The sequence below is a fragment of the Aotus nancymaae genome, unplaced genomic scaffold (genome assembly GCF_030222135.1).
Source record: "Aotus nancymaae isolate 86718 unplaced genomic scaffold, 86718_ANA_hifiasm-v0.15.2.pri h1tg000051l, whole genome shotgun sequence".
Lineage (NCBI taxonomy): Eukaryota > Metazoa > Chordata > Mammalia > Primates > Aotidae > Aotus > Aotus nancymaae.
This window is the reverse complement of record NW_026988465.1, coordinates 8,133,577-8,710,292: the sequence shown is the minus strand read 5'-3', so window position 1 is coordinate 8,710,292 and position 576,716 is coordinate 8,133,577. Positions and strand designations below refer to the sequence as shown.

General features: G+C 41.9%; 4 protein-coding genes, 3 long non-coding RNA genes and 1 other non-coding gene across 10 annotated transcripts; 5 read left to right on the top strand and 3 right to left on the bottom strand.

Moving 5' to 3' along the window:
- Positions 1–94,220: 94,220 nt before the first annotated feature.
- TMEM170B (transmembrane protein 170B) lies at positions 94,221–128,005 on the bottom strand. The gene is made up of 3 exons (XM_012440347.3): positions 127,909–128,005; positions 105,655–105,825; positions 94,221–97,077 (listed from the first exon to the last, which is right to left on the bottom strand). Exons 1-3 carry the CDS (start codon positions 128,003–128,005, stop codon positions 96,947–96,949), a joined length of 399 nt encoding a protein of 132 aa, XP_012295770.1. The 3' UTR covers positions 94,221–96,946.
- A 38,788-nt stretch (positions 128,006–166,793) lies between these two features.
- LOC135269220 (uncharacterized) lies at positions 166,794–268,220 on the top strand. 2 transcript variants are annotated; one of them, XR_010337537.1, is made up of 7 exons: positions 166,794–166,862; positions 171,689–171,881; positions 172,841–172,966; positions 236,687–236,737; positions 253,028–253,124; positions 265,950–266,022; positions 267,756–268,220. It is a non-coding gene; the product is annotated as an uncharacterized LOC135269220 (long non-coding RNA). The 2 variants fall into 2 exon arrangements; XR_010337538.1 differs by lacking the exon at positions 267,756–268,220 and adding an exon at positions 267,587–267,733.
- LOC135269341 (U7 small nuclear RNA) lies at positions 219,285–219,348 on the top strand. The gene has a single exon (XR_010337644.1). It is a non-coding gene; the product is annotated as a U7 small nuclear RNA (small nuclear RNA).
- A 19,480-nt stretch (positions 268,221–287,700) lies between the features above and the next one.
- NEDD9 (neural precursor cell expressed, developmentally down-regulated 9) lies at positions 287,701–482,920 on the top strand. Of its 2 annotated transcripts, XM_012440295.3 has the most exons (8): positions 287,701–287,925; positions 365,023–365,187; positions 452,671–453,117; positions 473,119–473,220; positions 474,028–474,129; positions 475,289–476,530; positions 478,178–478,267; positions 480,549–482,920. In XM_012440295.3, exons 2-8 carry the CDS (start codon positions 365,176–365,178, stop codon positions 481,056–481,058), a joined length of 2,505 nt encoding a protein of 834 aa, XP_012295718.2. In that variant the 5' UTR covers positions 287,701–287,925; positions 365,023–365,175; the 3' UTR covers positions 481,059–482,920. The 2 variants fall into 2 exon arrangements, with proteins under 2 accessions (XP_012295718.2, XP_012295717.2); XM_012440294.3 differs by lacking the exons at positions 287,701–287,925; positions 365,023–365,187 and adding an exon at positions 432,777–432,939.
- On the bottom strand, positions 458,757–521,395 carry LOC135269221 (uncharacterized). Its single transcript, XR_010337539.1, has 3 exons — positions 521,341–521,395; positions 472,966–473,048; positions 458,757–459,378 (listed from the first exon to the last, which is right to left on the bottom strand). It is a non-coding gene; the product is annotated as an uncharacterized LOC135269221 (long non-coding RNA).
- Positions 521,396–524,910: 3,515 nt separating this feature from the next.
- On the bottom strand, positions 524,911–568,237 carry SMIM13 (small integral membrane protein 13). Its single transcript, XM_012440358.3, has 2 exons — positions 568,150–568,237; positions 524,911–529,562 (listed from the first exon to the last, which is right to left on the bottom strand). Exons 1-2 carry the CDS (start codon positions 568,223–568,225, stop codon positions 529,375–529,377), a joined length of 264 nt encoding a protein of 87 aa, XP_012295781.1. The 5' UTR covers positions 568,226–568,237; the 3' UTR covers positions 524,911–529,374.
- On the top strand, positions 554,444–562,833 carry ERVFRD-1 (endogenous retrovirus group FRD member 1, envelope). Its single transcript, NM_001308485.1, is given in 2 exon segments — positions 554,444–554,605; positions 559,672–562,833. A coding segment is annotated over 1 exon segment (1,617 nt). The 5' UTR covers positions 554,444–554,605; positions 559,672–559,990; the 3' UTR covers positions 561,608–562,833.
- Positions 568,238–568,878: 641 nt separating the features above from the next.
- Positions 568,879–574,602, top strand: LOC135269219 (uncharacterized). The gene is made up of 2 exons (XR_010337535.1): positions 568,879–568,983; positions 574,274–574,602. It is a non-coding gene; the product is annotated as an uncharacterized LOC135269219 (long non-coding RNA).
- The last annotated feature ends 2,114 nt before the right edge of the window (positions 574,603–576,716 follow it).

Genomic DNA, 576,716 nt, shown 5'->3' with positions numbered 1-576,716 from the left:
CTCTAAAATGCAATACCATTTACACAAAACCAAAGTAAAGTTATTTGAAAATTATGGTACTCCTTATAAGGTATTAAGATGAAGTTATATGAGATAGCATGACGATTAAGGATGAGTGCTCTGAAATTAGTGTCTAGGTACAAATCTTGTCTCTGCCATTTACCAGGTGAACAATCTCGATCACTTTCCTTTCTATTCCTTAATCGGTATAAAATGGGAATGTAAGTACTTGCTTCCTAGAGCTGTTGTAAGAATTAAATAAGACAACACATGTAAGATACTTAAAACAGGGCTTGCACATTGTAAACATTCAATATATTTTAATAATACTGCTATGAGTAGTAGTATTAAAATGATGATAATCATGATGATGACAACTCCATGATTTAAGTTATATGACAGTGATATACTGGGAGACAGTCTTTACAACATAGAAAACACATACAACATATAAACATATACAACATATAAAACATATACAACATATAAAAGGGTTAGCATATAGATTATATTAAAAAGTAAAAATTTAATTTCTAAAAAAACACCCAAAATGAGGAAAAGATATGAGGCAATTAACTGCAGTAGAAACTTAAATAGCTAGCAAACATATAAGCTAAAATCTCATTAATAATTTGGAAAATATAAAGTAAAACCTATGAAATAATATTTCTCACCTACTAAATTGGCAGAAATTTCAAAGTCTGATGACACCAAAAGTTGGCAAGGATCTAGCATGATGGGGACTCTCATGGGTGGTGGAGGTGTAAGTTTGCACAACCACTTTGGAGAGCAATAGACAATATTTAGTAAAACTGAACATGCTCATATCCAAGGGTCTAGTAGTCTCGCACCTGCACTACCCAAGGGGTTCCTGAGCATAAAGAATTGCGCTGACTGGCCTCAGAGCCTGCCTATGTTCAGAACAGCCCTTCCCACACCCAGCCATATCTCGCTTTAGTGCATTGCTCTTGAGTTCAAAAAACCTTTAGGTAACGGAAAAAGGAGAGGCTTCCTTTAATGATTACTTAGGGTCCATAAACGGGGCTTAGTCTTTCCTATATTACATACATCTCTGTTAAGAGTGAAGCTTTGTGATAAAATGAGATATTCAGTTACATGGTAGAGAGAGGTGGAGGTAACGCCAGTCTACTGTCAGAAATTGTAACACGATTAGTGGTGGCAGCGAGAGAGTCCAAGAGGGCAAATCAGGGTTGAAATGTTTTGAGTACTTTGTGGCTGTTTTTCCTGTGTTCAACTGTAGGCAATTCTGTTTCACTTTTCTCCATGTTTACGCCTAAAATGTATTGTCAGCTGGAAAGATAAACACCTTGGACTAGTCAAAAGAGTATGTTAATGGCTCTGATTTTTGTGTGTGTGTGTGTGTGTGTGTGACGAAGTCTCGCCCTGTCACCAGGCTGGAGTGCAACAGTGCAATCTCAGCTCACTGCAACTTCCGCCTCCCGGGTTAAAACAATTCACCAGCCTCAGCCTCCCAAGTAGCTGGGATTACAGGCGCATGCCACCACACCCAGCTAACTTGTGTATTTTTAGTACAGACAGGGTTTCACCATGTTGGCCAGGCTGGTCTCGAACTCCTGGCCTCGTGATCTGCCTGTCTCTGCCTCTGCCTCTCAAAGTGAACAGATTACAAGTGTGAGCCACCATATCTGGCAGACTCTGATTCTTTAAACACATCTAAACTGATTTCTGGAATTATCAAATTTCCCAGAGTAAATTAGATAAAATCCACAAATAAAACACATTCTTAATTTCTGTCAGATTTTGTGTGCGCTTTGATAAGCAGTTGAAATGCACATTATAAAAGCATACCTCTAAACACGTATTCTAATTGAAGTTTATCCTCATCTAATTTTATCTACACAATTCTTAATGCTTTCTATTCTTATGAACAAAAAAATAAATAAAATTACATGCTTTCTTCCAGTCTGATGAGTTTTAGCATTAGGTAGTTTTTGCCTTTTTTAAATGCTAGGAAAAGCATTACCCAGAGGTCTAAAAATGAATGGTGTTATGTATTATATTTAAATTTGATTCTAATTATTCACCAAAGCAGAACACCAACAATAGGCATATATATACACATGTATCAAAGAAATATCATTTTTATTATATACTTCAAACATAACTTACAAGTTTAGCTTAAAAGTGTATTCTTATAAATTAAATACCCAGAAACAGCATCATGATTCATTTTCTTATTTTTATAACTTACTAAAAAATGAATAAATTGAAGGTATTATATTATTTTAATCTCTTTACAGTATGCATTCTAAAATTTATTAGAAGTTTTAGGCATGATTTAATTAATTAATCAATTTATTTATTTATTTAGAGACAGCATCTCTCTCTGTTGGCTAGGCTGGGTGTGGTGGTGGTGTGAACACAGCTCACTACAGCCTCCACGTCCTGGGCTAAAGTGATCCTCCTACCTCAGCCCTCCCAGTAGCTGGGACTACAGACACATACCACCACACTGGGCTAATTTTTGTATATTTTGTAGAGATGGGGTTTTGCCATGTTGCCCCGGCTGGTCTCAAACTCCTGAGCTCAAGCAATCCTCCTGCCTCAGCCTCCCAAAGTTTTGAGATTACAGGCCTGAGCCACCATGCCTGACCAGCAATATTTAATAATTATTCAACATTAAATGCAAATTAATTTTGAGAATTACTTGATAGCATTTTTAAATCTTATTATAACATAGCTATTGGAATTAAGAATGAAATTGGACTATTTCTGCCAGAAAAAAAGTCTTATTTTGCTGATAGATCCAGAAAAAGGTATAGGCTTTGTTAACATAGGGAGGATGTATTTTATAAGTTGAAATAAATCTGCAGTTTCAAGGTTTAGATGAAAATATACTTTACAGAATTTGATAAGGTAAATATCTTTGTCAGTAATAAAATTAGTAATTTTCTGTACTTCCAGCTGTTATAGACACTATTGCTGTTTTGTTGCCTATCCCAGCAACCACCTGTCAGTTCACTGTACCTTCTAGAGTCTTTTTGTTGAGACAGAGCCTCATTCTGTCCCCCAGGCTGGAGTGCAGTGGCATGATCTCGGCTCACCGCAACCTCCCCCTCCCAGGTTCAAGCGATTCTCCTGCCTCAGCCTCTCAAGTAGCTGGGATTACAAGCATGTGCCACCATGACCGGCTAATTTTGTATTTTTAGTAGAGACGAGGTTTCTCTATGTTGGTCAGGCTGGTCTCAAACTCCTAATCTCAGGTGATCCGCCCACCTTGGCCCCGCAAAGTCCTGGGATTATAGGCATAAGCCACCATGCCTGGCCACCTTCTAGAGTCTGAAACGCCCAAGTCTTCTGCTTCTTGGTGTAAGGAGGACTCACCCTCTCTCTAGTCCTCAGCCTTGTACAGGGAGACTGGAAGGGTCAGGGAAAGTAATGAAAGATGGGAGTCCATGGATGAATTCCCCATTTCTCTGTTCCTTGTTGGGACAGTTCTGCGGTGCATTCTCCAGGATACTCAGAAAGTGGGACTGGGCTCTGTTGCCTACAGCAGTAACCCACTCACTAACTCACTTTTATATTGTTTTGCTTCCTCTCTGGCGTGAGCCAGGTACTTTTCCAATGAGGAAAGTACCACTCTCCTCATTGCCTCGGTGGTACTTTCTGGAATCACCTCTCAGGTAAACTTCTTGAACCCAAGACTTCATCTTAGGGTCTGCTTTTGTGTGGGAGCCCAAACTAAGACACCAATCCATTCTACAGAGGGGGTCTTTAAATGAAAGAGCAACAGCTATATTTAAGAGTTATTTGGTAAACTCTTTTTGGTATACCTCTCAGAATTCAAGAATCTAAATCACTCTTATAATTGAGCAATAGATTGTCTGCATGTTAGGTGGTTTTCAACACTATCATAAACTTAAAATAACTTAATAGAATTTTTAGCAGAGAGCACTAAAATATTTTGCCAGTAAATTACTAGGTAGTGTTTGGTATTTAACTTAAATAGAATGTATAGAATTGGAGGAAACTGCTCTAAATGAATGCCATTTGCTTCCTATGAAATTTTACTTTTTCTGTTTAATAAACTACAAATTAATTTTAGTTTTATGGTTTTGGCATCTTGATCAATTGGGTAACAACGATTACAATAACTCAGTCCAGAAGAAAGTGTTTAACACTTACTGCCTGATGGTCCCAGGAAATAAGACATTTTAAAAATTCAATTTCTATCCATCGTTTTGTCAAAGAGAAGTATGATAGGGTGGTCAAAAAAGAGACTTTCTGACACAAAAACATATTGCAATATGATAAAATTCTGCAGGAGAATTGGAATGAAAAGGAAAAAAAGAAAAGATATAACATTCTTATGCATGTTTATAATGGATTATGGAGATTATGCATGCATGTTTATAACGGATTATGAGAATTGAATTACATTGTTATGGTATCTAGATTTCTTTGGATACATTTTAAAAAGTGATAGAACCATTTCATTTTAAAGCATCAATAATTACAAAATGTCAGAAGTTTGATCCTTTGGAATTGTTTAAATCTTTGATTTACATTGTTAAATGTCAATATTAAAACGTGCAAGGAGTAGATAGTTTTTCCAAATTCCTTTAAAGGTTATACAAGAAACAAATTTGAAGCCTGGACTAGATTGTTTCCCCCGAAAATTCATATGTCGAAGTCCTAACACTTAGTACCTGAGAATGTGACCTTATTTGGAATAGGGTCTTTACAGAGGTTAATCAGTCCAGTTAAAATAAGGTCATTAGAGTGGGCCTTAATCCAACAGGACTGGTGTCCTTTTAAAGAGGGGAATTTGGACACAGAGACACACCAAAAGGGAAAATGATGTGAAGAGATACGTGGAGAAGATGGCCATCTAGAGACCAAGTAGAGGGTCCTGGGCCGGATCTTACTCACATAGTCCTCAGAAGGAACCATCCCTGCCAACACCTCGATCTTGGACTTCTGGATTCCAGAACTGTAAAACAATAAATTTTTGTTGTTCTAAGCCACCCTGTTTGTGATAATTTGTTATGGTACCCTGGCAAACTAATACAAAGATCATTCTCCTGGAGAAACTCTCATATTTGCAGATAACAAGAGTATAAAGGACATGCACTGAAGAGTTCTTTGCATTAGGGGAATGCATGAACAAAATGTGGTATCCCAGAAATCCCTATGTAGTGCTGAAGATGGGTTCTTGGAAATGAAAATGCAAGTCTGGGTCTTTCTGACTCAGCCCCTTTAGAGGCACGCTGCTGTTGTTCCAAATTGGCAAATGCTTTTCCAATCCCCTGAGGTCATGTGTGCTTGGCCCATAGTTTTCTCTAGCTTTGTTTTGTACAATTGTTTGGCAATTTTCAGGGTGGCAGTGATAATTTAGAAAGAATTCATTGTATCAAAGGGCTTCTACCAGTTCCTAAATTGCAGACTAATTTTTGCCCTTCACTACTTAGATGTGCCCCTCCCGGCATAGCTATAAAACTTGGACTCTAAAATTCACCATGATGATTCTTCTTTGTTTCTTGCAGCAAGTCCAGTTCATTTTTCTCTTCAGTTGCAGAGAAAAATGGGTAGAACCCAAAATAAGTGACAGAATCAAAACAATAAGATGCATCGATGAGATGGATGGCAGAATGAGTAGACGGACAGGGATGTGACAAAGTGAGGGTAGGAAAGGATAAATGGCAGGGTCTATGCTGCAGCATGCATAAAGCATTATTATAAAAACCTAAAAGTTCATTTCACAGTATTTTTAAAAATTCTCATAACAAAATGTTGGAAAAAAAATGAAAAAAAAAATGTCATACAGAATGGCGGCACTGCAGGACAAACAACACACATTACAGAAGAGATCTAACTCGGGTGGCCAAGGTCAATGTTGACAGTGATACGTCATGTTGATAGCATTCACCCTGGATATGATAGGATGAGTGGCACTTTCCTTCTGTGATTTTCATTTCAAAAACCCATAACCCCTGTCTAATCATGAGAAAAACATCAGACAAATTCCAACTGAGGCACTATTTGTGAAACACCTGACCAAGAAACATTAAAACTGTCAAAAGTCATCAAAACCAAGGGAAATCTGAGAAACTATCAGAGCTAAGAGGAGCCTAAGGAGATGTGACAATTAAACGTGTTGTGGCATCCTCTTTGGGAGTCTGGAAAAGAAAGAGTAATCAGGTAAAAACTAAGGAAATTTCAATAAAGTATGGACATTAGTTGATAATCTATACTTGTTTATTAGTTTGACCAAATATACCACTCTAACGTAAGATGTTAAGAGTAGGAGAAACTGGGTGTGGTGGAATGGGAACTCTCTGTTCTAATTTCATAATTTTCCTGTAATTCTAAAGCTGTTCTAGAATAAAAAGTTTACATTAAAAAACAGCAAATAGGTCAGGCACAGTGGCTCACACCTGTAATCCCAGCACTTTGGGAGGCTGAGGCAGGTGGATCACGAGATCAGGAGTTCGAGACCAGCCTGGCCAACATGGTGAAACCCCCATCTCTACTATAAATACAAAAAATTAGCTGGGCATGGTGGTGGTGGCACCTGTAATCCCAGCTACTCAGGAGGCTGAGGCAGGAGAATCCCTTGAACCCAGGAGGCTGAGGTTACAGTGAGCCTAGATCACATCATTGCACTCTAGCCTGGGCAACAGGGCAAGACTCCATCTCAAAAAACAAAACAAAACAAAAACAGCAAATAATTACCTAAAGTAATGTTATTTTGTAATATTACAGGTGTTGTTAGCTATAAAGTCAAGTGCCACCTAACAACGTTTTAATCAGTGATGGACCCCCATAAGATTATAATACTGTATTTCTACTGTACTTTTTTCTATGTTTAAAGACAAAAATATTTACAAATACTTACCCTTGTGTCAGAATTCCCTACAATATTCAGTTCAGCAACATGCGGTACAGGTTTGTAGCCTTGGAGCAAAAGGCTGTACCATAAAGATGTGTCACAGGCTGTACCATCTAGGTTTATGGAAGTACATTGCATGAAGTTCACACAATGATGAAATTGCCTAATGACACATTTCTGAGAATATATCCCCCTCGTTAAGTGATGTGTGACTGTATAATCCTCTAAATGCAGTTGTTAAGGTCTTTGTGTCTCTATAACATAAATGCTTTTGTTTTCAATGTTGGTCATTACAGTACAAACTAAAAGTGAGACCAAGAGACAGAAATTATGTGTGGATTTAAAGTATCTAGTTAGTTCAATTGGAATAATCAAACTTTGAGGTTTTCGTTTTTGTTCCTTGAGGATGAGAAGATGCAGTAGGATGATGTAGAATAAACAATTAAATTAGAATGAAAGCAATAGCATTTCCCCAGATTTGAACTGGTAATTCCTGTTATACAGATGCAAACAGGTTAATAAAAAATACTTCATGACAACGGTAAGAGAATTCTTATCTAACTTATTTGTAACAGGCCTGCACAAGATATAGAAATGTATTGACTGTAAGTTTTTTGCTAAGGTACTAACCATTATATTTTAAACGTATGGAAATAGCTATATAAAGAATGTCCTTAAGGGAACTACTTAACCATTCTTTCCCTCTTCTTGATCTGCAACTGGTTCCTCCACAACCTGGTATCCAGACCTTTTTCCGTCTCCTGGAATCTCCTCCTGTTCCTTCACTGGGACTTCTCCCTCAGTTGCTTAACTCTTGCTTATTCCATTAAGGCTTTAGTTGAAAAGAGTTCAGTTGCAAAGTTTTATGAGTCCTAAAAATAACATTTTATATTTATACTTAAAATTGCAAAGTATTTCTACATATATGATCTTATTTGATTCTCATGGAAATCTTATGAAAAACTTCTTTCTTAGCTAAGGAAACTGAGGCATTGTGGGTAAGCTTAAAGGCATCACTGACTCCTTATGCTGGTTATGCTTCTTGGCTACCTGACCTTTGGTTACTCTTGAAGCATCTGGAGCATCCTCCATCTTGCCAGACAAGGCTGCACCTTCCCGGACTCTAATTCAGATAAGCTATAGGCACATAGCCCCCTTGTGAAATACCCCTTGCCTCAGCCCCAGAATCAGAAATTAGAAGAACAGAAAAGCAAGATGCATTCTGGAGATGAGAAAGGGAAGCTACATTTAGTTTCAGGAAGCAGAAAGAACTACAATTCTAGTCTCTGTATTGAAAATCACATGCCTAAATATGTATGGGTCAGTTTCTGATTTTTCTATTCTCTTTCATTGAGCTATTTGTCTATCTTTATACCAATTGTTATCATACCAGCTTTAAAGTAAGTGAAGACCTTTCATCTTTACATATATAGACATGCAGTACGATAAATTTCCTTTTAAGTACTACTATAGTATCATTCTATAAATTTTAACTTGTTTTCATTTTCATTCATTTAAATACACTTTCTTTTTTTTTTTTGGAGACGGAGTTTCGCTCTTGTTACCCAGGCTGGAGTGCAATGGCGCGATCTCGGCTCACCTCAACCTCCGCCTCCTGGGTTCAGGCAATTCTCCTGCCTCAGCCTCCTGAGTAGCTGGGATTACAGGCACGCACCACCATGCCCAGCTAATTTTTGTATTTTTAGTAGAGACGGGGTTTCACCATGTTGACCGGGATGGTCTCGATCTCTTGACCTCGTGATCCACCCGCCTCGGCCTCCCAAAGTGCTGGGATTACAGGCATGAGCCACCGCGCCTGGCCTTAAATACACTTTCTAATTTCCTGTTTGATTTTTTTTTTCTGGCTCATGTGTTGCTTAAAAGTACTACTTTTTCCCCAAATATTTGAGCACTTTTCAGATATCTTTCTCTTATTGATTTCTAAGTTAATTTTATTGTGATCACATCACACAGTTTCCATGATTTGAATTCTTTTAAATTCATTGGCACTTGTTTCATGGCTCAGAATAGGTTCTATCATATTAGATAGTCCAAATGAATTGAAAAGAATGTCTACTCTTCCATTGTTGTGTAGTGTGCTCTATGAATGCTAATTATGTAGAGTTGATTGATAGTGATTTTCTTTAAAAATTTATTCTCTTGCATCACGTCCTGTTGCATTTTCATGATAGTGATTTTCTAACTTTCTATAACTTTGCCAATTTTCTCTCTTGTTTCATTAATTACTGAGAGATCGATATTAAAATCTATAATCAACAATGAGGATTTGTCTGTTTCTCCTTGCTTATTTACTTTGAAACTTTGTTATTAGGTGCATACAAGTTTAAGATTGTTATATTCTCTTGATAAAATGACTATCTCTTGTAATGACTCCATCTCTTGTAATGTTTATTGCTTTGAAATATACTTTATCTGATAGCAATATTGTCATCCCTGCTTTCTTTTAATTGGTATTAGCATAGTATGTCTTTTTTATGCTTTTATTTTTAACCCATTTGTATCATTATATTAAATGTAGATTCCTGCAGGCAGTATATAATTTGACAACTTCTGGTTTATAATGGAGGTACTTAAACATTTCATGGGATAATTGATAATTTATAAGGTTAGTTTAAAGCTACTATTTTGCTATTTGTTTTCTAGCTATTCTCTGTTACATATTTCTTTTTCTGTGACCTTTTGTATTAATTGAACATTTTTATTATTCCACTTTCTCTCCTTCTAGCTCCTTAGCTAGAGCTCTTTGTTTTGTTATTTTAGTGGTTACTCTAGCATTTATAGTATATAGTATACATCTCTAACTTACGACAGTCTGCATTCTAGTAATGCTTATACCACTTCATATATAGTGTGATATTATATGTCCATTTTATTTCTCCCAGGCTTTGTGCTATGTTTACCATATATTTCACTTCTATATATTTAAGTAATTTTTTATAGTATGGGTCGAATGGTGATGAATTTTTTCACCTTATTTATGTCTTCAAAGTCCTTCTTCACTTTTGTTTTGGAATTATATTTTCACCAATTTAGAATGATAGATTGACAGTTGTTTGCTTTTTTTTTATTTTAGAATTTTAAAGATGTTTTCTACCTTTACTTATATTGTTTCTTGTAGAAATTTTGCTGTCACTATTATCTTTATTCTTTTGTATATATAGTAACTTTTTATCTGTTTTTAAGTGATTCTCTCTTTTTCATTAATTTTGAGCAAATTAATAATGTGCCTTTGTGTTTCTTGTACTTAGCATTTGCTGAGTTTCTTGGATATATGGGTTTGTGGTTTTCACCATATCTGGGAAATCTTCAGCCATTGCTTTTTTAAATAGTTTTTTCTTTTCCTTCTCCTCTCTTTTAGAGACTACAATTATATCTACATTACATTCTTTCAAATTATCCAGTATATCAGTGATGTTCTGTTCACTGAATTTTTAGTCTTTTATAATCTCTGAATTTCACTTGGGTACTTTCTACTGATATGCTGTCCAACTCACTAATCTTTTCTTCTGCAATGTCTAATCTGCCATTAATCCCATACAATGTGTTCTTGATCTAAGGCATTTTAGTTTTCTTTTTTCAGAAGTTCAGTATGGGTCACTTTTAATATTTTCTACAACTTAACATGTTTGAATCTTTACTCTAGCTTTTTTTTTCAAATATATGGAAGGCAGTTGTAGTAACTGTTTCAATGTCCTTGTTCCCTGATTCTGACATCTTGTGAGTTCTGATTTGCTTATCAATTTTGATTAATTTTTCTCTTCAATATTGTTCACATTTTCCCATTTTTATATGCCTGATAATTTCTGATTTGATGTCACACATTGTTAATTTTACCAAATTAGGTACTAGATTTTAAAAATTCATATATGTGTGAACTTATATATATATGTAATTGACCTTTGTTCTGGGAGATAGTTACATTATTTTAAAATAATAAATAGTTGAATTATTTTGAAACAGTTTGATTCTTTCAGGGCTTGCTTTTAAGATTTGTTAGGTGGCACCAGAGTGGCATTTAGTCTAGCGATAATTTCCTCTGCCTGAGACCCTTCTAAGTATTGTATTCCGTGACCCATTTTCCAGTCTGGCCGGGCACAGCTGCTATTCCCAGCCTTGTGTGAGCTCTGACTCTGACTACCCTCTCTCCCTTTCAGGTGTTTTTTCTGTGGTCTCAGGTAGTTTTCTTTCCCATGTGTGGTGCTCAGAATAAGTACCTCTCTAGAAGTACTGAAGCTCAGTGCTCAGGACTCAAGGAGGACCCTATGCAAACTTCAGAGTTATCATCCCATGCAGCCCTTTCCTCTCTGAGGCTGTACCCTGAAAACCCTAACTACCCTGAACTCCCTTGAGGCTCCACCTCCTCAACTCACGGTGAGCAGGAGACTCCTTTTGGGTTCACCCTTCCTGCAATGCAGCCTAGAAATTCTCTCAAGGTAGTAAACTGGGGCATTTATAAGGTTCACCTCATTCCCAATCTCCATCTCTTAAAAATAACTGCCCTTCATTTCCTAATGTCCAATATCTTGAAATCTGTCTCTTCCTATATTTTTATCCAGTTTCTTAGTCATTTCAAGTAGGAGGAGAAATATGATTCCCTATAACTTCATGTTGGCAAGAAATACACCTTTTGTCTGCCAATTCCTTTACTTATCGGTTTCTTTCAACTTAAATAACAGAGTCAATATCTATTGCTTGTGACTAAGAGGTCTGGCAGATATACATCTACCTTTCCCTTTCTTTAGATACTCAATTTATCTCCCAGTCCTGTCAGTTTTATTATTTAAATAGCTTCTTAATTGCAGAAAGTTTATGTATGTGTGCATGTATATGTAGAATGTGGTATGTGTAATTATTGTGTTCCAGGTACTTGTCTAAGCATTTTACTTCTATTAACTCAATTTAATCCTCTCAGTAACCCTATGATAGAAATCATTATTATGGCCAGGCACAGATAATCCTCTCAGTAACCCTATATAGAAATCATTATTACTGCTGGGCACAGTGGCTCACGCCTGCAATCCCAGCACTTTGGGTGGCCGAGGCAGGTGTATCACTTGAGGTCAAGAATTTGAGACCAGCCTGGCCAACATGATAAAACCCGCCTCTACAAAAAAAAAAAAAAATAGCCAGGCATGATGGCAGGTTCCTGTAATCCCAGCTACTCAGGAGACTGAGGTGGGAGAATCACTTGAATCCAGGAGGCAGAGGTTGCAGTGAGGCAAGACAGTGAGCGCCATTGCACTCCAGCCTGGGTGACAGAGCGAGATTCCATCTCAAAAAAAAAAAAAAGAAAGAAATCATTAGTATATCTCATTTGTAGAGATGAGAGGCATGAAGAAGTAAAGTAAGTGTTCAAGGTCATAGGGTAAGTGATTGAAAACCAGCAGTCTGAACCAGATACCATAGAGGCATTGCTGCCTTTTTACAAACACCTCTACTCCCTCATCTCCACTTATGTCTCTACATTGCCACCCTTGTTCAAGCTAGCTGAAGACAAGGTGCCAGTAGTCTATTTGAGAGGTGGTCCCAGGAAACATCTTCAGGGAGGAGGGGGGAAACAAGACAGGAAAGAGAAGGCAGACAATAAAGAATGCATTACCAGGCGAGTGACCACCGTGGGCTACTGGAGCTCAGCTGCATGCAGGCATTCTAGGGAAAAGAGTAAAGCATGCATCTCAGAACTACCCCACCTAAGGCTGAGCCCAGTGGCTCACACCTGTAATATCCAGCACTTTGAGGCGGGTAGGTCACTTGAAGTCAGGAGTTCAAGATCAGCCTGGCCAACATGGTGAAACCCTATGTCTACTAAAAATTACCCAGGCATGGTGGTGCATGCCTGTAATCCCAGTTATTTGGGAGGCTGAGGCAGGAGAATCATTTAACCCCAGGAGGCAGAGCTTGCAGAGCCGAGATTGCACCACTGCACTCCAGCCTGGGCAACAAAGTGAGACTCTGTCTCAGGAAAAAAAAAAAAAAAAAAAAAAAAAAGAACCACCCCACCCAAAGGACAAAGCAGCTGGGGTGTTTCTGCACCAATTCCCACCAGTTGTCAGCTAAGCACTGTCCCCACAAGGGACTGTTCTCTGCCCTTCTGGTCTGCTGCCTGTGGCCAGAGTGTCTGCCTCTGGAAGCCAGAGAAAGTCTTCAGGTGGAGATGTGAATGCAAGCAGTTGGGAGTCTGGGCATATGCACCAAAATGAAAAGGGTTCAAGGGATGTGGTCTGGTGGGGCACTGGCTTTGAAAGAGACATGAAAAGCACAAGGCATGGACTTTCTTTAACCAGAGATTTCTCTGACAATGCCAAAAGAACGGGGCTGAGGTAGCTGGAAGCCAAAGGCAACGTTTGTTCTGTGGTTGCCAAATTACATCATCAGTTGAACTCAGATCTTCATTATATTTTACTTATATATGTAAGGACATTGATTAGAAAAGAGAGAAATGGAATGGGACTACAGAGCAGGATTTGGAGACCTTCAATTTTCCCAACCCACAACCCACCCTGAACTCCCTCCTCCTCTGCCTCTGCGTTGCCTGGTTAGGCTTTTCATGTCTGGCCTGAGGACACTGTTACCTTGTCCCAGCAGCCATTAGTTACGTTGGCAGAGGGACAGACTCACTCCATGCTCTATTCCTAACCCAACCCCTCACCTATGCAACTCATCTTCCACATCCCCAGACCTGTAACTAAAGTCAGACCCCAGCACTTACTAGGGGAGAAGGGAATTCACCCACCAAAAGACTTACAGGACTTAATTATATTGGCAAAGATGTGGGAATGTGTGAGGAGAGGCATCCTGAAGGCTATTGATCAAGAGGAAGGAACATCACTTTGATCGGGGTACATGTGGGGGCACTGTGCACTCACCCATGATTCTGGATCTAGTGGTGTTAGCTGGAGCAGCTGAGAGTGGCCCTGATAGTTTACTTGATGGCCCAAGAAGACCAAGGCTCCATTGGAAGTACAATCTAGGGAAAGTTGAGAAGCTAGAAATTCTAAGGTTCAAGATAACAAAAGAACTCATAGGTATCAAGGGAAGAACGTGGCTGTAGAGCTAGCCTTATAGGCGATCCCATCATCAAAGCCTGGGACAGACACTGTAAGGGAAACACCAGCACCTTTGAAAAGAATGTAGAGGCTATTCTCTGTGATTTGGGAAGAATGGTAGAAAATGCTGCCATCAAAAAGGGCTGCTTGATCCAAGCACTTGGGAAGGGCCTGGCTGGCAAAGGACGAATAGGTACACTGGAACGGTAGGGTAGAAATGGGTTATCTTACGAGACATTAGGGCTTATCAGAATGAACTGACCTGCAGGATTTCTGGCCCAACTTGGCATATGCAACTGAAAAAACTTCAGGTCTGGTGAACGGAGGCTGCTATTACATCAGACATTTGGGGTTGTGTCTAAGATCCACTCAGTTCCCAGATCCACGTCCCTTAATAAAGGGGAAATAAGGATGCTGAAGGTAGTGCTTTCTGCTAAGATTGCCAAGTATGTTCTGTGACTTTTCCTCTTAGCCTTCCCCAAAGGTACTTGTGTCCATTTATACAGGTCCCTGTACTTGGGAAAAAAGTGCCCAAATATTTCTCAGATATTTGGACACTGGCTCCAAGCCAACCATACCACAGACTACCTATCAAAGCAGGCGACTAGTAGAGATCTGGTAATTAATAGAGAGAGAGAGAGAGAGAGAGAGAGAGAGAGAGAGAGAGAGAGAGAGTGTGTGTGTGTGTGTGTGTGTGTGTGTGTGTTGACCTTCCTTCTCCCATTGGGTAGAGGGAAAGTATAAACACAGAGAACAGTGCAGAACTCATGGTGAGTTTGTACTCCTGTAACTGCATCCATCCCTGCTTCCCTTACTGAGTTCCCTCCACACTTGAATCTCAAACTCTCAACTCAAACGTACCATTCTCCCTCTCCTCCCAGGGCCTTTGAACTTGCAATTCCCTGGCCTAAATCTTCCTCCTCTCACCTTTTCCCATCCCTTTGCCTAATTACTTCCTCCTCATCCTTCAAATCTCAGCTCCAGGGTCTCTCCTTAGGGAACTCTGCGTGTTCCCACCACTCCACAAATCTAGGTCAACTTCATTGGCTCCACAACATCCAGGGACAGCGATCTTTGTCTTTAAAGCACCTCCTGCTGCTTGCTGCTGCACATTCGTGCGGGTGGCTTGATCAGTATCTGCTTCTTCCTCTCGACTAGAAGCACCCCAAGAGCAGGAACATAGTTTTGGTTGCCACTCTTCCCCTGGCTTCTAAATATGATGCCTAGCACAGTGAACTTCAATAAATATTCATCAAATGAAAGGATGAATGAATAAACAAATGAATGCACATCTCTTTTTATTAAAAAAAAAAAAGCTTTCTAAGAATTCAAGTTTGGCAATAAATAGGGCCAGTGTTTTTCAGGATTATTATCGTGGTAGCACTGTCTTCTGGAGACCGTGAGCAGGGGCAGAAAGACATCATCCCCATGAGCACTCACATCTGAAAGCAGGCAGGGCCCTTCTGCAACATTTCCTGCTCATTTAGGTTGCTTTGGGACACCCTCTTTTCTAAACAGAACAAAAATTTAACCAGACCGTAAAAGCTTGTTTGGGATCTGAAAGAATAAGACTGTGCAGCAAATGATAAAAAAGAAAAACTAAGCCATGCTGCCAGCTCTGCCTTTTGTCTGGGCATCCTGTGTCCTGCAGGCCTAGAGAGGCTAAGGAAACCATTTGTCTGTGGGGAGACTGGATTTTAATTGTCTTGCAAAACTCCAAGAAAGCTTTGTTTCAAGTCTTGAATTTCATCCACGTTTCCCTTTTAACAAACTTCAAGGAAATAAGTTACCCTGAACTGCCACAGTGTCCTGCCAAAGCACTAGCAAATAAGAAAGGCACTTGCTTCCTGAATTTGGGTGAATGAACCGGCAACACTCACTTTAAAGGGTTTTCTTTTTCTCCTTCTTCATTTTTTTTTTTTTAACTGGAAGGATGCTGACCAGGCTTTCCATCAGCAATTTTTGTAATGAAAACATTTGGTGCCACCTGCTGGCAAAATTTATACTGACTCCTCAGCCTTCAGAGAGTAGAAATGTTGTCCCAGTGGAACCGGATACTAAAAACCCTGGTGCGAGTAATTTGGAAAATTTTTAAGAATATAGAGAATTTAAATTTCTCCTTATTGAAAAAAAAATCCCCATCTGCGTTCCACCACTCCACTTGGGGACACTTTGTTTTCCTCAACAGTTGGCTTTCTTTAAGCGAACATTTTCTCTAAGGTAATACGCTTCATGCAGAGTTCACTTTTGAGCTAAAAGAAGGGCAAGAATTATAAATAATTATTTTGGCATGAGAGAAGGAGGAGGAATTGCCCAGAAATCCTTTAGGCCCCTTCAATGCCTAATGGCCAGGATTCCAAAAAGGTTTGAGAATGTTTCTCATACTCATATTTGGCCTGAGCATACGGATCCAGTCGGTCAACTTTCACTTTGAGAAAAGCTTCAAATTCCACATCCTTGGATAAAACATAAATAGAGCCCAGTTAGTCCCTCTCAGGCTTTTATGAACTAGAGTCATACTTCTTAACCTACCATTCCTGAGTGTGACAAAAAGAAGAGGAATGAATGTAATGTCTTAACAAGCTGTGCTGGGATACGAATTTTAACTGGCCGATAGAACCAACGCAGATTACGTTTTAGAGGCATCTAATCCCTTATAAATCAGCCGTGTGTAAAAACCTTCACATAAACAAGCGACGTGTTCTGAATAGCAAGGAGAAAAAAATAATTCTCCTGGAAATGTGTGGGTCCATTAGTGGAGACAGGCGCTGCTTGCCTCACACACTGTACTCCAGAGGGAAATTCATACTAAAGGCAGTAGTGGGCTGGCTCCCTTTATGCTGACTACAGGAAATACAGAAAAACATCTACAAGACTGAGCAAAGTGAGTGTTTCATGTACCGCTGAATCAATACTCCAGAGAGAAGAGCCCCCAGAAACAGCCCGGCAAGAGCTTGAAGGTTTCAATGATCGTTTAGTTTAAGCCCCTCTTTTTACAGACAAATGAACACAGGCACCAAGAGTTTAGGTAATATTCCTATGGGCCCTTATCACGTTAGAGCCAGAGCCCAGGGAGAAAGAGATGTGAGGTTTCCTGCTCTTTGCTTCTGCCTCTACACTGTGCTTGCTCTAACAAACGTCCTCCCACCGGTGATGCAGAAAGACGAGAGGATGAGAAGTGGCAAAGTCACCAGTGAATCTGTGTAATATACATAACTGATGACTTCCTCCTTTGAAATTGTTTTTTTTTTTTTTTTTTTTTTTTTTTTTTTTAAGATAGGGTCTTGCTCTGTTACCCAGGCTGGAGTGCAGTGGCACAATCATAACTTGAAATCCTAGGCTCAAGTGAGCCTCCTGCCTCAGCCTCCTGAGTAGCTGGGACTACAAGAAGCACATCTCCATGTCTGGCTAATTAAAAAATTTTTTTTCTTTAGAGACGGTAATCTCGCTATGTTGCCCAGGCTGGTCTTGAACTCCTGGTCTCAAGAAATCCTCCTGCATTGGCCTCCCAAAGCAGTGACCTCAGGTGTGAGCCGCTGTGCCCAGAAGCTTCCTCTTTTACAGAAATAAATTAATGCAAAATAAAGGAGGATGGGAGGAAATGATAGCTAAGCAGAGAACATGCAACAAAGTCAACACTAATGTCCACGTGGTTGAGCATCTACAATGTGGTAGGTGCTTCACATGCATTGCCTTGAATGGATGAATATTCTCCAATACAGCAGGGTTCTATCCATTCCACAGGCGAGGCACCTCATGCTCAGGTGGGTAAATTGCCCACCACTGTGTGGTAATAAAAGCGAAGAACACACACATGAAATCAGGACTCCCTGACTCTAAATCCTATCATCATTTTATGTCTCCAGCTGCAGACAATTCCTGTCTGAGCTCTGGATAGGAAAAAGAAGAGTCATGGAAGGTCCACTTAAGTAAGTTCTGCTTTAAGCAGCTAAGGAGGTGCTGTCTCTAATAAGCCAAATAAAGACACAGGCAAAGTCACCCCAGTAGCTGTTGAGTTCAGCATTTGCTTTTAAAATGAAAATTATTGTCTCAGGGTGAAGACTCTGGTTCAAGCATGAGTCATGCAGCCCAGACAACCTTGTTTGTTTTTATCGAAGTGTGGGGGGGCGGCGCATGTATTCACCAGCAAAGCCTGTCACGGAGGATGTACACATACACACACACATCTGCCCATTATAGCTGCTCCAAGCATTTCTTGCCTGACAGAACAGTGTCTGTTTCCAACCCCCACACATCGTTAAAGAATGTGATCTTTGCAGAGATCACCAGCAGGAAATGACCTTGAGGAAAGCCACTTGATGTCATTCCTTGAATGTTCTGCTGTCAGCTCCCAAAACTGTCAGGAATGAGGCCGTAATTGTCTCCTTCAGCTGCATAAACAGAGGCCACCAAAGGTCTCCAGGAAAGAAAAAAGCTGATAATCACAGCAATTCACGTGTGGACCAAATATGGCAGCACCGGTGACAGGCAGAGTCCTGTTGTGACTCACACAAACCCGAGCTGGAATCCCACAGCTGCCATTTACCAGGGGTAGGGCATCGAACTGCATAAATGCCTCAGTTTCCCCATCTGCTTGATGGGCATCAGATCATCACCATGAGGGATGATCTGAGTACTTATGGAAGCAGTGGGTGATATAGGTGGCCAGTGCCTGATCAGTGCTGCTTCTCTTGCATCCTCCTCCTGCCTGATGTGGTTAGAAATCGCTTGTGTGGCTAGGTGCTGTGGCTCACGCCTGTAATCCCAGCACTTTGGGAGGCTGAGGTGGGTGAATTACCCGAGGTCAGGAGTTCGAGACCAGCCTGGCCAATGTAATGAAACCCTGTCTCTATTAAAAGTACAAAAAATTAGCCAGTCATGGTGGCATGCACTTTGGGAGTCTGAGGTGGGCAGATCACCTGAGGTCAAGAGTTGGAGACCTGACTGGCCAACATGGCAAAACCCCATCTGTACTAAAAATACAAAAATTAGTCAGGCGTGGTAGCACACACCTGTAATCCCAGCTACTCAGGAGGCTGAGGCAGGAGAATCAATTGAACCCGGGAAGCAGAGGTTTCAGTGAGCTGAGACCAAGCACTGCACTCCATCCTGGTTGACAGAGCAAGACTCTGTCCCCCTTTTCCCCACCAAAAAAAGAAATCTCTGGTGCCCATCAGAACCAAGAGTGCCCCAACAAAGGGTCGACCAGCCCACCTTCCCAGCCATCGTACACTGATGCTAATGGGACAAGTGGGCAAGCTTAACATTCAATGTAAAACTGCTAGCATCAGATTCTTTGGGATCAATGCTCCCCCAGCACTTAAAAATCCCTGTTACAGATTCTTCTTCCTTGCAGCTCTCAGAACTGATCCCTCCTCTCCTTGGCATGTGTCTCTGCCTCAGTTCCAGCTCTCATCCCCCTCCCTGAATCCTGCAGCACCTCCCAACTGTGTCCCTGCCTTCGATCTGCCCCTATCGTCCCCAATCCCTACATTGCTGCCAGTGAGCTCTCTGACATGTCTGTCCAAGGCAGTGGATATTATTGGGTGTCCCTCAGCATCATTCTCTCTTCTCCTGTAAACAGAAACTGGATTTTGTTCAGATACTCAAATCTCCCACCTTTGCTGTAGGCTTCAAGGAAAGCTGTCTCTTCTCCCTTTTCCTTGGGCAGGCCTGATTGATCGAAGAGTTAGCGTGTCCCCTTACCAGTGACTGTTTTACTATTGGGCCATGTCTCAGTTCTGGACACTGTTATGTAAGGAAAGGTTTGTGGCTACTTCTGGGAATGTTCTTCATCATTCCTTATCTGCAGGCCATGAAACATGCACAATTCTGTCATGACACTATCACACTGCCTGACTCATTTATGTGTTTGGACTCCTACAGAGACTGTAAGCTCATAGAGTAGGCCTTCTCTGCTCTACTCCTACTAATGGCATATACTCTACATCCCACTCCTAATACTGGCATATAGTAGACCTTCAAATAACACTTGCTGAATGAATGAATGATGGTTTAAGTTATCAAGGGTGGTGAATTTTCCCAAAGCACTTCCCAACAGACAAAGGGACAAAGATCCTACTCCACAATAAAAGAACATCCACTTATTGGTGATGTTTGCTCTAAACTCACATCTGTTGCAGCTGCCTTTTCCAGAACACAATGCCGGGCCAGATGTCAACCTTCTTTCCTAAGTAGGAAGTGGTTCCTAAGTCACATACACAAGAAGACCTCTCTACAGGATGTTATGATTGCCCCTCAAAGGCAGCAAGAAAGCAAGGTGTTAGGACACCAGAGTCAGATGCACTTTGAACACCCTGTCTTCTCAGCAGAGGCGACACCATGCACTGGTCTGAGTCATCAAAATCAACAAGAAAGGTAGTACAGAAGGGTATGACCTTGAAGCAGAAGGGACCCTGGGATCACCTGCAGGGCATTACAATTCCAAGTGGACATAAAGCATAAGGTCTGCAACCATAATCACCAAAAACATTAAATTAAAAATCCTGCCTGTCCCCATAAAGCCCAGAGGACAAATTAGTAGCGTTGTATACAGGCTGCTGTGGAATCACTTGCAATTAAGAGCAGTAATTTAGCTTCTGTTCCTGTAATTATAACTGCTCCTGTGTGGACAGACAGATCCCTCATTGTGTCTGGAACAATTGCAGCATTCCAAACATAAAGCAAGCCAAAGTAGCATACCCCGGGGCCGCCTCTTTCAACAAGCTATCCTCCACAGCTCCCGGTGCAGCTGGCTTGAGGGCCCAGTTTCCTGCCATTGTTAGCCTGTTGAGCCTGGAATTCCATCCAAATGGATTTGACCCTTTTGCTAAACAGCAGTGCATATTTCCCTGATTAGTATATTCCTGTGTTTAGATGGGAAGTGGCAGGGTTGGGGGAGGTAAAGGGAGAAAGACAAGGAAAATAATAAGGAAAAACAACTCCATTCTATTCATACAATGATGACAGCAACCTGGAACTCCAGCTTCATCCGCAAGTGTAATATAGGGGCTACTCATGCATAAATAAACATTCACCCAGCAAAAATCCCGTGTTATGTGCGTGTCATAGCCCAGACAGGCTGGGAATGAGCATGTACACCTGATTTCATTAGTAAGCAGTTATTGCTATTGGGGCCCTGTTTATTCTAAGCAAGAGCATGCAGAAAATGATAAACTATAATCTCCTTGTGTTTGTTCTTAACTACACGAGTTCTGTTCCTCAAGGATATTTCCTTCTGACAATGACACTGAAGAGAGACCTTTTGATATTCAGTAACCAGGGTGATTCCTGGACATACAGGCTTGCCCTTCTCCACACCACACCTTCTCCCACCACACCCTACTTTCTGCTGTTTCCTCTAATGCTACAGTTTCTATCCATCCATTTTGCCCTTTATATTAATCTGAAATTCCCTCTTACAGATCACATAGCAAACATTTTTATCACCACCATGTTTATTAATGTCTATTTGTCAATGACCCAAAGGCAGAGAGAAAATAATTCACCATTTAAAGTCCTATGAGGCCATCAAAATTAAAAACTTACACACTTTAAAGACACCACCAAGAAAGTGAAAAAGCCCACAGAGTGGAAGAAAAGTTTCTACAAATCATGTATTTAACAAGGGGCTTGTATGTAGAATATATAGGGAACTATGACAACTCAAGACAAATGACCCAGCTGAAAGCAGCCAAGATCTGAATAGACATTTTACCAAAGAAGAGATACAAGTAGCCAGCAAGCACATGAAAATATGTTCAGCATCATTAGCCCCCACAGATGTGCAAATCAAAACCACAAAAGGATACTACTCACACCCACTAAAATAACTCTAACAGGAAAGACAGATAATGACAAGCATTGCTGAGAACGTGGAGAAATCACAACTCTAATATACTGCTGATGGGAATGCAGAATGGGGCAGCTGCTTTGTACACCATTCTGCAGTCAACCAGTCTGGCAGTTTCTGGAATGATTAAACACAGAGTTACCACCAGTTCCAGGAATTCACCTCCTATGTAGATACCCAAAAGACATGAAAACACATGTCTACACAAAAACTTGTACACAAGTGTGCATAGCAACATTATTCACAATAGCAAAAAAGGACAAAGAACCCAAATGTCCATCAACTGATCAAAGGATAAAGAAAATGTGGTATGTCCATACAATGGGATATATTCAACAACAAAAAGACATAAAGTATGAAACATGCTACGACATGAATGAAGCTTCAAAACACGCCAAGCGAAGGAAGCCAGTCACAAAGGACCCCATGTTGTATGATTTTATATTATGAAATGTCCAGAACTGGCAAACTGCAGAGACAGAAAACAGATTAGTGGTTGCCTAAGACTCAGGAGGCATTATGAATGGCCATTTCTCCCAAGAAGTTGTAGAAAGAGCCAAATGGTTGTATCAAGGGCTGACAGCTAAAGGGGTGTGAAATTTCTTTTTAGAGTAATGAGAAATGTTCTAAAATTGCTTCTGTTGATGGATGCACAACCGTGCCAATATTGTAGAGGCCATTGATCTGTCCGCATCACAGAGGTGAATTACCTGTTCTGTGAATTATATTTCATCAAAACTTTTAGAAAAACTATGAGGTTAATTAAATACTCATAATTATCTGACAAATTTAATTGAAAGAGCATGGGACTTCACCCAGACTCTTTGCAATCTCGTCCTAACCCTGACCCTGCTCTGAATGGCTACGTAACTGAGGCAAGTGCCTTCAGTCTCCGGCCTCTGCGTCCTCATCTGTAAAACAAGGAGGGTGGACAGATGTTCCCTGAGGACCTTTCTACTTTTAATTCTTTCAAAAAACAGTGACCTCCAAAACAATTGTACTGATAAAATGGCCTGACTGTTCTTTGAACTCTCTGAAAGTTATCATATTCTTTTCCTTGGTTTTTAAAATTCCACCATGGACTCCACTGGGTAGTTAAAATAATAAGTTAATTGTGTTTGATTTCAATGAAAGCAAAGTGTTTTAGATTAGTGTGTTTTGTTTATGTGGTGATAACGACCTTTTCTGCATGCTGAGGTGAGCAGCAGTAGTGAAATCTGCCCACCTGAAGCCAGCCTCAATGGGGTCTCCTGGGGCCTGGGAAGCCCTTCCTACTCAGTCTAAGCTGACTACATCCACTTCCTCTGCGTCCTCCTCTGTCCTCCCATGTGAATTCTTACTTCCTGGTGTCCTTCATGTGTGAGTATGAGCCTGTTAGTTCCTAAAAACAGCACCACAGAGACCTGCAGATTAACTCTGGTTAGCAAATGAATCATAGCAAGGCCTTACATTTTTTTAGGTGTGAGTTTTGTTGTTCTCACCTTTTTTGACTTGATGGTGGTGGAGGAAGGGGTACTCTGTCTGTCAAGCTGCCATATAAAGTACTGGTCAGATGTCTGCTTGACTGGTTAGAATTGAGCCAAGTCTGGCTTCGGAGAGTGGTGAACAGGGCCAGTTGCCTCCTAAACCCTCGCATAGACAGTGACATAGCTGCACTGATGTAAAGACCGCTTTCCCTCCTCCCCATTTTCACCCAGCCTCCTGGCTCTGTTTCCAAGATTCTCTTTTCCCTATCAAAATACATATCTAAGCTTTTAGAATACAGCTTCAGCCTAAATCCTATCTTCTGTTCAAAGCCTTCACATTTGCCTGCACTAATATCCCCTTCCTCTGAATCCCGTCATAATGATACTCGTGAACCATAAAATGCTGGAAATGGGTAACTAGTTGTCTAATGTCTTTCAAATTAGCATCTCCTACCAGTTCTTTCAGAACTAAGTCTGATGCTCCTCTGCTGTTCCCCTCAGTGCCTAGCACAGTTAGATAGATATTAAATAAATGTCTATTAATTGGCTTTACAAAGAATGATACTAGGGGAGCACCCACAAAGATGTGGTCCATGCTGGCATCCTGAGACAAGCTAAAATGCTGACAATTCTCAAACAGATTTCTGAAAATGATAAGAGAAAATTTTCAAAAATATTGTGGTCACACCCTGCTAATAGGCCAGCTAGAACTTATCTTGGGTACATTTAAGTATTTCTTAAATTAAGAAATAATAAAGCTGTGACTTTTTTTTTTTTGGAGACGGAATTTCGCTCTTGTTGTCCAGGCTGGAGTGCAATGGCTGTCTCAGCTCACTACAACCTTCACCTCCCTGGTTCAAGAGATTCTCCTGCTCAGCCTCCCAAGTAGCTGGGATTATAGGCACCTGCCACCACACCTGGCTAATTTTTGTATTTTTAGTAGCGACAGGGTTTCACCAGGCTGGTCTCAAACTCCTGACCTCAAGTGATCCACCTGCCTTGGCTTCCCAAAGTGTTGGGATTACAGGTGTGAGCCACCGCGCCTGGCCAAAGCTATCTCTTTCTTGAACTCTTCTACAGGAAAGAAGTGCGTGTCTTTCTAATGTTTTCATTCTTTCCCTACAGAGACAAGGAACCCATCTCTCTGGACTCCTCTCCAGTGCTTTATGTCAGATCTTCATCTACACTCTGAAAACCTCACCAGGACCTTCACCCCAAGCTGTCTTCTCGTCCTTGCCTTTCATTTCCTCTTCCTAAATCTCTTAGGAAAAAGAAATCCTCTTCCTCAATCCTCTTCCATGGTAGCCTTTTCCCTCATACTATCTCTGGAGTAATAAAAATGTTCAGAATCCACGTAGGCAAATTCTACATTACATGTGCATGATGAATGACCCTCTGAAAAATAACAGTACTGCAAACTATTTAATTTTAATTTGGTCATGGGCAACTTTGAGAATTTTGTTTGGTTTGCTTTGGTTTGGTAGATCACAGCAGGCTTCAAGAAAATTGGAGTGGGCAAATAGTGTTCCTCTACCACCTTGTTAGCAGGTAATAAGGAAAGCAAGTCCCTGACCAAATTCTCCACATGAAAACAGGCTCAGAACAGTTCGTGAAGCAGTCCTGTAAACTTGGAGTCCCAGCTCTCAGCTCTCTGTTTAGGTGCTCCAAGCATATCCTGTAAAAGGTCTGCTCACCACAGATGCAGCAGCGTCTCCCGGCAAGATTCAAAACATTGCCATCTGTGTTATCTCATTTCTTAACCAGTGGCTGTAAGGCTAACTGGGCTCAAGCTAAGAAAATATCCCCAAAGGGAACAGATTCACAGTTGAGTGGATTCTGAGATCCTCTTCATTCCAGAGGAAAGAGGACCTCTAAGCTCTAATCTATACATCTTGAATTCCTGTAATTTTACCAATGAAAACTAACTACCACAACATGAATTTCATCAGTAAAAACCCATTGTCGACGCCTTATGTAAGAATGAGCAAAGTAATGGTAGTTGAACAACCAGGGCTTGTGAAAGACGGGTCTGGCCTTTCTGATGTCAACCTAGCTGGCCACCCCATGAGCGGCATTCTTGATTGGTCCATGAAGTTCACCTAAGCTAAACAACACACAGAGTATCACACTAGATACAATCAAGTATTTCTAAGTAAGCTACAGGCATGACAAGCCTAGAAACTAACATTTTATATCTAAAACTGCTTCAGGAAAATGTTACATCATTTTGTAAAGTAGAAAATTGCCCTACTCCCATATTTGGCCTTTACATGATTTTTAGAATTTATCATTTTTATTTATGATTTTAGAGATGGGGTCTTGCTATGTTGCCCAAGCTGGAATGCAGTGATTATTCACAGGCACAATCCCACTACTCATCAGTGTGGTAGTTTTAACTGTGTTTCTGACCTGAGCTGGGTCACTCCTCTTTAGGCAACCTGGAGGTCCCTGCTTCTAGGAGGTCATCATAGTGATGTTGAACTTAGTACAGACACTCAACCAGCATAGTGTCCTACGGCCCAGAACTCCTGGGCTCAAGTGATCCTCCCACCTCGCCTCCCAAGTAGCTGGGACTAGAGGCTAAATGATTTTTAATAATCTGGTTTTCTTCAAGTTAGGCTTACATGTGATGGAGTGCTGGCACTGTACCAGGCAAGTATGTGAGCATTAGGAGAGTCCCCACACAGGGTCCTCTGAACAAGTGATGAACATGGAAGTTCGATGGCTGTGTAGTGACATGGTGATATCGCTGCTGCTGGAAAAAGGGCCTTTTAAGCTATGTTAGGCAGGGAGGGACTGTGACTCCCAGCCTGACCTCTCCCCTACACATGTGGGCTCTGCTCTCTTCCCACAAGGGTTGTGGTCAGCCAGTTTTTCCCTATACGTCTCCAGTTACACACTGAAAAGCCTGGAGGGCTTAAGCTTTTGATGTAGCTTTTGAGATGTGAAAGTAGTGAAAATCTCTTCAATAAAATTGCATGTATGCACCTGCAAAAAGCAAACTTTGAATATCTTTTCAGTGAGTTCAGTTTCCCCACTACCATTGTGAAATCTCCCAGGAATCCATCAAGGTGGTCAGGGAACCTCTGACATTATGACATCGAGAAAATCAGTTAACCTCCCTGAGCCACTGATTTTCATCTTCCATAAAATTTGCTGCTCTCATAGTACTACCTCCTACTCCATCACAGTACTCTGGGGAGGAAGTAAAATATCAATTATGGAAGTACACTGGAAAGTGTGGATTAGTGTATGAATGCATGGTGACTCTGTTTAATGGAAGTGCAACCCACTGGGAGGACCAGCTTCTGTCCTCTGGGCCTTTCCCTGGACACACAAGATGCTACCTGGCATCTGAGTCTGCTCATGTCCTTCTGTTTTATCAAAACCAGATAAGTGGCACTGGTTCCCAGGACTGTCCTCTACCATGATGGGAAAATCAATATACCTGCAGTGTCTTCTCCCCTCTCAAACATTGCCCCTTACTTTTAACCTCTCAGTTTTCCTTCCTCTCCAGTCCTTACCAAGAGCTGTCATTCAGCCCTGAGCCCCTGGACTAGTGAATTCATTTACACTGAAAGATAATGATTTTACGTATTGTTTATTCCCAGAAGTATTTTGCATTTTAAAAGAGAGCTGCACTGTTCAGGCTATGGTAGATGCTAAAGAATGTACCACTAATGATGGAATTCCAATAACCGTTGCACCAGGGGAAGCTACTTTTTTAGTAAGTTATTCAAGTCAACCATGTAGTTGTATGTATTCCCCATATAAGCCCAAAGACTAAGTTTGCCACTCACTTTAATTTTTTAGTGAAGACGACATGATCCTTCCATATCTACGCAAGAATATTTTGAATGGGGTAGTAAAGAATTCTGCTTCTCTGGCTACAAAGAGCACAGCTTTTTTATGCAAAGAAGAGGAGAATCAGGTTTATTTCAATGCCTGAAAACTCCATTCACACCCTAGAGGGGATAACAGGTTCAGAGGAGAATGCTCCCAAGGGCTCCCATCTTCATTAGTTCTAGAGGGAGTCTTCCTGGCCATCCTGTGGCCATGGTACACCTTTTGGGAAGGTGTATGAGGTTGATCAAATAATTTCTCTGGGATGGAAGACCTTCCCCTTAACATACCTCTCACCTGAAAAGCACTGGAAGTCTTAAAGTCAAAAGCTCAATTTACCTGTCCCCACCTCACCTTTTCCCACTGTATTAGTCTGTTTTCATGCTGCTGATAAAGACATACCTGAGACTGGGTAATTTATAAAGAAAAAGAGGTTTAGTGGACTCACAGCTCCACATGGCCGGGGAGGCCTCACAATGCTGCGGAAGGTGAACGGCACATCTTACATGGCGGCAGACAAGAGAGAATGAGAGAAGTTGTTCAGAGAAACTCCCTCTTGTAAAACCATCAGGTCTTGTAAGACTTATTCACTGTCATGAGAATGGCAATGGGAAAGACCCACCCTCATGATCCAGTTACCTCCCACAAGGCGCCTTCCATGACACCTGAGAGTTGTGGGAGCTACAATTTAAGATGAGATTTGGGTGGGGACATAGCCAAACCTTATCACCCACTAACCCCCGTGAATGGAACAGACCTAGACCCATGCTGTGTTGTAGCTCTCACCTTACCCTTGTCTTACTTCAGGCAAATTGCTTGGCCTTGCTGTTCTTGCTCCCATCCCATGACCTCTCTCTGACCAGGACACCCCTTGCCAGGCAAGTCCTGGCTAAAAGCTATTTAAGAACCTGCAGGTCCAGCTCATGCCTCTGACACTTCTGAGTCCACCCTTGCCCTACAGAGAAAAAGCAGCACTCTTCCTGGCTCAGGTTGCCCAATCCTCTAAGCATAGGCTAGCTCAGCTCTGCCAATTCCTCACCATGAATCTATGTTCCAAAGGAGAGACTTATGAGTTCATATTCTTTCCTTGAAACCAACAATTATAGGATCATGGTGTAGGACTTCATGTCTTTTTGAATGACTCAAACTTCATTTTTCATGGAACTCATACAAGAATCCTGGAGCCCTGGATTTCCTATCCACCCTCTATTTCCATTTTCTCTTACTTCTCTTGTCCAAGTTTTAATGGCTCAGCTGGAGTTGAGACCATATTTGCTACTCGTGTTTGTTTGAACACTTAGGTTCTGTGAAAATATTTGCCTCCCAAATTCCCAATGATAGACAGATGTCCTAGCTCACTGCTGTTGCTTTTTAAGTATCTTGGCAGGGAGAGAATTGGCTTCACATTTCAAAGAATTCCTTTTCTGCTAAAAAGTTCTGGTGTCACCACACAAAAGCACTTACAATGCATACCCACAAAATGGAGCCACCAGGCCCTCCTTGGGAAGAAAAGGCAACTCTTCATTCTCTCTCAAGGCCCACTAATTAGCTCAGTGTCCTTGGGCTTAACCTCTCTGGACCATAGTTTCCTCATTTGTAAATGAGGGATTTATTTGATTTCTAAGGTTTCATCCAGCCATGACCTTCTTTGATTCTATCAAAACAGGTCACCGGGAAGGAAACCATAATTTTACTTTGAGCACAGGGATTTTTGGAAGACTATTACAAATCTGCAAATAGAGTTTAAGATCTCATCAATCTTCCTTTACTAACAAAATACATTTCCATTCCTTTTTCACTGAGTAATGGAAAATAGCCTTGAAGGGTAATATTTGAGGGGCCTCAGCGACAGCAGGGTTCATTTTCTTGTTTTTAGAATCCAAAGTAAAAAAAAAAAAAAAAAGCCTATTAAAGCCATTTCCTCTCACCAGGCCAGATCCAGCAGTTGCCATTTCAATCGGGTCTATTTCAAGGTAAAAGGAGATAAATATGAACACATTTCCATAGATGGAACTCATGCAAGAAGAGGGCAAGGTAAGAGTCCCCCTTCTGATATAAAAAGAAGTCAAGAAACTCCATGCTCTGTCGCAGCTACACTTGACATGCTTCTCTCCACGTTATTTGGGGTTCCCTTAAGTTCCAGATTTCAGGGAGGGGGGAGACAGTTGTCACTGAGATTTTCTCATGCACTGTGCTGCTAGTTGGTGAACAAAGCTACGACTGTCACTTTGCTCCTACAGCCTCTGACTTTCCAGCACAGCTCTGAATGTCTCTGCATGGAAAAGGACTACTTCATGAAAATGTTCCTGATCATTTTCACTGCACCATGAGCCTCATGCAGGCCAAAGGGGAAACTATAAACTAGCTAGCTGCAGAAATTGGCCTCCTGCCTGGAGGTTATTTGGCCTCTTCTCTCCCCCTTTTCCCTGGATGCTGAGTCTCTGTCTCTTTACTGTTCCTTTGAGTTCTTTCTCAAACCCATGTGCTGTGCTTCTACAAACCAGTGCAAAAGGGAGCCCAAGGATGCCAGTTTCATGCAGCACTCAGAAGAAATTGCCGATCTCAGCTCTGTCCCCTTACAGAGTTACAGTCGCATAGGAATATTAAAAAGGTTTTTGGCCCACAGTTCAGTTCTTAACTGCCACTCCTTCACATATCCATTTTCTAATGAAAAATAATCTGGAAAAAAAAATAGCTATATCTTCATTTTGATTTCTGTTTCCTGTGGGAAAAAAATACAGTTTTTCATTAGTTCCCATCAAGAAGGATTGGAAGAGGCTATAGATTTCATGTATGTATGTATGTATGTGTGTGTGTGTGTCTGTGTGTGTGTGTGTGTATATATATATATTTAAACTTGTTGGATATTAAACTTGTTGTGTATTTTTAATCCACTTATGACTGAAATAAAAACCTTTCTCTTCCCTTATACTTGAGAAAGGGAATTCTAGAAGTGGCCTTGATTTTGGAGGAATGAGGCTGCCAACATGGGGTTTACACGGCCTGCTTTGCAAATATTATGATACCCTGGCCCCCGGTCCTTCACACCATGGGCGATACCACTGTGGCTTAAAATAAAAGCCTCTTGGCTGCTCTCTGACCCTCCCCAGTCACCCCCAAACCTCTCTAGGGGACCTGGACTTCCCAACCAGAATGACTTCCTCACCCACCAAGCAATGAGGGCTGGATTTTTCTCCTCTTAGGGTATCCTTCTAACTTGTTATTTCCATAATTAACTTTAATTACTTTCCTCCTCCTCCTCCTCTCTGTCCACACAACACCCTATTTTCATTCTTGGTGGGGGTGGTGGACCTCCAGGCTTCTGGCAACTCTCCCTTTGACCAAGGTCCCTGGGAAGAATTCCCAGGGTCGGCTGAGGGGGCTAGGAGAGCTGTGTGCAAAATGAGGCTTAGGGGAGGAAGAGGGACTGGGAGAAGGGGCGAATGAACTTTCCAGGGGAAAAAAGACTCAAAGAACATGTATTCCAAGTTTTATTTCATAGATGAGAAAGCTGAGTCCTAATGAGGTGAGGCAGCTCACTCCAGGTTGCCATTGTTGGGGGTCTTGGGGACATGACCCTTTCAAAGCTGGAGGCAGGGTTGAAACTGAGTGTCCATCGTTGGCTTATGTGGCAACCTGAGCTTCTTGTCTTTTTCAAGTGAAAGGTGGCAGCAGCCGGGCCTCACTTTTCTGGAAGTTCTAGCTCACATCTTCACATTCTAAGCCTTTGCCTAGCCTGGCCTGTTTTGTAGATCTGGCTACATCTTCTAGCAGGACCATCACTCAGCTCTCTCTGCCACAGTGCTCAGGGCTTTCCAGGACCTACAGGCAACAGGAGATGGGGAACCTCCCCCAGGAGGGAAGGGCCTTGACTACCCCAGCAAACAGCTCCACATTCTTCTACCATGCAGTGGCGCAATCTCGGCTCACTGCAACCTCCGTCTCCTGGGTTCAAACTATTCTCCTGCCTCAGCCTATGGAGTAGCTGAGATTACAGGCATGTGCGACCACATCCGGCTAATTTTTATACTTTTAGTGGAGACAGGTTTTGCCACGTTGGCCGTGCTGGTCTCGAACTCCTGACCTCAGGTGATCCACCCGCCTCAGCCTCCCAAAGTGCTGGGATTAAAGGCAGGAGCCACCCCGCCTGTCCACATAAGCCTTCGTGTTTCATGCATGTATTTTTGAACGCAGCAGCATCTCTCATTCATTTATTTGTGAGTCTTACATCACCCCATGTGCTTCCCAGGCGCCCTGACCACTCATACCTCTCCCAGCCCCAAATGTGCCTCCCACCTAGCTCTTCTGAAAGAAATCACCAGGAGACATTAACTCAGGCCACAAGGACCAACACTGGGCTTCCCTAGGACCCACAGAGACACTCTCTCACTGGATCAAACACACACCCGGACCTGCCATGTTCAGGGCGAGTTCCCAGCCCATGCCTGCCTTGTTGCTTATGCAAACAGGTGTCTGGCAAGCCTCCCCAACCTGGCTCAGATATTCACATCTAGGTCCCTCTTAAACTCACCACAGGATGCAAGAGAAATATTGCATCACTCAGACGACATTCAGGCATGGACGCAAAGTCACACATGCACATACACATCCCAGAGAACCCTCGAAAACAGTAGGAAAGGATTGCTTTACAAGGGCAATTCTTTTCTTTTTTTGCATATCTTAAATGTTTATGGAGTTCATTGGAATTACTATTTCAATTTGAATACCTCATAACACAAATAAATGCCTTTTTTCTTTTTGAGACAGGGTCTCGCTCTGTTGCCCAGGCTGGAGTGCAATGTCACAATTATAGCTCACTGCAATCTCAAACTTCTGGGCTCAAGTGATCCCCCACACCTCAGTCTTTGAGTAGGTGAAACCACACATGTGCATCACCATGCCCAGCTACTTTTTAAAATTTTTTTTGTAGAGATGGGGTCTCACTATGTTGCCCAGGCTGGTCTCAAACTCCTGGCCTCAAGTGATCCTCCTGCCTCAGTACATGTTATTTTTAAATCTTCTATGCAAAACGACTTTAATGGGCACAGTCTCTCATTCATTTACGTTTCAGCCATTCATTCAATGAGCTTTGGTTTTTACCTCATTGCCAGGGTAGTGCTCAGGGTAAGAAGAAAACAAGGTCAATCTATCACGTATCAAGGAAAGAATTCATTGAACACATCACTAGATTAAGTGTAAACCCAATCCCGATATTAAAATATGATTACAATTTCAAAGTATGTGACAAAGATTTCTCAGCACCAGCTAATTAATGATCAGCATGTAACAAGTGGAAATATTATCCTACAAAAGAAGCCTCCAGCTCCACCCTCCAGTCCCTCAGGGCACACAAAGTGAGGGGCTTTGACCTGGACAAGGTGTGTCTAATGAGGCAATGAGCCTCAGCTGTCATTCTGCTTATTGGTGAACACGCCAGAACTCCTGCCTCCAAATAAACACGTTCTTCCTGGGGGTCAGCACAGATGGCTACAGGCTCATTCAAATCAGATCATCACTGCTCAGATTATTTTGGAGCTGTTCCTTGGGAACTCTCCTTACAACCAGTTTATCAGCCACATGGGAACATTAGCCACTTGTTTGATAGTCTGCTTCACAATTAATATTTAAAAGAAAGGCAGGAAGCTAAGCATTGGGAGTCTTACCAAGGGATCAGGGCGCAGCAGATGCCCAGCGCAAAGGAAGCCACTGGGCACAGACAGTGGGAGCTGTCTCGGGGCCGTCACAGGGTCAGGCATCCTCTGGTGCCCAGAACAGTGTCTGGTACACAGTTGGCCATTAATAAATACTAGTAGAAAAAAATGGAGAAAAAAAGAAATGCAGCAACACTATGATCAAATCCATAACCCACATATGACATGCTCAGTTGTCCAGACCAGCCAGGTGCTGGGCTGCTCCTGCTGAAATGAAAGGAACAGGGGGTCTCAAAGCCCCTTTCTTCTCTTTTCATCTTTTTTCTTTTGTTTTTCTTTTTTTTTTTTTTGAGATGGAATCTCGCTCTGTCGCCAGGCTGGAGTGCAGTGGCGCAATCTCGGCTCACTGCAACTCCACCTCCCAGGTTCAAGAGATTCTCTGGCCTCAGCCTCCTGAATAGCTGGGATTACAGGTGCCTGCCACCATGCCCAAGTAATTTTTGTATTTTTACTAGAGACGGGGGTTTCACTATCTTGACCAGGATGGTCTCGATCTCTTGACCTGGTGATCCGCCCACCTCAGCCTCCCAAAGTGCTGAGATTACAGGCGTGAGCCACTACACCCGGCTTCATCTTCTTTTCTAATGAACACGCAGTGTCAGGCTCTTCCCAGCCCCCACATTTATAAGCACATATTTGACATGAAGGCAAAGGTATGTCAGACTCATCATCATAGACAAAGGCAGTCAGGTTCAAACCAAACGTTGAATGCTCTGGCCAAAGCCTTCAGGTCCAGGCAGGCTCTCAGGGTGGCCGGAGACCTCGCAAGGCTCTGACTTTCATGCCCACCTGGCTTCTCAGGGTCAGGGCTTTGAGAGGGTGTCAGCAGGAGACAGACCAGGTCACCGTTCGCTGGCCCTGCCTTCCAGGTGAAGCAGGCACCTATCTTCGGAGCGGACCCGCCTTGCTCCTGCCTGAGGTTGAGGGGCCCACATTCCTTTAATTCAGCTGAGGCCCATGGAAGCCCTCCTTGGTCCACTGTCTGCCAGGGACCTCTAGAATCCACTGCTCTCCAAGCCAGGGTTAACAGGGCTCTCTCCAACCCTTCATGCTTTTTTTTTCCTAAAAGAAAAGGGGTTTCACCAAACACCGCATGTTCTCACTCATAAGTGGGTGTTGAACAATAAGAACACATGGACACAGGGAGGGGAACATCACACACTGGGGCCTTTCAGGGGCTGGGGTTCTAGGGGAGGGATAGCAGGGGGTCAGGGGATAGGGGAGGGATAACATTAGGAGAAATACCTAACATAGATGATGGGGCACTGGATGCAGCAAACCACCATGGCATGTGTATATCTATGTAACAAACCTGCACGCTCTGCACATGTACCCCAGAACTTAAAGTATAATAAAAACAGAAAAAGAAAGGAGAGGGGTTTCAGAAGGTATTCCTCCCTGGGGTGGGGTCAGGGGTGTGGGGAATGGATAAGGGAGTGAGCTTTGTCCAGACAATCAAGATCTGCTGCTCTATATCAGTTTTCCTGGAACATGAGCAAGGAATGCCTTTTCTGCACCCATTCGAATTGCACACACCTTATAAGAAAACAATGGCCCACAAGTGCGTCATTTCAGCAGCAGGCTGGTTTGTACCCCTGGAAATCCCTGAAGTGGGCAATCCACTCATATCTGGTTCCATCAAGAAAATCTTCCATCAATTCAGAAATTCCCCGGGTGACCCTCTCCTTCAGTCTACCCTCCTTGGACATATAGCAATTTTTATTAGTAACTCTATCAAATAGAATTATTAATTATCTTAGTGACCACATTCTATCAAGGGCTAACAATACTCCAAGCCCTGAATTTAAAGTCAATTATCTTATTTAATCCTCATGAAAATTCTATGGCGCAGGGTTGACTTCAATTTTATAGAAATAAAAATAAGCTCTGTAGGCAGTCCCTAAAATAGACTGACAAATTCACAGTCTGATGGAGTTCTGGGTGCAACTAATATATATTGTTACAGGTTGTTTTTCAGCGTTAGTTTGGACTTGGGTTTTTTTTCTTTTAATTGTTGGGAGACAATATTATTACATGAGCAGAAAATAAGATCTGAGTAGGCAGCATGTAAAGTTGTGATCCAAAAATATTCAGAAGCCAGGTTAATTGGCACCTGCAGAAGCCAGGCACAGCCAGTGCTTGGTTCCAGGGTCATTGAGCCTCAGCCGCCTGGGAGGAGCACAGGCCAGGTGTCCACTTCCTCTACTTAAACTCCAGCCCTCTGACCCCAGCTTCTCATGCTCCAGCCCAGCTTCCCAGGGCTGCCTTGTGACTCTGGCCTGCCTGGGGCTGACTGTGTGGCATCCTGTGAGCTAGGAAGTTTATAGGAACCACAGAGAGTGATGATATTTGTGGTCTTATGCACAAGGATTAGCCTACACCTGGCGCATAATAGATGCTCAACAAATACTTGCTGACTTACTGATTCCTCCACAGGGCCTCTCCTTGGGCAAATGAGAGCAGCCCCCCTCCATCCTGCATTCCTGAGCTGGACTTACTCAGAGACGTGGTGCTGTTTTTGGTCACCAAGTGTCACCTCCAGCTGAGTCCACCAGAGAAGCCAACAAAGTGCACAAGGAGCCATGTGTTGACCTCCAGTGACTTCTCCCAGCCTGGGCCTGCTCTCAAGCAGGCTGTACTGATGACTGCATCTGCCAGGGTTGGGAGCTCTGGGGGTGTAAGCCTGGGCCCCCACAAAACTGAGGCACCACCCAGGACTTGTCCTGAGCAGGCATATTGACAGTTGCCTCCCCTCCTTCTCCGTCTCCAATTCTCTGGGTCTCCAAGATCTCATCCCTTGAAATATCCCGCTAAGGCATGAATTGGTAGCTAAATTAGAATATTTACATTTAGAACACAGGGGCCAGGAGCAATGGCTCACACCTGCAATCCCTGCACTTTGGGAAGCCAAGGCAGGTGCATCACGATGTCAGGAGTTCAAGACCAGCCTGACCAACATGGTGAAACCCTGTCTCTACAAAAATACAAAAATTAGCCAGGCATGGTGGCAGGCATCTGTAATCCCAGCTACTTAGGAGGCTGAGGCAGGAGAATCGCTTGAACCTGGGAGGCGGAGGTTGCAGTGAGCTGAAATCATGCCACTACACTCCAGCCTGGGCGACAGAGCGAGACTCCATCTCAAAAAAGCAAACAAACAAACAAAAGCAGGATTCACATCTGAAGAACTCACACACACAGAAATGCAGCTCTGATAGGGGAGAAAATGAGTGAGGATGGTTTAGCTGAGGGCAAGAATCCTTGCCTCACTTTCCTGTTAAGTCATGCAGAGTCAGGAATCAGCGGGAGTAGCGACTCAAAGGCCGATGCTGTGCCACACCCCACAGAGGAATGTGTATAAGGAGGTCCCAGTTATCGCAGCCTCGCCAGAGAGATGCCAGGCTGTCAGTAGCCTTTTGCCTAAACCACCTGTTTGAGAAGCGGTGTGTGTGTGTGTGTGTGTGTGCGCGCGCGCTGGGCTGCTGCTGCTGAAATAAAAAGAAAAGGGGGTCTCAATGCTTTTTTCTTCTCTTTCATCTTGTCTAATGAACACACAAGTTGAGCTTAAACTATTAAAATTCTTCCCAGCCTCCATGTTTAAAGGCACGTACTTGAATTGTATGGGAGAGGGGTGGGAAGACAGAAAGAAGAGAAGGAAAGAGAGGGAGGAAGGAGTAAGGGGAGAGAAGAGAGAGACCGGGAGGGTTAAGCTAATAGTTTTAGGGCCTTTAGTTCAGCAGCAACCCTGGGGAGCCCTTGTCTTGGGCACAGGGAAGATAAAAGTTAAGCACCTCTAAGGGGCTCATGGGCCAGCACAGGGGGATAAAACATCAAAACAGAGACTGTCATTATAATGAGCCAGGTCTGATGAGACCAGCGGGGCCAGGATGTCTGGGACCACAGGGACAGGATAATCCATCCTTAGCTTGAGGTTTCAAAGCAGTTTTCCCAGAGCAACTTCACTCATGTTAAAAGAGATATTTTTGGCCTGTTTCTCATCATTTAGTGGCAAAGATTTCCTTGACCTGGCATTCCTCTGTCAACACTCTGGAGAGCAGCTGTTTGTTCATGCCTCTGTAGCATGAAAGCACCCCAAAATTGGCCATGGAGGGCTGACCGTCTCTCCAGCCTGGCCCAGAGAGCTTTTCTGGTCCAGAGGTGTAGACGCCATGGGGAGAAAAGGCTCTGTGTCGGGGACCAGAGGTGCAGGGAGGAGAAAAGGCAAGTGCTCGCTGCATCTTGGGATGTTTGCCAACAATGTTGTCCCAGATGCAGAGATGACAATGTCATCCCAGGTAGAACCTGGACTTTTAGACAATTTGGGGGACTCTCTTTAAGAAAAAGAAATAAAAGCCAGGCGCAGTGGCTCACACCTGTAATCCAGCACTTTGGGAGACCGAGTCAGGAGGAACACCGGAGGTCAGGAGTTTGAGAGCAGCCTGGCCAACATGGAGAAACCTCATCTCTACTAAAAATACAAAAATTAGTCAGGTGTGGTGGCACGTGCCTGTAGTCTCAGCTACTCAGGAGGCTGAGGCAGGAGAATCACTTGAAGCCAGGAGGAGGAGATTGTGGTGAGCTGAGATCATGCCACTGCACTCCAGCCTGGGCGACAGAGTAAGACTCTGTCTCAAAATAAAATAAAAAAGAAATTAAAAGGATTCCTCCTACAAACTGTCAGAAACGTAGGACTTATGAAGACATTGAAGGCTTCTTTGCAGAAAGCAGGCCACTGCAAGGGGGGGCCCTAAGGCTCAAGCTTCATGCGGACTTAATGGCAAACCCACCTCTGCTCAGAGGCCAAGAAATGGTCTTTCTCCGGAGGAAAGAATTGGGAGCCGGCCCACCATGTGTAACTTGATCACCTGTGAACTGCACAGGCAGAATGGCAGCTGTCACTGACAGAGGCCCGGCAGAGCGCCCCCTGCTTGTTCCCATGGGTCTCCCGAAAAATGTCATCTTATTTTCAGAGCACAAACTTTCTTCAGCATTTCAGTTTGGCATCCAAAATGTTCACAGGGAAGAAAATGACAGCACTCGGCAAAAAACAAAATAGACTTTGTATTACATTTTTATTGCTGTTCTAATGAGCCAAGGGCACAGGATACTAACTTTTAAACAACATATCCAAAACATTTGCCCTTGATGAAGCTTGCATTCTCTCTCTTGAGAGGTTAACCATGTCAGAGATTTGAACATCTCACATTAAAATCAGCAATGTATTGTTTTTGTTCCCACCTAACATATGGTGTTGCTACAGATTAGGAAAAAAAGAGTCTGATGAGCAGGTGGAAACTGATGACGTTTTCCATCATCATCGTTGGCACAGTGACTGCGACTGTTCTAATATTATTAACACTAATGATAACCAGCGCTCCATAAGACTTCACAAGTGAAATGCAAATTGCATCAAGTGCCGACCTAAGCAGAGTTTAGGAAACAGAACGTAACCGAAGTGGTGACCCTGAAGAGCTTTTCACTCCAATATTTATCCCTTTCTCCATGCCTGCGCTCCTTAGGGAAGCAACCCTCTATGTGACACGATTCTGACTAGTGACATGTAGGCAGAGGTCACTGGGGAAGAGGCCTAAAAGCCAAAGGATCGAGCCTTGTTAAGAGAAATCTCTTCATTTTGTAGCTCTCTTCCTTCTTCCCATTCTCCCTACTGGATAGCCTGGGAGTGTAGCAGTCATACTAAAAAACAAGGACAGGCAAGTAAGAAGGAGAGCCCTCCGTGCCGAGTGATGGGAGGATGACCTGGAGCTATGGGAGGGTGCCACGGATGGGTCACACACCAGCCCTGCCCTGGCCTCCTCTGGTGATTATTTTCTGAGATAAACATACCCTTATTTCTTGAAGCCACCATCAGAAATATCAATAGTTCCGATACTTGCTGCCAAATACATTTCTAACTGATGCAAGAGAAAGAAAGAACCCGATCCTCTCCAATTCCACCATAAATGTATTAGCAAGGTATGGGACAAGCAAAAGCATTCTATGTTCTCTAAGCTTCCATTTTCTCCTGGGTAAAATAAGTAACTGTTCTTGACGTGACTCCTTATGGAGTTGCTCTGAGGATGCAACGATACATGCGAGAACACTCTGAAAACTGTCCACCGTATATGATTATCAGTGGCAGGTGCCATGCTAGGAGAGGGTCTAGTCTGAGTGCCTGTCTCTGCTTGGGTGTTAGGATCAGCCACTAAAAGCTCTAGTTTCCAAAGTCTTCTCACAAAAGACTTCTTTGGCATAGAGGTGCCCCAGAGGAAAGGGCCAGCTAACACAGAAACCAAGTACAGAAACTCAGAACAAATATTAGAGCAAGGGTCAGAGTGCCCCCCATTAACAGTGTCAGAGGAACCACACAACTGGTGGATGATGAGGAATTTTCAGGTACAACCCTGCATTAATTGCCTGGGGCTACTGCAATAAATGTTCCCAAATTGGGTGATTTATTTTATTTTTTTCTTAAAGGTCAGCTTAACAGTATTGGGTAGTTCAAAGCAACAGAAACTCATTTCTTTCAGCGTCCTGGAGGCCAGATGTCTGAAATCAAGGTGTCAGCAGGGTCGATTGCTTCTGGGGGCTCGGATGGAGAATCTATCCCTTGCTTCTCTCCTAGCTGCTGGTGGCTCCCACAGTCCTTGGCGTTCCTTGGTAGCAGACACATCGCTCCAAACTCTGCCTCCATCCTCCCATGACTTTCTCTCCCAGAGTCTCTGTGTCTGCTCCTTTTTTCATCTCTTACAACAACATCCCTCATTGGATTTGGGGTCTACCCTAAATCAGGATGATCTCAATTTGAAATTTTTATTTAATGACATCTACAAAGACGCTTATTCCAAATAAGATCACATTCTGAGATATCTTTTGGGAGCCACAGTACAAATCCCAAGTATCCCTCATATGTTCTTGGACCCAAGTCCTGGGTAACAGGCTCACATTTTTGCAAAAGGGGAAGTGTGGGTTTTCCTTTGGGAGCCCAAAGGGTCTGTGATCACAGCCTCCAAAGCCAGAGCTGCAGGAGGGAGATTGCAGCAGCAGAGATGAGGCCGGGAGAGAAGCAAAGTCAGCAGCAGCAGCTACAGGAAGGGATGCACCGCCTCCTCTGTATGACCCTTTCCCTGCTCACCTGACCAGCCACCTGTCTGTCTTGCCCCAAGTTTCAGAACAATCTTAACAGGACGTACCAAGTGTACTCAGTCCTCCTCGTCCATTCCCTCACCCCTCTACCTGCCTCCCAATGCCCAGTTCACAGGGCTTCAAATCATGCCATATCTGCTTTTGGTCCAGCCTGAGACACAGGGTCCTAGGGCTGCTACTGACCCCAGGAATCACCCAAGTCACAGCCCCTCCCCACAGTTGTCCCCACGACACAGGTTCACGTTCCACAGCCTCTTCACACAACTCCCTAATCCTGAGTCCACTGAGCACTCAGGAGAGTGAAGTTCTGTCCTGGCTTTTATCTCTGAGCCTGCCATGTCACCTGAGGGAGCTCTCCAACATGTTCTGCGAGGACTCCCGCCTTGCTCTAGCCAGGCTTCTTGAATCTCACCCCTTCCCACTATCTTCCACCATTGACGCACAGACACATCTTAAAAAATGCTGAGTGAAACAGAAGCATAAGGAGAAGGGTCGTAGGGCCATGGGTGCTGACCCTTCGGGTATCAAAGCCTCAGACAGCCTCAGAGCTCACATGATTTGGGGAGAAAAGGAATCTATAATTGTACTGGGAAACACGCGGCAAGTGTCAAGTGGCAGAATAGACATGAAAACCCCAGAGAAAGTAAGGAGAAAGGAACGACTACCTCAGCATGGCAAAGGTGGAATTTGATTTAATGAAGAGAATGTTCTCTGATCATTCTTGGCCATCTTCTCACACGTCCCAACAACGTCTTACCCAATCATAGGGCTGATGACATCTCAGTCTGTATCTCTAGCCAAGGGTTTATTTCACAGTCTCACAACTGTTATCCATAGTTCTACTGGGCATCTCCACCTGGATGTCTCACAGGCCCTCAACCTCAACATGACCAGACTTGAGCTCTTCTTTTTTTTTTTTTTGAGACAGAGTTTCACTCTTGTCATCCAGGCTGGAGTGCAGTGGCCCAATCTTGGCTCACTGCAACCTCCACCTCCCAGGTCTAAGCGATTCTCCTGCCTCAGCGTCCTGAGTAGCTGGGATTACAGGCGCCTGCCATCATGCCCAGCTAATTTTTGTATTTTTAGTAGAGACAGGGTTTCACCATGTTGGCCGGGCTGGTCTCGAACTACTGGCCTCAGGTGATCCACCTGCCTTGGCCTCCCAAAGTGCTGGGATTACAGGCGTGAGCCACCGCCCCCGGCGGAGCTCTCATTCTTCCTCCTTGGGTACACAATCTTGCTGGCTTCCCAAGCAGATGTCTAGAAAGCACCTTCAACAACTTCCTTTCCTTTACCCACTTATGCGATCACATAGGCACAGAATAAATACATTTAAGAGAGGAAGAGAGGGAAAAGGAGTTCATGTGGTTGAGCCTCAATCACTAAATTCTTAATTAATTCAGAGGCTCAATCTGTCCTAGGGGACGGAGAGCTGACACTGATGTCTCCTGTCTCATATGCTTCCCTTCTTCCCGGCTAACAGGATCATAATTCTGCTAGGGGAGCAAAGTGCCCATCTGAAACCACTGAGTAGATTTCTCAACTTCCTTCACTGCTAAGAGCAGCCATGTGACATGATGCTGGCCAGCAAACTGCAGGCAAAAGTCCCCAAGAAAGAAGTCCCCTTCTCAAAATGAAAAAAAGCAAAACCTCACTAGAAGAGAGCCCTTTTGTTGCCCTTTGCACCTTTGCCCTGACCCCGTTCCTGCTTAAAAGGAGGCAGCCATCCTGCAGCCACAAGCAAACAAGCATGACAATTGATTGGCAAGAGAATGGTGTGTGGAAAGATGGGCTGAGCCTACATCCCCGAGGCTTCAGACACCCGGATGGCCCATTCCTGCGTGCCTACCTGCACACCTCTTTTTGAATAACACAAAATAAGCCACTCCGTGTTTAATCCACTGTAGTCAGGTTTTCCATTATTTATGTTCCTGATTTCTGCCATTATTTTATCATTAGTATTCATATATACACACTGCTATGTATATCCTACAAACTCCTCAATAATCCTTCACAAAACATAGGGAATGTCATGTCATGACTACTGTGCTACTGCCTAAATTTTCCCCCTTCAAAAAGGAAGAATTCGCTGCCCAGTACTGTCAGTCCTTGCATGGTTCGTGTCCTTGTCCAGATCTCAGGTTGTCTCATAATCCCCACTGTTGGAAGTGGGGCCTCATGGGAGGTGACTAAATCATGGGGGTGGATTGCCCTTTGGTGCGGTTCTGGTGATAGTGAGGGAGATCTCATGAGATCTGGTTGTTTAAAAGAGTGCGGCACCTTCCTCCTCTCTACCTTGCTCCCACTCCCACCACGTGAGACGCCTGCTTCCCCTTTGCCTTCCATAATGACTGGAAGCTGCCTGAGGCCTCCCCAGAGGCAGAAGCCTCTATGCTTCCTGTACAGCCTGCAGAACTGTGAGCCAATTAAACCTCTTTCCTTATAAATTACCCAGTCTCAGGTGTTTCTTTATAGCAGTGCAAGAATGGATTAATACAGTCCTCTTTGAGAGTTAACTTTGCTCAAGAGAGATGCTCACGCAAGGTCACACTCCTTCCTGGGAAGGCACATTGCCAACAGCCAATGCAGGATATCTATCCCTGGTCCCCTACCCCCAACTTAGATCTCTCTGACGGACCATGCCCCTGGGATGAGCTGAGACCTCTGGTGACTGTATCACATCCTGACTTTTCCCTCTGCCCTCATGGATGTTAATCCTGAGAGCATTCCCAAGTCAGGCAAATCTCCATCTCAGCATCTTCTTCAGGGACACAAACCTGCAAAGAACTACCCTGTTAACAGAACATGAGAAAGAGAAGCCTCCACCCACAGGTCAGGAAGTCTAGAGTACTCATGTTAAGACATTCTCAATTTTACAAGGACATTCTCAATTTTACAAGGACAGAGATTTTTTTCTCCTCTTAAACAATGAAGTATAAAATAATAGCATTAACACCAAGTCAGAGCTCATGCGTGTCCCATACTGGCTTAACAACCCAGGCCCCAGAATGACTTCTTTGCTTACCATGGTCTTTCAACTTTTTACTACTTGGCTTAAATGTTAACAACCTATTGTCTGATTTTTTATGGACTTTTAAACACTGTTGCCAACCTCCTGGAAAAGATCTGTTTGTGTTAGCTATTCAAGCACGAATATTGGAATCCGAAAACAAAGAACATGATCTAGTGAGCTCGTGGGACTTACCCTTCCAGAGGAAAATGCTCCCCGTGTCTACACACTGTCCGGCAGCAGGTGCACCCACCTTTCTACAACCAGAGGTGCGTTCACTCCAGATGTGCTCTGTTTAGGGCTGGAATCAGCATGTATATTTGCATTTTAGATAAATTGACTTAGTGCCAACATGTATCTGAGTCATGGAGCAATGAATTTGGATTCCACACCACCCAGGTGGGCTGAAACTCTGGATAGGTATGGAAAGCATTGTAAAGATATTTCAGAATGTCACAAAGAACTGTGAGCTCTAAGAAAACTCTACTATGAGTTTAGTGCAAAGGACTTGAGCACAGGAAATATGATCAGAGGACAGTGTAGTTTGGTCCAGAGAAATTCCATGAACAGAGTCCTGCTTCGGTTCAGGTAACTTCAACACAGAGGAGAGGTTGTAAAAGAAGATTCTTCATCTCAAAATTGAGTCTGGAAGAGCTCTCAGAGAAAGATCTTGTTGTCACACTAAATAGAACTGGAAACAGCCATAAAAGTTGAATTTTGCAGTCAATCTGGAGATTTTTCTTAGTTATATCAAATAATGGAGAAACTCGGCTGAAGAGCACAAAATGAGCGAGCGGTACATCATCGACGGGTGGCATGGAACCCAGGGACCCGGTCAGAGGTGGAGAAACCTCCAGACCCCATGTAGAAGGACCCGCCTCCCGTGTCCTGTGTACTGGAGGAGGCGCTGCGGGGCAGGAGTCTGGTTTGCTTGGAGCCAGTGACTCTTCCCTTTCACTCACACCAACACCACACCAGTCATTTCATTTGTGTGAGTAAAAAACCCAGCTCACCTCTTATTCTGTCTACAAATCACACGAGACAAAGAGCACAGATCATGGGTAGAGGGACAAGCCCACCCATTGAGGAAGGAGACCCTTAATCACCTTTGGCCTTCTACATTGCATCTCAAACGGAGAAATTAGAAGTTAGCCAGAGGAGGGACCGGTGGGCACCACCAGCTCGGTTAGGGTAAGACCCCTACTGCTAACCACAATCTCATCTATAGATCACAGATATAGGATGGAGGAATCTCTCCGAAGGCATTACTTTTTACTTAAACAGGATCAAACCCCCACCCTACGCCTACTTCATGGGTCAAGACCCTTTCACATGTAATTTCCAGAGTTGTAAGCCCAGGACCCTTTCACATAGAGTTGTAAGCCCAAGACCCTTTCACATGTAATTTCTAGAGTTGTAAGCCTTTAAAAGGGCAAGGACTTTTTTTTTTTTTTGAGACAGAGTCTCACTCTGTCGCCAGGTGTCAGGCTGGAGTGCAGTGGCGGGATCTCAACTCACTGCAACTTCTACCTCCTGGGTTCAAGCAATTCTCCTGTCTCAGCCTCCTGAGTAGCTGGGACTATAGGAGCGAGCCACCACGTCCAGCTAACTTTTGCATTTTTAGTAGAGACAGGATTTTGCCATGTTGGCCAGGATGGTTTCCATCTCTTGACCTTGCGATCCGCCTGCCTCGGCCTCCCAAAGTACTGGGATTACAGGCGTGAGCCACTGTGCCTGGCCAAGGGCAGGGACTTTCTTTGTTCAGGTGAGCTCAGCTGTTAGGCAACTATGCCACCCTGCTCCCAGCTGAATAAATCACCTGCTTCCTTTCCAGGTCGGTGTTCGAGAGGTTTGTCCTGCGGCTTTTCCTGCTTTACCATGCCACAAATGGGTTTTCTTCTTGCTCAGAGCGTCTTTAATGCTAACTCAGACACACTGGCTTCCCTACGCCCACGCGATGGCCTTCCTCAGGACTGGGAGGCAGAACGGGGCTGCTGCTTACACAGAATCCCACAGAATAGTCCCTGGCAAGGTGGGCAGCCAGAGACTAGGGCTGAATCGTGTCCCACTCTCACAGATTCATACATTGAAATCCTAACCCCCTAGGACCTCAAAATGTGACTGTATTTGGAGACAGGATGGGTAAGAAGGTAATTAAGGTGAAATGAGGTTACTCAAATGGGCCCTAATTTACTATGACCGCTGTCCTTATAAGAAGGGGAGATGAAGACACAGACACACTGAAAGAAGACGCCCTCCATAAGCCAAGGAGAGAGGCCTTGGGAGGAACCAGTTCTGTGCACACCTTGATCTTGGACAAGTCCATGGTACTTTGTGATGATGGTGGCCAGAGCAGACCAACAGCCTTTCTCGACAAAAGTCTTAAGACACTGCTGCCTGTGCTTGGGATTAGGGGTGACCGTGTTGGTATTGTTTACCTTATCCCCCCAGGGCCTAGCCCTTTGGCTGGCCTACAGGATACTCAATTCACTGTGTTCCTGAAATCAGTGAAAGACTCGGGACGAACCTTCCCAGGACGAACCTTCCCGGGACTGAAACTCTCCATGTAGCCTCACTCTGCTAGAGAGCCTTCCCTGGGTGGTTGCCAAGAATCTTTCTCTGTTCCAAAAAGATATAAATGCATAGCAGTAGTAACCTGTCAATGATTATAAGCCCATGAGAAGAGGGGAGGTGAGAATGAACACTTTGTTTTCTTTCAGGCCTCAGCACAACTGCCTTAGGTAGGTCAAGGCTTAATTGTGATTTCTTTTTAGGAAGGTAACTACGGTATTGTTCCACCCTGGCTGGTAAGACAAATCCACGCTCAGTAATATTAGTGACATTCAAGAATTTTTCTCTCGGGTACTTGTCGCTCTAGCACTGGTCCCATTTGATCCCTCCCAACTTCTGTCAATGGCTCCTCCATTCTCCCACGGCTCAGGCTCCAACTCTCAAAGTCATGCTTGTTTCTTTTCTATCCTTTAATCTCTAAATCCAATCAGTAACAAAATCCGTTTTCCTTTTCCCTTCCCTGTGCCTCTAACTTCTTCTTCAGGTCCCCCACATCACAACCCAGTTCATGCCTAACAGCACAAGAATTCTCAATGATTCCCCCGCCTCTACACTTTCCACTTCATTGTGTGATGTTTTTGCTGCAAACCTCACCTGTGTCAAGCCTCAGAAACTCTTTCCTGGGACCCTGGATCAAGAATACCAAAGGTTTGTCTTAGTCATTTTATACCTGGAAGCTATGGCTGAGAAGTCTGCAGAAGGAGGGAGAATGAGAGGCTAAGAAAAATTGCTAGAAATGTCTGCTACATTCATCTACAGCCAATAGGGCTCTTCTAGAATCAGAAAGCCCATTTCCAGCTGCTGCTCTACAAAATCTACACAACCAGCTTCACCTGAGGTTGTTGGACACAGTAACTCTGCTTTTAGAACATGCCAGAGTTCATAGGTAAACAGCTAATAATCTTTCCTCCTCATTTATTTTTGCAAGGATTGTCATAAGATGGGGTGGGGTTGGCGAGAGAGGTGGCATGTGCAGGCCAGAGGAATGTGGGGAGAGAAGGAGGCTGCTCCCAGGAACACAGAGTCATGGCCAAGAACTAGAAGTCTGACCTTCGCCCTGCATGGTTCAGTGGCTTGTAGGCTGGGAGAAGGAGAGTGACATCTGGGATTTATTCCATGTGAGACACTTGACCTCCAGCTTCATGCCTCAGCAGGCTCGGTGTGGGGCTGAGGCCAGAGAAGTAGAATAGAACATACAGTGCAGGCAAATGTTGACAGAAGAAATATTCATACGTTCTTCTCTGGATGCAAACTATAAATAGCCTACCCTCCAACAGGAGGTCTGGTGGTAGATTTCCTGCTTATATTGACTCTTAAAACAAATTAGTCTGTTTGGTTTGGTTAGCCATGGGAGGATGAATTCCTGGACAGCACTGGTACAATATAACCATCCTTCTCTGCCTTGGGTTTTGAATGAGAAACCATGACCATGTGTGCGCCATGGGAGTTTCTGAAGCTGAGAGTCCTATAATGGCCAGCAATCGACCCTAACTCTGAGCCTAGGATCTCCACGCCTGACATGCAAAAGTGTTTTGGAATGAACAAAGGACATGGAAAACAGAAATCATTTTCCTTATTAACAACGAACAAACCAGCCCTGGCATGTCCACCCAAACTCCTGCATCCTGGAGTTGCTTCCTTAGTCTGCCCTCGCCTCAATCCCTACCACAATAAAGCTTTGAATACTCTGTCCCTGCAGTACCTACTACCTTTGAGTTCCCAAAGCTGAGGCTCTGGGGAAAAGTGCAGAAAGACATCTCCAAAGGGATCTGGATCGGTTCATCCAAGGAGAAGGAGGCAGAGCTCTTCTGAGTCAGGGTCAATTCTGTTTCCTTGTCTGTCAAATAGAAAAATCTTCTGTTTAACCTCTACCATTCCTTCTCGCATACAGATCTATGATATTAAAATATTGCTTTTTTCAGCCCTAGGCATAGAGTAAGACAAAGCTAACCCACAGCAGAAGGCTCTGGGAAGGCTAAAGATACTTCAGGGAAGGTAACTCTAGTTATTAAAAACCACATGCAAGGCTGGGCGCGGTGGCTCACGCCTGTAATCCCAGCACTTTGGGAGGCCGAGGCAGATGGATCACGAGGTCAAGAGATCGAAACCATCCTGGTCAACATGGTGAAACCCCGTCTCTACTAAAAATACAAAAAATTAGCTGGGCACGGTGGCGCGTGCCTGTAATCCCAGCTACTCAGGAGGCTGAGACAGGAGAATTGCCTGAACCCAGGAGGCGGAGGTTGAGGTGAGCCGAGATCGCGCTATTGCCCTCCAGCCTGGGTAACTAGAGCGAAACTCCGTCTCAAAAAAAAAAAAACAAAAAAAAAAAACACATGCAGAAACCTAGTAAACTACCACTGCTAACAAATATTAACATTGCTTTATTTAGTCAATTGATTCCTTTAATTGAGTATGATGATCATTTATAGAAAATGTGTGTGCTGGGGACGGTAGCACGCTGATCAACTGGCTCTTTAGAAAAACAAACAAACAAAGCCCTGAACTGTAGCATTTGCAGATTTTCATAGTGTAAATAGTCCTGCTATGGCCAGTTTCAAGGTATGAACCTGATTATCACGGGACCACTCGACAGGGAATTGGGAACATGTGTACAATTGGCTCTTGAGGGCCAGCTCAGGCTCCAACACACCGCTAGTTGGATACAGTCTGAACAACATCAAAATTTGCTGAAATCAGCTTAAATTCCTATATTATGATTTTTTTTATTTTCTCCTTTCACTATTTGCAACAGGAAGATCTAGTCTGACAATAAACAGACACATATTTTCAAACTGAACTCCCGTGAGTGGAGAGAGTAAGTGGTGAAATGACTGAAAACCAGAATGGGGTCCAGCCACCTGGCTCTTCTCCTGCAGGGCAGAGGATCATGGTGGTAAGTTCGCCTCACGACAAGCCACGTGACTGCCTTGCTGCTGGGGTGGCCTGTGCTGGCAGCAGCCCTATTTCCATCACACAGTTAGTGAGCTGTATGGCAGTTACCCAGCTCAACCCACAGCCCATGACATGTATTCAAAAAATGTTAATCAAATATGAATTCATTCTCTGACAAGGTCTTGAATGCCAACCATTAAGACACTGTGGTTTTTGTTCTAATAAAATCAAGTAGATCCAATAGACCGCTGGCCAGTTGAGTGGGAAAGGAAAGTAATGGGCGATGTCCACAAGGCAGGATAAACACCATCCTCTCTCACAACGGCCAGACTCATTCTGCTGACATAGGGTAAGATGAAATTAACCCACAGCAGAAGGTTCTGGGACAGCTAAAGATACTCTCTTCAGGGAAAGTAAATCTAGAGATTAAAAACCACATTCAGACACATCGTTATCTCTACTGACAAGCAGTGGTCCTTGGGCACCTACCTAGACTAGAAGCTGTAGAGCCCATTATCCTTGTACAACTTAGTTTCCTCATTTTTTTTTTTTTTTTTTTTGAGATGGAGTTTCACTCCTGTTGCCCAGGCTGGAGTACAATGGCACGATCTCAGCTCACTGAAACCACTGCCTCCCAGGTTCAAGTGATTCTCCTGCCTCAGCCTCCTGAGTAGCTGGGATTACAGGCACCGGCCACCACGTCCAGTTGATTTTTGTATTTTTAGTAGAGACGAGGTTTCACCATGTTGGCCGGGCTGGTCTTGAACTTCTGGCCTCAGGTGATCCACCTGCCTTGGCCTCCCAAAGTGCTGGAATTACACGCATGAGCCTCCGGACCTGGCCAGTTTCCTCATCTTTAAAACAAGGACATCAATGCCTATTTTGCTGGCCTAATGAGGGAATGTGTTCTCTTTCCGGTCCATGAGGGGACGTAGCTTTAAGGGCAAGAATTTCCCTGTGCCATGCCCCCTCCCATCTCTTTCCATCCGGGAGATTCAACGGTTTATGTTTAAATTTCGCGGGCACGGGAAGAAACTAAAAGTCAATCACTCCAGCGGAAGTTCTAAGGAACTCCTTTCATTGGCCCGGGGTCTTGGAGAAGGTGGGGGTTTCTCCCATCATAAAAGTCCGTGCTCCCTCACCTGCGCCAGATTTCCAGCTCTCTGGAATTCCCTCCCACATGGTGGGAGCTCCCTCTGCGATTTCCCCTCTGGAATCCCCTTCCACAGTCTTCGTGGAAGCCTTTCTCTTCTTCTCCTTTCCTTCTCTTTTCTCTACCTAAATGAAATCACATTTCTGCAACACTTTTTGGGTCCGATATTCCCTTTAGGAGCATATGGTCCACCCACAGCGGCCCCACCGATTATTCCTTAAGAGTTGGAGGCCAAGAATCCACAATGATCACCGGCATCCAAGAAAAAACCTGGTTACACTATCATGCAGATTAAGTGAAATAGCATATGCGGTGCCTAGCCCTAGGTCTAGGGTATGAAGGTTTAGTAAATGACAGATGTTATGATGACTATTACATTCATGTAAGTCTCCAGGCCCCTTTTTTCTATCTTCTCACATGTTCATACTGACCCCATGCTGGTAAAAACTCATCTCTGGGCTGGGCGTGGTGGCTCACGCCTGTAATCCCAGCACTTTGGGAGGCCGAGGCAGGTGGATCACGAGGTGAAGAGATCAAGACCATCCTGGTCAACATGGTGAAACCCCGTCTCTACTAAAAATACAAAAAATTAGCTGGGCATGGTGGCGCGTGCCTGTAATCCCAGCTACTCAGGAGGCTGAGGCAGGAGAATTGCCTGAACCCAGAAGGCAGAGGTTGCAGTGAGCCGAGATCGCACCATTGCACTCCAGCCTGGGTAACAAGAGCGAAACTCTGTCTCAAAAAAAAAAAAAAAAAAAAAACGCATCTCTAATCAGAAATACTGATCTGCTGCCCCCTCTCTGAGGTGTCTGGGAATTGTTTTGTATTAAGATTCCAAGCCGCTCAAACTATAGGCAACAAGTAAAATCTTCCTTAGCTGGTGGGACATGGTGTGGCGTCACAGTTTCAGCATTTTTGCCCTGTGGACTGTGCTAGATAGGACAATGACCCACTAAAGATGTCCACATCCTAATCCCCAGAACCTATGACTATGCTACCTTACATGGGAAAAGGGATTTTGCTGATGTGATTAACTTTAGGATTTTTAGATGGGGAGATTATTCTGCATTACCTGGGTTACCCCAGTTTGATCTGCAGGGTCCTCTGAGACAGGGACATGAGGGTCAGGATCAGATAAGAAGACTGGATGATGGAAGCAAAGGTTGGGGTAATGAAGCCAGGAGTCGGGGAGTGCTGGCAGCCTCTAGAAATGGAAAGAGGCAAGGAAGGGAATCTCCCCTAGAACCTCCAGATGCTTGCTCACACCTTGACTTTGGTCTAGTGAGACAGATATTTTACTTTTGTCTTCCAGAACTGTAAGATAACAAATTGTTTAAAGCCACTGAGTTCATGGCAATTTGTAATAGAAGGGACAGGAAATTAATACTAAGGCAAATAATAAAACATGGGTCATGAGTTCCAGAAGGGGAGCAATCCTTCCTCTCCAAACCCTGCGTGTGAGAAGAAAGGATACAGCCTCCTTGCTCTGTGACACCTCCTTGTTCTGTGACTGTGTCACTTCCTCAGGCAAGACACTTTTAGACAAGAAAAGTACTGGTCACCAGCAAGTCCCCAAACCTTCCAATATCACAGCTTAAGTCGGGGATAGGAAAGGCAGAAGGTTTAGTGTGCAAAAAGCTATAAGCTATCAGTATTGTAGAAGTCAGGTGATTATATAAATATATATATACACACACATATATAGTATACATTATATATACTTGTATATACTTTAGAGTGACATATATACTTCTATGTATATATAGTATATGTAGAAGTATATAAATATATAATATATACTTACATATACTTTATAATATATAATATATAATATATAATATACACTTTACATATCTACTAATACATATACACTATATATAAAGTATGTATTATATAGAATACATACGAATATATATTTACTTTATAATTATATATTTCATAATACATATATCATAATAAACTAATATATTATAACAATTAAAATATATTAATAATATTTATAATTAATATATTATTAATACATTATTATTATATAATTAATATATAATATATTATAATAATATATTATAATGTATGTAATATATATTACATGTTATATAATATGTAATTTATATTATAATGTATTGTAATATATGTACTTTATAACATAAAGTACATATATATATTTATAACATAAAGTACAGTATATATACTTTGTAATATATTATATACTTTATACTTTATATAAACTAAGTGTACTTTATATACTTTATAATATATACTATATATTATATACATTATACTTTATATATGTTTTATATATATACTTTATATACATATACAGTATATGTATATATTTAAAGTATGTATCCTTAAGTGTATATATACTTTATATATACTTTATAGTATATATAATATACACACTTCATATAAAGTATGTGTACTTTACATATACTTTATATTATATTATAATTTACATATATTACATTATTCTTTATATATATGTTATATATACTTTACATACTTTATATATACATATTTTATATATATACTTCATATATATGTATATGTATATTTAAAATAAATATATTTTTATATATTTATATTTTATCTATACTTAAGGTATATACATATATAAATACATATGTAATATATACTTATTGTAATTTGTAATAGAAATTACAAATATACCTTAAAAGGTATATATGAAGTATATACCTTATAGATAAAATATATTATATATAATATATATATAAATATATAAGTATATATATTGTGTGTACATATACATAAGTATATAAAGTGTATATATATTAAGTGAATGTGTATCCACACACACAGACACACACAATTATGTTAAAGAAAAGTTCACAATAAGGATACTGAGTGGACCAAAAAAGCTAAGTAAATGATTTTCCAAATAGATACTGAAGACGAATTAGAAAACAAATGACCTCAACTGAATTATGGCCTCATCTCCCAAGAAGGAGAGAAAGTTCCAGCTTAGAGTGCATGAGGAATTCCCTGAAACCATTGGAAACCATTTGGTAAGAAATAACCCACCCCTGGCAGAGGGACTGAAGTTCTTTTATGACCTCACGGGGAGTGTAGCCTGAGTTCCTGTGATCCCAGTCAGCCCCACCTACTGTGTTTGAGCCACATTTGTAACCTCCAGAAGGACACGGGTCATTTGAGGGTACCCTCTGTAAGGCCAGTTGCCTTGCCGGGAGTACGGACGCACACACCCCCCACCTTTTTTTTCCAAAAGCTTGGACAAGCCTGGACGAGCTCAGGCAAGCTCAGACATGCTCAGGCTTTTTCCCTTCTCCCATGCTCGCACAGCCTGACCTTCCCTTAAAGAGCCCGGTATGCAAACAAGGTGCTGCAACCCTAGCATCTTAACAATCAATAGCAGCCGAGTCTTAACAACCAATAGCAGCCGAGTAATTCCAACCAACAACAAGCCAAGTCCTAGGTCAAGGCTTGTAACTTACCCAATAGCAGTCTTGCTCTCCTACAACCAATCGAGCTGTTTCACTCCCTATAAAACCCCCAGTCTGAGAGGAGTCCGCTCGACTTCTCTGGCCCCTCCTGTCCGGACCGCAGAACCTCACCCAGAGGCCTGAATAAATTCCTTCGCATTGGATTAGTTTCGTGCTGGCCTCAGTTTCTTCATTTTAAACGTGGCAAGAACCCAAGAACAAACCTTCCACCCTCCAGGTTTCATGGGGGCTTGAGCTGAGGAGAAAACTGACAAGAGCAGAAATGAGAGCCAGGGGAGCTGGCCATCTGGCCGACACTGTGGACTCCATGGGGTTCATGTTGACTCGCTCTGCAAAAGGCCCTCTGCTCCCATCTCTTTACGAAGAACGCTTCTCAGACAGAGCTGCCAATAGGCTTTGAATGGAAGGCCTTTCAAAGGGCTCCATCTAATATATTGTTTTCATTGCCCTAGCTTAGAAAGCATACAGAAAAACAATCATTAAGGATGATTTCCTCGTGTGTTTGTGTGTGTATATATATTATATATGCAAATATAAGTATAGTATTTTTGGTGGCATACCTGTGAAATTGGTTAACAGTGGAAAATCTCGAAGACAGGATTAGAAAACTGGCAAGAGGACCTACACTTATTTATTCGTGTGTTTTTAAGTGGAGATATTAAGGATGCTTTTTCTTTCATGTGAATTACTTCAGCTATTTTTTCCCTAGATACTTTCTTTTTCTTTCTTTCTTTTTTTTTTTTTTTTGAGACGGAGTTACGCTCTTGTTAACCCAGGCTGGAGTGCAATGGCGCGATCTCGGCTCACCTCAACCTCCGCCTCCTGGGTTCAGGCAATTCTCCTGTCTCAGCCTCCCAAGTAGCTGGGATTACAGGCTTGAGCCACCGCGCCTGGCCGATACTTTCTTTTTATAAAGAAAAGAACTTTTTTTATTTTCTGGCTGAAAAGAGGTAATATCGCAGAGCAGAAAACAGAGAAGCTCTGATTGTACCCATTAAATTTCCAAATTAAGTTCTTCTTACAACCAAACTCTCCTGGGCCAGTGAATGGCTAATCTACTTCCCAGATGTGTGGGGTGGTACGGCTCCTTTTCAGGGCTTCTCTAAATGAAATGTGCAAATAAATCACCCCAGGATCTTGTTACAATTCAGTCTCCTATTCCCTGTATCTAGGGTGGGGCGTTTCTAATAAGCTCCCGAGGATGCTGACGCTGCTGGTCTATGGACCAATTGGTGATACCTGTTGGACGAGGTATCCAGCATGAATACCATGCTTTCCAATTTAGCCATCAGAACACAGAAGCCCTGCAGTTACAAAAACCTCAGGCCGGTAAGTCAGAAGCTTCCAAGAGCTAGATCCAAGGTCAGCCCAAGATCACACAGTGAACTCCAAAACCAGAGTGGGTCACTGATGGACATGGTCTCAGAGCCACTGAGGCTGGAGGCAGTTCCACTTTGAAGCCCAGTAATCCTGCACTAGAGTACCAAGGAAGTGCTACCACAGGAACCAACTATGTTTCCACCTCAGCTCCCTGCTTCTTTACTGTTTTTGCTATAAATGGAAAGGCTTTCTTTGGGAGATCCCCAGGGACTGGACACTGGTTCTTGTTGCGGTTACTGCTGCTATTGCTGACATTACAGTAAGGGCTGTGATGCCAATGAGCTAGAATGCTTGATCCAAATACTAGGACTTTCAATTCTTTGTGATTAGCCTTCAAGGAGAGCCTCTGGTATTTTGAAACTGGCACACTTCTTAAAAAATTAAATACCAGGTGGTCAGCCAGAACCCACGGGCATTTCCCACCCTTGACTGTGCATGCCAAAACTAACCAAACAGCCTGACTGTGTTTTCCTTTTTTATTACTGGCATGTGAACAATGCAATCGCCGTAGTTTATGCTGGAGATATGGTGTCACCCTTAAAGAAGACAAAGGATCAAAACAGGCTTTGTTCTAGGACTCTCTGTTCTATGGCCAGAGTTCTTGTAGGATTTGTACTTGCTGATCCTTGGAGTACAAACTGGACTTCATTAAGTCCCCAGTAGACTTATTTCTGTAACCAAGACTTTAATAAGGACATCGGCCCCACCCACCGACGTAGCCTGTGCCACTGCTTCTCTGCAATTGCAGCTATCTGTAAAAGGTGTTGTCCCTGGTTTTGCGGGGTGGGGGAGAGTGATTTCCTTCTTGCTGAGAATAAAGGAGGGCAATTTCTACCTCCATATGTCTCTGGGCTTCTTACTAGTTTCTTATGTCCAACCAGAGATTCCATTTCATAGAATCAGATTTTTAACAGAGTTTGGAAATCATTTGGTACAAACTCTCCAGTTTGCAGATGAGAAACTCGTGGCCAAGAAGAATGAAGTGTTCAAAGTCACTCAGCCAATTCAGCCAATTTGTGGCAGACAGAGCTTTTCAGACAGAGCTGCCAATAGACTTAAAATGGAAGGTCTTTCAAGGGGCTCCAACTAATTTTTTTTTCATTGTCATAGCTTAGAAAGCAGAACCAGAGCCAAAATTCTGTCTTCTGACCCCCCAAACCCATGCTGGTCCCACAGCACTCCATCTGCCCTGGAATCATGGCTGACATCAATGGGTTTCCCATCCTATGCAGGAAAAGTGGCATTCCAAAACTTCCTTCAAAATGAAATCTACCCACAGTGCACAGACATAATCTTGTGAGTCACTCACTGAGAATCTAAATATCTAAACAGTATCTAAGTAGCTAAATATCACCAAATTAAGAGCCAAAAACCTCACTGGAATAGAGTTGGCTTTACGTTTAACATTGGGTACGTACTTGGATGGTTCAGAATTGCCTGGGTCATATTTTCCTAATATGTAAAATGGTGTTAGCAATAGGTCCTCACCTGCCTTGCAGGGTAATTAGGAAGATAATTTGAAAAGAAGTTTTATTCTAATAGTCATGGCATAAATGAATTCAATGCCCAGACACCTAGGTTTGATTCTTGCTCCATAGATTACTGGAAGCAGACTCTGGAAAAATCCTTTAACTACACTACCCGGTAGTTTTCACATCTTGGAAAATGAGGCAAAGACTTCCATCTCATAACTTTGTAGAGGATTAAAATGAGATGGGTATGAAATCAGGTGTACGCCACAGTTCCTGGTAAGTGGTACAAGTGCACATTCTAGCTTCATCACTTCTTCTGTGCATTTGGTTTCCCTAACTAGACTTCAACTTCCACATAGATTTGGTTCCTTGAAGCGAAAGGCTGACACTCAAGAAATGCTTCTGATTTACTTCCAAAGCAGAAGAAAACATGATGCTAGCTCTTAAGGAGCTCTTATTGCCTGCAGAAAAACAAGATGAGCTAACACATTGAGCACTTACTACAGGCTGAGCACTGTGCAAGATTATCTCATTTAATTCTGATGGCATCTCTATAATGTATACTGTATTTGAAGCTCATTTAACAGTTGACTATGCAGGCACCAAAAGACTAAGTAACTTATCCAAGACCACAAATCCACTAAGTGGCAGAGCTGGCCTTCAGAATGCTTCCAGTTTCACAGACTTGTCTCCTGTTCATGCCCTAATGTTCTGATCTCATCATGTCTTTCAAGGTGCATTTTAGCAAGGAACTCTGTTTCACAGTTCCTGAAGGATTTGTTTGTCTGTTTGGTTGGTTGGTTGGTTGGTTTTGGGTTTTTTTGAGATGGAGTCGTGCCCTGTCACCCAGGCTGGAGTGTAACGGCATGATCCCGGCTCACTGCAAAGTCTACCTCCTGGGTCCAAACGATTCTCCTGCCTCAACTCCCAAGTAGCTGGGATTACAGGTGCCCGCCACCACACCCAGCTAATTTTTATATTTTTGGTAGACGAGGTTTTACCATGTTTGCCAGGCTGGTCTTGAACTCCTGACCTTGTAATCCACCCACCTCGGACTTTCAAAGTGCTGGGATTACAGGCGTGAGCTACTGCGCCCAGCCTCTTGATGGGTATTTTTTTTTTTAACCATCTGTATTTGTTTGCTAGGGATGCCATAACAATATACCACAGACTGTGGGGCTAAAACAACAGAAATGCATTATTTCACAGTCCCAGAGCCCAGAAGTCCGAGATCCAGGTGTGAGCAGGGTTGGTTTCTCCTGAGGCCCCTCTCCTTAGCTTACAGATGGCATCTTCCCCTGGGTGCTCCTATGGTCTTCACTCTGTGCACGTCTGTGTCCTCATCTCATCTTCATAAGAGGACATCATCTATATTGAATTAGGGCCCACCCTCATGACTTTACTTTTTAACTTCATTACTTCTGTAAAGTCCCTGCCTCCAAATACAGTCACATTGTTGAGGGTTTGGACTTCAACATATGAATTTTGAGGGACATAATTCAACTATAACACTGTGATTTCCATCACAAAAGTGAATCTCCTCCTAAACAGATTCTGAAGTCCTGGAGTCCAGAAATGATGGAGAAAGGAAGGGGAAGAGCAGGGGGCATAGTCTCTGCCAAGGAGGGTACACACATTTCTCATGGAACACCTTTCAGTGGCCCCTTCAGGCCCCTCAAATAACCTGACTACTTTGTCATTCCCATATCCTCCCTATTCTCCAATAAGCCCTTTACACAGGTTTCTTTTCCCAGGGCCTCCACATCCCCACTTGAATCCTCATCTTGGTATGCTTCTGGGGGAATCCAAATAAAGACAACTACTAAAATGAAATCCTAAACAGAGGTGATGTGAACACTAGTAGACATGAGCTACACACCACCAAAACTGAGCCTCACAGCCACGTGATGTGTTTCTGCAAAAATTTCTATTGATCACCAGCACAGCCAGCTCCATATCCGTGGGACCCAGTGTAAAATGAAAACTGTTTAAAAGTGGGGGAAGAAGGTATGGTTAAAGGTACTATAATATAAAGCTTTTTTCCTTCCTTCTACGGTGTCTCAACTTATCATGACATTTTTTAAAATCTGTCGTTTAGTGCTATTCTAAGTCAAGCAAAAATAAAATTTTAAATTATTAACATGAATTTTATGGTTCATCTTTATATTGTACAATGTCAGTTTTAAATGCGAATATGGGCTGGGCACGATGGCCAACACCTATAATCTCAGCACTTTGGAAGGGCAAGGCAGGTGAATCACCTGAGGTCAAGAGTTCGAGACCAGCCTAGGCAACATGGTCAAACCCTATCTCTATTAAAAATACAAAAATTAGCCAGGCATGGTGGCACACATCTGCAATTCCAAGCTACTCACTCTGGAGGCTGAGGAATGAGAATCAATTGAACCTGGGGGATGGAGGTTGCAGTGAGCTGAGATCATGCCACTGCACTCCAGCCTGGGTTACAGAGTGAGACTTTGTCTCAAAAAATAATATAAATAAATAAATAAATGCAAATATGAGAGTATTTAGCTCATCTTCAGAATCACTGAAATTATATTATTCATAATTTTCAGCTTATGGATGCATATGCATTTATTTCTTGCCAAAACAGTGGAAATACCACACAAAACTAACTCAGCTCTTTTTATTTTCCGTGTGTGTGTGTGTGTGTGTGTGTGTGTGTGTGTGTGTGTTTCTGAGAAAGGGTCTCAGTCTGTCACCCTGGCTGGAGTGCAGTGGTGCGATCTTGGCTCACTGCACCCTCTGCCTCCTGAGTTCAAGTGATTCTCCTGCCTCAGCCTCCTGAGTAACTGAGATTATAGGTACGCACCACCATGCCTGGATAATTTTTGTATTTATAGTAGAGATGGAATTTCACCATGTTGGCCAGTCTGGTCTCAAACTCCTGACCTCAGGTGACCCTCCCGCCTCAGCCTCCCAGAGTGCTGGGATTATAGGTGTGAGCGACCACACCCAGTCTTTTACTTCTTGATATGCACCGATTCTATCAAATCTTAAAGAATGCTCAGTTGCCCTTGTTTCCTTTCAGTCTATGTCTTCATTTTCAGAGGAGGTGTTTGGTTAATTCAGGGAAGTGACATGAGTAAGAAAGAACAGAATAGGGTCCCTTGGTCGTTAGTATTTGTTATTAATAGAATGCCATTGCCTTCTTTCTTGTGTCAAAGCAAGTTCTGCTTCAAACGGAAAGTGCGTCCTCTTGGGGCTGTCAGCGTCCCTCCTCCTTCCTCACCTTACCTTCCTTGGTGGTCCACGCTTACCTTGTATATGCTTTGAGTCTCCCCTGAATTCCCACACATGCTGAGTCCACTGGAATTTGGTGTCCAAGGGGCATGGCGAACACTGTATGTGAATGAGCAGCAAGGATCGATGGACATGCGTGCTGCTGCCACTACTCAGCTCACGCACATGCTCCATTTTCACTCTGGAGTACACCTGCAAGACGCGAGTTCAAAGTATTAAGCACTCATTAAGGATTCATAAATTATTCGTTTTTATTAAGGATTTTAAGAGGGCAACAGCAGAATGTTAAACCAGATGTGGGACCCTTGTGAGTTCAGGGCCCTGGGTAGGTCACTCAACTGTGATGCTAACTTTGATCACAGAGAAAGGGAGGACATGGCCTGCTGAAAACCCCTAAGTGGGAATCACAATTCTGCATTACAACCAGGGGCAAGGCACCTAACTGGTCGTAAGAGTCCTTATAAGATGAATGTCTTGTACATGATCATCACGAAGGTATTCTTTCTTTTTTTTTTTTTTTCTGAGACCAAATTTCACTCTTGTTCCCAGGCTGAAGTGCAATGGCACAATCTCGGCTCACTGCAACCTCCACCTCCTGGGTTCAAGTGATTCTCCTGCCACAGCCTCCCGAGTAGCTGGGATTACAGGGACACACCACTGTAAGGCCAGTTGCCTCGCCGGGAGCTCGGAAGCAAACTGCCCCCGCCCTTTTTTTCCGAAAGCTCGGACAAGCCCGGACGAGCTCAGGCAAGCTTAGACATGCTCGGGCATGTTCCCTTCTTCCCTGCTCGCACAGCCTGGCCTTCCCTTAAAGAGCCCAGTATGCAAACAAGGTCTTGTAATCCTAGCCTCTTGCTAACCAATAGCAGTCAAGTCTTATTGACCAATAGCAGTTGAGTCTTAATAGCCAATAGCAGCCAAGTCCTGTATGCAAACAAAGCCCTGTAACCATACCCAATGGTAGTTCTGTTTTTCCCACACCCTGCTCTCCCAAACCAATCGAGCTATTTCACTCCCTATAAAAACCCATGCCTGAGAGGAGTCCATGTGACTTCTCCGGCACCTCCTGTCGGACCGCAAAACCTCACCCGGGAGCCTGAATAAACCCTTCGCATTGGAACTTCTTGTGCTGGTCTAAGTTTCTTTGTTTTAAACTCTGCGAGAACAAACCTTACAACCACCACTCCCAGCTAATTAATTTTGTACTTTTAGTAGAGACGGGGTTTCTCCATGTTGGTCAGGCTGGTCTTGAACTCCCAACCTAAGGTGATCCTCCCACCTCTGCCTCCCAAAGTGCTGGGATTACAGGCATGAGTCACCGTGCCCGGCCACAAAGGTATTATTTCTAAACACTTTATCGTTCAACCAAGGTGAGAGGGCTTCTTAAAGTTCTTTATTATGTTCAAGCAGGCCTTATTTAAGACGAAGCATGAATTTAAAGAACACACCTGTCCCTTTCTTTGGGCTTCCCTTACTCTCACTAATATCACTCAGATAACTTAAAAAAAAAAAAAAAAAAGATAGCTCTTAAATATTTCTGGCAAGGGCAAAATTTCTTCTAGATGGCAAGAAAAATTCCACGATTATTTTTTCTCTTACATGCAGGGGGCTTTGCAGGCTTTTCAGTGAGCAGTTTTTAAGCTGAATGTATCCGCAGACACACACAGACACACGCACGCCCTTGGTTTCCCCTCGGCCCACACCAGCATGGCGTGGCCCCGACAGCTGTGGTCTGTTGTATTCGTTGGTTTCCAGCTGTGGTCCTTGCACTAGCCCTCGCCTCTGTCTGGTACATTCTGGAATGTCTGCTGGTTTTCCTTATCAGACGCGTGGAAGAACATAAACATCTCACCTCTTCCGAACAAGACTTCCAGTGTGTGTGTGTGTGTGTGTGTGTGTGTGTGTGTGTATGTGTGTGTGTATGGTGCGCGTGCATGGCAGGGGGACTTCCTAGAAACCAGGGCTGTTTTCTCTTGCCAGGCGCCACAGCAGGCCTTCCTGTGCAGGAGGTCATTTCAATAAGGACTCTCAGAGCTTAGTAAGCGGAGAAAAGAAGGTCATTCCCAGACAGGATGTTGGGAAGACGCCCGGCATGAGCCTTGCTGGGCAAGAGACGCCAACCGGACCAAGAATGTGGGCCAGTCCCCCAGGAAGTTATTCATGAGCCTGCACTGTATGATAAACAGGCAACTGAAGCCTTTTCTAAACAACTAAAATAACAATGCTCCAAATTCCAGAAAATTCTCAAACAATGACTGGACATTCCTTATCCCCTATTTGCTTATTTGTTCACCAAGTACTTTCAAAGAAACCAGAAACTGAAGTTCTGACTTGGGTTTCAGAGCAGGAATGAAGTGCAAGAAGATGGGCTGGCCAGGCCGCACTCCCCGAGGCCGTTCTTCCTTTCAGGGGACTGTCCCCTTGCCGCTAGCCCGGCCTTCCAGAACCCTTGTCACTCCCAGTGGCCATGGAAGGCTGAGGGCCAGCATAGACTAGCTTTAAGACTGGCCAGCAGGACAGGGCTGAAAACAAGGAGAAGCCTCTATGGTTTATGAGACCAAAAGATGTAAATTGGTCAGGTTAGAAAGTTATTCCTGAATAAGCAAAAAAACGATTTGGGGAGCTAGAAATTTACTACATATCTACACGACTTGAAAGAGATATCAAAATTTTTTGAGGGCACATATTGTTTAGTTAAGTTGTAATAGACAGGCATGTTGCATAATGACATTTCTGTCAAAGGCGGAGTATGTATATGATGGTGGTCCTGTGAGATTATAGTTCAGTATTTTTACTGTACTTTGCATGTTTAGCTACACAGACACCTACCATTGCATCCCGGTGGATCCCCCTGTACTGTATCAGCACCATGGGGTCCAGGTTTGTAGCCTAGGAGTGATAGGGTCTCCTGTACAGCCTAGGTGTGTAGTGGGCTATGCCTCCTCGGTTTGTGTAACCCTGATGGTCACACAACGATGAAATGACCTAATGAAGCATTTCTCAGAAGAGATCCTCATTGTTAAGCAACACGTAACTGTGCGTATGTATAATATTTATGGTTCTATGTGTGTGTCCACATATATAATGTATAATTATGAAATCATGAGTATCATTTCATAAATCGATATAAATATCTATAGAATCTAAGTCTGTAAATCATGAGATGACAGGTGTATATATGCACATATATCTCAACACCTGTTTATAGGTAAGACCCATTCTTCATAGGAAGGAATAGAAACTCTTGTCACTTTTCTTACTGGTTCAGTAAAATTGAACTTGGAAATTTCAATGCCATCTTCTCTCTACTGTCCCAGGTGCAGGCCAGAACCCCAAGTTTTCTCTGTCTTTTTTTTCTATGGGGCTTAAAACCCTAATGTGGCATGCAGTTTATCTACTGTTCACTGTCTGTCTCCCCACTCCCCTGCCCGTTATAATGAGAGATTTCAAGGCAACAGTTTCTTGTTTCTTTACTTGTCTTCCAAGTACACAAGGCAGTGACTGGTACATACTAGACACTCAAATTAATTTTGAATAAATAAATGCATCTAGCCTCATTTCCAAAATTCAAAAGCACCAGAATATTCACCAGACATCAATAAATACTTCTGATCAGTGTGGACCTAATTGTAAGACTGGATTGATCATGAGATGGTACTTCCTGGAGAATGGACAACTCAAACTCACAATTAGGATTTGACAAAAGGCCATCGCGGGTGTCAAACAGGATTCATTTTAATAGGACAGACAGAAGAACCCGGACCATCTGGAACAAAACACAGAAATGAGCCCCTACCCACAAGCCCAAGGAATCTCTACCCTTAGATATAATCGAAGCCAGTGCTCCGAAAGGGCCAGTTGCCATCTTGTCTGTTGGTAGGAGACAGGCTGCACAGAGAGACTTTAGGATTTTCCCAAGCTCTCTTTTCCCAAGACTCTGTGAATTCCTCTGTCCATCTCCCAGAGGCAGGAATTTACACCACATCAAACCTGCTGACAATGCTGGCAGCATGGCTGGTGTGAAAGAGACTCTGGACTTGGATCAAGAAGGGATGGAGGAGAGTGAGGTTGAGATAAAAAACCAGGAAGAACAGCCCAGGGAAAGAGCCGGGGAGGAGCCGGCTCTGCTCTTTGCACTTACACTGGTTTTTACCGGACCAGCTTTAGTTTTGCAGCATTTTTCAGCAAGCCCTTTCCTGGCAACGTTCAGATTATTTCTAAAATCAACACAAATCACTTTGCATCTTTCTCCATAGGCTGTAATGAGCAGAAAGAGGCCTTGGAGAGCCGTGGGACTCAGGAGCTGGAGTCAGGCTTGAGATGGGGTCTCGAAGAAGCAAGATGGCTTGCTTTTAGACTGAGACCTTAAATTCCACCCAGTTTATTACAACCCTGCTCACTCCTCTACTTGCTCCCCGCTCCACAATCAGGTGCAAATTGCCCTCTCTAGTCTTGCTTCCTCTCTAATCATAGGTTGCCTCTGTTTTAAGAAGGCAAGTGGCCAGTGAGAGCCTTACACTACCTTTGGGTTCTCTAAATACGGGAGTTGTGAAAATGGATCTTTGCATGTCACAAAATCACATATGCATGCCAGGGTCCTTTTTGCCTTGGTGGGAAGTGGAGCAGCGTGGTGAGACATGCTATATATTTGTCTTTAAGACAATAATCTTGTTAAGAATGAAAACCAGGGCTGGGCACAGTGGCTCACATCTGTAATCCCAGCACTTTGGGAGGCCAAGGCGGGTGGATCACATGGTCAGGAGTTCGAGACCAGCCTGGCCAAGATGATGAAACCCCGTCTCTACTAAAAATACAAAAATTAGCTGGGCGTGGTGGGGCATGCCTGTAATCCCAGCTACTCAGGAGGCTGAGGTAGAAGAATCACTTGAACTTGGGAGGAGGAGGTTGCAGTGAGCGGAGATCAAAAAAAAAAAAAAAAAAAAAGAATAAAGACCAATTCAAATTGAATCTTATATCCTTTTCCTTACCAAATGCAACAAGAGAAGCCAATGTAAATATATTTCAAGCCCGAGGTAGCTTGAAATTAAATTTGGAATAAAATTTCAGAAGGGTCCTTTCTGGCTTTCAAAAGCAAACCCAGACACAGGCAGCCCCACTTCCGGTGAGGGGCACTTTCCACTTTGAAAATGAATGATCCATGGAGGCAGGGAGATGACGGGTGTTTACAATTTAAACCATGTTGCCTGCGGTGGGTGCTGATCCTGGCATGCAGCCCTGGCACCCACATGATAACGAGGTGCTCAGCTGGAATCTCTGGCTTAGGGCTTTTGTTGGAAAAGTTAGCAGGCAAGCCCAAAGAGCTCTCCAACAGATATAATGGCTTAATTATTAATCAGTAAGGCCGAGATTCCTTACAGGGCAGCTTCCTTCCCTTCGTTTTTTTCATCTAACTGGCTGCACTCAGAGCTGACTGGTGTAAGCACCATCCTGTAACGAGAGGGCACGTGGCCAACTGGATCTTAAACCAGCTTTGTGCACTGTAAACAAGATGTACTCTAATTACAAAAGAGGGTAAATTGAAGAGCCCAAGAGATGGAGGAAACCGAACATGGGTACAGAGTCGGTTGACTCAGAGGTTAACTACCCATTGAAATGGAGTCTAAAACGAGAAGTGACCTTTCTTCAGCACGGTTTTCATTCCATGCTTGATCCGCAAAGGAACAGATATTGCACAAGATAAAGGCACCCGTGGCTAGCGGACAGCCTCGACTCGGTTTGTTGGATTTTATAGCAAGCTTGTCAAAAAAAACAAGGTGGTGGGCGAAGAGCATCTGCTTGTTACAAAGAGACTGAAATGTAAAATTAATGTTCCAGGCCTTGTTTTAGAAACATGCACCCCACGGCAGCTAGGCTACACTGTTTCTGTCTGAAAGGTTAGGATGGCTCATTTCAAAGACCCATCCCACCTGCCACCCTGCCCCAGCTTCTTGCATTCAACTCAGGGGAGCTTCTAAATAAGCCTTTTTGTCCAAAGCCAGCATGCCTTGCTTGCTTGCTCGGGGCAAAAACGTGATAGTAGTGGCTTCCCTCCTCCCTGCCCAATTGCAGTTCTGGAAAATAGATTTTCAGGTTTCAGTTTCACCCGACTCTACCCAGAGCTTGTTTTCCTGGAGGGTTTCAAGTTTTCTTTCCAGATTGTTCCTGGGAGGCCTCAACTCTTTCCCCAGTCCTGATAGCTTTAAATTCTATTTTCAGCTTCTGAACATGATAACCCTTTTTGTTCTCTTCGAGCTCGCTTGCTGACACAGTGCCCTTCCTCCTTTATAATCTGTCTATCTTTCTATATAGTTATCTCTGCAGGAATGTAGCAGCAAAGAAAGAAAAGTTAGTAACAGGATTTACTCCCCACAGCCCAGTGGCTGTTTATGTCTCTCTACACAAAGCATTCGCCCCAGAAGGGAACATGCACAGCTCTGGGCATCCCAGAAAACAAACCATCCCAATGCCAGGTAACTCAGTCGAGCTCACAGGGAACTCATAACTGACACATTTCTTCCTTTGTTTTAGAACAAATGGTGCCAGTAAGTGCTCAAACATGAGTCGGGGAAAGGAGGGTGTTAGAAGAAACAAAATAAGCGGTGTTGCAATCCTGTTTTCATCCTTTCCCAGGGCTCTGCGTGAACCCCACCCTCGTGGCAGCCTGGCCAAAAGAACAGATGATTCTTGACTGAAGGCTGCAAAATGAGACCCCTTTTTTGTTCTTTCCTGGAGTTCCCTGAGGGCAGTGACTGCCTGAGTAGCTTCTCCAGTGATCAAGAAGTCCTGTCTGTGGTGTTCTGATGAGTGCTTTGTCTTCTGCTATCCCTTCCAAGTTCTTAAAACAAAGATGATGCAAGTTTAACTGAGTATTCAAAAAAAAAAAAAAAAAAAGCTTTTGGAAGCTGGTAAAAATTGACTACTAATCGGTTTAGAGGCAGAGTCCTTTGTTTCTTCTTGTTGTTCTTCTCCTCCTTCTTCTTCTCCTTCCTTCCTCTTCCTCCTTCTCCTTCCTCCTTTTCCTTCTTCCCCTCCTTCTCCTCCTCGTCCGCTGCCCCTCCTCCACTTCCTCCTCCCTTCCCCTTCTTCCACTTCTCTTTCCTCCACTTTCCCATCCTTCTCTTCCTCATTCTCCTTCTTCTTCTACTTCTTCTTCCTCTTCACTATCCTATTCTTCCACAGAGCCTTTCATCTCTGTGATGAAATTTTGAAAGTCAACAATGTGTCTAGGGACACGTGGAATAGTGAAAACCTGCTGATCAGGGCCCTCCTGCCTCTAACCATGACATAATCCACAAAATCGTATGTACGCATCACTTGCCCAAAGTGCAGATTCTGATCCATCCCTCCTCACCCCTCCCCTCTCCCTTCCCTCCTTCCCACTTTACCAGCTAGGTTAAGTCACCGTGGTATTAATGCTTTTTCCAGGGAATTAAATTTCTTACTGCAAGAAAACCATCTCTCTCCCATGCTACCCTGTTAGGAAGCACCCATCCTCACTGTATGGTCAGCCCTGTACCACACAGCTGACCTGCATCGGCTCTCTGGTGCTGATAACCTCCCCATCCTTCTGTATCCGGTCCATCGGCCCCAGACAGGGTGCGCTGCACAGTCAGCCCTGCCACCACAGTCCTTTAGGTCATTTGGTACCTCGCTCCAATTTAGGAGGGTGACTTCTTGGTTATTCTGTTTCTTTTCTCTCTCACCTCATCTCCTGCAATCTCGATCAACTGATAGGTGTTCTGGCCCAGCTTTCCAGGGCATGGCCCTTATCATATGTCTCTCCAACTACTCCCTGGATAGGTCAACCCAAGCCTTTGGGAATTCAAGGCCTGGCCGTTACCAAGCCTACTAACTTTGTGGATGAGCCAATGCTCATGGGAACCTGGTTTAAATTCTGATCAGGATTCTTGGACCTCAGCCTCGGTGAAACCTTTAAGATGGGACTTGGAAAAAAATGATCTCAGAAGGAAAACCAGATTCTCCATCACCTTTTTCTCTTCTGATCTAAGAGCTTCTGCTCCTAAGAGTCCTCTGAAGAAAGGCCCAGTCTTTTTTTTTTGAGACAGAGTTTCACTCCGTCACCAGGCGCCAGGTTGGAGTGCAGTGGCACGACCTCGGCTCACTGCAACCTCTGCCTCCTGGGTTCAAGCAATTCTCCTGGAAAGGCCCAGTCTTAAGAAGTGACTTTGGTTGGCTGAGAGACCCCAAGAAGTAATCCTCTGTGTTATTTCTAAACGGCACAACCAAACCCAGGGTCCCAGGCAACCTCGCCTGGACTTGAAAAAAGATGATTAGCTGATTGGCTGCTGCTGCTGCTGGAACTCACACGGGTGTCCTCAGGATAGCTCAATATTGTATATGACCCCAAATAAGTGCAGGAATGAGACAGGGCCAATGCCTTCTGCAGCAGTCAGTCAACACGCATCCCATGCCTGGTACATATTTTGAATCACTACAGGAAATGAAAAACCAATAGTCATTGCAGAGATAAAGAGAGATGTACACAAATAATAAAGGGCAGAGAGTTTTTGGTAATAATAATGTGTAATTACAGACCCAAATAAAGTGACATAGGAGCACAAAGAAGGAAGAAGTGACTTCCGTTGGGAGAGAGGAGTAGGAGATGGCAGGAGGTGGGCTTTCACCACCCAGGCCTGGTGAGCAGGATCTTGAAGATGCAATTCTTACTAAATCAACCAAATGAAAAGTCTTTTGAGTGGCCATTTTTCTTGGCTCATAGCTGCTGCTTCAGAACCTCTCCTGTCTTACACAATTGCAGATTTTGAGGTATCCTGGAGGAAGGACTCCTAGACAGGACAAATATTCTAAATAGTAAATAACCAGTAAGGCACAGGCAATAACCATATAAATGGACATACTGTGAACATCTGGTACAGCCGGACTGGGGCACACCACTGACATCAGCCCCACTTTCAGGGGCGGCAGGTGGGGAAGATGAGAACAAGAGGTCAAAGAGGTTCGGGGGTAAGAAAAGGTTTGGGGGTGTGGGGTCATGGCAACGTTACACCCACTCTAGTGCCAGCGGTCTTTACTTTTAGGGAAACTTTGGATTCATTCTAATGAGTATGTCTTGTTTTTGTTAGAAACAAAAATCAACTGACTTTAAAATAATATAAAGATTTCAAAATCTTTCTATTCTGTGTATTCCGTGGAACCATGCCCACGGGTGTGGGTGGCTACTATCTAAAAAAATAAAAAATAAAAACAACCCAGAAAATTAACGACGGTTGGCTGGGAGGTGGAGATACTGAAAGCTTTGCGTGAACTGTTGTGGGGATGTAAAATGGTACAGCTGCTACGGAAAACAGGATGGCAGCTCTGCAGAAAATTAAAAATAGAATTACCGCTTGATCCAGGAATCCCACCTCTGGGTATACACCCAAAAGAACTGAAAGCAGAGACTTGAAGGGATATTTATACATCTGTATTCGTAGCAGCATTAGTCACAATAGCTACAAGGTGGAAACACCCAAGCGTCCAGCAGCAATGACTGGATAAACAAAATATGGTACAAGCATACAGCGGAATACTATTCAGCCTTAAAAAGGATGGAAATTCCGACACATGCGACATCGATAAACCTTAGGGACGTCATGCTAAGTAAAATAAGAGTCATAAAAGAACAAATGCTGCACGAATCCACATATATGAGGTATCTAAAGTAGTCAAATTCAGAGAGACAGAAAGTAGAATGGGGGATGCCTGGGGCTGGGGCTGCGGAGGGAGAGTGTTTCATGGTTACAGAGTTTTGGTTTGAGAAGATGTAAAATCTCTCTGGTGAGGGATGGTGGTGATGGTAGCACAGCAATATGAATGAACTGAATGCCACTGCACTGTACACTTAAAATGGCTTAAATGGTCTGTTTTAAGTGTATTTTATCACAATTTCTTTAAACTTTAAGAGAAGGAGAGCCCATGGAAGAGAAGGGTATCCCAGGAGAGGGAATGGCTCGTGCAGAGCCTGCGGGTAGAAAAGCAAGTATGTGCCTGCTCCTATCACGGCAGGGGCAGGACGTTGCCCCAACTACACATTAGAAATAGATTGTGAGGCCAGACACAGCTTATGCCTGTAATCCCAGCACTTTTGGAGTCCAAGGTGGGTGAATCACTTGAGCCCAGGAGTTCTACACCATCCTGGGCAACACGGAGAGACCCCATCACTTAAAAAATAAAGCCAGGTGTGATGGCATGCAACTGTGGTCCCAGCTACTCAGTCGGCTGGGGCAGGAGGATGGATCACTTGAACCTGAGAGATTGAGGCTGTGGTGAGCTGTGATTGTGCCATTGCAACTCCATCCAGCCTGGGCAATAGGGCAAAACTCCGTATCCAAAAAAAAAAAAAAAAGAATAGATTGTAGGAGGGAAAAGTTGAAATTTTGTTCTCTGGTTGGCTGATGGTTTTTGAGGAAGCGGGGATATGATTTGAGATGGATGTCAGGCAGCCATCACTAAGCAGAAGCACGTGGGTTCATCCAGCACAGAATAGACTGGAGGTCTCCGCCGAGCATGAAGGACTAGAAGAACAAGAGACTTTAGTGGAAACGGCAGAAGAGGAAGGATAAAAGATGCTGCTCATGTAGAACCAATATGAGGGGCGAGTTCGATATGACATTATAGAGACTTGGGGAAATAATACATCCTAATGGTTTTTCCTGAGACGGCAGCATGCAAAGGGTGGGACGAGGTCACTGGTTCAGTCTGAAACCCCTCTAGTTTGAAGTGTCTGTCACAAGGGCCACCTCATAAGTTGGAGCTCTGATTGAAACGAATGAGTGAGAGGTCAGGAGACGGCAAAATGCACCAAGCTTCCTCACCTGGCTCCTCCAGATTCTGTCCACAACATTCACCCCAACCTTCAGTTCTCCTCCTAGCTCCTTCTAAATGCCAGTTTCTTAGGGAAAGGCTTCCTCACCTTCCCACCCCATTCACACGGAGGTGTCCCTGCTGGGTGCTCCCACAACACCCTGTACCTCCCACACCACAGCACTCACCAGGCCATTTTTTAGTACAGTGGCTGGCTCACAGAAGATGCTCAATAAATACCCATCGAGAAGTTGGGAGGAAGGAAAGGGCGGTTGAAAGAGCAAAGGAGATGGGAGGTAGGAAGGGAGGGAGGTTAGGAGGGAAGAAAACGCTGGAGTTTGGAAAAGAAGTGAGGTAGGTCTATGAGTGCCAATTTAGAGGCCATTCACAGAGGTGACAGATGAAGTCCGAAGAAGAAAGACAAATAAGGCTAGAAAGTACATACAGAGAAAATGAACAAAACCTATATATTTGTAAAAAGAAAAAAAAAAAAGCAGGGAGTGGAAAGGGCAGGAAGGTTAGGAAACAAGACATAGGAATGATTTCAAGGGTACGAGAAAAATCAAGGCAGAGAAGTACCGCTGCAGCTGGGGAAACACCGTTTGAAAAGGGGGAGGCTAGGGTGGCATGAGGAGGGGGAGGACATTGATGGAGGAAACGTCCTTTGGTCCAGGCATCCAGGAAGGCTGAGGTGGAAGAAGTCGGTGAGAGAGTGTGAGGGTGAGGCTTCTGCAGGTGTGGGCTGGGAGTGGACACTCCTCCTCTAAGAAGTGTGGCCCTGGGAGGGAGGAAGAAGACATGCTGGCAGCTCAAAGGAAGAATGGGGCCTGAGTTTCCTTTTTCCAGTGTCGGAGTCTAGGGAGATGTGAAACTATTCATACCCTGTAGGGAGAGAGTCACAGTGCAATGGAAGAATACACGAGTCATGGGACAAGGTCAATGGAGATTGGAGGACTCACAGTCAGGGTCAGGGACGAAGGGGGCATTCTCCTGTAAGAGGAGGAGGAATACATGGTTCCTTAAAAGATAAAGGAGAAAGGGACAGGTAAGAACAGCAGACATTCAGGGTGGTGAGAGAGGTTGCAGGGTCCCCTTGGATGAGTCAGAGGCATTTGCCAAGTAAGGTGGTCAGGTGAGGGGCAGTGCAGATGTGGCACTGGGTCTGGCAAGAATGAAAAAGGTTTGCAAATCCCTCTCTGATTAAACAGGAGGGAATGTGAATACACATGGAAGGTCTGGACCCCCCAGAGTCCTTAAAATGAAAGCACACATGGCCTGAAGGCTCACTAGTTTCTAACAGCTTAACTTTGAGCATCCAGGGAAGAGTGAGCACAACAAGACTTTCTGAGAAAAGAAAGACTTCATATCCATTCCAAGAGTTGGTCCAACAGCAAAGTGGGACCTCCAGCTTGCTCCCTGCAGGGATGGCCTGCCCACTCCCCCACCTACCTCGCCTTTGTAACCTGACACCTGTTCCCCCATCTGGCTTTCAACCCTATGACCCAGTCCCCTGATGCAGCTGTGAGTCTCTTGGAAGTTATGACCCCAGCCATGGCTGGAGCCAGACTAACAGAAAGGAACAGCAGGGAATTCCCTATATGATGGACAGAATTAGGTGCATGCTGGAAATGTGCTCCCGCTTTGGAACTTCCTATCAATTTCGCTATTAGAAATGTGCCTTTAAAATCAACATGGGAAGAAACAGTAACTAGGTGAGTGATGTACGGGTGAGCTTGACGGTGGTAATCATTTCACCGTATGTACGCATATGAAAACGTCATTTCATACATCTTAAATATATGCAATTATTTGTCAATCATACCTCAACAATGCTGGGGGGAGATGTCAAAATGGGAAAAGAAGCACACAAAGAGGGAGGTCAGTTGTGGGCATCTGTGGATTGCCTTGACCCTCTGCCTATTTCTAAAAGTTAGTGAATATCAGCTGTCCCAGGGAACAAGAGTGGTGGAAGGTCACTGGGAGAGGCCATTTTGGAAAACAGAACGAAACTAGACAGACTGCTACAGTGAGGACTTCCAGCCACAGGAACACTGAGTACTTGAGATTTTACGATGGGAGGGGAAAGTAATGGAGATGAAAAGCCTATAAAAAGGGGAGGTAGAGAGGAACCAGAACGAAACAAAGCCTTATATGCTCCATAATTTTACTTGAAGTTGTCTTCATCTGAGGGACAGTGGAGTATTTTGAGAAAGAACCAGTTAGCAGAGAGTTTTGCAGAGCGCAGAGTGGGATTAGGTCATAGTCTATTCTGGCAAAGCAATCCACCCAGATTCAATAGAATCAAGTTAGGGAGGTTTGGAAGGAGGACGGGAAAGAGGGAAGAAGGGAAGAAGGAGGCAGCAAAGGGAGGGGAAGAAGCCATATGGGAATATTTTGAGAATCCAGAGCTGGTCCCACAGACAAATTTCAACTGGCAGGGGGCATGGGAACGCCAGGTGCCAGCAATGATTGGATACTGCCATGTTCAGAAGGATGAGCTCCTGGACACTGAGGCCCCCAAAAAGTCCACCGCAAGCTTGGATATTCTGACTTCTGGCTTAGCCTCTTCCCTTCCTCCTTTTTCAGTATTAGTAACATAACATTCTTTTGATAATTTTTCTTTTAAAGGAGATACTACTCTTACTAAAAGGTCAACCAGCTAAAAATATTTTGCTCGGATTTTCCATAAACCTCTCTTCATGATTTCTTTGCTTCTAGCCTTGCCTGGGAGAAATGACCACAGCATTTTCCACCCTCAGGGAATCATTTTCCAGGCAGCGGTGCCAATGTTTGTCTTCTCACTCTTCCTTCCCTGCTTCACCCTCTTTGGTCTTATCAGTAACTTTCAGAAGAACCAAATGAAATATTTTAAGGAATGAGTCCAACATTTCTTTGACACTTTAAGCCAAAGGGCCTGAGCTCCTTTTTTGTAAATCCCTTTACAAGAGCAGAGGCAAGGCGCTGTGGCATGCGGGATGGAAATGGGGTTTTCCTTGGGGCAGGACCCCAGGTGTGGTGGGGCACCTGAAAGCCTATGGGTAGCAACAGTAGCTCTGCTCCCTGTAGAGCAATTTGAGGGGCACCCCGCATGGTACCTGGAATTCCTACTAGCAGAATCATTTGTTTGGGCCAAAACATGGAATATCCCTATGCAACCTTCTCTTCCTGGAATGCTCTTTCCTCCTTTTCTCTACCAGGTGAAATTCTATTCATTCTTTAGTACACGGTTCAAAGTGTACCTGCTTGGGGTTAGCCGTCTCGTTTTCTAGGTTCTCATGGCAACTGACTCCCACCATCATTGTACTCAACTTGTCATTTATCTGTGTTCATGCCTGTCTTTCCATAGCATACCCTCTCCCCGTGAGACCCTTATGTGCTTCCAGGTCAGCCTCAGTCTGATAATCTCTGTAAAAATAAGACCTGGAGCCTAATGGGTACTATTAAAGAAAAAATTATGCTGACACTTGTTATTATGGTAAGGAGGACTGTATTTAAAACTATTGCAATAGGAGAGAGAGATCGAGTTCAACCCAAATGCAGCAAGGATGTGCAGGGATTCACAGCAAGGAGCAGAGTGAAAGGGAAAGTGACTGGGAATTACTAAGAGGAGACCTCAGCAGGAGGGAGATTATGGTTCAACTGACTTAACAGGATTCTTTGCTAAAATTTGTTTGGGCAGACCAAGGATAGGAGGAGAGCCACAGTCAAGGCCTAATCGAAGAGAGGGCTTAGCGGAGCCTAATTAAAATTTGGTCAAAGAGTGATTCTTTGTCAGTACCAAAGAGTTTATAAAAAGAAAGGACCTACCTAAGAAGTAACTCATTCTTGTCATTTAACCCTATTCACATTATTCCCTCTGTAAACAATTACTAGCCATGTGACCAAGATTCTCTCTTTGACCAAACCCTTAGAGGATCCTCTGAACTCTCTTCTCACCTACGCTCTGAACTTTGACTTCCGTGTTAGTCACTGCATTGTCCAGTTTAGCAAGAATCCTGCTAAATCTGTTTAGCCAGAATCTCCCATCCTTGATATCTGACCAGGTTCCTCATCCCCACCAGCTCAGGGGTGATACGTGATCACACTGGTCTGCCTTCAGTCAGAATCTTGTTAGGTTGTTTTAGCCAGAATCTCCTGTTACCTTTGACGTTTTCTCTAGGAATTTTTCATCTGCTGACCTTGTGTACTAAGAGCTGAGCCCAATCTCTCACCTCCACTGCAAAACTCCTGCGGTGGTCTTGAGATCTACCTCAATAGTCCTTCTGAATAAAGTCTGTCTTCTCATTCTTTAACAAGTGTCAGGAATAATTTTTTTCTTGGACATGTTTTGTCACCAAACCTGGATAGAGAACAAGCTGCATCCCTGGGCATTGCCAGAGGACTGGAAGGGTGGGCCTGGGGGCTGTGCTCTGGACAGGGAAACTGCGGCCATCCAGGGTGCTGAGGAGGAGGTAGGGGCTGCTGAAGACCAATCTCACCCCCATCACAACTGTGCCTGAAGCCAACTCTTGCCATCAAGATGCCCAGTTCTTCTCATATCCAATGAAACTTTCAACCTGTTTGTATTTCCTAGTCAACGAGGGTTCCTTTTTCTTTTTGCTGTTAAAAACATTTTTATTTAAATATTAAAAAGTTGCACGCCTTTTTTTGTTTCAAGGTCTTTTATGTTTTGAGAACATCCTTCAGCCCAAAAGCAGTCCCCTTGGGAATTTCTTTTTAAGATTACAAAACCCAAGAATGCAGGAGTGAATGGAAGACAGTAGACATGTCCGGGGGAAGGTGAAAGTAAAAGTCAAATTCTGCTTATTTTTAAGCTGGTTTTCTCAGGAGCATCTCCTCCCATAAGGAGCTTGGTGTCAACATGACAGGACTCTCCACAGAGTTTTTAGAACTGGGCAGAGATCATCTGATCTGTCCCTGACGTGTCAAAGCTTGGAAAGAAAAAGAAAAGGGAAGGGAATGAAACAAAGAGACTGAGATAAAGAGGTAAAGGCATTTGCTGGAATCCCCAACTGTCTCAAGGGACAGGACAAGAATCTCCATGTCTGATGAGGGAAACTTACATGCTGTCAGTGGGCATGGAAACTATTACGACCACTATGGAGAATGGTATGGAGATTCCTCAAAAAATCAAAACTTCAACTACCATATGATCCAGTAATCCCACTTCTGGATATATATTCAAAGATTATGAAACTAGTATGTCAAAGGCATATTTGCACTCCCATGTTTATTGCAGACTATTCACAATGGCCAAGATATGGAATCAATTTAAGAGTCTATCAGTGGATGAAAAGAAGAAAGAAAATGTGGTATATTCACACACAGTTAAATTTTTTTTTTTTTTTTTTGAGATGGAGTCTCACTCTGTCCCTCAGGCTGGAGTGCAATGGCACGATCTCAGCTCACTGCAATGTCCGCCTCCTGGGTTCAAATGATTCTCCTGCCTCAGCCTCCATAGTAGCTGGGATTACAGGTGCCCACCACCACACCCAGCTAATTTTTGTATTTTCGGTAGAGATGAGGTTTCACCATGCTGGCCAGGCTGTTCTCGAATTCCTGACCTCGTGATCTGTTTGCCTTGGTCTCCCAAAGTGCTGGGATTACAGGTGTGAGCCACAGCGCCTGGCCCACACAATGGAATTCTATTCAGCCATATAAAATAATGAAATCCTATCATTTGTGATAACATGGATGAGATTGGAGGACATTGTGCTGAATGAAACACAGGAAGACAAAACACAAGATCTCACTTCTATGTGAAATCCAGAAAGGTCTAACTCATAAAAGCAAAGTGAATGAAGGTTGCCAGGGGCTGGGGGGCAGGGGAGAGGCGACGTTGGTCAAAGGATACAAAACTCTAATTAGAGGAATGAGTTTCAAGAGAGCTATTTTATAACTTGGTGATTATAGTTAACAGCAAATACAGTTGAAAATTGCTAAGAAAGTAGATTCTAAGTGTTCTCACCACAAATAAACAAGTATAGTTATGTGCCAAGTAATGTTTTGTTCAATGATGGACCCCGGCTATGACAGCAGTTCCACAACATTATCACAGAGCTAAAAAGTTCTATGGTTTAGTGACGTGGTGCCAGGTATTGCTCACGTTTGTGGTGATGCTGGTGTAAGCAAACCTGCTGCACTGCCTGTCTTATGAAAGTCTAGTACATACAATGATGTATACTACATAATACTTGATAGGGGTAACAGACAACTATGTACAGGTTCATTCTGTATGATACGGTACTTTTTTTTTTTTTAAGATGATGTTTCGCTCTTGTGGCCCAGGCTGGAGTGCAATGGGGCGATCTGGGCCCATTGCAACATCCACCTCCCGAGTTCAAGCCATTCTCCTGCCTCAGCCTTCCTGAGTAGCTGTTATTACAGGCACACGTCACCACACCTGGCTAATTTTATATTTTTAGTAGAGACAGGGTTTCTCCATGTAGGTCAGGCTGGTCTCGGACTCCTGACCTCAGGTGATCCGCCCGCCTCAGCTTCCCAAAATGCTGAGATTACATGTACTTTTTATTATTATTGTAGCATGTACTACTACTTATCAAAAAAAAAAAGTATACTCTATGATATTTGCACAAGGACAAAATCATCTAACAACACATTTCTCAGAAAGTATCTGTCATTAAGCCACACCTGAGTGTAGATGAGGCAATGCATATGTTACTTAGTTTGGTTTAGTCAATGCACAAAGTATATATCTATCAAAGCATGATGTTGCCAACCATAAATATACATTATTCTTGTTTGTCAATTTGAAAAAGGCTTTTTTGAAAAAAGAAACTCCACATCTTAACTCTTGGCCCACTGCAGAGCACTCCCCACCTTACCAGGAACAGCAAGCTGTTACCTTTTCAGAAGGCTTTTACACTATTCGTTCATCCATTTGAACTCCGAGGTTCTGAAGACTTGTTTACAAAGGAGTTTTCGTGTGAAAATAACCTAGTGGCTGTCTCTGGCAATTGCAGATAAGCTGCTTTAGCCTGCATTTTGCAGAGGAAGGGAGGGGGGCTCCCACTTGTTCCCATGCCATGGTGTTGTTCTTACCCGTGCACAGTGAGAGGCAGAAACCGAGCTTCAGCTCACCACAGAAAACTCAGGGAGTCTCTCTCTCAAGGATCTGGCATTTCCTGATGAGCCAGGCCTGCTCAGGAGGCAGCCGCCCCAATACCTACTGTGGATTTCAAATAAACCGCAAACTAGAATCACCTGCCTCACTCAGCTTTTTATTGCAAACACCAGCTGGAGCTAACTCAATCTAAGGTTAAATTCAAAATACGAATATATTACCTTGTGTGTTATAAATATATATACAATTTGTATAAATATATTTTAAATGCCATTCTATATATGTGTGCTATAAATATGTGTGTATACATGTAAATATTTTAATTTTTTCTTTGAAATAATGAGAAAGATACAGAAAAGTTGCTGAAATAACACAAAGAACACACATATCGTCTCTACCCAGGTGTCAACACTGAGCTATATTTGGCTAATTATCTTCTATAGATAGGTAGATATTTTTATTCTCCTAAAGCATTCATGAGTAAATTACATACATCATTCTTCTTCACCGCTGAATATACCAGAGTTTGCCTGAGAACAAGGGTATCCTCTTATATAACCACAGTATAGTTATCAAATTCAGGGAATTTAGTATTGAGACAATACTGTTATCTAATCTACAGTTTATTAAATATGGTTATAGTGTATCCAAAAGTCCTGGTGCAGGGTAAACTATTTAATGTTTTTAATACAACAAATAAAAATGTTTTACTCGTAGCAGAGATAATTCATGAGAACCTTCCCAGCAATGTATGAGAACAAACTATTTGCTCTGTGTATTATTTGTTGATCTAGATATTTTTAGTTTGCTTCTTGACCTACCGCCTCTAGACACATCTCTATAAATCCAGGAAGGCAATCCCTGTCTGAAAGTATCAATTTGGTGTGAAGGAGCTGAGATTTCATTGCAAGTGCAGATGATCAGGAGGAAGTTCCAGGGGTAAAATACAGCCTTTACATATCGTAGACCGATTTGGGCTTCTGGGAAAAATGAGAATTAAAATGTAGGACTAGAAATGTTCTTTATGAAAGTTACCCAAGTCCTCATAGGGGGTGTAAGGCCGGTTGCCTCGCCAGGAGCTCGGACGCACACACCCCCTGCCTCTTTTTTTTTTCCAAAAGCTCGGACAAGCTCAGACATGATCAGGCAAGCCCAGACATGCTCGGGCATGTTCCCTTCTCCCCTAGCCTGGCCTTCCCTTAAAGAGCCCAGTATGCAAACGAAGTATTTTAATTCTAGCCAATAGCAACTGAGTCTTTCTAGCCAATAGCAGCTGAGTCTTTCTAGCCAATAGCAGCCGAGTAATTCTAACCAATAGCAGCCAAGTCCTGTATGCAAACAAAGGCTTGTAACCTTACCCAATAGTAGTCCTGCTTTGTCCACACCCTGCTCTCCCACAACCAATCAAGCTCCTTCACTCCCTATAAAAACCCATGTCTGAGAGGCGTCTGTGTGACCTCTCTGGTTTTTCCTGTTGGACTGTAGAATCTCGCCTGGGAGCCTGAATAAACCCTTCACGTTAGATCTTGCGTTGGTCTCAGTTTCTTCGTTTTAAACTCGGCGAGAACAAACCTTACAGGGGGAAGAAAAGAAAGCATAAGCGACAGGCACATCAGGAATCGAGAGCAAATCTCTAAACCAAGAGCGGGCGCATGTCCTGTCCCCAGCGCTCTCGCTGGGGCAAACGGAGGGGCCAGTACTGCTCTCTGCTGTGCGTGTGTGGGGTGTGTGTAACTGCGTTAGTCATTTTGTAATGATGGAACATTGGTATTGTATAAACATCACTTACCTGTCCTCAGCCATACTCAGTCTCATCCCCTTTGCTTCATGTCACCGGAACATGTCATTGCATAGATGTCAGATGAGGGCCAGGCTTTTCTTCCTATCTTGGGGCTATTTCCTCCCCTCCCCTCTTCTCTGCTTTGAGACTTCACCCCAATAATTGATCTCTCCTCTTCTCTCATTTCCCTTCTTTCTCCATTGGCGTCTTCCCTCATGACCCAGGACCTACTCAAATCTTTCTGAGGGACCCAGCCCAGGTGCAGCCTCGCCTGCAGAAGGCTGCCATGCTGGGTGTGGTGCTGGGGAAGGTGACGGTCCAGGAGTAGGTTCAGCAGCCAGAACCCCCCTGGACATGTGATGGAGGAGCCACCAATGAAAAGAAAGCAAAACAGTGCTTTCAGTCCAGAGAGGGGCTGGGGTGGGCATGGCAGGGGCCACATGGTGAAAATTAACTTTATACAAGAGATAGGGTGAGAGTAGAAATAATAGACCAAAGGACATAAACAAATGTTTGGCCTGCAATAACTACTTGCTAAGTGTCTTAAAGTTTCAAACTCTAAATACGTAAGAGGTTACTTTTATTTATCTGCAATGCCTTGGGCCTCAACTTGTGCCCAGATAAGAAATATTATGGAGAATTCCCATCAGGCATTCTCTCCCACAGTTAATGAACTTTAAAAAGAAGAAAACGAGAAACTACAAAGGGAATTTTTGTTTCAGGCTCTAGGCAAAACCTGCCAGGTTGAGGTCAATTGGTTTCACCTCCTTCTGACCCGCTTTTTTGCACAAGAGGTAATTGGGGAGATTGGGTTTCAAGAAGTTATACTTGGAGCCAGCCCAGGTGGCTGCTTTAGCCTGCTGATGGCAGCTAACCTTAATGCTAATGAAGAAAATGTGCTGATGAGGGCCTCAAAACAAGCCACCAGCAGTTCAGGTTAAGAAGGAGAAATGGGCCGGGCCTGGTGGCTCACACCTGTGATCCCAGCACTTTGGGAGGCCGAGGCAGAACGATCGCTCGAACACAGGAGTTTGAGACCGGCTTGAGCAACAGAGCGAGACCCTGTCTCTACACAAAATTTAAAAATTGGCCAGGCATGGTGGTGTGCACCTGTAGTCCCAGCTACTCTGGAGGCTGAGGCAGGAGGATCACCTGAGCCCTGGAGGTCAATGCTGCAGTGAGCCACGACTGTGTCACTGCACTCCAGCCTGGATGACAGAGGGAGACTCTGTCTTGAAAAACATTAGTGAAAATGTTCAAAGGACTAAGACTTTTGCAACACCATCCTTTCTATTGCAGGCAAGTGGGACAGCGAGGTTCAGGGATTCCAGAAAAGACAGGCTTTGACCAGACAGCATGCCTGCCAGTGTCGAGGGGAACGAAGTCGATTAGAAGGGTCCCCTAGAACACCACTTCCTTAAGTATGTCTGTAGACAGGCTCTGTTCTAGCACCGCATTACTTTACAAGCTTTAAGACTCACAACGATCTGATGAGGTAGCTTTGAAATCACTTCAACGAGGAAACTGAGACTCAATGAGATGAAGTCGTTCCTAAGATGATTCAGCTCATAAGTGGCAAAGGTGGAATTCGATAGAAGATTCTGACCAGGAAGCCCTCATTCTTTCCCCCTGTATCTAAAAAGCAGACGCTGAGACGATGTTAGAGCGAACAACTCTACCCCATCCCTTGCCTGGCCTCTAATCTCAGATGGAGGTACACTTTTCTTTTTCAAAAAGTTTCAACTGCCTATGAGATACAATTCCAGCCCATTCTCCTGGCATTCAGGGCTCCGGGCTGGTAGCTGCTTACCTCTCAGTCCTGGCTTCCACCGCCTCCCACTGTGGCCTCACTTGTCCGTGACTCCCTCCACACACTCTAACCCCCAATGTGTGGGTTTCTGGTGCTCTTTCACCCAAGTATCCACATCTGGATGTTCCCTCTTCAGGATAAGCCAACACTTCTGCCACTCATGCTTCAAGCCTGCCCCACTGCCAAGTCATCTGTGAAGCTGTCGCTGACCTTCCCAGACCCCTGCAGTGGCTCCCTTCCGTGGAACCCTGTGACATCTCAGGGTTCCAGACCTCTCATTTGACATTTGCCAGTTGCAAACTTGGGTTTTATATGAAGGTCCCACATTCATAGACTACCTGGGCCATGGGTACTGAGTGCTAGCCATGGGTTTGGGTTTGGGAAGCCCCAGAAGGACATCCAAGTTAGGAAATTCCAGGGAGAAGTCTGCGAAACATGACTTCATAGGGTGGGGAAGGTATTGGAGCCCAGGGGCCAGGCAGAGGATGAGAAATCAGGTCAGTAAATATTGACAGGCTAATGAGAAGCAACACTGAGCAATGGGATTCGAAACTTAGGTAAAAAAAACTTAGATGTCGGCTGGGCATTGTGGCTCACGCCTGTAATTCCAGCACTTTAGGAGGTCAAGGCGGGTGGATTACCTGAGGTCAGGAGTTCGAGACCAGCCTGGCCAACATGGTAAAACCCCGCGTCTACTAAAAATACAAAAATCTGCTGGGCGTGTTGGCCTGTGTCTGTAGTCCCAGCTACTCGGGAGGCTGAGGCAGAAAAATCGCTTGAACCCGGGGAGCAGAGGTTGCAGTGAGCTGAGATCACACCACTGCACCCCAGCCTGGGCAACAGAGTGAGATTGTCACACAAAAAAACAAAAACAAAAACAAAAAAACGTAGATGTCAAAATCCAGTTCAGGTGTAGTGTGATGGGCCAGAGACCTTTGGGATGGGACTAGGATGAACTTTAACAATATGCTTGCAAATGCTTCCTGGAATACCACAGAATCAACTACGGACATTCCTCCTATTGATGTTTTAAAAGAGTATATATGGAAATTAAACAAAGCCAAACAGGTTTACAACTGAGAGCTTTCCACGGTCTTCAATATGTACGTGGGAATCGGGAATCTCTAAGACAGGAATATAGAAGGCAAGGGAATTCTTTCTCTTAAGAGCCTCTCCCAGTTAGTGTTCTTTAGAACAGGGGTCCCCAGCCCCCAGGCTGCAGACAGGTACTGGTCTGTTGCCTGTTAAGAACCAGGCCGCTCAGCAGGAGGTGAGTGGCAGGCCCGAAAGCATTATCACCTGAGCTCCACCTCATCTCAGCTCAGTGGGGCATTAGATTCTCACAGGAGCACAAACCCTATTGTGAACTGCGCATGTGAGGGGTGTAGGTCATGTGCTCCTTATGAGACTCTAATGCCTGATGATCTGAGTTGGAAGAGTTTCATCTCGAGACCACCCCCAACTCTGTCTGTGAAAAAATCGTCTTCTGTGAAACCGGTCTCTGCTGCCAAAAACACTGGGGGACCCTGCTTTAGAATACACTTAATAAATGCTATTTACATTTAGTCTGACCCATTTGTCATTGTGGCTAACAAAGTGGGAACAGTGGGGAATTGGAGAGAGAGATGTCAGGCTTTATTTTACCAAATGTATTACTGTATTAAAAGCTAGAGTTTTTTATAGTTTTGAACAAAAGCTGGTCCTAGTACCAGGCTGGATTAGTAACAGCCAAGACAACCACAGGATTCTCTGAGATGTGCATCACAAAGCTGGAATCCTACCAAATGATTTGAGACGTTTCTCAAGTTGATGTCCGATATTTTCCAGAATTAAAAATGCTGAATGGATACGTAAGAATAAACCAATTCCTAGTTATTTTCAGCCTGAATGTCCTCATTTTCTCTTATGAAAAAGCCGGCTTTCATGACAGAACCTATTTCAAGGGCTTATTTTGTCAACTTTTGGGACAGTTCTTTAAACACACACACACACACACACACACACACACACAGTCTACATTATTCTTGTCTTAATTCTCCACCTACACCACATGTGGAGAAATCCTTTGACACTTGGCCTCCTCTGCTGTCTTTCAGAGATGGTAAATACAAATTTGCATACATTTAAGATAGAAATGCGTTAGAATAGAAAGTGACACTTGTAAAGTGATACAAGTTTCAACGTCAAACACAAATTATTTTGGGGATATTTGCCAATTTATCTCTACCTCTTTTCAATTATGTAGGTGACACAAGGTTGAGCTGGTCTTTATTTATGGACACGACTGTAATCTAAATTTTGGTTCAAGCTTTTAAAATAGTTTCCCCAATACAGTCTCTAATATCACACAAATAGATTCCTGATGTCATGGGTGGCTGTGTTTTGACTTAATCCTGATTCCGAGGTCCATCAGCACACTGTTCATTGTTCTCCCTGACAACCTGATACACTTCAGGCTCCAGTCCACAGAGGTCTCGAAAACACGGCTTCCCGTATCAATGATCCCGAAAGTCCTTTTTACTTTCTTCCTTTTTGGACTCAAAATATCCAGCGGGCCTTCATAGTTTGCTTTGACTTGGCAACTTTTCCTGTCCAGATAATTGGTGGTGTGCATTGAACTAGTTAAGGTGAAACAAGAGTCTGAGAAGCATGCTGCTTTATTTGTGAAGAAATAGTCTGCTTAGTTAAGCTAAATGCTGAAAAATCTTAATGAAGCATTGTGGGAGTTCTACTCTATGAGTGTTCTACTGACCTGGGTGTGTAACTCTGATGACTGAAAAGCTCCATCACCATTAAGATATTTCTGATAGAGGAAATTGGGACTTAACTCCTCAATAAGATCTCATGTGAACATTTGGGCCTTTGTACATCCTAAGTCATAAGCTGAAGGATTGTGGCAGGAGAATGAGCTAGTCATGGGTTACCCAGGAAGAGACCAGTTTCCAAGGAGATCGCTTTGGGACTCTGGGGATTACCTGAGTCCAGGCAATTAGGCTGCTATGGCCACCTATGTTCTGCTCTTAACATGCACATCTGTTCAAACAGCAGTCCAGGTCTCATAAGAGACCTTGGTTTAACCAAGTAAATGGCTTTCTTCATTTATTAGAAGCATGTACCTTTCCCTCAAATAAAACAGATTGTGATTACAAAATGACATTATAGATGTTAAAATGGTTTGAAAGTAAAAATTGAATTCCAACATTATTACAATGATTACCCTATCAGTGATGTAGGCTTTATATATATCCTCTAGGCACTTGTGAAAAAACAGGCCAGGTACAGTGGCTCACACCTACAATCCCAGCATTTTGGGAGGCCAAGTTGGGTGGATCACCTGAGGTCAGGAGTTAGAGACAAGCCTGGCCAACATGGTGAAACCCCATCTCTACTATAAACACAAAAATTAGCCAGGCTTGGTGGCAGGCGCCTGTAATCCCAGCTCCTTGGGAGGCTAAGGCACGAGAACCACTTGAAGCTGGGAGGCGGAGCTTGCAGTGAGCCAAGATCCCACCATTGCACTCCAGCCTGGACAGCAAGAGCGAAATTCTGCCTAAAAAACAAAACGAAACAACAATTAAAAAAAAACAGAGAAGTTATGTGAAAAGCTGAATTTAGATCAAGACATTGTGTACGTATCTATTCTTGTATGTGCATATATGCACACATATGTTTGTGTATGATGTTGGCCAAGACATGTAACCTGTATGCCTCAGTTTCTGCATCAGCAAAATGGGACTAATTCCTCTGTCTTGTTGAATTACAAAAAAGGGACAAAAAAACAGAAGTTAGAGTTTAGATTTGAAATTTTCATCCCTTCTCGTTCATCTTGCAAAAAAACCCTGCAAATTAGACGTTTCAAATAAATCTGGACCTAGACTAAAGCTCAGAACTACAATGGACATGTTAAGTGTCAAATGCTTGGTGCCAAACTGGTCCTGGCCTAGGAAAGTTTGAGAATAATAGGCCTATGTTGATGCTGTCCTATTAAAAGTTTCAACACGCATTTATGAGAAAGCAAAAGGAGTTGACGTGTTTTCAGGTTTATTGAAGAAGAAATTGGCATAGAGAGATTAAGCCTAATATGAGGTCTCATGGGTGCAAAAGGCAGAACCCGGGAGAAGACACAGGTCTCCTATCATCCCCCCTCAGCTAACAGGCACAGGGCTTTCAAAAGTCACGAGTCTCGAGAAATGGGAACGCTTTTACACTGTTGATGGGAATGTAAATTAGTTCTACCATTGTGGAAGACAATGTGGTAATTTCTCAAGGATCTAGATCCAGAAATACCATTTGACCCAGCAATCCCATTACTGGGTGTACACCCAAAGGAGTATAAATCATTCTACTATAAAAACACACGCACACGTATGTTTATTGCAGCACTGTTCACAATAGCAAAGAGAAGGAACCAACCCAAATGCCCATCAGTGATAGACTGGATAAAGAAAATGTGGCACATATACACCATGGAATACTATGCAGCCATAAAAAAGAATGAGATCATGTCCTTTGCAGGGACATGGATGAAGCTGGAAGCCATCATTCTCAGCAAAGAACAGAAATCCAAACACTGCATGTTCTCACTCATAAGTGGGAGTTGAACAATGAGAACACATAGGCACAGAGAGGAGAACATCACACACCAGGGCCTGTTGGGAAGTGGGGGGTGGGGAAGGGAATCTAGAGATTGGGTCAATAAGTGCAGCAAATCACCATGACACATGTAACAAACCTGCACATTCTGCACATGTATCCTTGAATTTAAAGTTAAAAAAAAAAGAAGTCACGAGTCTCTCAAAATTATAGTTTCCTCAACCCTACATCCCCCACTCAGCTCTGTACCTTCTCCTATTTTCCACATCAAAGATAACACAAGCATCTTCTTTTAACATATTTTGGAATCACCCATAATACCAATTCCCACGAAAAGTAAGCCAAGTGTAGTTTTATTAAAATCTGTTTGGTCCTATTTATTTATTTATTTATTTTTGAGACAGAGTCTCGTTCTATCACCCAGGCTGGAGTGCAGTGGTGCCGTCTCTGCTCACTGTAACCTCCACCTCCCAGGTTCAAGCAGTTCTCCCACCTCAACCTCACAAGTAGCTGGGATTACAGACGCATGCCACCACACCCAGCTAATTTTTTGTATTTTTAGTAGAGGTGGTGGTGGGGGGGTGGGGGGGTCACCATGTTGGACAGGCTGGTCTCGAACTCCTGACCTCAAGTGATCCACCCGCCTTGGCCTCCCAAAGTGCTGGGATTACGGGCGTGAGCCATCTGGTGTCTGAAGTTCAGTCCTGATTGAAGACCCTGAGCGCCTGGGCATGTCTGTCTGCCTCCATGGCTGCTGCAGGCCACACTATGTAAAATGAAATTCGCACTTTTAAAACCAGAACTCTGGCGCTGAACCAACCCTCCCTCTCTGAGTATGAACGAAATACTTTGTCTCTGTAGCAGAGTAAACAAAGCAGAGAAGCCCATTAGCAACAGGATCTGCGGTGGTTGATGACTATGAACACAGCTGATGGGCAAGTCCCGGGCATCGTTCAGGATTAACTTATGCTGGCCGCTTTGGCTTCCTCATCTTGTACATATTTGGTTTGGAGAATGCGAGGAATTTGCTAGCTGAGCAAGTTTATCCATCCTGCTTTCTAACTAGGCTCTTTCTCACTGAAGTATGTTTCTAAAATTTCCCTCAGCAGGCTTTGTTCCAAAAGCAGCACAGGGTTCAACAGGACAGTTTAAATCTAAAACAAATCCTCCCTAAAAATGCACTGTTCTCTGTCAGGACACAGAATCTGGCTCTGTCTTTGAAACGGAGGTGACTGAACTTACTACCAAAATTTCTAGCAAAGTCTGGAAGGACATTATCCCTCTATGTGCAGACAATACATGAAAGAGGCCAGTGGGACAAAGGTTATTTGCTAAGTGCTCACTATGTGCAACATGAGATGTCATTCCATTTTACTAATGTGGGAACCGACTGCTGCAGAAGTTAAATGACTTGGACAAGCTCAATTACTAAATGGTAGTGCAGGAATTTAAAACCAAGTCTCATGTCACAAGGCCAATTGCATTATGTGAGTGTAACACTTCTATCTCAGCAAGTTGACCAACTATAAACTAAATGTCACTAAGAAAGCATAGACTATTATATTAGATACTAAGATCCCATGGCTTGCACCTGTAATCCCAGCTATTCAAGAGGCTGAGGCAAGAGGATTGCTTAAGGCCAGGAGTTGAAGGCTAGCCTGGGCAACCCACAGTGTGACTCTCTCTAATTAATAAATAAAATACATTAGACAAAAATAAATAAATTAGATAAAACTATTTTGCATTAAGAGTTGGAATTTAAGAAAAATATATAAATCAAAGTCCAGATTAATGACTTACAAAAATCATAAACTAAAGTAATTTTCTAATATGTAAACAACCCTGAAACTTATCTTAAGAATTCTTCGGAAAGTTAAATTGGCTAGTGATGACATGAAGAAACCTTCATTTTTCTCATATTTAATTTTCTTGTGTGCATTTATTTTGGAAAAAAAATAACATTAAATGAATCATGTGGAAATAAGTCCAAACGTAACAGTTAATTCGAGTTCACAGGTAATGTCCAAGGCAAAAAAAAAAAAAAAAAAAAGAAGGAGAAAAATAAAATAGAACCACAGCACCATCTAGTGACAGAACTCTTGCTTTACAAGAAAACCACCTAATGCAATTACATTTTGCAAATCAGTTCCTAGAAACATCTGAGCCTGAAGAGTATTCATAAAATTGTTCAAAAGAAGAATGTCTACTGACAATGAATCATCAAAAATTAAGAGCAGACAGGATAGATTCTTCTAAGTTTCCATTTGGAAGCTAAAGGCAAACCCAATTTTTACTCCAAAAGAGTAGGTGCCATGGGTCCTGTTTACTTTCCCCTCTGTGCCCAGAAGCTTTACGTACTATTTTATGAGCTAATAAGGGTTGGAAGCCGGGCATAGTAGCACACACCTGTAATCCCAGCTACTCAGGACGCCAAAGGGAAGGACTGCTTTAGCCCAGGAGTTCAAGACCAACCTGGGCAACATAGTGAATGACCCACTCTCAAAAATAAAATAACGGTTCAACCGCAAAACACAGATGGTGTAAGGACCTATTCAGTAAATCTGAAATGTTTCTCCACAAGTCTGACTAGGACTAATTCACGATGGTAAACACGAGGCTCAGTGTAAGACTCAAGCATCTTCCTTGAGATTAGCATTACCATGAAGAAAGCATCATTACAAGGAAGCATCTTCCTTCTAATTACCTTTCCCTGTAGTCTTGTCAATGTAGGTTGTGATAAATCTGAAATGTACTAGTCAGGTGTGGTGGTGCACACCGTAGTCCTAGCTACTGGGAAGGCTGAGGAGGAAGGATCACTTGAGCCCAGGAGGTCAAGGCTGCAGTGAGCTAATTACACCACTGCACTTCAGACTGGGCAAGAGTCAGACCTCATCAATCACTCATTCAATCTAAAATAAGTAAATCTGAAATGTAATGTCTCCTTTGAATACTCAGCAAATAAAATGCCCAGAGAAACTTTTTTTTAATTGCAAAAATATTACTTCAAGAGCCAAGAAATAGAAAACTTTTTTGGGATCTCAAGATTTACATTTTGTCCAAGATGTTGATTCATGGCCAGGGAGACAATATATTGGATAACTTTATGATTATTATTAAATGGATTAAAAAAATTACCAAGGAAGAAGAAAATACATTTCCACTGAGTAATTACGTGGAGTGACTGTATCAGTGTATGTGAAAAAGTGTTTACCTCCATTACGCTTGCGCAATGTTTCAAGTGAAGCTAGTTTTCATTCCAGCAAGATTTTAAACATTTACAGTGACTGGCTACAGCAGCTCCAATCTCTTTGCAGGCAAGATAGTAGCTGAACCTAGGTGGGTATGTAGCACTTCTCTGATAAATCCCTAACAAAAATTCAAAATATGCATGAATTTGACAATTCAAATCCTGAGTTGGCAATTTTTCAAAAGCACATAATTTCATCTGGTTTTTGACAATAATGAGATACTATCTCATTACAGGTAAAAACTGCCAAAATACTCTGTAGAAACCAACACAACAGAGTTGAGGAGAAGCACAGGTAATAGAGCAAGAAAACCCCAGCCCGGCAATTATCAGCTCTGTGACCTTGAGAAGATTCCTACCTTCTCTTAACTTCAAATGCTTCATCTGTAAAACGGGGATTAAACATATCACCTGAAGGGTTATCTTAAGTGTTAAAGAAAACATATGAAGTATCTAACAGATAACAGCACTCAATAAATGGTAGCTCTTTATTAAAACTGATAGCATCCTTCTTTAAACAGTAACTCAGTAGACGCTATGTGGCCCAGGACCGGTCCTAGGCAAATCTATTAACTAGACTTTATGCCTCTCACCTTTTAAGCACTACCTCCTAAATCTGTAGGTAAAACTGACCCAGAAAAATTGACAAAAAGGCAATAGAAGACATTTGAGTCCACAGTGAATGAACTGAAAAGATACATCACCAAGAGTCAAACACCCCATAAAGCTTTCAAAGACAGGTTTATTTATATATAAGTGCATGAAATTGAATACAGAAACTTTATTAAAATACTGTATATTACAAATTTTTAATCCAATAAATTCTGTGTAATGACAGTTAAGTGCTGGATTCACTTTTAACAGTTGTTTTGTGTGTATCAGTAAAGAGTTCACCCTGTATATTACAAAGAGGAGAGCCACATGTGGACCACAGAAATGGTCCTGTGATCAGACACTGAATGACAGTAATTGTGCATCTTTTCCTTAAAGCAATGAATTGGAACCTAGATCTTATCTTTGTAGACCTACTTTCTATAATTAAAAATAACTTGCATATGTTTATTGCTGCCCTTTGAAGAAAATGAGAATGGTGGAAAATAATTTAAAGATCAACATCTCTAAGGCTAAACTGATGCTTACTGCAATTAAAATACTTAAAATTCACTGCAAAATTTGTGTTCTCCAGGAAATTATGCTATATACACAATGAGATTTGTACATGAATTGGGAAATAAAAAATTGCTTATATAAAATTAAAAATCAATAATATACAATATTTACAGCTTGTTAGGTATTATATATAAACATAGTTTTTAAAATAATCCTTCAAAATTAAACTGTTTTATGTAAACATGCAGTACACATACTCATACAGTATATAGTCTTAACAGAAGGGGGAAATTGTGTTCACATAACATAGGGTACTTCATCAAATATGCCTTTGTTTTTGTGTATTACCCCTCCAACATTTTTTCTCCTGTCTTTAAGCTTCACAGTACATTTAGTATTTCTATAGTAAAAATAAATCCCTGATGGTAAACATATTTCTAAAGGTTAAAGTGTGTGCCCTGTACTACAGTATAAAACTAACACTGTTCACTAGAAGTTTACAACAAAACTAAATTTTAAAACCCCACATTTAATTTTCTTAACTACATTTTTTCCATTTCATACTTACTTGGAAAAAGAAAAAATAGAGAAAAATACCACATCATGAAAATATAATGAAAGTAGCTGTCATCTGTCACAGTCAATGATTAAGTAACTGATTGACATTGAACCATATAAAGTTAGTAGCCACTACCTGTTAGGCTTCCTAAACTCTGAATTCCCAGTCACGGGTGACGTGTACCTAGCCAACTCACTGGTGCCAATCCTGAATCTTGCTAAATCCACTTTGCACAAGTATCTTAACTTACAAGGCACTAAAGCATCACTTAGCTTTTAAAACCTGCCTGTGACGTACTAAATGATTCATCAGTGGTCTGAGAGTTAACACAGTTTGAAAGTGAGACTTTTAATACCTGTCAGGTAAACTATATTTTTGCTATTTAAATAAAGACATTTTAGCTAGTTGACTTTAAGATAAAGTTGATTCCTAATCTCAGAATAACTAGAATCAGGGGCTAATACTTATGGTAAAATCCAATGAATTTTACCAAGTTAGATGGCTAAAACAAAAAATACTGTTGAATTTCCTATTTGTTCATCTAAATGTGTGGGGCTCACATGTGAATGTGTGTATTGGCAAGAGGGCCAAATCTTTTCAAAAATGCCGCCATTGTAAATGCATCCTACATCACAAACACTGACAAAGTGTCAACTGTTAAGACTATCAACTCATCTGCTATTGAAAGTAAATCATTTTTTATGATGAGTTACTCAACAAGTGCCTCTATTTTGCTTTCTATGGAGAAAACTTTAAAATGTTCCATTCCAAAGATATTTAACAATGATGTGTAAATAATTTAAAAACAAGAGAGACTTCATCATCAGTGGTCCTCTTACACTAATACTCATTTAAACAGGGCTCTAAGAAAAGTGATTGCTTAATTCGGCATGACAGAATAAAATTTTCAAAGTGGTGATTTTTGGTAATTACCAATTTATATCTAAGAGAGTGTTACAGTTACACGACTCAGATGATTGATTACGCACCATAATTCCTCTTCCTGTGTATTTGTGTCAAACTGCCTTTCAGTTTCAGTTATCCACTTAAATACATTCCCAAAAAGGGGAAAGTCATATTACTACCAAAAGTAGATACATGTGGTGCACTACCTAATCTTAAAAACGTATGTACGAGGTTCATGCTCTTCTGACTTGCCTAAACCATTTACTTTTCAAAGATTAGAGCTGCATAACTGTAGGTGTTAAGAATATTCTTTCCTATACCAGCTCCTTGGATTCTACCAACAAACTATACATATGTTTAAACTATAACATACGACACCTATATGGAAAGAGGAGGAAGATTTTTAGAAAACTGCTAAATCTGTTCTCAAAATCAGGGAAGAGTTATTATGTCAGTTCAACACATGTGGAATAAACGTAAAGAATGTGAAAACAACTTCCCTAAACTCAGGGTAAGAGATGATTATAGTTCATAGTTCAGTTCACTCAGAAATGTGTTTCTACTAATTTAGTAAAGTATTATCTGATATATCTCCACAATGACTAAAAATACTTCAGATATTAAGCATTATTTCCCCCCAATTCACGGATACCTTTTTAGATAACTAATTCAGCAACCTTCTTAACAACACTGTACCACCTACACAGAACAGCACTCCTTAGTGAGAAGAGCAAAGCTGTTACCACACACATGAAAATCGTAATACAATTTCAGAACACACAGTGGTCAGTGAAGCCTCACATGTAAAGAAACACAGCATGTGTAAACATGCAGTATATATACTCATCCAGTGTAGTTTATAGTCCTAACAAAAGGGTTGAAACTGTGTTCACAAGATGTAGGGCGCTTCGTCAAATATGTTGTTTTTGTGTGTTACCTCTCCAAGTATTATAATTTTTAATCAAATAATGTCCTTTTTATCCTGAAGAGTCTTCTTCCAAGATGTTATAACAAGGACAGGAAAGCTAAGAAAGATTATAAAACCATTTGATTATTGGTCCATTTTAACCATTCAGAGTTTCACCTCAATTATTAAAAGAAATAGTAATTTACCCAGTTACCCAACAAGTGTTACCAAATTTATCTGCAATCTCAATCTGCTAGAATTTCTTCAGTAATTTTCCTCGTTCCTTACATCTTGAAAACAAATAATGACTGCAGAGATTCTGATTGAGACTGAGAGAAAAATCTGTAGTGTCAAGAGTGAAGTGGTTTGAGAAGATTTCAGAAATTGCTCCAGGCATCTTGTTACTCCTTGAACTATATGATGGACATAAATTTAAAATAATGGTAAAGTTAAAAAAAATAAACAAAATAACATCTAGGGCTTAAGCACCCTTGGCCCGTGGAAGAAAGGACTTGGTAGACACTGAATGTCCTTCCATTTTTCTAAAGAATTGGTACTACACTGTAGAGCCAAATGCCCAGGGCTGGTAGAAGAAACAGACATATAGAAGGCAGAGGGGCTATATATAACTCTTACTTTTCAAGAAGAATAATTTGCAAATAGCAGAAAGTCAATGAATCAAAATGGCAGAATGAATCCAAGGGAAGTAAGTGGGATTAGGTAAAGGAGTAAAGGCTGACTACCTCTCTACCCTTTTTCTATTTTAACCAGCGGTCAACAGAATTAATTTAGTCCCACTTGCACTGGCCATTTCTACCAGCACAAATTCACAAAAGGATCTTAAAGATCTGCTGATTTTAAAAGAAAAGGTGAAGAGGAGATGAAGCAAGATTATAAGAAAATGTTTTTAGTTTCTTTCCTAAAATATATATAAGGAAAATATAGAAATAAAAGAAAACTGAATTTTGCAAAACAATATATTCAATTGTTAATGCAATTGCAAAATGTAATTTAAAAAAATTCTAGAGATTATCCTTTGATCATTTACTGTCAAATACATACTGTCAAATACATTCATAAACAATCTCACATAATCCTCACAATAACTACATGAGGTATTAGTCACATTTTACAGAGTATGAATTGAGGCTCAGAGAGGTTAAATGATTTGCTCAAGGTCAAAAAGTTGACAAGTGACAGAGTCTTAATTCAACCTGTGTTGCTGGCTTGGAGTCTAGTATTCTCTTCACTAGGTCACAACCATGATATCTCAGTTATGGAAATTCTATTTAGTGGATGAACCAGGAAACTGAGAATCTGGAGGGATAAAACAGGCTAACTCCCAACTAAAATCAGGAAGCAAAATGATGTCCCAAACTTTTTAGGATTTAAAATCATCTTGCTAGCTCTTGGTGGACTCAAGATCAAGAATCCCATCTTGGTAATTCTTGTTCTTACTAGAGAAAATACTTGGTACAGCGCTTTACACGGCGGATCCACAAAAAGTGTTTACAAAATGGAATTACTTGGTGTGTGAGTGGCAGTTGGGTACACGATATGGCAGCCCCACTTTCTTCATTAGAGGTTCTTTGAAGACCTTTTCCACAACACCCCGTTCCTTATATCACAAATACAAGATATACAAGCCAACTCATTTCTTTATTTCTCTCATTTAAAGTACAAACAAAACCCTTATACTTTTTTGAGCAGTGGAAATGTATGCTACAAATACTAAAAAAAGTATATTGGGTAACAAACTGTAACACTGTTTGGTAAACATTAAGATCTAAAAGAATAATAATTCAGCTACAAGCCCTGAATATAGCCATCATTTAGGACTTTGCTTATCCTAGGCAAGATAGGGTATTACCTTGGAACTGTCCCATGGAAAAGACTACCTGTTCCTCTTCTTTTAAAGTTTTAAGCGTTATTTGTAGTTTATTTGAGGCCCCCTGACTAGCTGTGATCTGTGGGTATTTTTAATCAGTGTGATAAATAATAATTAGTTTGGGCATATATGAGTTCCTTCTTTGGGGAACTAATTTCACTATTAGCAATATTTTATTAAACATTTTAAAATAAAGGAGTGTCCACTATAAAGGATCCTCCCTCCCTTCTTGTATTTGTCACAAAGAAAATTTACTGCTAAATCACATATAAATTTTAACAAAGTATAACCCAAATACATCAATAAGGGCTTTTGTCATGTCCCAATTCCAGCTCTATTAAGTGAAGACAATTTTCCCAAAATTCAAAATTCTCAAACATCCTCAAACCTATTTAAAAGATCATTACACTGAACAAATTTTCCACTAGAACATGAAAGTGTTCATTGAAAAAAAGCTTTCCAAGTAAACTGTATTCATATATAGCAGCACTCTATATACGTATATAATGATATACATATGTGTGTGTGTATATATATATCATTAAACATTTCTTGTGTCTATAGGAAAGCTACTTTTAAAAAATCTCAGCATATAAACAGCTATTAAGACAATTCATAAATTCACACTATTCAACTGCATCTCAAAACATCAAAAGAGTGACGCTGCACAAAATCCCAATGGAAGTAACTGAAAACAGCAAAGAAACCAAAAATAACCACTAAAATTAAAAGTACACACGCACAATTCATAACGTAAAGCAACTTGATGATGAGATAACTGCAGGGCACTCTACATACAAACTAATTATTCACCATTCAATTATACTTTCATTCTAGAGTAAAAACAAGAGTTAACTCTTTGGTCCACACATTAGTACATTTAATGTATCCAAGTTATTTTCTGGTTAATTTTGGATTATGAATCATGCTCCATATTACTTTACCATAACTTTCTTAAATCATAAAATAACTATATGTTAAAATAAGTATTCATTCTATAGATCTGAAACAATTTCCACATGCTATTGGTAATTCCTCTGGAAGAACATGAATGCTTTAAATTATTGACAGAGTAGCCAAAGTAAAGGAAGAACACAATCAGGTCTAGCAGAAAAGGAAAAATCAGATTGACTTGGAAAAGTTATGCCTAAATTTAATTTGTAAAAACATCAGGAATATAAAGAACACGTGAAAACAATTTCAGGCTTGTACATAATAAAAAGAATCCATTTTAAGATTTACTTCAAAGATCCATGCATAGTTGCTTGTTTTTTTTAAAAACAAATTTCCAAGCCACAGTGATAGTAAATCCCCCAAATTTGCAATTGCAATGCAACTGCAAAAGATAATTTTAAAAAATTCTAGAGACTATCAATTGATGATTTACTGTCAAATACATACTGCTTTGCCATTCATAATGGTAAACTGGTAAAAGTACTGCTTTCCCAACTTCTCATTGATAAGTTGTGGATATATTCTGCTTCTGGGTAGAGAAAAAGTGATGCAGGTAACAAAGTTCTTAAATTTGAATGGGATATTAGAGAAGCCTACTTTTATAGCAAATTGGATTAAACAGCAAGGCTACCAGATTTTTTTTAATTATCCTTAACTTCATATTCTCTGCAATGGCTCCTACTTTGAGTTAGCACATTATAACTGTATCTGGTGCCAAAAAAATCTCATTGGAAGACCAGTTCAACCCTACTTCCTATACTCTTGCAATTACGTATTGCCAAAACCTCTTAAAATGTTTTATATAAAGGACATTTCCACTTTAATATATGCCCTCACTGATTCTTCCAGTAAACTTAAACTTAAATCATAATATAAATCAAGAACTGAACAACTGAAATAAATTACTCAAATACACGTTCAATACTGCATTGATATGCTGAGACTAACTGCCAAACTTTAAAATTACCTACTATATTCCCCAATTTTTACTTAGCAAAATTATGACGTTACCACATATCCAAAGAACAGTTATTACTCTTTCTATATAACATACTTGTTACTTATCTACAAATGAGGTCTTTATTTCCAGAGCCTAATTTAGGCCACTCTCTAAAAACAGTTAATACTCCAGAATGAAAGACTGTTTACGTTTTGTCAAAAATCAAGATATATGCAACATGTAATATAATCCCACCGAGATACTAGTTATAAAGATGTTTCGTCCATGAGATACAAGGCAAAAACTTTCTTTAGAAGGGTCAAAGAATGCAACATGCATTTCAGACTTTTTTTCTTACAAAATTTTTAAGAAAATTTTCAAATTACATTTTTATGACACACAAACTACAATCAATGTGTATGACCCTTAAAGTTTCTGAATTTGTATAGAATATTTATGCATGAGGGAAACTGTTATTGAAGTTAGTGAAAAGTATGCACCCTATGGAGCCACTCTGAGTTCTTAAAACATTTGAGCTAGTCTTCCATTAAGAAGACACATCTTCCACATCAATTAAGTAATACCTAAACATATTGAAGCCCTAAATCCCAGAAATGTGCAACATTAAAAACCAATTAATTTCTCTCATATTAAACAATTCGGTATTTAGCACTCATACGGGATTTAGTGTTACAGAACAAAAATCTTAGTACATTACCTGAATTCATGTCAAATATGTTCACAGCACTTAGCTACATCTACACTTGCAAATTGTCACATGATCAATGTTAACAAAAAGAAAAAAGTTTGGCACGTATATCAATACCTCGAAACATCCCTGTAACTTAACACAACACTGTTAAAAACGATGATTTCAACACCAATGTTAACCTGATAGGCAGCTAAACAAGGTGCTTTTTCTTGTAACTTTACATAGTGTCTTAATGCACCTTGCCTGGGACAGAGGCACATAAGGTGCAGTGCGGTAGTGCAATCACTTGAACACCAGAGGGCAATCTTTCCACACAGCTCAAGGCCTTCCTTATGCTTTGACCTGCTCAGTCCACATTCTTGCACAACTTCATTTCCACTTTTAACAATGCCGTTTTCAGGGAATCTGTACATCTGTTTCCTTATATGAAGTAAGACATTCTCACAGAAACCTCAAAGTGTAGCGAGGATCCTTGAAAAGGAGATGATTAATGTCAATACAGTCTGTCCAACGCCCCATACCAGCGCTTCCAAAGGGGCCATGTTCTTCCCAGCTACTCTGTAAATGCCCGCTACTGCTGCACCTAAGGAGAAATGAAGGGACACATTCACTCACTTTATAACACACTGCATGGCTGCACCTTAAGAGCTCTTTTCATTTCCTCAAAACAACATTAAGTCATCATTCTCATTTTATCCACTTTCTATGAAAAAGTTTCCCTGTGATTGGTGAAAGTCACAATTTACCATAATACATTTAGCCACTTATTTGAAAAACAGACTTTTCTAGTCAACCAAAAGATACGTATTTATGGTATATGCTGCATACTTGATAGTAAACGTGTTCATAAAAAATGAATAATTCCTTATTGCAACCTCTCATCTGGGCATTCAATTAGCTAGACCTCTGTAGCATTTTTGTAAACATAATATACTGATAATTATAAATGATAATGCAGAAAAATAATGTAATTTCTAAATTATTAATAACTATTTTAATATTAAAGCTATCTTTTTTGAATAAAATGAATTCTTAAATGTCATGTAAACTATAACACCTGACTAATCCATCTCACAATCTACCATATAAAATAGTTCATTGCTTTTTAAATAAAGCATCCAACTCTAAGTTATTTGGAGACCAGTATCTTGACATCTAATAAGAATGGAAAATGAACTTGACATCTATTCTAGGGAGGTTCTTTAGGTAATGTACACTTCCAAGAACAGGAGAATCTCAGCATATCAGGAACCTCAGTACCCATCTGATTCAACATCTGATCTTCACAGAACAACCCTAATGATGTGGTATCTAAGTGGCTAACTTTAAAAGTACATTTAGGAACCATAAAGGAGGTAACATTTACATTATAATGTGATGTCTCACAGATTGAGATGGCCTGAAAACTTTTTTTTTTTTTTTGAAATGGAGTCTCACTCTGTTGCCCAGGCTGAGAGCGAGGTGGCGTGATCTCGGCTCACTGCAACCTCTGCCTCCCAGGTTCAAGCAATTCTCCCGCCTCAGCCTCCTGAGTAGTTGGGTTTACGGGTGTGCGCCACCATGCCCGGCTAAAGTCTGTATTGTTAGTAGAGATGGGGTTTCACCATGTTGGTCAGGCTGGTCTCAAACTCTTGACCTCATGAGCCGCCTGCCTCAGCCTCTCAAAGTGCTGGGAATAAAGGCATAAGCCACTGTGCCTGGCCAGTCTGAAAACTATTTTCCTAGAAAAACTGTCTACATATCCTAAAATGGTTACATAAAAGAACATAGAAGAGAAGTTATCTGAAGACACTGAATTGACAATTACAATTAAGACTGAAACCTAGTCATGAAAATTAGGATAATTTTTACTTGTCAACTTAGAAAAAAATTAGCTAAAGATTAATTCTTTATACTTCTCTCGAAATCTTCCAAATAAACATAATTGTATTGCTCTATAAGAGATGTAAACAGGAAAAGCAAACTATTAACCTAACCCAAGAATTTTCATATACATGATTTAAAATAAAAGGAAATTAGTGTACTTACCATATACTATGTATCTTGCTAGCAACTTTACAAATATTATCATATTTAAATATCATACCACCCCCTCAGTATTAATATCTAATTTAAAGATGAAAAAAACAGAGGTTCAGAGAGGTTCAGTAGCCCCAGGAAATACAGCAAGTACAAGAGCTGGGATTTCAATCCGGGTTAGTGTGGCTGTAATTCCCAAAATCATTCTATTGCTTCATATTTATACTAAGTGAAAATGAGAACAAAGAATTCCAAAAATAATAAAGTAGCTGATAAGCATCTCGAAACTCCTAGTAGCATCAACATTTACTTAATCAAATAATAAAATAACTTGTATAATTGGTCACATATCCAAATTTTAGAATTGGATGACATTCTTTAAAAATATTAAGTATCTTTACCTTTATTATCAGAAATTATGTTAAAATAAGCCTGAGTAATACTCTATTTTTCTTTGGATTCACCCTAGATTTATATGACTATCTTCAATTTTAAAAACCACAATTTGGCCTCCATCCCTCTGATACTAAGTTTTCCATCATGATCCAAGAAGGGGAAAATCGAAGCAATTACTAGCTCAGGCTGCCGGCAAAATGGCAAACAAATGTGTCAATTCAAACTTTCCATGCTTACATAAGGTGAAGAGCCTGGGTTCTGGAGCTAGACTCCTGGATTAAAATCCAAGCTCTACCACTTAGCAACTGTGTTACACTGGGCAATCACTTAGCCTCCCATGCCTTGCTTACTCAACTATAAAATGGGTGGGCATGAAGATTAAGAGATGATACTTGTCAAGTGCTTAAAATAGTGGATGATCCTAGTATGTACTCAACAAATATTGGCTAGTAATCATTGCAGTAGTAAGTTGTAAAGATAATTCCAATCAGTGATTCACCATCCAATAAATAGTAGAACAACTGGTAACCATTTCAAAAAAATAAATTCAGGTCCCTACTTCATACCATCCCCCAAAATAAATTTCAGATGGATTAAATAACTAAATGTTAAAAATAAAAGTACAAATCTAAACTTTAAAATGTAAGAGAATTATGTTTATGATCCTAGGAAAAGAGATCTTCTTAAGACCACAAAAGAAGAGTAAAACCCATAAAGGTTTCACATCAAGGAAAGACTAGAAAAACATTTGCTATGTATAAAACAAACTGATGATTAGTATTTAGAATATAAACACACACATATGCATGCATAAGCACGCATATAGTAATCAATACAGCAATTCTGTAATCAAACAAAAACAAAACATATGTCCACCATCAGATGGAGATAAACTATATGAGGTCCATATCATGAACCCATACAATTTCAAAAGGAAAATACAGATCTATATGAACTAAAATAAAAATAACTTAGGTATATGATTTATGTAACAAAGAAAATAAAACATAAAACAATACATATTCTTTACTAGTACATACATACATATAAATGTGTATGTGTCTGCATGCATGTATGTATCTATGTATGTATGAGTGAATGTAAATGCATTAACAAAAATCTGGTGGATACATGCCAAACTGAAAATAGGGATTACTTTTGAGAAGAGCACTAGTTGAGAGTGTTGGTCAAAAGGGACTTTGCTTTATTTATAATGTTTTCAGTTTTACATAATGAATATAATCATACAGTACTCACATAATAAAATTTTTAAAACGTAACTTAATTTCTATAACTAACTTGCCTAAAATGTCCCTAAAATTCCAAGAAACTTTCATCTTAAATGTCAGGATATGAAAGATATTTCATTTTAAATGCCAGGTTATCTTTCAATCCTATGTTTCAAACAACAATATTGGTATACAATGAACAAGTTCAATAAATTCTTAATTTAAAATAGCAGATCATAAATATATTATGGAATATAGTAGGAAATAACTATATTTTTCTGTATGCAGCTATAACTTATTCATTTTCACTGCCATACGGAATTCCAAGTATGAATATACCACAACTTGTTTATCCACTCTATGGCCAACAACATTTCTTTGTTTTCAGTGCTTTACAATCGCAAACACTGCTCCTGTGAACGTTCTTGCCCGCAACCCCCAGCACACACATACAGTCAAGAGTTTCTCCATGATCCCTGGGTAAAAGCAGAATTGTTTGGCCCTATTGTATAGGCCTTTTCAACTTGACTAGATAGTGCCAAATTATTTTTCCAAATTAGTTGTACCAATGTATATTTCAGTTACTCCATATCCTCAGAGGCAGGTAATATCCATTTTTGTGGGTTTTTAAAAAATTTTTTTGCCAATCTACTAAGAGATATTATCTATCTGATTAATTTGCAAATCCTTGGCAATTAATGTGATTGAGTTTCTCTTCACATATTATTAGCCAATAGGGTTTCTACTTCTATGAAATGCTTAAGGTCTTTTATCCATTTTTCTACTGGGTTGTCTTTTTATTACTTGAGTCATAGAGTTTTTAAAAAATATACAGTCTAGATATAAATCTTTTTACAATTATATAAAGTGATACATTGTTTTAACAAATATTTTACCCCAGTTTGTTCTTTAGTTTTCACTCTCCTTAGGGTATCTTGCTGAACAACAGCTAGTTGAAAAAGTACATTAAGATCTTTATTTTCTTAGTGATTTTGAGGCTAATATACGCAGGCATGCAGAGAAGTGGGATAGGGTGCTTGAAATAAAGAACACATGTAGATCTGCCACCGTGAACAGTAGCAAACATAATCAATTAGAAAGAAGGAAAGATCCCAAATGAAGTGAAGAAAGCAATACTGCTGAGATGATCTGAAGGTGAGTAAAAGATATAAAACTACAAGGACGAAAGGGAACAGGAGTCATCAGCAGACAGAAGACATTGATACACATTAAATGTCTGCAGATGGGCATAGCAATAAAAAGCCCTGCATATTTTCTGACAGAAAGCAAGTAATAGCCTGTAGTCCTAGCTACTCAAAGGGCTGAGTTGGGAGGATCACTGGAGCTCAGAAGTTCAAAGGTGCAATGAGGTATGAGTGTGCCACTGCACTCCAGCCTGGGCAGCAGAGCCAGACCCTATCTCTAAAAAGGAAAAAGAAAAAAAAAAAAAAAAGAAAGTAAACATACGATAAAGGTTAAGGGTGAAGAGACACAAAGAGCTATGGGTAGAAAAAGAAAAAAAATTGAACAAGGTTAAGGGAAGAATTAGTTTTAACAATGTGTTCTTATCAGTTTGCACAGTTAGATCAAGGCTGGTAAACTACAATCCACAAATATGGCCCACCCACCTATTTTGTACAGCATGCAGGCTAAGAATAGATTTCACATTTTTAAGTGATTTTTTAAAATCTAGAGAATAACATTTCATGATACATGAAAATTATATGAAATTCAAATTTTAGTGTCCATCAATAATGTTTTATTGAAATGCAGCTGCACTCATTTCTGATAATTATCTCTGCATTCCAAGAATAACATTCCTAAGGTTCTAGTGTAGTCCTCATCCTGTTCAGCAACAAGATCACAATGACCTCTGCAAATAAACTGTGCACAGCTTTTACTCTTTCTTTTTCTGCAGTAACTTGAATCAAATATAAACTAGGTGTTCTTGAAAGTTTGGTAGAACTCTCCTGTAAATGTTTTTGGGCCTGGAGTTTTTTGGAAGAAGGATCTTTAATACTGCAATTGGAAATAAAAATTATTTTCCTGCTCATATTTTCTATTTCCCCTTATGCCAATTTTGACATTTTATATTTAGATATAGCTGTTCATAAAACTATTTTATTTTTATAATTCTCTATATTATTGAGATTTAGTTATTTCTTCTATTATGCTCTGTATTTTACTCTTCCACCTTAACCCTTTTTTCTTAGTTTGCCAGCAGTCTATTCATCTTCTCTCTCCAATATACATAATAAACACAGGAAGAGATGCTCAAACTCATTAATAATCACAGAAATGCAAATTAAACCAACAATGAGAACTTACTTTACACCTTTAGACTGGCTAAAATTAAACATTATATAGAAACCAGTTTCTCCCAATTCTGGTATTAACTAACAATATTAAATGAAAAATCACTCTACTTTCAAAATAAAATACATGAAATAGCAAAATATAATGAATATGTAACTATATTCAGGCAGCATCTTACTGAATATAGATATTTGGCAATCAATAACTGAACTGAATATACAGCTATGAGTGCACTAGCATTCACAACTCATATTAAGAAAATAAATATAACTATTCACATTGGCTAGTTTTCCTAATTTACGTGTTTGCAGGTCAGATAATTAGCCAGAAAAATATTAAATGTTTTATTGCTAATATGGACACAAATGTTTACTTGAAATTGTGTCAGACTTATATTTTTAAAGATTGAAAAATTTAACATGGCAGTTTCTAAAATCACTGGTTTATTTTATTCTTGACTGAATTGAAGATGAGTTATATATACACACATATCAGAGATAAATGGAAGAATTCCATTTCTCATGCTCTCTTTAAAGTTCTGCAATAATGTATGCCAATAAATACTTATATGTGTGTGTGTATATATGTGTATATATATATGTATACACACACACACACACACACACACACACACACACACACCACTTAAACTTCCAAACAAGCTGTTTCTTCTTCCTTCCTCCTCTGTTCATGATTCCACAATTACAACAGTGGCCATGTCAGAAACTACTAGCAGCCCCTTTCATATCTCTTTGTATGCCAACACACTAAATAACTAATTTAGATTTTTGTCCTTTGTATAGTTCTTACATTAACTCCTTCCTTCCCGACCTACGGCCATTACTCAAGTTCAGAACCTGGCCTAAAGTTAGATTACAGTTAATGCCTCTTAATTCCTCTTCCTTCTCCTTTATTCTCTCTCCCTACCCTCTCTTCTTTCTTTACTTTCCTCCCTCTCTTCCTCTCTCTCTCTCTCTCCTTCCATCCATCACACCTGTATGTTTTGAGTATCAATTATGTTCTAGGTACTATTTTATTCTGGGGGATCACGCAGTGATGAAGACAGACCAGGTCCCTGCTCTTTCAGGGGTTTCTCTTGTTTCTTTACATTAATTCTATATTCAACTAGAAAACAGAATTTCCCACTGAACTGCTTTGTCCCTCGCCAACTGCATTCAAAAATATCCATTTGTTTTTCATGGCCTGCAGAATAAAAAGCCCAAACTTCCCAGATAGCTTTTCAAGACCCTCTAGAATCTGGCTCAGTTCTACTTTTCTGCTGAATCTGCTACTACTCCTATTATGCAGACCATGTGCTTTAACTAAACCTGAGTACCTATTTAAAACCCTGTCTATGACAAAGCATATGAGGTACCATATGATAAAGTTAGAGGTTGAATGCAGAAACAACAAAAGCAACTATAAAAACAACACAGGATAACACAGGGGAAAAAAAAGCAATTGAAGGATAAAGAAACCAGACTCCTCCCCATTTCCTACAAGTATTTTATGATTGTTTTATTAGTGCCATAGGACATACCCAGGGACATGGGAGCAGGGGTTTCCTCTCAAGACAAATGATGCCAATCACTCTGGAAAGGGTGAAGAAGGGAATCATTTGTATTATAAAGATAAGGCTGCCTTCCTATCTCTGAGGCAAGAATCAACTAGAAAGGAAGAAGAAACTGTCCAATGAGTCCCAAAACAGACCCAGTGGTAGCAGTGAGTTGCCCCTGACATAAGGGAATAGGCCAGATGCAAAGGGCAACAGACATTTCTCTGCATTGGCAGTCGAAAAATCAGTAGCAGCACTGGCACAACCACACTAAGCAAGCAAACAAATGTGGCACACTCTAGTCTCAACAGAGTGCACAACTAAGCTCTGCTCAACCAGCAGCTGCAGAAATTGTTAGAGTAGGTAGGTAGTCAGGAGTGGGGCAGGAGAGGGCTCTGTCTACCCAGCAGGAATGTCAGGTGACCATCAGGTGATAGGCCAGCAGTTGTCACACTGAAATGATCACAGGCACCAGAGAGAGGCAATCTCCCAATAAATAAAAACACTTGAAATTGGTAACCAGTAGCTTCCAATAAAATCTCAGGAAATGGCCAAGTGGGCTCGAGCATGCTCATTAAGAGACAAAATGATGGAGTACAATCTTCGGGGGCATTCCACTGGAAAAGAGAAGAAAGCCTCAGGTGAGCATGCATACAACTTCTTAAACACACTGTGCATACTCGCCTCCCAAGTGTAAGGAGGGCACCATGCATACTGGCGGCTCACCCTAAAGGAAGAATGAGGAAAAAGGGGTGCAAGACACTGGAAGTGGGCCAGCAAGTCCTAGGACCAAGGTTAAATGGGGCAGTTGACCTCAAAAGTGCCCACTTGGGTCTCTTCCAAGTGTACTTTCTTTCCTTAAAGCTTTTAATTCCACTCCTGCTCTGCAACTTGCCTTGGTCTCTTTTTCTGTCTTATACCCCTCAGTTGAATTCTTTCTTCTGAGGAGGCAAGAACTGAGGCTGCTGCAGACCTGCATGGATTTGCTGCTGGTAACTTGGATACCTTCTGCTGATAATATAACCGTAACTAATTCTTTGAAGTCAAGGCTGGAGTTGGGGCCTAAGTACAGTGTTAGGCAGAGAAGGCCAGAGGGAATGAACCTGAAAACCTGTCTGAAAATGCTCATGAGGCAGCACAGCAGGAAACCTGCAAAGCACTAGAGGACACACTAGTACAGCTCATTTCTAGTAGGACATGATAATGCACTTATAAGAAGAAGTGCAATTTAATTTTGTGGTCACAGGCAGATGACATTAAGGACCTCAGGGCTATACTCTTGCTTTTTTTAATGATAATTATCACTGTCATATTTTTATGCCTTTCCTTTTTCCTAGAGAGTGAGCAACTTTAAAGCAGCAACTAAAATCACTGTGAATTTTCCCATTGAATTGGCCTCTTGCCAATTTTTACAAATTTTTCTATTTCCCACAAAACCTTGTAAAAGGACTCTTCACACAGCAGAATTACAACTATCTGTTCAATGAATAAATCAGGTCATTTTTACCTTCTATGTATGTGTTAAGTGTTGAAAAATATTCTACATAAAAGATCTCACTAATGTTACATATATAATAAGAATACAGCTACCAAAATGGCAAGTGCATACAAACTTACATCCTTAAACAAAACAAAATCAACTTACTGGTTATCATCGCTCCAGTTACGGAAGCCAGAAATCCAATGCTGACTGCAATGACGGAGATGACTCTTCCCTGCCTATGCCTCTGCAGCATCACAAACATCAACACTCCTGCAGCACCATGGACGAACAGAGAAGAGAAGAGAGCCCAGAGGAAGATCCAGTACCACATCTCTGAAAGGAAAAGCAAAGTGTTAACCACCTGTTGACACACAACTTAGAAAATTAAGTTTAGCAAATAGTGAGCATCTATGGTTTGGGAGGTTAAATGACAAAATACATAGAAAAATGCCTCACACAGTGTCTGACACAATGAGCACTGAATATATTATAAGGTTTACCATCATCACTGATGCCTGATAGGGAAATAATTCCTCCCATGGCTTCAAAAGGTTAACACTATACTCAATTTCTTCTAAATGTCTCTATTACATAGCTATCATCCATCAATTTTATATTAAACCCCTGATACATTTGTAAACTTCTTAGAATAAATTATAAAAGTTAGTTACTGTCTGAGATAGAATCTTTTATTTTCTGCCCTAAATAGCAGTGTTAAGACTTTTTTAAAACTACCTCCTAATTCAGATCATTCCAGAAACCAGTGAATGATTTTTACCTTTTACTTTTTAAAATTTCTCCTTGTGGCCCTGAACTTGGTATACTAAAAAATCAGTCAGATTTTTAAAAACTGTCTAAGGTCCCAACACGATCGGCAAATACATGAAACCTACTGGATTAGTTCAGGTGAAGAGAACTGCAGGATCCTAAGGACTAGAGCAAAAGCAGATGCCCAGGTCCCTGGGAAGAACACCTAGTAAAAAGACAGGAGTGGGCTACCACAGCCTTTTCCTAAACTGTCTATGCTAAAGTGAACACACAGAGGCTCACAGTTTTCCTTCTCCACCCAAACCCCACCTCATCCAAGCTTCTAGCAATTGGGCAACAATGAAGGGAGGAAGCGAGAGAGAGACTTTGCTAGTGCTGAAAAATATACAAAACAAACATTTTTAAAATGTAATACACAAAACAACAGAAACTTGGAAGCATCTCATGTCTATAATCACCATAATTCTCTGGAAGGGAATATCCCTTCTTCCAGAACATATCTCAGAAATTCCTTTTGTAACTTTCCCCCTCAAGACTGACAATAATCCTCACTTTAAACTAATTTTGACTGGATTGTTGCAGTGTGTTACTTTTTGGAGGGGTAAAAGGCAGGAGAGTTATGATCTGTTCCAGCCTCCAAACAATACTAGAAATAGCTCTGCTTCCAATCTGTAATTCTCATCAGCTCTGGTTACCAAGTCACTAAAAAATTATCTTCTGTGCTTTTGTTTTTAATCCTCAACAATTTATGAGACATGAATTTCTCTAGATGACTAAAAAATATTAACTGAGTAAAAACAAGTCAAAAAACGGTACATACTATATAATCCTATTTGTTTAAAAACAGTACCTGTTCATATCTGTACAGAATACATATAAACAAATGGAAGAAGACCTAACAATGGCTATCTTTTAGAGATAAAAGATAAATGATCCTATTTTATACATTCTTTACTGTTTTAAACAACCAGTCTGAAATATCTTATGCAAATTTTTACTGCAAATATACTATTTTTAGAAATTCATTTTTCTTTTCTTTCTTTTTTTTTTTTTAAAGAGATAGCAGTCTTGCTATGTTGCCCAGGCTGGACTCAAACTCCTGGGCTCAAATGATTCTCCTGCTTCAGTCCCCTGAGTAGCTAGTACTATAGGCATGTACAACTATGCCTGGCTCTCATTCTATTCTTTGTCAAAGGAGAAGATGCTTTACTAGATCAATGGTTCTCAACTTGAGCTGCTCATGAGAGTTGCTACATACCGGGTATGCAGTAGAGACAGAAATCACTAGGATAAAGTTATATAAGAGCTATTTATTTAAAAATCCAACAAAACCTATTTCATTAGACTAATCATTTTTTTAATCCTCAAAAACATAGGGAATCCAATCTCTCTACTAAAGTCATTAGCAAGTCAACCCTGAAAACTTACTGTATACTCAACATTCTAGAAATCAAGCTGAAAATACCATTTTCTACTTTATAGAAATGATCCATATTATATATTTAAATAATCTGTGTCCAAATTATTTAGTTCAAGCTTTTTGTTATACCAGCAAATCTAAGGTGTAGAACTTGCTCCTATTTTCTAACAGCAGTGACTTCTGAATTTGGGGGCATGTCCCACATAGGGGACTTATTAGACATCAGAGAGATGATACACTTATAATTTGAAAAAGTACAATATAGATTGGGGCTAGCAAAATATAGCCCATGAGCCACATCTAGCCTGTCTCTGTAGAATCTGTGAGAATGGTTTTTAGATTTTGAAATGATTTTTTAAAATAAAAAAATACAAAATATTAAAACATTAGCCAAGCATAGTGCTGTATTCCTGTGATCCCTCACTACTTAGGAGGCTGAGATGGGAGAATCACTTGAGCCTGGGAGGTCAAGGCTGCAGCAGTGAGCCATGATCATACTACCCAGCCTGGGTGATAGAGTGAAACCCTGTCTCAAAAAAAGAAAAGAAAAAGAAAAAAATATATAAAGAACAATAATTCATGACATATAAAAATCATAGGAAACACAAATTTCGGTGTTCACAGTTTTATTAGAACAGACACACTCATTCATAATAGTCTATGATAACTTTCAAGCTACGGCGGCATTGCTGAGTAGTTGTGACAGAGAATATATGGCCCATGAAGCCAAAAATATTAACATTTACTACATTTTCTATTTAAGTAAAATAAAATACTATTGCTAAAAGTAGAATATTTACTGTATTTACAAAAAATTTGCTGACTCCTGAGCTAAGCCTGGCTGTCCCATCCCCCATTGAAAATTACAGTCAAGGTACTTTCATATATTATCAAGAGTTGGCACTTTGAGTGTTCAATTAATGATATTTCAATGACATTATGTTCTAATTCCTCAGCTACTGCAGAATACAGTATGCAGCTGACGCTATGGGGTACATAGTCCTGCGCAAGGGGGTGGATTGTCAAGAAAGGTCCCAAAAAGAGTCATCACCACACATGAATTTTTAAAAAATTAACAAGATTTAAACAAATTAGAGAATCACGTTGGAGGTGCGACAAGAGTGGGGAGTGGGAGGTGGGACTTGGTTGTATGGAGTCACCTGGAAGAGCCTAAAATAAATGATGATGCCTTGATACCACCCCCAGACATTCTGATTTAATTGGTTTAGGATATAGCTTGGGCACTGGAATTTTTTAAAGTTTCCCAAATTTAAACGTTTCTTATGCTCCTGTACACCCAAGAATAAGAAACCACTACTCTAAAACACAATGTTCAAATCATGAAATTGTATATAATAGAGAATGTGAAGTTACAAGAACTCTGAGTTTGACTAAAACCAAAAATATATGGAAAGATAAGGTTGTAAGTTACAGTGGTGTGCTGGAACCAGAGTAATTTTTGGTGAAGAGAGGGGAGGCTTATAGACCCTACAGAATGAAGAATTTTTGTGAAAATTGAAGATTATGGGGATCCAATAAAAACTTTAAATAAAGAAGTTACAGAATCGTATCTCCTATTAAAAAGATTACTCTGGTAGATATGGGAAAGTGGGACTGGACAGAGGTAAGAGACTATAAGAATATTTCAAAAGTACAAAGAGATTAGCCAGGTGCGGTGGCATAAGCCCATACATAGTCCAAGCTTCTCAGGAGGCTGAGGCAGGAGGGTTGCTTGAGCCCAGCAGTTTGAGGCTGTAGTGAGCTATGATTGCGCCACTGCACTTCAGCTGGGCAACGGAGTGAGACCATATCACTACTGAAAATAAATAAATAATGATAATAAATAAATAAATAAAAATCTTAAAAAGATAAATTAAGGCCTGGATTTATGTACTTTCAATTCATGGGACTGAAAATAATCTGAGAAATATTTAGGAGAGCTTGCTGATGGCCTCGATGATAGAGGTGAGGCAGATATGGTGTCTGGCTTCCCAGATTTCTGGTGTGAACATCTGGATAAATGATAATGCCATTAGGCTTGGGAGTATAAAAAGTACATTTAGTCCATCTACCATACCCTTCAAACACTGGTGAGAAGCAAGCAGTAAAGAAACTAAAAGTAGGAAAATATCAAGTATAAAAATGTAAAGATTACCTGCACAATTACATTATGGATCATGTTCTAAAAATCTCTAAATTTCTTCTTCATTTTATTATTATTTTTTTAAGTTCTGGGGTACACGTGCAGGATGTGCATGTTTGTTACATAGGTAAACACGTGCCAAGGTGGTTTGTTACACCTAACAACCCATCACCTAGGTATTAAGCCCAGCATGCATTAATTTCAGGTTTGTTAATGTCTTCAATTTTTTCCTAAATGCATGATTTTGCTGAATTTAAAATCTATGATTACTAAAACAGTTCAGTTGTTCTATTTAAATTTCAATATAAAAAGTTGCAAAAAATGTCACTCCCATCCAATGAGAAAAAGTTAAGTTATAAAACTCTAACTTTTCCTTAGCCCATTAGTGAGGTGAGGATGCAAAGCAAGAAGTGGGGGACATGTGTTACCTGGTAAAGCACAGGAGCAGGCGGTGGGCAACATACAAGTGGGTAAGAAGAAATCAGCTAAAATGTTTACAGATTGTTAAAGACCAAGCATGGGTTAACATGTCAGCTTTGAGTAAGTGACACAAGCGACAGACACAAATGCACACTCGCTTACAAATGCTTTTCCACAGGTCTCTACTTGGTGCTCCATGGGAAGACTGGGTCATAGGCCAGAGACTGGAGAAAGCCACCACTGGTGGGTGTAGGCCTGCGGGTGGTGACACTGGCTGCTGGGGAAACACGGAAATCTTACTTCTTGCGACCCTTCTCTTACTCAAAGCAAAAGCCATTAGGGGAGGGCAGCAAATCCTGTCACCCTCAAGGGACAGGCAAAGCTCTAGCAGAACTCCATTTAAGGGAAGGGAAGAAGAATAGGATCTCTATTCCTGGGGGAGAAGCAGAAAACCATCCAGGACCCAGGACCCTATTCCAAGCAGAGGTCTGTTACTGCTGATGAAAGGATGGGAGACTCCTGCCTAAGAACAATCACACATATAAGGAGAGTTTGACCACTATGGTTCAGAAAGGCAGAAATGCTGACAAAGCCCCACCTCCTGAGATCCCCATACACAGAGTGTGCCTAACACGAAAACAGGACAGCTTCCATCAGGAACCTAGCAGCAAGTAACAAGCATCAGCATTCCACCACTTGGGGGAGGCAGATGCATGGAGAGACCACTTCTGAGGCACAGTCATGCAGAAATAGCTAAAAGCTACAATTGGAGGATGCCACTGAGAATAACCCTGTAGCACCTAGCTCCCAACCTAAGCACAAGGCAACAACAGCAACGTCTAGAGAATGTGAAGCATGTGGTGTACTGAAGGTAAGCACAACAACAAAATTCAAATTCACCTCAACTTCTGAGTAGATTAAATCAACTCTCACACTAATGGTCTAACAGAAGCAGCAGCCCATTTCCAGACATAAACACTATGTACTTCAGTCCCTATTGAGACTTTTTCAATTAAAAAATTTTAAGAAGCACACAAAAACAGGAAAAACCCACTGCTGAGAGATAAAGCAATCTACGGAACCAGAGTCAGAGATGACCTAGATTGTGGAATAACCAGACAGGAACTTTGCAATAATTATCGTTAATATGTTCAAGGCTCTAGTGGAAGAAATGGGTAACACACATGAACAGATGGGGAATTTCAGTAGAGATGGAAATTCTAAGAGTCAAATGAAAATGCTAGAAGTTTAGAAAAAAAAATATCAAAATGAAGAATTCCTCTAATGAGCTCACCAATACACTTGACACAGTTGAACAAATAATCAGTGAACTTAACAATAAATCAAGAGAAATTATTCAAATTGAAAGAGTTAAGAGAAAAAAACAGAAAAAAAAGAAGCAGCAGAGGGATCAGCAGACAACAATTCAAGAGCTATGGAACCATTTCAAATGATTTAACATATATGTAATTGGAATCTAGAAGAAAGAGACAATGGAAAAGAAAAGATATTTGAAGAGAAAGTGCCTGAAAATTTCCAAAAATAATAAAAGCAATCAAACCACAAATCCAAGACTCTCACAGAATCCTAAGCAAGCTAAATACCTCCCACATCCAAGAACCAAAAAACAACAAAACAAAAATAAACCACAAACACATACCTACACACATCATAGTGAAATGAGTGAAAACCAAAAATGAAGGGAAAATACTGAGGGTAGTCAGAGGTTAAAAGATGTATTACAAATACTGGAACAAATATAAAAAGAAAAGGAAACTTCTCATCAGAAACTTCCAACTCAGAAGACAAGAGAGTGACATCTTTAAAATACTGAAAGGGGGGAAAAAACTATAAAGCCAGAAATCTATATCCAACAGAAATGTCTTTCAAAACTAAAGGTGAAATTATGACTTATTTGTAAGAAAGAGAAAAGCTCGGAGAATCAACTGCCAGCAGATCTATGCTACAAAATATACTGAAGGAAGCTCTTTAGACAGGATTATGATACCAGATGGAAACTTTATACCAAGAAACAATTAACAAAGAAGACTAAAGTGAAGGTAAACATAAAATATTTTTTTTCTTATTTTTTAAAATTTTTATTTATTTATTCATTTTTTTGAGATGGACTCTTGCTCTTGTTGCCCAGGCTGGAGTGCAATGGCATGATCTTGGCTCACTGCAACCTCCACCTTCTGGGTTCAAGTGATTCTCCTACCTCAGCCTCCCAAGTAGCTGGGATTACAGGCATGTGGCCACCACACTAGGCTAATTTTTTGTATTTTTAGTAGAGACAGGGTTTCTTCCATGTTGGTCAGGCTGGTCTCAAACTCCTGACCTCAGATGATCCACCCACCTTGGCCTCCCAAAGGGCTGGGATTACAGGTGTGAGATACTGCACCCAGCCTTTTTTCTTATTTTTAATTACTCTAACATTTCAACCAGATTTAAAAATAAATTGTATTTATCAACTGGCAACCACATTTAATTTACAAGTTAAAGCTACTGTAGATATTTAGTAGTTTTTTTACTTTTGCCTTTTAAAAGAGAGCAGAAACACAAGCTTTTCAACTAATTGTGATACCTTCAAGAGCTGCTTTAACATAGCGCCTGTCTTAAAATTCATGGCAATACTGTTTATTACCCACTTAAACTAAATTACCCTTTTGCTTGCTAATTATATGATTTCAAACTGTAAATAACAATACCCATAATTAAACAGTAAAAGAAAATTCTTAGAAAAACAGGTTTTTAATTAAAACTAATCAAACTATCATTTGCTTTAAAGAAATCAGGTTAAGTCCATTTAAAATAGTTCGAAAATTGCCCTATATTTAAGCCACTGCACTATCTTCCTAAAAGATGCCATTCAATTTGTTCTTCCCCATAACTGATTAACCTAGTAATTAATCAATTATAATTCCATTGATTTTTACTGAGATAAAAAGTGTAAGGATTAAACATCAAAATCTGAATCTAGTATGAAATTACAACAGTAATTATACAATGGATTTAATTATTATCATGTGCACTTGAGCATCTTAAATTATAGGTATCATATAAAAAAATTTTTTTATTCATATTGTTTTGAATCACTGGCCTAAGAAAACCTCAATGAAGAAGAGTAAAATGTTTTACAATCTCATGATATAATATTTCCATTGCATATTTATACTAAATACTGAAAAATAAACTTTTTACATCAATGAGCATAACTTGTAATGAAACTCTCAATATAACACATTCCTAAAACTAAATATAAACAGCTGACCAAGTGAATGACAGATAAGGAAATAAAACAATCAGGAAAACTGCAAATAATGCAAAGCAAGATTACAGTAATTACACCTTAAATATTATTCTGACTAACTGTAAGGAAGTAATTATGCTGCACTGGGATTAAAAGAAAGAGAGATAATTTCATAACTGGAACAAATCTTTAATTATTGAATAGAGTTTCCTAAACCAAGTTTCAAGAAGGCCTAAGTCTAAGAGGTCAGAGGTGTTCAGAGTGCAAAGATTTTCTTGGTTCTAAATCTTACTCTACAAATAAGTATACAAAAGGTCTGAAGAAGTCCCACTTAAAAAAGAAAGTTGCTTAACTTGAAAGACTAAAGAAACAAATGCATACTGTTTTTTCTTAACTCCTAGTAAAATCTCTAAACTTTTTCTTAACTCATAAAATTTCTAGATCAGTTCTCCCTTAATCAATATGACAACTGTTTACATTAGATAGTATTAGTGAAGAAACAGGCCTGGAAAACATGTGACTTGTCTAAAGTTCAAAAAAAGCTAGCTAGTATTAGTTGAGGCTAAAAAGCTTGACTCATACATTCAAGGATCCTAATACTTCTCTAAAATCTTTATTTTAGAAAAAAATTTAGCAGAACCCCAATTATCCAAAGGAAGGGGGATGGAAATTCCAATAGCTGCTCACTTAACATATTTACATAAACATTTTTAATGTTCAGTTTTCCAATACAGATTTAATATAACAAAAATGTTTAGAATTTTTAAGATACAGTAGACCCTTGAACAATGCAGGTTTGAACTGCATGAGTCCACATACATGTGGATTTTTTTTTTCAATTAAACATGGAGCAAAAATATTCTCAGGATACAAAACCCACCTACAGGGAGGGTCAGCTTTTCATATATATGGGTTCTGCAGGCCACTGCAGTATTTTGGTATATGCAGTGGTCCTAGAATCAATCCCTGACATATATTTTAAGACCAAAATACACTGACCCTTTATCAACTAAGACTGAGCCTAAGATTAAGGAAGCAAACTTACCTACAGGTCAAGGGTTCAGGGCCCAGGTGGCAAGGCAAATTTCTAAAGTCCTATGGCTCTAAACTCCCTGACAATAGGAGCTATTAGACCCCCTCTAGCTGATTTACAACCCAGACCACAACTCTGATTAGACACAGGATCAGCCTTATAAAAATTATTTTCTGATAAGCAATCGTAGACCTTAAGTCAGTATCTACCAGTTCACAGAGATTGCGCACAAACTGCCTTCGCATCCTACAGTTCACCTTTTGACAGAAATTCTACCTCATTTTAATGCTAAGACCTCGCCCCAAAGTAAACACAGAATGTATGTTACACATTTACCCACTAAGCATGCACTCAGCTCCTCTCATAAATATGTATAGCTTTCCCCCAAACCTGCTAAATACGTATGACTCTATTGTATAACACAGACTCTGAGAGGCAATAAAACCCAACCTCCCCTTCCCTTCTTCGAAGAGACAGCACCTTCTGCACATGCACATGGCAGAGAAACTGTACATGCAATTTCCTGGTTTGCAAATTGATATTGCTGATAAAGCTATCCTTTCTACTATTTAGCCATCCTAGTGGTCTTTTGGATGACGACACTGAGGGATAACTATTATATTTTAATAAGGATAATTTTCTATGGCTAAAAACTCATACAAATGAAGAAAACATTCTCAAGAGATAAATTTAATATAATTTGTTAGAAGACAGTCACTTAAAAAAAAAAAACTGGTTTATCATATGCTCTTGGAAATGAGTCATTTATACTGAAATTTTAACAAGTCTAAATCTCCCATATTAACTATTATACACCATAAGATAGCTACAAATTGATCACACAAAAAACTAATTTTTATAAAATCAGGTGTTCCCAACCCCTAAGGTGTCAATAACAAAATCTCCTGAAGAGCTGGTTTACAATGCAGCATCCTAGGCCCTGTTCTCAGGTCCTAATTCCATAGATACTGACTGGAGCCGTGGATCTATATGAACTGTTCCAGGTGATTCTGATACGTAGGCCTGGAAACCATGACAGATTCAAGTAATTCATGTCAGGGAGTGACAGAGGGAAAAAACTGTATAATGAAAATCCAGTTTCACATTACTGATAAAACCTTCTTCGCTTTCCAAGGCACCCAAGAGCAGCAATGTAATCATGTCCTGGCAGTACCATCCCAAAGGCAGTTCACCTCTCCTGCCTCTCTACCCTCCCATGAACAGGTTCCTCCTCCATTCTCTACCTCTTCTTTTGTTGTCTTCAAAATCCATTGCCTGGTTCTTCCTGAACTTAGCAAACCACAAAAGAACTACTTAATCGGTTAGCTTTTCCAGATCACTGAGCTCCTTTTGGGTAATGACTATATTTTCACTTTTGTTCATCAGTGTTTACCACAGAGACTGGCACATAACTCATAATCAAGAAATATCAAGATTAATCCTTGAAAATGCTAGACTGTGCTATTTAACATGATTCTACACATCAGGACAGCTTTTTGCTTCTTCTAATCACCTTGTGTTTATAGAAACTTCATCCCTTCATCTGCTATGACGCCCCTAGTCTTCCCTTAGCCTCATTCCTTTCTCCCCATACCCACCTTTAAGACTGTCTTAGCCAGTGTACAGGAAGCCCCCGGGGTCCCCACCACACCCTTGTGCAGTCTGCTCACACAGTGTTCCAGAGCTGGTCTCTGTATGACCAATACAATATGGCAGACATAATGGTATATCACTTCCAAGATTAGGCTCTCAAAGACTGTGGCTTCTGTTTTGGTTTCTCGTTCTGTATGTGTCTATGTGTATGTGAGGTCTCACTCTGAAAAAACTATGTTGTGAGTAGCCCTATGGAGAGGCCTCCCACCACCTGCGAAGAGCCATATGAACACTCCTGAAATCTGACCCCCACAGCCCCAGGCAAGTCTGCAGAGAATGCAGTAGTCCTGGCTGACAGTTTGAGCTTGACCCTGAGCCAGAACCAGAGTTCCTGACCAACAGAGACTGTATGAGAAAATAAACGTATCTTGTGTTAAGCTGCTAAATTTGGAGGTAATGTCATTCAGCAATAGATAACTAATACAAAGATGTATAAATTAATACTCAAGAAAATAAACTTGTTGAAAATAGTCACTGTGTGTTATTTATCTTTGTATCTCTGACAGCACCATGTCCACTGTAAAGTTACTCAAATGTCTGCTCAACTGGACTGACAGTGGTAATTTTTCATATCATGGCTTAGACACTCTTATAAGCAAGGGCAAAGTATTCTTTGCCTATTTCCTCACTGAATTAATAATGGTATCTACCTTGTGGGATTATTGTGAGGCTCAAATGAAATAATAAACATAACATTCTTAGAACAATGCCAAAACACATTAAAAGTGTTAAAGAAATGTTAACTACTAAAAGTAAAATTTCTAAAAAGGAAATACATCACTCTCCTTCCTTAGTACTGAAACCCTGGGTATGCATTTTTTATGTAAGAATTATACAATCTGTCAGGGTAAAGTGTTGGTTTGAAAAAAGAAAAAAAGAATTAGCCGGGTGCAGTGGCTCACACCTCTAATCCCAGCACTTTGGAGGCTGAGGCGGTGGATCACCTGAGATCTGGAGTGTGAGACCAGCCTGACCAACATGGTGAAACCCAGCCTCTACTAAAAATACAAAGGATGGCAGGTGCCTGTAATCCCAGCTACTAAGGTGGCTAAGGCAGAAGAATCGCTTGAACCTGGAAGGTGGAGGTTGCAGTGAGCCGAGATCAAATCACTGCACTCCAGCCTGGGCATGATAGAGCGAGACTCAGTCTCCAAAAAAAAAAAAAGAATTATACAACCCATGACAGGATTATGAAAAAGCACTACAGGCTGGGCACTGTGGCTCACGCCTGTAATACTAGCACTTTGGGAGGCCAAAGTGGGCAGACTGCTTGAGCCCTGGAGTGGGATAGCATATCAAATGAAGGGGAGTAATGAAGTATGTTAATAAGCTAATGTTAATTAGTCCAGTAACCTACATTCCTCAAATTCTCATTTTTTTCAAGTCCTACTACAACAAGTAGATATATGCTTTTAGATTATATTCCATGATTATCATAACACAAGCAGCTGGATTCCAGTAAATAATTGTGTTCTTCCTATTTGCACAGCTTGGTGAAAAAAATGTTTTTCTTTCAAGGCTTAATCTGCTTAAAGTTACAAGATGGAATATGACAATCTAATGAGGTCTCTTTTAAATGTGTTGCTACTGCCAGTGTTTATTCAATGATTATTTTATTGTTAATACAGTCATTAAAAATACATAATTAACCTATCACACCTAATATAATCACATACATTAAAATAATAAATTGTATGCTCACTTTAATTATAAAAAATGAAATGCATGCAAAATGCTTTATACAGTGTCTGATACATTGTGAGGGTTCAATAAATATAGCCATCAGCAGACTTATTCATCTGATACTACAATAAGTTTGACATGCTACACTCTCTGGACTCTCCTCTTACCTCTGACTACTCTTTTTTTTTTTTTAAAGAGATGTTGTCTCCTTGTGTCACACAGGCTGGACTGCAGTGGCACGATCTTGGCTCACTGCAACCTCCACCTCCCAGGTTCAAGCAATTCTTCTGCCTCTGTCTCCCAGGTAGCTGGGATTACAGGCACGCACCACCACACCTGGCTAATTTCTTTTGTATTTTAGTAAAGACAGGGTTTCACCGTGTTGCCCAGGCTGGTCTCAAACTCCTGAACTCAGACAATCCACCCTCCTTGGCTACAAAGTGCTAGGATTACAGGCGTGAGACACCGTGCCCGGCCACCTCTGACACTCTTAATTCCAATTTCCTTCCTTAGTTTCAATTCCTTGTTCCCATCCCTACCTCCTCCCTCTTCTGTTTAGGTTTCTTTTCTACAGAAAATATATCCCTAGAAATTGTGACTCCTCTTCATGAACTATCTTACTTTCTTAGACCTTCCTTTCAATCACTAAACAAAGATAAATACACTTTATTATCATAGTTAATATTAAAGAATCAAAATTATAACTTAAGCAGTCCCAAGACTTATCCAGAAAATGCTTCAGGTCTAAGAAATGTCATCTGGACCTTGGACTTAGTATTGCTAGAGGATATGAATTTATAATTCAAAAGTAATGGGACAGAAATTAAGAAAATAAAAACTTTAATTAATAACAAATGGTAAAAAAAAAAAACCTAATGAGAATTTTGATTTCTTAAAAATTATAGCATCTTCATTCTCAGTAAGATATACAGGTACGCCTCCAAAGAAGTTAAATCCTATGAAGGACATATCATACTGGCACTCGTTGACTCTGTACCATCAAGGGTAAGGACTTTTCACTTTTTTTTTTTTTTTTTTAAAGTAAAATGGAGGTCTGGCATAAAGACTGAAAAGTTGGGCTATATTTATAAAATATAAGTAACTCTAAGTAGACATTAGAAGTAACTTTATCTACCTAAACTCACCTCCTATAATGGAGCATTTAGGAAGAGGAACTTAACCTAATGGTAAGCTATAACACAGAATAACCCCAAGAGAAGCATGCCTGCTTGGGAGCACTACTGAAGCAAGGTGCTGACTCTACCAGTATGAATGTCAACAATTCCAAATATATATACTAAATATTTACTTTCTTTTCTTTTTTCTTTTGACTGACACTAAATATTAAAACTAAAATGGCTTAGCAACTGTAATGCCTAAAAGAGAACTATAGTGTAGTATATATGTATATGTGTGCATATACATATCCTAAAAAATAAGAAAATATATATACATATACACACACATATATCTATGCTTATCTCCCTGCTTATCTGCAGTTTCACCTTCTGCAATTTCAGTTACCCACTATCGACTGTTGTCTGAAAATAGATGAACATAGTATGATACAATATTTTGAGGGCAAGAGACCATATTCATATAACTTTTATGACAGTATATTTTTATAATTGTTCTATTTTATTATTGTTGTTGTTAATCTCTGACTGTGCTTAACTTCTAAGTTAAACTTTATCACAGGTATGCATGTGTAGGAAAAAACACAGTACAGGCATGTGTTACTTAATGATGGGGATACATTCTGAAAAATGTGTCATTAGGCCATTTCATTATATGCAAACATTATAGCGTGTACTTACACGCACCTAGATGGTATAGCCTAACATATATTATATTTAGGCTATATGGCATAGCCTACTGCTTCTAGGCAACAAACCTGTATAACCATGTGACTTTACTGAATACTGTAGGCAATTGTAACACAATGGGAAGTATTTTTGTCTCTAAATATTAAAAAGGTACAGTAAAAATATGGCAGAAAAGATGAAAAACTAGGACATCTGTATGAGGAAGTTATCATGAATAGAGCTTGCAGGCCTGGAAGTTGCTCCGGGTGAAACTGTGAGTAAATCTGAAAGCCTCGGCCATTACTGTATACTACTATAGGCTTTATAAACACTATATACAGGCAACACAAAATTTATTTTTAAAATACTTTTTGTTCTTCAATAATTACCCTTAACTTACTATAACTTTTCTACTTTACAAACTTTTAAGTTTTCTAATTTTTTAATGCTTTTCTAATAACACTTAGCTTAAAACAAAATTTACTGTACAGCTGTATGAAAAATATATTCTTATTTTATAAGCTTTTTTTCTACTTCTAAAATTAAAAAAATAATTGTTAAAAACTAAGACCTAAACATACATATTAGCCTAGGCCTATACAGGGTCAGGGTCATCAGTATCACTGTATTCTACCTCCACACCTTGTCCCATGGAAAGTCTTCAGGGGCAATGACAGGCAGGGAGCTGTCATCTCCTAAAGTAACAATGTCTTCTTCTGGAATTCCTCCTGAAGGATCTTCCTGAGGCTGTTTTACAGTTTTTTTTTTTTTTCATAAGTAGGGGTACATTCTAAAATAACGATCAAAAGTCTAGTATGGTAAATATATAAACCAGTAACACAGTCATTTGTTATCAAGTATTATGTACTGTACATAACTATATATGCTCTTCTTTTATAGAACAGGAAGTACAGTAGGTCTGTTGACATCAGCATCACTATAAACATGTGAGTAATGCGTTGCACTATGACATTAGGATAGCCACGATCTCAGTAGGTGATAGGAAATTTTTAGCTCCATTATAATCTTATGGGAGCATCATCATATGAGGTCCTTCTTTAATTGGAAAGTTACGTGGCACATGACTGTATATATGGAGTTCAGAAATATCCATGGTTTCAGGCATCCACTGGGGGGTTTGGAACATATTCCCCTTGACTAAAGGGTATTACTACTACTACTTACTACTACTACGACTACTACACACACACACACACACACACACACACACACACACACACACAGAGAGAGAAAAGCCTTTGAACCTTCATTCCGGGTTGAATTTCCAGCCTCCCAATGCTTATAACCAATAGAAAGAGGGGAACACCTGCCCCCACATTTGCTGCTGACACTGAGAAAGACCAGCCTGAAGCACCCCTCATCTTTTTCCCAGGGACCAATTATCCCCTTCCTAACACCAGCCAACTTTTGCATTTACACTGGGGTTTACAGACCCTGCCCTTTTCTAAATAAAAATTCTTCCCTAAACTCTTAGCAACCAAATTTGGGTCAGAACACTAAGATGGAAGTCAAAATAGTTAAAGAAAATAAAAGTAAAGCAAAAGGATACATTTAATTGTAGGTTTTTTAACAGTCAAGTTACCTAAAAAACTGAAAGAATATAAACAATATTGACTGTCATTTTAGACTGGGGGTTAGGAATTTAGAACATTTTCGAAGAAAGAAAATCTATTTGAGAAAGTAAGGAAGCCATTTATCGCTCTACTTCAAAAGCATATAACCGATACAGTTAAACAATGTAGGAATCCTGTGAAAAACACACTTTAAGAAGTGATATATGCAGAAAGAAATTTGGCAGTGGTTATTAAGTGACAGATATGGGGTTTCTAGGGATTAATCTGCTCTATGTGGAATCCCCATACAAATGTCTTCCAAGGTGGGGAAAATAAATAGCAGGCTGAACTTGGTAGGAGTTCTAAAACTGGATAGATGATAAATATGGATCACTAGCTTTTACAAAGGCAATGGCAACTTAAAATTTTAGAAACCCCAATATATTATATTTTCTAGTATATTTTATCTCCTGGACATATTAGTTCCATTCATACATCTTCAGGCTCGCTGATGCCAATACTTACCAGGGTAATCTTAAATATAGGCTGAATATCCCTTATCTGAAATGCTTGAGACCAGAAGGATTTCAGACTTCAGATTTTGGAATATTTTCATGCTATTTACTGGTTCAGCATCCCTAATCTGAAAATCTAAAATCTGAAATGCTCTAGTATTTCCTTTGAGTATCATGTTGGTGCTCAAAATCTTTAGGATTTTGGAGCATTTTGAATTTCAAAATTTCAGATTAGGAATGTTCAACCTGTACCGTAGATTTACTCTCCGTCAACCTGCCTGAGTTAACAAGCTATGTAGGATAAAAAGGAAAGGCAGAGAACTAAGGGCCAGGATACTCTGGTTTAGTCCTGTCTCTGTCATTAAAGAACTGATCTCAGCCATGTCGCTTCATTGATGGAGTGATATTTCAGTATTTCTAAAATGAAGTAGTTCTGGCTCTAAAATGTTAAGATGTTCGTAGTTCTCATTACTTTTTAAGAATTTATTTTTATCAAAGTAATACATAAACAAGACTATTTTCTAGAGGTCAGTCTCTAAGATAAAAAGGTCAGTGTATTTTCCCACTTATGGGAATAAAACACAAAGTGAAGAATCACATCACATCTCTTTCTTTGCACATGGGAAAAAAACACTAGTGAGAGCCTATTTCCCTTTCATTTGGTATTTAATTAACCAGAATGCCTACTAAGCAAATTTGTGCAAATCCTTCACACAGTTATTTCTTAAATCCATGTAGGCCTGGTTCTACACTATGCTCCTTTCTATTAGTTTCATTTCTAATTTTATGCTGATGACAAAAATGCCTTCTGACTTAACAGTATATGTTATCATGTTATGAAAAAAGATAATGACTTTTTCCGCTTACTCGCTATCAGATCTAAGCAAGTTATTCTTTGCTTCAGTATCTGAATCTGTAAAATGAGAACAAGAATCTCTCTCAGGATTGTTGAAAAGATTAAACAAAATACATGAAAGCACTGTACCCAGCACAGAAAACTACAAAGCATTTGGATGTTTCAAAGGTATGTATAACAATTATGTTTACGAGTTGCTTAAACACTTCATTCCTCTTTAACAGCATATTCACTCCAAGAGACGCAGCTGAGAAACAATGCAATATAGAATGTTTAAATCATGCAACTGTTAAAATTTTAAAAATTCACGTCAATAGACATGTATTTGTCATTTACTATGTGCCAGGTACCATAGTCCTAGGGTACAAGAATTCAAAGGTGAGACAATGGAATGACCCTCAAAAAGCTAAGAGTCTAGAAGAGACAAATACAAATTATGTCACTAAAAAACATAATAAATGTACAAACAGCAGAAGTAACAAGATAAAGCAAGAAATTAATTTTGCTTGAAGAAAGTAAGGAGGAAGTAGTTGAAGTAGCACGGTAAAGAAGAAAGGAGTCTAGTTTCAAAGACTTGGGTCTAAAGCTCAGCTCAGTCATTATTAGCTATAAGATTTGGGACACTTTAATTTACCTCTCTGAGTTTCCTTTTAAATGTACTTTGAAGAGTTATTCTGAAGATTGGAAATAATATATGTAAAGTATCTAACACATACCAGCCATTCAACAAATGAGAGATGTTTTACAAGTTGTGTTTACTTGCCTCTTTTTAGTAGACTAGGTTGTAAATGGCACTGTAGGTAGCATCTGTAACTAATGATTAAGATATATACAGATCACTAAGGTCACTGGCATGGAGAGGGCCACAATTAATCCCATCCAGAATATTATCACTTATAGACTGTCACTGTTGAGAAGAGATGTGGTTCCTAATATGTGGCACACTCAACCACTAGTGAAACATTATGTCTAATCTGTTTCTTTCTGCATTTTTACCCTGACACCCAGAATTTTACATATTCAGACAGGAGTTATTTCCTAGTAGAGGTTACCATGTTCCTCAGTCCCACTTCAGTCCTAGTTTAGGATGTTCAGCATATCCTTTATGAAACAGCAAGGTCCAATAAGCAACTGGCAAGTATGAAGATCATACTGAATTGGAGCTAATCCTGGATAACTACTATTATCATCTTAATGGTTGATTTGTGGAACTGGAGGCAATTATAATAATTGGAATCTCACTTATTTAAAAATGTTGTTGAAGCTGGCCAGGAATTAAGTTACATTTACATTTACTTTATGACTCCCAAAGCTAACTTTCTTTAAAAACCCTTCAATGAGCTAAGCCAGTCATTAACATCTACAGGCATACCTTGCTTTACCGTATTTTGATTTTTACAAATGGTAAGTCTGAGGCAATTCTGTGTCAAGCAAGTCTATCAGTACCATTTTTCCAACAGCATGTGCTCACTTTGTGTCACGTCCTGGTAATTCTCACAATATTTCAAATTTTATTATTGTATCTGTTATGGTAATCTGTGATAAGTGATCTTTGATGTTACCATTATAACTGTTTGGGGTTGCAACAAACCACATCCATATAAGGCAGGGAACTTAATCGGTAATCTTGTGTGTGTTCTCACTGCTCCACCAACCAGCCATTCCCCAGTCTCTCTTCCTCTCCTCGGGCTTCCTTATTCCCTGGGATACAACAATATTGAAATCAGGCCAATTAATAACCATACATTGGCCTCTAAGTTCAAGTGAAAGGAAGAGTCAGATATTTCACTTTAAATTAAGTGCTAGAGATGATAAAGCTTAGTGAGGAAGGCATGTCCAAAGATGAGCTGGACTAAAAGCTAGGCCTCTTGCACCAAACAGCCAAGTTGTGAATGCAAAGAAAAGTTCTTAAAGGAAATTACAAGTGTTACACTAGTGAACACACAAATGATAAGAAAGCAAAACAGACCGATTTCTGGTATGGAGAAAGTTTGAGTGGTCTAAATAGAAGACAAAACCAGCTACAACATTCCCTCATGCCAAAGCCTAATCCAGAGAAAGGCCCTGAAACTCTTCAATTCCATGAAGGCTGAGACAGGAGGAAGCTGCAAAAGAAAGTTTGATACTAGTAGACGTTGGTTCATGAGGTTTAACAAAAAGACACCTCCATAACACAAAAGTGCAAGGGGAAGCAGCAAATGCTGATGTAGAAGCACAAATTATCCAGAAGATCTAGCTAACTGATGAAGGTGGCTACCTCAAACAGATATTCCATGTAGATGAAACAGCCTTGTATCAGAAGAAGATGCCATTTAGGACTTGCACAGCTAGAGAGAAGTCAATGCCTCACTTCAAAGCTTCAAAGGACAGGCTGACTCTTCTTAGGAGCTAATGCAGCTGGTGACTTTATATTAAAGCCAATGCTCATTTACCATTCTGGTGCCCTTGAGAATTATGCTAAATCTATTCTACCTGCGCTCTATAAATGAAACAAAAAAGCCTGGATGACAGTACATTAGCTTATAGCATGGCCTATTGAATATGTGAAGCCCACTGTTAAGAACTGCTCAGAAAAAAAAAAAAAGATTCCTTTCATTTTAATGAATATTATTCTCCATTGTCAATGTACCTGGTCAACCAAGAGCTGTGATGGAGATGTCCAAGTAGATCAATGTTGTTTTCATGCCTGCTAACACAACATCCATTCTACAGACTATGGATCAATGAGTAATTTTGCCTTTCTAGTCTTATTATTTAAGAAATACACTGTGTAACAGGGCTAAAACTGCCAGAGATAGTGATTCTTTTGATGGATCTGGGCAAAGGAAACTGAAAAACCTTCTGGAGAGGAGTCACCATTCTAGATGCCATTAAGAACATTCGTGACTCATGAGGTTAACGATATCAACTTTCATAGGAGTTGGAAAGCAGCTGATACCACCCTTCATGGATGACTTTGAGGGGATCAACACTTCAGTGGAGGAAGTAACCACAGGTGTGGTGGAAATAGCAAGAGGACTAGAATTAGAAGTGAAGCATGAAGATGTGATTGAATTGCTGCAATCTCATGATAAAGTTTGAATGGATGACGAGTTGCGTCTTAGGGATGAGCAAAGAAAGTGGTTTCTTGAGATGGAATCTACTCTGGGTAAAGATTATGTGAACACCATTGAAATGACAACAAAGGATTTAGACTACTACATAAACTCGGTTGATAAAGCAGCAGCAGGGTTTGAAACGACTGACTCCAATTTTGAAAGTTCTCCTGTGGGTAAAATGCTATCAAATAGCATCACATGATACAGAGAACTCTTTCATGAAAGGAAGAGTCTATTGCTCTTCCTTAGTGGCAAACTTCATTGTTGTTTCAAGAAACTGCATCCCAATCTCCAGCAATCACCACCTTGATCAGTAAGCAGCCATCAATACAGAGACAAGACCCTCTGTCAGAAAAAAGATAATGACCTCGCTGAAGGCTGAGATGATCTTTAGCATTTTTCAGCAATAAAGTATTTTTAAATTAAGGTCTGTACTTTTTGTCTGAAATCTACTCAGTACTTTTGGTCTGAAAAAAGTAGACATTAATTTAAAAGTATTGCTGAAATAAAGTAAATAAAGTTTCTTACTCTTAAATTTAAGAAGTCTGTACTTCTTTTTCAGTATTTCATGTAAATGCTATTGCACATTTAAAGACATGTAAAATCTAACTTTGATATGCACTAGGATACCAAAAAAATTCATGTGACTCACTTTATTGCAATATTTGCTTTATTGAGGTGGTCTGAAACCAAACCTGCAGTATTCTCAGGCACAGATATATGTTAAGTCCCTACTTTTCATTTCATTTCAACAAAAACTGGTACAGTTCAAATACCAAACAGTGGATAAATGCAAGCAAAATCATAAGTAAGATAAAGCAGTCTACCTCTAAATTCAATTGAATCATGAGATGGTCTTTATGCCCATCTAGTTTTCCAGAACCTCTAAGAATATGTTCCTTACCGACAATCATCATGTAAAAGTCAGTCTGTTTCAAGTTAAAAAACCACAGCCTTAAAAGTGAGGATAGCGTGAAGCAATCCAGAATCGACTTTAAATGTATAGTTTCCATTCAAGGAAACCAGTGTCCTTAAAGTTGTCTTTTGTGGTATATAAATCCATAAAATTTTCTTCTATGAATGTCTGTGTTCTATACCATGCCAGACTTTATATATATGTTATATATATATATAAACACAAGTTATATTTGTAAAATACTCCTAACACTCTTAACCAGTTTGACAAAATGCATTTTGAAATACTAATGTTCTATTGAAATTAACTGCCTTACATATTTTCAAGAATTAAATCCTGAGTATATTTTTAAGATTTTTTCCTCTGAAAAGCAGGCACTGAGGAGTCACCAAATCGCAAGTGAATCTCTTTCCCATAAATTCTACTTTAGAGAATAATTTGTAAATTCAGAACTCAAAGTATAATGTAAGCATTTCCAATAACAAAACCAGAAGTTTCTTCACAAAGCAAATCTACATATTGAATTAAAATATTATGTGTATTATCGGTCTCTTTCACAAATAGAAATTGATGTTATAAGGCCAATTCCTGACAGCCTTAATAAACGAAGGGAAATACACAAAATTATCAAATGTCTCAGAAGCAGCAGCTGGAGGCCTGAGGGAAAGCGACAGACAGACAAAAGGAAATGGGAGGGGAAGGAGATATGTGAAGCTAACATGCTTAGACTGCACTAGACCTTAGCTCAGCCCCTGACCCACTATAATCTACTCAGTTATCTATATCACCCAAAAAATTAACGGTTGAAAAGCAAATCGACCATTGTGGGCAGTGATTTTAGGTCCTACATTTGGCTTGAGATTTGCCAGAAAGAAAAAGAGCTAAATCAGAAAAAGAGGTAAATAGCAAGAAGCGCTGTGTGTGTGGAAGGGGGAGGGGAGGAGGGTAATGGAATAAAAGCGAACTGCGCTCAAGTCTCAGCACTAAAGCTACTCTGCGCGTACTACAGAGGCCGGGCCGCCGCCGGGAGCTCTCCCTGTGCAGGGCAGAAGCGGGGGTCGTAGATGCTCCCCCGGCGACTCAGGGAAGGGGGTGGCGGGCGCCGGCGTCCCCGGGACACGCGCAGAGTGGCTCCGATTAACACCTTCCTCGCCGGGACCTGGAGCTCCGAGCGGGGCGCGCACGGGGGTGGGGCGGCGAGGAGCGCGTCCACTCCCCGGGAGAGAGAAGACAGGAGAGGGGCGGACCGCATCCCCGTCCCCAGCCCAGGCGCGTCAATTACCCGTGAGGTTCCTCAGCACCGTCCCGTGGGCCCAGAGGCTCAGGACCTGCTGCACCGACAGGTTGATCATGGAGTGGTCGCCCCCCTCCGCCTTCATCTTCCCCGAGGGGCGCCCGCCTCCCTCTCCTCGGGGGCCGGGCGGCGGCGGCGGCTGCGAGGCTCGGGGGGCGGCGGCGGGTGCGCGGCTCCTCCAGGCCGCCGCCGCCGGTGGAGGCTGCGGGGCGCCGGGCCGGGCGCTGTTGCTGCTGCCGCCGGAGGGCCTCCGTTGGGGGGCCGCTCAGCGTGTCTCCCAGGCAGCCCCCTCCCCGCCGGGGAGACATTGAGGACGGCGAACGGAGGAGGGTGGGGAGGGGGCCGGGCGCCGTCCCCGCGCGGCCCCCGAGCGAGGACTCGGGGCGGAGGAGGCCGCCGCCGCTCCCTCTCAGGGGCAGCGCCGCGCCGCGGGGGCCGGACACGCGAGGAGGCCGAGGTCACGCCGGGAAGCCGGTGCTGACGGGCAGCCGGCAGGTGCAGCCCTCGACGGGGCCCAGCTCATCGCCGCCGGAGAACGAAGAGGTGCGGGACCGGCTGGAGGCTGCGGCGGCACCTGCCGCCCGCCTGCCCGCCCTCGGGTCGCCGACACTCGAGGAACCGCCCCCTCCACCCGCAGCCGCCGGCGGGCCTCTCGTGCGCGCGCGCGCGCGCGCGACTCTCAACCCGGCCCCTCCTCCCCTGCCCTCCCCGGAGCCGCTGCGCATGCCCACTCCCCCGCTCCCCGCGACCCGCCGCCTCCGACAGCCGGTCGGCCCCAAAGCCCTCCTTCTAGCTCTCCCCTCGCGCTCCAGCGCGCGTGGCTGACGGCGCCGAGCGTCGGCCCGCAGTGGGGCGGAGGGAAGCGAGGCCTACGTCACTGGCGCCACCGCCGGGCCTTGCTGCTGATTGGGTGCTCCAAGGGAACCGCCTCCACGCCCCCCACCCCCGGACCCTAGGCGCGCGCCCTGGGAGACCTGAAGACTGGGAGCCCTCGCCCCGGCACTGCTGGGTGCGCGCGGTGCGGGCGGTGTGGGCGGTGCGGGAGCCGGCGCTGGAGGAGCAGCCCTGACCCACGGAGGGGCTGCTGAACTCGGTGAGGTGGATGCTGTGACAGTTCAGATTTTTGCCTTAAAATGTAATGTTTTTGGTAAAGATGCTTACGTATAACTTTTTTTAAAGGTGTAAATACCTCAACATTTAGATATATATATTTGCGGTTTTTTTTTTTCTGAGCGTGAATCAAATGACCTAGATAGGTCACTTACTTGCAGAATGCATATTAAAACACCTAAAACACAAATACACCCGCGTTATCATTCTGCCAGTGCCTCTTCCCGCTGCAAGAACTTGGGCCTCCCAGGGTTCCAGGTCCTGCCATCACTTGTTTACTTTAGGCTAGGCAGGTGTCCTAATCCTCAAGACCATCGCCAGCTCTAGCCCCACCTTTTTTTGGTGATAGTATTCTTTTATCTAAATTTTGTCTGTTATTTTTTTCTCTCGGACTTAAACTAGATCTCTCTCCCTATGCTTTGCTGTTTTTCTTCATATCCAGCGTTAGACAGAGGAGCATCTAAAATCCAACTACAAGTTAAACTCCTCGAAATTTGAAACCTTTCTACTTTACAAAATAAAAATTTAAGTTTTAGCAGTTACATAAGTATGCACTAGCCAGCCCCTCCCCCCACCTTTTCCAACCCCTCAGCTATCTGGATAAAGAAAAATGTACAATGAGAAGTGAAGAAATACCTGCTGTAGCTAAATCATAAAGTATATTTGGCAAAGCACTGAAGGGTCGAATTACCCGTGAAATGGTGCTCTTGGCCTTAAAATAATATTTACATATACACATTTATTTCCACTTTAAAATAATATTTATATGTACACATTTATTTCCTCATTTATTTGTATTTTCCTTTTGATGTCACAAGAAAAAGAAATTTTTGCACCATTAATAAGAATTGAGCCAAAACTCATAATGCAAAATTTATCTTCCTCCTAGAATTTAGATTTAATTAGATCTATTAATTTAAGAGTACAGGATATCAAACATAAAAGAGGCTTTAACATTTTTCTGATTTATTTATCTTACAGATAGGGAAACAAATTCTGTGAATTAAGTGACTTTGGACAGAGATGACAGCACTTCAGAGCTCAGTTTCTGAATTCCTGGTCTATTATTCTTTCTAGCAACCACATTATCTTTCTTAACCCACTATTAACTCCCTAACTTGGAGATTCTGGATGGGGAAGTGCAGGTTACCTAGTGATATTCTTAAGGGACTTGGCGTTACATAATTAGCGATGTTAGGGAATGTGACCACATTCAGTGAAGAGTTCACAGTAAACCCTCTGAGCAGGAGCTCACTAAACTCTCATATTAGAAACCTTTGGTTAGTTTATGTTCTTAGGCTTGCACACTATTATTTAAAGCGTAGCATGCAGTGAAAATATTCAGAACCTGGGACAGTGCCTGGCACATGCACCATAAATATTTGTTGAATTAATCACTGAATGATCTTCATGGAAAAGTCAGCTTTGTTCTTGTTCTGAATAAATGTTTTTAACAGAATCCAAGTGTTCATGTCAGGAAATGAGAGAGACACAGAAATGAAGCCTCAAGCCAGTGATGCTCTTTGCTACCCAACAACATTTCCCCTGCTCTTCAGTTCACTTTAATTGGTGTCTACATTTATTTGTCATCTACTGTCTGTAATGTTCTGTGAAAGGTGTTATCTGTAATATTTGAAGATGAGATCCCTACTCTCTAGGCTATTTAACTTAGGTTTGCCTTGATAAAGGTAAGGGTACTGGCCGTGTTGGAAGCCTATATCTTTAAGGGACTTGGACATTTTCCCAACAGCCAGAGTTATGCAACCCAAAACTGAATTAATACAAATGAAAGTTTTGGAATTTCTTTTCTACAGATTTTTGATATTGAAGTAATACACTAATTCAGGAATGGTTTAGTCACATTCCTGTCGGAAATCAGGGAACACCCCACGTGAATCCAAAAGTTTCTTTTCAACTCTGTGCCCTTCAGTGTGAAACAATTCACAAATGTAATTCACAAACCAAAATTATTTTTCACACATAAGTAAGGGAGCACCCATTAGCCTTAGTCATTTTAAAAACTGTCCAGAGACAACCTAGAGGAAAGCTTTTAAAATCAATTAAAATATAAAATGATTTTGATCCTTTGAGAAAAACATTTTCAGGTATCTTTTCAGCAGCGCCCCACTTTACTGGTACCAATTTACTGTATTAGTCCATTTTTACACTGCAGATAAAGACATACCCAAGCTGGGCAATTTATAAAGAAAGAGGTTTAATTGGACTTACAGTTCCATGTGGCTGGGGAAGCCCCACGATCATGGCGGAAGGAGAGGAGGAACAAGTCCCGTCTTACGCGAATGGTAGCAGACAAAGAGAATGAGAAAGATGCAAAAGAAGAAACCCCTGATAAAACCATGCAGAGCCAAACTATATTATTCCTCCCCTGGCCCCTGCCAAATCTCACGTCCTCACATTTCAAAAGTAATCATGTCTTCCCAACAGTCCCCCAACATCTTAACTCATTTTTCAGCATTATCTCAAAAGTCCACAGTCCAACTGAAACAAGGCAAGTCCCTTCTGCTTATGATCCTGTAAAATCAAAAGCAATTTAGTTACTTCCTAGATACAATGAGGGTACACGCATTGGATAAACACAGCCATTCCAAATGGGAGATGTTAGCCAAAGCAAAGGAGCTACAGGCCCCATGCAAGTCCAGAATCTAGTGGAGCAGTCAAATCTTAAAGTTCCCAAATGATCTTCTTTGACTCCATGTCTCACATCCAGGTCACACTGATGCAAGAGTGGGTTCCCATGATCTTGGGCAGCTCTGCTCCTGTGGCCTTTGCAGGGTATAGCCCCCCACCCTCTTGGCTGCTTGCATAGGCTGGCGTTGAGCTTCTGCAGCTTTTCCAGGTGCACGGTGCATGCTCTCAGTGGATCTACCATCTTGGTAGACTCTGGAGGACACTGGCACTCTTCTCACAGCTACACTAGGCAGTGCCCCAGTATGGACTCTATGCAGGGGCTCCAACCCCACCTAAAGTCTGAATGTGAGAGTAAGAAGAAAAAGATTCTGCTAAAATCACACACACACATATTCTCTCTCTCTCTCTGTCTCTCTCTCTCTCACACACACACACACACACACACACACACACACACACACACACGATCCTGCATTGTTAACATGTGAGATTTAGTTTTCCCCCCAAAAACCTTGTCTAAGAAGTACCCTGCATCCAGCCTGGTCATATTACAGATAGAAAGCCACACATAAAAAAACATAAAATAATGGGTTGATTAAACACCACCTGAAGATACAATACGTAACTCACAATAAATTCTTAAAAATTATTTAATTATTAAGCTAAACATAAGAAAACGTTGTATGCCAAGAACAAAATGGTGAAAATGGTATTTCACTAATTTTAAGTGAGGGATTTTTTATTGTGTGTAGGTACATTTGGGTGAGCTTTTCTAGGGATTTTTTTTAATGCCATTTGCTCATTTTTCTTTTGGATAATTTATATTGTAAAAAATGTTATATGTAGGAGGTTTTATATATTTAACAGATTAACCATTGTGATACATATGTATTTCTTTTCTAGTTTGTCAGTTGCCTTTTAACTTCAACAGAAGTTTTCTTGTCATGCAGAAATTTCTGATATTTACATTGCCAATCTATTCTCTTGAAGTATCTGAGTCTTCCATTATGCTTTAAAGATGTCTTCCCTTCTCTCAGATTTGATTTTTTTTAAGTATCCTATATTTTTTTTCTAGAAATATTGTAGGTTTTTTCTTGTTTGCACCTTTAGTCCACCTCGAATTTTTTTAATGGAAAGAGTTTGATAGAGATCCTGATTTTTTTCTAGGTGGTCACCTAATCGTCTCAAAGTATTTATTGAATAATTGATCATTTTTCCACTGACCTAAAATATCTGATGTAGCATGAACAAAATTCCTATATATACTTAGGCGTATTTCTAGACTTTCTGTTACATCTATCTGTCTGTTTATGTGATGGCACCACACTATTTTTATTTGCTTTAACTGTATAATAGGTGTTAAGTGTCCTTCTTTTGTACTCACTTTCGCATGTTTTTGATTAATCTCAAATGTGTATTATTCCAGATGAACTTTAAGATTAGCTTTCTAATTCTAAAAATATTACTGGTTTTATTTTATTTTATTATTTGAGACAGAGTCTCTGTCTGTCACTCAGGCTGGAGTGCAGTGGCATGATCATGACTCACTGTAGCTTCAGACTCCTGCCTCAGCCTCCAAGTAGCTATGACTACAGATGTGAGCCAGCTTTTTTTTTTTTTTTGTAGAGATGGGGGTCACACTATGTTGCCCAGGCTGGATTGGTTATATGTTAATTGGAATCATGTTAAATTTTTTTTTTTTTTTTTTTTTTTTGAGACGGAGTTTCGCTCGTTACCCAGGCTGGAGTGCAATGGCGCGATCTCGGCTCACCGCAACCTCCGCCTCCTGGGTTCAGGCAATTCTCCTGCCTCAGCCTCCTGAGTAGCTGAGATTACAGGCACGCGCCACCATGCCCAGCTAATTTTTTGTATTAGTAGAGACGGGATTTCACCATGTTGACCAGGATGGTCTCGATCTCTTGACCTCGTGATCCACCCGCCTCGGCCTCCCAAAGTGCTGGGATTACAGGCTTGAGCCACCGCGCCCGGCCGGAATCATGTTAAATTTATAAATAAATTTAGGAGAAATTGAAAAGACTTAATCCACTTTTGCTCTCTTAAGAATTGTGATTTTGAGAGATTATTGAATAGGTCATTTTTTACATCTACAGATATGACTGTGTTACTTTTTTCTTTGAACACAGTGAATTATATTAATATATTTCCTAACACACTTTCTTTGAATTTCTGTAATTAATGCCATTTGATCATGATCTCTTATTCTTTTTTATATACTACTTAATTCTGTATGTTCATTGTTTGTTAGAATTTTGTCATCGGTATTATAAGTGAGAATGATCTGGAGTTTTCTCTATTTAATTTAGTTTTCTCCCAATTATGTTGTATTTGGCTTCATAAAAAATTATTAGGATGCTTTCCTTATTTGAATTTATATTATTCTTAAATATTTGGTCAAATTCAACTGTGAAAATGTTTTCAATACTTTGAGGAAGGCAGCTCTTTGACAACTTTTGCTATTTAGTATTTTTGTTTACATAGCAATTGGTGGTCCATCAAGTTTTTTTTAATCTTCTTAGTTCCTTTTTACAGTTTTTTCATTTTGACCTATTTTTATCTATCTGATACAATCTTTAAAAATTATGTGCAGTGTTAATACCTCTTGCAATTCTTTTAACTTCTCCAGTACATTACTTACTTTATGAATTAATATTTTATATTATTTTATCTTAATTATATTTGTTAATCATTTTGTATTTTTCCCAGTTAATTAGGTCTTAGGCTCATTAATCAGTTTCCCATTTTTCAGTATACTACTTTAGCTTTTTTTTTTTTTTGCTTTGTCATTATTAGTTTCTTCTGCTTTTCCTTGGATTGTTTTGCTGTTATTTTTTGGAATTTTAGGTTAGCTGCTTGATTCACTTGTTTTTATTCTTTCTTGTTTCTTAATATAAGTATTTAAGATTGAATTTACAATCTTGAGCACTTCTTTAGTTGTATCACACAGCTTTTGACATATAGTGTCTTATTAACATTTAATATTGGTTGTCTTTTAGAAATTCTGCTATTTTAGTTTTGATTTCTATTTTGAAGTTATTTGTAAGGGTTTCTTTAAAAATTTTTAGCTTCCAGGGCGACAGGGTTCTGTATTTGTTAGCAATCGATAGTGTTATATGTAAATTTTCAGTGCCACAAAAGCAGCAGCACTTGAATATATATTTCTTCAACAAGACAGTTTACTTCTATAGAAGGTGTGTCTCAGATGGAGCAATGGTGAGCACACACCTGGACAAGGGAGAGGAAGGAGTTCTTATTCCTGATGCAGGTAGCTCCTATTGTTGTGTCGTTCCCCTATTGGCTAGGGTTAGGCCACACAGTCTAAGCTAATTCCGATTGGCTATTTTAAAGAAAGCAGAGGTATGAGCTGGAGTGGCAGGGTGGGTAGTTTGACAGGGAGGACAGTTACGGGACAGGTCAGAGCAGGTGACCAAGGGTGACTCAGGTCAAGGCAGGTGACCAGGGCAAGTGACTGGAGCAGGTGACTGGAGCAGGAGACCGGGATGAGTCAGGATGGAGCAGGGGACCGGGGTAACAGATGTGAACTACTGATTAGAACTGGTGGAAAAAGTTGTTTACTGAAACTACAAGGAAGTTAAACTTCAAAGTGGTTAATTAAAAAATAAGAGAGTGGGCCAGGCTTGGTGGCTTACGCCTGTAATCCTAGCACTTTGGGAGGCTGAGGCAGGTGGATCACCTGAGTTCGAGAGTTCGAGACCAACCTGACCAACATAGAGAAACCCTGTCTCTACTAAAAATACAAAAATTGGCCAGGCATGGTGGTGCATGCATGTAATCCCAGCTACTCGGGAGGCTGAGGCAGGAGAATCACTTGAACCCAGGAGGTGGAGGTTGTGGTGACCTGAGATCATGCCATTGCACTCCAGCTTGGGCAACAAGAGCGAGACTCCATCTCAAAAAAAAAAGAATCAGAGAGCTGAACATACTGACATACTGATTCTTTTAAGAGAAACTCGGAGTTCACCATATCTAATGATAGTTTAATTACAATTTAGTTTACTAGTTCTACTTCTTGGAACTTACTGAATTTTTTTTTCTTTTTCTAGCCCAGCATAGGCTAATTTTTTTTTTTTTTTTTAAAGAAAAAGGAAGAAAGAAAGAGAGAAAGAAAAAAAAGAAAAGAAAAGAAAAAATGGATGAAGAAGAGGAAGAAAAAGAGGGAGAGAGAACGGGAATATTGCTTTATTGCCCAGGCTAGAATGCAGTCTAAAAATGGGAATTGAAAACCTCTTTTATGCCAATAATTGTGCTTAACAATGGAGACAGGAAGGAATAAGGGAAGAAAATAACAAACAAGCAACCAACCAATATTTCATTTAAACCTATGAAATGCTATACAATTATTGAGGAGTGATTTACTTGCAATTATATCGTCACTTTTGGAATAGGCGTGATATGGTACTGATAAGAATGTATGTTTTGTGTATTTGAAATGGAGAGTTCTATAAATGTTTATTAAGTTTACTTGTTCCGGGTCTGAATTCAAGTCCTGGATATCCTTGTTAATTTTCTATCTCGTTGATCAGTCTAATATTGACAATGTGATGTTACAGTCTCCCACTATTATTGTGTGGGAGGCTAAGTCTCTTTATAAGTCATTAAGAACTTGTGTTATGTATCTGGGTGCTCCTGTATTGGGTGCATGTATATATAGGATCGTTAGCTCTTCTTGTTGCATTGATCCTTTTACCATTATGTAATGTCCTTCTTTGCCTCTTTTGATCTTTGTTGCTTTAAGGTCTATTTTATCAGAGGTGAGAATTGCAACTCCTGCTTTTTATTTATTTATTTATGTTTGCTCTCTGTTTGGTTGGTAAATCTTCCTTTGTCCCTTTGAGTCTTTGTGTATCGTTGCATGTGAGATGGGTCTGGATACAGCGTACCAATGGGTTTTGGCTTTTTATCCAGTTAATAATATATATGAGTTTAATACTGCCATTTGATGCTAGCTGGATATATTTTTGGAAAGGTTGATACTGGTTGTTCCTTTATATGTGTAGTGCTTCTTTCAGAAGCTTCTGCAAAGCAGGCCTGGTGATGGTAAAATCTCTAAGTGCTTGCTTGTTTGCAAAAGGTTTTATTTTTCCTTCGCTTTTGAAGCTCAGTTTGGCTGGATATGAAATTCTGGGTTGAAAGTTCTTTTCTTTAAGGATGTTGAATATTGGCCCACACTCTTTTCTGGCTTGTAGGGTTTCTGCTGAGAGATCTGCTGTTAAGTCTGATAGGCTTCCCTTTGTGGGTAACCTGACCTTTCTCTCTAGCTGCTCTTAGTATTTTCTCCTTCATTTCAACCCTAATGAATCTGACGATTATGTGCCTTGGGGTTGATCTTCTTGAGGAATATCTTTGTGGTATTCTCTGTATTACCTGGAGTTGAATATTGTCCTGTCTTACTAGGTTGGGAAAGTTTTCCTGAATAATCTCCTAAAGAGTATTTTCCAACTTGGATTCATTCTCTTCGTCACATTCAGGTACACCTATCAAATGTAGATTAGGTCTTTTCACATAGTTCCGTATTTCTTGGAGACTTTGCTCATTCTTTTTTATCCTTTTTTCTCTAATCTTGACTTCTCGTTTTATTTCGTTAAGTTGGTCTTCGAACTCTGATATCCTTTTTTCTGCTTGATCAATTCGACTGTTAAAACTTGTGCATTCTTCACGAAGTTCTCGTGTTGTGTTTTTCAGCTCCATTAATTCACGTATATTCCTCTCCAAATTGTCTATTCTCGTTAACATTTCATCAAACCTTTTTTCAAAGTTCTTAGTTTCTTTGCATTGGGTTAGAACAAGTTCTTTTAATTCACAGAAGTTTTTTATCATCCACCTTCTGAAGTCTACTTCTGTTAATGGAACGCACTCATTCTCCATCAGGGCTTGTTCCGTTGCTGATGAGTAACTGTGATCACCTGTAGAGGGAGAGGCATTCTGATTTTGGGTATTCTCAGCCTTTTTACGCTGGTTTCTTCCCATCATTGTAAATTTATCCACCTGTCGTCTTTGTGATTTCCGACTTTCAAATTAGGTTTCTGAGTGGACGTCGAACTTGTTGATTCCCAGCGCCGAAATCTGAGCAATCCACTGCGCCAGCCAAAACAGCAGTGTTAAGATTGATGGTGCTTTTCTGCCTGGGAATCGGCCAAAAGGGTACCCAGTCCCGCTCACTCTGCACCAAGAACTGCTGCACTGAGGTGCCAGCAAAACCGCCGCGCTGGCCACAAGAGTCGCACTAGCGACCCGTGGGGCTCCTCTGCTGGGAATCTCCTGGTCCGTGAGCAACAAAAATTCGTCTGAAAGTGTGGCGTCCTCTCATTCTCTGCACTTTCACTAGGAGCTACTATCCCGAGCTACTAGTGGTCAGCCCTCTTGGATCTCTCTCATAGGCTAATTTTGGTAAGTGAGCACACACACAAAAAGTGTACTTTCTGCTTTTAGGAAATAGTGTTGGTATACATGAATAAGCTCTACCATATTAGTTGTTACTAAAGGTCTTCTATAGTCTTACCTATTTTTGTCCACGAGGTCTGTCATAGGCTGTATGTGAGGTTTTAGTAGCCCATGCTGCGTAACAAAGAAACCTCAAATCTCATTGGCTTAAACAGCAAATCTTATTTCTTGCTTGTGCAGCATGAAGACTGCAGGTTGGTTGCTGTTCAGCTGGGGTCTGCTTGATTCAGCTCAGAGAACTCCACAGGTCTTCTCATTTCATACCTGAGGCTGAGGAAGATGTCAAGCTCTGAGTACATGTCATTCTCATGGTCTAGGGCTGGAACTAGGGCTACAATAGGACATTTTATGGGTATGGTTCGTGTTTCCTTTGCTTTGTTTATGTGTTCCTTATAATTTGAAAGGATTGGTTTTGTTTTTATATTTTTATAGTAATCTCTACCACCATAACTAATATACACTTCATCCTCTGCTTAGAAGGTATCTAGTGATGATTCATGCTCAGCAATCCTAAAATTATATAACTCCACTTCCTTACAACCTGCTCTTCCTCCCCTTCTCCATCAGATTATAACAGAGTATACATTTTTTTCTGCTTCTTCCCTCTACAGCTAAACTACCTAAGTTTTAATCCTGGTTTTATTGCCTTGCCAGGTGTGAACATTCAACATTTAGTGAGTTACTTAACCTCTGTAACTTTCAGTTTTCTCCTCTGTAAAGTGTGAACACTAATATTCTATGTATAATATATGTCATTAATTATAGATAGCATGTATTTAATTATAATATTTCCTTGAGCTATTTTGAGGATCAAAGTATTTAGTATTGAAGTGCTTCAAGTGGAGTCTGGAGCAGTAAATATTCAATGAATACTAGTTTTTATTACTGTAACATTTAAATATTATTAGTTTTTTTAGAACTGTATGGGAATAGCAATTTATTATTATTATTTTTTATTTATTATTATACTTTAAGTTCTGGGGTACATGTGCAGAATGTGCAGGTCTGTTACATATGTATACACATGCCAGGAATGGCAGTCTTCTAAATAATTATTTATTTTAAAGAATAAGCAAAAAGAACTTGTGAAGGATTCTCTTGATGAGCAAGAATCTACCTCTTTCCCACTATTTTTTTTAGTGTGATGAAGTCACATGACTCGAAACTCTCATGATATGACATGTGATCAGTGAAAGGTCTCCCCCCAGCTCTGGCCCCCAGCCACTTCAATCCATGCTGCCTGGGAGTTACCTGCCCTCCCTGTGCCATAACACTGTTTTCTTTAGTAAAAGTGTGGAAAGGGATATTTGGCCATGAAGAAAGAATTTAATGTAGGGTGGAAACAGTGTAGTATCAAGAGAAGGTAAGTGATAAAATTGAGAATACAGGACAAATGCAAGTTTAGTGACAAATGCCTATTAAAAATAGCCCTATTCTGCTCCGAAACCTAGACCATTCACAAAATATCAGTAAGAAAATGGGCTTCAGGGGCCCCCAGCTGTATGCAGCGTTTTAGTTAGGGAAAGAGTATTAGTTAGGGTTTCCCCAGAGAAACAGAACCAATCAGTTGCATATGTATAGAAGGACATTTATTATGAGCAATTGGCTCATATGATTATGGAGGCTGACAAGTCCTAGGATCTGCAGGGTGAGCTGGCAAGCTGGCAACCCAAAAGAGTCAATGGTGTAGTTCCAGTCTGAGACTGCAGGCCTGAGAACCAGGAGAGCCAATGTTTCAGTTCAAAGGCAGTTAGACAAGAAGAATTCTCCCCTTACTTGAGGGAGTCTTTTTATTCTATTTAGGTCTTCAGCTGATTGGATGAGGCCCACCCACATTAGGGAGGGCAGTCTGCTTTATTTCATCCACCAATGTAAATATTACTCTCACCTAAAAACACCCTCCCAGAAACACCCCAAATAATGTTTGACCAAGTAAGTGGGCATTCCATGGCCCAATCACATTGATACATAAAATTAACCATAGTTCTTTTTTTTTTTTTTTTTTTTTTTTGAGATGGAGTTTCACTCTTGTTGCTCAGGCTGGAGTGCAATGACGCGATCTTGACTCACCTCAACCTCCACCTCCTGGATTCAAGCAATTCTCCTACCTCAGTCTCCTGAATAGTTGGGATTACAGGCATCCACCACTATGCCCGGCTAATTTTGTATTTTTTAGTAGAGACAGGGTTTCTCCATGTTGGTCATGTTGGTCTCGAACTTTTGGCCTCAGGTGATCCTCGTGCCTTGGCCTCCCAAAGTGCTGGGATTACAGGCGTGAGCCACCACGCCTGGCCCATAATTCTATTTAACACACAAAATTAACCATCTGAGAAATTCAGGAGATTTAAAGATACCTGGGTTATACAGTATGTTCAACAGAAGGCACCACCCTCCTATTACTGAAAGAATCTTTGAAATGAGAAGTAGAGTTGTCAGGAACAACTTCAAAACTATCATTTATTTAACACTTTCTATCTTTCATATACCAGTCTAAACTGTTAACCCTCACAACACCCTTTTAAGGTTGTGCTGTTATTAGCTTCACTTTTCAAATAAGGAAATTGTGACTCTGAGTAGCCAGTAACCTTTCAAGGTCTCCTAGCCCAACACTGTCTGAATCCAAATCCCCAAAATTTAACCGTTACTTCTTCAGTTTGCCTCCCCGCCCTTTTTTTTTTGAGACTGAGTCTCAAACTGTCGCCCAGCCTGTAGTGCAGTGGCGCGATCCCCACTCACTGCAATTTCCGCCTGCTGGGTTCAAGCAATTCTACTGCCTCAGCCTCCCAAGTAGCTGGGACTACAGGTGTGCACCACCATGCCCAGCTAATTTTTTTGTCTTTGTAGTGGAGATGGGGTTTCACTATGTTGGCCAGGATGGTCTCAATCTCCTGATCTCGTGATCTGCCTGCCTCGGCCTCCAAAGTGCTGGGATTACAGGTGTGAACTACCGCACCCAGCCTGCCCCTTGTTTTAATAAGACTTCTGAGGCTCAAAACTTACAGGAACTTTAGATCTGTTTGTTGAATGACTTGAAGCAGAGATATTCACTGTTCACTAAAATCTCTTCTTCCTGGGCATGCAACCTGATACATTTCCCAGCCACCCTTGCAGTGAAGTATGGCCTTGGAATGTGTCTAAATATTATGTGGGCCACTTCCATGCTTGGCATATCAAAACCTCTTATAACTGTTGCTCCATACTCTTATTACTTTTCTGACTCATTGGGATGGTGACACTCCAGTATTTTTGGAAGTCACATATCAAAGATGTCAAAGCCAGTATCAGCCTGGGTTCTTGAAAGAGTGCATAGAACAGACACAGAGCCCCTCAGCTGATCTGGAATCCCCTTTGAATTTCCGTGGTATAGAGCTTATAAAAGAAAGTAACATTTTCAAACCCTCTAAATTTATTATGCCAACAGAGAAGTTAAGCCCTGGAGACTGAGTCATGTCACATGTTTGCAATTCTGCTTCTTGGATTATAGCTGAACTCTCTTCCTCATTGATCTTGTTCTGTAAATGACTAAGAGAGACCAGAGCCCAGATCTTCCCTTCTAATCACTGATCTTTGTTATAGATTAGCTGCCTCCTTTATGGTCCTGTATCTAACACAGACCAGATGGTGCCCAAGACCCCATAACAGTTACATCTTCCATGTGGAATGTCAAATGTACCTTTCCCAAGGGAAAAAAGACCACCTCAGCTAATCAGATCATTGTAACTATGCATTAAAGCTTACATAACTTCTACACTTTGGAACACTGACTTCCATTCTTTGGAATTTGTACTTCCCAGATGGGCCATCTCCACATGGCACTTGAACACATTCTCCTTAAACTAGATCCTGAACATTTTGATTATTTTAGGTTAGCAAGGTATTGTTGTTTTGGGACTTTTTATTCAGTAGTTTAGCATCCTATTATTCCCGATTAGTATTCCTATACTGCTCTGTTAAGAATGCATTCTTTTAGCTGGGGGCAGTGGCTCACACCTGTAATCCCAGCACTTTGGGAGGCAGAGGTGGGTGGATCATGAGGTCAGGAGATAAGGCCATCCTGGCTAACATGGTGAAACACGTCTCTACTAAAATACAATTAGCTGGGTGTGGTGGTGCACACCTGCAGTCCCAGCCAGTTGGGAGGCTGAGGCAGGAGAATCACTTGAATCCCAGAGGTGGAGGTTGCAGTGAGCCAAGATGGTGCCACTGCACTCCAGCCTGGGCAACAGGGGAGACTCTGTCTCAGAAAAAAAAAAAGTATTCTTCTGCTTTTGAGGTTTCCAGCGATTCTATTTTCTAGAAGTCAATTGGTGAATTCAGCTTACTAATCAAAGCTAGATGATCCAAAGTTTCTATCAGACACAAACAAGTTGAGTGTATCTTGTCTACTCACAAAATCCTGCCACCAAGCAAATATCCTGCAGCTGGCAAGGACTTTTTCCTAGAGAATTCATCCAGACCTCCTTTCTTCACTTATTCTGACTTTCTAAGTTTTTATATATCATACAGAATAAATGTTATCCCATCACTTTTAAAGTTCTGTCCAATTGGGTACCCAACCCAATCCATCATAAATTGAATTCAACTGGGAATATTAGTTGCATTTAAAAAATGGAAACTGAATGTAAATTTTCCCAATGGCCTTTTTTTCTTTCTTTTTAAAAATTAATTTTTAATGATTTAATTATTATGGGTACATATTACAATTATTTTTAAATTAATTTAAAAATTTTTAATTATTATGGCTATATAATAATTGTTTTTATGGGATACCTGTGAGTTTTGATACAGGCATACCATTTATAATGGCCAAATCAGAGTAATTGGAATCTCCTTTGTCTCAAGCATTCATTATTTCTTTGTGTTAGGAATATTCCAATACCACTCTTTCAGTTATTTAAAAATATACAATATATTTTTGTTAACTGTGGTCACCCTACTGTGCTACAGAATACTAGCTCTTACTCATTTGATCAAACTGTAATTTTTGTACCCATTAACCATTCATTTTTATCCCCTTCTCCCCACTACCCTTCCCAACATCTAGTAGCCGTCATTCTAATTTTTATCTCCATATATTTAATTATTTAATTTTTAGCTCCCACATATGAGAACATGTGACATTCATCTTCTGTGCCTGGCTTATTTCACTTCACATAATGTCCTCCAGTTCCATCCTAGTTGTTACAAGTGACAAGATTTCATTCTTTTTCATGGCTGCATAATATCGTATTGTGTATATGCATCACGTTTTCTTTATCCATTCATCTATTGATGGACCCTTAAGTTGATTCTGTATCTTGGCCATTGTGAATAGTGCTGCAACAAACATGGGAGTGCAGATATCTTGTCAATGTACTGATTTTCTTTCCTTTGGAAATATACCAAGCAGTGAGATTGCTAGATCATACGGTAATTCTATTTTTAGTTTTTTGAGGAAACTTAATGCTGTTCTCCACAGTGGCTGTACTAATTCACTTTCCCACCAACAGTGGGAGATTGAGCACAAATTTATAATTTTTATCACTTTTCTTTCATTATACTAATTATATGTGTTATGCAACTTTCTCCACATCCTCTACCAGTATTCATTATTGCCTGTCTTTTGGGTAAAAGCCATTTTAACTGGTGTGAGATGATGTCTCATTGTAGTTTTGGTTTGCATGTAACTGATGATTAGTGATGTTGAGCATTTTGTCTATTCAGATCTTTTGCCCATTTTGAAATCAGATTATTAGACTTTTTTCTTATTGAGTTGTTTGAGCTGTGTATAAATTGTGCTTATTAATTCCTTGCCAGATGAGTAGTTTGCACATATTTCTCCCACTTTGTGGGTGGTCACTTCACTTTGCTGATTGTTTCCTTTGCTGTGCAGAAGTTTTTTAGCTTGGTGGGATCCCAGTTGTCCATTTTTGCTTTGGTTGCCAGTGTTTTTGAGGTATCGCTCAAGAAATCTTTGCCCAGATCAATGTCTTAGAACATTTCCCTGATGTTTTCTTTTAGTAGTTTCCTAGTTTGAGGTCTTAGATTTAAGTCTTAAATCTATTTTGATTTGATTTTTTATATGGCGAGAAATAAGGGTCTAGTTTCATTCTTCTGCATATGGATATCCAGTTTTCCTAGCACCATTTATTGAAAAGACTTTCTTTCCCTCAATGTGTGTTTTTGGCACCTTTGTCAAAAATGAGTTCACTCTAAATGTGTGGATTACTTTCTGGGTTCTGGGTTCTGTTCCATTGGTCTATGTGTCAGTTTTTATGCCAGAACCAGGTTGTTTTGGTTACTATAGCTTTATAGTATTAATATAATTTGAAATCAGGTAACATGATTTCTCCAGTTGTGTTCTTTTTGCTTAGAAGAGCTTTGTCTATTCAGGGTTTTCTGTGGTTCCATATAAATTTTAGGATTTTTTTTTTTCTATTTCTGTGATGAACATCTAATGGTCATTTTTGATGCCTTCTTAGATAACTTTTTCAAGCTTATATTGTAAATATCTGGTTAATTGGGAAACTAATGATAATATCTGCTTATTGTAAAAGTATGAGGTTGAACACAAATTTATAATTTTATCACTTTTCTCTCATTGTGCTAATTATATGTGTTAAAAAATAGAAGACTTTTTTTCTACCCTCAAAGACCTTAGCATCTATTTAAGGGATAATAAAGCATACATTAGAAATAATAAATAAATAGGTAACAACCTGTTACTGAGAACACATATTATATGTTCATATATATGTGTTTTATAATACTAATAAATATATTATATTTGCATTCTATAATCCGTATCACATTACAATTATATTATATACAATATACATAATACATATGTATTATGTTTTATTTGTATAATGTATGTAGTCACTCATAGCTTAACAACAAGGATGCTTTCTGAGAAATGCATCGTTAGTCAAATTTGTCGTGTGAACATAATGGAGTGTACTTACACAAATCTGATAGTATAGCCTACTTCACACGTAGGGTAGATGGTATAGCCTACTGCTCCTAGGCTACAAACCTGTGCAGCAGATTACTGTACTGAATACCACAGGCAATTGTAACATAATGGGAAGTATTTGTGTATCTAAAGATGTCTAAATTTAGAAAAGGAACAGTCAAGATATGGCATAAAAGATAAAAATTGGTACAACTCTATAGGGCACTTACCATGCATGGAGCTTGTGGGATTGGAAGTTGCTGTAGCTGAGTCAGTAAGTCAGTGGTGAGTGAATGTGAAGGCCCAGGACCTTACTGTACACTACTATAAACTCCATAAACACTGTGCACTTAGGATATGTTCAATTTATTTTTAAATTTTTTCTATATTTAATGACAAATTAATCTTAGCTTACAGTAACAATTTTACTATGTAAACTTTTAAACTTTAAAAACATTTTGGCTCTTTGTAATAATACTTCATTTAAAACACAAGCATATTTTACAGCTGTACAAAAATGTTTTCATTCTTCATATTTTTATTCCATAAGATTTTTCTGTCTGCAAAACTTTGTCATTTTCTTTTTTACCTTTAGTTTTTTTGTTAAAAACTAAAGCACAAACATATGCATTAGCCTAAGCCTAAACAGGGTCAGGTTCATCAATATCACTGTCTTCCACATCCACATCTTGTCCCTTGGATGGGCTTCAGGGGCAATAACACACATGGAGCTGTCATGTCCTATGGTAACAATGCCTTCTTCTGGAATCCCTCCCGAAAGACTTACCTGAGGCTGTTTTATGTTAACTTTTTTTTTTTTTTGAGACAGAGTCTCACTCTGTGGCCCAGGCTGGAGTGCAATGTTGCAATCTTGGCTCACAGCAACCTCCATCTCCTGGGTTCAAGCAATTCTCCTGCCTCAGCCTCCCAAGTAGTTAGGATTACAGGCACCCGCCACCACACCTGGCTAATTTTTTGTATTTAGTAGAGACAGGATTTCACCATGTTGACCAAGCTGGTCTCGAACTCCTGACCTCAGGTGATCCACCTGCCTCAGCCTCACGAAGTGCTGGGATTACAGGCATGAGGCACCATGCCGGGCCTATAGTTCTTTATTATCATTCGTCATATACAATTATGTATTATATATTGTATGTGTTCTACTTTGATATGACGGAGGTTTATTTACATCAGCATCGCTGTAAACACAGAAGTAATGCATTTTTCTATGACATTAGGATGTCTACAATGTCATTAAGCAATAGGAATTTTTCAGCTCCATCATAATCTTATGGGACCACTGCTGTATATACAGTCCATTGTTGACCAAAATGTTGTTATGCAAGGCATGACTATGTATTATATGTAATACGTATGTATTATAATTTGTATTATAATACATGCATATATAGCATATATAATGTGTTTACTCAGCAACTGTATTACATATATTACGTAATATATATAACATATGTGTGTACTCATAATGTATATATATAAATGTGTACCCAGTCACTGATATACATATTATGCAAATACTTAGGGACTTATAAAAATAGAATAAGATGAATGGCCTTCCTCATAGCCACAGTCATGTGACCTAATTTCCAGTTTGAAAAATGCTTGTATCAGCTAGAGCAGACTGTCAGCTATCTTAGTTTCTTCATCTTTCCAGATAACCAAAAGAATTTAAGACAGTTTTAAAAATCAAATTAACAAACATCTATTGAGCAAGACACTGAGTTAGGCAATGGTTGCATAGTTGTCATCTTTTAAAATTAGGCCAAGGGCTGCATGCCAACAAGTCACACAGCAAAATGTGACTTCCTCCCTGCAACCAAGGAGCATGGCTTGCTTCTGAGTCTCGCTGCCAAGGGAGCTTGCCCTTTAATTTAAACATCTTTATATTCATCCTGGATTTTCAACTTCCAAAGTGTGGTTTATTATTTTACTGTAAAATACAATGCATGAAGCATAGTAGAAGGATGAATAAAGAATTTCATTTACTCCAAAGTAAAGTTATACCTTGACAAATTCCTGGTTCATGTGTAAGGAGAGGCCCATTTTAAAGGATCTCATTGTTAAGAGGACAGATCTTATATTAGATTCTTACCAAAGTTTAAAAAATTAATGAAAGATCTCATTGTGACTTTGTTAATGACCTCTGTCTTTCTCTGTAACCTCTGGAAAAGTTAAAGAGAGGACAAAAAGGCCCTTTTGGCCTTTGCCCATCTTCCTTCCCTTCTGAAAGTTTGAACATGGTATGAATAGATTATGAAGCATTTTCAAATTATTGTTTATTCCTTTCTATTCTTTGTAAACCTTTGAAAAGCAAGGCCATTCCCTTCTCATATATACTGAAGCCTAAGAGATGAGAAGGAAGAAAATAAATCCATGGGTTTAAATTGATCACTTACTTTGAAATTGCTGAGTAGCCATACACCCCTTGAAATAGAAATACACTCCTTGAAAGTTTTTTTATTGCTCCAGTCAGCGTAGCCTGTTAGGGCTGTTAATGACTGTGAAAATCTTTATGTATAATACATAACTTTGAAACACTTACATTGAAAAGCTTGCCTAGTTTGAAGTCATTCAGAATTTAAGCCAACAAGGTTTATTTTCCATTTAAAATCAGAATTTTGTTTTTCATATTTAGGTATTTTAAAACAGCTTTGATAAATATTTGGCCCATTTTTTAAAAAAAAAAAAAACCCTCAATGGTGCTAATGTGAGGATAGACGTGGTGTTTGGATATAGTCAGAAGTTGTTTGGTGTCATGTCAGTTAAGTGACTAGCCTGGGAAATATTTATTTTGATCAAAACTGAGGTGTGTCTTAAGAGGTAAAACCTTTGAGTAATTTATAACCTGGTTTTGAAGAAAATTCAAAAGTATTTGAGTGAAGGGTAACACCATTAAACAAGAGTCATACATTCCAGAATGTCGTCTCTGAAGGGCAATATCAACTGGGAATTATAAATGATATAAATGTGACTATAAAGTAAAATACTAAATAGCTAAGAATATTTTACTTTACAATCACATCTCTTGAAATCTTCATTTGCACCAGATTTGGTCTTTGATGAAGATATCATACCTCCAAATTCTTTAGCTATTCTCCTCTTCTTGGAGATCTTATTTATTTTCTTTGTTTAAATATACACAAATAATTCGTACTAAAAGAGAAAACCGAAAACAACACTTACTTTATTGTTTACCTGGCTCATCTAAGATCACTTTTGCCTTTCCTCTGCAATCAGAATTCTTCAAAGAATAACACAGTATATTGTCAACATGTAACTGAGGTTTTTTTTTCCCCTAGTAATTGGGTCTCACTCTGTTGCCCAGGCTGGTCTCGAACTCCTGACCTCAAGCAGTCCTCCTGCCTTGCCTTCCTACTGGCTGGGATTACAGTTGTGAGCCACCGCACCTGGTTTTAACTGAGTTCTTTCTATGGGGCAGACACAGCACTAAGCATTTTTCATGTTGTATTGCTCATCCTCCCTATGAGGAAAGTGTTATTCTTCTCACTTTAAGAATAAACATATTAGTTTCCTATTGCTGCCAGAATAAAATACTGTAAACTGGTGGCTTACACTAACAGATATTTATTTTCTCATAGTCCTGGAGGAGAGAAGTGCAAAATCAAGGTGTTAGCAGGCACCCTCTGAAGCTCAAGGGGAGACTCTGTTCCGTGTCTTTTTCTTAGTTTCTGGTGTTGCCAGCAGTCTTTGGAGTTCCTTGGCTTGCAACTGCATGACCTCAGTATCTACCTCTGTCATCATGCTGGGTGTCTTCCCTGTACGTTCCCCTCTCTCTGTCTTTCTCCTCTTCTTATAAGGACATCAGTCATATTGGATTATGGGACCACCCTTCTCCATTATAACCTCATTGTAAACTAGCTATGTCTGTAATGACTACTGTGAAATAAAGTCACATTCTGATCTGGGAAGGACATGAATTTGGGGGACCATATTCAACCCAGCGCATTGGGACTTAGATAAACTTTTACCCGTTAAAGTTGTACAGTTTGGATGGAACCAGGATTCAGGTACTATGGCCATAAGCCTGTCGTCATAACTGCTTCGCTGTTTGACATGACCACCAGCCCATCACCTTGCTGCTCCTTTCCTCCTCCATCCATGTGATCCCATTTCCAGTCCCAGATTACCACTGAAACTCTTCCCACAAAGGACCTCACCTTCCGGATCATCCAGCTTCTTCCTGCCCTATCGGTGACATCCCCCGCCTTAGCCACTCTGCTCCCTTGGTTCTCTGGCCAGACTCTGAGTCTCACATTCCAGACTGGGTGTTCCCTCTTGCACTTGCTCATCTTACTCATCCTGTGTCCTAAATGTGGGTGCTTCCCAACTCACATTTCTCTGTCCTTCCCTTCACATTCTTTCTTTCTGAAATCTCCTCCATTCTCAGCTTCAGTTGTAACATCTGTGCCACTGACTGCCCCTCTATGTCAGTCTGTTTCTCCCTGCTGCCCTCTCCCCTAAGCTCCAGCCTCGTACCTTCAAACTCCTGTTAGACAAGAAGTCCTACCATCATCTCTAACCCAGCATGCTCAAGCCACGTATTTTTCTTCCTTGAAAAGCTTTCATCCTTTCTCACCATGTGCACTGACACACATTCACGGCCCAAGTCCTTGTTGTCTCATGGGAGGAATGCCACGGCACTCCCCTAGTTAACTGGGTCTCCACCCTTCCAGTGTGTCTTGCATAACCTTGACCAACTCATCTCTCGAAACCCAATTTTTATTCTGTTATTCCTGTGCTCAGCCATTCCCTACGATCTGCTGCTTCATGTTTACACTCTTCTGACATCTCGTTATCCACTATGTTTACCCAGTATAATTTCCCGTGGCTTCAGCATGCACTTGTGCTCTAGTTAGGCATTATGTCTCTGCAAAATTGAACATATTCTCATTTCTATGCTTAGACTTATGTTATTCACTCAACCCTTTATTTTTATTTTTATTTTTTTGAGACGGAGTTTCGCTCTTGTTACCCAGGCTGCAGTGCAATGGCGCGATCTCGGCTCACTGCAACCTCCGCCTCCTGGGTTCAGGCAATTCTCCTGCCTCAGCCTCCTGAGTAGCTGGGATTACAGGCACGCGCCACCATGCCCAGCTAATTTTTTGCATTTTAGTAGAGATGGGGTTTCACCATGTTGACCAGGATGGTCTCAATGTCTTGACCTCGTGATCCACCCGCCTCGGCCTCTCAAAGTGCTGGGATTACAGGCGTGAGCCACCGCGCCTGGCTCAACCCTTTATTATCTCCAATCTCACCTCTTCCATCAGGCCCCAGATCAAATCTCACCTCCTCTAGGCAGTTCTCTCTGACCATTTCAGGTTTCATTCATTTCAGTGGAGCCTCAAGGAGAAAATAACAGAAAAGCGGTCAGAAATGCAGGATGGACCCACTCTCTCTGTGTCCTCTGTTCTAAGCTTCTACGGTTATATTTGCTCCATCTTTCTCTCTCTCATCTCAGAATTTCTAAAAATCAGCATACACATTACTCTGAGCTGTCCTGTTTTATTAGTTGTTGCTTTATGTCTCTTCCCAACAATTTTATCAGACAAATGAAAGCAAAGGCCATAACTCATCTTTTTTTCTCTAATACCTATACCACCTAACACAATGTCGAATACTTATTAAAAAAATTTTGCTTGATTTACTTAATAAAATTTCACAATAGGTTGAGTGGAGTTTCTTACAGAAGTGCAGAAAAACTGTTTCTGAAACGTAATGTGTTATAGACACTAGTTTTCTAAGCCAAAAATATTTCACCGAAGGTAGACAGAGTCTGCAGTGTGAAATGTGAAGATAATTTTCTCAATTGTATAAGCAAAAATTAGTTTTCAGGATATTTTAGAGTTGTGTTAATTCTCTGCTATCTTCAGTTTTCTAAAAAGATCCTTCAAGCTATAATAAATAATATAAATTATATTGGTAGTACTGGAAAATTTTTATTTAGCAATGTTACTGAATATTACTCTTTTTGTCTTAATCACTAAATATATGCCACATAAATTTATGATGAACCCATGCCAAATTTCTGAAAATAGAACTCACTGACATTCAAAAGACAAAAAATACTCAAGTGCTTCATTCCCGCCATATTAAAACTGTCTATATTATTAATAATAGTAAGGTAAACAAAACTTGATTACTTTTCCATGAATAATATGAAGGGATTAGAATTTTTAAAAAAATGAATCTGAAGAAGTCACTGAATGTTAAATTATAATCATTTTCTGACAATCTATTCTCTCTAGTCAGGAAAATACACATAAAAGTTTTACATCACTGAATACACCACTGAACTTTGGTGATGGAATGATCCATACCCCAAACCTCAGAATCATGCAGTATACCCATGTAACAAGCCTGCATTTATTCCCCCTGAATCTAAAATAAAAGTTGAAATTATTAAAAATAAATAAAATAAAATGGACCCTCAGGAAATAGATAAAAGAGGGGCTATCACCGTGGGTGAAGCCAAAAATATATGGACCATGATTAGGCTGGTTGGTTGTTTATGGAAGAAAACTTCCCACAAGCCACATTAATTTTTGTATTATTTGAGCCTCTTTAATAGAAACTCAACTTGACCAAAAAAAAGCTAGAGAGTTGGGTTTTTTTTTAATTGCATTTTAGGTTTTGGGGTACATGTGAAGAACATGCAAGATTGTTGCATAGGTGCACACGTGGCAGTGTGATTTGCTGCCTTCCTCCCCTTCACGTATATGTGGCATTTCTCCCTGTGTTACCTCTCCCCGACTCCCCAACCCCCACTGTCCCTCCCCTATTTCCCCCCAACAGACCCCAGTGTGTAGTGCTCCCCTCCCTGTGTCCATGTGTTCTCATTGTTCAACACCCACCTATGAGTGAGAACATGTGGTGTTTGATTTTGTGTTCTTGTGTCAGTTTGCTGAGAATGATGGTTTCCAGGTTCATCCATGTCCCTACAAAGGACGCAAACACATCGTTTTTGATGGCTGCATAATATTCCATGGTGTATATGTGCCACATTTTCCCTGTCCAGTCTATCATCGATGGGCATTTGGGTTGGTTCCAGGTCTTTGCTATTGTAAACTGTGCTGCTATGAACATTTGTGTGCATGTGTCCTTATAATAGAACGATTTATAATCCTTTGGATATATACCCAGTAATGGGATTGCTGGGTGAAATGGAATTTCTATTTCTAGGTCCTTGAGGAATCGCCACACTGTCTTCCACAATGGTTGAACTAATTTACACTCCCACCAACAGTGTAAGAGTGTTCCTATTTCTCCACATCCTCTCCAGCATCTGTTGTCTCCAGATTTTTTAATGATCACCATTCTAACTGGTGTGAGATGGTATCTCAATGTAGTTTTGATTTGCGTTTCTCTAATGACTAGTGATGATGAGCATTTTTTCATATGTTTGTTGGCCTCATGTATGTCTTCTTTTGTGAAGTATCTGTTCATATCCTTCGCCCACTTTTGAATGGGCTTGTTTGTTTTTTTCTTGTAGATCTGTTTTAGTTCTTTGTAAATTCTGGATATCAGCCCTTTGTCAGATGGGCAAGCTGCAAAAATTTTTTCCCATTCTGTTGGTTGCTAATTCACTCTAATGACTGTTTCTTTTGCTGTGCAGAAGCTGTGGAGTTTGATTAAGTCCCATTTGTCTTTTGGCTTTTGTTGCCAATGCTTTTGGTGTTTTGCTCATGAAGTCCTTGCCTACGCCTATGTCCTGAATGGTTTTGCCTAGATTTTCTTCTAGGGTTTTTATGGTGTTAGGTCTTATGTTTAAGTCTTTAATCCATCTGGAGTTAATTTTAGCGTAAGGTGTCAGGAAGGGGTCCAGTTTCTGCTTTCTGCATATGGCTAGCCAGTTTTCCCAACACCATTTATTAAACAGGGAATCATTTCCCTATTGCTTGTTTTTGTCAGGTTTGTCAGATCGGATGGTTGTAGATATGTTGTGTTGCCTCTGAGGCCTCTGTTCTGTTCCATTGGTCTGTATCTCTGTTTTGGTACCAGTACCATGCTGTTTTGATTACTGTAGCCTTGTAGTATAGTTTGATGTCCAGTAGTGTGATGCCTCCCGCTTTGTTCTTTTTGCTTAGAATTGACTTGGCTATGCGGGCTCTCTTTTGGTTCCATATGAAGTTTAAGGTGGTTTTTTCCAGTTCTGTGAGAAAGTCATTGGTAGCTTGATGGGGATAGCGTTGAATCTGTAAATTACTTTGGGCAGTATGGCCATTTTCATGATATTGATTTTTCCTAACCATGAACATGGAATGTTTCTCCATCTGTTTGTGTCCTCTCTTATTTCATTGAGCAGTGGTTTGTAGTTCTCCTTGAAGAGGTCCTTTACGTTCCTTGTTAGTTGTATTCCTAGGTATTTTATTCTCTTTGTAGCAATTGTGAATGGCAGTTCGTTCTTGATTTGGCTCTCTTTAAGTCTGTTATTGGTGTATAGGAATGCTTGTGATTTTTGCACATTGATTCTGTATCCTGAGACTTTGCTGAAGTTGCTTATCAGTTTCAGGAGATTTTGGGCTGAGACAATGGGGTCTTCTAGATATACAATCATGTCGCCTGCAAATAGAGACAGTTTGACTTCCTCCTTTCCTATTTGAACATCCTTTATTTCTTTTTCTTGCCTGATTGCTCTGGCTAGAACTTTCAGTACTATATTGAATAGGAGTGGTGAGAGAGGGCATCCTTGTCTAGTGCCAGATTTCAAAGAGAATGCTTCCAGTTTTTGCCCATTCAGTATGATATTGGCTGTTGGTTTGTCGTAAATAGCTTTTATTATTTTGAGAAACGTTCCGTCAATACCTATTTTATTGAGGGTCTTTAGCATAAAGCGCTGTTGAATTTTGTTGAAGGCCTTCTCTGCATCAGTTGAGATAATCATGTGGTTTTTGTCTTTGATTCTGTTTATGTGGTGAATTACGTTTATAGACTTGCGTATGTTGAACCAGCCTTGCATCCCCAGGATGAATCCTACTTGATCATGGTGGATAAGCTTTTCGATGTGCTGTTGCAATCAGTTTGCCAGTATTTTATTGAAGATTTTTGCATCTATGATCATCATGGATATTGGCCTGTAGTTTTCTTTTTTTGTTGAGTCTCTGCCGGGTTTTGGTATCAGGATGATATTGGTCTCATAAAAAAAAAAGCTTGGGAGTTGGGTTTTTTTTTTTTTTTTAATCTTGGCTCACTGCAACCTCCACCTCCCAAGTTCAAGTGATTCTCCTGCCTCAGACAAATGAAGCTTGGACTGAGTAGCTGGGACTACAGGTGCCCACCGCCACACCCAGCTATTTTTTGTATTTTTAGTAGAGATGGGGTTTCACCATATTGGCCAGGTTGGTCTCAAACTCCTGACCTCGTGATCCATCCACCTAGGCCTCCCAAAGTGCCAGGATTATGGGTGTGAGCCACAGCACCTGGCCTGGAGTTGGGTATTATTAATCATTATAGTGATTGAGGGTCTTCACAGAATTAAAAGTCAGGAATTAAACTGGAGTTCTGGAAGGAAGTGAAACCACCAACTGACAGCTGACAGAATCCAGGAAGTACCTTTTGTACATCTTTACTTCTCCTTTTTTGCAACTTCTCCTATCTTCTTTCTAAAGTCTTCCTTTCTCTGGCTTTCAGGCTACAAAGTGGGCTATGGCTGCAGGATGCATAAAGAGATAAACTTTACTTTTGAACTTAATTTATAAATTCCTGGGTGAGAACCTAATTGCCCCAGTTAAATCAAATTGCCAAAACTTGAACAATCAACTGTGGCCATGGAACTGGTTATCTACTATAACTTTGGTTGCCTGGAGACTGCTTCTGTGGTTTTTTTTGTAACAGGGTTTTAATCATAATGTTGAAATGTTCAGTTTTGTGACTTGCTCTAAATTTCATCAGTTGCAAGGGAAGAAATGAGCATACAAAATAAACAACGTGACAGTAGATGACAAAAACAAATTTGTTTTATAATTAATTCCTTGAGTCATGCTTGTTCAACATTAAAGTTACATTTTGGATAGGGGATTGGAATAGAGTTATTTCCATAAAAGAACAGCCATTAAAAGTTTGGCAGATACTTCAGAAATAGATGTCTATTGGAAGTACAATTTGGATATAACTTAAAATTAGAATTTATGTCTTCAGTAAATGCAAATGCAGAAATTATTAAATGAAAGCTAATATTATCATAGTACATGAATACAAAAGTAACTGAATCTTAAGAGTATTGAAAAAAATTACATGCAAGTTAATATTAGGTTGAAAAATGCATTATCCAAATGTTTATTTCCCTGTATCCTATGGTCTTGTGTGAGATTATACAAATTTTATGACATCATATTTAGAAGATTAGGAAGACCACCAAAGTAATATACTATAGGCAAAAGAAAATATTTTGGGAAGACTACCTCAAAATGGCACTTTTGGTGATTTCTGTGTTGTGTGATGATGAGTATTTTATTTATTTTTTACTTTATATGTTATTTTTAGAGCTGTCATTAGTGACAATCTGTTGCTTTTATACTTTAAAAAGATTATTTTAATAAAAAGAGAAAGAATACCCCTGCAGTAGAAATATCACTATATTAGTGGAAACAGTGCTTTGATTAGCTGATACTACAATACCAATATGTAAATAGGAAAGGATAACATATCAGATTACTGTACCAGACAAAAGCACTGCTGAACATTCAGATTCCTTTTATGTAAACTTTTCCATTTAAATATCCAATTGTTTCAGCACCTTTTATTGGAATAATTTTCCTTTGCCCCCAGTATAATTACTTTGGTGCATCTGTTGAAAATTAATTGACTGTGTAAATGTGAGTCTGTTTCTAGGCTCTCTATTCTGTTCCATTGATATTTGTTAGATCTTATGCCAATACCATATGCTATCTTGATTAACTTTAGCATATTTTGAATTTAGACAGGGTAAATCTTCCAACTTTCTTCTTCTTTTTCATGGTTGTTTGGGTTTTCTAATCCATGAACATGGTATATATTTTCATTTATTTGGGTTTTCCTTAATTTACCTCAACAATGTTTTGTAATTTTTAGTGTAGAAATTTTGTATGGTTTTATTTATTTGTATTTTACATATTTTTAATTGCTATTGTAAGGGAATTTTTTAAAAAAAATTTTAATTGTTTGCTGCTAGTACATAAAAGGACAATTGACTGTGGAGTGTTGACTGTGTATCCTGTAATATTGTTGAATTTGCTTATTAGTTCTAGAGGTTGCTTATAAGCTCCTTAGAATTTTCTACATCAACAAACATTATATTCTTTATTACATTTTCTTTCCCTATTTCATAAGCTTCTATTTCATAAACTTATATTACAACATTAAGAAGGTATGTCTTTGCCCTGAGTCCAATCTTGAAGGGAATACAGTTCATCTTTCACCACTGAGAATTATATTAACTGTAAGAATTTCATAAATATCCTTTATCAGGTCAAGGAAGTTTCCATCTTATCTTAGTTTACTTAGAGCATTGTAGGGTTTTATGTATGTATTTATTTAGATTTAGAAGATACAAATGCAGTTTTGTTACATAAATATATCACATAGTGAGGAAGTCTGGCCTTTTAGTGTACCTGTCATCCAAATAGTGAAATTGTACCCAATAGGTAATATTTCAACCCTATCCTCCTCCCACCCTCTCACCTTTGGAGTCTCTAGTGTCTATTATTCCACTGTATACGTTTATGTGTACCCATTGTTTAGTTCCCTCTTATAAGTGAGAACATGCAGTATTTGACTTTCTATTTCTGAGTTATTTCACTTAGGACAGTGGCCTCTAGTTCTGTTCTTCTTGAGCAAGACATAATTTTATTCTTTTCTATGGTTGAGAAGTTACATATACATAACATAATATATATGTAACTTCTCAACCATAGAAAAGAATATATATATAAACTTATTTTTTTAAGTTACATATATAACTTCTCAACCATATATATATATATAGCTTCTCAATTATAGAAAAGATATATGTATATATCTGGCATATTTTCTTTATCAAATCATCCATTGATACATACTTAGGTTGATTACTTAACTTTACTATTGTGACTAGCACTGTGATAAACATATGAGTGCAGTTGTCTTTTTAGTATAATGATTTATTTTCCTTTGAGTAGATACCCAGTAGTGGGATTGTTGGATCAAATGGTAGTTCTATTTCTAGTTCTTTAAGAAATATCCATATTGTTTTCCATAAAGGTTGTACTAATTTACATTCCCACCAACAGTATTTAAGCATTCCCTTTCTGCTGTATCCTCATCAACACTTGTTGGATTTTTGGCTTTTTAATCATGGCCATACTGGCTGGTGTGAGATGATACCTCACTGTGGTTTTAATTTGCAATTTTCTGATGATTAGTGATGTTGTACTTTTTCAATATGTTTCTGGGCCGCTTGTATGTCTTCCTCTGAACGTGTTAAGATGTAAACTCAACAAATGAATGTAAACAACCAGATGTGAAACATCTTTGGATTACTTGCTGTTCAAACTCAAATTCTGTCTTTACAGCCACATAAAAAAGATGAAATCTACATTGAAATCTCAGTTTGGTGAGTTCATAGTTTCTGCTGCTGGTTGGTAATTTCCTTAACTACTCATTACAGATTTTTAACAATACACTAAAGCACCCATTAGTCAATGGTCAATCCTGTGCTTTATTGTAATATTTTATAAAATACATTCCTTCTCTTTGCACCTCTCCAACATTTACTTTTTGAAAGACTGGTAACATAATAATACCTGATAATTAGATTCATGACATTATACCCAAAACAACTTTACTAAAATATCCCTAGCTTGCCAACAACAGAAATGGAATGTTCTTCTTTTTTTTTTTTTTTTTGAGACAGAGTCTTGCTGGAGTGCAGTGGCACAATCAGCTTACTGCAACCTCCGCCTCCTGGGTTCAAGCGATTCTCCTGCCTCAGCCTCCTGAGTACCTGGGATTACAGGCATGCACCGCCACACCCAGCTAATTTTTGTATTTTTAGTAGAGACAGGGTTTCACCATGTTGGCCAGGATGGTCTCAATCTCTTGACCTCATGATCTGCCTGCCTCAGCCTCCCAAAGTGCCAGGATTACAGGCATGAGCCACCATGCCTGGCTGGAATGTTCTTTTAATGCTATATTCTGAAAGGAAAAGTCTTCAAAGAAAGAAAGTTCAGATAGTGGCAACTCAACAACAGATTTTCAGTGTTTAATAGATTCATTGAAAGGTTCGTGGGTAAATATTCGGTGATTAAGTGGCCTACAACAACTCACAGCTTTTCTTCTAAATATGAAATATAAAAAGAAAAACTATTAGGCATTTTCAGTGGTTTTTAGGTACTTGTAGGACACTCTGGCTTTATGTATAGTTTTTTATATATGTGTCTACTGTTAAATTAAGATCCTATTAGTTACTTGACCTCTCATCTGTTATGAAGTGTTTCTTAGTTACGGTTTCATTCAGTTCTCAAACTGCATCTCAACTTCTTTCATTCTCAAACTTCATCAAAAGGAAGAATACACAGGACCTTCGGTAACATGTATACAATAAGAAAAAAAAACTTGAAGTGAGATAAATAGGGAGATTTATACATGGTGGATGGAAGCTCTGTCTTTCCTTCTGTGTTTTGGCCTTAGCCTCCAACAATGAAGGTTGGCAGAGAATGTATCAGGATTGAATAAGTCAGCTCAGTACACACACATTGGCATGGTGTTCAGTGTAAGCTGTTCTGTGATGGAGGCCACCAGCAGGCTGCTTTTGACTGTTTAAGAACACTTAAGAACTGTGAGGTACTGTTCTAAGAAAATGTCTTTAAGGTCCTGGATAATGCACCTCATTGTTGGAGCACTATTTCTTTATAGGAATTCCCAGTGGTTAATTGAGATTCTAGATTATCTTGCTGAGGCTTGAGGAATTTCCCAGCGTGTTTCATTCCAGCATCAAGTATGGTTGCCAACCCTGTGGCTTCCTCAAATCAAGATTTATAATAAACATAAATCTCTTCAATCTCTTCCTGTAATGCAATGCTGCAGTCAAGCTGCCTATTGCAAAGAAGACATTGGAGGTATGGCCCTGGAGATTTTTTCCAAATGCTCTTTCTGAAAATAGGACACTTTTATGAACAACAATGATAATAATTAAATCAAAATGTTAATGCACTACAGAGAACAAAAGCTCAACCAGCTATAAAGGTATTCCATCTAACATTTGTTTCATCCTTTATGTCATCTAAACACAAAACAATTACTAGCAAAAACATTTCAAAAGCATCATGCATGCCTGTACATTGTGAATAGCTGATTTCCTTCCGTTCATTTGCCTTTTCTTCGTTGTTCTGAAAGAGGACAGACATTATATTATTGAGCTCTAAGACTTGTGATCAACAAAAAAAAGAACTAACATCTTTAATTGCTCCCAAAGCAATAGATTATCCTCCCACTAAGACAACTAATTTTGACATCTACATATTTAAGGCAGAGGAAGAGCAAGGTGTGTAGATATGTTGGGGTTATTTCTCAAAAGTTCTAGTTACCATGATTTCCACTTTGAAAGAAAATCCACTAGACATAATCTAAGCCAGATCACACCAGAATTCCTTGTTCCTTCCCCACGTCTCAGTTACTGTAGTGTGAAATTTCACAGCCAAACTTCTTGCATCAGCTTCAGAAAACAGAAGTCCCACATTCCTCTCGCCTGTTCTGAGATTCATCGATGAGCTTCGCTAACACCGGTGATTGCTTTTTCTCAATTACGTCCTCTGTATTATCAGTGACAGTAAGAAAGAAGTGAATCTCTCACTTGCCGGTTTCTTCCCAATGCAGCTCTTGTAGATCTCTAGTACCTGTTTCTGTTATGTTTTCAAACTGAATAATGTGTTTCAAAGAACTTTCTCAAAACTGCCTCACCAGCATATACCCTGCACTCCAGCAGTGCTTAAACATTAAAAGGAGAAAAGAAACCCTTTGAGTTTTGATCAGCCTCATTTTCATCCAAAGGTGTGTTTCATAAAAACCAAACTTTAAATAAAAATATTAAGTAATCTTTGTTTCTATTCTCTTCAGAGTTTAGGGGTAAAATGTCTTCATTTCGTTCTTCACTTTATTCTTCTGCACTGGAGTTCTGCGTATTGCCATTGTTTCTTTATGGGTTTGTTTCTATTCAGAAGCTTCATCATTTGTTTCTGTTTGTGAACTGATTTCATTATCATTCAATTATTTATTTTCAATGTATATCATGTAGATTGTTCAGATTATCAGTAAAATCAATCATTGACTGGCATAGCATAATTGCAAAGAACTCTCCTGTAAGTTCCATAAATCATAGAGTTCTCTAAGTGTTTGACAATAATGTTTACTCAGCCAATCAGGTGTTTTATCTTGTAAGTTAATTTTTCAACATTTCTTCACCCACCTCAGGCTTCTTTCTAAGTCTTGCAGGAACCTGAAGGCCAGATTGGGCTTCATTTTTTTCCATGTGCAATTGGAAACCGCATACAAGTTTAATGTTGTAGCCCTATCAGCCAGCTAACCTGCACTCCCCGCCCCCAAACTCAGCCCTCCTGCCTTCCTGTTAGTGATGGGGAAAGAAAATCAACTTGACATGACCACTGTTTTAATTTTCTTTATTTGAAATGTCTTTGTCAAGTTTAGTATCAGGGTCATGCTGACCTCATAAAATGCACTGTGATGTGTTTCTTCCTCTCAGGTTTCTGAAAGCATTTGTGTAAGATCATTATTTTTTTCTTACCTAAATGTTTGACAGAGTTCAGAGGGAAGATTTTGATAACAAATTGAATTTCTTTTATAGATATAGGACTAGTTAAGATTTTTAAATTTCATCTTGTGTCAGTTTAGTAGGTTGTATTGTTCAGAAAATATGTCCATTCCTTCTAAGTTGTTGAATTTATTGGCATACCTTTGTTCATTTCTGTTGGATCTGTAGTATATTCACATATTTATTCCTGATATTGGTGATTTCTCTTTTTTTTCTGGGTAAGTCTGTCTATGGTTTATAAACTCTGATATCATTTCCCCTAAAAAAAAAAACCCAAATTTTTATACCTATTAATTTCCTCTATCATTTGTCTGTTTTGTGTTTGATTGGTTTCTCCTCTTATAATATCTTTATTTTTTCCTTCCTTCTACTTACTTTGGTTTTGTTGTTGTTGTTGTTGTTGTTTTGAGACAGAGTCTCACTCTGTCACTCAGGCTGGAGTGCAGTGGCATGATCTCGACACACTGCAACCTTCACCTCCTGGGTTCAAGAGATTCTTCTGCCTCGGCCTCCCAAGTAGCTAAGACTACAGGTCTTAGCTACCCTCTTTTGGTTCCATATGAAGTTTAAGGTGTTTTTTTCCAGTTCCGTGAAGAGTGTCATTGGTAGCTTGATGGGGATAGTGTTGAATCTATAAATTACTTTGGGCAGTATGGCCATTTTCATGGTATTGATTCTTCCTAACCATGAGCATGGAATGTTTCTCCATCTGTTTGTGTCCTCTCATTTCCTTGAGTAGTGGTTTGTAGCTGTCCTTGAAGAGGTCCTTTACATCCTTTGTTAGTTGTATTCCTAGGTATTTTATTCTCTTTGTAGCAATTGTGAATGGGAGTTTGGTATTGATTTGGCTCTCTATTAGTCTGTTATTGGTGTATAGGAATGCTTGTGATTTCTGCACATTGATTTTGTATCCTGAGACTTTGCTGAAGTTGCTTATCAGTTTAAGGAGATTTTGGGCTGAGACAATGGAGTCTTCTAAATATATGATCATATCGTCTGTGAATAGAGACAATTTGACTTCTTCCTTTCCTAATTGAATACCCTTTATTTCTTTTTCTTGCCTGATTGCTCTGGCTAGAACTTCCAGTACTATATTGAATAGGGGTGGTGAGAGAGGGCATCGTTGTCTAGTGCCAGATTTCAAAGGGAAAGCTTCCAGTTTTTGCCCATTCAGTATGGGTTTGTCCTAATAGCTTTTATTATTTAGAGATATGTTCCACTGATACCTAGTTACCTAGTTTATTGAGAGTTTTTAGCATGCAGGACTGCTGAATTTTGTCGAAAGCCTTCTCGGCATCTATTGAGATAATCATCTGGTTTTTGTCTTTGGTTCTGTTTATGTGGTGAATTACATTTATAGACTTGTGTATGTTGAACCAGCCTTGCATCCCCAGGATGAAGCCTACTTGATCATGATGGATAAGCTTTTTGATGTGCTATTGCAATCAGTTTGCCAGTATTTTATTGAAGATTTTTGCATCTATGTTCTTCATGGATAGTGACCTGAAGTTTTCTTTTTTTGTTGAGTCTCTGCTGGGTTTTGGTATCAAGATGATGTTGGTCTCACAAAATGATTTGGGAAGGATTCCCTGTTTTTGGATTGTTTGGAATAGTTTCAGAAGGAATGGTACCAGCTCCTCTTTGTATGTCTGGTAGAATTCGGCTGTGAACCCATCTGGACCTGGACTTTTTTTGGTTGGTAGGCTATCAATTGCTGCCTCAACTTCAGCCTTGTTATTGACTATTCAGGGTTTCAACTTTTTCCTAGTTTCGTCTTGGGAGGGTGCAAGTGTTGAGGAATTTATCCATTTCTTCCAGGTTTACTGGTTTATGTGCATAGAGTTGTTTGTAGTAATCTCTGATGGTAGTTTGTATTTCTGTGGAATCGGTGGTGATATCCCCTTCATCGTTTTTTATTGTATCTATTTGATTCTTCTCTTTTTTCTTTTTTTTTTTTTTTTTTTTTTGAGACGGAGTCTCGCTCTTGTTACCCAGGCTGGAGTGCAATGGCGCGATCTCGGCTCACCGCAACCTCCGCCTCCTGTGTTCAGGCAATTCTCCTGCCTCAGCCTCCTGAGTAGCTGGGATTACAGGCACACGCCACCGTGCCCAGCTAATTTTTTTGTATTAATAGAGACGGGGTTTCACAATGTTGACCAGGATGGTCTCGATCTCTCGACCTCGTGATCCACCCGCCTCGGCCTCCCAAAGTGCTGGGATTACAGGCTTGAGCCACCGCGCCCGGCCCTCTTTTTTCTTTTTTATTAATCTGGCTAACGGTCTGTCTATTTTGTTAAACTTTTCAAAAAACCAGCTCCTGGATTTATTGATTTTTTTGAAGGTTTTTTCGTGTCCCTATTTCCTTCAGTTCTGCTCTGATCTTAGTTATTTCTTGTCTTCTGCTAGGTTTTGAGTTTTTTTGACCTTGCTCCTCTAGCTCTTTCAATTTTGATGATAGGGTGTCAATTTTCGATCTTTCCTTGCTTCTCGTATGGGCATTTATTGCTATAAATTTCCCTCTAGACACTGCTTTAAATGTGTCCCAGAGATTCTGGTACGTTGTGTCTTCATTCTTATTGGTTTTGAAGAACATCTTTATTTCTGCCTTCATTTCATTGTTTATCCAGTCGACATTCAGGAGCCAGCTGTTCAGTTTCCATGAAGTTGTGCGGTTCTGAGTTCATTTCTTATTTTTTTTTTAATCTTTCTTTTTCCTTGCTAAACGTACCTGATAGCAGTAACTTAACTGAGTTAGTTTCTTAATCCTGAGTTCTAACTTGATTGCACTGTGGTCTGAGAGACTGTTTGTTATGATTTCCATTCTTTTGCATTTGTTAAGGAGTGATTTACTTCCAATTATGTGGTCAATTTTAGAGTAGGTGTGATGTGATGCTGAGAAGAATGTATATTCTGTGGATTTTGGGTGGAGAGTTCTGTAGATATCTATTAGGTCTGCTTGGTCCAGATCTGAGTTCAAGTCCTGGATATCCTTGTTAATTTTCTGTCTTGTTGATCTGTCTTAATGTTGACAGATGGAGTGTTAATGTTGACAGATGGGAGACAGGTGGAGTGTTAAAGTCTCCCACTACTATTGTGTGGGAGTCTAAGTCTCTTTGTAGACCTTTAAGAACTTGTTTTATGTATCTGGGTGTTCCTGTATTGGGTGCGTATATATTTAGGATCTTTAGCTCTTTTTGTTGCATTGATCCTTTTACCATTATGTAATGCCCTTGTCTCTTTTGATCTTTGTTGATTTAAAGTCCGTTTTATCAGAGACTAGGATTGCAACTCCTGCTTTTTTTTGCTCTCCATTTGCTTGATAAATCTTCCTCCAGCCCTTTATTTTGAGCGTATGCACGTGAGATGGATTTCCTGAATACAGTACATCAATGGGTCTTGACTTTTTATCCAGTTTGCCAGTCTGTGTCTTTTGACTGGGGCATTTAGCCCATTTACATTTAAGGTTAATATTCTTATGTGTGAATTTGATTCTGCCATTTTGATGCTAGCTGGTTGTTTTGTCCATTAGTTGATGCAGTTTCTTCATTGTATTGATGGTCTTTATCATTTGGTACGTTTTTGGAGTGGCTGATAGTGGTTGTTCCTTTACATGTTTAGCGGTTCTTTCAGGAGCTTTTGTAAGGCAGGTCTGGTGGTGACAAAATGTCTCAACAATTGGTTGTCCATAAAGGATTTTATTTCTCCTTCACTTACGAAGCTTAGTTTGGCTGGATATGAAATTCTAAGTTGAAAGTTCTTTTCTTTAAGGATGTTGAATATTGGCCCCCACTCTCTTCTGGCTTGTATGGTTTCTACCTAGAGATCCGCTGTGAGTCTGATGGACTTCATTTTGCAGATAACCCGACCTTTCTCTCTGGCTGCCCTTTGCATTTTTTCCTTCATTTTAACCCTGGTGAATCTGATGATTATGTGCTTCGGGTTGCTTTTCTTGAGGAATATCTTTGTGGTGTTCTCTGTATTTCCTGGACTTGAATGTTGGCCTGCCTTGCTAGGTTGGGGAAGTTCTCCTGGGTAATATCCTGAAGAGTGTTTTCCAGCTTGGATTCATTCTCTCCGTCACATTCAGGTACACCTATCAAACATAGATTAGGTCTTTTCACAAAATCCCATATTTCTTGGAGGCTTTGTTCATTTCTTTTCACTCTTTTTTCTCTAATCTTGCTTTCTCATTTTATTTCATTGAGTTGATCTTCAATCTCTGATATCCTTTCTTCTGCTTGGTCGATTCAGCTATTGAAACTTGTGTATGCTTTGCGAAGTTCTCGTGCTGTGTTTTTCAGCTTCATCAAGTTGTCTATATTCTTCTCTAAGCTGTTTATTCTAGTTAGCATTTTGTCTAATCTTTTTTTTCAAGGTCTTAGTTTCTTTGCATTGGGCTAGAACATGTTCTTTTAGCTCAGAGAAGTTTGTTATTACCCATCTTCTGAAGCCTGTTTTTGTCAATTCATCAGACTCACTCTCCATCTAGCTTTGTTCTCTTGCTGGTGAGGAGTTGTGATCCCTTGGAGGAGGAGAGGTGTTCTTGTTTTTGATGTTTTGATCCTTTTTGTGCTGGTTTCTTCCTGTCTTCATGGATTTATCCATCTGTGATCTTTGTAGTTGGTGACTTTCAGATGAGGTCTCTGAGTGGATGTCCTTTTTGTTGATGTTGAAGCTATTTCTTTTTGTTTTTTAGCTTTCCTTCTAACAGGCCCCTCTGCTGCAGAACTGCTGGAGGTCCGCTCCAGACTCTGCTTGCCTGGGGTTGCAGAACAGTAAGAGTTGCTGCCAGTTTCTTCTTCTGTTATCTTTGTCCCAGAAGGGTACCCACTAGATGTCAGCCTGAGCTTTCCTTTATGAGGTGTCTCTTTGGCTATACGGGGGTTGGGGAGCTGCTTCAGGAGATAGTTTGTCCCTTATAGGAGCTCAAGTGCTGTGCTGGGAGCTCCATTGTTCCATTCAGAGCTGCTGGGCAGGTACATTTAAGTCTGCTGCAGCGTAACTCATAACCGCCTCTTTTCCTAGGTGCTCTGTCCTGGGAAGGTGGGGCTTTATTTATAAGTTCCTGATGTGCTGCTGCCTTTTCTCAGAGATGCCCTGCCCAACAAGGAGGTAGCCTAGTCACAGTCTGCCAGCAGAGGCATTACTGAGCTGCTGTGGGCTCTGCCCAGCTGCTGTGTAAACTTGCTTGTGGTTTTGTTTACAGAGGTATAGTTAGAACTGCCTCAGTAATGGCGGTCTGCCTCGGTAATGGCGGACTGCCTCGGTAATGGTGGACTTCCTCGTTAATGGCAGACTGCCTCGGTAGTGGTGGACTGCCTCGGTATGGCTGACATCCTTCCCCACACTGAGCTGGACCGTCCTGGGTCCAGCTGTGCTTGCTACGAAACTCTCACTCCAGAGCATTTCAGATTGCTGGTCTTTGTGGGGGGTGGGACCTGCCAAGCCAGATCACCTCACTCCCTGTTTCAGCTACCTCTTTTTCAATTGAACAGGCAGCTCTGTCTCCCAGGCATTCCAGGCACCAGTTGAAACAGCCGCCCAGATTTGTGTGAGTTTTTGTGAAAAGCTGCTGCACCGGCTGAAACAGCCATGCTGGAAACTTGTGGTGCTTTTTGGTCCCGGAGTCTCCTGGTTGGTGGGCAGTAAAAACTCATTTGGAAATGTGGTGATCACTCACCCTCTGCGTTGTTCTCACTGGGAACTGCACTCCAGAGCTATTCCTATTCAGCCATCTTGGATCTGTATCCTGAATTTTTAATGATTAGAAAGATTTGATCAGTTATCCTAGGAAACATAAACAACATATCAATAAGCTAAAGACTTAAATCAAATTAGGGAACTATTTTTTAAAAGCCCTGACTCTCACATTTCCATTTTAGGCATCTGAATAAATGGTAATGTTCACTATTTGGGAATCATAAATGGAGCATATTTAAGAGAAAAGTGGTAAGTCTGCATGGGGCCATCTTGAATTTGGCATGCCTGTTGGACACTTAAGGGAGCTGGAAGTATAGTTCTTGAGACTGGAGAAAGATGGTTTGAGTTAGAAAAGCAGATTTGATGGCATAATATATTTTAGGTGGTTGTTAAATTTGTTAGCATGTTTGAGATGTCCTAGAGGATGTAGAGTAAGAAATAAAAGGAACTAGTACATCATGATGCTTTAATATATGTCATACATTCTGTTAGGCACTTCACATATATTTGGGAAGAAATACAATTGCAATTGTATTTTAAGATGAGAGACCTGGATTTGAATTCTTGCTCTATCACTTAACCTTAGAGTGATATACTTAATTTCTCTAAACTCCAGTTTTCTCATCTTTCAAAAAGGGTAATAATAAGGCCTACCTCATTTGGTTTTGCAATAATTAAATAAAAAATTTGGAGTGTCTAGCATATGGTAAGTCCCCAATACATACAATTTACTCTTTTTTATTATTGATATTATTAATGCCATATTATTTAGCCTTCATAACAACCTTATGAAGTAGCTTTATTGTCTTCCTTTAACTGAAAGTATTATTACTTGCCTAAAGTTTCAAGTTGGCAACTAGATGATCCAGAGACAGAATCCAGGTTTAAATTAATTGAAATTTAAATTTTTCTCTCCAGGGATCCTTTTATAAAACTGCTCTGTAGTAGTTTCTTACAGAATTTGAAACAAGTATTTGATTAAATTGTATTCATAAGAATATATACACACATATATATAAGTATATATATATATATATATATATATATATATATATATACTTCATTGTTGTTATTTAAAGAAAAACAGAACAACTCCAGACACAACTTCAAAACAACTGTACAATCATATTTCAATTCATGTAACCTCTCTCTTTGCCAAGATAGTGCTATAAAAGTAACACCTGTCAACAGAAACCTCTGCTTTTAGACAACTGAAAATAATAATCTTAGATGTCAGAATGTCAACCAAGAACCACAGAAATGTTCTTCTCCATTAAGTTTTGGACAGAAAACCTATACTTACTTTGAAATATCTTGCGAAGACTGAAGTCTTAATATATTATATAAATATAGTGGAAGTAATTTGTGCCACCCACCAATTTCAAAGGCTAGTTGATAAGTGATTAGAACAGCTTTATGTCTCTGTAAAGAGTTATAGGAACCTAATGATTTATTAGCATTTCAACTGCTGCCTCTTTTTTCTTTTATGCTCTGACAATTCTTGTCATAACACCCTTAGCTGGTGATTTAGTAGAATCTCCCTTAGCTGATGATTTAGTAGTAAGCAGTTCTCAGGTTTAAAATTACACAGCTCCCCTATTTAAAGCTGCAGGGTATTTGTTCCAATGGAACTTTACTTATGTAGCAAACATTCATTGGTACCTTACTGTATATCAGATACTGTCCAAAAGTGGAAACCTCAAACTGAAAAAGCATAGTCCCTTTCTTTAATGAGTTAATATTCTAGTGAACATAGTGGACATGGTCTACAGAGAAATAATTGCAGTAAGTTTTGTAATAAAGGGATGTTAAAGTTGCGTGCGGAGCTTAGCCTAAGCATTCTTCAAAGAAGAGGTTAAATTTGAGTGTCATGTTAGAAGTATGTGAATTTTTAAAGGCCATTAAATTGAACACTTACAATTTATGCACTTTAGTTGGATGCAAATTTTATCCTTAAAAGTATAAAGAGTTATTGAACTGTAGTTAGTAGGTTTGCTTCTCACAAGGGTATGGGCTGGCAGTTTAGAAACATTCTCTGTATTCTAGACTTAATAAACATGCATTTATTATGGTAGTATTTTATAATTTTATATACATCAAATATATATTTTATATATCTATCTATCTGTATCTATCTCTATATATCACATATCTATGATAATAAGAGAATGAGAGTCAGGTTTCCCACTGTTGGGAAGGGAAATGCATATGGACATGGGTAAAAGGCAATGTACTCTGTAATGTTTGATTGCAATGGGAAATATCAGTATAGACGTACAGTTTTTAATAGTAAATCTTTATCTTAATTTTTATTATTTTAACTTTGATTTGAGGTTTGGGGTACATGGGCAGCTTTTTTATATAGATAAATTGCATATCATGGAGTTTGGTGTACAGATTATTTCGCCACCCAGAAGCATGACACCTGATAGGTAGTTTTTTGATCCTCACCCTTTTTCCTCTCTCCACCCTCAAGTAAGCCCCAATGTCTGTTGTTCCCTTCTTTGCGTTCATATGTACTCAGTGTTTAGCTCCCACTTATAAGTGAGAATATGCAGTATTTGTTTTTCTGATCTTGTGTTAGTTGATGCAGAATAATGGCCTCCAGCTCCATCCATGTTGCTATAAAGGACATGCTCTTGTTGTTTTTTTGTGTCTGCCTAGTATTTCATGGTGTATATGTATCATATTTTCTTTATCCAGTCTACGGTTGATGGGCAATTAGGTTGATTACATGTCTTTGCTGTTGTGAATAGTGCTGCAGTGAACATAGATGTGCATGTGTCTTTATGGTAGAATGATTTATATTATTTTGGTATATACCTAATAATGGGATTACTGAATTGAATGTAGTTCTGCTTTGAGTTCTTTGAGAAATTGCCAAACTGCTTTCCATAATGGCTAACTTAATTTACCTTCCCACCAGCAGCATATGAACATTCCCTTTTCTCCACAACCTCACCAGCATCTGTTATTTTTTGACTTTTTAATCATAGCCATTCTTACTGGTGTGAGATGGTACCTCATCGTGGTTTTGATTTGCCTTTCTCTAATGATTGGTCATGTTGAACATTTTTTCATATGCTTGTTGGCTACATGTATATCTTCTGAGAAGTGTCTCTTCATATCCTTTGTCCACTTTTTAGTGGGGTTTGTCTTTTGCTTGTTGATTAAAGTTCCTTTTAGATTCTGGGTATTGGACCTTTATTGGATGCATAGTTTACAAATACTTTCTCCCATTCTGTAGGTTGTCTGTTTGTTCTGTTGATAGTTTCTTTTGTTGTGCAGAAGGTCTTTAGTTTAAGTCCCATTTGTCCATTTTTTACTTTGTCGCACTTACTTTTGGTGTCTTTGTCATGAAATCTTTGCCAGGTTCTATGTCCACCATGGTATTTCCTAGATTATCTTTTATCAAGTTTTCTTCAAGAAGAAATAGATAATCTAGACCTATATCTAGTAAGTAAATTGAATTTGTAGTACAAATCATTTTATGAAGAAAATTCCAGGTCCAAATTCATCATCTATAAATTCTATCCAATTAAGGAAGAAATAATACAAATTCTACACAAACTCTTCCAAAAAATAGAAGAAAAGGATATATTTCTCTGCCCTTTATCAAGCTAGCTTTATTCTATTAACAAATTAGACAAACATACTGTAAGAAAAAAAATAGATCCCTCATGAACATAATTTCATAATTCTAAAAAAAATTTTATTTTTGGAGATAGTCTCACTCTGTCTCCCAGGCTAGAATGCAGTGGCGCGATCTTGGCTCACTGCAACCTCCACCTCCCGGGTCCAAGCAATTCTCCTGCCTCATCCTCCTGAGTAGCTAGGATTACAGGCATGCACCACCACGTCCGGCTAATTTTTGTATTTTTAGTTGAGATAGGGTTTTGCCACATTGGTCAGGCTGGTCTCAAACTCCTGACCTCAGGTGATCCACCTGCCTCAGCCTCCCAAAGTGCTGGGATTCCAGGTGTGAGCCACCATGACTGGCCATCAATTCTAAAAAACTTCTAAAAAATGCATTCTTTAGTATGTGAAATAGATAATATATGATGGACAAGGGTGGTTTATGCTAGGAATAGAAGGTTGCTTCAACATTATAAAAATCAATCATGTAATTCAAGCAGACTAAATAGGAAAAATATATGATTATCTCAATAGCTGATGAAAAAGCATTTGGCAAAACTTAATATTCATGCATAATTTTAAAAAGATAAAATGCTCAGCAATCTTAGAATAAAAGGAAGTTTCCACAATTAGATATAGTGTTATCTACAGCAAACCTAAAGCTATCATATTTAGTAGTCATGTATTGAAAGCTTTCTTCCTAAAATGGAAAAAAAGCAAGATATCTCCCCTTACCACTCCTAACCAGTATTGTACTAGAATTCTTAGCTAGCGAAATAAGGCAAGAAAAAGAAAATGACATACAGATTGGGAAGAAAGATTAAAACTGCTTCTACTTGCAATTGACATTGCCTATACAGAAAAATCCCATAGAGTCTGTAAGAAATGTTATAAAATTTTTAATTTAGTTTAGCAAAATCTCAGGGTAGAGGTCAATATGCAGTCAATTATATTTCTGTATACTACCAATGAGTAATTAGAGAATGAAATTTTAAAACCAGTATCATCTATAATAGCATCAAAAGCTGAAATATTTAGCTATAAATCTAATAAAATATGTGCAAAATCTCTATGTTGAAAACTAAACAACACTGACATAAAAAATGAAAGAATATCTGCCACTGTGAATTGGGTCACCTGGTTCCGATTCCATGTCTTCTTCTTTACTTTGTGAATTGGAGCCGTTTCTTTAGTTACATTGTACTCCTCTTGCTCATTTGTAAAATGAAGCTGATAATAACAACTACGTAATAAGGTCATGGCATGACATGTGTCTGATAGAGTACCTAGCATAACATGAATGCTCAATAAATGTGAGCTCTCTATTTTTATGAAAATGACAGTATGTATAAAGTCAGTATTTTACTGATTTTGCCCATTGTTGTTTCCACCAGGGTGGTTGTTTTAAAATAAATGATGTATGTCATGCTTTTATATAGGTGGCAGTCATGAAAATGCACCATGTGTGTCTGCTGCTTCAGAAGCATAACTGACTCATGGCCCCGCTGCTGTCCTTTGTGACACATCACCACCTTTATGCTAAAGACACGCTTCCTGCCAGCTCCCCTGAGCCAATGACTGTGTTCAGATGCCTGCGTTTCCCTGGCAGATGCTAGAGGAAAGCAGAAAGAGGTGAGGTGTGCTAGAATGGATATATTATGTGAAACATGGACAATAACCAGAGGAGTATGTTCCATAGGAAGGCCCATTCACTGAAACATCAGGCCTCACCTATGTTCAGTGGTTGCTGTCACAGAGCTGGGTAATTATTATTCATGAGGATAGTAAGGCCTCAAAATGAGAGACCAAATGGCCAACCTTAATCAGTAGAAACCCAGAGTCCACAATTACTGTAACGACTGGGAAGATCAGGGACATCAAAGGGGGCTTGACCTTGAAGGAGTTGGGGGGATGGATACTAGAGCATAGCATTCCCACAGGTGACACAGGGAAGGGGCCAACAAGGCTGATGCTTAACATCTACAACCAGAAAAGGCAAGAAAGAAGGAGCAGGAGGCTGGCAGCAATTGCCCCAGTAAGAAGTCATGATACTTTGCTCAACTCTAGGAATTTTCAGGTCCAAATTCCATTGACTAAAGAGGCAGCCAGGTCCCTAAGAATAAGTACCCTGCAACACTGCAACAATTTTATATCAAGATGACTTGTTCCATCCTTCCCCAAAGGGACCCACGACCATTTGCTTGGGTGACTGTATGCCAGGGAAAGGGAAGGTCTAGACTATTGCACACAAGTTCCAAGTTGACCTTGACACCTGGACCCCTTGTTGAAGTGGGGGCTTATAGATGTCAAGTAATGAATGGAATCCTAACTGGGTCTGGCACAGAGTGGGCCCTCAGAATCTGTAGACTTACCCAGGGATCATTTCTCCATTTCCATGTATCACTGGAATGAATGTACTTGGCAGTTGGAGTAAACTCTACATTTGTTCCTTGGTCAGTGAGGAAGTGCTATCATACTGGGAAGGGCCAAATGGAAACTCTGAAATTGTCCCCCAGGCAAGAGGGTAAATACAAAACAGGGATTGGTCGTCTCTATCATCTCTCTTTTTAATTGCTAGTTTCCCCCAGCAGGAAGTATATGGACTCTGAAGAATGACAACAGACGACTACAGGTTCAACCACACGGTGGTCAATTGCGGTTGCTGTGCCAGAGATGGGATCACAGTTACAGCACATTAATCAGGCTGCAGGTCCGAGGTATGTGGTTCTTGATTTGGTGAAATTTGCCTCTTCTACCCATATTAGGAAAAAGATCAGGAACGGTTCACATTCATGTGGGACAGACTCCAATATTCATTTACTGTTTTGCCTCAGGGCTAGGGCTAGCTTAACTCAGCTGCCTTTTGCCATAATAGTCTGAAATAATCTAGATCACCTGAACCTACCGAACATCAAACTCATCCGTTGCATCAATGACATCATGTTCATTGGCCAGAAGAAGCAAGAGGTGGCTAGTACTCTGGAGGTCTTGGTAAAACACTCATGCTCCAGAGAGGAAAAGATGAACCCTATGAAGGAGGATTTAAGGAATCCAGTAGTTAGGTTCATGCTGGAATATCCCCTCCAAAGCAAGATAAATCTCTGCATCTTATATCTCATACCTCAAAGAAGGAGTATCTGGTTGGCCTCTTTGGGTTCTGAAGGCAACTCATGCCACAGTGAAGACTGCAGTTCCAGCCCACAAATTGGGCAACATGATTATTGGCAGCTTTGAGTTGTGCCTGAAGCACAAAAGGCTAGAGGTGCAGGCTGTGATGTAGGTCCGTCACCCGTGAAAGGGGATTCAGAAGGAAGGTCAGTTAGGAAGAGTCTCAAACTGCAGTGCTGCCCTGCACAAGTCTCAGCCAGCACAATAGGGAGCTCCAGAGCAAAGGCTGCCTGTTGAAGTTCCATGAACAGAAAGGGCCAGGCCCTGGCACCTCCACACTGCTCATTAGCTGTTAAAGGTCTGCCTAGGAAAAGCATGGCCTCAGCTCAGCTGCTGTGGTTTAGCAGCCAGAGGCGCTGCAACCAAGGCTATCACCCTCACAGCTAATCTGCAAGTTCTTTCTTGAAGGGAGATCCTAATAGTTCCATACCCACCCTTTGGAGAGAATCTCTGCATTCTGCCAAGGAGCTGGTTTTGTGTGTGTGTGTGTGTGTGTGTGTGTGTGTGTGTGTGTATGCACATGTGACAAAGGTTTATTTAACTCATCAATGAGGGAATCAGCAGGATGAAGAAGGATAAGAAAAAACTATAGTCAATGAACAAAAAGAATGCTGGAATAAGATAGCAAGTTAGACTGAAACCAGCAAATTAAGAAACAACAAAACTATAATCTGTAGGATTTATATTTTCTACTGGCTAGAAATAAATTGCAACATAATGATCTTCCACAAGTTAACATTAACTTTACAGAGTCTCACCTTAATCAACAGCAAATAATCAGTGTAACTTTCTTCCCCTAAAACTTCCCAACTGGGTGAACATTTGCCCTCTCCCCACCCCAGAGATATTTGACAATATCTGGAGACAATTGTGATTATCACAACTAAAGGGATGAAGATGTGCTACTGGTATCTGGTGGGCAGGGGCGCCAGGGATGCTGCTAAATGCCCCATCATGCCCAGCCACAGCAAAGAATTACCAAGCCCAAAATTTCAATAGTGCGAGACTGAAAATCACATACAGATGACGCTTTTTATGGCTTATTAGGCAATGCCTAGTATAACATTGAAAGGGCGTGAGAAGGAGATCTTTAATGTTTCCTTCTGCTTTCACTTAAATGTAAAATTGGGATAATGATAGCACCAACTTCATTTAGGATGACGGATAATTAAATAAAACAATTGTGGTTGATTGTATTTGTACAAAGATGATGCACAAATATATATCCCATCCTGCATGCTGTTCTTCTGATGCGAACCTGACATTCTTGTATTGATGGGTGGAGGCCATGTTCCCTCCTCTGGAAGCTGAGGAGACCTCTGCAACTACCTCCATCAACAGAGCACAGCAGAAGTGACACTTCCTGACCTCCGAGGCTGGGTCATAAAAAGCAATACAGCTTCCTCCTGGCTGTCTTTCTGGGGACACCACCTTGGATGTTCTGAGCCAACATGAAACAAGTCTTGCTAGGCTAGAGAAACCCTAGAAAGGGACTACGTAAAGACAGAGAGAGGCTCTCACCCCATCCTGTCCAGTCTTACCAGCTCAGACACCAGACATGGGAGCGAATGAAGCTTTACAGTAACCCCAAGTACTGTCTGATTGCAATCTCATGTGAAAGAAATCTCCAGCCAGAACCACCCGATAGAGCTGCTCCTGAATTCCTGGCCCACAGACACCATGGGAGATAATAAATGATTTTGTTGTCTTAAGCTCCTATATTTTAAGATGATTTGTTTCATAGCAATAGACACTAAAACAACAATAAAAACATAGTCCTTAGCACACTGCATGGAAAGTGAGTTAACTGGCCACTCTTTTGGGGTAGTTTTAGTATTTTTAAGTAGTATTAAGGTAGTATTTTTACTGTTTCCATGCGCTAGAGGGCACACGGTTTGTTTTCAGCCCTCATACATGGAGGTGTAGTTTTCTCATTAAACCACCAGGTGGAGCCAGCCCCTAATTTTTCACTGTCCCTTTCAGGGGTGAACTTGACAAAATGGAAAAATGGCTTCAGAATCAAAATGCTAGCATATTTAGGGAGATGTGTTAGAGAATGCTCAGTAAACAAATTCTAAAACACAAGAAAGCTTATTTTAATGAATAACTCATCCCTAGGCAGGGTGTGCACACAAAAAACAAGAAAATCCTTTATTTCCCTTTTTTAAATGCAACAGAGAAGGTTATATTTTCTTTAAACCCTAAAAACGAGAAGAGATATGCAAGCCTATGATTTCTAAACAATACTGTACTTAATTTTTGCCATTATCTAGAAACATAGCTAATGCAAATCTCTGTTTGCAGTTTGCTTCTGACAGTAAGACAATATTTCTAAATACCAATTTATAGGACTCAGATGACATCTGTACCACCATTTTAGCTTAAACATTTTTAAGTTTCCATGTTTCCTAGTCCTTTGTTTTGTATACACAGAATTTAATGGTCCAGTGGCTGTGAAAATGGGCCATGATTCCGATTGCAGGAAATCTGGGAACCAAATCCCTTAAAATGAATTGGGTGAACCAAATACATTATATCTCCCTCTTTTCTGAGAAATTCAGAGCAAACTTCGCCCATCATCATTCACTGTAACCTGAGCAGGTTGGCAACCCATGCTTACTATGGTGATCTGCCAGTGCCAATGTAACTCCTGAAGCCTGATGTCTCCACCCTGAGATGGCTCAAGGATGGTTGGGGCAATAGAGCAGTGGTCTTGGGAATAAAGATGGTTTTGTGATCCGCTTATTTGATTAGAGGGTTCTACTATAACGTCAAGGCTTTGTAGCCTGGTAGGGGAAAAATCCAATGGTGGAAAGGATGGAGGCATTCTCTGAGGATATCCTACAACTTTGACTCCACCCAAACCCTAGCTGACCTGTTATCTTGCTGATTAACCACAAGAACTGAGGGAGAAGGAAGGTTTGATCAGCTCAAACCATATCTATCTTAGGCTGGGATTAAAACCAAACAAAGCCAAACACAATTGTATGGTAAGTCGGTAGAATCATGTTCCTACGTAATGCTTTGTCTATCAAGGATGAGGCTGATTCCCACGCTTAACTTATGGTCCCGTCTTATCACTTTGTGCTCACAGAATGTATATGTGACATATTTTTCTCTGATACGCTAGTACTGGCAAAGGCTGTCTTCTTTGGCTTAACCACCAATTGTGGACCATGAGAGCCTCAGAACATCTCCAATCTCTCCCAGCTGGTTTTGGAAATTCCCAGGGAGAATTGTCCACATGCTCTCAAGAAGTTTCCCTGGATTCCCAAAACAGTTCTGTGAGTTCGCAATAGCAATGGTGATAAGCGTGCTACAACTCTTTAGAGGGTACTTGCCTGGGTCCCCCTGGTCACTGATACTGACAGCAGGATTTTCAGGTCATGACTAAGCACTTCCCACAAATGGCCATGACTTCATTCCATGCCCTCGGTAGCCTGTCAGTGCAGTGGCTGGACCGTGCTGAGGTAGAGGAGGCAGCCTGTGGCCTTATGACTATTATCTTCCATTGCTAGGCTGTCTTCTTGGGGCTCATCTCCTTAGAGTCCCTTACCAAGTCTATGAGGGGGCTGGTCAGGCATACAGCAGTATAAGCAGCCATTCATCCCACCCAGCCTCTTCAAAAATGATGAAAAACCATGTTCTGTGGCCCAGATCTGTACACTCTACCGGGGGATGACTTCTTCCTCATAAGTCATTCACTCCTCAGGCAAACACACCACGGGAAGCCCCCCGAGCAGGCTCAGCCCATGCCAGTTCCCAAACCGACCTTGGGTCACTCAAGCAACTTGAAACCCAAACTTCCAAACCTGGTGTGTAGCTCACAATTTGATGCCTGTGCAATGACCCTGATTCCTGGGTGCCATGTTACATCCTGAAATGTCTGCTAAAAATGTGACTGGGCACATCTGAATTTGCAGTGGGGACACGGCATCTTGGTATCTTGGTTTCATAGGTGAAAGACTCTGAATAAGTACTTTTTTTTGGCAATAATTTAATCTGAAGTGGATTAAGGCAAGATTTAGAATCTTAAAGCAGGGTAGTACTTTTTTCAAATGGGCGTGTTTTCAAAAGATGCTGTCACTGAGTGGAGTTTTCCAGCATGGCAGCCCTTCTCCTGTGGAGGCAGCTTGCTGAGATCAGGAGGGATGTTCAAAGCAGAAACATGGCTCCAAGATTCTGCTCCTTTTTAGAACAAATTAGCATAGTTCACACCCTCCCCCTCTACATGCCAATGTTAGAATGATCTCATAGGCAGGGCAACTCCATCCCTTTCTGTACCTCTAAACTTCCATTCAACTCCTTGAGCTATGCCCTTTTCCTGTACTTTTGCCAAACATGCCCTTGCAAAATTATTCCATCTCATGGGTGCTAATGAACTGGATCAGAAATTGACCGCCTACATACAGAGTTTACTCAAGGATACTGCAGTCATCGTTTCCTTGCCTGGCCCCTTTTCTCACATTCTTTCCCTCATCTCTTTAAAACAGTGACCAAACTCGGCTTCACTGTGGTTTGGTAAAGCAGAGCATGTGTCTATCACTGTTGCATGCAACCTGCCCAAATGGCCCTTTCAAACTCGAATGGTGTGAGAAGCTCCGCTCTGGTAGGGGAGTATACATTTGGTATCTCTCCCCTGCTGCTTACAAGTTCAAATGCTCTGACGGCAGCAGGAGGAGGAAAAGCTAAACATGGTGGTGTTTACTAGAGGAATCTGTCCTCTGTAGTGGTAATTAAGAGGAGACACCAGGGAGGGTTGCTAGACCATATGGGGCTGCTGACCAAGTACTGAAGCGGCCACGTCAAACATAGCACCAGTGGTTTCCTTTACAGCCAGGAAATCAGCATGTTTCATGTGCTATCCCAACAGGGACCATCTCCACATCTTTAAAGAACAATGTGCCAATGAAAGAAGTAGAACGAAGGATTGCACCCGCTCCAGCACCCCGAACCTCTCTGCCTTCTGGTGACAGATGCATTTTAATCGTCACCATCTGGAGAAAATGTTCTTTTCCTGGTTGCCTAGCCTGGAGATCCAACAGTTGGAATTCCAGACAGGAATTCTAGTGTGGGATGGAGCATTTGGAGATGATGTGGTCGCAGTATTTCTCAGGTTATTCTGGAGAGGCCATTCTCACGCTTCCTGTACTTTGTGTAGCCCTGTTTCCAGTTTTACTTCACAGTGTTTTGAGACATGTCTAGGAGGCACCAATCCTACACCCACATAATCTCTCCCTATACTGCCTTTCCCTCCCTAAACCTGGGGCCATGGCTCCCCACACCAGTAGGCTCAGCCCACACTAGTTCCCAAACCAACCTTAGATTGCATAAGCAACTTTAAACCTAAACCTACAAATCTAGTGTGAAACTCACAGTTTGATGACTGTGCAATGACCCCAGTTCCTGGCTGCCATGTTATGTCCCGAAATACCTTTACTACAGATTTGACTGGGATGGGATATCCCCGAGGTATCCATTGAGATTCTGCATCTGTAGTAATAGTTACTCTCCCTGGGGCATTTCTGATATGAGCAACTCTTTAATCCTGACAACAGGGACTTTCACTCTCTTTGTCTTAAAGATGAGGATGCAGCGGCCTGAGAAAGGGTATACAACCTCCCCAAGTTAGTGTCAAGCTGGGACTGGAAGATGAGTGTTCTAAAAATTATACACTGTGGGCTGTAATTCAGCCTCAGGGATTATGCTTGGGACCACTGTCTGGTCCTCCAGTTTGAGACTTGCTCTGAGCTTCCACCTTTACCTGAGCCTCCAACCAGGTTCCTCCTTGGAAACTGAATTAGCTTAGCGACCAGGACCCTGTACCCCAGGTTCATCTTACCTGGCTTCCTATCATTCATCAGAATTTCTTACTGTAATTTTCCCCTTCTCTTGGAACACATGACTGCTTAATATAGGCTTTTAATGTGTGGCTCCTTGTCTGTGAGAGTTGGGACCATAGTAGGCCACGGGCAGGAAGAAAGTTATATTGTAGCAGCCTTGCTATCGGGGTCAACATGGTGTGCGCAGGCAGCGCATCCTCTGCAGTCCTGGGGGACGGCAATGTGTGCCCTTAATGGCTCTTGGCACACACATGCATGCACACGCCACACACACAACCTTACACGCATCACATACACACACTCCACATACACTACACACATATTTATCATACACATATCACACACATCACTTCCCACACAAAACCCTACACATATCACACACACAGCCCATATATGCACCACACTCACACATACATACCACACACACCACACACACATCACCTACACACATACAACTCTACACACATCACATACACACGTCAATACACAAACCACATACACATCACACCCACACATACATACCACACACACCACACACACATCACCCACATACACACAACCCTATACCCATCACATACACACACACCACATATACCACACACACATTTATCACACACATTACACACACATCACCCCCACACACAACCCTACACATATCTCACACACATACATACCACATACACACCACACTCACAAATACATACCACACACCACACACACATCACCCCACACACACAACCCTACAACATCACATACACATACCACATACATACCACACCCACACGTACATACCACATATACCACACATATCACCCCACACACACAACCCTACACACACCACATACACACCACACCCACACATACATACCACACACATCACCTCCACACACCCAACCCTACACACATCACATACACTCTGAATACACAACACATACCCACTACACACCACCCCCACACACCGCATACACACCACATTCACACATACCACACACACATCGCCCCCACACACAATGCTACACACATCACACACACAATATATACACCACACTCACACATACATTACTCCCACACACACAACTCCCTACACATCACACACCTACACACACACACACATACCACATATACACCATACACAACCATACAAACACCACACACACTCCATACACAAACAACCCTATACACATTGCATACACACACACACTGCATCATATATACACCATACTCACACATACCACACATACCACACATCACCTGCACACACACCACCCTACACACATCACACACTTACACATACATATACTCATCACATATATACCACACACAACCACATATACACTACATACAAGCCATAAATACACAACCCTAACACACATCACACACATATACACACCACACACATATACACACTGCACACACAGAACCCTACACACATCACACAAATATACATATACACATCACACACACAACCCTACACACATCACACAAATATGCATACATACACATACCATGTATACCCCACACACAACCACATACACAGAACACACATGGTACACACCATACAAACACATACACACACACAACCCTACATACATCACACAGAAATCCACATATCCATATACACCACACACACCATACACATACATATCACACACACATGACCCTATACATATCACACTCACAAATACACATACACACACCACATATGTACCACACAAACAACATACATAGCACACAGCATATGCACCATACGAACACATACATACACATACCACATACATACCATATACACTACACGTGTGTACACACATACTATGCACACACACGCACACACACACTTTCTTCTTAGATTCCCAAGTCTTACACTGCACCCTCACCTCTCCTGACAGACACAGAGGACTGATTGTATCAATGCCTTGCTGAAATGAAAAAACCTGGTTCCTTTGGTGGCTGTGACAACAGCATCATCAGCATCTAACCAAAGCAAGTGCTGCAGTAGATGTTCCTGAGTATTCCTCTCTAGATATAATCTCTTTTGCTTCTGAAGCAATCTCCAAGCTCCCGTCCAGTGGGTATCCACGCTTGTACAATGTTTAGTCCATACGTACTGAACGCCAAAGCCAACAGAAAACCCTGAGCACAGGTCTACTCAGAGATGATCTCCGTTGACAGCAAGTGACTTGACCCATCCAAACCACTGAGATCCAAGACAAAGTCTTCTCTAGTACCTAATATCTTTAGGATGATGCATTCATTCACTAACAACTGTTTGCTGATTGCTACATTAGGTCACTGAGGGAGACATGCATCTATGACTCATATGACCTCAACCCTCCAGGACCTACTTTCCAGTGTGCTGGGTGCTGTAGCAGATGCAGTAGGCAGCCTTCTCGGACCACCGCAACATCCATCCTCTGTTCACAAGAAAGGCTTCCTGCTGTATCTGCAATTCTCTGCTGGAGGGATTTTCGTTACTGGGCAAATGTGCCTGACTTGAATGCAGGGCCAAATGGAAATGCCCAAGAATGATTTTTCCCTGGAAGCACTCAAATAAATAATGGGCAAGGCATTGGTGAATAAATATTTTAGCCTCCCTGGCCTTGGTTGGATTAACTGTGTTCAACATTGTCCTCCAGTGGGATTGAGGTCTAGTCCTCCACATCAGTAACTGAACTGATAAAGCATCCCTAATTGATTTTCTTCCCCTCCCACTTTTACTAACCCCCTCCATTATTGATGATTCCTGGAATCACCTCTCAGCTAAACTGCTGAGATCTGAATCCTTGTCTCAGAATCAGCTTCCAGAGGAAACCCTACTAATGAAGGGCTGAAATGTGGTAGATGACATTAGAGTGCTTCATTTAAAATCCTGTAAGAGTTCCCAGGAAGAGTAAATTACTTTGAGTTGGGAAATTAGAAAGAACTTCATGAATGGCGGTCCTTGAACGGGGAGTAGGATTTGGGTGTTCAGTGATGGAGCAAAAGACACTCTAAGTGAGGCTGGGTAAGTGGAGGGATGACGGCAGGAAGTGAGTATGGTAGTGAGTATGGTTTGAAAACAGGTCAGTCTTATGGAAGCATTATATAAAGGAAAACAGCAGCAGAGGGGCCAGGTAAGTTTAGATTTCAAATCCTAATGCCAAGGTCCGAAAGCTTTATCAAGTTATCTAGCACAGCCCTGTCCGATAGAAATTGTCAGGACGATGGAAATGTTCTAACTGTGAGCTGTTCAATATGGCGACCACTAGATATGGGTGGCTATTAAGCATTTGAAATATGGCTATTGCCACTAAGAAACCGAAGTTTTAATTGAATTTAATTTTAACAAATTTAAGTAGACATGGCCAAGGGCTACCATTTTGGACAGTGACTTTCCAGGCAATGCAGTATGACAGGATCAGAAATAACGCTTCAGGTTAAGTCATCTGAGAACTGACTCTAGGAGATCGTATGGGAGGTGATTTGACGGTAGAGACCACTGATGAGGCAGAATCGATATCTGTATCAGTGCCGTTTCTTATTAAAGTAAAAAATAAAAAATTGTTTTCAAATTAAAAAACCACATAAATAAAACAGATAAAAGTGGAGCTAACCTGGTTAAAATGAAGAGGAATCTTCCTGGAAATTCCAAAAGTTGCTCAGAACTCAGTTCATTAACAACTAGGCCAAGTCAAAGGTGGTGAAGAGTTCTACCAAGGTAATAAAAAAGAAGAGGAGGAATAAAGCTGGGAGACATGATAGAAGTGAAGTCAATCTTAGCATCTAATTAGGTATAAGAAGTAAGCCCTGAACATCTACACGTTTATTCTCTTATTCACCTAAGCCCAAACCCTGGTGTTATCTGAAATTCTTCCCCAGAAGGAAATTCTTTCTCAGTCATCACAAATATACTAGGTGCACAAAAATAAAGCTTATTGAACGAAATTAACAGGCACAATGTGATGTAGATAGGAAGCATAAGAAAAATCGAGACTCACATCCAGGTTCATTGATGAAAGGCTTTCCCTAAGGTTTGCCGCCCACCCCCAGGATAATGCAGTCATAAGAGTCAAGGTAGAAGCCTTTACAAGTAGGGTTGTCAATCAATAGTTTTAAACGCAGCAGCAAGCTGGAGGAGAGAAAGACAAATAGATATTAAAGTTGGGAGTTAATTTCAGTTAGAGTTAAGAGAAAGAAGGTAGGCTCTCAGACGTCAGACTGCCAGGATTTCAGGGATATGGCAAAGAAATGAAGTATAAAAAAGTGAAGGTGCAAGGCAATGAGTATAAACGAATCTTTAGCTTTTTGGTAAATAGAAGAAAAGGATGGAATACCCTGGGAATACTCAGTGAGGTGCCTGCTGACTTGCATTTTTTGTGTCTGTGAAATCTTTTTTTTCTTTTTGAGACTGAGTTTTACTCTTGTTGCCCAGGCTGGAGTGCAATGGTGCAATCTGGGCTCACTACAATCTCTGCCTCCCGGTTCAAGTGATTCTCCTGCCTCAGTCTCCCGAGTAGCTAGGATTACAGGCACCCACCACCATGCCTGGCTAATTTTTGTGTTTTTAGTAGAGATGGGGTTTCACCATGTTGGCCAGGCTGGTCTTGAACTCCTGACCTCGTGATCTGCCCAGGTCGGCCTCCCAAAGTGCTGGGATTATAGCAGTGAGCCACTGCACCCAGCCAGGGCAAGGCTCTTTAAAAAGAGTCTCCAATGGCCATAGGTACAATGGTCCCATTTTTGAAAAAGTATAGAAATTTTAGGTTTACTCACAGACTCTCTGGAAGACTGCCCTCTGCCCTACAGAATAGCTTTGAAAAATAAACAAGCAAACAAAACAGAGTCTTGCTCTGTCACCCAGGCTGGAGTGCAGTGATGTGATCATAGCTCACTGCAGCCTTAAACTCCTGGGGGACTACAGGCCCACACGTCACCATGAGCAATCCTCCTGCCTCAGCCTCCCACAATTCTGAGATTATGGGGATGAGCCTCCACGCTGGGCCTGGAATGACTTTACTTTAAAGAGACCAAGGTTATAGATAGCTGAAAAGTACCACTTCAGTCCTTTGCCTTCTTTTCTAGAAATAGCAAGCTTAATCTTCCCTGTTAGTATTGGAAAGATAAATTAATGAAAAGTTAGTACTTGAAAAAGAAAAAACCCAATAACTCTGGAACTAAAAGCAACCTTGGAGATTATTATCTGAAGCGTATCCCTCCCAAAATTTATATGTGGAAGTCCTAACCCCAGTTCCTCAGAATGTGACTGTATTTGGAGACAAGGTCTTTAAGGAAGGAATTAAGGTAAAATGAGTTCATGCAGGTGGGCCGAAATCCAACCCGACTAGTGGCCTTATAAGCAGAGGAGATGAGGACACAGACACAGCAAAGGGAAGACTGCGTGAGGACGCAGGGAGAAGACGTCATCTGCAAGCCAAGGAGAAAGGCCTCACCAACCCTGTCAAAGCCTTGAGGGAGGAAATAAATTTCTGTTACTTAAGCTGTGCAGCGTACAGTACTGTGTTACAGCAGCCCGAGCAGACAGAAACCATGCAGCCCAACCCTTGCCCTTCACTCTCGAAGAACCTGAGTTCAGAATCACACCACCTGTATCAGCACTAAGTGGGAGCTTCAAGGGTCTTCAGTCACAGCCCAGAGGCCTCCCGCCTACCCTACCCCTGACTTTGATGGATGTGGTTTTCCAGAAAGGAGAGAGGATGATAGAGAGAGCAAAGACACAGGAATGGGATCTAGTTAATCATGAGACAGGAATGGCTGGGAAAATGACTCCCAGATTCCACAGCTTCATATAAAAGCCTGTGACTCTTGGGCTACCTTCTTCTTAATGACTTTTGGTTGTTTTGCGTTCTTATGCTCACTCCTAGCTTTGTTCCTAACTGGGGAAATTGACTGGTTGCAGACATTCCAAAGTGACTTCAGCATGAATTTTAACTATGTGAAGCCAAGTTGGACTAATGGGCCTAAACTTAGACCAAGAAGGTCTTATTCTTTCCTTTGGTGTTTATATCTCTGATCTGTTGATTCTCTTCCAGCACCTCCTTTCATGAGAGACATCCAGGGCAGCTGGGAAATTTATGAGGGGGAGTGCATTTAAATGTTTATAATTACATTTTATTTTAGATTTAGTTTCTGTAATTTTTTTTTGGAGCAAATTTTTTTTTAGTTTAGTTTTTTTTTTTTTTTTTCACTAGGTCCTCAGAATGTCAAACTGATTTTCTCTCTCAATTCCCTGTTAGTTTCAGATGACAAGCTTTTAAAAGCACAGCTCTGTTAGTTTCAGGGAACCTTAAGCCTCATTGTCTTGGGGCCTTCCTGTCCCCTGCTATACTGTGTTGTTGCTGTATCCCAGGGTGTCCTCAGTCTCTGGTTTCCACTCCCCTGAGTGGTTGTCTTCCATGTATTATACTTAGCAATAAGGCCAAGCCTTTGAGTTTGAATGAAGCGTGGCTAACTGAGCTTAGGGTGTTGGGAAGTATCTCTGGGTCATCCTGTTGTCTAAAAGGAAGGAGGAAATGGCCAGACACTATTTTGGCCTCTGCCAAAAAAGCCCATCATTTTCCCCATGATGCTATGGGTGAAATTCAAGCTTCTCCTCTTCCTTTCCATGGATTCATGTAATTGACACAAGGCCAGGCATTGTGCTGTGAGCTTGGTAGCTTTGTGACCTAGATTCTGCCTATCACAGACACCAACGTATGCGATGGAGACCACTGATCCAGTCTGCACAGATTATCTGTGGTTATTCTTCTCGTGAACACTATAGATCAGAACTCTGGTGATTATGAATTGTGGTTCATATTCACTCTTAGTAAATAGAGAATAATAAGGATCAGTAACACAAAGGTAGTGCTCACTTAAAAACAAGATCTGAAACAAAACATTCTAACCAAAGCTTTTAAGTTGGAACCATAAAATAGTTTCACTGCCAGGAAGGATACATTATAGAACAAAATACTACCTTTAATTGGTGGGTTCTTTTTTCTTTTTCTTTTTAAACACAACTTTAGAGCATGTTTTAATTTAAGTTATCGCCTCTGAAAAAGTTTCTCAGTTATAAAATTATCAGCAAGTGATACATGAGTTAAATAATAATTAGGTATTTAATAATAATAACTGAGTGCACTTTTTTCCAGCTAGAAATAGGTACTCTTCATTACTGAGTTTCTTTTGTACCACTATACCAAGACATAAAAACAGTCCCCCTCCACCTAATTTCTTATTAATCTATGTGTTTCTGCCCCATAAAGTAAAGTAATCAATTAAACAAAGAAACTGCCTTCCTCGGGTTTTATTAATCACAGGCCTTGAGGGAAAGACAGGCAGAGTTCCTGTTGGTTCTATCTGCAATCACTCAAGCCACTTTTGGAGAACTTTATTCAACGCATGGGTCAACTTTTTGGAACACTGGAGAGCATTCAGGAAAAGAGAGCACAAGTGATAAATAGTTTGGAAATGAAGATCAAAAAGAAAGCATTAGGAGAACTGGAAATGTTTAGTCTAGAGAAAAGGAGAATGAGTAGAGGCATATTTTTCCTTACTGTCATAAACAGGACAAAAGTAATTCTTCTTTTTCACAAAGGGATAAGGGAATAAGAACAAGTGAATATAAGCATAAGCAAGGAATTCGACTTCAACTAATATAATTATTTTCTTTAAAAAAAAATGGAATGCTTAGGAACTCGGGAAATTATGCTGGAATAGCTTCAGAATGCTATTCTGCAGGTCAATCTGCAGATGAAGAATGTAGTGATATCCGTCAAGGGGAGTAGAGAATTAATGTCATCCACATAACACAGAGTGAAGAAGACTTTGCATGGGTAATTGCAGTAATTATGATGTTTACTTCTAACAGGGATTTAACAGTCATCACACATTGATCAAATGCCTTTTCAGGTTGGACACGGAAGCAGTCATGATCACAAGCACAGTGTGCTCACTACATTTCTAAGTGCCTTGCACACAAGTTAGTCCTTGCCACAGTCACATGAAGTAGAGGCCATTTTTCCCTACGTTGGCAAATAAGGAAACTGAGGCCAAAAAGAGTTTAATTATTTGCCCAAAGTCACATGCTGAGATTACACATAAAAGAGCCAGGATTTGAACTTGTGTCCTCTGAGAAGCAAATACCAAGATGGGATGAGACATTCATGAGCTTTATTGGGAGCCACACCCATGGAGGATAAAGGGAGCAGAAACAGGAGAGGGCAGGAGAAGGCTTCAGACTGAGACTCATTCAGCTGTGAAACCTGTGAAAGGAGAGAGGGAAGAAAGGACTGGGTAGGAAGAGCCTCAGATGACTTCACAGATCTGAGGACATCTTGACCAGGCCCATGGATGGGGAGCCTGGTGAATGGAGGGGGCTCCATGGATGGGGAGCCCGGTGAATAGAGAAATCCTGCATCAAGCAAGAATGGTCTAATTTCGAAACTTCATGTTGTTCAATTCTTGACTGGGAGCAGTCTGGAAGTTTGGGTTGTCATGAATGCTCTGGTGAGGGGCAAAGGGGCAAAGCAGCATTTGGGATCTCGGCCTCTGTAGTAGGTTCTTGTGAAGGGAGGTCTGAGTGGGGCAACATGGAACCCAAGATCCCTGGCACAAAGCCACACTTTTAGCCACTCTGGTGGGCTTTTTTGGGGGGCCACATCCTTTAAGGTGCGTAGTGGAGGATGTAACCCTGTGGTTATGAAAGGTCGAGGTGGTAAAAGGGGATGCTTCATTACAAAGCTCTACAGGGCCCCATTCACATGGCATACAGTGTCTGTGGTGCCCACCGAGTCCAGCAAGGCATGATTGGTGGTGAAGAGCTCGATCATAATCTCCCGATCCAAACATACTTGTAAGTTTTGCTCTGGGACACCTTCATTGCATAAACTCTCATAAAACTTCTCAGCCAATATTTAAATATTTATACAGCACTTGCTAAATACAAGGCGCTGTCTTAAGTACAGTGGGAAATACTGTACTAAGACCTACAAACCTCAACCCTGCTCTCCAGTGCTTTATCCAGTAGGGAAGATGCCATTCCTGTGAATAACCAGGGACATTTGAGGACAAGAAAATTGCCACCTCGGGTACAGATAGGGAGCTGAGGAAGTTTACGGATTAGAGGGCCTACTTCCTGTTGGAAAGATTGGGGAAGATTTTATAAAGGAAAAAAGCAAGGATATAGGCTCCTCAAATGCAAATATGGTACCTGGGAGAAGCAATATTTATTGCAATGGGAGGAAGAAACATAAGCCTGTGACTGATGTAGGAAGCCAAACATTAAATGACGATATCACGATTCTCATGAGTATAAGAAATCTCTCTTTTAAAAGTTCAGACCTTAAGGGAGCTAGAGATCTGTTCATCTGTTTTAGTATATGCAGAAACAAAGAAACTTACTTTCTATCTCTATTCATTTTTTAGGGCCATTATAACAAAGTACCACAGAGTGAGTGGCTTAAGGCAACAGACGCTTGCCAGGCATGGTGGCTCACACCTGTAATCCTAGCATTTTGGGAGGCCGAGGTGGGTGATCACCTGAGGTCAGGAGTTCGAGACTAGCCTGGCCAACATGGTGAAACCCTGTCTCTACTAAAAAAAAAAAATACAAAAATGAGCTGGACGTGGTGGTGGGTGCCTGTAATCCCAGCTACTTGGGAGGCTGGGACAGGACAATCACTTCATCCCAGGAGGCGGAGGTTGCAGAGAGCCAAGATTGTGCCACTGCACCCCAGCCTGGGGTGACAGAGTGAGACTCCATCTCAGAAAACAAAAACAAGAACAAAAAACAGAAACATGTTGTCTCACAGCGCTGGAGGCTGGAAATCCAAGATCAAGATGTTGGCAGGGCCATGTTCCTCTAAAACCTACTGGGAAGAACCTTTCTCTGCCTCTTACAGTTTCTGGGTAGTCCCAGGTGTTACTTGACTTGTAGAAGTGTCTGTCTAATCCTTTCCCACATCTCGATATGATGTGATGTTTTCATGTGTCTCTCCTCCATGTGGCCATGTTTCTTCTGTGTCTTTGTCTATTTGTAAGGACACCAGTCCTGCTAGATTAAAGATTCACCCCAACCCAGTGTGACCTCATTCTAATGAACAACAACTGCACTGTGTCTATTTCTATTTATTTATTTGTTTTTGAGATGGAGTTTCACTCTTGTTGCCCAGGCTGGAGTGCAATGGTGTGATTTTGACTCACTGCAGCCTCCACCTCCCGAGTTTAAGTGATTCTCCTGCCTCAGCTTCCCAAGTAGCTGGGATTACAGGCACCCACCACCACACAGAGCTAACACTTTTTGTGTGTATTTTTATTAGAGATGGGGTTTCACCTTGTTGGCCAGGGTGGTCTCAAACTCCTGACTTCAGATGATCTGCCCACCTCTGCCTCCCATAGTGCTAGGATTACAGGCGTGAGCCACCGTACCTGGCCACTGTGCCTATTTCTGAATAGGATCCCATTCTGTGGTTCTGGGGCTTAGGACTTCAACATATCCTTTTGGGGGTATACAATCTGACCCATAACCTTATCTTATTAATTACACTATGGTACCATTCTTTGCTGTTTTATGAAATTTAATTTTGCATGAGCAACAATTTGTTCCTTGGAGTTCCTAGGTATTAAGAGCTCTGCAATGAAAACCGGCTTAAAGCCCTTCATCTTTATATCACTAAATTAGTATACAACTCTATATACTACAATATTGAAACTTCTGAATAAAGTTTTAGAAAAATAAAAACCGGCCGGGCATGGTGGCTCACACCTGTAATCCCAGCACTTTACGAGACCGAGGAAGGTGAATCACCTGAGGTCAGGAGTTAGAGACCAGCCTGATCAACATGGAGAAACCCCATCTCTACTAAAAATACAAAATTAACTGGGTGTGGTGGTTCATGCCTGTAATCCCAGCTACTTGGGAGGATGAGGCAGGAGAATCGCTTGAACCCGGGAGGCAGAGGTTGCGGTGAGCTGAGATCACGCCATTGCACTCCAGCCTGGGCAACAATAGTGAAACTCCATCTCAAAAAAAAAAATTAGTTTTCAGACATTGGACAAAAACAGACATCATTTCTTCTTGGTCTTTCTGAATCAATATGGACTCACGCTCACACACTCTGTGAACATTTGCTATACTTTCAGAGCAGATTCTTCATGTAGAAATTTCTGAGGTAAGAGTTGAGGTGCTCTTTTGGGTCATAAGAATCTGTCCTGTCTTTCCTGAGAAACAGAAACAACAAGCTATCCTTTCCTCCCCCAGGCAGGTGCAATACTAGGAATAGAGTCTAGATGCTCCTTAGGACAGGCCAATAAAGTGGTTTAAATATGAAGTTACCCACTTTTGGCAGATTGTATTTCCCAAAGATTGCCACAGAAAAACATACCCTATCCCATATGCTCTGTTTATAATGTGAGCCTGGCACGCTTCCATTGAGAGGTGGGAGTTTAAATCTCCCCTCCTGAATACGGGCAGGGATTAGTGACAAGCTGCTAGTCAGCAGAATGCCCTGGAAAGAAAGCTAAGTAACTTCCAAGGCCAGGTCATAAAAGCTGATAGGGTTTCTGTCTCATTTTTCTCTCTCCCTTTTCCTCCCACCCCTCCCTGTCGATCTCCCTCTGTTCTCCCCGCTCATCTTTTTCTCTGTCTCTCCGTATATCTCTCCCAATGCACTCACCTTTGGAGCTCAGGCACAAGTAGAGGCCACATATGGGTATGTGAGCCAACTCCAGCTACCCTCTTAGCCAACAGCCAGCATCAGTCTCCCAACAAGGATGTGAAGGAGACTTCAGATTCTTCCAGCTGAGCCCCCTGACATTAGGAAGCAGAGATAAACTGTCCCCACTGCGTTCTGTATACATTACTGTCCACAGAATCCAAGTACTTAATAAGTGGTTGCTTTATGCCACCAAGTTTTGGAGTCACTATTACACAGTCATAGTCACTGGAATATCACCTATCCAGCAAAATAAGAAGTTATGAAGCTAGTTTCTTAGATGCCATATCTGCTGATGTTTCTAGAACTTTCTCTTGACATCTGAGAGAGATAAGCCTTCAAAGCAAAGGGAAAGGAGGAATAATGCTTAAATGACCTTAAAACCTAAGAAGCTTCAGGCTGTCAACATGAAAAAGCATTTCATGCAGATGCCTCCCCCAACAGGATCCCATGGTCTGGCTACTGCTTCTTAATCTGTGGTGGTCCAGGCAAGCACTTTATGCTCTTGAAATGAATTAATATCAGTTTCATCTCAGCTAACCACATGCAGAATATTTATTAATCATTGTTACAAAGAATGTGGCTTGCTAAAAAGGTGACTCTGATTTGGGGGATTTTAAATTTGTTGGAATAACTCACATGCTCTGTCCTCCTACTGGGAAAACGCATTCTCTCTCCTTCCCTCCCTCCTTTCTTCCTTTCTTATGGTTCCACCCCATCTTCCTTATTCCATTTATTTATTTATTTATTGAAGAGCAAAGATAAACAGAGCAAAGATAAGTGAACAAAAGCTAAGGGGGAAGGAATGAACTTATTTTCTATTAAAGTTGGTGTTAATGCGTTTTTGAGTTTAAAAATCACTTATTTGTGGGCCTTAGAATTTGCTTCCTTTTACCTGGGTGTTTTTGAACTTTTCATCAAAAATAACACATTCATCTTAACCTTTCATTTGAAATGTATAAAACCTCCTCATTAAATGCAGTGATGCATTAACATGGAATTCAACAATTCCTTTTAAATCATGGTCTTGACATGTACAGGGTCACCACTAACATACTGTAGAATGAAAAATTTTTAAAAGTTAATAAGAACTCAGAGGTTATTTAACCCGTTTATTTTACCAGCCACCAAAGTAAAGTAATTTCCCCAGGATTAGAAATTTGAAGCTATCTTTAAACTCTGTATCTATCTAGTTCCCACCAGCTTATGCATCAGTCTTTGGGAAGCTCCTGGCAACAAATGCCTTAGGTTAGAAAGTTGGGAGTTCAGATCATAAGATCAAGAACAGTGATGTTCTGGTGGTGGAAGGTTGCAGGGAGACCACAGATGGGAAGGAAAATTTAACAGTCTGACTACGTACCCTTTTCTGTAGTAGCAGTAGTGTCTAATCTTGGAATTCATTTTAACATCATAGTTATGCTTCAACAAAGTGTCACATTTAATATTCACTGTACCTGAACTTTAGCAAAAATGTGTTATCTTCTGTGCCTTCTTAGATGCCATACAATGTACTTTCTTGTTTGTTTGTTTGTTTTTAACTTTTATTTTAGGTTCAAGAGTACATGAGAAGGTTTGTTACATAGGTAAACTCTTATCACGGGGGTTTGCTGTACAGATTATTTTATCAACCAGGAATTCAGCTCAGTACCCACCAGTTATCCTTTCTGCTCCTCTCCTTCCTCCCACCCTCTGTCCTCAGTAGGCCCTAGTATCTGTTGTTTCCTTCTTTGTATTCATAAGTTCTTGTCATTTAGCTCCCATTTATAAGTGAGAACATGCAGTATCTGGTTTCTTGTTCCTGCATTAGTTTGCTAAGGATAATGGCCTCCAGCTTCACCCATGTTCCCACAAAAGACACAATCTCATTCTTTTTCATGATTGCATTGTTTTCCCTGGTGTATAGGTACCACATTTTCTTTATCCAATCTGTCATTCATGGGCATTTAGGTAGATTCCATATCTTTGGTATTGTGAATGGTGCTGGAAAGAACATTTGCTTGCATGTGTCTTTATGGTAGAATAATTTATATTCCTCTGGCCATATACCCAGTAACAGGATTGCTGGGTCAAATGGTAGTTTTGCTTTTAGCTCTTTGAGGAGTTGCCATACTGATTTCCACAACGATTGAACAAATTTACACACCCACCAACAGTGTTCCCTTTTCTGTGCAATCTTGCCAGCATCTATTTTTTGACTTTTTAGTAATAGCCATTCTGACTGGTATAAGATGGTATCTCATTGTGGTTTTGATTTGCAATTCTCTGATGATCAGTGATATTGAGCCTTTTATCATATGCTTGTTGGCAACATTTTCTTTTATAGGTTTTCCTGATGGCTCAATGGGATCTTCCCAGATCCAAGTCTCACTCTTCATATGGTGAAATAATGATTGAAAAAAAAAAACTATTAATTTGTCAGAAGTTGTTCCATGATTTTTCTAAAAACGTAATACATTTTGCCAGTATTTTATTGAAGATTTTTGCATCAATGTTCATCATAGATATTAGCCTGTAGTTTTTTTGGTTGTGTCTCTGGTTAGGAAGAATCAATATTGTGAAAATGGCCATACTGCCCAAAGTAATTTATAGATTCAATGCTGTCCCCATCAAGCTACCATTGACCTTCTTCACAGAACTGGAAAAACCCACTTTAAACTTCATATGGAACCAAAAGAGAGCCCACATAGCCAAGACAATCCTAAGCAAAAAGAACAAAGCTGAAAGCATCACGCTACCTAACTTCAAACTATACTACAAGGCTACGGTAATCAAAACAGCATGGTACTGGTACCAAAACAGAGAGACAGACCAGTGGAACAGAACAGAGGCCTTGGAAGCAACGCCACACATCTACAACCATCTAATCTTCGACAAACCAGACAGAAACAAGCAATGGGGAAAGGATTCCCTGTTTAATAAATGGTGTTGGGAAAACTGGCTAGCCATATGCAGGAAACTGAAACTGGACCCCTTCCTTACACCTTATACAAAAATTAACTCCAGATTGATTAAAGATTTAAACATAAGAACTAACACCATAAAAACCATAGAAGAAAACCTAGGCAACACCATTCAGGACATAGGCATAGGCAAGGACTTGATGACTAAAACACCAAAAGCAACAGCAACAAAAGCCAAAATAGACAAATAGGACCTAATTAAACTTAAAAGCTTCTGCACAGCAAAAGAAACAATCATTAGAGTAAACCGGCAACCAACAGAATGGGAAACAATTTTTGCAATCTACCCATCTGACAAAGGGCTAATATCCAGAATCTACAAAGAACTAAAGCAGATTTACAAGAAAAAAACAAACCCATTCAAAAGTGGACAAAGGATATGAACAGATACTTTTCAAAAGAAGACAAATATGCAGCCAACAAACATATGAAAAAATGCTCATCATCATTGCTCATCAAAACCACACTGAGATAGCATCTCATGCCAGTTAGAATGGCGATTATTAAAAAATCTGGAGACATTATTTCTCCACATCCTCTCCAGATGCTGGAGAGGATGTGGAGAAACAGGAACACTTTTACACTGTCGGTGGGACTGTAAATTAGTTCAACCATTGTGGGAGACAATGTGGTGATACCTCAAGGATCTAGAAATAGAAATTCCATTTGACCCAGCAATCTCATTACTGGGTATATATCCAAAGGATTATAAATCATTCTATTATAAAGACACATGCACACGTATGTTCATTGAAGCGCTGTTTACGATAGCAAACACCTGGAACCAACCCAAATGCCTGTCGATGATAGACTGGACAAAAAAAGTGTGGCACATATACACCATGGAATACTATGCAACCATAAAAAACGATGAGTTCATGTCCTTTGTAGAGACATGGATGAACCTAGAAACCATCATTCTCAGCAAACTGACACAAGAACAGAAAACCAAACATGGCATGTTTTCACTCATAGGTGGGTGATGAACAATGAAAACACTTGGGCGCAAGGAAGGGAACAACACTCACAGGGCTAGGTGGAGGGGTGGAGGGGTGGAGGGGAGAGGAGGGACAGCAGGGGGGTGGGCGGGTAGGATGGGGAGGGATAACACCGGGAGAAATGCCTGATGTAGGTGACAGGACGGGGGGCGGTGGGGATGGAGACAGCAAACCACCATGGCATGTATGTACCTATGCAACAACCCTGCGGGATGCAGGACATGCACATGTACCCCAGAGCCCAATACACTACTGTGATGGGGTTTTGGTCCCTAGAACTCTTTAAAATATTCCTGTCCACATCCCAAAGAACTGCCACGTTGTCAAATCCAATTGCCCTCTCCAAGCCCTCCTCTTACCCACCCCTTCAGTATCTCTCAGCACAGCTGACCACCTTCTTTATTGAAACCTCCTGCTTCTTTTCATCTATATTCATCTGGTTTTCCTCATGCCTCTCTGTCGGTTTCTTATGTCTTCTCTGCTGGAGTCTCCTCTTCAGCTTAACCTCTAATATGTTGGAGGACTCCCAGGACATAGTTCCAGGCCAGCTTCTCTATCCACATTGTCTCTATAATGAAATAGTCTGGTCCTAAGGCTTGAGAGGTCATCAGTATGCCAGGGACTCCCATACTTTCCTTTTCATCCCTGATCTTTCTCCTGGGCTCCAGACTCAGATGTCCAACTCAGTATCTCCACTAGGTTCTTTAACTGTTGTCTCAAATATGAATTAATTCTCTCCTACCTTCTAACCTGTTCCTCCTCCAGTCCTTTCAATATCAGATAACAGAATCAACTACCTACCCAGGAACTCAATACTTGATTTGCTTTTTGTAATCCATCACTGAGTCTGGTGGCTCTGTCTTCAAAGCATTTCAAATCCATCTGCCTCACCCAGCTCCATTTCAGTCACACTGATCTCAACCCACCACCATCACTTCCTTGGATGACCACAATTGTCTCTGCATGTCCCTCTGCTTCTACTTTACCCTCCACAATCCATTCCCACACAGCAGCCAGAAAGGTGTTTTTAAAATATAAACCAGATCATGTCATTTCTGTGCTTGAAAGCATCCAGGTATTTCCTTTCCAAAAGCACTTACAATACAATGTACAACTTTCCCCAATTTACAATACTCTGGTTGACTTAGACTCTGTAAAACTCCATTTCGTCTTGTACCATTTGCTCTCCCTCTGCCTGTATCCCAGCCATTTTTACTGTCTTTTTGCTCTTCCAATATGCTTCCCACCTCGGGGTGCTTGCATATTCTTTCCCCTTTGTATAAAGTTGGGTCCTTCTCATTTGTCAGATCTTAGTTGAGATGTCACAGCTAGCTCCTTGGAGCTAACTTCTCTGATGACTCTTTCCGAGGAAGTGCCTCCTCTCATCACCGTGCCCGGTTCATTCCCATTAAAGCTCTTACCATAGGTTGTAATTACAGACTTATTTTCTCATTTCTTCTTGTCCACCCCCACAAGAATGTGAGTCCCATAATAGCAAGGACTTGCTTGGTCTTGTTCATCGCTGCATCGCTGCTATCTACAACACTGTCTGTCCACACTGCATGTTCAATAAACATTTGTTGAATGGATCAATCAGTTTCTAGATTACTCAAGCCATTTGTTTTGCCTTGATTGCCTGGCAATCTACTGTTTAAAGTATCCCTCTATTAGAGGAAATAACATGTTTCATTTTCACCTTAAACATGTGTTCAAAGAGGACATAGAATTTTAAAAGGTTAGAGGGAGATCTTTGCTTTTAAGTAGTATATCCCTTAATAATGACAAATAATTAATGATTAAGTTATGAGACCAATCAGATTTCCAATAGCAAACATCACCAAATATTTTTTATTTTTTGTCCCTTTTGTGAATTTTATTTTATCTAAATTTAAAAATGTAGTCATAACTATGAAAGCTATTGCTTAAATATAATTTTCAATTGTTGGAATTCTAGAAATGCTACAAAATTCACATTTGTGTTTATTTCAAATTCGTTAATCCTAAGACTATGTGATGCTAACTCTTATTCTCAAGAATTACAAAATGAAGGTGGTGATATGCAGTGTATTGCTACAATGCTTTGGGATATGAAATTGTATCTGTAAAACACTGATGTAATGCTATGAGCTCATATTATAAATAGACACTAAATCATCTGTGCTTTGTGGAATATTATATCTTTGTGATTTTTTTTGTATATAATTCTAACGAAAAAATAAAACAAAGTTGCAACTAACAGGTGTGTTGCTTCAAACACACAACTCTTGGCATTCCTGCATTCTGACTCCAGGAAATGCTTGCAAAAGCTGGTAGTCAGCTTAAGATAGCGTATTTAGTAATAAAGTAATTTTAGAAATCAATCTCAGAGGAGAAATAAAAGACATTTTCTGTAATATCCCCTCTTGCTTCAGTATGAAGTGTTGACATTGCTTTATTTTTCAAAGTGAAAGCAAAGGATCTAAAATAAGTATGTTGTGAAAATCCAAAACAAAATATGTTGAAAAATGTTAAGATAAATTTTAAGATGGCATGTTTAACACTCAGGAAAATAGAAAAAAAATAAAGTACCTCTAAAACGTCTTGGTGGAAAAAAGTTAAATATAAGACTTTGTTGATCAAGATAAAAGATCCAATGTAAAGTACTCTTTTATTGGAAGAAAAGAGGAAAGGGCTAAAGAAAGACGGGGTTTGATGAACAGGTGCCACGCCTGAGCTAGTTTAAGTGCTTGAACTCAATCTCTTGTGCTGTGTAATCAGGAAAATCATAATCAGTATTTATTAGCCATTTTCTCTGGGTTACCGTAGTTTGCAGCTCTCTTTAGCCATAAAAAGTGTGAGAGCGCCGTCAGGTTTACAGGGGTAGCCAGAGCTCAACGAGGGGCTGAGGTCAGAGTAGACTGGGGACATTGGGAACTACTTTCTGGGAGGGGCTGGTTTGCGGCTAAATCCTATTGGATTCATGCGGATTGTGATAGAGAAAGAAGTGGGTGGTGAGGTAAGGGGGAGGACAGAGACATGTACAAAACAAAAAAGCAGTGAGAAAAACTAAGACTTTCCCACATCCAGGAAAAAGGGTTTAAAAGGGCACTCTGGCCTTGCGCAGTGGCTCACGCCTGTAATCCAGCACTTTGGGAGGCCGAGGAGGGCAGATCATGAGGTCAGGAGTTTGAGACCAGCCTGGCCAACATGGTGAAACCTAACAAAGACAAAATTAGCTGGGGGTGGTGGCGCATGCCTGTAATCCCAGCTACTTGGAAGGCTGAGGCAGGAGAATCGCTTGAACTTGGGAGGCGGAGGTTGCAGTGAGCCGAGATCGCGCCACTGCACTCCTGCTTGGGCAAAAGAGAGAGCCTCATCTAAAAAAAAAAAAAAAAGACACTCCGACGCAAGCAGGCAGCATTTAGTATAGTCATAGAAGTGGAACGGGTTGAAGCTATGGTGGGTTTCGAACTGCAGCTGGTATGGGCAGGCAGTAAGAAGCTACTGGAAACCTGAAGCAAGGGTGGCATCAAGGGGGTGGTGTTTCAGGAAGGGAAACGTTTGTCAGTGTCAGGCTGGTTGCAAGGATATAAGACAAGTGCTGGGTAAGTAAAGCCAAAAGTGAAAACGGATGGCCAGCTGGTTAAGGCAAGCGCCCTTTACTAAGTTTGCTCCACTACCCTCACCAGCCCAGGGTAGTGGTGACCCTGGGCTGAGAGTTACCGCAATAAGTGGTCTCAAGAGCACAGGCGGGGTCACCCACTCTGAGCAATATTGCAGTGCTGAGTAGGACCCAGGCAGCCCACCTGGGCAATTCAGAAGCAGCGCAGAATCTACTTGCAACACCAGGGTGAGAGGGCAAAGCTGAGCTGAGAGTTGAAAATACAGCTAAGCTTTAGAAATCTAGATTTTAAAAACTGGGATGCTCTCTTTCTAAAGAAAAACAGAAGCTCGCAGTCTCGTTTCATTGCCCACCGGTGCTTTGGAGCCATGAACTTTCACCCACTTCAGAAATGTCTCTGGAAAATTCATTTCATGCTTGTCTACTCCAGTAAAATCCTTGACTGAACTGTTACAAAACAGGAGAGTTGGCCCAGGGGAATGTGAGAACTCACCCGATACGGTGCAGCCAGTTGGCATCCTCGAGAGCCCTGGGCTTCTGACCTTGGGTTTACCTGTCATCTTGGACCGTGACCTTCTCCCAGCAGAGGGGACTTTCTGATTGTTCCTGTGCCAAGGGACAGGGAAGTGGACAAAGCACATGTATCACATTCTTTGACATCCTAGAAAATACTCTCTAGCCAGGGAAGGGCTGCCGATGCCCTGACTTTCACTAGCATCTGAGCGGCAGTCTTCGAGGCTTACTTGATAGCTATTAAATCTCTCTGAAAGCCTCACCTTGTGTTTTTTCTCTTATAAAGACAAATCTTCATCCATTACCTCATTGCTGCAAATGCTGCTTTTGAATGCAGTGAACATCCCTGTCTCCTCTTGTGTAGACTTTTACGCAACGATCTTTGTATAGATTCTTGGGCAGCCACCTGCTCGTTTTTCATCACGCTCATTTCAGAACTTAACTCCTCAAGTTCTCACTCTCTCACTCTCAGAAAATGATAGAATTTCTACTTCCCCCAAGAAAAAGTATGAATTCTCAACAAGAATGTATTAATCATCTGCTAAGAAGCAGGATTTGTGCTAAGTTCTCAGGATATAGAGAAAAGTAAACACCGTCTCTGCCCTGGATGGGCTTATGGCTTGGTAGAGGGAATAGACATGAAGACACGTAATGATATCGAACTTTGTAGGTGAATTCAGTGGATAGAAATACAGGGGGTGGAGTAGGGGAGAGGTCGCCATTTCCACTTAGGAGAGCAGGACAACCTCCCTAAGGACCACTTGGGATGAACGTCCTAAATTCCCTTCCCTCTGCTCCCTAAATAATCTTTAGCTGTAGGTTTTCCTAACATCTTTCTCCCTATCTTAGAAGAGGTGTCTACAGTTTTCTAAGCTTAACCCTTTACATAGCTCTTAAAGATAAACTTCATGTTCCAATGTAAAAGGGAGGCAAAAATGACCAACATAGTATAAACAACAACATAGAAAAAGTTAAGAAAGAAAAATATCTACCATTACCTAATCAACTTTTTAATAGCCCTGCCATTATTCATTTTCATCTGTTTTAATCTTTTTTTCCCACTGTGCTTTTTCCTTTCTTTTCTTTGAGATGAAGTCTCGCTCTTTGCCAGGCTGGAGTACAGTGGAGTGATCTCTGCTCACTGCAACCTCCATCTCCCAGGTTCAAGCGATTCTCCTGCCTCAGCCTCCCAAGTAGCTGGGATTACAAGCGCATGCCTGTATTTTTAGTAGAGATGGGGTTTCACAGTATTGGCCAGGGTGGTCTCCATCTCCTGACCTTGTGATCTGCCCGTCTCGGCCTCCCAAAGTGCTGGGATTACAAGCGTGAGCCACTGTGCACCCGGCCTCCTCCATGTTTTTAGAAAGCTATAACCAGACCATTTGTGTTCATTGCTCATCCTCTATGCCCTCCTTGAGACATCACTCCTTCCAACTCTGTGCCTTGACTGGCTCACACCTATAAATCCAAATGTTTTGGGAAGCCAGGTCAGCAGGATTGCTTGAGCCCAGGAATTCGAGACCAGCCTAAACATCATATCAAGACCCCATCTCTACAAAAAAAAAAAAAAAAAAATAGCCAGATATGATGTTGTGTACCTGTAGTCTCAGCTACTCCGGAGGCTGGGGTGAGACAATCGCTTGAGCCCAGGAGTTTGGAGCTGTAGTCATCTATGATCACACCACCACACTCCAGCCTGGGTGACAGAACACCCTCTCTTAAAAAAAAAAAAAAAAAAAAAAATCCTTCCTAAAACAAAGAAAGCCAAATCATTTCCTTCTCCTTGCTAAACTGTTGCCATAAATTCCTCAGTGACCCACTAACGAGGCCAAGCCTCTTCGATGTGTTGATCCCTTCCTTCTCTGTGGAGCTCTCCTCCTTTGAATCTCTTAGTGGTCCAGTTTTGAAGCTGTTTTTTTTTTTTTTTCTCTCTGATAACTGCTTCTATCTCTTTCTTACTTTCATTTCTCCCTGTCTGCACACCCTTTAAAGATTGGTGATTCCAGGCTCTCACCCACGGCCAACTTCTCTTTGCTATCCGAAAACTTCTTGGGCCTTCCTCTAGCTTTGCCTATCCACTGAGGACTTCAGATCTGTGTCTCAGCCCAGACTCCTTGCCTGAATGGCAGCCTTGTTTGCAGCTCACTGCTGGATGTACTTACCCTGGACACATCCAACTCAACACCCACCAACTGGACTCTTCTTCATGTTCCTTAGCTTGAGCAAAAACATTGCTATGAACCCAGTCAGCCACATTGGAAACACTGACACCATGTTCATGTTCCTCTTCCTTTCTTAGTCTCATGAATTCTTCCTGCAAAATGTATCTCAAATTCATCATTCATGCTCACAGCCACGTTGTAAAATCAGACCCTGGCTATTTCTTATCTGATCGATTAGGTAACCTACTAATAATGAAGGCCCTGCTTTCCATTTCTTATTTTATTTTTAATTTATTTTTATTTTTGGATGATTTTTTAATTTTTGTGGGTACATAGCTGATGTATATATTTATGGAGTACATGGGACATTTTGGTATAGGCATGCAATGCATAATAATCACATCACAGAAAATGGGATATCTGTCCCCTCAAGCATTTCTCCTTTGTGTTACAAACAATTCAATTATACACTTTCAGTTGTTTTTAAACGTACAAATAAATTATTATTGACTATAGTCCCCTTATTGTGTATCAGATACTAGGTCTGATTCATTCTTTCTATTTTTTTGTACCCATTAACCACCCCCATGCCCCCACCCTCACCGTTCCCAGCCTATGGTAACCATCCTTCTAGTCTCTATTTTCCATTTATTTTTACAACACCCCTTCTGTTTTCTTTCTTCCTCTCTTTCCTTCTTTTTTTCTCTTCCTCCTTTTCCTCTTCCTCCTCTCTTCCTCTTGTTCATCCTCCTCCTCCTCCCCGTCCCCACCATCCCTTTCCCTCTTCTTTTTCCCCTTCTCCTTCTCCTGCTCCTTCTTCTTCTTCATTTTCTGACAGGATATCACTTTGTCACCCAGGCTAGAGTGCAGCAGTGTAATCTTGGCTCACTGCAGCCTCAACCTCCCAGGCTGAAGAGACCCTCCCACCTCAGCCTCCCAAGTAGTTGGGTCTACAGGTGCACATCACACCTGGCTAATTTTTGTGTTTTTGTAGAGACAGGGTTTTGCCATGTTTCCCAGGCTGGTCTTAAACTCCTGGGCTCAAGCAATCCACCCACCTAAGCCTCCCAAAGTGCTGAGACTACAGGCATGAGCCACTGCACCTGGCCTACAACACTTTTTCTTCCATGCTATTAAAATAGGTATTTCTAGGATGCTAAGAATATTTTAAAATATTGCTTTCTTTATTAAAAGTGGTTGCTGCTTTTCCACTGCCTGCATGAAGATTTGGATTTCTTACATGGCACTCAGGCAGTGTATAATTCACCCCAGTCTACTCTACCCATCTCATTTCTTTCCCATGCATGCCCCATTCACCCTCTGATGTTGCCACGTGCAACTACTGGAGGCCTCCCTGCTGCCCTGCACATGCCATGAATTCTTCTATGTCCAGGACCTACTGTGGTTTTTCTCTTCACCCATAAAAGCGATATGCATTTGTTGAAATCATACTCACATTTCTAAGCCCAGCTTAAATGCCACCTTCTTTGTAAAGTCTCCCCAGACCTTACTTTCTCCTGCTCTTTGGGAAACTAATTATTCTCCCCTTTGTGTTCTCAGACCAGAGTGGCTTTCAAACCTGTCTGCACGCCAAAATCAACTGAGAAGTTTTAAACAGATACTGATGTCTGAGCCTTACCTTACACCCTTTATATCAGGATATCTGAGGTTAAGCCCTGCTCATTAGTAACTAAAAACTGTTTGTTTGTGGTAAAAAAAAAAAAAAAAACACATAACATAAAATTGACCATCTTAACCATTTTAAATGCATAGTTCCTGGATATTAAATACATTCATAATGTTGTGCATCCATTTCTAGAACTCTTTTCACCTTGCAAAACTGAAAATCTGCACCTATTAAACAGTAACTCACCAATTCCCCTTCCCCCCAGCTCCCAGCAACCACCATTCACTTTCTGTCTCTGCGCTTTTGACTATTTTAGATACCTCATATATGCAGAATCATGCAGTGTTTGTCTTTTTGTGACTGGCTTATCTCACTCAGCATAATGTCCTCAAGGTCTGTGCATGTTATAGCATGGATCAGAATTCTCTTCCTTATTAAGGCTAAATAATATTTCAGTGTAGGTATAGGCCACATTTTCCATATCCATTCCCCTATCAGTGGATACTTGTGTTGCTACCCCATTTTAATTATTGTGAAAATGCTGCTTTTAAACATGAATGTGCAAATATCTCTTCAAGACCCCATTTTCAGTTATTTTATTTTATTTACTTTTTTTTTTTTTGAGACAGAGTCTCACTCTGTCACTCAGGCTGGAGTGTGGTGGTGCAATCTCAGCACCACTGCAACCTCCACCTCCTGGGTTCAAGCGATTCTCTTGCCTCAACCACCCGAGTAGCTGGGATTACAGGCATCCACCACCATGCCTAGCTAATTTTTGTATTATTAGTAGAGACGGGGTTTCACCATATTGGCCAGGCTGGTCTCAAAAGCCTGACCTCAAGTGATCTGCCCGCCTCAGCCTCCCAAAGTGCTGGGATTACAGGCATGAGCCACCGCGCCCAGTGATTATTTTAGATATATATCCAGAAATGGTATTGCCGGAGCACCTAGTCAGTCAATGCTTACTTTTTTTAGGAACCACACACTATTATCCACACTGGCTGCATCATTTTACATTTCCACCTAGAGTGCGTGAGGGTTCTGTCTTCTCTACATTCTCACCAACACTTATTTTCTTTTTTTTTTTTTTTAAGTTTCAACTTTATTATGTACACCACTTATTTTCTTTTTTTTTTTTTTACTTTTTTTTTTTTATTTAGAAAGAAAGGAAAAAAAAGAATGAAGAAGAGGAAGAAAAAGGAAGAGAAAGAGAGAGAGAGAATGGGAGTATTGCTTTCTTGCCCAGGCTAGAACGCAGTTTAGTAATGGGTATTGAAAACCTCTTTTATACCAATAATTATACTTGACGTAGACAGGAAGGAATAAGGGAAGAAAATAACAAACAAGCAGCCAACCAATATTTCATTTAAACCTATGAAATGCTATGGGATTACTGAGGAGTGATTTACTTCCAATTATGTAGTCACTTTTGGAATAGGTGTGAGGTAGTAATGTATGTTTTGTGTATTTGAAGTGGAGAGTTCTATAAATGTTTATTAAATTTACTTGTTCTGGGTCTGAGTTCAAGTCCTGGATGTCCTTGTTAATTTTCTGTCTCGTTGATCTATAAAATTGTTAGCTCTTCTTGTTACATTGATCCTTTTGCCATTATGTAATGTCCTTCTTTGCCTCTTTTGATCTTTGTTGCTTAAAGTCTACTTTATCAGAGGCGAGAATTGCATCTCCTGCTTTTTGTTTATTTGTTTATTTTTACTCTCTGATTGGTTGATAAATCTTCCTCCTTCTCTTTGTTTTGAGTCTTTGTGTATCGTTGCATGTGAGATGGGTCTGGATGCAGCATAGCAATGGGTTTTGGCTTTTTATCCGATTAGAATATATATAAGTTTAATACTGGCATTTGATGCTAGCTGGCTGTTTTGCCCATTAGTTGGTGTAAATTTTTCATTGTGTTAATGCTCTTTTCTTTTTGATATATTTTTGGAAAGGCTGATATTGGTTGTTCCTTTATATGTATAGTGCTTCTTTCAGAAGCTCTTGTAAAGCAGGCCTGGTGGTGGTGAAGTCTCTAAGTACTTGTTTGTTCGCAAAAGATTTAATTTTTCCTTCATTCATAAAGCTTAGTTTGGCTGGATATGAAATTCTGGGTTGAAAGTTCTTTTCTTTAAGGATGTTAAATATTGGTCCCCACTCTTTTCTGGCTTGTAGAGTTTCTGCTGAGAGATCTGCTGTAAGTCTGATAGGTTTTCCTTTATGGGTGACCTGACCTTTCTCTCTGGCTGCCCTTAGTATTTTCTCCTTCATTTCATCCCTAATAAATCTGGTGATTATGTGCCTTGGGGTTGGTCTTCTTGAAGAATATCTTTGTGGTGTTCTCTGTATTACCTGGAGTTGAATATTACCCTGCCTTGCTAGGTTGGGAAAGTTTTCCTGAATGATATCCTGAAGAGCATTTTCCAACTTGGATTCATTCTCTTCGTCACATTCAGGTACACCTATCAAACGTAAATTAGGTCTTTTCACATAGTCCCATATTTCCTGGAGACTTTGCTCATTCCTTTTTATCCTTTTTTCTCCAATCTTGTCTTCTCGTTTCATTTCACTGAGCTGGTCCTCGACTTCTGATATCCTTTCTTCTGCTTGATCAATTCGACTGTTTAAACTTGTGCATGCTTCGCGAAGTTCTCGTGTTGTGTTTTTCAGCTCCATCAATTCACTTATATTCCTCTCTAAATTGTCCATTCTTGTTAACATTTCGTCAAACCTTTTTTCGAGGTTCTTAGTTTCTTTGCATTGGGTTAGAACAAGTTCTTTTAATTCACAGAAGTTTCTTATCACCCACCTTTTGAAACCTGCTTCTGTTAATGGAACACACTCGTTCTCCATTAAGCCTTGTTCCATTACTGATGAGGAATTGCAATCCCCTGTAGAGGGAGAGGCATTCTGATTTTGAGTATTCTCTGCCTTTTTAGGCTGGTTTCTTCTCTTCATTATATATTTATCCCTCTGTCGTCTTTGTAATTACCGACTTTCTAAGTAGGTCTCTGAGCGGATGTCCAACTTGTTGATTCCCAGTGCCGAAATCTGAGCAATCCACTGCGCCGGCCAAAACAGCGGTGTTAAGATTGATGGTGCTTTTCTGCCCGGGAATCTCCGGACTCTGCACCAAGAACTGCCGCGCTAAGGCGCCAGCAAAACCACCGCGCCGGCCACAAGAGTCGCCCTGGCGAACCGTGGGGCTCCTCCGCTGGGAATCTCTTGGTCTGTGAGCTACAAATATTCATCTGAAAGTGTGGCGTCCTCTCGTTCTCTGCGCTTTCAGTGGGAACTACGAGCCTGAGCTGCTAGTAATCAGCCATCTTGGATCTCTCTCCTATTTTCTAATTTTTAAAAGTAGTCATCCAAATTAGGATGGTCTAATAGTAGCCATCCTAATTTTTTTTTAATAGTAGCGTTAGTAAATTTCTAAATCAGATCTCGGAAAAGTTCACATCTTGATTCATGGCACATACATCACCACTGCATGGACACATCTTTCTTATAGTCAAATTGTAATAATGTAACAAATAGCTGTGAACTTGCCACCTGCTTTAAGAGCCAGGGCATCATAAGTAGTTCATTATCCATCTGATCCTCAAGTAATGTATTCATTTACCTACACCAGAGGTAAACATGACCAGGAAATTTTATGTCTTTGTTTTGGAAATGCTTTTATTATATCTATATGCAAATGTATGTATGCCTAAAGCATATATTATTTATTTCTGCCTGGTTTTGAACTTCATGACAGATATGTGTTTCTTCAGGCCTTGGCACTCTCCCAAAGCTCCAGGTGATTCTCCTGCACTGCCAGGGGCCAGCCACGATTGTGGCGCTTCCTACTTGGCCTCTGTGCTGGCTGCCTCCTTGGGTCACCTCTGTGAATCATCAGACTGGTCTTCCCTTGGCTGGCTTTAGGGATTCTGCCCCATTCAGGCCTGACACACAGGTTTTCTGGAGGTGGACCTCCAGCCTCTGGTCTCGGATACATTCACCCAGGGTATCTGTTCTCATCTTTTTCTGGGTCTTAAATGATTCAAGTAAGCTCTTTCCCCACCCCGAGCTTTGGATCTGCCAGCCTGTCTCCTGTCTCATCCACTTTTCAGTATGCTCTTTTGTCCCCTCATACCTCCATCATACTGATTTCTAACAATAGCAAAGAAGAGCTAATGAAGTTGCAAAACCTGGGCGCGTGAAAAACCATGTACAGAGAGGAACAAAACAAAAAATGTTCCCTAGTATCTTTAGCCTCTGTTGACTGGGAAGGCAGAACTGCGCTTTAGAGAGACCTCGACATACAGGAATGGGAGTCCAGTCACTGTTTAGCACACAAGCCAGCAGCACGTCTCACATGAAGACAACGTTGGCTGTGTCTCTGAGTACACAACATTTGTTCCCCTCGTCACTACTTCACTTAATGATCACAAATTGTGTGCTGCAGTGTGGATTAATTCCATTGATTTAAACAGGTTGCAGTCTACAGTGAGAGTAAGACTTCTTTTATTCGGGTTAGCCTGGTCCCCAGCACAAGGAGTCACCTTCTCAACGAGTTCAATTGTCTCTGGGATTTCTGTCCACATCCCAGAGAAGCTGTGCTCTTTAAAAGACCAGGCCAGTGTGGTGGTTCATGCCTGTAATCCCGGCACTTTGGGAGGCCAGGATGGGTGGATCACTTGAGGTCAGGAGTTGGAGACAAGCCTGGCCAATGTGATGAAACCTCGTCTCTGCTAAAAATACAAAAATTAGCTGGGTGTGGTGGTGTGCACCTGTAATCCCAGCTACTGGGGAGGCAGAGGCAAGAAAATCACTTGAACCCAGGAGGTGCAGGTTGCAGTGAGCTGAGATCATGCCATTGCACATTGCACTCCAGCCTGGGCGGCAAGAGCAAATCTCTGTCTCAAAAAACAAAAAACAAAAACAAACAAACAAACAAAAGTAGATGATGGCCGAAGTGATCTGCTGTGTTTGCCTCTTGGGGAAATCACATGAGTCCGTGGGAATAGAGTTGGGATATCCCTTCCTATGGTTCTTTGGATATAACATTTAAATTTCCCCTCTCCCAGTCAGGGCTATGTGTCAGGAGCTTTCCTGACAAAGCCAACAGCAAATGGACAGACAAGACGAGTGAGTTGAAATGAAGTGTTCTCTACACCATTGCATTGGGGCCCAGAGGTCAAGTCTGCTGAATAAATTTGAAAGATAGCATGGGCAGGGTCCAGTGACACCCTGTCTTTAAAAAAGACAAAAACAAAAGATAGTATGATATTTGTAAGTAAAACAACTCTCGGTATTCGCAGTGAATTCTTTTATGGTTCAAATGAAAAATATTATAACAGCTTAAGGGTAGTCTCAGAAAATAAAAAAGTTCTGAGAAGAAAAAGTTTGCTATTACTGGAGTGAATTGGAAATCAGAGAGTTAATAAAACTTTCTTCTTGGAGGCTTCAATGTATTAAATATTTAAACATCATTTGTGAGTGTGCATGGTGCCTCATGCCTGTAATCCTAGCACTTTGGGAGGCTGAGTTGGGTGGATCACCTGAGGTCAGGAGTTCGAGACCAACCTGGCCAACATGGTGAAACCCCATCTCTACTAAAAATTAGCATGGCAGTGGGCATCTATAACCCCAGCTACTTGGAAGTCTGCGGCAGGAGAATCGCATGAACCTGGAGGGGACAGAGGTTGCAGTGAGCTGAGATGATGCCTCTTCATTCCAGCCTGGGCTAAAGAGCGAAACTCCATCTCAAAAAATAAATAAAAATAAAAAATAAACATCATTTGTAGGAGTTTTTAAACCCCCACATTCTCTCCTGTGTCACCCAAGCCACCTGCTAACCTGATCCTTAGGGTTTTTAAGCAATAAAGCCTTTCTCTGTTTCATAAGTTGAGTGGCCCCAGTGCTCACCATTTCCCCCTCACACACGTGCTCATTGCAGAAACATGCATATGTCTTACGTCCACACCCACCCAGCTGGCCTGTCCATGGCCTGGGTCTAAAAGAAACCCTAGCTTTTAAGGTTGCTGTTTTCTTTTTCCTTCAAATCATTATCTTAATGTTGAATCCAAAGCCCAAACAAAACATGATGCCAGGGAGAAGCACAGCAGGGCCATGTGAAGAGATTAGATTTCTTTAAATTACAAAAACAGTGAGAGCAGGAGGCCTTTAAAGTCAACATTTAATAATCTGAGTCATGCTCATGTTTTTGCTCCTTGGCTTAGAAAAACAATATTGTCAGAGTTGACTCCAAACCTCCTTAGCAATGCCTGGCACAGTTGAGAGAAGTGCACAAACACCAAGTAGCATCTAATGAAGGGTCCCCTGCCCTTTGGATCTTGGCCAAGGCTGGAAGTTCTGAGACTCTTGAGAATAATGTTTATTCCCTTTGCTCATAGAAAAACAATAGTGTATTAAATAATATTTTTATTTAATCTTTTTTTAAAGGTTATCTTAGTCCATTTGCATTGCTATAGTGGGATGCCTGAGACTGGGTAATTTATAAAGAAAAGAGGTTTATTTGGCTCATGGTTCTGCAGGCTGTGCAGGAAGCATGGTGCCAGCATCTGCTCAGCTTCTGGTGAACTCCTCGGGAAGTTTCCACTTATGGTGGAAGGTGAAGGGGGAGCAAATATTTCACATGACAAGAGAAGAGGAGGCCAAAGAGAGGAGAAAAAGGCACCAGACTCCTCTTAACAACCAGATCTTGCAGAAGCCAAGAGTAAGAACTCATTCCATCTTGTGAGAATGGCATCAGACCATCCCGAGGAATCTACCTCATGACCCAAACACCTCCCACCAGGCCCCACCTCCAACACTGGGGCTCACATGTCAACATGAGACTTGGAGGGGACAAACATTCAAGCTATATCAAAGATTCACTGTTCTGAACAAAAAAAATGAAGATTAGTGAATAGATCTGCACCAATGCCCTACCAGCAAAATTGTCTCTCAACTATTTGGTCCCAGGAACAGCAACATCAGCATCACTCAGGAAATTGTTAGAAATGCAGATTGATTCTGGGAGGAACACGTTTTGTCAAATGGAGATACTGGATCTACAATGTGTTGCTCTCCCAGGGTGCTCAAGCCAAAGAGAGTGAGTAGCTATGAGAAATGGGGTGGATTCTTTTATCAAGAGAAGAGTGGAAGGGAGAGTTGGTTCTTTTAAAACATTCCACTCTGCTGAGAATATTTCTTAGAGTTTCACCTGCAGCTGTTTCACAGATATGTAAGCATGGGAAACATGGCTCAGTGGACCAAAGTCTGAGAATTCTCACCTTGAACCACAATTCACTGCTAACCTCTCAACCAGTCACTGTCCTATCTCATGCTTAGTTTTGTTTCTAAAATGGGAATAGACTCTAATATTATAAGGTGCAGCATAACTAACAAAATTGTTCTTGAGAACTTAAAGATGCAAATAGTAATTACCTTTGAAAATTTGTGAATAGTGTTTTATAGCAGTAACCTAATAGTTCAAGAGTGATTGAAAAGTAGGCAGGGTTGGGCTAAGGGAAAAATATGATCTAATGTAAATATTGACTAGAGACACCCAGTCACTCCAAAGGAGGGATATCCTTGTTCAAGAAAATATATCAGAAAGCACAAACTACCATAATACACAAAAAGAGCCGTGTCTTAAAAGTTATAGGACTTCATCCATTTCCAGGTTAAGGGAAGTGTTTCCAGTCAACACTTTCATTCAGAAAAGCACCACCCCTCTTATGAGTCGTCACTGGAGGCTGGACATGCATTTTGCCATCTGGAAATCAACAGGAGAGTCCAATGAGGGAAAAACAACCCACACTTCCATTCCTGCTTTTCACACTCAATCAAATGTCTTTATCTCTCTTTACACTGGAACTTCCAATAATGTGGATAACAAGATATTTCCTGCACAAACGGAAAATAGAATCCATCTTGTAGACAGTTCCATCGCTTCTTATGCTCGTTTGAACTTGCCATTCTTTTGATATTTAATGGAAATCAATCACTAAACATACAGAGGAAACAAATTGAAGAGCTAAGCTTTTTGCTCAAAGAAAAACATTACAAAGAAAAGAGGGGTAATAGTGAGAAATAACATGGAAATATTTGTTGTCTATATATGTAGGAAGATGTAAGTATATCCACATAGAGACATATGCTATCCTTCAATCTATATGAAGAAACTTCTTCTCTACCTTCTTTTTAAGAGTAGCAGATCTGGATTTCTGTGCATCTCACATTGGTCCCTTGGTGGCTTACTGTGTACATCTTCAAAGCAAAGCGTACTGCGGCAATGGGAAGACATTTTTCCTTGTGCAACACTATCCTAGCAAGTGTGGTTGTTACTGAATCAATTGAGCTCATAAGGATCATTTTTGAGTCGACTTATGTAACTGGACAAATAATATCTAAGCTTCCATGTATTGTTTTATTAAAAAAATGTACTTGTAGCATTTTTTGCTGATCCCATTGTTACACCATTTTTTAAAAATAAAAAGAAGAGGCAAATCTTTGATTATGTGGCTGCTTAAGCATAACGATGACCTTGGGTGAAGCCTGGGAGATAGCCCTTCCCTTGCTGACTCATGACAAATATTCAAAGGCATGGAATTCTGAGACAAAGGGAAAGGGGATGCAGGTTTAGCCCATTAATAGAGTTCCTATCCTGTCATTTAAAGCTCTTTCTCCACTTGAAGAAAACACCAGGTTGATTTTACCAGGACCTATCATTAGGTTTCCAACATCACATGTCTCTTGTATTTGTGAATAGATTTTGGCAGAATGCAAAAGAGAGAGGAGGCAATTGAAAGGTTAAGTTCCTTGTACGTGAGAAAAATAAAGTTGTAAGTGTTCATATTTAATGGCAATTATTTAAAAAGTTTATGTAGGCTGGGCGCGGTGGCTTATGCCTATAAGCCCAGCACTTTGGGTGGCCGAGATGGGTGGATCACGAGGTCAGGAGACTAAGACTATCCTGGCCAACATGGTGAAACCTCCCTCTACTAAATATATAAAAATTAGCTGCGTGTGGTGGCGTATGCCTGTAATCCCAGCTACTCGGGAGGCTGAGGCAGGAGAATCATTTGAACCCGGGAGTCAGAGGTTTCAGTGAGCCAAGATCATGCCACTGTACTCCAGCCTGGTGACAGAGCAAGACTCTGTCTCAAAATAAAAAATAAAAAAGTGTTTATGCAATATATGCCTTTATGAAAACATGTTTCTGTTTTTTGAGACCACATTCTCCTCTTGCCCCAGAAGAGTGAAGAACTAACATTTATTGAGTACCTGCTATACGCTAAGCATTTTACAACGTTATTTTCTTAATTTTCCACAACTGAGATAAGTCGGTATTATTATTATTCTCATTTTCACATAAGGAAACTGAAGCCAAGAGGATAAAAACTTGGTCAGTGTTATCAAACAGCCACTGGCAGAGTGGGGATTCCAATTTGTTGTGTGCAATTTAAAAATCAGAGTACTTTCTATTTTATGTTGTTGTACCATTTTTTAACAATATGATTTAGAGTTCTAATATGTCTTCTTTCATTGCTGATTGTCAAAAAAACCCAAACATACACACTCTCCCATATACACTTATCCATATATGTCCACAGTGTTGTGGTCAAGTGCGTGAACTCTGGACTCAAATTACCTGTATTCAAATACCAGCCCTGACTAACTGCATACACTAGGCAAGGGACTTAACTACCCGACTCATTTTCCCATTTGTAAAGCAGTTATCATGATGATAGTGTCTGTAGCTTAAAAATGATTTCTAGAAAATTTAAACACTATGCAAGTGTTAGCAATGACTGTTCTATCAATAAGGGTAGAACTTTTGGGTAATACTCATTCAGTGTATCTTGGCGGAAATAGTCTGGGCAATGAAAATTTAGTGCAAAGGAGGCCAAGATTTAAATTTACATCAACTTTTTTACCAGTTAGCTTTATTTCTGCTCCCTACCCACAGATTCTCTAACTCCACTCAGCTATATTAATGAGTATCATGGGTCCAGAGGGATCCCTGGATTATAACAATTGCATGCTTTCTACAAAACACGTGACTTATTGAGGATCATAGAGTAGGTTAGTCATGCAATGGAATATGAGCCTTTTAGTGTTAGAATTAAATACACTGATTTATATGGTGGAATATTATTCAGCCTTAAAAATAATGGCAATTTTGACACATGCTACAACATGGATGCACCTTGAGGGCAAAATGCTTAGTGAAATAAGTCAGTCACAAAAGAACAAATGCATGTGATTCCACTCACATGAGGTGTCTAGAGTGGTCAAATCTGTAGAGACAGAAAGCTGAATGGCAGTTGCCGGGAGCTGCGGAGAGCGGGAAATGGGAATTTTTGAACGGGCATTGAGTTTCCATTTTGCAAGATGAAAGAGTTCTGGAATTGCTTGTACAACATTGCAAACATACTTCACAGGACTGAACTATACTGTCAAAAATGGTTAAGGTGGTACATTTTATGTTTCATGTATTTCACTACAATTTAAAAATAATGTTTAAATACTGATTTCAGTCAAACCAACTGTAGCTGTCGCAGTGGCCACCAATTAGTGGGAAGGTATTCTGTTGTTAGTGATCTGCGAGACCTGATGAAATGATCAATGCTTTTCCCTGTCAGTAACCAATCTCAGTGATACGCTGCAGCTGTTGCCTGTGTTCCCCCATACAAAGAAAGAGTCTGGGCCACCCACCTTTGGCCTTTGATTTTTTCCTAGGGGAGCCACAATTGGACCCTTGAATTAAGGAGGATGAGTGGAGAAAATGCACGTGTGCATCCCTGAGATGCTCAGCCTGCTGAACCCCTTTACATATGGGAGAATAAGTGGCAGTATTAAAACCTTCCATGTAGGTCAGCCATGTTAAATTTCATGGTTGTCAAATGGAACGTTTTTGTTTCTAATGACATCCTTGGAGCTCTAGGAAATAGCCTGGGGTCTCTGTATTTGAATCCATGTTTTTCATGACATATAAATGTCAAGTCTACAGTTTGGAACTTGGGCAGTTTCCTCAAGCAGAAAATGGTTGTGCTTTCTCATTAATTGGGACCTATTTAGATGTCTATGATGAGTGGTTTCAGTATGAACCCTTTAGGTTAGAATTGCTGCCTACCAATTCTTTTCAAGTGTGTTTAAATTACACTAATATGTGTGAGTTGCAGATCTTTCATGTTTCCCAGGTGGGAGGGGGAAGAAGAGAGGACGAACATTTCATGTTTCAATTCGAATCAGTCTCTTTCAAGTTCAGTGTATAAATTAACAACTGGTTATCTTTAAAATTTATAGTATAGTGTAAATAGGAATCTATTTATTTCACTAATTTATTTATTTAGACATTAGCATGAATTTTTTTCTTCCTTCTCTGACTACCTACACAATTCCACTCACACACGTGTGTGTGTGAGAGAAAGTGTGGTGCATAGCACATCCATCATATAGTACAAGAAAATATAATTTGAAACAACCATTTCGTTCAACTTAACACCACTAAAAGAGTAGACACTTTATCTCTGATACCTATGATATCTACTATTACAGCCTTATTTCAAGAACACAATTTTCAAATTTGTTGTGGTTGACTCTACAAAAATCAAAATGCAAAATGATAGGTTTTCTTTTTTTTAACCCCAAATGTCTTATGATTCAAATCCTCTTGAACAGTGGAGGCCTCTCTGAAGACCAAGTGCCACCTGTTACAGGAAAGGGCACAAAAGACCTCTGACCTGTCTGCTGCTGGGGAGTTTTGGCCACATATGGGATTTCCATCAGCACTCACCTTCTTCGGCTCATGAAGAGGCCAGGGCAGGTGTTGGTTAAAGAGGGGAAGTTGCTTTCAAAAGACTGAGATGAAAGAACTACTGGAATCAAATAGCTTACTATAAAGACTGATTCTCTTTTGTACAGTCCTAAGAAATGACCTGTCCTTGGGCTTCCAAGATCCTGCTTCCAGAATATCAACCTGTCAGGATTGGAAAGAAGCAATAGCAGGTGAGACCATCTGGGGTGATCAGAGGGTCTTGATGGCAAAAACAAAGTGACTCTATCCCTTTCCAAGACCCCAGACTCCCAGCTATGTTGAGACTAAGAGTGCTGAATGCTGGTTCTCAGGCCAGAGAACCTAAGAAACTGAAGAGTGTGAAAAGTGCTTTCGGCAAGAACTATTTTAGTAGTGCTCAAAATACTTTTAATGAGAAAGGGAAGCAAGAACTTCAAATAAAGTTTCTCTTTTGCATTCCACCAAGAACAGATGTTTGCTTTATTCAAAGAAAGATTTCACGGGGGTGATTTCATGCATCGCTAAGAGCAGTAGTAGGGTTTTTAGCTGTTAGAACTGGGGTTGATTTACATAATCAGGGTATTACCGCTCCTGTGGCTGTCTGCCTATATGCTATTAAACATGTGTGTATGTGTGTGTGTGTGTTCATGACGCTGGAATCAAGTAAAAGCTCCACCATCATTTCCTCATCATTCTTGAGAATATTTACAATATCAGGGCTGCTCTCTTATCCTCCAGTTGTAATAAAGGCATCACTTTGTACAAAACATTTAATTTTTATGACAATCCCATAAGATAGGAATTACTGTCCCCACTACATAGATGGGAAGACTGATGCTTAAAGAGATTGAATACACATGCTAAGGTAGCACAACCAGGAGGTGGCAGACTTTGGATCTGAACTGAGGAAGTCCAGGGCTCTCAATCATACTCCCACAAGATAAGGAGCATCCGTTGTATAGCTGCACAAAGTCATGAAGAAATCCTGGGTAACCATCTGCAAGCCCATTTACTAATTTTCCTCTCCTTAACAGGGCTGACCCGCAAGCCCAGACAGTGTGGCATCCACTCTCCGCTACCACTTCACCCCGTGTCCCTCTTCTTATGCTGATTTCAGTCCTTTCCAAGATTAACATTTGGCCTGCCTTTTCTCTATGGCCTCACTGGCCAATCCTCTCAGCAGTGTGCCCTGAATAATAGAATGAGGCATAAAGTCCTTGCCCATCTTTCCTAGTAGATAGGTGAACCCTCCATGGACTTCTGGAGCTGTCCCATTTATGTAGCCATAACTAACTGCCTTGTCTCCTCCTTAACCAGAGCTCCATGATATCATATCCCGTTGAAAATGACAAAAGGAGGAAGAAACAGTCCCTTTAGCTGGTAGCTATCAACTTTTCCTTTCCACCCCCTCCGATATATCTTCATTCTTTCTCTTTCAGCTCTTCAATTTACTGGATTTTTTTTAAGAGGCTGTGCTGTGTTGCTATGTTCCAGATAGATAGGTAGGTAGGTAGGTAGACAGATGGATAGATGAATAGATTAGATAGATAAATAGTAGGTATACAGGTGAATAGATTAGGTAGATGAATAGATAGATGGATAGATGAATATATTAGATAGAGATAGATAATAGAAGACAGATGAATATATTAGGTAGAAGATAGATGAATGCATTACATAGCTAGATACATAGATGAATAGATGGATGGATAGATGGATGTAGATGAATACATGGATGGTCAGGTGTGCAGATAGATAAATAGATAGATGCATATTCTTGGCTTGGGTTTCCCCAGAAGCGCCCTGAAATAAGAATTCATGCAAGTGGGAAACACTGGTGGGGGAATAGAGAAGTGAGAAATAGGCAGGGAAGAAAACCAACCAAAGGAGAATAATCAAGAAAGTTAGGCCAAGCACAGTGGCTCACGCCTGTAATCCCAACACTTTGGGAGCCCAAGGCTGGTGGATCACCTGAGGTCAGGAGTTTGAGACCAGCCTGCCTAACATGGTGAAACCCCATCTCTAATAAAAATACAAAAAATTATTAGCTGGCAAAAAATTGGCAGGCACCTGTAATCCCAGCTACTTGGGAGGCTGAGGCAGGAGTATCGCTTGAACCTGGGAGGTGGAGGTTGTAGTGAACCGAGATCGCACCACTGCACTACAGCCTGGGCAACAAGAGTGAAACTCTGTCTCCAAAGGGCAAATGGAACTTAATTCTACTGGGGAATTCTGAGAGACAGTGTAGAGCTTGCTGCTCAAAGTGGATCATCATCATCATCATCATCATCATCATCATCATCATCATCTGAAGCTCTACCACAAATCTACTGAATCAGGATGTGAATTTTTAACAGGATCCCCAAATGATAAAGTTTGGAAAGTACTGAGGTAGAATATGCCTCAGAGTTAATCGGATGAAGGGGAGGGAAAACTGCAGTAGTCATTACTAGCTTCCCCCTTGATACTGCTTGTGAGCTATTTCTAAACAATTCTCCCACACGCCTGGCTTAGCCTTTGTATCAGCAGGGCATTCATGCCCCAGTGGCCAGAAAGAAAGTCCCTAGGCAGAAAATCAAAGGTATTAGCAGAAAGCGGCCCTCAGCATGTACAGCTATTTACAAGTTCAGTTATTAAATAGTTAGATCTGAATATGATATTAAAACTGAGGTTAAATTATAAGAACAGCCACAACTCTAATGCTGATTCAATGTTAAAGACGCATTAAATAGATTGAAATAAGCAGAATTTCAGTTAGGTGTTTATTCTCAATAAAGCAGTTGATTTACCTAGTAAAAAATACCATTATCACAATTAACTTAAGGAGAATTCAAATAAGATTAACATTATTTTTTTACTCAGTCGTTATTTCAGGCCCTCTCAAGCAGGCCATGAGTGAGATCATGAAATATGTTCTCATATTTCATTGACTTATTCTTATTCCTAATATTAATACTCAGGAGGGGTGGGCAGGCGCATGACTGAGGTTTTGCATTGCAAAGACAAACTGTGTACTACATTTATTCTGGAGTTTATTCAAGAGCTGAAATTATAATGGAAAAAAAAAGACTTGACTCCTATTATAATGCTAAACACTGGTAAAGACATTTGGAGAACATCCAGAAAAATCAGTGACTTCTCCCAGACACAATAGGCTCAATAAGGTAACTACACAAGAAAAGCAGTTTCCATAAAGATGTTAGTTCTGTAACCTGACACTTTTATTTTAAAGGAGTATTGGAGTATTTTATAGCACACAAAGAGAAAATGTACTTGTTCAAAAAAATTTAAGATGCATTCAAAAAGTTTCTAAATCAGTTTGGAAAAAAATTACTAAAATAAGATCTTCTTAGAAACATTGAACTTTAAAAAAAGTCCCCAAAGAAGGTTTTCATGTTAAACAATAGGACTATAGAGAAGCATAAATCCAACATTTTTAGACATGACAGGCTATATTAATTGATGAGCACAAATTATACGTTCACACTTAAACTGCATGAAATATAATTGAAAAGAAAAGTTAGTTATATATCCTTTCGTACATTTTTGCTCGACAATACCAAATGAATTCTAAGATATTCTGAATATTAAAGATTATAATTATTGTTCATTTATTAACCAAATACCAAAATAAAAAACCTTTGCTCAGAAAATGAAAAGTTAATGGATACAGTATATTCTTAACATACGTAATTAATAAAATCATACTGAATATAGTCTTTTGATACCTCTTTTCTTTCCCTTTATCTCTCCTCTGTCTTCTTTCTCCCTACCCTTTAGCTTCAGGAGCAAAATAAATTTTCTATCAAGTCTCTCCTGAGTCCACTGAGCATAGCATTTTTGGTGCATTTCATCACACTACAAATTATCTGCCTCATTAAGAATAAAGTCTAGTTGCCATTCAGCATTTGCTGAAGTCATCTCTCTATTTTCTTCTCTGGCCAGAGCACTCAGAAAAACATTTGAGGGTGGTTGATAGACTCATGAATATTACAATAAAAAGTTCTGCTAAATTTGATAATTTACTACTTACTCTATCCTAAAGTTTAGTTTAAAAAAATAGTTTGGCTCACGCCTGTAATCCCAGCACTTTTGGAGGCCAAGGCAGGTGGATCGCCTGAGGTCAAGCGTTCGAGACCAGCCTGGCTAAAAATACAAAATCAGCCCCGCGCAGTGGCACATGCCTGTAATCCCAGCTACTTGGGAGACTGAGGCAGGAGAATCACTTGAACGTGGGAGGCAGAGATTGTGCCATTGCACTCCAGCCTGGATGACAAGAGCAAAACTCCATCTCAAAAAATAAAATGAAATAAACTATAAAAAATAGTTTGGAACATCAACTTGGTTGGAGGGAAGAGTGCTGCGATTTTTTCCTCAAAGAAGAAAAACGATTTTCTTTTCACCTGAGGTATGTGCAGGAGACAACTTGTAGAGAGTTGGAGGCAAGAGTGCTGGCGGCAGGCTAGGGTCACCTAACCTGCTGCAATTGACTCACTTCCGAGGCTGCAATTAGGAAGCATGCAGAATGTCATGAACCTTGGGGATGAAAATAAATCTGAAAATATCGAAGATCTAATTTGTATCAAAAATTGAACAGATTCTAGACCAGTGCTGTCTAATAGACATGTAATGTGAGCCACAAAACCAAGCCACTTTTTTAAATGTAGTAGCTCCATTTGAAAACTAAAAAGAAGCATTACAACTCTTTTAGAATTTCTCTAACAGGCTTTTTAGTTTTCACTGGAAAAAACCCACAGGAAAATCAAAGTAAAAATAAACAGTTAAAATTAATTATAAAAGCATTTCGTTTAACCCAATATGTACAAAATGTTTTATTTTTTAATATTTGGCTTTCTTATTTTTCATTAGTCATTAGTCAAAATCAAGTGAGAATTTTACATGTACAGCACATTTTCAATGACCGTAAGCCACCCTGCTGGTCACCTAAGGTCTAGACAATCTATTAAATGAAACAAATTGCCTTTAAAATCTTTGCAGGATTTTTAGTAGCCAGATCTAAAGCACTAGCTGAAATCATGAAGCTGAAACTGCATTTTCATCATAATGAGGTCTGACCTCTTTCATTTATACTTGGAACTTCCGCCACCTAACAGGCTTTCCCTAAGGATTACTTTGTAACCCAATTCAATTTCTCAGGCTCATTCATCTAAACTCATGTTACGAGCAGCATCACGTTCCCTCACACCATCCCCATGCACCACACGCAAACACACACACACTCCCTAGCCCTCTGCAGCATCTCATCCTCTAGACCTTGCGAATTGCTTTAAAAATTGTAAAGCTACTTTAATTCTGCTTCGCTTTTTAAGTACAAAAAGCCATATCAGTGTGTTCTGCTTTAAAATGTGATATGCCTAATGTGCAGCAAAACCCTTAGGTATGTGTGTGGCTACGGGTAGGACCCCAAGAAGTGAACGGTTCTGTAATTTGAAAAAGCTATACAGTTGGTCCTCCATATTCATGAGTTTCACATCATTCAACCAAGCACGGATTAAAATATCTTTAAAAAGGCTGGGCGCAGTGTCTCAAGCTTGTAATCCCAGCACTTTGGGAGGCCGAGGTGGGCAGGTCATGGTCAAGAGATTGAGACCATCCTGGCCAACATGGTGAAACTCCATCTCTACTAAAAATACAAAAATTCACTGGGCATAGTTGTGTGTGCCTGTAATCCCAGCTACTCGGAAGGCTGAGGCAGGAGAATTGCTTGAACCCAGGAAGTGGAGGTTGTAGTGAGCAGAGATCACTCCACTGCACTCCAGCCTGGCAACAGAGCAAGAATCCATCTCAAAGAGAGAGAGAGAGAGAGAGAGAGAGAGAGAGAGAGAGAGAGAGAGAGAGAGAGATATAGAAATATAGAGATATAGAGATACATATATTTAAAGGAATGGTGTGTCTGCACTGAAAATATACAGACTTTTTTCTTATTATTCCCTAAATAATACAGTATAACTATGTACATAGAAGTTGCATTGCATTAGATATTATAAGTAATCTAGAGATTATTTGAAATATACAAGAGGATGTGCATAGGTTATATGTAAATATTACACTGTGTTATACAAGGAACTTGGGCATCTGTGGATTTTGGTATCCAGGAGAGTCTTGCAACCAATCCCTTAGGGCTACTGAGGGATGACTGTATTTGCTAGGGCTCATTTTTAATGTGCTCTGGGCCTCTGGTCAACTTTTGGAATCAGAAAGGAGATAAAGGGCAGTCTGTCACTTTATATATTGTCATCGGCTGTGGGGAAAAGCCTGAGCACAATAGACTGTAATCAGAGAAACTTCTCATCTTTATTACAGATCTCAATTGTGTTGTTTCTGGAATTTAATGTCTCTCCTGAGACAAGAATTACCTGTGAGATGACTCAGGAATGCATATTTGTATGTTACACTACCAGAGAGATCTCAGCACTGACCTGCTCTCAGAGAGAACTCAGAGTGCCAATATTTATCTTGACTGTCCTTAGGAAAACTCTTACATCCCAGTGGTATCCTAGCTTAACTTGGGAAATGTCCTACTGGAAAATATTGTCCTAGGGATTGCACTAGTTGTGATGTGGAAATGGGTAGGAAGAGAATTCTTTGATATGACTGATACCAGTGAGTAGAGGATGGGTTTTTCCAAAGGGGAAATGACAATTCACATTCTGGTTGTTAGGGAAAGAAAAAACCTCCTTAGAGGGAGGGAGACCCAAGGGTCAGGGGGAAAGGCTGGGTATGTGGTGTATATTTATGAAGGATTTAACTCTGTGTGATTTTCTCTTGGACTATTGAAAGTAGTCTTGTGAGGCATACACTTGATTAATTTCCCCTCCTATATTGTATTCCTTTACAGTTTTTAAATAAAATCCTTGAATGATTAAATAAAAACAGGATCAGCTGCATAATTTGCAGGACGGGTGTGAAATAAAAATGTGGTAACTCTTTTTCAAAAATGTTCTTCAGAATTTTCACCCAATGTGGTATATAAATACAGTGGACTGTTAATTGCCTTTAAAAGGGAAGGAAATTCCACACATGCTACAATATGGATGGACCTTGAGGACATTATACTAAGTGAAAAAAGCCAGCCACAAAAGGACAAATACTGTGTAATTTCACTTATATGAGGTACCTAGAGTAGTCAACTTCAAACAGACAAAAAGTAGAATAGGAATTAACAAGGGTTGAGAGAGAGGAAATGGGAGTTGTTTAATGGAGAAAGAATTTCAGTTCTGCAAGTCGAAAAGAGTTCTGGAGATTGGTTTCATAATGTTAATGCACTTAACCGTATTGAACGTAGATGTAAAAATGTATACAATCGTGCTATGGTTTGTCTCCACCAAATTTCATGTTGAAATTTAATTTCCAGCGTGCTGGTGTTGGGAGGTGGGCCAATTGGAGGGTGTTTGGGGAATGGGGGTAGATTCTTCATGATTAGATTACTACCCTCCCTCAGGGGTTAATAAGTTTTCACTCTTATTAGTTCCTATGACAGCTGGTTATTCAAAGGTGCCTGGTACTTCACCTACTCTTTTCATCCTCTTTCATCATGTGATCTCTGCCTGTGTCAACTCCCCTTTGCCTTCCTCCATGAGTGGTAGCTTACTGAAGCCCACACCAAAAGATGCTGGTTCCATGCTTTTTGTATAGCCTGCAGAATTGAGAGCAAAATAAACCTATTTCTTTATAAATTAGCCAAGTTCAGGTTTTCCTTTATAGGCAACACAAAGCAAACTAACACAGATGGTAAATCTTACATTATGTGTATTTTACCACAATTAAAAATAAAACTTAAACAAATTTAAATAGGAATTACAAGATGGCAATTGCAGAACACTAAAATAGTTTAGGACCCTTTTAAATGTGAAGTCCTTTGTGACTGCCAGACCCATGAAACTGGCCCTGGGTATATGAAACAAAGTAATAAAAGGAAATATGGCCTTTTCAAGATTACTTCCTGTCTGACTCCAAGTGGTGGTAGCAGCAAGAAAGATTAAAGTACCAGAATTCCAGATGATGATCAGTAGCATGCAGCAGGCTACTAAAGACAAATGAAAATTTTAGAAGAAATCTGCGTAAAAGCTAGATTATTTATTTACAAAAGAGCAACAACTAGACTGATAGCAAAATTCTCATTATCTATGCTAGAGTCCAGAAAACAATAAAATAATGCCTTTAAGCATTAGAAGAAAATAGTTGCCCACCTGGGAATTTTTACTTAGCTAACTTATTATTCATGAGTAAGGGTAAAATAAAGACCATTTCAAATGAATCAAACCTGAGAGTTTATGACTCATGGAGTTTCCATCACTGAAAGAACTACAAAAGGATGTATATCAGCAAGAAGAAAATCAAACCCAGAAGAAAGAAACAGAATGCAAGAAATATGCTGTAGTTTTTCATTCTACCCTATGTTTCATAATTCTTCATATTTTCTATTTCTTTTTTCCTGTGATACATTCTGAATATTTTCTTCAGAAGATCCACACTATAAGAAATTAACAATATGAGTGAATATGGTATTATTAGTGCTTAAATATCGCTAAAAGATAATTGACTATTTAAATAAAAATAATATCAATGTACTATGAGGTTTTAAATGTATAAGTAAAATATATGACAATAGTACAAAGGGTGGGAAGTAGAAGTGTAAGTATACTATTAGATATTAGAAGATTTTTATGCTGTACATTAAGTGATGTATGATTTGAAGACAAGATATGTTAAGTTAAAGATATATCATATGGGGCCGGGCGCGGTGGCTCACGCCTGTAATCCCAGCACTTTGGGAGGCAGAGGCGGGTGGATCACGAGGTCAACAGATCGAGACCATCCTGGTCAACATGGTGAAACCCCGTCTCTACTAAAAATACAAAAAATTAGCTGGGCATGGTGGTGCGTGCCTGTAATCCCAGCTACTCAGGAGGCTGAGGCAGGAGAATTGTCTGAACCCAGGAGGCGGAGGTTGCGGTGAGCCGAGATCGCGCCATTGCACTCCAGCCTGGGTAACAAGAGCGAAACTCTGTCTCAAAAAAAAAAAAAAAAAAAAAGATGTATCATATGAATAAAAAAGAAACCACTAAGAGAACAAAACAAGAAGTTATTGGTAATAAGCCAATAAGAAACATAAAATGAAGCTTTAAAGATAATCAGTCCAAAATTTTTCTCATTTACTATTTCTCTATTTATTGGGTTGCTAACAATTGCCTGTGATTATTAAGACTAAGTTCAGATAAAGGAATAGCATTTATGGCTTTTAAAAAAAGAAAGAGGCTGGGTGCAGTGGCTCACGCCTGTAATCCCAGCACTTTGGGAGGCCAAGGCAGGCAGATCGCCTGTGGTCAAGAGTTTGAGACCAGCCTGGCCAACATGGTGAAACTCTGTCTCTACTAAAAATACAAAAATTAGCCGGCTGTAGTGATGGGCACCTGTAATCCAGCTACTCAGGAGGCTGAGGCAGGAGAATTGCTTGAACCTGGGAGGCAGAGGTTGCAGTGAACCAAGGAGCCAAGATCATGCCACTGCATTCCAGCCTGCGCTACAGAGCGAGGCTCTGGCTCAAAAATAAAAAATATAAAAAGAAGGAATTCAGCTTACATCCAAGATGAGTAACACAGAGTGGATTTCTCCTCCTGTCTGAAAAGAAAAGAACAACAAAAAAAAAGCAACAGTTTTTAAGATACTAGATATAAGAAAATAGAGTACAATGATCCTGACTGATGAGAAACATTTAAGGTAAGCCCTATAATTGCCCCAATATGCTGCTTTGAGAGAGTTTTTAGGCTATGTCACTGGGAGATAAAACAAGGGGAGACTGCTGGACTCCTTGAGTTGAGGGGATGGAGCTGAGAGTCTCGGGAGAAGAAGACTGAGCTCAGGAGAACGAGGACAGAATGCTGGAGAGAAGTGAGCTGCAAAGAGAGACAGGTTCCCCATCAATAGTCAGATGTATCCTATCTGTTTAAAAGTTAAGAAGTGGCATGGAAATGCAAATGACCAAAACCCAACTTCAAGAGATGAAAACTAAAATGTCTATAATAAAAAATACAATTCCTAAGACCTATACAGCACATTAAACATTGTAGAAGAAAAGTTTAGTGAACTTAAAGGCATAGAAATAGAAACTGAAATAAAAGAAAAAAGAATTTAAAACAATAAAAAGAACATCAGTTAGCTGTGGAACAACTTCAGGTGAGTTAATATATATGAAATTGGAGTCTCCAAAGAGGAGGAATGAGAAGAGGGAACCCAAAAAGAATATTTAAGAAAACAATAGACAAAAATATGATAAAAACTAATTTTATAAATGAGCAGTAAATGCATCACAAGAAATATAAAACTACCACAAAATGTGTCATAATAAATTTCTCAAAACCAATGGTAAATAGAAAACTTGAAAATCAGCCACAAACAAAAAAGTATTACCTACAAAAGAACAAAAATAAGGACAGCAGCAGATTTCTCATCAGACACAAGGCACGAGTGACGACAATAAAATTATATCTTTAGACTCTGAAAGAAAAAAAATCTGCTAACTAGAAATTGATACAAATCAAAAATATCTTTTAAGAAATCTATGCCCAGCAAAAATGTAGGTAAAATAATAACTTTTTCAGACATACAAGTGTTGGAAGAATGCATCAGAGATTGTCAAATTGAGTAGAAGAGCAAGACTGAACCCTTTGCTGCCTACCAGAAACACATTTTAAATACAAAGATACAAATACATAAAACAAAAAAGATAGAAAATGATTTACTATACTAATATTATTAAAATAAAACTAGATGGTCTATATTAATAACAGATAAAGTAGCTGTCAGAGCAAAAAGTATTATCAAAGATAAAGAAGGTACATTTATGATGATGTTTGTGTCAGTTCCTAAAGAGGACATAACACAACTTTATATAGCTAATAATAGAACCTAAAACATTATACAGCTAATAACAGAAGCTAAAAACACATGAAACAAAAACTGATAAAACCGCAAGGAAAAATAGACAAGTTCTCAATTATACCTAGAGATTTTAATACTTCTCTTTCAATAATTGATACAATGAGTAGACAGAAAATTAGTGAAGACGTAAAAGACATGAACATCACTATGAACCAACTTGACCTAATTGACATTTAAAAAACTTTTCAGGCCAGGCGCGGTGGCTCATGCCTGTAATCCCAGCACTTTGGGAGGCTGAGGCTGGTGAATCATGACATCGGGAATTCAAGATCGGCTTGACCAACATGCTGAAACCTCATCTCTACTAAAAATACAAAAATTAGCTGGATGTGGTGGCACATACCTGTGATCTCAGTTACTCAGGAGGCTGAGGCAGGAAAATTGCTTTAATCCATGAGGTGGAGGTTGCAGTGAGCCAAGATTGCACCACTGCATTCCAGCCCAGGTGACAGAGTGAGACTCCATCTCAAAAAAAAAAAAAAAAAAAAAAAGAACTCTTCACCCAGCAGAATGCACATTTTTAAAAAAGTGTAAACTATTTACTAAGATAGATCATATTTCAAGATACAAAATGAGCTTTAATAAATTCAAAGCAATTCAGGCCATACAAGGTAAATTCTCTGACCACAATAAAATTAAACCAGAAATAAATAACAGCAATCTTTGAAAATCCACAAATATTTGGGAACTAAATAACACAATTTTAGATAACCCACAAGACAAAGAAGAAATCAAGGGGGGAATTGAAACTATATTTGAAAGAATGAAAATGAAAACACAACAGATGAAAATTTGTGGGCAGCTACTGAAGCAATACTTCAGGGGAAATTTATACCACTCCACACCTGACTTAGAAAAGAAGAGAGGCCTCAAATCCATAACCTCAGCTCTCACCTTATTGAGCCAGAGCAAGAAGAACAAATGAAACTCAAAGTAAGCAGATGAAAGGAAATAATGAAAATCATGATAGAATTAATGAAATAAAAACCAAAACAATAAAGAAGATCGACGATATGATTTTCATCTGTATTCTCACCCAAATCTCATGTCAAATTGTAATCCCCTAGTGTTGGAGGCGGGCCTGGTGGGAAGTAATTGATCATGGGAGTGGATTTCTCATGAATGGTTTAGCACCATCCCCTTGGTGCTATTCTTATGATAGAGAAATCTTGCAAGACCTGATTGTTTAAAAGTGCGTAGCACCTTTACTCTCTCTTGATTGTTCTATGGCCATGTGATGTGCCTGTTCCCCCTTCACCTTCTGCCATGATTTTAAGTTGACTGAGGCCTTCCCAGAAGCTGAGCAGATGCCAACATCATGCTTCCTGTACAGCCTACAGAACCGTGAGCCAATTAAACCTCTTTATAAATTACCCAGTCTTAGGTATTTATTTATAGCTCTGAGAGAACAGACTAACACAATCAGTAAAACCCAAATTCAGTTCCTAGGTTAATAAAACTGAAACAAGTCTAGCCCAAACTGATCAGGAAAAAAGAAGACACAAATGAACAATATTGTCAACACAGAGGTGACATAGCTACAGATTCTATGGATATTGTCTTAGTCTGTTTTCACACTGCTGATAAAGACATGCTTGAGACTGGGTAACTTATAAAGAAAAAGAAGTTTAATGGACTCAGTTCCATATGCTGAGGAGGCCTCATAATGATGGCAGAAGGTGACAAGCACAGCTTACATGGCGGCAGGCAAAAAGAGAATGCAAGCCAAGTGAAAGGGGTTTCCCCTTATAAAACCATCAGATCTTGTGAGACTAATTCACTACCACAAGAACAGTTTGAGGGAAACCATCCCTATGATTCTGTTATCTCCCACTGGGTCCCTCCCACAACACATGGGAATTGTGGGAACTACAATTCAAGATGAGATTTGGTTGGGGACCCAGCCAAACCTTATCATTCCACTTCTGGCCCCTCCCAAATCTCATATCCTCACATTTCAAAACCAATCATGCCTTCCCAACCATCCCCCAAAGTCTTAACTCATTTCAGCATTAACTCAAAAGTCCACAGTCCAAAGTCTCATCTGAGACAAGGCAAGTCCCTTCCACCTATGAACCTGTAAAATCAAAAGCAAGTTAGTTACTTCCTAGATACAATGGGGGTACAGGCATTGGGTAAATACAGCTATTCCAAATGGGAGAAATTGGCCAAAACAAAGGGACTGAAGGCCCCATGCAAGTCCAAAATCAAGCGGGGTAGTCAAATCTTAAAGTACCAAAATGATCTCCTTTGACTCCATGCCTCAAATCCAGGTCACGTTGATGCAAGAGGTGAGTTCCCATGGTCTGCATGGTCTTCCCATGCAGCTCCACTCCTGTGGCTTTGCAGGGTACAGCCTCCCTCCCAACTGCTTTCATGAGCTAGCATTGAGTGTCTGGGACTTTTCTAGGGGCATGGTGCAAGCTGTTGGTGGATCTACCATTCTGGGGTCTGGAGGATGGTGGCGCTCTTTTCACAGCTCCACTAGGTAGTATCCCAGTGTGGACTCTGTGTGGGGACTCACACCCAACATTTCCCTTCTATGCTGCCCTAGCCAGGTTCTCCATGAGGGCTCCACCCCTACAGCACACCTCTGCCTAGACTTCCAGGTGTTTCCATACATCGTCTGAAATCTAGGCAGAGGTTCCCAAATGTCAATTCTTGACTTCCCTGTGCCTGCAAGCTCAACATCAGGTGTAAGCTGCCAAGGCTTTGGGCTTCCACCTTCTAAAGCTATGGCCCAAGTTGTCCCTTGGCCCTTTTTAGCCATGGCTAGAGCAGCTAGGATGCAGGCACCAAGTCAAGTCAAGAATAAAACAACAAATGAAAACAATAATACACCATGACCCAGTGAGGTTTATCTCAGGAGTGCAAGAGTGGCTTAACATTTTAAACACAATTAATGTAATTCACCAAAACAAACAAACAAAAAATCATGATCATCTTTGCAGATGCAGAAAAAGCCTCTGACAAATTCAAACTCCATTCTTGTTAAAATGTTTTAGTAATCTAGGAATGTAAGTGGCTCTCCTCAACCTGATAAATGACATCAACAACAAAAAACCCGGCAACTAACATCAAATTTAATGATGAAGGACTGAATGCTTTCCCCCAACATGAAGGAAAAGACAAGGATGCTTGCTGCAATCATTTCTATTCAACATTGTATTGAAGAGTCTAGCCAGTATAATAGAGCAAGAGGAAGAAATAAAAGGCATCAAGATTAAAAAGAAGAAAAATTTTCTTTTGCAGGCAATATAATTGTCTATATTAAAAAGTCAGTGTAATCTATAAAAAAGCTACTAGAACCAATAAGTTAGGTTAGCAAATTTTAGAATATAAAATCAATATACAAAATTTAATTGTATTTCTATAAACTTGCAATGAACAATAGGAAATGGAAAAAATGTTTAAAACAACATCATTTACAATAGTGCAAAAACTATGACATACTTAGGGCTAAACCTGACAAAGGATCTGCCCTGAAAATGATGCAACTTTGCTGATAAATTAGAGGAGAAAAATGAAGATACTTTGTTCATGGTTTAGAAGATTCAGTATTGTTAAGACATCAGTTTTCCCCAGATTGCTCTATTGAATCAATATGATCTCAATCAAAATCCCAGAGGCATTTTTCTTTTTTTCAGAAAATGAAAACTGATTGTAAGATTCATTCAGAAATTCTAGTGACTTAGGGTATCCAAAACAAATGTAGAAAAGAAGAACAAAGTTGAATGCTGCTACTTCATTTTGAAATGTAAGATATTACGAGTGGGGGAAGAAGAATAATAAAGCCTAAATAGTAAGTTTTCCCAAAGTTTCTTCAAATAAAAGGGTGCAAAACACCTGTTGCTTTGGGATACAGTAAAAGATAAAATAGATTGGTGTGGCCTCACATCAAGTGGCAAAGTATCAAACTGACTAAACCCACTAAATATTTGCTGGCTATAATAAAAATCAGTTTGGACTGGATGCAGTGGCTCACGTCAGTAATTACAGCACTTTGGGAGGGCAAGGTGGGAGGATTACGAGGTCAGGAGATTGAGATCAGCTTGACCAACATGGTGAAACCCCATCTCTACTAAAAATCCAAAAAAAATAGTCAGATATGGTGGCGTGCACCTGTAATCCCAGCCACTCGGGAGGCTGAGGCAGAAGAATCACTTGAACCTGGGAGGCAGAGTTTGCAGTGAGCTAACATTGTGCCACTGCACTCTAGCCTGGGCGACAGTGAGACCCCATCTCAGAAAAAAACAAAACAAAAATCGATTGGGCAGTGAAGGGTCTTGAATATTAGAAACAAGCTGCTTTCAAACTTGTTAAATACAATTTTATTCACTTACATATAATTTTTATCTTACCCACTTCTGAAAAAACTTGAAGTAGCTAATAATGAACTGGGAAAACTGCCTAAGAGTTCTTACCTTTTACATATGTGCTTTATACCCTTGCGTACTTCCTCAATTCTGCTTTGATTAGAGGGGAGTACTGAGTGACTTCCCTTCTACAATACTAAATAACAGGGAACAAACTCAAGTCTTATATACGTTTTCCACTGTCTAGACTTCTTATTTTAGATCCATCTAAAGCATGAAAGACAATGGGACGTTTTCCAAATCTAGGAGGAGCAACATGTAGCTGTCGTCATAGTCCTTTTTATGTTAGGAAATTTCCCATAATTGTTCCAAGAAGGCAAACACTTGGGAACCACAGTGCAGGAAGTGAATGGTTTCATAGAGTAAATGGTCATTTGCCATGCAGACCACAGTGTCATCAAATGTCTCATGAGGATGGCATCTCCTACTCAGCATCTTCCCTTCTTAAGGAAAGTTTGATTCTTTCTAGAGAAAAGATGGTGACTGGGCATTTAAATTTTCTCTTGGAGTGAAGATTTTCTCGTTAATTATGAAAAATAATAGCAGCAATAAATGATACTTAACATGAGACCTTAGGGCAATATTTCAGATGGGCCACTGCTCTTGATAGGAATCAGAAAGATCTTCTATGTGTGAATCTTATATGTTGAGGAGTGGGAGGAAATTTCATAGTTTCTGAGTCCATGAGCTTTAAGTATACTTCTTTGGGATAACAGAGAGGGCTTTTCATTTAAAATTTTAAAATAATAATATAGAATACAAAGAAGCAACTTACACTTTATTCTTCATGGCCAGGATAAGCATCCTTATCTGTTACAGAGTTTGAATTTTGGGAAATGAAGGGCTGATTGCATTTGAATCCTGTACTCATTTTCATGCTGCCTATAGTATCCTTTAAAATGGAAATGTTTTCTTTTTGCCTCCAACTGGATATTGTTCAAACTCCATAGTATGTTTCACTAGAACCTTCATGAACTGGTAAACCTTGTTTACCTCTAGCTTCATTTCTTTATCCTCCAAAATCACACACATACACATACATGTTTTATTTTTCTCTAACGTAATTGTGAGGTCTCTATCTCTAGAGCAGCTATGAACTCTAGCGATGGGGGTCCAGGGGATTTGATCATGGGTGTTTACAACGTATCTTTCATAGGGTACTTCTTTATCCTGGCTCATGGCCTCATGCCTAAGGGTCCAACCTATGACCAGGTGTCCCTCAAACAGGAAACTCATTTATTCTAGAAGATGCTTATGCTCTTGTCTAACTTGTGTCCAGTTTATTCCTGCCCAGATAGCCACACCCTAGAAGAGCTCTGATTGGGAAAGAAGTTAGGTCCAGGTGTGTTTCTCAGATGAGATACAGAGGAAGCAATTCAATAGCACACAATCTACCAGAAGCAGTGTAGTCCTTACAGATCCCAGAGAGAACAGAGCAGCGTGTCTCACGGGGCCAATGGAAAGAGGGAAGCTATCCAGAACATACATGCGTGATCAGCAAGTGGGAAGCAAGACACAGAGAGACCTGTGGGCCAAAGCCTTTACTGGAGTGCAGGGCCTTACCCAAGCAGGTTCCCCATGGCGAGTTCTAAGCGGTGGGTTTACAGCAAGCATCTTTGAGCTCTGTGGAATTGGGCTGTGACTGAGAGGGGCCACTACGCAGTCCGTGTGGAGTGTGGGGGTCAGTGGGGTGAGTCAAACAGGTTGTATCTAACTATCCCACGGGCAGGTGGTTACCAGGAAGTGGTTGTTTAAGGCAGGTATCTGTAAGGACCACTTTGAGGAGTTGAGAAGACAGAGAACTAGAAACCATGTCAAAAGTGATAAAGCCCTAGTTTGGGTATGAAAAAGTCCAACTATTCCAAATGGATGCTGAGGCAACTTAAAATTGTGAGAATTCACTACACTATGCTACACTCCCTACACTATGCTACCTTATCACACCCTCCCTGACTAGGTACCACCCTCATATCCTATAAGGCAGTCATATGAACATGATTTCAGTTCCACATATAGCCTAGGCTTTCAACAGACCCTTGGCCTTCACCCATGTTGTTTCATTTGTTTAAAATACTATGTTATATGTAATTTTTCTTTGGTTCACTTCCACTGATCCTCAGCTTGGTGAACATTTTCTTTGAAAAATTCTTGGTTGACTTTGCCAATGAGGACTAAGGGTGGTCTTCATACATTCCCCTGTCTTCCCCTCCCATAACACGGCCATGTTTGCAGATTGTATTTTCTATAAATGCCCACAGCTGTATCTCCTACCCCATGTGCTCCTACCTTGCCTCTCCTTCATCGTTAGCTGGGAGCAGAGGGTAAAGGATGCAAATTCTCTTTCCCTGGAGTCTCTTCAGCCTTAATAACCAATACAATGTGATAGAAGTGATGGCCAATGATTTCCAAGGCAGGACCGGAAAAAGCCATACATCTTTTGCCTGTTTCTACTGAGATGCTTGCTCTGGGGGAAACCAGTTGCCACGTGAGAAACCCAGTTACCCAAAGACTATCCTGCCGAAGAGGTAACATGGTGTAGGTATTCCTGGCAACAGCTCAACAAGGCTCCCAGATAACAGCCAGCAAGAACTCAGCCAAGTGAACAGAGGTGCCTCCAGATAATTTCAGCCCCTGGCCATTGAGTCTTGCTAGCTGAGCCTCAGACATTAGGGAATTCTGTGCCCCATTCAAATTCCTGAGCCACAGAGCCATGAGCATCATACAAAGGTTGGTGTAAGCTGCTAAATTGGGGGATAATTTGTTACATGGCACTAGTAGCTGAAATATTATTAGATAAGCGGATGTTTACTCATCAAGGCCATAATATTCCAAACCGAGATTCCTTGGATGCCTAAGCACAGCCAAGAAGATCTCCTAACTTACCTAAAGTCCAATGTCCCAGCCATGCCTTGAGGATCAAGAATTCAGGGTATCAGATTCAAAACAGTGCATTGCACCAAAGAGGAGCTGGCGAGTAATTCAGTGGATGGCTCTCAGCCATACAATGCCTCATGCCCAAGAATGCATGTGTTACGGGCAAAAGAAAAATGACTTCCTAAGATCCGTTCTGGTCAACCGCGTTGGTTGTCCTGATAATAGCAGCCACTGTGAATTGAGTTGGTTTCGTTAACTCCCCATGATGCGGTATGTACACAAACTCTGTTTGCTAAGGCAACACAGAGTCAGTAATTTCTTCAGTGTTTACAGAAAGTGATAAGAAAATCAAGGACCAGAATGAAGTGTCTAGGCTCCGGATTGAGCTACTCCAAGGTTGCAAGGAATTCTCAGAGGCATTTCGTAGTTTCTGGAGAATGCTTTCTTGAAATAAAACCTGGGGCCGGCACAGTGGCTCATGCCTGTAAATCCTAGCAGTTTGGGAGGCCATGGCAGATGGATCACCTGAGGTCAGGAGTTTGAGACCAGCCTGGCCAACATAGCAAAACCCCATCTCTATTAAAAATGCAAAAATTAACTGGGCATGGTGGCGTGTGCCTGTAATCTCAGCTGCTTGGGAGGCTGAGGTAGAAGAATGGCTTGAACCCAGGAGGTGGAGGTTGCAGTGAGCTGAGATCATGCCACTGTCTCCCGAGTAGCTGGGACTACAGGCATGCACCACCATGGCCAGCTAATTTTTGTATTTTTAGTAGAGATGGGATTTCATCATATTGGTCAGGCTGGTCTCAAACTCCTGACCTCAAGATATATAACGTATATAATATAATATACATTATATATCTATTATATATATATTATATACATAGTTATGATAACTTATAACTTATAAGTTATCTATTATGTAAATATAATAATATATATTATAACATATGTAAGTTACTGTGCGAATAAGTGGTACTTAGGCTCTTCAGTTTTAATGTACTTCATGTGGCTACTTTCTCTTACATTGTGGAAAAAACATGAAACCTCTCTCTTAAAATCTTACTATTTAGAATAGACATAAGAAGTCGAATTGTACTCTCCACCCGCTGAGCTGAGTGGCAGAACTCTATCTTTAGAATGAAAAATCCAGACTGCTGAGTGGCGATAATTTATGTTCTCCAAAAGAGAAAAGGGGGAAGTTAGAACAAGTATGAAAGAAATGGATGAAAGAAAACAAAACATTAGCTCCTAAAGAAAAGATAGAGGAAGTTAGGGAATTGAGAAAGAAGGAAAAGATAGACCAAACACTGTTTGAAACAGAAGAAAAAAATCTGAACAGAAGCCTGACTTACTATAATCTATTGTATCTTTGCTGATATCCCCAAAATAGGATTCAATTTAGTTCCCAGTAAATGACACCAAGCACCAAAAGCAGCCAGTGACTCACAACTCAGAAAATCAGTTGAAAGCGCTTTCCAAATGGATCTGAGTTTATACTTAGTATTAATAGAACAGTTTCCTCTTCCTCTAATATTAGGTCAGAATACACAATAGCATTCTCTAAGGTCTAAAAAAAATTTTTTTTTTTAATATGGCGATTCTATTTTAGCATGAAATTCTCCTCTTTTGATTTTTTTTTCTAGTTAAGTGCAGAGAGCATTACAAAAGCATTCAAAAAGCTATTGAATCTTGATGCTTGAGAGAGAGGAATGAGGTATAATTGTGGCATGATAGTAGAATGAATTATAGAATGAGTCAGAGCAGTAAAAATAGTATTACAGATGGTGCTTTTTGCTTTAATACCTTAGTACTTTTCCAGTCTTCAAGAATTCACTGTCAACACCCCCAATTGTGGTCCACTGTAGCGGTGGTCACATTTTAAATAGCCGCTTCTTTATTGAGTCAGTGTTTCATTGCACGACCAGTGCCTTTCTCACTTGACTTCCAGCTTGTAGTCATTCACCACATAAAAATACCAGAAGGAATAAGATGATTGGATGAAGAATGCAGAATAATCACCATATAAGATGTAATGTGCCATAAATGCGGTGTACACATATTACATATTATGGCAAAACCTTAGTAATTGCCTGTCTGGTTTAATTTTCAGCTGAGTAAAGGGAAAAAATTCTGAGGTTGTATGCTATCTTTTCCTCTATTATTATTATTACAAATATCTCTATTGGTCAGGGAACCACATAAATCCATCACTACAGTTTTTATAGTTTACAGAGTTTCTGGACTTGGAAGCTAACCTAAGGTAAAACACCCAAGCTCAGCTTTCCAGAATGTTCTTGTTTTTTTCATCAGAAATGAATTTGAAGTTAACCTTTAGATCCTAAGAAACAAGCGTTTCCTATGAAACTGTGGGGGTAGCTAAACCCCAAGTAGGGAGGGGCAGGACCAGGGCGAGGACGTGGTGTTCTCATTCCCCATGTTGGCAGATGTGTTAGACATGAATGGCCTTCTTGGATCTAGGAGTCTTGCTGGGGCATCCAAACCCGGAAGAGAAGGAGGCGTCGTGATTTGGGGGTGAGGAGTGAGTGGGGATGGTAAATGTCCAGGCTGAATTCTGGTGTGTACCAATTCCAGCCTCTCATTTTTCTCCCCATACCTCTCTTATCTGCCAACTCAAAGTCTGAGGAGAGCTTGACTTGAGAGGGCAGCTCAACTTTCTCAAGGACGCAACTCAGCCCGTAAAAGAGTTGTTGTTCAGATGAATAAATATTCTACAGTCTCTGAGGCTCCATACTGCACTTCATCTCCTCATGAGAGTCTACGCTCTGGGCTTCTAAAATCAGTTCCATTCCATACTCCTCTGTTGCTTCATTGCCTTTACCTCAACGTTTCTAGAAACACTTAGGGCCCCATTTTTACATGAATGCCCGTGCTATACTCAAACCTACTCCCTAGCCCTGGCCTGGCATTCGTACCCCCGGTCCTTTCTTACACAATGGTATCCATTTGCGTTGATGACTTAAGCTCTCTGTTCCAAGGGCTTCACTGATACACACATTTTATTCAGTAAACACCTTTTTATGCCTACTGTTCTGGATTTTACTCTTGGAGCTCGGCACACACTCCTGCCTTCAATGAGAAACTCACAGTTTAGTGAGAGGGAGTGAAAAGTAAAGACAGGAGAAGAGAGGCTTTGGTAGGAGGTGACACAGGTGCTATGGGGGTGTTTAGAAGCCCAGGCTAGGGGTGAGGGAGAGGAGGGCATTGGGAGTCTTCATACAGGAGAAGACATGTGAACTGAGCCTTTTTTTTTTTTCCTGAAACTGAGTCTTGCTCTTTTACCCAGGCTGGGGTGCAGTGGTGTGATCTCTGTTCACTGCAAACTCTGCCTCCTGGGTTCAAACAATTCTCCTGCCTCAGCCTCCCAAGTAGCTAGGATTACAGGCATGCACCACTATGGCTGGCTAATTTTTGTATTTTTAGTAGAGATGGGGTTTCGCCATGTTCACCAGGCTGGTCTCAAACTCCAGACCTCGTGAGCTGCCCACCTTGGCCTCCCAAAGTGCTGGGATTACAGGCGTGAGCCACCGTGCCTGGCCCTGAGCTGAGTCTTGATGCACATGTAGTAATATACAGCCAGGCAATGACATGAAAGGGGAAACGGGCAGGAGGGTGGAAAAGGATACTGGGACAGACAGAAAGAGAATAGAATAGTGCGTAAAAAGATGCTGATTAAATACTAGAAATTTTAAGTGCATAAAAGTGAATAAGAAGAAAAGAGAGGAAGGTTTTTAAAAGAGTTGGCTATGAGCCCTTTCCTTTTCAATGGGTTCAGATAGCTTGTCTTAATCAAATTAGGTTTGTGTAGCACAGTATCATAGACTGCGTGGCTTAAATAACAGAAATTGTTTTTTTTACAGATCTGGAGCCTGGGAAGTCTAAGATCAAGGGGCCAGCAGATTCAGTGTCTGGTAAGGGCTTGCTTCTTGGTTGGCAGATGACTGTCTTTTTGCTGCATCTTTCCATGGAGGAGGGAGCGAAGGCTCTGGTCTTTTCTTCTTCCTTTTAAGGGTACTATTCCCATCATTTCCCATCATGGAGGTACCATCCTCATGACTTCATCCAAACCTAATCACCTCCCAAGGGTCCCACCTCCAAATATTATCACATTGGGGATGAGGGCATAAACATAGAAATTTTGGGAGGACACGAAACTTCAGTCTGTAACACAGCTTTTATTGATAGTAACAGGAGAAATAAATACACGGTGCAGAACTGACTAATTTCTCACCTGGATGCCATGGACTGGATCACAATAAACCACAAAACTGCTCTTTCTTTATTTAATCAAACCGGTGATCAGTTAGCAGGGCTCTAGTAATGGTCCATCACACTGTAATTAGAGACCTATCTAAGATGGGCAATGGTTTCAATGTGTGCCCCAAAAGTTTATGTGTTGGAAACTTAATTGCCAATGCAACAGTATTAAGAGGTGGAGCCTTTCAGGGGTGATTGGGCTGTGAGGGCAGAGCCCTCACAAATGGCTTCATGCCATTATCACAGGAACACGTTAGTTCTCATGAGAGTGTTGTTCTGAAAACAAGCTCAGCTCATTCTTGTGGTCGCTTGTGCTCATGTCTGCCTGCTGCTTTTCCACCACGCACAGACTCATGAAATCCTTTTCCAAAAGCTGTAGCCATGCCCTTGGACTTCCCAGCCTCCAAATCCATGAGCCAAATCAACATCTTTTTAAACAAATAAATAAATTACCCAGTCTGTGGCATTCAATTATAGCAATAGCAAACAAACTAAGGCAAAGATAGTCTTTTATTATTGAGGCATGCAAAGAGAGGCTTCTCCAGAAATCTACTGCCTTGTCCAGCTCAGGGCTACAGAAGACTGACACAGCTGTTCTCAGCATGGGCATTAACCGTCCCAGCTAGACTTGAAAGAATTGTTCCATATCCCCCCTGCTGTCAGGTGATTCATGAGCTGCTATTGCTCCATCTCTCTGGTCATCTGATGTCATGGGACCCCCCAGACACCTATGATCTAATGCTAATTAAAAGACAGGAAACCAAACCCACATTGCCTCCTTTACCTCAGAAGAAAACTCTTTCTCTTTGGATACCTTAAAATGCATATCTGACTTTCAGGTAAATGGCAAGGTTCACCAGGTTGTCAAGTAAACCATAAAATGTAAAGATTACTGTGAGGGCTGAAAATTTTAATTGAGTCTGCATGAAAAAAAAATGTGCTGGAAAGATAGATCTCATTGGTTATATAACCATCAGTGTAGTTCTATAAACAAAATCTCCAGTTCCTTTAAAATAGTATGGTTATTAGGAAGGAAGTCACTGATGGTGTTTATTTTTCTTCCATCAAGAACCCTGACTGTGTCTTAAGCTGTGAGCATACAAGCATTTGTTGTATTTCAGCACAATCCATGTTGGTGGGAAGAAGGCTGATTAGAAAAAGAAAAAGACGCAGTGTACAAGTAAGAATATATGTACCAAAAAAACAAGGTCAATAATGAAGCAATGTGGCTAACCATAACTTGGCTTCTAGGATTGAGATTCTGGACCATTGAGTAATTGTGTTCCTTTTGCTGTAAGGCCCATCTGTCTTGTTTTCAACCCCTTTCCTGGTGGTTTGTGTGGTGAGCTAACCACTGGGCCAACACCGGGCATCACTGAAGTCTAAATACACAAACGCCCTCACAGCTTCAATTCTATCCCCTAGAGGGAGAGGAGAGCTGGTATTTCACAGGTCCAGCTCTGGAATTTAGTACTGTCTCTAAACAGGAAGAAGAGATGTTTACAGCTGCTGTCTAGCTCAGGGGCCAGCCTGTTTCTCTGAGATGTGTTTGGGAAAACCGGAATTCTAAATTTGATGCAGAAAACAATCACTTGATATTTAAAGTAAGGACTAAATGTTTTCCTACTCATTCCACATTCAGCCTTAGATACTTGGAGAGGGGTGGTCATTGACAGTTTTGTTCCAAACTCTGCATGGCATCGTGTTAAAAAAGAAAGTATTCATTTGTTAGTTAATCAGTCCAGTAGATCTCATTGAATCCTTACTGTCTTCTAAGAGGTTCAAAGAGCTCTTAAACCTAGTTTTACCCTACAAAGAACCTGCAGCCAGGTTGGGGACTGATCATAGGACAAGAAGCTTGTTCATGGTGTTGCTGTTATCACTGTATCTTCCACATCTAACAGTGTTTTTAGTACCTTGTAAGTGTTCAACAAATATCTGTCAAATAAACAAATGAAATTAACACCCACGAGGACAGTAAAGCCTTTCCAGGCTGAGAAGTGACACTCTAGGCTTAGGTGAGGAGACAGGATTTTAGCAATGCTTTCATGAAGGAGTAGCCAGGGAACTGCTGAGGGGAAAGGGGTTACTTCTCCAGGTAAAGGGGTCCAGGTGAGTTCAGCCAGGAGACTGGGAGACCCAGAGCTTTTTCGGGAGAGAAGGTGGCTAGAGTGCAAGGAGCTGACTGTGAGGCAAAGCCTGAGAAAGGTGGACTGGGGTCGGCTGCGCAGGAGGGGGCGTGCTGGAGGGTGGCATCTGAAATCATTCGGAAGCCACTTCACCATGTAGTTAGGAAAAGAGAATTGTGAATCAACAGAGAGGTGTGGCCTGGGAGAACTACAGAGAGAGTCAGACTGGGCACGGGGACCCATGTGGGCCCCGTTCCTGCCGGGCTTGGTACTATGATGCCCTGTCTGCACGTCCTGCCTTAATTTTTAACCTTTAGAAAGAGGGAATATTTTTTAAAAACCTGACTTCCTGTGTACTTTCCCAAGTAGGATTGTTATGTTTACAGCCCAATTTTGACATGAAGATATGAGTAGGAAGAGGGATAGGTCTCAGAGCCCCAGGAGGCTGCTTTTGCTGAAAAGGGTCTGAGGTGGGAGACACAGCGCCCCGTCTCCCCTCCCCTCGCAGTCATGCCTTGGTAGGAAGGCTGCAAGGAGCCAGTGAGCACTGGCCTTCGCACAGTGGGGCCTCGCAGCACAGAGGGTGTGTATGTGTGATGTGTGTGGTGTGTGTGTGTGGTGGTAGGGTGTGTATGGTGTGTTTGTGCATGAGGGGGAGTGTGTATGTGTATGTGTGATGTGTGTCAGTGTGAGTGTGTGTGTGTGGTGTTGGGGAGTGTATGTAGTGGGCGTGAAGAGTATGTGTGTGTGTATGTGATGTGAGGGGTGTCTGGTGTGTTTGTACGTGAGAGGGAGTGTGTATGTATATGTATAATGTATGTCAGTGTATGTGTACGTGTAGTGTTAGGGAGTGTATGTAGTTGGTGTGAAGGGTATGGGTGTGTGTGATGTGTTTGTATGTGTGAAGGAGTGTGTATGCATGTGTGTGATGTGTGTGTGTATGTGTGGTGTTGGGGAGTATATGTATGGGGTGTGAGGGGTGTGTGTGTTTATGTGATGTGGGTGTGTGTGGTGTGTTTATGTATGTGAGGGAGTGTGTATGCTTATGTGTGATGTGAGTATGTATGTGTGGTATTAGGGATGTACATGGGAGTGTGGGGAAGTGTGTGTGATATGTATGTGTGAGAGAGAGTATATGTGACCCACAGTTTGTGGGGTCAGGGCTCCCACATGACCACTCTCTGTCCAGGAGTCCAGAGGGGACACACACATGTATGTGTGTGTAGGAGCTTCTGAGCACTGAGAGAGTTTGAGGAAGAGCAGAAGTCATGTGGGGTCTGGACTATGCCAGCTTTCTCCCAAGCAGGCCCTGTGTATGCAGAGAGCTGATCTTCCCTTTGTGTCTTTGTGGACTTTTAGCTAAATTCAATAATTTCAATGATAGTAAAAAACAAAAACAAAAAACACATAAAACCAAGTTAGGAGATCTATAAAAAACAAAAACCCTCATGAAATTAGATTTCTCAATAACATAGTTACAGGAAATTGTTCACACTCCAGGAGAAGGAATTTTTCTATAGTTAGCTTTCATATCAATGTTGCAACCTTATTCATCTGAGCTGGAACTATCCACCCCCACCCCACTCCTCCCCAGGCTGTGCGTCCCTGCTCCTTAGCCTCTGTGGAGTTCTCTTGCATCTAAGCAGGCTGTGACCTCCTGGATGGTGGAAACTGATTCGTTTCCATACGGCGTTTCTGGCACAGAGCAGCTGCTCAGGGTTTTGGGTCTGAATGGGATCCAGGAGGGACTTTAAGTGCAGTCTCCTTGGGGGGTCTCCCTACCAGCTTGAGCTGCAGAGGAGGGACTTGTTCGTTATCTCACAGATAAACTGGAGTCAAATGCATGTGTGCACACACACACACACACACCCCTATTACAGAAACTAGCATTACTTTTGGAGATCACATGGTCAGTTTCAATGTCAAGAAATAGGCATATTTTCTTAATACGGCGTAATCTATTCCATGCTAATACAGTATAATTCTCTTCTACGGAATTGGTGCTTTACATTAATGTACTGAAAGGTGTCAGTGTCACTGGCCCCACATTCTTCCTCACCCCACAATTCTGCTCACCCTCCCAGTGGACCCTAGGCTGTCCTCTGGACCCCAAACCCCTTGATTAAGACACTCAGGATCAGTCAGGAGGACCATCGATAGTGACACGAACCCTGCAGAAGCTTTTGAAGCCTGCTTTTCTGTCTGCTGGGTACATCACTTTCCAGGGGGCATTTCAGATACCTTCTTCCTATTAGAGAAAGAGGGAATACAAGAATTTATAACCTTTCTGTGTAAGAATCACACACACCCTCTATTTTGTTGGGGTCAGTGGTAGGGAGGCAATGAGGAGAGTGGGGTGAAGGGAATTGGTTACAGAAAGAAACTTCCCATGATAAAAACAGGATAGCACAAACATGTCACAGAAGTTTAGAAGAAGTAGACTCTAGGTCACTGTGAAATGCTGAGCGAAGCATTCTCCAGGTGCTAAGATGGGAGTCCAAATGATTGAGCAGGATTTGGGTAGATGCAAGAGCCTGGGGACAGGGAAGGGGAGGGAGGCATTCCTAGCATTCCTGAGTGGAGGGTCAGCAAAGGCCAGAGCTAGGAATGGGCACAGTTTGTGGGGTCAGGGCACCCACATGACCACTGTCTGTCCAGGAGTCCAGAGGGGGAAAGTTAGGACACGAGAGCCTTGTAAAGACAGTGTGTGTGCACATGTGTTTGAATAGAAATCTTTATTTGCACACCTTGCCTCTCTGAAATACTTTTAACTCCCTTTCCTTAATCTGAAAAACATAGCATGAGTAATAACAATATCTCACATGTATAAAAGTACAAACAATTTAAAAGAGACTTTCATATCTTTGCCAAAATGTGACATTGTATCATTAACTCATTTAAAGCACTATGACATATACCCACTTCGTGAGGTGTGAGGAATGCTTTTCAGTTCAGTATCACATTTGTAAAATACCATTTATCTAAAATAATTGCTAAAATATCCCATCTGTACTCTAAGGAGCTGGTAAGATTCTGCACTTAGTACTTACTTGCTATCAGAAGTGTGCTTCCTCCAGAAAGCCTGAGGAGGAGAAGTGAGAACATTTATCTTTCAGAAGCACAGGGACTGAGTAGGGTGAGTGAGCTGTTGCCACTCCAAATCTGCTATTTCAACACCAAGGGTGGAAAGGAGCTGGGAATGTGGGGTGCTGGAATGCAACCCCAGGTCCCCAATTTCTCAACCTGTCCAAATAAGGGAAAAGCACTATTCAGCAAAGCCAATTTAACAATCTCCAGCTAGGAGGGGCTGAACCAATATTTTTCCATTTGTTTGTTGAAAGCTTCATGCTGTGGGGTGTCATAAGCATCTCCTCCTTCTCAGAAATTGTCCCCACTGGGCTGTGATATAAAGCAAGTCTGTGGCTCTGGTGTGTGGAACAAGGTATTCTTTTTTTTTTGACGGAGTCTCGCTCTGTCACCTAGGCTGGAGTGCAGTGGCACAATCTCGGCTGCCTGCAACCTCTGCCTCCCAGGTTCAAGCAATTCTTCTGCCTCAGCCTCCCAAGTAGCTGGGACTACAGGCACACACCACCACCCCTGGCTAATTTTTGTATTTTCAGTAGAGATGAGGTTTCACCATATTGACCAGGCTGGTCTCAAACTCCCGACCTCGTGATCTGCCTGCCTTGACCTCCCAAAGTGTTGAGATTACAGGCGTGAGCCACCACGCTGAGCCAAGAAAAAGGTATTCTTGAAGACTGTTTAGATTTACTGGGAATACCCTGAGCATGTTCCTGCTGCCCTGGAGGCTTGGGAAACCAAGACTATGCCCAGGTCAGCCCATGACTGGTGAAGGAGTGTGACTCAATCCTGAGGCTTAAATCTCATGGTTGAAGAAAGGATTCTGAGTTTGAACTTTCCAGGTGAGGAACCACTGAAAGAGTACTGTATTTTTTCAAGTAGCCATCCTTTTTTGAATGCTTACTGTAAGCCAGGTTCTGTGCTTGGTTGAGTGTTTTACATCATCTAATCCTCAATAAGATACATATTATTGCTCCACTTCATAAGTGAGAAATCTGAAAACCAGAGAGGATGAGCAACTTACCCCAGATCTTACAGCTAATAAACGACAGCACTGTGATTTTCACATAGGTTTCTCTAACTCTACTTAACTGTTCTTGTACGTAAATTCATAATTTCATTCAATGAATAGTTACTGAGTTTATATCAAGTGCCTGGGGCTGGAAACATACCTGTGAATAAACAGACAAAGCTATGGCTTTCATGGATGGTATATGCTGGTGGATAGAGGCAGAATATTCACAAATAATATATAACATGTTATATGGTGATAAGTGTCATCGGAAAAAGTAAACCATGAAACTAGACGGCAAGAACTGGGGAGCAGGCAGTACTATTTACAAGGAAATGATGCATTTGTGATGACAGGACATAAAAATGCTTCCCAACATGTCAAGAACAATTTCTAAACTCCTGCAACCTGTCATAGCCAGCTGTGATGACAATATGATGGCTCCCCAGCCAGCATGAGAGGAGTCCCTGCCAAATAGGTGTGTTTCCGCTTGTTGGAAAATGCAGTCAGAAGGGAAATGATACAGCACAGATGGACTGAATGATTTGGGGATAATGATTCGATCCTGTGAGCCTCACTTCCCCTTACCTTGATTGGAAATGAATTCCCTCCTCTTCTTTCTTCACAAGGAGGTTTTTAACACTGACCCCCACCCTACCCATCTGGAAACCATTTGGAGACTCCCAGGAGAAAAGGGCTATGTACCTCTGTGATTGCCGATACTGTTTTCATTAAATATGACATGAATGGGAATTATCAGGGAAAACCACTACCAATAAAAGGATGGGTTTCAATAGATGTGACAAGTGAGCATTTCTAGAGATTGGCCACAAAAATCTAGTTGATGAACTAACAATGTTTCTAAGCCATATAAATAAGCAGTTTTATTAAGTAGTGTGATTTAGAAACTTTGAGAGAAGATGGTCCTATGCTTTAGAAAACAAGTAACTTAATAATGAAACAATGTATTTTGAGAGCATTACTTTCTCCAGAAGTAGCAAGGTTTGTTAACACCGCCATAGCTGACAGGGATTTTTTGGTATCCAAACAGATCTACCTAGCTGCCTGAGACACCTGGGATGTCAGACTGTAAACAGTGTATCAAAATCTTAATGAGAACATTCAGTAAAACCAAATATCCTTTGTCTGCGGTAGGGGGAAGGTTTGAAAATGAACCTCAACTGAAAATAATTTTATACAAACCCACAAAACTCCATCATATTTTACACTGCTGACTCCCTTCTAACTCCTTCCAGCCTTTCCAAATGTTTTCTGGTAGTAAATAGAGTTTAAACATTTAATTAATGTATTAAGTAATTAACATAATGATTATTTTAAATCTTACATTCTCATTTCATGTCACCTGGGAAAAACTAAAACTTGATTTTACAGAAACCAGTTTTTCAGAATTGATAATATAAATGGTCTTGTTTCCATTGTAAATTCGTACACATAAGACTTCACAATCTTTCCGTGATTCAAAAACAGAAGGTGAGTTCTTCAAATATATTAGCATTATAATTATAATATAGAGGAAGACACAGCTTTTGAGGCTATTTGAATGTTGCTCTGTATTTCTTAATTACTTAATAAAATTATTGGAACAAAAAGGTCCAATAAAAGCCAAAGTGTTGGTAGTGATTTAATTTACTATCATTTTATAAACTCTTTAAAATCTGCACAAAAATGAAAGTTACTAGCCACATATAGCTATGAAGCATTTGAAGTGTGGCTACTATGAATTGAAATGTGCTGTAAGTATGAAATGCACACCAGATTTCAAACGCTTAGTAAACAAAAAATTAAAAACATCTTACTAATTTTCATATAAATTATATTTTAGAATAATAATGTGTTGACTATATTGGGTTAAATAAAACCTATTATTAAGGTTAACTTTACCTTTCTTATATTTTTACTATAATAGAAAATTTAAAATTACATATGTGGCTAGCATTATATTTCTGTTGGACAGTGCTGCTCTAAAGTGTTTTTGATGTAAAGCATATTTTATTAGATACAAGCATGGCTACCTCCTCCTCTCTTTTGGTTTCCATTTGCATAAAATATGTTTTTCTATCCCTTCATTTTCAGCCTATGTCCTTAAAGGTGAAGTTAGTTTCTTGTAGGCAGTGTTCAATTCAGTCTTACTTCTTTGTCCATTCAGCCACTCTCCTATCATTTGATAGGAAATTTTAATCTATTTACATTCAAGACAATTATTGATGGGCAAGGACTTACTACTGTTACTTCATCGATTATTTTCTGGTTGTTAATGTAATAATCTTTTGTTATTTTCTTCCTGTCTTGCTATCTTCCTTTCTGACTAGATTCTTTTTCTCTAGTAGCATTTTTGATTCATTACATTTTATCTTTTGTGTATCTACTATAGGTTTTTGCTTTGTGGTTACCATGAGGCTTACATATAACATCTTTTAGTTATAATAGGCTATTTTAAGCTGATAACAACTTCACTTTGATTTCATACAATAGCACCACACTTTTACTACACCCTTCTCCATTTAATGTTTTTCATGTCACAATTTACATCTTTTTGTATTGCATATTACTTAAATTATTGTAGCCATTATTAATAATTTTGTCTTTTAACTTTATACAAAAGATATGTGATTTACATACCAGCATTACAGTATCAGAGTATCTAAACTTTACTGTATTTTTTTACAGGTGATTTTAATACTTAAAAATGTTTTTCTGTCACTAGTGTTCTTTGCTTTCAGCTTGTAAAGCTCTTTTAGCATTTCTTATAAGACAGTTCTTATAGTGACAAACTCCTTCAGCTTGTGTTTGTCTGGGAAAGTTTTTATATCACTTTCATTTCTGAAGGATAGCTGTGCTGGGTACAATATTCTTGATTGGCAGCTTTTTTTCCCTTCAACACTTTGAATATATTATTCTACTCTCTCCTGGCCTATAATATTTCTGGTAAGAAATTTGCTGCTAGCCTTATTGAAATACCCTATGTGATTTTTTTTTTCTCTTGCTGCTTTCAGGATCCTCTCTTTGTCTTTGATTTTCGACAGCTGTGTTATGTTTTGATGTAGTCTTGTTTAGATAGAATTAAATTGGAGAACTCTGACCTTCCCATACCTGGATATTTACCTTTTTCCTCAGGTTTGGAAAGTTTTCTGCTATAAACTTCTGATTTAAATAAACTTTCTACCCCTTTGTCTTTTCTCCTTCTTGAACTCCTAAAACTTAAATATTTGGTCTTTTGATGCTGTCCCAAAACTCTCATAAGCTTTCTTCATTCCTTTTCATTACATTTTATTTTATTCCTTTATATATTTTAAAGTAATCTGTCTGTGATTCTGCTTCATCAATTTGGAGTCTTTCTTCTGCTTGATCAATTCTGCTGTTGACTTTCTCTTTTTTGTTTTTTGCATTTTTAATTTCATTCTTTTTTCAACTAAAGAATATCTGTTTGATGTTTTTTAAATGATTTTCATCTCTTATTTTGGTCATTTATTGTTTTCCTGATTTTTGTTGTTTCTGTTTTCTTGAAGTTCATTAAGCTTCCTTAAAGCCATTATTTTGAATTTGTTGTCACCCATTTCATAATCTCCATTTCTTTAAGGTTGGTGACTGGTGCTCTATTTAGTTCTTTAGGTGGTGACATTTCCCTGATTGTTCTTGATCCTTGTGGTTGTACATTGGTGTCTGTGCATTTGGAGAAGTAGGTGCTTATCTCCTACTTATTCTTTGCAAACTGGCTTTGTCTGGGAAATCCCTTCACTAGTCAGTCCCTTCAGAGATTCTAGGAATGACATCTGTCATGGTCCACAGGTAGGCTTGCTTTTGGAATCCTTGGGCAAGCTGTCCTGGTACCCGGATCAGCAGGTAGGTGGGCCTAGTGCCTGGGTCTAGGTTAGGTCTAGAGCATGTAGCCAATGTAATGTGCCTGTTGACTGAGTCTGTGAGGATGTACTTGAAGTCTGGATCTGCAAGGGTGGGCCTGATGCTTGTATCTGTGGGGGGCCTGACTTGAAACCTGGGTCCCCTGCAGCTGACCTGGCTCTGGGGTGGACCTTGAGCCTGAGTACGGAGGGGTCAACCAAGTGCTGGGATGGGCCTGATGCCTGGGACTAATAGCACCTGAGTCCACAGGGTCTGGCCTAGTGCGAGGGTAGGACTGAAGCCTGAGTCCATGTGGGCAGACCTGGAGCCTGGACCTGTGGGAGTTGTCTTGGAGCCTGGATCTGCAGGGTATCCTGGAACCTGGGTCTGTTGAGCAAGTCCAGTGTGGAGCCTGGAGTTGGCCTGGTGCTGGGGCAGGTATAGAGTCTCTGACCACAGGAGCTTGTCTGGAGCCTGAAATAGCAGTTATTGGCCTCTACTTGGAACTACGAGATCTGGCCTGGAGTCTGAGGCTGTGGGAACCAACCAACATTGGAGTTTACTAAATGAGTCTGGACGCTGTGTCTGATGAAGTGTGGAGCTGCATAGGCCAGCCCGGAGGGTGGAGTTGCAGAGACCGCCCTGACACTGGGCAGGCCTGGAACCCACATCCATGGGTGCTGGCCTGGCACTTGAGGTTAAGTGTGTCAATCTGGCGTTGAGGTGGGCTTGAAGCCTGGGGCTGTGTGGACCAATGTGGCTCTGGGCTAACCTGGAACCTCAAGCTGGCCTGGTGTTAAATGGGCCTGAAACCTGGGACTATGGGACTGGGGAGTCCTGGTTATAGGGAAGGCCTGGAGACTCAGTCTATGAGGGCTGACCTTGCTCTGGGGCAGACCCAAATCTTGGGGCCAATGGGGTCACTCACACTGGGGCCAGTCTAGAGACTGGGACTGTTAGAGTAAGCCTGGTATTAGAGCAGGGCCAAGGATCAAGTTCACTGAGCAGCCTGGAGCTTGAGGCTGCAAGATCTAGCTGGTATTGAGGCAGGAATGGAGACTCAGTCCTCAGGTACCAGCTTAAAGTCTGGGGCTGTTGGACCTGCCCAGGACTGGGTTTTACTGGCATAGGCCTGGTGTTGGTATTCAAGACAAAGTCCAGTGCTCACTCCCCTCTCCTTTCTTCAAGCAGAGGGTGTTTCTCTCTATGCTGTGTTGCCTAGTGTTAGGGATAGATGATGCAGGTAATGTAAAACTGTCCTTCCTACTCTCATCAATGACTCTTCTTATTTCTGTGCTACACACAGAATAGGGGCTATCTCTCACCTGGTTTCCTTAGCTTTTGTGAAGGCTTTTTTGTTTGTTGGTTTTGTTTGGTTTGTTTTTGCTTTATGTTTTGTTTTGTTTTGTTTTTGAGAGGGAGTCATGCTCTGTTGCCCAGGCTGGAGTTCAGTGGCACAATCTTGGCTCACTGCAACCTCCGCCTCCTTGGTTCAAGCGATTCTCTTGCTTCAACCTCCTGAGTAGCTGGAATTTCAGGTGCTTGCCACCATGCCATCTAATTTTTTTTTAGATATTTTAATAGAGACAGGGTTTCACCATGTAGGTCAAGCTGGACTCAAACTCCTGACCTCAAATGATCCACCCACCTCAGCCTCCCAAAGTACTGGGATTACAGGCATGAGCCACCGTGCCCGGCCTTGTGAAGGTATTTTTGTGCATGGATAGTTGTTCAGGTTGATGTTTCTATTTGGGGACAAGTATTGGAAAGCCTTATTCCACTACCATCTTGCTGACATCCCAACAAAGAAAGGGTTTAATTCAGTTGGCCTCAAGGAACTTTTAAAGGAATTTGTATATTTACATGACTCACCTAAGGAGGCATCAGGATTATATTAGTAAGTACATGCCTTGTATACCCTTCCCTGCTTCAAACAAGAACAATGACAGGAAGATATGAATAAATAAGTAAAATGATATAAGCAGATGTAAAGCAAGACAAAATTTATATGCACCAGGCACCTGGACTGGAAAACAAGGCAGTCAGTAGTATACACACAAGCTCTGGGCCTGCTTCTGGGGCAGGAAGCTAGCAAAGACATCTGGGAATTTGGCTCATCTGAGGTAATGGTAATTAAATTTACTCTATATAAAATGGCAACAGGAATCAAGCCAGAGACTGGGATGGAAATCCCCCTAATTTAAACAAGTAAACAGAAAAGTCTAGGGGAGGTTCTGCTCATTGTTTCCTGGGAATATTGCCTCCGTGGTAGGACATAAAAAGGTCTCATCTCCAGGATCTGAAACTGACTGCTGGCTCTATGATCAGATTGGCCATAAGCCTTAGTCTTTGATATCATAATCTTTGAGGTCATAATCCTTAAATTGTATGAACTTCTAATCTGCAACATAAGACACGTTTTGGTAAAGGAGCCCCAGGGAGCTAGGTGGGGGCCATCACAAAAACTAGAGAGGAAAGAGTGGGAGAGAAGAAAAACAAAAACTAAAAAGGCTTAACGGTTTCCCAACATGAGCCTAAAAACCATAACACCAAAACAAAGAAATGCTATGCAAAGCCAATGAAAATCACCAAGAAGATGCCTTTGATGAAAGTACAAGAATAGTCTGACAAAGGCTTTAAAATAGGCTAGGGTGATAAAGGAGATAAATTAAAGAATAATATCCCCTGAAAATAAGACATAAAATTGGCAAACAAAAATAAGAATAAATTAAACAAAACAGGTAGATCTAAAAAGTGTTAAAAAAATTTAGACATAAAAAAACAAGTTGATTGGGAAAAATCGTAGTAGAGAGATTGTACAGAAAGTACAAGGGCATTAGAAGATAGTACTGAGGATTTCATTGGAATGCATCACAGAGACAAAGAAAAAATTACAAAATAAAGGACTTAGAAAGCAAATGAGAGTTCTAACTCAAACATGTCTAATAGAATTTTCCAAAAAGGTAGAAAAGCAATATTTGAAGAGTTATTTACTGATGTTTTTCCAGAGCTGAAGAAAGACGGGAGTCTTCAGAGCAAAGTCCAAGCACCCAGAGGTATGGATAGAGGTTGCTCACAGAACCTCTTCTGTGTACAGCTGGACACATTTCAGGAGCTTACTTGTAATTGTACAAGATAATATATATAGTGAAACTACAAATCATTGAGAACAAATGGAAAACCTTCATAGCTACTAGAGATAAAAAGACAGATTACTTATAAAGGACTTAAAGTTGACTGACAGCAACTATACTAGGAATCAAGAAAAGAATTATATCCTCAAATGCTAAGTAAAATTAACTCAGACTAAAGTTTTATACCCAGACAAACTATTATTTTAAAAATGAAAAGAAATAAAGGCAACTTTAGACTCATAAAGAAAGATCAATTTGGAGGCTGAGGTGGGTGGATAACCCGAGGTCAAGAGTTCAAGACCAGCGTGGCCAACATGACGAAACCTCATCTCTACTAAAAATACAAAAACAATTAGCTGGGCATGGTGGCCCATGCCTGTAGTTCCAGCTACTTGGGGTGGCTAAGGCAGGAGAATCACTTGAACCCAGGAGGTGGAGGTTGCAGTGAGCCAAGATTGCACCACTGCACTCCAGCCCGGGTGACAGAGGGAGATTCCATCTCAAAAAAAAAGAAAAAGAAAAAAGAAAAATCAAGAGAGCTTACCATGAATTGATGCTCATCAGCACAAATATTAAGGGATGTATTTAAGTAAAAAGAAAAGTGGACACAGAGGGAAGACACAGAATACAAGAAAGAGTAATAAACATAATATTAACAAATTATGTTGGTTTATTAATTTAATGTTGACAATTTAAAAAGCTATTTTAGCAATTTTGGGGGGAAATGTTTAAAATCTCTAGGAGGTTGTTATTTAATAGGTAGCTAAATAGGTTTGTAACATTCAGAAATTTTCTCAGTAAATTTAGATGTTAGGAATAAATTCTCAATAAATTTAGATGTCATTATAGTCAAAGATTAGAGATGGTAATTGAAATACTAAAAATAATAGAATTAACATAATAGAAATGCTTCCAAACCAACAGAATAGGGGGAAATATTCATGGAGGATATTATAAAAAAATAGAACTTTATCCAAAAGAAAGCATGGAAATATATTTTTTAAATCCAATAAAAATGGATAGTAAAAGGAAAATATGGTAGTAGAAATAAATGCAAATATATTAGTGATTATAACAATGAAAATAAATTAAACTCCTCTGACAAATGACAGAAAGGAACAGATTAGAGCTTTGTAAGCCAGCTCTCTGATGTTTATAAGAAACACTCAACAAAATCCACAGCACAATCACACAGAAAGATTGAAAGTAATGGGAAAAGTGGAAACTTGCAATTAATAACTGCTAAATTAAATAAGTAGAAGGCCATTAGCCTGAGGCTGTGTTGGTACTTTGAATTCCTACATAACAAACTGCAACCTAACTTAGTGCATAAACGAATTAATATAGGAGTACAACAGATAGCTGAGTTTCAGCCAATCACAGGCAGCCAACTTATTATGCCACGCCCAAACAGGAAAGTGCCACATCACACCATGTTCAAATAAAGCAGCCTGTAACCAATCAGGTGATTTCTCTGCTTTGCTTCTGTGTTCAGCCTGTAAAAGCGTGCTGCTTGCACTGCGAGGCAAAGCTCTCTGAACCCCTTCTGGCTTGAATGCTTCCTGATTCATGAATCTTTCTTTGCTTGAATAAACACTGCCAAATTTAATTAGTCTGAAGTTTTTATTTTAACATAAGCAAAGAAATTTTGTGTAACAATATTAGTATTAGACAAAATAGGATTCCAGACACAACACATTATTAAGGGTAAAGACAAGTACACATAATAACAAAAATTGAAATTCACTACAAGATAGTAAATGCAAACATATATCTGGAAAACTTTTGACATGCCTTCTTAAGTAACTTGTGAGGACAAAAAGGGAAATCACAGTGGATGTTGCAAAATATTCAAATAGCATGTGTATTTTAAGGCTATGATTTTAGAGACATAGACATTTAGGACAAAATTTAAAAATATTTACAACAGAATGAAAGTATTACTTATAAAAATGTTAGATGTAAGTGCTTCTTAGTGGTAAATATGTAACTTTAAGTAAATTAATTTAAAAAGTAAACATAATTAAGTTTAAGAAATCCAAAGGAGTTTTAAATCAGAAATTAATAATATAGAATAAAAAAGAAGCAGTAGAGAGGATGAAAAGAATCAATACCTGTTTTTTAAATGGCTTCACAAAAATATAATTCACATACCAGTTCACTCATTTAAAGTGAACAATTCAGTGATCTTTAGTATACTCACGTAATTACACAACCTTACCACAATCTAATTATAGAATATGTTCATCACCCCAAAAAGAAACCCCGTGCTTCTCTTAGAAATCACTAGGCAATTAGTCACTACCTAGAGGTCAGTAGACAACCACTAATCTTTCTTTTTTCCCTACACATATAATAATAAAAAATAAAACAACTTTTTACAATGAAAAGCCCAGGTCCAAGTGGCTTCATTGGTGAATTCTACCAAATATTTAAAGAAAAATGCCAACCCTTCATAAACTTTTCCAAAAAATGAAAGATTAGAGGCTTCCTTCTATAAGACCAGTATTACCTGACACCAAAACCAAAGATATCCAAAGGAAAACTAAATGCAAACTCTGTAATGGGACAAGAAGTTTTGGATCATTCAGCCTCAAAAGTCAATTCTAATCCAGCAGTAAGAAAACTGACCATGAAGAACGTGCATTATATGCACATGTCTAAGGGTTTTTTTGTTTTGTTTTATTTTTGTTTTGTTTTTTGATACAGAGTTTTGCTCTTGTTGCCCAGGCTGGAGTGCAATGATGAATCTCGGCTCACCACAACCTCCGCCTCCCGGGTTCAAGTGATTCTCCTGCCTCAGCCTCCTGAGTAGCTGGAATTACAGGTATGTGCCACCACACCCAGCTAATTTTGTAGTTTTAGTAAAGTCGGAGTTTCTCCATGTTGGTCAGGCTGGTCTCGAACTCCTGACCTCAGATGATCTGCCTGCTTCGGCCTCCCAAAGTGCTGGGATTATAGGAGTGAGCCACAGGGCCCGGCCACATGTCTAAGACTTCTTAATGGTGGCAAATTTGATTTGCCTTCATTAACACAGATTGGTGCATGCCCACAGAGCGAGCCTCCAAAAACAGCAGCGGGATTTAGATTCCATGACACTATATATTCCATTCCTGTTTGCAGACATAGCAAGTCAAAGTTTGGAAGCTTCTCCCCTTTGAAGGAATTGCACTAGTTTCATAAACGAGGGCAAAGCCACCCCATGCATTACTATTGAACTAAGCTGTTAGGTTGTATTCATTTTCACTCTCAGAGACTCTTTCCTCATTGTTACCCACAGCAACTCAGTACCCTGAGCTTGTTTCTCTACTCCTTGTTAAAGTCTCTGAGAATGTTCATTTACATTAGAGTATAACAAATGATAACAATACAAAAAAAATTTCAATCAGATTACGTGCATTTCACCAAAGATTTGAGCTTAAAACTGAAGATTGCACATTGATCTGTTATCAGACAATTTTTAAAAAATTATTTTTTGGTAGAGATAGAGTCTTGCTATGTTGCCCAGGCTGTTCTCAAACTCCTGGCCTCAAGTGATCCTCCCTTCTTAGCCTCCTGAAGTGCTGGGATTACAGGTGTGAGCCACAGCACCCCTCCTGTCATCAGAGAAGTTGATAAGGAATAATTTAAGGGGAAAAACCTTGTGAGTACAAACAGCCTCTGGATTTTCCTAGTACATAAAAACAGTACATTTACCAAGAATCTACTTTAATTCTGTTACCAAATCCTAGGTTACTGGAAACGTAAAGAAGTAAGCATTCTTAGTATGCCTGTTGCATATAGCTCCTGAAATGTGTCCAGCTGTACATAGAAGAGGTTCTGTAAGCAAACAGGGTACACAAAGAAAACACATTTATCTGCAAGTCATGCTTTCTAGACTAATCTGTGTTTCTTCCCAAAGATATATATTTAATCAAGATTATTGAAATCCTCTGTAGATGCAGCCTCAGAAATACGTATAAATAACTTTAAAACTCTTATTTATTTCAATAACTTGGGACTCTCAAACAGACCTTTATACTCCTTTAATGATTTAAAAGACTTTCCTAGTATCTGATAAACAGTCACTTTGAATCGCAAGTATTTACTACTATAATTACGGGAGAATGTGTGACTCGGCCTCCGAAAGCCCCATTTCCCTCCTTTACCTCTGAGATTACGAGCAACCAAAAGACAGGTATTGTGTTTGCTCTGGGACCATGCAGTCCCTTAATTCCCATTGGCACCATCTGGACTAATTCCATTTTAAGACCAGCTAGGTGGGGTCTTCTAATCGTTGGCAGATCTCTTATCACAAAGTCAGATCTCTGTAACTACCAACAGCTTAATCCTTCTTCCCTTGCAATGCCATATAAAGTATTAGTCCTCAACTGTTTTTTTAGAAAAATAGCAGAAGGTTGCAGTATAAGAAATCTGATGAAACACAGAGTGAGCTCATGAGTTAAAAATGGGGACAACTAAAAAACAAAATGAATGGTGGAAAGAACATAAGTTTCTATGAATGTCTTTAGGTTACAAAAGTAGGGCAAAGGGTTCACAGGAAAGCAAATGTGTAGATAGAAGCCAGCAGAAAAAGAGCTTCCAGGGGAGGATTGCTTCTGGGACAGCGCTGGGAGACTGCTCATTTTATTTTATTTTGTGATAAAAAGGAAAAATTGAGGTGTTTTTGTTCAAGAGGATCGGACTAAAGAAGTATGCAGTATGTGCTGTGAACTCATTCACAGAGGAATCAACATATTTTAGAGTAAAGTTGTCTAAAAATAACTTGCTTCAACAGTTCTGGGACATTTTTTCAGTCTTTTGCCAAGAATCCAATTAATGTGTGTTGCGTTTTTCTTTCAGGCAATATTATGTGACTTTTATATCTCATATTCTTTTATAGAGAAAATTCATACAGCCAAGTAGATGTGAATAATGTGATATGTGAGCAACTAAGACGCTAAGGCTCATGATACCATTGCTTGATTCTCTCCAGCCCAGGACACTGATACACATCAGTTAACTCAGTTAAACTACTCTTACTGCTTTCTTCTTCTCATCCCCAAGTTCCATTATATTTTGCTTCTGCAGAGAGCTGGTGCTCAGACTGTGCCTCTGTGAAGCTGGCAGTGAGTGGGCAAGTGAGAAGATTCAGAGTAGAAAATAGGTTCCAGGCATGGAGTTTCTTTCTTGCTCAGAGTTCACGCAAATAGCTACCAGGAAATGATTAAATTTAAGGCTGAGGCCGGCCTATCTTCCTGGGGCATCAATGATTTATCAAGAAAATCATGCCAGATCTATTCAGGAATAGGATGTACATGAACCTTTAAGGTAAAATACAATAAATTTCAAATATGCTTCACATTTTTTTTTTCTAAGTGGGCCCCTTTTGGCTGAGCCTCCAACTTCGTAGGAGCCTCTCACCACACATTATACAGCATAATTTCAGGAAACATCTGCAGTGGATCATTCATTTCTGGGAGTATTGTCAATCTAACAGAATAGATTTTAACAGTGGATTAGATCTTAAAGATAATCTGGCCTGATCTAATTATTTTAAAGATGAAGTTAAGAACAAGGATAAAAGATACAGAAGGACTTGTGGGGTTTTTCTTTCTCCTTAACAGAGTCCAGAGCTAAAGTTTTTCATGCCCTGAACTATTGAACATCTTCCAAACACACCACTGTGTCTTTGTACACAACCTTCCTTTGTTGTTGTTGTTGTTGTTGTTGTTGTTGTTGTTTTTGAGATGGAGTCTCACTCCGTTGTCCAGACTGGAGTACAGTGGTGTGATCTCAGCTCAACCTCGACCTCCAAGTTCAAGAGATTCTCCTGCCTCAGCTTCTCAAGTAGCTGGGATTACAGGTGTCTACCACCAGACCCTGCTAATTTTTGTATTTTTAGTAGAGAAGGGATTTTACCATGTTGGCCAGGCTGGTCTCAAACTCCTGACCTCAGGTGATCCGCCCACCTCAGCCTCCCAAAGTGCTGGGATTACAGGCATGAGCCACCGCGCCCGGCCAATGCCGACTTTTATTGAAATTTTTACTTGATGTTTAAGACCCAGCTCAAAATCATCTCTTTGGGGAAATCTTCCTCTACTAACCTAGGCAGAGTTAGCTCCTCCTTCCTCTGTGTTCTAATAGATCTTTAAATACAATTTGGTTTTAGTCCCGCTCATCATAAAACAAACAAAAAACTGTAAACAATATCCTTTCTAGAGTTCCCTCTCCAGCTGCCATTCTTTCCATTTTCTCCCCTTCGCAGCTAAGATCCTTAAAAGAATTGCTTCCCTGTAATTCCAGCACTTTGGGAGGCCAAGGCGGGTGGATCATGAGGTCAGAAGATAGAGACCATCCTGGCCAACATGGTGAAACCCCATCTATACCAAATCTACAAAACTTAGCTGGGTGTGGTGGCAGGTGCCTGTAATCCCAGCTACTCAGGAGGCTGAGGCTATTGCTTGAACCAGGGAGCTGGAGGTTGCAGTGAGCCAAGATCACGCCACTGTACTCCAGCCTGGCAACAGAGCGAGACTCAGTCTCAAAAAAAAAAAAAAAAAAGAATCGCTTCCATATTCAGGCTTTACTTTCTCACTTCCATTTCCTTTTCAATTCACTCCAACTGGCTTCTGACCCCTCCACTCTGCTGAAATTATTCTTAGAAAAGTCACCAATGACTTCTGCACTACCCAATTCAGCGGCTGATTGCCAGTTCTTATAGTACTATTTCCCTGTCTTGAAGAGTCTATACAGTTGACCACACCCTCTTTAAAACACCCTTGGCGTCTTAGACACCACACTCTACTGATTTTCCTCCAATGACTTGAGCCATTCCTTCCCATTTCCTTGAGAATTCATCCTCCTCTCCTGAAACTTCAATGTTAGAATACTTAGAGTTTATATCTCAGTACTCCTCTTTCTTTCTTGGTGATCTAATTCACCCCCTAGCTTCAAATTCTGTAACAACATCTGCAACTTTCAACAATATCTACAGGTAATCTCTCTCTTTCTGAATAAGAGAAATTGCAAATCCAACTGCATACTTATATTGCTAGCACCATCATGAATGATTGCAAATGATAAAATACCACTGAAAACTAGCTAGAATAAAACAGAGACAGAGACACACAGAGAGAAAGAGAGAGACAGAGACAGAGAAAAATATATATTAATAGACAAATACCAACTCAGCTCATGTAACCAAGCCAGGGGCAGAAGCAAAGGAACAGCTATATTCTCAGGAGTCTTTTCTTCTGCTTCTTCTCTCTCTGTATGGTATCCTCATTTTTTTCAAGACAACATCATCCTTACAGAGGTGACGTGCTCATCAACAGCTCTGAACTTAGAAGTTCACAGCTTTGCAACCAGAGTATAGAACCCTCTTCTACCCATTCAAATTAAGAGAAGTAATTAGATTGGTCCACTGAGGCTCATACGGCTTTTCTTTTCTTTCTTTTTTTTTTTTTTTGAGAAGTCTTGTTTTATTGCCCAGGCTGGAGCACAATGGTGTGATCGTGGCTCACTGCAATGATTGGGTTCAAGTGATTCTCCTGCCTCAGCCTCTCAAGTAGCTGATATTACAGGCACCTGCCACCATGCCCAGCTAATTTTTGTATATTTAGTAGAGACAGGGTTTCACCATGTGGACCAGGCTGGTCTTGAACTCCTGACCTCAGGTGATCCACCTGCCTTGGCCTCCCAAAGTGCTGGGATTACAGGTGTGAGCCACTATGCCCAGCCCCTCATGTGGCTTTTCTAGGAATTGGTCATTGTGGTCTGGGCATGATGATATTCTGATTGATTTAGATTGGGCCATACATGCCCCCATAATTACTAAAGGAATAATATTGGGTCAGGCAGTACCCAAATTAGTATCATTTAAACTATTCAACATTTCCATCTAGTTCTCTCACAGGTATCTCAAGTTGACAGTATCCACAACTTAACCAACAATGGCACGATCTGGGCTCACTGCAACCTCCACCTCCTGGGTTCAAGCGATTTTCCTACCTCAGCCTCCTGAGTAGCTGCGATTACAGGTGCCTGCCACCATACTCGGCTAATTTTTTTGTATTTTTGGTAGAGGAGGGGTTTCACCATGTTGGCCAGGCTGGTCTTGAACTCCCGACCCCAGGTGATCCTCCCGTCTTGGCCTCCCAAAGTGCTGGGATTACAGGCCTAAGCCACCACACCCAGCCTACACTCTTGATCTCCTCATATTCTTTGTCCTTGAGGCAGAGTGACTTTAGGAAATTTAAAACTTACCATACCTTGCTTCCGCTTAAAACCTTAGAACAGCTTCTCATTGTTCTTGAGATAAGCCCTGCATTCCTCATTTGCCCTGGGAATCCAATCTTTGCTTTTCTAAACTCATCTTTTCCTCCTCTTTCTTTTCCCTCATTTTAAATGTTTCAACTATATCAATATCTTTCCATTTTTCAAAAATAATCTGACATTTTTGGGAGTTACTGGGCTTTCACATGTGCCAGGCAAACATCTTGTTACATGCTCTCTAGGCCTTGGCCTTTTTCACATCACTCATCACAACTTTAATATTTGCAACGCAAATGCTTAACTGTGAAGTTCTTAAGATCAATGACTGCATCTGTCTCGCTTGACATAGTACTTAGCACTTAGTAGACATTCAGTTGATATTTGTTGAATGAATGGCCATCCCATTTTATTACAGTTCTTTACATATCTGTATTTTCTGCCAAGATATGAGTTCATTCTTTTATTTTACAAGTATTTATTGAGTGCCCACCTCGTGCTAAGGAGAGAGTTAAATATCAGGGACAGACGCATGAAGACGGTAGAGGGGATTCTTACCTTTAGACTTACAGCCTTTCTACTGTGCAACAACGACTGTATTTTTTCTTTCTGTGTCTCAATTCTGGCAGATACTAGCTGTTTAATCAATGTTTGCTGAGTGAATACATGAATGAATTAATGGGCATTGTCAACTTGACCACCAGCTACTCTCTGTTCTTTTTCCTGTTCCCAGTCCTGCATGTTTCAAATGACTAGAAGTTTCACGGCAGAGAAAAATGGTCACTGAGCCACGGGTTTCTTGGCTGGCAATGAGCTGTGTCAAACATGATGATCATCCCTTAGACAGAAGTGAGACAGAGAGGTCCAAGCCTGGATACTGGCACAAGGAGGAAAGAAGGATATAGACGTAGAGCATCTGGGAGCCTTGGGGCAAAGGTATGCCAATGGTGGGAGAAAGGAAGAGGAAAGAAAAGACAGATAGGGGGTGAGGACTGTCCTTTTTTCTTTTTTATCAAGAAGGTTGTTACAATCATCTTTTAAAAAATTTCAATAGCTTTAAGAGTACAAGTGGTTTTTGCTTACATGGATGAAGTATGTGGTGGTGAAGTCTGGGCTTTTAGTGTACCCATCACCCAAATATTGTACCCAATAGGTAGTTTGAGAACAGTACATTTTTCACTGAAGTTTCTTACTTAATGTCTGTCTTCGACTGTATGTTGTGAGCTTTGTGGTAGAAGGAGTAGTGTTTGTTTTGATTTTGAGTCTCCAGTGCCAGTCAGAGCAATCATACATACTTGATGAATGAATGAATGAATGAATGAATGAATGCTTAACATCTCCCAGAGAACATACAACCAGTGGCGGGTTCTGGGGCTCACCCTATCCAGGTAAGAAGGAAACCCTTGAGAGAAGGTCTCCACACCCAGGTATTCCAAGACATCTTAAAACCATTGTCAAGAGGCAAATCGATCTGCTACTTCATAGCTGAAAATTCTCAGAAGAAAAAAAAGTTTCATAGAGATGGAAAGTCCAACAATGCATTTGTGCCTAGAAGGCATAGCAGCATGGATGAGTGAATCTTACCGGGTAAATTTTTTTCAGAAAAGAGGTAGTGGTGGTAGTGGAATGTATAATATGACAAGGCTTTCGATACCTAAATTGAAGAGGAGGTGCTTTTAGGGAGAAAGGGGAGCAAAAAAAAAAGAAGAAGAAGAAGAAGAAGCCTGAAGATCTCAAACATAAACTTAGTGGAGAATTTTACCCAAAGTAAGTATAATTTTGTGCCTTTCCTGAAAGTCAAAGGCCTATCACGCAAGAGCTAAACAGATGATCTCTAGAATCCAGTGGCTTAGGATTGAATGAATCATGGCTCTGTTGATTCTGGACAGCTCACTCAGTATCTCTAGGGGGCAGTTATTTTATTTGAAGATGAGACCCATCTCTTAAGGTGTTGAGAGTATTCAATGAAGGAATTCCTGGAAAACACCTAGCGTGTGTTACAAGTGCAATAAATATTAGGTATTGCTACTACTTACACAGTTGACCCGGCAGGAGGAGTGGCCACCATTCGAGCCAATCTTTGACACTCGGGATTCCAAGGAAAACCAGAGAAAAGTGAGGAACCCTTGAGTTAATCTCCATAAGAGCTGTCCCAGCAGAGCAGGGCACACTGTCGGTGCTTGCTGAGGGATGACTTTCCTTTCATCTGCTTTTGCCATCTCCCTATTTCTATGACATTAAACCTAAAGAGCACAATTCTCCCCACTGTGCCTGGTGGCTTCCCTGTGCCCAGGAAATTTCTGGTCTGGAGATGGCAGAAGGCAGCCTAGCAGCTACGCCAAGGGAAAATGGTCAAAAATGCAGATCAGAGTTTTCCTTTTAAAGAAATAAATATTAAGGTTAGAATCTAATCAAGCACAAATAATGCAAAGTTATAAATCCATGTTTTTTTCTTCTTCTTCATTCAGTATTCTAAGAAGACTCTGCCCAGGAAGGGGGTGAGGGCTGTTTCCTGGCTCTGGGCAAATGTATGAAGGAAGTGAAGTACAGTGCCCTGGGCCACCTCCTTCCCCTATCCCCTTCCCCATTCTACGCCCCCAAGTCCGTTACCAGACACTCTGGGGCCAGAACTGTCCTGTGTCCCTGGCAAAATTGTCTCTCAATAAGGATCTGAAACTCATTTACATTAAAATACCCATGAGGATTGCAGTGGAAAGTATTGCCCCAAGGTTTGCCTTAGTCTTAAATAAACCAATCCCTGCAAGAGGCAGCAGAGTTTCCCAGGAGGCACCAGCATTCTGCTGGTTGGTTTTTGTTTGTTTCTTTGTTTGTTTGTTTCTTAGACTGAGTCTTGCTCTGTAGCTCGGGCTGGAGTGCAATGGTGTGATCTCGGCTCACTGCAACCCCCGTCTCCCAGGTTCAAGTGATTCTCCTACCTCAGCCTCCTGAGTAGTTGGGATTACAGGCGCCCATCTCCACACCCAACTTATTTTTGTATTTTTAGTAGAGACGGGGTTTCACCAGGTTGGCCAGGCTGCTCTCAAACTCCTGACCTCAGGTGATTTACCCACCTCAGCCTCCCGAAGTGCTGAGATTACAGGCATGAGCCACCGTGCCCGGCCTAGTTTTTTTTTTGTTTGTTTGTTTGTTTGTTTGTTTTTAATTTTAGCAATGTTTATATAACACCATGTTGCAGAATATTCAGAAGACTGGAGAGACCGATGGGTGAAACAGGAGGATTTTATTAAGGTGGCCACCGGCTCGGCAGATTAGCATCCCAAAGCTGAGCAAAGGAGAAATAAAGTGGGGTACTTTTTATACATCCAGGATGACTCATAGCAGCTAACAGGTTTACAGAAGCCAGAACAAAGAACAGTTAATTAATTTGTAACATGTCTTGCGATGTATGTTACATTTGAAAAACAGCATTTTGAGAAACACATTGTACATTCTTTGGGTGTTATCTTGCCCTGTGACCTTGCAGCTGGTCAGCAAGAGAAACAGGAGTCTTGAGATGCCTGGGAACTTTGCTGAGAATGTGGGGAGAATAGATAAGGTAGGTTTTACAGGGAGTTAGTTAGTTTTAAGCGGAGCTGGGGGTTAGACTTCTTATTAAATAGCACACAACACGGCAAAATGTACTTTATTATATAGCAACTACAAATTAGGTTTGTTGTTGTTTTTGCTATTATTGCTATTATTAAGGTTTTGTTTTTATTATTATTGCTATTATTTAATTCCCTTCTTCATTCCCCCCCTTTTTTTTATGAATAACACTTTAATAGAAAGCAACACCACTACTTTAAGCATTTAAGTTACTATTACCTTTAGAGGTATGCCATTTTTAGTTTGTTTTTGTCTTCTTTTTGGTTTGTACTGAACATGAACTAGTTTTTGAATTCTAGCGGTAATTTTTATGAATGCTTGTTTGTTATTGTTAATCTCTAGACAGCAGTTTGATAAGTTAAACTTTTTATGCACTTCTCCTTTTTGGGCTAAAAGATTATTTAACGCTAGTTTGTTCGGTAAATGGCATTTTTTTTCTGTGTGGCTTGTACAGCTAGCAAATTTAAAGCTTTGGATGATTTATTGGTTATGATTTTTAGAACCGCCTGCAGCCTAATGATGCGGTTTATTATATAGACGGGAGTGCGATATTACCACGACCTGTTTTGCCCCCAAGTAACTAGGCCATAATAATTAATTATTTTTGGAGGGGCCAGTCTGTGTCTTTCCAGTTTCCTACTTGTACATTTATTATAATTGTACCAGCTTATAGCATTACTAATCCAAAGCGGTATTTGAGTAAGCACAGTTTGCTTTTTTTGAGGGTTATATGTTTTGCAGTTATGCCATGCGCACGCAGTTAGGACTTTCTTAACGGAGGCGTTACAGCAAATTGGGGCTACCACTATTTTCTTATTTTGAAGAAGTGCTTTTACTACCTATTAGCATCTAAGTATAATAAGGACACACTTTCCTGATGAGAAGGGGGCACCTGAGTTAGGTTGTACAGGGTTCCTTTTCCTGATCTTTCTCGGAGCTCAAACGATACCCCAGATAAAAGTTTGGGATTACAGCACACATAAGGCTGACTATTATCCAGATTACAAACTGAATGGTAGTTTGATTATATATGCAAGTTCCTAGGGAAGCTCCTGTACACTTGCAATGTGTTTTGGTACAGTAAAGTTTTAACTTATGTATGCCCTATCCATGTAGTGTGGGTGCACATAGGACACTCATTTAGGACCTCCCCCCGGACTAGATTTGCCATAAGGGCTAACATGAGCAAAATGTAAGGCAACATTTTACACTAACACTGGACAAGGAATACTTTTTCCTGGGAGCAAAACTTTGCAGCAATGACAACATAATAACAGGAAAGTTAATATTACTAAAATAACAACAAGGCTTAAGATTTTGCTTAAGATTTTAGTTTACATTTACTTATCCGGTGGCATTTCCTTAAGCTTTGGCCATGTGTTGACTAGTCAGCTTCTGGTTGTGTGACTAGAGCAGGACTTCACGACTTTTCAGGGTTGTCTGCATCTGGGACCGGACTGGGCTGGTCCTGGTCCTTGCTGATGATGCATTTCAAGGTTAGTCTGGTGGGGTGCTCTGGATCTGGCTGACTGGTTCACTTGTGTTGAGCTGCTGGCCTTAACTGGCTGTGATGAATCCAGGGAACAACTTAGCAACTTTAACAGCAGTGGGGGTGGATAAGGCCACAATAAAAGGGCCATCCTATGTAGGGCCCAATGTGGTTGGGTTCCACTTTTTAACCCAGACAGAGTGTACCCATTTAAATGAATGGATTGGAGTTGTTACACTTATAGGTACTTTTTTTTGTACTCAGCTTTGTGCTTGCTTCATGGCTTTACCTAGGGCCTGCATTTGTTTTCTTAATGTTTATTTTTCCTATGTTTTTTAAGATTTTGTTTTACCTGGGTTAAAAGGGGGGTGGTCTCCCAAACAAAACTTTATAAGGTGAATATAAAGTTTGGTTGGGGTGCATCTAACTCAGAGAAGGACATGGGCAAGACTTGATCCCACTGTAAGTGGGTTTCCAGACAGAATTTCTTTAGCAATTGTTTTAGTGTTTAGTTTATTTGCTTGACCTTTCCTGAACTCTGGGGACTGTAGGCAGTATGTAATTTCCAATTTATTTTAACAGTTGAGAGAGATTTTGAACAATTTTAGCTACAATGCCTAGAGTTAGAGGCAGCCCAAACCTGGGGATAATATCCTTTCTAAGGCTCTGGTTACCTTTTTGGCCTTTTTAGTTTGAGTGAGGAATGCTTTAACCCACCCAGAGTAAGTACAGACAAATACCAACATATACTGATAGCCTCCTGCTTGAGGCAATTCAGTAAAATCTACAAGTTTTCACAAGGGATTGCCCCTGTTCCTTGAATTCCTGGGGGTCAGGTTGGCCCTGGCCCTGGGTCGTTCTGAGCGCAGTACAGATGGCTCGGGAGATGACGCTGAGCCGTGGCACATGGAAGTGGTGTCCCACTAGTGTTTCTAGCGCTGTTTTCACCATTTGAGGTCGTTGGTGGAACTGTTTTACAAACCTGGGGGCTACTACTCCAGGAATAGCTAATTTTCCATTTGAGAACCTTTACTAGCCTTTTTTAGTATAAGTTCCTTTCTCCTGAGCAAACCAGGCCCTCTTATCTGGGGAGTAATTTGGCTTTTCTTTAGGCAAAGGTTCTGGGAGGAGAGGCATGGCACAAGCTGCCTTCCTAGCTGCTGTGCTGGAAGGCGGGGTATTTATCGCTGCACACCTAGCTCCTGCATCTGCTTTCCTGTCTTGTTTTGCCCCTAGGGTCCCACCTTTTGATGGCCTTGGCAGTGTATAGCAGCTATTTTGTTAGGTTCCCATACTGCATCTAAAAGTTGTAGGATTTTTTCTGGGTACCTTACACTTGTTCCTTGGGCAGTTAGGAGTCCTTTTTTCTTGTATATGCTCCCATGTACATGTAGCATAGCAAAGGCATACTTGGATTTAGTATATATATTGGTTTTTTTACCTTTTGCTAACAGCAATGCCTGCATTAAAGCTATTAGCTCTGCTGTCTGGGTTGGGGTTCCTGTTGGCAGGCTTTGAGCATCTACCACTGAATTTAGAGTAACAATTGCATATTCTGCCCATCTGACTCCTTCTGCTACTAAGCTGCTTGGATTTTGGAGGGGCCGAACTGTAAGGTCCCTTCTACTTGAGAATATTTACTGTCTCTATACAGTTATATAGGGGAGCTTCTGGCTCCAGTGGGAGCAAGGTAGCAGGGTTGAGAGTGTTTACGGTTTCTAAGGTTATGTGGGGGGTTTTACCTAAAGTCCCTGGTATTGGGTTATTTTAGGATTTGACAGCCAATTGTGCCTTCTTTGATCCATTAGTGTTAAAACAGAGTGTGGCACCCGTAAGGTTAACTGTTGCCCCAGAGTTAATTTATTAGCTTTCTGTATAAGCATGGCTGTAGCAGCAAGAACCTTGAAACAGTGACCATTTCTGAGTCACGGAGTTTAGTTGCTTTGATAGGTAGGCCACTGGGTGATGCCATGATCCCAAGATTGGGTTAAAACCCCAATAGCCATTCCCTTCCACTTGTGAACATACAGGAGAAATGGTTTAGTTATGTCTGGCAGTCCTAAAGCAGGTGCCCCAACTAGAGCCTTTTTGATTGTATTAAATGCTTTTTGTTGCTCAGGCCCCCGGATGAAGGGTACCATGAAAACCATTTTCCAAAGAGGGAGTCTGGTGACTACCCTTTTCAACTGTCCAGAATCAAGACATCGAGTAGTTAATTTACATAATATTCTTATCACCCGAACAGTGTTAATATACATGAACATATTTTGTAATTAAAAAAAATTTCTTTAACTTTTATTTTAGATTCAGGGGTACATGTGCTAGCGATATGTTTAAAGTGGATTCATCCTGGAACTTCCATCTCACTACTCAGATGGTAAGTTGAGCAGTAGCATTTAAAGAAAGGCATCAAGGGTAAGAGAGAGCTATATTAGCACTCAAAAAATAATAAGCATCTTCATTCCCTTTTGGCAGAAGGAAGTGGAGTCCCACTCATTCATTCCAGCCTCCCCTGAATTTAAACATTGCCCAAAGTAGTTATGGTACCAGTGGAGGGTGTCCAGGTTCTTGGCGTTCTGAACAAAGAATTGGACAAAACACGCAAAGCAAGGAAAGAACGAAGCAACAAAAGCAGGATTTGTTGAAAATGGAAGCACTCCACAGGGTGGGAGCAGACCCCAGCAAGCAGCTCTAGAGTGCTGGTTACAGAATCTTCTGGGGTTTAAATACCCTCTCGAGGTTTCCCATTGGTTACTTAGTGTCCATCCTATACAAATGAAGAGGAGGAAGTGACGTTCCAGTTCTGGTTGTAGAGAGTTGGGGTTTTTCATTTGATTGAGTTCAAGGTAGTACTTAGGTTCCCTAGCTCCAGACCCTATTCTCTTGCCTCAGTTAGGTATTGACATCCAGAGGCCTTATGGTCTTTTAACAGGTCCAGGTTAAAACCCTGGAAACCAAAATTTCTAACAACCATTGTGGGGTCGTGGAGATTAAACGAGGGAGTTATTGAGAGGCTCTTGGCCTTGCATGTCTGGGATCAAGAGAGTTGGGTATTATTTGAATCTTGTATGTCACTTTCTGTAGCCTTATTTGGAAGCACAAGTCTGACTTCCCGTTTAGGCTTTCCTTAACCGTCAACTGCAGGCATTTCAAAACAGCCTCTCTTTCCTCTGGGGGCCCTTCTACGTGTTGCTGACAGGTTCACCTTCCTGTATAGCACAGTCCTGAGCATGCTTGCCACCTTTTAAAAAAAAAAGATAGCAAGGGCTAGCTATGATCCTGGCTATCTTTTTAAAAAATGGAATAATTTTGTTTCCACGTTTAAAACAAAATGTAAACTCTCTATTGCAGCTTCAAAGCCCCTGCATGACTTGGTCCTGGCTGATCCTTTGACTTCATTTTCTACAGTTTCCCCTCCTGCTCCCCAGGGTCCTGTAACACTCATGTGACTGATCCTCACCTGCCTCCTTGCTCGCCTCTGCTTCAAGGCCACTGCCTTCCTCTTCCCTTGCAAGGAAAGGGAACACATCATTGCTGTGCCCAGAATGCTCTTACCCCATATCCGTGCATGACTGGCCCCACTGCACTCTTAGTTCTTCACCCAACAATTACCTCCCACTAGAGCAATGCTCCGGGATCCAGCTACGCTTTCTATTTTTTATTTTTTCACAGCACTTCTATCATCTCAGATGACTTTGTTGATTTGTTTTCTTGCTATTATCTGTCCACCTTCCTCTAGCATGTAAGCTCCCCGGGTTTCCTGTTCACAGTTCAGTGTTGTTATCTCTGCTGCCTAGATAGCAGTTGATGCACACCTGGCTTTCAAAAAGCATTCTGCAAAGAAAAACATTTAAAAATTAAAATTTTTTTTGAAAACACATTCTTCATAGAACTGTGTTATGCCTCTTTCACGTCCTTTCATGGTTCTACATATTTTTCAGAATCAAGTACACATTCCTCCACCTGCCAGTGAAGAAGCTGTATGGTCTTGCCTATATCCACCTGCTATAAATAAACTATGTTCCTGTAGCTTCCTTGTTATTGTAACAATTTACACGTGAAGTTGAAATTAGCCGCATGGGTTTCTGTCTCCTAACTTTTGTCCCTCAGGTGAAGTTTGTGGATCAGTATCATTGGCATCACCTGGGAGTTTGTCAGCGCTGTAGACCCTGAAGCCTGCAGACCTACTGAATCCCCATTCCTAGTTTACCAAGAGCCTGGGTGAATTGAACGCACCTTGTTCCATACCTCATCATAAATATTAAAGGAGTAATATTGGGCCACACAATCACCTAATGTATTTCAGCTAAACTACTCAACGTTCCCATGTGGACATCTCACGGGTATCTCAAGCTGACAGCGTCCAAAACCAAACAAATAATATTCCTCCAAAAAACATGATTCTCTTCCAGTGTTCTCAGAAAATGGGAGCTATTATGGTAAAATAATTTGTGAGCTGTTCAAGGGCACAAACTATTATTCACCTTCATTCTTCATTTCCTACATGAAATGTCCTCAATGTTTGCTGAGCTGAATTTATTTTATTTTTGATTGATACATAATAGATGCACATATTTTAGGGGTACATGTGAGAATTTAATACATTTATATAATTTGTTTTTGGTTTGTGTGTGTGTGTGTGTGGTTTTTTTTTTTTTTTTTAAGATGGAGTCTTGCTGTGTCACCCAGGCTAAAGTGCAGTGGCATGATCTTGGCTCACTGCAACCTCTGCCTCCAGGTTCAAGTAATTCTCCTGCCTCGGTCTCCCCAGTAACTGGGACTACAGGTGCCTGCCACCACACCTGGCTAATTTTTTTCATTTTTAGTAGATTTGGGGTTTTACCATGTTGTCCAGGCTGGTCTCGAACTCCTGACCTCAAGTGATCCTCCCAGCTCAGCCTCCCAAAGTGCTGGGGTTGCATGTGTGAGCCACCGCCCCCAGCCCATTCATATAATTTGTAAAGATCAAACAGTGTAATTGGGATATCCATCACCTTAAATAATTATCTTTTCTTTATGATAGAAACATTCAATTATTCTTTTATAGCTATTTTTTGAAATATACAAAAGATTATTGTAAACTGAAATCACTCTACTGATCTATTAAACACTAGATCTTATTTCTTCTATCAAATTGTATATTTCTATCTGTTAATCAACTTCTCTTCGTCCTCCCACTCTCCTACCCTTCCCAGCCTCTGATAACCACCAATCTACTCTCTATCTTCATGAGATCCATTTTTTTTTAGTTCCCATATATGAGAGTGAGAAATATGGTATTTGTCTTTCTGTGCTTGGCTTATTTCATTTAACATAAAGACCTCCAGTTCCATCCATGTTGCTGCAAATAATAAGATTTCTATTTCTTTTTTTTCTTTAATTAATTTATTTATTTGAGACGAGTCTTTTTTTTTTTTTTTGAGAAAGATCTATTCAGATCTTTTGTCTATTTTTAAATTGGATTTTTTTTTTGCTCTTGAGTTGTTTGAGTTCCTGATATAGCCTCTTTTTAAATTTCTTGTCAGATGGATAGTTTGCAAATATCTTTTCTTTTTCTGTAGGTTGTCTCTACACTCTATTGATTGTTTCCTTTGCTGTACAGAAGCGTTTTTTCTTGATGGAATCCCATTTGTCTATTTTTACTTAGATTGCCTTTGCTTTTGAGGTCTTACACAAAAAACCTTTGCTTAGACCAAAGTCCTAGATCATTTCCTCCATGTTTTCTTCCAGGAGTTTAATTATTTCAGGTCTTAGATTTCGGTGATTAATTTATTTTCATTTAATTTTTGTATATGGGAGAGATGGGGATCTAGTTTCATTCTTCTGCATATGGTTATCCAGTTTGCCCAGCACCATTTATTGAAGAGTGTTGTGTTGATTTTTAAAAATTTATAGTCTAGTGGAGGAAATACTAAGCAATAACAATGTGACAGATACTTAACTAATTCAGTGAAAACTGGCAAGGCTCTGAACTAAGGAGGAAAGGTTAAGAAATACGCGGAGTGTATTTTGAGAATACTCAAAATCAGAATCCCTCTCCCTCTACAGGGGATCACAATTCCTCATCAGTAAGGGAACAAGGCTTAATGGAGAACGAGTGTGTTCCATTAACAGAAGCAGGTTTCAAAATGTGGGTGATAAGAAACTTCTGTGAATTAAAAGAACTTGTTCTAACCCAATGCAAAGAAACTAAGAACCTCGAAAAAAGGTTTGACGAAATGCTAACGAGAATGGACAATTTAGAGAGGAATATAAGTGAATTGATGGAGCTGAAAAACGCAACACGAGAACTTCGCGAAGTATGCACAAGTTTAAACAGTCGAATTGATCAAACAGAAGAAAGGATATCAGAAGTCGAGGACCAGCTCAGTGAAATGAAACGAGAAGACAAGATTGGAGAAAAAAGGATAAAAAGGAATGAGCAAAGTCTCCAGGAAATATGGGACTATGTGAAAAGACCTAATTTACATTTGATAGGTGTACCTGAATGTGACGAAGAGAATGAATCCAAGTTGGAAAATACTCTTCAGGATATCATTCAGGAAAACTTTCCCAACCTAGCAAGGCAGGGTAATATTCAACTCCAGGTAATACAGAGAACACCACAAAGATATTCTTCCAGAAGACCAACCCCAAGGCACATAATTGCCAGATTTATTAGGGTTGAAATGAAGGAGAAAATACTAAGGGCAGCCAGAGAGAAAGGTTAGGTTACCCATAAAGGGAAACCTATCAGACTTACAGCAGATCTCTCAGTAGAAACCCTGCAAGCCAGAAAAGAGTGGGGACCAATATTTAACATCCTTAAAGAAAAGAACTTTCAACCCAGAATTTCATATCCAGCCAAACTAAGCTTTATGAACGAAGGAAAAATTAAATCTTTTGTGAACAAACAAGTACTTAGAGACTTCACCACCACCAGGCCTGCTTTACAAGAGCTTCTGAAAGAAGCACTATACATATAAAGGAACAACCAATAGCCTTTCCAAAAATATATCAAAAAGCAAAGAGCATTAACACAATGAAAAATGTACACCAACTAATGGGCAAAACAGCCAGCTAGCATCAAATGGCAGTATTAAACTCATATATATTCTAATTGGATAAAAAGCCAAAACCCATCGGTATGCTGCATCCAGACCCATCTCACATGCAACAATACACAAAGACTCAAAACAAAGAGGAGGAAGATTTACCATCCAAACAGAGAGTAAAAATAAACAAACAAACAAAAAGCAGGAGATGCAATTCTCGCCTCTGATAAAGTAGACTTTAAAGCAACAAAGATCAAAAGAGGCAAAGAAGGACATTACATAATGGCAAAAGGATCAATGTAACAAGAAGAGCTAACGATTCTGTAGATCAACCAGACAGAAAATTAACAAGGACATCCAGGACTTGAACTCAGACCCGGAACAAGTAAACTTTAACATTTACAGAACTCTCCACTTCAAATACACAAAACATACATTACCACCTCACATTTATTCCAAAAGTGACTACATAATTGGAAGTAAATCACTCCTCAGTAATCGCACAGCATTTCATAGGTTTAAATGAAATATTGGTTGGCTGCTTGTTTGTTATTTTCTTCCCTTATTCCTTCCTGTCTACATCATTAAGTATAATTATTGGTATAAAAGTGGTTTTCAATACCCATTACTAAATTGCATTCTAGCCTGGGCAAGAAAGCAATACTCCCATTCTCTCTCTCTCTTTTTCTTCCTCCTCTTCATTCTTTTTTTTTCTTTCAAAAAAAAAAAGGATACAATGGTGAACGAAATAAAGCCTTCTCAATGTCAACATTTTGACTCTTGGAGGGGATCATTCTTTGCTGTGGGGGCCATTCTATGCATTGTAGGATGTTTAGCAGCATCCTGGCCTCTACCTATTAGCTCTCAGTAGCATCCCTCCTCGCTTTTTCCCAATGTGACAACCGGAAAAAAAAAAAAGAAGAAGAAGAAAGAAATACGCGGAGTGATGATTTATTTACAGGAAGGAATTTTAAATGACTCTCAGTGTTCTGCTTTGGAAGCTGGGTGCATGGGAGTGACAGTCTCTGAAACAGGGGCTGTAGGAAGAGCAGGCTGCACTCAGGAGAGATATCACGGTTCAAAACAGACTGTGGAGCTAACATGCAACAGTCAATGTTGACTCAGTATTTACTCACCAGTGATCCTACCACGTTCCCCTAGTCCATTCACTCTTCTGCCCTCCAAGGTGGTTATCTCCCACCCTATTCTTTCTCCTTGAGCCTTCATCACCTTCTGCACAAACTTAGGTCTTAGCTGATGGCCTTATTTTCTATTTCATGGAAAAAGCAGAAGCGGCCAGAAGAGGATGTGCTTGAACTCACACTCTCACACTTATAATCTGCTTTTTCTCTTGATGGAAACTAATCTACTTCTCTGTTAGTTGTCTGGGTCCCATCTCTTCTCCCTTTCCCAAGGACCTTAGTTCAATAATTCTATTCCCTCTCCACTTCATCATAAAAATATCAGTGTCTATTAGCTTGTTTCTATCATTGTTCAAGCATATTGAATCTCCTATCTTAAAAGCAAATGTAAACCTCCTTTGACTCCACACCACCATCCTCTAGCTATCACCCCATTCTTCTCTCCTTTACAGCCAAGCTCCCTGATGGAGTTGCCACACTTCTGCTTCCAACTTCTCTCTTTCCATTCTCTCTTGCAACCTCTTGAAACTGCTTCATTGAGGTCAGTGACGTCCGCATCACAAAATCCACACCTCTGTTCTCAGCCCCCATCGTACTTCCTCTCTCAGCAGTGGACACACTTTTCACCTGCTCCCGGCCTCTCTATCTGCACTTGCCTTTCAGGACCCCATGCATTCACAGTTGTCCTCCTTCCCCTTGGGCCACTCCTTAGTCTCCTTACTTGCCTTCCCTCCTCTCCCTGACTTCTTCCTCTTGGCATGCCCAATTCTCAGTCCTTGGTTTGCTTCTCTGTTCTAAGTGCCTACTGTTGGTGACCTCATCTGGTGTCACTGCTTTTAAAATCAACTAGGTGCTGATGACTTCCAAAGTTCTATCTTTAATCCAGACCTGTTTCTTAAACTACATGTTCACATAGCCAATGCCCTTCTCAATAGCTGCACTTCAATGTCTCATAACTATGTAGAACTGAACTTACACCAAATCGATCTCTTTATTTTCACCTACCATGTGCTCCCTCACAGTCTTTTTTTCTTTCTTTCTTTTTTATTTTCTGGAGATGGAGTCTCACTCTGTCACCCAGGCAGGAGTATATTGGCATGATCTCCCCTCACTGCAACCTTTGCCTCCCAGGTTCAAGTGATTCTCCCACCTTAGCTTCCCGAGTTGCTGGGACTACAGGCATGTGCCACCATGCCCAGCTATTTTTTTTCTATTTTTAATAAAAATAGGGTTTCACCACATTGGCCAGACTGGTCTCAAACTCCCGACCTCAGGTGATCCACCCACCTTGGCCTCCCAAAGTGCTGGGATTACAGGTGTGAGCTACCGCACCCGGCCAGTCTTTCTTATCTCTGAAAATGACAACTCTTCCTTCTGTTTGCTGGGCCAGAACCTTTGAGCTCAGTCCTGATTTCTTTCTTCCATTCCCCACATCCAGCAGTAGATAGTGTTAGTTTCACTTCCAATTATGACTCAAATTCATTATTTCTCACTACTCTACTGCCGCCACCCTGATCCAAGCCCCTTCTGTCTCTCGCTTTGATTATTGCAGTGGCCTCTAGAAGCATAACTCAGATCATATTGCTTCTCTCCTAAGAATCTTCAACGGCTCCTTTGTCACTCATGGTAGAGACCAAACTCCTAACATTGCCCATGCAACCCTGCTGATCTGCCTTCCTTATCTTTTCATCCTCTTTCCCCCTTCATTCTAGCCCCATGATGATTCCTTCAAGACATCAAACACCATCCCATCCCAGGGCACTTATGCTTGTTATTGTCCCTGCTAAGCCTCATGGTATAATCCCTCCCTTATCTTAAGACTCTGCCTAAATGTTACATTATTAAGGAGGCATTCCTGAGGACCCCATAATGAACAGAAGGGTCTGCTTATGGCCGCCCTATCATACCTACCCAGCATTATATTTTTCCACAGCATTTCCTCCATCTAACCTATGAAATGTTCATTTCCTTTATCCATTGTCTGTCTCTTCATTAGAATGTAAGTTTTTTGAGGGCATGGATTGGTCTGATTAGTTTATTGCTGCATATTCAGCACACAGAACAACACCAGGCATATAGTAAGCATTCAATAAATATTTGTTGATTATAAAATGAACGAAAACAGTGTGCGTTGAATGTCTCCTATGTGTCATGAACATATAAATAGAAGTTGAAGCTGTAGGAAATGATGAGACCTTACCCCAGGAATTGACAGATGAGATTGAAATAGAGGGGGAGAAGACAGTTTGGGGAAGGCAAGAAAAAAAAAAAAAGAGGACGCTGGAAGGGAGCATGAAAAGGAAATGCTAGAGAGGTAGGTAGTAAACCAGGAGAACATGGTCATGGAACACAGGCCAAGGTGGAGTTTGGAAGAAAAGGAATTGCCAAGATGAGTGATACTGCAGAAAGGTAAGGTAAGAGAAAGAAATGGAAAGCACCCATTGGATCTAAAAAACCATTTGGAGGATTTTAGTGGCTCCTAGCAATGGTGATAGTATTCCCTCCCCCAGGGAGCCTTCTTACATACTTTTATGGTAATGCTTAATAATCAGAATGTGAGCTAACTGACTTATCAGTTACCCAGCAAGTTAGACCGTAAGCTACCCAAGGGCTTTGGGCAAGAGAATGGTATTTACTGCACACATCTATGGGCCAGGCACCTGCCAGGTAATTTGCATATACTAATATATTTGATTCTCACAGCAATCTGGTGCGATAGGTGTAGTTTCCCACTTCACAGATGCGGAAATTAAGATTCCACAAGGCTAAATAACTAATCCAAGATCTAACAACTACTAAGTAGCAGTGCTGACCCTAAACGTTGGTCTGTCTAACTCTGCGCTTACTAGGGGGCAGGGGGATGGTGGTCCGGGGTACGTGGTGGTAGTGTTTCTTCTCCTTCCTCCCAGGTATCGGAAAGTCTCTTATTGAGGCAGCCACTGCTGGTTTCTTATCCAATAGTTATTCTTTCTCCCTGCTAAGGGTCCTGAATTGTGTTTCTGGATAGGGCATCTTTGTGCTTTGGGAAAGACTGAGACTTTCCTTTTTTATTATTTTTAGTTTTAGTTTTAAATGTTACTTTAAGTTCTGGGATATATGTGCAGAACATGCAGGTTTGTTGCATAGGTATACATGTGCCATGGTGGTTTGCTGCACCTATCAACCCATCATCTGGGTTTCAAGCCCCGCATGCATTAGGTATTTGTCCTCAAGCTCTCCCTCCCCTTGCCTCCAACCCCCACAAGAGGCCCCAGTGTGTGATGTTCCCCTCCCTGTGTCCATGTGCTCTCATTGTTCAACTCCCACTTATGAGTGAGAACATGCGGTGTTTTGGTTTTCTGTTCCTGGTTTAGTTTGCTGAGAATGATGGCTTCCAGCTTCATCCATGTCCCTGCAAAGGACATGAACTAATTCCTTTTTATGGCTGCAGACTGAGCCTCTTCTTAATCCCAGGTGGTAAAATGTGAGGGTCCTAACAGGGTCCTAAGCCAGTTAGGACCATTTCATTTGCTTTGTTGTCGATTGGCTTAGGAACAGGTTTGGGATACAATTCTGCCTGTAAGTCTTGTGGATATGTCTGCTGGGGAGTGAGCCTCGGAGGAAGAGTTTTTCTAGGAAAGGAATCATCTCTCAAAAAGAAGCATAGGGATCCAAAGAGGAGAGGGCCTTCCTTTTGGGTTTTAAAATTTATTTTCATTTAGATGTGGTTGAGAATGCACAGCCTAGAGCTATTGCAGACAGTTTGCAATCATGAGCAGACCAAGAACTTCAGACCAAAGCTGATATGAAGACTACTATGGAACTGCTGAATTAACCAATGCTGGGCCCACATCACCCCCTGGATTCTTGCTTGATGAGGCAGCAAATATCTATTGTTCAACCCAGTATAAGTTATATTTTTACATTATTTGGAACAAAAATACCCAATCTACATGGTCTCCTAGACCATGTCTGTTTTTACTCACCAGTTTATTCCAGCTCTGAACACAGTGCTTGTTGCTCAAAAAATATGTTTTGATTGGCTTCAGGAAGACTGTTATTTAAAAAGGTAACAATGAATGAATTTGGTTAATTATTATAAAGTGTAGGAGGTTGAGGACACAATAACGTTTTAGAGAATTCTCTCTAAAAGCACAACAGGAAGAGAAAATGTAGCATACCACAAAGAAAAGTTCCTCCCAAAGCTCTGCCGGCATAGTGCCACCGGGGACATTATGTGCTATGACCCTTATGGATCAGACGGCCGTTTACTCCCATGTAATTAATTAAAATTGTAATCAGCTTTTGTCCCCGATTACCGAGGCTCAAAGTAAAAACAGCCCAGAATGTATTCTCAGTCAGGAGGTGGCTGTGTTGGAGATTTGTGTTGGCATCTCTGAGCTGTGACCACAGCACACATTTTTGTGGGAAATATCGGATGACACTTTTCCAGCAGCATTCTTCCATTAGGAAGGTGGGGGTGGTGGTGGCAGGGCTCAGTGGACCCAAGGGACCTTTTCTCCTTCTGAAACTTGTTTAGACTCGTTCTTCCCAGTTAATGAGGCCATTTTGTGCCCCTTTCAGAGCTAACGTAACTGGTGAAACCAATGGGTGCAAAATTTAGAAGCATCAGAGTCCCCTTCCCATAGCCTCATTTTGCAAGGCCCTGTGTGGTTTGTGGGAGCAACTTGAGGTCTTGGTTTCTGATAAAAATGATATAATTTTAGAACTTTTCATAAGCCAATGTGGCCTTGTTGTTAAAGAACAGCAATTAGAGCCTTGAAGTACTGAATGCAATTACCCAAACTGTTTTCCAAATGCCCATATTCAGTCTTGGTTCTGGGGACTATTGTCTTTCTTCCCATGGGCCTCTTCTCATGCTCATTCATTCAGCTAGACCATTCTAGTTGTGGTCCCCCGAAATGCCTCAGCTTCAGTATATGCAGGGGTGAGCCGGGAAGAAAATTACAGCCAACGATTTGGAGAAAAGTCTTTCTGTGCCTGCCCTGCCCATGGTGCTATGCTGAGGGAAGAGACCGTAAGTGATTTCTTACGTGCAGATTGTCACGTTTGACCCTGTGATCCTGGCTGATGGAACCAGGAAATGGCAGTTGTCTTTGAAGACAGCCATCAGCAACTGGCTGGCAGCCAGGGAGATAATACAGTGGGTACCTCCACACGATAAGGGTTGCCCAGTGGTCTGTAGTGAACAATGAACTGTATCAGACACTTTCCTTTAGGGAACTTGAAAGTGACACAGAGAGAAATGCAAGTGGCAACAGGATCCAGAAACTGAGAGACTCATGGAGTGGATGCGGCGGGTGGAAGCAGGAGACAGCAGAAGCCAAGCCAAGTAGGAAAAGAAGGATATTGAAGGGAGCCAGAAGGGGTCATCTGAGAGATGTCAAGAGTGGCAGCAGAAACAGACAGGGACCTCCTGTGCCAATGCCTTCTCTTAAGAGATCAAGATCATGGTATCTGTAGACTGAGAACAAAGTGTGAGGCTTGGAACTAAGTCCGTTCAAACTCTGCATTTCTTTGTTATGTCCCTTTCAGCAGTAATTTCCATTAGTTCCTCACATCTCTTTCATCATGAATTTCCATTAGAGAGTCTAATTGCATCAGACTCTGTAAAAGACTTTAACTAATAGATCTAATATTTACCAGCTTTGTGATCTTGGGTAAGTCACGTATCCTCCGTGAACATCAGTTGTCTCATCTCTGTGTGTGATACGCAAAATAATAACCCTAAACATGTTCGTATTCTAATTCTCAGAATTTGAGACTATGTTACCTTACATGGCAAAAGGGATTTTTGCAGATCTGATTAAGTTACGAACCTTGAGATGGGGTCCTATATTACATATGTGGGCCCAGTCTAATCATATGGGTCCTTAAAATCAGGAAGAATTTTTCCCAGCTGTGGTCAAGGGGAGTTGTGACGAGGGAAGAATGGTCAGAGAGATGCAGCACCGCTGGCTTTGAAGATAGAGGAAGGGGCCATGAACCAAGGAATGCGGACGGCCTCTAGAAGTGGGAAAAGGCAAGGAAGCAGATTCTTCCCAACCCAGAGAGGAGGAACGCAGCCCTGCCAACACCCTAGCTTTAGCCCAGTGAAACCTGTGTTAAACAACTTTTACCCTATAGAACTGTAATATATCAGATTTGTGTTCTTTTAAGCTGTTAAGTTTGCAGTAACTTGTTACAGCAGCAATAGAAAACTAAGACACTCTGATGGCTAACACTGCATATGTATGAGAAAGTGTCTAAAAGAATATATTCTCTAACATAACATTGGTTTTGTCATCTTTTCAAAGTATTTATTTTTTCTCATTTCAACAATGACTATATGTTATTTGTGTAATAGAGAAACAATGGAATAAGTAATATGTACTAAATTAAGTTAGATGACCTCTAAGGCCCCACCTAACTGTGGCATTATCTGAGCAATCCAGCTGGCAGCTTAATTGCCAATCCATATCCTGTTTCTTCTTAGATGCCATAGACAGGTCTTAACTCCTCCACAAAGGGACCAGAAGGAGCAATTTCACATCACTCCTGGTGTCTTATTTTCCACATCTCCAATACAAATATGTGTTCACCTGTATATAATATCAGTGTGTTTCTACATATTTATGTGTCCTTTTATTTACTTTTTTTTAACAAATTATAATCAGATATAATTATGGGGTGCACAGTGATGTTATGGTATATGTCTACAACATGGAATGATGGAATCAAGCTAATTAACATATCATCCCCTTAAATACTTGTCATTTATTCCTCCTGTCTAACTCTTAACTTTCTACCCCTTCACCACCACCTCCCCATTCCCTGACCTGCAGCCTCTGGTAACCATCAAAATAGATGGTTTAGTCTCTGTTAGTTAAATTATTCTAGATTTCTCTGTTTTATTTTATTTTATTTTTATTCTCTGTTAGTTAAATTATTCTAGATTTCATTTTATTTTATTCTGTTTTATTCTCAGTTAAATTATCATTTTATTCTCTGTTAGTTAAATTATTCTAGATTTCACGTATGAGTGAGAGCATGCAGTATTTGTCTTTCTGTGCCTGGCTTATTTCCCTTAACATAGTGTCTTCTTCCATGGTCATCCCCATTGTTGCAAATTATAGGATTTCTTTCTTTTTAAAGGCTAACTAGTATTCCATTGTGTGTATATACCACATTTTCTTTATCTATTCATGTACTGATGGACACGTAGGAAATTTTCACATTTTAGCTATTATAAACAGAGTGCAGATATCTCTTCAACATAATTTCAAGTCCTTAGAATATATACCCCGAAGTGGGACTGCTGGATCCATATGTACTTTTTAAAAGATTTTATTCATTGGTAGGTAATGATACCACATACATGCATATTCGGTAAATAATAAATACAACAAATATGTGTGGTATATACATCATGTAGTCCTCAGGTCATTCAGATGATGTATGTTTTGTAAAGTCTTCATGAGTCCTGGTATGGTGCATTATAACAGATCTCAAGATCATGTTGCTAGAGTTCGCAACACAGTGAAACCCTGTCTCTACTAAAATACAAAAATTAGCTGGGTGTGGCGGCATGTGCCTGTAGTCCCAGCTACTTGGGAGGCTGAGGCAAGAGAATTGCTTGAACCCGGGAGGCAGAGGTTGCAGTGAGCTGAGATCACCCCACTGCACTCCAGCCTGGCCGACAGAGTGAGACTCTGTGGCCAAAACAAGATTTGTCTATCGATACAGTCACCCAGCAGCCTCACCTAAAGTCTAAAAAAGCTCATTCACAAGCCACTCAATGTCAACAGGTGAAGGCTATTAACTGATACTAGCGTTATCAATACCGATGATAAGCACAGCAGATGGAACCGTGCAGCTCCTTAGAAGATACTTATGAACCACTTAAACTTAAGAACTAGGCTTTAGTGAGTTAAAAATGCAGAGTATGCCCTGCAATACCAGTTCCCACTTGAGCAAGAATTTGTTTGTTCTTATCATAGCCAACCATCTTCTGGACTTTGAATGGCCCTAAACCGAATTTGGCATTTGCACAGGACAATAGGTACTTTGCATGACATAGTTGGGGAATAACGCACAGCTGTTTCCCATCTAGGTCACTTTGATCTGTGACTGAGCCAAATACCTGGGCCTGTCCTCAGCCAAACTACACCCCAGAGGAATGAAGGAAATAGAGCAGAATTTTAGGTGTAGAGATCTCAGTACTTTTAAAATCATGTTTTTATTCATCAGATACTCGTTGGATGCTGTAGATGTGTTCTTGGATGCTCATGTGCATGAGATTTACCTAGGAGAGTCCCACTACCCAGGTAAACAGAACGTGGCAACTTAGTATGGGTCCTGGGCATCTATATTCAACCACCCTTGTAGGTGATTCTGATAAGAAACCTCTATGAACTACTTTGCAAAATGTTTAGTTTGGTCTCCAGAATGAATAAACAACAGTTCTGTGCCCTCCAGAGCCTCAAAGTCCAAGGGATGGAGATACGCTATTGTAACATGATGTGATTAAAGCTATATAGAGGACCTGGTGACAGTGAAGGAGGAAAGGATGACTCCGTCCAGGGGATACCAAGGGTTGCCAGAAAGACAAGGAGAAAGGGCATTCTAGGCAGGGGAACAGCCTTTACAATGCTATAACCATGAGCAGTTATGGAACAGGAGGGGACAGAGAGTAGCCTCGCTGCTTGATAAAGTAAAGTAAAGATAAAGTAAAGTAGCCTCGCTGCAGCCTCGGGTATTTCTTTATAGCAACACAAATGGACTGAGACAAATGGAAGTGTGGGACGAGAAGCCTTGCCCCTGATTTAAATGGGATGAACCTATCCAGAAAAGACAGAAGAGTGAAAATGTGTGGGGCCCAAGGGTGATTTATAGTCCGGTGTGATGAGAAGATGAAGGGCACTGCAGAGGTGGACAAGGCAGGAGAGAATGTGAAGAGAAGCATGGACCGCCATTCACCAGCACGGTCATTTCAGTTCTATTTTGTCGGCAACAGGAAGTTGGTAAAAGTCTTGAAGCAGGTGAACATGAGAAGATACGAAGTTTGTCTATGGAATCATCTAATATTTTGAAGATGTTCATTCAGTTAATATCTCCTGAGGACCTGCTGTCTTGGTCCATTCAGGCTGCTATACCAAATACCTAGGACTGGGTAACTTAAAACAGGAGAAATCGATTACTCCCAGTAGTGGAGGCTGGAAGTCTAAGCTCAAGTCACCGGCAGATTCAGTGTCTGCCGAGGACCCTCTTCCTCATAGACAGCACCTTCCAGCTGGGTCTGCACATGGTGAGAGGAGCAACAGTCTCCCTCAGGCATCTTTTATAAGGGCACTAATTCCATTCATCAGGGCACTGCCCTCATGTCCTAATCACCTCCCAAATGCCCCACTTCCTAATAAAAACTCCTTAAGAATTAGGTTCCAACATATGAACTTCAGGGGGACACAAAAATCTGAACCATGGCACCTACCATGTTCCTAATAGTGTTCTGCAGAGGCTAGAAGAGGACCTCACAGCTAGGAATGTAACAGTCTCAGCAATTAACGTCTGAACTAAGAAAGTGCCAAGGGACACACAGCGAGGGAACTGGATGAGTCAACAAGACTTGATTTCAGATTTAATTTTTAAAAAGCAACAACCCAGAATATGGTGGCTGGTTGGATTGAAGATGCAGCGGTGGAAAGGTTTGCAGTGTTTTGGGGCAGAGAGACTGAGAATATGGTAATGACATGAATGGTGCTATAGTTTGGATGTTTGTCCCTCCAGATGTCATGCTGAAATTCAATCCTCAGCATTGAAAGTGGGGCTGAATTGAAGGTGTTTGGGTCATGGGTGCAGAGCCTTCATTAGTGCAGATTAGATTAGTGTCTTTCCTTGACAGGGTGGTGAGTTTGTGCTGCTAGTTCCCACAAAAGCTGGTTGTTAAAAAGAGCCTTGCACTTCTGCCCTTTCTTGCGGCCTCTGTCGTCACGTGATCTCCGCACATGCAGGCTTCTTTTCCTCTTCCAGCGAGTGGAAGCTCCCTGAGGCCCTCCCCAGAAGCACTGGCACCATGTGTCTTGCACAGCCTGCAGAACAATGAGCCAAATAAACCTCTTTTCTTTATAAATGACCAGTCTCGAATATTCCTTTACAGCAACACAAACGGACTGACACAAATGGAAGTGCGGGAAGAGATGGCCCCTCTTTTAAATGAGATGAACCTACCCATATAGAAAGCATAAGAGTGAAAATTTGTGGGCCCCATGGGTAAATCATCATGGAGGTAAGTGGCAGAGTGTACTGAATCCAGAAGAGGGGAAGCAAAGCAAAAGGTACCCTCCAAAGAAGGAGAGAGGGGTCTAGAGGAAAGAAGTGGTCAACTACTTTCAATGCAGCAGAGAAAAAGAGTCTGTAGTGTCTCCTGGTTTATCATCCAGCTTCCTGAGGGTGACCTTAGCAAAGAAGATCTCAGTGGAGAGCTGGAGGCATGGACCAGATGTCAGGATGGAAGGAATGCACTGAGGAAGGCAGGAATGGAGAGTGTGGAAGTGAAGGTATGGAGTGTAGACGAGTCTCTTAGGACAACTGAGTATGAAAGAAAGAAGAGAAAGAGGCAAAGAAGATGGAACCGAGGAACTGAGTTAGGGCTGCCAGGAATATGTGGACATAGGCATTTGTTTATAAGATATGAAAAGGTCTGGTGAAAATAGAGGAGGGGAGAGTTGGATTTCCAGTTTAAATTTCTGTTGTCTTAGAGAAAACACATTGTATAAAAACTAAAGGAACAAACAGACAGTGCTGGAGTTTTAACTACTAGGGATCAGTACGAAATATTTCTCAATTTAGAAAGTAGTTAACCCTCGGCCAGGTATGGTGGCTTACGCCTCTAATCCCAGCACTTTGGGAGGCTGAGGCGGGTGGATCACCTGAGTGAGGTTGGGAGTTCAAGACCAGACTGACCAATATGGAGAAACCCCATCTCTACTGAAAATAGAAAATTAGCCGGACGTGGTGGCACATGCCTGTAATCCCAGTTACTCCGGAGGCTAAGGCAGGAGAATTGCTTGAACCCGGAAGGCGGAGGTTGCAGTGAGCCCGGATCATGCTGTTGCACTCCAGCCTGGGCAACAAGAGTGAGACTCCATCTCAAACAAAAAAAAAATGTAGTTAACCCTCAATGTGGGATTGAGAAGTATGTCCAAGGAGAGGGAGAGGTAAACAATCAGTCTTTGTAGAGAAAAAAAATACGTAAATAATCATAGCACTTGGCATCCCTCCCTGTGTCTGGGGTCATTGTCAGGGGCAGCTCATGTATGTATCAGGGGAGAAGTGTGGTTTGACTTGACATTTTGGCTAGGTGATTGTGAAGGCAAAAAGGAAAATCCCAAATATCACTTTATCAAATGGCAAACAGACCTTTGGTATTTGACCCAGGAATCTCTACCCAGAGGTAAATCAGCCGGATGTGAACCCACATTTTTATATATTTAGAAAATAAATGGACAAATTTCAGATAAACCGAGGAGCCTCATCTCTTCGACCATCTAAAGCAGCAATGCAGTTTTGTTTTTTATAGTCTCGTGAATAAGATGTTGTTTGCAAGTTGCTATTTCATGTGAAACCAGAACAGCAGTTTAGACAGTTCCCTCAGAAACCGAGGTAGTACAGTATGATGGTTTCAGTCTCAGGTTCTGTTTGTGTGTACATGCACACTCAAGGGCAAGGGCACACATGAGCACAACTGCAAGTTGACCGTGGTGACATGTATTTATATGAATGCCTGAAATGTCTCAGTAAAATGTACCTCACACAGATAGTGGAGGTTCCCTGTGGGCAAAGCAAGGGAGAAACCAAAACCAGGGCTGATGGGCAAAGACACTTTGGAGAACTTTATCTGCAATGTTAGTTCTTTACAAGATAAATTTATTACTTGTAGATTTTTAAATTTTATTTTAAAATTATTAAAAAAATAGCACTAATAAGGTTTTACCAAGTATTTTTTGAGAAGTCGAAGATGATGATTATCTAGTGGAGGGGAAGGCACACGGTGCACACCATGGAGAAATACATGCTTGCTGGATTCCTAAATGCGATGAATGCTTCCGATAAGTCAGAATCTTTTCAATTTGCCGTGACTTCTGCCTTTAAAAGTGTTCGGAGTCTTTCTTCCTTTTGCTCTTCTAGGTGTCTTCTAGGTGTTTCCTCAAACAGCTGTTCTGTGATTAGAAGAATGGTTTCATCTTTGTCAATGTTGTTTGCCTCCTGCTGATATGAGTTTAAAATGGTAGCTATAACTATCATTATTAATTGGGTGGTGGTGCTTGAAGCTGTAATTCAAAGGATTGAAGAACGAGCAGAGAATGGGGAACAGTATGGAAGAAATGGTGAAACTGCTGGGATCACGAGGCTTCCTGAAAGAGCTCCCATCAGGAGCCTTACCCTAGGCACGACAGGAGGCAAGGGCTAGGCTCAGAGCTTTTGGAGCATGAGAAAAGTCTGGAAAGGATACCACAGGGGACCTGACAGACAGCAGGAGATGAGAAGGAAAATTCTCGAGCAGCAGAAGGGCCTCAGTTAAGGTTATGGGGAGCATTTGCAAGGAAACAAGTTGCCTTTATTAACACTCCCCGGTGGGTCTGGATAGCTCTGGTGCATGAGAGAAAGTGGACTGGCCTTCCCCCCAGGGATGGAAATGGCCACGGTGAACATCCCGAAGAACAAGAACAAGGAAATCAACATCATGCACATTGCTGAAATAGCTAGTCATGGACTTCTGGCAAAGCAGGAGGGCTAGAGAGCCCAGGGCTTGGCTGAGGGACTGGGAGAACAGAGAGGCAAAAGACAAAGGTGTCCTGTTAGGGGAGAGAGAAAAGGAGGCTTATAAGGGCAAGAGAGCAGAGTGGGAAGGTGAATAAGTCTCATTCTTCCATGCCATCCAGACTGTCATCTCTTTTAGGGAAGAAACTGATTCTCATTTCTTTTTAATTTATTTTAGCACATGTTAAATAATGCTTTTAAAATCATGAGTGAACTAATTAACCGAAACAGTTATCTTGCTGACTTATGTCCCACTGAGCTACAGGTTTCTGGAGGGTATCCTGTGGAGTGATGTACTGAAAATGCCCAGGAAATATCAGGAGACTTCGCAGGTATGCAATAGTTAATGAATGGGAAAAAATGAACGGCATCTTTTTGAGCTCTGATTTCCTCATATAAAAATGAAAACCACAAGACAGACTCCCATGCCCAAGAAGGGAGGAGGCATCCATTATAATACTAGACAACTTTGCTCTTAAAATTTGCCAGGCCAACCCTTGAGCATTTTCATTTAAATTCCTCAGTGGGCAGTTGATTCCCCATGGCTCATACTGTCTTCCAGCATGGAGGGGAATGAGTCAAGCAAATGGAATCATAAATACACACATGCGCATGCGTGCACACACGTGCATGTACACACGTGCACACACATGCACACACACGCACACACATGCACACACACGCACACACATGCGCACACACACTTTGCCTGTAGATTTTTCAACCTTTGAGTCTTCTCAAATTCTCCTCACTTTTCCTTCCCCCACCCTCATCCTCCACTCCATACAACAGCTGCTCCTTGGACCAGATCTCCATGACAAATTCAAAACAGTTGCCTGGGGTTTGGCCACGGCTTCACAGGTAGTTTTAAAGCATTTTGTGGTGCAAACCAAGATTCCAGCTAACTGAGATGGCATGAAGGAGCTAATTAAAGCAGCCAAGAAGCTGGTTTAAATGAAGATGAAAATGTAAGTCCCGTGTTCATTGGATAGAGTGATGAGAAATTAAAGTTGTTTGCTTTTTGCCAGTCATCTGTGGTTTGTCAAAATGTTGACATGCAGCATAACCTGCTACTAACCAGAAAGAAAGGAAAACAATCCAAAAAAGAAGAAGAAGAAGAAAATCTAACATTGTAAGTAGGAAAACAGACATAGAAAACCGGCATCTTTGCAAATGGGAAAAATATTTAACTTGTTTTTCTAAAATAAGTCTGATCTGGTTTTGGACAAAGTCTCAGTTCCTTAGTTTGCCTTGAAAGACATGTTTGTTCTCTTTCTGTTCTGAAAAACTCAGCAGTGGGAGGTCCAGGAATCTCAAAATGGGAAATGAAGCCACAGGATGTAGATCAAAGAATAGAGTTCAGGATAATCAAGTTGTTCATCTCAAGTATTTTAAGTAAAAGGAGCCCAAGCTTAGCACTTATAGTATCTCTAGAGTGTCACTGGCTTATACAGACAATTTGATGGCATTAATAGTCAAGTCATACTATACAATTGTCAGTTATTTTTTCTCAAGTTTGTACATTTAAATTTATACTAATTAAATGCCTAATGAAGAGAATAATTCCTTACCTGATATGGTATAATGAGAAATGCATAAAAGGACATTTTAATAACATAGGTACTATCCAGACTTCTCTTCCTCCATCAATTTATAATAATTATTCTGTACTGTAAAATAAACACTTGAGAGTAGAATAATTCTAGCTCAGATCTGGAACCATGTGAACACATGGCATGTACTCAAGAATGGTTTTGTAAGGAGAGAGAAAGGAAGCATAAAAGCATACCTTGATGAATATTGTTAATTGGCCTTAACAGGTACAGTATACGTGTGATTATTAATATCAATGTTCTTGTTACTGATTTATTCATAAGACCTGGTTCATAAGACATGGTACTGAGCTCAGTGTGTATTGCTTTGTTTGTTTAAGTGTGGCATCTTTGTATGAGCAGAATATTCTTTAGCAAGATTTGAACCGGCTCAAACATGTAAAAATAAATGACATGGATCTGAATTTCAGAGAAGTCTTACAGAGTATAAAAACAAAACTAAACAACAACAAAAGAGATGCCACAAGAGTGCAACATACAGCATGAGCTGAGTCCGGCGGGTGGGACCGAGGGCAGCCCTTTCTTTGCCTTGATGATGGAGCAGGAAGAAGTTAGAGCAGAAACATCAGGCACCACAAGATCATTTGGGGAACATCCATTATTCAAACTATCTCTCTCTCTCTTTCCTCTCAACCCTTTTTATCTCCAAGTCATTTGCTAGGCACAAGCAAAGAGTGGAAGACGAGGAAGGGTAGGAAAAAAGCAAAGATCTCAGCTGATCATAATACGAAGTTGCCACTAACGATCACAGCAAACACTTACATTGTGCTTACTCTATTTGTGCCGCGCACTCTTGGAGTGCTTTACATGTACCAGTTCACTTAATTCTCACAACAGTCCTATGACTGTTCCCATTTTACGGATGAGGAGGCTGTGGCGCAGAAAGGCCAGAAATGTTTAAAGAGCAGAGTCATAATTCAAACCCGGGGGTCTTGTCTCAGAGCCACTTGTCTCAGAGCCACTTGTCTGCTACTCAGAAGCACAGAATGAAGAAGACAGAGGGTTTGGACTTTCAAATTCCCTTCCACATGCACATATCTAGTACGTAGGAAACTCTTTGAGCACCTGGCCCCAAGCATGGTGTCTATTTCAGTGTACAAGTTCAATAAATACCTGACGTATCAAAGAATGTTTTGTGTCTATTAGTGTGAAACCCTTTGCAACATACCGAGTCCATAAAACCATAAAATCCCAATTCGGTTGGCTTGGAAATAGCCTCTTTTCCCTCAGTGGAGGCTAGGAGGGAGCTTATGCCACTTAGAAAAATACATTTTGATAAATTTCATTGCAATACTAATTTAAAGATCATCTATCTTTCTAAAAATAACAAAGAGACCAGATTAGAACAAGCTTTCTTACCTGTCCCTAACCTACAAAGTGTCCTCAGTGAATCAGAAAGTATGACAGAGAAAAAAACAAGAGGCACAGAGAGGAAATGAACCAAGACAACACAACTTCACAGCAACCGGAAGGAGAGACACACGCATATATACACCAGTCACATTCGATGTGTGTGGTTGCTCAGGAGGGAAATGCTTACGGCCGCCTTTAGACGCAAGTCTGCTCGCTGCATGGAGAGGAAAGCATGAGCATGCAGCAGGACTAGCTGTCACCTGCCCTCTGCCTGCCCAGAGAGAGGGCCAGAGCGTCAGGGAGGAAAGATGATCCACCAATGGTGCCATCCTGCCCTTGGGTGAGTTCTCAGCCACTTGCTGTGGGCTGTGGGGGAGAACGGACTCACTCAGGCTCCTACTTCCTGAGTTGGTGTCAGACATCTGGTGGAGTTTCCCCACTGTAAACACCCCTCAACTGGGGCAGGGAGGATCTCAACAGGCCCCAAAGAGGAATGAGTGACTCCAGGTCTCCAAGTTGACCTGGAGGTGCTGGTTTTAGTGCAATGTTAAAACTCACATGATTTCTACTTTTGAAATTGCTCCGGGTAGATACTTCCTGGTGTGTAAGTACACAGCCCCTCCCTCTTCCTACTGTCATCAGAGAGCTTACCTGACAGCAACTAAGCTTTTACTTTTCCTGAGTTATTTCAGTACTTCGAAGTGTGGACCGTCACTTATTCTTCAGAGTGGATTAGAATCATTTACGTCCTTTTCAGCCTCTTTGGGCGTGTGTCCCAGGTGGTGAGAAATGGTGACTGGGAATTGGATTATGTGTGTGTCCTAGCCCTGTAGTCCTTAGCGTCATCTCCAAGGGGCTGGAGACAAGTGACAGCACACTGTGTTCCTGTCCATAGTGGGCCGGCCACAGCTCCATCCTCACTTTTCTCTATGTTTATTCTTTCACTTAACCCATTCATTCATACATTCATTCAATTACCTTTCTTCCACAAAGGACTGGAGGCAACCTTTTTATCTTGCTGAAATTATTTCAAAATAAAGACCATCTACAATCATAAAGGGGAGGGCTGTTCTGAAAGGGTTGTATGTAGTTCCAAGCTATGCAGAGATCAGCCACCAATCTTTTCTCTGTGGTTGTGTTAGTGAGAGTAGGCTCTCTAGTCATTTAAACTCCCTTCTTCCCCTGCCCAGAAGCTGGTTTCCCACCCAGAACTGGGTGTGAAGAGCAATTGTCCATGACAGAATCCTGGGAATCAGCCAAATAGTTTTCTTCCTTGTTTCTGTTTTCTTCCAAGCTTGGTTACTTTCAAGGACATTCCTGTTCTAAGAACGGGGAAAGTAGAGTTGGTGGAAAAGAAAGGATATGAAATCAGTGTTTAGCGCTCCACCATTTCTTGTTAATTGGTTAATTTATTTAACAGTTATTTAGTGACTGTCACTTTGTAAGTCAATACTTAAACAAGATAGCTGGGCATGGTGGCACATGCCTGTAGTCCCAGCTCTGCAGGAGGCTAAGGCGGGAGAATTGCTTGAGCCCAGGAGGTCAAGGCTGCAGTGAGCTATGATTGCACCTCTGCATTTCAGCTTGGGTGACAGAGTGAGACACTGTCTGTCTCAAAAAAAAAAAAAAATAAGAAGACAGAGAAGACTAGAAAGATACAAGCAGAGGTGTAGGAGAGGACAGGCGGTATGGGTTGAATGATGTAACACCCAGTGCCTCTTCCTCTACATGTAAATAAGGGAAAGAGCTATCTTGAATGGCTGTGGTAAAGATTCAATTGGATAGCAAATGTTGAAGCATCTGGCAGACACGGGTGTCTGAGGTCGTCAGTGTCCTGCCTCCCTCCTTCAGGCCTCACTGTGACTGAGCTGGCTGCTGACAACCTGAGTCTGTATCTCACGACCTGAGGGCTTTCTCCAAGCCACATAGAGCCAACTGTAATTGCCCAAATGACAGATGAAAACACCCAGAAATGAACTCCTCATGGGCTACACATACTCCAGCTCCCTCAGTCCTGAGTGGAAGAATCTACATGGGCTCAGGCTCCAGTCGCCCACGGTGGCAGGGCCCTTTATAGCTTCTCTCCTTCCCAGGGTACTCCTTCGCTCCCCATCAGTTCTTCCTGGGATAATTTCTTAAACTACATGTCCTCAAACTCTGCATCCGGGTCTGCTTCTGGGGAAACCCAAGCTAAGCCCGCCAGCCACCCGCTGTTCTAGGTACTTAAAGAGCTTAGTACTCTGTTCTCCAATGACCAGCTCTCTCTCCATTTGGCCTTAGACTCTGCGTTGTGATTTCCCACATATCCATTCAAGGGTTGTGGTGGGGGAGCATCCTCCTCCTCTTCTGGATCCAGCTTGGAGGGCACAGGCACAGCTCGGGAGAGCGCCTTAGGCATGTCTCCATGCAAACCCGCACAGCACGAAGATGCGTCCTACTGCAAATGACCTTCACTTTCTCCTGCTTATCTGTCACCGTCATGACTCGTTCAGTCAAGATTTCTGAAGTGTGAAACACAAATAGGAGAACTTTATATAGTACAAGATGCAAAGATAGAGCATTAAATCACATTGAGCCTGACCTTAAAACCTCTCTAACTCTTGACTCCTCATCTTTTTAACAAAGAGAAAGTTGTCCTGAGGCTAGGAGCCATCAGCAGGCAGTGGGAGCTAGCTCTAAATTAATAGCATGGTTTAATTTTCCTGTTTTTGCTTTTTTTTTTTTTTTTTTTTTTTTTTTTTGAGACGGAGTTTCGCTCTTGTTACCCAGGCTGGAGTGCAATGGCGCGATCTCGGCTCACCGCAACCTCCACCTCCTGGGTTCAAGCAATTCTCCTGCCTCAGCCTCCTGAGTAGCTGCGATTACAGGCATGCGCCACCGTGCCCAGCTAATTTTTTGTATTAGTAGAGACGGGGTTTCATCATGTTGACCAGGATGGTCTCGATCTCTTGACCTCGTGATCCACCCGCCTTGGCCTCCCAAAGTGCTGGGATTACAGGCTTGAGCCACCGCACCCGGCCTCCTGTTTTTGCTTTTTGTGATTACCTTATATTAAATCACAATGGCCCTGTTTTTTAATTTATAGGAGTGGTATAAACATTTCTTTTAAAATATAAATGTCTTTGAGTTTTTTAAAAGTGAGTTAATTAATTAATATATATATATTTTTGAGACAGAATCTCACTCTGTCACCCAAGCTGGAGTGCAGTGCGACCTCACTGCAACTTCTGCCTCCCAGGTTCAAGCGATGCTCCTGCCTCAGCCTCCCAAGTAGCTGGGACTACAGTTGTACACCACCGCACCCAGCTAATTTTTGTGTTTTTAGTAGAGATGGGGTTTCGTCACGTTGACCAAGCTGGTCTCGAACTCTTGAACTCAGGTGATCTGCCCACCTTAGCCTCCCAATTACAGGCATCAGCCACCGCGCCCCACCCAAAAGTGAGTTAATTTAAAGAAAAACTTGTTGCTGACAGTCCTGACAGCCCACAGAATATGGCAAAACCCTGGAAAATGGGGTTTGACTACGAGAAGACTAGGAAAGCCCCATCAGAGCACTGGCTCCTCAAGGGCACAGCTGCATCTCCCAGTGCCTTTCATCCAGGGCCTGCCCGGTGTGTGCCACTGGGCCAGAATTGTGTGGATGTCCCAGGAAGCAGGGGTCCAAGCCACCCTTCTTAGCCACAGCCTTTTTTTGGTCTTCAAAATATACAACTTCACTTTGCCCACAATAGCTCCCAAATGTCCCGGCAGTGATGCGGATTGGTATAGACTACTGAAAATGGGTACAACACAAGCTCCACTGTATGGTAGTTCCACCCTAAGTAAGAATCCATGGGGCGCCAACGTAACTCAGCAGTGTGAGCCAAGGGGACGGGCAGAGGTATCTGTTCACCCACATTCCTTTTCACTTTTGCTTCAGAGTCGAAGCTCTGGTTCATGAAGGTCTGTAATTCACTTAGGAGGTCAATGAATAAGAAATTTTTTTAAACAGCTGCAATACCCTCTACTTTCCAAGGAAAGAGATATATGAGAGTGAATAATTTAGATAAATTTAGCTTGAGAAATTTTTAAAATATTGTGAAACATTTTATACTACGAAAAAGTATATATGAGGTATCTGTATTTTTTTTTTTTTTTGAGACAGAGTCTCGCTCTGTTGCCCAGGCTGGAGTGCAATGGCGAGATCTTGACTCACTGCAACCTCTGCCACCTAGGTTCAAGTGATTCTCCTGCCTCAGCCTCCCAAGTAGCTGGGACTACAGATGCACGCCACCATGCCCGGTTAATTTTTTGTATTTTTAGTAGAGACAGGGTTTTACTGTGTTGGCCACGATGGTCTCGATCTCCTGGCCTCGAGATCCACCTGCCTCGACCTTCCAAAGTGCTGCGATTACAGGCATGAGCCACCGCACCTAGCCTGTATATTCTAAATAATGATAGGAATACAAACATAAATACAAATCTGCATGCTGCCCCACTTTCCAACCCTGAACGCCTGCTGTGCGCCCCTAACCAATTGTGTCCATATCCCCCAATGCCCACTGGGTTAGTCTATGTTCGTGTGGCTATAAATATCTGAGGCTAGGTAATTTGCAAAGAAAAAAGGTTTAATTGGCTCATGGTTCTGCAGGCTGTATAGGAAGTATGGTGCTGGCGTCTGCTTCTGGCGAGGCCTCTGGAAGCTTACAGAAAGCTTATGGCGAAAGATGAAGGGGGAGCAAGAGAGAAAGGTGGGAGGTGCCACACTCTTCTCAACAACCAGGTCTCTTTTTTCTTTTTCTTCTTTTTTTTTTTTGAGACGGAGTCTCACTCTTTCACCCAGCTGGAGTGCAGTGGTGCAATCTTGGCTCACTGCAACCTCCGCCTCCAGGGTTCAAGCGATTCTCCTGCCTCAGCCTCCTGAGTAGCTGGGATTACAGGCATGCACCACCACACACAGCTAATTTTTGTGTTTTTAGTAGAGATGGAGTTTTGCCATGTTGGCCAGACTGGTCTTGAAATTTTGACCTCAGGTGATACACCCACCTCGGCCCCTCAAAGTGCTGGGATTACAGGCGTGAGCCACTGCGCCTGGCCTAAACAGCCAGATCTCGTGTGAACTAACTGAAGGAGAACTCACTCATCACCAAAGGGATGGTGTTAGTCCATTCATAAGGGATCCACTCCCATGCCCTAATACCTCCCATAGATCCCACCTCCAACATTGGGGATCACATTTCAACATGAGATTTGGAGGGCACAAACATTCAAACTATGTCATTCTTCCCCTGGCTTCCCAAGTCTCATGTCCTTCTCGCATTACAAAATACAATCGTCTTCTCCCAATAGTCTCCCAAAGTCTAAAATGATTCTAGTATCAAGTCCAAAGTCCTGTCTCATCTAAGACTCAAACCCCTCTACCTTTGAGACTCTAAAATCAAAACAAGTTAGTTACTTCCAAGATACAATGGTGGTACAGATATTGGGCAAACATTATCATTCCAAAAGGGAGAAATTGGCCAAAAGAAAGATTGTAGAGGCCCCGCACAAGTCCGAAACTGGTAGGGTAGTCATTAAATCTTAAAGGTCCAAGATAAAATCTCTTTTGACTCTGTGTCCTACATTTAGGACACACTGGTATAAGAGCAGACTCCTACGGCCTTGAGCAGCTCTGCCCCTGCGGCTTAGCAGGCTACAGCCCACATGGCTGCTCTCACGGGTGTAAGTTGAGTGCTTGTGGCTTTTCCAAGCAAAGGGTGCAAGCTTCCAGTGAATCTACTATTCTGGGTGCTGAAGGGTAGCAGCCCCCTTTCCGCAGCTCCACCCCACTAGGGAAATGTGTGGGAGCTCCAACCCCACATTTCCCCTGGCATTTCCCTAGTAAAGTTTTTCTGTGGGGCCTCTGCCTCTGCAGCAGGCTTCTGCCTGAGCACCCAGCCTTTCCCATACATCCTCTGGAAACTAGGTGGAAGCCACCAAGCCTTTTTCACACTTGCATTCTGAGCATCTGCAAACTTAACACTACATGGCAACCACCAAGGTTTATGGCTTGTGTCCTCCAGAACTGTGACCAGAGTGTACCTGGGCCCTTTGAGCTGAGGCTGAAGCCAGAGTCTGAAGCTCAGTAGGGCAATGGGGCCCTGGGCCTGGTCCCTGAAACCATTCTTTTCTCCTAAGCCTCTGGGCCTGCGATGAAAGGGGCTGTCCTCAAGATTTCTGAAATGCCTTTGAAGCCATTTTCCCTTGTCTTGGATATTGGCTGCCTTTTAGTCATGATAATCTCTCTGGCAAGTGATTGTTTCACAGCCTGCTTGGATTCTTTCTCTACCACAGAGCCAGCCTCCAAAGTTTCCAAACTTTTACACTCTGCTTCCCTTTTAAATATAAGTTCCAATTATTAAGTCACTTCTTTGCTCCCATATCTGATTTAGGTTGCTGGAAGTAGCCAGGTCACCTCTTGAATGCTTTGCTGCTTAGCGATTTCTTCTACCAAGTATCCTGGGTCATCACTCTTAAATTCAAACTTCCACAGATCCCTAGAGCGTGAATACAGTGCAACCAAGTTCTTTGTTAGGGCATAATAAGAATGACCCTACTCCAGTTCCCAAAAACTTTCTCATTTCCATCTGAGACCTCATCAGCCTGAACTGCACTGTCCATATCTGTATCAGTATTTTGGTCACAACCATTTAACCCGTCTCTAAGAAGTTCCAAACTTCCCTCAACTTCCTGTCTTTTTCTGAGTCCTTTAAACTCTTCCAGCCTCTGCCAATTACCCAGTTCCAAAGTCACTTCCACATTTTCAGATATCGTTATAGCAATGCTCCAATTCCCAGTACCAATTTTCTGGGTTAGTCTGTTTTGCATCACTATAAAGAAATGCCCAAGGATGGGTAATTTACAAAGAAAAAAGGGTTAGTTGGCTTATGGTTCTACAGGGTATACAGAAAGCATGGTGCTGGCATCTGCTGCTGGTGAGGCCTTAGGAAGGTTACAACCATAGTGGAAGGTGAAGGAGGAGCCAGCATATGCTGTAGCAACAGAGGAAGAAAGAGACAGAAGTAGGGGGTCCCAGAGTCTTTTAAACAACCAGATCATGTATGCATTAACTGAGAGAAAACTCACTCACCATCAAAGGGATGGCACCAAGCTACTCATGAGGGATCCGCCCCCATGATCCAATACCTCCTACCAGGCCCCACCTCTAACACTGGGGATCACATTTTAGCATGAGATTTGGAGGAGACAAACATCCAAATTATATCACCCAACACAAAATGAATTATTGTCTTAATATTTTGTTAGTCATTCCCTTACTTTACTTTTTGATTGGACTCCTAGGTCTAAGTGTACGCATAGGTGTGTATGCATAGGTATATATGCAATTTGCATATAGTCAATTTCTACCTGTTCGGGGACTGTAAGTAAATATAATCATACATGTGCATTCTTCCAAGACTTGCTCTTAGGTTCAGCATGATGTTTCTGAGGATTATCCACGCTGGTGCCAAGAGATGTTAATGATTCATTTTCATCACTGTATAATATCCTATTGCATGAATGTATGACAATCTATCATTTCTATTAGTTGGCAGTGATAAGTCATTAACAGAAATGATGGTTCAGAGTTAGGATTTCAGGAAGTCACAGTTGCCACCAAATTTATCCCTGTTTCATGCACAAACTACCAGAGCGGAGAAGTGAAGCTTTGTCTCAAGTTAGAAACAGGTTTTAGCTGAGGGACATCAAAGGAGGGAAGGGGTCTTAAATGGAAGAGGGAGAAAGGGCTAAAATGACTCCCCAAGATTAAAACATAAAAACACAAAGAAAAAAGGAATCTCCCTGGACAGACAATTTTTGCCTGGTCCAGCCTGCGCCGATTGCGGGCAAATTAAGGCTTTCGCTCTCACTATCACTTCCCCTCCAGATAAAGGGAAAGATTCTATATGAATACTTAATTTACAAAAGCATTCTTCTCCAGACCAGCAGATTGGGTTCCATGAAGGCCCATCACTTTGCTTGGTCCTGAAGAGTACTAAATTGCATATAGTGCTCATCTATCAGCTTCCCATTGAGGTTTTTTTTTTGTTGTTGTTGTTGTTTGTTTTTTGTTTTTTTGTGTGTGTGGAAGAAAGAAAGAAAGAGAAAGAGAAAGGAGGGGAGAGAACAGGAGTCTTGCTCTAGTGCCCAGGCTGGAATGCAATCAAAAATAGGTATTAAAAACCTCTTTTTTGCCAATAATTGTGCTTAACAGTGGAGACAGGAAGGAATAAGGGAAGAAAATAACCAACAGCCAACCAATATTTCATTTAAGTCTGTGAAATGCTATGCAAATGCTGAAGAGTCATTTACTTCCAATTATGTGGTCACTTTCAAAATTGGTGTAATGTGATACTGAGAAAAATGTATGTTCTGTGGACCTGGGGTGAAGAATTCTGTAAATATTCACTGAGTTTACTTGTTCCAGGTCTGAGTTCAAATCATAGATGTCCCTGTTAATTTTCTATCTCGTTGATCGGTCGAATATTAGCAATGTGGTGTCAAAGTCTCCCGCTATTATTGTGCGGGAGTCCAGGTCTCTTTATAAGTCATTAAGAACTTGTCTTATGTATCTGGGTGCTCCTATATTGGGTGCATATATATTTATAATCATTAACTCCTGTTGCATTGATCCTTTTACCATTATGTAATGCCCTTCTTTGTTTCTTTTAGTCTTTGTTATTATTAAAGTCTATTTTGTCAGAGACGAAAGTTACAACTCCTGTTTTGTTTTGTTTTTTCTCTCCATTTGATTGGTGAATCTTCCTCCAACCCTTTGTTTTGAGTCATTGTGTATCCTTGCTTATGAGATAGATCTGGATACAGCGTACCGATGGGTTTTGACTTTTTATTCAATTTGCCTGTGTCTTTGATTAGGGCATTTAATCCATTTAAATTTAGGATTAATATTGATATTTGTGAGTTTAATATTGTCATTTAATGCTAGCTGGCTATTTTGCCCATTAGTTGATATAGATTCTTCATTATAGAGATACTCTTTATGTTTTGGTATGTTTTTGGGATGACTGATACTGGTTGTTCCTTTCTGTGTGTAGTGCTTCTTTCAGAAGCTCTTGTAAAGCAGGCCTGGTGGTGATGAAATCTCTGAGTGCTTACTTGTTCAAGAAAAATTTTATTTTTCCTTCATTTATGAAGCTTAGTTTGGCTGGATATGAGATTCTGGGTTGAAAATTCTTTTCTTTGAGGATATTGGATATTGACCCCCACTCTCTTCTAGATTGTAGGGTTTCTGCTGAGAGATCTGCTGTGAGTCTGATAGGCTTCCCTGTATGGGTAACCTGACCTTTCTCTCTAGCTGCCCTTAGAATTTTCTCCTTTATTTCAACCCTGGTGAATCTAATGATTATGTGTCTTGGAGTTGTTCTACTTGAGGAATACCTTTGTGGTGTTCTCTGGATTACCTGGAGTTGAGTATTGTCCTGCCTTACTAGATTAGGAAAGTTTTCCTGAATAATATCCTGAAGAATATTTTCCAGCTTGGATTCATTCTCTTCATGACATTCAGGTACACCTATCAAATGTAAATTAGGTCTTTTCACATAGTCCCATATTTCTTGGAGACTTTGCTCATTCCTTTTTACTCTTTCTTCTCTAATCTTGTCTTCTCATTTCATTTCATTAAGTTGGTCTTTGACCTCTGATATCCTTTCTTCTGCTTGATCAATTCGACTGTTAAAACCTGTGCATACTTCGTGGAGTTCTCGTATTGTATTCTTCAGTTCCATTAAATCACTATTCCTCTCTAAATTATATTCCTCTCTAAATTGTCTATTCTCGTTAGGATTTCGTCAAACCTTCTTTCAAGGTTCTTAGTTTCTTTACATTGGGCTAGAACATATTCTTTTAACTCACAGAAGTTTCTTATTATCCACCTTCTGAAGCCTAATTCTGTTAATGGAATGCACTGGTTCTCCATCAGGCCTTGTTCCCTTGTTGATGAGGAACTATGATCCCCTGTAGAGGGAGAGGCATTCTGATTTGGGTTATTCTCAGCCTTTTTAAGCTGGTTTCTTCCCATCATTGTAAATTTATCCACCTGTCGTCTTTGTAATTACCGACTTTCAAATTAGGTCTCTGAGTGGACCTCCAACTTGTTGATTCCCAGCACCGGAATCTGAGCAACCCATTAAGATTCATCGTGCTTTTCTGCTCGGGAATCTCGGGTCTGGCTTCCCTCTTGAGTCCCTTTTTCAATCAGCTGAATGGGCTACTCTGCCTTCCCGGAGCTCCAAAAGGGGACCTAGTCCCGTCTGCTCTGCACGGAGAACTGCCGCGCCGGCCACAAGAGTCGCGCTGGCGACCCGTGGGGCTCTTCTGCTGGGAATCTCCTGGTCCGTGATCAACAAAAATTCGTCTGAAAGTGTGGCGTCCTCTCATTCTCTGCGCTTTCACTGGGAGCTACAATCCTGCTAGTGATCAGCCATCTTGGATCTCTCTCTGAGGTATTTTTTATATTCACCTTTTTTATTGCATATGGGACTATGCAGCTAACACACAGTCATCAAATATTAGTGTCCATGAAGCTTTAGTAACCTTTGACTAGTTTCCATGACTCTGAAATCCCCACCCACAGCTTCACTTGTAAAGAGTGGAAATATTTAGAGGAAGTGAGACTCTCAGCAGCCCAGCCTCACCATGGGAAACATTCTCCCCTCAAAGCACAGTAGTAAGCTGGTGCCTCCTGTCACACTATCAGGATATGGCTTTAGCAAGTACAGCATCCTCTCAGCACCTGTTCCTCGGGGCGGTGCTTTGCATTACAGAAGAATTGAATCGTTAAGGAGGTAATGCTCTTTGTCACTCCACCGGAGTGGAGAAGTTAAAGTCAAGAGTGTACTTCAGGGATTGTATCACTGGTTTGGCTTTAGTAGTTGTGAGGTCTTGATGGGTGAGAGTGATCTCTGGCAAATGACATATATTGGTTGATACATTGAGGGAGCAAAGGAGTAAGGTGGGTGTATTAGGGTTCTCCAGACAAACGGAACCAATAGCATATGTGTGTGTGCTCCGTAACAGTGTGAACCAACTGCATGAAATAAACCTCTGTGTGTGTGTGTATATATATAAACAACACCTTCATTAGGGTTCTCCAGACAAACAGAACCAATGGAATGTGTGTGTGTGTGTGTGTGTGTGTGTGTGTTATGGAGACTGGCAAGTCCAAAATCAGCAAGGCAGGCTGGCAGGCTGGAGATCAGGGACAAGCTGATGTTACCACTTGAGTCCAAAGGCACTCTGCTGGCTGAATTCCTTCTTGCTCTGGGGAGGTCGCTCTTTTTTCTATTAAGTCCTTCAACTGATTGGAGGCTCACCTATGTTATGGAGGGTCATTTGTTTTACTCAAAGCCTACTGATTTAAATGGTACTCTTATCTTTTAAAAAATATAGCTTCACAGTGACATCCAGAAAAATGTTTGATCAATATCTGGGTATCTTGGCCTAGCCAAGTTGACACATAAAATTAAACACCTCAGAGACTGTATCTCATTTCAGAAAATAACTTAGTAGTTACTAATATTTATTGAGCATCTGTTAAGGGCTCTGTTTGGGTCAGGCAACATATTAGGTGCTGGGGATTCAGCGGGAAAGCCAGCCAGATAAAATCCCCAATCTCAAGGAGCTTACATATTTGAGGGTAATTAAAAACAGCTGCCGTAGTTTTCATGCCTTCAAGAAGCACTGCAGATACAACTCAAGTCAATCAAATCTAGTCTCCCATATACATATGGTATTGGGATATAGTGAAAAGAGCAACAGAGGTTCTGACTTCTTGGACTTCATCTTCTACTGAGGACCTCAGATCTAAATTATAGGATGACCGACTGTAGACACATTTTAACAGTTATATACAACATGTCATTCATTACATAGCTTTCAAAAGCACATACAATTCAGTTATAAATGACAGTGAAGATTAGCAAATTGCACACAAATGTATTTAAAAAAGTCACCAGGGCATTTTGTACGTAGTTATTTCAGTTTCTTCATAAGTTTTTATTTTTTTATTTTTATGGCAAAACAGTTCAAAGAATGACTTAATGAAGGTGTTTGATTTCAAAAGAAATGATTTGGGAAGACAGGACTGCTTGCTGATGCTTGTTTCTTTGTTGGCTTTAAGTAACTGGTTTACTTAATTGATGTCTTTCTTCGTTGTGTTTTGGGTTTGTTTGTTTGTTTTTGTCTGAAGCAAAGACAAGCATTAGAAATAAAGATATTCATTTATGTTGTTTAGAACTAAGAATCCATTTAAAAAAATGAATTGCAGTATCTATGCTAAACTGCTCTTATATGATATATGTGGCCATGGACAGAGGAGGGTCGCATTCTTTAATTTATGCCCTGAAAGAATGTCAGTCTTATTTCTCAAAAGAAAAAATACAAATGGCAAGTAGGTACATGAAAAGGTGCTCGGCATCATTTTCATTAGAGAAATGCAAGTCAATACTACAATGAGATATTATTTCACCCCATTAAAAATGGCTTATATCCAAAAGTCAGGCAATAACAAATTCTGGTGAGGATGTGGAAAAAGGAAACCCTCATACACTGTTGGTGGGAATGTAAGTTAGTACAACCGCAGTGGAGAACAGTTTGGAGGTTCCTCAAACAACTAAAAATAAAGCGGTCATATGATCCAGCGATCCCACTCATATATACCCAAAAGAAAGGAAATCAATATACTAAAGCGATTGCAGCACTATTCATAACTGCCAAGATTTGGAAGAAAACTAACTGTCCATCAACAAATAAATGGATAAAGAAAATATGGTACATATATGCCATGGAGTGTATATGAGATTCAGTCATTTGCAACAACGGGGATGGAACTAGAGGCCATTATGTTAAGTAAAATAAGCCAGGCACAGAAGGACAAACTTCGCATGTTCTCACTTATTTGTGGGAGCTAAAAATTAAAATAATTGAGCTCATAAAGACAGAGTAGAAGGATGGTTATCAGAGGCTGGGAAGGGGTAGTGAGGGGAGGGGATTGTGGAGGGGGGAAGATAGTTAATGGGTACAGATCATAGAAAGAATGAGTAAGACCTAGTATTTGCTAGCACAACAGGATGACTACAGTCGAAAATAATTTAACTGTACATTTAAAAATAACGAAAAGATTATAACTGATTGTTTGTAATGCAGAGGACAAATGCTTGAGGTGATAGAGACCCCATTTACCCTGATGTGATTGTTATGCATTGTATACCTGTATCAAAACATCTCATATAACCCATAAATATATATACCTACTATGCATCTGCTAAAGTTTTTTTTAAAAGAAAGAAAGTATCAGCCTTTAATTAGAATATTTGCATGTCACAGACTAGGGGTAATAATCCAATTAAAGTTTTAGGTAAGGGCTGGAGGATACAGGGATGCATAGTGCACATAGATGTACCTCAAAGAGTGGAATTTTTCTAAGAAAGCATTATCATGATTTCTCACCTGTTATCTACAGCCTTCAACCCACTACTCTCAAAAATCTTACATTTGAGTTGAAGAAAGAACATATACATTTGTAAAACAAAAATCACATTTAAAAAGTATCTAAATACTTTGCTAAGTGAAAGAAACCAATCTGATAAAGCTGCACATTATATGATTCTAACTAGAACATTCTGGAAAAGGTAAAACTATGGAGCCAGTAAAAAGATCAGGGGTAACCAGGGGCTGCAGGGAGGGAGGGAAGAGCTAAATGGGCTCTTTGATGTTCCCCTAAAAGGCCAAGAAAGTGCCCAACACTGGACACTTGCACTGACAGTCCCTCTGCCTGGAAGGACCTTCTGGGAGATCCCTGCAAGGCTCCCTCCCCTTCCTCATTCAGCTCTGGGCCACAGGTCACCTTACCTGGCAGCCCTCCCTCACATGCCGTGCAAAATGGCCACGGGGCCCCCTCTGTCACCTGTTACCTGTCCTCAGCACCACCTGTTGCAGTGCAGGCTGATGGACTGGCTCACAATCTGTTTCTTCCTCGGAAGCATTGGCTCTGTGGGTGGGTACTGGACTTGGTTTTGCTCCCTGCTGTGTTCCTGGCACATGGGAGGTGCTGGAGAAACATCTGCTGAAGGAACAAGTGAGTGAGCCAGTGAGTGGATCACCGAGTGAGCACGCGGGAAGGGTGCTACTAGGCAGGGAGAGAAGCGCTCTGTAAGTAGGGAAGCTTCTTGGAAGTGAAGCTTGGATGGCCCTTGTAGAATGGGAAGGACGTAGAAAAGCATGAGGAGGGCCAGGCACGGTGGCTCACACCTGTAATCCCAGCACTTTGGGAGGCTGAGGCGGGCAGATCACGAGGTCAAGAGATCAAGACCATCCTGGCCAACATGATGAAACCCCATCTCTGCTAAAAATACGAAAATTAGCCGGAGTGGTGGCTTGTGCTTGTAGTCCCAGGTACTCGGGAGGCTGAGGCAGGAGAATCACTTGAACCCGGGAGGCGGAAGTTGCAGTGAGCCGAGATTGCGCCACTGCACTCCAACCTGGCTACAGAGCAAGACTCCGTGTCAAAAAAAAGAAAGAAAAAGAAAAGCATGAGGCAAGTGAGGGGAAGAAGGGGTGGCTTGAGCAGAGCTGTGTGCACGTAGAGGGTCTGTGAGGGGACCCTTTGGACTGAAACGCAGGTCTTGGGAGGACAGGGGTCCTCTTGCACACTCCCCAGAGTGCAGCAGGCCCGGCAGGCCAGAGCCCACCCACTCCAGCCATGTGTGCGTGCTGTAGGCAAAGGCAGACTTTTCCTCAGGAAAGCAAATTTGGATCTGCTCCAGCATTTGAATAACAGCCTGATTGAAAAACAAAGCTCTACTCAACATAGCAGAGCAAAGAATGGTTTTGGTCAGAGCATTTTTCAAAGACAATGTTACTCACTGCTTGCTTCAGCACAGGAAAACGAGCAGAGCTTTGTACAATGTCCTACTCTGAGCAGGCCTGTGATTCGGGGGCTGGCCTTGTGGGTTCCTGCAAGCATGATTTAGCAAAGAGAGATGTGTCTGTTGCATCATAAAACAAAATGTTCCTCAGGGAAAAGACGCTTTGTACCTCACTTCACATCCCTAATGCTATTCCCTGAAAACCCAGTTAGTTAGAGAAGCGTTAGCCTCTCCGATGTTATACTTTCTATCTGCTGAGTAATTTCTTTCTTAATTGCACAGAAGAGCTACTTGGCCCAACACTCCCTGTTTGAGTTCAACGTAGCACAGATTTCTTTCTTTTGAGGCTATGTGAAATGCAGTTGAGCATGATATTGAAAACATGAACACAGTCCAAAAGTCCATCAGTAGGTCCTTATTACCATCTGGCAGTCCACACTTTAGAATGCTGTGCTACTGGTGAAAAAGAATAAAGAGGATATACACAAAGATGTGAACCAAATACAAAGCAACAAATGCAAAAGAACATACAGTACAAGCCCATTTTTATCTGTCTCCTTGTAGAATAAAAGTCCAGCAAAATATAGAACCCCCAAATTTTTTTTTTTTTTTTTTTTTTTTTGAGACGGAGTTTCGCTCTTGTTACCCAGGCTGGAGTGCAATGGCGCGACCTCGGCTCACCGCAACCTCCGCCTCCTGGGTTCAGGCAATTCTCCTGCCTTAGCCTCCTGAGTAGCTGGGATTACAGTCATGCGCCACCATGCCCAGCTAATTTTTTGTATTTTTAGTAGAGACAGGGTTTCACCATGTTGCAGGGTGGTCTCGATTTCTTGACCTTGTAATCCACCCGCCTCGGCCTCCCAAAGTGCTGGGAACCCCCAAATATTTTTAAATGTTTTTGGGTTGGTATTATAAGACAGGTTCACTTTCTGCAGTAGACATTGTCTGTCTTTGGATATTTAAAAGTGAGTTTATGTTGCTTTATGATTGAAAACTGGCCCAAATTTTTAAAATCCTGTGTGTACACGTGCACAATCACTCATGCATGCTAGGTTGTGTGGTAGACAGGAGCAATGGTTGGAGAAATGGGGAGTTCCTAATAAAATTTAACAGTAGGAGCTGGGTGCAGTGGCTCACGCCTGTAATCCCAGTACTTTGGGAGGCCAAGACGGGCAGATCATGAGGTGAGGATCGAGACCATCCTGGCCAATATGGTGACACCCCATCTCTACCAAAACTACAAAAATTAGCTGGGCATGGTGGCACGCACCTGTAGTCCCAGCTACTTGGGACCTGAGGTAGGAGAATCACTTGAACCCAGGAGGCAGAGGGTATAGTGAGCTGAGATCGTGCCACTGCACTCCAGCCTGGTGACAGAGTGAGACTTCATCTCAAAAAAAAAAAAAAAAAAAAAACAGCAGGAATGTGTTTTTAAGACTATCTTACTTAAAAATAATAATTCTCCCCTCATCAGGATTATCTTTTGATCATTTTAGTTTTGACTTGTTTTCTTGTTTTGTTAATTTGTTAATAAATAATTGATAAAAATAAACAGCAAAGCAAAAAAAAAAAAGTTCTAAGCAATATAAGAAGCACTAATGGGTATACTCTCTAAGGAGGTTTTTTCTCTGTAGCATGGGAACAGTCCTAAGGCAATTATCAAGCAACACAAGTTGGGGAAATGATCATCAGGGTTCAGGAAATGAGCAGATTCAAGAGGGCTGAAGTGCTTAAGAGCCAACTGCCTGAGTTCAAATCCCACCTCTGGCACCCACCTGCCGTGTACTATTGAGCAAGTTACTTTACTTTTCTGTTTCTCAGAATAAGAACCCTACCTCACTGGTGGTTTTGAAGGTTTTATGAGTCAATGGATGATTTTTGAGTGTTACAAGAGTCAATACACACACAGCACCTAAAGTGGTATCTGACACATTAAGTGCTAATACATACTAGCTAGTGGGAGGACGAGGAGGAGAGGGAATGAGATTTTGTAAAAGAGAAGGGGTCTAAAGAATGAGCAGGGTTCGACAGAGGCAAAGAATTCCAGAAGAGATAAGCAAGAAAAAAAACACAAAGGCTTATAGGATACGTGAAATGATCCAGTTAAATTCAGCCCAACCTCTGCAAAGAAAACCAAAATGACATTTCATGACTAGATAGATGATAAACAAGAGCAGATAGGTACAAGCACTCAAATGAGATAGAAGGAGGATTTTCTAAGGTTAGCTTTCCTTTATTATTCTGTAGACCCATCTGTGTGTCAGTCATCAGTCAACAAATTTGTGTGCAGTCCATATATCCGTGTGCCAGGCACTGGCTGGGAACAAAGATCCACACTGGTGACAGCGCCCCCACCAGCATGGGACTTTTTACAAGTTGGGAAACCATGGGGATCATTCGTTTTATTGTGTGTTGATTAGTAGCGCATCCAAGAGATGTGGTAGTTACTTCGGAGTGCCTCATTCAGGAATAGAAGAAAGATGCATTTACTCTTAAAATATAAACAATTGATTTTTCTGTGCTAATGAAGAACTACAGGAATAAATATAGTTGATAGATTAAATTATGCTTCTTTTATTTCATCTGTAAATTAAGCAAATCTTCGTTGTTTTGCCTTTTTGAACCTTTTCTCCATCTGTTTGGGTTTCTGGTTACCCCCCGCCCCAGCCTGGTGTCTTCTTCCCAACTTGCAAATACCCATCAGGGTCCAAGGGCGAGGGAAGAAGCCATTGAGGGCCAGGATGTGCACAGTAGATTCCAAGAAGGCCCTTGGCAATTGAGTTGCTTGACCTTGGCAAACACAGGATCAGCCTCACCCACGAAAACACATGTGACTAGGTCCCTGAGACTGACACTTACAAGGAGGCCAGAATTTCATAGCTCTGCAGAACTTACTTGCAAGGGGTGCTGTGTAGAAGGTGCCAAAATGGCTCATAGCTAGGTTTAAGAAATTACGTCCCTAGTTGGTTCAAAGGGATGCTATTCACTCCTGGAATCCTGCTGTCAATGATGAAGTGGGGAGTTTGGTCTCCAGGGAAGAGTTAAACATCAGACAGGAACCACTAAAAAAATTTCCACTGATAAGTAAGTTCCTTGTAAGAGAAGTTGAGAGACGTGCTAATTGCAGGTTACTCTAAACCTAATGGCAGTCTGTTTCACTTGCAAAGAAAGCGCAGGACGTGTGAATGATGGTGAGGGGAGTGGGGACTCTTGGCTGATAGATCTGACTCTGATAGACGCAGTTGGTCCTCTAGACTATTGATCCATTTTGGAGTGAACTGCATTGGGAGATTAGTCAAATTTCCTTTCTTCAGGATTCTTACCAACAGTAAAGATTGATAAAACACATTTGTGCTGCTGTGTTTTTCAAAAGTTCAGCCATGTAATAACTTTAACAGACTGCCTAAATTTCAAACATTTCCTTGATGTAGGATGATCACAATAGAAAGGAATGTTATTCTTATCCAACCATCAGTAAGGTTTTGTCTTCCTTTCCCAGAAACTAAATCACTGGCTACCTCAGAGGCTCTGACCTAAATCTTAATTGATGCCCACTGCCCTTTTAGACCGCTGTGTGCGATTTTAACCAGACAAACCCAAGAGGAAGGATTAAAGTTGCTACAATGAAGGAAGGCTAATATTTCGACCAATCATGGAGTCCATTGCAAAGCCCTTTCCATTTTTAACTGAGCTTTATGAGGCTCTCCTCTCGAGGTAACCCTCCTTTCTTAATGCTCTGTACGGCAAAAAATAGTCTAGGTTTTCTTTTCATGTTTGTTTTGTCTCCAATCTTGGTGCTAGGTAACATCATTGGATCAAAATATTAACAGCCACGATTTAGATATTATTTCACAATTAGCTCAGCATGTTGACTCATATCATCTTACTTCACTTTCACAGTGGTCCTGGGGCATGTTTATTCTGTTTCCCACTCTGCAGATAGTGAAACTGAGGAGACTGTGGCGGGAAAGATGAGGCAACTCACATGAAGTTGGGCAACTGGTCTGATGACACAGCTAGGGCTGAAACCTGGGTCTCCTAAGTCATTTGCTTAGAGCTCGTTCGATGACGAGGCAACTCCTTGCTGTGCATTCTTGCAGCACACGCCTTTGGTGTGAAGACACTGGTTTCCATTGGACTAAATGCATCTTACTTCAAGACAGGCAGTTTCTGTTTTGGTTTCCACCTCTCACACATTGCTTTTAAAGTGCTAACTCTTAATGGCTATCCCAAGAGGTGCAAGTATGAAGTGACCCTTTGGTACAACCAGTTTTCATCCCAAATCCCTTTTTTCTTTCTTTCTTTCCCTTTCTTTCTTTCTTTCTTTCTTTCTTTCTTTCTTTCTTTCTTTCTTTCTTTCTTTCTCTTTCTTTCTTTCTTTCTTTCTTTCTTTCTTTCTTTCTTTCTTTCTTTCTTTCTTTCTTTCTTTCTTTCTTTCTTTCTTTCTTTCTTTCTTCTTTCTCTCTCTTTCTCCCTCCCTTCCCTCTCCCTCTCTTCCCCTCCCTCCCTTCCTTCATTCTTTCCTTCCTTTCTCTCCCTCCCTCCCTCCCTCCCTCTCTCTTTCTCTCTCTCTTCCTTTCTTTCTTTCTTTCTTTTCTTTTCTTTCACAGTGTCTCTGGCTCTGTCCCTCAGGCTGGAGTACAGTAACCACAATCTCAGCTCACAGCAGCCTCTGCCTCCTGGGCTCAAGCGATTCTCCAGCCTCAGTCTCCCAAGTAGCTATGTTTACAGGCTCACACCACCATACTCACCTAATTTTTGTGTTTTTAGTAGAGACAGGGTTTCACCATGTTGGCCAGGCTGGTCTCGAATTCCTGGGCTCAAAGTAATCCACCCGCCTCGGCCTCCCAAAGTGCTGGGATTACAGGTGTGAGCCATTCATTGCACCCAGCCCTATTTTTTTCTTTCTTCTTTTTCTTGGCATTTGTTATGATCAAGCTTTTTTTTTTTTTTTTAAGTACTGAATATCCTTGGACTCCTTCCAGTTTTACGTCATCAAAATGCGCTTGCAGGGAAGGATTTGGTCTCATTGATTTCAATTAATGTAACTCCAAGCCACTACTCTTCTGCTATTTACATTTTAATCTACATTTCCTACTATAAATAAGACGCTTTGCTTCTCTACTGAAGAGGAATTTCAAGGAGTGTAGGGTGAAGATGAGGTTTATAAATCAAGGATATCTTTCTTTATTCCCTTCTCCCAAATTCTACATGTAGACATGCTGTGCCTCAGCCAACTTATCTCTAACTAGGACATTCAGATCTACCAACTAAGCTATGACTTATAGGCAGGCGGTCAGCAGGAAGAGCTGTTTTTCTTTGAAAGTAGGACAAGAATAGGTCTATGGAATGCTGGGGTCACTTGGTTTCCTCAATGGAAAGAAACGGGATGTTTCTGCATTAACTAGAACATTTGAAAGGTAGGGAGGGGGGAGGGTGATTGAGAAATAATGATTTCAACAAACAGAACATTAAGTACTCTGTTGTCAGACAGCGTGTCCCCATCTGGGGGGTGAGTGGCAGAAAATATAGTTGCCGTCATGAAAAGGGCTCCCCCAAATCTGCCCACCCACCTCCTACTCCTGCTCTAGTAAGTTTTTCTGAACGCCCAGCCAGCTATGCTGACCGTCACGGCTCTTAACCCTGTGCCAGGGTGAGAGAGACCAGGGAAGCAGGTAAGGAAAGAGAGGAGGAAACGCAGAGGCTCCATTTGGCTTATAAAGGAACTGTACCATAATAGATATTATTGCTTAAAAAAATAACATGACTTCCATTCCATGTCTCTCCCTCCTCTTCAAAGATATTTCAGCCTCAGGGACTTTCTGCTTGTTAGAAGGATGGTGAAAAATGCATGATAGATTTCTAGTTAGTAGGCAGAAGGGATGGGAGATTGCATACTATTATAGGATGGTACCTATGTTTTACTGAGCACTTAATATGTCCTGAGTGAACACACCTTCTCTGATTCACAACCACCTATTGAGGGAACTTCGGAGCCTCCTTAGCGGTTAGAAGCAAACGCTGTGGAGCCAGCTTGCCTGGGTTCAAATCCTGGTTGTACCATGTACTTCCTGTGTGGCCTTGGTCTAGCTACTTAACCGCTCCATGAATCGGCTTCCTCACCTTAAAATGGAGACAACAATAATGTCACACACCTGTGGGGGGATTCCAAGACCACCTCCAGGTTCAATGACTCATTAGGAGGACCCACAGGGTTCAGTATAGAGTCACACCCACAGCTAAGTTATATTACCTCGAAGACACAAATAAAAATCAGCAAAGGGGAAAGGAACAGAGGAAAACAGGCGTGAGCTACCAAGAGTCCTTTCGCAGGGGAGTCACACAGGACACACTTAATTCCTCCAGCAACGCGTTATGACAGGTATGAAATGTTGTCTACTAGGGAAGCTCAGCAGAGACTCAGTGCCAAAGTTTTGATTCAAGGCAGGTCACTTAGACACCCTCTGTCTGGCAAGCACACACATTCCAGACTCCCAGAAGGAAAGCAGGTATTCAGCATAAACCATGTTGTTCTCACACAGTTAAGTCACAGCAAGCCACTCTTATTGTGGACCAGCAGGAACCCTTCACAAGTTCCCGGATGCTAGCCAAGGGCCCGCCCTGCAAGCAGGACTAAGATAGCAGTCTCAGGCCTCCTATGTGAACTCTTTTCTGCATATTACCTTTTGATTGCTGTGAGATTACATAAGGTAGTATGTATCTGTTGCTTACAGGAGTGCCTAATTTGTGGGAAGCAATACAGATTTTTTTAGCCCTTACTATTGCATGGAAAAAAATGCTGAGGTTTAGAAGGGCTACACAGCCGAAATTGGCCCAAGTGGAATCTGAATTCTCATATCCCTAAAAAAGGTTCATGCATTTATTCACATCACTCTAACATGAGCAAAATAGCATCCTTCTTCAAACCGTAACTGGGGATGGAGTTGGTAGATCCCTCTCTTTTCAGGTTCACAGCAGATGGAGCCTTTCAGCTCAGCTGTGTTTTGAAGACAGAGCTTCCTGGAGTTATAAGCACCATCAGGTTGCTTCTCTCTCAGGTTAAACCTACTCACAGTGCATTTATGGTTTGCTACTTAATGCCCCACATGGGCATAATTCAGACCTCCCCCCCACTCCACGAGGCATGCTTCATTGACGTCCTTCATTTTTCAATATACATATCCACAAAGCAATAAGAATTTTTCTTCCATAAGTTCTAGGTAGTGAATCATCTCACTGTAATTGACATCATCCTATTGTAAACCATTTTTAGGCTTAAAAAATTTCTGACAAAGAAATTTCTCCTACCTACCCCTCTCAGTGCAAAGCAGTTAATATCTTTAAATCATGAGATTGCCTCCATCTTATCTTTCCCCAGGTTTTCTGGTCTTTGGTTACGTCCTTGGGCAGGGCAGCAGAATGATCAGTAGTTCGCTGTGAATGCTAAGTAACTCTAAGTAACTGTAGTGAATGTCCAGTCAGTTGCACCACCAAAGTCTGTGCATTGAAATGAAGTCATCAACTGCAACCAGTTGGGAGGTGTCTTTTAGTATTTTGAGTTTTTTTTTTTTTTTTTTTTTTTTTTAAAGGATTTCAACATAGGAACAGGGCTAGAAGGATCCTTTCAATTTTAAGGTAAAAAATATGCATCATCAATACAGATTGTCATATGGTCACAGAGTAGAATGAAATGAGTCTTAGAGCAATAGTTTATTTCAACATTAGCATTTTTAGTTGTTATACATCTGTCACTTCCAATAAATGAAGATTTTGTAAACTTAGTCATTTCTATCCCCACAGATTTAAGAATAGAATTCACACATGGTGACTGTTTATTAAAGGTCTGTTCCATTAACACTCAAATGCTAATGCATTTCCACTTAATAAAAGAGCTTCATCTTCGGGTCTGGCAGCTCATGACTTATCCCAAGTGAGTAGGTGGCTATTTCCTGGATGACTATAGTCAACGCAGTGCCAGATTTTGACACCTACACAAATATCTCCCTTTGGTGAGAAAAGAAAGCAAGAGTTACAGTGAAAGAAGAGTGTGACTGCAGTTAATACCATAATTTGAAGAACAAATAATGGCATCTAGAAAAAAATACGATGTGCAGCTCATAGATTGTGAGGATCAAAGTGCTCATGGTAGCCCAGGTTGCTACTAGCTGGGTCTACAGATGCTACTCGATGGATGAAAACATGCAAAGACGAAGCAAGAGGCAGAACACGCAGAACAGAAAGAGAAAGAGAGGGATGAAAATGGAATTATGTTAGTGTTCTCATTGGTTTGGGCTGTACCATAGACTAGGTGGCTTGTAAACAACATACATTCATTTCTCACAGTTCTGGAGGCTAAAATTCTGAAATCGGGGTGGCTGGTGAGGGCCCTCTGCTTGGTTGCAGGTTGCTGCCTTCTCATTGTATTTTCATGTATTTCACATGGCAGCAAAAGAGCTAGAGAGCTCTCTGGGATCCCTTTCATAGGGCATTACATCCATTCATGAGGCTTCACCCTCATGACATAATCACCTCCCAAAGGCCTCACCTCCTATCACCATCACATTGGGTGTTGGGACTTCAGTATATAAGTTTGGGGGTGATACAAGCATTCAGTTCATTGCAACAAGCACAGCACAATTCATGAAGACTTTTTTCTTCTATGCAATTTCCCAGATATTCCTTGGATATCTGTACCTCTGCCCTTTTTCACACTGATTTCTCCTTTCTCTCCATACGCCAGGCTCAGCTCACACACCACCTACTTCTTGAACACCCCCAGCCCATCCCAGCCTCCAGTGTTTTCTCCCTCTTCTAAACTGCTAGAGCTTCCATTGTAACGTTGAATATTGTTCTTCAGGGTCACAATTAGGAGTATATGAAGAACATCTATACAATCTAAGTTTCTGCAGTAAAAATGGCATGGCTTTTGTTCTCTCATCAGCTACAAGCATATCCTAACCATCTGCTGTGAATAGGGATGATACTGTTTACATTTCTGTCCCCACCCAAAAATCTGATGTTGGATTGTAATCTCCAGTGCCGAAGGTGGGGTCCAGTAGGAGGTGTTTGGGTCATGGCCGTGGATCCCTCATGGCTTGGGGCTGTCTTTGTGATAGTGAGTTCTTGTGAGATCCTGTTGTATAAAGTGTGTGGCACCTCCCCCCCGCCCTCTGCCACTCTGTTTCGCTCTCTTGCTCCTGTTTTCACCACGTGACACGCCTGCTTCTATTTCACTTTCTGCCAGGATTGTAAGCCTCCTGAGACCTCCCCAGCAGCAGAAGCCACTGTGCTTCCTGTACAGCCTGCAGAACCACGAACCAATTAAACCTCTTTTCTGATAAATAATCCAGTCTCGGGTTACAGCAATGCAGGAATGGCCTAATACAGGAGATAAAGAAGATATGATCTAGAGTTTGGCCTGACTTTAACCAGGGCCCCCATCCTCTGACTCTGACCCCATGCACTGCTGTCTGAGCACACAGGTGTCCTTTAGCAAAATCCCAAACCAGCCTCGTCAAAGGCCGTTTTCTTATTTCCAGAACAAGCTACTTATTTATGGAGACCATTCCTCCACTATTTCACTTTTTGAATAATGCTTGAGTACCCCCAAAAGTAAGTGGCAATAAGAAACAGGTATCACACATGCATCACATACGTATGCACACAGTCACACACACAAACAAGCTGATACATTCGTTTTACCTTGCCCCACCTCTAGGATCTGGGTGGACACTCTTTTTCTGTTCTTTCTGTTTCATTGCCCATAGAATATGAGGATCAAAGTGCTCATTATTGCTTTTTAAGTGCTCCATGCAGGCAGGGAGTGGTACCCTTCCCTGATGTATTAGTCTGTTCTCACACTGCTATAAAGAAATACCTGAGACTGGGTAATTTATAAAGAAAATAGGTTTAATTGACTCACAGTTCTGCAGGCTGTACAGAAAGCATGATGCTGGCATCTGCTCAGCTTCTGGGGAGACCTCAAGAAACTTACAATCATGGCAGAAGGTGAAGGGGGAGCAGGCTTATCTTCCATGGCTGGGGCAAGGGGAAGAGAGAGAGCAGGGAGGTGGCACACACTTTCAACCAGTCAGATCTCGTGAGAACTCACTCACTATCAGCAGAACAGCAACCAGGGAAAAATCTGCCCCCATGATCCAGCCACCCCTGACCAGGGCCCACCTCCAACACTGGGGATTACATTTTGACATGAGATTTGAGTGGGGACACAGAGGAAACCATGTCACCTGGCAAAGTGGTGACCACACAGTTTTCACCTGTGCAAGTTATTCATTTTCTGCTCTTCCCTAAGACTCTCCTTAAATTCCTGGCAAACTCTGGCTCATGCTCTCCCTTGGGAGTTCTGCTCTGCAATGCTTTCTGTATTTGAACTCCTTCCTCATTTCACACCCTCTTCACCCTGAGGAGAGTTTCTTTTGCTTGATCTGTCTTTGATCCATCCATACGTTCCTATTTGAGTGGCACCAGAGACTAAGCCTTGTTCCCATAGCGGTGCCCTGGAACCACAGTTTTGGGAGCTGGATAGGACTATCATGTCTTAACTCTGTCACACACTAGTGATGGAAGCCTGCAGAATTCTCCCACAGATGGACGGTTTAGTTATGAATTCCATACCAATTTCTGCTCATCAAACATCTTCCTGTCATGATATAGGCAGGAATTTCAGAAGACTGTGTAATAGGCCCTTTTTTTTTTTTAATGTAACTGTCAACCACGCTACTTCAAGATGTGATTTGTCCCTCATGGCATGAAACAAGTCTCAAAGGACTTGCTATCTGGCAACAAAATGGTGCAGCAACACGTTAAATTCCCTCAACAAGAGAACATCTTCACGACAAAGACAGTGGTTTGCAGATTGGAAGCCAATCTTCTATGATGGGTTTCCTTGGAGTCCAGGGTTAACAACATGTGGCAGCTTGTTTGGGATATTATGAAAGAGAAAATTTTCCAATTCTGCCTTAACAATGGCTGAAGCAGCCCTTGAAGAACTGCTATAATGACATCCAGCCCTCCTTCTAAAGGAAGATTCTAGAAGGACATGGGGCAAAAGTAAAGTTTATAGAGAATGAGAGGAACTCACAGATAACTTTGAACTGGCATATCTGTAGTTATCTCTATTAATGTGAATTTACAAAAAATTTTAACTAGTGAAATAGGGACAGATAGGCATTTGTTCTCTGAAGTCATTTGGGCATGTCTTCATAATTCCAGGACATTGGGCAGAAGCTTCCTCTATCCTTTTCCTCAGAGTAATTCAAACATGGCAAACGGCCCCTGTAGCCTCCTGGGCAAAGACCCATTTGCTTCTGATTCTTTTCTTTTTTTTTTGAGATGGAGTTTCGCTCTTGTTACCCAGGCTGGAGTGCAATGGCACAATCTCGGCTCACCGCAACCTCCGTCTCCTGGGTTCAGGCAATTCTCCTGCCTCAGCCTCCTGAGTAGCCGGGATTACAGGCACACGCCGCTATGCCCAGCTAATTTTTGGCATTTTTAGTAGAGACGGGGTTTCACCATGTTGACCAGGATGGTCTCGATCTCTTGACCTCGTGATCCACCCGCCTCGGCCTCCCAAAGTGCTGGGATTACAGGCGTGAGCCACTGCGCCCGGCCGCTTCTGATTCTTTCAAGGGTAAACAGGAAGGCTGTGTAGAAAGCGTCAGCTTGTTTCTTCAACAGTTTCCTAGCACAGAGATAGACATATACCCTTGCCTGACATCCCTCCACCCTGTCCCAAGTGAAACCCTTGCTGGCTCTGTCTCTGTAACCCCTCTGGCCTTTCGTGTCTAGGGGGGCTTGCCAGCTTGCCACTCCATATGGAGAACAGAACAGGATAGAGTAGGACAGGAACTTTCTATTCTCTCCATTACATGTAGAAGCTCTCTAAGTCTCTCTAAGCTTTTCAAACTTAACGTGTCTCTTACAAAATATTTGTTCCTGACTCACCGTTAAGAAGATGAACTTTGAGAGTTGCATAGGCCTCCCCGCTGCGATAATATGCATAGCTAAGCCACAGCAAGGCTGGCATTATTCTTGCTGCCTGCCCGTGGTGTGACCTTAGCCTCTCTCTCAGTACTTGGATTTCCGAAGTCTTTATGAATGATACGAGTTTTTTAACGCTCTCCTTGCAACACTCCCTCCTCATCATTCCACAATCTTTCATATGGAAGACCCACGTATTTCATAAATCAAGGAGCAAAAGTCCTGATTGTACATCAAGAGGCAATTATTAAGAGTGGAACACAGGTCATTTTTCATCCATCAGTCAACCACCACCCGCCATGTTCACAAAAGCCCCCAAGTCCACTGACAAAACACCCAGGTTTCCTCTAGGGTGACTTGACTGTTCAAACTGCTTCTCAGTGGAAAACTGTTTAAATGCTCAATTTTATTTATTCTCTAACACAGTTTTCTTGTCAGCCAGGTTTGGAGGTGTTTTCTGAAACATGGATGTCATTCATCCAATACCGAAAAGATTCCAGAACCTTCCAGGGCACACATGGCCAAGCCTTCTAAGACCAGTTTGCACTGGAGGACCGTTCTGCACTGGCAGGCGTTTCTGTAGCTTCTGACATCAGGGAAAAGAGGTTATTCCTGCAGTGCTCCTGATGTTATGTAATAGCAGGGCCATTGCTTCTGTAGTTGAATGATTACCTCTGGAGGTGGGACCCACAGGGACGGCCTGGGTGGAAAGGCAGAGAGAGAAGCCTGCTTTCACTCATCACCGCAGACTCACTGCCGTTCAGCTAGGCTGATCTTGTAGAACTGACTTAGAAAAGATTAGTTCTCCATAAGTATAGGTTCTGGTCAGAACCAAACTCTCTTTCCAAGGGGGAGTTGGGAAGGCCCCCAGCTTTCTGCCTGTTTGTGCACACATCTTGTTTTCTTAGGGGCAATGGGACTGAATACTAATTAATCAACTGTCTACATGATCAGCATAGAAGCGAGAGCCTGAAAAGAGAGGGAATCTTTTTTTAAAATTACATTATTATTTGTATTTATTTTCTGGGTGCTGTTTCTGATTCCAAGTAGTTACATAAAAGTTGCAAAGCCAGTTATACACCCTCTGAATGTTCCTGCAGAACTTGGAATGGGGCTCTCCCTATTTAGTGGTTAATAAAGGTCAGTGGCTTTCTTTTCCTTTCTAACTTTATTTGGGGTGTGCCTAGCCTTGAGGTCTGGGTTGTGGCTATGAGTAGGTCTCTGTAGTCCAAGAAACACTTCTCAGACTTCTGAAGATGGGCAGAAAGACAGTGCCAAGCTGCCTGCCGCTGTGGCAGCACCAACGAAGAAGAAAAACAAGCCAGAGGGTGCGGGTGTGATCAGAGCCTGTGCAGGGATTGGAGTGGTCGTTTGGGGCTTCCAGAGGGATAATGACAAGTTTATCCACAGGAGTCAAGAGTTTGAGCAGCCAGAAGACGCTTGCGTAATATCCCAGCAAATCAATTTAAAAACTTAAATATGACAATGAGCTAAAGAAAGGCAGAAAGGAATTGGTGGATGAAAAGGAAATCTGCCAGCCTTCAAAAGTGAAAAACAAGCAAAATGGAGCTTGACGAGAGCCCAGTGGTCTTGGCCAGAGGCTCCAGAACAGAAGGCCGCAGTCACTTCATTGTATTCAGCACAAAGTCTCTAAAGCCGAGAGCAGGAAATCTTGTTGTCCCCACCCATGTCCTCAGCTGAGGTCCCATGACACAATATTCCTTAGATACCAGCAGAAACCCTTCTTACATGCAAAGGGGTGTAGTTCACAATATTCTTTAGAAAGTTGGTTGAAAGGTCACATCATAAGGGCATAAAACATTTATCCACACGTTTATTCATCAATAATTTACTGAGTGCTATACCAGGGGAGGAGAAAGGAAAGGTTAAATGATGACTGATGGAAGAGACCAGTTAAGACACTCAGGTGAGCCTGTGGTCTAAAATGATGCTTCTGAAGGTGGCAGACGCCCACCTGGGAGCATCTTAGAAATGCAAATTCCTGCCCCACCCAACCTTACTGAAACAGAAACCCCAGGGGCAGGGCCCAGCCTTCTGTGTTTTAACAAGCTTTTCTGATGCATGGAAAATTTAAGCTGTATAGGAACATGGTGTCTCAAACAATGATGTGTCCTGGCCATTTGTGAGATGTGTGGAAAGTAATATATTATTAATGAGAGTTAGCATACCGACATTTGTGAATAATTTATATGTATGTCACCTGCAAAGATTTTTTAAAAAATACAGATCCCTGACTCCTCCCAAATCCAACAGAGTAGAAATATCCAGGTGTGGTAGCCAGTATTTAGTTTTAAAGCTTCCCAGGTGACTCTTAGGATCAGCCAGGTGTGGGAACCACTGGTCTATAAAAGCCATTTGCCCCATAACAGAGAAAAAATCTTGGAATTCTAGAGGGAGGTCCCTCGGATAGCAGGTTCCCTGCTTCTAACAAATATTAGGCGGACCTCGATTGAAACACATGGAGGAGAAACTCCATTGACTGCAGCAGAAGTGGAGGCTGCTTGGTACCTTCCTTTCTGCAGTGGCTGTTGCAGCCCTTTATACTAATCTACAGGCCAGGCAAGGTGGCTCATGCCTGTAATCCCAGCACTTTGGGAGGCTGAGGCGGGCAGATCATGAGGTCAAGTGATTGAGACCATCCTGGCCAACATGGTGAAATGAGGTCTCTACTAAAAATACAAAAATTAGCTGGGCGTGGTGGCATGTGCCTGTAGTCCCAGCTACTTGTGAGGCTGAGGCAAGAGAATTGCTTGAACCCGGGAGACGGAGGTTGCAGTGAGCTGAGATCATTCCACTGCACTCAGCCTGGTGACAGAGCAAGACTCTGTCACAAAAAAAAACAAATCTAGAGTTCTCAAAAATATGGTTTGAAAACCACTGATGGTTCTACCACCACCACCTCCTCCTGCCTCATAGACCCCATTCATTGATGAAGAAACTGAGAAAAGTAAAATGACCGGAAAATAGGTGTCTGATCATTTAGGTCTGCCCAGGACTAATGGCTTCCCAGAAGTTAGAACTTTCAGTTGTAAAACAGGGACATTCTCAGACCAACCAGGATGAACTGGTCACCCTAGGTCAGAGACTGTGCTACAGCCACAGTTCTTGTGTTTGGCTGATTTATTGTTGTTGTTGTTGCTATTATGGCGTATTACTGCAAGAAGAATTCAAATTACTGTTTTTTTTCTAGCCCCTTGAGAAGTTCTTACTAAATTACTATGGTTTTCTTTTAAAAACCGTATTTGTTTTTATTCCCTCATTCCAGAAGGATTTAAGGGAACATTAAAAAATTATTTTATGTTTTCTGAAATACTCGTAAGTATTCCAAAATACCCTGGAATACTCCTGTGTCCATGTCTCCTCTCTCTGACTTCAGACCTGCCATGCCACATACATTTTCTCTCTGGCTTCCATATATTTGTGTGGTGTTGGCCATGGTACCTACTGTGCCTTACTGAGATCTGTGTATTAGTCAGAACTCTTTAGCTTGCCAGTAAAAGAAAACAAAAGGATGGAGTATATCAGCTTAGGTAGCAGAAAAGATCATCAGGCACAACTGGATGGGGGGTTCCATCTCATCCGGACATGGTCCCTCTTCGAACCCAAAGGAAGATGGTCATGCAGTTCCACACACCCGCATCCTCCCAGCAACCCAGCCGACGGCATCTCGTCCCCAGTGGCTTTCGTAACAGTCCCTAGGATGCACTCTGTTTGGGCTGACTTGTGCTGTGGCCCTTCCCTAAACCAGTTGCTGCCCCCAGGACAATGGCATACGCTGATTGTCCAGACTGTGGCCCTGCATCCACCCCCGGCACCAGGAACTAAGAATAGAGAAATGCGAGTCCCCAAAAGAAAGTCAAAGATGGTTCCTAGAAACAGAGGAGGAACAGATGCTAGGCAGGTGAAAGCAGCAAGTGTCCATGGTGGTCTTAAACAGTTCGAGACGGCTGACCAACTGATCAGCTGATGCACGGTCAACAGTGCGTAGCCCCATGTCTTCCTCTATCCCCACTCTACTGAGATCTGGGTACCATTTTCCCCTGAAACACTGGGTTGCACGACTCCAAGGCCATCATCGTCAGTTCTAATTTTGAAGGCACACACCACATTTGGCTGAAGCTAGCGGCAGCCCCAGAACCCGCGAGACTCCATCCGAAAAACAAGCCCTCTGCTGGGCTCCCAAATATGGAGCTCCTGAGAGTTAGTAGCTGGTGACTCATGTTCCCGCTGCTTTGGTTGCCCCCACGTTTTCCAGCTGGGTTGGTGACGTGGGACTCAGTACTTTCTTCAATGCGTCCCGTACACAAAGAATAAATAACCCCGGAGCTCTTTCTTTTTCTTCCTGCCTTTCTTCCTGTAATTCATTCTCAGCCCAACTCAGCTTTGTTCAAACCACAGCATTTCATGTTGCCTGGCAAGTTCTGACACAGCTGCTTGCTTTATTCTTTCAGTCTTCTGTTAAGCCAGGGGTAAAGTTATACCTTGTGGCTAATTTTTAGTCTGTAAACCGTATCCCTTGTTCAAGCTGAAATCTTAGATAAAATCAGCATGAAAGTGCCAGCTCCCCCCGCCGAGACCGTTGAATTAAGGCCCCCATCACTCTTCCTGCCCTGACATTCAATTCAGTCCTTTTCAACTTTTAAGAGTTGTTTTCTCTTATCCATGAGCAAGGTGGTGGCTTGGGTCTTTTTAAGCAATTTGCTTTTCTTCTTAATCGCCCCGCCCCATTCCATCCGATCTATTTTATTTTCTATATAATCATGTAGTACACCTCTAATTTGAGTCTCCAGCTTTCCATGCTAAAGGTGGGCTTTAGGAAGGTCTATTTTACAAACTAATAAACCTTTCAGTCCTATGAACTCTAACTAGTAGGGAGGCCACTGTGTCAGCTTCCCAGGGCTGCTGTCACAAAGTACCAAAAACTAGGTGGCTTCAGATGACAGACGTAGGTTTTCTGGAGGCCAGTAGTCTGAAATCACGGTGCTGGCAGGGTCACACTCTTTCTGAACCTTCTGAGGGGGGATCCTTCCTTGCCTCTTCCAGCTTCCGGCAGCCCCAGGCGTTCCTGGGCTCGTGGCGGCGTCTATCCCACCCTTGCCTCCTTCTTCACAGGGCTGCCCTCTCCCTCTGTGTCTCTTTCACACACTGCTCTCTTTCCCTCTTACAAAAATGGCAGTCATATTATATCAGGGACCACCTTCATGACCTCATCTTAACTTGATGAAATCGGCAAAGATTTCTCATTATTTAATCAGAGCCTCAGTTTCTCCGTCTATTAAAAGTGAATAATACTATCTGTCTGCACGAATTGAGATGTTTTATGTATAATTAACAGTTCCTATTTTTAAAAAGGCTTCATGATTTTATATGTGTGTATACATTTTTTTTGTGTGTATATATATATATATATACATACTCACCTATACGTAACATGACATTTGATGTAGTCATGTGATATAGTTGGGGAAAGCATCGTTCCAAATAAAGTCCAAATTTCCAAATAAAGTCACATTCACAGGTGCAGGGAGGTAGGACTTCCACATACCCTTTCATGGGAAGAAGAGACAGCCAGGCAAGAGGAAAAACAGGCACAGAAAAATACCTCTTTCATCTTGGTCAACCGAAAAGGAGATCCTGGTGTTCTCAGAGGATGTTCACCCAGAAGGAGCCTGGGACCCCAATGGGACCATCTGGAGATACAGACAAAAGCCTAGCAACAAAGGTGATGGCTCAAGGGGACAGGAGAATCCACTGGAGGGCGACAGGCAAGGACACATACCTGCTTAAAGAGCCTACTGTGTGCCGCATGTGCCTCTATCCCATTGAATTCTCAAATAACTCTGCCAAGCAGTTGCTATTATTCTCTTTTAATAGATGGAGAGACTGAGGTTCTTATCAAATAATGAGACCCAGATTATACACCTATAAGTAGAAGAGTGAGATCACCATTGCTATTACCATGGTTCCTAGTTTTGAATAGGCATTGGAGCTCTCGTGCTACTGTGTACCAAGGATGTTATCTGTATTAACTGAGATCGTCACAGCTCACAAAGCTAGATATTGTTGGCCTTATACAGATGAAGAAACAGAAGCTCAGAGAGGTTCCGTCACTTGCCTGGAGTCACACAAGTATTACATAATTGAGCCAAAATTTAAACTCTGGTCTTTCCGACTGGCAGGATCATTCCTTACCGTGATGCCATGTTGCTGGTGGGCATTAGGGTATCTAAATCAGGATATTCCTAGCTTCAGAGAAAGAAGCTGTATAAAGAAACCAAGTGATTATACTTGAGGCTTAACATCTACACTGCCCACGAGGATATGTATGCTCCATCTATACCCAGAGGCTGAAGGAACGCCTGTAGTGTAAAGAACTCACTTTTCTAGAGAACTGAAGAAGGGATTAGACATGTTAACCCTGAATTAAAGGAAACTTGGGGCGGGGTAGGCTCAGAGAGTGTTCAGAGTTCAGGAACATGGCCCGTGGAAGAGCAGGGAGACTGGAAAGGGCCCCCGCCTGTGTCCGTGTGGAGGCAGCTCTGGACCCTGTTTGAACACACATGTGCGAGCCACTTGACCCACCTTACAGTAGAAGAAGCTGGCGCCCATGGGCCACTGGAGAAGCCTCAGCAGTCGCCTGGCGTTCCCAAGTGACCATGCTGCTCACAACCCTCAGGGGTCCCTTGTTGCTTTTGGGACTGCAGGACACCACTGGATTCATGGCTGAGGCCCCCGTAATGAAAGACAGATGAACAAGAGAAGAACATACAAACGCGTGGAATGTGAGTTTTACACGACACAGGAGCCTTTGAGAGGAAATGAAGAACCAGAGAAACAGGGAAACCTGTGTGTTTGCTATGCTAGGTTGGAGGAAGAGTGCACAGTCATAGAGAGGTGTGGCCCAGCAAAGCGGGTGATAACCTGGAGGGAATGTCACCAGGTTTGTTGGCTCAGATTCTCCTCTGTGTCCTTGTGTCTTCAGAAATAAGGATGTTCCTTTCCTCTGAGTTTGCAGGCATCACTCAGGCCAGGGTCCGACGTCCTACCTCAAGGGAAGGTCAGGAAATCCTTCCTGGGACTGATGACCTGCTTCAGAGAGGAGAGTAGAACAAAGGAAGGTGAGAGTGACCTTCCTGCTTTTTGCTGTTTTCCCAAATGCCAAAGTTCTATTTTTGGGGCAGTATGTCCTGAACCCCATCAGGATGAAGTCCCAACTCCATGAAGCCCCTCCCGAACTGGACCATCCTACTGCTCCGGCCTCAGCTCCCTCTGCTCCTGGCCTTGAACTTCACATTCCAGCCTGGGGACTCCTGGTGGTTCCCTAAATATGCAAAGAGCTCAGTTTCCTTTCCTGGTCCTGGTCCTGGTCCTGGTCACTCGGCCCTCTCTGTCTCTCCCCTCCTTCTTCCCATCTCTCTTCCTCTCTGGCCCATGTCCCTTGTACATACTGTAAACTCTTCCTGGAACATCTCCCTTCCACCTGTGAATCTCTTTCCAGCTCACTCCTTTTCTCCCTTTAAGAATCCACTTCTCAAAAGAAAATGGCAACTCTGTGAGGTTGCTGATTAGCTTAATCATCGTGGCATTCACAATGTATGCAGAAAACAATTTGTACACATTACTATGTATGAATTTTTTTGTCAATTATATATTAAGAAAGAGAAGTGGGTTTGGAAAGACTCCACTTCTGCCAAGACACCTTTCTGACCGCCCCCCAACCCTGGGTGATGTTCCCTGCCATGAGCCCCCGAGTGTTTACCTATGTATGCTATGGGTATAAGGCATCCCACTCACTTGCTCACTCGCCTGTGTCCCCACTGTGAGGTCAGTGGCAGAGCCTTGGTCAGTGTCTGTCATATCCTCTCCAGCACCCACCATGACCTCTGGCACTAAGTAGGGGCTCAATAAGCCAATCATTGTGTTGATGTACCAGTGACATTGAGGGAGGTCAGGCCCGCCGAACTCTGAGATCCTGTCTACTCCGAGAGTCTGTGAGTCTGTATTTCTGCTCCCACAGTTAGTCATGGAGGAAGTTGCCAAAGCAGATGGTGAGACTTCTGTTTGGGGTTGCCCAGGTCTGCCTGGCCTTTGCAATTTGTAATCAGGTCATTTGAAAGAGAAATTGAACCGAGAGAAAAACATAGTTTGGATGAGGCAAGAGTTACAAAATAATGAGTCATGTAATGGTGATGGCGGCCTCTGGTACCATCTGGGGCCCTGCCCAGATTATACAAGACTTTGTATGTATACCCTTGAGCATGGCCGAGAGGACAGTAGTCAAAACCATGGCTTGAGCGTTCAAAAGCCTCTTTTCCCTTAACATGTTGCCTCTAGAGGTCAGACTGAAATCCTGAACCTGCAATAATTTCCTCCTTAGGACTGGATATACATGAAGAGATTGGAGCTATCTATATGTTACCGTGTTTACATGCCATGTAAATGGGATAACCCCTTCACTCTTTGGCCATTAACATCCAGGCGTCAATTAGTTTATTGTTTGTTAGATCAAACTGTATTGCCCAGGCCAGCTCCTAAAGAACTGGGAACTGTGAACATCTCAGCCTAAAGGTCAATGTGACCTTCAGTTTGCACACCATCCATTGTCTCTTTCAAACCAAGAGCCTCTCTGGGCTAGATAGGCCAGGGATATTTTTTAAGTTTTATTTTAGGTCCAGGGGTGCACATACAGGTTTGTTGCACAGGTAAACTCGTGTCATGGGGGGTTTCGTGTAGATTATTTGGTGATCCAGGTACTAAACCTAGTATCCATGAGTTGTTTTTTCTGCTCCTCTCCCTCCTCTCACCCCCAACCCTAGGTTAGTTCCCATTGTGTGTTGCTCCCTGGCATGTGTCCATGTGTTCTCATCATTTAGCTCCCACTAATAAGTAAGACTATGCGGTGTTTGGTTTTCTGTTCCTGTGTTAATATGCTGAGGATAATGGCTTCCAATTCGATCCACGTTTCTGCAAAGAATATGGTCTCATCCTTTCATATGTCTGCATAGTATTCCATGGTGTATATGTACCACATTTTCTTTATCCAGTCTACCATTGATGGGCATTTAGGTTGATTCCATGTCTTGGTTATTGTGAACAGTGCTACAATAAACATATGTGTGCATGTGTCTTTATGATGGAATAATTTCTGTTTCTTTGGGTATATATCCAGTAACGGAATTGCTGGATCAAAGGGTATTTCTGTCTTTAAGTTTTTGAGAAATCACTATGCTGCTTTCTACAACAGTTGAACTCATTCACACTCCCACCAATGGTATATAAGCATTCCCTTTTCTCCACAATCTTGCCAGCATCTATTATTTTTTTATTTTTTGTTAGTAGCCATTCTGACTGGTGTGAAATGGTATCACATTGTGGTTTTGATGTGCATTTCTCTAATGATGAGTGACATTGAGCTTTTTTCATATGTTTGTCGGCCGCATGTTTGTATTCTTTTGAGAAGTGTCTTTTCATGTCCTTTGCCAACTTTTTAATGGGGTTGTTTTTTTCTTGTAAATTTGTTAAAGTTTCTTATAGATTCAGGATATTAGACCTTTGTCGGCCAGGAATTTTTATTCCAGATTTATAAATAAAGAAACTGAGTCTCAGAGAGAAGTGACTTGCCCAAAGTTGCAGCTCATGAAGATAAAAAGGAGTAGCCAGACATCTGATCTTTGTACCCCAGTGCTCCCCTCCATCCCGCACCTCTTGGCCCTGCTCTTCTAGAGGAAACACGAAGACCCGAGGTGAAGTTGGAAAGTGGAGGGAATGGTGGGGAGGGCTCAGGAGAGCAGGCTGGTGAGCTGTGCTTTGGGGCCTCTTAGCCCATGGAGATGCATGAAGGACAAGGGGAAGGCATTGGAGCATAGAAATGGAGTTTGGAGAGCAGGGAATGGGAGAAGCTGGCTGACCCTTCACAGCACAGCTTTCAGACCAGTCCTGACTAAGATGCTCTGGACTGAAGCCAGTTGAGCATGAGCTCCCACAGAGAAAAGAGGTTTGCACATCCTCTCCACATGGATGCCCATGAGCCAGGACCCTACTAAGTGCAAACTCAGGGTAACTGCCCGGAGCAACTACTGGCTGAGTGATCAAAGCAAGTCAAGGAGCCTTGAAAAGCTGAAGGTAGCTGCTCGGCCAGCAGTCAGTCTAGATCCTATCTATAACTACCGTCCTCCCCAGCCCCTTATTTCCTCCAGTCCAGGCCAGCTGCAAACGGAAACTATGGAGATGAATCAAAGAGAGAGCCAAGCCATCTTTGCATGTGAATTCTAGTGTATCTATCATAATCAGCTTTATTTTACCCAGTAAAGAAAGTGCACTTTCAATTGACCTGGGGGACGGGGGGTGGCTCTGAGCCTTCTCATAACAAACAGCACAACAAAAGTGAACCACAGACATTTGTTCCCGTAATAAACAGCATTGCTCTTCTGGGTGAGTCTTGAACTGTTAACACTGGTCTTCCGCGTTCTTTTGTCAGTTAAGGGCTGTCATTATCATGACATGGAATAGTGGGGCCGGGATAATCTGCTGAATCAGTACCTAATGCAGAACAAAACCCTTCCATGGAACATAAAAGATACAAATACTACATTCACAGACATGCTTGTTCATTCAATGAGCATTTACTGAGCCCTTTCTGGTGCCAGACACTGTCCCCAATGCTGGAGAAAATAGACAAGATCAGGCCGAAAGCAGTGGCTCACGCCTGTAATGCCACCACTTTGGGAGACAGAGGCAGGCAGATCACCTGAGGTTGGGAGTTCAAGACCAGCCTGACCAACATGGAGAAACCCTGTCTCTACTAAAAATACAAAATTAGCCAGATATGGTGGTGCATGCCTGTAATCCCAGTTACTTGGGGGGCTGAGGCAGGAGAATCACTTGAACCTGGGAGTTGGAAGTTGCAGTGAGCCAAGATCGCACCATTGCACTCCAGCCTGGACAACAAGAGCAAAACTCTGTCTCAAAAAATAAAAATAGACAAGATTCCTGTTATCATGGAGCTTATATGCTAATAGTGGAGACACAAAGAAGCCAAATAAATAAATAAACACACTAGATCATGTCAGAGTGTGGAGCAAATGCCATGAAGAATCTAAAAAGGAGATGTGATGTTATAGGAGATGCCTTAGATAGGGAGATCCTGGGGGCAGAGTACCTTGAGGTCTGGGATCAGAGCTTTTGTGCAAACAGGGCAGGGGCAGAAGTTGTGTTTGAGGAACAACCAGGAGGCCAGTTGGCCTGCAAGGCATGAGCCAGGGAACGGCGGTACAAGATAAGGTTGGAAATTGTTTATGCTCCATCTCTCTCACCGACTTGGCCTTTGATCTCAGCTAAAATGCTGCTTTACTTCCTACTGTATTGGTGTTTGCAACCAATGCACAATGTGTTACGTACTTTCTACTCAGAGAAAAGTCCTCTACCAGTATTGATGAGGGTGAAAAGATCATTCCTTCTCCAGGAAGTCTCTTTGGAAACTTGGTGGCAGAAGACAGGAGAGCTAAGAGCAGGTCCCATCTTGGACAATCTGAGGTTCCCCTGGGGTTGAAGCCACAGTCCCCTGCAGCCATCACAGCACAGGGATGTGGGGAGATCCTGACTCCACATATAGTTGGCAGGAGATGAGTCTCCCTTAAGGTGTTCAAATGTAGCGCATACACACAAACACACTATCTACGCTATCTCTTTCTCTCTCTCTCTCACCTGCTATCTTGCTCGATGCTCCATCTCTTCTATTGCTGTTCTGAGAACAATGACAGCTCTATGTACAAGTAACTCAAAACCCTGATGCTGCCTAACACTGCCCAAAACGAGACACTGGCAAAATAAATCACAGATGTCACAGTTCCTTGTCACTCAGTTTTCTTGGCTCTTATTTAAAGCATTAAATCAGCTCATCTTCTCCACCTCTCATTCCCCAGCCCAGCTCTTCCCTGCTGAGTCATCTTCAACATTCCCTTGGGTGGATTTCTTCTCCCCCTTTCTTCTCTAAGAATCTCCAAGTTTATTTTCCCTCTTACTCTCACTCTCCTTCCCATCCTGCCTCACCCCGGTTCCTCTTTCTAAACCCACTTCTCCACCACCCTATTCTAGACAAGATCTTACAAAGATACCTTTCTTCCATAGTATCTTCTCTACTTCCACAAGAATTCCCCAGATTCCTTTCCTTTTTATTGAAAGGGTTGACTCCTGGCATTTATAATTTTAATCATCAGAAGGGCTTGGAATGAGAAGTATGAGTACTCCTGATTCTTTTCCCACACCTGATTCCCAATCTACAGTTTTTTTGAATACCAACTCTATAATAGAGGGAGAGTAGGTGAAAAGAGAGAGAGATGGGAAAACAAGAGATGAAAGGTTTTTCTTAATAATAAAAGCAAATGAGGAGATAAGGTGGCTGTGTTCTGAATGTCAGGGCTGGAGAGGCTGATGCCCACAATGGGCAAGGGAGGAGGGGTGCGATGCTGGTTAACATCCAGGACACAGCACCCAGCAGATTGTGGTCACATGCTAGACTGTGTGCTAAGCCAACAAAGTGCAGTCGAGATCAGCCATAGGCTGGAGTTTGCCCCAAAGGAGGTGGCATTGAGGTCACACACTGCAGAGTCATCCACATGACTTTGTAGGTTGGAATCTTATTTTATCAGCTGCTTACCTGAAATAAACATGCCCCACCTGAAACTCGAAATGTATTTTGATCATTTCTTTGGAAGAGTGTAATGCTTAGCACAGGAATGTGTTGCCATGAGATGCTGCTGATATTTTGTCCACACTCCTATCTGAGCCGCTTTGAAGGTGCTCTCTTTCTCCAGAATAAACATCTTCAAAAGGGGGACCTTCCAACAGAGTGGACCAGGTGAATTTTTGTAATTGTCTGGAATTTGATGCTATATGAGATTTCTAATGCTGTGGAATGTGGTCACATTCATGTTAGAATATTATGTCTATCACACATTCTTATCAGCACATTTTTGAAGCCAGAGATATATGCAACCCAAGTGACATGAGCCCACTACACCTAAGAGTTTATACTTACTAATTCCCTGAGAACCAAAGGGGCCTGGATTTAGTGGATTGCTTGATGATGGATAGCAGCCTACCCACCCCTGTCTCTTGAGAAATAACTTCATTTCTCTCCCTCTTATCCTAATTCCCTAAAACACCCCTACCTTCTAATGGATAAAGTATAGACAAATATCTTGTTACCTTCATTGTAAACATCTATAGTTCACCCAAAAGCCTAGATGAAGTACCTCACACAGCATGCCAACTGCTGGCACATGTATTTAGTCTATGTTTAATATCCTTCTACTTAGGTTTCTTGCCTTCTAAATTGGAATTAGACTAAAATCTGGTGTCTTGAGTTTTGCAACATGTCAGTACAATATGACTTTAGCCTGCCTACTCATCTTACATTTGATAACAGTAAAGAAGGCAAATTCATTCATTTATATATTCCTGTATTTGTTCATTCATGTAAATTTATTGAGCATGTATTATGTGCTAGGCACTGTTCTTGGTATGGTCCACAGCAATGAACATACAGGCAAAAGTTCCTGCCCAAATGGAAGTTACATTCTAGAAGGGAAGATAAAGCAAGATAAAAATGTCCACTGCGTTAGAGATATGTGCTAGGGAGAGAATTAAAGGTAGGGAGTAGTGGGGTGCAGTTTTAAACAGGGTACTCAGGGTAAGCCTCACTGAGAAGATACTTTTCTTTTCCAAGACAGAATCTCTTTCTGTCACCTAAGCTGGAGTTCAGTGGCACAATCTTGGCTCACTGCAACCTCCGACTCCCAGGTTCAAGTGATTCTCCTGCCTCAGCCTCCCCAGTAGCTGGGATTACAGGTGTGTGCCACCACGCCTGGCTAATTTTTGTATTTTTAGTAGAGACAGGGTTTCATCATGTTAGTCAGGCTGGTCTCAAACTCCTGACCTTGTGATCTACCTGCCTCGGCCTCCCAAAGTGCTGGGATTACACGCATGTGCCACCGCACCTGGCCGAAGTTACCTTTTTTTAGTTTTTTTTTTTTTTTCTTTTTTAGCCAATGTTATCAAGGTATAATTTATCTTCTGTAAAATTCTCCCATTTAAATGTGAGTGGCTTTTGACTAATGTATACGTCCACTGCCCTAATCAAACTATAGAAAATTTCCATTTCCTTGAAACGTCCCTCTTTCTCTTTTATATTTAGCTCCTACTCCCACTCAAGCTACCACAGATATTATTTATATTGTTATAGGTTAGTATTTCCTGTCCTAGAATTTAATATAAATGCAACTATGCCTGTAAAGTCTTTTGAACGTGTCTTCCTTTGGTTAGCTTAAGCCATGTTATCACATTTATCAGTCATTATTTTTTTATTTACCGAGTCTATCATATGAATGTTTTGTAATTTGTTTACTCAGTTACTTATTATTTCTAATACTCTTCATTCTTTGTGTGGTTTCTTCCTGGTACTATTCTCTTTATACTGAAGAGCATCCTTTAGCATTGCCTGCAGTTCAGATCTGCTTGTGATGCATCTTCTCAGATTTTGCTTATCTGAAAATGTCTTCATTTCACCTCCAAATTTGAAGACTATTTCTATTCAATTTGTATAGAATTCTGTGCGAACAGGATTTTTACTTCAATGCTCCAAAGATGTTGTTTCGTTGTCTTCTAGTCTCTACTGTTTCTGATGAGAATTAGTAATAATTCTTATCTTTGTTTTCCTGTGTGTGTTTTTTTCTTTAGCTGCTTTTAAGATTCTATCTTTATCTTTAGTGTTCAGTCATTTGACTGATGCACCTAGGTGGGGTTTCCTTTAGCTTCATCCTGCTTGAGCTTCGTGGATTCTTAAGTCATTTTTTTAAATTTGGGAAGCTCTTGCTCTCTATTTCTTCAGATATATTTTTTTCTGCTCTCTCTCTCTTCTCCTTCTGGGACACCAAACACACGTAAGTTAGACTGATACTGTTCCACAGGTCTCTGACTCTTCGTTCGTTTTTCCTTAATATTTTGTATTTCTGTTCTTCAGATTTGATATTTTCTACTGATATGTCTTTAACTTCACTTTTTCTTCTATCATCTCCACCCTGCTAGTGAGCTTCTCCGCTGCATGATTCACTTCAGGCATTGCACAATTCTGGAATTTCTATTTGTTTCTTTTTAAGGGTCCAATTTTTCTACTAAAAATTCCTCATTTACTCACAACTTAGGACCATTTTTCTCTAATTAATTTATTTTTAATTATTTGAATATATATTGTAAAACATATATGTTTTAATGTCTTTATTTTCTAAATCCAACATTTGGTCCATCTTAGAATAGTTCCTTTGCTTTTATTTCTTACTAGGGATTACATTACCCTAATATGGTTTTTGTTTGTTTTTAAGTCTAGTGATTTATCATTGAATACGGGCATTGTGAATGTTACATTGTAGAAGCTATAGCTCAGCACTGGTCAATAGAACTCTCTGCACTGAAGAAAGTGTTCTACGTTTGCACCATCCAGTAGGACAGCTCCTAGCCACATGTGGCTATTGAACACTTCAATGTGACTAGTGTGACTGAGGAACTCCATTTTAATTTGAATCTCCGTGCTCGTGTATTTACCCCTAGAACTGCTCAACCTCTGTTATGTCATTTCAATCTCAAGCTCATAGCAACTGACATCTGGCAAGCCTGCACATGTGCAGTCAAGCCCTCAGCTGTGGACTCACAGAGGGGCTTCCCACAAGCATGCACAGACTTCTAGGGCTTCCTCTTTGCACAGATTCCAGCTATTTCAGTTGACTCAAACTCTGATCCCTGCCTCTTCGGCCCAGCAAGCGTCCTGTGCTCTGCTCAAACTCAAGTCTCCAGGCAGAGAGCTGGACTACTCTGGGGCTCACCTCACACTCCCTTCTCCCCAGTGTTGCAGTCTGAGGCTGTTTATTTTCCGTTGTCTGAAAACTAGCTTGTTTCATATACCTTGTCCAGTTTTGTAATTATTTACAGGGGACAAAATAGTCTGAAACTAGTTATTCCATCATGATCAGTAGCCAGAAAAGTGTCCCTTTAGGTCATAATCCAAAGAAGATTATGGGATAACTAACCAGGGGAAGAGAGTTTCAAACAGGGGGACGTCAGTGGAAAGGGTGGGAGGCAGAAGCATGCCAGACTCAGAACAGTAAGGAGGCAACATGGCTGAGCACAGGGAGCTAAGGACAGAGACAGCAGAAAAGGAGGTCACACAGGCATGGTGGTGGGAACGACACTGGCTTTCTAGACCACTATCAGAACTCTAGCTTTTACTCTAGTGAGATGAAAAGCCATTGGAAAGTTTGGGGCCAAGAACTGGTTTGGGTTTTAACAGGATCACACTGGCTCTTGGAAACACCTCCAGGACAAAAGCAGGGTGCAGAATTAGAAGGCCATTGAGAGAATCTATTAAACTTGCAAATCTAATTAAAATTCTGACTTATTCAAGGTCGATGGCTGAGTTTTTATTCATTTCTAGAGTTTGGGGCTCACTAGGAGACAGCTACCTTAGTGTGGAAGCCTGATTAGCTGTGTGACTTTGGCCATGTCTTTATTTATTTCTATATAATGGAAGTAATAAGAATACATATCACCTAAAAGATATTATGACAATTAAATGAAATAATTCCTCTAAAATTCTCTAAATGCTACCTGGTTCATATGAAGTAAGTGTTAACTCTTACTATCTGAGAGGCTGAATGTCTGTTTATTATTTCTTTACCTTGTGGAATTAACATTGATCTACTCTGTGAATAAAGGGTACCACACTCAGTTCTGATTCTCAAGAGATGTGTGCAGTTGGCATAGAAAAAATATCTCAAAACAACACTGGAGGAGATCAGAGCCAAGCAGAGGTCCATACTGTCAGCTCTTGTGTAAGGAAGGAAGGCTCATGCATTATTCATTTAGACTGAAGAGATCTTTGAAGACTATTGAGAGGCAATGAGTTAGGGTTGGAAGAATGAATTAGATACAGAGACTCTATAAAGGGAAGGGAATTCTGAAGGTCACCAGAACTGGTGGCCATCACTAATGTTTAAAGAGCTTCTTATATTCAAAGTGAAAAATTAGGAGTTCAACATGGTTATTATCTCCTTAAGCTCACATTTGGAATCAACCATATGAAGTAGGATATCATTATCGTACAGCTGAATGGCTTTATTAACTTATTTTTGGAAATTAGATGACAAATGCAAGCACAGTCTTGTTTAACAAGATGCATTTCCCAGTTGTTTCTATGAGAATTTAGGAAAGATTCTAGAATGCAAATAGACGCAACCCAGGCGAGTCCTGAAATCTCAGTGTAGCAGAATTGAGAAAGAGAATAATGGCCCGCAGGTCACAGGAAGGTAATGAATACACAAATCAAAGGTTGTGATTAATGCATGTTGTCTCATATTTCATCTGGCATAACATGTATCCAATTGATTATTTTTAGCATAGCTCATGAGAGGAGAAAAACTTGGTGAGCTACCTCTAGTGGGGTAGGATGCGCCAGTTGCACACCAAACAGAAGCTGCTCTGCCTTGGCCACACCTATATAAAACATGAGAAAAGTGGATTTTCATCGAGTGTGAGGCATAGCTAACAACCCAGGTGGAAAAAGAGTATCCATTTATTTAATGGAGGAGAGAGCAGTGGAAAGGTTCAGTCTCATCCAGGCTGAGAAGTAATTACTTTGGAAACGCGGTTTGTTTTGACTGAGAAAGTCAGCTGAGAATGTATTTTAAATGGGCAGAAAATACATCCATCAAAGAAATACTTTGCAGTCATCAAAAACAATTAGGCATATTTGGTATTTTAATAGAGAGTTATCTCCAGTGTCTATAATAAAGTGATAAAAGCAATATATAGATGATTGTATAGTCTATGACATGTATGAGAAAATTAAATATACACTTGCACATACATACAGTTGCACACAAAAAGGATGCCTCTGGGGGAGGGAAACTGGGTAGCTGGGCCTGAAGATAAACAGGAGACTTATGTTTCAGTCTATATCTTTTTGCGTCTTTTGAATTCAGTTCTATATGCACCTAGATTCAGCTAGTTTTATTTCTCAGCTGAAAAAATTAAAAAAGAATAGGAAAAAAGAATAACAACCATATTTAATTTTTAAAAGAGCTAGAATACGTCCATTCCTTTCCCTTTTGCAAAGGGCTCCAGAATCATGCCAGAGGATGGTTTTCAAAATGATAGTTCAATAGGGGAGATTCAGGATAAAGTGCTTCTTTCTGATGCTTCACTTAAGGATCCTTGAGGGTATTAGTTTGTTAGGGCTGTTGTAAAAAAAAAAAAAAAATTACCACAAACTGAGTAACTTAAACAAGAAACATTTATTGTCTGCCAGTTCTGGAAACTAAAAGTCTGAGATCTTAGATCAAGGGTGTCGGGAGGATTGGCTCCTTTTGAGGGCTGCAAGGGAGAATCTACGGCTCTCTCCTAACTTCTGGTGTTTGCTGGCTGTCTTTGGCATTCCTTGGCTTGTAGAGGCATCACCCTAGTCTCTGCTTTCATGTTCATGTGTCACTGTCCCTATGTGCAGGTGTGTTTATGTCCAAATTTTCCACTTCTATAAGAACACCAGTCATATTGGATTAGGAGTGTGCCCTAATGACTTCATGCTAACTAATTACGTCGGCAACAACCCTATTTCCAGATAAGATCACATTCTGAGACACTGGGGTTTAGACTTCAACATAAGAATTTGGAGGGGACAGCACTCAATTCATGGCACTGAGGGACACTTACCCAGAGTTAAATTGCTTACTGAGGGGAGATATTTTGCTATGTGTCTATGAGGCACAGGTAGTAACATGCATCTCCTCGTGTACCAGACATATAAAGTGAATATGTGCTAATATGACTGCCTTAAAAAATGTTAATGCCCTACCATCCTCTGAGGAAAGAAGAGAGTTTAAACGTGGTTAACTAAGAACAACAGCTTGTTAGAGCAATAAATCCATGAAACAAAACTCATATCCCCCGCTCTTCCCTCCCCATCCATGTCAGCTAAAGGCATATGCAGTCAGCAGTGTTTATTAAACACCTACTGATGCCCGACGCCACACTCAGAGCCAGGGACAGAGTTGGACAGAACATCTTCCTGCCCTGTAGGTGGAGAAAAGACGCGTAAAGCAATGCAGACATACACCAAGTGACGACAGACCATGTATAGGACGGTGGTCCCGCAGGACTGTGGTGAAGCTGAACAGTCTATCACCTAGTGACGTTGTAGCCATCCTAACATCACAGAACACATTACTCACATGTTAGTGGTGATTCTGGTGTCAAAAAACCTACTGTATTGCCACCACATGTAATTGTGTACAGCCTATAATATTTGATAATGATAGTGAATTACTATGTTACCAGTTTGTTTTTACTATAGTATACTTCTAATCATTATTTTAGAGTGTTCACAGTCTCTTTTTTTTTTTTTTTTCTTTTTTGAGACAGTCGGCTCTGTCACCCAGGCTAGAATGCAGTGGCATGATCTCTGCTCATTTCAACCTCTGCCTCCCAGATTCAAGCAATTCTCCTGCCTCAACCTCCTGAGTAGCTGGAACTAAAGGCACACACCACCATGGCCAGCTAATTTTTGTATCTTTAGTACAAACAGGGTTTCACCATGTTGGCCAGGACGGTCTCGATCTCCTGACCTCGTGATCCACCCACCTTGGCCTCCCAAAGTGGTGGGATTACAGGCGTCAGTCACTCCTCCTTATTTTTAAAAATCAACTTTAAAACAGCCTCAGGCAGGTCCTTCAGGAAGTATTCCGGAAGAAGGCATTGTTACCCTAGGAGGTGGCAGGTCCCTGTGTGTCTCTGCCCCTGAAGACCCTCCAGCGGGAGAAGCAGTGAAGGTGGAAGACAGCAATACTGCTGATCTGACCCCGTGTAGGACTGGGCTGATGTGTGCTCTTGTGTCTTACTTTTTAATTACAAAAGTGTCAAAAAGTTTTAATTTTATTTAAGTTTATAAAGTAAAAAACATTATAGTAAGCTAAGGGTAATTTATTATTGGAGTAAGAACAATTGTTTGATAAATGTAGTGTAGTCTAAGTGTACAGTATTTATAAAGTCTACGGTAGTGTATGGTAACGTCCTAGGCCCCACGTGCACTTACTACTCACTACCTGACTCCCCCAGGGCAGCTTTCAGTCCTGCAAGCACCATTCACGGTAACTGCCCTATACAGATGTGCCACTTTTCATCTTTTATACCGTATTCTTACTGAACATCTTCTATGTTTAGATAGGCAGTATTCACATCCACAAATACTTACCATTGTATTGCAAATTGACTACAATATTCAGTACAGTGACATGCCATCCACTTTTGTAGCCTAGGAGCAATAGGCTAGACCAAATAGCCTGGGTGACGAGTAGGTTCTACCATCTGGGTTTGGTGAGTACACTCTGTGCATTCTGTACAATGACAAAATCATCTAACAATGCATTTCTCAGAACATGTCCCCATCGTTAAGTGGGGTATGGCTATAATTATATTGATATAGTAAATGTAGAGCTGTGACCGAGGCAGAAAGAAAACCCTTAGCTCCACCTGGCGATGCCAAGGAAGGCATCCTCTGAGAAGTGTCTTCTCATAAGAGCTGACTGTGGAAGGCTGACTCTGAGGGAGGTGAGGGCAGGGGGAGGTGAGGAGGGAAAAGGGAGTCCCAGGCCATGTCATGTCTCAAGCAAGGGAGCCCAGACAGACCCCTGGTTACCAGGGATGGGGACAGGAACTGGAAGTAAATCTCAGGTGCAGACAAACTTTGGAAGGATCTTGTCTTCAGCCTGAGGATTTGGGACTTCTTTATCCTCCGGGAAACCCTGGAAGATTTAGAGGAGCCACTTGGTCGGATTTCCTTTTTTGAGAGATATTAGATTGGTGCAAAAGTAATTGCAGTTTCAGACTGAATTTTAGATCCTTATAACTAGGCTTGAACACGTTTATTAATCAAAATAGGAACAATTACAATCAACACATTTTTGCCAATGAGAAAAAAGTTTGTTTATTCCTGTAGCATAAAGATCTGTGCTTTGGGATTCAACGAGCTTTTGGAAGGCATTTTCTGCACAGTGCTGGTTGTGGAAGCAAAAGTTGTTGAGATGTTTGAAGAAGTGGTAGCCGGTTGGTGAGAGGTCAGGTGAATATGGGGAATGAGGCAAAACTTGGTAGCTCAATTCATTCAACTTTTGAAGCATTGATGTGTGATGTGCAGTTGGGCATTGTCATGGAGAAGAATTAGTCCCTTTCTGTTGACCAACGTCAGCTGCAGGTGTTGCAGTTTCTGGTGCATCTCATTGATTTGCTGAGCATACTTCTCAGGTGCCGGGGTTTTGCCAGGGTTCAGAAAGCTGTAGTGGATCAGACTGGCGCAGACCACCTAACAGTGACCATAACTATTCTGTGGTGCAAGTTTGGCTTTGGGAAGTGCTTTGGAGCTTCCTCTCGGTCCAACCCGACCTCGTCATTACCAGTTGTCGTATAAAATCCACTTTTCATTGCATGCCACAATCCAATCAAGAAATGGTTCGTTGTTGCATGGAATGAGAGAAGACGACATTTTCAAATGGCGATTTTTTTTGACTTTTGTTCAACTCATGAGGCACCCTCTTATCGAGCTTTTTCACCTTTCCAATTTGCTTCAAATGCTGAACAGTGGTAGAATGGTCGACGTTGAGTCCTTCGGCAACTTCTCGTGTAGGTGTGAGAGGATCAGCTTCAATGATTGCTCTCAAAAATCTTTGTCAAATTTCAATAACTGGCCACTACACGCCTCATCTTCAAGGCTCTCATCTCCTTTGCAAACCTTCTTGAACCACCACTGCACTGTACACTCGTCAGCGGTTCCTGGGCCAAAGGTGTTGTTGACGTTGCGAGTTGTCTTGGCTGCTTGATGACCCCTTTTGAACTCGAATTAAAGAATTGCTTGAATTTGCTTCTTAACATCATTTCCATAGTCTAAAATAAACCTAAAATAAACAGCAAATAATAAGTCATCAGCCAAAAAAAAAAAAAAAGTAAAACGAGAAATGCCCATTAAAATGATGTGTAACATAACCACATTCATTTAAGAATGTATTCCAATAGCAAACAGCAAATTCCAACAAATGCAAAAACCGCAATTACATTTGCACCAATCTAGTATTTTCAGAAAGAATGAATAATGGGGGAAGAAACTGAAGAGAGGGTAACAGGTAAGGAAATTTTTTGCAGGTAAGAAAAAATTATGACCAATAGTCCAGGGCCACCCTTATCTTCCCCTCTTTGTACAAATTCAGTTAAATCTATTTTAACTTGTTTATTTGTATTATTTTTTCAGATGACAAAAGATAATACATACTCACTGTAAAAAATTTCAGATTAAAAAATTTAAAATATGGCTGGGTGTGGTGGCTCACGCCTGTAATCCTAGCACTTTGGGAGGCCAAAGTGGGTGGATCACCTGAGGTCAGGAGTTCAAGACCAGCCTGGCCATCATGGTGAAACCCCATCTTAACAAAAAAAAAAAATTAAAATGCATAAGGAATGAAGCAAAAACACTCATTAACTCTCCAGAAATAAGCATTCTTATTTGTGTGTGTGTACTCTTTGAAGTTCTTTTCAAAATCATATCTATGTGCATATATAGTCATTTACTTAAACAGTTTTGTCATTATTTTAGAGTTCACATTCACAGCTTTTTCCACGTCGTGTATTTCCCTATTAGTAACTTTATCGAACATCATTTTCGGTTGATGTGCTATTTTTATTTAGCTACTCTAGGGGAAAGATTTGAAAACTGTTAAGGAATTATAAACGGCAGTAGGAGGTGATTAATTAGCTGATGGGGTATGAGAAAAGAAGAAAACTGAGCAACTCCAACTTTTGGGCTAAAGCCCTTCTTTTTACAGCTTGCTTCTTGTTTTGGCCACAACTGAGAGCCCATCCTGTGAAAAGGAGGTGGCAGAAGGATCTGTGAATATGTGTTACATTCAATCTCAACAATGGTGAACATAATCACCGTTCAGGGCATGCAGACACAGCCCCACGTTCACAAGCTGCCAGAGCATTCATTAAAGTGGAAAAAATGGCCTGCAATGAAATCCTCAAAGGATGTGGTAGATAAAGCAAATGCCCTCCTAAACACAGCTGCAGGCTGCCAAAACCCCCAGCCACACCTGACGAGCATTCTCAGAGAGGAGCAAGTAGAGACAGCCTTCCCTGCCAGGAGGGAGGCCCTCTCCAGGCTGTGTGGCCCTGGCGGTGGCCTATGCACCTGCCACTTGCCTGATGGCTTTCCCACATCCTGGGGGGAAGGCCTGTCCGAGCACTCCCTCTGCTCATTCTTTCCGCAGTGAGAAGAGGAAGCGCAAAAGGAGTCAATACCTGTGAGGCACAGTAAATCCAACTGAGATGAATAAGTGTATTCTTCCAAACGCTTAAAAGGCAATGTTAGGGGAGATACTGGGAAAGGAACTGACTAATTCACCTGCACTTTCATGTCAGGCTCGGCTTGGTTTGCATTGCCTAACGCAACTCTCCTGTGCTCCTGTGTCTCTTCAGAAATGGCTTCTAGTTGAAACCAACCTGTGTCTTTTGATTGATTGGGAACTGAAAAATGTTCCTCTTCTAATTTCATGGATAGAACCCAATATATTTCACTTTCTTCTTTGGTTCATGGGCAAAGCCTAGAACAAAATACTATTTAAATAATATCTTTTACTGAGAGTAGACTCATGGGAAAATATTCTTCTTTTCCTTCCTTCCTTCCTTCCTTCCTTCCTTCCTTCCTTCCTTCCTTCCTTTTTCTGAAGTGTATGGACCATTTCTCTTCTTACTTTGTCTTACTTGGCTTATGGGAACCCATGGGACTTTACATATATCTATGTGCTGAGCTGACATAAGGGAACTATTAGCTGCTTCTATGCAGTATTTATTCTGCTGAAGAGAAAACATGGGGTGTTGCTTTGTTGAAAAGCTCCCCATCATTCACAGTTCACTGAAACTCATCCATTCAATCATCAAGCACAGATCTACCTCTGCTCCACTTGTGCCTGGGATGGTGCTAGATGCTGAGAGCATGTGGGTGATGGCATGTTCTCAGCATCTAGCAGAGTGCTCATTTCCAGAGTGCCTTCCTCCAGCTTCTGGAATCTCACAGGTTTGTTGGGAGGTCACTTAAATAGAACATGATGTGTGCTGTAAACAAGTTAAGCACAGAGTGCAGAGCATCATCTAATTCGAGAGCTGCTTAGGATGATTTGGTAGAGAAGGCACATCTGATTCTAAAATGAGGGTGTGGCATGTGCAAGGCTGCGCTGTTACAAGAGAACATGGAGCATTTGGAAACGTGGACGTAGCTCAATGCGAGGTGAGAGGTGAGAGTTGTACATCCCAGCGAGGAGACTCCCCATCAATGGAGAACCACTGATGAATTTTAAGGATTTTAAGAATAGGCATAATGCAGTCAAATTCACACTCAGTGAAGTAGTCCTTGAACCACTGTTCACTGCACCACACAGTCACAGTCTTATTAAGCTGAGAGTTGAAAGTCTCATTGGAAAACCAACCTGGCAGTTCTTGTAATGGAAACATGAAGGTAATACAGGGCTTACAGCTCTAGGTTGCAGAAAGATCAAGGACGTTTCACACATCTTGCCTTACTTTTCCTCTTAGGGCAAAACACACATTACAAAGACCCTCAAATGATGCTCACTGTTACCAGCATTTTTTTCCTAATCTTCCATCTTTCATCCTAAATGCTCATGAAAGACATGTTGCTTCTGCTTCAAACTTGGGCCAGTGACAATGCTTTTCATGTTTGTTGACCCAATAATCAGCCATTGCACTCAAAGACTTAGAGTGGATCAGTTTCAAAACAGCTATTACTGCATTTGAACTGCAGCTCCCCTCCAGCCCCCTATATGTCTGGGCTTGCTACAGCCACAGGAAAGCTCCCACTTCTACCCAGGGAGGGATTGTGTTTCTCAGCCTATTTCAGCACCAACCTGTAAAAGCTGCTTATGTCAAATGTCAGTAAATTGCAAACTGACTCATGAGGTTTAATCGACCTTATTCCACAGCAAGAGTGGACATATGAAATAAACCCAAAGACTCGTGATCAGGTAGGTGTAGTGTTGCATTTTGGAGAATGGCAAGGGGTCATTTTGGGCAGGAGCTGGAGCCCCTTCCTATGCTAATCTCACAAGATTAGCTTTAAGCATCTTTCGTTTCCTCCAGTCAATAATTTGTTACGGAACTGTCATTTTACATTTCAACATTTTTGAACTCCTTTTTTGCATCCTTTAGCACTGGGGCAAAAGACTCTTAAATCACATGTCCTCCCGACGCCCACCACCACACTGTTTTGTCTCATTTTACTATTTTACTGTTTTAAATTTATCTACCTTCCTCTCTACACCCCCACCTCTCCTCACTCACCCTGTTGTTTCAGAAAAACTCACGATTTGGGGAGGAGTTAACGCTCATGACTATCTATTCTCTCAGCCAGCCCTATGTCTCTCTCAACTTGCGTCTCTCTGGGCAGAACAATTTGTATCCTTTTAGCAATTCTTACCATGCAGTTCTCCTTTGCTGCCATGATTCTGGTGAACTCACTCTTTGTGATCAGTCTCCATTGTTCTCCATGAAAATCACCAGAACCGATACTACCAGGAGCTCCCATTTGAGCCCTGCAGAACATTTAGGAAGAGAGGGCTTTGGGTTTGGTTCGATTTGTTTCAGCTATTTTTTCCTCCTCTCCAGAAACAAGGGTAGAGGGAGCTTACCAGGTGAGGTTGGTGACTTTCTTCTCTAGGATCTTTATAGTAGAATATCTACACAATATTCCATCTGTGAAAATTTGCACAATAGACTAGATCAACAATGGATCACAAGGAAAAGAGCCCTAATATTCGGACCCTAAAGCAGTGCTAGGTTAATGACAAGGTGCTTACTTGCTTGGGGTACCAGCAGAAATCAGAACAATGAGGCTGTGATGGACTTATCCAGAATTTTACAATCTATAAAAAGGAAAATCATTTTATGTTTTGTGGTTTAGTATTGCTTTAATTTGGGTTTAGATACGGGAGGAGGCACCAAAATATTTCAGCACTTAGGGGCTCGGACTAAGAGCCACAGGGAGGTGGAGAGGGAGCAGGAAACAGGCTGCCCTTTGTCACGGACCTTGTCTTTCCTGGCACTCTTTGGCACTGGTTTTCACAGACATGAGTCTGATAAGAATGCTGAGTAACTGGCTTCCATTCTCAGCAGAGCGTACATGAGTACAGAAAGCACTGGTTGCCTTTGCTACCTCTAGCCTGTGTCTCCACCTCCCTCCGTGTATCCTAGTTACCCCCTCCCCAAGCTTACCCACTGGTCATTCTCACGGGGTCCTGTTTTTCACTCTAGACACCTAGTGCTCTCTGTTCCCACCAAAATATCTTTCAGATCCATTAGTCATATTAAATTAGCAGCAGCTCTTTGCAAGTTAAAGGTCATCTCCCTCCCAGGGATAATGTCATTCCAACATGGGTTGAAGTCTTAGCTAAAGAAGGAGTGTCCAACTGTGGGCTTTCAGTCATAAACTAGTGAAGGGACACCTGACTAGGGGCAGGTGATCTCAGTGCTTCTAAGCTCCCATTGTGTGGACTTGCACAGTCTAACAGAGTAGCTACCAGTTGCACGGGATCGTTATAATTTAATTAATTAAAATGACGTAACATGAAAACTCATTTCCTCAGTCACACTGGCCACATCTGACGCACTCAATACCACATGTGGCTGGTAGCTCCCACATTGGACAGCACAGATACTGACCATTTCTTGTATCACAGGAAGTTCCACTGGATGGTGCAAATCTAGATAATTTCCTTTTTATCTTATGCGGAGGCAAGGCGTACTCCAGTGCAGGGTTTCTCAGGCTTCGCACTATTCCCATCTTGGACTGGATTTCTTTGTTGGGGGTGGGGTGTCCTGTGCATTATAGGATGTTTAGAAGCGTCCCTGGCCTCTATTCCCTACATGCCAGTAACAGCTGCCCCCGCCACCCAGTTGCGGCAATCGAAAAACGTCTCGAGACATTGCCAAATGTCCCCTAGGGGACCTCGATGCTGAAGCTGGCTGGAGCTCTGGGGGTCAGGGAGGAGGACATCTGTAAGCGCGCTTGTGAGCTGTAAGCTCTAAGAGGGAAAGGACATTGCACGGGGCAGGTCTGGCACATTGTAAGTGCTCTTAAAACTCTACAGTTGAGAAGAATTTCACAGTGACGTTTATAGCCAAGAAAGATACTTTTCCCCCAACTTGGGGATTCCCTTGATGTTAAATTGTCATGTGTGTCAAAGCCCTAAAGAACTGCAGGGAAGCCTGTAAATCCAAAGGAAGGCAGAGAAAGGTCCCGGGGGACAGGCTGTGGAGTGAGTTAACTTATTCCAGCCAAGGTGAAGGAGTTGCCCCCGGGCTTCACTCTGAGACTTGCAGCCTCGGCATGCTAAACTCCCAGTTCCCAAAGTGGCCATTCTCATGCTGAATGGCATTACTGCCTCATCAGCTGCTTGTCAGCTGTAAATTCTAATCCCAGGCCGGGTCTCTCTTCCCAGGACCAAAGTCATAAAGATGTTTGCCCTTGCACGGGTCTTCGACATGTGCTAGGCCACATTTGTGTATTTGTCTTAGGGCCCTCTTGAGAGCGCAGCACTTGTCTCTGACCCAGGCGAGTTTTTATGTGTTGTGCATTCCTCCTGAACATGATGTCATGCTTGTGCCTCACCATGGAATTCTGCAGCCAGGCGCTGGGGCTCGAGTCCAAAGCTCGGAGGACTTAAAAGGCTTAAACAAGCAAATGTTTTTCATTATTTGAGATTTTAAGAAAACTGAATTCTGAAATATTTATGGTCCTGGCCTCCTTTGTGGGTCATCAATGACCTCTTTCCTTTTAGGAGGTATCTCATGGAGAGGGCGTCTTGGCCTGCTCTCCTCTGGGGCCACTAACTCGCACCAGAGCTGACTCAAACCTTCCAGGGGAAGGCTGGTGAAAAGTTTATTCACCACACACGTCTAGCTGAAATGAATGAAATCAAACACAGCAGAAGTCAACACTTAGCATGGAAGGCAAAGTAGAGATGAAAGTCACCCAGCTGCTGCACACCAGTTTTTGGCTTTAGCTCAAGTTGTTCCGCTTTGAAGGTCAATGCCAATCATCTCATAAGTAAATGAAGACAAGGATTCAACAATGCTGTCAACTTTGAGAGAAAAGAGAAACCATCCCTATACCCAACACTTAGTCTACGTTAGGCTTGGGGTGGGTTGCCCACTGCCTTCTGGGGTGACCGCTGCTCCTTTATCCAGGAGCAGTTATCCAGAGTCAATCTTTTATCCAGGAGTCAATCTGCTCCATCTGGAAGTTCTGCCCAAGGGTCTGGCACCATAGGAAGTTGTCCAGGATGATTTGAACCCTGTTACAGGATCCAAATAATTCCTGATATGTATGAATTTAAAGCCCATTCTTGTATTCAGCATTTCTCAGTGGAGCTGGTTTTGATATTTTGGGTGGGATGAATCTTCCTTATGGGAGTGTCTCCAGCACATGACAGGGCACAGAATGCAAGTGGCGTCCTCTTCTGGTCATTGTCACAGCCATCCACTCACCAGCGCACGCATTCCCGGGCACCACAAGGTGGAGGGCGCTGCCCCCACTGAGCACATTGCAGGCTCATTACCGTAGAAACTAGAATGCTAGTGTTACCTATGGGGAGCAGGCAGCGGGCCTGTTCTTTTTATTTCACTCTTTGATTCTTCAGACCTCAGATTTACCTGCTGTTATTGATCTGTGGAGGGCTTTTGACTGCCCATTCCCCCTCTAGAGTGAGCTCATATGAGCGGAAGAGATGCAAAGAGAAGAGCCATTACACAGCTGTTCCATTCCTGCTCCCTGTTCCTCTCCTCATGTTGTGAATACACACTAAGAATTCTCCCAGTTGTGGATTAAGATGACTTAAGTCAGGAGGAAATTTGCCCCAAGGCAAAGCATCCTCTTTTCCCTCTGCAGAAACTTTGTCCAGGCACCGTAGCATGAGGGATTGCCTCCCCATCTAACATCCTCATCCAGGCCCTCTTGCTAGACCCACATTAATGGACTGCAGCTTCTGACTCCAAGCAGGCCCTCTTTCATTTGCCATTGTCTTTCTCTGTCTGTATTTTATAGCATGAGATACTAAACTTATCAGGTGAGCGGAGAAGACTAGAACTGGTTACAAACCAATAGATCATCCAGTCACGTGACTTTTAACCTCCAGACTCCGATGTCTATTGGCTGGGAAAATACTGGGAGGGACTCAAAAGCTATTATCATTTTCAAAAATGGTGTCAGAACTGTTCAAAGTACTTTAAATAGGACTCACAGGCGTATTAAAATGTCAAGGGATTTTTTTTTCTTTTGCCTAAAACTGGATGAACATGGTGTAGTAACTGGTTATTTCAACGCTGACAAAAATTTCTGATTGGCTGGGTGTGGTGGCTCATGCCCGTAATTCCAGCACTTTGGGAGGCCAAGGCAGGCAGATTACAAGGTCAGGAGTTCGAGACCAGCCTGGCCAATATGGTGAAACCCCCGTCTCTACTAAAAATACAGGTGGCACGTACCTGCAGCCCCAGCTCCTCGGGAGGCTAAGACAGGAGAATTGCTTGAACCTGGGAGGCGGAGGTTGTAGTGACCCAAGATCGTGCCGTTACACTCCAGCCTGGGTGACAGAGTGAGACTCCGTCTCAAAAAAAAAAGAAAAAAAGTTCTGTTTGATAGAACTTGCACTCATTATATATCATTCAGTACCTAATTGACATGATAATTTTGAAATCATGATTGTGGAGAGAGATTAGTAAGAGGTCCTTAATGGTAAAAGAACTAAGGAAATTGTAGCCCAATTGTCTGTTTCTTCAGAACTTGAGGTCCAGAGATGCTATGTGACTTGCTGGCAGCTGGATGATGAGTGTCCTAGACCTATGGTGGCCCTGCCACACCAGGACAGTTCCCGTGTATTCCTGTTGTCCCGGCGTCAACACCAATAGGAATCCCTGTTGCTTTCAAAAGAAATCCAGTTCAATTAATAAATTATATGGTCTCTCTACCTAAAACCCAAGTCTCCAACTGCCAATTCATCCCTTTTCTCACCACACAATGCTACCTCTCTCTCTCTTTCGTGGTTCTCAAAAGTGTTCTTCCTATCTGATTGTATCTCCCGTTTTCACAAGTTAGTCATCCTCAAAGTTTGGGCAACTGTAAATGACAGCTCCAAATCCAGATGGCCTGAACCGTGGGGCCTTTCGCTCCTGAGTTGAGGAGGAAGAAAGATGGTACAGGGGCAGGGGCAGCTGGGCCCCAGGCAAGCCCAGGGCATTGCCCAAGCCTCAGGCAGCCCACGTGCTCCTACGTTCTCAGTGACAAAGGCTGGGAGGGGCAGAGGGAAGCTGGTGAATTTTTGTGATGTAAAAAATGTGAATCCCCACTGGGTTGAAAAAAATACAATGTAAAACACCACCCGTGCAGCTCTGAAAGTCCAAAATGTCTGGGTGACTCCAGTATGGAGTTCATAGACTTTGGCCATGCTTTGAAAACCTATGTGAACAATAAAAGTTAAGCATAAGAAAGAAAATATTTCCCATAAGAAAATATAAACCCTTTTCCTTGTCTGCCACATGGGGCCAAACATACCAGTGTGTTTAATTGGTAGATCAATACCATTCTCAAGAATTTCTTAGATGCCATAAACACACAAGGCAATTTTGGCTGAGTCCCACAGCAAGCTATAATCATGAGCGGAGAGGACCTGGTTCTGCAGCTGTGCTTTATTCCTGTGTTGCTTTTAACTCACAGCAGAGCTAAATACCCGGCTCCCAAGACTTTCTGATAACAAAGTCCAGCGGACTTGGGAGAAACTTGTTCTTTTTTTTCTTCTTCTTTCTTTTTGAGATGAAGTTTCTGCTCTGTCCCTCAGGCTAGAGTGCAGTGGTGCAATCATGGTTCACTGCAACCTCTGCCTCCAGGGTTCAAGCGATTCTCCTGCCTCAGTCGCCAAAGTAGCTGGGATTACAGGCGTGGGCCACAACACCCAGCTAATTTTTATATTTTTAGTAGAGATGGGGTTTCACCATGTTGACCAGGCTGATCTCAATCTCCTGGCCTCAGGTGATCTCCCCTTCTCGGCCTCCCAAAGTGCTAGGATTACAGGCGTGAGCCACCGCACCCGGCCAAGAAACTTGTTAAAATGAACATTGGTTCTATGTAGACTTGGGAGATAAAAAATGACTCCTTTTTAATATAAGGAAATTTGCTTTATTGTTTCATTGAAAGGTTTGCCAGTGCAAACTGAAAATGTAGGCGCCCTTTTTAAAAAGCAGGAACAAAACAACCTCTGCTGTGAGAGGTACTGAAATAAAAGCTTCTTTCTTTCCTCTGCAGTGTCTCTTTTGACTTGTCACAAGGTTTTTAAAATCATTATTATTTGCAATTTAATGCCACTCTAAGTAAAGGAAAATTAAAATGTTAAATCATTAGCATGAATCTTCCCTTTCATCTTTATATTGTGCAAAACCAGCTTTAAAAGAAAATATGAGCATTTGCTTTGTATGCTAAATTGTTTAAAATTAGGCAATTTGCATATTTCATTCTTAACAGAACAGTGGAAAACGCTGCACGACTTTTATTTCACTTCTCAATAATGCACATTCTTTTTTTTTTTTTTTTTTTTTTGAGACAGAATCTCGCTCTATGCCCCACGCTGGAGCGCAGTGGCGCTATCTCAGCTCACAGCAACCTGCACCTCCTGGGTTCAAGTGATTCTCATGCCTCAGCCTTCAGAGTAGCTGGGATTACAGGTGCCCACCACCATTTCTTGCTAATTTTTGTATTTTGAATAGAGACGGGGTTTTGCTACGTGGACCAGGCTGGTCTCAAATTCCTGACCTCAGGTGATCCACCCGCCTTGGCCTCCCAAAGTGCTGGGATTGCAGGTGTGAGCCACCATGCCCGGCCTGATTACATGTACATTCTATCAGTGCTCTCTACCTTTGGCTTACCGACAAGGAAGAATTGGAAAAAAAAAAAGGCTTATGGGTTGCTTTATCTTTCCCTTTCCTTCTGTGTCTTCATTTTCAGTGTAAGTTGTTTGCAAATGCAAAGAAGTAACATGAGTAAGAAAGGACAAGCCAAGCTTCCTTGGTCATATGTGTTTCTTAGAATACCATTGCAGCCTTTGTGTTTGAAACAAGTTTTTGTTTTCAAATGGAAAGTGTGTCCTCTCACGGCTGTCACTGTCCCTCCCCCTCCCCAGCTAACTCAGTCATAGACAAAACACATTTCCCTTGTAGTCACTTAGAAGCTCCATGGACTTGCACACATCGTTAATACACCAGAATTCTATGCTCACAGCCAATGCTCCCTGTGAATGGGGTGACAAGAAAGGACAGGCACACGCATCTCCTGTGTTCATGCTCATTCCATGCCTTCTCATCAGAATCCACTTACAAAATACAAGTTCAAAGGGGAAACTATTACAATTTTGACATGGTGGCCACAGAACATGAAACCCATCAAGAAGTCCTTCTGAGCACCAAGTCCTATGCAAGCCCCCAGGTGACGTGCCACAAAGCTGGCCCCGCATGCATGAAAATGGTGAAGAGATCCCAGGGAAGCGGTGGTGCACTGAGAAGGAACACCTGGTGTCCAGACCTGCACACAGGGCAGTGTGTACAAGCAGGAGTCCAGGGTAGCCTGAGATTCGCTACCGGAGGTACAGCCTGAGAGCACGTGCCATGCCAGGAAAGAGGAAATGAGCAGAGACAGGAAGATCAAAGTCGAGGGAGAAAAGCCAGAGTGCTGGTTAACTAAGACACCCCGCTGGCAGTGTCGGAAGAGATCCACAAAATGAAAGCAAGGGAATCACAGAAGCGAGATACCAGCAAAGGGTCATCGGAAACCAGTGGCCACGTGGCTCTGAGCCCAAGCACTGAGTGCTCTCCCTGGCATCCTGTGGGGGGCTGTGAGGTATGTTTCATGTGTCTGGATGTGGCTCCTCAGCGTGGCCTTCCAGCTCCTCTCATCCCTCTACGCTCTTGGTAAAAACAAGACACCTTCTAGGAGTGAGGCAACCTCTCCGCTGCCCTATAGTGAGCAACACTTCTGCTTTCTAGTGTTCTAAGAATGCTTTTCCTGATTTATCATCGTGAGAACGGGCAGGAAACCAGCTATGCTGAACATGTGATGTGCAAGGTGGTTAATGGTGACCCACCAATGAGCGGGATGCCAGGACCTTGTGCAGCTGGGAGACTTTGTGACACTGCAGCAGGAGGCTGACCCTCAGAGGTGTTTACCCACCTAGGGGCCTCCCCCTATCACCCATGACTGAGTCTTCTGCGTTAGCTTAGAGCAGGGTTTCTCAGTCTTGATACCATGAACATTCGGGGCCAGGCTATTTTCTATTGCGGAAGACTGTCCAATGTACCATAGGATGTTTAGCAGCATCTCTGGTCTCTGCTCACTACACGCCAGAAGCAACCTCCCTTCCCCACCGTTGTGAAAATCAAAAATGTCTCCAGACATTGCTAGATGCCCCCTTTTGGAAATCATCATCCTGGTTGAGAACCTGTGGCTTTGAGCACATGGGCCCTGAAGAGGAACACGATGGTGAAGATGCCACTCCCACCACATGCTCTTACAGCTGGACTGGTTCTTTGTTTTTGCAGTGCCTGCTTTTCTGAAAGCGTCTCTCTCTTTTTTTAATTTTTAAAATTTTTATTTGTATTTATTTGTTTTTTTATTACACTTTAAGTTCTGGTACATGTGTAGAACGTGTAGGTTTGTTACATAGGTATATATGTGCAGAGGCATCATGCTACCTGACTTCAAACTATACTACAAGGCCACAGTAATCAAAACAGCATGGTACTGGTACCAAAACAGAGATGTAGACCAATGTAACAGAACAGAGGCCTCAGAAGTAACACGACACATCTACAACCATCTAATCTTTGACAAACTTGACAAAAACAAGCAATGTGGAAAGGATTCCCTATCTAATAAATGGTGTTGGGAAAACAGAAAGCTGAAACTGGATCCCTTCCTTACACTTTATACAAAAATTAACTCCAGATGGATTAAAGATTTAAACATAAGACCTAACACCATAAAAATCCTAGAAGAAAACCTAGGCAATACCATTCATGACATAGGCATGGGCAAGGACTTCATGACTAAAACACCAAAGTGTCCTTTATTGCTTTGTCTTCCTTCTAGCACTATATCCCCCACTCCTGGGCAAGTTAGTAAGGCCTTCAGCTGTAGTAAAGTCACTCAGTGGGCAAGTCTCCTCGCTCTGTGTCCATCCAAAGAGAGTTAGGTCAGCCTTGAAAGTCACTGCAAAAATATATATATCCTGAGGCCTACAAAGATTTATGTGAGCTCACCATCCCTTTTCTAACTCTCCAGGGTACTGTGTACTACTGTGTAGCAAAAGCTCAGTGTGCCCCAGCCTTGTCATATGTTTTGTCTCATTTAATCCTCAAAGAGAAAAAAAAAATAATTCCTATAACATAACAGCATATCTCCTATAACTCCTAAAAAAAATCCCATAAAATAGTGTAGACTCCCATGCTGGGAATGAATAAGTAACTTGCTCAAGACCACACAGGTAGTAAATAGATTTGAACTTGGATTTTTTGGCTGCTGATCTAAGACCTTTTCATTTCTATCAATGCATCCCTGATTTCAAACATGTAAGAATCACCTGGGGGTGTTTGCAAACAATGCAGGTTCCCAGGCCTTGCCCCTAGAGCCTTGGTAGGCAGATTTAGAGCAGGCCCCAAGAATCGGGATTGGAAACAAACAATTCTGGTGACAACGGTGCAGGTGACTGTCCCTTGAGAAACACTGAACTCCATTATTCTATGATGTCTGATGAGCCATCAGGGAAAGAGAGAAGAGAAAAGAGAGGAGAAGGTTTGAGAGAGATTGAAAGCACTCAGGATGATGCAGGGTTGAGAGGAGGGAGTTCCCTCCTTCCCCTCTTGTCCTTGCAGGCTTAGCCACACGTCTGACAATGGCAATACCGTGTCTAAAAATCCGCAGCCATGAGATGCCCCTTGACCTCTCTTGCTACTGTGTGTTTTGGCAGCCTGGGTGTGGGTTCCCCCAGCTCAATCTTCAGGCGCCAGGACCCATGCTCCCATCAGCGTACCTAAGTCACAAAGCACTTACTTTTTTTTTTAACTTTAAGTTCTAGGATACATGTGCAGAACGTGCAGGTTTATTACACAGGTATCCACGTGCCATGGTGGTTTGCTGCACCCATCAACCCATCATCTAGGTTTCAAGCCCTGCACGTATTAGGTATTTGTCCTAATGTTCTCCCCTTGTCCCCCACCCCCCAGCAGGCCCCAGTGTGTGATGTTCCCCTCCCTGTGTCCGTGTGTTCTCATTGTTCAACTCCCACTTATGAGCGAGAACATACGGTGTTTGGTTTTCTGTTTCTGTGTTAGTTTGATGAGGATGATGGTTTCAGCTTCATCCATGTCCCTGTAAAGGACATGAACTCATTCTTCTTTATGGTTACGTAGTATTTCATGGTGTATAGGTGCCACGTTTTCTTTATCCAGTCTATCGTTGATGGGCATTAATTCGCAAAGCACTTCTATCAGCTTCGTTCAGTTATGGAAATTAGCACACAAACATTGCATTTGTTTGTCCACAGATACTTTCTAAAATCCTTGGCCTTCCCTAGAGACTTTTCCTGGAATCTTTGTCTCCCCTGGCTAGATCATGAAAAGCCTGGATCAGCCTTAAGTTGGATATCTGGTCACTTTTGCTTTTAAATAGTCTGGCAAAGCAAGAGGTACAGCACATGCTGGTTTGATGTACTTTCCAGCAAAAAGTATTAGCAAAACAATAATATGCAGAAGGCTCAGTTCCCAGCAGAATTCAGCAAAGGCTCCAGATCTCCTGAGGTTCAGATCTAGTTGAAGGAAAAGGAATGACTGAGAAGGCTTTGAGTTTCAGACTTGAGTTTCTCCCAGCTCCCTTGAGAGACAAAGAAAACCTCTGGCAAACACAAAACACATCTCATTGCCCTGCTACTTGTTTGCAAGCAATTGTATGTCTGTCCTACAGACCTCACTGGGCTCATGGCACTTTAAAATAGCCTTCTTTGATGGAACACACCCAGGCTTTCACTCACACTATGCACAGGGAATTCAGCCTCTCGGAGTCACGATTTAGTCATCATTCACTGTTCAAACTATTGCTGCTGGTGGGCTTGGCTTTTATTTGTTAGGCTGTAGCTTCAGGAAACAGCCAGTTCCCTCCCTCTTTCCCTCTTTCCTTCCCTCCCTCCCTCCCTCTTTCCCTTCCTTCCTCCTTCTTTCCCTCCTTTCCTCCCTCTTTCCCTTCCTTCCTTCTTTCCCTCCCTCCTCCCTCTTTCCCTTTTCTTCCTTCTTTCCCTCCCATTTTCCCTCCTTCTTTCTTTCCCTCCCTCCTCCCTCTTCCCCTTCTTTCTTCCTTCTTTCCCTCCCATTTTCCCTCCTTCTTTCCCTCCCTCCTCCTTTCTTTCCCTCCCTTCTTCCCCCTTCCCTCCCTTCTTCCTTCTTTCCCTCCCTTTTTCCCTCCTTCTTTCTTTCCCTCCCTCCTCCCTTCTTTCCCTCCCTTCTTCCCTCCCTTCCCTCCCTTCTTCCTTCTTGCTTTCCTTGCCCCTCCATTTCTCTCTTTTTCCTTCCTTCCCTATCTCCCTCCTTCCATTCTCTCTCTCATTTTCTCTCTCTCTCTCTCTCATAGTTAACAACACATATTTCAACAGGTTTTTTAACCTCTTAAGAGGTATATCGTCAAAAAGTCTCTTTGCAATTCCTGTCTTGTACCTAAGCCACCTGCCCCCACCCCACCCCTGCCATACACCCATTCATACACACAAGTAAACCGCTGGTACTGATTTATTGTTTTTCTTTTCAAACTGTTTTCAACATAATGTAAGCACATTTGAATAGCTGTTGTCAGCCCCCAAATGTTAGCCTGTAAAACACAGTGTTCTGCATGGTACACTTTTCTTTTTTCTTTTTTCTTATTTTATTTTTTTTTGAGATGGAGTCTTGCTTTGTTGTCAAAGCTGGAGTGCAGTGGTGTAATCTTGGCTCACTGCAACCTCCACCTCCCAGGTTCAAGCGATTCTCTGCCTCGGCCTCCCAAGCAGCTGGGACTACCAGCACACGCCACTACCCCCAGCTAATTTTTGTATTTTCAGTAGAGACAGGGTTTCACCATCTTGGCCAGGCTGGTCTCGAACTCTTGATCTCATATCCACCTGCCTCGGCCTCCCAAAGTGCTAGGAGTACAGGTGTGAGCCACCTCACCCGGCACCTTACACTTTTCATTTACCATTATATCTTACAGATCTTTCCAAACATAAAGACCTTGTTCGTTCTTTTTTATGGCATCATGGTACTCCAGTTGCATAGATTAGCATAATTTATGCAGCCAATTCTCTATTAGCAAAAACTCAGGTTGCTTCCAATATGTTGCTATCACCGACAATGTTGTACCAAGCAGCCCTGCACTGTCTTTTTGCACATGTGCAAGTCTCTGTGCAGCATAAACTCCTGAGGATGGCATTTGGGGATGAGTGGGTGTACGCACATACAATCTGGATAGATGTGAGCAAATTGCTCATCATAGGCACTGCATGGACCTCTCTTTCACCAATAGGGCAACAGGGTGTGGCAGTCTCTCCTTCGACAGGTTCCTGAGGCTTTCCTGGGATAAGAAAAAGGTGGGACAGTATAAAACGTTATTTATTTAGAAGACCGGTTTCCCCCTCTCACTTCCCACAGCTGCAACTGTCAAAATTCTCAAATCTGATTCTTTATGAGACAACCCAAAAGAGATATATTTTTATTTTTAAAATAGTAACCTAATGAATTAGGATTTTTTTTTACTGTGAGTAACAAATACAGTTCAACTCAGCTTGGTGGTGGGCTGGGGGAGAAAGAGAGGCAGGGGTTGGTCACTTTTAGGACAAGGACACATCTCATGGTACTGAAGGCAGGTGTGCAGCCGTGCTCCCAGAAGGGACAGTATCCAGGAGCTGGGAGACCGCAGGACAGCTGGGGTTACTGGGCCTGTCACCCATTGCTGCTTCTATTTGAGTCTTCTTTCTTGAAATATTTTTTTCTGTCTTCTATTCAATCCTCACAACAGGTAAAGGTGGAAGCTCACAGTGACCAAATTCACAGTTGGAGAGAGATTAAGTGACTTTGTGTGTACGTGTGCATTGCGTGTTTGTGTGCGTTGCATGTTTGTGTGCGTGTGTGTGAAGGTGTGTGTGAGTGTGCATGAGTGTATATGCATGTTAGTGAGTGTGAGTGCATGTGTGAGTGTGCACGGGTGTGTGTGAGTGTGAGAGCGTGTGTGCACATTAGTGTGCATGTATATGTGAGTGTGTGGGTACGTGTGATTGTGTGTGTGAGTGTGAGTGCACAGGATGCTTTTCTGCTTTGGTTCCCCATTCCCAGAGAAGGGCGTTGGCCCTGAACTTGGGGCCAGGCGCCCATGCCTGGGCCAGGCAACTATGAACAGCAGAGCTTGGTCATGGTGTCCAAGTTAAAATGTGGGTCCTGCTGTTTTGAGTGGGCAGAACAGCCAGGGGAATATTTTAAGCTGGGCAGATACTCCAAATGGCATCTGCACAACCACAAATAAAGTGGTTTATCTTTGTCACTTTAATATTATAACAAAAATTTTATGAAAACAAAGCAGAAACGTCATGAACTCTAAGAGCCTAATAAATCTCTTGGTTAAATGGCCCTAGTGGTTTCTGAGGTTATCCCATCACTGTGGCAGAAATGAATTAGGGATAAACTGGATGATTCTTGCCTCTCCTATTGTTTCTTCTCAGCAGATAGTTTCCTAAAAACTGGGTTATCAGAGATGTGTTTTTAGAGTAAAACAATTTTTTTTTTCATTTTTAAAAACAAAGCTTCTCTCTCACAAATATCCAGAAAGACCATACATTTCAGGGCTGGCCTACAGGACATATCTAAAACTGACGTGTAATATCATTTTAGAAGAGTGAGCTGTTTTTTCTTTTTTTTAACTTAAAGACAAAATGGCCAGAGAAAAAGCTGCCAAGTCTCTGAGTAATCTTATTGAGGGTTCAGTTTTCTAAGTATGACCTTATGTTAGCAACAGCCCCTGAGTAACAAGAAAACAAGCCAAGCTAGGGAGCCTTGTTTCTATGAGACGAAATTGTAAGACAGCAAAGTCTGAAGGTGAATTCTAATTATGTAACATGAATGAGTCATCAATGCCGTCAGAGATCACAGACAATGAAGCAGTGACCCGCCGTCTCCCACGCTTGCAAAGCTCGCAGGCTCTGGTTCTCATCCCCCCCACACCTTCCTTTCATCCTCCCTTCCTTCCTTCTTTTCTATTTTTTCTGTTTTCTTTTCCATTTTGTGCTGTATTACTCAGGGTTCTCTGGAGAAACAGAACCAATGGGATGCACATATATATTTAGAAAGCAATTTCTTATAAGAACTTGGCTCATGTGATCAGGGAAGGGGGCAGGTCCCAAAATCTGCAGAATGAGTCGGCAAACTGGGGACGCAAGAGAGCAGATGGCGTGGTTCCTGTCTGAGTCTGAGGGCCTGGGACCCAGGAGAGCTGATGATACAGCTCTAGCATAAAGGCCAGCAGACTTGAGACCCAGGAAGACCTGATGTCTCCATTTAAGTCCAAAGTGAGAAAAAGCCAATGTTCTAGTTCAGAGACAACCAGGCAGGAGGATTTCTCTCTTACGCAGAGGAAGGTTCACCTTTTTGTTCTATTCAGGCCTTCAACGGATTGAACAAGGCCCAGTCACATTGGGAAGGCCACCCGCTTTACCCAATCTACTGAGTTACATGTTGATCTCATCTCAAAACACCCTCATGGGAACACTCAGAATAATGTTTGCCTAAATGTCTGGACATCCTGTGGCCCAGTCAAGTGGACACATGAAATTAACCGTCATATGTGCCCTCCTGTTCTCAGGTGCACTGGCCACGCATGCTATCACCTGTTTCCCGTTCATTGCCTTTTCTTTACAGCGAAGTTTCTAGAAAGAGAAGTCTAGACTCTGTCTGCAGTTTTTCATCTCTCATTCACAGGTCAACCCAGTGGCAGTTGGTGCCTGTCCCCAGCACTTTGCTGAAACTGATCTCAAGAATCTCCATTTTCTAATTGTCAATTCTTTCCTGTCTTCTTTGCGTAATAACACACCATAATGAGTCTCCTCCAGCCCTCTCTCCTCTGTGTGGCCCTCTAGGAGCGATAGTCCCCAGGATCCTGTCATCTTCCTCTTTTTTTTTTTTTTCCCGAGTTGGAGTCTTGTCCTGTTGCCCAGGCTGGAATGCTTACTGCAACCTCTACCTCCCAGATTCAAATGATTCTCCTTCCTCAGCCTCCCGAGTAGCTGAGATTACAGGCCTGCACCCCCATACCCGGCTGATTTTTGTATTTTTAGTAGAGACGGGGTTTCACCATGTTGGCCAGGCTGGTCTTGAACTCCTGACCTCAGGTGATCTGCCCACCTCGGCCTCCCAAAATGCTGGGATTATAAGCGTGAGCCACCGCACCCGGTCTATCTCATTTAACGAGCTCTGTCTGGCTGATGTTATAAGCGCTGTTGCTTTAACTCTCAGCTCTAAGCTCATGACTGTAAAATCTCTGTCTTCAACATTCGCGCTCTCTGAATCTCAGACTTGGGATATGTAACTGCTTACAGATTCTCTCCCCATTGGATATTCTCCACGTGAAACCGGAACTTAACATGCTGCATTCAAATTCACCGTTTCCCCATAGGCTTAATTCTTAATTTCTTCTTTCTCAGAATGTGACTAGCATCCATGCAGCCTCCAAAGCTTTTATCCAGGAGATATTTGTTACCAAGGGCTCCCTCTCCCTCACCTTGTAATTCAAATCAGTTACTATGCTCTTTCTGTTCTCCTTGCTAAATAATCATTTTCTCTCCTCTTCGCTGTCTCTGTCTCCAGCTTAATCCAAACCTTCCTTATAATTCTCATTTGGAGCACAGCTATATAATCCTCTTTACCTCCATTTCAACTGCCCCTTCAATTAATTAGCCACTATTTTCAGTGTGATTTTTATGGCAAGAAAATGAAATTGAAAGCTTTTCCAAGCCTACTCCATTGCCTTTAGGACCCAATGAAAGCTTTTCCAAGCCTACCCCATTGCCTTTAGGACCCAATGAAAGCTTTTCCAAGCCTACCCCACATTGCCTTTAGGATACAATGTGAAGACAATTGCAACAGTCCAGGAGAGAGACTGTGAGCTAAGACAGGCAACTGAGATGGAGACACGGGCAGAATGAAGGGAGCTGGAAAATCCCACAAGCTAAAAATGACAAAACCCCGTCACTGATAAGCCGATCATACGTGGGAGTGAGAGTAAAGGGAGATGAAGGAAATCCTCTCCATCCTGACTTGAATGATAAAGTGAATCATAGTCTTATTCTCTGAGCTGGGGAACTCTAGATCCTGACTTTCCTCAAAGCAAACAGCAAGTGAACTTACCTGGGTGTGGCACCTCATCTAGGGAAGGAAAGCCTTCAGGAAACTCAAAGGTCTGGGTAGAGATGAATCAGAGACTCAGTAACGAAAAAACAAAAATTAATACCAGATGGGCAAAGGAGGCAACTGAAAGTCCTTGTAAATAGCGTCCAAGAGCTCTGCAGGAGTGGAAGGTGCCGCAAACAATGCTCTTCTGCCAGGAGATTCCTAAAAATCTGCTGGCAAAGACCAGAGAAAGAATCAGAGCCATGTGCCCAGCAAGACATTACCTAAGCTCAAAAGGGTTTAAAGGACTTATAACCCTGCCTTTTACCCTCAATTATTTCATGATCACCACCATGCCCTTTTTCCTGGTCAGGTTGTTGGCAATAGTTAGGAAGATATTGCTGTGTGCAGAACACGTGAAAGCATGAATTATTTGTTGCTATGCCTTCAGGGTGCGTATTTAGATGCCCCAACAGATGAACTAATGGCTCTTTTCATCTCACTCCCTTTATTGAGTCTTGCCCATTTACAACAAAGGAAAGGCTTGTTTTGTAGCTCTTTAAAACACACCTGAGGATTTCGAATTCATGTGTAAGTCAATGCCCTTCAGCAATCATTCAGTAAGAACCAAAGTCATTTGCAAAGCTCTACACCAACAACATTTAAACTGGTTAAATTGAGCCAAACCACCCAACTTGACTGTTCAGCCAAATTCAAGTATGTCCAATGCATTGGGATATTAAATCCCCTACAAATTCTTCTTTGGCATGGCCTGACGAGATCACTGGTATTTATTGGTTGCTTTTATGTAAATGGAAAGAAATACATCACAACCAAGAAATTTTCACAGGCAACCTGGTTAGAATCTTGCATGGGACCCGAGTGGGCTGAAGAACACAATCTTTCCCGCCAAAGAGCAGCCTTTTGCTCAGCAAGCAGGTGGCTGATGGGCTGTTTTATGAAGGGCTTAATGATCTCTGTCTTAGTTACCTACCAAAATAAACTGTGTGGATCCCAACGTGGTAGAAGGACTTTCTCATCAGTTGTCAAGCAAAACCTTGGTAGGGCTCCACAGCCTGGGGAAATAAAGTTGCTAAGGAAGACAACTCAGCGATTCCGTAGTTTCAACAGACCTCTACTTCAAACACTGTCAGCAATCAGGAAGTAGCTTTGTCGGCTGCATTGGTCCTGGGTCCAGAACCCTCAGGCAGAATCATCCGGAAGACAGAGTTTGATCAGTCTCCATTCTCTTAAGATACTACTCATTTGGCGACAGGCTAACCAGAGTGCGTCACTGAATTTATAATATTCATAACTGATAAAGGTCTTTACTGGTATCACATCAATTATACATCCAGGTTATAACCTAAATAAGATACAAAATTGAGGATGCATTTTTGTCTGATCTCTTTATTTTACACATGGGAAACTGAGAATCAGGAATGGCTGAGTTGCCCGAAGCTGCACACCTGGGACTAGAGCCCAGGTCTCCTGACTTGCAGCCTGCAGTCCTTCCTGCTGTGAATACCATCACACACTGCCAGTTGCACATGGCTGAATGGGAGTTACAGTGGTTTGAATTCAGCAGCTGCCATGTGGCTTTCCATCAAGGACCTTACATAGAAGGGTCAGATATCAGACTGAGAAACATCCAAGGAACGAGGAGAAAAAAACATAAACTGGATGGTCCACAAGCCTCAGTGTACAAAATGAAGTAGATTAGCCAGGAAATCAGGAACCTAGACTGTTTAGAGGGGGGCATAAAAGCTGCCTTGCTCAATCCTGCTTATTTCAATCTATATAGAGAAACAAGCAGAAGCCCTGCCGTTTTTACCCATGCCTGGGCCCAGAGCACGCTTCCTTCATTCACATTTCTCCCCACCTACTCCTTTCTTCGGAAGGAAGTTATTTTCCTTTCTTATCATTGAAAATTCTAACAGAGCCCCACTGAGAGTCTTCTTCATCCTAGGTCTTCATTTAAAAGCAAAATTTTACTGATCATTTACTATGCACCAAGTGCTGAGCTGGGGTAACAATATGGAGCAGCCACAGTTATAATCCACAGGGATCTCCTCACCTAAAGGTCCTGTTTATGTAGAGTACTTGCTTGCACCATGTGCAGTGAGCATACGTCTAAACCCCAAATAGCAACATATGGTCCAAGAAAAGACTGCTTTTCTAATTTACGAATGTTTTATATGAGTGTCTTTAAAAGGCTTACAAATTGAATCGTGTTAGTCCTATAACAAGTTTCCTTTACTAGAAAAAAAAAATTTTTATTAAATCAGGGTTTTTGAGAAAAATCTGTACTGTATGTTCACCAAATCCGTATGTTTTAACTTGTAAAACCTCTTTATAACCACAGTCTTTTGCAGTTGGGAAGGATCTGAAATGTCACCTAATCCAAGAGATGTAAATTTTTTATTTTTTTTTAACAATGAAACAATTTTAAAAAACAAATATCACCATAAGTTCCAAAATAAAAGAGTTTAAACTGGCACCTCTCTCTTAAAAAAAAAATGATGAGTTTGTTTACTCTTCCTGTTGCAAATGAGAAAACTGAGACCCAAAGAGTGAGAGCTCAAAGGTCTCAAAGAAAGTGACTTGCAGAGTGAGGGTAGGAACATAGGATCCTTTGCTATTCTCTTTCCATCCACCCACCCATTCACCCACCCACCCATCCATCTGTTCATCTATCCACCCATCTATCATCCATCTACCGATTCACCTATCATCCGCCCATTTATCTATTCATTCATTCACCATTCATCCATCCACCTACCCACTCATCCATCCATTCACCTACACATCCATCCACCCACCATCCATCTATTCATCAATCCACCAGCTATCCACCCATCCATCTCTTCAGTTCATTCATCCATTCAACCATCCACCCATTCATCTATTCATCCATCCATCTACCCACCATTTATCTATTCATTTATCTATCCATCCATCATATATCTACCCACTGATTCATTCCCCATCCAGATATTCATTTATCTACCCATCCATCCACCATCCATCTATTAATCCATCCATTTATCTGCCCATCCATCTACCTACCCACTAATCCATCTATCCATCCATCCACTTCACAAATCTTCAATAAGCACTGGGTGTCCTGCACTTGAAAGAAAGGTAGACAGAGGCCAGACCATGCATGGCCTTATGAGTCATCTAAGAATTTAGGACTCTGTCTTAAGAACAATAAGAAAGACATTGCAGTACTTGTTGTTTTGCTTGAGTTTAGGGATTTTCTTTTAAAAACATTTTATTGTAGAATGTTTCAAAAGTAGGAAGAGTAGTATCAATTACCTAGCTTCAATAATTCTCAGCACATGAAAAACCTTGTCTAACTGTCTCCCCACTCTCCTCACCCCACTGGTTTATTGGCCTGCAAATATTCAGTATGAATCTTCAAAAGATAAGGACTCTTTAATGTGTGTGTGTGTATTTTATATATATATATATACACACATACCATTATCAAACTTAAAACATTTCATAGTAATTCCATAATCTTAGAAATTTCATCACTTGACTAAAAAAAAAACTTTAGGGATCAGGAACTCACGTGATAGAGTTTACATTTTAGAGACATCAGCTCCGGCTATAGCCTGAAGAAAAGATTACAGAGAGATGAGGCAGGAACTAAGTCTCCAGAGGCAATGCAGTAATCCAGATGAGAATGGAAGTGGCCTGAACATGACAGCAGTAGGGACAGAGAGGAACGGGGAGGTACAAGAGCACTGCAGGAGGCATCGTTGAGAGGACGTCTTGAAACCAATGGGGAAAGATGGACAATGGAAAGCATTAGGATGAGGCCCAGTATCTAATGTGGGTGGTGGCGCCATTCACTGAGAGGAGACAAAAGCTGAAAATATCCATTTGGATTAGCAGATGGGGTGTGTCTTTTGGAGAGGTGGAGCACAAGGTAGGAGAGGGGCATCAAGGACAGCTGTCCTGGGCCAATTGGAGAGAAGGCCTGGGCTGGAGAGACAGGTTCAGGAGTCCCGAAGCTGCAGGTGGGAACTGAAGCTATGGTTGCAGGTGGTGAAAGTGGAAGAGGCTTTCTCTAATGACCAGTGATGATGAGCTTTTTTTCATATGTTTGTTGGCCACATAAATGTCTTCTTTTGAGAAGTGTCTGTTCATATCCTTCACCCACTTTTTGATGGGATTCTTTTTTTCTTGTAAGTTTGTTTAAGTTCTTTGTGGATTCTGGATATTAGCCCTTTGTCAGATGGGTAGTTTGCAAAAATTTTCTCCCATTCTGTGTGTTGCCTGTTCACTCTGATGATAGTTTCTTTTGCTGTGCAGAAGCTCTTTAGTTTAATTAGATCCCATTTGGCAATTTTGGTTTTTGTTGCCATTGCTAATGATAGACTGAATAAAGAAAATGTGGCACATGTACACCATGGAATACTATGCAGCCATAAAAAAGGATGAGTTCATGTCCTTTGCAGGGGCATGGATGAAGCTGGAAACCATCATTCTCAGCAAACTGACACAAGAGCAGAAAACCAAACACCGCATGTTCTCACTCATAAGTGGGAGTTGAACATTGAGAACACACGGACACAGGGAGGGGAACATCACACTCTGGGACCTGTCAGGGGATCGGGGGATAGGGGAGGGATGGCATTAGGGGAAATACCAAATGTAGATGATGGGTCGATGGGTGCAGCAAACCACCATGGCACATGTATACCTATGTAACAAACCTGCATGTTCTGCACATGTATACCAGAACTTAAAGTATAATTTTCATTTATTAATTAAAAAAAAAAGAAAGTGGAGGAGGCTGAGGACAGACAGAACTGGAGGCTCAATGCATGAGGGGAGGTGAAGTGAAACACCCAGACAGACTAGCACCAAGGAAAGAACATCATTTAAAAGGGGAAACATGTTCAATGATGTCAAATCTTGCAGAGATGTCAAGTCAAGTCAGACTCAAAGTGGTCCACTGGGTTTAGGGAAAAGGATTTAGAAGAAAGGATGTCGGGAAGGCCCCTTTAGTGAGGGAGAGAAAACAAACACAAGACTGTCACCAGTGAAAACAGAGGAACTGGAAGTGGTAAATATGGACAACCTGGCTCTGAAGGTGGGAGAGACCCAGGGCCATAGCTGAAGGGAGAAGCAGAGTTCAGGGAGGACTTTTAAAGGCAATGACACAGGCTGAGGTGGGAGGATTGCTTGAGGCCAGGAGTTCGAGACTACTCTGGGCAACATAGTAGGATGCTCCGTTTCTACAAAAAGTTAAAAAATTAGCCAGGCATGGTGGCATGTACCTGTAATCCCAGCTACTTATGAGGCTAAGACAGGAGGATGCCTTGAGCCCAGGAGTTTGAAGTTGCAGTGAGCTCTGATAGTGCCGCTGCACTACAGCCTGGGCAGCAAAGTGGCCAGGCTGAGCACAAAATCTATAATAATAATAATAATAGATAATTATTATATACTATATACCAGTGTCATGGGCTGAATGTTTATGTTGTCCTAAAATCTTTACGTGAAGCCCTAACCCCCAGTGTAGCTATATTTGGAGATGGGGCTCCTAAAGATGTAATTATGATTAAGGGGGGTCATAAGGGTGAGGGCCTGATCCAACAGGATTAGTGTCCTCACAAGAAGAGACACCAGAAATCTCTCCTTTCCCCCAACCAGATGAAGGCTGTGTGAGCTGAAGGACTCAGTCAGCTAGGGAAAAACCTGACTTCAGCGTCTTAAGGGCAAGGCATGACTGCTGGTAGCAAGTCAGGAGAGAGGTCATTTATGGAGAAAAGTCCCATCAATGGCAAGACAGGATGGCATTGAGTGACAGGTGGAGGGGTTCACTTGAGCACGAGGGGAGACATTTTCTTTACTGTCACAAGGATGAGAGAAGGAAAAGGGGATGAGTTGAAATGCAAAGTGCATCTGCAGAAGTGGAGAAGGGAAGTTGAGGGCTCCTGCTTTCTTTGTGGAGCAGGTGGGGAGACTGGCTACTGAGGTTAACAGCAGGGTTTAAGATTGGGGCTCAGAAGGGGCACAGGCAAAAAAACCAGAGACTTTGAAAAACGTGTGGAAGTTTGAAACATCTGCTGTGTATAAACTGCAACAGTCCGCTGTTTCTGGACTAGGGCCCATTCAGTGTGGCATTGCAGAAGATGATCTACTCTCATTTTAATTAGAAAAATAGGAGAACAGGAGGGCGAGCTGGCCAGGGAACTACAGAAGGCTGCCTGACAGTAACAAGGGTCTAGATGGCATTGGTGACCCTGAGTTTGCAGTGGCACCATCTGCAGCGTGTGTGGTGTTTCCAGCCATGCTCAATAGCCGGTTGATTGATGTAGAGTAAGTAAGCAGTTGAGTTCATCCAAGGCTGGGCTTTGTCTGGGCAATGCATTAAAAGAACAAAGGGCAAGGAGGTTGAGCATATTGGCAAGAGGAGGGTGAAGTGGGTAAGCTCAGGGGTTTTAGTAGGCAGAGAGAGAAGTGGGCATGCAAGGAGGATGTGGCTATTTCTGCTGAAAAGACCTGCTCATGCCCCTTGCTTTCTGGTGACCAGAGAGCATAGCCGTTGCTGCCTCCTGGAGGAACAGATGCTGCCAGATGTGGCATACTAATGAGCTGCAGGCTGACAGGCTCCGCAGCTGGTCTCCCTCCTCTGCAGTGGTCCTGACTGGTCCCATCTGGGCAATTCAGCAATTTGTGCTCAGCGCTGCCACAACTCTCAGAGCATGCTCTGGGGACAAGAACCCCTGTGAAAGGATGAGTTTGGTACCAGCTGCCTTCCTAGTGGCGTGGCATGTTGGATCTTCCTGCTGGAACACTTGCCACAAGAAGCAGCAGCCCCTAGACCCAGCCATCCACCTTGATGCCCTACCCCTGCTCCATCCCACAACCCAAGGGCCTTGGTGCTCGTATATATCACTCTTGAGCCCTCAAGTTTACCTTCACCCATGGCCTTTTATGAATATCTGCTTCCAGGCCCCACATCAGGAAGGACTTAAGGAAGAGCCCACAAAGACCTGGAAGTAGGTTTGCAATCATTTAGACAGGAAGTCCCAATGTCCTGGTCATTGGCACGGGGTCTAGAAAGGGAGACATGGGTCTCAGATGAGCATGGCCTCTTGGTCCCACAGACCTCTTTCCCCTTGAGAAAGTGCATGACTGGAGGAGAGCCGGAAGCCCGAAAGCACAAGGCCCAACGCAGAGTCCCCGGTGCATGGGGATAAGAGTAGTACTGCCTTTATGGGAAAGAAAGGGGTTGCATTGGAAAGGGCACTTGGAAAGCTTCTAGAGTCCTGGCAGTACTCTCTGTCTTGACCTGGGTGGCAGTTATATTTATAAAGCTATACATTTATTTTATACAGTTTTCTATATGTGTGTTATGTTTCCCAGTAAAGAATTAATGGTGTGTGTTTGTGTGTGTGTGTGTGTGTGTGTGTGTGTGTGTAACATTTCTGGTATTGTAGTTTATGGTATCCTTATAAACAAATCAGCTCTGAGAGGTTGTCTTAGGAGCACAGATACCTTGGGCAGTTAAAATGCCTCAAGGTGTGAGTACCTAAAGAAGCGATAGACAGGGTGCTGGAAACGCAATCACTCTCCCTTCTGGTTCTCCACCCTGTGTGGGGCCAAGATACTGGGGTAACCACACATGGGTTCAGGCAGAGCTAATGAGTCATGGGCCCGTGTCCTCTTGCCTAGCCACTGCAAGTGCCTCAGAGGAAAATTCCTTTTCCCCACTCTTAGCCACAACTATAAATACTATGTTTATCAAACCGAAATTACAGGAGGCTGTTCCCACCCCGGTAGAAGCAAAAGGATACGATACCAACTCCCAGTTATCCTGTTTGGAAAGGAGTTCGGGGAAGATTTCTCTTCCCCCCGGGTGGCCGCATAGGTTCATTAAATTGTTTGCTGAGCTTCTATTATGTGCCAGACACGATTCTTATTTTTCTGCTTTCCCTTTTAAAACAACCATTTACTTTTGATTTTTTTTATTCTTGATAGGAAAGACACTGTCCTTTTACAAAGATTCACATTACCAGTTCTCAAGAGGATATTCATGTGCCCCATGTGGTTTAAATATCAGGTTTTCTAAGAATATATATCCCAACTATAGCCTGTAAATACATACACATATATACACACACACACCATCTCAAAGCACCCTTACAGCTGCAAGATGTTGAAAGAGAAGTGAAAAATTGGCCAGTACTAACTCACCGAAAGCTTAGTCCATGTTTTTCCCAAAAAATCAAATTCTGGGCTTTGCATCTAAGCTATTTAAAAGCCACATTTCCAAACCACCAGTTTTTCTCCATTTCTGGAAACAAGAAAAGCATACGGCTCCGGTGACCCTCACAAACTGCTGGTGAGAGGTAGAGTCAGGCACATCTGGTGGCTACAAAATGATAAAAGCAGCCACATATTAAGTTGGTTTAGAGGGGAATGGTGAGGCCACAGGGATGGGAGAATAGAAAATAATAAATAAATGACAAGACCAAAACTTACAGGCAAGGAAGCTTCACTCCCACCTCTACCATCCATAAAAAGTACCTGGCAAACATCTACCCATCTCTCAAGATTCCACCCAAGGTTGACTTTCGTCCTTTGTGCCCTCACCGGACCCACTGCACATTTGACCAGAAATGATGTAACATTTTATTGTGCTGTATTTTTTCGTTTGTTCAGTGAGACTGTGGGCTCTTTGAGGACAGGACTATATTTTATGCGTCTTTGAAGTTCCAACTAATGCTCAGTAAGAACCCCATCAATGCCTTCTTTGGTCGCATGAATGAATGGATGACGGATTCCATTCACGAGACTATGAATTTGGCTTTTCCAACTGCTATGATGCAATCCTTAAATGAGGAAAAGCATCTCAATTGTTTTCAGAGTTTACCAACCTTTCCACCTCTATCTCCTGTTTTCAGATTCAGCAAGCTGTGAGGTCCGTAACGTCAGACACTGGCAAACATCACACGTTCTTCAAGTAGAGTTATGAAAACGAAGAAACTGGTCAGGAGACTAAAAACAGTGGAACTGTCCTTTCCGAGATCCAGAGCTTCAACGTTCCTTGGGGGAAGATGTGGACAAGGGTGAGTACTGATAGAAAAAAAACCCATACAATTTGTATTCCCCTTTTTCCAGTTTGCTCAGCCTGAATCCTCTGCAATAATAATACAAGTAGTGTTTTGTTGTCATACAGGCATGCAACAATTTGGGGTTGCAGCTAACATTTGGGGGGAATACTGTTAAGTTTAGACTGCCAGATTTTGCTCTGTTAGGTGAATTTTTTACATGGATACACATTTAGAAATCTCGGGGGAAACAGTCTTCTGGGAGGCAGACGGATTATTCCACTTAACATAACGTGCCCATGTAAGCCTGGAAGTTATACTCACTGAACTAGTCATTCAGAAACTGATCGCCCAGGTTTGCAAACAGTCAAGTGTCTCTGTTTGCCAGTCACCTTCAAACCATTCAATTTCCATTTAGTCGTTCCTCAAGAAAATCGAGTTGGCCTGGGGGTAGAGTGTAGGATTAAAGTAATCAATTTTTCTGTCCAACCAAGGCTTCCTAAAGGTTTTATGAAAATTCAGTAGATGAAGTGATACGTAGTTTTACCTATTAGTTGGCCTCTAAAGGAGGCAGGCGTCGTCACATGGCATGGTGGCACTGAGGGTCACAAAGACCTGAGTTTCAGTCCTTGCTTTTCTGTTTAGTAGTAGCGTTGAGCTGAGCCAGTTACCGGACCCCTTTGAATCTCTGTTTCTGCGTTTATAAAATGGTGACAGGAAGATTGTTCAGAGGATGAAATGAGAAAACGCATACAGAATAACTCGTGCACACACACACACACACACACACACACAAGTGAATTCCCTTATCTGTTGAGATCCATCAACTGTTTTCTGTATCTCAGAGAATGAACCGCCAACTGCACACAGATGAAAAAGTTCTGGGCGCCACATCAAGTCGACGACAGCCCCATCTCCTTTCTGGGGAAAGGCTCCAAGTTAAATATAACAAGAAATGTTTTCTTTCAATGCTTTGATAAGTAACAAAATGATTTTCCTGGAAGGGATTAAAAACAAATTTGATTGTCTTATCAAGGTGATGTTTTAGGTCAACGTAATGACCTCTTAAAAATCCTCCCTAGTACTAGATTCTATGGCAACGGTCTGCCACAGAACTGGATACTTCGGAGGCTTCCACCAAACCAAATTATTAATCCAAACTGGAACAAACTATATTTATTTGTGAATCCTCAAGGCATTCAATATAAATACTAATTTCTCTATGAATAGTGAAACAAAAAATGTCTCTCTTCTCATTTTTTCATACCTACTCAGCCAGCATTATTAAACTAAGACAAAAACAGAGAGAGACAGGGAGAAAAACATTCCCTGAAGCAAGTCAGTATTTCATTCCAGCTGTGTCTCTGCGATTAACATTAGCTCTATGGTATTTCCAATACATGTTGATTCTCAGTTTTTGGAAATCTAGACCTAAAAACCATATAATTTCACTACCTAAAATTTTTAACTTGCTTTAGATTGATCTATATTGAGTCAAAAGGTCCTTTGAGGTCCTTAATTCCATGACTTCTGGGTGATTATTTTCCCCATTATTTAACTTTAACTTTTCGTACACACAGATACACACAGACACACAAACACATCACTTCATACTACACATACGTATATTCCTACTGCTCTTTTTCAGGTAAGGTGCTGGTTGAAAATACGGACTGAGGTAGGGCATGGTGGCTCACGTCTGTAATCTCAGCACTTTGGGAGGTCGATGCAGGCAGATTACTTGAGGTCAGGAGTTCGAGACCAGCCTGGCCAACTTGGTGAAACCCCATTTCTACTAAAAATACAAAAATTAGCTGGGCGTGGTGGTGCATACCTATAGTCCCAGCTACTTGGGAAGCTGAGCCACGAGAATTGCTTGAACCCCAGAGGCAGAGGCTACAGTGAGCTGTGATTGCACCACTGCACTCCAGCCTGGGCGACAAAGCAAGACTCTGTCTCCAAAAAAAAAGAAAAGAAAATTATGGACTGGAAGCTGTACTGCGTGATTTGAATCCCAGCCCTGCCTCTATCAAGTAACAGGGCTGTGGACAAGTTATTAACCCTCTTTGTGCCTCAGTTTCTTCCTGCACAAAACGAGAATGAGAACACTACCTACCTCGAAGGGTTTGTGATGATTAAACATGCAAGTTGCTTCGAATTCTGTTTGGCACATACTAAGCCCTCCATAGAAGCTTCCTGAGTTTTGTAGCACATAAAAAGTAAAGTCAGTGCAGCTAAAAGAAATCATTGAAGGGAGAAGACGAGAGACGCAGAGCATAAGGAAAGGTCTGGTGGGAGAATGGGCCTTGGGAATCTGGGTCCGGCTAGCCTTGGTTGCTCACCTGAGCGTCCTTAAGCTGTGATTTTTCTGGTTCCAGAGGTGACAATGAAGACACCATGAGTGAGGTCGTGGCCAAAAAAAGGCATTGGGGAGTGCTGTGCTAAACTCATAAATACTCTTGAAAGTAAACCCCTTATGCAAAGCCTCAGCAAATAAAAGCAAGCCCTGAGGGAACTGCACTAGTATATGTGGGGAGGCAGAAAGGTCTCACACCTGGAGAGCCTCCCAGGCTGCAGAGAGGTGGGCACCCTGCAGCATTCTTTTCCTAGGATGGTTCTGTTTTATTTCATTTTCAAAGAGCTGATAGTTAAACATTTACCAATGCTCTATTGGAGACAATAAATGATAAAGGGGCTGGCTCAGAAAAAAACAAAAACCTAAAAAAAAATTAAACTGCAAGCCCTTTTCACCTTTGCATTAGGGCAGGAAGCTGGAAATCGGGCATTTTACCTAAAGAAAAAGAGCCAGATCAGCTCGGGGATGTGGCTCATGGCTGTAATCCCAGCACATTGGGAGGCAGAAGTGGGCAGATCACTTGAGGTCAGGAGTTCGAGACCAGCCTGGACAACATAGTGAAACCCCATCTCTACAAAAAATACAAAATTAGTTGGGCATGGTGGCACATGCCTGTAATCCCAGTTACTCGGGAGGCTGAGGCAGAAGAATCACTTGAACTCGGGAGGCGGAAGTTGCAGTGAGCCAAGAATATGCTGTTGCACTCCAGCCTGGGCAAAAGAGTGGGAAGAGAGAGAGAGAGAGAGAGAGAGAGAGAGAGAGAATGAGGAAAGCCAAACCAAATCTTTGCTTCACAGAGGGTCAAAAAGTGTTGACTGATAGAATTTGAAAAATTTCAGGTCAGATGCAGTGATTCACACGTGTAATCCCAGCACTTTGGGAGGCCAAGGCAGGTGGATCACCTGAGGTCAGGAGTTCGAGACCTGACTGCGCAAGATGATGAAACATCATCTCTACTAAAAATACAAAAATTAGCCAGACATAGTGGAGTGCACCTGTAATCCCAGCTACTTGAAAGGTTGAGGCAGGAGAATTGCTTGAACCCGGGAGGTGAAGGTTGCAGTGAGCCGAGATCGCACCACTGCACTCCAGCCTGGGTGATAAAGCAAGACTCTGTCAAAAAAAAAAAAAAAATTGCCATTCTTTCCTACTAAATACAAGTTCTACAAGTTCACTGCAGGTCCAAGGTACTGATCCACACCGCACATTTACGTCTGCCTCAGGTTTGTAATAAATGCCGTAAACAGAGAGATGTGATGAAGACGGGTAATGCATACTCTTTATCACCTCTCTAAAAACGTGATTATCCTGACATATTGTAGGGAATATAAAAACGCTATCTAGTGAGAATTATCATCCTACTTCATTATACTGAAAAGACAATTGAACCTGTTCAGATTTCTGAGTTGTTCCTTAAGTGTAAAAATGAAAGAATCGGGATCAAAATGAAGAAGCTCTAAATCCGCCTATTGTATCCGCTTCGGCTGCCACTACAAAGTATCACAGAGTGGGGGCTTAGACAACAGAAATTTATTCTCTCACAGTTCTGGAGTCTGGAAGTCCAAGATAAGGCGTCGGCAGGGTTGATTTCTCCCGAAGCCTCTCTCCCTGGCTTGTAGACGGCCGTCTTCTCCCTGTGTGGTCTTCTTCCCTCTGTGGGTGTCTGTGTCCTCGTCTCCTCTTCTCATAAGGACTCCTGTCATATTGGATTAGGGCCCATCCATGTGACCTCATTTTAACTTAATTACTTCTGTGACGACCCTATCTCTAAATACAGTCACGTTCAGAGTTCATGGGTGTTAGAGTTTCAACATAAATTTGGGGTGGGGGCCGCAATTCAGTCCATCACACTGCCTAAAGTGAGTGTAATGCGTCCACAGGGACAGTTTGATTGAACAACACCACAGGTTGCATTCCCAGAGAAGCAGATTTTGAGATGGAGATTGGCAGGCCAGAAGTTTGTAGGGAGTGCTCTTGGGAACCTGTCAAGGCAGCAGAGGAAGCAGGATTAGACAGAGGGAGAAGCTGAAATGAGGATAAAGGCTCAGAGGCCCTCTGAAGCTGGGATGGTCCTTCCGAGTTGTCTGGAACTGAGGCAAGGTGGTGGAAGTTTATGCCCCTGCCAGGACAGTCACTGCAAGTGGGCCGGCCCAGGGAGGAGGCATGCTGTGCCTCAGCTGGGGACAATCTCAAGAGGGGACTCCACAGCGAGCTGCTAGGTGCCAACCCTTCCATAGCTGATAGAATGATTGACTACTCAGTCTGAGGTGGGGTCTCAGGTCATGGACCCTAGTGTCCACTACAAATCTGAAATTTACTTTCCTTAAGTGAATGGAAGGACTTAGCATTATCTTCTTAAGAAATTTCTCGCACCCTACAGAGTGGGAGAAAATATTTGCAAACCATCCATCTGATAATGGGTTAATAGCCAGAAAAATATAAGGCACTCATACAATTCAAAACCAAGAATACATAACCTGGCTAAAAAAATGGGCAGGGAACCTGAATAGACATTTGTCAAAAGAAGACATACAAATGGTCAAGGGTACATGTAAAGGTGTGCAATATCACTAACTGTATTAGTCTGTTCTCATGCTGCTAATAAAGACATACCTGAGACTGAGTAATTTATATAGAAAAAGAGGTTTGGCCGGGCGCGGTGGCTCACGCCTGTAATCCCAGCAGTTTGGGAGGCCGAGGCGGGTGGATCACGAGGTCAAGAGATCGAGACCAACCTGGTTAACATAGTGAAACCCCGTCTCTACTGAAAATACAAAAAATTAGCTGGGCATGGTGGTGCGTGTCTGTAATCCCAGCTACTCAGGAGGCTGAGGCAGGAGAATTGCCTGAACCCAGGAGGCAGAGGTTGTGGTGAGCCGAGATCGCGCCATTGCACTCCAGCCTGGGTAACAAGAGCGAAACTCCGTCTCAAAAAAAAAGAAAAAGAAAAAGAGGTTTAATGGACTCATAGTTCCACATGGCTGGGGAGGCCTCACAATCATGGCAGAAGGCAAAGGAGGAGCACAGGCATGCCTTTCATGGCAGCAGGCAAGAGAGTTTGTGTAGGGGAACTCTGCTTTACAAAACCATCAGCTCTTGTGAGACTTATACCATCAGCTCTTGTGAGACTTATACCATCAGCTCTTGTGAGACTTATACTGTCAGATCCTGTGAGGCTTATACCATCAGCTCTTGTGAGGCTTATACCATCAGCTCTTGTGACACTTATACCATCAGATCCTGTGAGGCTTATACCATCAGATCTTGTGAGGCTTATTCACTATCATAAGAACAGCACAGGAAAGACCCACCCCCATGATTCAATTACCTCCCACCAGGTTCCTCTCACAACATGTGGGAATTATGGGAGTTCCAATTCAAGATGAAATCTGCGTGGGGACACAGCCAAACCATTAACACTAATCATCAGGGATATGCAGATCAAAACCATAATGAGATATCATCTTACCCCAGTTAGAATGGCTATCGTCAAAAACACTAACAAGTGTTGGTGAGGATATGGGAAAAGAGAACCCCTGTACACTGTTAGTAGGAATGTAAACTGGTATATTAGTCCATTCTCACATTGCTATAAGGAGCTACCTAAGACTGGGTAATTTATAAAGAAAAGAGGTTTGATTGGCTCCCAGTTCTGCAGGCTGTACGAGAAGCATGGCCGCAGAGGCCTCAGGAAACTCACAATCACAGCAGAAGACAAAGGGGAAGCCAGCACATCCTACGTGACCGGAACAGGACAGGGAGAGAGCAAAGGGGGAAAGTGCTACACACTTTCAAACAACCAGATCTCATGAGAACTCACTCACTATCACAAGAACAGCAAAAGGGAAATCCACACCCAGGATCCAACACCTCCCAACAGGCCCCTCCTCCAACACTGAAGATCACAATTCAACATGAGATTTGGGTGGAGACGTAGAGGCAAACCGTATCAGCTGGTATAGTCATTACGGAGCACAGCACGGAGCTTCCTCGAAACGTAAAGATACAATTACCATGTGAACCAGTAACTCCACTTCCGGGTATATACCCAAAGGAAATGAAATCAGTACCTCAAAGAGCTCTGTTCACCCCCATGTTCATTGCAGCACTATTCACAATAGCCAGGATATGGAATCAACCCCAGTGTTGATTCCATTGCTAAATGAATGGATAAAGAAAATGTGATACACACACACACACACACACACACACACACACACGATGGAATCCTATTCAGCCTTAAAGAAGAAGGAAGTCCTATCATTTGTAACAACATGGATGAACCTGAAGGACATTATGCTGAGTGGAATAAGCCAGGCACAGAAAGACAAATACTGCATAATCTCACTTTATATACGGAATCTAAAAATGTCAGACTGATAGAAGCGGAAAGTTGAATGGTGGTTACTGGGGGTTAGGGGACTGGGAGGATTGGAAAGATGCTGGTCAAAGAGTACACACTTACAGTTACAAAATGAACAAGTTCTTGGAATCTAATAAACAACATGGTGACATGGTTAAAAATACCGTATTTATCATATACTTGAAACTTACTAGTACAGTAGATCTTAAATGTTCTCAGCACACACACACACACACACACACACACAGACGGTCACCATGTGAGGTGACAGATATGTCAATTAGCTTGGCTGTGGTAATTATTTCATAATGTATATGTATATCAAAGCATCATGTTGTCCACTTTAAACATATACAATTTTTATTTGTCAAATATGCTTCAGTAAAGCTGAGTGGGGGGGATAGAAAACAAAGAAATTTCTCATAATGTCTCTCAGTAGATCAAAGGGTAACATACTATGAACTCGAAAATATTTGGCCCAACCCTGGACTGCTAACATGGGTTAGTGGAAACATTGTGCAGCCAGAAAGGTCTGAGTTCAAATCTCTACCTTGCTGTTTGCTAATATTTCTTAACTTTTCTGAACCTCCAATTTCTTCTGTGCAAAATGACTATAATAATACCAATCTTATTGGACTGTTGCAAGACTTAAAAAATGAAGACTTAGATTGTCTAGCCACAATGCTTGATGCAAAGAAGGCATCTAGAAAGCATTTGTTCCCTTCCCCTTTTTGCAGTTCCTTGGTAGTTACCAATTACAATCTAGAAGCATTTCTCAGCTTGGAGTGTTTCTCAAGTACGTGACTGGAACTACCTGTAAAGATCCTTAAACTACAGATCCCTGGACCCCACCCCATTCTTAGTGAATCTAGTTCATGGGTTCTAGGGTGGAGCCCAGGAAAGTATAATTTTAGCAAGTTCCATGGATGTTTCTGACACCCAGAAAATCATGAAGCCCTTTGCTTGAGGCTGTGGATGCTGAGCTCAGTAAGAATATTCTTTAGATTAGACCCCAGGGAGTTCTGTGCTTAGAGGATGCCTGAGGACATTTTCACCTTCTTCTTTGCCATGAGTTCCGCGGAGGTAGATCTCCACACCACATCACAGAGACCTCTTCCCCTTACATAAATACTGTGCATTCCAAAACTAAAACATACATAAATCACACCAGTTAGAGAATCAAACCAATTCTTTTTGTTTTATTGAGTTATAAACCACCACTAAAAGGCAATTTCGTGTAGACAGAAATTTTATTGGAGGATGCAGATCCCCTGAGCTTGTCTGGAAAATGAGAAGCCTATTTAAAGATGAAATATCCTGCAGGTGGAAGAGTCACTGGGCCTGCAAAGAGGCATGTCTGGGTGGAGATTTAACTTTCTCATTTAAACCAAATAAAATGGAGCCCCCCACCCAGATGGGATTGCTGAGGGCTTTCTGGGTTTGATTATGGGTCACAAAGTCCAGCTGCATTACAGAAATTACGCTGTCAAGAAGATACTGACCAAGGTCCAGAAAATAAACAGGAGCTGGGATGCAGAACGTGACCTCGAAGCTTCAACAGGCTTTCCCATGCCTACCAGACGCTCTTCTTGATTTAACACCGGCTCATGTGGTTTGTCAGTGTCTTCTGTGGTTTCTTTTCCCACAGATGGCCCTCACTTATTCTAAAATACGAAGCTTTGGGGGTTTCTTGAAAATGGCACTTTCACTCAGTAAAAATAAGTCCAGATGACAACCTTATCTGTGGGAATCCATTCTGAAAAAGGATTAAATTAAGTCTGTTCTTCCCAACTGATCAATAGCCACCCAGACCTAATCACTTTTCATATGACAAACAAGATTCTGGAAGCAGCACAGCAAAAATATGACCATAGCAAAGAACTCAAAGACCCTGTACTCACCATCTCCATGCAAGCATCACAGTGCAGGGATGGCAAGCCCTTTTGTCAGAGATCTCTGTTGCTAATAACAAGACATTCTGAGTTCTCTTTTTATTAGTGAGAGGGCCTTCCATGACTATTTCCCACAGTTTGCCTTTATATTCTTTTCTAAAAAACTATTTTTCCAGGTTTGACCAGGGCGTTGTACCCACAGAGGCACTGATACACTGAGAAGAACTACGCATCCCTAGCCTTTAAGTATTATCCAGTGCCCACGCGGGTTTTCCCTGGCTCATTTACAGAAGCACCGTTGAGTACAATATCCAATTAAATGGTAGGTTCCTCCTCATGTTAAAAATCTCTTTTGCCGGGCGCAGTGGCTCACGCCTGTAATCCCAGCACTTTGGGAGGCCGAGGCGGGTGGATCACGAGGTCAAGAGATCGAGACCATCTGGGTCAACATGGTGAAACCCCGTCTCTACTAAAAATATAAAAAATTAGCTGGGCATGGTGGCGCGTGCCTGTAATCCCAGCTACTCAGGAGGCTGAAGCAGGAGAATTGCCTGAACCCAGGAGGTGGAGGTTGCGGTGAGCCGAGATCGCGCCATTGCACTCCAGCCTGGGTGATAGCGAAACTCTGTCTCACAAAAAAAAAAAAAAAAAAAAAAAAAAAAAAAAAAAAAACCCTCTTTTTATTTCTGCCCCGTGCTCTACCATTCCCTAGATACACAGAATTTTGGAGCCAGTAGAGCACCTTCATGGGGACAGTGCTGCAGTGAACCGCAGTAGCGTGGAAAGCGTACAAGCTCAGCGGCTCAGCACAACATGCTGTCTTCACTCGTGAGCCAGTCAGGGACTCTCCTGGACAGCTGTCCTCGGGGATCTGGGTCTCCTCATCATGGGGCTCCAGCATCTCAGGGTCTTTCACTTCCATCACGTAGATGAAGAAGAGGGAAGGTGTGGGACACTTTAGGGAGAAGCCTAGAAAGCAGAGTACATCACTTCCACCGGCACTCTATCGTCCAGAAGTCAATCACATCATCAACCTAAATCAGAAGAAAGCAGCGAGATGTAGAGGAGAGCACAGCCTGCCTCCGAGAGACGTTAGCTGCCCCTTTCTTTCAACCTCTTTTTAAGGTTTTACAGTTGAGGGAACTGAGACCCGGAAGACATATTACCCACGGCTAGTCAGTGACAGCCCAGCTCAGTGTTCCAAGGGGCCTCTTGCCCACTCCTATTAATTCCGATTAATGGACAAAAGGGCTCAGATGGTCTCAGGGTACAGGTGGAGCCTTGTTTCCTGCTCTTCTAGAAGGAATATGACCACTCTGCTGCAAAACACACAGTTCCGGGACAAGGCCTCTTGGTCTGGGAGCTGGCAGATGAATATTTCAAGGAGCAAGTGCCAGTAGCCAAACCTAATTACGGGAAATGCTTCTTGGCTCCTAAGGGATATAAAATTACTTTGGGGAAAGTCAAGGAAAATAGAAACAGAATACCCCATAATGCTTTATTTGGAGGCCAGAAGTCACCTACTAAGGCTTGTGTTTTGTGTTTGATTCTGTCAAGATAGCTTAAAAGGTGGAGACAGCGTTTGGGGGAGGGAAGGTCTGGATGGTGTCAGGCTGGCTTGCAAGCGTCGCTGTGGCTCATGAAAACATACGTCTTGAAAGGTTGCCCTCCTCACAGTTCCGAGCAAATGTGAGAAACAACAGAGGCCTCCAACAAATACCTGCTCAAGAATGAGGAAATGGACACAGGCAGATTGAATCTCCTTAATGGATTGTTAAGGCTGTCTGGAGGAGGTAATACTAGCAGAAAGAGCTACTGTGTGAAAATCCACATGCATCTTTGCCCCTGTGGAACCATCCACACCAGTGCTAGTGGACCATTAGTTACATACCTATTTTTTAAAACTCTTAATTTATCGTCATAGAGGTTATAAATCTATAGGAATTTTTGCCTGAATTTTTTAATTTTCATGGGGAGATCTGACATTGAATAATTAAAGGCTGCATGTTGTTTCTCTTATTTTTAAGGATCTTGGACAAATTATTTAACGGTCTAAGATCTCCTTCACTCCTTCCCTAACCTCCCCATCCCAACCTAAACAGCTGGGAGAGAAAATAAATACAAATAATATCTGCCATTTGGCTGCAAAGTATGGTGCTGATTTAACCTAAATATTTCTTGACCACATACAATTAAATAACAATAACAATAGAAAATGGGTTTATAGCAGTACCAGAATTATATTACTTAATTTAGATGCCTTTTCCCAAAATAGAATCACACGTCCTAGATTTTACAGATCAGATATAAGAGTATAGCTAAAGAATTCAGGGATATGTACCTCATTTTTTCATCTCAAGCTCTTCTTTTCATGCTAACTGTTCCACCTCTTCAAAAAAACATTCTTCTGAGTCAGAGAAATATTTACCTATTTTATTAACAGCCTGTTTGAAGTCAATAAGATGAATGGGTTTGCTGAGTACAGGTTAGTTTATGGCAAAGTCTGGACTCAACTCAATGGCAGGAGAGGGGAGGCAAGCTAGTTAGATACCTCCAAAGGACTTGGAAATAGGGAAGCTTTCAGAGTTAAATTAGCAAAATGCCTACATTCAATACTTACACACTAGTAAAACAAAATGGCTCCAATTAGACAATTATGGAATTATGGTGAGCCAAAAATCATCCGTCTATCTATAACATAGAAGAGTGTGGGAACTTCTCAAACTTCAGTCCTACTGATCTGGGGTACAGTAATGAGGAAGATGACTCTATGGTTGCAAGTCAGTGAGTAGGATGTCAAGTGGCTGCATTGTGCCTGACTGGATAAAAGGTTTGTGAACAGAAGGGGTTGGTCAGCCAACAAAGCAGGAAAGAGAGAGAATCAGAGGGTCAGAGAGGCCCTCTGGATGACAAAGCCCTTGGTCATGGAAGCATCTAAGAAAGACATAGTCTTAGCCGTATTGACCAAATAGTATTATGGTTCCCTTTTTTGTTTGTTTTGAGACACAGTTTTGCTCTTGTAGCCCAGGCTGGAGTGCAATGGCGTGATCTCAGCTTACTGCAACCTCCGCCTCCTGGGTTCAAGCAATCTTGCCTCAGCCTCCCGAGTAGCTAGGATTTCAGGCATGTGCCATCACACCCAGCTAATTTTGTATTTTAGTAGAGACGTGGTTTTGCCATGTTGGTCAGGCTGGTCTCAAACTCCTGACCTCAGGTGATCTGCCCACCTTGGCCTCCCAAAGTGCTGGGATTACAGGCGTAAGTCACCACACCCAGCCTATAGTTCTCTTTATGAGACGTCCCCTGTTGTGAGCAAGAGTGCCTCAAGCCATTGACAGCACCATTCTAAGATCCAGGAAGAGCACTTGTTCTGATTCTGTGAACACCAAGCAACCTTGTGATAATTTGGCTCGTCACGTAGTGAGACTGTTGGCAGCTCTGCCTCACTGAATTCTGGTCTACTTCTCAGTTGTATAGAGTATTTTAAACTAACTTAATTATATCTGACGTGATATACTGACTCCACCCTAAGCATGCCAACAAAATCACTTTTATGAGCCTAACAGACCTTAGACCAGGGTGTACTCTTTAAGGTAAACACCACCCTACAGCGTGCACCTGGGCAGGCAGGAATGTTGCCCAGCAACAGCCCAGACCACATGACACACTCCTCTTGAACCGCAGCTGAACCAGCCTGTGTAATTTTGACTGAGCCACGTATAAAGTCAAGATCAGGACATTCTAACAACATGACCACCTCTAGTGATCTGACCAAATAACTGCCATATCACAAGCCAGGAGCCATCTGCAGAGTGGAGGGATGGAAAGAACCTAAACCATTTTAACAGGCCATGTGCTAATATTCAGTTGTACCCGGGACCCTGTCATAGATAGCTTCATCAAAGATGTCAATGCTGTTGACAGAGTAATGTTTTCCAGGTTTTTTTCCCACCTTACTCAGTTGTAGTAACTGTTAGGTGATAAAGACAGTGACAGCCCATTACAAAATTCAGCCTCCAGAAGCAGAGAGGTTAAGTGACACCACTGACCTGCTGGGTGATGGGTTAGCATCTCAGCCTTGTCCCTTTCCTACTCTCTGCCCCCAACTCCAACCCCGTCTGGAAGCTCGTGCACTTGAGGCAGTAGATTGCACACAAAACCAAGTCGGGAGGCTTTACTATAGGATGTCAAATAGAAATGTGTGGGAAGGTACGTAGAGGGGAATACGTGAAGGGGATGAAGAATATTACCTAAACACTCAAAAGCATTATTTGTAGCCCCCAGAACACTTTTTATTTGTGTGGTTTGTGTGTGTGTGTATTTGTGCACTATTGTGTCTTCATACCAGCTTGTCACACACGTATAAACCTATGTCCACAGACATTAACTACTTGGTTTTTGTTTTGTTTATTTTGTTTTGTTTTGTTTTGAGACAGAGTCTTGCTCTGTCACCCAGGCTGGAGTACAGTGGCATGATCTCGGCTCACTGCAACCTCTGCCTCCTGGGTTCAAGTGATTTTCCTGCCTCAGCCTCTCAAGTAGCTGGGATTAGAGGTGCGCACCACCACGCCTGGTTATTTTCTTGTATTTTTAGTAGAGACAGGGTTTTGCCATGTTGGCCAGGCTGCTCTTGAACTCCTGATATCAAGTGATCTGGCTGCCTTGGCCTCCCAAAGTGCTGGGACTAAAAGCATGAGCCACCACGCCCACCCTACTTGGCTTCTTTAAACAGTTTTATTGAGGCATGACTGACATACAATAAATTATACATATTTAAAATATAAATTATTTTAATCTGCAATTATACCTTTACTTTTTTTTAATTGTGTGAACCCAACCAGATAACCAGGAAAACTTCCGTATTAATGATGATTGTGCTAAGTAGATAAGTCTCCACTTAAGGTAAATTGACATATATATACACTTGTGGAACAATCACCAAAACCAAGATAACAAACAGATGCATCACCTCCAAAAGTTTTCTCATGCCCCTTTGTAATCCCACCCCTGCCACTTCCTACCCTCTGCCCCATTCCTAGGCAACCATTAATCTGCTTTCTGTCACTATACATCAGTTTGGATTTTCCAGAAAATTATGTAAATGATGCATATATTATATACCCTTTTTCTGGCTTCTTATACTGAAAATACTTTGATTTTTGTCTATGTTGTAGTATGTATCAATAGTTCACTTATTTTCATTATTGCTGGCTGGTATTCCTCGTATGGATGGGCCACAGGGTGTTTATCCATTCAACTTATATAGATATTTGGTTTAATCCCAGTTGGGGGCAATTAGAAATAAAACTCTATAAACATTCACGTAAAAGAGTTTGTATGACATAGGCTTTCTTTTCTCTTGGATAAAAACCTAGGAATGGATGATTAGATTATATGATCAGTGTATCCCTAACTTTCTAAGAAACTTCCAAACTGTGTTCCCATCACCAGTGTGAGAGTTCCAGTTCCTCCACATCCTTGCCAACACATTTCATGGTCAGATTTTTCTTCTAATTCTTGCTATTCGAATAGGTATGTAGTGGTGTCTTCTAGCGGCTTTACTTTGCATTTCCCTAATGACTAATGATGTTGGGCATCTTTTCATGTGCTTGTTTGTCATCTGTGAGTGTCCTCTTTAATAAAATATTTGGTCAAATATTTTGTCCATTTTCTAATTGGGTTGTTTGTCTTCTTCTTATTCAGAGTTAAGAGTTTCTTATCTATTCCGGCTACAGTTACTTTGTCAGATTTATGTATTGTAAACATTTTCCTCCAGTGTGGGACTTGTCTTTTCATTCTATTAACAATGTCTTTAGAAGAGCAGGTGTTTTTCATTTTTACGAAGTCCTATTTATTAAGTTGTTCTTTTATGGATTGTGCTTTTGGTGTGGTAACTAAGAAATCCTTGCCTCTCCAAGGTCACAAACATTTTCTCTTATATTTTTATAGTTTTAGGTTTTGTATTTATTTCTGAGCCACTTTGAATTAATATTTATATAATGAAAGGTATGAAGTTCACTGTTTGGTATACTGATATCCAAGTGTACCAGCACCATTTGTTGAAAGAACTATGTTCCTCCACTAAAGTTTCTTTGCACCTTTGTCAAAAGTCAGCTGTCCATATATATGTGTAAACCTCTTTCTATTCCATTGATTTGTCAGTCTTTAAGCCAATATCACAATGTCTTGATTGGTATAGTTTTGCAATTCTTGAAATCCATCAGTATTAATCCTCCAAGTTTGTGCTTCTTATATAAAGATTTTTTGCTTTTGAGGATTTTTGGTTTTTGTTTTTGCTGTTCTAGGTCCTTTGTGTTTCTGTATGAAGCTCAGAATCCATTTGTTCATTTCTACAAAAAAAAAAAGCCTACTGGGATTTTGATTGGGTTGATCTCAAATCTTTCAATTTAGGAAGAATCGACATCTTACCAATGTTAAGTCTTTGGATTCATGAACACATTATATCTCTCCATTTATTTATATCCTCTTTAATTTTTCTCAGCAATGGTTTTATAGTTTTTGGTGTACAAAGAACTGTAAACATTTCTCAGTATCAGACTGTCAGGAAAATGATCAGTTTCCCCTTCAAGACTGACAAGCTAAAGGCCCCAGAGGCTTAAGCTTCTTACAGCAACACAATGCAGGGACTATAAAAAGGAAACGATAGCACCAATTCCTAGAGTCATGAATGTTAAGTGAGTTTAACATTTATGCAGTTTAACATAGCACCAGTTGTGAAGGTAAACTGCCTGGGTTCAAATCCCAGCTGCACCACTTATAACTGGATGGACTTGGGAAATTCACAATCTCTCTAGAACTCAGTTTTCTGATCAGCTTAATGCAGAAAATACTAGCACCTCCCTCATAAGGGTCTTCTTCATAAGAATAAAATAAGCTCACTAAAGAATTCTTGTCATATAACAACTAATAAATATTAGCAATCATTGTTGATTTTATTATTAGTAGCACTTAGCATAGTATTGGAACATAGTATCCAATAAAGAGTAAGTATTATTAGCTTATGTAGCAAACTAGACCAGCTGGTTAACACCTTCAGGTATGCTTCTCAACTGTTTTGAATAACCCAGGCTGAACTGAATTTGCTGGAAGTGGGTTCGTTCTTTAAAAACCTGACCCCGAAAAGGAACATTGCATTCTTTGGATGCTGTATTTAGGACTCTATGTCAGACATGTCTATGCTGGACCTCGCCATGATAGGCAAATCTCCACCACAAGGAGCGTTACACTGGCTTCCTTAATCTCTCTCTGGCCTATCTTGGGGTCCAAAATCCTGGAGGAGATTGTATGGATTATATTTCCTCATTGCTCCTGTAATCCTTAAGGAGCTGACATTTTCATAAGGATGCATCTATGCTACCCCTGGCCCTTGCTCTAGAGTAAAGAAGTGACCAGATCACCTATCATACATACTAGACTGGTTTTATGTTGTGATATAATTTCCAAACCCAGGAAGGCTCTGTGTGCCTCTCATCACCCACCACTACTATCCTCCACCCTCGCACACACACACATACACACACACACACACACACACACACACACGAACTCTTCCTCCTGGCTTGCTGACACAAACTGTCTAATTAGAAATACATTTCTGTGCTTGATGACTTTGTTTCCTATGAAAACACAAATTATTTTTGAAGGAAAAAGTATCATTAACCTTTGTTTGTAGGAGACAGTTTAAAGTAATAGAGAAAGGCATTGAAGATTTAAGAACGAGGCACTCAAGATGATTAGATCCCAAATCTTTCCTCTCTTGCAAGAGGAGATTGCCATGGTCATTAAAGCTGTGGTACTGGATGAGGTCATCCATGTGGTGACTGTTGCTAGAGAGAAAAACTCTGGAATCCAATGCCTTTTCCCCTCCTTTGTAACCAAGATTCTACTCAAGTTCCCTGATCTGCAATAACAGGATGGCATTTGAGCCATTTATTTATTCAGCAAATCCTGACCATCCTCCTACCATGGTCAGGTGTTTTAAGAGATGGGAACACAGCAGTAAAGAAAACAAAATCCCTACTCCGGCAGAGCTTGCATCCAAGCCAAAGAGATAGGTAATCAGCAAATAAACACAAAGCTTGTAACAGGTTGTCAAGGAGTAAGGGATTTCAAGAATAAAAATAACACAAGGTAAAGAGATGGGGAATGCCAAGGAATGCTAGTTTAGATAGGGTATTTAAGGATGTTCTTTCTGAGTTGCAACAGTTGAATAGAGACCTGAAAAGAAGTGAGTGAGGTGACAGTTGGCCAGCTGGTAGAACATTCCGGGTATGGGAGTGGTGAATGCCAAGGTCATCAAGTAGAAGTTTGCTCACGGTGTTTGAAGAAAATAAAAGAAGCCCAGATGGTTGCAATAAAGAGATCATTGGAGAGGCATCCAAAGGCCAAGCCATATAGGGTATTGTAGGGGATCATAACGACTTTTTAGTATATTCCAAGTGAGCTAGAAAGCCATTGAAATTCCAAGGGAAAGTGACAAGATCTGACCTTGTTTAGAAAAATCAGCTGGGCTGATATGCCTAGAACAGATCGCAGGGGAGCCAGAGGGAAACCAGAACAGACAGTGAGAAGCTGTTGCTGTAGCTCAGGAGGGAGATATTGGTGGCTGAGACCAGGAAGGTAGTGGTGAAAGAGGCAAGAAACAGATGGTTGTAATACAGGTTGAAGGATGGGATGTAGGGTTTAGGTTCCACGCCATGAAAGAAGAAAGGTGAAGAATGACTCTAAAACTGGTTATAGCAAACGAGAATGCCATTTACTGAGATACAGAACCATGGAGGAGGTTGGAGGAGGGACAGCAAGAGTCTGGTCTGGACATGTGAAGTTGGCATCATCTGTGAGCTATCCAGGGTTCGTGTCGAGTAGGCAGTGGTATACACACAGCTGGACTTCAGGGGAAGAGTCAGGGCTCGTGATTTGCGGTCATCACTGTCTGCATGGTCGTTAAAGCCGCGGCACTGGATACGGTCATCCATGTGGTAACTTGCTAGAAAAGAGGAGCATCCGAGAAAAGACAGTGAGAGGGACCAGCCAGTGATGTCGAGGAAGTAACTGGAAAGCATGGTAACATGGAAGCCAAATTGTAAAAATCCTCCAAGGAGGGAGTGAGCAAAACCCGCTGAGGGGTTCAGATGGCATTTTTCATCTCTACAATGTATTACTGAAGTAAAGGAGATGAACTCCTGAAACCATGTATTAGGGTACCTTGTGCTGCAGGTCAAATACCAGAAATCTCAACTAAAAATAGCTTCAGCAATAAAAGCATTTATGATGTCACATAATATAATTCTAAGAAAAGAATAATTTTGAGGGCTGGGTGTGGTGGCTCATGCCTGTAATCTCAGCACTTTGGGAGGCTGTGGCGGGTGGATCACTTTAGGCCAAGAGATCTAGGCCAGCCTGGCGAACATGGCAAAACCCTGTCTCTACAAAAATTAGCTAGGTGTGGTGGTGGGTGCCTGTAATCCCAGCCACTCCGGAGGCCGAGGCAGGAGAATCACTTGAACCCGGGAGGTGGAGGTTGCAGTGAGCCAAGATCGCGCCATTGCACTCCAGCCTGGGCAACAAGAGCAAAACTCCACCTCAAAAAAATAAAAAAGGGTGGTTCTTGGTTCAACAACCAATACTATCTGCAACAGGAGCATTTGGCATTCTAAACATGCCTGTCTTTCCTCCACGGCAATGATACAAATATAGGAAATTATGAATAAAAACATTCATTATCTCTCAGCCAAGAGGACAAGGTTTTCTTCTCAGACTAGTGTTTGAGCAACCACTGAACTCTTATGCATGTCGTAGAATCTGTGGGTTCAAAGAGACCTTGAAGGTTCATGTATCCTCAATATAAAATCCCCCCGACTTCATATATTAGACAAGATCCCAGCAAGAAATATAGGACACACCCAAATTATCCTAATGTAACAGGAACTCAGAGTATCTGACACTAGGACTAGCTACAAGTGAGGCCATGGCGTGGCAAATCCAAAAGGCAATGCGGTAGCCAGGGCTATTGTCAGAGAAGCCTCCCTCATCGTGCCTAGGAGGCAGAAGAGGGCTGTAAGCATGGGGTCCCCAAAAGGAGCCAAGACCATTGGTTGAGGGTCACAGCTAGGCCACAGTGGCCTTGTAGGGATGGGAGAGGTGGGCGAAAATGTCCAGACTTTCCTTCCTTCTCCACCCAACTGGAAGCCAAAGGGCAGAGGCACCCACCAATGGAATACCTGCAGGTCAGACTCTGGGGTGCAGAGCAAGGGAAAGAAGGGTGGAGATGGCACTGGAGGAGCAAATGGAAGACACCCAGTCCGTCCCATGGTGGAGGGCCAGTCACTCCTGAGGCTGCTCAATTCCCCTGACCAGTTCTGCCTGCTGGGAAGTTCCCAGTCAATCCGAGTCTACAAAATGGGTCTAACTCTGTACTTATGTGAAAATACTTTAGATAGAGGACAGCAGCCCACACACCTCACAGCCAAGTGGTGGAGTGAACGTCCTTGAGATGCTCGTTAGTTCCTTGGCTCTGGCGTACCCAGTGTCTGATGGAGTTGGAAAGCTGAGGTCTCCATACATCTTCCCCTTGACACGTTGTTTCTCAACTGGAGGTGATTGCATCCCCCAGGAGACATTGGTAATGAATAGAGACCTTTTTCATTGTCAGAAATGGGGGAAGGCATGCAACTGACATCTAGAGAGTAGAGACCAAGGATGATGCTAAACATCCTATAATGCACAGGGCAGCCCCCACCACAAAGAGTGATCTGACCCCAAACGTCAATAGGCCAAGGACGAGAAGACTGATCAGGCAGGAGCTGAGCCTGGGCAATGCTGTAGCTGTAAGACCCTTGCCGGGAGCCACCCCCGATGTTCCTCTGGGAATTGTGGGCTGAAATCTTTGTTTTCAAGGTGAGCTGGTGCAAAACAGTGCTGGAGTCCTTGAAGAGCTGGAGGGAGGGAATAAGCAGCAGTGGAGTTTCAGGGGTGCAGAGAGTGGGAGGAGAACCAGAGCTATTTGTTTGCAGTGGGAATGGCGATAGTTGAATTTCCCCTCGCCTGGCCCTGGCTTTTCCGCTATTGCAAGGGGGAGCCCTGAGCCACCCTTGACATCCTGCGAGCCATCCTCACATCACAGCATCAGCTTTCACAGGCAAGCATGTAAACAAGAAGACCAGCCACGAGAAACATAAGAAAGAAATAAAAGTTGTTTGGTCTGCTGTCAGGAACAGATTGTTGGAATATTCCAACGCCAGTCCAAAAAGAACAACCAACAATAACAACCGGGAGGCCGCAGCCCATGCTGGGACACACGGAGCCTTCGCTTTCCTGGTGCCGCGGACCAGTTCCAGGAGAATGCGCCGCTGGCATCGTCCTCTGTTTTTTTCATGGCCTGGGGAGCTCTCGTGTCTGTCCAACCACCCACATTAGGGCCAAGAAATATGAAAATGTCATCTGTGAGCATGAATCAGGAGCGAGTGAACTTCTCATCTGCTGAAAGTCAGCAGGTGTGAGTATTCTGACAAGCATCTGCAGTCCTACAGCAATTCCTCATTTATTTGGCATCAACGGATCAGCTGGAAAGATCATCTTTTAAGTGCCTCTTGCCCATATCTCATGTTTACCCTATTTAAGAATATCCTTAATGACGTAGCCTTTTAGGGTAAAGACGACTTTCCAAAAGCTATCTACTGCCTTTGCTTCAATCAAGTAAATTGACAATATTTCTATTTTTCAAGTGGCTCAGAATAATGAGTATAAGGTAATAATAAAATAATAAGATGTCCACAGACCCAGGGGCAGTTTGCCCACACATTAGATGAACCCTAAGCAGATCGCTTTTTTTTTCCAGTTCTTGTGCAAACTCCTTATAGCTGCTCTTTATCCGCCCTTCGTGTAGCTGCATAGCTTATATCTTTGCTTACCTCTCCCAGCCTGCCCATCTGTAATCCCTGCCCTCTAGTAATTGCTGCTATGGGCTAGGACAGTGGTTCGGAATGTTGGCAGCATGCTGAAATCTCATGGGTCCCATCTCCAAAATTGTGATTTCACTGGTCTGGAGTATGACCTGGGTATGAGGAGAGTTTGCAACTCCCCAGGTGACTGTGTTGAGTAGCCAAGTCTGAGAACCACTGAGATGGAAAATCCAGTACCTTATCGGTTAGAATTGTGCATAGAGTAAGAGTTAAGATGATCTGGGAGATTTTCCTACAAATAAGCTTTAGTGTGTAAACCTTTTTGGCGTGTATTTTGAGCTCTTTGAATCTTCAGCTTTCTCATTCTTAGCTGAGCCCCGGCAATGTGACCTCAGGCTAGGAGAAAGGTAGAGTGGACCAGTGGTTAAGTGTTTGGGGTCTAGAGCTCAATTACCTAGGTTCAAACCTCAACTCTGCGGCCTTGAGCAAGTGTCTTAAACTTTTTGAGCCCTAGCCTCATCAATAAGTGTTGGAAGGAATCAGTGAGTCAATGCACAGAGAGGGCTAGGGACAGGGCCTGGTGCGCCACAGCACTCAACAGTCAGCGTTACAGCCCAGGTCTGGTAGGGTACAGAATTCACTTCAGATGAAGAAGGAGGAGAGGCAGAGGTGTGGACAGGGATAAGAGCGTAATCCAAGGCTGTTGTGCTCCCCAGAGGCTGGCGACAGTGAGAAGCTTGACTAGATTGGGCAGGGACGGGGAGGGGAAGAAACTATGTTATTAGATCCCAGGGAAAGCAGAGGCTGTGTAGAGAAGCAGGGAAGGAGCAGAGAGGATGCACCCGACCTCCCATTCTCCCTCCAGCCTCTGACCTCCTGCAGGAGCCTCCCTCCTGCTGGCTGGACCCAGTGAGAAGCCAGGGAGCAGAGGGAAGCAGCCCTCAGGCTCAGCCTCTCTGGAGGCACAGCAAAGCAAAGGAAGGAAGAGAATGAATCCGGGTGGGTGGGAGGCAAATAGAGAAGAACCAGCTCAGTCAGCTATTACTAATCATTCCGTAGCTGGGAAGTCACCAAAGAAAGTCCCTATTGCCCTAGAGTGGGTGAATGCTATACAACATCCGCTGTAGAATCAGAAAGAGAATAATGTGCCTCCACCACGGACCTTTAGCACCAAAATGAGATGGTTCAACACTGTTATGGGCAAAAGTCCAATTTTTTAACACGTCCTAAGCTCCTTGGGAGTCTCAGGGCTTGGGGCAACGTGTCTTGTCCCTGTGGGCTAGTCTGTGCTGCTCTCTGAGCCTTTCCTCACCAGCTCGCCTGGGTCTCTTTTCCATCCCCTGCCTCTGCCTGTCAGAACTCCGACCTCCTAGCTCACTTCCTTTGCTAATTGAAACACATTCCTGAGCCCGATTTGCAGCAGGCTTTGGAATTTCTTCCTCCACCACTTCCCCACCCCCAAACGCCACCTCTCTCTTCTCCCTCCTGAATGTTGACCTTTTGTCTAATAAAAGCTTCATTCTTCCAGCCTCCCACTATTGACTTAAGTAACCATTCTTGGCTGTGTTTCCATTTGCTCTCCAAAAACCATAGTTTCATTACCTATCAAGTACTCAGTGGTGTAAGTAGAGGCAGAAACCCCTTTCGTCCAGCAGTTTCCATTTTAAGTGTAAGGACAGGCAGTGCTCAGAGTGGCTGGTGGCTTTCCCAGTGGACGTCTATGCAGCGTGGTAGTTCCACCCCATGCTTTGCCCCCACTGCACCATGTTACAAATGAAAATTAGTCGCTTCCAGATGCACCCTGCTGGGCATCGGAGCCCTCCTGTACTGCGCTGGCACGCTTACTTTGCTACCTTGGAAACTCTGCAGTGATCCTATTTTTATTTCCATCACTAGTTTTTGTTTTGTTTTGTTTTTCCAGATCCTATAACCAGAGAGATATTCCTTTACCAGGATCTAATTGAACTATTCATCCTTGTGACTCCATCATGTCCCTTCTAAATTCCTTTGAATCCCTCTTTCCCATCTCTTATGCATTGTGCTATAATAATGGCCACCGTTTGGCTCTGTTTTCCCTCGGAAGCCTGGCACATGTTACTGCTGTGCTCTCCTGAGTAAAGAGGGAAGATGGGACCAATCCTGTTCTCCTCCAGTACGCAGATGCCCTTCTGCAACAGCATCGTAGTCAGGGAACCAGGACCTCCAGAAAGAGCTGGGGTTGAAGTTGAAAAAAAGCCCTAGTGATGTTTGACTTGACAGGATTTTAAGCACTGATTTGGGTTCAGGTGGGCCCAAAGCATGAGTAGCAGCAACAGCAGCACCCTCTGTGTACCCACCCCCTGCAAACCCCTGTTCTAGGCCCTAGGAATTCCATCAATCCCTGCCCTCAGGGAACTTACATTTTAGATAAGGAGAGAAGACTCAGCATAAACACACACACAGCCAATACTGCAGGCTAACATAGGATGAATGCCAATTAAGCAGTATCTAAATAATAATAATTAACTTGCATTTAAAAATCTGTAACACAGGCATTTCTCTTAAGACTCATTTTTCTCCCAGGTAATTTCCATTTTAATTGGTATTGGTGAAGCTTTTTAAGATTCTTAATCTATCTCTGTTTCTATATGCACAACTGAAAGATGTCTCCCACTTCCAAATCTAGTGTACTGTTTAAAATTTTGAATTTATGACATATCCACAAATTTGCTAGCGATTGATTCATCAGTATCTAATGACGTCTCGAGATGATTTCTTATGATTAAAACACTTTAAAGTAGTAATTATCTTTCCGTTCGGGGAGGTTGAAACCTGTGCTTCCGATCTTCAGCTCTCTTTTTTTTTTTAATGTGGGTGCTGCTTTAGCAAAGCCAATAACTCCAAGAACATCCTCCCCCAATTTGAGTATATGTGTCACTAGGAAAGAAAAAGTCCAGTGCTGAGTGATTTGAGTGGTTTGGAAGAATTTCCCGGCTTTCAGCTTATACTGATGAGCGTTAATACAAGTAAACCATTAACTCATCAGTCACACCTGCTCTGTTTGCTCTGTGCTTGTTTCTATCCTAGCAGCCTTGACAAGATGCTGAGCTTGCTGCCTTTGGGCACGTCGGCCTCCTTGCTAGACCATTCAGTGAGAACATACAGGAGGTCTTTTAAAAATTTGTTTGTATGTATATATGTGTGTGTGTGTGTGTATATATATATATATGTATTTTAATTGACAAATTAGAATGGCATATATTTATGGTGTACAACATGATGTTTTGAATGTGCAAAGGCTAAATCAAGCTAATTAACATATGTATTAGCTCACATATCACTTTTTTAAGGTAAAAATACTTAAAATCCACGCTCTTAGCAATTTTCAAGTATTTTTTTTACTACTAACTGTAGTCACCATGACATACAATAGATTCTCTGAACTTACTCCTCGTGTCTAACTGAAATTTCATGTCCCTTTTCCAGTCTCCCCAATCCCTGTACCTCCTCTCCCCAACCCTAGCCTCTCATAACCACCTTTCTACCTCTACTTCCATGAGTTCCACTTTTTTACAGCCCACAGATAAGTGAAATCATGTTGTATTTTTCTTTCTGTGTCTGGTGTATTTCACTGAGTAAAATGTCCTGCAGTTTCACCCATGTCGTCACCCAGGATGGCCTTTTTTGAGGATGAATAGTATTCTATTATGTATGTCCTGCATTTTCTTTATTCATTTACCCAACAACATTTATTCATTTATCCATTGGACACTTAGGCTGATTCCGTAACTTGGCTATTGTAAATACTGCTACAAGGAACATGGGGGTACAGAGAGCTCTTTGACCCACTGACTTCATTTCCTTTAGAGATGTACCTAGAAGTGGGTATATATCTAGATCAGAATGGAATTCTGGGTCATATGGTAGTCCTACTTTTAATTTTTTGAGGAATTGCCCTACTGTTTTCCATAAGGACTGTAGTAGTGTGCATTTCCCCCAGCAGTGCATAAGGGTTCTCTTTTATCAACATCCTCACCAACACACATCGTTGGGTGTTTCATGTTTTATTTTTTGGCAATAGCCATTCTAACAGGTCTGAGGTCATATCTTACTGTGATGCAGTAGGTATTATTCAGCTTGGTGTTCCCAATAGAGAGTCCAGTGCTCTGTGCCCAGCAGGCCCAGAAGTGGATTAATGAGTTGATTGAATAACTGATTAGTGGAAAATGAGGAAGGCATTAATATTCTCGGAGAGCAAGGATAGACCTAGGGCTGCTTGTGAGAAAGCAAGGATGATCTACAGCATTCGCAACCTGATGAAAGGGGCCCAGAGTGTGGCACCAGGTGCAGCCCTGTCTGCACTGAGGAGCAGATGAGTGAAATGTGATGGGTACTTCTTCCAGGTTCGGGGAAGGATCTGAAGAGTGGGGCCCACATCACCCTTCAGAACACAAGGCATGGACACTCCCTGGGCAGCCAGATCATTTTAGTCCTATCTCATACCCCTTTATAACAAAATATTATTATTTCCATAAAACTTGGAAATTGGGATATGTGCAAATGAGGGTATGTTCCCAAAAGCTCCTAACACATAGTAACTCCAATTCTAGTCTGGTTCTTGGGCTTGACATAGAGGGAGAGAGAGAAGAAGAAGGATTTGGTCTCTAAAGAACTTTTGGATTTTGCTTGGACACTATTTCAAGAAAAGTGTCAAGAAAAACAGTATCTCGTAGCATGTTCATTGCAGCCTTTGGCTGAATTCTATCATTAGAAAGGGGAAAAGCACATTTGGATGTTGATGTGACATTCAGGTAGGCAGCATTTCTTTGCTCAACCTGGGAAAATGCTAATGAAGAAGAAACCAATCCTATAAAAAGAGGTCAGAGCATTCGAAGTACCTGTCCACCCCCACAGTCGTTTTCCTTAATCTTGACATCTGAATCACTTCCCTGGAGCAGAGGCTGTCTGGGTGGACAGAGGAATTTTCCAGGGAACAATCTGATATTGAGTGAGCCTCTACTCATAGGCGCCCTGCAAGTCATGGGTGTCCATTTCTGCCTTCCGTTGTATGAACAATGCCCAGGGTAATTTGGATCTTGATAACATTGACTCACAACCTCAAATAAATGAAGTCATATCAAGCCACTGGCAGAATGGAATCTGCCAGCAGGAAAGGGAGTAGAAGGCTTGACCACAGGTGGGGACTGTGTCGAGGACAGCACGCACGCAGCAAGGTGCAGTCCCCGCCTGTTCACATCTCAGCTTCGGTGGCACTCTGTGGCATTTGTCATGATTCAGGTTGCCCTTGCTTTTAGCAAATTCAACCCTTTTGCACACTTATTTTCATAGAAACTAGAGAGGGATTGTTCATTTACAAACTAATTGTTCATTTTAATCAGAGTCTTAAGTAGCTGACACCTCTGTGCTAGTTATATATATATATTTTTTAAATCTCAACTTGAATACACATTTTCAAGAACATATCTATTAGTTAAAGTACACTCACATAAGGAAAGGTAGGTGGTTAATCTCATGACTATTTAATTCTCAGTATCATAATCTTGGACACTCCTTTCAATAAACCTTCACCTAGCCAATTCCCAAGAAATCACTTCCTCAAGTGAGTTACATTAGGCCATGGTTAGGGAATAAGAGTGTCTTTTCTTCAGATGCCAGCACAGAACCCCTTGTCTCTGTTAATCATGAGGACTGGAAAACAAGCAGAGCTACGTGACAGATATATTCACCAGGCCCTATCTCTGTGGGAGGTGGTATTTTGGCACGGACAGGCTGATGGTTTCAGGGTCAAGAGGGAAGTGGTTAATCAAACTGGGAAGAAGACAGAGGAAAATCCAGCAGACAATTATGAAGAACATATGAAAACAACCACTACCCAGTATCTGTATGGGTAAACAACGCGCTCCCTTTGCACACTAGAGAGCGCAATGAAGTGTGACCAGGATGAAGCCAAAAACGAAGAAATGCTTCCAACTGCGGCTCTCGGGCATGGCTTTTCCCTCTGCACCTTGGAGACTCCTCTGCAGTTCCATTCTCATCCCACACCTCCAGGGTCTGTGCACACCAAGGCCAGTGGAAGGGGAGGCAAGGAACTGAGCAATCTGAGGTTACGGAGGGAAAAGGACACACCTGCTGCTATTAGTGCAAAACAAGAATCTTGCCAGTTACTGACCTTGAAATAAATTCATCAGATGATAGCGTTCTCCTTCTTCTTTTGCCCCTTCTTTTCTCACACATCGTAACTTAATGTAAAACATTATAATGAAAGAGAAATTTGAAAAGCAAATCTGGACCAAGATGCATTCAAACATGCATGTAGCCGGAAACCTTCAAAGTAGAAGGTGATCATTTTGTTTTGTTTGAATTTTTTGAAAAGTATAACATCTGCCAGGTACTGACTGTGCACACTAGGTCTTGTACCCAGTCGCCTCTCTCTTCCATGGGACATTGGCAAGCAAGAGGAACTACAATTTGTGATGGATGGAGAACGATTTGCAAGTGGAGGGAATGACGAGACCTGAATTGCTTTCTGCACACAATGAGTAATCCTTCAGACACAGAGATCCTTATCTGCAGCTTTGAGGGAAAAGCTCAACCAAGTCCCTAGGTTCAGCAGCCATGGAAAGGAGCAGAAGAAAGAGTCCTCTGATTTGGCACACCAGTTCTGCACCGGGCTGCCCTTTGATATGACAGCTGTCTTCTGTGGTAGGGCCACCTAAGAAGTGCTCGGGAAAATTTCTTGATAGGACAACTAGACGGAAACATGCTTTCAGAGAAGGGATGCGTCTTGTTGCTTATTGTGGTTTTTCAATACATGAGCCTAGTTTACATAGCAGGGGCCCCAATGCAGCTCTGTATAATATTGTCATACTTCAGCTATGTGCATGTTTATCATTTCCTTACCAACAACAGCTGGGGAAAATGGCTGAGATTGGAGAGGAGGGAGCAGAGGTAGAGAGGAAGTCAAAACATTGGAATGGACGACGAACAACTTCTTTGATGAATGAAGCTGCAGATTTCAGTCACGTGTAGTTATTGTTGCCATGTCAAGAATGCATCTTTCCTTCCAAACACAGAAGTATGGGGTAAACTTAAAGCAGGACTATGACGATGAAGCCAGTGAGGCCCAAGACTTTGAGTTTTTCTGCTTAGACTGAACCTACTGGCCCTTTTCTTGCTGGGAAGTTGCTCTCCAAGAAGTGCAGGCACTCAGATTGCACCTGCTAACTGTTAAGACCAGACTCAGCCATGTTACCAAATCATTCTGCAACAAGGCCAGCTTCACACTGCCTGAGCAGATCTTTCTATCCTGCCAAATGCAGCTGAAGCAGGGAAAATGGATTAGCAAAGGGATCTGGACCAGGCACTAACCCCAGCACTCAGAGAGGCCAAGGTGGGAGGATCACTTGAGGCCAGGAGTTCAAGACCAGCCTGGGATACAAAATGAGATCCCCCCATCTCTACAAAAAAATAAGATTAAAAAAAAAAAATTAGTCAGGTATGGTGGCACCTATAGTCCCAACTCTTGAGAGGCTAAATAAAGCAGGAGGATCACTTGAGCCCGGGAGTTGGGGGCTGCGTGAGTTGTGATAGCACCACTGCATTCTAGCCTGGGGGATAGAGTGAGACCTTGTCTCGAAAAAAATGAATAAATGAATCTGAACTTGAAGAATGGGTCAACAAACAGTGATACTTGACTGCCATTCCTCTTTGCCTGTGCTATCACCTGGGTTTGGAAAGTCCCATTTCCCTTCTCCTGTCATCTAACTCCTCTGTTTCCTCCAATACTCAGCTAAGGCATCACCTCCTCCTAGAAGCCTTCCCTGAAATCCTCAAGCAGTTCTCTTTCTTTGACTTCCCTCTTTGGAGCCTCACCTGTCTCTCTGGGTTTGTCTGTCCTGCTAGAACGAATGTAAGTAACTAAGGAGGGTATCTGCAGGGAATGGAAATGGACCCTTCCTAAGTGCTTTGTTAGGTAACTTCACTGAACCAGATGACAGCATTAGAGCAGCTGCTCTCTAGGGTTCTGCCAGCTCCTTTATGTGGACGTGAGGCTGCTGGGGATGTTGCTATTAGTGATAAAGTTAAGGGCCCAAGAGTTTCTTTTGCTTCACAACTACGTCATTGGAGGCTGATAAGCCGTGGCCAAATGTGTTCAAGGTCTCCAGCTGTCATAAAAGTGTCTGCTTGTTTATTTTAGGTAGATAAGCATTGCTATTATTCCTGGGATGGTAGGAAAAGCCAGGGGCTAGAAATCACTATATGAAGATATATTGAGATCCCTGGCACGTTAATTAAAAGAGAAAGCAGGGGGAGGGAAAGAAACCACATAGTCTGCATTTGGTGATACTGTAATTCTAGCTCCCTTTAATAACAGTTAATCACTACTTACTATTTTGTAATCTAAGGTAATGAACACTGTAGCTTTGCTTGCTAATTGAAGTTGACAGAATGTGAGAAAGTGCCCTATGGCAAACCCCTTTCATCAGGGGAGTGTTTTTTCTTTGTTTATCAACAAGAGAGTGGGTTTGTTGTTTGTTTGTCTTGGAGTCTTGTTCTGTTGCCCAGACTGGAGTGCAGTGGTGTGATCTCGGCTCACTGCAACCTCCGCCTCCCAGGTTCAAGCGATTCTCATGCCTCAGCCTCCCGAGTAGCTAAGATTACAGGCACACGCCTCCATGCCTGGCTGATTTTTGTATTTTTGTAGAGATGGCATTTCACCATGTTAGCCAGGCTGGTCTACAACTCCTGACCTCAGGTGATCCACCTGCCTTGGCCTCCCAAAGTACTGGGATTACAGGTGTGAGCCACAGTGTCTGACCGGAGAGTGTTTTTTTTTTTGTTTGTTTGTTTGTTTTTAATGGTTTACTCTAGCTTAATTCAGAGAAAGTAAAGAGATTATTCTTCAGAAAATCCTTGGGTATTTAACCAGGCACAACACAACTCAATTAATAAGTGATCCATTTTACTATCACAAACTGAATTTATCTTTGGAAATAAAGACAGGCCAAAACAACCCAGAAACTAAATACATCTATTATGCATGAATTAAAAATGAAAGAAATCACCAGAAAGAAAAAAAAGAGTTCTTTAATTGAGCGCATGGCCCCATAGGGACTATTAGAAACCTGTATCTAAATTTGTATGCAATTTTGCGTATGTGTTTTCTGGAAAGAAGAGTCATACTTTATTCAGATACCCAAGGAGGTCTGTGATATTCCCTCTGCCAATCTCAACTTAGATATTAGTGTTTAGTGAATGAAATAGTCCGGAAACTAAATTGACTATAAATCTGATCATAATGTTGTAAAATAAAGGTTCTCCACACTCCACAAAAAAAATCCAGAACAAGTAGCATAGCTCTAATTCTCTCAGTTCTCATCCCCAAATTCTCTGCAGCTCTCTAAATAGCCTAAGACATCAGAGAAGGTCAGAAATGTATTGTCACAGCAGCTAGAATGACCTATCACCTAACCAGACAAAGTCCAGAGCAGAATTGGAGGAGCAGTTCTCAGGAGGTTTATCCTGCACTGCCATCGCTCACTTCCAGTCCAAAACTTTAACAGAGACTTTGTAGTGAATGACTTAAATTCCCTGAATTGCAGTTAACTTCAAATGTTTGGATTTTTTGTTAAATGTTTTAAGACGAGAGGAAAATACGCTTTTATATAATAAGAAATTTCAGATACTTGAGCTAAGTTCACAAATTCCCATTTTAATTTTCATCTTTACTGAAATTTTTTACAGAGAAGTAAAATCCCTCTTCCTAATTTCAAGTAGATTTAAATACTGCTGAAACTAGGTTAACACCTATGATATGATATAGTCCTCCCACTTAGGTCGGTTGAAATAAATATAAATTTAGCCCCTTTTCCTCAAATATTGGTAAATTCTTTTCATGTGTGTGACGGAGCTTTGCCCTTGTTGCCCAGGCTGGAGTGTAGTGGCCCAGTCTTGGCTCACTGCAACCTCCGCCTCCCAGGTTCAAGTGATTCTCCTGCCTCAGCCTCCTGACTAGCTGGGATTACAGGTACCCACCACCACGACTGGATAATTTTTGTATTTTTAGTAGAGACAGGGTTTCACCATGGTGGCTAGGCTGGTCTCAAACTCCTGACCTCAAGTGATCTGCCTGCCTTGGTCTCCCAAGTGCTGGGATTACAGGCACGAGCCACTGCACCAAGCCAGTAAATTCTTTATTATCATTAAAAGCCATCAATTTTAACTCAGTCTTATTCTATATATCTTTTTTTCTATTCTTCTTGTGTTTCAATGAATGCCTTTTGTAAGTATACTGACTTCAGCCAGGAGTGGTGGCTCACGCCTGTAACCCCAACACTTTGGGAGGCCAAGACAAGAAGATCACTTGAGCCCAAGAATTCGAGACCAGCCTCGGTAACATGGCGAAACTCCAACTCTATTAAAAAAAAAAACAAGACAAAAGTTATGCAGATGTGGTGGTGCATGCTTGTAGTCCCAGCTACTAAGGGAACTGAGGAGGGAGAATCACTTGAGCCTGGGAAGTCGAGGCTACAGCAAGCCACGATCGCACCACAGCACTCCAGCCTGGGAAACAGAGTGGGACCCTGTCTGAAAAAAATGAAAGTATATTATAGATACTGTTTTTACCTTGATTCACTGACATCCAGTTTCAGAGCCTGCAAAGCTGAGGCCCAACTCTACTATGGTCTAAATCTGCTATAGGGTAAAGCCTGATGGTTTTACTTTTCTCTACTTAAATTCAATCTATTCCTATGGCATAATACTTAGAAATAAACCTTCTATTATAAACCTTAGATATACTATTCAAAGGTAATTAGTTTATTGGAGAACTGGGAAAAGGCTATTTTTCTCCCCTAGACAAGACGCGTATCTCCACAGATATCAACAACAGCTTTCTAATTGTTTTTTTCTGACTAGCTGGTTAGCGCTGTGTCTAATGAATTGCCCATACCCAGTTCCCTAGGATCCTTGTTGAAAATCACTAATATATGCAGAAATCAGCATATGCATCTAGTTGAAAACCAATGTCTCCAACAGCCTTGAAAGCCTAGCTTTCTCTTCCAATATCAAAATATTCTATTTTACTAATAAGCCCCTTCTTAAGCCATATAAAATAAAGTCTAAGTATAAATCTTCAGGCATTATGAAAAGATACTTGGGAACTACATCCCTGCAGCCAAGGAAGTGGTGGCTTCTTTTTGCAAAGACGTCTGAGCTTATCAAAGCTTCAGACCAAGAATTCAGTTCATCAGTTCATCTGGTATCTAATAAGCACAAGAGCCACTTGTCTTTCACGTGATAAGGTCATCGTACATCACAAGCAACTTCCAGGTTTAGTTTTCTTGAAAGGACTCATTTGCAGGGAGCACTATCAGAGAGAACCGACTGGCTGAAATCAAACAGTTGACATCAAGGGATACCGATTTCAGAAAAAGAGACTGAAGCAGCAGCCAGAAATGCTGAGATTTTCATAGGAGGTCTGTTTGTAATCAGAAGCCAGCAGGTAATTCCAGCATGTGCAGATTCTCTTTGACATGGTGCTGTAAAAACTGTTGGGCTAAAAAGCAAAATCTCTGCCTGAGAAGCAATCCTCACTCCCATCTATTGATACTTTGCCCCTGATTCACAGCAATAAACGGTCCTTAAAGTGAATGAGAAGAGGGTAATTCATTCCCTATACACACAACAAGATGAGCCCAGTCTTCTGGCATTAACTTCTTGCTGCATGCAACTGACCCAGACCATTGGCTGCTTTTCTAGAGACTTCAAATAGCCTGACTTGGCTTGTTCAGCCATTAGGGTTGAGATCAGAGACCCCTACACCAAGGTCACTAAAGGTACCACTGGAAAGGACAACTGCCCTGGCTTAGACTTAGACCACCGGTTACAACTTCCCATTCCTAGGTGACAAATATAAGCCCATACAGTAGTGGAAGACTAAAGACCAATAAAAAGCAGAAAAGTTGTTTTTACAATAATAAATACACCCTGGCTAAAAACTCTAGTGGCCAGAAAGAATAAATTTAGCATCTTAGCTTTTGTGGCTAAAATAGGATCTGCCTCCAGGCTCACTGTTGTGAGGGAATTGACTTTATAATGGCTTCTTTTTCAAGAGCTTAGGGCAGGGTTTCTCAACATGAGCACTACTAACATTTGGGGCCAAATAATGATTTGTTGTGGAGTTGCCCTGTACATTGTAATACGTTCAGCAACATCCCCAGATGCTACTAGATGCCAATAGCACTACATCCCCCTCCCCCGAATCTACCCCAGTTTGACAATCAAAAATGTCTCCAGATATGGAAAAATATTTCCTGGAGTAAGGGGGCTGCAAAATCACCCCCAGTTGAGAACCACTGTTTTAGGGCATTATTTATTATTTGTATAATTTAGGGGGTCCAAGTGCAAATTTGTTACATGCATAGATTGCATTGAGGTCAAGTCAGGGCTTTAGTGTATCCATCACTTGAATAATGTACGTTGTACCCATTAAGTAATTTCTCTTGGCTCCCTCCCTTCCCAACCCCTCTCCCTTCCAAGTCTCCATTTTCAATCATTCTACTCTCTATGTCCATAGATACATGTTTTTTTAGCTCCCACTTATGAGTGAGAACATGTAGTATTTGACTTTCTGTGTCTGGCTTGTTTCACCTAAGATAATGGCCTCAGTTCCATCCACGTTGCTGCAAAAGATATGCTTTTATTCTTTTTTATGACTGAAGAGTTATTCTATGAAATAACGCAGGATTCATTATCCCGTAGTTTCATATTGACATTTACAACAATGAGATGATATTCATACAATTTTAAACTTGTAGTATTTGATTTAATTTTCCTTGAATTAACAAATAAAAAAGAAACTGAAAGCTAAAGAATCTGATGAACTTTGGACATTTCTTCACTGCTAGAGATATTAGCTCTTAAAAGGTCCCTGTAATTCAAGTAAATGTGCAAAACTTATAGAGCTGGCTGGGAGCAGTGGCTTACACCTGCAACACCAGAACTTTGGGAAGCCAAAGCTGGAGGATCACTTGAGCTTAGGAGTTTAAGACCAGCCTGGGCAAGACAGTAAGATTCCATCTCTAAAAAAATAAAGAAACAAACAGAAAAACTTAAAAGAACTGACGTTATTATTTTTAAACTGTGCTTTTCACTATTGACCCCTTGACAGGAAAGATGAGGAAGTTAGTTATTTTTTCAACTCTTTTCTTCCATTGCCAGTATGATTAGTTATATTAAAAGACTTACTTGTGACCTTTAAATTCTCTTTTTCAGCTTTACTCCCCAAATTGTTTCGTCTCAGTTCTATTTTAAACTAATCCACAGTCTCTCAGTTTCTGAATTCTTTATTTTGATTCATTTTTTTTTTTTTTTTTTGGGCTGGATTGGTTTTCAAGACACACTTTTTATTTGCAAAAAGAACCCATGGATGCTGCATTTCTTGAGCTTTTGATTCGTTCCTAAATATCTGCCTCCTGCTTTCTTACTCAAGGAAGAACTAGACTAGAGATTGAATTCTTGGTGACCCTTTCTCTCCTTCAATCTTTTTTTTTTTTTTTTGAGACGGAGTTTTCACTCTTGTTGCCCAGGCTAGACTGCGATGGCAAGATCTCGGCTCACCAAACCTCAGCCTCCTGAGCTCAATCGATTCTCCTGCCTCAGTCTCCCGAGTAGCTGGGATTACAGGCGTGCAACACCATGCTCAGCTAATTTTGTATTTTTAGTAGAGACAGGGTTTCTCCGTGTTAGTCAGGCTGGTAAAAACTCCTGACCTCACGTGATCCACCCGCCTAGGCCGCCCAAAGTGCTGGGATTACAGGCATGAGCCACTGCGCCCGGCCTCTGAATCTTTAGAGACACCACTCCACCATCCCTGGCGGTTCCCCCAGCAGTGACCTATGAGCGCTGGACGCTGGGGCATGTGGTTGCTCACAGCACCCGAATTCCTTCTCTGGGGGCGCCATTTCACTGAGGCCGCAAGCTGGGCATGCTCCTGTCACCTCGAGGTGGCGACAGGGGTCCCGCTCTTGTGGGGCCCCCTCTCTCCACTGCCCAGACCCTGGGCTCAATCTGCATTTCCGGCGGGAAGGTTGCCGGTTGCAAAGCCCCCTCTCCATCTGCAAGGATGGCAGCAGAGGCTGACCCTCCTTCCTTGCCCCTGACCTGCCTGTCACATCCGGGGAACTCTGATGGCTGCCGTTTCCCTTCTTCCCCGCTTTCCATTGAGTCCAGAAGGCACCGGGCAGTCACTTCCTCCCCTTTCTCTGAGGAGGCCACCATTTCTCTCATCTTCCTGTCTGATTTCCTTTGTTGGGGCCTTCAATTTAGTTCTGCCATTTGGGTGCTTGTGATGCAGGGCAGGTGGGCCTCAAATTGGGTCTTAGACCAGGAGGGTTCTTAGCTTTGCTAAGGAAAGAATTAAGAGCAAGCAGTGGTAGAAGATGGTAGAAGAAAATAGTGTTATTGAGGTGGCAGTGTAACAGCTCCATGGCTGGTCCTGCAGAGAAGGGCTACCCCATAGGCAGTGTGCAGAGGCAGTTCTGCAGTCAAATGCATACCCACTTCTAATTACATGCAAATTAAGGAGCAAATGATGCAGAAATTTCTAGAAAAAGGGCAGTAACTTCTGGGTCATCGGGTCCTTACCATGGAGAGGGGCAGTAAGGTTGGAATGTTGCCATGGAGTGTTGCCCCATCCCTGCTTTAGCTAGTCCTCAGTTTGGTAGGGTGTCGGAGCCCCACCTCCAGAGTTCTGCCTCCTACCTCACTTGTAGTGACTTTAATGGAAACCAAAGAGGTCCTTTTGTACATTCTTAATGTATACTCATTCCAAAAAGTACATACCAAATAACCACAAATTAACTATCCCATAATTCCATATGGGCGTTATAGTATGGATTAAGTAGTACATACCCTTCCAGACAGGGCCATCTCCAACTTTTTCAAGAAGTATCACCCAGTGTGCTCTTGCCTACTCTCAGTCTCCTAAATGTTGCCTGTATTTTTAGTCAGCTTTACCCGTCTCAGCACATGAAAAGACAAGATTAAATGAATAGTTATAGATTGTGACAAAAAAAAATCAAAATAGAATACCCTCCACACAGAGGTCTTCCATAAATATTTGTTGATGAAGGGGCCATGTTGAGAACCCTATTAATGTGTTCCAGGGCTCCAGGGGAAAAACGGATGCATAAGGAAATACCAAAAATAAGTGAAAGATCGGGATATAGATTATAATAATGATCAATGTTAACTGAGTGTTTCCCTGTGAATGGCACTGCTTTAAGTTGTTTATATAAGTGGTCTTGTTCAATATTTACAACCACCATATGAAGGAGGTTCTGTTACAGTCCTTATTTTAAAGATTAGGACACTGAGACCTAGGGGAATTAAGGAATGTACTCGAGGTCAGATAGCTAATAAGCCAAAAGTCTAGACTTGCACCTAAGAAGACTAAAAGATGCTCTGATATCTACATGGATTATTGTGAAGGAAATGGACTCTCTCTTGTCTAAGGTTTGCAAGGATGTAGGCTTACAGAAGCATACATTAAAATTTGGGTTAGGACTAAGAACAAACTTCCTTTCTTGAAAGCAACAGGACTCCGTCTACCAAAAGAGGTTATAAGTACCCTGTGTAAATGTCCCAGACAAAAAATGGCACCTATGCACATGTGACCTTAATGGCACCTATCCACCTGTGACACCCTTCCAGCCAACCAAACAATGACCTCATGATGTCAAAGGCCAGGAATGTGAACTGGGGCAGCGAAAATAACAGCTTGCTTTCACTTTCCAGGCACAAGCCAGCCAGTCCAAGACGTTTCTCTCTGCCATGTGCTCCCTGCAGTTCAAGAGGGCCATCCATGAGCCAGACAGATTAAACACTAAAGGAATTTGAGACGATCACTCCTGGGAGGGGTTTTTTTCCACTACTTTCTAATCCAATGAAGCCTGGGCTGGCAAAGGCAGTTGAATTGAGAGTGGCTAAATATGCAGAGTCCTTGGAGGTTAGAATACAGTCTGTCTACAAGGAGAAGGCATTTTGCCTTCAGTCTGTCTGGATTTCTAATATCTACTGCAGACTATTAATCATGAAGGCCAGACTCTTGAACCTCTTTGAGTTGTTTCACATTTAATCAGAATCCTCCCCCTTAACCACACAAAAAGCTACAAAATCCTGCCTGGTTATCTGATTTAAATGAATTTTAACATTCAAACAATGGTTTATCTGGAACATATCCCCTGCATTGAATATATATTTAATAGCTTTGAAATGGACTCAGACAAAACCAAAAAATGAAATTACTATGCATGTCATGAAATCATCAGAATTAAAAATTAGCTAAGGTCATATTGTTCATTCCCTTTAGATTTCCTGTTAGCACATTGGTTACCCCAGATTTCACCATCAGGAAATAGGAAAAAAATGGAATAACTCATTTTCTATAAGACAATTTCCATCGAATTATATTGGGTGAGAGTTTGGGCCAATATTTATACTTTCATGTATGATTTTGCATTTTGAATGTCACCTGATTTATTTGCGACTTTCACATTAAGCGACTTTCACATTAAGCAGATAATTTACCTGGATTCCATGAATAGCTCTCTTCTTTGTTCATCCACATACCCATTTTCCATGTATTTAACTGGGCTTTCACTTATTTTATTCTTCTAATGAATGTTTACTGTGTTTAACTCAGACTTTTCTATTTTAGCTTTCTGAGATGTGAGGATGGAAATGCTTGTCTCTAAGAACCCTATGCTGGGATAGGGAAGCCAAATTGGAAATGTGTAGCCACACTGGTATACAGGTTCCAGAATAGTCATAATTCCCTGTTCCAACCACACATAAATTCCTAAACTTGCTTCACGCAGAGAATCTGGGACGTGAACAAAGCCCATGCTTTCCCTCTTCTACTCTCCAAAGGGTGGGTTGTGTGTTGGCACCTTAGGACAGGGAGGGAATTTAGACCGCATGCTCTCGATTGCATAGTCTGAGAGGGTGTGTGGTGGAGAGGAGAACAAATGTTCAGCTAGGCCAGTAGAATGTTGCCACCAATCTGTCACCAACACAGCTGCCAAAATTTTCAAGTTGCCGAGAAAGTAAGTCTTTAAAGCGAAACTTCTTTGTGCCTTCTTTTTGGAAGTTTCTTGCTAATTTCCTTCTCTGCTTCCCTGGCGATCTGAGAGTCAGAGCTTTGTACCACCAACTCTCAGCAAGTAGAAGCTGGACCAGCAGGCTGCAAAGCAAATGGCCTCATTAAACCACAGCCGTTTGCAAGTCAGGCCCAGGCACATGTTTGGCACCAATTTTCTATGTTGGGGCATATTCCAAAATACATAAGTCTTTCGATTTGTCTGTTTCTTTAAAATGCTCCAAAGTTGGATAAAGTCAAGGAATTTGAAAGGTGTTTAAGGTAGAGGTTTCCACTAGGAATAATTATTCCAAGGAGCTGAGTTCCAAATTTGACATCCTCAGATTAAGACAAGAATCTAACATATCATAGCAATAATGACTGTCTGGTGGTCTGCAAACATCGCTGCTGGGCTGAAGTGGTCTTTCACGGCACACAGGCTTACTTGTTTGGGGATTTTAGCAGAGCAAGAACAAGGGAAAGCAGAGAAAAGAAAGTAAAAAGAAGGTACAAGTTGTCACAACAGCCATGTATCCTGGATTTTCCATGACCCACATCCATGTAAACTCTGACTGTTCCCATAAAGGCTGTCATACTCACCAAGTTGCAAGTTTTGAATTAGAAAAGTTAAAAGTATTAACTTGGTATAGTTTAGAACAGATAAGATACAACTTTATTGTGCGTTGAGAGCAATGATTGTGCCGTATTTATCTTTGTGTTTCTAATGACTTTCACATGACAAAGAGAGCTCAATTTATGTTGAATGAATGAACTGAAACATAAATATGTTAATGAAAATTAACAGAAATATGGGAGGATAATTATTGCATTAAGCCTTATCGTTTTACTTCTATTACTGGTTTTTAACATACACTAAGAATGCAAAGACATAGGTGCTAATTGTGGTTCTGCAGAATACCAGGGAGAGCTATTAATCCTCCGAAGACTCAGTTTTGCCATATAGAAAATGGAGATAATAACTTCCCTTGCTTAGCTTATGTTATGGGGTTGTTATGTAAACCGCCTGGGACACTGAATGTGAAAACTCTTGATAATCTGAAAAGATGTGTACCAATGTACATTTTCATCATTTTGTTATTATTACCAATCATCACTGCTCTGGTACTCAGGGATGCTCAGTCATCTCAAATCTTGCAAAAAGAAAACTTCAGGGAGTCACATGTGAGCTTACTTTCCAAAATGGCTTAGTTTTTATAGTCATTAAAAAATAACTCAAAACCTGTCATTCTTTGTCCCTAGTGAGCCAACCAGGTCATGATCAAACGTGGAGAATTATGGAGCATCAACCCCAGGAAGAATTATTTTGCAATACACACACATGCTCACACCCACGCTCACACACACATGCTCACACGGAATATCACGTATCCTTTTAGCACTGAGAGGTTAATCTTAGGTGTAAAGACTCACAGAAAATTGAGAAATAGTTTGTGACTATTTCTATGACTAATGCACTTTCTATGTCATCTTCTTCTTCAATACCATCCTTACCCAGATGTCCACGATCTTCAAGTCACTTAGGACCCAGCGTACATATTGCTAAACTTCTACCACTTCTATAAGTCATTTAATTCAAGCCCATTCGCTCTGTGCTCAGAACTGGAGTGACAATGGGTGGGATGAGAAATCATCATCTTCTTCATCACCGTCTTTGTGATCTTCATCATTTCGTGGCCATTTACTATGTGGCTTTACATTTATCATCTCTATCACTCTAACACCCTATAAAATAAATGCTATTAACCCCATTTTACAGATGGGCAAGTTGAGACTCAGAATGATTAATTTTCCCAAAGGCACACACCCTTTATGTGGTAGACTCTGGGTTGGAAACCAATTCCACCTGATTCTAAAGACCATGTTTGTAACTACCTCACTGTAATGCTGAGTGTTTTTATCACAGGAAATTTTTGGTGTGCTAGGACAGAGGTTTGCAAGGCCTTCTTCTCAATGTACATTCTCTACTCTGTTTATTTTTGTCAATATACCAACATATAATTTTGAACCCTTTTTTATATATGGCCAACGATGCTGTGCCTGGAGGAATATGAAAAACAGTGATTTCTGGAATGTAAGTGACCACCAGTTATTTAATTCCCTTTTCTAGGGTTATCTGTATTTTAAAAGAAAGGCTATATGCCATAAGCCAAATGAACGAATCCCTAATGGTATGATTTCTGACATTGAGGCAAGCAGATGGAGAAGGAGCTTTGTTTCTGTGGTGGGGTGTGCGTGTGTGTGAAGGGCGCAGTCAAACACTGCACTTGTACCATACCATGTAGACAACCATCTAATCTGTTCTCTGAAAAGGTTTGACAATATAGGCATCATTCTCAATATCCTTATTCTACATGTTAAAATTGCTCATTAATATTAATATTTGGTCACTCTATATTAAAACAATACCTACCTCTGTAGTTAGGAAAATTGGAAATTATATCAATTGTCCCTAAAGATATAATTTGTTTCTCTAACTCCAAAGGAAGTAAAGGAGTATGTTTCAGACCATACATGTCTATGTATTATTTGTTTTTGTAAGGTGTTTTAGTTTTTCTTCAAATTAAGAGCATACAAACAAAATTCCACTGTATAAACAGTCGATTTTGCTAATAATAATACATGCCTAGAGCACTAAGATTAAATTATTACACATACGAATAAAACTATTCACAGTGGTACTCCTTGGTAATGCTGGTATTAGGAACAGGATGGAACTCATCTTCAAAGTCAACCCTATTACTTCAAACCTTTGTAGGGTTCTGATGTTTCCAAGGGTATGATCCAATGCTTAATTTACAGGAATCTGAAATTATTTGCTGTTTTAAAAACTTGAGATTAGCCATTGCTGCCCCTTCCAGGTTGCCCTTTGAAAGCAAAAGGTCTTTAAGCTTATTTGAACTGGAGAATATTTCTGAGTAACCAGGGTCCAGGTGAGGGCACACTCTTGAGATGCCTTCACTTGCCAAAACAACACTCCCTGCAATGTTATCAGAGAACAGTAGAAAGAACTCTTCTGCTGCCAGACAACCTTGTTTTGCAAGGCTTCTCAGCCTGCCTGGAGTCACTGGGTGAGGAAGGGAAAGGACCCCTCACCTGGTAGAGCAGCACAAAACCCAAGCGCATGTCCCTCCTGAGCTTGAAGCTGGGTCCTGCTCCAGGGCTTGGTCATACTCCTGGGTCCTCCTCAATCCTACCCAGAGTGACTCCACTGGTCTCCCCAAAAACACAACAGCAGAGAGAAATGAAGTGTGTCCGTTTTCCGGTTTCATATGGCAGCTCTTCTGGCTTTTCTTACAATAGAAACAACATCTGCAATGCCAGAAACCTATGAAGTAATAAACAACCTTTCCCCCAGCTCTTGACAAGCATTACCTTGCTTTGAGGTACAATCCGTTCTGACACGTTTATGGCTTTGTGTCCTTCAACCCAATGGACATTACCCTCTGGGAGAGTTTAATGACCCTTCTCAGCTTCATGCTCACTTGAAGGGAAGAGCCAGAAGTCAGTAATGATGTGTTATGACTTGCAGGGCTTCAGGTAGTTCAGAACCTGCAACCTTTAGTTCAGATTACAGGAAAAGAACCCAGACGATGAACTGGCTTCCAAAGAAGGCCAAATAGACCCCAGAAATAAGACTTCTTCAGATCAATAACTGAGTGACTTGAAATTGAAATGCAAAAAAATGCATTAAAACCAACAAAACCACTTCCTTTCAAGTTCCTGATACCAAACGTGTTATAGCATTAAGTGAACCTTGCTCTAAGCAAAATTCAGAGAAGAGCATTCACACCTTCAATAGAAAAGTCAGCCAGCCAGGGTGCAGGGGCCCAGCTCTTGAGAAAAATGCTGATGTGAAAGCCTGGTGGCCTGGCTCAGCCCCTGAGCCTCCCTGGTAGGTACATGCCAGGCTCCGAGTATCCTATAGCTGAATGCTCTGAGTCCTGTAAAAATGCAGTTACAATGGGAAATCAACTCTTACATTTTCTATGGGATGCTGTGATGAAATTTGAGTTTCTCTACTTTCAGTTTGCACTTTGGTTCATTTAGAAAAGAGTCCACAATTGTGTGGTTCAAGAATGCAATTCCATGGCTGTAATAGAGCAGAGCTCTCTTTCCTCTGGCCTTTGCCTCTTTGGGGATATTCCAACTCTGTGGAAGGTGATCATTTGCGATTATGATCAGTTATTTATATTTTGCTGTAAATGAAGGCTTCAGAGTCAGTTTCAAAAAACAACAGATGAACATAAGGACATGTGCTCATGAGTAGGGGATAAATAACTAGAGACAAGAAATAAGACAGGATAATCTTTGGTGCCACACTACACACACACACACACACACACACACACACACACACACACACGAAGACTCTACATTGTTTCTGTCACTCCACAGGGCTGCTGGAAGGCAGAAATGAGAGGCCTCAGCCTTACCCTGTTTAGAGTTTTGCCTGGGCCAGGGTCTTCTGCTACATTGGAATTTGACTTTGCAAATCTCTTACTGCTTCCAAGTAGATCTCAGGAGAAAGGAGACCCCAGAAAAACTTAGAACAAAAAGGAAAATGTAAGGAGGAGTGTCTAGAATGGGCACATTGGCAAAAAGAAAGCAAAGTTCAGGAAAAACGGTCTATTTGGGGGGCTGTTAGATGGACCTGGACTAGGATTGCAGAGACCCGAGGACTGATTCCAGGGTCATCTCCATGTACTCATGGGTCCTCAGAAGCCACTCTTCCCTCTCCAGATCCTGGTTTTCCCATTAGCTCAATGAGGATGGAAGGCTACACCAGGGGTACGAAACTAGGGGCAATTTTGCCTCCCCAGGGGTTATTTGCTGATGTCTGGAGACATTTTTTACTATCAAAACCGGAGGAGGCGGGTGCTGCTGGCATCTAATGTGTACAGGCCACAGCTATTGCGAAACATCCTGAAAAGCACAGGATAATCTCCAACAACAAAGAATTATCCGGCCCAGAAGTCAATCATGCCAAAGTTGAGGAACCCTGGGCTCCACCAATTGAAGGGTCTGAAGCAGGTGATTGATGGTCCCCCAAAAAGAGTATTGGTCTGGAACCAAGAGTCCAATGGCCATACTTTACAGTTTTCCAGGGCCTGAGTGCCAAAGTGACCTACAATCCTTATGAATGTTACCCTGTTTCCTGGCATTCATGAGCATGGCATGGGAGGTTGAACAATGCTTCTCCAAGAGAGGCTTGGCCTGCAGTCAAGTTGAAAGGTGAGCAAGAGTGGGTCAGTCTGCAAATACGCCATCCACATGGGGCTGCTCAGAGTTTGCACAAAGGACAGAATGTCACCTAAATCAATTCACCTCTACTGACACAAACAGCCTACCACAAAGGCTCTTTTGAATCCAGGATTTGTAATAAGTATATCAGAATTCAGCTGGGCGAGGTGGCTTACACCTATAATCCCATCACTTTGGGAGATCAAGGCAGGAGAATCACTTGAGGCCAGGAGTTTGAAACCAACCTGGACAACATGGCAAAACCCTGTCTCTATTAAAAAAAAAATACAAGAATTAGCCAAGCATGGTGGTATGCACCTGTAGTCCCAGCTATTCAGGAGGATGAGGTGGGAGGCTCGCTTGAGCTGGAAGGTCCACACTCCAGCCTGGGTGACAGAGTGAGACCTTGTCTCAAAAAAAAAAAAAAATTAAACCCTAATAAATACTGTGAAAGAGATACCACCTACACTTCTTGGTAATTGTTTGATGACTACAGCCAACAAGCGCAGAAGTGCTGCTATGGTGTTAGAATGGGCCGGAGTGTTTCCACAAGTTTGCCAAGTATTACAGAAATATTCTGCCCTCCTGCTGCACATACACCTGGTGGGAGAGGAACCAATGGGAGAAGATATCGCCGGGAAGATTCCAGCCAGATGGAGGCCCTGCCTTGGCAGGTGCTTGGCATAGGAAAGGTGGTTCTGAAGCACCAAGGCCAGGTGGCTTGTGAATCTTCCTACATTCCCCTAACTGTCTGAGGCTTGAAATATCCCCGCAGGACTCCAGAGCGCTGCTCTGATTGAGTTATGATACCCCAGCCTCTAGCAAAAGCCATACATAGTGACTTGGGAAATTCTTTTCACTTTGCTGAGCCAAGATCCACATGCTCTGTGGGCATGCTGAGGGGGCCTAGTGGTGTTACTCCTGTATTCCTCCATAGCAAAAAATAATATTAGGAGAGATGGAGAATACAGGGTCCCTTCAACTTCTGCCCAAATTTCTGCAGTAGCCTCCTCACTGGTCTACTTCTTGCGCTCCGGTTCCCTTCCATCTCTCCCCTCCTATGCAGCCAGAGGGTTGCCTTCACACTGAAAGCTAATTATGTTACACTTCTGCTTAAATACATAAAGTGATTCCATGGTGCTCAGGGATTGAGAGAAAATTCCCTAACAGATCTCAACAGGACTTGCATGGATCCAGCCGTTATCTGGACCCATGCAAGACTTTCTGGGATCTGTTAAGGAATTTTCTGGCTCTCAAGCCTAACATCCCACCGTGCTCCCTGTACACCAAGCTTGCTTTCAGTTCCGTGGATGCCCCGTGCTTCACTCTGCCACAGAGCCTTCACGTGCTGCTTCAGATGCCTTAGTTCTCTTCCTCCCAGGCCCTCACTACCTCTTGTCATCAGACTGATTCTAACCTCCTTAGTCCATTCCTCTCTCATAAAGGCCTTGGCCAACCTCCCTCACCAGATCATGCCTCATACACCACCTTTCATGGCACCACGAATTTCTTTTACATAGTTCTTTACACAATTGCAATTTTACATTAATTTATGCATTGGAATTCAATAAATATCTACTGAATAAACAAATGAATGAATGAATCACCCCCTCCTGGGGTGGAACAGAGAATCCCTCCGGCCACACATTCCTACTTTCATTTCTTTTGTGGTTCTGTCCTCCCAGCAAGGGGAGCTGTTCATGTGTATCTCTGCCCGTAAGATTCTTCCTTTCTCGTCAGTCCCATTCACCCACCCATTTCTCCATGAACTCTTCTCTCATCTCCCATTCCTCACAGAACTTGTCTCACTGTATGAATCCTGTTGCATTTTCTCTATCTTCCCACACTTTGCCTTGAATAGTATCAGCTGTAGACATGCTAGTCTTCCTTTTGGGGCTCTGAACTCCTTGAGAAAAGAGACTCAACCCAACACACTGTTCTGCAAAGCAGCGTGTCCTATTCAGTTTAATACTTGTGAAAGCTCAGGTGATAGAAATAATCTCAGGTGGCAGCTCTAAGATAACACCTAAACACCAATGCAGTTTCATTCCACCCACTCACCCACTCGTACTTCCTTTTTTTTTTTTTTTTTTTTTGAGACAGAGTTTTACTCTTGTTGCCCAGGCTGGAGTGCTATGGTGCGATCTCGGCTCACCGCAACCTCCGTCTCTCAGGTTCAAGCAATTATCCTGCCTCAGCCTCCTGAGTAGCTGGGATTATAAGCATGCACCACCACGCCTGACTAATTTTGTATTTTTAGTAGAGACGGGTTTCTCCATGTTGGTCAGGCTGTTCTCGAATTTCTGACCTCAGGTGATCCGCCTGCCTCGGCCTCCCAGAGTGCTGGGATTATAGGCGTGAGCCACTGCGCCCAGCCCACCCACTCAGACTTCTAAGAGAGGATGTAGAATGTAGATGGGAAGAGGTGCTCTCTCCGTGGGGAGGGAAAAGCTAGAAACGTTGTGAGAGTTTTCTAATTATCAGTAAGTTACCAACACCTCTAGGGCCCAGTGGGATTTCTCCTCTTGTTCCAGACAGTTGTCATGGAAGTAACCGTTTCTCTGCATGTAAGGTGGTGAGATTCAGCAAATAAAAATACAGGGCTTTAGGTACAGTGTACACTACTTGAGTGACAGGTGCAGCAATATCTCAGAAATCACCACTGAAGAACTTATCCATGTAACCAAAAACCACCTGCCCCCGAAAAACTATTGAAATAAAATTTTAAAAAATAAATAATTAATTTTAAAAAAGACAGGGCTCCCAGTTATATTTAAGTCGCAGATAAACAACAAATACATTTTTGCATAAATAGAAACCAAGTATTTCATGGCATGTACTTCTACTAAAAAGTTGTTCATAGTTCATTTGAAATTCAAATGTAGTTGGCCAGCCTGTATTTTATCTGACAACCGTAACTTCATGCTTTTAGCATAATCTTGAAGATGCCATGATACTAACTGGTGGCTCCAAATGACAATTCATTAAAAAAAAAAAAAAAAGGACAAAGTGAGCAGACATGTGCAATTCCTTCTTACTGTATTCTTGTTTGTCTACATGTCTGTAATATCACTGCCAGAGTCATTATTATCTTAGAGGGTGGGTGCTGGATCTATTTTATTCTTTTTACAGAATCCTGATGTTGCATTCGCATATGCACTTAAAGCACACTTGTGTTTCTGCCTGTGATGTCCAGAAGAAGAAATGGACTTTGGTAATAGTTTTTATAATGTTGCCACAGAAGATTTGACTTCCAAAATGATACCGTAGCTTCCCACACTTAAAATTTTATATTTCAAAAAACACCATAAAATTTAAACGTGGAACCCAGTTTTGGACATTTTAAATAAGTTAACATGAAAGTTCAGGTTTTCATTTTCATGCAGCGTGAGTTTGTCCCCAGGCACAGGGTCGTGCAGAGAAAGAAAAGGCATATATTCTCCAGCAATTTTCCTGGAGACATATGACTTTTCAATCAAGAGGAAATAAAAGTGAAGAATGAGACATATCCCCAATCAAATTTTACCTTCAGAAATACTAACTGCTACAGTACACTTACTCCCCACAACCTCCATGGAAGAGGACAGATTCCTACAAGCGGGGAGGCCTTGTTTGATTTCATCATATCTCTTCCTCCTTTGCGATCCTGCCGGGTGATACTTTCTCTTTTTTATCAACAGGAGTTGAAACTCAGCTTTATTTGACAAGGCTTTTTAAGTTCAATAACTGCGCACATTCCAGAATGTGGCAAAGAGATGGGAACCTGTTAGGACAAAAATCCAAGCATTTTCTTTTGACCATACCCTGATCCTTGTCTAGAGGTTCTTAGAAAATAATGACCTGACTTCTTCATGACTCAGATGTTTGCAAGACCCCTAGATCATTGAGACATACTTAAACATTCTCATGCCCCTACTGTTTCCCCAGAAGACAATGCTTTGTTCTTAGGGGACTGCCAGGAAAGGATGAAAAACATCCAGCTCAAGCCCGATTTTCCCAAAAGAATGATTTCTTGTTTGAGGTTTAGGAGAAAAATATATATGCATTCTTGTCACTTCCATCTCTCTGTGTCTAATTTTTATTTATTTATTTTTAGAATATGTAAAATATATATCTTCTTAGAATAGTTAGGCCCTGGGGCACACAACCAATTTACTCACAAAACAAACCCTATATTTAAGAGACAGAGCTTTTTTTTTTCCTGATAAAATGAAACTAACAGGCTAGGAATTCATTTCTGTCTTCTATTTGTCATTTTCAACTTTGATTAAGATAATAGTGCTTTGCTTATGCAGAAGGCTCTATATAACTAAATAGCATAAACAACATGGACCTAAGTTGTCTATTTCCTACCTGCTCCTTTCTGCTCTCTACAGAGTTTCTTTGACCACGGAAGGGGGTGCTTCCAGGAGGCATGGGAGGTGGCTGTAGGCAGTGTTAATTTGTTTAAAGGAAGGAGAGCCTACTCAGATCCATAGAGAATTCTATTAACATACATTTTGCTGAGGCATTCAAAATAAGCAGAGATAATACATGAGTTACTATGAAATTGGGACGAGAGCTGGTTCCAGTATTGCATAGGAACCTACTACTCCTTTGCTTGACTGGCATTCTCTTAGAGCCTCCAAAAGCCCTTCTCGATTTTTACATTCATCTGTATTCTCTGCTCCCAGTGAGCCAGAAAGTTCATGACATGCTCAGGCTGGTAGAAAATGAGAATACCAGTCGGCTCTCCAGAAGGCTCGGTTGTCATTGCTAAGAGCCCCAGGACAGACCTGAAATGAAGATCTAGCTGAGAGAGCACTCCAGTGCTCAGCTAGAAGATATTAACACAGGCTCTGATTCACATGGGACAGCAAAACATACTCTGTGTTTGGCAGGAATCGATACAGCCTTCAACCCTGAGGTGGAGCGCAAGCACCCAGATATGCTTTTGCATTGATGGGAAGCAAGCAGAAGGTGAGGGGAGAATTCTGCCCATCGCTCACCTCCCTCCATATACACACACACAGAGTCATGCCAAGGCATGGAGCAGCACAGACTCCCCAGCATTCAGCCACCCCTGGCACTGAGCCACAGAGAAATTACTCAAAGACTCAGAGGGCAGCTAGAGCACAACAGGTCATTTCTTTTTAGAAACACCAGAAAAAAGGCCATATTCTCCACCTAAACCTTGCCTGCTTCTTGTTTTGCTTTGTTTTCCTCTTGTGGCACTGCTCCTAAATCCCTGAAATGGTTGAGCACTGTCTCTGAGGCTGGAAGTTTTCGTGGGTCACTAGAAAAGAGCCTAGTGGATGGGAGGAACTGGACTGGAAGGGGGAAAGCTGGAGTCGATGCTGAACTGCCCTGCCACCTTGGCAAATCACTCCTACAGATATAGAGTGGCCTTAGCTTTCTTGCCTTCAAAACTGAGATCCTGATGTGAGTCCTGCCCACCTTAGAGGGGAGAGAGGAAACCATGACCATGACAGAGGAAGATGCCTCAAGACTTCCGCAGAGGGAAGGTTGTCAATTTCCTCTGCAGTATCGATTTGTGCTCCTCACCTAACTACCCTGGACTCCAGTATCCCTCTCTGTTTAATATTAAGCTCGCTGAAATGTCTCCACCATAGGTATCTCAGTAGTAGAAGACAATAGATAAAGAAATGTGGTTTAGGCTGGGAGCAGTGGCTCACGCCTGTAATCCCAGCATTTCGGGAGGCCAAGGCAGGTGAATCTCAAAGTCAAGAGATCAAGACCATTCTGGCCAATATGGTGAAACCCCGTCTCTACCAAAAATACAAAAATTAGCTGGGCGCGATGGTGCGTGCCTGTAGTCCCAGCTACTCGGGAGGCTGAGGCAGGAGAATCGCTTCAACCTGGGAGGCGGAGGTTGCAGTGAGTCGAGATCACACCACTGCACTGCAGCCTGGTGACAGAGCAAGACTCTGTCTCAAAGAAAAAAAAAAGAAAAGAAAAGAAATGTGATTTAATCAAAACAGCCACCACCCCGACAGCAAAACACCTTACTGATTGCTGTAATCTGAAACGGTAGTATGGAGTTGACCATATTGGTTACATTTGAATTGACTTTCTCATGTTGAGAGAATTAAGATCAAGAGAATGAAATAATAGCTGGCCAAGTTTTTTACAACATCATTTTTTAAAGGATAAGATTTATTCTTTCCATTGTAGGTTACATTTCTTTAAAGCTCCAATTTAACAGCCACTTATCCTATACCCCATTATCTCAAGTCTCCTTACAGCAGCAAAATTCTGGAGACATTTTCACAGGTGGAAAATCCAGGCCTAGTACCTAGAGAAATTAAAATAAAAAATACTGGCTCAAAGTTCATGACTAAAGGTAGTAGGGAATTTGCAGGTGTGTAGTTTTATCCCCCAGTCTAGTATGAAGAATTATTTTATTGTTGTTAACCCGTGGGTTCAGCCTGGGACCTTGTTAAAATGATCTGCAAATGGGAACTCTGACACATCCTGAAGTGGCAAAGTGTAAAGGAAGGAGACATGGGGTGTGGGGCCCTGCACCTACTTCAGGAATCTCAGAGTCGAAGCCACAATGCATTTCCAACTCCTGTATCCCAAGCGAACAGGCATTGTCCAGCTCAAAAGCCAGACCTGAGCTCAGCTTTCCGGTCTCTCCTGGGGACCTGGGGAGGAACGATTCCCACTGGGTGAATGTCAGCAGAGAATGCCATGCCGTCCAACAGACGCCAGAGAACTCTCTGATCACAGGACGGGCAGCAAAACTGTCTTTGGTAGATTCAGGACGTGATTCTGAGCAGTTAGCAGCCTCTTTCCCCTGCTGCCTGTTAAGAGCACTTGGGGATGTTTTCCCCCAGCATTTATGATCCTGAGGAAAAGAGATTTTGGAAACTGCCTTGACAAAGAAATTAATGGAGGGTGACATGGGGATTCCAGCAAGGCCAACACACAATTGCCTCATTTTCATGGTATGTCAAATTAGATTTAGGCTTTGGCTACTGTGTTTGTCATGGGGGCTCTAATTCTCACCCGGGGCCAGCATCTCACAAAATTTTATGACTTTACACTGACTTTGACCTCCAAGGACAAGGGCCAGTGGGGAGAAAGACATTCTTCCTCTAGTCTCAACCTCGCTCTCCCTCCCTCTTTCTGGAACTTGTGCTCCTGGGCTGGGTGTCTGACTGTGTCTTTGGCCACATCCAGCCATTTGCAAATCCGTTCCTGTGGAGTGACAGGCAGTGGGGGGCTCACCACCCACTTGAGGACCCAGACAGTCATGGTCCAGACACTGCTGTGAGTTGGAGAAAGCTGGAAAGGATCTGCCTATGGCAGGAATCTCTGAGTCCCTTCACCATGACCTGCACACTCACTACATGTGTACCAGGAGGGCAGATCCAGACACAGGAACCAGAAGGAAGCCCACGCCAGCAGGCAGAACATAACCTCTGGGCAGGAAGAGAACGATGTACTCTATTACCTAGTGCCCTAACATGACCTTCTACTATGAGCAGAGGTCTATCCAAACGGGCAGACAAAACCTGACACATGTATACATTTATCAAACAGTTATGGAGCACCTACTGTACATATTTACCCAGTAGGTACTTGTGGCCAACACTAGCAGTCATCCTCTAATATCCATTCTCCTCTTACTTAGTCATGAAATGACCACCTAGAATATAGACTACACCACCCAGCATCCCTTGCAGCTAGTTGTGACCATGTGACCAAGATCTGACTAATAGGATGAGAATGGAGGCTCTAGGAACACCTTTCAGGGAGGAGGCACTTTTTTTCCACCTCCTTCTTCTTTTCTAAGGCTGGAAGATGTTATTTAGAAGCAATGTCTAGAATTTGAGCTGCCTTGGACTTTATTCTGAGGATTTCAAAGCACAAGGGAGGAGAAATCTAGGACTCTACAGACTTTGTAAAGCCCTGAACCAACCCAGGAATTCTAATAAATAAGAAGAAAATTAATTTCTGTCTTTTTAAACTCATTCTTCTAAGGTTTTTCTGTCACTCACAGTCAAATTTAACCCTATAGGACTCAGTATATATTTGTTTTATTTAGGGCTTCAACAGATTGGATAAGGCCCACCAACATTATGAAGGGCAATCTGCTTTACTCAAAGTCCATTGGTTTAAATGTAAATCTCATTCCAAAACACCCTCACAGAAACATCCAAAATAATATCTGACCAAATATGTGGGCATCGTAGCCCAGTCACGTTGACATATAAAATTACGCGTCATGGGGATGAAAACTGGTGAGTCATTGGCTTGTGAATAGCTGGCATGACTGTGGACGCTGGGGAGAGAGGAGAGAGGGAGAAGGCAGGGGCTGAGGAACATCGCTATTCAATGATCCAATGGAGGAGAGGGTAGTTTGCTGGAAAAAGACACTGAGCTGTCACTTCCCCAAGTCCTCAGAGACCAGTACTGTAGGGAGAGCCATGTGCAGGTAGCAGGGCCATCCCAGGGCCAAGTTGGGGCCTCAGTCCCCCATTGAGCAAGTTACCAGAACCAGGTGAGATCAGGGTAGCGCTTGGGGTGTGCTGGGGACTTAGTGCCAACCAGAGCTTGACCGTTCTGGATGGGTCTGGCCTTGGGGACGTGACAGGCCAACGGCTCCGATGGCTTCTATGATGAAGAACAGAGGGCCACAGAAGCCAGGACCCTGAGCAGCCCACAGAACAGCCACGCCCCTTCCCTGTCCATACTGTTCTCCAAGAGCAGAAAATGTAATACCTATTGCTGTTTTCTGTACGACATCAATTTTCTTATTAGGGTACTTTTGGGGGACCAGTTTGAGAATATATAGAATTGCAGTGTTCAAAGGCAATAACAAGGTTACGAGCATGAGGTTTGGAACCAGATGAGCCTTGGTTAGATCCTTGCTGTGTGATCCTGAGCAAAGCAGTCACTCCCTGAGCGGCAGGTTCTAGATGTGGGATTACTAACCCCTCGCTGATTCATTGTTATGGAGAAGAGCTGGTGCACTTAGCTGTATCTGGCATATGACTTCTAAGAGGTAAAGGCTTTCCATTTTTTCTTTCTTTCTTTTCTTTCTTTCTTAAATCTATTGTTTTTCTATTTTTTAAGTAAGCAGTTGGCAAATATGTCATCTTTTTAAGTGTTTCTTTTGGGAAGATCTTATAGAAAATGGCACCTTGAAACTTTCAGCTCTATGTCCCAAAAATTGTCTTCCAAGAATCTGATGAAGTTTCTTTAAAAAACCTCTTAAAAATGAAGATAATATATCTAGCCTAAATCAAAACAATCTGAAAAATAGATGTGTCCCAGTGGAAAGCCTACAAAGGAATAATTTCCCATTTTCATGGGACCTTCTTTCTCCTTTCTTTCTAAAAGCCTTCTAAAGCATCACCAACACACACCCCACATTTTGCTTTTCTTTTCTATTTTATTACCATTTTTTGGCTGTTATCACTCCACGTTCCCTTGCATGTGCTAAATGTATACATGTGTTCATGCAACTGAAGTCATCTTTTGAAATACATACAAAAATGTTAATAGCCAATCTCGTGTTTATGTTAGCCTTTGAAATCAGGCTGAAAATAAAAATGCATGAAGTCAGTTATAAATTGTTATTGCCAGACAGAAATGAGATGAGTATTTGCCAGAGGTCTGGGGGCAGGGGGGAAATGAGGAATGACGGCTGATGGGCATGATGTTTCTTTCTGGAGTGATGAAAAGTTTTGGAATTAGATAGTGATGATGTTGCAATAGCTCTGTGACTATCCTGTAAAACACTGAAGAGTACACTTTAAAATTGTGAATTTCATATAGGTGAATTACATCCCAATAAAAACAAACTTCTATCGTTTGTGACAAATAGGGGATTGCCTACTTCTGATGTCAAGTGTTATGAAAGGCGGGGCACCATTAGGGATTCATACATGGCAGACAATGGCACCATGACTCCCGTGTTGAACTAGTAGAACTGACTTTGAGCATAGTACAAATTCAGGAAAAAGGAGTCATCAAGAGAGGCTGGAGTCAATTTTAGGAGGACAGACTTAACTTGAGCATGCAGGGAGGAATGAATGGACTTGAAGAGCAAAGTAAAAGAGATTCCAAAGAATTCAGAAGAAGGGAGAGATCATGATGTTCTCTTCACTTGGTTACTGTTTTTTTGTTTTTGAGACTGAGTTTCGCTCTGTCACCCAGTCTGGAGTGCAGTGGTGTGATCTCAGCTCACTGCAACCTCTGCCTCCCAGGTTTAATCGATTCCCCTTCCTCAGCCCCCCAAGTAGGCACATGTAGGCATGTGCCACCATGCCCAGCTAATTTTTGTATTTTTAGTAGAGATGGGCTTTCTCCACGTTGATCAGGCTGGTCTTAAACTCCTGACCTCGGGTGATCCACCCCCCTCGGCCTCCCAAAATGTTGGAATTTCAGGAGTGAGCCACAGCGCTCGGCCACTTGGTTACTGTTTTAAACCTTCATTTCATATTGCAGTGTTTTCAAAGGGAGACGGGAAGACTGAACTTCTAGGCAAGGGAGTTGGGAGCACAAATCTTGTTTGGCTAGGTAGGGAAGAGCCACATTAGAGTGTCCCTTCACAAACAGGCCTCATCTTGATGTGGGAGGTTGCAGGACGCAGTCATCTGAAGCCCTGGAGCCACGAACAGTCACATGTCATCATTCTGATGCATCTGAGCCCCTGCAGCCTAAGTCACATAACTGGAGGCAAGGAGAGCCTGTTGGATCAGAAACATGTTGACTGGCCCAGCCTTTGCGGCCTCTCCTTTGTAAGAGCTGTCTAAGCTCTGTTTGAAAGAAATGAGGTTTCTTCGTTTTAATGCTGCTAGGCAGAGGGGGAGTTTCCCAGGTTGCCATCTTATTTTATGTGGGTGTGAAGTGAAAAACCTCTCATTTTTGGTAAGCTGAGCAAAGCCCGAAAGCAGGAGCAAAATGAGTCCACACTCGAGCTTTAAATGCCACTGTGAAAATTCAAGGCAGGCTTCATTGGCTAAACTGCAGCCCATCAGGGAGGCTTCAGCGAAAATGCTGGCATGAGATCTTGATTATTCTATAACAGGCCACAGGGTAGAGGCCATGATGCCCTGCCAGGTAACTGATGGAGCCTGGGGTTTGGGGGGCCCCATCATGACTGTTCATTCCTGGGACCTGGGGTCTGTCTGCTTTTGCCTGTCACTGGAACCTATGATAGCAATGGAATGAGCCTGTCAAGGAGGACGAGAGAGATGGAAGCAGCCCAGGAACCACCTCAACCTGAGGCAGGTTGTGCCAGGCCCAAAGCCAGTGCACAAATGGCACTTAGGTCGATATTCTTACATTCAGTTCATTTTGCCTGAAGGATCTGGAATGTTCTGTGAGCTCCCTCTTGGAAGTCTGGGTCCATGGCATTTTTCTGTCCTTTGGTATTAACATTATTATTGTGTTAGCAGTAGAGCACAGTATGACTGCTATTTAAAAATCCATCCCCATCCCCGCCCGCTCCCCCACCCAAAAAAAATACTGTCTGCCCTGAAAAGAAGTGGTTTGGCATAGTGAAAGTTTTTAAACATCCATTTTCCAGATGGATATCCTTGTTAAATTTAAAAAGAAGAAGAAAAAAAAAAAAAAAACAGCTAAACCATGTGGAATGCTCCTAAGTGAATATTATTGTTTACTAGACTTATTCCATCTTATAGCATTTTATAACAAAATATCAGCAAGCTCATAAAGAGGGCTTTCCTTAAGGTCCATAATCTTTCTAACCATAACAAAAGGGCGGTAAATATATTGTACAAGAGCACGATGGAAAAATGTGCTAAAGTATTTCCACAAATCAAATGTAGCACTTTGGCATTGGCTCTAAAGCATTAAATTTAGTAAATTAGAACCAGATGAATTTAAAATAGAAACTTACATAACTTTACGGTGTGATTTTTTTCCCCCAACACAAGTTTATCTTCCTGCAGCCGCACTGGCTGCTACTGTAATAGGTACTGAAGAAGTAAGGCAGCCTCTAGGTATTATTCATCTTTGTAGCTCCCAAGGTGACTACCATTACGTTGGACAATTAGTAAGTATTGGTGGACGGGTGAATGAAATCTCGGCAGGGATTAACAAGTACAAGTTAATTGGCAAGGAAACATAATATAAATATTTATACAGATCTACAGGTAGACAAAACACTGCTGGCCCACACATAACAGCAAAAATATGTGTTGCTTTTCCTTTCATTGTTAAAGCTGTGGGTTAAAATCAATGAACCTGAAAGGCTGGGTCTGCTTCGCCTTTGGGTCACCATGCTCCAAATCACCATGACCCTGGAATGTTCCTAATACTAAGTCTCATTTCTATTTCTGCCATCGTAGCAGCCACAGAAAATGCTCCTTTTTGACACATCTCCCTCTCCTCCCACACACAAGTTGACAATGTAGCTGATACCTTAAAGACAGGCTGGGAGTTCAACACAGCATATTGATTGAGTGCCTATAATCTCCAAGACCCTATATGTGCTGCCACAGGGGGTGCAAATGAATAAGGTATAGTCTTTGCCTTTTAAGAAAATACTTTCTGGTAGAAGGTTAGTCAGGACACTGTCACTGCATGTGAACGAAATCCAACTCATACTAAGTTAGCCAGGAGTGTGTATTTATGATCTCCTGAATTGAGTTGTCTAAGAGTAGACTTCAGGCAAGGCTGGATCCAGAGGTGCAGACAACAGGATTAGGGTTCTCTCCATTCTCCACTCTAACTGTCTTTGCTTCTTTTTGCACATGGACTCATTCTCTTTTGCTATTTATTGACTCTCTCTACAAGGGGAAAAAGATATTCACTACTAAGGATACATTTACAGTCTATGATCCAAAAACAGAGAAGTTGTCTGTCTCCCAGGCTTCATATAGAAAAATCTCAAAGATCTTAGACTGACTCTCTCTGAGTTACATGTCAAGTTCTCAGATTAGTCACAGAAGAAAAGAGGATGCATTCTATGATCAACCAGGCCTGAGTGGGGGTTGGGACCGTCCTTTGTGGATGAATGAAAGGAAGGGGATTTATGTCTTAAATATTGATATTTAAATATTGATGTGACTTGGCAGCTGATTGGATGTGGGATGTAGGTGGGAGAAAGAAATAAAATATCGATCTGGGTTTTGATTCTGGTGGCTGGTAGGGTCATAAATAGAAGAGAATGGTTTAAAACAGACACTGTTTCAATGGGAATTTACCATTCATATGTGTATTAATCAGGGTTCTCCAGGATATGTGTGTATCTGGGTGTGTGTGCATGTGCACATGCATGTGTGTGTGTAGAGAGAGTGAAAGAGAATCAAGGATTGGTATATTTTTAAGGAACTGGCTCCAAGTCCAAAATCTACAGGGTAGATCCACAGCATGGGAACCCTTGGAAGAGCTGACGGTGCAGCTGGAGTCTGAAGGCTACTGGAACAGAATTCCCTCTTCCTCGGGGGACCTCAGTCTCTTTTCCCTGAAGGCCTTCATCTGATTAGATGAGGCCCACACACAAGGTGGAGGGTATCTACTTTACTCAAAGTCTACTGATCTAAATGTTATCTCATCTACAAAATACCTTCACAGCAACATCTAGACTAGTGTTTGATCAAATATCTGGTTACCATGTATGGCCTATCCAGGTTGACACATAAAATTAATCATTCCAATATTTGATGAGGAGTTTATGAGATGCTTCTGGAATATTTGGATGCAGTAGAAAATGAGGGCTTGGAACCCAGAACGCAGATTGAGAGATGTGATTGTCATCAGAGTAGAAGTCTTGGAGAGCATGAGATAGATAAAGAGGAAAATACATGAGGAAAAAGGCTGAGAATGGAACCTTGAAGAAAGGCTACTGGAAAGAAGACTGGAACTTATTGGCAAGAGAAGGAGAAGAATCAGAAGAGCCCACTGCTGTGGAAACTGAAGGAGCTGATTTCATGACAGAGGAAATGACAGGGAATTTCAGAAGTTGAGGGGAGATCAAAGAGTTGGCAGGCAGAGAAGAGCCCCTGGCTTGGATAATGGAGGTTGGAGGTTCCCCTGGAGCAGGACTCCTCAAAATGTGACCTGCAGACCTGCACCAGGCCACATGCTAGACAGGCCCATGGGCAGGTAGGTGCAGAAATTGAGAGCTAGTGCGTAGGAGCTCTGACAGCCATTAGGAGTCATTTTCTATCAGCTGAATTTAATTACCATCATGCTCATGGTCATCATCAAGGTTTGTATTTTGCAAGTCTTTTTCATTTCTTTTTTCTAGTAATTTCAACACTACTCCTATTCTGTGCATCAATGGCTTTGACGGTTATTGATGGAACAGGGGTCAGAAGCAGACAGCTGGAGGACTGAGCAGGAGGCCACGACTCTGGACCACCCACTCTCTGGTCATGGCAAGTGAAAGAGAGAGGGCACTTGGTCAGTGTTGGGGAAGGAGAGATGGCAAAGGGAAGATTCTGAAGACCCAGAGAACATGTATGTGGCTCATATTCGTGCCTCCACAATAACAAAATGTAAAAATCTGGAGTATTTTCATAGTTCACTGGCAGCACAGCCTGAGCGGAGTTGGCCCGAGGTGATGAGCATTCTTCTACCCACTCGGCATGACTCTGTAGATTCGACTGCTGAAACATGCATGCCTTTGCTTATGGGACACAGCCGTGGATTTCACTGGGAGTGCCTTGTAGCATGTGGTATATGCTCCAAATCTCTTCCTAAAATCTGAAATATTCCGAATTCCATAAGCTCGTCTGGCCTCCAGGTTTTTGAACAAGAAACTGTGAATCCGTTTTTAGGGTGAGGAAGACCTGAACTTACTTGCAGAAAGCAGGGTGGGAAAGATTAGGGGGTGCATGAGAGAGGGGATAGTTGGGGAGCCAAGTCCCAGAGTGGGCTTGAGAGGACAGTAAAATGCACAGAACTATCTGGGTAAAAAGGAAGGACATGGTTTTTTCCCTGGTGACCAGAACTGCACAGGGGGTGACTTTTGCAAACAGAGAGTGGTTTTAAGGTGGCACAATGAAAGCTGGGAGAAGACCTGGCCTCTCTCAGCTGGGGCCAGGAGGGCACAGCCTCGCTTCTTGTCACAACTCTCCACCCCTCCTAAGACCAGAAGCTCCAAAAGCTGGTTAGAGCATGAGTCAGGAGAACGGCACGCACTGGGGTTCAAGAACACCCTGGCAACACTCCCTTGTCTCCATCCTCAAGTCTGAAATCACAGGGTGCCAGGACTTGAGCAAGTGAGGAGAACTTAGACTCAGCGTCTGTAAAGCTCAGGGGTGCCAGTGAGCGAGACTTCAAGTCTTGTGCATGATTGCAGGCCTCCCCCTTTGGCTTTTTGTATAAAGAAGAGAGCTGCTCTTTATTTCTGGGCTCAGTGGGCAGAAAGGAATGCTCTGTCCACATTCGGTTCAGCAAGTCAAGGGTGGACAGCGGTGTCTTTACCACCACCCAAGTCCTCAGCCTACGCTGGCATGGCATTTCTCTAGCAGACAAAATGAAAGATTGCTGATAGCTGGAGCACTTTGCTTTCTAAAATGAGTCAAACTCTTCCAAAGCTTGGCTTGAAACCTGCCGGGTGTGCTGTGTTCCCCACCACATTCCTCTCACCCGCCTCTCCACCAGGCCTTGCATTATCCAGATTCCTTTTATGCGCTCATGAGCGCCAGCTGGCGGCTGCTTGGGCTGGCCAGACAGGCCTGGGACCCTGAGCCTGGGGCCTGCTGGACACTGGCCAGCCTCAGCTGATGAGGGCAGCAGGGCACAGGAGGGAGGCCTTCTTGGAGGGCTGGGTCGGCTGAGCTCTTTTAGGGCAGGAGGGGGAGAAAATGCATCTCCAACCCCTGAAGAAATGATGTATCCTGGGCATTACAAGTGGCTATTTGGTGTTTAAAACACTCCCCTCTCCCCCATTCTGTGCTGTCCCTACCTCCGCCCCTGGAGCTATGCTGGATGCTTGGTGTGGATGATGACTTTCAGAGGTCAGTGTGCACAAAGAATGGCAAAGCTCAGAAGGATACTGGAAACAGAACATCCAGCTCATCTAGGAAGCTTGGGCACACAATCCATAAGCCTTTTCTGCTTAGTCCAACTAGACAATAGCAAGACATGGAGAGTAGGAGAGGGCTCCAAAGTCCCATCACATGATGTCATGTAGGAAAGATCATGTGACATCACATAGAAAGTGCTAATATGTATGCCAGAGAAGTCAGGAAGACTTTTCTTCTTTTCTTTTATTTTTAGATGGAGTCTCACTCTGTTGTCAGGCTGGAGTGCAGTGGCAGCATCTCGGCTCACTGCAACCTCCGCCTCCCCGGTTCAAGCGATTCTCCTGCCTCAGCCTCCTGAGTAGCTGGGATTACAGGTGCATGCCACCATGCCCAGCTAAATTTTTTGTACATTTAGTACAGACAGGGTTTCACCATGTTAGTCAGGCTGGTCTCAAACTCCTGACCTTGTAATCCACCTGCCTCAGCCTCCCAAAGTGCTGGGATTACAGGTGTAAGCCTCCATGCCTGGCCAATACTTTTCAAATGTAAGAACATATAGAGGAAGCATAAAGGGTTAGCAAGATGACCTGATGCCTTTGCTCCCCGTCATTTAATAGGTATTAGGCACCAAGATGACTGTGTTAGGCAATGCCTCCGGAAAAAGGAGATGGCCACTCATTTCAGCCATGATATTCCCGTTTATTTGGTCTTGGCAGATCACCTCAACCTTTGTAAAAATCCACAGGGTGAAGTTCCTATCAGCAGAAAAGATTTTCATGACAGTTTCATTTAACAAGTTGTTTATTTGGACAAACTAAAGCATGTAATAGCAGAACACCTCACGGCTAGAGAAAACAGGAGAGAAAAAAAAAAGAGAGAGAGAGAAAATAGGAGAGAGGCTTTGCCAGGCAGCCTGCACAATTTTACTATTAAACTCCAATTGTTCCACTGATGCCTTTGCCTAGCTGCGGACACATAAAGAGCAGAAATGTGAACCTTGTACATTTATGGAGATACATAAGCCTAAATCTTTATTTAGGCGTTTCTACTTTTTCTGATAACTTCCCCTTTAAGTTAATTCCTCCAAGTTTTTCGTATAAAGAAAACGCTAAAATAGAGCCGCACAATTGCTTGTCACATTTCACTAGAGTCGAATGAATTTATTTAACACATAATTTAATCTGTCAACGTTTTTTAATTCTTTGAAGAAAAAAAAGTAGTAATTAAGTATTCCAAAGTTATAATAACACTAAACATCAAAACTTCACAATCGCAGTTTTTTAAACATCAAGTCATGATATTACCCGTCATCGCTCCACTTAAGGTGGCCTGGCTAGGTTTTTAGTAGCGTGGTACTGACACGGTTTTACATGTACTATTTCATGGTTTATCAAGAACTAGGAGGGGCCTCAGACATCCAGTTTTAGCCTTCACCCTTGGGAGAATTAAAATCCACCTCACAGAGATGGAAGGCAGATTGCTGCAGGAAGAGGGCTCAGTGAGAGTGGAGGTTGTAAGGGGCTGTGCCATGACAGCCTGCTGAAATTTAAGAATCATGAGTCAAGGAGCCTTTTGAGAAAACACTACCCTCCATCTGCAGAAACAATTTTTTTTTTTAAATATTGCCTTAACAAGTCTTTCAGAAAATAGAATGTATTCCTAGGACACTGTTAGTAAAGAGGTAGTTGGGTGTAAGGTCAGGTGGTCTTCATGAGGTCTCCTGTGCCAAAATATTAGCAGCAGGAAAGCCCCATTTCACAGTATATAATCAAGCATTAGGACTGTTCTTAGGCTCTTCTCTAATAATAGACTTTCATCCATTCCAAGAGCTTGCCCAGTTCAACAGATAAAAGAGGTTTACTGCCTTGAAGTGAGAGGAGCTCATTCCCTCACCTTCTGAGAAGTGGCTTATTTTTTCCCCCTGTTGAATTCAGTGAAGGCAGTGTGCACAGACAAGACACAGGGCTTTGAGAGGACAAAAGAGGGGATTCAGTCACCTACATAGGTGCAAAATGGGATACAATAAAAGAAAAGACAGAACCCTCTCCTATAAATTGCTCAAAATCTCATCATGGAGAAGAAACTCTCACAAAGGAAACCATGTAAGGCAATAATCGAGCACTAAATGGTGTGTTATAGACAAAAAACTGACTAGAGACCATATGCAGATTTTTTTAGTTTTAGTTTTTAGAGACAGGGTCTCACTCTGTCTCCCAGGCTGCAGTGCAGTGGCACGATCTCCCAGGCTGCGGTGCAGTGGCACAAACACGGCTCACTGCAGCCTCGACCTCCTGGGCTCTAGTGATCCTCCCACCTCAGCCTCCCAAGTAACTGAGACTACAGGCATGCACCACCACACCTGGCTAACTTATTTTATTTTATTTTTGTACAGATGGGGTCTCGCTATGTTGCCCAAGATGGGCTCAAACTCCTGGGCTCAAGCAATCCTCCTGCCTTGACCACCCAAAGTGCTAGGATTACAAGTGTGAGCTACCACAAGGAGCCATGAAGATCATTTTAAATGGGTAGATTCCATGGCCTCATTCTAAGCCTACTGAGGCTTATACTTAAAGGAGAGAAGTCTACACATTCCTAATTGTTCCTTAAGGGAAATAGGATTTGGGAAGCATTGGCTTAGGCCACAGGTGATGGGAGTTCAGAGATACAGAGAAAGATTGGAGGGAGAAGAGCTACGATGGAGAGATTTTTTTCTAGGAAAGCTTTTATAAAGAAGATGGGGTAAGAGGTAAAGGAATGATGGGATGTAGGTAAGCAGAGCCACGAAGCAGGGCAGAATGATGAAAGACGAACTACACACAGGGGTGTTTGTGTGCATTTGTATTTACACTGCTGCATCAGCCCACCTCACAACTCAAGAACTGTTTGAGTTGAGTTTAGTCCCACTTGGGTGGAGGCTTGACCTTACTGAGCAGACAAACATGTGCTCAGATAATGAAGTTCCTTAATTCATTCGTTCATATGAAGAGAGGAAGCCTTTGGCGGCAGTGTAACTCCATGGTCAGGCCCACACAGACTCAGAAACCAGAGAGCCTGCGTTCATAAACCAAACGTGCCATCACCCTGTAAGTTGGTGCATGCTCTAGAACTTCTCCAGTCTTGGTTTTGTGAAGTGTAAAGTAAGAACAATACAACCTACCTCATAGGACTGTACGTGAGATGAAATTAAATGGACTCATACTTGTAAACGTCTGGCACAGGCCTGGCACCTGGGAGGGTTTCAATCGAGGCTGAATGAACCAAGGATCAGTTGGATTGAAGGAGAAAACTCTCAATGGCTGGTCTTTGGGGAGGTTTCTGGTGACCTGCAAGAGACTGGAAAAGTTGCTGCCTCTAATTATTTTTGAAATAACTTTGGTATATGTAGACTATTTTTAAAAACTAATGTCAGACTAGAAATGATAAAACATGGCTCTAGAATGGTTTCTTTTTAGGACTGGGCTGTCCCTCTGGTCTAGCACTCACTCAGCTTCCAGATTGTTCCCTTGTAGATGTGGAAAGATCTATACTTTATTCTGAACTCAGGCATACATATACCTTGCGCTAATCTAGAGTGTGGGTCGGCAAACTTCCAGAGATGACCAAATAATACTTTTGCTTTGGCTTTGGGGGCTTTCCTATCTCTGTGGCAACTGCTTAGAGTTTGCCATTATAGCTCAAAAGACATCCCTACATGTATAAGAATGGCTGTGTTCCAATAAAACTTTATTTATAGACACAGAAATTTGAATTTCACATCATTTTCACGTCTTGTCTTTGGGTTTTTTTTTTTTTCCCCAACCACTTAAATATGTAAAAGCTATTCTTGGCTCATAGATGAGCAACTAGCAACAGGCCTTGAGTTGGTTCTGAAAAGGTGCATCCTAACTCCATTTTAAATAAATGGAAAACACACTGCTAAACTCAAACACAGGGGAGCAACATGTCTTCCCTGTTCCCTTCCTGAGCACCACACAGAACCTCATGATAAACATACTTTCTTTGAAGTCACATGTATCTTCTTACTCAGTTATTCTGCAAGCATTTATGCACCTGTAAGGTACACAACAGGACAGGGGCCACAGAGATGAACAAGATACAACCTGTTCCCCAGGAGCACACATCAGGGCTGAGGACACAGACATCAACAAATCATTATGAGACAATGTGGAAAGACCTCATAATAGGGCCGTGTTCCAGTACAATGGGGGCATAGTGAAGGGAGGGAGGAACTAGTTCTGAAAGGGCGAGGTGGGCAGGGTGGGGGTTGTAGACAAGGATACACAAAAGGGTTAGTGTTGAGGCCAGGCTTGATAGCAGAAGAGTGAAGCGGGGACATTCTCAGCGGAGGGGCCTGCCTGTGCAAGTCAGGAAGGTGCAAGCCGTCTTGGAATCCGTAAGTCCCCCACAACCCCACAGCCCCGCATGTGGCTAGTGTGGGATGGGGTGGTGGGTAGAGGGGGAAAGAAAGGGTGGGTTCAGATGGTGGTCCACAATCAAGTGTCCGGATTTTGCTTTTTAAGGCATTGAAGTGTCACTAGAGGTTTTTAAACATGCTAGCAATGTGATCAGCTCTGTATTCTAGGAATGAAACATGTAGTGAGCAATGTGGAAGACAGATGACAGCAGGGAGACAGGCAAAGAAACTAAAAAGAAATCATTAGAATAGACAAGACCAAGAGATTCAGGAGCCTGACCTCACCACTGATTGCTGTTATAACTCAAGCTGGTGGGACCCTGTGTCAGGCACTCAACCTCTCTGAGTGACAGTTCTGTTCTCTCTATGAGTGGCTGGTTAGGTGATTTCCGAAGTTGCTTCCTGCCCTCACATGCTCTGTTCTGTGACTTTGCCCTTCGCTCTTAGAGAGCAGCCACATGGGTTCCTTCCAAGTTGTCAACAGAAGTATTTCTTCCTTCTAGCTTCCTCTTGATTTTTTGCTGTATTCATGCCAGTGTCCAGTGGCAGCTGGAAAATCATTAGAATGGCATCTGGTGCCATTTCCCTTACCCCTGCCTGCATGGGCATCAGGAAGGAGAGTGCTTGGTTGAGGAGCAGGCAGGAGGCAAGGCTGACAGGCGGGGATGCCCACCAGAGTGCTGGCAAGTGCAGGGGGTGGGGCTGGAGCCCCAGAGTTCTAGCCAATTTTAGGAGAATCCATATGGAAATACTAGGGCTGCTGCATAAATCAATTACATAGCCCAGTTTAAACATCATTTTTGCATCTGATAGTAATAAATGAGGAAGGGAATTGTTTCTGTATTCACTGAGACAATTTGTGTTTCCCTGAAGAGTTTTGAGGGAAACATACTAAATGACACTAATAAGGTAACAACTATTTGCATTATTCAAGCTGCATTAAGACCTGAGCTCAATATTTTAACCAGTAGCCTGCTGTCCTTGTGTGTTTAACAAAACAGAGAGAAACAGATTACTCTCTGCTCAAAACACTGAAGAAGCTTCACGTCACACTCAGGAAAAAAATCCAAGCTCCCTACCGCCTACCTCTCTGAGCTCACCCTCTCCATCCAGCCCTGTGTACCCCACCCTAAGCACACTGGACAGCTTGCTGCTCTTTAGACATGCTAAGCTCATGCCTACAGACAATAGCTGTCCACTGACCAAGTTGGATCAGAATCTGATTCCCTTCGCCACTTCTGTCCGGAATGCTCATCCCCCAGATCTCTGAGTGACTGGATCTCTCAAATTATTCAGATTTCTGCTTAAATACCACCTCCTCCCAGGAGTGTCCCTGACCACTTTATCTAAAATAATACACCTCCTGTCCCACCCTGATCTGTTTTCCTCCAGCAATTTTCCCTGCTTAATTTTTCTTCATAGCATTTATCACTGCAAATCATATTATACATTCATTTAATTATTTTCCTCAACTCTCACTAGACTGTAAGCTCCATGAGGGGGGGAACTTTGTTTGGGCTACCTGCTGTGTCCTCCCCTCCTAGAAAGATACCTGGCACATGCTAGGTTCTCTAGTGATATTAGTTCAGTGAGAAAGCTACCTTATGAAAGAATGGCACACAGAGGCGGGGATTCCGCCACCTTCTTCTGAATGCCTACCACACTTATCAACAGCAGCCCAATACTAACATTAGTTATGTTTAATACAATAATTAAATAATAATCTATAGAATATAACAATAATGTTATATAAAATATTAACAAAATAATGTATCATAAATCTGGCATTGATATTAAAATAATAATTAGTAACACCAAGGAACCATTTAAGGTCTTACAATATAACAAGTATTATTAAATTCTATCCACATTATCTTATTTAGTCCTCATTATGAGACTAGCAGGTATTACTATTTTCTCTATTTCATACTTAAGGACATCAAAATTAAGAAGTTCAACTGGCCGGCCACGGTGGCTCATGCCTGTAATCCCAGCACTGTGGGAGACTGAGGCGGGTGGATCACCTGAGGTCAGGAGTTCAAGACCAGGCTGGCCAACCTGGTGAAACCCTGTCTCTACTAAAAATACAAAAAATTAGCTGGGCATGGTGGTGGAGGCATGTAAACCCAGCTACACAGGAGGCTGAGGTAGGAGAATGGCTTGAACCTGGGAGGCGGAGGTTGCAGTGAGCCAATATCACACCATTGCACTCCAGCGTGGGCAACAAGAGCGAAACTCCATCTCAAAAAAAAGAAGTTCAAAAATGTTTTGAGGTTCCAGCATAGGTTTACCTGATTCCAACACCTTTGTGCTTTCCTTTATGCAACCAACTGTATGTTGACCCAAGCCTTCTTGAAATGAACTTCGTGTGTCTTACTTACCTTATAGGACAGAAACAGGAAAGCGGGAGGGCCACTTGGTGGTAACCAAGCCTTCAGCTAGAGAATGAAATTACAAAAAGCCCAGCGTAGACTTTGGGAAACTGTTTGAAAACATTAAAATAGGATGGGACAGCACTCACTCACTCAGTGATACTCAGCAAACAAAACAGAAAGAGGATTCAGCTTGACCACTTAGGAAGCCCAAGGAATGTTATCTAGATCTCTTGGAGGCCACAAGACTCATCTTACAGATGGGAAGGGCTTTGACTCATCGTCCTCCTTTATCCAGGCAGACACCAAAAACAATTTCCTGCAAACTAACAACTCTCCGGTAAGTCTGCAGGATTCTTAGGGAGATCCTTTCAATGCAATATGCTCCACGCTTAATTTATGTCCGGAAAGGCCTTGCACAATCACTCAGGCTTATTTTTGCTCTAAGGACAAATGAGGAGAAACAAGGCCTAATCCAGGCTGGAACAGGTGTGTCAACCTCATTACAATGGCCTGGGGGGTCATGTCCCTGGAATTGGTGCCACTTTGAACTGCCAACCCTGTATCTGGAAACCACTTTTGTAGGACAGCTGCTCTCTCATTCCTTTTGCTTAGATCATAAAAGTAGAGCTTTCATCCATTGGGAATTTGTGTGTTGGAGGCAAAGGGAATCAGATTCTGATCCAACTTGGTCAGGAAAAATAAATAAATAAGGGCTGATTTTTCCATCCAAGTCATGTAGTCTGGTTGGAGTGCATCCCACTCGCAGACAGCTATTGTCTGGATTCACCAAGTCTCAGTCTTGCCCAGGAAAAAGGAATTTTCCGCCTTACTGCTCTATCCTTGAGAAGAGTTAAAGAAGGTGACCATTTCTGTTGTCTGGGTGATTCTTTCTCTCTACAGAAATCATAAAATAGAACCTTTATAGAAATTATGTTCTGTGCTTCACTGGAGAGAGACCGGTCTTTTCAACCCGGCTCATCAAACAGTGGGCATTTTTGTTCCCCTGGAGAATAAGTGTTGGTGGGTTAATGGGTCATCCTCAGGAGAGAGGTCAGAAGGAAAAACACTGCAGTGTTCAAAGCTGGAGTTAGAAATGCCAGCCGTCAAAGGACACAGAACTCAGTGGATGGTGATGATGTATAGGGCGTGCCCTGGCCAACCCCATCTGAGAGATCACATCTAACCTTTATCCTCAGCAAAGCCACTGAAGGTCTCTCAATATGTGTGACCAGCAACTCTGAAGCCCTGGTGAGAAGCAGTCCAGGAAAACCCTGGTGCGTGTGCTAGAGGGTTCCTTTTCACTAAGGGAGAATTGTCTTCCAGCTCCTTGCAGACTGACATAGCAAAGTACTTTGAACGTTGAAAAGAACAAAAAAAGCAAACAGCCACCAAAAGGAGGCGGGAGGAGGGGGAAAGAAAAAGGGACAGAGAGAGAGAGAGGTATCAGCAGGGGTGGTTAGTAAAAAGGGGCCCGGAGACAGAAAACCTTTTGTTCCCGGAGTTCGTTTCATGTAGAGATTGTGAGGTGAATGGCTTTGAAACGAAATGCGTTTATGAAGGAGTTGCTAGGTCACAGGAAGCGCTACTGTCAGACTGCTTTTGTGAATTCGGTTTCTTTAAAATTTGGGTTAATCTTAACAAGAATGCATCTCTTTTTCCTGTTCTTTCTCTTTCTGTCTTCTTTTTTAGCGGGGGTTGCGGGGGCAGGGGGAGGCAGAGTAAGGTTCAAGACGGTTCCCCACTTTCTGTTTTATTTTCCACCCTCTAATAATGCAAAAAGAAGCGATCACATTACAAGTTCTTTGTCAGTTTTTCAGAATTAGGGGTGGGCAGGGCCTGAGCGTTACCTTGTCCCACTAGCCAATGGCGGGGCGGCATGCAAATGAAGTCCGCGATCAGCCCGCCGCAGTCACAACAGTGAGCTCAGAGGCTTGGGGAGGCGCTGCGAGTGACAAGCGGCTCTGCCCCGGACCTTCTCGCTTTCATCTAGCGCTGCACTCAATGGAGGGGCGGGCACCGCGGTGCTCAATGCTGTCTAACTAGTGTGGGAAACCGGCTCAACCCACCCCTGCCGAAATGAAGTATAAGGTAAGAGAGTGCCTTTTACAGGTTTCCTTGCAAGCTGGAGGCTGTGCCTGCGGGTGTGCGCGTGTGAATGTGTGTTCCCTACTGTGACAGTCCCTTGTGTGTCCCGGAGAGTTCTCAGATGGGTCTCGGTTACCGAGGTTGGCGTGCAAGCCAGCAAGGAGATACCCGGCCTTTGAGACCCACTCCAGGGCTTCGCAGTACAACCCGAGTCCATCTGCTCTAAAAGTTGCCGGGGAAATACCTCGGTGAGAAGTTAGACTTGGACCCGCTTCACAGCAGCCACAGGAGATCAGAGGGTGTCTGACTTGAATCGCGGCAGGCATTGGCTCAGGTCTCCTTGGCTTCCCCAGGCCTGGCCTCCACTGCCCTGGGGAGCAGTAATAAGAGAGGAATGAGGACTGCAGAATCTCTCTCAGACTGGCTCTTAGTGCAAAGTTTTCCAGCCTTTGCTTTAATCGTTTGATCTGGGAAGGAGTATGCCATAGGCACTTTTGGTGGGAGAAATTAAAAGCCCAGATTACACAGCAGAGGACGGAGAATTTTGACATTCTTACGTGATATTGGATGTACGAATAAATAAGTATGAGCCATTTCTTGAAAACATTTTTATTGGCGTTTGAATGGGGTGTGAGTGCGAAGGTTCAGGCTCGCTTACTGTGCCTGAAAGCTTACAGAGTGTCATAGTCACTCTGTAGAGTATCAGCAGCGTTATTTTCCAATGCATTTTACACCATCGTTTGTATACTTTTCTTGCCAAAAGGATTATTGATTTGCTCTGTATATTTTCCCCCCCTTTTCTTTTAAATCACTCCCATCTAAGGAGGCAAGCAGCTTCCAGAGACACAAAGAAAGCAGACTGCAATGAATTGGGCATGAATTTTTCTTGAATGATGAATAGACATGAGTGCTAGTGCTACTATTTTATTTTATGTTATTTTAAACAAGAGCATTATTACTAAGATGGATTTGGGCAAGGTTGCTAGGCTTCTGGATTGACAATTTATATTAACTGTACACTAGCTGGAAGCTATTCGCTTTTTTTCTGAATTTTTTTGATCCATCCTTTTTTGATTTAAGGTTGTAAATACTTGGTCTAGCTCAAAGCCACTGACTAGCCTCAGTAATAAAGCTTTTGTTCAAAAACCATAAATCTTATTCAAAAGCTTTACCTCTAAATGTCAGAAGTCTTTATTGTAATGCCTACATTACCACTCTCTGAAGACACAGGCATCAGCTATCTCTGTTTTATCAGCTTTCTATTATCTTCATCAGTAGGGAAGATCAAAAGAAAGGTTCATCCTGAAGACTATTAACATTTGACTTTAGGATTCCACCAGAAACAAATCCCTCTACCTGGCAAGCAAGTTCTCTTTCTTAAAGTGGCTCACCCCATATTTCCTTATTTAGAACAATGATAGGACCAGATATTACTCAGCCTGGAGTGACTTCTTTGCCCCTCCTTTCCCTGTTGTTGAATAAGAACTGGCTCACAGAAAAAAGAGAAAGTATGTTCATATGTCTATTATTGGAAAGTATAAATGGCTGGAATTAACACTGAGTGCTGTAATCTGGAAAGTGACGAAAGTGACAAAGTCTCAAGTCACTTTTATTGAATGATCTCATCGTGTTTAGCTTTACTCCTTATGGAAAGAAAACCTAAAGGCAACTGATAAAGTGACTGACAATACAAACTGCGATTGGCATTCATGGAGAAACCTGCTCTCCCACTGGGCCTTACCGGTGGTGACCACCTTGCCAAATGATGTAAATACATGATTTTTGTTAGCTTGTGGGCATGTTCACCAGCAAAAAGCTGACTTCTCTGACCGAAATAATGACAGACTTGCACCCTATGATGACCATAAAATCAACTAATAGCTGAAGAAATCCATTTTCCTTTTTTATAGTTTTCTTTCTCTCTAGTTAATAATGAATTATTTTATTTCAGGAGAGGATTTTGTCATTGTAAGTAGAGGAGAGATACAAAAGTAATGAAGTAATATATATATTTTTTAAGATGGGGTTTCACCACAATGGCCAGGCTGGTCTTGAACTCCTGACCTCAGGTGATCCACCCACAAAGTGCTGGGATTACAGGTGTGAGCCACTGTGCCCGGCCATGAAGTAATATTTATTGAGATTTAATGTGATAATACAAGATTGTCATATTCAACTCTCCCAGTAGCTCTACAAGGTGAGTATTATTTTTATACTCAACTTCAAATGACACAGAAAGGCTAAGTAATTTATCTAATGCCACACACCTAAAAAGTGGTGAGCTGGGATTAGAACTAAGGCGATCTGGCTCCAGAACTCATGACTTTTACCACTCTTAAGAGAAAGAGAAAGAACTATCTTTGACCTCCCTAAAATATAGCTAGTGTTTTCTTCTCCCAGAAAGTTTAGGACTATTTCATCCCAAGTATTCCTGCAGGATAATTTCTTTTTAAGACAATAACTCTACATAGCAAAATGAAATGCACTTTTGGCAGTTGTCTGTTTGATTTGAGCCACTTAGGTAGTAAAACCAGGTAATTATTAGATTGCAAAATCCTGGAGACAGGAATTATCTTTAAAATACTACGTTGCTCTATGCACTGTAAATTTAACACAGACCTTGTAATGTTTATTGAAAGACTTATGAACCAGGCCCTATAAGACTTTTTGTCGTTGTTAACCTGATTATCTGGTTTGGCTGCCCCAAGGATCACTACGGAACAACAAACCTTCACTTATTTTGCACTTAATATACACAGCTTCAGGCCAGGCAGCAACGTACTTGTAATAATCCTGAGAACTGTGGAATGTTAGCTATTATTCTGGACAGACATTTCTGGTTAGCATTATCTTGTCTTATTTCACTGTGTTTTTTATTTGCCCACAGGAAGGTTGCAGTCACTGTCCTATTACTTAATTTTCCATTTCTCTTAGAAGGGATTCAGTCTGTGGTTGTGTGATAGTAAATTATGGGGGCTTCATTTATTAAGAGTTTTCTACAAAATCCCCTTCATATACAGAGCCTGCTCTTAATTGGGCGGGGGTTGGGGGGATAGGGGGTTGCCTCGATGGCCTTGGTTTGCTTACCCTGTGAAGGTTCCCCTCCTGAGGATCTAGAAGTAGATGATTGCACTGTTTGCCAGGAAGGTGATGGAAGAGTCTCTCTGCAGCTGTGTTTGTGCAGAAGCCCCCGAGACCCCGCCCTGTTTGTGCCGGCCAGGCCCGAGGCCCCGCCCACCTCAGGCCCCGCTTTGCCTGGCCGCTAATGACAGAGCAGAGGCGCTTTTGTGGCTTTGCCAAATTTCTGAGCCCTTACGTGTGTACATTAAAATTCTAAATTATTTATCTCGTCTACCATACAACAAATTCATTCTTTAAAGTTTTGACTGAAGAAAAATTACAGACGGAACTTACAATGCCATTAAAAAAGCTGCACTCTGAAAGTCAGAGCCCTGTGTTCTGGTTGAATGGGGTAGGTCAGGGAAAAGAGAACCTGTGTGCCGTGAAACGCTTTGAAAGGGGCTTTGAAAGCGAGACTGAGAAAAAAAATGACAGAGAGTCTTTGATTTAGTCAATATGGTCATGGATAACCTATAAAATTCCCAGTTCTTTCCTTGCATTGATATTTTGGTTTAAAATGCTTTCTTCTCTATATGATTTTTGCAACCAATCCAAATTTAGGACTCCTCCCCTTTTCCTTTTTAAACCTTGTATGAGATCTAGGAATTTAAAAGCATAAAACATGCTTTGAAAAATATCAACTTGGTTATTTATGTATTTATGCATTTATTTAGCAAACCCATTTGCGGAGCTAAATGGCTTACCTACACAGAGATAAAAGCTTTTAGAGAACTGAAGGTGCCTGATAATACCAAATTTAGCAAGTTGCACAGTGCCTAACATACCAAGGGTTCTTTAGTATCCTTTCCTTGCCGGGATACACGTCAGTCCTGTTCTCCGAATTCAGTGGCTCCCTGTCTCTCACTTCACTCCTGTCTAATAGGAAAAAAAAAAAAAAAAAAACCTTCCTCTCTACTGTCTTTTTTTTTTTTTTTGAGATGGAGTCTCACTCTGTCATCTGGGCTAGAGTGCAATGGCATCATCTCAGCTCACTGCAACCTCTGCCTCCCGGGTTCAAGCGATTCTCATGCCTCAGCTTCCCAAGTAGATGGGATTACACACTCCCGCCACCATGCCCAGCTAATTTTTATACTTTTAGTAGAGACAGGGTTTCACCATGTTGGCCAGGCTAGTCTCGAACTCCTGACCTTAGGTGACCCGCCTGCCTGGGCCTCCCAAAGTCCTGGGATTACTGGCACAAGCCACCACCCCTCCTCTTCGCTTTTCAAGTCTTTTTGCAAATTCCCTCCCTCTTTGGTGCCTTTATGACCTCATTGATTCTCCTTTTTTTTTTTACCCCCAGGCTTTTCTTAGGCTTCTTTAATACTGACTTCAGTTGGTCTCACTTCTACCCCGCTACCCTCCAGGTCCCCCACTTCCACCTATCTACCCCCTGCCTCCCCCACCCCCCAGACACGGATATGACGCCTTTAATGTACACCTCGCAGCCCTCATTTTTCCTTCTCCTTAGACTCTGCTACGGGAAATCTTGGTCCCTCACTGCCCCCATTCATCTGCCTGGCTCTTTGTGCTTGCATGACTTGAGCGACCTGTCACTCCCACTAGTAAAGTCTCCTCATCCATCCATGCTGTTCAACTCTGAAACCTTTGTCTCCCGGACTGTCCTATAATCCCTAAAATAGGCTGTTATGTTTTTCACCTCTGCCCTACTCTGTGAGCACCACCTTACTTATTAACCCCTTTCAATCAAATCAATATCTAAAGGATACCTGTAACTCAGATTGCCGACTGGGCCTGTTTAGTTTTAAGTAGACCCCACTGAATATGAGAGACCCACACTTTATTTGTATGTAGAGGCAGATTGATCGAAAAGTCCTTGGGAAAAAGCATGACCTAGGGTCTGTGAAGTTTTGAGGGGGCAGAGGCCTGGTCTTTTATGCTCTTGTATTAGAGAGGGCTTTGGAGAAAGGCACTTCTGTTTCTTGTGGCTTATAGCTCTGTGACCTAAGGCAAGTTAAGCTCTCTGAGCCTCATTTTACAGCATTATCTGTAAAACAGGGATAAGAATAACTGCCTCATGCTATTGTTCGAAGACTGAGATAATAAGTGAATGAAGTACTTACCATGGTTCTTGGCATATAGTAAGCAGACAATGCTAGCTGGCCCCAGCTCTCTTTGTATAGTAGATGCTCAAGAGATGTTGAAAGGATGGTGTGTACTCAAGACTTGGTGACAGAATTATGTCAAAATCCCGGTTACTAGGTTAAGATGGTTGAGTATTGTTGAGTATTCCATGGGCCTGGATGTGTATTGTAAGCGTAGGGCCCTAACGGTATATGGCCCCACTTGCTAATATACTGATGACTTGGTTGCTTCATTATTGTTCACTGGACTCAGTATTCCTGAAATTACAAGACTTTGCTCATAGAAGATACTCAACAATATTGAGTTCATTGTAGCATTATGAAATGTATACCTAAATAACCATTTAAGAGGATCCTAACACTATGTAGAAAAAAAAAAGCATAGGCTTTGTTTCAAATCCCACCTTTGTTACTTTCTAACAGTATAATTTTATACAAGCTACTTTAAACATCCTTTTCCTCCTTTATAAAATGGGAAAAATGCCTGTCTTATCAGATAGTTATAGGATATAATATATGACAATTGTCCTTTCTAGTGGATAGTAGGCATTTAGTAAACATCAGCTATTGTATGATGTTATACACACATACACACAAAGATATACAGATATATAGATATGGAAGCATTATAGATAAAAGTTTAAGAGGAAGCATTCCCTAGGATTGTTTACCCATAACAGAAATATCAGTGAGGAAAAGAGAACTTCATCAATTTAAAAAACCAAAGGTAAAATCTAAAGAATCTAAGTTGGGAGTCCATGAGAAGTTCAGGGTAAACTCCCTTATCCAATTGCAGTCAATTAGAGTGATGTACATATAAAGTAAGAGGTCTTAGTTATCTATTTTTAGATCATTTTAGGGTCAGAAAGAAATCGAAACAAATTGGTTTGAAATGCCAACCACTAGGACCAAGGTAATACTCTGCAAAAACATATAGACCGAGTTACCAGGACTTCTCACCAAGACAAATGAAACGGGGCCATTGGGAAGAAATATTATATTTCCAACTTAAAATGCCAGAGAATAACTGTCGGTTTCCTCAGTGATAGATGATTGCAAAGAGTATGGGCATGAAAAGGGGACACACACACACACACACACACACACACAAACCCTGTTCATTCTTTGCCAACAACACCCCCGTCCATCTTATTTACTTTGAACATTCCAGTCATCTCTCTGCAGTAATTCCTTCTGGCTAATGAGAACTCCACACAGCTAGGGAACAAGACAGCCTAGCTGCAAAAGACTATCTTCCTGAACAATCTTCATTTTAAGATAGGTGGCCTTGTTTGGTGATCTTTTCTACCCTTCACTGGAAAGGGTGACTCTCTTAGAAGACAGTTTGACTAAACAATAAGATCTAGGTGAATTTGAGGAAGATAGAACGGGCACTCCAGAAATACGGATAGTGGTGGTGGTGACAGCAATTTTTCATGGCTGAGGTAGGGAGTGGAGGCAGCTCTCACGGAGATACTAAAATTGCCAGTGGAATGCTTTCCAATACATATGTCTGGGGCCCACCATGGACTACTAAATCCCAGTTATTCTTTAAAAAGAAAAAAAAGAATAACTGGGATTTAGTAGGGGTCTCTTTCTCCCTAACCCCTCCCCAACCACTACTGGTGCTTAAATGGTGTCTAAGTAGATTGTTCATGATCCTTATTCAAAGGTCTGGTCCAGTGATTTGTAAGTGTCGTGTTTTGCAAATCTCAGTCTTGCCAATTAGAATTCCTCCTGATGTGACTAACATGTCAAGGTAATAGTTACATGATGTTACCAAAAATGTCCCTCACGTGAAGTGTTACTTTTATGCTCACCGGAAACAAAGATTGAGCAACCATGAATATGTGAAAGTGAAACCATTTCAAGCAACAAAAATATTTGATAGCTCTTTTGAAATTAATTTTAATTCCTTTCTTTTCTGTGTGTGTGGCGGGGGTGGGGGGGTTGATTAATTATCTGTGAAACTCAATAGAAAATTGCAATAACCAAAACACATGTAAAGTTCAGATTTGAACCAGATCTTCTGTCTACTTACTAAGGCATTAATGCATTTAGATAACATGATGTGTCATTAACATTTTTCCTATTTTTTTTTTTTTTGTTAGGTAAAACCCTATGCTGTCTCTTGGTCACTGTGAGTTAAGCCTTAATCTCACTGATTCATGATAGTCAGTTTGTTTTCTTTAATTTAGTGCCTCACTCCCCAGGAGACGAGGCTAACTCAGGACTCATCTAGAGGACTCTTCAAGAATGAGCTGGGCTTATCTGGCCCCCAACACGCTCCACCTCCCAAAATAACCATAACAGGCAAAGCCAGACACAGAAAATGGCAGTAAAGTGGACTTCTAGACACTCCAGCTACTTCTGAGTTTTTAGTGTCAGGACACGTCAGTCATCTGTCGATGAGATTTTTTTCTTTTCCTTTCATTCTTTGGTTCTTGTTACTAGTTATTGTGGTATGACTGAGAATTTGGCAGGAAATGGGTTTGTGGACCTGCAGTATGGCCCCACTAGCACAGCAGCACAGGCATAGCAAAACGTCGAGCCCTCTTTCCCTTGCGTGCTCTCCTGGGGCAGAACTCCAGCATTTTCTCTGCTTCCCTGACCCTCTCCACTCAGAGCCCAGCATGATAAGCACACCTTTAAATGGGCTGAAAGAAGGGAACAGCAGACATGCAGGGAGCCCGACAGCCTCCTTTCTCTTAATAACCCCTGTCACAGCTGGGTGCGATGGGTCACACCTGTAATCCCAGCACTTTGGGAGGCCAAGGCGGGCGGATCACGAGGTCAAGAGATCGAGACCATCCTGGCCAATATGGTGGAACCCCATCTCTACTAAAAAATACAAAAATTAGCTGGACGTGGTGGTGTGCACCTGTAGTCCCAGCTACGCAGGAGGCTGAGGCAGGAGAATTGCTTGAACCCAGGAGGTGGAGGTTCCAGTGAGCTAAGATCGCGCCACTGCACTCCAGCCTGGCACCTGGCAACAGAGCAAGACTCTGTCTCAAAATAAAAATAAAATTAAAAAATAACCCCTGTCACTGTGGAGCTGGACTTCTAGGCAATCTCACAGAGGCCCAGAGGCCCTGGAATAGATCTCATTTCCTTACAGAGATCATCTTGTCAATTAGAGAACACATACGACTTAATCTAAGATTCTTATCAGTGCCTAGCTCTTTTTCTCCCAAATCCCAAATTCAAACAAGGCAGATCCATAATCAACAAATACACTTGTGTTCTCATCTTTAGTTGTTGGTTTCAAAAATATTTCTTTTTTTGTGAGTATATAGTCATGTTCTACAAACCAAAAGAATGAGACATATGGTCTGACACAGGGAAAGATATTTGAAACTGGAACTGCCTGGGAGAGTCTGGGACCACATGGTCACTCTAGAGACTGTCGTCAAAAGCTGCTCCTGAGATCAATCTGCTGTGAAGGCACTATCCCATCTCCCTTACAGCAGCCTTTTGCAGGAAACTATCTAAGATATTGGGTGGTTTTTTTTTTGTTGTTTTTTTTTTCACATAGACTTGTAAATAACAAGGTGCTCCCTTTCCTTTTCTTTGCAGAAATAGGCATCTTTAGTAATGAAGGCAACCCCATTTTGAAACAGGGACTTGTTTGGAACACCTGAGAGTATTAAGCAGTGCAGGGGATTTGCATCCAATTGTTCTTGTTTTAAACCTGGCATGGGAGCTCTCGCCTCTTAGCCCGCAGCACCTGAATTGAGCCTCCTGCCTCCCTTATTAAGATCTTAATTACAGACTCAGCTTAGTTCATTGCTGAAGGGAAAGAATTTCTTTCTCTGAAGTGTGTCTGTTTTTTGGTGTGGCAGGTGTAATCATGATGAGATCATTTCTGGATTGTTTTATTTTTTCCCTAGGGGGATTCTTTTTTTCCAGGGTGAGAAATACACAATTTCATGAGCTCATCCTGGTACAGTAATAATAACTGTGCTTTGGTTTTACAGAGACCCTTTCTTCTGAAGAAATCAGAGCATTTGGAGTATACAAGTTCATGATTAATCATATTTTTATAAAGAAGAACATGTCTATTAATATCATTTGCAGACAGGGAAACAGAGGCACAAAAGGCAGAGATTTGCTTGTCATTAGTTTTAAAACGTGAAGACTAATAGACCCTCCTAATTCAGTCCGGTGTCCATTCCTCTATCCAGTGTTTCTCAGCCTCGGCATGATCGACATTTAGGGCTAGGTCATTCTTTGTGGTCGGGCTGTCCTGTGTACCATAGGATGTTTAGCAGCATCCCTGGTCCCTCTGCCCACTGGATGCCAGTAGCACACATGTGCCTGCACATGTACATGCACACACATTGTCACAACCAAAATATGCCAGTAACCATTGCCTGTACCCAGAGGGGACAAAAATCCTTCCTAGTTGAGAACCAGTGGTCTAATCTCTTCTACTCTTTCTGCTTAAAAATAACTGCCTTACTGGTTTTACATGATAGAAGAACAAAAATACCCCATAGAGCTGATTGCCACAATTGTATCATTACTGATGTTGAGCTTCATGTAAAAGGTCCTAACCAAAAAGCAACTTCCTCTTATAGGCCTAGTCCCAGTTTGTTTCAGTGAATACCACAAAATACTAAGAAGCACAAAGTTTCATTCAAGTTCAATGTATAACCCATCAAACTATCTCTAAGGCAGCTTTACCTCTCTATAGTATTTCTCTGGCTTCTCTCTCTATAATATATACCTCATCATGGAACATGTATTTAGAGCTGGGTCTTTAAGAAAGCTATTTTATTCTCATAAACTGGTGTATAACACGTGCGTGTAAGAGCTTGTCTCAACACCTCGGCACTGAACAATTTCACAATGAGGTTTTTTTGTTCCCTTTGCTCCTGCCACCTTTCCCCAGTCTTCTAACTGAGAAGCTGCAGCTTGGAAAATTCTTCCTTGAGACGGCTCAGCGGCTGCATTGCTAACAGTGTATGACTGTTCACAGCTCTCAGCCAAGTGTGTGAATCTGTTTTTTAAAACTCTCTGAGGACCTCACGAGTGAAATAGATAATACCAATCAGGCAGCAAACCCAGGTCAGGTGACATCTAAAAGTTCCGGGGAAGGTGGCATCCCATTTACATCCACTCGGTTCTGGCTGGGAGATGGGCGGGAGTTGCCAGGATGTGTATGCATTTGTATTGGTGGGTTTAGCTATAACCTCGGGCTGCATAGCCTGGTGAAGGAAGATAAGATGGATGGGAATGTAAAAATAGGAACCTCTGGCAAGGTGTGGTGGCTCAGGCCTGTAATCCCAGCATTTTGGGAGGCCAGCGCAGGCAGATCACGAGGTCAAGATATCGAGACCATCCTGGCCAACATGGTGAAACCCCATCTCTACGCAAAATACAAAAAATTAGTTGGGTGTGGTGGCACGCGCCTGTAGTCCCAGCTACTCGGGAGGCTGAGGCAGGAGAATGGCTTGAACCCGGGAGGCGGAGTTTGCAGTGAGCTGAGATCGCGCCACCGCACTACAGCCTGGCGCCTGGTGACAGAGTGAGACTCTGTCTCAAAAAAACAAAACAAAACAAAACAAAAAACAGGAACCTCTTTATCTTCTTTCAAACACCTTATCAGATGTTATAACTTGCGAATTTTGACTTTGAGAAATGACATCATGTTGGAAACATATTGTAATATAGTGGATTGGAGTCTCCTACTCTGTCATAACTTAAATCTGATTTCTCGGCTGGGCGAGGTGGCTCACGCCTATAATCCCAGCACTTTGGGAGGCCGAGGTGGATGGATCACGAGGTCAAGAGATCGAGACCATCCTGGTCAACATGGTGAAACCCCGTCTCTACTAAAAACACAAAAATTAGCTGGGCGTGGTGGCGCGTGCCTGTAATCCCAGCTACTCGGGAGGCTGAGGCAGGAGAATCGCTTGAACCCAGGAGGCGGAGGTTGCAGTGAGCTGAGATCGCGCCATTGCACTCCAGCCTAGGTAACAAGAGTGAAACTCCGTCTCAAAAAAAAAAAAAAAAAAAAAAAAAAATCTGATTTCTCTTACCTGAGTACCTGGATGTTAGAGGGATTTGTCTAGACAGGCAGATAGATATGGTCCGGTGCCAACACTGTAATGCTGCCTGAAATCCAGATAGTTGTTTTATTGTTAATAAAATCTATCCTATGGGTGGGTGGGTGTCAGGCCTTCATCGTTATATGGTGCCTATCAGATTTATCTATGGATAGAACCCTGAAAAGAGCTTATGCCTGCCCTGCGTTTTTGACCCCTTGCCAAGATACTGTACTGAAATCTATCAAAGCTGGGCAACCTGGGACAAATGCTTCTAAATTTCAAGCCTTAATAGCAACAGTGCTGACTTCTAAGATGGAGAAGATTCTCAGGAAGGGCATCCTTGTCCAGTAGGAAAAAAATTCTAGATTAAGAGATGAACCAGATGCTAGCTCTGGCTCTGCTGCTAATCTAATACAAGACCCTCTGGACTGTAAAATGAGGTGATTGGGTTAGAATGGTTTCTTCTTACTCTGAAATTTTATTCTAGCCAATTCTGGTCAAGGTGTGGGTGATTTCTGGTTCTAATACCTATAAAAAACCTAGGTGTTCTTCCACATTCTTTAAGACTCTCAGAGTTGCTTCGGTAAACCTCAAAGACCAGATGAGTGAAAAATTGAACTCAGCAGTCAAATTCATCTTCCACCATGGGCCAGGAAATAATAGAAGTTGACTGTGACATTGCACGTATACATACATAAATGCACGTCTGCCTACTAACCTTTTGCTTTGTGTAGAAAAAAAAATGACAAATTTTTTCTACACAAAGCAAAGGATTTGCCCTAGGATTTTGTCAATTACATAGAATACAAATCCTGGCATATGAATGTGTCTGTCCAGCATGAACCCTAAATCAAGCAAGAGTAGATGGCATTCATTCAAGTGTGGGGAAGTTGAGGAGCCCAGCTTTTGAGGAAACCCTTTTTAATTGCACAGCTATGCTGTCCATATAATGTTACCAAATCTGGTCAGAGATTTCTTTCTGAGATCCAAATATCCAAATTTTCAATAAGCATCAGATCTTTTCACTAGCTCTCAAAAAGTAAATTCACTTTGGTTTATGAGCCACCAAAATAGTGTTGGGTTCCAAATGATCTCTCATCAGATAGGACTGGCCAGTGCGGAAGAGATGTTAAGATTCCCAAGCCCCAAATCTTGTTTTGGATACTGGGGCAACGTTATGGAAATGCAAAAGGAATTTGCATCCCTGAACTTAAGGAGTTCATAGTCTTGAACAGGGCAATCCAAGTTGTACTGTAAAGAAATAGTATGATTGAGAACTGGAAAGGGAAGCAGGCTTTGGTTAGATACCCATTCCAGTTACGTGGAAGTAACCACACACACGGCTCCGCCCCACAGCACATCCAGGGAGTATTAACAGCATCTCTTGCCATGTCAAAGAGTACCTTTGGGAGGCAAGTATCTAATGTCACATTTCTCAAACCTTCTCCCACTCAGACATGCCCAAAGGAAAATGCTATAGCTAAAGTTCACAAAGCTGGAAAATCTAAGAAAACTTGAGGACTCGGGGCAAAGTGAATAAAATCAAGATTCAGAGAGGGTCCAAGATATTCACATAAGTTTTGTGAGCATCATAGGGGTCTAGAAGAAGCATTTTCCAGAAAATAAAAATCACTGCCTGAAATGCAGTGCCAGAGGAGTCCTTGGTGGGAAATGCTGACCACCCCGCTCCAGTGGGCAGAGGATGCCAGGGATTAGTGAGGTGAAGTGGGGTCTTGCTGTTGCCTTTCTGAGGGCTCGTTCAGATCACCTAGTGATTTGTTGACTGTGTCAACAAATAGAACTGGGGAAAAATTAGATTATCACAGCATATCTTATATTGTATCAGAACTTATCATATCTTCTGTCATATCTTCTGTCTCCTATACGTGAAAGCTTCATGTCTGCCACTTAATAATCTCAAGAGGAACCAACTCAAGAAATTCAACATTCCAGATCTTCAGACTCAAGAACCTAAGTGTAAACCAAGTATTCTGAGAATTAAAATCCGGACATTTATAGACAGCAATGTTTTCTGACTCTGGCTGTTTCCTTCTTTGGGAAAAGCCCACAGCCCCCTCTATTCCAAAGGTGACGGTAGGAAAGAGAGGAGAAATGTAGCCAAAATGGTTTGCAGTCCTTAGACCAAAGCTGGTTTTTGTCAGTATGCACAAAAGCACGTGAGCCTTTCTTTCTCTTCCCTGTTGTGCCCTGAGACTGACCTTGACCATGTTCATCCCTCAGCCACCTGCCTTAGGACTGACTTCCTTGACGATGGCCATTTCCTTGAATGTGTCTGTTTCTCAGGGTCTGTCCTCTGCATGCATTTGTGCGTGCAGGAAGAGTCCAGGCTGAAGTTTTGCGGGGCTGGGTACAGGAAAGTCATGTCATTGAGAATGGGGCAGCCCTGAGGCCTTGGCAGGATCTCCTGTATGACAAATATAGAATGAAGCAAAAATAATCAGAGGAAGCCGGGCCATTGATGATGCTATCGGTCTTAGTGGGGTGATACAACAGACATTGTGCCTCTTCAAAGGACCGCATGAGTGGTCACGGAAACTACAAGTCACACCTCTCCGTATTTGGAAAAGCAGATCGTTTCTCTGACATAGGAGTAATAGCTTTCTTGACATTTTGATAGCAGTAAAGGGAGGAAACAAAGGCAGTTTGGAGTTGGAGGTAGGGTGAGGGGCAGAAGTCATCATGTGACCTAGAGCTCTCTGTACCGCCTTCTGGTCAACTGTACAGTATTTTCTTCCCACTCCTCAGGCACAGCTTGGGAACCAGGAACAGCAGAACCCAAGTGCTCTGGCAAAGTGTTTGAATGGTGTTCTGTCACCTAGTGCCAAAAGCAGATTGCTAGACTGACGGGAGAAAGGCTCTTAAAAGAGACCATTGTGTTTAATCTCACTGGGATGGTCAGTTCCTCTTGGCCTTCCTGTTTGCTCCGTAGTTACGAACACTAGTTTCAGGGGGGTCAGGCTCCCCATCTGCGTCATCATCCTGTTTTAATAGGGAGGGGCAGGCACTTTTCCTGCTGTCTGTCTCTCGTCGTCTCTGGCTGTGAGGCTTGAGTGATGTAGACATGACATTTCTCTTTCTGGTTCATTCATTTTCCCCACTTCCATCTGAAAATTCTAACGAAATGTCTTGCTGAATTCTCTAAGTAAAACAATTTTACCCTCTCTGCAGAGAATAAGGAAATCAGAGTCCAGAATCCATTTCAATTTAGCAAACATTTAATGAGTCTATATTTTGTTTTGGATATTGGGGTAAAGTTCTGGAAATGCAAAAGGAATCTGCATCCCTGAATTTAAGAAGTTCACAGTCTTGAACAGGGCAATCCAAGTTGTACTGCAAAGAAGTAGTGCCAGGCACAGTGGCTTACACCTGTAATCCCAGAACTTGGGAGGCCGAGGCAGGCGGATCATGAGGTCAGGAGTTTGAGACCAGTCTGGCCAACACAGTGAAACTCCACCTCTACTAAAAATACAAAAATTAGCCAGGTGTGGTGGCGGGCACCTGTAATCTCAGCTACTCGGGAGGCTGAGGCAGGAGAATCACTTTAACCTGGGAGTCGGAGGTTGTAGTGAGCCAAGATCATGCCACTGCACTCCAGCCTTGGGCAACAGAGCTAGACTCCATCTCAAAAAATAAAAGAAAGAAAGAAAGAAAGAAAAATAAACAGTCTGATTGAGAACTGGGATTGAGAACCACCTTTGGATAGATAGGTTATATGGAAGATGGCTTTCGAGGGAGGAAGAAGTTTAATGCAGGAGCCAGTTGGGAAGCAATCTCTGTGCTACAGGAAAAAAAAAAGTTGCTGAGTACCTGAATGAAGGGTGGCAGTGATGTGGTAAAGCTGGGCCCCACTGATGGGCTGCAGGTCATGTAGAGACACAGCAGACCTCCATGGCTCCTGCTGGGCAGCTGTGTGCATGCTGTTAACCAAGCAAAGCAAAGCAGGAGAAAAAGGTGTTTGCACTTGCTGAGTTAGAGAGGAAGATGCCCATTAGAAAACCGCATATAAGGAACTGGAATACAGAAGAAGTATCTAGTGAGGACTATGGCTTTAGGAATTATTTGTGTTCAGATGCCATCTCACAGATGAGATTTCCTGTAGAGAGTAAGCACATAGCTGAGAAGAGGAAAGTGCAAAGGACTAGTCTCTTTGGAACATGATCTCTTTACGGATGGGAAAAAGATTTAATTTCCTCCAATGAAGAATAGAATGAGAGTGGTCAAAAGAAGAGGGACAACTAAGAAGTGGTATCGTAGAGGCCAGAAGACAGCTTCAAGGAAGCTTGGGCTGGGGATCAAGGCTAGAGGCTGCTGCAATCAGGGTTCCCTCAGATAGGTCTCGTGACCCTAAATGCTGGTTTGCAATCCTGATTAGAGCCACAGCTGTGTTGCACCTGTATTTTACTTGACTAATTTCTGTCCTAATTCTGGACCTGAAGACAGGGGGCCTGAATTCCTGTCTCAGCTCTAAGACTTTCTTGCCAGGTGACTTGGCAAATCATTAACTTGTTGAGCCTCATTTTTTTCTTTTGTAAAGTGAAAGAGTTGGACGGTAATTGTTTAAAGTTCCTTCTGGCTTTCAAGAGCTGTGCCCTAACTGTTCTGGTGTTTTGCCAAGCTCTAGCTGCACTGCTAACTGCCAGCCTCTGGAGACTAACCATCCAACTGGATATAGAGTTACATAGCTCTCTTATCTCTCCTTGATTTGTTTCTGTGTTGATCTTCCCTACCCTAGAGATAAATATCCAAGGGGGTAGGGCTGGCAGGAGAAAGACTATATCTTGAGTAGACAGAACTGCCTCTCCGGGGTTTTTCTAAGATAGCAGATCATCAGCTTCTGACTTTGTGACCTCAAGGAATCACACCTTTGCTCCAGAGAAGAGGGTCCCTCCACCTCCTAGCCAGAAGAGTTAACTCTTGATTTGCCTGCTTAAGAGTAATGTGAACTTTTGAATGAATGGTTTATGTTCCAGCTGAAATTCATTTGGCTGTTATGATCTTACTGAACTTTTGCCCCAATTCCAAATCTTTTCGAAAGCCCAACTCCTGCCCCCCATACCTTTCCCTACTTGCTGATGTATTATCTGTGTTGGAATCTGATAAGATTTATCCATAATTTATCAAGTAATATCATTATAATATGTTATCTCAGAAGGTCTCTAGAATGCAACCAATGGTTTCACTATTGCTGTTTGTAGGCAGATACTCAACAAGAGGTTGCAGTGACAAGAACTCATTCATAATACAGAAAAATACTGCTGAGATAACAGTTCTTCTGAAATGTAATTGTGAGCAAGATAAATATCAGATGGGTATAATATATGTCTAATAGCATCATTAGAATAGGACCAAGCCTGGATTGAGAATGGAGAGGAGGCGAGGCGGGGAGGGAGCCTGAAACCCAAGGGCCACCCAACAAATTAAATAAAGCATCATCATAGCTTCCCAAGGACCAGGAAACTAAGGCACAAAGCGGAGCTGTTGCCTGTCAAAGTAACACACTAGAACCCAAGACCCCGAGTATCCAGTTTATTCCATAGACATGAAAAGAAGAACCAGTCCTCTTGAGAACTTTATCATATAATGGAACCAAGCCCAGTAACGAGGATGCTGTGTGGCTAAGCTAAGGTAGTTTAAAGTTCTGGAAAGAGGATTAAACTGAAAGAGAGCAATTCTCTTTCCATCGCTGCCAACAGTGTGGCCTTGGGCAAATGACAAACTGGCCTCCCGAAACCTATTTCCTCATGTGACACAAAGACATTGTGTCCAGGTGATCTCGAAAGGTGTCTGGAGCTATAACCTTCAGTTTAGGAAAGTGGCTGGATGTAGACATTGGCTCTCTGTAGCTTGCACAGATATTAAATAACTCATACTCCTGTTCAGCTAAGGCTGAGAATATCTATCAGTGTGTGAATAGATGTGAGGCTGGTCCCGGGGTCCTGGCTACCAACAGCAGTGTCAAGCTGTGCCTGGAACTTAATCTCTATGGGCAGTGAGGAGGACTGCTGGGAATTCCTGACAACCCATCAGGAGGACTCACCTGCGGTGCCCACATTGGCCCAGACTGTGGGGCTCTGAGAGTTTCCCCCAGGAAGCAGCTCATGGGGCCGGTGTAGAAACATTAGCCGGCTGCTTACCAGGTGGTGGGAAGGTTACTGGGGCAGGAGACAAAGAACGTCCAGGACGACTCTCGCCGGGGATTTCTATCTGCCTCTGATCAAGCATGCTCTGGTGCTCCACTTCAGTGCCTCACGGTGCCCTCGGAGTTGGAAGTAGCCCAGTTCTGAATGCCTTGAGCTGATTTGTGCTGATTAGATCTGTAGCCCTTTGCCTTTCTACTGTTCTCTGTTTCTCTTCTTTCCCTTCTTTGTAGCCAGTATAATTGCACAGCTACCAACCCTCAGCTCCCATACAACTGGCCCGACTCTGTTGCTTCTGATTTCACCTAGGGGCTTCCCGATTGCTGAGTAGCCCCAGAAGAAAGGGACAGACAGAGGCCAGGGTGGTCAGCTCTCTCCTCACCTTATAATCTCAGTACACCTCTGCTGGAGTCATTTCCTGGAGGTCATTTTAGTATAAACGACCAGAATGTTGTCCTCTGTAACTCTATGACGTCTCTTGTAAAATACAGAATACCCACAAGATGGGAGAAGAGAAACAGAGGCAATTTTGGGATTAGGACACCATCCTTAAATGGTCCATGAAGAGGGTAAACTGCTGCCTGATTTTATCTTTATGTATGTAAACTTTTAATTGTTAGATGAAACTCAACGCTTCCTGGAATATTACTACTAAATAAAACCTTCCCCTGAAACACACACTCCTCAGTTTCCCCTTAGCTTCCCTGACCACTCACCTCTCTGTGTCCCACACTTCCTGGATCTCATAACTGTCAAGAAAAATGACTTCAACCTTATTCTTGAAGAGTATCACCAAGCTTCCTGAGGACTGTCCTCTATGGCTTTATCTCCTTTATTGCCCTGGCTAAGAGGAGCCTGGCTCATGGCAGCAGAACTGGACCCTTCCCAACTACCGAATAGAGGGCAGATCCCTTCCACTGCACAGTCCTCCAGAGCCGAAAACGTGCAGGACCCATGGCAATGGGGCTAGCACAGGGGGACACGAGTAATGCAAGTCAGCTACAAAGAAACGAAAAGCAGGAGGCTGAACGATCAAGTCCGTATCGCTGGAGAAAACAGAAGGCGAAAGTCCAGACGACAGCCCAAAATCCCACGAATATGTCATGGTATGAAATAAAGTCACAAACCACCCCATCCAATCTGTAATCCTTTCTTCCATAAACGAGCACCACCTCAGTGACATTAAATGCATCCAGACATCTTAACAAACCACTAGAGATCACTTTTAGTAGTTCCAAGGGCTCATGCTGAATCTACAACGTCCCCGACTTCTCCATGCTCTGGGAAGGGGGCAGGCATGCGGGAATGGCTGCCCGCGTGCTGGGAAACTTTACTTACGCCAAGAAATGAAATCTTCCGAGCCTTTGAAAGGCCTCCAAGAATGTCAGCACGTACTGCCTGCCCACTCTCTGCTGAATGCCTACTTTGGCTGTCTGCTTAGTACTGAATGTGCCAGACAGGCCTTCATACAAAGACGGAGAGTGTGTTGGGCCCATGAAAGGGGAAGGCACAGCTTTTCCGATGTGAATGGCGAGATTCAAGAAGTAGGTGACGAAGCGGGAAGGCGAGGAGGGGCCCTCAGGAAAGGTATGCATAAAAGACCGAAGGAGAAGAGCTGGCATCCACCTACGTGTTAATAAATTCTTTGTCAAAGCTGGAGAGGTAGATGCCTGCAGGCCTATGATCCATGCTTGATGGCATGTCTGTATGCCTTGCTTGTAGATTTTCTCTGGATCCAAGGCTCCTGTCATCTGAGAACAAGAATTTTTAAGCCCTGCCAAGGCATATATATGTGTACTTCTGTTGACTTTCCAACTCCAAATATAAATGCTATTTGTACTGTGTGTTATTTGGGATTTTTCTTTTACTCTTTTCACGTCCAGTATAGAAAAATATTGCAAAACGTTCACTGTCCTACATCTGAATATCTCAGGATTTTTTTTTCCTTAAGCTCACTTTAAAAAAAGGAAGAAAAACGTTTTGTATAGTGACCCGTGCCCTAACTCTGTAACAGTGCTACTCATAATTCCTTGGCACAGCATCTCCTGCTAGGGGAAAGAACTCTTCTGGTGTTTTGAGCTTTTCCAAGGAGGCAGTCTGATGTCATTGGTGGCAGACGCAGTGTGTATGTATCTGTCTTTTGTCCGCACCATCTGTTTTTCTCCTTACACTCTATTGTTCAGATTTATGCTTCTCTCTTTCCAGGAAGTGTGCCTTTCCATAAAAGCACAGGCCTTAGGTGCTAAAGGGACCGACCCAATATTCTAACACTGTTTCCTTCTCTTTCTTCCTTCCTAGAATCTTATGGCAAGGGCCTTATATGACAATGTCCCAGAGTGTGCCGAGGAACTGGCCTTTCGCAAGGGAGACATCCTGACTGTCATAGAGCAGAACACAGGGGGACTGGAAGGATGGTGGCTGTGCTCCTTACACGGTCGGCAAGGCATTGTCCCAGGCAACCGGGTGAAGCTTCTGATTGGTCCTGTGCAGGAGAATGCCTCCAGTCATGACCAGCCTGTGTCTGGACTGATGCAGCAGACCTTTGGCCAACAGAAGCTCTATCAAGTGCCAAACCCACAGGCTGCTCCCCGAGACACCATCTACCAAGTGCCATCTTCCTACCAAAATCAGGGAATTTACCAAGTCCCCACTGGCCACAGCACCCAAGAACAAGAGGTATATCAGGTGCCACCATCAGTGCAGAGAAGCCTTGGGGGAACCAGTGGGTCCCACGGCAGTAAAAAGGTGAGTAAATGACTAAATTTTTGTTCCTACTTACTTTTTTCCCTGTTGCACTTGGAGCAATAGGAAATGTCTCCAAATAATAACTTGAAACTGCCAAGAAGTAAATATAACCAATACCCTAGCTCAGGTATCATGTTTGCATGATTTTACCATTCATCGATCAGCAAAACTTCCTTGAACTACCACATGCTGAGTATGGTTGATTTCCAGCCATCATAACCTCCTGTGTCATCCTGGGTTACATGGGTTATTAAACTGTTTCTCTCCTTTCTCTTTCTCATAGATCAGCTTCTAGGCCTACATTCTGTGCTCAAATAGTCTCCTATCTGTTCTTTTTTTTTTTTTTTTTTTTTTTTTTGAGACAGAGTCTCGCTCTGTTGCCCAGGCTGGAGTGCTGCAGTGGCATTATCTGGGCTCAGTGCAACCTCCGCCTCCCAGGTTCAAGCAATTCTCCTGCCTCAGCTTCCTGAGTAGCTGGGACTGCAGGCACGTGCCACCATGCCTGGCTAAATTTTTTTGTATTTTTCATACAGACAGTTTCACTATGTTGGTCAGGCTGGTCTCGAACTCCTGACCTCATGATCCACTTGCCTCAACCTCCCAAAGTGCTGGGATTACAGGCATGAGCCACCACGCCCAGCCAGTTTCCTATCTTTTCTGTTTCTTCATTGAGGAGAACAGATACCAAATCTTGTACGAGCCTGATGATGTAACAAGGATCCTCCTTTGGCCAAAAGCTGAATCATGACCTCAGTGGCCTGGCTGGACGAGGAACCCACCCATAGTAGTGAGAGTGAGGAAGCTGGGAGCAGGTCATGCTGACCAGCTCGTTCTACAGAGTGGTCAGCTAAGTTTGACTCATTTAAAATGCACAGATACTAGTGAATTTGGAATGAAGCCATCCTCCTGTCCTTTAAACAATTCTTATAATAACGTCTGAGACAATGGGTGAAAGCAGTGAAGCTGGGACATTTAGGAAGGAATTAATTTTAAAATATAGTGTGGGGAACTCTGCAACACCCTGTATAATCCCGAATACTCTAGCAATTTGAGATCAACAGAAACCCACTAATTGAACAATGAATGTTGAGCATCCAATATATTTTTGATGCTTGAGATACCGTGATTAATGAAAGAGTCAACAAAGCCCTGGTGATGCTTCCATTGCAGTCGGGGAGACAGACAAAACCATGAGCATGCTAGGCAGAGACAGGCGTTATGAGGAAAACAATGTCAGTGGACCGATCGGGGATAGTACCCAAAACCAAGATGACGCTTACATGAACATCACAGAGGAGGGATTTTCTCTTTCACTTACTGGCAAATTCCAATGGGTCCTACAAGGTTTGGTATTAGGAATCAACCAACTTAACTGGATAAGAAGCTATCCCTGAATTACAAGAGGAAAGATGCAGATACATACCAGAAAGGACTTGTTGACTCTTAGAACACTAACTATAGATGTGCCCTGCCCCAAGTAAATCTAATACAAAGTCTGATTTTACAAACCTATGTAAATTAGGGAATATCTATTTGATGCTATTGGAATCCTCTCTTGAAAAAACAAAAAGGAAAAAGGATTTATTGTTGGATCCCTGTAAACAACAAAAGCACTAATGCATTTTAAAATCACCTTTTGTATAAAAAATATGTCTTACAAAATACTTCTCAAGAGCACGCGTGTGGCGTGAGCAGAGTGTATGTTCCTTAAGAGGAATTCCTCAAGGGTGGTGCACAGCTTTTAGACTTGTAGTGCACACGGCAACCATGCCTGGCTAGAGGTGATAGACTGAACTATGGCTTTTCAAAGTTTTCCTTGCCCCGGGGATTTTAGATTCAAAGGGAAAAAGCGAAACCTGGTCTCTATCTCCAGAGGGGAAAAAGAACAGTTGAAAGGTGTAATTATAAATAAGTAACTTCTCTCATTCTTAGTCCTGGTTGTTTGCACCTTAAAAATAGCTCTCCCACATCTGAGCCAGTATGAGGCAGACAGGGAGGCCAGAACAGGAAATGCTTGGCTGAGAGGTGGTGGGCTCTAAACTTTCATCACAGTTGATTTTGGCAGGAAGTTAGCATGTTTTCCTTTCTAGACCCACCCTTCTCAGCCCCAAGTCGGAGAAGCCTAAGCCTTCAGACTCTTTCCCCTTGCATCTGCTAGGACTGCCCTGCAGGCTTTCCCCAGGGCTCCCCATCCTTCCAGAGGGCAGAGATTTTCACTCATCTTCCCTTGGATTAATGTCAAAGGCTGGGCTGCTAGGGTGACCCTCGGACACTCACACTCCACGTTTTGTTTTGCTATTTTGTAAGTCTACACTCAGTAGAACATTTTATGTTTAGCAAAAGGTAGAGGAGTCCTGCAGGAGGAAATCAACTTCCAAAAACGGCCTGTGCCAGCCCTTCCAGGAGTTGCATCCAGGGCTGAGGAGTAGGTCATGTCTGAAGCATTGCACAGTCAGGGTCTGGGGTGGTGACATGGCCAGGGTGGGGAGGGCAAGAAGGTGGTCCTGCTATCTTCCCTGCCAAATACCAAGGGCTCTCCACAGCATCCTGATCCTGGGTCTCTAGGCTGCCTCTCTCCATGTACCCTGGACCAGTGATTCACACTCGTGGGAACATGGTGCCTCTTCCTTTCTTTTCACTCTCTTCCTCACTTCTCTTTTCTCTCTCTCTCTCTCTCTCTCCTCTCTCCCTCCCTCCCTCTCCCTCCCTTCCTCCCTTCCTTTCTTTCTTTCTTTCTTAGTGGAGATGGTTTAGCTGCTAGGAGGCGATTTTAGCCTTCCAGGCAATTGCAACTGTTTTAAAAAACATCTGTCAACACCTTCCTGTGTAGAGGATATTCTCAGTGGGTGGGAATCATACTCATGAATGACTTCAGCTTAGGCCCCAAGAGATAATCCCAGTGCACTGGGGACCAGGTGTGGCTTTTTCATTTTTCTGAGTTCACATTTTACTGACTTGTTTAATAAAGCAGTTTGCTCATTTTCTCTTTAAATTTTTCATCTAAAATGGTGATAAGCCCAGAACTAGGTATGCCTGAGAGTTTAAGCTACAGTCCTTAAAAGCTATTGAACAAGAAAATGAGGAGGCAGTGGAATCTTATTCTGAACCACGGCGGTGGGGTTTAAAATGCTTAATGGGCATAGACTTACCCATAGAGATAGGGAGGGATGGTGAGTTTAAATGCAGATTCCAGGTCTTTCCCCTCAGAGAAACTAATCCAGGAGGTCTGGTTTGGGGCCCAGGAATCTGCATTTTATTGAGTTCCTTGCATAGTTTTGGAGGTGGTATCCTAGGACTAGACTTTGAGAAACACTGTAAAGGGACCATGAAGGGGCTGGGACATGTTCCAATCTGATTATAAATTGGGACTTTCCATAGTTCAAAATTCCCTTGCTATTGCTACAAACTGTGGGCTTCGGAAGTTCTACCCAGCACGGTTTTTCCTACTAATGAATCGCTTAAGGGAAAAAAAAAAAAAAAAAGGACAGTGAATTCTGCCTTCAATCACTTCAACTTTGCTCACTTGGAAACTCCACCCTCTACCCAGCCTCTTGCAGCCCCTCCACACTGACTGACATTCATCACTTATTAAATCAGCATTTAGAGAAGGAAATATTGTCATAAAATCCCCACCCTTTTAGGAAACAAGCAGACAGCATGAGAACTCTGGAGAGAGCAAGGGCTTCGGGGTTCAGCTGACGCTGGCTTGTTTCTCCATAGCTCTATATGCCTTGGTGAGTCGCTGACCTTCTCCAGGCCTTAGTTTCTTCATCTGTTTAATGGGAACGATCCTAACTACTTCAGAAGGCTGCTGTGAGAATTAAATGGAAACATACAGAGAAAGTCCCTGGCACAGTGCTTAGAATGGCAGGGGCTTAAAACAATGCATTCCCCTCGCCTTGCGTTTCTTTCCTCTCTCAGAGTTTATTTTCCACTGCATCGGCCCGGTTGTGTTTCTTACTACACACAGAAGGTACAAGTGATTTCTTGCTAACACGTATGCTGTGCTTTTTCAGTGTGTGTCTTTCTCTTTGGTTCTACAAGAATTCTGCAAAGGGTGGAAGAGAACTCGCCAAGTTATCCAAAAACCATATACACCGACACCTTTACTTAATTTCACTGGTCTTTTTCACTCTGGTTTTGTGTGCAGGGCCGTTTTATCCATTAGGCATTGTAGGCAACGAGCCCAGGGCCTATGAGAATGTTTGAGAGCTGAAGAAAAGATCTTTTGCCTCCAAAATATGAAACACAGAAATTGCAAAATAGAAATTAATAAACATTGAGACCAATGTCTAGGAAACCATATCATGTCTACCCCGTTAATTGTTTTATTTAGGGCTCATAACTATTTCATCATAGTAGAAAACAATATGTAGGTTATATTTTTCTCACTTTGCAAAGATTTCTAAATATGCATCGTGATTGCCAAGAACCCACAGGCAATCCTAAATTAAACGAGTTACTCATAGTCGAATAATCTGAAAAGCTGAATTATAAAAGAAGAAAAAAGTTTTCAATTTTTAACAGCAAAAATTCTACTTAATATGGGATTATGGTTTGGGATAAATGAAACCTACAAATGTCCAAAACCAAAAGCCCAGAAAGATCTAAAATAGTCTTATTTCAGCCAGGCGTGGTGGCTCATGCCTGTAATCCCAGAACTTTGGCAGGCCGAAGCAGGTGGATCACCTGAGGCCAGGAGCTTGAGGCCAGGCCTCGAGGCCAGCCTGACCAACGTGGAGAAACCCCATCTCTACTGAAAATACAAAATTAGATTACAGGCCTGGTGGCACATGCCTGTAATCCCAGCTACTCAGGACACTGAGGCAGGAGAATAGCTTGAACCCGGGAGGCGGAGGTTGCAGTGAGCCGAGATCGCACCATCGTACTCCAGCCTGGGCAACAGAGGGAAACTAGGTCTCAAAAAAAAAAGTCTAATTTCTCTGCTTCAAAGATCAGTGAAATTGCCACCTGGTTCATCTATTTCATGGTTGATCTGCATGGGAAATTATATGTGCTTCTCTGATTATTCTTTGGATGTGTCGCTTTTATTCTAAGCGCTGGAACTAGATTTGTTGTACCTCTTTCTGAAGATCTGTTTGGGGCTAAATTTCAAGCTCCACCAACGCACGGCCTGACCCCTGTAGGCCGAGCACTTAGTAGAGCATCAGCCCCCGGACAGCAGCCCAGTGAACCAATGAACAAGGTGGACTCAAGAATCAAAGCGTTCAATTAGAGTTAACCCTTAATTAACTGAAAGGTGGTTCTGATCTTATCGCACAGCCACCCCCACACGCTGCTGTTCGAATCCCACGGTCCAGCTCATTACCATCTGGTCTGAGGGGGTCATTTCCCTCACAGAAGGGCCTTTCAGAATGTCACCACCTTTATCTTGTAAGCATAACTATTCATACACCATAAAGGAGCATTTTGAAGCAAAGCATGAGTGATGTAAAGTTGGGCTTGTCTGAGAGTTTAACTTCTGTACATTTTACCCAATTTAGACAAGATTAGTTAACTCCTCTGTGGTCACCTAAGGAAGAAAACTAGACTTCTTTTTTGAGTCAGGGTCTCGCTCTGTCGCCCAGGCTGGAGTGCAGTGGCACCATCTTGGCTCACTGCAACCTCCGCCTCTGGGTTGAAGCGATTCTCTTGCCTCAGCCTCCTCAGTAGCTGGGACTACAGGCATGCGCTACCATGCCTGGCTAATTTTTGTGTTTTTAGTAGAGATGGGGTTTCACCATGTTGTCCAGGCTGTTCTCGAACTCCTGGCCTCAAGTGATCCTCCCACTTCAGCTTCCCAGAGTGCTGGAATTACAGGCGTGGGCCACTGAGCCCGGCCTGTCTTTTTCTACTGAAAAACAGAACTTCCTTTGTATATGTTATGATTTACCTAGAATGCCTTCCCTCTCTTCTACCTGTGAACTCCTACCCATTCTTTAAAACCCATCCTCTCCATGAAGCTTTCTCTCTGCAATCCAGTAGTTTCTTCTCCCCTATGGTTCCAGAATATGTTGTATATTTCACTGATCTCAAGGGCTCCTTAAAAATGTAATGGCCTGCCATCACAATGTGTGTGATGGTCTAGAATGGGTAACTATTGCTTTGAGGTGGCACTTGGAAAACTCAAGTAATATTTAGATTTACCAAGATCCCATGACATCATCTTTAAGGATCATTTTCTTCCTTCCAAAATGGGTCACAGCCAAATGTTGGCAGGAAATGATTCATAGGTTTTAGCCAGGTCTTCTAGGCCCATTCCTGCAAGGTAATGTAAGAAGCAGAAATAGATTAGCTACAATGTTTGTACCTTCCTAGACACTGAATCATCACAAATTACACACATACACGTACATACACATATACATATACTCACACACACAGACACCCGTAAGCTGCTGGCTAAGGAACAAGGACTTCCCTTATTGGAATTTGAGGCATTGTGAAATCTGGTTGCCCAGAGCAACACTCAGATACCAGCCAACTCAGTGCCATATATTAGCAGCATGACCTGTCTACCAACAAGCAAAAAATAGATTTAGAGGAAATGAAAGCTTCCAGAAAAGTTAAAGTCTGACTTCACCTCACTTTCTCCTGTTCCCTCCCTATACACACACAAAATACATACACACCCGAAAAATACTTCTAGGGCAGAGGGTACTTCGGTTTCTTCACTTATAAACTCAATAAAGTACAACTATTTTCCAGAATGGTACATTTCTACATAAAGATAATCCTAATTTAAATAAATTGTTTGTCTCAATACATGGCTTTTGGGGCTATGCAGAGAACTGAACCTGCAATCTAAAATATCTCCCCTGAAGTTCTAAGATACACTTTAATATTACACGAAACTCGAGGTCATTCAGCCCTTGAAGGGCAGGACTTTATGAGCTCACTTTGAAAATGAGAAGTATCTTTTCTCAGACAAGTCACCCATGCCAAAGCAATGAGCAAACTGTAATACCCCTCCTTAAAAATTAACAAAGGTCTCTTTTGTTTGGCCAGTGCCAAAGCCTTCAAACTCAGTTGCACTTTGTTATGAGGTTTATAGATAATGCATATGTCTAAGAGTGCATTAGTAACTTCTTATAAACCCACACCAAAGCAAACAGAGGTTGACCTTCCTTTTTCAATGATTTCATACTAAGTGACTGTGCTTATCAGAGTGAAGAGGTAAGAGACTGCATTAGTATGATGTCTGGCTAAAGTAGGAGAACACTGTTATTTGTGAGAGAGAGAACATAATAAGTTGATTTATTTAATTTCATAATAAAACAAACAATATTGGTTGAACACATCTTTAAAAAGAGACTTGCTTGAATACATTGTGCAAAATGCAGAACTAGAAACTGTCAGCAATCAAAAGCACTTCATTCTAACTAGCTGTGCCTTAAACATTGCCAAGATAACTTCTAAAGAGATGTGCTGCTCCTGTTTAAAGTGTGTCGGTGCCACTCAATAGGACAATGTGCCTTCCTCAAAAGTCAGATGTAGGTTGGGCAAGGTGACGCTCGCCTGTAACCCCAGTACTTTGGGAGGCTGAGGCGGGTGGATCACCTGAGGTCAGGAGTTCACAAACAGTTCACTAACTTAGTGAAACCCCGTTCTTACTAAATACAAAAAATTTGGCCAAGTGTGGTGGCGCATGCCTATAATCTGAGCTACTTGGGAGGCTGAGACAGGAGAATCGCTTGTACCTGGGAGGCAGAGGTTACAGTGAGTCGAGATCTCGCCATTGCACTCCAGCCTGGGCAACAAGAGCGAAAGTCCGTCTGGAAAAAAAAAAAAGTCAGGTGTATCTCCAGTAACATTTGAAGAGTACCAAGGAGTCCTCTCTTTAAAGGGACCCCACAGTATATCAATTTTTTGAAGCAAAGAAGCCTTAAGCAATGCCACAATCATCTCTGATTGGAATAATTTTAGTAATACTTGGTTTTCTTAAAGCATGGCACACTTAAACCAGTTATTTATTGGAATAGTTTTTGTTTTCCAAATCACCACCAATTGAATGTGCAGCCTTCTCTGGTGTTATTACTCTGTGCTTCCGTCTCATTTTGCAAGACAGTTGTAGAACTAGAGTAGGGGTGACCCCAAGGTTCCTGGAGCCTTGGCTCCATGTTAGGGATCCTATAGAGGTAGTATCACCCAATCCTCTCCACAGCCTTCTGAGGGGCACCTCTCAGCATTCGCTGTTCAGAGGAGGGAACTGAGGTCTGAGAAGTAAGTTCACTTGCTGAAGTTAACTTGCTGCCTCCAGCGAGAGGCAGGATTGATATTGGAGCCTACGTCTGTCTGACTCCAATGCTAATGATTTTTACATCCTGGCTAAAGGACAATGTTGCCAAGCCCTTAAAGAAGAAGGCATATTTGGATACCTCATTAGCAATTTGGGTGCTAAAACGTACCCTGTCGCCAGGATGAATTAGAGTTGCTGCCCAAGCCTCCCACCTCAGATCCAGGGAGTAGCCTCAATGCTGAGGGAATCGGAGCGTGGAAGTTCCCCCCAGCAGCTATAGTGGGCAGTTTCAGAGTGGGCTGATCGAGGAGTCCTGAGCAGGTCACTAGGGTGATGTCCAGACTCCAGTACCACTGAGAACATTGCTATGTTGGCTTCCTCTGCCATATGGAAAGACTGTCTTTTCAGATGACTTCAAATTCCTCCAAATGGACAGCTTCATTTAACCAGGTGGGGGCACCCCCCAAAACATAAGGTACCCAGCTTTCAATTTGTGCTTCTCATATAAGCAAATAACTTTCTTTGAGAGTATTTATTTGTGAAATTAGAAAAGTAGTAAATTTCTGGAAAATGCCTAACATGTATTGCTCGTGTAGGCTGCAGGGCATTGAGAAACGTATACACCGCACTGCTGGCCCAGCTAACCAAGGGTCCCTTCACGTCTCTGTCATTAACAGACTGAGTAACTAATTCTACGTTAGTTCCCTTAACTGTGAAATGGCAAATGAAGCTGGATTATCTCTAATGATCTTTGCTAAAATTTTATGATCCAGATATCCTTATCTGATTCTTTCTCAGAAGCATTTTAACAGTTTAATAAAATAGGCTGACAGCCAAGAGTTTTTTTTGTTTTGTTTTGTTTTGTTTTTGAGATGGAGTCTTGCTCTGTCGCCAGGCTGGAGTGCAGTGGCGCAATCTCGGCTCACTGCAACCTCTGCCTCCTGGGTTCAAGCAATTCTTCCGCCTCAGCCTCCCAAGTAGCTGGGAACAGAGGCGCATGCCACCACGCCCAGCTAATTTTTTTTTTTTTTTTTTTTTTTTTTTGAGATGGAGTTTTGCTCTTGTTTTCCAGGCTGGAGTGCAATGGCGCGATCTCGGCTCACCGCAACCTCCATCTCCTGGGTTCAGGCAATTCTCCTGCCTCAGCCTCCTGAGTAGCTGGGATTACAGGCACGCGCCACCATGCCCAGCTAATATTTGTATTTTTAGTAGAGATGGGGTTTCACTGTGTTGGCCAGGATGGTCTCGATCTCTTGACCTCGTGATCCGCCCACCTCGGCCTCCCAAAGTGCTAGGATTACAGGCGTGAGCCACTGCGCCCCGCCAAGAGTCGTTTTTTAAAAAAGAAAAGACATTCAAGCATCGATTATAAATTTCCACTTGACCCTTAAGTTTTTGCAAACCCTTCCTACCCTTCCTTTAGGATCCTGCCCACCGTCCCATCCAGAACCAGTGCGCTTTGGAAGACAGAGCTGTGCCAAAAGACAGCAGGAGCAGGCGGGGACACGATGGGGCAGGGCTTGGGGTGAGCTGAGCCAGTGAGAATCAGCATCTGACAGACCCGGGTCTTGTACCCAAGAAAACTTCCAGAGTTCTGCACTACGGGGAACTCTCATCCCTGTTTTGTTACCAAGAGCTAAGAAAGCACTTCATCCTGGAACTCAATGTTTTCTGCCCACTTTCCTTTGTTTAATCCTGTTGGCTTTGCAGAGAACTTTTTAGGCCTGGTGTCTCTGGACACGACAACCATCTTCAGAGCTGTCACCGAGTTCTGCCTCGTGAGTGGTTTCCCTCATCAGCCACTGCACCCTTTCTTCCAACTAAACCATGAGAGTTCTCCTATTTAGGAGGAAATGATACCAATAGGCGTTTGGGTCCCCAAATTCTCATCTCCCACCTCCTCTCCATAGTCCCATTCCCCTGAGGGCAGTCTGTGGACACCTCTCTAAAATTTATTTCCCAATCTAGATGTAGTGCTCAGTGTCCTGTTGAATTTATTTGGACACCAGAAGAGCCAAAATACTTGTGCTTTTTTATAGTTTTCATTCAAAGAACATTTCAGTCCATGAGACAGAAAAAAGAAAAATGGCTTTGCTATATCCAACTTGTCACAGGCTTGTATTTGGCATTGTCCTGAGAAAGACCTCAACCACCTATGGGACCCAGACGCCATTTCCCGTCATGTTCTTTCACGTTAAATGCTTCTAGCTGCTCGCTGGTGCTTGGTCACTCTATAACTAAATATTGCTTTAGCACTTGCTACACAAAGAGCTTCCTGAAAGCAGCAGGGGAGACATGCTGGGGGCCTAACAATCAGAGCACTGTTTCTATTGAGTGGTTTGCTGCCCGATGCTGTGTCAAATGAAAGTGACCCAAGAGCACCACTGCCCCACTTCTGAGCTTCCAGTTGTGACTTTTTCCTCACTGGGGAAAGAAGCTGGTTGTGATTTAGATGTGGCTAGCAAGAGGTTTAGCTCTGGCATAAAATCAGGCAACAGAATGACTTTGAAAGAAAGTAAATCACCTCCCCAAAATACATGGGAAAAAAACTTCATGAACGCAGGAGACGCATTCGGAAGGGTTAACCATGGACACGGCTTACGAGGGTGTATTTTTAAGGCCAGACTCAGTTTTCATTATATTGTTGCTATGCAAGTAAATAAATGAGCTCACTGCTACACCCAAGCTGGGCAGAGAGAATTTATAGAGAATTAATAAACCCAGGGTAGGCAACATGTGGCTTTTCCTCTGGTCCTAGAAAAGCAACTAGTACTCTTGGATTTTAAACAGGCAAACCACTGTAGCTTTACAGTTTCTGAAAATTGGATCCCAATTCTAATGGGCAGGCAGTGATAATGGTAATGTTTCTTTTCCTGGGGTTTTCTTTAAAGGGAAGGGATCAAATAGTTCATTTAAGACAAAGAGGTTATTATAAAGTCTAATAAATACTGTGGTGGCTCTGTTAATGCTTTTCAGGGGCATTTAAGTGAAAGAAGTCCTTTCCAACAGGCAGTTTTGGAAATCTAAACACTTGTTAATTCATGAAACACAAAGAGAGATAATGCAAATAAACCAGGGGCTGGGGAGGAATTAGAGATATACAGGAAGCAGTCAAATTTCACCTCCCATATATGCCAAGAAAAATATAAATACACGGCTGTTAATCAGTAAAATATACTTTTAAATTCAGAGAATCCTAGATACTATTAATGGTGAGGTTATAAATCTATAATCATTATGTAATCACAGGGAAACTTTTTAACTTCTCATCAATTACCCATTGGTATTTTCTGAGCACCTCCCGGGTGACCTAGCTCCTGATGAGGCCTTAGGACATAAGAAACTGGTTCCACACATTCGTGCTCTGCTAAATTCATGGGGAAACTCCACTGGTCAATAATCAAGGCATTATCTCTATATTGGAGGCAAAGATTGCACAATTCAGGCTATTCATAATGTTGCTTTGGATTGTAGAGACTTAGACACAGAGAATCATGGGACATAGACACTAGAACAGGTCTGTGTTCCATGATTCTCTTAGAAGAAAACCTTTCAAGTAAGATTTCCTATTATTTTTAAAAATCTTGTTAAAATGACAAAAAAAATTTAGTGATTTTTAAATTTTTGATGCATACAAAGATAGACACAGATAAATAATGTAGAAGTAGAAAGAGTAAGGCACTAGAGCATGACCAATGCTGTCGAAGTAACCCAGTCTCCTCCCCATCCCGTCTCTTTGTCTCTCATCTACTTCACCCAATTCTTCCTTTCAAGGAGTGGGATTTTTCTGCTTCATTTTTTTACTGCTTTGTTCTTACTTAGGGTTGCTGGAAGCACATGGAAGGAAGGAAGGAAGGAGTCAAAACGAGACAGTGTTGGGAGTGGAGAGATGAGAAGTCATGATAAGTAGGTGACCCATAGGGCTGGCATCAGAAGGAAACATAGCAGAACATGGCAGATCTGAGGATTGCTGTGGGGAGAGGGATTGGCTTTTGTGAGTGGTAGCCATCTGCTCCCTTCCCACTTCCCTTAGTGCTCCATTGAGCTAGCAGCATGCAGCTGAGAAATTGAAGTTCTGCTGCCACTGCACTGCCCCTATCCCAGGCACCTAGACAGCTCTGCATTAAGGAGGTAAAGTGGCTGCCCGAGGAAAGAAGTGTCCCCAAGTAGACTTGCTGAGACCTTGAACAAGTGACACAATGTGAGGAGAATTTGTCTTGATAGAAAATGTTTTGCTCCTAGGCATCCCAGAGAGATGGGCAACTGCCCTACTTCTTGGTGAGATCCTCTAAACAAACCCAGCTTGTGGACCTCCACTGGAAAGATCTCATCTGATGAGCATTTTAATAAAGTGTCCTGAGTTTGGGGCCTTGCCATCTTTCTCTTGGATAAATGTCTTTATCTCCTAGACTTGGAAAAACACATTTTCTCCTGGGGTATCCCATTGGTGTGCCTTCAGCTGCTCTGGTGATAACCATGATAATGCCAATACTGATAGGAACAGCAGAAAATAGTAACTTAAGGAACTCAGGGACCACTGATGATCATGAAAGACCACTGTCTCTTCCCATTTGCTGCTTTGGTTTGAAATTCTCGCTGCCTCTTAGGTCTCACTTTGAGCACTATGCATTCCTAAAGATTAATTTCTTTCTATCTGACCTAATCTTGCTTTCTCCCATAATTTGATCATAAGACATTGTGAAAGAAAACGGCCTTGAGATCTGTGATTACTAAGACATACATAACATTCTTAGCACATTAGAAAGCAAGAATGGACTGTTGCTTGCCCCGTTCCTGTTGTCTGGTCTCCTGACTTCCTGGTTATCTTTGTATGTTGGACATTGTGTTTTTAATATATTTGTGGAAATAACATAAAGTCTATAAAGATGTTCTCTGCCTCCAGAGAGAATCTGGTTTCCTTCTGCCAGCCTCATAGGTACACATACATGTGATTTTGTGTTTTGAGATGTTCTGGCAATCCTGATGTCTTTGGCTTGTGCAAGGGTGGGTTTACTTCCAGTTAATATTTATTTTGGATATAGTCCTTAGGGTTCCAGCTCAAAGTTGGGGGTGGTTTGGGGTTCCTATTTTGGTGAGCCCTATAGTCCAATGTTTCCCCTCACCCAAAGAAGCCATAGAAAGCCCAACACAGCCTCCCAGGCACCTGTTTCAGATCAGCAGAAAATAGCAAATGCCCCCAAGGAAAAGCAGTCTCATCTCTATGAATTCTTCTCCCAAATGTTGACCTAGTAATTCTTTATTATCCTTTAAGTCTTGACACTATTAAGAAGATCTTTTCCAGCTTTTCTTCATTTTTTTAAGTTGTCTTCAGCAAGACGATTAATCTCAATTACCTAGTTCATGATTTCTGGAAGTCAGAAAGGTAAAATCTATATAACCTGGGTGACAATTACAATAACAATAGCTAAGGCTTATGGCTTTCTGCCAGGCACTTTATGCACTTGATCTCGTTTAATACCCATATAGCCTATGAGGTAAGTATAATTTCTATTTTACTTATGAGGCAACAGGCTTAGAATGGAACTCAGTCATGTGCTCATGGCTTGTGAGTTGTAGAGCCGGGATTAAGATCCAGCTCTGCCTGAGTCCAGCTTCTGTGTGTCAATCACGTCCCGCTTCAGACCTAATTCTTCCAATAAGCAAAAGAAAAAGACCCAGTGGGGCCATGGCCTCTGGCACACAGCTTCTCATGAACGAGCCTGTCACATATCCCCAGAACTAAAGCAAGCATATTCTCCTTCTGAAGTCAAGGTAAAAAGCAGGGTTTGTTTTGGTTTCTCTTTTCCAAAACACTCCCTGACATGCTTCTGGCTTGTGGCTAAGAAGAATCCAGGTGTTCATGTCACAGACGGGCTCAACTGGGGAAAAGGAAACCATCGAGCAGTGCTCCTTGTCCTCCAATAGTGGCTTCACCCAACTTGGGGTGCATTCTTCTACGGTTTCTGATATCTCAACTTCACCTGACATTCCCTTGCTTTCTTGAGTCCCTCTCTTGCCCAGTACTACCATGCATGCCTGATAGGGTATAGTTCTGCCCCTTATCCCATGGGTTCTACGTAACCCAGAGCTGGCTTAGCTGGAAACTAAGCTTATTCGATACTGGCAGACCTCACACCATCTTGCATCACAGCCTTCAGTTTTCCTTTAATTGATTAATGTATCACCCAATAGATTTATGCAAGACCTACTGTGCTAGGCACTGTACCAGGCCCTGTGGTTTATACTTAAATGAAGAAGGGGTCAAGCACAGTGGCTCACACCCGTAATCCCAGCACTTTGGAAGGCTGAGGCGAGCAGATCACGAGGTCAGGAGATCGAGCCCATCCTGGCCAACATGGTGAAACCCCATTTCTACTAAAATACAAAAAATTAGCCAGGTGTGGTGGTGTGTGCCTGTAGTCTCAGCTAAGCAGAAGGCTGAGGTAGGGGAATCGCTTGAACCCAGGAGGCGCAGGTTGCAGTGAGCTGAGATCAAGCCACCGAACTCCAGCCTGGCAACAGAGCAAGACTTCATCTCAAAAAATAAATAAATAAATAAATAAATATGTGTATATATACATATACATATATATACACATATACATATATATATATTCATGTATATATCTACATGTATATGAATATATATGACTTCCTTCTTCATTTATATATGTGTGTATATATATGAATATATATAAGACCATTCCTTCTTTTATTTATATATATATAATTTTATATATAAATAAGGAATTTATATATATATATATATATATATATATATAAATAAATAAAATAAATGAAGAAGGAAAGGTCTCTGACTTTAAAATGCTAGAAGAAGAGATAAGATGCATCAGTCCGTCAAACCACAAGTGATAAGTGCTGTTACAGATATATGGATCACCGGCTCAGGGAGTTCCGAGGACAGAGACATTTTATCTGTTTGCGAAGGGTTTGCTGGGGGAAAGGCATTCAGACTGGCCTTAAAAATCAAATCGAGTTTGAATATAAGGAAAGAAAGAAGAGCATCTTAGACAAGGATAGGGCATGGATGAAGGCTCAGAGGTGTGGGCAGGCAGGGCATCTGTGGAAATGGACAGCTCAGTCTTGCTGAGGCGGGGAGTTGATGCAGAGCCTGGGGGCCCTGCCTTCAGAGGATTTCCAAGAGGAAGGAGGGCAGAAATACACAGATGAAGGCAAAGACTGGCAGCATGGGGGCCAGAGACTTGTTTAGTTTGGCCAAGATGCTGTTTTAAAAATTTAAGCCAATTTTGAAAACCAGGTTTTACATAAAAATCCAAATTTCTGGCTTCTCCTGAAAATGTGAAAGATCCGGCAATGTCTTCCTCCTTTCGGTAGGAGGAGATGTGTGTCCCCAGCACCAGAGTCAGGCTTGTTTGTTCCCCACACCCTGCTTGCTCAGCCCTCCAGCATCTGAGTGTAGGACCCTTACTCTGCTATAGGTACCAGCTCAGGGAACACAGATGCAGAAACACCAGAAAGAACCCAGGGGCCTCTCCCCCAACTTGCTGTCATCGTGTTGGTTCTCAGACTTCCCTATCTCTCTCTGCTACTCAAACACAGACACTCTTCTTTAATATTTCAGCATGCATGGCTTTCAAAATTATAAGACAGGAAAGTATCAAAAGCATCTCCAAAAACTCATGCCACCAGGATCTGAGACTCAAAACAGTGTGGGTCAAACACCATCAAAGTGTGGGGCGGGGCAATCTGAGCTTGTTTTCTTGTTTTTATGTAAGCAGAATAATTAGAAAACTAACATAATGCCAGTCTTTTGATCCTATCCTGCCGGGACCCAGACTTGGAGATGTATTCAATGGATTCTTCCTTTTCTAAATGTCTACAATCTCCCCTTCTCTGATTCATAGCTCTTCTCAAAGTCTCTGCCTTGGACCCTCCCATTAGCTACTGAGAATGGTATAGTAACATCTGACAAAGCTTGGATTCTTCCTAGGGACAGAAAATCCACATATGGGAAGTGCAAATCCTGTGCTGAGTAATCAGGAAAGCAGTTGCAGTAGCATTGGGTCATAGAGCCCCAGGAGACCTCACGATCTAGCCCCCTTCCTGGCAACACTAATGAATTAAGAGGTCACTTTCGTAATTCCAAAGGCTAAGCCTTTGTAACTATAAATAAATACATAGAATGAAAGGAATGTAGGGAGAAAAAAGCAAACAGAGGGGGAAAGGAAATGAAACCCTGGCTTGATTTCATTGAGAAAATTAGTTTTAAAATGCCCTTCGTGTACCAATTTCTTTAATGCCTCATCGAACAAATGCCTAGGAGAATTCTTCCAAATTTGAGGTCCCCTTAGCCAGACCTTGGCGTGCCTCTTAGGCTGAAGTTCAGCAGCTCTGGGAGGTAGAATGAGGAGAGATCGTAGGAAGGTTTTTGTGTACTTATGGCAAGCAGCAAGAAAAAGCCTTGATGAACCACAAAACTGGAGACTTTGTAAGGTACAGCTCAGTCAGCACTTTTTCTCTAAGGAGAGAACACACAATTGGCACGAAAGTGACCCAAGCAACAGGTCATGGCAGAGAATGTCCAAAAGTAGAAGACTTCCAGCTCCCTGATCTTCCATGAGTCACAATGAGGATTGCTGCACTGGACAGGTCTTGACCAGATGCAAAATGCTGGTCCCATTTAAATGCCATTTGCGGACCAATGTGAATTACACGTTAACATCAGGAAGCCTGGATCAGCGGCGGGGGGCAGGGGGTGCTGTATTTGGTTGGCTTTTTCCCTCTGTGGTTTTCACCATCTGTTTCTTTGAATGCATAAACAAGGAAAATGACTGGTTTGGAATGCAGAGTTTTAAAAAACCAGATGACCACAGGCATCCTCTAAATGAGAAAGAGAGAGCAAGTTGGGGTTCTGTGACATTTGTCAGGAAGTGAAATGTTAAATACCGGGAAGCATCGGCGCTCTCTGCCAGGGAGGATCCACAAAGGCAAGGAAACACTTTGGCGGTGACCCTGCCTGCCTTCTCTGAGGTTGTGCTATGTGTTTATATGTCACCTAGTGCTATTTTCAGACACCAACGCTACCCACTCTATCTCCCAGCCAACTTCTGTTTTTTGTTTCATTTTTGTTTTTGTTTTTTTGAGATGGAATTTCACTCTATTTGCCCAGGCTGGAGTGCAGTGGCGCGACCTTAGCTCACTGCAACCTCCGCCTCCCGAGTTCAAGTGATTCTCCTGCCTCAGCCTCCTGAGTAGCTGGGATTACAGGCACAAGCCACCGCATCCGGCTAATCTTGTATTTTTAGTAGAGACAGGGCTTTACCATGGTGGACAGGCTGGCCTCAAACTTCTGACCTCAGGTGATCCACCTGTCTCGGCCTCCCAAAGTGCTGGGATTATAGGCATGAGCCGTCGCGCCCGGCCTGCCCCCTTCTGTTTTTTCAATGAAAGATGAACAGTTAAGCTGGACTTCAGCATAACTACCCTTGGTTTTCCATTAGCATTATTGCTAAGTTGTTGACCTTGGAGAAAATCTACTCTTCGAAACTTTTAAGCTGAACAAACGCGGCACTATGAGCAGGTGCTATGATAAAGCCAAAATGGCACTCCAAGTAGAGGGTCTGAGGAGGCAGACTAAGGGGAGATCTTTGTTTCTCTCCTGGACAATAGGGAGTGAAAAAACAATCACATAAGGGCATTAAGAACACAGTGTGTTTTTCTTTAGCAAAGGGCATCCTGCTTTAAAAAAGAAGGTTTGCTATGCACAATAGAGTGGCCACTCTATAAAACGGTTCCGTATGCTCCATGCCAACGGACCTCAAAGCAATAGTCTCCTTTTTAAAACCCAAGACGGTGGACCGACTTGATGGAAATTTTGAGTGCATACAAACCTCTTTTACCTTCATTGCAAGAAATAATCAGTTGTAAGCACTAGGGACTTAAAGCCAAATTGAACTCAGGCATTTTTTAGAGCCCCTGGGGAGAAGGGCATTGGTGCATTTGGCTGAGTTCCACCAGTTTCTGCATAAGACGGACGTGGAGCATTTTTCACATAGTTTTGTAGGCAGCCTGACGCCAGAGTTTTCACTTCAGAGAAAGGATAAAAGATGACGGTTTCTTAGGGAACAACCAACTCTTCCTAATTTGCAATGTCTGTTCTCAAAGATGTCGTGGGCAGTGCTTGAGATGGGCACTGTTAATGATTCAAGGGGTGGGGGTTAGGCAAAAACAAGACCCTCCTGGCCATTTAGAAGCCTTTGGAGGATTACATATATTTCAAAATGAGTTAAGTTCAAATAATTTTTTTTGCTGGTGCTTAGCACACCAATGAAGTATGTAGATATGAAAACGGGAGGCTGTTAGGTAAGATTCGTTTTACTGGCATTCGTTCCAGATGCCAGCATCGTGATGAATGCTATTTGACTTCTGACATCCCTTGACGTAGGTACTGTTGGGGATGTTTTCTTTCCTGGTGGAAATGGGAAAATGATTAGAGACCAGGGGTCAGGAGACCTGAACTCTGTTCCTGGTGCCTCCCTGGCTCAGTATCTTGTTTGATAAGTTAGACTGAAAGTTTCCAGAGGTTTCGAGGATACCACGATTTGAGCATTGGTTTTGTAAAAGTACTCTGATGACCCGTGGAATTACAGTTATAATCATCATAATGTCCAATGAAGAGGCTTACTGAGGAAGGCAGGAGAGGAATTTTAAGTGGCTGAACTCTATTTGCATTATTCATTTTACAAATAGTTTCAGAGCCTTAAAACAAATTTCAGTATGCAGTACTTTTTGCTGTTGTTGTTGTTGAGACAGAGTTTCCCTCTGTCAGCCAGGCTGGAGTGCAATGGCGTGATCTTGGCTCATTGCAACCTCCGCCTCTCAGGTTCAAGCAATTCTCCTGCCTCAGCCTCCTCAGTAGCAGGGATTACAGGCATGTGCCACCACTCCCGGCTAATTTTTTTATATTTTTAGTAGAGATGGTTTTGCCATGTTGGCCAGGCTGGTCTCGAACTCCAGACCTTAGGCGATCGAACCACCTTGGCCTCCCAAAGTGCTGGGATTATAGGTGTGAGCCCCCACGCCCAGCCATTATGCAGCACTTTAGATGTAAAGTGCTCCTCTACAACTTTCATAAGTTTCACACAAGTCTCCCTTAAAGTATATTTTAGAAATATGCTTACAGGGCCGGGCGCGGCAGCTCATGCCTGTAATCCCAGCACTTTGGGAGGCCGAGGAGGGTGGATCACTAGGTCAAGAGATTGAGACCATCCTGGTCAACATGGTGAAACCCCATCTCTACTAAAAATACAAAAAATTAGCTGGGCATGGTGGCGTGTGCCTGTAATCCCAGCTACTCAGGAGGCTGAGGCAGGAGAATTGCCTGAACCCAGGAGGCGGAGGTTGTGGTGAGCCGAGATCGCACTATTGCACTCCAGCCTGGGTAACAAGAGCAAAACTCTATCTCAAAAAAAAAAAAAAAAAAAAAGAAAAAAGAAATATGCTTACAGTGCATCAACCCTATCTGATGTACTTTGAGATGATTTTGTGATCACAAGGAAGGATGATAGAGATATTTTAGGGATTTGTTTCTCATTGGGATTCAGGAGGGATTTAAAAAGTTTACTAACCTGGTGTCTACTTATCTCCTTCCTGTTGTGTTTTCTTTCTTCGGTTTCCTTCTTTTTGTGAGGGAGAGTTGAGGGATGAGTGCCTGGTTAGGAGGCAAGGAAATCAAGGACTCAGGCTTGGAAATTTACATCTCTGTGTGTTTTCTCTCACAGGTGATAACCCCCGTGAGGACAGGCCATGGCTACGTATACGAATACCCATCCAGATACCAAAAGGACGTCTACGATATCCCTCCTTCCCATACCACTCAAGGGGTGCGTACAAGAACGTGGTCACAAGAGAAGCAGAGCTCCTAGGAGTATCGTTCCTTCAGGGCTGTAGAGAAAAGGAAGTTCACAATTTATGTATTAATATATGTCATATGAAGCTTTATTTAGGTTGTCTACCCAGTAGCCACGTTAGCCAACACTATTTAAATTATGTTATCTGGATATGCTTTATCGAAAAATCCTAGTATTTCACCTGAGAGAGCTTTCGTTCTTCCATAATTTTACTTCAGAAAGTAGATTTTTTTTTTTTTTTTGAGACAGAATCTCACTTTGTCGCCCAGGCTAGAGTGTAGTAGCGTGATCTCAGCTCACTACAACCTCCACCTACCAGGTTCAGGCAACTCTCCTGCCTCAGCCTCCGGAGTAGCTGGGACCACAGGCGCGTGCCACCACACCCGAATAATTTTTGTATTTTTGTAGAGATGGGTTTTGCCATGTTGGACAGGCCGGTCTCGAACTCCTGACGGCAAGTGATATGCCTGCCTCGGCTTTCCGAAGTGCTGAGATTACAGGCGTGAGCCACCACCAGCAGCCAGAAGTACAAAATTTAAACTACACTTTAAAGTATAGACAGTGTAGATATTTCACATCAGATCATCTTTATATCCAATCTAAGTTAAAAACCACAAAATGTGTAAAGAAAAAAAGACAATCCATTATAATATGGAGCACTGCCAAAGATCAAGCTTGTACATAACCTGGTAAATAAATCTATAATTAAGTGCTTAGGAGCATAAAAAATGACAAGTATAAGACATTTCCATTCTGGGTAACTCATGGGTTTCTCTTCAGGTATATGACATCCCTCCCTCATCAGTGAAAGGCCCTGTGTTTTCAGTTCCAGTGGGAGAGATAAAACCTCAAGGGGTCTATGACATTCCACCTACAAAAGGGGTAAGTGAGTGACTACAAAGCAGCAAAAAGGAGTGTGTGTGTGTGCGCGCGCGCGCACGCATCTGCGTGTCTGTGGGGAGTGTGGGGGGTTGGGAGGGTAGGTAGGTAGTTTATTGGGATAAAACAAGAAGGGCAAACCCAAAAGGGGAAAAAGTAGTCTTGGTGAGAGTAAAGGAAAGAAGCAAAAAAGAAAAGGCACTAATTAAAGATAGCTCCAGGGATTTCATCTTGAGGAGCCCCAACTAAAAAAAATCGGGAGGCCAATAAGGAGAACCCTTTGGCAGGGAACTTAATTAGCTCAGGGATAGGGTATTTGTATTTGTAGAGGGTTGGGTTGTTTTGTAGAGGGTTTGTTTTGTTTTGTTTGAGACAGGGTCTCGCTCTGTCACCCAGGCTGGAGTGCAATGGCACAATCACAGCTCATTGCAACCTTGACTTCCCAGGCTCAAGCAATCCTCTCACCTCAGTCTCTGAGGTAGCTGAGACCACAGGTGCACACTGCCATGCCTGGCTAAATTGCATTTTCTGTAGAGACGGCGTCTCCCTATGATGCCCAGGCTGGTTTTGAACATACAACCTCAAGTATCCTACCACTTTGGCCTCCCAAAGTGGTGGGATTACAGGCGTGAGCCACTGCACCTAGCCTGTAGAGAGTTTGACAGTTTTCTCAGTCTGTATGTTCGGGTGAACTCGTTTGACTCACTCTGTTACCCTCTGGGGTATGCCTGCACAGGAAGCATGGTAATGCCTACTTTACAGACAAGGGGACTGTGTTTCAGACACCTATGCAGCTCGTTCAGCATCATACAGCTGCTGTGATAACCAAAGAGACAGCGGGAGACCTACGGTCTTATTCTGCCTCTCGGCACAGATCAGCAGAAGAAGGATACCCAGGAGGTGGTCAGAAACATAGGACTGGAACACAGGAGTGAGCCATTTAGCCAGGAGGGCTCCACACGAGTCCGCACCAAGAATGTGGGGGTGGACTTACAAGTGAAGTGACAGCAGAATCTTGGGGAACCTTGGAAGTGCCTAACATTGGGGGCAGGGGAGGGAGGGCGACCGAAAAAGTGCCAGCAAATAGGACGGAGAACATGGGATCACATGTAGCCATGAGCCAACTCGATAAATAGCGTTTTGCTGTCCACTCGCTTTTCAGGTATATGCCATTCCACCCTCTGCTTGCCGGGAGGAAGCAGGGTTTAGGGAAAAAGACTATGACTTCCCCCCTCCCATGAGACAAGCTGGAAGGCCGGACCTCAGACCAGAGGGTGTTTATGACATTCCCCCAACCAGCACCAAGCCAGCAGGGAAGGACCTTCATGTAAAATACAACTGTGACATTCCAGGAGCTGCAGACCCGGTGGCTCGAAGGCACCAGAGCCTGTCCCCGAATCACCCACCTCCACAACCGGGACAGTCAGTGGGCCCTCAGAACGATGCATATGACGTCCCCCGAGGTGTTCAGTTTCTTGAGCCACCAGCAGAAACCAGTGAGAAACCAAACCCCCAAGAAAGAGATGGTGTTTATGATGTCCCTCTGCATAATCCACCGGACGCTAAAGGCTCTCGGGACTTGGTGGATGGGATCAACCGATTGTCTTTCTCCAGCACGGGCAGCACCCGGAGTAACATGTCCACGTCTTCCACCTCCTCCAAGGAGTCCTCACTGTCAGCCTCCCCAGCTCAGGACAAAAGGCTCTTGCTGGACCCAGACACAGCTATCGAGAGACTCCAACGGCTCCAGCAGGCCCTGGAGATGGGTGTCTCCAGCCTAATGGCACTGGTCACCACCGACTGGCGGTGTTACGGATATATGGAAAAACACATCAATGAGATACGCACGTCGGTGGAGAAGGTGGAGCTGTTCCTGAAGGAGTACCTCCACTTTGTCCAGGGAGCTGTCGCAAATGCTTCCTGCCTCCCAGAACTCATCCTCCACAACAAGATGAAGCGGGAGCTGCAAAGAGTCGAAGACTCCCACCAGATCCTGAGTCAAACCAGCCACGACCTAAATGAGTGCAGCTGGTCCCTGAATATCCTGGCCATCAACAAGCCCCAGAACAAGTGTGATGACCTAGACCGGTTTGTGATGGTGGCAAAGACAGTGCCCGATGACGCCAAGCAGCTCACCACAACCATCAACACCAATGCAGAGACCCTCTTCAAACCCAGCCCTGGCAGCTTGCATCTGAAGAATGGGCCGGAGAGCATCATGAACTCAACAGAGTACCCACATGGTAGCCCCCAGGTACAGCTGCTGCATCCTGGTGACCACAAGGCCCAGGCCCACTCCAAGGCACTGCCCCCGGGCCTGGGCAAGGAGCAGGTCCCTGACTGTAGCAGCAGTGATGGTTCTGAGAGGAGCTGGATGGATGACTACGATTATGTCCACCTACAGGTAAAACAACCAAACTCATAAAACACCTATGCTCACTCACATGCAGGGAGCCTGAGATGGATGCCTGTGAGGCTGTCGGGTTGGACTACCAAAGGAGAGAACATGATGAATGTTAATCCACGTGGTTCATAAATTGGAGGGCACGTTGTAGAGTAGGAAGAACACTGGACTGAGGGTCCTGAGTACTCACTCAGCTCTAGCCCTTTCTCTGACGCTTACTGTGTGACCAACTTATTCAACCTCCTTGGGCCTTCATTTCCTCATGTGCAAAATGAATGGCATAAGGGTTTGGATTAGATCCCATTGATATATCTCAGGCAAGAGGAGATTCACCAAGTAGGATAGCAGGCTCTCTAATAATAATACCAGCTCCACTTCTATTTGTGTTTTAGGTATGGTTCCATATAACATTTTATTTGGAAAAAAAAAAAAAAAAGTTTTCATCATTAAGAAAAAGAAGAGAAAATCTTTCCACTAGAGATTTTCCAAGGCCCCTGGTAGCTACTTTGTGTGTGTGTGTTTGTGTAATTGCTTTAAAACTTAGCCCCAACTCAGACTTACCTAGAGGACCACTGCACATTCGCTAGTTGTCCCTGGAGCTTAATCTATGTATGGGACATTGGACTGTCAAGTTGGCCTCCTACAAGTGGGAATTCCAGCAAGCTCCAAGTTGACCTGGGATTCTGACAGTTGTCCCTTCCACTTTGAGGGACTAAAACATTCTACCAAGATCCATTATTTAGGACTAAGGCTTACTATCTTTTTAGAGTCTCACTCTGCCACTCAGGCTGGAGTGCAGTGGCGCCATCTTGGCTCACTGCAGCATCCGCCTCCCGGGTTCAAACAATTCTCCTGCCCCACCCAGCCTCCTGAGTAGCTGGGACTACAGGTTCGTGCCACCACATCAGGCTAATTTTTGTATTTTTAGTAGAGACGGGGTTTCACCATGTTGGCCAGGATGGTCTTGATCGCCTGACCTCGTGATTCGCCCACCTCAGACTCCCAAAGTGCTGGGATTACAGGTGTGAGCCACATGCCTGCCCTAGGCTTACTATCTTATTCTACCATTCTTTTAATTTGACTGAGAGTCACAGGTTATACTAAGAACTACATAACTATTATACCGAATTCCCTTGAGTGCAAAAAAGTGTGGGAAGGAGACCTGAGCCTCACTTGGTGCTGAGGTAGGGAGTGCAGAGAGAGGATGGAGGCATTGAACATTCACCTTACTGCCTGTCTAAGTCTGCACAGTGGGAAATACTGCTTTGGAGCAGAGATCTATAGATGATTTGAGGGAAACAGAAGTGAGAAGTGGACCACATTTAGACCTGTGTTTGAAGGTTTACAGGTTCACATATAATCTATTAGAAAAGAACCCAGCAGAATAGTACATTTATGTAGGAGATTTGAAGGGAATTGGGAGTAGCCCTCCGAAAATGGTAAGGTTGCACAGAAAGCTGGCACCCTGTATGGGAATGGGTTTTATTTTTCTGCCTTCCCTGTCTAGGATTCACAGTGCCTCAATGGGTATTAGATGTTGCCGAGGCAGTGGAAAATAAAGAGTATTTACTCATCTGTCAATGGATTTGTTAGCATAAGTGAATCACAGTGGTGACATAATATGTTCTTTATGTTGAAAATTAACAGGGTAAGGAGGAGTTTGAGAGGCAACAGAAAGAACTGTTGGAAAAAGAGAATATCATCAAACAGAACAAGATGCAGCTGGAACATCATCAGGTACGTTCAATCAGAGCAAAACCTGCTTGGCGTCGGAAAGATTTCCAACCTAGTACTAAGGAAAAGTATCACTTCAGGAGATTATGATTTTGATTCTTCCAGCTCACTGGCGGGAATCAGCTCCAAAGCACGGAATGAGGTTTAAAAGCAAAGAGAAAGTTTATGACCTTGCTAGTTCATCTGGGTATACCTGGGTTATTTCTAAATGGCAGTTTTTTAAAATGCTAAAGCTGCATATCTAACATATGAGGACCATCTGCGTTAAGGCATTTGGTCTCAAGAAACAAGACCCATTCAAGCTAACCTAAGCAAACAGGTTGATAGTAAAGCCATAGTAAGGGAATTCAGTAACAGAAAATGAAGATAGAGCCAGGTCTGGTGAGAATGAGAACTGTAAATTCTCTCTCCTGCTTGTACTTCCTTTGCTTCTTTCTGTACATCTACTTCACTCTCCCCTATTTGCTGGTTTCCTCTGCTTATCTGCTCATTCGGCTCCCCTGCAACTTCGCAGAACTCATAAATGGCCACTCAGAGCTTTTTCTATAGATGGCCTCTCATCTCAGCTTCCTCTTCCGATGGTTAGCTCCCTTCTGTGGTTCATCGGATTCCTAAGAAAGTCTGACTGGGCTATTTTGATTGGGCCATTTCTCTCTCTCTCTCTCTCTCTCTCTGTGTGTGTGTGTGTGTGTGTGTGTGTGTGTGTGTGTGTGTGTGTGTCTGTGTTTCTGTGTGTGTCTACCCCTCTCTCTCTCTCTCTCTCCATCTCTACCTCTCTATTTGTCTCTCTCTCGCCAGCATCACAAGCCTACGGTTTGGCTGGCCTTGGTCCAGTCTAAGAGTATGGAGCAGAATTCAATATTTTCAACATATCTCCAGGCGTATCTACTGAGGACTTTGGGCAGGGCATGTTCATTCAAAAGTTGGGTATGAGTAGGGCAGATAATGAGTATTGCTAGGACAAGGGCATAAAAATAAAGAGATGGCTTGAGGATTTATTACAAGGCTTTTAAGATGAAATGAAGTAAAATGGCATATAATGATATGAAATGGCATGCTGTGTTTAGGAAATCTGAGTTCTAATTCTTTCTGGCCAACCATGTCAAGTACTACCAACTACACAACCTCCCCGAACTTCAGTTACTTCTCTATATAATGGGAAAGTACACCTCCCCAATCTAATGACCTGATACATTGATGAACCTATTTGCATAAAGCCTAGATATATTAAATATAATCCATTATGATTAAATTCCTTGGAATATCACCTTGTACCTGTTTGTGTTTGCCTTGGCATCTAGCAAGGTAAGACGGCAGGGCTCTGGGGAACTTGTTGAAACCATAGCAATCCCTAAGAAGAAAACGGATTCCAGAAAAGTAAAGCTGGCCATGCATTTCATGAGGTGATCACTGCTCCAGCTCCTCCCTACCTCCGGGTGGAAGATTAACTGAGTCCTAAGCTCAGGTCACAGAGAGTACTTACCTGCAAAAGAGAGGTCTCTCTGAGTCTTAGTGGAATCGCTAGAAATTATTATAAGTGCAATTTAAATAATACACCATTTGGGAGCAATGAGAAAAGAAGGAAGAAAGCCAGCACCTCATGCATCTGACTCTGGGTGAGGCCCTCTTCTTTTAACAGCTCTGGGGAACTAACTATTATGATGCACAATTCCCCTTCAGACTTTCTTAGAAATTTTTTTTTTCCTTAAGTGCTTAATATTTATATGCATTAGTCTTCATGTAGTGCTGGAGCATAACATGTCTATCAATCTTGACAGATAAATAGAAAGGGGTCAGGAATGGTCATTTCATCTGAGCATCCTGAGATAGTCGAGACTTTCCCCAAGAAGGAGCAAATTGTCAGTAACTTACCTGACAAGAGGTCACTACATTTGGTTTTCCCATACCACCCCTCAACACTAATATTTATATAGCACCTACTCCATACCAAACTATTCTAAGCAATTTGTAAACTTTAACTCATTTAACCTCCATAAAGGTGTAGGTAACAAGGCTGTGCTTTAAACCCTATGTTGCCTTCTAGCCAGGGGGTACAAGAGACCAGTGGTCCAGTCATAGAAGGTCTGAGCTGGAGGATCATCTATCTCAACATCTACATTTTACAATTTGGGAAAGCAAGGCAGCTTGACCCAGGCTGCACCGCTCACATGTATCTGACAGTTGTTAGGGACTAAAACCCCTGTCTTTTAACTCCAAGCCCTGGTTAATTCGCATTGCACCACACTCCCTTGCCCTAATGAAAGCTACTTTGTCTTCCTTCCAGCTGAGCCAGTTCCAGCTGTTGGAACAAGAGATTACAAAGCCCGTGGAGAACGACATCTCGAAGTGGAAGCCCTCTCAGAGCCTGCCCACCACAAACAGCGGCGTGAGCGCCCAGGATCGGCAGTTGCTATGCTTCTACTATGACCAATGTGAGACCCATTTCATCTCCCTCCTCAACGCCATCGACGCGCTCTTCAGTTGTGTCAGCTCAGCCCAGCCCCCACGAATCTTTGTGGCACACAGCAAGTTTGTCATCCTCAGTGCACACAAACTGGTGTTCATTGGAGACACACTGACACGGCAGGTGACTGCCCAGGACATTCGCAACAAAGTGATGAACTCCAGCAACCAGCTCTGCGAGCAGCTCAAGACTATAGTCATGGCGACCAAGATGGCCGCCCTCCATTACCCCAGCACCACCGCCCTGCAGGAAATGGTGCATCAAGTGACAGACCTTTCTAGAAATGCCCAGCTATTCAAGCGCTCTTTGCTGGAGATGGCAACATTCTGAGAAGAAAAAAAGAGGAAGGGGACTGTGTTAATGGTTACTAAGGAAAACTGGAAATATTATCTGGTTTTTGTAAATGTTATCTATTTTTGTAGATATTTTATATGAAAATGAAATATTTTAACGTTTTATGGGTTAGACAACTTTCAGAAATTCAGGGAGCTGGAGAGGGAAATCTTTTTTTTCCCCCGAGTGGTTCTTATGTATACATAGAAGTATCTAAGACATAAACTGTACAGAAACTTGTCCACATGCTTGTGTATGCCTGTATATTCATGTTTGTTTGTAGATGTTTGTCTGATGTATTTCATTGAAAAAAACATGAATTAAGAAGCACCTTAGTAAGCACCTTCTAATGCTGCATGTTTTTATTGTTAAAAACATGCCAGCTGGTTATAATATTGTTCTCCATGTACTTGTAATGATTCTGAGCCTGGCTCTGCCAAATCTGGGAAGCATGTACATTTGCAAGTGTTCACCTTCCAAATGATGAGGCACAGCATGACTTATTCTTGTTTTGAAAACTCTTCACAATTGACCATCAGAAACAAACACACGATGGCCAAGTGCCCAAAAGCCCTCTTGCAGGGAAATTTCAGAATATATAGGTGAATCCAAGCTCTGATATTTCAGGTGCTGGAGGGAGGACAGGCCTGTGTGTTTAGAGGCCAGGACCACAGTTAGGGTTGGGTTGTTTCAATACTGAGAGAGCTACAATAAAAGGAGAGCAACTGCCTCCCTGGGGCTATTGGATCTTCTGCATTTGTGAGCAATTTAGCCACGAGGTTTTCCAAAAGATGTTTTTTGAGTTGTAAAAACTGTATTTGCAGCAAGGATTCACAAAGACATATCAGATTATGATTGTTCACCAAAATGGGAATGGTTTGATCCGCCAGTTGCAAGTAGAGGCCCTTCTGACTCTTCACATTCACTTTGGTGCTATTATTACCCCCATATCCTGAGGGAAACTGGCCAGGTCCTTGATCATGGAACTATAGAGCCATCAGGACATATCCTGCTCTCTAAGGGAATGTATTGCTTGGTCTTGCACCTTCTTTAAAACTCACATATGCAGACCTGACACTCAGAGTGGCTAGTTACACAGAGTCCATCCAATTTTTACACCTTTGTGTGACCAGTGTGTATAACCCCTACCACTATGTCACAGGTAGTCACAGCATCCATTCCATAGTATATCTATCTCCTCACACCAGTTAGTATTGACACAGCACAGACACCACAAGCCAACAAGTTCTTCATGGGGCAAGTGAAATACTGCTACCCCATGGGTAAATGCATTCACAAATTACCGAGAGAAGAAGTACGTTATCTATGATCTTTTGGTCCAGTTCCTATTTAGCATTTTTATTCCAGCCTGTTTGGAAACATGTTTTTATTTGCATTATATGCCTGATTGAATTAAGCTTGCTTGTTTTAAACAACCAAATCATTAGAACAAAAAAAAGATTAAAGAAACAAGAATGTATAATCTCGGCATGATTTTAAAAAAATCAGTGGAAATAAATTATCATAGAAGGTGCTTTTCAAAACAACTGCTTTATAATTTTCAAAGAAGTCCTACTCTGCCAAAAAAAGATTAAAAGTCATACGTTACATGACAAGGAAATGTGTATGTGGGGGGAGGGTTGCTGAAAATCAACAACACTTGAAGTTAAAAAGTGTGTCTTTGTAGATTTCATTGTATGATGTGTATTTCTTAGGAGATGGCTGACTTGATTGATCTACTCTAAGTGGAGACATTTCGCATTTTTAAAACCAAAATGTTCAATCTGTATTACTCCTTGCCATCTTGTATGTAAAGGCTATTTTTAAATCATTAAATTTTTAGATCTCTGTTTTCATAACCACTGGGTTTTCTTTTTTATATTCCTCTGTCACAGAATGAAATATTGGCTTACTCTGGCACGCCTAATATAAAAAGTTAAATGATGATTATTTTATCAATGCTATAGGTCTGAATTTTTTTAGAAAAACTGAGGGTTTTTTTGGTTTATTTTTATATATATGTCACTTCCAGGAGTATTTGCATTCAAAGAAAATTCTGGAATCTGTGAACATTATCAAATTCAAATATCTGGAACAAGGCTAATGTTTACCAAAAAAACCCACACATTCAGTAACATGTGGGATGATTTGCTTTTGTAATATGGGTATTACCATTCATGTGGTTTTTAAAATCAAAGGAAATTATTCTATTTATTTTGGAATAGTCATAAATAATTAAAAGCAAAGCATATTTAATGAAATTAAGAGATTCATAACCATGTGAATTATAATTTTAATGGTTGGCCTACTCTTTCATTCAGGTATCCCACTGAGATGTACAGACAACTTATTTCAATATATCTTGTACCATTTTGCCCACACATATTAACTTATTTTTGACAAAGCATTAACTTATGTTTGACAAAAATGTCAAGGCACTTCAATGAGGAAATGAAAAGTCTTCTGAAAAAAAATGGTGCTGGAACAACTAGCTCTATGAAAAAAAAATGAATACACATCTTATGTTCTATCCAAAAATTAACCCAAATGGATCATAGATCTAAATGTAAAACTTAAAATTCCTAGAAGAAAACATAGGAGAAAATCTCTGTGATCTTAGGTAGACCTAATTTCCATATTTGAAACACTTTAAAAACTTAACTCGGAAAAAAAACGATAAATTGGACTTCATCAAAATTAAAAACTTATTCTTCTAAGGATATCATTAAGAAAACCAAAAATCAAGCCAGAGAATGGGACTTATATCAGACTTAGGAGACAAACAACTAAATTTATTTAACTTGGCAAAAATTTGTAGAAAAAACCTTATAAAAGAAGACATATGTAGGTAAATGGAAAAGTAAATAAACACCACACCAAATAGAATCGCTAAAATTAAAAAGACAAACCATACCCATTGTTGGTGCAAGAAAGGGGAGCAAACGTAGCTCTTGTACATCACTGGTAAGAACGTTAAATGGTACAAACACTATGGGAAACAGATTGGCAACTTCCTAAAAAGTTAAATCTCTGTCTATCATATGACCTATCAATTTCTCTTCTAGATATTTACCCAAAAGAAATAACAACATATGTCCATACAAAGACTTACATAAGAATATTTATAGCAGCTGTATTTGTAATAGCAAAAGCTAGAAAGACCCCAAATGTTCATTCATCTATGTGAATGAATAAAATTACTATGGCATATCCACACAATGGAATACTACACAGAAATCAAAAGGAAAAATATTGCAACAAAGAGTCAACATGAATGAACATCAAAACTCTTATAACACAAAAAAGAAGCCAGACAAAAAGAGTACATATGCTATGTTTCCATTTATACAAAACTTTAGAAAATGCAAAGTAACCTATAGTGACAGAAAGCATGTAAGTGGTTGCCTAGAGACAAATGGTGGAAGGAATGGATTCCAAAGGAGTCCATGGAAACTTGGGAATGAAAGCAATGTCCATTGTCTGAATTGTGGTGATGGTTTCACAGCTGTATGCATGCCTAACCTCTTCAAATTGTACACTTTAAATAGGTACAGTTTATTCCTCCTCAATTTTTTCCAAGTAAATGGTTTAGGTACTCCCATTAAAAGTTAGAGATTCTCAGACTAGATTTTAAAATGTAAGACCAACTATGTGCTATTTAAAAGATGCTCACTTGAAATAAAAATAAACAGATAAGTTAAAAAACAAGGGGATAGAAAGAGATGTACTATGTGCATTCTAACTTTTTTTCTTAAAAAACCAGAGCAGCTATATTATTAACAGACAAAGTGAATTCAGAACAAGGGCAAAGAGGAGCATTTCATGATAAAGGAATCAATTAATAAAGATGACAAAACATTCCTAAATGTGTATGCGCCAATCACAAAGTCTCAAAATACATGAAGCAGAAACTGATACAACTGAAAGGACAAATAGAAAATCTATAATGATAGGTAGAGATTTCAACACTCATCTCTCAGTAATTAATAGAACAAGCAAACAAAACAAAACCAGTAATAATTGGCAAGAATGGAACTCTCCTCCATTGCTGGTAGGAATGTAAAATGGTACAATCATTTTGGAAAATGGTTTGGCAATCTCTAATAAAGTTAAACGTATGATTTCAATGTAGCCCAGCAATCCCAATTATAGGTATTTACCCAAGAAAAAATGAAAACATATATCTATATAAAAAGCTAATTGCTTGATTCATAATTGCACCAATTAGAAACAACCCAAATGTCATCAACAGGTGAGTAGATAAGTAAATTGTGGTCTATTTATACAATGGAATACTATTGAGCAATGAAAAGGAGTGAACAAATTAGACACGCAACAACTGAGCAGATCAACCTCAGACACATTTTGAATGAAAGCCAGGCAAATAAAGAGGACTTCTGTATGCATGAAGCTCCAGGAGGCAGGAATCTAATTTGTAGCGACAAAAATCAGACCTGTGATTTCCTAAGGCCAGGGGTAGGGGCTGGTGATTATTTGGGAAAGAGCATGAAGGAGCCTTTTGGCAGGATGGATATGTTTTACATCATCACCATCCAACACTGCAAAACTTTCTGCAAGGGTGAAAATGTCTTCCATTTCCGCTATCCAAAATGCTGGATAACAAGCACGTGGCTATTGAAGATTTGAAACACAACTAGTACAACTGAGGACATAAGTTTATTTTTGCTTATTAGACTTGAAATAGCCACATGTGGTTAGTGGCTCCTATACTGGACAGCACAGTATCTATATCTTGATTGTTATAGTAATTATGTGCATGCATAAATTTGTCAAAACTTATAAAATACGTGCATTTTATTGTAGGTAAGCTTTACCTGAATAAAGTTGATTTTAAAAAGAGATAAAACATTTCCCAACTAATTCTAATGCTCCAATTTTTCAAGTCAATATTATCATCAATTCACAAAAACATCGGCAGACCCACAGAAAGAGACCAAACTAGAAAGTCAAGCTTCTAAATCCACAGCAGGCTACTGCTTTAGAGCCAATGACACTGAACTAGTTCATGTCCCACCGGGAAGACAAATGTGGTTTCCTAACCCTCAGTGAGTAAAAGCCTGTCTGGGCTTTAGATGCTTCCCCATAAACCACATCTACATTCTTTATATTTTTTGAGGGATTATGATAAAAGAAAAATTGTCATTCTCCAAAGAACATAAAAAACAATAAGGATTCACTTATTCATTGAACATTTCCTGCCTGGCCAGCTGGAGCAGGCAAACCTGCCCTGAGTATCAATAAGGCCCCAGTTGTCCCCACCAAAGGAGCCAGCCCCACCTCACAGCCAGTGTCTCTGTGTGCTCAGCAACGTTCTGTGGACCAAAGGGGCAGAAGAAGAAGGGGAGATGTGGATTCTGCCTTTGTTTGTTTGAGATAAAAAACAAATATGTCCTTTAAACAGTTTAAGGCAGATTATAGACAACTGCTCGCGTAATCTACATGCAAAGATTTTAAAGTAGAGAAAATGAGAAATATCAAAGTGATCTGGCTGGTGAAAAACAGCTTCTAGCCAAGGGCGGGTTGAAGAGGTTGATCATAAAGAAAGGTGTCCTACTCCGCACTGTGGGGCTATCACAGAATACCGAACATTGGGTAATGTATAAGGAACAAAAATTTGTTTCTCGCAGTTCTGGAAGCTAAGAAGTTCAAGGTCGAGGGCTTGTATCCAGTGAGAGCCTTCTTGCTGCATCATCCCATGATGGAAGGTAGAAAGGCAAGAGAGCATGAGAGAGTAAGGGACTGAACCGGCAGCCTCAGGCTCAAAACTTGATGATCCCCCTTAACCACGCACGAGGGTGGAGCCCTCCCTACCTCCCACTGGGCCTCAGCTCCAAACGCTGCTGCAATGGGGTTAAGTTTCCGAAACACTTTTCGAGGGATACATTCAGACCATACCAGAAAGGCTAACTAGATGGCAGAGGAAACGGTGGCAAAGGCTGGTGGCCAAGAAGGCATGCTGCAGAGATGCAGTGGAAAGATGGCACGATGAGGGGCTCTCTGGAATCACACTGCAGTGACTTCCGCTTTGCATTTTGTACCTTCAGAGAATTCACTTAGAATAGACTTACCAAATATTTGTTGACCTAATGAAACTGGGCATTAGATGACATCATACCCTTTCAAAGAAGAGAAAGGAAAGAAGACAGTGGGAGGGGCCTGGATGAGACAGAGATGATAAGGATAATGAAGACTACGAAAGGATAAAAGGGAGGGGATGGAGAGAGGAGGAGAGGAAAAAGCAGAGGCGAGAGACAGAGAAGCAAGAAACAGGGTGATTAGAAAAGAGTCAGTGAAACAAATAACAGACTGCAAGAGATACACAGTATATTGGAAAGCAAAATGTGATGTTCTTTGGTCATCTAGGTTCTCAAGGTATTGTCAGAAACAAATAGTAGACATTCCTTGAAAACAGGGCTGCATTGTCATTTTGAGAAACACATCATCTGTCAGTCTCTTGAAAAGACTCAATACTCGTGAGCATGTAAAAGGCTCTAGGCCAGGTGCGGTGGCTCATGCCTACAATCCCAGCACTTTGGGAGGCCAAGGTGGGTGGATCACCTGAGATCAGGAGTTCGAGACCAACCTGGCCAACATGGTGAAACCCCGTCTCTACTAAAAATATGAAAATTAGCTGGGCATGGTGGCGCACACCTGTAATCCCAGCTACTCACGAGGCTGAGACAGGAGAGTTGCTTGAACCCAGGAGGCGGAAGTTGCTGCAGTGAGCCAAGATCATGCCACTGCACTCCAGCCTGGGCAACAGAGCGAGACTCTGTCTTAAAAAAAAAAAAAAAAAAAAAGGCTCTAAGAAGTCTTGCAATATAAAAACTCGCCTTATCTACTATTTCATAAAATTATTTTGACCCTAAGAGCCATTTTCTCTCTTAACATTTATTAAAACCTGGTCTAGGAGATTCAGATAGTTTCTGTTTTCCTCCCCCCACAAAAGAGTGAGGCCTGCCAATGTGACTCAGCTCACAGAATTATCATTGTTCTTGTCCATATTCATCAAGGTCAAGTTCTTTGTCTTTAATAGCCTTTTAGAAGCAACAGGCTATGGGTCAGCACCTGTTCTGAACTTTAGCACCCATACTCAGTTTGAATCTGTACAAAACTTCTAAATAAGTATGTGAAGATACTTTATTACTTCATTCATTTCTCATTATCTGAATATTTGTCTTAGAATAAACATGGCAGAAACAAACCAATAATTAATTTGGATGAGCTTTCCCAAATAATCAATTCCTTGGGACCAGGATTTTTTTGTAGAAATGCTTTGGAAAGGCCAATATTATATGAAGAGTTTTAAAACAAAAATATATCTTAGAAGAGAACCAAAAAATGAAAGAAAAATAAAATACATATAAAAGGGAAAATAAATAGAGTCAGAGACACATTGTCTAGTGCATCAAGAAATTTAATCTAAGAAGAGGTGCAGAAGAGGATCCAAGATGGCTGGTTAGGAGCAGCTCAGGATTGCAGCTCCCAGTGAAAGTGCAGAGGGTGAGTGGACGCCGCATTTCCAGACGGATTTTTATGGCTCACAGACCAGGAGATTCCCAGGCAGAGGAGCCCCATGGGTCACCAGCACGGCTGTTTTGGCTGGCGTGGTGGTTCCTGAGGCAGAGTAAATGGAACTGGTTCCCCTCTTAGCCAGCAAGGGGAGCTCCAGGAAGCTCCAGGAAGGCAGAGTCGCTCATTCATCTGATTAAAAAAAAAAAAAAAAGTGGGGGGACTGAAACAGGGAGTCAGGCCAGGAGATTCCCGGGCAAAAAAGCACCACGAATCTCAGCACCGCTGTTTCAGCCAGCACAGTGGGTCGCCGCATGGGAAATCACACAGATCCCAGTGCCTTTTCAACAGACGACCAGAACACCTGGGAGAGAGCCGACTGTTCAACTAAAAAATAAAAAAGAAGGCTCTGAGGCAAGGAGCCAGGTGATCAGGCCCAGCTGGTCCCACTCCCACAAAACAAAAAAACAGCAATTAAACGCTCTGGGTTGAGAGTTTCACAGCAAGCACAGCTGAACCCAGGACGGTCCAGCTCTGTGGGGGAGGAGCGTCCGCCATTACCTAGACACTCCACCACTATGGAGGCAGTCTGCCATTGCCAAGGCAACCCGCCATTATAGAGAGAGTCTGTCATTACAGAGGCGGGCCACCATTGCCGAGGCAGTTCAAACTACACCCATATAAAAAGGACTGCAGGGAAGTTCACACGGCAGCTGGGTGGAGCCCACGGCAGCTGGGCAGAGCCCACAGCAGCTGAGTGAAGCCTCTGCAGGCAGACAGTGACTAGGTTGCCTCCTTGCTGGGCAGGGCAGCCCTGAAAAAAAAAGGCAGCAGCACAGCAGAAACTCATAAATAAAGCCCTAACTCTCTGGGACAGAACACCTGGGAAAAAAAGGGGTTTATGAGTTCTGCTGCAGCAGACTTAAACATACCTGCCCAGCAGCTCTGAATGAACAACAGAGCTCACAGCTCAGCACTTGAGCTCCTATAAAGGACAGACTGTCTCCTCAAGCAGCTCCCTGACCCCTGTATATCCAAAGAGTCACCTCATAAAGGAGAGCACAGACTAACATTTGGCGAGTATCCTTCAGGGACAAAGCAGAAGAAGAAACTGATAGCAACTCTTACTGTTCTGCAGCTGCTGCAGGTGATCCCCAGGCAAGCAGGGCCTGGAGTGGACCTCAGCAGTCCTACACCAGAGGGGCCAGACTGTTAGAAGGAAAACTAAAAACAGAAATAACTTCATCATCAACAAATGGGACGTCCACTCAGAGACCTAATCAGAAAGTCAGCAACTACAAAGACGACAGGTGGATAAATCCACAGAGATGGGAAGAAACCAGCACAAAAAGGATGAAAACACCCAAAACCAGAACACCTCTCCTCCTACAAGGGATCACAACTCCTCACCAGCAAGGGAACAAGACTAGATGGAGAATGAGTGTGATGAAATGACAATCAGGTTTCAGAAGGTGGGTAATAAGACACTTACGTGAGCTAAAAGAACATGTTCTAACCCAATGCAAAGAAACTAAGAACCTTGAAAAAAGATTTGACAAAAATGCTAACGAGAATGGACAACTTAGAGATGAATATAAGTGAACTGATGGAGCTGAAAAACACAACACGAGAACTTCACGAAGCATGCTCAAGTTTCGACAGCCGAATTGACCAAGCAGAAGAAAGGATATCAGAGGTCGAAGATCAACTCAATGAAATAAAATGAGAAGGCAAGATTAGAGAAAACAGGGTAAAAAGGAATGAACAAAGTCAACAAGCAATATGGGACTATGTGAAAAGACCAAATCTATTTTTGATAGGTGTACCTGAATGTGATGGAGAGAATGAATCCAAGTTGGAAAATACTCTTCAGGATATTATCCAGGAAAACTTCCCAAACCTAGCAAGGCAGGCCAATATTCAAGTCCAGGAAATACAGAGAACACCACAAAGATATTCCTCGAGAAGAGCAACCCCAAGGCACATAATTGACAGATTCACCAGGGTTGAAATGAAGGAGAAAATGCTAAGGGCGGCCAGAGAGCAAAGTCAGGTTACCCACAAAGGGAAGCCAGTCAGACTCACAGCAGATCTCTCAGCAGAAACCCTACAAGCCAGAAGAGAGTGGGGGCCAATATTCAACATCCTTAAAGAAAAGAACTTTCAACTCAGAATTTCATATCCAGCCAAACTAAGCTTCATAAGTGAAGGAAAAATAAAATCCTTTGCGAACAAGCAAGTACTCAGAGATTTCATCACCACCAGGCCTGCTTTACAAGAGCTCCTGAAAGAGGCACTACACATAGAAAAGAACAACCAGTACAAGCCACTCCAAAAACATACCAAATGGTAAAGAGCATCAACACAATGAAGAATCTGCATCAACTAATGGGCAAAACAGCCAGCTAGCATCAAAATGGCAGTATCAAATTCGCACATAACAATAATAACCCTAAACGTAAATGGACTAAATGCCCCAATCAAAAGACACAGACTAGCAAATTGGATAAAAAGCCAAAACCCATCAGTGTGCTGTATCCAGGAAACCCATCTCACATGCAAGGATACACAAAGCCTCAAAATAAAGGGATGGAGGAAGATTTACCAAGCAAATGGAGAGCAAAAAAAAAGCAGGAGTTGCAATTCTCATCTCTGATAAAATAGACTTTAAAGCAACAAAGATCAAAAGAGACAAAGAAGGACATTACATAATGGTAAAAGGATCAATGCAACAAGAAGAAATAACGATCCTAAATATATATGCACCTAAGTACAGGAGCACCCAGATACATAAGGCAAGTTCTTAAAGACTTACAAAGAGACTTAGACTCCCACACAATAATAGTGGGAGACTTCAACACATCATTGTCAATATTAGACAGATCAACAAGACAGAAAATTAACAAGGATATCCAGGACTTGAACTCAGACGTGGACCAAGCAAACCTAATAGACATTTACAGAACTCTCCACCCCAAATCCACAGAATATACATTCTTCTCAGCACCACATCACACCTACTCTAAAATTGACCACATAATTGGAAGTAAATCACTCCTCAGCAAATGCAAAAGAACGGAAATCATAACAAACAGTCTCTCAGACCACAGTGCAATCAAGTTAGAACTCAGAATTCAGAAACCAACCCAGAACCGCACAGCTTCATGGAAAACGAACAACTTTCTCTTGAATGTTGACTGGATAAACAATGAAATGAAGGCAGAAATAAAGACGTTCTTCGAAACGAATGAGAACGAAGATACCACATACCAGAATCTCTGGGACACATTTAAAGCAGTCTCTAGAAGAAAATATATAGCAACAAGTGCCAACAAGAGAAGCAAGGAGAGATCTAAAATTGGCACCCTATTGTCAAAATTGAAAGAGCTAGAGGAGCAAGATCAAAAAAACTCAAAACCTAGCAGAAGACAAGAAATAACTAAGATCAGAGCAGAACTGAAGGAAATAGAGACACAAAAAACACTTCAAAAAATCAATAAATCCAGGAGCTGGTTTTTTTGAAAAGATTAACAAAATAGACCACTAGCCAGATTAATAAAAAAGAAAAGAGAGAATAACCAAATAGATGCAATAAAAAATGATAAAGGGGATATCACCACAGATTCCACAGAAATTCAAACCATCATCAGAGATTATTACAAACAACTCTATGCATATAAACTAAGAAACATGGAAGAAGTGGATAAATTCCTGGACACTTGCCTCCTCCCAAGCCTAAACCAGGAAGAAGTTGAAACCCTGAATAGACCAATAAAAGGTCTGAAGTCAAGGCAGCAATTAAGAGCCTACCACCCAAAAAAAGCCCAGGTCCAGATGGGTTCACAGACTAATTCTACCAGACATACAAAGAGGAGCTGGTACCTTCTGAAACTATTCCAAATAATCCAAAAAGAGGGAATCCTTCCCAAATCATTTTATGAGACCAACATCATCCTGATACCAAAACCCAGCAGAGAATAAACAAGAAAAGAGAATTAAAGGCCAACATCCATGATGAACATAGATGCAAAAATCTTCAATAAAATACTGGCAAGCTGATTGCAAGAGCACATCAAAAAGGTTATCCACCATGATCAAGTAGGATTCATCCTGGAGATGCAAGGCTGGTTCAACATATGCAAGTCTATAAACGTAATTCACCACACAAACAGAACCAAAGACAAAAACCACATGATTATCTCAATTGATGCAGAGAAGGCCTTCAACAAAATTCAACAGCCCTTTATGCTAAAAACCCTCAATAAACTAGGTATTGATGGAACGTATCTCAAAATAATAAAAGCTATTTACGACAAACCAACAGCCAATATCATACTGAATGGGCAAAAACTGGAAGCATTCCCTTTGAAATCTGGCACTAGACAAGGATGCCCTCTCTCACCACTCCTATGCAATATAGTACGGGAAGTTCTAGCCAGAGCAATCAGGCAAGAAAAAGAAATAAAGGGTATTCAATTAGGAAAGGAGGAAGTCAAATTGTCTCTATTTGCAGACGACATGATTGTATATCTAGAAGACCCCATCATCTCAGCCCAAAATCTCCTGAAACTGATAAGCAACTTCAACAAAGTCTCGGGATACAAAATCAATGTGCAAAAATCACAAGCATTCCTATACACCAATAACAGACTTAAAGAGAGCCAAATCAAGAACGAACTGCCATTCACAATTGCTACAAAGAGAATAAAATACCTAGGAATACAACTAACAAGGAACGTAAAGGACCTCTTCAAGGAGAACTACAAACCACTGCTCAACGAAATAAGAGAGGACACAAACAGATGGAGAAACATTCCATGTTCATGATTAGGAAGAATTAATATCGTGAAAATGGCCATACAGCCCAAAGTAATTTACAGATTCAACGCTATCCCCATCAAGCTACCAAAGACCTTCTTCACAGAACTGGAAAAAACCACCTTAAACTTCATATGGAACCAAAAGAGAGTCCACATAGCCAAGTCAATTCTAAGCAAAAAGAACAAAGCGGGAGGCATCACACTACTGGACTTCAAACTATACTACAAGGCTACAGTAATCAAAACAGCATGGTACTGGTACCAAAACAGAGATATAGACCAATGGAACAGAACAGAGGCCTCGGAGGCAACACAACATATCTACAACCATCCGATCTTTGACAAACCTGACAAAAACAAGCAATGGGGAAAGGATTCCCTGTTTAATAAATGGTGTTGGGAAAACTGACTAGCCATATGCAGAAAGCAGAAACTGGACCCCTTCCTGACAGCTTACACTAAAATTAACTCCAGACGGATTAAAGACTTAAACATAAGACCTAACACCATAAAAATCATAGAAGAAAATCTAGGCAAAACCATTCAGGACATAGGCGTAAGCAAGGACTTCATGACCAAAACACCAAAAGCATTGGCAATGAAAGCCAAAATAGACAAATGGGACCTAATCAAATTCCACAGCTTCTGCACGGCAAAAGAAACAGTCATTAGAGTGAATCGGCAACCAACAGAATGGGAAAAAATTTTGGCAGCTTACCCATCTGACAAAGGACTGATATCCAGAATTTACAAAGAACTAAAACAGATTCACAAGAGAAAAACAAACAAGCCCATTCAAAAGTGGGCGAAGGATATGAACAGATACTTTACAAAAGAAGACATACATGAAGCCAACAAACGTATGAAAAAATGCTCATCATCACTGGTCATTAGAGAAATGCAAATCAAAACTACATTGAGATACCATCACTCGCCAGTTAGAATGGCGATCATTAAAAAATCTGGAGACAACAGATGCTGGAGAGGATGTGGAGAAACAGGAACACTTTTACACTGTTGGTGGGAGTGTAAATTAGTTCAACCACTGTGGAAGACAGTGTGACGATTCCTCAAGGACCTAGAAATATAAATTCCATTTCACCCAGCAATCCCATTACTGGATATATATCCAAAGGATTATAAATCATTCTGTTATAAGAACACATGCACACGAATGTTCATTGCAGCACAGTTTACAACAGCAAAGACCTGAAACCAACCCAAATGCCCATTGATGATAGACTGGACAGGGAAAATGTGGCACATATACACCATGGAATATTATGCAGCCATCAAAAACGATGAGTTCATGTCCTTTGTAGGGACATGGATGAAACTGGAAACCATCATTCTCAGCAAACTGACACAAGAACACAAAATCAAACACCGAATGTTCTCACTGATAGGTGGGTGTTGAACAATGAGAACACATGGACACAGGGAGGGGAGCATCACACACTGGGGTCTGTTGGGGGGAAATAAGGGAGGGACAGCAGGGGGTGGGGAGTTGGGGAGAGATAGCATGGGGAGAAATGCCAGATATAGGTGAAGGGGAGGAAGGCAGCAAATCACACTGCCACGTATGCACCTATGCAACAAGCTTCACATGTACCCCAAAACCTAAAATGCAATAAAAAAAAGAAAAAAAAGAAGAGGTGCTTGATGCATGGAAAGGCTTTTGAAGGTGGCAAGAACAATAAGGACAAATACATACTTTGAAAAAATATGGTTTAAGTGGTTAAACCCTGGCTAGGCTATGTTAAGGCATAAGAGCAATAGACGTGCTACTGTAAAAATGACATCAATCTCCACCCTTTATCGGTGTCTAGTTTGAGTCAGCAGACACTACATCAAGCACATTACCTTTGCCCTCATGCCAAACTCCTAGGTAGTTCTTATTTTCACTTTGCAGAGGAAGAGGCTGAAGATAGAAGGGAATTAAACAATTGGCCCGAGTTTCAACGCTGGCAAATGGAAGTGGTCCTCTCCCTATACTACACAAGCACTCTGCCAGCTGCAGGTAGGAAAGTGTACAAAGGATATCCTGTAGGTGTTGGAAACAGATGCTCGGTGCCACAAAGAAAAATCAGCACTAAGACAAAGGATCTGTCAGCAAAGCAGCTTTCACTCCTGGACTGCAGGAAGGGTACCCTCACTAGCCATCTTGCCACAAGAGTACAAGGAACAAAGGAAAAGCAGACATATTTATCCCTTACATGTTTGGGGTCGTCCTTACTGCTGTGTCTGATCTCCGCTGGCTGGAGCCAGACCTCACAATCGAAATTAAAACACAACTGGCTAACAACTTAAAATTTTTTAAACCGGTAAGGGGCATAGGCTGCGATCTGGGACATGCCTGTGAGCACGTCCAGCACAGATATCTTGGTTAAAGTACAAGGACGTAGAATATACTACATGCCTGTAAGCATGGCATGTTTCACAGCTACATAGGATAGGGCTTAACAATGAGTTATTAGCACACTTACTATTTATTCTTTAACAAGAAAGGAAACTTTGAAGAGGAACTTTTTTACTTCCCACACTAAGTGATTGAAAGACTTTATTTTTATTTTTTAAGAGACAAATCTTGCCCTGTTGCCTAAGCTGGAGTGCAGTGGCACGACGCTAGTTCACAGCAGCCTGAACTCCTGGGCTCAAGCAATCCTCCCACCTCAGCCTCCCAAGTAGCTAGGACTACAGGTGCACGCCACTACGCCCAGCTAATTTTTTTTTTTTTTTTTTTTGTAGAGACTTGTGTCTTGCTGTGTTGCCCAGGCTTATCTCAAACTCCTTACTTTGAGAGATCCTCCACCCTCAGCCTCCCAAAGTGTTGGGCTTATCAGTGTAAACCACTGCACCCGGCCTAATTGAAGAATTTTAAACAGTTGTACGACACCATCATATTTTTGCTCTGAAAATAGCTCCCTAGCTGCAGTGTGGAGAGTGGTGAAGAGGGGCCATGTGGATCCTGGTGGCTCAGTTAGTAGGCCACTGAATCAGTTCTAGGAGCAGTGATGAAGATAGGTGAGATTAGAATGGAAGAGTGGAGATGGAGAGAAGAGGACAGGTTTCAGGGACGTGGGAGGATGAGTCAGTAGGAGAGGTGATGAGCTGCACCTGGTGCATGACGACGAGGTGTCCAGTGAAGGGCTTCTCGCCCAGGCATCTGGATGGATGTGGATCCATTCATGAGCTAGGATGTGCCAAAGGTATCACGGAACCAGCCTGGGTGCAATCCACACTTACTGCCCTCCCCCGCCTGGCACTGAGCAAAGCATGTAAGGGAGGAGCAACACTGGGCAAGAACCCCCACAGTCTATGTGGAGGAGGCTAAGCTAAGCCTGCTTTACTTCCTCCTACAGTGTGGATGTGTAGGCACATGCTTATTTTATGGTAGGAAAAAAAGAAGGAAAAGAAAAGAGAAAAATAGCCTTGAAAGGGTTCTAGGCCAGGTGCAGTGGCTCACACCTGTAATCCCAGCACTTTGGGAGGCCGAGGCAGGCGGATCATGAGATCAGGAGTTCCAAGACCGGCCTGGCCAATGTGGTGAAATCTGTCTCTACTAAAAATACAAAAATTAGCCAGGCATGGTGGTGGGAGCTTGTAGTCCCAGCTACTCGGGAGGCTGAGGCAGGAGGATCACTTGAACTTGAGAGGCAGAGGTTACAGTGAGCCAAGATTGTGCCACTGCACTCCAGCCTGGGCCACAGAGCGAGACTCTGTCTAAAAAAAAAAAAGAAAAGAAAAGAAAAAGAAAGAAAAGAAAAGGATTTAAGTCGTAGAGGTCAGCCTTCAGTGGGAGAAAGCGCCACAAGGGCAACTGAAAAGCTTCAGCACACTGACTAACCTTCATCTCAGACTTGATTATTACCAATCTCTAAAGCAAATTCCTCTGCAGCCTGGGAGGGGGCATTGCAGGGCAGGAACCACCACCACACCTCACAGCATGAGTTAAGTCATCTCTCTACAACTATAATTAAGAAAACTGAGTTAACAGAAAGGGCACCTTACTTTGTCTCCTAACAGCCAATTTTCCAGAGAGACGAGAGTCAGCAGGGAACAATGTTAAATGAAAACATACCCCTAATTTTCTCTGGCCCGCCTGGCAGTCAGGAGACCACCAGACACCAGACATCATCTATCCTCCACACACCCCCTCACCCAGTCATCATCCAAGAGCAGTTTACGAGTCTTCTTTATGACCCAGGCAGCCTAACGGAGTTTTTCAGGACCATCTGGCCGCTTTGTGACTTAAATCCCTATTAAAGAAGTTGAAGGCCAGGCACAGTGGCACATCCCTTTAGTCCCAGCACTTTGGAAGGCTGAGGCAGGCAGATCACCTGAGGTCAGAAGTTCAAGACCAGCCTGGTCAACATGGTGAAACCCCCATCTCTACTAAAAATACAAAAACTAGCCAGGTGTGGTGGTACATGCCTGTAATCCCAGCTACTCAGGAAGCTGAGGCAGGAGAATCACTTGAGCCCAGGAGGCAGAGGTTGCAGTGAGCCGAGATCATGCCATTGCACTATACAGCCTGGGCAACAAGAACGAAACTCTATCTCAAAAAAAAAAAAGTTGAAGTCTCCAAAAACAATGGTTGTGAATGAGACATTTTAAACAATGGTCAGAGAAGTAACTTATTCCAGTCTTGCCCAATGTTAAAATACCAAGACAAAGGACTGGTGTGGGTGTATTTTTAGGAGGATGTAAAAATGTAAATGGACAACTTAGTGAAGGCTGTCCTTACCCTTGGGCAATTATTTCTGCCTCTCTGTCTAGACATCCAATCTACTCTGGAAAGGACCTATGATTTGACAAAAGAAGGTTTTAGTTAGATAATGGGTCCCCCAATCCTGTTTGCAAAAGAAAAATCAACAAGCAAGAACACAAGGCGCACTGAGAACGGGACATGTAGGGACCTGTGTGCAGAGGAGAGCGTCCTAGAGAAAAGTTACTGGGTCCTCTGTGGCTTGCAAAGGGGACTTAGGGGTGTTTACACATCCCAGGTGGCTCCCTGTTGGAAGGGGGCCCCAGGTCGTTTATAGCGCTGACAGTGCAAATAGCTAGCACCCATTCAGCTCAGGTAACAAGGTCTTTGGACACCACGTGGGATGTTTTGAAGCCCCTCATTCAGTACCCAGCATTTTTCATATCTAAAGCAGTGTTGGCTTAGTCTTCAAGGAGCCACCTCGCACAGCGCCCCCTGGTGGTCGGATAGGAAACGAAAGGCGGAAGAGGACAATTGGGTTTTTATAACTGATTCCATCTCTAACGTGCCTGGGAATTAGGAATGCTGGTGCAGACCTGACTCACCGTTATGAAAATAAGCTTTCAAAATAATTCCTAAGTGCTCCACAAACACGTAGCAGTACAATTACTTCTTTGCTACACATCTCCCTAATCTATTGTATATTTCAGACCTAGGACATCTTGGACCATGAATTCATCTTCCCCATCTCACCGCCTGGCTCACACAAGGAGCTCAATTCGTGTTTGTTGACTGGCTAACTGACCAATAGAATACATCCATCTCCAAGCCCCTCCACACCCATCCCACATTGGAAAAGTCCTTTTTTTTTTTTTGAGACAGAGTTTCACTCTTGTTGCCCAAGCTGGAGTGCAATGGGCGATCTCATTTCACCACAACCTCCACCTCCCAGGTTCAAGTGATTCTCCTGCCTCAGCCTCCCAAATAGCTGGGATTACAGGCAGGCATCACCAAGCCTGGCTAATTTTTTTGTATTTTTAGTAGAGACAGTGTTTCTCTCTGTTGGTCAGACTGGTCTCGAACTCCCAACCTCGGGTGATCTGCCTGCCTTGGCCTCCCAAAGTGCTGGGATTACAGGCGTGAGCCACTGCACCCAGACTTTTTATTCTTTTTTGAGACAGAGTCTTGCTCAGTAGCTTAGGCTGGAGTGCAGTAGCACGATCTCGACTCACTGCAACCTCCCCCTCCTGGGTTTAAGCAATTCTCCTGCCTCAGCCTCCTGAGTAGCTTGGATTACAGGTATGCACCACTACACCCAGCTAATGTTGTATTTTTAGTAGAGACAGGGTTTCACCATGTTGGCCAGGCTGGTCTTGAACTCCTGACCTCAAGAGATCTGCCTGCCTCGGCCTCCCAAAGTGCTGGCATTACAGGCATGAGCCACCTCTCCCTTTAAAGCAAAAAGGACATTGCAGGATCCTTAACAATAACTAAAAATAAAATCCCTTCAAAGGGCAGGATGTAGTGCCCATGAGTTACTGTTAATGTTTCCCCTTTACACAACTGTTTTCCACCACTTACTTTAGTGCCTTTGGTGGTTGTTATTGAATGTCTATGCAATTTCTCCTCTGTAAGTTCCTGAGGTTGGATTTCTGCTGCACAACAACTTTCTACAAGCCCCTTCTCAGTGTTCCTTGAAGATCTTTTGTTTTCTTGCTTGTTTCATAGCTCCCAGTGATGTCAACCCCAATGTACTCCTTTGCAAAGTTGCTGTGACCAGGCCAAAACCTGTCCCTAGATTTAGACTACGTGGTTTGGGATGACTGTGACGTTAATCACCTCACGTGCTCTGTCAACAGGACCCAACACTTTGAGCACTTCGCCATCCTCATCCTCAGATCTTCAGCACTTACAGCATTTATGGGCCTTTCAACCATTGCACCAACAAGTAAAACAACAATTACAGAGAAAACGGAGAGGAGGCAAAGCGAAAGAAAGTGTTGTGATCAATAAGCAAATTATAGGCAAACGTATTCATATTTAAGCATTAGGGAGTATTTCATTTCTCCGGAGTAATTGATATGCTTTTTCTCCCAGAAGCAGGATTTTTATAATTAACTGATCATGTTTTCCTTTACTTTAAAGGTCAGAGACAAATTTGATGCCCAATGCCAGTAACTGGTAACCTATGGGTCCATCTGGGTTTTACATTTTCTCTCCATACTGACTTTTCTACCTAAATTATTTCTCAAAATTATTCCATATCCTCTCTTTTTTAGCTACTGTCTTTTTTGTTTTGTTTTGTTTTGTTTCGTTTTGAGACAGAGTCTCACTCTGTCACCCAGGCTGGAGTGCAGTGTTACAATCTTGTCTCACTGCAACCTCTGCCTCCTGGGTTCAAGCGATTCTCCTGCCTCAGCCTCTGGAGTAGCTGGGACAGGTGTGTGGCACCACACCCAGCTAATTTTTTAAAAATATATTTTTGGTAGAGACAGGGTTTCACCATGTTGGCCAGGCCGGTCTCGAACTCCTGACCTCAAGTGATCTGCCCGCCTCGGCCTCCCAAAGTGCTGGGATTACAGGCGTGAGCCACTGCGCCCAGCCTTTAGCTACTATCTTTGATCACGTGTGATTAGCCACATGTAAGAGCTCTGATGCTTGCTGAATGTATAAAGAAGCATGGGCTCTGCTCCTCCCTGTGCTGAACCAAGATGTTCCATGGTAGAAAGGGAGGGGCTCCTGCATTGCCACTCATAGCGAGTCTTGTTCCATACACATCCACCGCCAGGACGCCAGGTGGAACAACTTCATCTGTTGACAATTTCACACCCTAAATCAATCTTTCCTTGCAACTTCCCCCTGCCTCTGGTGTGAAACCAGCCCAGACTTCCATCTCTGCCATTGTCAGTCTCCCCTCCAGAAACCAATGCCCTTTCCAGAAATCTGGCCTCAGACATGATTTTATATGTTTGACCCTCAAAGACAGCAGTCAGGGTTAGGATTCCACTTCCTTTACTTTCAGGAGGCACCTCTGCCATCCTGAAATCAATATCATCAATACAAGCTTGACTCATTGGTGCCTGAAAACACCCAAGCCCCAAATACTCTACCTGGAGCCTGGTCTAAGCCTTAACCCAGAGCCCTGCGATGTCCATCCATAAGCCTTCATCACTGAAAGGCATAGAGACTTTCCAGTTGCAGGTGGAGGAGGTGCACCCGCCACTCTCCTCACGTTTCCCTAGAAGGGAAGGGCTTCTCTCCATCCCCACACACATGCACTGCTCCCTACGACAGTGCCTCCACTTGGCAAGAAACATATTTCAGACTGTTTATTAGATGCAAGGGAAAAGGAGTCATTTAGACCGTGGGGAAATCAGTCAATGCCCTGGAGGGGAGGGATGGTCAAAATCAACACCGCCAATGAGGTGAGGAGAACATCAGTGTCTCCGGAAATGAGACCTAGACGGACGCAGGATCACTTGTGCGGTATTTCATTCCCTCGCCTGATCATGAGGAAACAGCAGACAAACACACAATGAAGAATATTTGTTCTCTCTTTAAAAGGCAGAGGGAGCCAGGCACGGTGGCTCATGCCTGTAATCCCAGCACTTTGGGAGGCTGAGGTAGGCGGATTGCCTGAGCTCAGGGATTCAAGACCAGCCTGGGCAACATGGTGAAACCCAGTCTCTACTAAAATACAAAAAATTAGCCAGGTGTGGTGACATGCACCTGTAGTCCCAGCTACTTGGGAGGCTGAGGCAGGAGAATTGCTTGAACCCGGGAGGCAGAGGCTGCAGTGAGCTGAGATTGCACTACTGCACTCCAGCCTAGGCAACAAAGCAAGACTCTGTCTCAAAAAAAAAAAAAAAAAAAAAAAAAGCAGAGGGAAACTTATTCTACTGCCTTTCATTGTTATGAAAGATAAAGGAAGGCTGTGGAAATGTTTCTGATTAAAGGAGGCCAGAGAGACATGATGACTAGATCCAAACGCCAGGCCCCAGACTGGATCCCATCCCAGAGGAAATAAGAAAGGGCATTACTGGGTCAACTGTCATCATGGAAATGCAGACTACTGTGGAATAAATTAAATTAATGTTAAATGCACTCAAGTGGATAAACACTCAGTGGTTCTGTAAGAGAATATTCCTATTCTTAGCAAAGATGCCCTGAAGTATTCTAGAGTAAAGGTCACAATAGAGGCATATGCGTTTTAGAAAAGCAATTTTATATGTGTTAGGTAAGTGGATCTCAGTAAAGGGTGTGTGCTATTCTTCCTCTCAAAGCTTTTCTGAAAATGTGAAATTATTTCCAAATGAAAACTCAAAACAACAACAACAGTTCAATCTCACCCAGAGGAGTTTGGCCTCAGTAATAGAACCTGAGTTTAAATCTTAGCTCTGCTTCTTCGATGAGCTACTTCACTCTCTGCAGGTCTCGATCGCCTCACCAATAAAATGAGCATCATGATCGCTGTATCGTAGGCTTGTTAGAAGACTAAAAATTACAAATTAACATTTATGAAGGATTTAGAACAGGGCCTGGCCCATAGTCAGCTTCATACAAACGTTTAACAAATATATTGCCACCATTCTGAAATTGGAAACAAAAGAAGCACACAAAAATTTTCCAAATCTAAGAATTTCCTCTTGGGATCTGTTGACTGACTAAAATAATGTTAAGTCAACGTCTTCATAGACTGAGCATGAACCGTGTATTACTCGTTGGGTGACCAATCAGAATCAAGCACAGTTGATCAAGCAGGGTTGAAAACATGGGCAGGTTTCAGCTACTCAGGACATTTCACTTTCGCAAAAGCCACGAGGTATGTTAAATAGATATTGAGTTAAAATAAGCACAGATAAAATAACTACTCAGTAGTCTTCCAAACACATCTTTGGTATAATACTGAGCTTGCAGGAAATCAAGGGGGGGAAATATGATAATATCCTATATGGCCTAGCCTTGTCATAGGATGCAAAGCAATGAAACATCACAGGAGAATGACTAATTACACACCAAGCACGTGGTAAAGGAAAGGCAAAAACTGCCTATCTTTGGCCTCGACAATGATTTTTTTCCCGGAGGAGAGCAGAGTTGGGGCAACTAAGAGTCTCTTTTGAAAGCTCCCAAAGTCACTGGCCATTTAGCCAGGAAGCCTTCCTGTTGGCAGGGCCTGTGTGGGCACTGTCTTCAAACCTCCCAGGGTCGAGTAGTTACAGGCATCCTCGAGAAGCCACATGGCTAATCTCCCAGGTTCCAGGAAGATGACTACCTAAAGCATCCAGGTGGATGGCGGGTCAAGGTGACTGCATTGAAGAAGTGTGATGAGTGTTCACAGAGCTTTCTCCAAAGATTTACAACTCATCCGTTCCTCTAGCTATGCTAAGCTTTATCCTGATCAAGCCAATCCACCCTTGAGTTTATTCCTGGACCACACTGTCTTGGCCTCTCATATCTCATAGAATTCCTCTTACTCTCTGACATGATATGACAGCCCTGCTCCTGTTATAAGAAACAGCTTCTTGGGAAGCTGAGGCAGGCAGATCACAAGGTCAGGAATTTGAGATCAGCCTGACCAACATGGTAAAACCTTGTCTCTACTAAAAAATACAAAAAGTTAGCTGGGCATGGTGGCAGGCATCTGTAATCACAGCTACTAGGGAGGCTGAGGCAAGAGAATCACTTGAACCCGGAAGGCAGAGGTTGCAGTGAGCTGAGATTGTGCCATTGCACTCCAGCCTGGGCAACAAGAGCAAGACTCTGTCTCAAAAAAAAAAAAGAAAGAAATAGCTTCACTGTTCTGTTAAAGTGATGAAGTTTTTTATATTATTATTTTAAACAAAAAATAGATTTAAACAGCAAGACACTTGAAAGGAAAGCTACCTAGGGTTCATTTGTTTTAGAGAAATTTATCTCGTCTTAAAAACCGATTGCCCTACATGTAACAGCTATGTACGAAAAAGTCGTAAGATTCTCCTTTATTTCACAATGATAATTGAAACATGTTGAAATTCTCCAATCAAATCAGTAAAGAAAGGAGTCTATTGTTGTCATTGCTATTGTTTGTCAAACAATGAAAGTAAAAAACTTAATGGGAAGCAAAAATAAAAGTGGAACAAGCACACCACTAATGCATTCTTTTTTCCTTTTTCTTCTTTTTTTTTTTTCCAAGACAGAGTCTTGCTCTGTCACCCAGGCTGGAGTACGGTGGTGTGATCTCAGCTTACTGCAACCTCCGTTTCCTGGGATTTTTCTGCCTCAGCCTCCCAAGAAGCTGGGATTACAGGCACACGCCACCATGCCTCACTAATTTTTGTATTTTTAGTATAGACAAGGTCTCATCATGTTGGCCAGGCTAGTTTTGAACTTCTGACCTCAAATGATCCACCTGCTTCAGCCTCCCAAAGAGCTGGGATTACAATGTGAGCCACCATGCCCAGCCTGTCATGTGTATTTTCATGCTTCATCTGCAATTGCGCAGGTGCATCTGTTTCATTCATTATCCACCCATCAAATCAGAATGTGATTGGCCTTGGTGACAAATCCTGGCCTTCACACTGAGGTTTGTATTCAGTCGCTAGTGCTCTGTGTCTCCTCTTCAGCAGAATGATCCTGTCCTACCTCCTTCAAATGAATTTGATGTCATTTCCCGTTTTGACCCTCCGTGGGTTTGGCATCAGCTGTGGCAAGGGCTGAGGACTCCTTGACTGCCACGCCACAAAAGAGATGCCACGTCTGCACCCCACAAGCACGGGAGAAGCCAAGGAAGGTGCAGCGGGAAGAAGGGAGGAGGGATCGACGCTTTTAAGTATTCAGCTACACACCTGTGTCTCTTTCTAAGGACCCACTTGAGAAATTAAAGCCAAGCTCTCCTGAATGGCTGCGTTGCTTGCTGGAGGGCCCAAGGCTTGCGTCTGTGGCCCCTTCCGTTCTCCCTAAGGGAACTTACCTAGTGCACCAGTGTCTGCTCCCAAATGCAGGCGTCTCTGTCCTCGACGTTAGCCAAGGCCTTTCACCTAGCCTCCTTGTTTCCCCACTCGCTGGATACAATGCAAAACCCACACAGCAGCCAGGAGAGCCTTTACAAACACGAACCACATCCCGTGCCTCACCTGCTCAACGCCGGCAGGTCCTCCTTTTAGCCCTTTGCCTCGCTGACCTCTGACCTCAGCTCAGCCTCGCCTCCCACATTCCAGCCACCTGAGCATCTTCTTGGTCTCTCAGCTAAGCCAAAGCCACTCCCCTCAAGACCTTTGCATCAGCCACCCTGCGGCCCTGTAGCTCCGCTCCTGGACACTCAGGAGCCTCCTACACCCAGCCACCTATACCTCCCAGTCCAATGTCCCCTCCAGTCACCTCCCAGAACACTGTCCTCTCCAGAGTCTCAGAATTGCCTGCCTTTTGCTCATTGCCTGCCTTTTTCTCTCTACTTCCACCTAAATTGTGATCTTGTGAGAGAAGAAACCTTGCCTTTCTTAGCCCCTGCTGTGTTCTCACAGCCAAAAACTGCCTGGAATGGGATATCTGCTAACAAGCGTTTATTGAATGAGTCTTATGAGAATGTAGATTGAATTTCCACTTGTGATTTCTCATTGCTATGATCCCTAGGACACTCTGTCAAAGGCAAGGCTCACTTCCCCCACTTGCACAGGACCTTACGATGTGCATTTGAGGGACCCATCGCAGCTCTGGCCTGATATTTCCCTCCTATGTTCCTCTTGTACAGATTTGCTCATCTTAAGAAATATTTATAAAGGGCTGAATGCAGCACTGAGCCTTTCTCAGCCCTTAATAAAACATGGTTGTGTGTAAATACATTGGACAGGTGGCTTTTGCTCTACAGCACAAGATAGATTTCTGCAGGGAAGAAGAGGAATCAGTCCCCCCGGTCATTCACCAACCACAAGTGGGGAGAGCAAACCCAGATGCCCTCCCTATTTGAGTCGGTGCCACAGTAGCCCAGAAAACATCACATCCTCTGCAGGAGGCAGGTGTGACTCCCCAGGTCACAGGTAAAGTCGGTCAACAGGTGTCAGGAGAGCAGACGCCAGGCTGAGCCAGTCTCAGGACCACAGCAAAGTCAAACATGGCAACGGGGAAACAGACTATCCACTCAGAGGCATCCGTACGACACTTTTAATTTTTATTTTATTTACTCATTCATTTATTTTATATATTTATTTATTGTATTTTTTTCTGACATAAAAAATACAATAAATAAATATATAATATATATCTGTCTCCCATTTTATTTATTTATTTATTGTATTATTTTTCTGAGATGGAGTCTCGCTCTGTCTCCCATTTTATTTAGTTAGTTAATTTATTATTTTTTCTAAGGTGGAGTCTCGCTCTGTCTCCCACTGCTGGAGTGCAGTGGTGCAATGTCTGTTCACTGCAACCTCCGCCTCCCAGGTTCAAGCAATTCTCCCGCCTCAGCCTCCTGAGTAGCTGGGATTACAGACACCTGCCACCACGCCCAGCTAATTTTTTTAATAGAAACAGGTTTTGCCCTGTTGGCCAGACTGGTCTCAAACTCCTGACCTCAGTTGATCCACCTGCCTCAGCCTCCCAAAGTGCTAGGATTACAGGCATAAGCCACCACGTCTGGCCCATTCATTCATTTTAGAGATGGGTCTCCCTCTGTCACCAGGCTAGAGTGCAGTGGTGCAATCATAGCTCACTGCAGCCTCAGACTCCCAGGTTCAAAAGATCCTCTCACTTCAGCCTCCTGAGTAGTTGTAAGTCAAGCTAAACTTCTTTATTGCTTATAGGATGTCTTTCTTAAATTTTTTTAAATTTTTAATGTGGGAAAAAAATTTTAAGTGTTCCGTTTAGTAGTAATTGTCTTCACGTTGTTATGCCACAGACCTCCAGAACATTCATCTTGCAAAGGTGAAACTCTGACCCATTAGACAAATCCCCACTCTCTCCTGCCCTTGGTGACCATCATTCCACCTTCTGTCTTTATAAATTTTGAAGTCATACAGTATTCGTGTTTTCGTAGTTTATCTCTCTTAGCATACTGTCGTCAAGGTCACTTCATGTTGTAGCATGTGTCAGAATTTCCTTCCTTTTTAAGACTGAATAATATTCCATTATATGTGTATACCATGTTTTGTTTATTCCTACATTGGTGGACATTTGGGTTGCTTCCATCTCTTAACTATTGTTAGATGGGACACGCTGGCATCTAAGTATGTCCCACTCTGATCTGAGGGACATCTGCCCAAGCCAGGGCATCAGTCAGCACCCACCTCTCTCAGGAGCCAGGAAAAAAATCCTACAGCCACACAGACTGTGCCAATCATGGTCTCCGTACTCAATGAGATCCAAAGACTGCTGAGCATGCTTTCAGTCAGCTTGGCCTGCTTTATGTATCTGTCTCAAGCCTTGTCCACTTTTCCTGCACCTTCCAGCAGGCATAACCACTCTGCCTGCATTTTGCAGACAACCTCTGCTTGTGTGGTCTGGCCTAGCAAATGGCATTAACCATCCACCCAGCTTGTGAAGCCAGAAATGAAAATCATTCCATTCCTTCAGGCCCCATATCCAACCAATGGCCAAGAGTAATAGATGTTAGCCTCTGACTCCACAGGATCTGCTCACTGGCATGATTCCCATGGCTGTGTCCTTACTGCCAGGTGCCATCATTGCAAGCTGCACAACTGCAAAGACCTCCCTGATTCCACACGTTCTGCCCTTTTCCATCTGCTCTCCACCCTGCTACAGGGAGACCACCCTCCGCTTCCGATATAATCTTGCCACCGCTAAGGGAACCCCAATGACCTCCTTGAGTGGACCTCATCTCCTGCATCTCCTCCTGCCCACACCTGCTTCAGTCTGGCATGAAGCCCCTCCACATGCATCAGGACCTGCCATACCTTCCTAAATCATTCCTGCTATTTCTCCTGCCTGGACACATTTCCCTTTGCTTCACCGGCCTAATTCTTCCTCATCATTCATGAAGCACCTTGGACCCTGTATCATTCCTGAGCTCAGGTTCTTTCCTCCTGTACAGCCTCCATACTGGAATACCTGTTTCACACTCCTCATTCAGTTGCTGAAGGAATCATTTCTTTCCCCAGATTCCCACAGTCAGTCTGCCTTCTTTGCACAAGTCCTCAGGGCAGAAGGTCATATTCCCATCCCCACTCCCCCACTACCTTCTTTTCCACAGTAAGGAGACATTTCATAGCGTAATAGTACATAAGAGCTTCTCAAAAGTCCCATTGTTAAGCCTAAGTAGCGTATAAACAAATGCACTTAAGAGGAATGTTTAAATTGTGAATTATAGGTACAAAAGGCACTGTAAACAATTTAAACTAGTGAAGAATTGCCCTGCTGTGTGTCTCTGTTCTATACAAGTATTCATGCACCAGAGCTGAGTCACGAATCAACAATGAAGAATGGACATTCAGTTCCATGGCAGAAACCATGAATGCTGAGGGCACAGACAGACATTCATTTTATGTCCCCTGCTTTCAGTAGTTGATGAAAAATTAGCCTTTCTGTCTGAGGCTTTCTTTGTCTGAGCTCAAATTTCATTTTGAAAATTCCAAACAAGCTCTCTTCAATTAAAATGAATCATTTTCCCACATTATAAGAAATGTAAAAGGTTTCTGAACAAAGTTGGTTGAGCTTGGGGAACTGGCTGGTCAAAAAAGAATGAAGGCTGTCAAATGACTTTAATAAGATCTTGGATGAGCAGGATGAGGTTTTTAAAGGAAAGATATTCCTTGGAGGTGCAAACCTTTTTTATATTAGCAATTTTGGGAGATTGGAATTTGGATAATCCTAGGCTTAAGCAGGAATAATAGAAAGAAAACATGGCCATCTGCTTTTCTTAATGTTTTCATGGAAAGACAACTTTTAAATTTACAAGACTAAATACAATCTTCTCTTCCTCAAATCCAACTTTGTATCTTAATGTGAATTATTTCAGATTGATTCTTTCAATAGAACAACATAATTAATATAGTGCCATATTTGGAATTTGGAAATAACATTTTCAGGTCTCTCAAGAAGTTATCTGTTTTCATATTCATATTTTAAATTAAGACAGCACCCTCCAAAAAGCAACTGGAAATTCAGAAACTAGAAACTAAACCAAATTAATTAATTTTCACTCAAAAGTAAGGAAAAACTAAAAATTAACCAAACTGCAATAGAAATACTAGTAGAGATAAAAGCAAAAGTAAAGGATTTAAAAAACAAACAGTCTGGGTGCGGTGGCTAACAATTGTAATCCCAGCACTTTGGGAGGCCAAGGCAGGCAGATCACCTGAGGTCAGGAGTTTAAGACCAGCCTGGCCAACATGGTGAAACCCTGTTTCCACTGAAAAAAATACAAAAGATTAGCCAAGCGTGGTGGTGCGTGCCTGTAATCCCAGCTATTTGGGAGACTGAGGCAGAAGACTCACTTAACCCAGGAGATGGAGGTTGCAGTGCGCCAAGATCGCACCATTGCACTCCAGCTTGGGCAATAAGAGTGAAACTCCATCTCAAAAAAAAAAAAAAAAAAAAAGTAGAATTGATGAGTAAAACCAAGATTTTTGCTTTTAAAAGTCTAGCAGAAAAAAGATAACAAAAGATTTTCCTATTCTAATATTTCATATAAATAATATCACACAATATGTGGACTTTTGTGACACCACGTTTTTGAGACTCACCCATATTGTAGCATATATAAGTTATTCAGTTCTTTTATTGCTTAGTAATATACTATTGTATGGATATGCTGCATTTTGTTTATTCATCAGTTGATAAGACATTGAGTTGTATCCACTTTTTGGCTATTGTTAGTAATGCTGTTATGAACATTCATGTACAGATTTTTGTGTGGACATGTTTTCACTTCTCTTGGGTAGATTCCTAGGAGTAGAATTGCTAGGTTATATGGTAACTTTATGTTTAAGGTTTTGAAGAACTGCCAAACTCTTTTCCAAAGGGACTGCACCTTTTTTTTTTTTTTTTGCCTAGTGGCCCTAGCTAGAATGTTCTATGGTACAATGTGGAAATGGAAAGAGTGACAGCCTCATCCTGTTCTGAACTTACTGATTTTTAGATATTTGACATATTTCTATCAATTGCAGTCATTATTCTCTATGTGACCTCAAATTCTCCCATTTTTTGACCAGTGGGAACTTCTTCTACTTAACTCCTATGGTCTTTTAATGTAACCACATCGGTCTTTGACTGCTCCCTCACTTTCTGGTGCAATAGTGTGCCCCAGATCCAAATAATGTTTTCCTGCCCCAGACATGGATCTTCAGTTTTCCAAAAACTCATTTCCTTTATGTTGGAAATGGTATTGAGAGACCACAATCTGGATATTAGAAGTGACCAGTGCTACGAGTAATTTTGCACCTAGATCCTGTGTTTGACAAGGCTAGGAAATAAGATGGTGGGGTTGTTATTTTATAAGAGGGAAAAGCCACAAATTCATACTTATATTTTTAATTTAAATTTAAAAATATTATCATTTGATCTCATTTCTCTTACACTGAAAACCTTGATTATTTTTAAGAGTAATATAATTATTTATTTGTCATATAACAGTTTCCAAGTAACAATAACAATATTACTACTAACAATTAGATACTGAATGCCAGTTGAGATTTTTTTGGTAGTCATTCTCATCATGAGAATACATTATCTGAGATGTGCTATATCCTAAATTCATTTGGAATATTTTCCTCTTTATGACTCTTGCACTAACTTGATAGACAGGTTCATTTGTTTCCATTCATTTAGCATTTTTAATGACTATTTTCACTCCTTTAAAACTTAATTTTGTGTTTTAATTATGTAAAATATTTATAGGGTTTTATAAGACAATATTTTCACAAAGTTTCACTCCCATTCATGTCCCTTCTACCCTATTCCTGCCCTCCCCATAAGTAACTATTGTATTAGTTTTTATTTAACCTTTAACTTTTTTCTTTTGAAAAGTACTCCAGTACAACCTAGAATAGAAATGGGATTAGTTGACATTCTTTGGTTATTTCCATTTTCAAGGTAAAACGTTCAGTATAGTGTTACGTATAGTGTTTTCTGAATCATTTTTTTGTAGTACTTTATCAGATTTTGAAAAATCTATTTTATTCCTGGTTTGCCAAAAGTTTCTTTTTTTGCTGAAAGTTTTTAAAGGTGTCATTTAGCAAATATATTTTCTGTATCTAAGATGATCATATGATTTTTCCCTTGTTTTTCTTAATGTGGGGAATTACATTGATTGATATTCAGATATTAAACCAACCTTGCATTCTTATTTAAACCCAAATTGGCTGGATCATAATCATTTTTATATACCACTGGGTTCAATTTGCCAATATTTTGTTTAGAATTTTTGCATCAACGTCCATGATAGAGACTGACTCAGGAATGCTCTTTTTTGTAATTTCCTATACACATTATGCTGGCTTCATAAAAAGAATGTAGAAGTGTTTCCTCCTTGTCCATTCCATCAATGTTGTGAGCTAAACTGATTTGTTTTTAAAGTACTAATCAAGCTTTATTCTTGGAATAAATCCAAAAATGTAGCATATAGTTGTGTTTTGTTCTTCAAACTAGTTTGATAATCTTGATATTTTACTTGGGATATTTTATGTATTTATATTGGGGTATCTTATATATTTATCTCAGTAATATAAATATATAAACTATCCCAAATAAAACATCAAGTAATTATTAATATATTTGGGTTCATTTATACTTATTATTTGTTGTATATTTAGCTGATTTTATGTTTTTCCTTTTTTTCAGTGTTGTCAAATTTATCAATCTCTTCTCTATCTCTAGATTTCTTTTACATAGTTGGAAATCTCCATTCTTGGGTTATAAAAATAAAATGGATGTTTTCTTCGAGTTCTTATATAGATTTTGTTGTTGCTGTTGTTTTTCCTTTAGATCGGTAACACATTTGTAAGTTATCCTGGAGTATATTCTAAGAAAAAGATACAATATTATCTTTTGCTTTATAGCTACCCAGTTGCCCAAACATTATTTAAAGTTAATGTTTCCCCTCTGACTTCAATGCTTGCTTTGTCATATACTAAATTTCCCATACACACACACACACACACACACACGCACACACACACACATATATATATATGTATTTCTGTATATTCTATTCTGATCCACTGGTCTATAAGTCTTTTCCTGAGCCAGTATCCCACTGCTTTAATTTAGAGGATTTAAAATGTTTTACTACATTCTAAGAGGATTAGCCACGCACTACATTATGTTCTTTCCAAGTATTTCCTGGCTATTCTCACTTGTTTATTCTTTCATATAATCAACTCGTCTAGGTCCAGGAAAAAAAATATCTGAGGAGATTTTTATTAAGGTTGCACTAAATTTATAACTATTTTAGGAAGAAGTATCATCTTTATCATGTTGAATTTTTCCTTCAAAATTATGGTATGTTTTTCAATTTGTTCAAAATTATTTTTAAGCCCTTCAAGAATTATTATGGTTTTCCTATTCTTTTTGCCTATCTTATTAAGTTTATGTATAAGTATTTAAATTTTTGTTATTACACACAGGGTCTTCTCTTCAAACTGCTTATTTTATACATATGAAAGCTATTGATTTCTGTATGCTCATTTTATACGCTGCTAGTTTATTATCTTATGGTTTTAGTACTTTTCCATTGATTCTTTTGGGTTTTTCAGATATGCAGTTAAATTTTCTGTGAACAAAGTTTGTCTCTTCCTTTTCAATTCTATGCTTCTAACTGTTTTCTCCTGTTTAATTGCATTAGCTAGCATGTCAGTGCAATGTTCAACAATCGTAGAGATGGTGGGCATCCTTGTCTTATTCCTGACTTTAGGAGAATCTTCTCAAAAATGTTTGACATTTGAAGATTAAGTATGAGGCTGGTTTTTGGATTGCTATGCACACACGTGCACACACACACACATTTTATTATGTTAAAGATGTAGGGCTGTGCTATTTTTTAAATTGCGTGCTAGACACTTGGTTTTGAAAAATTATTGTAGAAATAATTTGAAGCCTAGAATAATATATCTTGCTCCACAGAGAATTCTTGTTGCTTATTCCATAATCCTGGGGGCGCTATTAGCAATCTGGATTCCCCCTATTCTAATTTTAGAATTTGAGATTTTCTAGGCCTGCAGAATCACCCGAAAAGAGGCTATGAGCCTTATAAAGACTCAGTTAGTTCTCTTCGCCCTTCCTTCTAGGGACAGCTCTTCAGGGCTCCAATCTCAAGGTATAGGGAACCTCCCAAGACTTCTGCCCCTGGCAGGCTGCAGACCACAGCTTTTTCTCTCTGGCTCAAGATATTTCTTAAACTGCAACTCTGTCTTTCAGTTGCCCTTTGAAGATCTGCAAATGTTCCCCAGGACAAAAGAAGCCTTAAATATGAAGCTCACTCTCCTGATTTGCATCTTCTCCCAGATCTTGGCCAGTAAATCTTTATGATCCTTTAGCTCTTCATGATTTTAAAACTTAATTATATATTTCACGTAGCTTTTACTAGTTATCATGAACAAGAGAGCTGGTCTGAATTACCTAGTCCTCCGTCACCAAAAATGGAACTCCTATATGGAGACAACAGCTTTTAAAACCAATAAAGAGAAAAAGAAAGCAAGGAGACTTTTTGAAATCATATATTTAATATTTGAAAGATTTCCAGGTGTGTCTAAACCACCTTTAGAAACAGATACTTCTCTATTGACAGCTAATGCATGAAATTCACGACTAAGAAAATAAAATTTATTTCCATAAGAGGTCCTCCAAAGTAGCATAATTTTAGAGCCACACCTTCCTTTTTACCCTATTTACATATGGTCTAGGCTCTCCTACACTTACCTTCTGACACGGGAAATGTTATCCTTTTATAAAAAATTGAACTCTCAAAAAAAAAAAAAATTGAACTCTCAAAAAAAAAAAAAAATTGAACTCTCGGCCGGGCACAGTGGCTTACACCTATAATCCTAGCACTTTGAGAGTCCAAGGCAGGTAGATTGCCTGAGCTCATGAGTTTGAGACCAGCCTAGGCCACGTGGTGAAATCCCATCTCTACTAAAATACAAAAAATTAGCCAGGCATAGTGGCATGTGCCTGTAGTCCCAGCTACTCGGGAGGCTGAGGCAGAAGAATCGCTAGCACCCAGGAGGCGGAGGTTGCAGTGACCCGAGATTGCACCACTGCACTCCAGCCTGGGTGACAGAGCAAGACTCTGTCTCAAAAAAAAAAAAAAAAAGAAAGTGAAGCTATCAATACCTGTGAAAAGAAGAGGTGGTAGGCGGGGAAAGAAAGAGAAAATGTGAAGCTATTCTTTGATTCTTATCTGATACTAAGTAAATTTCCGCATGTCAATCACTCTCCTCACAAACAAAAAGTCAATAAACAAACAAAAAAGGAAACTACAACGAAAACAGCATAACCTACTTCTAACGTTCTGACCTACAGAAGAAAATGCTTGGTGTTTTTTGTCATCCCAGCAAATACAATAGCATGTAAGGTCCTTTGTCTGGACTATACATTTTCATGGGACTCTATTCTCAAGTTTCTCAATCTAATTTCTTTCATGCACATTAAGTTCACTCAAAAGCATGCCTCATAGACTTAACAACAACTGCTTTCCTTCCAGTTTAAAAAGCAACTACTGGCTGGGCGTGGTGGCTCACACCTATAATCCCAGCACTTTGGGAGGCCAAGGCAGGGAGATCACCTGAGGTCAAGAGGCTGAGACCAGCCTGGCCAACACAGTGAAACCCCGTCTCTACTTAAAGTACAAAAATCAGCCAGGCCTGGCGGTGCGCGCCTGTAGTCTCAGGTACTCGGGTGGCTGAGGCACGAGAATCGCTTGAACCCAGGAGGCGGAGGTTGTGATGAGTTGAGACGGCACCACTGCACTTCAGCCTAGATGACAGAACAAGACTCTGTTTCAAAAATAATAATAAATAAATAAAGACCAAAGAAGAACAACTACCCCAAAGATTACAAGTCTTCTGGGCAGGAGGCTGGCTAATACACTGGAATGGGACCTGACATTTAATGGGAATTGGCAGTACAGAACAGCACCTGAAGGTGGCAACCGCGGAGCCCCGTGGTGGTGACAGGTACAGGGGGACTCATTTCACACAGGACCCAGAGGTGCTCTATACTTGGTTTCCAATGTTCAAAATATACATCCAATATTAGGGATCTTTTCTGGCAAGACCACAAACTAAAGTAATGCAGACAAGCCTTCCCTCCTACTGCAAACCATAGATGAGCTGGATATAATGGCAGTATTTTATCCCATCCTGATAGAGGCCCTAGGACCTGGTGTATTAGCTCACATGGACAGATGTGACCTCCAAACTTCAGAAGGCAAAGAAATTGGACCAGGCCCTTGCATGAGTCACTGAGCCTTGCTTATGAAAGGTGGACTAGAAACGTCTGCACACGGCCCAGCAAACACAAGAAATGTGATCATCTGTGCAGGGACTATGATAAGGGGAAGATCACCCCCTGTCTAAAATTAAAATTCCAGGCATTTCATGTGTGTACCTATGCAACAATCTTGCACATTCTTCACAGGTACCTCAAAACCTAAAATGCAATTAAAAAAAAGGAAAAAAAATTCCAGGCATTTGTCATATGTGGATATGAAAGAACATAAACCCAGGTTACTACCTCATATCATATCATATAAAAATAAACCCGGCCAGGCGCGGTGGCTAATGCCTCTAATCCCAGTACTTTGGGAGGCTGAGGCAGGTGGATCATGCAGTCAGGAGATCGAGATCATCCTGGCCAGCATGGTGAAACCCCATCTCTACTAAAAATACAAAAACTAGCTGGGCATGGTGGTGCACACCTGTAGTCCCAGCTACTCAGGAGGCTGAAGCAGGGGAATTGCTTGAACCCGGGAGGTGGAGGTTGCAGTGAGCCAAGATTGCACCACTGCACTCCACCCTGGAGACAGAGCGAGACTCCATCTCAAAAAAAAAAAAAAAAGATTAAATAAATAAGAAAGCGAGATTAAAATTTTGCAAGAAAATCTAAACAAGTATGAATTTACTATGAGTGGCAAAGATTTTCTTAATAAAAACTACAAATCCAGGAGCTATTTAATAAATACCGATAGTATATTTGACTCTATAAAAAATCTGCCAAGCACAGTGGCTCACGCCTGAAATCCCAGCACTTTGGGAGACTGAGGCAGGTGGATCACTTGAGGCCAGGTGTTTGAGACCAGCTTGACCAACATGGTGAAATCTCATCTCTATTAAATACCAAAAATTAGCCAAGCGTGGTGGCAGGTGCCTGTAATCCCAGATACTTGGGAGGGTGAAGCAGGAGAATCACTTGAACCTGGGAGACAGAGGTTGCAGTGAGCCGAGATTGCGCCATTACACTCCAACCTGGGCAACAAGAGCGAAACTCCGAGAAAGAAAAGAAAAGAAAAAAAAAAGAAAAGAAAGGAGGGGAAGGGGGGGAAGGGAGGGAGGAAGGAAGGAAAGAGAAAGAGAAAGAGGAAGGAAGGGAGGGAGGGAGGGAGGAGAGAGAGAGAAAGTAAAGAAACCGGGAAACAAGTCAGTATAGCTCAAGAAGCTTCAACTCTTAAATATGCAACAACCATGGGTTCAAGCGATTCTCCTGCTTCACCCTCCCAAGTATCTGGGATTACAGGCACCTGCCACCATGCTTGGCTAGTGCTAATGCTAATGATGATGATGACTAATTAATGACTAATAATAATTACTTAGTTAAAATTAACAAACATATTCAGCCCCAATCACAAGAAAGGTGGATAGGATGAAACATTTACTACCTCCTGAGGTCCTGATGTTGAAGAATGAACATTATTGTCTGTCTTCAGATTTTGCTGAACAAGCAACTTTGTTGAAAGAAAGAAAGTGAGGAAAGAGAAAGACAGACGGAAGTAAGAGAGGAAAAAGAAAGAGAAAGGAAGGGAAAAAACAAAAAGAAAAAAAGGAAAGAAAGAAAAGAGAGAGAGAAAGCCCCACCCATGACAATCAGGCTTTTTAGATGCAAGCAACAGAAACCAACTGGGGCTGATTTAAGCAGGAAAGAGATGTATTAAAAAGAATATTTGGCCAGGCGCGGTGGTTCATGCCTGTAATCTCAGCACTTTGGGAGGATGAGGCAAGCAGATCACTTGAGCCTAGGAGTTTGAGACCAGCCTGGGCAACATGGTAAAACCCTATTTCTACTAAAAATATAAAAACTAGCAGGGCATGGTGGCACATGCTTGTAATTCCAGCCACTCGGGATGCTGAGGTAGGAGGATCAGTCAAGCCTGTGAGGCAGGGGTTGCAGTGAGCTGAGATCACACCATACTCCAGCCTGGACAACAGAGTGAGACCCTGTCTCAAAAAGAAAAAAAAAAAGAGAGAGAGAGAGAGTGAGAATATCGGGTATCTCACAGGATCAGTAGGAATACAGTCAAGGGAAGCACTAGTGGGACCAATGTCACCGTCAGGGTGCGGAGCTGGCCTGGTGATGACAGAACAGCCCTTGCCTCCTGCACTGCCCCCGCCATGTCAGCACACACGCCACCCTAGAACCCCTTGGGGTGGGCGACTCAAGCCACTGCAGCTGCCACGGCAGATCCAGAGCGACGTCTCTGTCAGGCAGCCTCCTTGGGGCTCTGAGCTTCTACCCGGCTCAACCACTGGTGGGAACATGTGTCTGTGGAGACGAGGTGATGTGCTTGCACCATTGCTGCAGTGAAGGCAAGGAAACTAATGTCTGGAATTTTCTTTTACTGAGAGAGATGGGCTTGGCCTCCCAAGACACACAAGGTGGGTAGACACATGTGTTCCCCCAAGCGATCATTTACTGAATCACCCCAAAAAATTGACATAAGTCCACTATAATATGAAAATAATTTAAATAAGAAATGCAACTTCCTGTAAAGGGGAAGGTGAAATAAAGAACTTCAGACAATAGAAGATAGGAAAGAGAGAGGTACAGGGTGGTATTTGTTACCTAGGGCTGCAGTAGAAAAAGTACCACGCACTTGGTGGCTTAGAAGAACAGAATCTTGGCTGGGAGCTGTGGCTCACGCCTGTAAGCCCAACACTTTGGGAAGCCAAGATGGGCGGATCACCTGAGGCCGGGAGTTCAAGACCAGCCTGGCCAACATGGAGAAACCCTGTCTCTACTAAAAATACAAAAAAATTAGCCAGGCATAGTGGTGCATGGCTGTAATTCCAGCAACTCAGGAGGGTGAGGCAGGAGAATCACTTGAACCCAGGAAGTGGAGGTTGTGGTGAGCCGAGATTGCGCCATTGCACTTGGGCAATAGAGCACAAAACTCCATCTCAAAAAAAAAGAACAGAATCTTATGCTCTCACTGCCTAGGGGCTGGAAGTCTGAAATCAAGGCATGGGCAGGCTTGGCTCCTCTTTGGAGGCTCAGAGGAAGATTGGCTCCACACCTCTCTCCTTGCTTCTGTGGTGCTGGCAGTCCGTGGCTTCTTTGGTTTGTCAATGTCTCCATCCTCACATTTCTCTGGGGCTCTGAATTTCCCTGTTCTTATAAGGACACTAGTCATTGGATTAGGGCCCACCCCAACCCAGTATAACCTCATCTTACTGTGATTACACCTGCAGACACCCCATTTCCAAATAAGGTCACAGTCACAGCTTCCAGGTAGACATGAATTTTGGAAGGACACTATTCAAGCCAGCACAAGGGGTAAAGAAAGGATAGAAATCACCTGCAGGGACACATGTTAAAAATACAGCTTCTTAGTCCAGACCTCCAGAGGGTATGATTCAGTGGATTTCAATAAGACATGGACAAGACTCTGCACTCAGCAAACACCCAGCTGATTCTGCATGCTGAGAACACGAATCTAGAAGGAGGCGAGTGAGTGAGCTCCTGGAGGTGCCAACAGAAGGCCACAGGACCACAGGGGTCCAGGGAAGGCTGCATGGAAGAGGTGGCCCTTGAGGTGCAGGTGAGGGGTCACCAGGCCAGGTGATTGGCATTTGCGGCAGCATGGGGCAGGACTGACAGACGGATGGTGTGGGTCAGGAATAAAGCGGCCTGGAAAACAGGCCAGGGCCCTGGGCTTCTTTCCGTGTTTCATTTTTTGGTCTGGGGAGGAGTGGAGGACTTGTTTTTACATGTAATCATTAATGAGTATGCGTTAGCCTGACAACAGTCCACGCAAGATTTGTTATGTATTTGGGTTTGCTTTCTCAATCAAATTAAACGTGACTCTGAGTCTACTTACCAGGGCTAGTGAGACATTCAATATTAGTCATTACTGGCAACGTATCTCTCTCTCCCTAAGAGCCCAATGGGTCCTCCACAATCCAGAAAACTAAGCAACAGCCTTTGCTCTTCAGGTCATCAGCACTCTCACTGAGACACTCGCCATAGGCCCCGTGGGGTCCTTCTTGCTGCTCACAGCATCGCTCCCTGGGTACAAGGTGGCCACAGAAAACTTCCAAAGCCAGAGCTTAGTGTTCAGATCCCAAGTATCTGCAAGCCACCCTCATTAAAGACCTGCAATCTTCCAGACTATGTGGACACAGGGTACAGGTTTCTACTATTTTTTTTTTTTTTTTTGAGACAGAGTTTTGCTTTTGTTACCCAGGCTGGAGTGCAATGGCACGATCTTGGCTCACCGCAACCTCCGCCTCCCAGGTTCAAGCCATTCTCCTGCCTCAGCCTCCTGTGTAGCTGGGATTACAGGCACACACCACCATGCCCGGCTAGTTTTGTATTTTCAGTAGAGACGGGGTTTCTCCGTGTTGTTCAGGTTGGTCTTGAACTCCCAACCTCAGGTGATCCGCTGCCTGTAATCCCAACACTGGGATTAGAGTGTTGGGATTACAGGCGTGAGCCAGCGCACCCGGTCTGGCTTTCTACTATTCACACCTGGGAATCCAACCACACTGCCCACAGGCCGCTTGCTCTTGTTAAACACACCTTTCCTCCAAACCTTTTTAAGTCCTCCTTGTTGGACAACCCAGATTTAGAACCCCAGTGAGCCTAAACCTGTTGAGTCCGTATGGAGTGAGGGAAACCCAGTGCCACACCAATACTCTCTCAATGAGTTTATCCAGCCAGGTATGCTCATATAACTTAGGGCTTCATCTTCTGTTTGCATTTGAATATGCGTTCATTTTCTTTTGTGCTGAATGACATACAGTGATTCGAATGTTTTAAGTATTTCCCCTTCTCTAAGTAACAAGGCAGAAGCCCAGGGTTTGCACTTATCACATCCATGGCCAAGAAATTGAACTTCAGTTTCTTTACCTGTAAAGGATAATACCTTTCCTTCCTTCCTTACCCCTCACAAAGCTGTGAAGTTCAGTGAAGGCAGTATATAAGAAAGGATTTTGCAAATGACAGCTACTTCAACACAAAACTTTACTATTTTTTACTATTTTGGGCTGGCACAGTGGCTCACACCTGTAGTCCCAGCACTTTGAGAGGCCAAGGCAGGTAGATCACCTGAGGTCAGGAGTTCAAGACCAGCCTGCCCAGATGGTGAAATCCTGTCTCTACTAAAAATACAAAAATCAGCCAGAAGTAGTGGCTGAGGCCTGTAGTCCCAGCTCCTCTGGGAGAATCACTTGAACCCAGGAGGTGGTAGTTGCAGTGAGCCAAGATCACACCACTGCACTCCAGCCCGGGCACAGAGTGAGACTCTCTCAAAAAAAAAAAAATTTTTTTTTATAAAAAAGCCTTACTATTTCCAAGATATCCCACCAAAGATAGGGTTTCTCTGACTCCCACAAATAAATATGTGCGCCTTGGGATCAATCATCCTCTCCTCACTCATTTGCTGAAATGATTTACTTTTTCGAGTCCTACACAGGGAAAAAACGTTCACATGCTATTTGGGAACACTCCTTTTCTCTCCAACTTCACGTGTTCATCAGTGGGTGTCAGAGAGACTGTAAATATTGTCACCTGACTTGGCTTTAGGGGGAGAAAAAAGATGCCCCTGTGTGGCCGGCACGATCCTGGTTTATATCTGTTGTCCTGGACCAATGATGTATAATCCACCCTCCTCCCCTCACTCTCAAGCGCTCCAGTTTGATCAACAACTCACATGCTCGCCCCAGCTGCTTTAAGGTAAAGAAGGCTAGGTTAAATACCTATGACACAAAACAAGGTGCCATATAGTTACCAAGCTTCCACCCAGCGACACCCTTTTAAAGGAGCACACCCCTGAACAGACCGGAATAGAAAGGGTCCTTACCTGCCAACTCTTGAAAACTGTCGCCACCTCGTGGTCACAAGCTGCTCTTCTGATAGCACCGGACGGGATCCTTTGACCTTTGCAGAAGAGATGGACTGAAATGGACACAGAAGATGCAGCATTAGAGGCATGAAGAATATGGATCTCATGAACATACACTTCTGTGTTTGCTGATTAAAGAAAATGGCCACTTTCAGGAGACGCTCATTAGGCAGGCATAAGGTATCTTTTATAATATTTTAAACTCTCAGATTCCAACAAAAAGATTGCAGGCTAAAATGTTATTTTGATATAAGTTCTACTTTATCTTGAAATATTGTTTAATTAATTCAACATAGTGGGACTGGAGGCACTTAATTTTTAAAAAATCCACCAACAAATGTTCAATTCTTGTCTGGGATCAGGCCACTGAGGGAAGGAAGACATCTCTGTAAGAGTTTGTCTGGGAAGGGGGCTGTGTTCAAAGAACACTTTCCTGAGAAAGTGATTTGTGAGCTTAAATTGAAAGAAGGACTGGAAGGGAAGGAGAGAGAAGGCAAGTGTTTGAGTGAGGGGCGTGTCCAGTGGAAGGATCCAGTGAGCAGGGCGGGGATGTCCGAGGACGGCATGTATGCATAACTGAGGGATGACTCGCGTGGCCATGAGCGTATAGAGTAAGAGGATGAGACGCTGCTGGGGAGACTGCAAATGCAGACATGAGTGTGTCACCAGCACACTGAAGATTTTCCACCTTTTTCCTAGAAGCAATGGGAACCTATTCACATGTTGTAAGCAAGAAGACAAATTTGGAGTTGTGAAAAGCTCATTCTTGGTAACAATAAGAGAAAATATGGGCCAGGTATGGTGGCTCACACCTGTAATCCCAGCACTTTGGGAGGCTGAGATGGGCGGATCGCGAGGTCAAGGGATCGAGACCATCCTGGCCGAAGGTAAAACTCTATCTCTACCAAAATTATAAAAATTAGCTGGGCGTGGTGGCGTGAGCCTGTGGTCTCAGCTACTGAGGAGGCTGAGGCAATAGAATCGCTGGAACCCGGGAGGTGGAGGTTGCAGTGAGCCGAGATCCCGCCACTGCACTCCAGCCTGGGGACAGAGGGAGACTCCATATCAAAAAAAAAAAAAAAAGAAAGAAAGGAAAAGAAAATACGAAAGATGGGCTGTAGATATTTGAAATGGCCACTACTGCAGTGGCCCAAGTGAGCATTATCATAGCAGGGAATAACCGCTATATGCTGGGCACACTTCTAAATGCTTTGGGTATAAACTCATTTCCTCCATTACAAAAGCCCTCTGAGAGAGGTACTACTATTCATACCCATTTTACAGACGAAAAATGAGGCACACAGAAGTCTAATTTCACAGGCCACAATTTATGTCTAATTTTATGACAACTACATTACATTGCCTACAGACAGTAATAAGAAAATGGAAGAAAGTATATGGTTTCAAGAGCTATTGCAGAAAAAAAATCAACAAGACTCGCTGATGTGTTGGGTATAGGACATCGGAGTATCAAGAATGATACCCAGGTTGCCAACTGCAAACTTAAATGCTGAAATCATCCTTCGCTTCTCCTTCTCCTTCACAATCTAATCTCAAGTCCTATTGATTTTTCATATCCTCAAACTTTCCATGCTCATTGCTCCTTTCCAGTCTGCCATTAGTTTTTTCTTGCTTGGACCAGTTAAAAGACAACCTGTTTCCATTGTGCCTCCAATTAGTCCTCCTCCCTGCAGTTAGCACGAGCTAAGCCACCTGCCTCTAGTCCAGGTGGCTGGAAGATCAGTCGACTACTCAGCATATGTTAAATAAGCACATCAGTGCTCTCTCAATTTAAAACATGTTAGTACTCTCTGTCTCATATGACATGAACCTCAAAGCCTTTGCCACTGCACACAAAGTCTTTTAGTGATCTAGACTATACATGTCTAGTGTCAAAACAGTGAACCCCCACCCCCGCCCCCGACACTTGCATTCTCTATTTCAGGAATGACCAACTGCAGTTCTCCAAGCAAGGCACCTTCCGGTGACACTGCCTGTGCACATTCTTTTATCTAGAATCCTCATCCACTACTTGGAAAACTCCTACTCCTTTCTTTTTGAGATGGAGTCTCGCTCTCTCACCCAGGATGGAGTGCAGTGGCATGATCTCGGCTCACTGCAACCTCCTCTTCCCAGGTTCAAGCAATTTTCCTGCCTCAGCTTCCCAAGTTGCTGGGATTACAGGTGCCCACCACCACGCCCAGCTTTGTATTTTTTAGTAGAGATGGGATTTCACCACGGTGACCAGGCTGGTTTCGAACTCCTGACCTCAGGTGATCCGCCCACCTTGGCCTCCCAAAGTGCTGGGATTACAGGCATGAGCCACCATGCCTGGCCTCCTTTAAGATTCTTCGTGAAGCTTTTGCTGTCCTTCCCTTCTTCCTCCTCTAATCCCCACAAAGTTCTTTGTAAACAGCATCATTCTTACAATTCAGATGAAGTACTTACACATGATAGACTAATGCACTTGTAGAGATGCCCAGGGGATGGGGGCCAGGATGAGGAAAGAGCATTCTCACAGCTCTCCCAGAACATTCCTCTTCCATTTTCAGGAAGCTCCCTCCTCCCTTTAAGGACATCCCAGACCTTAAGATCAGTCTTCCAAGTCCCTGACATGGCCCCCAAGTCATGGTTATCTTCTCTATTCCAACTGTAGCCATCATGTGGAAAGTATTAGCTGCCATTCTGAGGTTCAGATAATATGCTAAAATGAGTCACTGTTCTCAGATCCCCCTTTTCTATGGCTGTTAGTGTCACTGCTCAGAACTACTTCACCTAGTCTCCATCCCAAACTTCCTATCCTACACGTCACATTCATTTTTTCAATCCCTATCCCTTCCCTTTCACCCAGTTTACCAGTGCCTTACTGATCCGACTTCTCTCAAGACCCAGCCCAAATTCCAGGGCTAATCTCCAGCAATCTCTAACGACCTTGCCTTTCAGACACACCTGTCTTGCAAAATCCAACCCTAGCACCAATCCACTTTTTCCCATCCCACATTCTTAGCAGCTGAGCACTGGAGAAGTCACAACATGCCCCCAGCCAGTGAAATTCATGGCTTTCTATCTCAACTGCATTCTCAAAGAAACTCCTCAATCTTTTTACTTGGCTTTGATCAGTTTCCTCCATCTTCCTGGTTGTTAATACTAACAAAGACGTGAAACATGATCTATGGCAAACAGGTTAACAAAACAACCTTGAGGGTGTTGAATATTGCATGGGAAGAAAACAGAAGCTTAAATAAGGTAAATGTAATAACATAGCTCTAACGCTATATATACACACACACACACACATATACAGTGTTAAAGGACATATATATACGTGTGTCCTTTAACGCTGTATATATGTCCTAAGTCATTTACTTTCATGGCACTAAGAAATATTATTTCTTCTAGATTTTTAGAGTTTGAAAAATAAGGGGAAGTGTGGACCATTAGTAAGAATGGCTGCTTTCAAATCCCTTCACATCCAAGGCACTCTTCATGCTTACTATCCTTTAGCAATGAGACACACACAACTTTTGTTTGTTTTCATTTTAATTTATTCTGTGTTGTTTAAAGTGAAAGTCAAAACATCATACAAACCACAGAAGCTTTAGAGTACTGACCGGTTTTAAAACAGTGAATGATCATTTACACACATTCCTCATCTTTAATTTTACATCTTGTTATATATACAAAGGTACTATTAAAACACAGAATTCTAAATCTTTATAAACCTATTTGTCAAGCAGCAAGATGGCAATGCCTCATAGCAGAGCACAGAATATTTCCTATAAGGAACCACAGCAGCAGTATTTGGTGAATGGTTATGCATAGAACCAACTTGGAGGATCATGTTAAACATTCCCCATGAAACAGGCAGCACACGTACACTAACAAATGAAAAACGTAGCTTTAATTGATGTAAGATAAAATGTTACTCTTTACACTTTGAGTTAAAAACTATAGGACACTTTAGAAGCAGACAATACAAGGTGCTTTAGTTCTAGACTCCACAACAGAACACTCTCCCATTAGTCGCTTGAGCGTCCATAACCTTTGAGGACTACTCAATGGCTTTTTAAAGTCAACCTCAAATATAAAAGCACTTAAAGTTTACCAGGCAAAACCTAGTTACATCTTACGTTAACACATACTATTTGAGAAAACTGAATTTTAAAAAGACTGCATCATTGTTCAAAATTCGTTATTCAAAATTGTACTTTTAAGAGCAACAATTTTGTTGCTCTTTCAAATCTTTCAATGTCATGTTTTGTGAATCCACTACTTTACATATTCCAAACTTTCAGCAAAATAAAATTAAAATGGGTTTTCAACCTACTATCTAAAGAAATGGGTCTGCATGTCTGTGAAGTGTCTGTCTACCACAGAGCAATATATTTGTTTCAACTATGAAAATACCACTACGAAATCCATCAAGTGAATTTTATATTCATTTTGATGGAAATATCAAAAATCTCGTTTAACAGCACTACACAAATATTTAGTATTTTTGGCATTTAAATCAGAGCAACGCAACCAATGCAATTGGTACAGGCAATTTTCACAAAAAGTTTCGAAGGCAAAACATTTGGAAATGAATGGCTGGTTGGGAAGGAAATAAAACCACCTACCAGTCCTCGATGTTGGAATTAATCCTCGAAAGATGGCGTGCTGATCACCATCATTCTTTGTGGGAGCTTAGACAAGATTCTAATACAGGTATGTGTTTTTAATGCTCGTAAACTGTTAAGCTCTAAAATTAATCACAGGATAGTTCACCTCCCACCGAGACTGAAAATGTAGTTGTGATGCAATTCTGGTAAGTTTGCTACAAAAGCACTGAACAGGCAAAGGAAAAGAAACACTATACTACATAAATAATTCTGTTAACTATTTATCTTGCCTCTTTTAGTGGCATTAAGAAATATGTACCATGGTAAGTGTGTTGTGAGGTGCACAAAGAGAAAAAAGTTCTAAACAAAAGATTTGTTTGTAGATCTTCACATTGGTATCAGTGATGTTTCTTTGCCCTCCCTAAATGAGAGTCTAAGAGCTAATTAGTATGCTTTTAGGTATATCTCACAAGTTAAATATTTCCTAAAATTACATAAAATAAGACATGCTTGAAGCATAAATGTCAATAAATAATGCCAGCATACGTATCTCTACAAAGATTAACCTGTATTAATTTGGGCATGACTCTTCCAGACTTTGAGGGGAGAGTTACATCAGCCATCATTTTTCTTTTAAATGAGACAGACTCTCCCTCTGTTGCCAGGTTGGAATACAGTGGCGCGATCTCGGCTCACTGTGATCTCCACCTCCTGGGTTCAAGCAATTCTCCTGCCTCAGCCTCCTGAGTAGCTAGGACTACAGGTATGCACCACCACACCCGGCTAATTTTTTGTATTTTAGTAGAGAAGAGGTTTCATCACTACAGGCATGCACCACCCAGCTAATTTTTTGTATTTTAGTAGAGAAGAGGTTTCACCATGTTAGTCAGGCTGGTCTCAATCTCCTGACCTCGTGATCCGCCCGACTTGGCCTCCCAGAGTGCTGGGATTACAGGCGTGAGCCACCACGCCCAGCCAGCCATCATTCTTTAATATTGACACAAGAAGCTCACTAGCTACTTTAAGATTTTCAGCAACTATTATCTAACCTCAGGTATCCACCATAAAACAGAATCCATAGTTCAAAACATTACACTATGAAAAATCTAATTTAAATATCTTCCCACTATCAAGAAGTTTTGGGGGAATTTTTTTTCTGACTATTTTAAGATGATATTTAGCTATTACAGAGCATTAAAATTAATGCTTCAAACTGTCGCTATTTTGTTATGCCCTAGAGTCACATAAAAATAGAAACGTGTATCTAATAAAGAAATGAAGACAGAAAGACTATGCCTAGTTCTCAGCTGCTAGGAAATATTCCCCTAGCAAATAAATAAAACTAAAGTTATGTCCTGTGAATTCCCTTTTAGTAGCTCCAAAAGCTACAATATAGCAAAGAGGTGTTCATCACAAACACAACTTGGGACAGAGTCAGTGAACTGTTAAACAAAACTCTAAGCAAGAAGTATGAGGTATCAAACATAACAACACACCATCATAATAACATAGAGGTTGAATAGATATCTTGTGATGACTAGTTCTTAATAAAGGTTTTAAAAAAACATAAAAAGAACTTGGATTAATAAAGTAAGTTGGCTTTGCATTTCATTCTTGTTACAAAGCAGGTAACACTAAACAGGAAGTTTCTTTAAGTCCTATCTCTCCTCCCTGGTAAACACTCAGTCCAGAGTTCAGTTAAGACAAACATAGAAACCTGGCAAGAGAGTCATTTTACAGCCAAGCGGGTAATTTCACCCACTGCTGTTTTCCTCAATACCCATTACCTTTGAGGTCTTGTCACTGAATTGTTTGTGAAGAAGTGTTTCTCTCCACAACACATTCCTTGAGTATAAAGTCCTTCTATACAAAGGGAGTAACTAATCCCATTCTTCCTAAAGTAGAAGGTAGTTCTTAGATTCCTAAGTTACCATTCTAAAATCTTGAATAGGTTACCCCCCACCCAAAATAAAATGTGTTTCACACAGGATAACAATTTTAACATTATGAGTCAGAATCAAATTCCCCAATAAATAACTGCTATCCTAAAAAGAAAAATAAATTTACAAGCTACCATTTTTAATTTAACCTAAGATACTACCAATTGTTAAGCTGCACCGTATGTATCACTAAGAAAAAACACTGCCCATTAAACTATGACACAATGCTTTCTTATCACAGAAAATGTTTTTTATATTTATTGAAACAGCGCTTTGAGTTAAACAGATTTTTATCATATTGATCTTGCACATATGTAAAGAAAATGTGTGAAACAAATTGGTTAAGTAATAATTATAACTTCATATTCTGAATCCAACTCTTCTGAATCACTTTTCAAAACACAGTCCTTGAAGTCTCCATTTTTCCACGTAACGTCACCCCCAGTGTTGTCAAGAGTACTGGTTATACAGCACTTCTTGAAAGAGTGCTCCAACACTGTCTTCTGTTCAATAGCAGCAGGGAGCTTGGGGCAAAAAATGATGTTTGATGCCTTAACAGCAGTCCTGCTCAGTGCATGAATCGATCACACCAGCGTACTGTGGCTCTGAATTTTGTTTCATCAATTCTCAGGGTTTTGGCAATTTCTCCTGCCTTCAATTGCATTGCTTGGTGTGTGATAGGCAATCCTTTTGCATGTGTCTCCCTGATAAAATGTAGTACAGCTTCGTCTACTTGTGGGTATCTACCTTTCTTAGGTCCTGTAAAACATTTTGTTGTTGCTTTGCAAGAAAATATGGAATTTCGATCATTTCTCCAGCGACGAATATTTGCTTCACTGATATCAAATGTATGCCCCGCTGCTCTGTTTCCATGCTTTTCTGCATACACAATAACTTTTCATTTCAATGCTGAATCATACTGTAATCTTTTTGAAGACATTTTAAAATGTCAATTAAATCTGACACATTTGATACCAACAATACACGTGTTGGCTAAAGGGATGACACGTTGACAAGCTGTAAATTCGCACATGCACAAGGTAGGAGAATTACATGACTATCACCTGGTTGACAGTAATGAGACGCATCCCAATTTCTGACAAGTTAAACTGGGGAGAAAAATGAACACTTTAGGGCTAATAAAATATGGTTTTTCAAGCCTTTAATGTTTACCAGATCTGCAACAGTGCGAGAAAATAAGCCCAAAAGCCAAGGAATAAGTGTCTAATTAGAAAGCTAGTGAAACAAAAGATTATCCTTAAGATGAAATTTATAATAGTCCAATTTGGTTTTAATTCCCTTTATTTTTATATGGCTTACATTTTATATGGCATACTTAAAATCCAATACAAATGTTCTTCAGTCATTAGTAAATTTCAAAGCCAAGTCACTAAGAGACAGAAGCTGCCAACTGCCTTTCATCCTTCACGAGTACAGGACTATGTCTGGGGTCAGTGGCCTTCGTCAGCAGGTGCCCTCCTTTGGCGAGCAGATCTGATTCTGTGTGGAGAGGAGGAAGTGTCTTCTTCAGTTTCAGACCCTGAAGGTTCATGATCTCCCTCTTGGGATCCTGTGTCTCCCACCAGTTCCCGGAGAAACTTGAATTTTGATAAAAAAAGATGCCATACAAAATACCAACCTATAGAGAAAGATAAAAACATTAAGAAAAGTTATTACACAATGTCATCAATTCAGAACGTTATAGTAAATGGGGGGCACATTACAAAATAATGTATAAAAATATACATAATTACAAATATATATTGATAAACATTTTTTGTACAAGGAATAAAGATAAACTCTGGGATTACAGTGATGGTAAAAAAACAGTCTCCACCCTCGTAGAATTTAGAATCCAGGCTGAGTCCATCTACAGTAAAATCATAATGAGTTTATGATATCTAAGTAAAAGTGTTACTTTTATTAAAATCAAATTTTTGAGAGCATTTTTCTGGGAAAGAAAGAATATACTTTGTCATTTACTTGAACTTTCATCTCAGTGCTATTTATTTACTAAAAGCAAGTTTGTTTCAGTCAGAATGCATAAGAACTTAAATAGTAGGACTTAAGTGCACCATGGTGAAAACTACTCAGTCAGGACCAAGCTATTCATAAGTTTCTGGAAATAATTTTCAAAGAAAATATATTTTCTTAAATTATATAATGAAAGACTAAAGCCACAGCACCAGGATCTTAAAGATGTTTAAAACACAGATTTTAAAAATGCAATATTTTCATGTCAAAGTCATTAAAAAGTATGACTAATTCTCTTTTAACAAAAAAAAGGTTTTGTTTTTGAAGGAGTATTAAGTAAGGTTTTTAAATGTTCACTAATAAGAAATAAACATTAATCAATAAAGGAACACACAGGAGAAAACCTCTGAACCTATGCTTGGTTGCTCTGAAATGTTAAGAGCATAAAATAAACTAACCATTGTGACAAGGATTTTCATGCTAACGTGTTTTCTTGATGCTGTCTACTTTAAAGACTCCAGTTGTATAGAATAGAAATGAAACACAGCATATTTTGTGAAAACAAAATACAGCCAGCTTTTCTTGCCCAGTGTAAATCCAGACCAAGATAAATGGCTACGTAAGGGGAGTTTCTAATTTTTTTTTTTCTTACAATCTCTGGGAAAAAAATTCCTATAAACCCCTTGACACTAAAGACAAACTTCAGAGATTTAATCCATTTCTCAAGTTTTGCTTTAAGCTTGAGTGCTGAGTACTACCTGAACCAAAACATAAATATTTTTTGGTCAACTGTGTGTTTGAGTAAAGCACCCAACTTTTTAATATATTATTTTAATGAAATTCCAAATTAGCATCTTTTCTCTTCACCCAAAATTCTTTGTAAAACAGGCACAGCAAATTAGTGGAAAGAACACGGAGGAAGGAGTCAGTAGTTCCAGTTCTGACAGAAGACTCACAAAGCTATAGTGAGGAATGAATGAGAAGGTAACAAAAGGGCTTAGGTGCCTGGCATTAAGCATTTTCTAAAATGCTCAATTGTTGTCAGTTGTGGTTGTCCTTAGAAGTGAGATCTGAGGTCACTTCTGTTGGGTTTTTTAATTGAGATACATTCACATACCATAAAATTCATCCTTTTAAAGTATACAATTCAGTGTTCACAGCTTGTACAACCATCACCACTACTAAAGTCCAAAATGGTTTCATCAACCCTGGGAAGCCTCATACCCATTAACAGCCACTCCCTATCCCTGCTCCCCCCAGCCCCTGGCAACCACTAATCTACTTTCTGTCTCTATGGATTTGCCTATTCTGAACATGTCATTTTAATGAAATCATACAATATGTGTCTGGTTTTTATTTTACTTTTAATTTTTATTTTTTCCACCTGAATTTCACAGGACTGTGTCTGGTTTTTCAAACTCAGCCTGTTTCCAAGGTGTGTCCATTGTGTTGTATGCATCAGTACTTCATTTTTTTTATGATTGAATAATATTCCATTTTACGTGTATTACATCCTGTTTAAGGACTCATCAACAGATAGACATTTAGAAGTTTCTACTTCTGGCTATTATAAGAAACAAAGTTGTCACTTTTTGGCTGCAATGAATACTTGTGTACAAGTTTCTCCTGGATGTATGTTTTCATTTATCTTGGGTATATCTATCTAGAAGGGAATTGCTGGGTCATATGGTAAACGTGTGTTTAAACACTTGTGAAACTGCAAAGTAGCTACAACACTTTACACTCCCACCTGCAATGTATGAGGTTCCAATTTCTCTACATACTCACCAACACTTTTTATTGTCCAGCTTTTTTATTACAGGCATCCTAGCAGGCATGATGGTATATCATGAAGCTTTGATTTGCATTTCCCTTGTGACTAATGATGTTAAACATCTTTTCATGTTCTTACTAGCCATCTGTTATTTTCTTTGGAGAAACAGCTATTCATTTCTTTTTTTTTAATATATATATATTTTTATTGCATTTTAGGTTCTGGGGTACATGCGAAGAACATGGAGGATTGTTGCATAGGTACATACATGGCAATGTGGTTTGCTGTCTCCAGCCCCATCACCTATATCTGGCATTTCTCCCCATGTTATTCCTCTCCAACTCCCTACCCCTCACTGTCCCTCCCTCAGTCCCCCCCAACAGACCTCAGTGTGTGATGCTCCCCTCCCTGTGTCCATGTGTTCTCATTGTTCAGCACCCACCTATGAGTGAGAACATGCAGTGTTTGATTTTCTGTTCTTGTGTCAGTCTGCTGAGAATGATCGTTTCCAGGTTCATCCATGTCCCTACAAAGGGCACGAACTCACCATTTTTTATGGCTGCATAGCATTCCATGGTGTATATGTGCCAAACTTTACCTGCCCAGTCTATCATCGATGGGCATTTGGGTTGGTTCCAGGTCTTTGCTATTGTAAACAGTGCTGCAATTAACGTATGTGTGCATGTGTCCTTATAACAGAATGATTTATAATCCTTTGGGTATATACCCAGGAATGGAATTGCTGGGTCAAATGGATTTCTATTTCTAGGTCCTTGAGGAATTGCCACGCTGTCTTCCACAATGGTTGAACTAATTTACACTCCCATCAACAGTGTAAATGTGTTCCTATTTCTCCACATCCTCTTCAGCATCTGTTGTCTCCAGATTTTTTAATGATCGCCATTCTAACTGGCATGTGATGGTATCTCAATGTAGTTTTGATTTGCATTTCTCTAATGACCAGTGATGATGAGCATTTTTTCATATGTTTGTTGGCCTCATATATGTCTTCTTTTGAAAAGTGTCTGTTCATATCTTTCGCCCACTTTTGAATGGGTTTGTTTGTTTTTTTCTTATAAATCTGTTTTAGTTCTTTATAGATTTTGGATGTAAGTCCTTTGTCAGATGGGTAGACTGCAAAAATTTTTTCCCATTCTGTTGGGTGCCAGTTCACTCTAATGATTGTTTCTTTTGCTGTGCAGAAGCTCTGGAGTTTAATTAGGTCTCATCTGTCTATTTCAGCTATTCATTTCTTTTGTCCATTTTTTAAATTACTTGTCTTTTTATTATTGAGTTGTAAGAGTTCTTTGTATATTCTAGATATTAGATGCTTATCAGATATATGATTTGCAAATATCTTCTCCCATTCTATGGGCCGTCTTTTCACTGTCTTGAAAAAGTCCTTTGAAGCACACAAGTTTTTAACTTTAAGGAAGCCTACTGCATCATTTTTTCCTTTGCTTGTACTTTGGGTGGCATATCTAGGAACTCACTGACTAATCCAAAGTCATGAAGATTTACACCCATGTAGTTCTTCTAAGAGTTCAATAGTTTCAGCTCTTAGATGTAAGTCTTTAATCCACTTTTGTTAATTTTGGTGTAAGAGAAGGGTCAAAATTCATTATTTTGCATGCGGAAATCAAGCTGTCCCAGAATCATTTGTTGAAAAGATTATTCTACCCTACCATTACATTGTCTTGGCACCTTTGTCAAACACCAATTGACCATAAATGTTACAGTTTATTTCTGGACTCTCAATTCTACCCCATTAACCTTATACTAGTACGATACCATGTTGGTTACTGTAGTTGTATATTAAATTTAAAAATCAGGAAATGTGAATCGATCAATGTTCATTTTCAAGATTGTTTTGACTATTCTGAGGCATTTTCATGTGAATTTTAGAATCATCTTGTCAATTTCAGTGAAAAAAAAAGGCAGCAAGAATTTTGATTTAATCTGTACAACAATTTGGAGACCCACATTGTTTTTTTGTTTGTTTTTTTAATTTCTCTGTATTTAACCAAATTTTCCCACAATGAACACGCATGGCTTTGGTAATTGGGATAAGTAAGAAAGAAATTGGTAAGTAAATCATGAATACTATATGTAGACTTATATTTTGTAAATACCCCAGTGCCATTAATTGGCTTAAATTAACAACGTCAGTTGACTTCAACAGATACTAAGGAAAACTTCTCAACTCTTAGGTTAGACTTGAAAATGTAACCCAAAAGGTAAAAGAACTCACTTGATCAGGGTATTATGCTAAACAGGTATTACAGTGGTAAACTTACTATTGGAGAATTATAATCCTGCTTAAAAAAAAAATGATGGTCTTGATCTCATTAAAACCAAAGATTCCAACAATGGCTACAATGTATAAAATGACCATAAAGAAGAGTGAGGAAGCCTTCTGACTGAAAAGACTATGATAAAGGGCCTCACCACTGGGGTTCCCACCATAAAGTACTATAGTGCTCTTGGGATGGTTAAGAGAAAGCCTCTCAGCACAGAAATCTACAAGGTAAGGAACTAAGGACAGCTGTAGCTTTCAGAAGTTTGGGATATTAGAGCATTTAGCTAGATCACAGACTCTCTCTTCTCCAATTTTAGTAAAAGGAATCAAAGAAATTTTTTTGGTAATCACTGCCAGCAACCACTGTAAAGGACTCAATTTCAAGTCAAAATTCAGAACCAGAATGCAGTGCCAATGAGAAAAACTCCAGAGTTTGGAGAAGCACGTTATGGCTACTATGTCCACTCACCACTCCCCTCCCCACCCTGGCCAGCTGAATCACTCCAACTCCATACTGCTATAATTTTTATCCTCAAATCTGGAGAGATGTAAGCTTGAACAGTGTGCATTTTTCTCTCAATTCTGTCTGGGTATAAGCTGTGTGAGGGCTTGGGGGAAACGTGCAGTAGTGACACTGTTTCTCACTGTGAGGTGTGGAATTCCCCTAATATAACTATGAAGTTCATCTACTGGGCAGCCAAAAAGAACAAACACCCAGTTTTGTTTTGTTTTGACAATGACTACTGTAATGATAGGTTGGGAGTACAAGGGAAAGAGATAAATCGCAGTTGTGGTAAGAATTGCAGTAAATTCACTAAGCTTAGGAAAGTTCAACAAGTTGTCCTCCAAGTAAAATGACTAAGTTTTTACAGAGGTGTAATTTTGGGGACAGACAGGAGGAGGACAGGAAGGGGGGTGTTTCCATATCATAATACCTAGGACTAGTAAGATCTAATGCTTCTACCACAGGCTTATTAAAGAACGTTCACAGTCTGAACAAAGGATGAGACTAAAAATTCTGGGCAGTTTGAATGGGAAAACAACACACGACACATTTGTTTTGAGGAAAAAAACCCATTATTAAAGCCCCAATGAATATATACCAAGAAAAGTATGACTGAGCAAAGAATAAACTAAGAGAGCTAGTACTGTGCCAGATACAACTGCCAATAAGCTATTCAATTGCTATATTAGACATGACAATAATAACTAAGAGGCATCACACTACCTGACTTAAAAATATACCACGAAGCTATAGTAACCAACACAGCATGGTACTAGTATAAAAGCAGACACATAGACAAATGGAACAGAATAGAGAATCCAGAAATAAATTCATGTATTAACAGCCAACTGATTTTTGATACAGCCGCCAAGAACATTCAAGTTTCTCAAAAAACTAAAAATAGATTTACCATATGATCCAGCAATTCTACTTTTGGTTTATATATCCAAAAGAAAAGAAATCAATATATTCAAGAGATAACTGCACACACTCTCATGTTTATTGCAGAACTATTCACAATAGCAAAATATGAAATCAACCTAAGTGCCAGCAACAGATGGAAAAAGAAAATGTGGCATAGACACATAACAAGAATACTATTCAGTCATAAAGAATAAAATCCTGTCTGTTGCAGCGACATGGATAGAACTGGAGGTTATTATGTTAAGTGAAGTAAGTCAGACACAGAAAGAGAAATGTCATATCATCTCACTCATATGTGGTAGCTAAAAAAGTTGGTATCACAGAGGTAGAGTAGAATGATGGTTATTGGAGTTCGGGAAGTGTTGAGGTGGGGAGGGGATGAAGAGAGGTTGATTTGTGGGTATAAAAATACAATTAGGATGGAAGTGGAGCAAGATGGCCAAACAGAAGCCTGTAGTGATCATCCCCCCTATAGCAATGCCAAATTGAACAACTATCCACACAAAAAAGGACCTTCATAAAAACCAAAAATCAGGTGAGTGATACAGTATCTGGTTTTAACATCATATTAATAAAAGAGGCACTGAAGAGGGTAAGAGACACCACCTGGGACAACCAAAGGAATGCTTGCATTACCCCTCCTCAACCACAAGCAGTACAGCTCCCAGGTCTGGGAGAGATTTTTTTCCCTCTGTTTGAGGAAAGAAGAGTAGAGAATAAAGAGGACTTCATCTGGCAACTTGGATATCAGCTTAGCCATACTAGAATAGGGCACCAGGCAGAGTCATGAGGTTGCCATTCCAAGCCCTAGCTCCCAGCTGACATTTCCAGATACACCCTGGACCAGATAGGAACCTGCTGCCTTGAGTGGAAGGACCTAGTCCTAGCTGGATTAATTGCCTGCTTAGTAGATGGCCCTTGGGCCCTGGATAGTCAACAGTGGTAGCCAAACAGTATTTACGGCGGGCCTTGAGTGAGATTCAGAGCCGTGATGGCCTCAGATGTGACCCAGCACATTCTGAGCTGTGGTGGCTATGGGGAGAGACTCTTACTTGAGGAAAGGAGAGAAAAGAGTAAAGAGGACTTTGTCTTACACCTTGGGTCGGCCACAGTGGGATAGAACACCAAGCAGCCTCCTCGTGTCCCCAGTTACAGGGCTTGGCTCCTAGATGGCATTTCTGGACCTGCCCTGGGCCAGAGGGAAGCCCACTGTCCTGAAGGAGAGACTAAGTCCTGACGGCATTCACCACAAGCTAACTGAGTGATATGGGCTGGAAGCCCACTGTCCTGAAGGAGAGACTAAGTCCTGACGGCATTCACCACAAGCTAACTGAGTGATATGGGCTGGAAGCCCACTGTCCTGAAGGGGAGACTAAGTCCTGACAGCATTCACCACAAGCTAACTGAGTGATATGGGCTGGCTGTGTGCCCACCCAAATCTCACCACAAGCTACTGATATGATTTGGCTATGTCCCCATCCAAATCTTATTTTGAATTGTACTCCCATAATTCCCACAATTCCCACGCGCTGTGGGAGGGACCCTGTGGGAGATAATTGAATCATGGAGGGCAGGTTCCTCCATACTGTTCTCCTGATAGTGAATAAGTCTCACGAGATCTGATGGCTTTTATCAGGGGTTTCCATTTCTGGGTCTTCCTCATTCTCTCTTTGCCTGCTGCCATCCAGGTAAGACGGGACTTGTTCCTCCTCTCCTTCTACCATGATTGTGAGGCTTCCCCAGCCACATGGAACTGTAAGTACGATTAAACCTCTTTCTTTTGTAAATTGCCCAGTCTCGGGTATGTCTTTATCAGCAGCATGAAAATGAACTAATACACTGAGCCTCGAGTGAACATTGGTGGCTGGAAGACAGTACTCCCTGTGGGCGTAGGGAAGTTGTGGCCACAAGGAAACATTTCTCTGTTTGAGGAAGGGGAAGACTGGGAAGGATTTTGTCTTACAGCTTCAGTGCCAGCTCAGTTGCAGTAAAATAGAGAGCACCAGGTAAATTCGTAAGTTTCCCAACTCCTGGCCCTGGCTTCTAGACAGCTAGTGGGGAGCTAGCTCACTACCCTAATGGGAAGGATACAAGCTTCACTAGGTTCACCACCTGCTGACTGTAGAGCCCTTGGGCCTTGAGCAAACATAAGTGGTAGCTAGGCAGTGGTCACCATTAGCCTCATCAAAACCCACTGTTATACTGGCTTTGGTTCTGATTCAGCACAGTCCCAGTGGTGGTGGCCACAGGGGTGCCTGTGTTATCCCTTCCCCAGCTCCAGGCAGCTCAGCACAGACACAGAAAGACTCCATTTGTTTGGGGAAAAGTAAGAGAAGAGAACAAGAGTTTCCGCCTACTAACCCACGGAATTTTTCTGGATCTTACCCAAGACAACCAAGGTGGTACCTCTATAAGTCTACAAGAGCCACGGCATAACTGGGCTTGGGGTGCTTCCCAATGCAGACACGGCTGCAATGAACAAAGACTTAGATCACAATGCCCAAGTCCTTCCAAATACTTGGAAAGCATTCCCAAGAAAGGTGGGTACAAACAAGCCCAGATTGTGAAGACTACAACTTTGCAATGCCCAGACACCAATAAACATCCAGAAGCATCAAGACCATCCAGGAAAACACGACCTCACCAAATGAACTATATAAGGCACCAGAGACCAATCCCAGAGATATGTGGCCTTTCAGACAGAGGATTCAAAATAGCTGTTTTGAGGAGGCTCAACAAAATTAAAGATAAACAGAATGATTTTGAACACAGGAGGCGGAGGTTGTGGTGAGCCGATATCACCTCAGTGCACTCCAGCCTGGGCAACAGAGCAAGATTCTGTCTCAAAATAAAGAAGCAAATAAATAAAATAAAATATGCAGTCAGAGGAGACAAGAGAATAAAAAAGAATAAAGTACATCTGTAAGATCTAGAGAATAGCCTCAGAAGGGCTAATCTAATAATTAATTATAGGCTTTAAGGAGGAGGTAGAGAGAGATTAGGGTACAAAGTATATTTAAAGAGGTAACAGAGAACTTCTCAAATCTAGAGAAAGGTATCAATACTTAAGTACAAGAAAGTTATAGAACACCAAGCAGATTTAACCCAAACTTCTTTGGGTTTAATAACCAAACTCCCAAAGGTAAAGGACAAAGAAAGAATCCCAAAAGCAGCAAGAGAAAAGAAACAAATAAGATACTCAGAAGTCTGAACATGTCTGGCAGTCAACCTCTCAGTGGAAACCTTACAGGTCAGGAGGGAGTGGCATGGCATTTATTTTTATTTACTATTTTTTTTTGTTTTTGAGACGAGATCTTGCTCTGTCACCCAGGCTGGAGTCTGGAGTTCAATGGCATGATCTCGGCTCACTGCAACCTCCACTTCCCAGGTTCAAGCAATTCTCCTGCCTCAGCCTCCCGAGTAGCTGAGATTACAGGTGCATGCCACCACACCCAGTCGATTTTTGTATTTTTAGTAGAGACGGGGTTTAGCTGTGTTGGCTAGGCTGGTCTCGAACTGCTGACCTCAGGTGATCCATCCACGTCAGGCTACCAAAATGCTGGGATTACAGGTGTGAGCCACCATGCCCGGCCATGGCATTGCATATTTAAAGTGCTGAAGGAAAAAAAAAATATCCTAGAACAGTATATCCAGCAAAAATATCCTTCAAACATGAAGGAGAAATCAAGACTTTCCCACTAGGGGATTTGATAAACACCAAACCTGTACTATAAGAAGTGCTAAAGGGAGTTCTTCAACCTGAAAGAAAAGGACACTAACGACAAGAAACCACCTGAAGGTATAAAACTCATTGGTCTCTTAAGTGATGCTGGGGAAACTGGATATCCATATACAGAAGAATAAAATTAGACTCCTATCTCTCTCCATATACAAAAATCAAATCAAAATGGATTAAGACCTATATTTAAGACCTCAAAATATGAAACAACTGTAAGAAAACACTGAGGAAACTCTCTGGAACATTGGTCTAAGCAAAGATTTCTTCAGTGATACCTCAAAAGCACAAGCAACCCAAGCAAAAATGGGCAAATAGGATCCCATCAAATTTAAAAGCCTCTGTACAGCAAAGGAAACAGCCAATAAGATGAAGAGATAACCGACAGAATGGGAGAAAATATATGCAAACTATCCATCTGACAAGGGATTAATAACTAGAACATATAAAGAGCTCAAACAACTCTATAGGAAAAAAATGCAATAATCTGATTAAAAATGGGCAAAAGATCTGAACAGACACTTCTCAAAAGAAGACATGCAAAGGGCAAACAGGTATATAAAAAGGTGCTCAACATCACTGATCATCAGAAAAATGCAAAACAAAACTACAATGAAATATCATCTCATCCAGTTAAAATGGCTTTTATTCAAAAGATAGACAATAATGAATGCTGGTGAGGATGTGGGGAAAAAGGGAACCCTTGCAGAATACTGGTGGAAATACTGTGTACGTAAGTTACTAACATCACTATGGAGAACAATTTGGAGGTTCCTTAAAAAATCTAAAAATAAAACTACCATATGATCCAGCAATCCCATTGCTAGGTATTTCCCCACCTACCCTGAAAAAAAGGAAATCAGTATACTGAAGAGATACCTACACTCCTATGTTTACTAGAGTACTATTCATGATAGTCAAGACTTGGAAGCAACATAGGTGTCCATCAATAGCCAAGTGTCCATCAACAGAGGCTAAGAAAGGTATTGAGGGGGCAGGGAGTGGGAATGGTTAATGGGTACAAAAATATTTAAATAGAATGAATAAAATCTGGTATTTGACAGCACATCAGGGTGACTAACAGTCAACAATAACTTACTGTACATTTAGAAAAATAACTAAAAGAAAGCAAAAGGATTATAGGCTGGGCAAGATGACTCACACCTGTAATCCCAGCATTTTGGGAGGCCAAGGCAGGTGGATCACGAGGTCAGGAGTTCAAGACCAGCCTGGCCAAGATGGTAAAACCCCGTCCCTACTAAAAATACAAAAATTAGCCAGGTGTGGTAGGCACCCGTAATCCCAGCAGCTCGGGAACCTGACCCAGAGAACTGCTTGAACCCAGGAGGCGGAGGCTGCAGTGCGCCAAGATCATCGTGCCACTGCACTCCAGCCCAGGTGACAGAGCAAGACTTCATCTCAAAAAAAAGAAAGAAAGAAAATTAAAGGATTGTAAAACAAAGATAAACACTTGAGGTAGTGAAAACCCTATTTATCCTGATGTGATTATTATGCATTGTATGCCCATATCAAAATATCTCACGTACCCCATATATACATACCTACTATATACCCATAAAAATAAAAAATAATACATACAATAATTTATTGTATATTTCAAAATAGCTAGAAGATTTGAAATAATCCCAACACAAAGAAATGATAAATGTTGGAGGTGATGGATATGCTACATACCCTGCTTGATCATTACACATTATATGTATGTATCAAAATATATGTACTCCATAAATATGTATGATCATATGTAACAATAAAAATAATAATAGCTAACTTTTAAAACTCTGGGACAAGAACTGTAAGAAAATGCTTTGTGCTATCATCTAATGGCCAAATTGTTATTCAGTTTAACTAAACTGTCCCGTCATATACTTCCGGTATGCCACACTCCTTGCTGCTAATACGACTCAGATCTATTCTTCCATAGTATTTTATTTGTAATCATCTTATGACAAATATAACACAAAATAGAAAGTTACATACATAATTCATCTTTTCTTATTTTAATAAAGCAGCTTTTAGTTCAAGTTAGAGAATCCCAAAGACATAGCTTAAACAAAAAAGAGGAATTTACTAAAAGCTACAGAGGTGTCTCAGAGAGCACAGGAGGAAGCGCCCTTATGAGGGACAAGCACTAGGAGAAGGTTCTCATGTACTGAGGTCATTTGCTCAGCATTATCTGTTTCTCTGCACACTTGCTCCACTTTCCTCCACACTTCTCTCTGTACATTGCTCCTCCTCCGCCTAGCTTTCTAAAACAAAAACCTAAAAAAACACAACATAGAATCTCTGCCCTAAATTGAGTTCCAACACCAGCCCCAGAAGCAATATTACCCAGGGGCAGGAGTAGGTACAGTGAACATGGATGTAGGGCCTATCCCTGAGAGGACATGAGTGTTTTTATTTTTTACGTATTGTAGAGCTAGGGTCTTGCTTTGCCCCAGGCTGGTCTCAAACTCCTGGTTCAAGTGATCCTCCTGCCTTGGCCTCTCAAAGTGCTGGGATTACAGGTGTGAGCCGCCATGCCCAGCTGACATGGGTGTTTTTTGAGACTAAAGGGGAGTGGAGGGAATAGCCTGGGAAAAGATCCCCAGTATTGGTATCTCCTCTACCTTTATTAGACAATAGGCTCTTGTAGGATGGCCTCTACCACAGGAGCCACCAAAAAAAAAAACCAGGCAGGCAATTATTTTGTTAGATGTCTAACCAAAACCTTCACTCTTCTTGGGCTCTGCCTCGATTCCTTTAAAACACAGGCCTGACCTTTGATAAAGGTCCACACTGCAAAAAGTCCTCCACCTCTAGAGCAGAGGAACTACTTAGAGACAGGGCAAGATGGGGTCACAAGAGGACAGGAGTTGTATCTTCCCTTTTAGGAAAAAGCACACCTGTAAAAGCAAGGCAAGTTCAAAATTGTTATCCAGTGGAATGATTCTAGTTAAAGATATGTGATTGCCACACTGCAGCCTTCTCAAGAGGGATCATTCAAACTCTTCAAAATCTGCTGAGGAGTTGTTAAAAAATACAGATAGCCAAGGGTTCATCCCATATATCCCAAAATCAATCTCCAGGGATTGTGCTTATTCATTTTTTTAAGCTCCCTAGATGATTCTGATATACATACAGACTTGGAAAAAACAAAAAGAAGTGAAAAAGAAGCATAAGTGCTGCTGCCAAGGAGACTGGCCAAGGAAAAGAAGAAAGGGATTAGCAGTGGAGTGCCCATGGGGGACAGACAGAATAATAGTTCCGGTCAACAACAGTTGACCAGAGAACCTGAGAAGACTCCACTTGAGAAAAGGCAGCATAATGCAAAATCAGTATTTACTAATGAGACAGCGTAGGTATGTATGAAAGGGGAGCAAGAAAGAAACTGGCCAGACATTGCCGATAAGTGGAACAAAGCTTCAGGAGGACCATGGACATGATGACTAGTGTAACGGATAGTCAGAAGTGGACATAAAGAATGATTATATCTTGCTCCAAGTAGAACTGTATCATGTCTGGTTAACAGACTGGTTTAATATAGCACTAAGCATTCAGAACTCATTCTCTTGTATACAATGAGTGGAAGAGAAGTGGAAAGTTATCTAATAGAAAATAAAGCATCACCCTTTACATGGTATTGGTAAGAGAGCACCAAATAATAGGAGAGGGTTGTATATGCAGGTGTGTGTGTTGGGAGGGGGAGAGGCACCTGTATAACCATAAATATAGACTCTGGGCCCTAGTAACTAGCTTCTCCCAGGTGTAGTTTTGGGGGAGAGGGGAAGGAAGAAGTAAAACCACTAAGACCCAGGCAGTCTTTTACTGAAAAAGGCTTACCCATTGCACCCTGCATGCCTACAGCGGACTTCTTACAGAAGTATAGCTTATACAATTCCTCCCACCCAGACCCAAAAGGCACATATCAGAAACTTCTTAACTTTTATTCTATGGGCATGAGTCTAGAACCATGTCCTGGGATTTAGTAAGACAGAAACAGTAGAGAGTGAGAAAAGAAAGGAGAGGTGAGGGGCAAAGGACAGTCTACAATACACTGATCGTTAAAACGAGAATTGTACTTTTTCAGCTTAAAAGGAAGTTTATGTCTTGCTTCAGTCTCACATTGTATGTCAGAATAACTAGCCAGCAGTAGAGGGTGTGTATTCTGAGATAAGCAAAAGAAACTCACTTCTGTATGCCAATAACAGCATTTGTTCAAATGAAGAATTTCATGAAACACACTGTAAATTGTTTTCCATGTAAGATAAACATGCTGGCAGCAGAAGGCTGTGACAGTAGATGAACTTGAGTGATGAACTGTCACCATCAACATATCACAAATCCAGAGAACTACAATTTCACCTTCAGTTGTACAGTTCTCAGTTCACAAAGTGCTTTACATTCAATGTCTCATTTAATCCTCACAATCCATCTGAATTAGACCAACAATCATTATTTCCATTTTCTAAATAAGAAAATACAGGCACACAGTGACTCATGATGCTTGAAGACAGCCAGCTACATAAGACAGAGCAATGAATTTTACCACTGTATCAAATGTCTCAGATTTTCATTGTGACAATATGACTAAAACACAAAGCACTACCACCTAGAGAATGAGAATACGATTTCACTACTTGCTACAGTTTGAATGCTTGTGTGCCCCCAAAATTCATACATTGAAACTTAATCCCCAATGCGATAGTATTTGCAGGTGGAGCCTTTGGGAGGTGATTAGGTCATAGGGTGCAGTCCTCACTAATGTGATTAATGCATTAATTAAAATAATACCCCAGAGAGTTCCCTCACTCCTTCCCCTTCTGCCATGTTCAGGCACAGTAGGAAGACAGACAGCTATGAACCAGGACGGAGACCCTCATCAGAAACTAAATCTGCCAGTACCCTGATCTTGGACTTCCCAGCCCTCTAGAACCATGAGAAATAAACTTCTGTTGTTTATAAGCTGCCCAGTCTATGGTATTTCTGTTAAAGCAGCTCAAACAGACTAAGACACGCTACCCAAGGTATTTTCAGTCCAAAAGCCTAGGTGCAGCATAACCACAAATTCTAATCTTTGTAAATTGTGGAATCATTCCAACGGAGTTATATAATCTCACATTCATGACAGTATCTAAGTAGCTAGTTGACTGGCTCAACACCAATTTCACAGTTATATAAAAGCTCTTTTCCATTTTAAATCCATTTTCAATCCTATTACCTTATTTCCATTGTATTCTGAAGGCAGCAAAGACTCAACTGTAAGATAACATGTCCAAGTCCTCAACATAGACCAAACCAAGTAAGAAACGCTCTTCCAATTCTTAAAATTCTCCCTCTACTGCACACCCCTTTCTCAATAACACACTAGGCAATGCTAGAAGCCCCTGGAGTTACCACTACCAAATCAACACAAATTTGAACCATAGTACCTCCAAATTCAAAACCTTTTTATTCAATAATCATTAAGACATTTCAAGTTGCCTTTTAAAATCTCTTCTCTCCTCTTTCTGTTCTCTTGTTTTGGTGATCACAACATTGTCATGGATCCACGAAATATCACCGTTATTACAGATGATGATGACCAAATTTTTCATCCATACATTCCACCTTTCTTGAACCCCAAGAGGGAATTTCTACCTGGCTAGTCTGAAGACATCTCAAGAACTGTGAGTAAGTGAGTGAGTGAGTGAGTGAATGGGGGGTGGGGGGCAGGTTTGGAGAGAGCACGAGCCCGTGCATATGTCTGCTGTCTGTCTTCATCCAACAGCTCCTTAGGGGTACTACATTCTCCCCCATCGCTATGGTAGAAAAGAGTTCCTCTTGAGAATTTTGTGCCCACTTTACCTTATCCCAGTACTACAGATTCTATTTTGTATTAAACCTCTCACATCTATTCCCTTCTCTACATTCCTAGTGCCATTCTCTATCCTAGATCACATCCTTATATCTGTCCACTGGATTGTCATAATTTCTTATATCTCAAAGGCATGTTAGACCACAATGTTCTTCCAGGAATCCTAACTCAAGAACTTATTTCTGACTTCAGCACGTTAACCTCTACATGCTTGTTTCCTATTCTGTAAAATGTGAATAAGTACCCATTCTCAAAGGGTATGTGGTAATTACAAGTTAATACATGTAAAATCTAAAAAGAATGCCTGAAATATAGTAAGTACTCATCAAATATTAGCACTATTACCATTTCTTAGGCTCCAGCCTCCTCCCCTCTAAGGCAAACAACACAGACATGAGACTACTATCACTGTAACTGAGAATTTTAAGCATTATTAATACATAAGTTTTAAATCGTTCTACAATACTATTACTTCAATATGACCTATTTTGGGTAATTCTTTAGCACCTCAAGCTCATCTCTATCCTCCATAGCACTGACTGCCTTCCCTATGAGACACAAGTTTCTTAAGGAAAGGAAACATATGATTTAATCAGTTTTCCAATGTGTTCACTATGCCTTAAAACAGCACCTGGCACAAAGTAGATACTCCAAACAAATAAACCAACTGTTATTCTCCCTATCCCCACCCCCAAAACTACCCATGAATTTAAAGATTTAATGAATGTGGCCAATTGAACCATTACAGAGTTCAATGTTTGCGAGTCCTACCATATAATACAGTAGCTAACATATGGCAGGAACTGCTGGGGCCCTTTCACAAAATTACCAAACAACCCTCACCCAAACTGACCTGAGATGTACAGAACATTTCACTCAACAGTAGAAGAAACATTCTTTTCAATTATATATGGGATGTTCACAAAGATAAACCATATACTGGCTGGGGTGGTGGCTCATGCCTGTAATCTCGGCACTTTGGAAGGCTGAGGTGGGCAGATCAACTGAGGTCAGGAGTTCAAGACCAGCCTGGCCAACATGGTGAAACCCCATCTCGATTAACAATACAAAAATTTGCCAGGCAAGGCGTCACATACTTGCAATCCCAGCTACTTGGGAGGCTAAGGCACAAGAACTACTTGAACCTGGGAGGCGGAGGTTGCAGTGAGCCGAGATCGCGCCACTGCACTCCAGCCTGGGTGACGGAGAGAGACCCTGTCTTTAAAAAAAAAAAAAAAAGAGAGAAACCATATTCAATATCATAAAATAAGTCCCACTGAATATAAGACTAAACCCTCCTAAATTTTATCATATAAAATACATTGTGTGACCATAAAAAAGTCAAATTAGAAACTGATAACAAAATATCTGGAAAACAACAAATATTCAAACTTTAACAATACACTTCTAAATACCACGGTTCAAAGGAGAAATCACAAGTAAAATTAGAAAATATCTTGAATTGAATAAAAATTTAAAAGTCAAAATAAATACTAAGAAACAATTATCATTAAATGTCGGCCAGGCGCAGTGGCTCATGCCTGTAATCCCAGCTACTCGGGAGGCTGAGGCAGGAGAATCGCTTGAACCCGGGAGGTGGAGGTTGCAGTGAGCCGAGATTGCGCCACCGCACTCCAGCCTGATAACACAGTGAGACTCCTTCTCAAAAAAAAAAAAAAAAAGAGAGAGAAAAAATCTTAAATATTTAGTAAATTAATTCCTACAGAATAGAAAACAGATAACATGTTATGACCAAAGCAGGTTTATCTGAGAAATACAGGGTTACTTTAACATTTGAAATGCAATGTAATCCACCATAAGTAACAGACTTAAAAGAGAAAAAATACAGCCGAGCATGGTAGCTCATGCCCGTAATCCCAGCACTTTGGGAGGCCAAGGTGGGTGCATCACCTGAGGTCAGGAGTTTAAAACCAGCCTGGTCAACATGGCAAAACTCCTTCTCTACTAAAAATACAAAAATTAGCTGGTTATGGTGGTACACACCTGTAATCCCAGCTATTTGGGAGGCTGAGGCACGAGAATCACTTGAACCTAGGAGGCGAAGGTTGCAGTGAGCCAAGATTACACCACTGCAATCCAGCCTGGGTGACAGAGCAAGACTCCGTCTCAAAAAATAAATAAATAAATAAGAAAAAAATGTGTGATCATCTCGATAAATACAGATAAAACATCTGAAAAACATCCAAATCCAATATCCACTCCTGATTTTAAAAAGAAAAATCTTGGGATTTCCCTTTCTGGAATCCCCTCCCACAACAGCGTTGGAGCTGGCTTTTCTCGCTCTCTCTCTCTACTTCTCTTTCTCTCTCTGCCTAATAAATCGCTTTTCTACAAAAGCAAAAAATAAAATAAAATAAAAATTAGAAAAATCTCAACAAAGTATTAACAGAAGGGATATTTTCTTCTTAAATTTGATAAAGAATATCTATAAAAAGACTACAGCTAATAACTTATTTAATGGTAAAAGACTAAATGTTTTACTCCAAAAAATCAGGAAGGAAAGTCCACTCTCACTTCTTTCTTGTAACATTGTAAGGCCCTAGCAAGTGCAATGAGGCAAAAGCAAAAAGACAAATGCACACATTGGGAAGAAAACCACCTTCTTTTTTTTTTTTTTTTTATTGTATTTGGGCTCTGGGGTACATGTGCACATCCTGCATCCTGCAGGATTGTTGCTTAGGTACATACATGCCATGGTGGTTTGCTGTCTCCATCCCCACCCCACCCCACCCCCAACCCCCGTCGCCTACATCAGGCATTTCTCCTGGTGTTATCCCTCCCCATCCTCCCCGCCCCCCATCACTGCCTCTCCCCTCCCCTCCACTCCCCCACCTAGCCCTGTAAGTATTGTTCCCTTCCCTGTGCCCATGTGTTCTCATTGTTCATCACCCACCTATGAGTGAAAACATTCAGTGTTTGGTTTTCTGTTCTTGTGGCAGTTTGCTGAGAATGATGGTTTCTAGATTCATCCATGTCTCTACAAAGGATATGAACTCGTCATTTTTTATGGCTGAATAGTATTCCATGATGTATATGTGCCACATTTTTTGTCCAGTCTATCATCAATGGGCATTTGGGTTGGTTCCAGGTCTTTGCTATCGTAAACAGCACCTCAATGAACATACGTGTGCATGTGTCTTTATACTAGAATGATTTATAATCCTTTGGATATATCCAGTGATGGGATTGCTGGGTCAAATGGAATTTCTATTTCTAGATCCTTGAGGAATTGCCACACTGTCTTCCATAATGACTGAACTAATTTACACTCTCACCAACAGTGTAAAACTGTTCCTGTTTCTCCACATCCTCTCCAGCACCTGTTGTCTCCAGATTTTTTAATGATCGCCATTCTAACTGGCGTGAGATGGTATCTCAATGTGGTTTTGATTTGCATTTCCCTGATGACCAGTGATGATGAGCATTTTTTCATGTTTGTTGGCCACATATTTGTCTTCTTTTGAAAAGTGTCTGTTCATATCCTTTGCCCACTTTTGAATGGTTTTTTTTTTTTTTTCTTGTAAATCTGCTTTAGTTCTTTGTAGATTCTGGATATTAGCCCTTTGTCTGATGGATTGCAAAAATTTTTTTCCATTCTGTTGGTTGCTGGTTTACTCTAATGATTGTCTTTTGCTGTGCAGAAACTCTTAAGTTTAATTAGAACCCATTTGTCGTCGGGCGCGGTGGCTCACGCTTGTAATCCCAGCACTTTGGGAGGCCGAGGCAGGCGGATCACGAGGTCAAGAGATCGAGACCATACTGGCCAACACAGTGAAACCCTGTCTCTACTAAAAATACAAAAAATAGCCAGGCATGGTGGCACATGCCTGTGGTCCCAGCTACTCGGGAGGCTGAGGTGGAAGAATGGCTTGAATCCAGGAGGCGGAGGTTGCAGTGAGCCAAGATTGCGCCACTGCACTCCCGCCTGGTGATAGAGCAAGACTCCGACTCAAAAAAAAAAAAAAAGAATCAATTTGTCTATTTTGGCTTTTGTTGCTGCTTTTGGTGTTTTAGTCATGAAGTCCTTGCCTGTGCCTATGTCCTCAATGGTGTTGCCTAGGTTTTCTTCTAGGGTTTTTATGGTGTTAGTTCTTATGTTTAAATCTTAAATCCATCTGGAGTAAATTTTTGTATAAAGTGTAAGGAAGGGTTCAGTTTCAGCTTCCTGCATATGGCTAGTCAGTTTTCCCAACACCACTTATTAAACAGGGAATCCTTTCCCCATTGCTTGTTTTTGTCCGGTTTGTCAAAGATTAGATGATTGGAGATGTGTGGCATTGCTTCCGAGGCCTCTGTTCAGTTCCATTGGTCTATATCTCTGTTTTGGTACCAGTACCATGCTGTTTTGATTACTGTAGCCTTGTAGTAGAGTTTGAAGTCAGGTAGTGTAATGCCTCCATCTTTGTTCTTTTTGTTTAAGATTGTCTTGGCTATGCAGGCTCTCTTTTGGTTCCATATGAAGTTTAAAGTGGTTCTTTCCAGTTCTGTGAAGAAAGTCAATGGTAGCTTGATGGGGATGGCATTGAATCTATAAATTACTCTGGGCAGTATGGGCATTTTCACAATATTGATTCTTCCTAAGCATGAGCATGGAATGTTTTTCTATCTGTTTGTGTCCTCTCTTATTTCCTTGAGCAGTGGTTTGTAGTTCTCCTTGAAGAGATCTTTTACATCCTAGCATTCCTAGGTATTTTATTCTCTTTGTAGCAATTGTAAATAAGAGTTCGCTCATGATTTGGCGCTTTTTTTTTTTTTTTTTTTGAGACGGAGTTTCGCTCTTGTTACCCAAGCTGGAGTGCAATGGCGCGATCTCGGCTCACTGCAACCTCCGCCTCCTGGGTTCAAGCAATCCTCCTGCCTCAGCCTCCTGTGTAGCTGGGATTACAGGCACGCGCCACCATGCCCAGCTAATTTTTTGTATTTTTAGTAGAGACGGGGTTTCACCGTGTTGACCAGGATGGTCTCGATCTCTTGACCTCGTGATCCACCCGCCTCGGCCTCCCAAAGTGCTGGGATTACAGGCGTGAGCCACCGCGCCCGGCCGATTTGGCTCTCTTTAAGTCTGTTATTGGTGTATAGGAATGCTTGTGATTTCTGCACATTGGTTTTGTATCCGGAGACTTTGCCAAAGTTGCTTATCAGCTTAAGAAGGTTTTGGGCTGAGATGATGGGGTCTTCTAAATATACGATCATGTTGTCTGAAAATAGGGACAATTTGACTTCTTCTTTTCCTAATTGAATACCCTTTATTTCTTTTTCTTGCCTAATTGTTCTGGCTAGAACTTCCAATACTATATTGAATAGGAGTGGTGAGAGACGGCATCCTTGTCTAGTGTCAATTTTTAAAGGGAATGCTTCTAGTTTTTGCCCATTCAGTATATTGGCTGTGAGTTTCTCGTAAATAGCTTTTATTGTTTTGAGATACGTTCCGTCGATACCTAGTTTATTGAGAGATTTTAGTACAAAGGGCTGTTGAATTTTATCCAAGGCCTTCTTCTACATCTATTGAGAAAATCATGTGGTTTTTGTCTTTGGTTCTGTTTATGTGGTGAATTACGTTTAAAGATTTGCGTATGTTGAACCAGCCTTGCATCTCCGGGTTGAAGCCTACTTGATCATGGTGGATAAGCTTTTTGATGTGCTGTTGGATTCGGTTTGCCAGTATTTTATTGAAGATTTTTGCATCAATGTTCATCATGGATATTGGCCTGTAGTTTTCTTTTTTAGTTGTGTCTCTGCCAGATTTTGGTATCAGGATGATGGTCTCATAGAAAGGGTTAGGGAGGATTCCCTCTTTTTGTATTGTTTGGAATAGTTTCAACAGGAATGGTACCAGCTCTTCTTTGTATGTGTGGTAGAATTCGGCTGTGAACCCGTCTGGACCTGGACTTTTTTTGGTTGGTAGGCCCAATTGCTGCCTTGACTTCAGACCTTGTTATTGGTTTATTCAGGGTTTCAACTTCCTATTGGCTTAGTCTTGGGAGTGTGCAAGTGTCCAGGAATTTATCCAAGAAAACCACCTTCAACTGCAGTTACCTCAGTCTTCTGAGTAGAATCCCACATCATACACAATAATTACCTCAAAGAGGTTCACAAACTTAAAGGTTAAACCTAAAATGTAAAATTCCGAGAATAAAGAAGAAAATCTTTGTGACCGTGGAGTACACAACAATTTCATGGGGCAGGAAAAGCAAGAAAAGAAAAAAAATGGATTTCTCTACAAATAACAAGTATGTTTATTAGATCTATGTTAATTAGCTTAATTTTGCCATTCTATAATGTGTATGTATTTTAAAACATCGTGTTGTACACCACACACAAATGTATAATTTTTATTACTCAATTAAAAACTCTATTTTATTTTGCTTCTCTATAGAGACGGGGGTCTCACTATGTTGCTCAGGTTCATCTAGAACTCCAGGGCTCAAGCAATCCGTCCCCTGTGGCCTCCCAAAGTGCTGGAATTAAAAACAGGCCTGAGTCACCACAGCCAGCCTAAAAAATTTTTAAAGAATAACTTTGGCCGGGTGTGGTGACTCATGCCTGTAATCCCAGCACTATGGGAGGCCAAAGGGGGCAGATCATGAGTCAAGAGATTGAGACTATCCTGGCCAACATGGTGAAACCACATCTCTACTAAAAACACAAAAATTAGCTGGGTGTGGTGGCGCACAACTTTAGTCCCAGCCCCTCAGGAGGCTGAGGCAGGAGAATCACTTGAATCCAGGAGGTGGAGGTTGCAGTCAGCTGAGATCATGCCACTGAACGCCAGCCTGGCGACATAACAAGCCTGTGTCTCAAAAAAAAGAATAACTTTATAGGCGGGCGTGGTGGCTCACACCTGTAATCCCAGCACTTTGGGAGGCCCAGGCAGGCAGATCACATGAGGTCAGGAGTTCAAGACCAGCCTGGCCAACATGGTGAAACCCCATCTGTACTAAAAACACACAAAAATTAGCCAGGTTTGGTGGTGCACATCTGTAATCTCAGCTACTTGTGAGGCTGAGGCAGGTGAATTGCTTGAACCCAGGAGGCAGAGGTTGCAGTAAGCTGAGATCATGCCACTGCACTCCAGTCTGGGCAACAGAGACTCTGTCAAAAAAAAAAAAAAAAAAAACAAGGAACTTTATATGTCATACCTTAAAAACATGATAAGCAGACTTATCATACAGTAACAACACAAAACAAATGACAATTAAAAATAAATAAAAAGGCAGCCAGGTGCAGTGGCTCATGCTTGTAATCTCAGCACTTTGGGTGGCAGAAGCGGGTGAATCACCTGAGGTCAGGAGTTCAAGACTAGCCTGGCCAACAAAAATACTATGTCTCCACTACGAATACAAAAATTAGCCAGGATGGTGGCACATGCCTGTAATTCCCAGCTACTGGGGAGACTGAAGCAGGGCAATCATTTGAACCCAGGAGGCAGAGGTTATAATCAGCCAAGATTGTGCAACTGCACTCCAGCCTGGGTGACAAAGCAAGACTTCGTCTCAAAAAAATAAAAATAAAAAGGCAAGCTACAGAATAGAAGAAAATCCTTTCAAAACACATATGATAAAAAAAAAAAACTTGTATCCAGAATATATAAAGAGTTGTTACAACTTGATAAAAGACAAGTAACACAATTTTTTTAAATGAGTAGAAAAAAACTTGTACAGATGCTTTAAACAGAAGGTAGAAAGAATGGCAAATGACATATAAAAGATGCTCAAAATCATTAGTCATTAAGGAAACAAAAATCAAAAGCATAATGAGTCACTACCCATCCTCTAGAATGGCTAAATTAAAAACAGACAATACTATCAAATGTTGGTGATGGATGTGGAGTAACCAGAACTCTCATGCATGGCTGCTGGCAATGCAAATGTTTGGCAGTTTCTTATAAAGTTACTCAAGAGAAATGAAAACATATGTCTACACCAAGATTTGCAACTGAATGTTAATACTAAGAGGCCGGGCTCAGAGGGCTTACGCCACCCAGCACTTTACAAGGCTGAGGTGGGTGGATTTGAGGTCAGGAGTTTAAGACCAACCTGACCAACATGGTGAAACCCCATCTCTACTAAAAATACAAAAAAAAAAAAAAAAATTAGCCAGGCGTGGTAGCAGGCGCCTATAATCCCAGCTACTCGGGAGGCTGAGGCAGGAAAATTGCTTGAACCCAGGAGGCGGAGGTTGCCGTGAGAGGAGATCATACCACTGTACTCCAGCTTGGGCAACAGAGCAAGACCCCATCTTAAAAATAATAATAATTACAGCCAAAAGCTGGAAACAACTCTAATGTCCATCAATGAGCAAATGGATAAACAAATTGCGGTATATCTATACAATGGAATACTCTTTCACAATAAGAAAGAATGTATTACTGATATGCAAAACAAAAATGGATTTCGAAAGCATTACGCAAGGTGAAAGAAGTCAAACACAAAAAGCAAGTTGTATGACTCAATTTACATTAGAAAGGTAAACTTACGTGTATGGAAAGCAGTTTGGGGCATGTGTGGAGGCTCACGCCTGTAATCCCAGCATTTTGGGAGGCCAAGGTCAGCAGATCACTTGAGGTCAGGAGTTCAAGACCAGCCTGGCCACCAAGGTAAAATCCTGTCTCTACTAAAAATACAAAAATTAGCTGGGCATGGCGGAACGCACCTGTAATTCCAGCTATTCAGGAGTCAGAGGCACAAGAATCACCTGAACCCGGGAGATGGAGGTTGCAGTGAGCCAAGATTGCGCCACTGCATTCCAGCGCAGGCGACAGAGTGAGACTGTCTCCAAAGAAAAAGAAAGCAATTCAGTTGTTGACAAGGGCTTAAGGCTTGACTACAAAGGGACATGATAAAACTTTCTGGAGCAATGGAAATGTTTTGTATCCTGATTGTGGTGATAGTGACTACCATATATGTTTGTCAAAACACAGCAAACTGTATACTTAAAATTTTATGTTAATATTTCAATAAAGCTTACTAAAGTCAGAATTAGAATCAATTATCTGTCAAACACCTGAAGTACCTGTTAAAACAATCAGGAGGCCATTAGGTTAAGCTGGTTCTGTTAGAGTAGGTAGTCAGGCAGACATGAGCAGGGCAGGAGAGGGCCCCCAACTCAGGAACGTCAGGCAACCATCAGGTGATGGTCAGGTGGTTGTTACACTGTTTCTCTAAAATAATACTGGGTTGCAGCCAGCACCAAGGAAAGACAGTCTCCCAATAGACAGGAAACACCTGAGGCTGATGAGCAGCAACTTCCTGATAAGATCTCCAGAGCTGGGTGAATGGGCTCAAAGATGTGCACTAAGAGGCAAAATGACAGAGTTTAACCAGTATATGACCTTCCTCTAGGAACACTTGACTGATAAGGGAAAAACCTCTCAAGTAAGCATGCGCACAACTTCAGTAAACACATGCACATGTAACTCCTCCCAAGTGCTGACAGGCCACTGTATATGCAGATAGCCCATCCCAAGGGAAAAATCCAAGGAGGAGAAATGGAAACCCCGGAACCATGCTGAAGTATAAAACCCCAAGTCAAGGGCTGAACAGGGCACTTGGATCTCTCGAGTGGTGCAGTGACTCGGATACCTTCCCTAGTGGTAAGACACCCTACGCCTCGCCTTCTTTGGCTGGAGGCGTTCACCTCTTACGTGGTTTCCTTCTCCTCTTTCACTCTCCTGCTTACTAACCAACCCCTAGAACAATTCCTCTCAGCCACAGTGGCTCTGCTCCACTTGGCTATCTCTCTGCCCACACTGAAGGATGGCTTGCTGGGGTGGGAAGGACCTAGAAGTCTGCACTAAGTAGACTTGAAACACTAATGACCTCCTTGGACAGGAGGCTCATAACAGTGGTAGTGCTAAAACCTAAGACCATGTAATAATATCTGGTGTTTCCTCTGCTTTTTCAACTAAAATCAGCTCTTTCCCAAAAACCCACCACCACCTATTCTCCTTTCTCTGTATGTCTTCCAAAATGACCTTGCAGGCCCACTGGACCAACTGCATCAGGGGTACATCTGCCTTTTCTCTGCTCTCACTTTCCATGCCATGCAACTTTCTTCCCTGCCTTAAACACACACTCCTATTTGTTATTCATGTACCTGCAGCTCTTGCTGTGTTAGCCTGGTAACCAAGAGATAGGCTGTCTTGTGGATGCCCCTTGATATTTATACTTGTTTTTACTCTACCATCTCGGATGACCTCCAACCCTTTCCCTGTCTGTTGGCTCGCTGCTGGGACAGACACTAATCAGAACCCCACTTCTGCCAGCTCCTCATGACCTACCATATGCTTTTCATCCCTGTTAGGCTCCAGGGCCATGTTTCTCACTGGCTTTTGAAGTGGTTTGCCTTATAGGACCTCACTCTGTGGCCTTTTAAGGACCCCACCTACTTGCTTTTTTTTGGAGTTAGCACCCCTTTGGGAGGAGGCAAAATTCTTTCTCTGCCATTTGTAAGCCCTTATCCCAAACACCAAGTCCTCCAGAGGTTCCTCCTTTACGTCAAGAGGGCAAATAAATGTTACCCTGTCAAATCCAAGGGCTGCTGTTTTTGTGAGTATATGAAGGCTTTCCATGAGTCTTCCTCTTGCTTCCTCCTGCATCCTCCTGCAGCAGAGGGATTGCTCTATCTGTTTAAGCATTTGTTCTGCATGTTACCCCAGGAGGACAAAGAACCCCAAATATAAATTTCCCTCCATTCCTCTAATCACTTCCATGCCCTTCTCAGTATGCATCAGGACCTTTGTTTATATCTGCAGGGAGGGGAAGTCCAGCCCCCTTGCGGCAATTGGCTGAAAAACAGGCTTCTTGTCTAAAGAAAATGGGAAATGTGAATCTGGGAAAAAAGATAATCATTTCATTGCTAGAACACTCTGAACAAGAGTCACTATAAGGTCATGGAGACAAGGATACAGGCCAGCCCAAGGTGGCAGGCGCAGGAGACCAAAGTACCCATATAAAGATGAAGACTAGTTCCAGGCTACAAACACAAAACAGATTACCACTTCGACACAGATAAAGGCTACTCCCAGAAATGGGATGGGACCAGGGTAGGGTTACCCGGTAAACACTGGTTCATTCTGGAACCCTTTGGATGAATGGAGGGCACCTTGTTCACTTTGGTTTACCATAGGCACAGGATTAAGAGAACAAGGGGAGACACCCTCTTCTCACCTCTGTTCTCTCTTTACAAATGGGTAACTGTGCCTCCATAAAACAAGAAGGGACCAAGGTTAGGGGTACCTGGTAAGCACTGGTTCATTCTGGAACCCCTAGGATGAATGGGGGACACCCTATTCACTCTGGACTACCACATGCAAAGGAAAAATGGATGAATGGGGTAACGGCCTACTCACTCTGGTCTGCAGTAAGTTATCAGTAAGTTCAGGAAAAAGAAAGTAAAGAAACTGGAGGGGTTGCCTTCTTTTTCCCTTCTCTCCTCTGTTCTCTCTTTGTGGATGAGTAATCGAGTCTGCATACCACAGGACATACTCCTCCTCTGTGCTGCTCATGAGGGAAAACCATCTTTTCTCTTTCATTTTTAGTGATGACAGAATACCCTATGCCCCTTTTGGGTAGAGATATTTTGTTCAGACTAGGGGCTCAGTCAACCTTTCCTCCAAGGTCACCACCCCCTTTTTCAAATGCAATCTTATGCCTCAAGGAAACCACACACAAGGATGAACTGCTCATAGACCTTCCCATTTATCCAGAGGTCTGGGCCTCGGGAATACCAAGAAAGGCTATAACGGCAATGCCTATAGTAATTCAGCTCAAGAATCGTCTAGCTATCCTTCTAGAAGGCAGTTTCCTCTTCGGCTAGAGGCCAAAGAGGGATTTCAGCTCCTGACTGAAAAATTTCAAAAACGTGGATTATTAATACCCTGTAATTCGCCCTGTAACACCCCATCTTCCCTATAAAAAAGAGCAATGAAGAATACAGGCAAGACCAGGACCTGTGAATCATAAATGAGGCAGTAGTCCCAATACACCCAATGATCCCCAACTCATATGTAATTCTTCCCCAACCTCCAGATGCTCAGTGGTTTTCAGTCTTAGACCTTAAAGACGCTTTCTTTTGTATCCCCCCATTGACCCATCCTCTCAATTTCTATTTGCATTTGAGTGGGCGAATGAAAAAGGAAGGAGTCAACAGCTCACCTGGACAGTGCTTCCACAGGGTTTCAGAGACAGTCCCCATTGGTCTAGGTAAGCCCTAGCTAGAGATTTGCAGGACCTAACTCTTGAGAGGGGAGAGTGTCTCCTACAATACATGGATGACCTGTTAATCTCCTCCTCAACAAGAGAACTGGGAATCCAACATCTCGCCTAAACACTAAATTTCCTTGCAGACAGAGGGTACGAGGCGTCCAAGGCCAAGGCACAGCTACTAAGACAAGAAGTCCAATACTTGGGATAATCCTGATCCTAACCCCCAGAGAATGTTCGTAAGCTCTCCCCAGAACAGAGAAAAGCCATCCTTAGAATACCTACCCCAACCACGTAAAAGCAACTTCGGGCCTTTCTGGGGATCACAGGATGTTGCAGACTTTGGATACTGGGGTATGGTGGAATTGTTAAGTCCTTATATCAGGCTCTAAAAGAAGGAAACTGATAGGGACCAACTTCCCTGGGAAAGGGATCAGAAGCAAGCCTTTAGGCAGCTAAAAACTGCCCTCTCCCAAGTCCCAACCCCTTGGGCTACCCATACCTGCCAAATCTTTTCAGCTTTTTGTCTCTGAAAGGCAAGGTATAGCCCTAGGAGTTCTAACTCGAACCGTTGGGACAATCAAACGTCCTGTAGGTTACTTTTCAAAGAACCTAGATCCAGTAGCACAAGGGTAGCCACACTGCCTTAAAGCAGTGGCTCAGCGGCCCTCCTACTAGAGGAGGCCCTCAAAATCTCCATAGGACAGTCAGTTCAGCTCCTGATGTCCCATCAAATAGGCCCCTTTTTGGACATAAAAGGGTCACAATGGCTTTCTGAAAACACACTGCTAAAGTACCAAGTTTTGTAGTTAGAAAACCCACAGGTAACAGTAGTTGAGCAGTGTTCCACCCTTAACCCAGTTTCCTTACTGCCACAACCAGAAGACCATAACAACACATTTGTGTTGTGAGATACTTAACCAATTTATGCCAGCCAGGAAGACTTAAAAGATCAGCTCCTAGATAATCCAGACAGCATATGGTTTCAGGTGGGAATAGCTTTGTCAGGGATAGAACTACATATTCAGGGTATGCTATGATGTCCCTTCACCAAGTTATAGAGGCTAAAGCTCTGTCCCTGGGACCTCTGTGCAACTAACCAAACTCATCGCGCTGACCAGAGCCCTAAACTAGGGGAAAGAAAAGGAGTATAGACAGATTCCAGATACACCTTTCTGGTGCTTCACACCCACACAGCTATCTGAAAGGAGAGGGTGTACCTAACAGCTCCACTTTTAAGGAGGGGTCTCAAATCTGAGAGCTACTAGAGCCTGTTCATTTGCCCCAGGAAGTGGCAGTAGTGCACGGTAAGGACACCAGAGGGGCTCCAATTAAACTGCATGGGGAAATAGGTTAGCTGACTAAACAGCTAAAGAGGCAGGCATTTCAAAAGATACCGTCATGGGTGCCTTGCTCCTCCCTCTCCCCACTGAACTGCACCCTCTCCAATACACTAAAAAAGAAACAGGTTGGGCCACCCAACATGGGTATTGAAAAGAAACCAATGGACGTATAGGTAGAAAGAACTTCTCCATCTACCTAAAGGCTCCCAATGGAAGTCATCAAGAGTTTACAGGACTCCTGCCACTTTGGAAAAGACAGTCTAGGGTAAATTTGTAGACAGATGTTCAGTGGGGAGAGACTAAATAAAACTATTCAACAGGCTTGTCAAGTCTGCACTCTGTGCACCATAAATAATCCCCAGAGGGGGAAGCCCTCTCCATCAGTAAGTCCAGTCCAAAGGAGAGGTACATACCCTGGCAAATGGACTTCACTCAGATTCCTGCACACTGCAAGGTGTTAAGTACCTCTTGGTCTGTGTAGACAGCTTCACAGGATGGGTAGAAGCCTGCCTCACAAGGACTGAAAAGGCACAGGAGGTAGCTAAACTCCTCCTAAACAAACTCATTCCCCAGTTCAGGCAACCCAGGTCATTGCAGAGCAACAATGGTTCATCCTTCATTTCCCAATTAACTCAGCAGGTTAGTAGTGCCCTAGACATAAAGCTTTACTCTGCCTGGAGACTTAACCTTCAGGAAAAGTGGAATGAACTAACCAAACCCCCAAACACATCCCCAACAAACTCTGTCAGGAAACAGCACAGCCATGGGTGGACCTCTTAGCTTTAGACCTCCTTCTGATTCATTGCCCCTAAGGCTCCCTTGCAATTAAGCCCCTTTGAGGCCTCATATGGCAGGCCATTCCTATATTCTGACATTACTAGATGAAGAAACTGCCAAAATCACCCACTATATTTCTTCTTTAGCAGGCTTCCAACAGGCCCTCTGGGAATATGGTTTACAAACAAACCCGAAATCTGAAGGGGAAAAATTCCCACCTCTACATGCTTCAGGCTCACAACTTCTCATTAATGTCTCGAAAGAGGGAACTTCAAATTCCCAACAAACTACAATCTAAAAGGGCCCCTTCACCATTCTATTATCTACCTCTACAGCCATTACAGTACTGGAGATTGCCAGCTAGATCCATCACACCCAAGTGAAGCCGTGGAAAAGCCCTTAAACACCAGAGCCAGAACCTGCAACCTCAGCTCCAGAATACACTTGCGAGGCACTAGAAGATCTGAAATTCCTCTTTAAACAAAAAGATAAGTAAAGCCTCACCAACAGCCTTTCACCTCAAAGTAAGGTGATCCCAATATTAGAAATTTTATTTGCAATTGCTCTGATTATCACTATCTTAACCCTAACCTGTACACCACCAGGAGTTCCACTGGCATCTTGCTTTGTGACCAGTTTCTCTCTTACGTCACCATGGGCCTGCTCCTGCTGGTTCTCATTCTTACTCCTTTATTAGCAGCCTACCGCCATCCTGATTTCCAGTTACTGGAAAAAGCTCAGCAACTGCTCCAAAGCACAGGATCCCCTTACTCCACCAATTGCTGGTTATGTACTAGCTCATCCACTAAAACACCAGGAAGAGCTTACCCAGCCTCGTCCAGAGACTGGACAACCATAGAGGCGGAATTACATATTTCCTATCAATGGGACCCTAATCTGAAAGGACTGATCAGGCCTGCAAATAGCCTTCTTTCAAAGGTAAAGCAAGATTTCCCTGACATCCGCAAGGAACCTCCCATTTTCGGACCCATCTTTACTAATGTCAACTTAATAGGAATAGCCCCTATTTGTGTTACAGCCAAAAGGAAAGATGGAACAAATGTAGGCACTCTTCCAAGTACAGTCTGTAATGTTACTCTCACTGTAGATCCTAGCCAACAGACTTATCAAAAATACACCCACAACCAATTCCACCATCAACCAAGATTCCCCAAACCTCCAAATATTACTTTTCCTCAGGGAACTTTGCTAGATAAATCCACCCGGTTTTGCCAGGGACGCCCAAGCTCATGCAGTACTCGAAATTTCTGGTTCCAGCCTGCTGATTATAACCAATGTCTGCAAATTCCTAACCTCAGCTCTACAGCAGAATGGGTTCTGTTGGACCAAACTCGAAATTCTCTTTTTTGGGAAAATAAAACCAAGGGAGCTAACCAGAGCCAAACGCCATGCGTCCAAGTTTTAGCAGGCATGACTATAGCCACCAGCTACCTGAGCGTATCAGCAGTCTCAGAATTTTCTGGAACCTCCGTCACCCCCTTATTTAGTTTCCATATCTCTACATGTCTTAAAACTCAAGGAGCCTTCTATATTTGTGGTCAATCAATTCACCAATGCCTCCCCACCAACTGGACTGGAACTTGTACCATAGGCTATGTATCCCCGGACATCTTCATAGTCCCTGGCAATCTCTCTCTTCCAATACCAATCTATGGGAATTCCCATTTTCCGAGGGTGAGAAGGGCTATCCATTTAATTCCCCTTCTCGTGGGACTCGGCATTGTAGGCAGTGCGGGAACCGGAATTGCTGGAATTGCAAAAGCTTCCTTCACTTATAGCCAGCTTTCAAAGGAAATAGCCAACAACATTGAGGCCATGGCTAAAACCTTAACGACCGTGCAAGAACAAATCGACTCTTTGGCAGCGGTAGTCCTCCAAAATCGTCGAGGACTAGACATGTTGACGGCAGCACAGGGAGGAATTTGTTTGGCCTTAGATGAAAAATGTTGCTTTTGGGTAAATCAATCAGGAAAAGTACAAGACAACATCAGACAACTCCTAAATCGAGCCTCCACTTTACGGGAACAAGCCACTCAGGGCTGGTTAAATTGGGAAGGAACTTGGAAATGGTTCTCTTGGGTTCTTCCCTTTACAGGCCCACTTGTTAGTCTCCTACTTTTGCTCCTTTTTGGTCCATGTCTCCTAAATCTAATAACCCAATTTGTCTCCTCTCGCCTTCAGGCCACAAAGCTCCAGATGAAACTCAGTAAGAGAGGCCGTCCTCGCAATAGTCAAGAGTCACCCTTCTAAAGAGGACACCTAGACTCCTCGTTAGTGGAACACAACAGAGGCAAAATCCTGCCCCGCCTCCCTTGGACCTGGCTGGATACTGCTTTCGCCAATCCACAGAGCGCCCTGCCCTGACAGCTAGCAAGAGGCCAAGATCCACAGAACGACCACTACAGACCCTCTGTCAGCAGGAAGCAGTTAAAGAAGACTGACCTTCGTCCATTTTCCCAAATAATTGGGTCTTGGACTCTTGGCAGGGGGAAATGTTAGAGCAGGTAGCTAGTCAGACATGAGCAGGGCAGGGGAGGGTCCCCCTACCAGGAATGTCAGGCGACCATCAGGTGATGGTCAGGCTATTGTCACGCTGTGCCTCTAACATAATAATGGGTGGCAGCCGGTGCCAGGGAAAGATGGTCTCCCAATAGACAGGAAACACCCAAAGCTGGTGATCAGCAGCTTCCCGGTAAGATCTCAGGAATTGGGGGAGCAAGCTCAAGCATGCACACAAGAGGCAAACGGTGGAGTTTAACTGGTATATGACCTTCCTTCAGGAAGGCTCGACTGGTAACGGAAAAACGCCTCCAGTGAACATGCACACAACTTCAGTAAAAACACTGCATATGCATCCTCTCCCAAGTGCTGGCAGGTGACTATGCATGTAGACAGCCTGCCCCAAAGAAAAATCAGGAGGAGAAATGGAAACCCCCGAAGCATTCCATTGCATAAAACTCCAAGTCAGGGGCCTAACAGGGGAATTGGATCTCTCAAGTTGCCAGCTTGGCTCTCTTCAAGTGCACTTCGCTTCCTTTTGTTCTTGCTCTAAAACTTTACTCCTGCCCTAAAACTTGCCTCAGACTGTCATTGTCACACTGCCTTATGCCCCCCCACCGCCCGGCCAAATTCCTTCCTCTCCTACGAGGGGGCAAGCATCAAGTCTGCTGCAGACCCATCGGATTTGCTGCTGGTAACAGTTCCAGCATTTAGGTTCCAGCAACCAAACAAACTAACACCCAACTCAGGGTAAACAGCCAAACAAAACTTAAGCTTAACCAATTAGAAACCACCAACTAACCTCTAACTAGGACATTTCTACTTGAACCAATCAAATATTTTCTTTGTCTTGCTTCTGTGAGCACCTTATAAAAGTTTCCCCTTGGCACCTCGGTAATAGAGCCCCAATTGCTTGCAGTTTGGCACTGCCTGATTCATGAATCACCCTTGCTCAAATAAACTCTCTAAAATGCTAATGTGCCTAAGTTGATTTCTTAATACATCTTTGCAGACTGTATGAAAACCAATGAACTAGACAATCTACAAGATGTGTTCACACTTTTCTGTAATCAACACGTTCTAAAGCAGTCTACTATCCTTGAAATGTACATTATCTATCCTAAGTAAAGCTGTATTAATCTAAGGATAGTTTAAATTTCTAAAACTAAATTTAATCTTTAAAAATTGATTTTTCAAAAGTCAATTAATTCATATATATCCACCTGTACTGAAGCCATCCTTACAGGGTTAATGAGAATTCTGGACAGACGTATCGTTATCATTAAGCATTAATCAAACTGTACTTTGACCCATTTCCTTTTAACCAAAAGTCACAATACACTAGACACCGTCCATTTGCATCTCCACTGTTCCTAAAAATAGGATTTTTGAGTTAGAATCATAAGGCTTTTAAGAATTGCTTACAATGTTTTTCAGATTCTAGAAATACAGTGAAATAGTTGTTACCAGTTTAAGACCAGTTTAAAGACCCCTACAGAGGAATCAAATCAGCACGAGAATAGTTTCTTCATCTCCCTGTCCCATGGCTTCACCCCTGCACTCTTCAACCAATCAGTCAGTTCATTCCAAAACCCTTAAACCCTAGCCCCAAACTCCTCCAAGATGAATTTGGGGTTTCCTTCCATCTCCTCATTCGGAAGTCCTTCCAAAAAACCTCTTTGCCGCAACCTGGTATTATGAGAAACAGTCCTATTACAGTTATAGTACCTCGGTGTAAGATAGATAAGAAAAAACACAGCCAAACCTCAGTATTCCTGAATTATTTGTGAATGTATCTACCTGCTGAAATAAAAGAGGTTCAGTGCATTGCTCAAGTCACACAGCTACTAAGCGGCAACACTAGCTGTGTGACTTGATCACACAGTCACAGATCAGCCCAAGTTCAACGCTAATCATAGAACAACAAAGCTCTGAAATTAAAAATCTGATAGCTAAAATTAAAAATTCAATTTAAGAGATAGAAGAAAAAGCCCCAAACAGCCCCCCTCCGGAAGAAAGTGGGAGGAGGGAATTAGGAGATAAAAAGATAAATTAAAGAATCAACCTAAGAGATCCAACATACAACTACCAGAACTTCTAGACAGAAAAAAAAAAAAAAAGAAAATGGAGAGGAGAAAATGATCACAAATCTAGGAGAAAATTTCCCCAGAAATGAGGAAAAAAATCTGAATTGAAGAGACCTAGAAAAATGAAAGAGACACATACAAAGGTACATCATTATGACATTTCAGTACACCAATGACAAAAAGCCTATCCAAAAAGCATCTAGAAAAAGAAACCAAGTCACATATAATGACAAGGAAATAAAAGGCATTAGATTTTTCAAAGCCATTCCTGGAAGCAAGAAATCAATGGAGTAATCATTTTTAAATTTTGGGTGAAAAGCATTTGCAACCCCAAATCTATGCAAATTATCAATCAAGTATAAAGGTAGAATATAAATAGACATTTTCAGATATATATTAGCTCATGCATTCTTTCCTAGAAAGCATGCAAATGTGTTCCAACAAAAAAAACAATGGAAGCTGAAAAAGATAATGACATGAGATCCAGAAAACAGGGTACAGAACAGGATAACAGAGAAAGTACAACTTTCTGCAGGAGAATGACAGCTGTTCCTGCCTTTAATAAGGGCAGTGTCACTGAATAGTGCGGGCGGGGGTAGAAAACACTTTAGAATGAATGAGGTGAGAAAGCAGAAACAACCAACATAGACAGAAGGGAAACCACCCCTAGGAACCGGAACTTTGAACATTCAAATTCACTAGGTAAAGGAGCCTGTCAGACCTCTAAAGAAAACTATATGAACTCCTTGGGACGGATCTCTGCTATGGATTTTGTGTTCTCAGTTCCTGGTGGGCACTCAATATTCAGTTTTTAGAACTGAATGAAATAAGAAAACAGGAGACTCAGCCCAAAAAGCAGAGCCTCTTAATCTGAACATTATGTTTGGATTCAAAGAAAAGGAGTCCATGAAATCTCTGAAATGGCGGCGGGGGGCGCAGGAGGGAACAGATAAGTTATATGGGTGAATTTTCTTTAAAAAACAAAAAAAGGAAGAAAAAAGAAAGGTTCACAGCATTTACCAGACCCTTAAAAGGGCTTGTGATCACTAGAAGGATAAAAACAATTGTTTTATGGGCATACAGCTACTCTCTAGCTTTCAGCCAGTGCTAAAGACATGGTGCTTGTTATAGACTGAATTGTGTGCCCTCCAAATACATAAGTTGAAATCCTAACCCCCAATGTGACTGCACTGTATTTGGAGATAAGGTTTTCTGTTTTTGAGACGGAGCTTCACTCTTTTCACCCAGGCTGGACTACAATGGCGTGATCTCGGCTCACTGCAACCTCTGCCTCCCGGGTTCAAGCAGTTCTCCTGCCTCAGCCTCCCAAGCAGCTGGGATTACAGGCATGTGCCACCATGCCCAGCAAATTTTTTGGGGTTGTTTTTTTTTTTTAAGTAAAGATGGGATTTTGCCATGTTGGCCAGGTTGGTCTCAAACTCCTGACCTCAGTGATATGCCCACCCTGGCGTTCCAAAGTGCTGGGATTACAGGCGTGAACGGCCTCACGTGGCTTTTTAAAGAGATAATTAAGGTTAAAGCCAAAAGGGTGAGGGGCCGTAATCCAGTGACTGATGTCTTTAAAAAGGGATTAGAACACACAGAGGAGAGACTACATGACTACACAAGGAGAAGACCGCCATCTACAAGCCAAGGAGAGAAGCCTCAGGAGAAAAATGAACCCTGCTGATCTCTGACTTCTAGCTTCCAGAGCTGTAAAAAAAATAAGTGTGTTCAGCCCAGCAAGGTGGCTCACGCCTGTAATCCCAACACCTTGGGAGGCCGAGACGGGCAGATCACTTGAGGCCGTGAGTTCAAGACTAGCCTGACCAACATGGAGAAACCCCATTTCTACTTAAAATACGAAATTAGCTGGGTGTGGTGGTACATGCCTGTAATTCCAGCTACTCAAAAGGTTGAGGCAGGAGAATTGCTCGAACCCGGAGGCAGAGGTTGCACTAAGCTGAGATTGCACCATTGCACTCCAACCTCAGTAACAAGAGCGAAACTCCATCTCAAAAACCAAAAAAAGGAAAATAAATGTGTTGTTTAAGCCACCCACCCATCTCTGGTATTTTGTCATGGCAGCCCAGTTTCTCTCTCACTTACCTCCTCTCCCCAAGTTCCGGCCCCATCTTAGTCAAAAGATGAGGTTACTCCATCATTAGTTCTCCCAACAAAGAAAAAGTATTGATTACTTCTCCATAGAGCTGTTAGTCTTGACCATTCCAACCCACTAAGGTATCCTAGCACAGGGGTCCCCACCCTAGCACACAGGTCCCTGGTGCATGCAGGAGCTGAGCATTACCATCTGAGCTCCGCCTCCTGTCAGATCAGCAGCACATTACATTCTCACAGGAGTGCGGACCCTATTGTGAACTGTGAATAGGAGGATCTAGGTTGCTTGCTCCTTATGAGAATCTAATGCCTGATGATCTGAGGCAGAATAATTTCATCCCAAAATCAAGCCTGCCCCATCTGTGGAAAAACTGTTTTCCATGAAATGAGTCCCTGGTGCCAAAAAGGTTGGAGACTGCTGTCCTAGAACACTCCATCTCTCTTATTCCTTAATGTTTCTGAAACTAAAAGCACTTTTAGAAAAATAAGTAATTACACCATCAAATAGCTGTTTAGAGATGAGAGAGCAATTAGGAATTCTGAAGCCACAAAGGTAAGTTTGGCAAATATCCTAGCCAAGGCATGGTAGGGGTCTACACGTCCCAACCCCATGTCCAGGTAGTTTGCATATTCAAACTAGAAAGGAGAATATATGCTTTCCCTCCTTCCCCACATCCAAATGTATCACAAGGAACTTGTTTTCCTTACTTCAAGAACCTTAAACATCTACAATTAGTTCAATATTCTAATATTCTTCGGCTTGTTGACATCACAAGCAGAAAATTGAGAAAGGTTATTCAATTGCTTTATCTCATCAGAAAAGAAAGCCTGGTAAATTAGAAGCTTTAATCTGGTACTATAGTAAAGCACAACAAATTTTAAACATACACACAAGGCCAGGCATGGTGCTCACATCTGTAATACCAGCACTCTAGGAAGCCAAGGTGGGTGGATCACATGATCCACCCAGGAGTTCAAGACCAGCCTGGCCAACATGATGAAACCTCATCTCTACTAAAAATACAAAACTTAGGGCGCAGTGGTGGGCGCCTGTAATTCCAGCTACTCAGGAGGCTGAGGCAGGAGAATCGCTTGAACCCAGGAGGTTGCAGTGAGCCAAGATCGCGCCATTGCACTCCAGCTTGGGTGACAAGAGCAAGACTCCATCTCAAAAAATAAAATAAACATACAAGTATATGAATACATATACATGCATATGCACAATTACACACATATCTTCCCCAAGCACAGTGTCACTAAATATTAATTTGTACATTTATCGTGTAATAAACATGCCCTATGGTATCTATATGAATTCTGACCCATTATTACATCAACCTGAACCCATACTTCAGTCTTATAAACATGTGTAAACTCAATGACATGTGTTCTACATACTTTTTAGATTTTCACAATTGCTCAGCCACTTTGCTAGGAAGCCTGTGGTTATCAGCTATTATGTATAAAGAAAGCAAAAAGCTCTAAAATTGGCCTAACATCAATGAACGTCTTCTCATTCCAAGAAGGAAAGCAAGCACAGCATTCAAAAACAGCACCATTATTATAGAACTGAGAGTTATGTTACCTGACCCTGGAAGTTTAATATAGCCGGTGTTTTTAAAGCTCTGCCTGGTCTCGACATCTCTTCTTGGAATTGAGTTTAAGTAAACAATTTCACACGTGCTGAAAACCCAACTCTACCCCACCAGCTGATGAAACGAAGGTGACACCTCTCATTATTAAGGTCAGAATCTGTGCAGAAGAAAAAAGACTAACCAATCGCTTCACCTTCGAATGCAGGCCAAGGTTACAATCTGGGCAGCCTGTGGTGAGAATGAAATCAAGAGCAGACGTTGCCGGTGAAGTAAGACAGGGTTTCACCCCTGGACCCTGTCCTTTCCCTCCCCAGGATGCCCGAGGGCCGGCCATGGGTAAGGGGCCCACCTCTGCGCTCAGCCCTGAGAGGCTAGGGGACTACAGTTGATTTTAAGACACTTGTCCGTCCACGCCCTTTTGTTTTTCAAAAAGACAATGCCGACAGATCGACCCGGGGTATGGAACTGCCCCGCGGCTGCCGCCCCCACTCACCGCACACCATCAGCAGCAGGACGATCAGCAGCGTGGCCACGAACACGAGCAGGGTCAGCCCGACGCTGTGCCACATCTTGGGGGCAGGAGGACGGTCGGCTCGAGTCGGCGGGCGCGGACGGCGGTGGGCGCGGGCGGCGGCGCGTCCTGAGCTTCAGTGGCGGGCGCCGGGCGCGGCTGGGCGCCGGGGCGGCATGGGCGGCTGGCGCCCCCTCGGCAGCGCCCCCAGGGGGCGGGGCGGCGCAAAGGCGGGCACCGCGGGACCGCCCGCCAGCCTGCCCGATCCCCTTCCCGCCTGGCTAGCCAGAGCGCCGGAGGCAGGCGGGATAGCAGGCGCCTCTAGTCTTTCATCGCCCCGGGAAGCCGAGGCCGCGGCTGCCGGAGAACCCGGCAGCGACCGGATGCGCTTCCATGGCGGACTCTGCACGCCTGTGGGGAGGACGGAAGGCGAACTCGGGGACACACGGCGGCCACAAGGCCCCTCGTCGCTGTCCACCCAAGGGTCCCTGAGCCCCTAGGGATGCCAGCTGTCAGCGTCTCCCGGCCGATACTGTAGCAGCTTCTCGGCCCTAGGCCCCCTCCCGCTGCAGCAGCTCATCAGCGAGCTCGCCTCCTCCACGGCGCGGGGGCGGCTGGGAGTTGGAGTACAGCGCCTGGTGCAGACAGGAGGGCGTAGTTGCGCAGGGACTACAACTCCCAGAATGCACCGCCCACTCGGGCTTCTCTGCTTCCATCCTCTGGCCGCTCTACTTCGGTTTTGCTCCAGCCGCCGACGGCGGTTCGCTGGCCTTCTCCAAAGCCACGGAGCTGGTTCCCCTTCCTGCTGAGGCGCCGGTAAGATTTCAATCATTATTCCATACACAAAGTCGTTTTGTTACTAGCCGTGATCGATGAAGTACGCTGAGGGAGGATAGAGGAGGCGGCTGCCTGAAAAACTGGTTGCTCGTGCAACTAGCCCTGTTAAACGGGGGAGAAGGTTGGGTATTTGGGACTTTGAGGAAGTACTCAGGTCCCTGCCGAAGAGACGGGTCAGGACGCGAAATCTCATTTTTCCCTTGCAACAAATGTTCTGTTCTATCTTTTTGGAGGTAATGCATTTCAGAAATGGCCCGCAGGTGACTTAAGGACAGCTGCACTGCCCTCGGATCACCTGCCTGAGTTCTAAGTTAGACTCAGCTGCCTCCTTGAGACCAAGCGACAGGTGACCCACAGCTTGGAAATTTTGCAGCACTGGCTTACACCTCTGCGAAACGAGACACTTTAGTAATCTCAACTATTCTATCTCCACATAAAATTAAAACTCCCTGCTTCCGCCAGATTACATTCATTTGTTAAAGAGGTGCCCCCAGAAGAATAGAGGGTAAATGCGTCCCTCTTTTAGAAGGAATTAGAGCCTTCGCGTTTTCCTGTGACTCTTTTGTTGCCTGAATACCATTCTACTCTTCTAGAAATTACTGTTCCCTGTCTTCTGTCTCCAAAAACAAACACCGAAGTTCTAAGCAGCAATCCCTTGATTTAATAAATGTTATCCTGGCCATACCCAGCTGCCCTACTATGTGAACTGTAGCAACATTAGGAACAAATACCATATATAAAAATACATTAAGGGGGCCGGGCGCGGTGGCTCACGCCTGTAATCCCAGCACTTTGGGAGGCTGAGGCGGGCAGATCACCCAAGATCAGGAGTTGGAGACCAGCCTGGCCAACATGGTAAAACCCGGTCTTTACTAAAAACACAAAAATTAGGGCATGGTGGTGGACACCCATAATTCCAGCTACCCGGGAGGCTAAGGTAGGAGAATTACTTGATCCTGGGAGGTGGAGGTTACGGTAAGCCGATATCACACCACTGCACTCCAGCCTGTGCGACAGAGTGAGACTCTGTCTCCAAAAAAAAAAAAAAGGAAAAAGAAAACAGCCGTCAGAAGAACTAAAAGAATTTATTTTAAAATACCTTTTTCTCTTTCATTCACATATATTGGAATACCTATAGGTGCCAGACACTGTTCTGAGTGCTGGGGATACAGCAGTGAATAAGACAAAGTGCCTGTACTCAAGATGCTTATATGACAGTTGGAAGAAACAGACAATAAGCACAAATAGAGAAATCTCAGGAACTGCTGTTAATAATTCAGTCATGAAAACAAGCAGGACAGTGTGATAAATGTAGGTGTGTTATTTTAGCTTGTTGTGGGGATCAGGGAAGGTCTTCCTGAGGAAGTAGCATTTAATCTGAGTCCTGAATGACAAGGAGGATTCATGGAAAGACCTACAGGAAGAACACTCCAGGTAAAGGAAAGAGTTAGGGCAAAAGCCACAAGAAGCAAATGAACTTGGCCATTGCTCTAGGCCTTGTCAATGTTTCTTAACTCTGGATGCACATTTCAAATACCTAGGGAGATTTGTAAATTATGAATGACTAGACCTCATCCCCATACCAAATGAACAGAATCTCTGGGAGTAGGGCCTAAGCATGGTTGTTTTTTATTTTTGTTTTGAGACAGTCTCACTCTGTCACCCAGGCTGGAATGCAGTGGTGTGGTCTTGACTCACTGCAACCTCCACCTCCCAGGTTCAAGCGATTGTTATACCTTAGCCTCCTAAGTAGCTGGGATTAGATTACAGGCTTGTGCCACCACACCTGGCTAAATTTTTGTATTTTTCAGTAGAGATGGGATTTTACCGCGTTGTCCAGTCTGGTCTCGAACTCCTGGCTTCAAGTGATCCGCCTGCCTGGGCCTCCCAAAGTGCAGGGAATTACAGGTGCAAGCCACCGCAGCTGGCCAAGCATGGTTTGTTTTTTAAAGCTCGAAGGTGGTTCTAATCCATATTCACAGTTGAGAACCATTGCTCTTAAAGCAGTGGTTCCCAAAGAATGGTCTCTAGACCAGTAACATCAGCATCACCTACAAAAAGTACCAAAAAATTAGTCAGGAGTGGCGGCGCACGCCTGTAGACCCAGCTGCTCTAAAGGCTGAGGTGGGAGGATCACCTAAGCCCAGGGATGTCAAGGATGTAGTGAGCCGTGATCGTGCCACTGCACTCTAGCCTGGGCCGCAGATTGAGACCTTATGTCAGTAGAATAAAAAAAAACCGAAAAGCTTGAGTGAACTCCTTTGCCTCTTTCACCTTGTAAGGACACAGCAAGAGGTGCCATCTATGAAGCAGCGAGCCCTCACCAGACATTGAATCTGCTGGCACCTTGATCTTGGACTTCTTAGCCTCCAAAACTGTACGAAATAAATTTCTTTTGTTTATAAACTACAATGTAAGGTATTTTGTTATAGCAGCCTGAACTAAGACATATGTGAACATATATGTATATGTGAAGTACTAAATATAAAACAATCCAAGGGCTATCACAAGGTAGGCATATAATTGCCAAATGTAATTTACACTAGTGTTTCTCAAGTCTGTTCATCAAAACATGGAGAACATTAAAAAATTACAGATCCTCTATATCTCCTTCCCTGCCTTTAGTATTCCTGATATGAAACTTAGAAAAAAAATTTTTTTTAAACAGCATCTCGCTCTGTCTCCCAGGCTGGAATGCAGTAGCATGATCTTGACTCACTGTAACCTCCATCTCCCAGGTTCTAGAGATTCTCCCATCTCAGCATCCTGAGTAGCTTGGAATTACAGGCATGTGCCACCGTGCTTGGCTAAATTTTTTTGTATTTTTAGTAGAGACGAGGTTTCACCTTGTTGTCCAGGCTAGTCTTGAACTCCTGACTCAAGTGATCCTCCAATCTCAGCCTCCCAAAGTGCTGGGATTACAGGCATGAGCCACCATGCCTGGCCTGAAATCTAGGACTGTTTTTAAAGCTCTCTGGGTAATTCCAATGTATAGACAAGACTGATAACTGGGCCAGGTGTGGTGGCTCATGCCTGTAATTCCATCACTTTGGGAGGCTAACACGGGCAGATTACTTGAGCACGGAATTTCGAGACCAGCCTAGGTAATATAGCAAAAACCTAACTCTACAAAAAATAATATTAGCAGGGCATGGTGATACATGCCTGTGGTCCCAGCTACTCAGGAGGCTGAGGTGGTAGGATCACTTGAGCCTGGGAGGTTGAGGCTGCAGTGAGCCATTGGCTTAGAGGAGGTAGGCAGATAAGTGAACAGGAGTCAAGGAGGTCTTATTGAGGAGGAATGTGGACAGATATTGCAGAAGGAGGAGAGAGGCTATGAGAAAGGAGAAAACACAGCATTTTATATAGGGATGAGAATAGTAAAAGGACTCTGCAAATAGCTGTGGCTTATTATTATTATTATTGTTATTATTATTATTAAGAATGGAGTCTCACTCTATCACCCAGGCTGGAGTGCAGTGGTGTGATCTCGGCTCACCGCAACCCCCTCCTCCTGGATTCATGCTCAAGTGATTCTCCTGCCTCAGCCTCCTGAGTAGCCGGGATTACAGATGCACACCACCATGCCTGGCTAATCTTGTATATTTAGTAGAGATGGAGATTCACCATGTTGGCCAGGCTGGTCTCAAGCTCCTGGCCACCATGTTACCTAGGCTGATCTTAAACTCCCAGGCTCAAGTGATCCGCTGGCCTCAGCCTCCCAAAGTGTTAGGATTATAGGTGTGAGCCACCACGCCGCGCCCTTGAACTTCTTTTACAAGGGCACTAATCTCATTCAGGAGGGTGGAGCTGTCATGAGGGTGGAGTGAACTCCTTTGCCTCTTTCACCTTGTAAGGACATAGCAAGAGTTGCCTTATTCTAATATGTATTCACAGTTGAGAACCATTGCTCTTAAAGCAGTGGTTCCCAAAGAATGGTCTCTAGACCAGCAACATCAGCATCACTTTCCATAAGCATCTATTTAATAGTATCACTTCCCATAAGCATCTTGTTAATAGTATCACATTGGGCATAAGAATTCTGGGGGGATACCAACATTGTTGGTGGGGACAATTGTTGAACGTTGGGGACACCAGCATTCAAACCATAGCAGTATAAATACACACATGTACATACAAATAGATACATATGTCTTATTTCCCATATCTGATTCTTAGTGGGGGAACACTTACCTCTCCTCCTCTGCTATTTCCTTCCATGAGGGAGGCAGCTCAAGTGGTGTAATAATATATCTGGTCTCTCTGCTCTTTTATTCCCTCTGTCCCTGGCCAGGGGAGGAGTGATTTACCTAATTGGTGCATTTAGGAAAAACTGGGTTTGCAGAGCTCTACTTTTCCCACGTTCCTCTTGAATCTGAGCTGCTTATACCTTATATCCACATGGGCAAGCAGCAAAGGGAGGTCCACCCTAGTTGCTTCAATGTAGGTCCTATCAACAGGCCTGACTGGCCGCACATTATTTTTTGTTCTCTGATGTAGCCCTCATTATTAATAAAGGTAATATTTTCACCTCCAAATGTCTTACTACTTTTAATTTCTCAGTTGAGCAGCAGTACTGTTTTCTCTAACCAATCCCTTACTTCTTTTAACATAATTAAGAGAAGGAGTCTGTCTCATTAGATTAAAAAGAGAGAGAGGAGCTATGGATTCAGCATTTATGTATTATCACATAGTAGGTGCTTATCAGATTTTGATCCAAATGTTTGCTCTCTAAAGTGTGGCAAATTTTAGCCATTTGATCACTAAATATTGTGGGAAGACTGTGCTAAATGTGGGGCGGATACAAGGTAAGACAAGATTCCTGCCCTCATTGGAAAATCCAGTCCTACACCAAGTATTTACCAAACACCTACACCTACTTCGTGCCATGCAATGTGTTTGCTAGTACCAGAACAAAAATAAATATGCTCCCTGGTATAAAATAGCCCAGTCTAGCTCAGTATTTTTAAATGTTGACCCATTTGTGTGAAATTGATTCAGTGAGAGTCATGACCAGTACTTTAAGGACTAGAACAGAAGATATAAATGTATATCACAAGTAGTAAGGACAAATACTAGTCATGGAACTTTTATTTCAGTTATTTAGGTATGTGGGTGTGTGTATTAGTGGAGTGTGTGTGTGAACTGAGTTGCAATGCAAAATATGTTCTTACTATGGGTTATAGTTTTTAAAAAGGTGAAAAATCCAATTTAGCAAGAGGGAATCAGACATGCATATATGTGATTTTTTTTTTTTTTTTTTTTTGAGATGGAGTCTCACTTTGTCACCCAGGCTGGAGTACACTGGTGCGATCTTGGTTCACTGCAACCTCCACCTCCTGGATTCAAGCGATTCTCCTGCCTCAGCCTTCCGAGTAGCTAACACTACAGGCGCACGCCACCACGCCCAGCTAATTTTTGTATCTTTAGTAGAGACGGGGTCTTGCCGTGTTAGCCAGGCTGGTCTTGAACTCCTGACCTCAGGTCATCCACCCTCGGCCTCCCAAAGTGCTGGAATTACGAATGTGAGCCACCACGCCCGACCGCCTATTTTAAATGTTACTTTTACTCGTATGATAAAGGACTTTTCAGATGTGATTGAGGCTTAATGACTCTAAACAAATATGTAGTAGGTAATGAATTGAACTGCCATCCAAACCCAGGTCGGCATGACCTAAAATAAAATTTTATTTCCACTGTACCGCAGATATGAAAAGATCTTGAGAAAAAGAAAGATTGAGGAAAAAACCATGAGCAAATTCTTGAGGTCATGAGTACGTTTGTGAGAGGGATAGTTAGGGTGCCTAAGATTCCATGGAAAAGAATACAGTTCCTTTCACTTCTGAAAAATTTGGAATAGAGGGAAAAAATGGTGCTTAAGTTCCTGCTCTGCATTTCAGGTCTGGGTTTGAATTCTAACTAATTTGGTTGAATCACTTCCTCTCTCTAAGCCTCTTACTGATGTTTAATACAGTAACAATAAATTTATTATTACTACTAGTAATACATAATACGGTTGACTCTCAAACAACATAGGTTTGAGCTGCACAGTTTGATTCATATAAGGATTTTTTTCCACCTCTACCATTGCTAAGACAGCAAAACCAACCCCTCCTTCCTCCTCCTCAGCTAACTCAATGTGTAGACTGCAAGGATGAAGACCTTTATAATGATCTACTTCCACTTAATGAATAGTAAATATATTTTCTAGTCTTTGTGATTTTCTTTTTTTCTTTTGAGATGGAGTCTTGCTCTGTCGCCAGGCTGGAGTGCAATGGCACGATCTTGGCTCACTGCAACCTTCAACTCCCTGGTTCAAGCAATTCTCTTGCCTCAGCCTCCTGAGTACCTGGGACTACAGGCACACGCCACCACGCCCGGCTAATTTTTGTTTTATTTTATTTATTTTTTGAGACGGAGTTTCACTCTCGTTGCCCAGCCTGGAGTGCAATGGCGCAATGTTGGCTCACTGCAACCTCTGCCTCCCAGGTTCAAGCAATTCTTCTGTCTCAACCTCCCAAGTAGCTAGGACTACAGGTGTGTGCCACCACACCCAGCTAATTTTTGTATTTTTAGTAGAGACGGGGTTTCACCATGTTGACCCAGATGGTCTCGATCTCCTGACCTTGTGATCTGCCCACCTCAGCCTCCCAAAGTGCTGGTATTACAGGCGTGAGCCACCGCTCTGGCATGAAAATCATGCCTGGCATGGTGTTCTTAATAGCATTTTCTTTTCTCTAGCTTACTTTTTTGTTTAAATGACATATATAGCATATAATACAAGTAACATACAAAATCTATGTTAATTGGCTGTTTTTTTTCCTACTGAACTACCCCCAAACCACATGGTATGGAGTAATTGACTGTTTATGTTATTTGTAAGGCTTCTAGTCATTCATAGACATTATTAGTAATTAAGTTTTTGGGAAGTCAAAAGTTATATACAAATTAAGTTTTTGGGAAGTCAAAAGTTATATACAAATTTTTGACTGCATGGGGGATTTGCATCCCTACCCCACCCAAGTGACCCACCTGCCTCAGCTTCCCAAAGTGCTGGGATTACAAGCGTGGGTCACTGCACCTTTAATACTTATATTAAAATAAAATACATTTATTTTAATATAAGAGAAGGAAGTGGGTAGCAGGATTGGTTTCATTCAATTCATTTTCACTTGATTTGGAAAAGAGTCTGTCAGAGTTTGATTAGAAAGCCCAAACCACCACAAGTGGCATGGAATATGGGATTTATTTTAGGAGTTAAATCTCAGGCAATTGTGGGAACTGACAGGGCAGCCCAAGCAGGCTGCTGTTTCCATGCCTAGTGTTGAGCCTACAGTTGCTCAAACGGCAGTTGGGAAGGAAAGTTGGACGTGAACAAGAGCCAAGGCGAACTGGCAACTGCAAGGGCAAACTAGGACCAACAAAGACAACTAGACCCTGCAAAGACTAACCAGAACCACTTCCGCCTTTCCCCACTTCCAACCTTGATACAGTAGATAATTTATAGAAGAAGCTTGTGCCAGGCTGGGCATGGTCACTCAAAAATTTAGCTGGGCATGGTGGCACATGCCTGTAATCCCAGCTACTCGGGAGGCTGAGGCAGGAGAATCGCTTGAACATGGGAGGCTGAGGTTGCAGTGAGCCAAGTTCACGGCATTGCATTCCAGCCTGGGCAACAGGAGTAAGACTCCGTCTCAAAAAAAAGAAGAAGA

Excerpts from the sequence above, each read along its gene's own strand:
- TMEM170B (XM_012440347.3), bottom strand. The coding sequence starts at position 128,005 with ATGAAGGCGGAGGGGGGCGACCACTCCATGATCAACCTGTCGGTGCAG. Across the intron at positions 105,826-127,908 it reads GGTGCTGAGGAACCTCACGG|AGATGTGGTACTGGATCTTC; the intron begins GTAATTGACGCG and ends TTTTCCTTTCAG. Across the intron at positions 97,078-105,654 it reads AACTGGAGCGATGATAACCA|GTGCAGCAGTAGCGGGCATT; the intron begins GTAAGTTGATTT and ends ATTTCTCCTTAG.
- NEDD9 (XM_012440295.3), top strand. Across the intron at positions 473,221-474,027 it reads CTTCCCATACCACTCAAGGG|GTATATGACATCCCTCCCTC; the intron begins GTGCGTACAAGA and ends GTTTCTCTTCAG. Across the intron at positions 474,130-475,288 it reads ACATTCCACCTACAAAAGGG|GTATATGCCATTCCACCCTC; the intron begins GTAAGTGAGTGA and ends CTCGCTTTTCAG.
- SMIM13 (XM_012440358.3), bottom strand. The coding sequence starts at position 568,225 with ATGTGGCACAGCGTCGGGCTGACCCTGCTCGTGTTCGTGGCCACGCTG. Across the intron at positions 529,563-568,149 it reads CCTGCTGCTGATGGTGTGCG|GTTGGTATTTTGTATGGCAT; the intron begins GTGAGTGGGGGC and ends CTTTCTCTATAG.